The following is a 535,760-nucleotide window of genomic DNA, read 5'->3' as shown; positions in this document are numbered from 1 at the left end:
GACCATCCCCTGCTGTTGCGACAGAAGATCCTCCAGAAGGGGCAGTCTGAGTGGAGGATCGATGGACATGCTCAATAGCTCTGGATACCACACTCTTCGAGCCCAGTCCGGAGCCACCAAGATAACTTGGGCCCGGTCGTACTTGATTTTCTTGAGAACTCTGGGCAGAAGAGGGATAGGCGGAAAGGCGGAAAGGAGGCCGGAGTTCCACTCGAGACGAAAAGCATCTCAGAGCAAGTGCCACCTTGGAAACTCCAACACGCAAAATAGCTGACATTGCGCATTCTCTGCGGAGGCGAACAGATCTAACCAAGGCTCTCCCCACTTGAGAAAGAGACCTTGCGTCACCTCCGGATGGGGACACTATTCGTGATCGACAGTGCGTCGGCGGCTGAGTTTGTCTGCTCTGGCATTGAGAGAGCCCGCCAGATGTTGAACCATCAGGGTAATGTCCTAATGTTCCAGCCATGTCCAGAGGGGTATTGGCTCCTGACATAGGGTCCAGGACCCTACCCTGCCTTGTTTGTTGGAGTACCACATGGCGGTAGTGTTGTCCGTGAACACCTGCACCACTTTCCCTTTCAGAGAGGGAACAAATGCTTTCAACGCAAGTCTGATCGCTCGGAGCTCCAGCATATTTATGTGGAGTCCCGACTCCGCCGGAGACCAGAGGCCTCTGATCTCCGCCTCTCCCATGTGGCCGCCCCAAAACAGAAGCAACGCATCTGTCACTATAGAGAGATCTGGGTGGGGAAGGGAGAGGGATCTACCATTGACCCAATTGGGATTCGAAAGCCACCACTGCAGGTCTTTCTCAGTCCCCTCCAAGATATGTACCATGTAGGAGAGATTCCCCTGACGCTGCGCCCACTGGAACTTCAAGTCCCACTACAGAGCCCGCATGTGCCACCTGGCATGTGTTACTAGCAGGATGCAGAAGGCCAAGAGGCCCAGCAGCCTCAGAGTCTGTCTCACCGAAACCCAAGACCAAGGCTGAAAGATCGGAATTGAATGTCTTGGACTCGCTTTTTGGGAGGATAAGCCCGAAACAGCACTGTGTCCAGAACAGTTCAGATGAAAGGGAGCGTCTGAGAGGGAGTCAGGTGTGACTTTGGCACGTTTATAGTGAATCCCAGCCGGTGCAGGAGGTCCGCCGTAATCTGAAGGTGGGAGACTACTGTCAAACTGAAAGTGCTCGTGACCTACCACGAATCGTAGGTAACTTCTGTCGGCAGGCAGGATGGGGATGTGGAAATAAGCGTCCTGCAAGTCCAACGCTACCATCCAGTCTCCTGGGTCCAAGGCAGACCGAACCTGACCCAGGGTGAGCATTTTGAACTTCTCCTTCTTGAGGAAGTAGTTCAGATCCCGAAGGTCTAGGATGGGACGTAAGCCTTTGTCTTTCTTTGGTATCAGAAAGTAGCGGGAGTAACAACCACGACCTACTTCTGGCACAGGGACCTTATCTATAGCTCCCTTGGCCAAGAGAGCCGTGACTTCCTGGCGGAGAAGCACATAAAGATCCTCCGGAAGGTGATGGAAGGATGGTGGCATGTGTGGTGGTGCAGATTCGCAAGGGATGGAGTAGCCTTTCCAAATTATTTGCCAAACCCACCCGTCTGTGGTTATATGTTCCCAGTGGGGCAGGTGATGGTGGATTCTGCCACCAACTGGCCGGGAGTGAGGGGACGGAAGGTTTGGAGGCTGCAGTGGGGGCAGGGGTGGACTGGACAGACCTCTGGTTCCCTGTCCCACAGCCACGTGGGATTCCGCACCTACGGCCACACATAGGCTGTCCAGCGTGCATGGTCCGGTGGCTGGGTTGAGGACGCGACAGGGCGCCCCTTCCGTGGCCACGAAAGGGACGAAAAGCAGACTGTGGGGGGGCGTGTGATGGAGGAAAGGCCAAGGGACCGAGCCGTAGCCCGGGAATCCTTGAACCTCTCCAAGGCCGACAGTAACATTTAATATTATAACAATTTATACATTAAAGCAGCACAACATATACTGCTAAATAACAAAACTAACGCAATGCCTGTCGAAAACATGCATAAACAAGCATTTGCAATGCAATGGGTCTCACGTTTGCTCGACTTAGAGGTATTAGCGTTGTAAATTCCCAACTGGACTTTTCTTGCCACATAAAGTGAAAATGAAAAGTAAAAAAGTTGACATAAGCAAGTCAATTCAAAGCGCCACAGTCGCCATGAGCGCAGACTTATTGTCATCCTGCGTGAATGTCTAGAAAGGATCGTGGCTGGGATGAAAGGCAAACCGAAACCGGAGAAGGGGCCATCAAACGCTGTAACAGGAGGCAGCATGACTTAGTGTGATGGCCAACAAAAAGGTTCACTTAGTGAAATGGCCTGGGAGGAAACTCAGCACACAATAAATGCACCAATAAAAATTAAGCATTTAAGACAAGCACAACAAAGAATGAATAGCAAAAGTGGGCATGGTTAAAAGCCCACAGAAAGGTTACAACAGGCCAGAGTGCTTGCACGCTCAACCCTAAAAAATCATAATTGTTTCAAAAAATGAACCAAAAAAGAACTGAAATTATATTAATCATAAAACATATCCTTATTAGAAGCCAAAAAAAGACTCAAAAGACACTAACAAACACGCACTGAAAGGAATAACTATCTACAAAATCAGCTTCCAATACAGTAGTATTGAACATTATAGAGAATGGATACACATGTTGCAACTAAGAACTTGTATCACAGTATTTGGACAGCACTCAATAACCCTATCGTCTTAAGCGCTAATTCACATGGATAGTGCGTAATACCTTGCGGGCGTGTGGGCAGCATTGTGCTCGTATGCTTTACGCCTTTAAGTGGGAAAGTGTTTCCATGTCATGAGTGGTGACCACCGAGGTGTGGTTATAAACTTATAGAATGCTTAGTCTTACAAGGATTGCGAGACTATATATTATGGGGTACATTTATAAAAAGTTGCACAACAGAGTAAGCCACCTTGCTGCGCTGGGTGACAAGGAAAGGATAAGAATGTGCCATATTTGATATTATACGGCGCATTCTTGCCCTTTCCCAGTGCTGGCGTACACTGTTCTGCCTAGCGCCAATGCAGGCACTCTTGCATAGTGGTGCAAGGATGCATATGTTGTAAGCAGGATTGTTTTTGTGCAGGAAGGGGCACCTTCCTGCACAAACACAATGCCTGAGGCACTTCCCTCTTTCTATTCGTGCTGCAGAATGCGACGCGTATAGAAAGAGGAAAAAACAAGGAGAGATAAACATATTTCTCCTCGTTACGCCTCATGTGGGGAGGCGTGGGAGTTTTGGCACATTCCCAAGTTTACCAATTACGGTAAGTCTGTAAATGCATCAAAATCCAAGGGTGTTTCATGGGAACACCCATGCACCACCCATGGAATGCCTCCCTAGGGTAAAGTAACACAACACAGCAATTTGCACTGCGTTGCATTACTCTAAATTTATCGAGCCACTCAGGGTCAAGCAAGGTGGTCTTGTGTGGCTTGATATATCACATTTTAAGGGTTGCGTCGCCTTTACACCCTGTTGTATGGTGCAAAAGTGACGCAACCCTTTAATACATTTTCGCCTGTATTCTTAGTAGTACATAAGTCTTCCTTTGTACGACTGCCATAATGAGACATTAAAAGAGTTTGTCAAGATGCACTGCGCTACAGACACCCTTTTGCCATTATAGGATGCCGGCACTCAGAGTACGTGACAATCCGCGACCAGCAGTGCAGTCAATAGTAGAGAGTAGAGTCCGCTGGTGACCAGTACATCTCTTAGCAGCTCTGCCAGGTTACTACTGAGTTGTTATTTAAGTGGGTTGGCATAGTTTGTATCTACCATTCAGTAGCCAGCAAGGTTCCATAGAGCCTTTCATCATACGTATCTGTTCATCCACTGCTGCCCTGAGTCACTAGGGAACTACTAGGGTTTGTGGTCTCAGCTGTTCCACAAAAAAAGTGTGAGGGCTCAAACATGAATGGGGTGTCCATGGAATGTGCCTCAGTCCTTTGGTGATCACGGCACTCCAAGTTACTACAGTCACTGATGTCCTGAACTTTTCACCTACAGATCACTGATTCCAGGTGTGTTAATTGAGTTAGATCAGTGGAAACCAAGCAGGGCTACAACACCCAGCGAGTGTCATCTGTCGCACAAAAACCCAGGACTGGATACAGTATCCATAATGAAATGGAGGGAGGTGGACACCTGAGCCCGCTTTCAGGCGGCCCCATCCATACTACTTTCTCTTGCTTTCTGCCTCGTTTACAATGTTTTCTCCCTCCTTTCCCTCTATGTTTCTGAGTGCTTTCTCCCGCCTTGTCTCATTTTTGCTGCCTTCTACTTCCCCTCCATGTTTCTGAGTGCTTTCTCCTGCTTTTTTGCCTCCTTTTTTGCTCTGTTCATTCCTTTTTTCCCCAATTCCTGCTCCAGCCTGCAGCCTGTTTTACCATCTCCTGCCCAGCCCAGCCCACCGCCCCTCCCTCCTCCAAGGACCTACTTAATGGAGGCCGCGGTGCAGACGTGTGCAGCAGGTGCACCATTGGCACTCTAAAGGTGCACTAAAGGCAAGCCCATCTCTGCCTGACTGTGCCTGGACGGTGCCCAGCGCCAGCACCCCCGGCTCTTCCATCCCACGAAGTTACACTGCCGCTGACCTCCGAGCCCTGGAACCCGGACGCGCCAACAACCACTGCTGCCGTTCACCCCCAGTTACCACCAGAGGACCATTTTCCTGTCGACACTGCAGGCTCATCTTCAGCACCAAAGCAAACAATGCACCCAACACAACGACCGAGACCACCACAACACAACTTCAGTGCATCGTACTTAACGCATGTTCACTATTCAAACACCTCACTCCGGACGTCATCTTCCTCACAGAAACCTGGCTCAACCCCACCTCCGCACCAGACATCGCCACCACCATCACCAAAGGTTGCAAGATAACCCATTGGAACCGAACCAACAAGCACGGAGGGGGAATCAACATCATCTACAGGGACACCATCTGCTCACAACATCCCCTGATGACCCGACACCGGTAATGCAACACCTCAACTTCCAAACCCACAGAGATGGAAAAAGCACCATCAGAGGCACCCTTGCCTACAGAGCACCAGGACCAAGCCCTAGCTTCTGCAACACCATCCTGAAACTCATTGCCCGCAAGCAAATGACTCCAATCATTACATATTCTTAGGGGACCTCAACTTCCACCTCGACGACCCCAGCGACTCCAACTCCACCGATCTCCTGGAAAGCTTGAGCAACATCGCCTCAGGCAGCTTATCATCTACCCTACCCACATTGCAGGACACATGCTCGACCCAATCTTCACCTCCAGCGACAGTCAGGTACATCCACACCACACACCTGGTCAGACCACCCCAGCATACACTTCACCTTCTCCGGACCCACATACACGTGAAGAAACTGGAAAAAGATATCAGAAGACCAGTGGAACGACACTCTCTGCTCCCACCTCCCAGACTCTACACACAACCCTGAACAAGCAGCAAAGAGCTTCTTCCAGTGGATCACAGCATGCGCCAATGCCATCGCCCCACCAATACAGCCAAGGTAAAAAAACAAAGCAAGAACAAACTGGTTCACAGAGGAACTGAATTCCTCGAAATGCAACAGCCGACAACTTGAAAGGGAGTGGAACATCAGCAAAAAAAACAGAAGACAGCCCTCAACCAGTACCACGCCTCCTGAAAGAAACCAAGAAAAACTCACTAGCAGACTACATCAAAGCCAGCACAAACCACTGCAAAGAACTCTTCACCATCGTGAAGGAGTTCACCAATCCCGGAGACCAGTGAGAACAAAATCACTCCCTCCCAGGAACTGTGCGACAACCTCGCAGACTTCCTCCATGACAAGATCTCGGCTATCTACAAAAACTTCTAGCACCAACCGTCCGCTATAGACAGCATCAACCAGCTCACATGTACAAACACGAACCCTGAACACTTTCTCACCCACTGAGAACTCACCACGGAAGATACTGTCTACATCATGAACTCAATACACTCAGGAGAACCCACGCACTCTTGTCCCCACCACATCTCCAACCTCAGAAGCAAGACAATCAGCAACGGGCTCAGGAAGGTCCTGAACACCTCCATTACCGTAGTCTCTTTCCCAGAGGTCTGGGAACACAAAGAAATAAGGACCCTCCTGAAAAAATAAAAACATCTGCCGACCCAGCCAAACTGAAGAACTACCGGCCCATTTCTCTGCTCCCCTATCCAGCAAAAGTCCTCGAGAAAGTGATCAACCAGCAACTCACCCAACACCTACCAGACCACAACCTCCTGGACCCCTCCCAATATGGATTTTCAGCTAACCACAGCACAGAGACAGCCCTGACTGCAGCCACAGGTGACATCAGAGCCCTACTGGACCGTGGGGAAACAGCAGCCCTCATCCTCCTGGACCTGTCTGCCACGTTTGACACCCGTCTCCCACCACATCCTGATCAACAGACTCCAATACATTGGGATTCAAGGAAAAGCCCTCAAATAGATCACCTTATACCTCACCGGCAGAACCCAAAGGATCAGTCTCCCACAGTTCACCTCACAGCCCAAGAAGATCATCTGTGGAGTCCCCCAAGGATCGTCACGCAGCCCAAGCCTCTTCAGCACCTACATGACCCCCCTGGCCGTCACCTTCAGATCACGCGGACTCAACATCATCTCCTACATGGATGACAGAACAGCTCATCCTCTCGCTGTCCAAAGACCCCTCCACCATTAAAGCTAACGTCCACAGATGCATGATGAGCACAGCAGATTGAAGGACAACTGTCTCAAACTCAATCCTGAAAACACAGTGTCCTCATTTTTTAAAACAACACCTCACCACGGACTGACACATGGTGATCCTCAGAGCCCCCCCCCCCAAACAGAATACGCAGGCAATCAAAACCATCATCCTGGATAGCAAGCTATCCATGAAGAAGCAAGTCAACGCCGTCTCATCCGCGTGCTTCCACACCCTTCGCATGCTCTGCAAGATCTTCAGGTAGCTCCAAGAAGACACCTCAAATATATATAACAGATAGCGTGTCATATAGCCCTGCGTTGCCATTTCTGTGTTCTGGTGACATTTGCAAACCACTTAGCTACTAGCCTTGCAGTTTATGTCACCAAAACCCCTCTATTGCAATACTAACCTATATTACACAGTTAGCTGTTCATTTATTTATAGGCAGAGTGCCACTGCGATGTATGGACGCTTCTTTTCAGTGGCCTTCGTTATTTGTTAGATTGCCTCCTCAAACCACTGAGAACATAGAGTATTCCTATAGCGCACACGTAGGTGCTTGAAGAAGAGACGTTACCATAGCCGCCAAGTTTCCTGGGTCCATGCATGATGTGCTGCTTGTTAGAAATGGGGTCTCTAGTTGGCAGTCAGTTTGCACCCTGTACAAGTAGGGACCCTCACTTTACTCAAGGTAAGGGAGATACCTAGCTCAGATAACCCCTGCTCACCCTCTCGGTAGCTTGGCACGAGCAGTCAGTCTTATCTCACAGGTGTGTAAAGTATTTGTACCGACACACACAGTGACCATACAAATGGATACCACACCAGTTTAGAAAAATAGCCAATATTTATCTAAATAAAACAAGACCAAAACAAAAAAAATCCAGCGTACACAAGAAAGATATACATTTTTAAAGTTAAATGAATCAATCCATAGGAATAAATGGATGTGCTGTTTTAGCACAATGTACATGGTATGCGCCACAAATAAAGGCGCAGGAGAGGTGATGCGCCAGAAAAGCAAGCAATACATAGATTCCTTACAAGTGAGGCCGTGCATCAGTTCTTACCCACAGGGTTGACGATATGTCGATTCTTTCCCCTGCAGGAGAACGATGCGTCAATTTCCAGACACGTGGCCTCAGGTCCTTGCTGCGATATTGAAGATTTTACACCCAGGGTTGATACATGGAAAATTCCGACTCGCTGTGGGAGGGGTCCTCATTGAGAACAGGTGCTGCGTCAGATTTCCAGCCACAGGAAAGGCACTGCATCAAACTGACATCCGCAGTACAGGCTCTGCATCTATTTCTTTGATGTGCACACATCGGTGCGTGAATTTTCCTCTGTAGGTTACCAGCTTCTAAGGGCCCTGGGACTGGATTTGGCACCACTTAGCAAGGCAGGACTCTCAGCAGAAGAGCCCAGGCACTGGCAGATGAATTCTTTGATGTCCCTGAGACTTCATAAGAGGAGTCAAGCTCAGTTCAAGCCCTTGGAGAACCTTGGAAAACAGGATGTAGAAAGCAAAGTCCAGTCCTTTCACTCCCATGGCAGGAGTGGCAGCAGCAGGCCAGCAATCAAAGCAAAGCAACAGGCAGAGTGACAGGTCCTCCACAAGCATCCAGCTCTTCTCCCTGGCAGAATGTCTCAGTCTAGAAGTTTTCAGAGGTTGTGAGGTCAGCAGTTCAATACTTATACCCATTTCGGCCTTTGAAGTTGGCAAACTTCAAAGGAAAGTCTTTGTAGTGTACAAGGCCCTGCCTCTCCTTGTCCTGGCCCCGGACACTCCAGAGGGTTAGAGACTGTATTGTGAAAGGAGAGGCACAATCTTATTCAGGTGCGTCAGCTCCTCCCTCCACTCTACCCCAGGACAACTCATCAGGATATGCGGGACAATCAATCAATCAGGGATTTGAAAAGCGCGGCTAGTCACCCGTGAGCGTCTCGAGGTGCTGCGGGGGAGGGGGGGTGCTGAGGATCAGTCGAAGAGACAGGTCTTGAGGTCCTTCCTGAACTGACAGGGAGGGGGTTTGCCTGAGGTGGATGGGGAGGGTGTTCCAGGTCTTGGCGACAATGTGGGAGAAGGATCTTCCTCCGGCTGGGGTTTTCCGGATAAGGGGGATGTTGACGGGGGCCTGGTCAGCAGAGTGGATTTGTCTGCCGGGAGTGTAGAAGGAGAGTCTGTGGTTGAGGTAGGCTGGTCCGGCATCGTGTAGAGCCTTGTAGGCTTGGGTTAGGAGCTTGAAGGTGATTCTCTTATCGATAGGCAGCCAGTGTAGGTCTCTCATAAGGGCGGAGGTGTGGCTGTGTCGTGGAGCATTCTTTATGAGACGGGCGGAGGCGTTCTGGATGCGTTGTAGTCTTTTTCGGGTCTTGGCGGTGGTTCCGGCGTAGAGTGCATTGCCGTAGTCGAGGCAGCTGCTGACGAGGTTCTGGGTGACTGTCCTGGCTTTGGTAGGGATCCACTTGTAGATTTTTCGAAGCATGTGCAGGGTGTGGAAGCAGCCCGCTGAGACGGCGCTCACCTGTCGGTACATTGAGAGCGATGAGTTTAAGATGACGCTGAGGATGTGGGCGTGGTCGGTGGGGGCGTTTCCGAGGGTGGAGGGCTACCAGGAATCGTTCCAGGTGGAGGGTTTGGAGCCGAGGATGAGGACTTCAGTTTGAGGCAACTGTCTTTCATCCAGGCGGCGACTGCTTTCATTCCTTCGTGGAGATTGTTCTTGGCGGTGGTCGGGCTGTTGGTGAGGGAGACTATCAGTTGGGTGTCGTCAGCGTAGGAGAAGATGTTGAGTGCGTGGCTTCTGACGATTGTGGCCAGTGGGGTCATGTAAAGGTTGAAGAGGGTTTGACTCAGCGAGGATCCTTGGGGGACGCCGCAGATGACCTTGGTGGTTTCTGAGAGAAAGGGTGGGAGTCGGACCTTCTGTGTTCTGCCAGTGAGGAACGAGGAAAGCTATTGCAGAGCTGAGTCTCGGATGCTTGCATCGTGGAGACACGTGTGTAAGCATGTCGTGTGAGACTGTGTCGAAGGCAGCGGAAAGGTCCAGGAGGATGAGGGCGACAGTCTTGCCTCGGTCGAGGAGGGTGCGGATGTCGTCTGTGGCGGCGAGGAGGGCGGTCTCGGTGCTATGGTTGCTCCTGAATCCTGACTGAGAGAGGTCCAGGATGTTGTTGGCTTCCAGGAAGGCGGTGAGTTGTTTGTTGGCTGCTTTCTCGATGACTTTGGCTGGAAAGGGCGCAGGGAGACACCTCAGCGCTCTTTGTGTTACTATCTAGAGTGAATTCACAAACAGCCCAACTTTCAGTCTGACCCAGACGTGTATTTAGCAGCCAGGCAGAGGCACAAAACGGTTAAGCAAGAAAATGCCTACTTTCTAAATTTGGCATTTTCAAACTTACAATCTAAAAACCAACTTTACCAAAAGATGTATTTTTTAAATTGTGAGTTCAGAGATCCCAAACTATGAATCTCTATCTGCTCACAATGAGAAATTACAGTTATTTCAAGGCAATCCCCATGTTAACCTATGGGAGAACTAGGGCTTGCAATAGTGAAACACTAATTTGGCAGTTTTTCACTATCAGGACATGCGAAACACACTAGTACATGTCGTACCTTTTAAATACACTACACCCTGCCCATGGGGCTGCCTTGGCATACTTTATGGGTGACTTACATGTAGTAAAAGGGAAGGTTCGGACCTGGCAAGTGGGTTCACTTGCCAGATCAAACTGGCAGCTCAAAACTGCACACACAAGACACTGCAGTGGCCGGTCTGAGACATGTTCACAGGGCTACTCGTGGGTGGCAAAATCAGTGCTGCAGACTCACTAGTATTATTTGATTGACAGGCCCTGGGCACATATAGTGCACTTTACTAGAGACTTGTTAGTAAATCAAATATGCCAATCATGGAGAAAACCAATCACCAACCCAATTTAGACATAGAGCACATGCACTTTAGCACTGGTTAAATTCCCAGAGTCCTAAAGCCAACAAAAAGTTCAGCAACAGTCAAAATGGGGAGCACCCTGTCTTCCATTCCAGCATTTCTGACCCCAAGGCATCATGGTAAATGCAGTCATTAGTACGAATTTGAATAGAGTTTTGAAAGTTTTTCACCATAAGTTGGTGCGGCGAGTGCTGTATCTTCGGACACGTGTTTCTGGCTATTTGGCCGTCATCAGCAAAGAGCAACGTGTAGCTGCCGGGGTTGCTTGAAATGCCGCCTTGAAAGTATTCTCAGGTTTAAGTACCACTCAAGAAGGCGCACAGGTGCTTCACCCGAGCTCGTCAGCTCAGAGGCTCACGGGAGCCTTAATTACAACAGTCAAAATGGGGAGCACCCTGTCTTCCATTCCAGCATTTGTGACCCCAAGGCATCATGGTAAATGCAGTCATTAGCACGAATTTGAATAGAGTTTTGAAAGTTTTTCACCATAAGTTGGTGCGGCGAGTGCCGTATCTTCGGACACGTGTTTCTGGCTATTTGGCCGTCAGTATAGGATTAAAAAAAAACAGGCCAGAAGCCAAAAAGACAGGGGAACCCATGCCAAGAGCTGACAGGTATAACACAGCTCCTATGCAGTTTTTTTTTAAACCTTGAAATGTGGGACTTGTAGTCCTGTTTTACAATGAAATATGCACGCCTGCAGTTCAACTTCAAAGATAAAACTGGACTTGAGCACCACATCAGACATGGACCCAGGAAACTTGGCAGGCCTGTGTTACACATCTCAATGCCACTCACTCGATCCAAACAAAAGGATAACACTGGCTTGTATCAGAGCCCATGACCCGTCCACTGGGACCTGTTGGTGTCATCGAGCGCCGAACCCACTCAGCTGCCTCACGGGTTACGGTCTAAGGATGGTCTTGGGACTAAAGCTGTGGAGAGACCGGGGCTGTAGGAACATTAAAAGGTGAGCAAATTTGTATTACTCGGAGATTGAACCAGGGCTGACAGTGAAAACCCTTGTGGGACCCATGGCGGCACCAAATCTGGCAAAACCAAGTGCGACGAGACAATTCCATGTTAGACGGCAGCTCAGTGGGTTGGGGCCCTGTGAAATGTATCCGCGCATGGAAACAAGGCTGGATCCTGTCAGTGCAGACAACTTCTGCGCTGCTAACCTTGCAGAAAAGAGCTGTACAAATACACCTGTTTCAGTGTTTAGCTATTCAGCGTTAATGCCTAGCACTGCAGCTGGGCACCGGTGCCACCCTGGCATGGCACAGCAGCACCGCAGGGGTGAACACACTGCAGCTGGGCACCGGTGCCATCCTGGCATGGCACAGCCGGGGTGAACACACTGCAGCTGGGCACCGGTGCCACCCTGGCATGGCACAGCAGCACCGCCGGGGTGAACACGCTGCAGCTGGGCACCGGTGCCACCCGGGGATGGCACACACAGCAGCACCTTAGAGCACCGTTATCGGAAGGACGTGCCCAGAGACGCTTCGGGATAATCCGACCGCACCTTTATCAATAGTTAGTGTTATCAATCAGCGTTGTCACAAGACCTTTGACCTCACTTGCAGCAGGTGAATCATCCGCCGAGTCATCAAGCCCCCGTGAACCTTGTCCTCTGCCAGGCAGTGTGACTGGCAGACTGGGCGCCCTTTGACCTTTTCCTTCTAGGTCACAGGCATGACTAAAAACCCGGTGCTGCCATAATCCACGTGAAGCGCCTCCCTCCGAAGGTTTGCAGGTGAAGTGCCACAAATCCGTAGACAGTACGCAATTACAGCCCCCGGTGTGATCTTGGGCAGATCCTGGCAGGTATCTTGGGAGGCTCTTCCAGACCAGTGGTGAGCTGCCCTCCTGGCACAACCACTCTGATGTGACCGGGTCACGCAGGACACCTCCCCGTGCACAGAAAATGGCTTAAAAACATTACGCCAAAGAACCGGGGACGGATCACGTCACTTCCTAAGCGCTTCCCAAACTTACACGCAAACGAGGCGCTGTAGTCAAACTCAGCAGGCGACCATCCTGGCGCCAATCAGACCTGTGCACACGCTCCCTGGCCGCTTTAAACATTCAGAACGGAAACATTTAACTCTGCAATACATCGAGGCGTATTTCAACCTGCTCCCAGAACGTCAAGAATATTATTGGTGTGGAGGGGGGAGACCAAGTTTCTGCCATTTGTAAAGGTGTCAATTAAAAATAATAAACATGTTTTTTCCGCAAAAAAGAGGCATTAATAATTTAACTCGGAAAGGTTTAATAGGAGAACGCTGTATCTGTCAATACCGACAACCAGGAATTTTAACAGAAGGAGCTGGATGAAAGGCGGAGTCCATGCAAGGAGAGGGACTGAAGATAACTACAATGGAAACGGAGGAGAAAACATTTAGCGCCCCTTCTCACTTTTTTTTTTTCCAGTGAATTTTATATATAGCGATAGCAGGTAGGTAGTTATAGTTAAGGACAACTTTTCCGGTAGACAAAGCATTTTTTGTTTTCAAAATAACTTTTTCGCTGTCTGACAACTCTTCACGAAATTTTCAAAACTCACACACTTGTTCAGCTGCAGTCTAGAAAATTGAGGTGATTTGTCAAGCAGGGGAAAAGAAAATTGAGGCCTCCAAACCCTTTTTCCCCCATGCAATTTCTATGAGGATTTTGTAAATTTTGAGCTCGACTACAGTCCGCTCGAACCGCTGAACAAATTTACACCAAATTTGACAGAAATGTAGATTTTAGTCAAGAAAGATCTTGTTTTGTTATTTGGTGCAAATGCGTTCAGTAGTTTTGGAGATATTAAAGGGAAAGACTTATAGATCAATGGTTCCCAACCTTTTGACTTCTGTGGACCCCCCACTTTATCATTACTGGAGCCTGGGGACCCCCACTGAATCATTTTTGGAATACGGGGACCCCCCCTCTCTTAGTCATTACTGAAAGCTATGGACCTAATATTTTAATATTATTTAATTTTCTAAGCAGTCGCAGACCCCTGAGGAGGCTTCGGTGACCCCCAGGCATCCCCAGAGCACAGGTTTGGAACCAGTGATATAGATAGCTAGGGACTTGGCCCCTTCGCTGATCTACCCACGCGGGTCTGCGGAAGCAGGTGAAAAGCGGAGGGGAAAAATAAAGTTGAAAAGGTATCCTGACCCCATAAAACATATGAAGGGTCCCTTAGGTTACACCCTCTCCCCCCCAAATGGGCTAAAATTGCTTAAATATTTTTTTTTTGGCTGATTTGTGGATCCACCGCGGAGCACAATTTATAGTTGCTTGAGATAGCTGTAGCTGGTGGGTTTCTTTGGTTTTGTGTGAGTGGATTCGGAACCTAGCTGTAGAGTTTCTGTGACCTTTGTTTTTTTGGGTGAATTTCTATGTATTAAAAAAAATTCTATTTCCTAACTACAAGATCCCTGTGACCTTTGTTTCTTTCAATATATATATATATAGATACACACACACAGAGCTGTGTGTGTGTGTATATGTGTGTGTGTGTATATATATATATATATATATATATATATATATATGGAAAATGTTACTCACCCAGTAGACATCTGTTCGTGACATCTCACATGCTTTGCATAAGTCCGCCATCTAGTGTTGGGCTCGGAGTGTTACAAGTTGTTTTTCTTCAAAGAAGCTTTTTCAAGTCACACGATCGAGTGTCTCCTCCTCTCGGTTATAGTGCACATGGGCATCAAGTCCTTTGTTAGATTGTTTTCCCGCAGGAGGGTGAGGTAAAGAGTGAAGAAATATAAATATATATATGTGTATGTGTGTGTGTGTGTGTGTGTGTGTGTGTGTGTGTGTGTGTGTGTGTGTATATGTATATATATATATATATATATATATATATATATATATATATATATGGAAAATGTCACTTACCCAGTGTACATCTGTTCGTGGCATGTAGTGCTGTAGATTCACATGCTATGCATAGCTCTTCCGACATCTAGTGTTGGGCTCAGAGTATTACAAGTTGTTTTTCTTCTAAGAAGTCTTTTCGGAGTCACAGGATCGAGTGACTCTTCCTCTCGGTTACAGTGCGCATGGGAATCAACTCCATTGTTAGATTGTTTTCCCGCAGAGGGTGAAGGAAGAAGTGATAGAGTATAAGAATATAAAGAGATGTCCATGCAAATGTAAATGTATCTACATATGTACAAATGATAAACTTAAACGACTACAGTGCATGGAAATCTGCATCACTACATGCCATGAACAGATGTACACTGGGCAAGTGACATTTTCCATTCGATGGCATGTGTAGCTGCAGATCCACATGCTATGCATAGACTACAAAGCAGTTAGTCCTCCCAAAAAGCGGTGGCTAGCCTGTAGGAGTTGAAGTTGTTTGAAATAATGTCTTTAAAACAGCTTGGCCTACAGTGGCTTGTTGCTGTGAGAACACATCAACACAGGAGTGTTTTGTAACTGTATGGGGAGTTGACCATGTAACTGCCTTACATATATCAACCATTGGTATGGTTCCTAAAAATGCCATTGACGCACCTTTCTTTCTTGTAGAATGTGCTTTAGGAGTGATCAAAAGTTGTCTTTTTGCTTTCATAAAACATGTTTGTATGCATCTAACAATCCATCTTGCTAAACCCTGTTTTGATATAGGATTGCCTCTATGTGGTTGTTGGAAAGCAACAAAAAGTTGCTTTGTTTTCCTAAAATCTTTAGTTCTGTCTATATAGTACATAAGAGTTCTTTTGAGATCTAGAGTATGAAGAGCTCTTTCTGCCACAGAATCTGGCTGTGGAAAGAAGACTGGCAATTCCACTGTTTGGTTGATGTGAAAAGGGGATACTACTTTTGGTAGAAATTTTGGATTTGTTCTAAGTACAACCTTATGTTTGTGCACTTGGAAAAAAGGTTCTTCAAGAGTGAATGCTTGTATTTCACGAATTCTTCTTAAAGAAGTAAAAGCTACAAAGAAGGCGACCTTCCATGTTAAAAAATGAATTTGACAAGAGTGCATGGGTTCAAAAGGTGGTCCCATGAGTTTGGTAAGTACAATACTTAAATTCCAAGAAGGAACAGGAGGTGTTCTGGGTGGAATAACGCATTTTAATCCTTCCATGAAGGCTTTAATAACAGGAACTCTAAATAAAGAAGCATGTTGAATAGTCGTAAGTATGCAGATATTGTAGTAAGGTATATCTTGATGGAGGAGAAAGCCAAGTTTGATTTCTGCAAATGAAGTAACTAGCATACAATATCTTGTATAGATGCTGTAAGTGGATTTGTGTTTTTAGATTGACAGTAGTAGACAAATCTTTTCCACTTGTTTGCGTAGCATTGTCTAGTAGTAGGTTTACGTGCTTGTTTAATTACTTCCACACATTTTGGTGGAAGATTTAGGTAACCAAATTCTATGACTTCAGGAGCCAAATCGTTAGGTTGAGAGCACTGTGGTTTGGATGCCTGATTTGACCTTTGTATTGTGTTAACAAATCTGGTCTGTTTGGGAGTTTGGAGTGAGGTACTACAGACAGTTCTAGTAGTGTTGTGTGCCAATGCTGGCGTGCCCATGTTGGTGCTATGAGCATAATGGTGAGTGACGTTTGACGTAGTTTGCTGACTAGAAATGGAAGGAGTGGGTGTAGGAGGCTGGCCTGGCTTATAGTGGGTACCTTGTGGTACTTACACCTTGTGCCAGGTCAAGTTATCCCTTATTAGTAGATTAGAGGTGTTCTAGCAGCTTAGGCTGATAGGGGTAGCTATAGCAGAGCAGCTTAGGCTGAACTAGGAGACATGCAAAGCTCCTACTATACCACTTATATCACTTGGCACTATATCATAAGAAAACACAATACTCAGAGTTACTAAAAAATAAAGGTACTTTATTTTAGTGACAATATGCCAAAAATATCTCAGAGGATATACTCCCTTAGGAGGTAAGTAAAATACACAAAATATACACACACATACCAAAATCAGGTAAGTAACAGTTAGAAAAGTAGTGCAAACACTGTAGAACACAATAGAATGCAATAGGGAGAAATAGGCCTAGGGGCAACACAAACCATATACTCCAAAAGTGGAATGCGAACCACAAATGGACCCCAGGCCTAGTGTAGTGTGTAGAGGGTCGCTGGGAGTGTAAGAAAACACTATGGGTGTCCAAGATACCCCACCCCAAGACCCTGAAAAGTAGGAGTAAAGTCACCCTACTACCCCAGAAAGACAGTAAAGTCGAGATAGGGGATTCTGCAGGACAACAACTGACTGCAAAACACTGAAGACGGATTCCTGGACCTGAGGACCTGTAAAGGAAGGGGACCAAGTCCAAGAGTCATGCAAGTGTCCAGGGGGGGCAGGCGCCCACTAAACTTTGGATGAAGGTGCAAAAGGGCTGCCTCCGGGTGGAAGAAGCCGAAGATTCTGCAACAACGGAAGGTGCCAGGAACTTCTCCTTTGTTCAGAAGATGTCCCACGGCGTGCTGGAGGATGCAGAGTTGTTTCCACGCAGAAAGACCGCAAACAAGCCTTGCTAGCTACAAGAGTCACAGTTGAGGATTTTGGGTGCTGCTAAGGACCAGGAGGTCACCCCTTGGAGGAGGAGACAGAGGGGGCGCTCAGCAACACAGAGAGCCCACGCAGAAGCAGGCAGCACCCACAGAAGTACCTGAACAGGCACTTAGAAGATCTGAGGACGACGGTCGACTCAGAGCAACAAAAGAGGGTCCCACAACGTCTGAGTCCAACTCAGCGAGTTGGGCAATGCCGGACGGAGTGCTGGGGACCTGGGCTAGGCTGTGCACAAAGGAAGTCTTGCAAAAGTGCACAGAAGCCCGAGCAGCTGCAGTTCACGCAGTACACAGGATTATTGTCTGGCGTGGGGAGGCAAGGACTTACCTCCACCAAATTTGGACAGAAGGGCCACTGGACTGTCGAAGACACTTGGACCCAGCTCCTGTGTTCCAGGGACCACGCTCATCAGGATGAGAGGGGACCCAGAGGACCAGTGTTGCAGTCTTTTGGTGCCTGCGTTAGCAGGGGAAAGATTCCGTTGACCCACGGGAGATTTCTTCTTGGCTTCCAGTGCAGGGTGAAGGCAGACAGCCCTCAGGGCATGCACCACCAGGAAACAGTCGAGAAAGCCGGCAGGATGAGGCGCTACAATGTTGCTGGTAGTCTTCTTGCTACTTTGTTGCGGTTATGCAGGTGTCCTGGAGCAGTCAGCGGTCGATACTTGGCAGAAGTCAAAGAGGGAAATGCAGAGGAACTCTGGTGAGCTCTTGCATTCGTTATCTGGTGAGATGCCCACAGGAGAGACCCTAAATAGCCCACAGAGGAGGATTGGCTACAGAGAAAGGTAAGCACCTATCAGGAAGGGTCTCTGGCGTCACCTGCTGGCACTGGCCACTCAGAGATGTCCATTGTGCCCTCACACCTCTGCATCCAAGATGGCAGAGGTCTGGGACACATTGGAGGAGCTCTGGGCACCTCCCCTGGGAGGTGCTGGTCAGGGGAGTGGTCACTCCCCTTTCCTTTGTCCAGTTTCCTGCCAGAGCAGGGCTGGGGGGATCCCTGAACTGGTGTAGACTGGCGTATGCAAGGAGGGCACCATCTGTGCCCTTCAAAGCATTTCCAGAGGCCAGGAGAGGCTACGCCTCCCAGGCCCTTCACACCTATTTCCAAAGGGAGAGGGTGTAACACCCTCTCTCAGAGGAAATCATTTGTTCTGCCTTCCTGGGACCAGGCTGCCCAGGCCCCAGGAGGGCAGAAACCTGTCTGAGCGGTTGGCAGCAGCGGTAGCTGCAGAGGAGACCCCGTAAAGTTAGTTTGGCAGTACCCGGGCTCTATGCTGGAAACCCAGGGATGCATGGAATTGTCCCCCCAATACCAGAATGGTATTGGGGTGACAATTCCATAATCCTAGACATGTTACATGGCCTAGTTCGGAGTTACCATTGTGATGCTACATATAGGTATTGACCTATATGTAGTGCACGCGTGTAATGGTGTCCCCGCACTCACAAAGTCCAGGGAATTTGCCCTGAACAATGTGGGGGCACCTTGGCTAGTGCCAGGGTGCACACACACTAAGTAACTTTGCACCTAACCTTCACCAAGTGAGGGTTAGACATATAGGTGACTTATAAGTTACTTAAGAGCAGTGTAAAATGGCTGTGAAATAACGTGGACGTTATTTCACTCAGGCTGCAGTGGCAGTCCTGTGTAAGAATTGTCTGAGATCCCTATGGGTGGCAAAAGAAATGCTGCAGCCCATAGGGATCTCCAGGAACCCCAATACCCTTGGTACCTAGGTACCATATACAAGGGAATTATAAGGGTGTTCTAGTGTGCCAATAAAAGTTGGTAAAATGAGTCACTAGCCTGCAGTGCCAACTTTAAAAGCAGAGAGAGCATAAACACTGAGGTTCTGGTTAGTAGAGCCTCAGTCATACAGTTAGGCACCACACAGGGAACACATATAGGCCACAAACCTATGAGCACTGGGGTCCTGGCTAGCAGGATCCCAGTAACACATATCAAACACACTGACAACATAGGGTTTTCACTATGAGCACTGGGCCCTGGCTAGCAGGATCCCAGTGAGACAGTAAAAACACCCTGATATATACTCACAAACAGGCCAAAAGTGGGGGTAACAAGGCTAGAAAGAGGCTACCTTCCTACAGTGGGAGAAGGGGAAAAGCATAAGCAAATATCCCTGACCAATTGATCCACAGAGCATTGCCCCTGGATAGGGGATGTGGGTGTCTGGATGTGAAGTTTTGGCATTTTGGTTCTCGCTTGTTGCAAATAGATATATGTCTGGTGTTCCCAACTTTTGAAAGTACTTTTGAAGTACTTGGGAGTGAAGCTCCCATTCGTGTGTTTGTTGGTGATTTCTGCTGAGATCTGCCAACTGGTTGTCTATACCTCAAATATATTGTGCTAGTAAATGAATTTGATTGTGAATTGCCCATTTCCAAATTGTTTGGGCTAGAAGGGACAGCTGAGATGAATGTGTCCCTCCCTGTTTGTTGAGATAATACATGGTTGTCATGTTGTCTGTTTTTATGAGAATATTCTTCTGTTTGAGAAGAGGTTGAAACGCTTTTAGGGCAAGAAACACAGCTAATAATTCTAAGTGGTTTATGTGTAGCTGTTTCTGTTTGACATCCTATTGCCCTTGAATAGTCTGATTGTTTAGGTGAGCTCCCCAGCCGATCATTGATGCGTCTGTTGTAATTATGGTCTGAGGCACAGGGTCTTGAAATGACCGCCCCTTCATTAGATTGTTGTGATTCCACCATTGAAGGGACATATCTGTTTGGCGGTCCATCAAAACTTGATCTTGAATTTGACCGTGTGCTTGTGACCATTCTCATGCAAGGCACTGCTGTAAGGGCCTCATGTTTAGTCTTGCATGTGGGACTAATGCTATGCAAGATGCCATCATTCCTAGAATCTTCATAATAAATCTTACAGTGTATTGTTGATTTGGCTGTATGAGTGGTATTAGATTTTGGAAAGCTTGTATCCTTTGTATATTTGGATAAGCTAGGGCTAGTTGAGTATTTAGGATAGCACCGAGCTACGGTTGTACTTGTGCTGGATGAAGGTGTGACTTTTGGTAGTTTAGAGAGAACTCCAGGGTGTGTAGGGTTTCTATCACATAACAAGTGTGTTTTTGGCATTGTGTAAGATTGCTTGATTTTATTAGCCAATCGTCTAGATATGGAAAGACATGGATGTGTTGTCTTCTTAAGTAGGCTGCTACTATTGCTAGACAATTTGTGAACACTCTTGGAGCTGTTGTTATGCCAAATGGCAACACCTTGAACTAGTAGTGTTTTCCTGCTATGACAAACCTGGGGTATTTTCTGTGAGCTGGATGGATGGGTATGTGGAAATACGCATCTGTGAGATCTAGAGCAGTCATGTAATCTTGTTTTTGCAGTAGTGGAATAACATCTTGCAAAGTTACCATGTGAAAATGCTCTGACAGGATGTATGGGTTGAGGGGCCTGAGGTCTAATATGGGCCTGAGGGTGCCTTCTTTTTTGGGAATTAGGCAGTAAGTGAGTATACTCCTGTTCCTTGTTGAGAATGAGGAACTAATTCTATTGCTTGCTTTAACAGTAGAGATTGTACTTCTTGTTGTAACAGAACTGTATGTTCAGGGGACAATTTGTGATATCATGGTGGGATGTTTGTAGTGGTGGAGATTAATTCTAGGCAATAGCCACTGTAGATAATTGATAGTACCAAATTGTCGGTGGTGATATTTTGCCAATGAGGGTGGAATTGCTGTAGGCTTCCCCCCCACAGGAGATGTGTGGAGTGGAAGGGAGGGAAGGAAGTCATTGTCATTGTTTAGGTTGTGTTGTTGTCTGTTTAGAGGTTTGGAATTTACCTCTATTTCTGAAATATTGACCTCTATAGGATCCTCTAAACCCACCTCGTTGATACTGGGTTTGTTGTCTCTGCTTTGTTTGAGAGGTGGAAGCCTTTGAGGATTGTGGTTTAAAACCTCCTTGAAACTGTGGTCTGCGAAAGGAGCCTCTACATGGGGTGGTGTATAAAGCTCTCATCGCTTTCGCAGTATCTGAGTCCTTCCTCAATTTCTCAATAGTGGTGCCTACTTCTAGACCAAAGAGATGCTTCTTGTCAAAAGGCATATTAAATACTGCCTGTTAAATTTCTGGTTTACAACCAGAGGAGCGTGGCCATGCATGTCTTCTGATTGTGATGGCAGTGTTTACACTCCATGCAGCTGTATCAGGAGCATGGAGGGCAGATCTTATCTGATTATTGAGGATCGCTTGCCCCTCTTCTACTACTTGCTGTGCCCTTTTCTGGTGCTCTTTCGGGAGATGCTGTATAATATCTTGCATTTCATCCCAATGGGCCCTATCATACCTGGCTAGAAGTGCCTGAGAATTTGCAATTCTCCACTGGTTTGCTGCTTGTGTAGCAACTCTTTTCCCTGCTGAGTCAAATTTTCTACTCTCGTTATCAGGAGGCGGTGCATCTCCAGAAGACTGGCTATTTGCCCTCTTTCTTGCTGCACTGACTACCACTGAGTTTGGAGGGACCTGGTGAGTGATGTAATGTGGGTCAGAGGGTGCAGGCTTATACTTCTTATCAATTCTAAGAGTGATAATCCTAGCTTTTACAGGCTTGCTAAAAATTTGGTCTGCGTGTTTAACCATTCCTGGTAACATTGGGAGACACTGGTGCCTGGAATGTGTAGAAGACCGTGTATTAAATAAAAAATCTTCTAATGGCCCAGAGTGCATGGTTACTTCATGAAAAGCTGCTGCCCTGGATATTACGTGGGTGTATGCAGTGGTGTCTTCTGGAGAAGGTTTTGATGGGTAAATGTCTGGGTCATTGTCTGGGATGGGATCAGGGTCATATAGATCCCATGGGTCTGCCGTACCCCCGTCAATATAAAGAATGTGTTGGAGAAGGCAGTGGTGGTGGGCTGTTCTGAGGTGAGAAAGAGAGCTGTGGAGATTGAGGAGGAGAAGTATGGAGAGGTAGTGGCTTCTCCTTTTGTTTTTGCACCTTCGCTGGTGGCTGTACAGAGTCTAGTTCCTCTTGGAAAGCCAGCTTTCTTTTGGTTTTTAGAAGGAGGTGCAGTGAAGATTCTTCCTGTCTTCTTATGAATATGGATTGTGGACTGTCTCTCATCCATAACTTGTAAAATTGGTTCAATCTCAGGCTCTTCCTCAGAAGTCTTATGAGATTCCATGACTGGTCTTGTAATCTGTCTTAATTTTTGGGAAAGTCCTTGTCCCTCTGTATATGAGGATTTTTCCGTCTCTGAAGTGTGTAGTTTTTTTGGTCCCGAAAAGGTAGTCAAAGGTCTCAGCTCCGAAGCCGATTGCCGAATTTTCGACTCCAAGGAATGGGCTCTTTTACTGGAGTCTGAAACGGTGCCTTTAACTGATTTGCTCGACTCCGAAGTGGACGGAGGAGTGGCCTTTTTTGCACCGACCCCGAAGGACGGTCGCCAACAGTCTTTTTTCGGGCCGAACTAGTGGTGTACCCAAGGCCTTTAAATGTTTTTTGTGCAGGGGTGTAGGGGCAGACGTACTCACATGCTGGCCAGCTGTGATGGGTCTGTGGTCTTCCAAATCCTGTTCAGAGTCTGTGTCTCGTATGGAGACCGCTGTCTGCGCCTGCTCTTCTTCCATGACATTGAGATGTTTGTTGCTTTTCGACGCCATTTCAAGTCTTCGGGCTCTGCGATCTCGGAAGGTCTTCTTTGATCGAAAAGATCGGCAGGACTCACAACCTTCCTCCCGATGATCTGGAGAAAGGCACAAGTTACAAACCAAGTGTTGGTCTGTTTAGGGGTACTTCACGTAGCACCGAGGGCAGAATCAGAATGGAGTCCGATCCATTAGGCTTTCCTCGCGGTAGGCCCGAACAGTCCAGAGTTGGGCGCATGCGCCCCGAAGGGCGGAAAATGAAGGTTCCGATGGTACTACCGGTTCGATGTTAGATGGGAAACACGATCGAAACAATACCAACAAATAAGAAGATTTTCTGTGGTTTTCCAAATCGAAATTTCGGATCAAGAGGAAACACGTCCAAACCTGACTGCGGAAAGAAAACAATCTAACAATTAAGTTGATGCCCATGCGCATTGGAACCGAGAGGAGGAGTCACTCGATCCCGTGACTCCGTAAAGACTTCTTTGAAGAAAAACAACTTTTAACACTCCGAGTAATTTATAGAAAACCCTAGTTTGTGTAGAGTTTCTATAATGTATTGCGTGTGAAGAAGACACTGTTGCTGAGTGCTGGTTTTTATCAACAAATCGTCTAAGTATGGGAATACGTGCATGTGCTGTCTCCTTATATGAGCGGCTACTACTGCAAGGCATTTTGTGAATACCCTTGGGGCTGTTGTTATCCCGAACGGTAACACCTTGAATTGGTAATGCATGCCCTGGATTACAAACCTTAAGTATTTCTTGTGAGAAGGATGTATGGGTATGTGGAAATATGCATCCTTGAGATCTAACGTTGACATGTAGTCCTGTTTTTTGAGCAAGGGAATCACGTCTTGAAGTGTTACCATGTGGAAGTGATCTGATTTGATGTAGAGATTCAGCGTTCTGAGGTCTAATATGGGTCTCAATCTTTGGAATGAGGAAATATAGGGAGTAGACACCTGTTCCTTTTTGATGTTTGGGTACAAGTTCTATTGCTTGTTTTTGTAACAATGCTTGGACTTCTAACAGGTCTAAGTGTTGTTTGGACATATTGTGTGCTCTTGGTGGCACATCTGGTGGGAAATTTATTAATTCTATGCAATAACCATGTTGGATAATGGCTAGGACCCATGCGTCCGTAGTTATGTTTGTCCAGTTTTTGTAGAACGCAGTAAGTCTCCCCCCCACTGGTGTTAAGTGTTGGGGGTTTGTGACATTGAAGTCACTGTTTGGCTGGAGTTGTTTTAGGGCTTTGGAATTTTCCCCTTGCTCTTGGGAATTGACCACCCCTGTATGAGCCTCGAAACCCTCCTCTCTGGTACTGCCCCTGATAGGTGGGTCTGGCTTGTGAGGTGGAAGGCTCTGGGGTTTGGGTACGAAACCCCCCTCTAAAATGTGGCCTTCTAAAAGTGCCTCTGCTTTGTGGGGAGTAGAGCGCGCCCATGGCTTTGGCCGTGTCTGTGTCCTTTTTTAGTTTCTCAATTGCCGTGTCCACCTCCGGCCCAAACAATTGTTCCTGGTTAAGCGGTATATTTAACACAGCTTGCTGGATTTCCGGTTTAAAACCTGAGCTCCGTAACCATGCATGCCTGCGAGTGGTTACCGCAGTGTTCGCTGTCCGTGCTGCTGTGTCTGCCGAGTCCAGTGCAGACCTTATCTGGGTGTTGGAAATTGCTTGTCCTTCCTCAACAACCGGTTGGGCACATTTCTGGTGTTCCTTGGGCAAGTGCTGTATTATATGTTGCATCTCGTCCCAGTGTGCCCTGTCGTAGCGAGCCAGTAGAGCCTGTGAATTGGCAATCCGCCATTGATTGGCTGCCTGTGCTGCCACTCGTTTACCCACAGCATCGAACTTCCGACTTTCCTTGTCAGGCGGTAGTGCGTCTCCTGATGATTGGGAGTTTGCCCTCCTTGCCGCTCCCATGACCACCGAATCTGGTGTCAGTTGCTGTGTTATAAACACAGGGTCCGTTGGGGGAGGTTTGTATTTTTTCTCCACCCTAGGCGTGATAGCTCTGCCTTTCACTGGGTCCTGGAACACCTGTTTTGCGTGCTTGAGCATGCCTGGGAGCATTGGCAAACTTTGATAAGAACTGTGGGTGGATGCCAAGGTGTTAAATAAGAAATCATCTTCTATTGGCTCCGCATGCATTGCTACATTGTGGAAAGTAGCTGTCCTTGACAATACCTGCATATATGCAGTGCTGTCCTCTGGAGGTGACGGCCTTGCCGGGTAACAATCGGGACTGTTGTCGGAGACCGGTGCATCATATAAGTCCCATGCATCCGGGTCATCCTGTGTCATCCCCGTGTGTGTTGGTGACTGCATTGGGGGTGTTGTTTCCGGGGACAGATGTGGTGAATGCAGTGGAGAAGGCTGTGGCGAAAACCTTGGTGGTGGTGTTTTGTCTCTTGCCACCCTTGCCTTTAGCTGCATTTCCAACTCCTGAAATGCTAGCTTTCTTTTTATTTTAATTGGGGGAAGAGTTTGTATTTTACCAGTCTCTTTCTGGATGTGCAGCCTCCTTTGAGTATGGTCTGGTTCTCCCATACTTAATTCCTGCTCAAATCTATGCTCTTGCATTTGGCTGGAAAGCCTGTGCTCTTCTGTGTATGAGCCTATTTTCGGCTCTGAGGCTGCCTTTTTCGATACCGAAGGTTTCGGAACCGTCTTTTTCGGCTCCGAGGTAGCCTTTTGGGTGTGTCGAACTCTCGGTGCCGAGAAGGCTCGGAGCCGGTATCTCGGAGTCAGATGTCTTCGGCTGTTGTGTGGCCTTTTTCGGTGCCGATGGTTGGTCACTGTGTTTTCGGGTTAAGCCATGGCCTGTTGGCGGTGGCATCCCCTTGGCCTTTATGATTTTGGAGTGAGTCTTGGACGGGGCAGTTTTACTCACAGTTTTCTGCGGTGTCGTCGGTAGCTCACTTTCGGAGTCGTCCGAGTCCGATTCTTGTATGGAGATTCTTTCCTCCTCCTCGACGTCGATCTGTTCTGTCGGTGTCAACGCCATCTGTAGTCTTCTGGCTCTTCGATCGCGTAGGGTCTTTTTCGATCGAAATGCCCGACAGGCCTCGCAAGTATCCTCCCTGTGTTCCGGTGATAGACACAGATTACAGACCAAGTGTTGGTCTGTATAAGGATACTTGGCATGGCAATTCGGGCAGAAGCAGAAGGGGGTCCGGTCCATGAGTTTCGACGATGGACGCGGTCGGGCTGACCAGGCCCCGTTGAAGAGTGGAAGCCCCGAAGGGCCGCCGGAGCGCTTCTACTATCAGTGTCGATGTACTAACACTAAACCGGTACCGAGCGCGAACAATACAGTCAAATTTTCAATAATTAGCTAACTTTCCCGATTCGAAATACGGAGCGAAGAGGAACACGTCCGAACCCGATGGTGGAAAGAAAACAATCTAAGATGGAGTCGACGCCCATGCGCAATGGAGCCAAAAGGGAGGAGTCCCTCGGTCTCGTGACTCGAAAAGACTTCTTCAAAGAAAAACAACTTGTAACACTCCGAGCCCAACACTAGATGGCAGGATAATGCACAGCATGTGTATCTGCAGCTACACATGCCATCGAACATATATATATATATATTAAGAAATGAAGATGTCCATGCAGTGTACACACATATTTACATAAAGAAAGCACTACAAGGGCTACAGGCTTCTGGGGAGGAGGGAAGGCGCATGTGAATCTGCAGCACTACATGCCACGAACAGATGTCTACTGGGTAACATTTTCTGTTCGATGGTATGTGTAGCTGCAGATACACATGCTTTGCCTAGTCTGTAGGAGTAGTTTGAAATAGTGTTTTAAGCACTGTTTGACCAACATTTGCTTGTTGGTGAATCAGCACATCCACACAGCAGTGTTTAGTAAATGTGTGTGGTGTGGACCATGTGGCTGCTTTGCATGTGTCTGCCATTGGTGTATTTCCTAAGAATGACATTAAAGCTCCTTTCCTTCTAGTAGAGTGTGCTTTAGGAGTTACTAATAGCTGTCTTTTAGCTCTACGACAGCAAGTCTGAATACACTTTACTATCCATCTGTCTAATCCTTGTTTTGAAATTGGATTACCCTTATGAGGTTGTTGAAAAGCCACAAAAAGTTGTTTAGGTGTTCTGAAATCTTTTGTTCTATCTACATAATAAATGAGAGCTCTTAACATCACAAGTGTAAAGAGCTCTTTCAGCAACTGAATCTGACTGTGGAAAGAAGACTGGCAATTCCACTGACTGATTGATGTGAAATGGTGAAACTACTTCAAGTAGGAATTTTGGGTTTGTCCTAAGTACTATTTTATTTTTGTGAATTTGGAAGAAAGGTTTTTCTAGAGTGAATGCCTGAATTTCACTTACTCTTCTTAAGGAAGTAATTGCTACCAGGAAAGCAACCTTCCATAAGAGAAATTGAAGAGCACAAGAGTGCATGGGTTGAAAAGGTGGACCCATAAGTCTTGTGAGCACAATGTTAAGATTCCATGCAGGAGCTGGTGGAGCTCTAGGTGGAATCATTCTTTTAAGGCCTTCCATAAAAGCTTTTATGACAGGAATTTTATGGCAAGACCGGATGCTCATATTATGCTTCTCTTACTTGCGTTATTTTCAATAGCAGCAGTCAAGAAACTACAATTCCCATGAGGCTAAGGGTAACAGTAAGCCAATGGGAATAAAAAACGTATCGTGTGAAGCATAAATAGGAACCAGGCACATAATATAAACACCATACTTGACTGCGACCAGCCCTTTTTCTTGCTGCTCGCAGTCAAGATAAGTGTTGCGTCATATATCTTTCTTATATATTTTATTCATTTCTAATAGTGTTATTACTGTTATACACTGTTTCGCTTGTGTGCGCGACTTCGTTCCTCTCCTCTTCACTGATTTTTTCCTTTAATATTCGGCGCTCCCCCCCCACCACCACCTCTTGCGCCTCAAGGAACGCCGCTCGCGCTCCTTTCTTTCCCCAGTTCAACGGTCAGGAACGGTCGCGACGTCCGTTACCGCGTCCGACCCGTTCCTCACCATTTAGTGACTTCGCTGCCTTTCTGCCTTGCTGTTACGCTTTAGACAGCTCTCCAGTGTCTCCGGACGGACAGAACTCCAGTTTGTTCAACTCCTCCTTCCTACAATTCGAGTCACGACCTCGGGCGTGTTTTCTCTTTCCCTGTCTTTTTTTCTCACAGAATTAACCCTTTCCTGCCCTAACATTATTTCCAAATTGTTTTTTCCCCTCACAATGCATAACATTAATTCTCCTGGGCATTCAAATAATGATGATATGACATTCAATGAGGATTTTAGTAATTTTATCAATGAGGCTGTGGCTAAAGCCATTTCTGTTTCCATGGGAAAGATGACCAAAAACATTGAATCTTCAGTTCAAAGTATGGTCTCCAAATCCTTACTGGCCCATTCTGCGGGGGATAGCAGAAAAGGTAAATTTAAGGATTTCTCAGCCCAAATAACTCCTCTTAAAGTCACCACTGATGGCGCTACTGTAGGAGGCTGGACTGGCTTGTAGTGAGTACCAAGGGGTACTTGCACCTTGCACCAGGCCCAGTTATCCCTTATTAGTGTATAGGGTGTCTAGCAGCTTAGGCTGATAGATAATGGTAGCTTAGCAGAGCAGCTTAGGCTGAACTAGGAGACGGGTGAAGCTACTACAGTACCACTTAGTGTCATATGCACAATATCATAAGAAAACACAATACACAGTTATACTAAAAATAAAGGTACTTTATTTTTATGACAATATGCCAAAGTATCTTAGAGTGTACCCTCAGTGAGAGGATAGGAAATATACACAAGATATATATACACAATAGCAAAAATATGCAGTATAGTCTTAGAAAACAGTGCAAACAATGTATAGTTACAATAGGATGCAATGGGGAAACATAGGGATAGGGGCAACACAAACCATATACTCCAAAAGTGGAATGCGAACCACGAATGGACCCCAAACCTATGTGACCTTGTAGAGGGTCGCTGGGACTATTAGAAAATAGTGAGAGTTAGAAAAATAACCCTCCCCAAGACCCTGAAAAGTGAGTGCAAAGTGCACTAAAGTTCCCCTAAGGACAAAGAAGTCGTGTTAGAGGAATAATGCAGGAAAGACACAAACCAACAATGCAACAACTGTGGATTTCCAATCTAGGGTACCTGTGGAACAAGGGGACCAAGTCCAAAAGTCACAAGCAAGTCGGAGATGGGCAGATGCCCAAGAAATGCCAGCTGTGGATGCAAAGAAGCTTCTACTGGACAGAAGAAGCTGAGGTTTCTGCAGGAACGAAAAGGGCTAGAGACTTCCCCTTTGGTGGATGGATCCCTCTCGCCGTGGAGAGTTGTGCAGAAGTGTTTTCCCACCGAAAGAACGCCAACAAGCCTTGCTAGCTGCAAATCGTGCGGTTAGTGTTTTTGGACGCTGCTGTGGCCCTGGAGGGACCAGGAGGTCGCAAATTGGACCAGGAGAGAGAGGGGACGTCGAGCAAGACAAGGAGCCCTCTCAGCAGCAGGTAGCACCCGGAGAAGTGCCAGAAACAGGCACTACGAGGATGCGTGAAACGGTGCTCACCCGAAGTCGCACAAAGGAGTCCCACGTCGCCGGAGACCAACTTAGAAAGTCGTGCAATGCAGGTTAGAGTGCTGTGGACCCAGGCTTGGCTGTGCACAAAGGATTTCCGCCGGAAGTGCACAGGGGCCGGAGTAGCTGCAAAAGTCGCGGTTCCCAGCAATGCAGCCCAGCGAGGTGAGGCAAGGACTTACCTCCACCAAACCTGGACTGAAGAGTCACTGGACTGTGGGGGTCATTTGGACAGAGTCGCTGGATTCGAGGGACCTCGCTCGTCGTGCTGAGAGGAGACCCAAGGGACCGGTAATGCAGCTTTTTGGTGCCTGCGGTTGCAGGGGGAAGATTCCGTCGACCCACGGGAGATTTCTTCGGAGCTTCTGGTGCAGAGAGGAGGCAGACTACCCCCACAGCATGCACAAGCAGGAAAACAGTCGAGAAGGCGGCAGGATCAGCGTTACAGAGTTGCAGTAGTCATCTTTGCTACTATGTTGCAGGTTTGCAGGCTTCCAGCACGGTCAGCAGTCGATTCCTTGGCAGAAGGTGAAGAGAGAGATGCAGAGGAACTCGGATGAGCTCTTGCATTCGTTATCTAAAGTTTCCCCAGAGACAGAGACCCTAAATAGCCAGAAAAGAGGGTTTGGCTACTTAGGAGAGAGGATAGGCTAGCAACACCTGAAGGAGCCTATCACAAGGAGTCTCTGACGTCACCTGGTGGCACTGGCCACTCAGAGCAGTCCAGTGTGCCAGCAGCACCTCTGTTTCCAAGATGGCAGAGGTCTGGAGCACACTGGAGGAGCTCTGGACACCTCCCAGGGGAGGTGCAGGTCAGGGGAGTGGTCACTACCCTTTCCTTTGTCCAGTTTCGCGCCAGAGCAGGGGCTAAGGGGTCCCTGAACCGGTGTAGACTGGCTTATGCAGAATTGGGCACATCTGTGCCCAAGAAAGCATTTCCAGAGGCTGGGGGAGGCTACTCCTCCCCTGCCTTCACACCATTTTCCAAAGGGAGAGGGTGTAACACCCTCTCTCAGAGGAAGTCCTTTGTTCTGCCATCCTGGGACAAGCCTGGCTTGACCCCAGGAGGGCAGATGCCTATCTGAGGGGTTGGCAGCAGCAGCAGCTGCAGTGAAACCCCAGGAAGGGCAGTTTGGCAGTGCCAGGGTCTGTGCTACAGACCACTGGGATCATGGGATTGTGCCAACTATGCCAGGATGGCATAGAGGGGGCAATTCCATGATCATAGACATGTTACATGGCCATATTCGGAGTTACCATTGTGAAGCTACATATAGGTAGTGACCTATATGTAGTGCACGCGTGTAATGGTGTCCCCGCACTCACAAAGTTCAGGGAATTGGCTCTGAACAATGTGGGGGCACCTTGGCTAGTGCCAGGGTGCCCTCACACTAAGTAACTTTGCACCTAACCTTTACCAGGTAAAGGTTAGACATATAGGTGACTTATAAGTTACTTAAGTGCAGTGTAAAATGGCTGTGAAATAACGTGGACGTTATTTCACTCAGGCTGCAGTGGCAGGCCTGTGTAAGAATTGTCAGAGCTCCCTATGGGTGGCAAAAGAAATGCTGCAGCCCATAGGGATCTCCTGGAACTCCAATACCCTGGGTACCTCAGTACCATATACTAGGGAATTATAAGGGTGTTCCAGTAAGCCAATGTAAATTGGTAAAAATGGTCACTAGCCTGTTAGTGACAATTTGGAAAGAAATGAGAGAGCATAACCACTGAGGTTCTGATTAGCAGAGCCTCAGTGAGACAGTTAGTCACTACACAGGTAACACATTCAGGCACACTTATGAGCACTGGGGCCCTGGGTTACCAGGGTCCCAGTTACACATACAACTAAAACAACATATATACAGTGAAAAATGGGGGTAACATGCCAGGCAAGATGGTACTTTCCTACAGCTACTTTGACTGGTGAAGTTTCTTCACCCCAGGTTGAGGACGAGTCTCCTCCCAGGCCTCCTTCTAAGGAGAGGAATTCGCAGGTATCTCAAAATAAGTGTACTTCCAAATCTAAGCATATTTTAAGCGCACCAAAAAAGATTGTAATTTCACATATCTCCGAGACGCATGATGATATAGGTGACTTAGAGGATATGGATGATGCTTCAGATATATGGGGTTCCCAAACCCAGTCCTCCCCTCCTCCAAAAAAATCTAGACTTGACCTTTCGTCGAACCCTTTCACAGCCAAAGTGATATTAGACTCAGGTGGTAATCCCATGTTTGATCCCTCCCTCCTTCACCACCCCAATTCCACAGAATGGTTCCCTTCGTCCCACGTAGGAGACTACATTGCGTCCAGGCTAAGACTTCCCCTAGACAAAAACTCAAGGGCCAAATTAAGATCTGAATGCCCTAGACCTTCCCTTTGTTCCAACATTACCTCTACCCTTCCATAGATCAGCCCCTACTTACCTTTTTCTTACAATTCGGCAAGGATCCCCGTAAAGGGGTCGACAAAGCCTGGTCGAATTGTCAAGATAAACTCTTAGACCTGGTAGGGCCATTGGCACGTATTTTTGATAACTCGGACATTGAGCCTATGGAACTTTCCCTATGGATTCAGAGACCCTTCTGTCTCCTAGGCAACGCAAACGCCGCCATCACACACAAAAGGAGAAAAGGTTTATTGCTCAAATTGGACCCTAAACTGGCTAACCTGACTTCAATGGATCCAGCTATCAAGGCAGATGGACTCCTTTTCGGAGATTCGTTCATCAAAGACCTAGGCAAATTCGTCTCTACCTTTGCCTCCATCGATAAAGCCCAGCAATCCATCATAAAAGTTTTTACCCAACCGGTTTTTGCAAGGGCAGGTACAGGCAGGAGCCTCTCTACCGGCCGTTCCTTTCGTTCTCAAGAACTCAGAGGCTCCTTTAACTCCTCATATGGAACACAATCCTTCAGACACCAGTTCTACCCCCAGCGAGGCAGAGGATACCGGGGTCGGGGTCAACATGGATTCAGAAACAACAACCCACAAGGTAAGACCCATTTCTGGCCTTCCTCCAGTAGGGGGGACGCCTTCGCTTGTTTGCAGCAAAATGGCACACCATAACAACAGATACATGGGTTCTCAATACAATTCAAGGTTATTCAATAGAACTCTACTCAACCCCTCGGCAGTCATATCCTCCCCCTCCTCTACATTTTTCCGCAGAAATGTCTTCTCTCATCTCGCTAGAGATTCATTCCCTTCTTTCCAAACAAGCCATCCAACCTTCTCTTCCGGATCCCTCAGGCTTCCTAAGTACTCTCTTTCTGGTTCAAAAGAAAAACAAAAAATTAAGACCGGTCATCAATCTCAGATCCTTCAATCAATTTGTTGTATACAGACATTTCAAAATGGAAACCATAGTCCATTTAAGAGATATTCTCCTTCCCTCAAATTACATGGTTCGCCTGGACCTTCAAGATGCATATCTCTCCGTGCCTATCCACGTAGACCACAGGAAATTCCTCCAATTTCAGTGGCGGGGACGAACTTATCAGTTTTCTTCCCTTCCGTTCGGCCTTTCATCAGCACCCAAGTGCTTCACAAAGTTAATGAAACCAGTCACGACTCACCTCAGGTCCTTAGGCATCAGGCTTCTCATCTATCTGGACGACATCCTCCTTATGCACCAGAACCGCCTATCTTTCCAGTCTCATCTCCAAATCACGTGTTCTCTCCTGTCCCAGCTAGGTTTCCTCGTCAACAAAGACAAACCTATTACTACCCCCTCCCAAAGAATAGAATTCTTGGGTTTCGTTATAGATTCCACCTCCGCTACTCTTCATCTCCCTCAGCAAAAAGTAAAATCTATAAAATCAGAAATTCTAAAGATTCTTCACAGCTCCCTAATTTCCCTCAGATCTTTAGCCAGAATAGTGGGTCTCCTTTCCTCCGCAATTCAGGCCATCTTTCCCGGTCCCCTTCATTATCGGGCTCTTCAGAGATTAAAAATCTGTCATCTCAGGAAAGGTCTTTCCTATTCAGAAATAATCTTTCTCGATCAGGAGTCTCGTTCAGAACTTCCATGGTGGATAGACCATTTAGATGCCTGGAACGGTCGAACTATCTTTGCATCAGCCCCAGATCTTGTGTTAGAATCAGATGCAAGCGTAACGGGTTAGGGCGCCTGTTGTGGTCCAATGTAGACTTGAGGTTCCTGGTCTTCAGAGGAGTCCAAATTGTATATCAATTATTCAGAGATGCTTGCGGGCTCCTTTACAATCAAAAGCCTAGCAAAAGACAAAGTTCAATGTACCATCCTCCTCCATATGGACAACGTATCAGCTGTCCGCTACATAAACCATTTAGGGGGTACCTGGTCAAAGCCCCTAGCGGATTTAGCAAAAAGCCTATGGGAGTATTTCCTTCACAATTAAATCTCTCTGCCGAATATCTTCCAGGCTCCCTCAACGAGACCGCAGACTGGCATTCTCGATTTCACAGAGACACCAACGACTGGAAACTTCATTACTCATTGTTCCAATCTCTTCTCCACAAGTGGGGACCTTTCAAAATAGATCTGTTTGCCTCCCGTCTGAACACCCAACTACCCCTGTTATTCAGCTTGCAACCAGATCCTTCAGCACTAGCCTCAGATGCTTTCCTACAGGATTGATCCGCTTCTCTCAATTACGCCTTCCCTCCGTTTATCATGATTACTTGTGTCCTCGCTCAAGTCAGACGCCAGAAAGCAACGCTAGTAATTGTGGTTCCCTTCTGGCAATCCCAAGTTTGGTTCCCACCTCTCTTGGAACTAGCGATCGACTACCGGGTCCTCCTTCCGTCTTTTCCTTCCTTGCTCCGGAACCCTCTGGGTCATCTGCACGCCCTCTTAATCAACATCATTCTTACTCTTTCAGCCTGGAAAGTATTGGGTCTTCCAGACCTTCCATTTATTAACAAAACCTGGGCTCCAAGCACCAGGACAGCTTATAATTCCGCCTGGCCTCTTTGGTAAAGCTGGTGTGTGGGAAGGGACCTCAATCCCCCTTTTCAGCCGATATAATTTTCATAATCAATTTCCTAGTCGCCCAAGCTAGCAGAGGTAAATCCTACAGAATGATCAACCTGTACAGATCAGCTATTTCCATGCAACATGCATATGTGAACGGAAAGCCCATGGGAGAACATCCCCTGCTCTGTCGTCTTTTGAAGGGAGTAAAGTTTTCTTTTCCTCCTTTACCCAAGTACTCAAAGTTATGGGATGTTAATGTTGTTTTGAATCTGTTTCTTTCCTGGCAAGATAATACTGACCTATCATTAAAAATGCTTTCAGCTAAACTCACTATGTTACTCTGCTTAGTTTCTATCAAGCACCTTTCAGATGTGAGAGCCTTGGATATTTCCTCTCGTCAATTTTCCCCTACAGGAGTTTTGTTTTCCATCAACAAACGTACCAAAACTAATTTACGTTCAGTGTTTTATCTGTATTTTCCTAACCAACCTAAATTATGTGTAGGCCAATGTCTCAAGGCTTATGAAAGTCGCACAGCCAATCTCAGAACGTCCTCTTGTTCCCAACTCCTTATTTCTTTTTGCAAACCTCACAAACCTGTTTCTTCGGCTACTCTAGCCAGGTGGGTCCGTTGGATAATGTCCCTGGCGGGTATAGACACCTCTATTTTTGGTGCTCATTCCTCTCGAGGAGCTATGGCTTCCAAAGCCTTTTTGGGTGGCTTCTAGACTACAGGACATTCTGGGATCGGCTGATTGGTCTAATGACAGTGTCTTTAGAACTTTTTATTGTAAACCAGTTCATACAGCAACTTCCGTAATAATTAACATGCTTTAAACAAGCATAATATGAGCCTCCAGTCTTGCCATAAAATCTAGATTTTCCTAGTAATTTATGACGGAAAGTCTTAATTTTATTAAAGACACAGAGGCGAGTATTATCCCACCACAGATTCTCTATAACATTTGTTTTGTCGATTCTCTTTCCCTCCCTAACAGCTTCACCTTCTCAACCTCAAAACTAATCTTGAATGTCAGATGAGAATTCAACCCCCAGCAACTTTGTCCAGTGTTTCATCTCCATGCTACCATCAGTCGCTGCCTGAGTGTCGGATTCCTCATCTCTAGCAGTACTGGATGAACTGTTTCCAAGAACTTTGTTCTTTACTGTTGGCCGTTGCCATAGTTTTAGCTATTTTTCCTCTGTTTTCTCACACTGCCTAGCCTTCTCGCATCAAGAAAGAGGGCTGGTCGCAGTCAAGTACTGGTGCTTCACACGATACATTTTTTATTCCCATTGGCTTACTGTTACCCATAGCCTTATGGGAATTGTAGTTTCTTGACTGCTGCTACTGAAAATAAAGCAAGTAAGAGAAGCATAATACTCGCCTCCGTGTCTTTAATAAAATTAAGACTTTCCATCATAAATTACTAGGAAGATCTAGATTCTAAACAGAGAAGTATGCTGTTTTGGAGGTAGGCTGATATTGCTGTTAAATGAATTTTAATAGATGAGTAGGCAAGATTAGCTTTTTGTAAATGAAGCAAACAACAGACAATATCCTGTACTGATGCTTCAAGTGGATCAATGTTTTTGGGTTGACGGTAATATACAAAACGTTTCCATTCGGCTGCATAGCACTGCCTAGATGTAGGTTTGCGTGCTTCTTTTAAAATGTCCATACATCTGTTGGAAGCGGTAGATATCCAAACTCTATGACCTCAGGAGCCAAATCGCCAGGTTGAGCATACTGGGATTGGAATGCCTGATTTGACCTTTGTTTTGAGTCAATAGGACCAGTCTGGTTGGAAGCTTGCAATGTGGAACTACAGAGAGATCCAACAGTGTTGTGTACCAGTGTTGACGTACCACGTGGGAGCTGAGTACAATAGTGAGGGAGGTGTGACGGATCTGGTTGACCAGAAATGGAATTAGTGGGAGAGGGGGAAAAGCTTAAGCAAATATCCCTGATCAATTGACCCATAGTGCATTGCCCTTGGATCAAGGGTGTGGGTACCCGGATGCCAAGTTTGGGTATTTTGCGTTTGCGAAGAGGTCTATGTTTGGGGTTCCCCACATGTTGAAGTATTGTTGAATCACTTGTGGGTGAATCTCCCGTTTGTGTATTTGTTGCTGCGTCCTGCTCAAGAGGTCTGCTAGTTGGTTGTGTATCCCTGGGATATTCTCTGCTAGTAGTTGAATGCGATTGTGAACCGCCCATTTCCAAATTGTCTGTGCTCGAAGGGACAACTGAGATGAGTGCACCCCCCCTTTCCTATTTTTGCAGATAATACATTGTGGTCATGTTGTCTGTCATTATCAACACTGTTTTGTGCATGATCTGTCGGAAAGCTTTGTGTGCTAGGAACACTGCTAGCAATTCCAAATGGTTTATGTGATATGTTTGTTGAATTAAGTCCCATTCCCCTAGTATGGTAAAGTTGTTGAGATGGGCTCCCCAACCTATCATTGATGCATCGGTTGTGATTATGGTCTGTGGCACAGGGTCCTGAAATGGCTGTCTTTTTGATAAGTTGGTGTGATTCCACCATTGCAGAGAGTTGTAAGTTTGGGGGTCCAACAACACTAGATCGTGACGTTGACCCTGTGCCAGAGGCCACTGCTGGGAGAGACACTGTTGTAGGGGTCTCATGTTTAGACGTGCATTGGGTACTACTGCTATGCACGATGCCATCATTCCCAAAATTTCATGATAAACTTTACTCTGTAAGTGTGATTGTTGTAGTAGAGATATGAGATATGAGATTGTAGAAAGCTTGAATTCTCAGTGGGTGTGGGTACGCTAATGCTGATTGAGTTTTCAGAATTGCTCCCAGATACGTTTGTATTTGCATTGGTTGCAGATGAGATTTCTGGTAATTGATTGTGAACCCTAGATTGTGTAGGGTATCCAGTCTGTACTGGGTGTGCTGTTGACAGGTTCGAATGGTGCTGGCGTTTATGTGCCAGTCGTCCAGATAAGGAAAGACATGTATATGTTGCCTTTTGAGGTATGCTGCAACCACTGCTAGGCTTATGGTGAATGCCCTTGGTGCTGTTGTTACTCCAAAGGGTAGTGCTTGCCTGTTGTAGGAAGTTGGCTCTGTATGTGCTATTTCAAAGTAAGGAATAGCATGCACAGAGTCCAAGGGTTCCCCTTAGAGGTAAGATAGTGGCAAAAAGAGATAATACTAATGCTCTATTTTGTGGTAGTGTGGTCGAGCAGTAGGCTTATCCAAGGAGTAGTGTTAAGCATTTGTTGTACATACACATAGACAATAAATGAGGTACACACACTCAGAGACAAATCCAGCCAATAGGTTTTTGTATAGAAAAATATCTTTTCATTTTAAGAACTACAGGTTCAAATTCTACATGTAATATCTCATTCGAAAGGTATTGCAGGTAAGTACTTTAGGAACTTCAAATCATCAAAATTGCATGTATACTTTTCAAGTTATTCACAAATAGCTGTTTTAAAAGTGGACACAGTGCAATTTTCACAGTTCCTAGGGGAGGTAAGTATTTGTTAGGTTAACCAGGTAAGTAAGACACTTACAGGGCTTAGTTCTTGGTCCAAGGTAGCCCACCGTTGGGGGTTCAGAGCAACCCCAAAGTCACCACACCAGCAGCTCAGGGCCGGTCAGGTGCAGAGTTCAAAGTGGTGCCCAAAACACATAGGCTAGAATGGAGAGAAGGGGGTGCCCCGGTTCCGGTCTGCGTGCAGGTAAGTACCCGCGTCTTCGGAGGGCAGACCAGGGGGGTTTTGTAGGGCACCGGGGGGGACACAAGTCCACACAGAAATTTCACCCTCAGCGGCGCGGGGGCGGCCGGGTGCAGTGTAGAAACAAGCGTCGGGTTCGCAATGTTAGTCTATGAGAGATCTCGGGATCTCTTCAGCGCTGCAGGCAGGCAAGGGGGGGATTCCTCGGGGAAACCTCCACTTGGGCAAGGGAGAGGGACTCCTGGGGGTCACTTCTCCAGTGAAAGTCCGGTCCTTCAGGTCCTGGGGGCTGCGGGTGCAGGGTTTCTCCCAGGCGTCGGGACTTTAGGTTCAAAGAGTCGCGGTCAGGGGAAGCCTCGGGATTCCCTCTGCAGGCGGCGCTGTGGGGGCTCAGGGGGGACAGGTTTTGGTACTCACAGTATCAGAGTAGTCCTGGGGTCCCGCCTGAGGTGTCGGATCTCCACCAGCCGAGTCGGGGTCGCCGGGTGCAGTGTTGCAAGTCTCACACTTCTTGCGGGGAGCTTGCAGGGTTCTTTAAAGCTGCTGGAAACAGAGTCGCAGCCTTTCTTGGAGCAGGTCCGCTGTCCTCGGGAGTTTCTTGTCTTTTCGAAGCAGGGGCAGTCCTCAGAGGATGTCGAGGTCGCTGGTCCCTTTGGAAGGCGTCGCTGGAGCAGGATCTTTGGAAGGCAGGAGACAGGCCGGTGAGTTTCTGGAGCCAAGGCAGTTGTCTTCTGGTCTTCCGCTGCAGGGGTTTTCAGCTGGGCAGTCCTTCTTCTTGTAGTTGCAGGAATCTAATTTTCTAGGGTTCAGGGTAGCCCTTAAATACTAAATTTAAGGGCGTGTTTAGGTCTGGGGGGCTAGTAGCCAATGGCTACTAGCCCTGAGGGTGGGTACACCCTCTTTGTGCCTCCTCCCAAGGGGAGGGGGTCACAATCCTAACCCTATTGGGGGAATCCTCCATCTGCAAGATGGAGGATTTCTAAAAGTTAGAGTCACTTCAGCTCAGGACACCTTAGGGGCTGTCCTGACTGGCCAGTGACTCCTCCTTGTTTTTCTCATTATTTTCTCCGGCCTTGCCGCCAAAAGTGGGGCCTGGCCGGAGGGGGCGGGCAACTCCACTAGCTGGAGTGTCCTGCTGGGTTGGCACAAAGGAGGTGAGCCTTTGAGGCTCACCGCCAGGTGTGACAATTCCTGCCTGGGGGAGGTGTTAGCATCTCCACCCAGTGCAGGCTTTGTTACTGGCCTCAGAGTGACAAAGGCACTCTCCCCATGGGGCCAGCAACATGTCTCGGTTTGTGGCAGGCTGCTAAAACTAGTCAGCCTACACAGATAGTCGGTTAAGTTTCAGGGGGCACCTCTAAGGTGCCCTCTGAGGTGTATTTTACAATAAAATGTACACTGGCATCAGTGTGCATTTATTGTGCTGAGAAGTTTGATACCAAACTTCCCAGTTTTCAGTGTAGCCATTATGGTGCTGTGGAGTTCGTGTTTGACAGACTCCCAGACAATATACTCTTATGGCTACCCTGCACTTACAATGTCTAAGGTTTTGTTTAGACACTGTAGGGGTACCATGCTCATGCACTGGTACCCTCACCTATGGTATAGTGCACCCTGCCTTAGGGCTGTAAGGCCTGCTAGAGGGGTGTCTTACCTATACTGCATAGGCAGTGAGAGGCTGGCATGGCACCCTGAGGGGAGTGCCATGTCGACTTACTCATTTTGTTCTCACTAGCACACACAGGCTTGTAAGCAGTGTGTCTGTGCTGAGTGAGGGGTCTCTAGGGTGGCATAAGACATGCTGCAGCCCTTAGAGACCTTTCTTGGCATCAGGGCCCTTGGTACTAGAAGTACCAGTTACAAGGGACTTATCTGAATGCCAGGGTGTGCCAATTGTGGATACAATGGTACATTTTAGGTGAAGGAACACTGGTGCTGGGGCCTGGTTAGCAGGGTCCCAGCACACTTCTCAGTCAAGTCAGCATCAGTATCAGGCAAAAAGTGGGGGGTAACTGCAACAGGGAGCCATTTCTTTACACAAGCCCCCCCCAGCCTACAGGCCAGGAGACTCAGCCCAAGCTGGGAGAGTCTTCCTAGTCTGTCAGGCGAGGAAGAGTAGGAGAAATAGGCTGGTTAGTTGCAGGGCCTACTCTGCCTTACATCCTTCTGTTCAGGTCATTCCCTTTGGGGAACTGACCTACTTCCACAGTGATAGGACCTAGTCTGAATTGCCTCTTGTCTGCCTCTTCAATGTCTCCACCCATTCTTTCTATCTTGGTCTTAGAGGTATCCACCTCTGCTAACCTTATCTTGGCCAGGGTTACCCCTAGCTTACCCAGAGAGGTTACCCAGAGCTGGAGTAACCCCACCATGACCAATAGGGTCAGGGGGCCTAACTTGCTATTTGGCATGGGGTCAGACCACCATGCTAAGGATAGTGCAGCCATAAAGGCTAACACCCAGCAGAGGCCACTGACAGCTGTCAGTGCCCAGAACCACACCTTTAGCTCTTCACCTAAAAGGGAAGGGGCTAAGTTACAGGCTTCTTTGGGTTCAGGTTGCCTGTCTGCTGTATTGGAGTGGGGGGTTACCACATCTTGTAGTAAACACCCTTCTTCCACTCTTTCTTCTGTTAGCTGAGGAGCCACCCACTCAGGTTTAACAGTTGCCTGACTAGCCAGGACTTCTTGTGGGTCAGGTTGGACTTTATCAGGGCCATTTTTGGAGTTCTCCCCTACTGGAGCAGAATCTCCTTGGCTTGCTGTAACCTTGGCTAAAGGTTGTCCACCCTTCCTACTCTGTTTTCTTTTCTTCTTCTTCTGGGGCCTGCTTGCATTTACTGCAGAGGCAGGACTTCCAGAATCCTTGGGAGAGGACTGGCACTGGACCAGTTCCTCTCTTGAGCTCTGACTAACCTCTGGGTAGTCATTTCCAAGGAGACAATCAAGGGGGAGGTCTGTACTGACTACTACCCTTCTCCAGCTAAGAGTGCCACCCACTTCTATGGGCACTAAAGCCACAGGCCTCTTAGTGAACCTGTCTAGGCTAACTCTTACCCTGGCAGTCTCACCTGGGATGTACTGGTTTGAGAGCACCAGCCTGTCATGCACAATAGTGTGACTGGCACAAGTGTCTCTCAGGGCAGTGGTTGGGATTCCATTCACCAGTAGGTGGTGGACGTGTCTACTTCCCTCTGGAATCTCCAACTCACCTGTTGGGCCCTGTTTCCAGTTGAAGGCTAGGAAGACCTCCTCATCTGAGGAGTCATCTCCCATGGCTACACTGGTTACCCCAGGAATTTTGTTCTGGGGTTTGTTTTTGGGACAAGAAGTGTCCTTGGTGTGGTGCCCAGACTGTTTACAGTTGTGGCACCATGCCTTAGTGGCATCCCAGTTCTTACCCTGGTACCCACCTTTGTTTTGGGTTGTGTCCTGGGGCCCACCCACCTGTTCTGGTTTTTGGGGGCCTACAGAGGACTCTTTTTCTTTGTTTCTAGTGTTACCCACTTTCTCCTGGGGAGTTTTTGTAACCCCTTTCTTTTGGTCACCCCCAGTGGAAGTTTTGGTTACCCTAGTCTTGACCCAGTGGTCTGCCTTCTTTCCCAATTCTTGGGGAGAAATTGGACCTAGGTCTACCAGATACTGATGCAACTTTTCATTGAAGCAGTTACTTAAAATGTGTTCTTTCATAAACAAATTATAAAGCCCAACATAGTCACACACTTCATTTCCAGTTAACCAACCATCTAATGTTTTTACTGAGTAGTCTACAAAATCAACCCAGGTCTGGCTCGAGGATTTTTGAGCCCCCCTGAATCTAATTCTATACTCCTCAGTGGAGAATCCAAAGCCCTCAATCAGGGTACCCTTCATGAGGTCATAAGATTCTGCATCTTTTCCAGAGAGTGTGAGGAGTCTATCCCTACACTTTCCAGTGAACATTTCCCAAAGGAGAGCACCCCAGTGAGATCTGTTCACTTTTCTGGTTACACAAGCCCTCTCAAAAGCTGTGAACCATTTGGTGATGTCATCACCATCTTCATATTTTGTTACAATCCCTTTGGGGATTTTTAGGATGTCAGGAGAATCTCTGACCCTATTTAAGTTGCTGCCACCATTGATGGGACCTAGGCCCATCTCTTTTCTTTCCCTTTCTATGGCTAGGAGCTGCTTTTCCAAAGCCAATCTTTTGACCATCCTGGCTAACAGGGGGTCATCCTCACTGAGAGCATCCTCAGTGATTTCAGAAATGCTGGACCCTCCTGTGAGGGAAGCAACATTTCTGACTATCATTTTTGGAGACAGGGCTTGAGAGGCCCTGGTCTCCCTATTTAGGACTGGAAGGGGGGAATTGCCCTCCAAGTCACTAATTTCTTCCTCTGTGAAGTCATCCTCAGAGGGGTTGGCTTTTTCAAACTCTGCCAACAGCTCCTGGAGCTGAATTTTGGTAGGTCTGGAGCCAATGGTTATTTTCTTTATATTACAGAGAGACCTTAGCTCCCTCATCTTAAGATGGAGGTAAGGTGTGGTGTCGAGTTCCACCACATTCATCTCTGTATCAGACATTATTTTGCTAAAAGTTGGAAGACTTTTTAAAGAATCTAAAACTGTTTCTAGAATCTAATTTCAAACCTTTAACAAACTTTTAACTCTAAAAGACAATGCTAAACAGGGACTTAACACACAAGGCCCTAGCAGGACTTTTAAGAATTTAGAAAAATTTCAAATTGCAAAAATGAATTTCTAATGACAATTTTGGAATTTGTCGTGTGATCAGGTATTGGCTGAGTAGTCCAGCAAATGCAAAGTCTTGTACCCCACCGCTGATCCACCAATGTAGGAAGTTGGCTCTGTATGTGCTATTTCAAAGTAAGGAATAGCATGCACAGAGTCCAAGGGTTCCCCTTAGAGGTAAGATAGTGGCAAAAAGAGATAATACTAATGCTCTATTTTGTGGTAGTGTGGTCGAGCAGTAGGCTTATCCAAGGAGTAGTGTTAAGCATTTGTTGTACATACACATAGACAATAAATGAGGTACACACACTCAGAGACAAATCCAGCCAATAGGTTTTTGTATAGAAAAATATCTTTTCTTAGTTTATTTTAAGAACCACAGGTTCAAATTCTACATGTAATATCTCATTCGAAAGGTATTGCAGGTAAGTACTTTAGGAACTTCAAATCATCAAAACTGCATGTATACTTTTCAAGTTATTCACAAATAGCTGTTTTAAAAGTGGACACAGTGCAATTTTCACAGTTCCTAGGGGAGGTAAGTATTTGTTAGGTTAACCAGGTAAGTAAGACACTTACAGGGCTTAGTTCTTGGTCCAAGGTAGCCCACCGTTGGGGGTTCAGAGCAACCCCAAAGTCACCACACCAGCAGCTCAGGGCCGGTCAGGTGCAGAGTTCAAAGTGGTGCCCAAAACACATAGGCTAGAATGGAGAGAAGGGGGTGCCCCGGTTCCGGTCTGCGTGCAGGTAAGTACCCGCGTCTTCGGAGGGCAGACCAGGGGGGTTTTGTAGGGCACCGGGGGGGACACAAGTCCACACAGAAATTTCACCCTCAGCGGCGCGGGGGCGGCCGGGTGCAGTGTAGAAACAAGCGTCGGGTTCGCAATGTTAGTCTATGAGAGATCTCGGGATCTCTTCAGCGCTGCAGGCAGGCAAGGGGGGGATTCCTCGGGGAAACCTCCACTTGGGCAAGGGAGAGGGACTCCTGGGGGTCACTTCTCCAGTGAAAGTCCGGTCCTTCAGGTCCTGGGGGCTGCGGGTGCAGGGTCTCTCCCAGGCGTCGGGACTTTAGGTTCAAAGAGTCGCGGTCAGGGGAAGCCTCGGGATTCCCTCTGCAGGCGGCGCTGTGGGGGCTCAGGGGGGACAGGTTTTGGTACTCACAGTATCAGAGTAGTCCTGGGGTCCCGCCTGAGGTGTCGGATCTCCACCAGCCGAGTCGGGGTCGCCGGGTGCAGTGTTGCAAGTCTCACACTTCTTGCGGGGAGCTTGCAGGGTTCTTTAAAGCTGCTGGAAACAGAGTCGCAGCCTTTCTTGGAGCAGGTCCGCTGTCCTCGGGAGTTTCTTGTCTTTTCGAAGCAGGGGCAGTCCTCAGAGGATGTCGAGGTCGCTGGTCCCTTTGGAAGGCGTCGCTGGAGCAGGATCTTTGGAAGGCAGGAGACAGGCCGGTGAGTTTCTGGAGCCAAGGCAGTTGTCGTCTTCTGGTCTTCCGCTGCAGGGGTTTTCAGCTGGGCAGTCCTTCTTCTTGTAGTTGCAGGAATCTAATTTTCTAGGGTTCAGGGTAGCCCTTAAATACTAAATTTAAGGGCGTGTTTTAGGTCTGGGGGGTTAGTAGCCAATGGCTACTAGCCCTGAGGGTGGGTACACCCTCTTTGTGCCTCCTCCCAAGGGGAGGGGGTCACAATCCTAACCCTATTGGGGGAATCCTCCATCTGCAAGATGGAGGATTTCTAAAAGTTAGAGTCACTTCAGCTCAGGACACCTTAGGGGCTGTCCTGACTGGCCAGTGACTCCTCCTTGTTTTTCTCATTATTTTCTCCGGCCTTGCCGCCAAAAGTGGGGCCTGGCCGGAGGGGGCGGGCAACTCCACTAGCTGGAGTGTCCTGCTGGGTTGGCACAAAGGAGGTGAGCCTTTGAGGCTCACCGCCAGGTGTGACAATTCCTGCCTGGGGGAGGTGTTAGCATCTCCACCCAGTGCAGGCTTTGTTACTGGCCTCAGAGTGACAAAGGCACTCTCCCCATGGGGCCAGCAACATGTCTCGGTTTGTGGCAGGCTGCTAAAACTAGTCAGCCTACACAGATAGTCGGTTAAGTTTCAGGGGGCACCTCTAAGGTGCCCTCTGGGGTGTATTTTACAATAAAATGTACACTGGCATCAGTGTGCATTTATTGTGCTGAGAAGTTTGATACCAAACTTCCCAGTTTTCAGTGTAGCCATTATGGTGCTGTGGAGTTCGTGTTTGACAGACTCCCAGACCATATACTCTTATGGCTACCCTGCACTTACAATGTCTAAGGTTTTGTTTAGACACTGTAGGGGTACCATGCTCATGCACTGGTACCCTCACCTATGGTATAGTGCACCCTGCCTTAGGGCTGTAAGGCCTGCTAGAGGGGTGTCTTACCTATACTGCATAGGCAGTGAGAGGCTGGCATGGCACCCTGAGGGGAGTGCCATGTCGACTTACTCATTTTGTTCTCACTAGCACACACAGGCTTGTAAGCAGTGTGTCTGTGCTGAGTGAGGGGTCTCTAGGGTGGCATAAGACATGCTGCAGCCCTTAGAGACCTTTCTTGGCATCAGGGCCCTTGGTACTAGAAGTACCAGTTACAAGGGACTTATCTGAATGCCAGGGTGTGCCAATTGTGGATACAATGGTACATTTTAGGTGAAGGAACACTGGTGCTGGGGCCTGGTTAGCAGGGTCCCAGCACACTTCTCAGTCAAGTCAGCATCAGTATCAGGCAAAAAGTGGGGGGTAACTGCAACAGGGAGCCATTTCTTTACACCTGTTATCACAAATCTTGGAAATTTGCTATGTGCTGGGTGTATGCGAATGTGGAAGTAAGCATCCTTTAGATCTAATGCTGTCATGTAGTCTTGTTTTTGTAGCAGGGGGATGACGTCCTGAAGAGTGACCATATGGAAATGCTCTGACAGGATGTACTGATTGAGGGGGTCGGAGATCCAGGATTGGTCTGAGAGTACCATCCTTTTTTGGTATGAGGAAGTATAGAGAATATACTCCTACTCCTTGTTGGGATATAGGTACCATCTCTATTGCACCTTTGAGTAGAAGTGATTGTACCTCCCGTTTTAATAAATTTAGGTGTTCCAGAGAAAGTCTGTGCGAGCGAGGGGGAATGTTTGGTGGAGTAGAAATGAGTTCTAGGCAATAACCATTCTGGATAATTGACAGCACCCATTGATCGGTTGTAATGTTATGCCATCGTTGGTAGAAATTTCCCAGTCTTCCCCCCGCCCAGGAGATATTTGCTGTTTAGGGATGTGCAGAATGTCACTGTTTGGTTGAGGTGGAGGAACCTCTTGTGGTGGTGGATTTACCTCTAAAGTTATTTCCTTTGCAAGAGCCTCTGAAAGAACCTCTATTGTAAAATTGTTGTCGTCGTTCCTGCTGGGAAGTGGATGGCTCTGGGGTTGATGGTTTAAAACTACCTCTGAATTGGGGCCTACGAAAAGTTCCCCCAGTAGGGGTAGTGTGAAGGGCACCCATAGCCTTAGCTGTATCAGAGTCTTTCTTTAGTTTTTCTATTGTGGTATCTACATCTGGGCTAAATAAGTGTTGCTTATCAAAAGGCATATGGAGTACTGCCTGTTGAATTTCAGGAACCCTGAAGTTCTTAACCATGCGTGCCTTCTAATAACCACACTGCTGTTGATACTCCTTGCTGCTGTGTCTGCAGCATCTAAGGCAGATCTAATTTGGTTATTGGAGATAGCCTGGCCCTCAGTAACTATCTGCTGTGCCCTTTTCTGGTGGAAGATATTGTAAGAACTCCATTTCATCCCAATGAGCTCTATCATATCTGGCTAACAGAGCTTAAGAATTTGCAATCCTCCAGTGATTAGCAGCCCGAGTTGCTACCCTATCCTCACTGCTTCAAACTTACGACTTTCCTTGTCTGGAGGAGGAGCATCGTCTGTGGATTGGCTATTTGCCCTATTCCTTGCTGCACTGACAACTATAGAGTCAGGTGGCAATTGTTGTGTAATAATGTGGATCTGAAGGTGCAGGATTATACTTTTTGTCTCCCCTAGGTGTGATAACTCTAGCCCTCACTGACTCCTTGAAAATGTTGTCTGCATGTTTAAGCATGCCTGGGAGCATGAGCAGACATCGGTACTCCTTGTGAGTGGATGTTAGTGCGTTGAATATAAATCATCCTCAATGGGATGTGTATGCAACTGCACGTTGTGATACGCAGCTGTCACCTGATCATATGCAGTGGTGTCTTCAGGTGGAGATGGCCTAGCCGGGTATGAATCAGGATCATTGGAAGGTATGGGATCTTGATCATGTAAATCCCATGGATCTACATTGTAATAAGTATCACCTAAATCATCCCCATGTGTAGAGATAGGGGATTGTGGAGAAAATTGTGCAGGTGAAGGTGGTGGTGGAGTATCCGGTGGTGGAGAAGCAGTAAGTAAACAAGAGTGTGGTAGTGAAGGATGTTGTGGTGCCTTTGGTTTCTCCTTATGCTTGAATATTTTAGCAGGTGGAGGCCCAGCTTCTAGAGTCCCTTGGAAAGATAACGTCCTCTTTGTTGTAGGCGGAGGAGAAGCAATAATCCTTCCAATGTCTGTGTCTCTGGTTTTTATGCTGTTTAGAGTCCATTACTTCTAATATGGGCCTTATTTCTGAAGTCTCCTCGGCAGTTTGAGCATATTTTCCAAACACAGGTTTCAGCTCTGAAAGTCTGGAGACCGCATGTTTTAGTCGGGCCAAGAATATTGGCTCCGAAATCCATGGTAGTTTTTTCGGCTCCACTGTGGAAGGCTCTGCTTTTCAACTCGATCCCAAAACAGGTGTGGCACGCTGTTCGGTCGGCAGCGAATGCATTTTGGTCTTATTTTACGGGGCCGAACCAGAGGGTTGGTCATCCACATGTCTTTTTCAGGTCCAACCATGGCTGGCGAGCAGTGATGGGCCCAAGACCAGTGCTGAAGTCTTCTTGGTTGTGTTTGGGTGATGGGAATGGGGCTGATGTACTCATGTACTGCGCCGCTGGAAGCGATTGGCTATCCCCATCCGAATCTCGTTCCGAATCAGAACCTGCGATGGAAACTGCAGCTTGAGCATGTTCTTCTCTGAAAATGTCAGGCGTTTGTTCCGACGACTTGGACGCCATCTCCAAATGACGTGCTCTTCGATCCCTAAGAGTTTTCTTCGAGTGGAAGGATCGACACGCTTCACAGCTTTCTTTTCTGTGACCTGGAGAAAGACAGAGGTTGCACACCGGGTGTTGATCGGTGTATGGGAACTTGGCGTTGGACAGAAGGCAAAAACGAAACTGAGTCCGTTACATCAGCCTGACATTTTTCGACAACCACGAGTTAAAGTAGGCCCAAGAAGGATGCAGTCACCCAAAAGGGCATTTAATCGACCCAGATGATTACAATCGGATCGAATATAAGTGATAAAACGCAATCAAAACCTATACCGACGTTTATAGAGAGAAGAGAGAAGTTCAGATAGTACCGAACCAAGATCTACCGGAGCGAGAGAAAACACATCCGAACCCGATGGCGGAAAGAAAACAATCTAACAAAGGACTCGATGCCCATGCACACTATCATCAGGAGGAGGAGTCACTCGATCTTGTGACTCGAAAAAGCTTCTTCGAGGAAAAACAACTTATAACACTCCGAGCCTAACACTAGATGGCGGACTTATGCGAAGCATGTGTAGCTGCAGCTACACATGCCATTGAATATATATATATGGAAATTGTCACTTACCCAGTGTACATCTGTTCGTGGCATGTCCCACTGCAGATTCACATGCTATGCACAGGTCCTGCCATCTAGTGTTGGGCTCAGAGTGTTACAAGTTGTTTTTCTTCTAAGAAGTCTTTTTGAGTCACGGGACCGAGTGACTCCTCCTTTTCGGCTCCATTGCACATGGGCATCGACTCCATCTTAGATTGTTTTCCCGCAGAGGGTAAGGTAGGAGTGATAGAGTGTAAAGAAAGAGATGTCTATGCAATGGAATAGATCTATATACATATGTACAAATTTAAATGTAACTTAAACGGCTACAGACTCCCGTGGAGGGCGCATGTGAATCTGCAGCGGAACATGCCACAAACAGATGTACACTGGGTAAGTGGCATTTTCCGTTTGATGGCCTGTGTAGCTGCAGATACACATGCTATGCATAGACTACAAAGCAGTTCTCCTTCCATAAGCGGTGGTTAGCCTGTAGGAGTTGAAGTTGTTTGAAATAGTGTACTTAGTACAGCCTGTCCTACTGTGGCTTGTTGTGTTGCTAACACATCTACACAGTAATGCTTGGTAAATGTATGGGGTGTTGACCAAGTGGCTGTTTTACAGATTTCTGTCATTGTGTTATTCCCTAGAAATGCCATTGTTGTTCCTTTCTTCTTGGTGGAGTGTGCTTTTTGGTGTTACTAATTGCTGTCTTTTTTCTTTTAGGTAACAAGTTTGGATGCACTTTACTATCCATCTGGCTATTCCTTGTTTTGAGATAGGATTACCAGTATGGGGTTTTTGGAATGCGACAAATAACTGTTTAGTTTTCCTAAATTATTTTGTCCTGTCAATGTAATACATTAAAGCTCTTTTAATGTCTAATGTATGTAGCGCTCTCTCTGCTACGGAGTCTGGCTGTGGGAAGAAGACTGGAAGTTCCACTGTTTGATTTATATGAAACGGGGAGACGACCTTAGGTAAGAATTTTGGGTTTGTGCGAAGTACGACTTTATGTTTGTGTACCTGTATAAAGGGTTGTTCAATAGTGAATGCTTGTATCTCACTAACTCTTCGCAATGAAGTGATTGCAACGAGGAATGCTACTTTCCACGTTAAATATTGAATCTGACACGAATGCATGGGTTCAAACGGTGGACCCATGAGCCGTGTGAGTACAATATTGAGATTCCATGAAGGTATTGGTGGTGTTCTTGGAGGTATGATACCTTTTAGTCCTTCCAGGAAGGCTTTGATGACAGGGACTCTAAATAGAGACTTGTTTTGTATATTTTGTAAACAGGCTGAAATAGCAGTGAGATGTATTTTAATGGATGAAAAAGCTAAATTTGCTTTTTGTAGATGAAGTAAGTAACCTATGACTTGTATGGATGCGGAAAAAGGTGTTGTGTGTGGATAGGTAGTAAAAGACTAACCTTTTCCATTTGTTTGCATAGCACTGCCTGGTAGTGGGTTTTCTTGCTTGTTTAATTACTTCCATACATTTTAGTGGAAGATGTAGATATCCAAACTCTAAGACTTCAGGAACCAGATTGCTAGATTGAGTATTGCTGGATGGGGTGCCTGATCAGTTGTTTGTTTTGTGTCAACAGATCCGGCCTGTTTGGTAGCTTGATGTGTGGTACTGGTGATAGGTCTAACAATGTCGTGTACCATGGTTGACGTGCCCACTTTGGCGCTATAAGTATGAGTTTGAGTTAGTTTTGACACAGTTTGTTGACCAGAAATGGAATGAGTGGGAGAAGGGGAAAAGCGTAAGCAAATATCCCCGACCAGTTGATCCATAGAGCATTGCCCTTGGATAGAGGGTGTGGGAACCTGGGTGCGAGGTTTTGGCATTTTGCGTTCTGGCTGGTGCCGAATAGATCTATGTCTGGTGTTCCCCACTGGCGAAAGTACTTGCAAAGTACCTGGGGGTGAATTTCCTACTCGTGTGTTTGCTGATGATCCCGGCTGACACCATCTGCTCATTGATTGTGAATCCTTGGAATGTACTGTGCTACAGGGTGAATGTTGTTGTGAATTGCCCAATGCCAAATTTATTGTGCTAGGATACAAAGTTGTGATGAGTGGGTTCCTCCCTGTTTGTTCAGGTAGTACACTGTTGTCATATTGTCTGTGTTTGTGAACGAGAAGAGGTTGAAAGGCTTTTAGTGCTAAGAATACAGCTAGCAATTCTAAGTGATTTATGTGAAGTTGTTTGTGTTTGTTGTCCCACTGTCCCTGAGTGTTGTGATTGTTGAGGTGTGCTCCCCATCCAGTCATTGATGCATCTGTTGTAAGAATGGCTTGAGGCACATGGTCCTGAAATGGCCGCCCTTTGTTTAAATTTGTGGAATTCCACCACTTAAGCGAGATGTGTGTTTGGTGGTCTATCAACACTAGATCTTGAAGTTGACCATGTGCCTGTGACCATTGCCTTGCAAGGCACTGTTGTAATGGCTGCATGTTTAGTCTTGCATTGGGGCCCTGGCGATGCATGATGCTATCATGGCCAACAATTTCATGACAAATTTGACTGTGTACTGTTGGTTTGGGTGGATTTGTGGTGATATGTTGTGGAATGATTGTACCCTTTGTGGACTTGGGCTTGCAAGTGCTGTTTGGGTGTTTAATGTGGCTCCTCAATACTGTTGAACCTGCGCTGGTTGTAAGTAAGATTTTTGGTAGTTTATTGAGAACCCTAGTGTGTGTAGGGTGTTTATTACATAATGTGTATGGTATTGGCACTGTGTTTGACTGTTGGCTTTTATTAGCCAGTCGTTGAGATATGGAAAGACATGCATATGTTGTCTTCTTATGTAGGCTGCGACTACGGCAAGGCATTTTGTAAATACTCTGGGAGCTGTTGTTATCCCGAAGGGTAACACTTTGAACTGGTAATGTTTTCCTTGTATTACAAACCTGAGATATTTTCTGTGCACTGGATGGATGGGTAGGTGAAAATACACATCTTTTAGATCCAGTGTTGCCATAAAATCTTGTTGTTGTAACAATGGGACTACATCCTGTAGTGTTACCATGTGAAAGTGTTCTGATAGGATATAAAGACTGAGAGTTCTGAGATCTAGTATTGGTCTCAATGTTTTGTCTTTTTTGGGAATGAGGAAATACAGGGAGTAAACTCCTGTTCCTTTTTGATGATGTGGTACAAGCTCTATGGCTTGTTTGAGTAACAGTGATTGTGCCTGTTTGCAACATTGAAATGTGTTGGACGGAGAGTTTGTGTGGTTTTGGAGGTATATCTGGAGGGGTTTGTGTGAACCCTATGCAGAACCATGTTGGATAATGGATAAGACCCAATTGTCTGTTGTGAGGGGTAACCAGTGTGTGTGTGTGTGGAACTTTTGTAGTCTTCCTCCCACAGGGGAAGTGTGGTGAGGGAAGATGTGGATCAAGTCACTGTTTGGTGTTTGTGGTTTGCTTTGAGGGCTGATACTTTCCCCTAGTTCTGGGAAATTGTCCTCTGTAGGTTCCCCGAAACCCCACTCTTTGGTATTGTGTCTGGTAAGAGGGTTTAGATTGTGAGGTAGATGCCTCAGATGTTTGGGGTCTAAAGCCGCCCCTATATTGAGGCTTTCGAAATGAGCCTCTGTATTGAGTTGAGTAAAGCGCCCCCATAGCTTTGGCAGTGTCGGCGTCCTTTTTCATTTCTTCAATGGCTGTTTCAACCTGTGTGCCAAACAGTTGGTGTGCGTTAAAAGGCATGTAAAGAACAGCTTGCTGGATTTCAGGTTTAAAGCCTGACGACCTAAGCCATGCGTGTCGTCTAATGGTGACAGCTGTATTAATAGTTCTTGCGGCTGTGTCTGGGGAGTCTAACGCTGACTTGATCTGATTATTGGTAATTGCCTGCCCCTCCTCAACTATTTGCTGGGCTCTTTTCTGTTGATCTTTGGAGAGATGCTGGATAATGTCTTTCATCTCGTCCCAGTGAGCCCTGTCGTATCTGGCCATAAGCGCTTGGGAATTGGCTATACGCCATCGACATTGATTAGCCGCTTGTGCTGCTACTCTTTTACCCGCAGCATCACATTTTTTACTTTCCTTATCTGGTGGCGGTGCGTCCCCAGACGACTGGGAGTTAGCCCTCTTCCTTGCTGCACTGACCACCATGGAATCTGGGGGTAGCTGTTGGGTAATAAAAGCTGGGTCCGAAGGAGGCGGCTTATATTTCTTTTCTACCCTGGGAGTGATTGCTCTTGCCTTAACTGGTTCCTGAAAGATTTGATGTGCATGTTTTAACATGCCAGGAAGCATGGGTAGACTCTGGTAGGTGGCGTGAGTTGAGGAAAGCGTATTAACTAAAAAATAATCCTCAAGAGGTTCTGTGTGCATGGCTACGTTATGGTATGACGCTGCCCTAGCTAGAACCTGCGTGTATGAGGTGCTATCCTCTGGGAGTGATGGCTTTGATGGATAGCACTTTGGACTATTATCAGACATGGGATCATCATAAAGGTCCCATGGGTCGGTCTCATCCTGGTGTGACTGTGCAGAGTGTACTGGAGACTGTGCAGTGGGGGTAATAGGTGGAGAGAGAGTTAGTTGAGGAGACTGGTGAGGTGAGAACTGAGGAGGCGGAGATTTTTGTCTCGGTTTTGGCACATTGGCCGGTGGCTGATCAGTGTTCAAATGTCCTTGAAAGGCCAGCTTCCTCTTTGTTTGTAGAGGAGGTGCAGTGAGGATCTTGCCAGTGTCTTTATGAATTTGGATTCTGGCCTGTTTTTCGTCAAATTCCTCCATTTGCGCAAGTTCTTCTGCAAATCTATGGCTTTCTTTCAATTGCTTGGAAAGTCCATGCTCCTCCGTATGTATGTTTCTGTTTGGCTCCGAAGCCGGTTTCCTCAGGATCGAAAGGCCTGGAGTAGACGTTGGCCTCGGCTCCGAGAGGGATTTTCAGGGCTTCAACTCGATGGGTCGGTGCTTGAGCATTTCAGAGCCTGTGCTTCGGCTAAAGTTGAAGGCTTCAGTGGTGTGGCCTTTTTCGGTGTTGAAGATGTTGCTTGGTCACAGGTAGTTTTTTTACGGGTGGATCCATGGCCTTCTGGCAGTGGCATCCCAGAGGCCTTGTGTTTGGGCTTGGACTGGGTCAGGGCAGGCGTACTCACGTGCTGGCCCGCTGTTATTGGTCTGTCGATGTCGGACTCGTGCCCGGAGTCGGACCTCCGAACGGAGACTGCGGTGTGGATCATCTCCTCCTCTTCTACGTTGAGGAGTTCAGTGCTTCTCGACGCCATTTCTAACCTTTGCGCTCTTCGGTCTCGTAGAGTCTTTTTTGAGCGGAAGGATCTGCAGGCCTCGCAGGTATCCTCACGGTGGTCTGGAGATAGACACGTCATAGACTAGATGTTGGTCCGTGTAAGGGAACTTGGCATGGCACAGAGGGCAGAATCTAAACGGGGTCCAGTCCATGAGGCTTTGACAAGACGTTTGGGCGCGGGTGCCCCGAAAGGCAAGTAGAGATCTGTATCCGCCAGTACCAAAGTGTCGATGATAGATGGTACGCAATCGAAAACAATACCGATGAATTTAGAGAGTTTGTAGTACTTTTCTGACTCGAACAACCGGAGTGAAAAGAAATACGTCCAAACCCGATGGCGGAAAGAAAACAATCTAAGATGGAGTCGATGCCCATGCGCAATGGAGCCAAAAACGAGGAGTCACTCAGTCCCGTGACTCGAAAAGACTTCTTCGAAGAAAAACAACTTGTAACACACCAAGCCCAACACTAGATGGCAGGACCTGTGTGCATAGCATGTGTATCTGCAGCTACACATGCCATCGAACGGAGCGAAGAGGAACACGTCTGAACCCGATGGCGGAAAGAAAACAATCTAAGATGGAGTCGATGCCCATGTGCAATGGAGCAGAAAGGGAGGAGTCACTTGGTCCCGTGACTCGAAAAAACTTCTTAGAAGAAAAACAACTTGTAACACTCCGAGCCCAACACTAGATGGCAGGAACAGTGCACAGCATGTGTATCTGCAGCTACACATGCCATCGAAAATATATATATATATATATATATATATATATATATATATATATATATATATATATATATATATATATATATATATATGGAAAATGTCACTTACCCAGTGTACATCTGTTCGTGGCATGATACGATTCAGATTCACATGCTTTGCACATCCCTCCGTCTAGTGTTGGGCTCGGAGTGTTACAAGTTGTTTTTCTTCGAAGAAGTCTTTTCGAGTCAAGATCGAGGGACTCTCCTCCCCTTTCGGCTCCATTGCGCATGGGCGTCGACTCCATCTTAGATTGTTTTCCCCACAGAGGGTGAGGAAGGAGTTGTGTATTATAGTAATAGTGCCCATGCAATGGAGTAAAAATGTATGTACATAATGTGGTTTAAAGCGATATATTTACAAATGTTCAAGATCAACTTCAAACGGCTACAGGCTCCCGGGGAGGCGGGTGGGCGCATGTGAATCTGCAGCGTATCATGCCACGAACAGATGTACACTGGGTAAGTGACATTTTCCGTTCGATGGCATGTGTAGCTGCAGATACACATGCTTTGCATAGACTAGTAAGCAGTTATCTCCCCAAAAGCGGTGGCTCAGCCTGTAGGAGTTGGAGTTGTTTGAAATAAAGTTCGTAGCACTGCTTATCCTACTGTGGCTTGTTGTGTTGTTAACACATCCACACAGTAATGCTTGGTGAACGTATGAGGCGTAGATCATGTGGCAGCCTTACATATTTCAGTCATTGGAATATTTCCTAGAAAGGCCATGGTAGCACCTTTCTTCCTAGTTGAGTGTGCCTTTGGTGTAATAGGCAGTTCTCTTTTAGCTTTGAGATAACAGGTTTGAATGCATTTAACTATCCATCTGGCAATGCCTTGTTTGGATATTGGATTCCCTGTATGAGGTTTTTGGAAAGCAACAAATAGTTGTTTTGTTTTTCGAATATGTTTTGTTCTGTCAATGTAGTACATTAATGCTCTTTTGATGTCTAATGTATGTAGTGCTCTTTCAGCTACAGAATCTTGTTCAGGAAAGAACACTGGTAGTTCTACTGTTTGATTTAAGTGGAACAGTGATATGACTTTTGGTAAGAACTTTGGATTTGTTCGTAAGACTACTTTATTCTTGTGTATCGGACTAAAGGGTTCTTGTATGGTAAATGCCTGTATTTCACTTACTCTTCTTAGAGATGTGATGGCAATTAGAAATGCTACTTTCCATGTTAAATACTGTACCTCACATGAGTGCATGGGTTCAAACGGTGGACCCATGAGCCGTGTTAAGACAATGTTGAGGTTCCACGAAGGAACTGGTGGTGTTCTTGGTGGGATAATTCTTTTCAGTCCCTCCATAAAAGCCTTTATGACTGGTATCCTAAATAGTGAAGTTGAATGCGTAATTTGCAGATAAGCTGAAATTGCTGTGAGATGGATTTTAATGGATGAGAAAGCTAGCTTTGACTTTTGTAAGTGCAGTAGGTAGCTGACGATTTCTTTAGCAGATGCGTGTAAGGGTTGAATTTGTGTATTATGGCAGTAATAAACAAATCTTTTCCACTTATTTGCATAGCAATGTCTTGTGGTTGGTTTTCTATCTTGTTTTATGACCTCCATACATTCCTGTGTAAGGTCTAGATGTCTGAATTCTAAGACTTCAGGAGCCAAATTGCTAGATTCAGCGATGCTGGATTTGGGTGTCTGATCTGTTGTTTGTGTTGAGTTAACAGATCTGGTGTGTTCGGTAGTTTGACATGAGGCACTACTGAAAGGTCTAGTAGTGTTGTGTACCAAGGTTGTCTTGCCCAAGTTGGTGCTATTAGTATGAGTTTGAGTTTGTTTTGACTCAATTTGTTTACTAGATATGGAAGGAGTGGGAGAGGGGGAAAAGCATATGCAAATATCCCTGACCTACTCATCCATAACGCATTGTCCTGAGACTGATCCTGTGGGTACCTGGATGCGAAGTTTTGGCATTTTGCGTTTTCTTTTGTTGCAAATAGATCTATTTGTGGTGTTCCCCATCTTTGGAAGTAAGTGTTTAGTATTTGGGGTTGAATCTCCCATTCGTGGATCTGTTGGTGATCCCGAGAGAGATTGTCTGCTAGCTGGTTCTGAATTCCTGGAATGAACTGCGCTATTAGGCGAATGTGGTTGTGAATCGCCCAATGCCAAATTTTCTGTGCCAGGAGACACAACTGTGTTGAGTGTGTTCCTCCCTGTTTGTTCAGATAATACATCGTTGTCATGTTGTCTGTTTTGACAAGAATGTGTTTGTGGATTAATATAGGTTGAAAAGCTTTCAACGCTAGAAATACTGCCAGTAATTCTAAGTGATTTATGTGAAACTGTCTCTGTTGAGTGTCCCATTGTCCTTGGATGCTGTGTTGGTTGAGGTGTGATCCCCACCCTATCATGGAGGCATCCGTTGTTATTACGCATTGAGGCACTGGGTCTTGGAAAGGCCGTCCTTTGTTTAAATTTATAGTGTTTCACCATTGAAGCGAGGTGTATGTTTGGCGGTCTATCAACACTAGATCTTGAAGTTGACCCTGTGCCTGTGACCATTGTGATGCTAGGCACTGTTGTAAGGGCCGCATGTGCAATCTTGTGTTTGGGACAATGGCTATGCATGAGGACATCATGCCTAGTAGTTTCATCACTATTTTGACTTATATCTTTTGTTTTGGGTGCATGGCCTGTATTACATTGTGAAATGCCTGTACCCTTTGTGGACTTGGAGTGGCAATCCCTTTTGTTGTGTTGATTGTCGCTCCTAAGTATTGTTGTATTTGACACGGCTGAAGGTGTGACTTGTTGTAGTTGAGTGAGAAACCTAGTTTGTGAAGGGTTTCTATGACATTCTTTGTGTGTTGTGAGCATCGTTCCTGCGTGTTGGTTTTTATTAACCAATCGTCTAGGTACGGGAACACATGTATTTGCGGTCTTCTGATATGAGCAGCCACTACTGCCAGGCATTTTGTAAAAACTCTTGGCGCAGTTGTTATCCCAAATGGCAACACTTTGAATTGGTAATGTACCCCTTGGAATACAAACCTTAAGTACTTTCTGTGTGAAGGATGTATTGGTATATGGAAGTAAGCATCCTTTAGGTCTAGTGTTGTCATGTAGTCTTGTTGTTTGAGCAATGGGATTACGTCCTGCAGTGTCACCATGTGAAAGTGATCTGATTTGATGTAGATATTTAATGTTCTGAGATCTAATATAGGTCTTAGAGTTTTGTCTTTTTTGGGTATGAGAAAGTACAGTGAGTAAACTCCTCTTCCTCTTTGATGAATTGGTACCAACTCTATTGCATCTTTTTGCAACAATGCTTGAACTTCTAGTTGTAGAAGATCTATGTGTTGTTTTGACATGTTGTGTGTTTTCGGTGGGACATTTGGAGGGAATTCTAGAAATTCTATGCAATAACTATGCTGGATAATGGCTAGGACCCACGTGTCTGTTGTTATTTCCTCCCAGTTTTTGTAGAACTTGGTTAGTCTCCCCCCCACTGGTGTTATGTGTTGGGGATTTGTGACATGGAAGTCACTGTTTATTTTGTGGAGTTTTGGGACTTTGGAATTTCCCTCTACTCTTTGGGAACTGTCCCCCTCTATATTGTCCCCGAAAAGTTCCCCGCTGGTATTGGCTCTGATAAGTGGGCCTTGTTTGTGAGGTTGTGGGTTCAGTGCTTTGTCTTCGAAACTGTGATTTTCGAAATGTGCCTCTGCTCTGTGGGGAGTAGAGTGTGCCCATGGCTTTGGCAGTATCAGTGTCTTTTTTAAGTTTTTCGATAGCAGTGTCCACCTCCGGCCCAAACAACTGCTGTCCATTAAATGGCATATTCAGCACGGCTTGTTGTATTTCCGGCTTGAATCCAGATGTACGCAGCCATGCATGTCTCCGTATTGTTACTGCTGTATTGACAGTCCTAGCAGCTGTGTCTGCTTCATCCATTGCTGACCGTATCTGATTGTTAGAGATACTCTGTCCTTCCTCCACCACTTGTTGCACTAGTTTTTGGAACTCCTTGGGCAAATGTTCTATAAAATGTTGCATTTCATCCCAATGAGCCCTGTCATATCTTGCCAACAATGCCTGTGAGTTGGCAATGCGCCATTGGTTGGCTGCTTGTGCCGCCACTCTTTTCCCGGCCACGTCGAACTTACGACTCTCTTTGTCTGGAGGTGGTGCATCTCCAGAGGTGTGCGAGTTCGCCCTCTTGCGTGCTGCACCTACTACCACTGAGTCTGGTGTTAACTGTTGTGTGATGTACACAGGGTCTGTTGGTGGCGGTTTATATTTTTTCTCCACCCTTGGAGTTATGGCCCTTCCTTTGACAGGCTCTTCAAACACTTGGAGTGTTTTAGCATTCCAGGTAGCATGGGGAGGCTCTGGTACTGGCTATGTGTGGACGACAGTGTGTTAAATAGAAAGTCGTCTTCAATTGGCTCTGCATGCAGGCTGACATTATGAAACGCTGCTGCTCTTGACACCACCTGTGTGTAGGCGGTAGAGTCCTCAGTTGGTGACGGTCTAGCTGGATAACAGTCAGGACTGTTAATTGACACTGGTGCATCAAAAAGATCCCACGCGTCTGGATCATCCTGACTCATCCCTGTATGAGTTGGGGACTGCATCATTGGTGGAGTGGCTACCGGTGATGGTTGTGGTGAGCGTTGTGGAGATGGTGGTGGGGTTACTTGTCTTGCCACTTTTGCCTGTGGCTGCTTGTCTTTTTCTTGGAAGGCAAGTTTCCGTTTCATTCTTATTGGAGGGAGAGTACTGATCTTCCCTGTCTCCTTTTGAATGTGGAGCCTTCTTTGTGTGTAATCTGGCTCCATTGTCTCTAGTCCTGTCCAAATCTATGTGTTTGCATTTGTGAGGACAGGCCTTGTTCCTCTGTGTAGGAACTTGTTTTCGGTTCCGAGGCCGGATGTTTCGCTACCGAAACCTTTTTGGCTGCCTTTTTCGGTTCCGACAACACTTTTTTGCTCTTCGGCGTAGTGATCTCTCAGTGCCGACTTGCTTCGGTGCCGCTCTCTCGGTGCCGAGATTGCTCTGTCCCGGTGTCTCGGGGTCGAGTCTGCTCTGTGCCGGTATCTCGACCGGAGTCGGATGACTTCGACACATGCATACCCTTTTTCGGTGCCGATGCTCGGTCACCTATTTGTCAGGTTAAGCCATGGCCTGCCGGCGGTGGCGTCCCCTGGGCTTTTGTGGTCTTTGCGTGAGTTTTGTGTATCGACGTCTTACTCACGGTTTTCGGCGTCTGTTCAGGATCGACCTCTTCCGAGTCCGAATCCTCGATGGAGAAGGCTTCCTCTTCTTCCTCCATGTGTTTTTGTCCTGTCGGCACCAACGCCATCTGTAGTCTTCTTGCTCTTCGGTCCCTTAAGGTTTTTCTGGACCGAAACGCTTGACAGGCCTCACAAGTATCCTCCTTGTGTTCTGGAGACAAACACAAATTGCAGACCAGATGCTGATCTGTATAAGGATACTTGTTGTGACATTCGGGGCAGAAGCGGAATGGGGTCCGTTCCATTAGCCTTGAAGACGCACGTGCTCGGGCCGACCAGACCCCGCCGGGGAAATCGAAAACCCCGAAGGGCCGCCGGAGCTCTTCAAAATTCGGTCTCAATCTGTTGTAACTAACCCGATACCGAACGTAAACAATACCGTCTAAATTTCCGAGATTTTCACTAACTTTCCAAATCGAAACGCGGAGCGAAAAGGAACACGTCCGAACCCGATGGCGGAAAGAAAACAATCTAAGATGGAGTCGACGCCCATGCGCAATGGAGCCGAAAGGGGAGGAGTCCCTCGATCTCGTGACTCGAAAAGACTTCTTTGAAGAAAAGAAAAACAACTTGTAACACTCCGAGCCCAACACTAGATGGCGGGATGTGCAAAGCATGTGTATCTGCAGCTACACATGCCATCGAACATATATATATATATATATATGTGTATATTATTATATGCTTAACATGTTCGTAGGTCATTGCATAGTTTCTATATAAGTTGTTTAATTAGATGCTTAGGAGTGTTTTTATTTTATCTATCACAATAGGTAAATATCTTAACTATCTACAAGCATTTCACTATTGAAATACTGAGGAAAGATAAAATAATGTTATAAAGGTACACAAATTAACTTCAAATACTTCAACACTTGAAAGTCTGTGATACAGCTTTAAATCTCAATATGTTATATTCCTTTCACATGGTATATTTCCTTACTATGTAATCATGTATCTATATACTGATTACTTTAGTCCTACTGTACAAGTGGAAAAAAGGAAAAACAATTACTCTCTCGTAAGCTTTAATGTCTCCATCCCCCACCCTATACCTCTATTATGCTATCCTCTATCTACACTGACTCATCCTAAACCTCATTCTAACTCCATCATCCCCAAAATAACCCCTCCTAGACTCTTCCCTCCTCTACCCCTCCTAGCTCACCCTACACCTGTTTACTACTATGAGCCCCAAACAACCCTATTAAATTCTAACTCATGTATCTCTCCTTTGACTCATCCCAATCCTCATTTTACTACTATGATCTCCCAATTAACACTTCTGGATTCTTCCCTCTTCTGTCCCTCCATTATTCTATTCAATCCAACAAACAGACCCATCTGTCCTCTGCTTAAATTAACTCATAGCTCCTTATGCCAATACTAATAATGTACTCATATTTCCGTCTACTAATCCTTTCGGGTTCCGGAGTAGCTTGCTAATCGCAGAAAGTAGAAATCTAGCACCTTGTTAGGTAAAGTACAGTTTCAATGAGAACAAAACCCAGTCTTTCATCTGGTTGGAGTGATACTCAACAGCAGGCAGCAAAATGGTTATCAAATATTTTGGTATCAACAAAATGTAATCCAATATTTCGATAACAAAATGCAATTGGAAATATAAAAATGGCAAAAATTGGGTAAGGAGATGACGTTTGAAGGAAAAAAAAAAAAAAAAACTTAAAAATAAAACAGAATAGGCAGCCACTAGAGAGTGCTGTTGCACCCATATCTTCTCCCAGGTCACACAAGGTTCTCTACTGGCCAGGGAAAGCTTCACCGATATAAGAGCACAGAAGGCAGTAGAAGGCAGGCTCAACCACTCCTTTCATGCCAAGGCTTCAGCACAGACCCCACGTCCCCATTGGACTGCTGCTGCTTCTGTAAAGATGCCCTCCTTGCCCTGGATGGCCCCAGGACCACAGGAGACCAGCTAGTCAGACCCGAGAGGCACCTCCAATTCCTGGGTATCAATCAATTAGCAGATTTGTTAAAGCACTTGTCATCCGCAAGGGTATCCAACCACTGATGAAGGTTTTGCTGTCTGTCTGCAGTCAGAAGTTGAGGTGTTCCATGGCTGGGGTAATGTCGTCATTTGTGGTGGTGCACTGGATGGGTTCTTTGTGTAGGATGGCGCTCCCTCCATCAGGCATGTTGATGCAGTAGCGGTGGGTGACTTTGTATCCTTCTGGTATTGCAGTGGTGATGTCAGACACAGAAGTGGGGTTAAGCCAGGTCTCTGCAAGAAAGAGGGCATCAGGAGTGAGGGTGGAGATGAGGTCACAACTCTTGGTGGTTTGTTTGCATAGTGAGTGTAAGGAAATGCCTCCTTGGCATGGTTACCCCCTGACTTTGTGCCTTTGCTGATGCCAAGTTATGATTTGAAAGTGTGCGGAGGCCTGCTAACCAGGCCCCAGCACCAGTGTTCTTTCCCTAAAACTGTACCTTTGTCTCCACAATTGGCACACCCTGGCATCCAGGTAAGTCCCTTGTAACTGGTACCAAGGGCCCTAACGCCAGGGAAGGTCTCTAAGGGCTGCAGCATGTCTTATGCCACCCTGGGGACCCCCTCACTCAGCACAGACACACTGCTTGCTCCCCTCAGGGTGCCATGCCAACTTCACACTGCCTATGGAATAGATAAGTCACCCCTCTAGCAGGCCTTACAGCCCTAAGGCAAGGTGCACTATACCACAGGTGAGGGCATAGGTGCATGAGCACTATGCCCCTACAGTATCTAAGCAAAACCTTAGACATTGTAAGTGCAGGGTAGCCATAAGAGAATATGGTCTGGGAGTCTGTCATACACGAACTCCACAGCACCATAATGGCTACACTGAAAACTGGGAAGTTTGGTATCAAATTTCTCAGCACAATAAATGCACACTGATGCCAGTGTACATTTTATTGTGAGATACACCCAGAGGGCATCTTAGAGATGCCCCCTGAAAACATACCCGACTTCCAGTGTGGGCTGACTAGTTTTACCAGCCTGCCACACACCAGACATGTTGCTGGCCACATGAGGAGAGTGCCTTTGTCACTCTGTGGCTAGTAACAAAGCCTGTACTGGGTGGAGGTGCTTCTCACCTCCCTCTGCAGGAACTGTAACACCTGGTGGTGAGCCTCAAAGGCTCACCCCCTTTGTTATAGCACCACAAGGCATCCCAGCTAGTGGAGATGCCCGCCGCCTCCGGCCACGGCCCCACTTTTGGCAGCAAGGCTGGAGGAGATAATGAGAAAAACAAGGAGGAGTCACTGGCCAGTCAGGACAACCCTCAAGGTGTCCTGAGCTGAGGTGACTCTGACTTTTAGAAATCCTCCATCTAATAGGATTAGGGATGTGCCCCCCTCCCCTCAGGGAGGAGGCACAAAGAGGGTGTAGCCACCCTCAGGGCTAGTAGCCATTGGCTACTAACCTCACAGACCTAAACACACCCCTAAATTGAGTATTTAGGGGCCCCCAGAACCAAGCAAGATAGATTGCTGCAACCGAAGGACTGCTGACCTGAAGCCCTGCAGAGAAGACGGAGACACCAACTGCTTTGGCCCCAGCCCTACCGGCCTGTCTCCCCACTTCAAGAAAAACTGCAACAGCGACGCGTCCCCCAGGGTCCAGCGACCTCTGAAGCCTCAGAGGACTACCCTGCATCTAAAAGAACCAATAACTCCTGAGGACAGCGGCCCTGTTCCACAAAGACTGGAACTTTGCAACAAAGAAGCAGCTTTTAAAGACCACACGTTTCCTGCCGGAAGCGTGAGACTTTCCACTCTGCACCCGACACCCCCGGCTCGACCTGCGGAAAACCAACACTACAGGGAGGACTCCCCGGCGACTGCGAGCCCGTGAGTAGCCAGTTGACCCCCCCCCCTGAGCCTCCACAGCGACGCCTGCAGAGGGAATCCAGAGGCACCCCCTGACCGCGACTGCCTGCTTCAAAGAACCCGACGCCTGGGAAACACACTGCACCCACAGCCCCCAGGACCTGAAGGATCAGACCTCCAGTGCAGGAGCGACCCCCAGGTGGCCCTCTCCCTAGCCCAGGTGGTGGCTGCCCCGAGGAGCTCCCTTGCCTGCATCGCTGAAGAGACCCCTGGGTCTCCCATTGAAACCTATTGCAAACCCGACGCCTGTTTGCACTCTGCACCCGGCCGCCCCTGTGCTGCTGAGGGTGTACTTTTTGTGCTGACTTGTGTCCCCCCCGGTGCCCTACAAAACCCCCCTGGTCTGCCCTCCGAAGTCGCGGGTACTTACCTGCTGACAGACTAGAACCGGGGCACCCTATCTCCATTGAAGCCTATGCGTTTTGGGCAACACTTTCACCTCTGCACCTGACCGGCCCTGAGCTGCTGGTGTGGTAACTTTGGGGTTGCCCTGAACCCCCAACGGTGGGCTACCTTGGACCCAACTTTGAACCATGTAAGTGCTTTACTTACCTGAAAAACTAACAAATACTTACCTCCCCCAGGAACTGTTGAATTTTGCAGTGTCCAATTTTAAAATAGCTTATTGACATTTTTACCAAAACTGTACATGCTATTGTGATGATTCAAAGTTCCTAAGATACCTGAGTGAAATACCTTTCATTTAAAGTATTGTATGTAAATCTTGAACCTGTGGTTCTTAAAATAAACTAAGAAAATATATTTTTCTATATAAAAACCTATTGGCCTGGAGTAAGTCTTTGAGTGTGTGTTCCTCATTTATTGCCTGTGTGTGTACAACAAATGCTTAACACTACCCTCTGATAAGCTTACTGCTCGACCACACTACCACAAAATAGAGCATTAGAATTATCTCTTTTTGCCACTATCTTACCTATAAGGGGAACCCTTGGATTCTGTGCATGCTATTTCTTACTTTGAAATAGTACATACAGAACCAACTTCCTACAGTGAGCATGTGTTGAGAAGAACACATGCAAGTTGGTGTTTATGTTCAGGTGGTATCTGTGGTGTGTTTGGGGTGGGGCTGGTCGGTGGGCTGGTGTGTGCGCTGTGGCAGGTGAAGTGGTGGTGGGTGCAGATGAACTGTCTTACCGTCGTACATGGGTCGCAGTGTGTGTTGCTACATCTGGGGTCAAGGGTGTAGAACTTGGCAATGGTTGTTTCTGCAGGGGGCAGGAGGGCCAGGGGCAGCTCATGCATGGATGAACACAGACAAGTTTGCCATTGGAGCACCAGTGTCACCCCAATGCACGGTTGTATTGCGGCCTTGTAGGAGGCTGGACTGGCTTGTAGTGAGTACCAAGGGGTACTTGCACCTTGCACCAGGCCCAGTTATCCCTTATTAGTGTATAGGGTGTCTAGCAGCTTAGGCTGATAGATAATGGTAGCTTAGCAGAGCAGCTTAGGCTGAACTAGGAGACGTGTGAAGCTACTACAGTACCACCTAGTGTCATATGCACTATATCATAAGAAAACACAATACACAGTTACACTAAAAATAAAGGTACTTTATTTTTATGACAATATGCCAAAGTATCTCAGAGTGTACCCTCAGTGAGAGGATAGGAAATATACACAAGATATATATACACAATACCAAAATATGCAGTAATAGTCTTAGAAAACAGTGCAAACAATGTATAGTTACAATAGGATGCAATGGAGACACATAGGGATAGGGGCAACACAAACCATATACTCCAAAAGTGGAATGCGAACCACGAATGGACCCCAAACCTATGTGACCTTGTAGAGGGTCGCTGGGACTATTAGAAAATAGTGAGGGTTAGAAAAATAGTCCACCCCAAGACCCTGAAAAGTGAGTGCAAAGTGCACTAAAGTTCCCCAAAGGACAAAGAAGTCGTGATAGGGGAATAAGGCAGGAAAGACACAAACCAACAATGCAACAATGCTGGATTTCCAATCTGGGGTACCTGTGGAACAAGGGGACCAAGTCCAAAAGTCACAAGCAAGTCGGAGATGGGCAGATGCCCAGGAAATGCCAGCTGCGGGTGCAAAGAAGCTTCTACTGGACAGAAGAAGCTGCGGTTTCTGCAGGAACGCAAAGGGCTAGAGACTTACCCTTTGGAGGACGGATCCCTCTCGCCTTGTAGAGTCGTGCAGAAGTGTTTTCCCGCCGAAAGAACGCCAACAAGCCTTGCTAGCTGCAAATCATGCGGTTAGCGTTTTTGGTCGCTGCTGTGGCCCAGGAGGGACCAGGAGGTCGCAAATTGGACCAGGAGGTAGAGGGGACGTCGAGCAAGACAAGGAGCCCTCTTAGCAGCAGGTAGCACCCGGAGAAGTGCCAGAAACAGGCACTACGAGGATGTGTGAAACGGTGCTCACCCGAAGTCGCACAAAGGAGTCCCACGTCGCCGGAGACCAACTTAGAAAGTCGTGCAATGCAGGTTAGAGTGCCGTGGACCCAGGCTTGGCTGTGCACAAAGGATTTCTGCCGGAAGTGCACAGGGGCCGGAGTAGCTGCAAAAGTCGCGGTTCCCAGCAATGCAGTCTAGCGAGGTGAGGCAAGGACTTACCTCCACCAAACTTGGACTGAAGAGTCACTGGACTGTGGGAGTCACTTGGACAGAGTTGCTGGATTCGAGGGACCTCGCTCGTCGTGCAGCTTTTTGGTGCCTGCGGTTGCAGGGGGAAGATTCCGTCGACCCACGGGAGATTTCTTCGGAGCTTCTAGTGCAGAGAGGAGGCAGACTACCCCCACAGCATGCACCACCAGGAAAACAGTCGAGAAGGCGGCAGGATCAGCGTTACAGAGTTGCAGTAGTCGTCTTTGCTACTATGTTGCAGTTTTGCAGGCTTCCAGCGCGGTCGATTCCTTGGCAGAAGGTGAAGAGAGAGATGCAGAGGAACTCGGACGAGCTCTTGCATTCGTTATCTAAGGAATCCCAAGAGACAGAGACCCTAAATAGCCAGAAAAGAGGGTTGGCTACTTAGGAGAGAGGATAGGCTAGCAACACCTGAAGGAGCCTATCACAAGGAGTCTCTGACGTCACCTGGTGGCACTGGCCACTCAGAGCAGTCCAGTGTGCCAGCAGCACCTCTGTTTCCAAGATGGCAGAGGTCTGGAGCACACTGGAGGAGCTCTGGGAACCTCCCAGGGGAGGTACAGGTCAGGGGAGTGGTCACTCCCCTTTCCTTTGTCCAGTTTCGCGCCAGAGCAGGGCTAAGGGGTCCCCTGAACCGGTGTAGACTGGCTTATGCAGAATTGGGCACATCTGTGCCCAAGAAAGCATTTCCAGAGGCTGGGGGAGGCTACTCCTCCCCTGCCTTCACACCATTTTCCAAAGGGAGAGGGTGTAACACCCTCTCTCAGAGGAAGTCCTTTGTTCTGCCATCCTGGGCCAGGCCTGGCTGGACCCCAGGAGGGCAGATGCCTGTCTGAGGGGTTGGCAGCAGCAGCAGCTGCAGTGAAACCCTGGGAAAGGCAGTTTGGCAGTACCAGGGTCTGTGCTACAGACCACTGGGATCATGGGATTGTGCCAACTATGCCAGGATGGCATAGAGGGGGCAATTCCATGATCATAGACATATTACATGGCCATATTCGGAGTTACCATGGTGAAGCTACATATTAGGTAGTGACCTATATGTAGTGCACGCGTGTAATGGTGTCCCCGCACTCACAAAGTCCGGGGATTTGGCCCTGAACAATGTGGGGGCACCTTGGCTAGTGCCAGGGTGCCCTCACACTAAGTAACTTAGCACCCAACCTTTACCAGGTAAAGGTTAGGCATATAGGTGACTTATAAGTTACTTAAGTGCAGTGTAAAATGGCTGTGAAATAACGTGGACGTTATTTCACTCAGGCTGCAGTGGCAGGCCTGTGTAAGAATTGTCAGAGCTCCCTATGGGTGGCAAAAGAAATGCTGCAGCCCATAGGGATCTCCTGGAACCCCAATACCCTGGGTACCTCAGTACCATATACTAGGGAATTATAAGGGTGTTCCAGTAAGCCAATGTAAATTTGTAAAATTGGTCACTAGCCTGTCAGTGACAATTTGAAAGAAATGAGAGAGCATAACCACTGAGGTTCTGATTAGCAGAGCCTCAGTGAGACAGTTAGTCACTACACAGGTAACACATTCAGGCACACTTATGAGCACTGGGGCCCTGGAGAACAGGGTCCCAGTGACACATACAACTAAAACAACATATATACAGTGAAAAATGGGGGTAACATGCCAGGCAAGATGGTACTTTCCTACAGGCCTGCATTGAGTAGGTCCTGGGGTGGGTGGAGATTCTGTTGGCGGGAAGACCGGTGAGCGGAGAAAACCTGGGTCGGAAAAGCCAGGCAGTGGGGAGTCACTTGGTCAAACAGAGGCAACTGAATCAGGCTGGACAAGCAGGAAGAAAACAAGTTACTTACCTGTAACTACAGTTATCCAGTATTGGTATCTTTCATAAATTCACATGCTTGAATCATCCCTGTCGTCGAAGTGGGAGTCCCACGGTACATAAAATAGCAATAATTAATAAAAAAATTTTTTTGCCATAGGCTATAATGGAGCCAGCAATTGCTCACATAGCCTATCCATGTCCTTTTGTGAAAGGACCCAAACCTGCCTGCTGTCCAATCACGCACCAGCACCCTCTAGAACCTTCTCCAGAGAAGCTCCCTTCCTCAGATTTTCCAGCACAAGAGTGAAAATTAGAACCTGAGAGGAAATGCCAGCATCAAAGGGGAGGAGGGTGGATCGCATGTGAATTTATGAAAGATACCAATACTGGATAACTGTAGTTATAGGTAAGTAACTTGTTTTCTTATCCAGTATTGGATCTTTCATAAATTCACATGCTTGAATCTGAATAGACAGCAGTATGGTTGATAAACATTGTATCCAGCGTGGATGGAGGGTGCAAGCATGAAGACCCTCTATCTCCAATATAAATAATAATCATAGTAAACTCATACATTTCTGATCGTGAGTTACGAAGGAATACAGATAATTTAAGTACGTGTACATAAATACTGAAATTCATGCTGTAATGAAAATGTCACTTACCCAGTGTACATCTGTTCGTGGCATCAGTCGCAGTAGATTCGCATGTTCTGCAATAGCTCGCCATCTGGTGTTGGGCCGGAGTGTTACAAGTTGTTTTTCTTCGAAGAAGTCTTTCGAGTCACGGGACCGAGTGACTCCTCCTTTTGTCTCAATTGCGCATGGGCGTCGACTCCATCTTCGATTGTTTTTCCCCGCAGAGGGTGAGGTAGGAGTTGAATTGTAGTAATAGTGCCCATGCAATGGAGTGACTAAGTATGCACCTATTTAAGGTTGAGATGATACATATATAAATAATTGAAGGTAACTTCCAAACTGCTACAGGCTCCCGGGGAGGCGGGTGGGCACATGCGAATCTACTGCGACTGATGCCACGAACAGATGTACACTGGGTAAGTGACATTTTCAGTTCGATGGCATCTGTCGCTGTAGATACGCATGTTCTGCATAGACTAGTAAGCAGTTATTTTCCCAAAAGCGGTGGATCAGCCTGTAGGAGTGGAAGTAGTCTGAAATAATGTTCTTAATACGGCTTGACCTACTGTGGCTTGTTGTGCGGATAACACGTCTACACAGTAGTGCTTGGTGAATGTGTGAGGCGTAGACCATGTGGCTGCCTTACATATTTCTTGCATTGGGATGTTTCCTAGAAAGGCCATGGTAGCACCTTTCTTTCTGGTTGAGTGTGCCCTTGGTGTAATGGGCAGCTGTCGTTTAGCTTTAAGGTAGCAGATTTGGATGCATTTAACTATCCATCTGGCTATACCTTGTTTTGAAATTGGGTTTCCCGCATGAGGTTTTTGAAATGCAATAAAGAGTTGTTTAGTCTTTCTGATGTTTTTTGTTCTGTCAATGTAATACATCAATGCTCTTTTGACATCTAATGTATGTAGTGCCCTTTCAGCTACGGTATCTGGCTGTGGAAAGAACACTGGAAGTTCCACTGTTTGATTTAGATGGAACGGTGAAATAACCTTTGGCAAAAATTTAGGATTGGTCCTTAGGACGACTTTATTTTTGTGTAGTTGTATAAAAGGTTCCTGTATTGTAAACGCCTGAATCTCGCTTACTCTTCTTAGGGAAGTAATGGCGATGAGAAATGCCACCTTCCAGGTTAGGAACTGTATGTCGCAGGAGTGCATGGGTTCAAAAGGTGGACCCATAAGTCTAGTTAGGACAACATTTAGGTTCCATGAAGGAACAGGTGGTGTTCTTGGTGGTATAATTCTCCTAAGGCCCTCCATGAATGCTTTAATGACTGGTATCTTATATAGGGAAGTTGAATAGGTAGTCTGCAGGTATGCAGATATTGCTGCAAGGTGTATTTTAATGGAAGAGAAAGCTAGGTTAGATTTTTGTAAGTGAAGCAAGTAACCCACTACATGTTCTGGAGTTGTGTGTAATGGTTGTATTTGATTAATATGGCAGTAGCAAACAAACCTCTTCCATTTACTTGCATAGCAGTGCCTGGTGGATGGCCTTCTGGCTTGTTTTATGACTTCCATATATTCTTGGGTAAGTTGTAAGTGCCCGAATTCTAGGATTTCAGGAGCCAGATTGCTAGATTCAGCGATGCTGGATCTGGGTGTCTGATCTTTTGGTTGTGCTGTGTCAACAGATCTGGCCTGTTGGGCAATTTGATGCAGGGTACCACTGATAGGTCTAGCAGCGTTGTGTACCAGGGTTGCCTTGCCCAAGTTGGTGCTATCAATATGAGTTTGAGTTTGCTTTGACTGAGTTTGTTTACCAGGTAAGGAAGGAGAGGGAGAGGAGGAAAAGCGTAAGCAAATATCCCTGACCAGTTCATCCATAGGGCATTGCCTTGGGATTGTTCGTGTGGGTATCTGGATGCGAAGTTTTGGCATTTTGCGTTCTCCCTTGTCGCAAACAAGTCTATCTGAGGTGTTCCCCAGAGTTTGAAATAAGTGTTCAGAATTTGGGGATGAATTTCCCATTCGTGGACCTGTTGGTGATCTCGAGAGAGATTGTCTGCGAGTTGATTTTGGATCCCTGGTATAAACTGTGCTATTAGGCGAATTTGGTTGTGAATTGCCCAATGCCAAATTTTTTGTGCTAGCAGGCTTAACTGCGTGGAGTGCGTCCCCCCCTGCTTGTTTAGATAATACATTGTTGTCATGTTGTCTGTTTTGACAAAATGTTTTTGTGAACTATTATTGGTTGGAAAGCTTTTAGTGCTTGAAAAACTGCTAGAAGTTCTAGGTGATTGATATGCAGTTTTGATTGATGTACGTTCCATTGTCCTTGTATGCTGTGTTGATCGAGGTGTGCTCCCCACCCTGTCATGGAAGCATCTGTTGTTATTACGTATTGTGGCACTGGGTCTTGGAAAGGCCGCCCCTTGTTTAAATTTATGTTGTTCCACCACAGAAGCGAGAGGTAAGTTTGGCGGTCTATTAACACCAGATCTAGAAGGTGACCCTGTGCTTGAGACCACTGTGATGCTAGGCATTGTTGTAAGGGCCTCATGTGCAGTCTTGCGTTTGGGACAATGGCTATGCATGAAGACATCATGCCTAGGAGTTGTAATACCATCTTTGCCTGTATCTTTTGTGTTGGATACATGCGTTGTATGATGGTGTTGAAATTTAGAATTCTTTGTGGACTTGGAGTGGCTACTCCCTTTGATGTGTCTATTATGGCTCCTAGGTATTGTTGTACCTTGCGCGGCAGAATGTTGGATTTTGTAAAGTTGACGGTGAACCCGAGTTTGAAGAGGGTTTGTATGATCTGATTTGTATGATTTGAGCACTGTATGAACGAATGGGCCTTGATTAGCCAGTCGTCCAAATATGGGAACACATGTATTTGCTGCCTTCTTATGTGTGCAGCGACTACCGCTAGACATTTGGTAAAGACTCTTGGTGCGGTTGTTAATCCGAAAGGCAGTACCTTGAATTGGTAATGTATTCCTTTGAATACAAACCTTAGGTATTTCCTGTGCGATGGGTGTATTGGTATATGGAAATAAGCATCCTTGAGGTCTAAAGTTGCCATGTAGTCGTGTAGTTTTAGCAATGGCAATACTTCTTGTAGTGTGACCATGTGGAAGTGGTCTGATTTGATGAAAGTGTTCACTACTCTGAGGTCTAGGATTGGTCTCAGCGTTTTGTCCTTCTTTGGTATCAGAAAGTACAGTGAGTAAACTCCTGTGTTTATTTGTGTGTTTGGCACTAATTCGATTGCATTCTTTTGCAATAGTGCCTGCACTTCTATCTCCAGGAGATTGGAATGGTGTGTTGTTAAATTTTGTGCTTTTGGTGGTATGTTTGGAGGGAATTGTAGAAATTCTATGCAATAACCATGTTGGATAATTGCTAGAACCCAAGTGTCTGTAGTGATTTCCTCCCATGCTTTGTAATAATGACCTATTCTTCCCCCCACTGGTGTTGTGTGGAGGGGGTGAGTGACATGTGAGTCACTGTTTAGTAGCAGGGGTTTTGGGGCTTTGAAATCTTCCTCTATTTCTAGGGAATTGCCCTCCTCTATATTGTCCCCGAAAACCTCCTCTATACTGTCCCTGGTAACTGGACGGTGTGGCTTGTGAGGTGCTGGCTTGTGTGCTTTGACCCCGAAACCCCCCTCGAAAGGGCGTTTTACGGAATGTGCTGTAATTCCCTCTGCTCTGCGGGGAGTAGAGTGCGCCCATGGCTTTGGCAGTGTCCGTATCTTTTTTGAGTTTCTCAATCGCTGTGTCCACTTCTGGACCGAACAGTTCTTTTTCATTAAAAGGCATATTGAGAACTGCTTGTTGAATCTCTGGTTTAAATCCAGACGTTCGGAGCCATGCATGCCTTCTGATAGTTACAGATGTATTAATTGTCCGTGCAGCTGTATCTGCAGCGTCCATGGAGGAGCGGATCTGGTTGTTGGAAATGGCCTGTCCCTCCTCAACCACTTGTTTTGCCCTATTTTGTAAGTCCTTGGGCAGATGTTCAATGAGATGTTGCATCTCGTCCCAGTGGGCTCTGTCATAGCGCGCAAGTAGTGCCTGGGAGTTCGCGATGCGCCACTGGTTTGCAGCTTGTGCTGCGACTCTTTTACCAGCTGCATCGAACTTGCGGCTTTCTTTATCTGGGGGTGGTGCATCTCCAGATGTGTGAGAGTTGGCCCTTTTTCTAGCTGCTCCTACAACGACAGAGTCTGGTGGCAGCTGTGTAGTGATGAAAACCGGGTCTGTAGGAGGCGCCTTATACTTTTTTTCCACCCTTGGTGTGATTGCCCTACTTTTGACCGGCTCCTTAAAGATGTCTTTTGCGTGCCGGAGCATACCAGGGAGCATAGGCAGGCTTTGGTATGAGCTGTGGGTGGAGGAGAGTGTGTTGAATAAAAAATCATCCTCGACCTGTTCTGAGTGGAGGCTTACGTTGTGAAATTGTGCTGCTCTAGCCACCACTTGAGAATACGCGGTGCTGTCTTCTGGTGGAGATGGCTTCGTAGGGTATGCCTCCGGACTGTTATCTGACACTGGGGCGTCGTATAGGTCCCATGCGTCCTGATCTTGGTCACCCTGGCTCATGGTGGTGTGAGCTGGGGAGTGTGATGGAGTTTGTGCTGGTGAGACGTTAATCACGGGCGGAGGAGAGGGTGGTGGGGTAACTCTTTTCACCACTTTGGTTGTGGTGTCTGTTCAGTCTGGAACTCCAACCTTCTCTTTCTCCTAATGGGGGGAAGGGTGCTTATTTTTCCTGTCCCCTGCTGTATGAAGATACGCTTTTGCGTATGGTCCACATCAGTTGCTTGTAGCTCTTCCTCAAACCTATGCTTCTGCACTTGGGAGGTTAGCGAGTGCTCTTCTGTATAAGAGCCTGAAGCTGGGTCGCTTGCAGTTTGTTTCGGCATTGAAACCCTGTCTGCGTGTTTTTTCGGCTCCGAGGTGACTTTTTTCTTTTTCGGGGCCGAAACCTCTCGGCGTCGATCTGTTTCGGTGCCGCTGTCTCGGCGTCGAGCCGTGTCCACACCGGCATCTCGGTGTTGAGGCTTGTCTCCAGCACTTTCTCGGTCCCGAGAAGGCTGCGTGCCGGTGTCTCGACCGGAGTCGGACGATCTCGGCACTGTTTGGGCCTTTTTCGGTGCCGACGGTCGGTCACCGAATTTATGGGTGGAGCCATGGCCGGATGGCAGTGGCGTCCCCTGGGCCTTGTAAATGTTTCTCTGTGTGGTTTTCGACGTCTTACTCACGGTTTGTGTATCGTCGAATCCTTCGGAGTCTGAGTCTTGGATCGAGAAGGTACCTTCCTCTTCCTGTTCCTCGAACTCCCGTTGGGCTGTCGGTGCGGACGCCATCTGAAGTCTTCTGGCTCGACGGTCTCGGAGTGTTTTTCGGGACCGGAACGCACGACAGGCCTCGCAGGTGTCTTCGCTGTGCTCAGGTGACAGGCACAGGTTGCAGACCAAGTGTTGGTCTGTGTAGGGGTATTTATTGTGGCATTTGGGGCAGAAACGGAACGGGGTCCGTTCCATCGGCGTTCTTCAGCACGCGGTCGGGCCGACCAGGCCCCGACGGAGGATCGAAAAACTACCCCGAAGGGCACCGGAGCTCTTCGATCTTCGATGCGGTGTGGAATCTAAGTACGCCGATCCCGAACGCAACAATACCGACGAAAATCTTCCGAAATTAGCTAATTTTCCGTTCCGAAACTCGGAGCGACAGGAACACGTCCGAACCCGATGGCGGAAAAAAAACAATCGAAGATGGAGTCGACGCCCATGCGCAATGGAGACAAAAGGAGGAGTCACTCGGTCCCGTGACTCGAAAGACTTCTTCGAAGAAAAACAACTTGTAACACTCCGGCCCAACACCAGATGGCGAGCTATTGCAGAACATGCGTATCTACAGCGACAGATGCCATCGAACATACCGATATATATATATATATACACACATACCTATAGATACATACACCTTACATATTCACATGGAAGTATAATAGAAAACATGGTGTAGGAAGTTGGCTCTGTATGCACTATTTCAAAGTAAGGAATAGTATGCACAGAGTCCAAGGGTTCCCCTTAGAGGTAAGATAGTGGCAAAAAGAGATAATACTAATGCTCTATTTTGTGGTATTCTGGTCGAGCAGTAGGCTTATCAAAGGAGTAGTGTTAAGCATTTGTTGTACAGACACAGGCAATAAATGAGGAACACACACTCATAGACAATTCCAGGCCAATAGGTTTTTGTATAGAAAAATATATTTTCTTAGTTTATTTTAAGAACCACAGGTTCAAATTTTACATGTAATACTTTGAATGAAAGGTATTGCAGGTAAGTACTTTAGGAACTTTGAATAATCACAATAGCATATATACTTTTCAAATAAATCACATATAGCTATTTTAAACTAGACACTTAGGGGGTTATTCTAACTTTGGAGGAGTGTTAATCCGTCCCAAAAGTGACGGTAAAGTGACGGATATACCACCAGCCGTATTACGAGTTCCATAGGATATAATGGACTCGTAATACGGCTGGTGGTAAATCCGTCACTTTTCCGTCACTTTTGGGATGGATTAACACCTCCTCCAAAGTTAGAATAACCCCCTAAGTGCAATTTTCAACAGTTCCTGGGGGAGGTAAGTATTTGTTAGTTTTTGTAGGTAAGTAAACCACCTACGGGGTTCAAGTTTGGGTCCAAGGTAGCCCACCGTTGGGGGTTCAGAGCAACCCCAAAGTTAACACACCAGCAGTTCAGGGCCGGTCAGGTGCGGAGTTCAAAGTGGTGCCCAAAACGCATAGGCTTCAATGGGGAAAGGGGTGCCCCGGTTCCAGTCTGCCAGCAGGTAAGTACCCGCGTCTTCGGAGGGCAGACCAGGGGGGTTTTGTAGGGCACCGGGGGGGACACAAGTTAGCACAGAAAGTACACCCTCAGCAGCACGGGGCGGCCGGGTGCATTGTGCAAACACACGTCGGGTTTTCAATGTAAATCAATGGGAGACCAAGGGGTCTCTTCAGCGATGCAGGCAGGCAAGGGGGGGCTTCTCGGGGTAGCCACCACCTGGGCAAGGGAGAGGGCCTCCTGGGGGTCACTCCTGCACTGGAGTTCCGATCCTTCAGGTCCTGGGGGCTGCGGGTGCAGAGTCTTTTCCAGGCGTCGGGATCTGGGAGTCAGGCAGTCGCGGTCAGGGGGAGCCTCGGGATTCCCTCTGCAGGCGTCGCTGTGGGGGCTCAGGGGGGGCAACTCTGGCTACTCACAGTCTCGTAGTCGCCAGGAAGTCCTCCCTGAAGTGTTGTTTCTCCACAAGTCGAGCCGGGGGCGTCGGGTGCAGAGTTGCAAGTCTCACGCTTCCGGCGGGAAACGCAGTTGTCTTGAAGTTGCTTCTTTGGAAACAAAGTTGCAGTCTTGGGTGAACAGAGCCGCTGTCCTCGGGAGTTTCTTGGTCGTTCTAGAGCAGGGCAGTCCTCTGAGGATTCAGAGGTCGCTGGTCCTGGGGAAAGCGTCGCTGGAGCAGTGTCTTTTCGAAGTGGGGAGACAGGCCGGTAGAGCTGGGGCCAAAGCAGTTGGTGTCTCCGTCTTCTTCTGCAGGGTTTTTCAGCTTAGCAGTCCTCTTCTTCTTAGGTTGCAGGAATCTGCGTTCCTAGGTTCTGGGGAGCCCTTAAATACTAAATTTAAGGGCGTGTTTAGGTCTGGGGGGTTAGTAGCCAATGGCTACTAGCCCTGAGGGTGAGTACACCCTCTTTGTGCCTCCTCCCAAGGGGAGGGGGTCACATTCCTATCCCTATTGGGGGAATCCTCCATCTGCAAGATGGAGGATTTCTAAATGTTAGTCACCTCAGCTCAGGACACCTTAGGGGCTGTCCTGACTGGCCAGTGGCTCCTCCTTGTTATTCTCATTATTTCCTCCGGCCTTGCCGCCAAAAGTGGGGCCGTGGCCGGAGGGGGCGGGCAACTCCACTAGCTGGAGTGCCCTGTGGTGCTGTAACAAAGGGGGTGAGCCTTTGAGGCTCACCGCCAGGTGTTCCAGTTCCTGCAGGGGGAGGTGTGAAGCACCTCCACCCAGTACAGGCTTTGTTACTAGCCACAGAGTGACAAAGGCACTCTCCCCATGTGGCCAGCAACATGTCTCGAGTGTGGCAGGCTGCTAAAACCAGTCAGCCTACACGGGTAGTTGGTTAAGGTTTCAGGGGGCACCTCTGGGGTGTATGTTACAATAAAATGAACACTGGAATCAGTGTGCATTTATTGTGCTGAGAAGTTTGATACCGAACTTCCCAGTTTTCAGTGTAGCCATTATGGTGCTGTGGAGTTCGTGTTTGACAGACTCCCAGACCATATACTCTTATGGCTACCCTGCACTTACAATGTCTAAGGATTTGCTTAGACACTGTAGGGGCACAGTGCTCATGCACTGGTACCCTCACCTATGGTATAGTGCACCCTGCCTTAGGGCTGCAAGGCCTGCTAGAGGGGTGACTTATCTATACTGCATAGGCAGTGTGAGGTTGGCATGGCACCCTGAGGGGAGTGCCATGTCGACTTACTCGTTTTGTCCCCACCAGCACATACAAGCTGGCAAGCAGTGTGTCTGTGCTGAGTGAGGGGTCCCCAGGGTGGCATAAGACATGCTGCATCCCTTAGAGACCTTCCCTGGCATTAGGGCCCTTGGTGCCAGGGGTACCAGTTACAAGGGACTTACCTGGCTGCCAGGGTGTGCCAATTGTAAAAACAAAAGTACAGGTTAGGGAAAGAACATTGGTGCTGGGGCCTGGTTAGCAGGCCTCAGCACACTTTCAAATCAAAACTTAGCATCAGCAAAGGCAAAAAGTCAGGGGGTAACCATGCCAAGGAGGCATTTCCTTACACATGGTTATTTGCATTTCAAACCATATGTCTATAACTAAGGAAAGGTCTCACCTTAATGAAAGAGATGGCGTAGAACAGTTTGTCCTACTAGAGAGTCTGTTCTTTGTGATGACTCCAAACAATAGTGCTGCGTAAAGGAGTGCGTAGTTTTCCATGTCGCAGCCTGGCAAATTTTATCAAGGGCAATACCTTGAAACAAAGCAGCCGATGTGGAGACTGCTCTTGTGGAGTGGGCTCTCGGGCGCCTAGTCAACGGTTTTCCTGCCTTGGTGTGACAAAATTGGATTGTCGAAGAAATCCATTGGGCTATAGTGGCCTTGGTTACTCCTGTTCCCTGTCGTCCCAGAGAATAAGATACTAGGAGTTGGTCTGATTTTCTGATGTGTTTGGTACTTTGGAGATAAAACTTTAGGCATCGTTTGATGTCCAAAGAGTGGAGAGTTTTCTCTGCGATCGTTGTAGGGTTTGGAAAAAAGGTTTGTAGAATAACGGGTTCATTGAGGTGGAACGAAGATGGAACCTTGGGAATATATTTGGATTGGTTCGGAGCATAACGAAGTCTTCAGAGAAAACCAAAAAGGGTTCTTTAGTAGTGAACGCCTGTATATCACTGACTCTCCTGGTGGAGGTGAGAGCGAGCAAGGTTGACACTTTCCAGGTGATGTACTTGAGCTCCGCCCTATGAATGGGTTCAAAAGGAGCTTTCATGACTTGGGAGAGGACAATATTAAGATGCCACTCTGGCGGAGGTAAGCGAACCGGAGGAAAGGTGCGGAACAGCCCTTTCATAAACTGTTTGATGACTCTGGATGAGCCGATAGATGGCATGTCAGCCGATCGCCTGTAAGAGGCTATAGCTGCTAGGTGAATCTTGACTGATGCATGGGAAAGACCAGCTTTGGAGAGAGAGAGCAGGTAAGAAAGAATTTGCTCAGGGTTAATCTGAAATGGGTGAAAATTATTCTGAGAGCACCAAACACAGAATCTCTTTCATTTGAGTTTGTATGTCTTGTTCGTGCTCTCTGCTCGTGCCTTAGATAATAGAAGTCTACATTCTTGATCAGGAACTCTCTGTACTCAGGAGCCAAGCATACAAGTGTAGCGAAGTTGGGTCGGGATGCAAGATGAGACCCTGATTCTTCGTTAGAAGATTGTGGTTGCAAGGAAGGCGGACTGGATTGGCTACTGACCGGAGTAGGAGCTCCTTGTACCAGTACTGCCTGGGCCACTTGGGGGCTATGAGAATGATCCTGCAGCATTCGGTCTTCATTTTCCTGAGGAGCCTGGGAATCAGTGGAATGGGGGGAAAAGCGTATGCAAAGATCCCGGACCATCTTATCAAAAGAGCATTTCCCCACGGCCCCGGGAGTGGGTATCGACTGGCGTAAAACTGGCATTTGGCGTTCAGATTGGTGGCGAACAAGTCTAGGATCGGCCAACCCCATCGTTGGAAGATGGCCTCGAGTATGGTCTGGTTGAGTTCCCACTCGTGACAGTTGTCGTCCGTCCTGCTGAGAGAGTCCTCTAGAGCATTGTTGACCCCAGCCAGGTGCTCCGCCCTGAGGCGGACGTTGTTCAGTGTGAGCCAGTTCCAGAGAGACTGAGCTTCTCTTGAGAGGGAGAGGGATCTTGTTCCTCCCTGCTTGTTGATGTAAAACATGCTTGTTGTGTTGTCTGTTCTGACTAACACTGATGATCCTGCGATGCGTGGCAGAAAAGCTTTGAGCGTGAGATGAATCGCCATCAGCTCTAACAGGTTTATGTGCATCTCCTTTTGGAGCTTGGACCATCTGCCTTGAATGCGCATGTCCTGTAAGTGGCCTCCCCATCCTTCCAAGGAGGCGTCCGTGGTGATGACAAAGTCTGTTATTGGTGGCAGAAAAGTAAGACCGTGGGAGAGGTGGTTGAGGTGAGACCACCATTCCAACGGCTGCCGAATTTTTGGTGTGATAGTTATTAAGTCGTCGAAGGATCCTTGCGACTGGGTCCATTGAAGTTGCAGTTCTTCTTGCAGCGGCCTCATTTTGAGTCTTGCTAGCCGTACTAGGACTATGGCTGAGGAAATCATGCCCAGGAGCGATTTGAATAGTCGTACTGAAACTAACTTTTTTGCGGAGATTGTGACAGCCAATTGGGTCAGCTTCTGCTGCCTTGCTAGGGTAAGATATGCCTTGTTTTGGATAGTGTCTAATTCTGCTCCCTGGAAAACTCTCCTGCATGCGGGAAGCACAACTGACTTCTGTAGGTTCACTGTTAGACCCAAACCGTTGAATAGTTTTAGGCAGGCGTTTGTCGCTTTGGAAGCTAGTAGAGATGACGGAGCTTTTATGAGCCAGTCGTCCAGGTATGGGAACACCTGGAAACCCTTGCTTCTGAGGGAGGCTGCGACCAGGGCAAAGCATTTCGTGACGATTTTTGGAGCTGATCTGAGGCCAAATGGGAGGACTCTGAACTGATAATGGGCACCGGCTACTGTAAAACAGAGATATTTGCGATGCTTTTGGTATATTGGTATGTGGAAGTAGGCGTCGTGGAGATCTAGAGTTGTCATAAAATCTCCAGGATTCAGGAGGTGCAAGATATCTGACAGTGTGATCATCCGGAAGGATTGTTTCCGAAGGAACTTGTTGAGTTTCCTGAGGTCTAGTATAGGACGCCACTCTCCTGACTTCTTCCTTATGAGGAAAAACCAGGTGTAGAATCAGAGACCCCGTTGTTGCACAGGAACTGCCTCTATAGCCCCTTTGGCAAGAAGGCTGAATACCTCCGCTTGAAGCAGACAAAGATGGAGACACCTGCCTGATGTTGGTGGGTGAAGCGGTGGCTTTTGTGTGAATTCCAGGGTATGACCTCTTGTCACTATATCCAGCACCCATCTGTCTGATGTTATTTTCTTCCACTCTTGGATGAAGTTGGAAATATTTGCTCCTATTTGCTGATGTCGTGGGCATTGGGGGAGCATAGCCAGTGCCTGCAGAAGATCATTGTTTTCTGGGTTGGTCTCTGGATTGCGAACCCTGCCTTTGTTTACCTCCTTGTCTGGTATAGGAGGCAGTCGATGATTGCCTGTACTGCTGATGGTATGAAGGCCTGTACTGGGATTGCTGGTATTGTCTGTGGAAGGAACCTCGAAATGAGGTGAAACCTCTTCCTCTAGCCCCTCAAAAGGGTCGTTTCCGGTACTGCAGGGTACCCAGGGACTTGGCGGTGTCCGTGTCCGTCTTGATGGCTTGAAGTGCGTCATCCACATGTTTACCAAATAGAGATTCGCCATCGTAAGGCATGTCTAGGATTCGGGACTGCACTTCTGGTCTAAAAGATGTGGCCTTGAGCCAACCTTGCCGTCGTAAGACCGCGGCACCCGCTAGTTGGCGGAAACCAGTAGAGGCTATGTCAAGAGCGCAGTCGATAATTTCTTCCGACGTACGCTCACCTTCCTGTAGGATCTTTCGTGCCTCTGTTTATTTTCAGGGATGAGGTCCAGGAAAGGTTGCATGTCGGACCACATTTGGCGGTCATATCGACCTAGAATTGCTAAAGAATTTGCTGCCCTGACAGTGATTGCAGACATGGAGGAGAATCTCTTGCCTATATTGTCCAGCCTTCGACCTTCCTTGTCTGGAGGAGTAGAGATAGGCGTCGATGGGTTTTTGGAGTGCCTTTGAGCAGCCTATGAGATCACTGAGTCAGGCTTTGGATGGCCAGTAAGGCATGCTAGAGAATCTTGGGTTGCCTTGTATTTCTTATCCAGTTTTTGTGGAACTGGAGGAACCGTAGCCGGGTTTCGCATCTTTGTGCCCTCGCTCCATATGAAATCAATAATCGGAATGGACCGTACCGACTTCCGTGATTGCTCCTTGAAATCATGTAGGAAACATTCCGACTGGGAGACAGATGTTGGAAGGTGAAAACGTACCGCGGCTCGGTCCATAAGATTATGGAAACCACCTATGTCCTCGGGCGGAGAATCAGAGGGGCGAGGAGGTGGTGGAGAAGGAGTGGGGGCCAAGTAATCATCCCATTCCTCGGTAGGATGTTGTGGAGTGGAAATTTCTCCTTCTTCTTGTTCCTCTTCCCCTGAAGTGTAACCTTCATCTCTGGGGGGTGCAGCTAACACCGAGTGGGATGTCAATCTTGGAGTAGCTGGAGGAGGAGGAACATTAACTGGTGTCACCAGAGAGACTGGCGCTGGTGGTTGATCTTCCGCTGCCAGTGGGAACCTTCTCCTATAATCCTGAAGCATGGATTGTAAATCCTGGATTAAGGAGGAAGGCATTTGTACAGTATCTCTGTGTTGAGGCTCTTGTGTTTCGTAATATTGTTCCTGATGAGAGTAGTATGGTTGGTATTGTTCATACTCATCCTCTTCATCCTCATCTTGGTACTTGACATGGAGCTGCGAGGGGCTATGTGCATCTCCGAATGGACCTTCGTCAGATTCCTCCCAGACAAGAAGATGACTGGGTACTAAAGCTGACACCTTGTTTGGAGATGTGTCAGTTGGATAAATGTCCGGTGTAGGTAGAGATCTGATCCTGACCATGGCTCGGAGATCTGGAGACCTGGAAGAGGCAGGAGTGGCCTCAATCTGTCTACTAGGCACCAGTGCTGTGGATGGCGTTAAAGTTGATGCAGCCGTGGATGGTACAGATTTTTCCATCGACGATGGTCTCGTCGACGGTGGTCTCGCCGACATTAGTGTCGTCGTCGAGGATGACTTCTTTGATGGTGAAACCGCCGATGACAATGGCGTCGCTGACGTTATAGTCGACGGGGCAGTCGTCGACGGTGTTGTAACCGACGATGTTTTTACTATACTCGTCGACGGAGTTTTGAGAGAGGGGATAGGATCCCTTACCGTCGATATTAAGGTAGTCGACGCTGATGACTGTCTCGTCGACGATTTAGTGGAGACGGTAGTTGTTGGTACCGTCGTCGTCGTCACTGTTGTCGACGGTGTTGTCGTCGATCTGATTTTTAGAGTCATTTTTCCAGAAGTGGAAGGCTCTGAGGAAGGAGATAGACGGTAGGACTCCTTCTTTTGAAGAGGAGAGGAAGGCTCAGAGGAGACTGAAGTCTGTAAGCCCTTCCCATGAGGTGATTTCTGCCTCTTCCTGGATTTTTCTGTGTAGCCCAGGTCCTCAGATCTGGACCTTTTGTGTGGCCTCTGACCCTCTCTCCTCACCTGAAGTACAGGATTTGGCCTGTAACCATGTCAGGAGCCTGCCCTCACGGTCTCTGAGGGTCTTTGTGGAGAAGGTGTGACATATTTTGCAATCCTCAACCTGGTGTTGTGGGTAGAGACAATACAGTCTTTATGTGGGTCATCCACATGGAGCCTTTTCTTTCCACAGGTGTTGCAAGGGCAGAAAAGGCCTTTCCTAGAAGAATCCGACATATTTTCAACTCTTGAGAGAAAAAGTTCTGAAGTAGAAGAAAAACTGAGCAGAGCTCAGGGAGACTCCCTTCACACGACGTGCAGTAGAAAATCTGAGGAAGGGAGCTTCTCTGGAGAAGGTTCTAGAGGGTGCTGGTGCCTGATTGGACAGCAGGCAGGTTTGGGTCCTTTCACAAAAGGACATAGATAGGCAATGTGAGCAATTGCTGGCTCCATTATAGCCTATGGCAAAAAAAAAATATATTTATTAATTATTGCTATTTTATGTACCGTGGGACTCCCACTTCGACGACGGGGATGATTCAAGCATGTGAATTTATGAAAGATCCAATACTGGATAACTGGAGGCCACATTAAACTTCTGGTTTAATTTGGGGATCGACCGAAGATTAGCATGAGAAGAACAAAAGATGCAAGCTGTGGTATATTTCTGATTACGTGGTTAAATAAATGCTGGATAATTACTCCATATGGCTTTAAGGATGATGCAGCCTGTCTTTAAAAAAAAAATCTTTGTGCTACTGGTAGCCAGTGAAGTTCTCTCATCAATGGGGTGATGCAGCACCGATAGGGAGTTTGTTTATCAGATAGGGCGCCTGGTTCGAGACGAGTTGTAGCTGCTTCATTAGGCCTTTCGATAGGCCAACATACAAGGAGTTGCAACAATCTAGCCTGGAAATTACCTGGGCCATCACAACCTGAATAAGGGTCTCGGATGTTAAATATTTGGGTATTTTTCTAATACACCAAAGCATACGAAAGGAACTTACCACTGTTTCAATTTGAGTTTTCATTGACAGACTATCAACAATGGTCACACCGAGGCTCTTAACTGACTTCTTGGAGATCCCATCTCAGCAGGCCAAAATGATGCAGTCCAATTATCAACCTTTCCTTTGGTGATAACAATTTCAGTCTTAATTGAGTTCAATATGAGGTGGTTTCAATTCATCCAATTCCAGATAAATATAGTAGATTGGAAAAAATATTTTAACTGAAGAATTATCAATTTTGAATAAAAGCTGCATGTAATCTGTATAACTATAAATCATGCACTTCCTTTCATTAAGAAGATGAATATGAGGATTAATATATAGATTAGATAGATGTTGGGACAAGGATGATCCCTGAGGGAAACCACAATCCGACTGGACCTCAGACGATCTATAAGGTGATTAACAGACATATTGAGCCCAATTAGTGAGAAAGGAGGAGATCCAATCCCATGATGAACCCCGTAACCCTGCGGCCTTGAGGTTCAGTAGAAGTTTGTGATCAACCGTGTCAAAGGCCACGGAGAGATCTTTAAAAAAATTTTTTAAAACAAGGCAAAGGTGAAATCTATCACTTTCTTCATGAAGATCGTCTACCACTGATAAGATAACTGTTTCAGTGGAATGCGTTGGGGTAAAGCCTGCCAGACGAGGGTCTAGAGCAGAGTAAAACCAGTCTCTAATTGCAGTACTTGCTTTCATTTTATTGTAAACAATCCCACAAAGCCTGGCTCCTGGGGTCTTTCAAAGTGGCAGGCAAGAGAGTGGTGGGTGGACCTCCTTAGCCACGCCCAGGGGATTGCCTACTAATACTAGGGCACTTTCCTGGTAAAGCAACCCAGTCTTTTGGAGCCAGGCCACCCCCTGCGGTGAAAGGAGAAGGCCACCATCCAAGGCAAGCCTCACACGAGCCATGTTTATAACAAACGGGCACTGAAAGGGCACAAGAGGTGCATTCTGAGAAGCATATGTGGTGCCCACCTCCACCCCCTCACATTCCAAGATAACCACTGATGGATGATCTGTGTTCTTCCCTCTGCTTTCATACTTGAGATGTGCTGACAGGCCATGATCCTTAGGTACTAGACACCTAATCAGCAGGCCTGTGGGGGTCAGTTAATGTCACTGGAGAGAGGGGAGCTTGGTATAACCACTGAGGGACTGTCCAAGCTTCAGTGAGTTTTTGAGAAATATTACACCAGAGCACAGATTATTTTCCTAGCCTTTCTCTAGGTCAACCTGAAGCAAATATGACTTATTTCTAAGCAGATCTGTAGAACAGAGAAAGGCTACCAAAGCTTCACTGCAAAGTAGAAGTTTTAGTTCAGTTACTACAAGGGAATGCCAACAATCCCCCTATTTTGGGTACCGAAGAAATAGCAGGCAGGTTTGGCTAAAGACTTTTAAAAAGCAAAATACAAAAAAGATTCAGATCATGGTAGTGAGAAGCCTGAACTGGCCAGACTCCAGAGTCACGTAAATGGCAGACTATCTGGGCATCCTCCTAACGCAAAGACTAACCTTCTTGGAATGGATTTTGTGATAAACGACAACAAAAACCATTGAACAAGCATTGGCAGAGCCAATAGGTCTCACCTATGCAATATCTAGTGACTTTGTCAATGTTTTCTTAGCCCTAAAGTAAATCAGTGCAGCTGCTGTGCAGTATGGCTGAATGGGAAAAGAAAGAAGAAGAATGACAGTCAATACTGTGCAACATACTTTTTTCCCCACTTTCAACCATGTTGCACAGTAGCTGCACTACTTCACAACATGGCTAAAAATGCATTGATAAAACCAAGTACCTCTTACATATGCAAAGGCTATTTGGCATTGTCGGTTCTTTTTGTGCGGCTGGTGGGGTGAGGCGGGACAAGCAACAGCGGGTGTACGGTGGGAGGATGGTAAGGGGCAAGCAACATCAGATGGTAGTGGTGGGTCTCACGGGGCAAACAACAAGGAGGCGGTACAGGGGAAGGAACAACAGAAGAGCAACGATGTGGGAGGGGGCAAGCAAAAACACAGGAGGGGAAAGAAAAGGAACAACGAAGGAGCAAGCAACAAAGCAGGAGGAGATAGGCAACAATGCAGAAGGGGAGAGAAAAGCAACAACAATGGAGCAAGCAACAAAGCAGGAGTGGCAAACGACAGGCTAGAAGAGACACTGAAGGGGGCAGGGGAATAACTGACAAAGGCGATGGGGAAAGGGGGAAAAAACTCTCAAAGCACGAGCAGCGGAAGGACACTGTTCAAAAAGAAGCAATCAGCACCTATTCCATGCTCAACAGAAGGGATAAACAAAGAGAAAATTAAATTGGCACACGCTGACCCAATCAGGTGGCAGCAAATAAAAGTGATAACAATGACAATGAACGGTAAGCAAAAAGCGGACTCAAAGCCCACTTTCACTCAACAAAATGTCTTGCAAGTGCCAGCCCATGCACTGTCTAAGGTGAGCCCTAAAACGGGAAACTCAGCTTCTCACCTGTAACAACAGTTTTACAGCATTACCATTTCACAGATGTATATGCTGTGCCTACCCCACCACCTTGCAGGTGGATTAGGAAAGTACATTTCTATCAAGACAGTCAGTGTACACACAAACTTCACGAAGGGGCATTAACAGTGCAGATGAAAGTGATCGTCCCCATCAAAAGTATAGGAGTTATACTGATTCCTGGTTTTGGGCAGACTAAATGTTCTAGTGGGCTCAAATGAATGCTGTAGGAAAGTATCCTCTTTTGGCATGGTTACCCCCACGTTTTGCCTACTGTCAGTGTGTTTTGACTGTGTTCACTGGGATCCTGCTAACCCGGACCCCAGTGACTGTGCCCTCTCCCTCTAAATTTGGTTGCTCCTGACTTAGTACACCCCAAAGTTGGCATACTGGTGCCCCCATGAAAGTCCCTAGTCTATGGTACCTAGGTAGCCAGGGCACTGGGGTACCAGGGGTTCCCCATGGGTTGCAGCATGTATTCTGCCACCCATGGGAGCCCAGACAAAATGTGTTTGCAGGCCTGCTATTGCCAATGTAAAAAGGTGCATGCACCCTTTCACGAGGTCACTGCACCAGGTCACTGTAAGTCACCCCTATGGCGGGCCCTACTAGCCCAGAGGGCAGGGTGCAAGTACATGGTATGTGAGAACACCCATTCATGAGCAGAGATGACCCTATGAACTCCAGCTCCATTTTCCGGCACTTCATAAGTACAGGGAAGCCATCTTATCCGTGTACTGCACATCAGTGTCCAGCTACATAATGATAAGTCCGTACCTGGTCATGTTTTATATCAAATATGTCGTACTCATACCCCAATACTGCTGCCCGTATTTGTTGTACGATTCCATGCACCCTGGGGGCTCCTTACAGAACACCCAGCTTTGCTCCTACCAGTTTGTAGATTTTTTTCCCCAGGCAACCCGTGCTGCTGCCATCCCACAGACAGGTTTCTGCCCTCCTGCTGCTTGACCAGCTCAAGCCCAGGAAGGCAGAACAAAGGATCTCCATTGGGAGTGGGAGGCAACACCCTCTCCCTTTTGGAAATAGGTGTTACATGGCTTGGGAGGGGTAGCCTCCCCAAAACCACTGGTATGCTTTAAAGGGCACATTTTGAGCCCTCCTTGCATTAACCGGTTTGCAACCGGTCCTTGCTCGGGCACAATATTGGACAATGGAAAGGGGAGTGACCACTCCCCTGTCCATCACCACCTCAGGGGTGGTGCCCAGAGCTCCTCCAGGTGGCCACTTGATTCTGCCATCTTGAATCCAAGGTGGGCAGAGGCCCCTAGGAGCATCTGAGTGGCCAGGTCAGGCAGGAGACGTGTCAGCCCCCTCCTGATAGGTGGTCATTCCCCTAGGTGACCAATCCCCCTTCCTGGGCTATTTAGGGTCTCCCTCCAAGGTGGGTACTCCTATTCGACGTGCAAGATTCCAGCAGAACTCCTCTGCATCGTTTACTTCAACTTCTGGCCACCAGGATTGCAGCTGGGCCCTCCAGGAACCGACAATCTGCAACTCCAGTGACTACTGAGCTTTGCAACATTGTTTCTCAGGCTCCTTCCAGCAACTGCAACATTTCCCTGGCTGTGCATCCTCGGAGGACGATGGTCTTCAGCCTACACAAGAAGCAAGAAGGAATCTCCATTGGAGTGAAGGAGTCACTCCCCCACATCCGTCAGGCACCAACTGCAATGACGACCGGCAATGTAGATCCTCTCTCCTGCAAAACTGCAATCCTGCATCACAGGTGGTGGTCTAGAGTGGTCCCCTTGGTCCTACCAGCTGTCCAACTTGGGAGACGGTAAGGCCTTGCCTCTGCTTGCAGGACAATACGCCTGCGTACTGCGACTCTTGCAGCTACCAAGGCTGGTTGGCTCTTCTTCCAAGGGATTTTCAGGCTCCATGTATCCCCGGCCTCCAGCACTCTTCTCTGAAAAGCAGTCTCCTGCCTGCTGCTCCAGCAACGTGGGACTCCTCTCCAGGTGTGCTGCGAGGGCCTCACTGAGACTCCTGTGCCTGCGGGACTGCATTCTCGACTTCTGACTCTCCTCACTGCTGAGGGTCACCTGGGACTCCCCCTCCTTGGGTTGAGCCCCCCTGGACCTTCCTGGTCCCCTGGCAGCTCTGCAACTCTTCATCTGCGACTCTTGTTTTTGCCAAGGCTTGTTGGTGGTTCTTCCACACCACTGACTGACTGCAACTCTTCTTTTGATGTGGGGCATCGACTGCATCACTTCCGGAACTCTTCTCCTACTCCTGTGCTGCATAGCAGACTCCTGGTCTTCACCGTTGCCCTGGTCCTGCATCTCTAGATGGGTGGGTAGTGGCTCCTGTCCCAACCAGACACTCCAACTCGAACTGGACTTGGTCCCCTTCATTTGCAGGTCCTCTTCTGTCAAGATCCACCTTTGGTTTCTTCCAGTCTTACTTGGGTCTTGCAAAGTCCTTTTACAAAGTTTACCTGGGGGGTTTGGGGAAAAAACAGGTACTTACCTCTTCTCTCCTGACCACTGGGGGGCACTCTAGTACTTACCTTTTGGGGTTTCTAGTTTCTCAAGCTCCCCCTCTACAGATTCCACTTCCTTGGGTGAGGGACTGCCTCTCGCATTCTATTTACTTAGTATACGGTTTGGTCTCCTCGTAGGGTCTCCATTATTCTCTGCTATTTCACTGTTTTCTATTGCTTTCTATGCCCCAGACTTCTAATGTGTATATAATGAAAATGTCACTTACCCAGTGTACATCTGTTCGTGGCATTAGTCGCTGCAGATTCACATGTGTGGCACAGTCCGCTGCCTGGTGTTGGGCTCGGAGTATTACAAGTTGTTTTTCTTCGAAGAAGTCTTTTTGGTCACGGGACCGAAGGACTCCTCCCTCCTCGGCTCCATTGCGCATGGGCTTCGACTCCATCTTAGATTGTTTTCCCCGCAGAGGGTGAGGATGGAGTTGTTTGGTATAAATAGTGCCCATGCAATGGAGTGAATATGTATGTACGTTAAGAGTTTCTAATAATTATTTACAAATGTTCAGATGTTTAAGATTTATGATCTACTTCTAAACGGCTACAGGCTTCCCGGGGAGGTGGGAGGGTACATGTGAATCTGCAGCGACTAATGCCACGAACAGATGTACACTGGGTAAGTGACATTTTCAGTTCGATGGCATATGTCGCTGCAGATACACATGTGTGGCATAGACTATAAAGCAGTTACCTCCCCTAAAAGCGGTGGTTTAGCCTGTAGGAGTTGAAGTAGTTTGGAATAATGTTCTAAGTACAGCTTGGCCCACTGTAGCTTGTTGTGCATTTAGTACGTCTACACAGTAGTGTTTAGTAAACGTATGAGGCGTAGACCAGGTTGCAGCCTTACATATTTAGCTCATAGGAATGTTTCCTAGAAAGGCCATTGTAGCACCTTTCTTTCTGGTTGAGTGTGCCTTTGGTGTAATAGGCAATTCTCTTTTGGCTTTAAGATAGCATGTTTGAATGCATCTGACTATCCATCTAGCAATGCCTTGTTTAGAGATTGGATTTCCTATGTGTGGTTTTTGAAAAGCTATGAACAGTTGTTTTGTTTTCCTGATTAGCTTTGTTCTGTCAATGTAATACATTAGTGCTCTTTTGATGTCTAATGTATGTAGTGCCCTTTCAGCCACAGAATTTGGTTGTGGGAAGAACACTGGCAATTCTGTTTGATTTAAATGGAATGGTGAGATTACTTTTGGCAGAAATTTTGGATTTGTTCTTAGAACTATTTTATTGTTGTGTATTTGAATAAATGGTTCTTGTATGGTAAATGCCTGTATTTCACTTACTCTTCTGAGGGATGTGATTGCAATGAGAAATGCGACCTTCCAGGTTAGATATTGCATTTCACAGGAATGCATGGGTTCGAAAGGTGGACCCATGAGTCTTGTTAAGACGATGTTAAGATTCCATGAAGGAACTGGTGGTGTTCTTGGTGGTATAATTCTCTTTAGCCCTTCCATGAATGCTTTAATAACTGGTATTCTAAATAGAGACGATGAATGAGTAGTTTGTAGGTAAGCAGATATTGCTGCGAGGTGTATTTTTATAGATGAAAAAGCGAGATTTGCTTTTTGCAAATGTAGTAAGTATCCTACTATGTCTTTAGTAGAGGCATGTAATGGTTGTATTTGATTGGAATGGCAGTAGTAAACAAATCTTTTCCACTTAGATGCATAGCAGTGTCTAGTGGAAGGTTTTCTAGCTTGTTTTATGACCTCCATGCATTCTTGTGTGAGGTCTAAGTGTCCGAATTCTAGGATTTCAGGAGCCAAATTGCCAGATTCAATGATGCTGGGTTTGGATGCCTGATCTGTTGTTTGTGTTGTGTTAACAGATCTGGCCTGTTGGGTAGTTTGACATGCGGTACTAGTGAAAGGTCTAGTAGAGTTGTATACCAAGGTTGTCTTGCCCATGGGGGTGCTATGAGTATGAGTTTGAGTTGGTTTTGACTCAACTTGTTTACTAGATATGGAAGGAGAGGGAGAGGGGGAAAAGCGTACGCAAATATCCCTGACCAACTCATCCATAGAGCATTGCCTTGTGATTCGCGGTGTGGGTACCTGGATGCGAAGTTTTGGCATTTTGAGTTTTCTTTTGTTGCGAACAAATCTATCTGGGGTGTTCCCCAAATTTGAAAGTACTTGTTCAGAACTTGGGGGTGAATTTCCCATTCGTGGACTTGTTGGTGGTCTCGCGAAAGGTTGTCTGCTAGTTGGTTTTGTATTCCTGGAATAAATTGTGCTATTAGGCGAATGTTGTTGTGAATCGCTCACTGCCAAATTTTCTGTGTTAGGAGGCACAATTGTGTTGAGTGTGTTCCTCCTTGTTTGTTTAAATAATACATTGTTGTCATGTTGTCTGTTTTGACAAGAATGTATTTGTGTGTTATTATGGGTTGGAAGGCTCTTAACGCTAGAAATACTGCTAACAGTTCTAGGTAATTGATATGAAATTTTGTTTCGTGTATATCCCATTGTCCTTGAATGCTGTGGTGATTGAGGTGTGCTCCCCACCCTGTCATGGAAGCATCTGTTGTTATAACGTATTGAGGCACTGGGTCCTGAAATGTCCGCCCTTTGTTTAAATTTTTGCTGTTCCACCATAGAAGCGAGAGGTATGTTTGGCGGTCTACCAACACCAGATTTTGAAGTTGACCCTGTGCCTGTGACCATTGTGATGCTAGACACTGTTGTAAGGGTCGCATGTGTAGTCTTGCGTTTGGGACAATGGCTATGCATGATGACATCATGCCTAGAAGTTTTAGCACAAATTTTGCTTGTATCTTTTGGTTTGGAAACATAGCACTTATTACCTTGTGGAATGCCTGCACTCTTTGTGGACTTGGAGTGGCAATTCCTTTTGATGTGTTGATGGTTGCTCCTAGATATTGTTGTGTTTGACACGGTTCTAGGTGTGATTTTGTATAGTTGATGGAAAACCCCAGTTTGTGAAGGGTTTGTATGACAAATGTGGTGTCGTTTGCGCATTTTTTTACTGTGTTGGTCTTGATTAGCCAATCGTCTAGGTAAGGGAACACATGTATCTGTTGTCTCCTGATGTGTGCTGCTACTACTGCTAGACATTTTGTGAACACTCTTGGTGCAGTTGTTATTCCGAATGGCAACACCTTGAATTGGTAATGTATTCCTTTGAATACGAACCGTAGGTACTTTCTGTGAGAAGGGTGTATTGGTATATGAAAGTACGCATCCTTTAGGTCTAATGTGGTCATGTAATCTTGCTGTTTGAGCAGTGGAATGATGTCTTGTAGTGTGACCATGTGAAAATGGTCCGATATGATGTAGGTATTTAGTGTCCTGAGATCTAATATTGGTCTTAATGTTTTGTCTTTTTTTGGAATTAGAAAGTACAGGGAGTAAACTCCTGTGTTTTTTTGTTGTACTGGTACTAACTCTATTGCATCCTTTTGCAGTAGTGCTTGAACTTCTAGTCCTAAAAGTTCTAAATGTTGTGGTGACATTTTGCGTGTTTTGGGGGGGATGTTTGGTGGGAAGTTGTGGAATTCTATGCAATAGCCATGTTGGATTATTGCTAATACCCAATTGTCTGTTGTAATCTGTTGCCAAGATTGGTAGAATTGGCTTAGTCTTCCCCCCACTGGTGTTGAGTGAAGGGGTTGCGTGACTTGAAAGTCACTGTTTAGGTGGAGGTGTTTTTGGAGTCTGGAATCTTCCCCTACTCCTTGGGAATTGACCCCCCCGATATCCCCTGAAACCTCCCCTTTGGAAGGAACCCTGATATGGTGTGGTTCTTGTTTGTTGGCTGGTGGTGTCTGTGGGTTGGCCACGAAACCCCCCTCTAAATGGAGTTTTTCTGAAAGAGCCTCTGCTCTGCGGGGAGTAGAGTGCGCCCATGGCCTTGGCCGTGTCTGTGTCCTTTTTAAGTTTTTCAATGGCTGTATCCACTTCAGAGCCAAAAAGTTGTTTCTCGTTGAAGGGCATATTAAGGACAGCCTGCTGGATTTCAGGTTTGAAGCCTGAAGTGCGTAGCCAAGCGTGTCTCCTTATGGTGACAGCAGTGTTGACTGTTCTTGCTGCAGTATCGGCTGCGTCTAGTGAAGAGCGGATTTGATTGTTTGAGATCGTTTGTCCCTCTTCCACTATTTGCTGCGCCCTTTTTTGGTATTCCTGGGGAAGATGGTCTACGAGAAGTTGCATCTCGTCCCAGTGTGCGCGGTCATATCTGGCCAACAGCGCTTGTGAATTTGCGATGCGCCACTGGTTGGCTGCCTGTGATGCTACTCTTTTCCCTGCCGCATCAAATTTTCGGCTTTCTTTGTCCGGAGGTGGGGCGTCGCCAGATGTATGTGAATTTGCTCTCTTGCGAGCTGCCCCTACTACCACGGAGTCAGGTGGTAACTGCGAAGTAATAAACACTGGGTCTGTGGGTGGTGGTTTGTATTTCTTATCCACCCTTGGGGTGATGGCTCTTGATTTTACGGGCTCTTCAAAAATTTGTTTTGCGTGCCGTAACATCCCTGGTAGCATTGGGAGACATTGATATTGGCTGTGTGTAGCCGAGAGGGTGTTAAATAAAAAATCATCCTCTATAGGATCGGAATGCAGTTGGACATTGTGGAATTCTGCTGCCCTAGCCACCAGTTGCGAGTATGAGGTACTGTCCTCTGGCGGTGACGGCTTTGTGGGGTATGACTCGGGATCATTGTCCGGCACTGGGGTGTCATACAGGTCCCAAGCGTCTTGATCCTGATCGTCATGACTTATGGTAGTTTGCGCTGGTGAGTGCATTTGTGGCGGTGTTTGTGCCGGCGATGCCTGTGGTGGAGAGGGCGGAGGCGTGACTTTTTTAACCACTTTGGCTTGTGGTTGTGCGTCATCCTTTGGAAGTCCGATCCTTCTTTTCCTCATGATTGGGGGAAGGGTTGATATCTTCCCTGTGTCTTGCTGGATGTACAGTCTCTTTTGTGTGTAGTCCGATTCTACACTTTGGAGCTCTTGTCCAAATCTGTGCATTTGGCCACTTATTCCTTGTTCCTCTGAGTAGGATGAAGGTGTGGTATTTTTCGGCGCCGAGAGAGAATCTTTTTTCGGTTTCGGCACCGACAGAACTTTTGTTCCTTTCGGCATGGATTCTCGGTGCCGATGTTTTTCGGTGCCGGTATCTTGTTTTTGTCTCTCGGAGCCGCTTTCTCGGCTCCGAGGTTGCTCCATGGCGGTCTCTCGACCGGAGTCGGGTGTCTTCGCTATGGGCGTGCCCTTTTTCGGCGCCTTCGACGGGTCGCCTGTTTTATGGGTCGAGCCATGGCCTGTTGGCAGTGGCGTCCCCTGGGCTTTGGGTTTGTCGGTGGATTTACTTTTCGACGTCTTACTCACAGTTTGTTGCTGTTGTTCGACGTCGGAGTCTCCGGATTCTGATTCCGGAACCGAGAATGTTTCCTCTTCCTCGTCGAAATGTTGTTTTGTCGACGTGGACGCCATTTGTTGACGCCTGGCTCTTCGGTCCCGGAGTGTTTTTCTGGACCGGAAGGCTCGACAGGCTTCACAGGTATCCTCCTTGTGCTCGGGGGACAAGCACAAGTTACAGACCAAGTGCTGATCTGTATAAGGATACTTACTGTGACATTTTGGGCAGAAACGAAACGGGGTCCGTTCCATCGGCTTCGATGTCGCACGCGGTCGGGCCGACCAGGCCCCGATGGGGGATCGAAACTACCCCAAAGTCTTCCGATGATCGGTGTCGATGTACCTAACTATTCCGATACCGAACGGAACAATACCGACGCTTTCTTCCGAGATTCTGACTAACTTTCCGAACCGAAACACGGAGCGAAAAGGAATACGTCCGAACCCGACAGCGGAAAAAAAACAATCTAAGATGGAGTCGACGCCCATGCGCAATGGAGCCGAGGAGGGAGGAGTCCTTCGGTCCCGTGACCAAAAAGACTTCTTCGAAGAAAAACAACTTGTAATACTCCGAGCCCAACACCAGGCAGCGGACTGTGCCACACATGTGTATCTGCAGCGACATATGCCATCGAACTAGTGCGTTTACTCACCTGCTAGTAGAGTATTGCCTATATAGTATTTTAGAATGTGTGTTAATATAATAAAGTACCTTTATTTTTGTACAACTGAGTGTTTTCTTTCATGTGTGTAAGTGCTGTATGACTACAGTGGTATTCCATAAGCTTTGAATGTCTCCTAGATAGCCTTGGCTGCTCATCCACAGCTACCTCTAGTCAGCCTGGCTTCTAGCAACCGACTTCACCTCACTAATAGAGAATACCTGGACCTGGTATAAGGTGATAACACCACAGGTGCTCACCACACACCAGGCCAGCTTCCTACAAATGCCAGCTGCTGATCCCAGGTAATGATTCCAGTGAGCGATGCGACGCTCTGCATGTTCTCCGTGCTTCCCCTTGTTAAAGAAACAGCATCCTGTCCCATCAATGAGTAAATGCGCTTAAAAGGAAAAACAGAAAAATGAATAGGCTGAATATGTGACATTTTAAAGTTTTATTGAAAGCCATAGTTTGTAATAGAGTTTAAAAACAAAAATTACTGTAGCCCCATCACTTATCAGCCTCCCCTAGGGTGGGGAAGCACTTGATGTCCAATGACAGCTTCTAACGGGCAAAGAGCAGCCCTATTACATCTCACTGAAAGCAGGGAAAGCCAACTCCCCTTAAGACAAAAACATCAGCACAAACCAACTGGATTTATATCATGAGTGGTCACAGCAAGGATAAACTTACGGACCTCACCGACAAATGTTCTGCAGATACAAAAGGGTGTTTTACTAACTAGGGCTTTCAATGGAAGTGGACCAGCTTCTGACTGGTGGCAGAAGCACACCGGAGGCAGGCTATACAGCAACTTTATCAGGGTGCATGACGCTGGACATGGTTCAAGCATCTGGGTCCTTAGCCAGCTCTTTCACTGGGAAAATGGGCTGACTTCCAAAACACTATCCGGTATGAGGGACCTGGGGTTGCAGGTTCAAGAAGCGGCCCCAGATTCACAGAGGCAGCTTGCACAAAGGTAAAAAGTGGAAAAGAAAACAACTCCCACACAAAATTGGTGACCTCTGTGTGACTAATCAAATAATTAATTTTCAGACATTTCAAGGGTAACAATGAGATCTGTGCCTTTAATTTTGTATTTTTTTCACTTTGTTAAATTAGTGACCTTAATCTGACAAGGGTTTGCAGTGGGATGAATATACATATTTTGGGTCACAGTGTCTTGGGTTGGATGCCTCCACGTAAATTGTGAAGTTCCTTCGATCAAGTAAAAAAATTAAATATAAGGGAAGGACAGACACTTCACAGTAAGATGTACAATGGATGCAGGAACTTTCTGGACCAGGTTCAGTAATACGGCCGCCTTGGGTTATTCTGTAGGTGGAAAGAGAAGATGGGCATTAATTAGGCTTAAGGAAGGAATAGAGAGGGAGGCTGTGCTAAAGTGGCAAAACAATCAACATTACAATATTGAGGGATGAATTGGTTCAAGCCAGTAGGTGAAGGAAGGAGAGACAAGGGAGATATCTGAACACAGGCAGGCACACAGTTCAAATGGGCATTCATCTGAACACCCCATGAACAAGCTGTCCATTCACCCAACAGAAAAGCTACCATTTTATATCCTTGAATTGTCAAACAATTATAACAATGCCCATCCAGCTAAGACAACTAGAAAAAAGTGTCACAATGAGTCAAAGCCAGAGAAGAACTGGTTACTTACCTTTGGTACCAATCCTTCTGGTGAATACTCCATCTACCTGAAGAATCATCTCCACCTGAATAGTCCCCAGATGCTAGACTGGACCCTGAAAGGTGAAATATGTTTCCTACTTTGGCAGGTGGCATGCAACTTTACCATGACACTGAGTGCACCGAGGCAGTTCTTCGTCCATTTTTATCCCCACACACGAGAAGCAGAGACGAGGTAAATCATATTGAACATTTGTGCAGTGCATTAAACCTCAAGTGGAAGCAAATCCATCCCTTAGATGAGGGGCAGATGGGAGGGATTGGTGAGGAACTGACAAGTGGACAGAGTATCCACCAGAAAGGTTGTTACCAAAAGGTCAGTAACTTGTTCTCCTGATAGTTATTTCTACTAGCATAGTCCTCACTGCTTGAATTAATCTCAGAACAGTACTGCCGTGGTAATCAGTGAGGCAATGGTTTCTTTCAGGACAGTGGCCACACCTTAAAAAACAAATTGTTTGTGCCAGTGTGTCCATCTCTAATTTGTGACTTTTTAGATGGAAAAGAGTCAGTCCAGTCCACAGAACAGGGAGGTTGTGGAGGAACGTACGGTTAGATTATCCACGAGAAAGACCATTACTGAAGGTGCATAACGTCTTCTGATGGATATCTCAAACTCCAGATCTAGAACAGATACCAAAGCAGTACCTCCGAAAGATAGTGGGCCTGTAGAATGGTTCATAACAAAGTCCTAAAGGACCCAACATCCAAAATGACCTTCCCATCAGACGAGGCTCTCAAGGTAGTAGTGCTTTGCGAGTGTGTGCACTGCTGTTGACATTGCAGTCTTACAAATATCTGGGGCAGGCACCCTGCATGCTAATGCAGCAGTTGCAGCCTTGGCCCTGGTGGAATTGGCCCTCAATCTTTCTGGAGACTGATTTTTTTCAATCACATATCAGATTTTAACGCAAATGACTATCCAACTGGAAAATATCAGCTTTTGCACAGCTTTGCCTTTCCTTTCTCCAAGAACCCTACAGATGGCTGATCGCCCACCCAATGATCTTTAGTACAATCAATTTAAAAGTTCAGTGCTCTTTTGGGGGTAGAAACAATGGAGTCTCTACTCATTGAAGGACTGGGGAGGGGCGAAGAACACTGGAAGAGAAATTAATTGCCCAACATGAAAGGAAGGCTCAACACCCAGGTGAAAGGCCACTCTTCTGCTCAACACTATTTTTTCTTGAAAGAAGGTGATGTAGAACAGCTGACTGAGGGCTTCCAGCTCTCTCATGCAAAAAATCCTCCATATTTTTCAACTCTCGATCCAGGGCAGTAGTAGTGGGGGGGGGGGGGGGGGGGGGGAAGGTTAAACCTGCTAGTGGAGGCCTGTACTATCGAGATCACAGGAGTCGGGTGCTGCGTTAGGAAGGCTGAGTCACACACAGGGGGTCTGTGGTGAAATTTCACCTGTCTGTTTAAAGTTTGGCACAAGCAGGATTTAGGGCCAAATACCCACGAGGGAGGTGGTCAGGGCCTCAGCAAATGGCAGTAGGAGTTCAAAGGGCACGGGGAGAGACCAGCCCCATGGCAGGGGAACTGTTCAACTTACTGGGCTCTTGTAGGTCCAAATGAACATTGTCGTAGTAATGTGGAGAGAATTCGGCTCCACCATCATGGTCATCACCAAAAGCTAGTTGGATGTGGTCAGTCAGATGCGAAAATTGGCTGGAACACTGGGAGAGGTGGGGCGGCTCCTAGAGTGTATGGTGGTCGAGCTCACAAGCAATGAGCTTGAGCATGGCTTTGGAAAAAGTCAGGACAGATTCTGTTCAAGTCAGACAGAACTATGTGACATATGTCCTCCTCCAGCATCAGAGCTGGGTTCCACAAAGCAGGAACTGGCATGGATCGTGGTGTTGGGTGTGGACTGTGCTCCGGATTTGTAGATAAACCTAAAGTGTGTTCAAGAGACACACAGCGCAGAGGGCTGACTAAAGGTCCCCATGCATCCATGGAGCCCAAAGGCACACCAGAGTGAGTTGGTAGGGTGTCGAAATAGCAGAGCCTTGCATCCCTAAGTATCTCAATCTGTTGTGAAGTCGATGACGGACCCAGGAATTTGGAGTGCTTTGAAATCAGCTGTGGAATTGACTCCTAAGTAGCAGTTGGGGGGTGCAAAAGAACAGGGCACCAGTGTAAAGAAATGGCTCCCTGTTGCAGTTACCCCCCACTTTTTGCCTGATACTGATGCTGACTTGACTGAGAAGTGTGCTGGGACCCTGCTAACCAGGCCCCAGCACCAGTGTTCTTTCACCTAAAATGTACCATTGATCCCACAATTGGCACACCCTGGCATCCAGATAAGTCCCTTGTAACTGGTACCTCTGGTACCAAGGGCCCTGATGCCAGGGAAGGTCTCTAAGGGCTGCAGCATGCATTATGCCACCCTAGAGACCCCTCACTCAGCACAGCCACACTGCTTACAAGCCTGTGTGTGCTAGTGAGAACAAAATGAGTAAGTCGACATGGCACTCCCCTCAGGGTGCCATGCCAGCCTCTCACTGCCTATGCAGTATAGATAAGACACCCCTCTAGCAGGCCTTACAGCCCTAAGGCAGGGTGCACTATACCATAGGTGAGGGTACCAGTGCATGAGCACTGTGCCCCTACAGTGTCTAAGCAAAACCTTAGACATTGTAAGTGCAGGGTAGCCATAAGAGTATATGGTCTGGGAGTCTGTTTTACACGAACTCCACAGCACCATAATGGCTACACTGAAAACTGGGAAGTTTGGTATCAAACTTCTCAGCACAATAAATGCACACTGATGCCAGTGTACATTCTATTGTAAAATACACCACAGAGGGCACCTTAGAGGTGCCCCCTGAAACTTAACCGACTGTCTGTGTAGGCTGACTAGTTCCAGCAGCCTGCCACACCAGAGACATGTTGCTGGCCCCATGGGGAGAGTGCCTTTGTCACTCTGAGGCCAGTAACAAAGCCTGCACTGGGTGGAGATGCTAACACCTCCCCCAGGCAGGAGCTGTGACACCTGGCGGTGAGCCTCAAAGGCTCACCCCTTTGTCACAGCCCAGCAGGGCACTCCAGCTTAGTGGAGTTGCCCGCCCCCTCCGGCCACGGCCCCCACTTTTGGCGGCAAGGCTGGAGGGAACAAAGAAAGCAACAAGGAGGAGTCACTGGCCAGTCAGGACAGCCCCTAAGGTGTCCTGAGCTGAAGTGACTCTAACTTTTAGAAATCCTCCATCTTGCAGATGGAGGATTCCCCCAATAGGGTTAGGATTGTGACCCCCTCCCCTTGGGAGGAGGCACAAAGAGGGTGTACCCACCCTCAGGGCTAGTAGCCATTGGCTACTAACCCCCCAGACCTAAACACGCCCTTAAATTTAGTATTTAAGGGCTACCCTGAACCCTAGAAAATTAGATTCCTGTAACTACAAGAAGAAGGACTGCCTAGCTGAAAACCCCTGCAGAGGAAGACCAGAAGACGACAACTGCCTTGGCTCCAGAAACTCACCGGCCTGTCTCCTGCCTTCCAAAGATCCTGCTCCAGCGACGCCTTCCAAAGGGACCAGCGACCTCGACATCCTCTGAGGACTGCCCCTGCTTCGAAAAGACAAGAAACTCCCGAGGACAGCGGACCTGCTCCAAGAAAGGCTGCAACTTGGTTTCCAGCAGCCTTGAAAGAACCCTGCAAGCTCCCCGCAAGAAGCGTGAGACTTGCAACACTGCACCCGGCGACCCCGACTCGGCTGGTGGAGATCCAACACCTCAGGAGGGACCCCAGGACTACTCTGATACTGTGAGTACCAAAACCTGTCCCCCCTGAGCCCCCACAGCGCCGCCTGCAGAGGGAATCCCGAGGTTTCCCCTGACCGCGACTCTTTGAATCCAAAGTCCCGACGCCTGGGAGAGACCCTGCACCCGCAGCCCCCAGGACCTGAAGGACCGGACTTTCACTGGAGAAGTGACCCCCAGGAGTCCCTCTCCCTTGCCCAAGTGGAGGTTTCCCCGAGGAACCCCCCCCTTGCCTGCCTGCAGCGCTGAAGAGATCCCGAGATCTCTCATAGACTAACATTGCGAACCCGACGCCTGTTTCTACACTGCACCCGGCCGCCCCCGCGCTGCTGAGGGTGAAATTTCTGTGTGGACTTGTGTCCCCCCCGGTGCCCTACAAAACCCCCCTGGTCTGCCCTCCGAAGACGCGGGTACTTACCTGCAAGCAGACCGGAACCGGGGCACCCCCTTCTCTCCATTCTAGCCTATGTGTTTTGGGCACCACTTTGAACTCTGCACCTGACCGGCCCTGAGCTGCTGGTGTGGTGACTTTGGGGTTGCTCTGAACCCCCAACGGTGGGCTACCTTGGACCAAGAACTGAACCCTGTAAGTGTCCTACTTACCTGGTAAAACTAACAAAAACTTACCTCCCCCAGGAACTGTGAAAATTGCACTGTGTCCACTTTTAAAACAGCTATTTGTCAATAACTTGAAAAGTATACATGCAATTTTGATGATTTGAAGTTCCTAAAGTACTTACCTGCAATACCTTTCGAATGAGATATTCCATGTAGAATTTGAACCTGTGGTTCTTAAAATAAACTAAGAAAAGATATTTTTCTATATAAAAACCTATTGGCTGGATTTGTCTCTGAGTGTGTGTACCTCATTTATTGTCTTGTGTATGTACAACAAATGCTTAACACTACTCCTTGGATAAGCCTACTGCTCGACCACACTACCACAAAATAGAGCATTAGTATTATCTATTTTTACCACTATTTTACCTCTAAGGGGAACCCTTGGACTCTGTGCATGCTATTCCTTACTTTGAAATAGCACATACAGAGCCAACTTCCTACATTGGTGGATCAGCGGTGGGGTACAAGACTTTGCATTTGCTGGACTACTCAGCCAATACCTGATCACACGACAAATTCCAAAATTGTCATTAGAAATTGATTTTTTTGCAATTTGAAAAGTTTTCTAAATTCTTAAAAGACCTGCTAGGGCCTTGTGTTAGATCCTGTTTAGCATTTCTTTTAGAGTTTAAAAGTTTGTAAAAGTTTGAATTAGATTCTAGAACCAGTTGTAGATTCTTAAAAAGTATTCCAACTTTTAGAAGCAAAATGTCTAGCACAGATGTGACTGTGGTGGAACTCGACACCACACCTTACCTCCATCTTAAGATGAGGGAGCTAAGGTCACTCTGTAAAATAAAGAAAATAACAATGGGCCCCAAACCTACCAAAATACAGCTCCAGGAGCTTTTGGCAGAGTTTGAAAAGGCCAACCCCTCTGAGGGTGGCAACTCAGAGGAAGAGGATAGTGACTTGGAGGAAAATTCCCCCCTACCAGTCCTATCTAGGGAGAACAGGGTCCCTCAAACCCTGACTCCAAAAATAATAGTCAGAGATGCTGGTTCCCTCACAGGAGAGACCAACACCTCTGAAATCACTGAGGATAACTCCAGTGAAGATGACCCCCTGTTAGCCAGGATGGTCAAAAGATTGGCTTTGGAAAAGCAGCTCCTAGCCATAGAAAGGGAAAGAAAAGAGATGGGCCTAGGTCCCATCGATGGTGGCAGCAACTTAAATAGGGTCAGAGATTCTCCTGACATCCTAAAAATCCCCAAAGGGATTGTAACAAAATATGAAGATGGTGATGACATCACCAAATGGTTCACAGCTTTTGAGAGGGCTTGTGTAACCAGAAAAGTAAACAGATCTCACTGGGGTGCTCTCCTTTGGGAAATGTTCACTGGAAAGTGTAGGGATAGACTCCTCACACTCTCTGGAAAAGATGCAGAATCTTATGACCTCATGAAGGGTACCCTGATTGAGGGCTTTGGATTCTCCACTGAGGAGTATAGAATTAGATTCAGGGGGGCTCAAAAATCCTCGAGCCAGACCTGGGTTGATTTTGTAGACTACTCAGTAAAAACACTAGATGGTTGGTTAACTGGAAATGAAGTGTGTGACTATGTTGGGCTTTATAATTTGTTTATGAAAGAACACATTTTAAGTAACTGCTTCAATGAAAAGTTGCATCAGTATCTGGTAGACCTAGGTCCAATTTCTCCCCAAGAATTGGGAAAGAAGGCAGACCACTGGGTCAAGACTAGGGTAACCAAAACTTCCACTGGGGGTGACCAAAAGAAAGGGGTTACAAAAACTCCCCAGGAGAAAGTGGGTGACACTAGAAACAAAGAAAGAGAGTCCTCTGTAGGCCCCCAAAAACCAGAACAGGTGGGTGGGCCCCAAGACACAACCCAAAACAAAGGTGGGTACCAGGGTAAGAACTGGGATGCCACTAAGGCATGGTGCCACAACTGTAAACAGTCTGGGCACCACACCAAGGACACTTCTTGTCCCAAAAACAAACCCCAGAACAAAATTCCAGGGGTAACCAGTGTAGCCATGGGAGATGACTCCTCAGATGAGGAGGTCTTCATAGCCTTCAACTGGAAACAGGGCCCAACAGGTGAGTTGGAGATTCCAGAGGGAAGTAGACACTTCCACCACCTACTGGTGAATGGAATCCCAACCACTGCCCTGAGAGACACTTGTGCCAGCCACACTATTGTGCATGACAGGCTGGTGCTCTCAAACCAGTACATCCCAGGTGAGACTGCCAGGGTAAGAGTTAGCCTAGACAGGGTCACTAAGAGGCCTGTGGCTTTAGTGCCCATAGAAGTGGGTGGCACTCTTAGCTGGAGAAGGGTAGTAGTCAGTACAGACCTCCCCCTTGATTGTCTCCTTGGAAATGACTACCCAGAGGTTAGTCAGAGCCCAAGAGAGGAACTGGTCCAGTGCCAGTCCTCTCCCAAGGATTCTGGAAGTCCTGCCTCTGCAGTAAATGCAAGCAGGCCCCAGAAGAAGAAGAAAAGAAAACAGAGTAGGAAGGGTGGACAACCTTTAGCCAAGGTTACAGCAAGCCAAGGAGATTCTGCTCCAGTAGGGGAGAACTCCAAAAATGGCCCTGATAAAGTCCAACCTGACCCACAAGAAGTCCTGGCTAGTCAGGCAACTGTTAAACCTGAGTGGGTGGCTCCTCAGCTAACAGAAGAAAGAGTGGAAGAAGGGTGTTTACTACAAGATGTGGTAACCCCCCACTCTAATACAGCAGACAGGCAACCTGAACCCAAAGAAGCCTGTAACTTAGCCCCTTCCCTTTTAGGTGAAGAGCTAAAGGTGTGGTTCTGGGCACTGACAGCTGTCAGTGGCCTCTGCTGGGTGTTAGCCTTTATGGCTGCACTATCCTTAGCATGGTGGTCTGACCCCATGCCAAATAGCAAGTTAGGCCCCCTGACCCTATTGGTCATGGTGGGGTTACTCCAGCTCTGGGTAACCTCTTTGGGTAAGCTAGGGGTAACCCTGGCCAAGATAAGGTTAGCAGAGGTGGATACCTCTAAGACCAAAATAGAAAGAATGGGTGGAGACATTGAAGAGGCAGACAAGAGGCAATTCAGACTAGGTCCTATCACTGTGGAAGTGGGTCAGTTCCCCAAAGGGAATGACCTGAACAGAAGGATGTAAGGCAGAGTAGGCCCTGCAACTAACCAGCCTATTTCTCCTACTCTTCCTCGCCTGACAGACTAGGAAGACTCTCCCAGCTTGGGCTGAGTCTCCTGGCCTGTGGGCTGGGGGGGGCTTGTGTAAAGAAATGGCTCCCTGTTGCAGTTACCCCCCACTTTTTGCCTGATACTGATGCTGACTTGACTGAGAAGTGTGCTGGGACCCTGCTAACCAGGCCCCAGCACCAGTGTTCTTTCACCTAAAATGTACCATTGATCCCACAATTGGCACACCCTGGCATCCAGATAAGTCCCTTGTAACTGGTACCTCTGGTACCAAGGGCCCTGATGCCAGGGAAGGTCTCTAAGGGCTGCAGCATGCATTATGCCACCCTAGAGACCCCTCACTCAGCACAGCCACACTGCTTACAAGCCTGTGTGTGCTAGTGAGAACAAAATGAGTAAGTCGACATGGCACTCCCCTCAGGGTGCCATGCCAGCCTCTCACTGCCTATGCAGTATAGATAAGACACCCCTCTAGCAGGCCTTACAGCCCTAAGGCAGGGTGCACTATACCATAGGTGAGGGTACCAGTGCATGAGCACTGTGCCCCTACAGTGTCTAAGCAAAACCTTAGACATTGTAAGTGCAGGGTAGCCATAAGAGTATATGGTCTGGGAGTCTGTTTTACACGAACTCCACAGCACCATAATGGCTACACTGAAAACTGGGAAGTTTGGTATCAAACTTCTCAGCACAATAAATGCACACTGATGCCAGTGTACATTCTATTGTAAAATACACCACAGAGGGCACCTTAGAGGTGCCCCCTGAAACTTAACCGACTGTCTGTGTAGGCTGACTAGTTCCAGCAGCCTGCCACACCAGAGACATGTTGCTGGCCCCATGGGGAGAGTGCCTTTGTCACTCTGAGGCCAGTAACAAAGCCTGCACTGGGTGGAGATGCTAACACCTCCCCCAGGCAGGAGCTGTGACACCTGGCGGTGAGCCTCAAAGGCTCACCCCTTTGTCACAGCCCAGCAGGGCACTCCAGCTTAGTGGAGTTGCCCGCCCCCTCCGGCCACGGCCCCCACTTTTGGCGGCAAGGCTGGAGGGAACAAAGAAAGCAACAAGGAGGAGTCACTGGCCAGTCAGGACAGCCCCTAAGGTGTCCTGAGCTGAAGTGACTCTAACTTTTAGAAATCCTCCATCTTGCAGATGGAGGATTCCCCCAATAGGGTTAGGATTGTGACCCCCTCCCCTTGGGAGGAGGCACAAAGAGGGTGTACCCACCCTCAGGGCTAGTAGCCATTGGCTACTAACCCCCCAGACCTAAACACGCCCTTAAATTTAGTATTTAAGGGCTACCCTGAACCCTAGAAAATTAGATTCCTGTAACTACAAGAAGAAGGACTGCCTAGCTGAAAACCCCTGCAGAGGAAGACCAGAAGACGACAACTGCCTTGGCTCCAGAAACTCACCGGCCTGTCTCCTGCCTTCCAAAGATCCTGCTCCAGCGACGCCTTCCAAAGGGACCAGCGACCTCGACATCCTCTGAGGACTGCCCCTGCTTCGAAAAGACAAGAAACTCCCGAGGACAGCGGACCTGCTCCAAGAAAGGCTGCAACTTGGTTTCCAGCAGCCTTGAAAGAACCCTGCAAGCTCCCCGCAAGAAGCGTGAGACTTGCAACACTGCACCCGGCGACCCCGACTCGGCTGGTGGAGATCCAACACCTCAGGAGGGACCCCAGGACTACTCTGATACTGTGAGTACCAAAACCTGTCCCCCCTGAGCCCCCACAGCGCCGCCTGCAGAGGGAATCCCGAGGTTTCCCCTGACCGCGACTCTTTGAATCCAAAGTCCCGACGCCTGGGAGAGACCCTGCACCCGCAGCCCCCAGGACCTGAAGGACCGGACTTTCACTGGAGAAGTGACCCCCAGGAGTCCCTCTCCCTTGCCCAAGTGGAGGTTTCCCCGAGGAACCCCCCCCTTGCCTGCCTGCAGCGCTGAAGAGATCCCGAGATCTCTCATAGACTAACATTGCGAACCCGACGCCTGTTTCTACACTGCACCCGGCCGCCCCCGCGCTGCTGAGGGTGAAATTTCTGTGTGGACTTGTGTCCCCCCCGGTGCCCTACAAAACCCCCCTGGTCTGCCCTCCGAAGACGCGGGTACTTACCTGCAAGCAGACCGGAACCGGGGCACCCCCTTCTCTCCATTCTAGCCTATGTGTTTTGGGCACCACTTTGAACTCTGCACCTGACCGGCCCTGAGCTGCTGGTGTGGTGACTTTGGGGTTGCTCTGAACCCCCAACGGTGGGCTACCTTGGACCAAGAACTGAACCCTGTAAGTGTCCTACTTACCTGGTAAAACTAACAAAAACTTACCTCCCCCAGGAACTGTGAAAATTGCACTGTGTCCACTTTTAAAACAGCTATTTGTCAATAACTTGAAAAGTATACATGCAATTTTGATGATTTGAAGTTCCTAAAGTACTTACCTGCAATACCTTTCGAATGAGATATTCCATGTAGAATTTGAACCTGTGGTTCTTAAAATAAACTAAGAAAAGATATTTTTCTATATAAAAACCTATTGGCTGGATTTGTCTCTGAGTGTGTGTACCTCATTTATTGTCTTGTGTATGTACAACAAATGCTTAACACTACTCCTTGGATAAGCCTACTGCTCGACCACACTACCACAAAATAGAGCATTAGTATTATCTATTTTTACCACTATTTTACCTCTAAGGGGAACCCTTGGACTCTGTGCATGCTATTCCTTACTTTGAAATAGCACATACAGAGCCAACTTCCTACAACCAGTATACAGGAAAGGCTGAAATGAGGCCTAATTGGAATTCTTGTGTTTTTTCTTTGACTCTGACTTAACCGAAGACTAGACCACAACAAAGACCTGTCGCAGAACTTGAGTGGCACTTACATACAGCTCCAGTCATCACTTGCAGCATGGAGCACAGCCCACATGGTGGCGCTCAATGACACCTACTGGCAGTCAGGTGCTATGCTGAAAAATCTTCTAGATCCAGTCTGGCACCTGGGGATAGTCTAAAGGTGAGGAATCTGCTCTTGAAATATCCATCAGAAAGTGTCCTTTTCTGAATCGCCCTCTCATTCTGGTACTCACATAGCCAGTGGAAAATTGACATAATTCTGGTTTTCCCAGGTCCTTACTACGTAGCAGCTAAAAGCCCTGCAAGAATCCAGATGGTCAGCTAACCGGAGTCCTGCAAGTCAAAGGATAGCATCCAGTCTCCTTGCCCTTGGAGCCAGGAGAACTTGTGCGAGGGACAGGATCTTGTGGAGGAAGGTGTTCATTATCTTAAGGTCAAGAATGGGACAAAGTTCACTGTTCTCCTTTAGGACAAGAAAGTGGTAGAAGTAAAATCTCTGCCTGATCCCATGCTCCAAGAAGAATTTCTCTGCTTTCTTTGCCAGCACTGCAAAGACCACTTGCTGCAGAAAAAGGACACAACCTGTAGATGTAGGAGGTGTGTGTGTTGGGGGGAGGAGGGGGTTATAGGAAAGGGATGCTCCTGAAAAGATGAGGTGTAGCCATCTTGGACTACCTGCAGGACCCTGCATCCCAACCTGTTGCCCTCAAATGTGCCAAGAGGGAAAGGCACCTGTCCCTCCAGAGCACCCAGGTTGCAAGTGCTCTATCAGCAGCGAGTTAAAGCAGCTCTGCGGGTGGGTAGCAGACAAAGAATAATGCTACTGCTGCTTGTGGTGGCAACAGAAGCCACAAATTGGCTTGGTGGTTGGATAGATTAGAAAGGCTGGCATTGCTTTAATGGCATTCGGCAGGAGAGCCCATAAAGCGTATGGCATTCAATGTAGAATAGATGGTTGATAGATGCCAGACCCATGGTACAAGCCACAGCCCACCCAGTGCTTGAACCTTTCCAGGGCGTAATCAACCTTTTCACCAAACAAGCAAGTGCTATAAAGTAGGAAACCATTAGGCTGACCTGGACATTCCCTGAAATAAAAAAAAAATGCAAAAAATAAACAGTGGACCACACCCAGGTGTGATGGTGAGTGGCAACACGTGAGCCAACTGATTGTGCCACCAAGTTAACTGTGTCCTAACCTGACCTGAATATTTACCTGCATCTTGTCAAGTCTCCTACAAGCTCAGCAAACTGAAGCCAGACAATGAGCTGTGCCACTTCTCATAAAACCTGGTAATATCAGGCCAGGACAAAAGTCACAATGGACGACTGGACAGAGAAGCTCCTAGAGGAGAAACTTTTTTACCCATGGCTTGATCCCCTTACACTCACAGACTGGAGAAGATGTAAGGAATGAGCCATGGTTCTACTTAGAGCAGGACTACAGTCATTGGCAGTGAAATATTTTGGGGCACCAGGCCTGACGGCTCACTGCTGGAGCTGTACTAGGCGTGTCAAATGCAGCTACAATGGGCTCCATTAATACTTCACGTAACAGCAGGCGAGTCTCAAAGGCAGTAGAAACCTGCTGCAAAATTTAAATCGGAACACTTGGTGGTTTTTCGCCTGTAGGTAGGACAGTTCCAGCACCCGGCAGGCTTTGGTTGGACAGCCATAAACAACAACACTACCTTAGAGGGGAGCTTTGCAGGGTATTTATGTCCACTACTGGGTATCCAGGACACTCGCATTTGGCAGCAGCAGATAACCAGTTGTGTGTATTTTTCAAGGAGGTAGATTACCCGCATCACTGCTGTTGTATTCATCGTCCTGTTGTACTATGTCATGATGCTATGTTTAGTCTGATCTGAGTCGCTTCTTGGCAGGAGCCTGTTCTGATGGGGTGAGTGAATTTGTAGGACCTTTGCCATGGGAAAATTCACTGGGTGTTTCGGCTTGAAGGGTGGTGCTGGGAGCTCCAAGGACAATGCAGTGGGTGGTGCCACTGGCATGGACTTTAGCAGAGGGATGACTACCTATGGTGCCGTAACAGGATCAGGAGAAGGTTGAGTTGGGTCGACTGGCCAGAGTAGCTGCCAGCAAAATCCCAGTCTTAAGTCCTGATAGCTCAATGGCTTTCCAGGGAGCCTGACAGACCAGAAACCATCATTGCCTGTGTAAAGTCCGTGATCCACTTGAAGTCAACCGCAGGACCTGGAAACTCAAGAAATTTCAGAGCAGGTATCAGACCAGGGCATGGTGAAAAGGTAGTGTTGGGGTAACAGCAACCAGCTTTGGATCTGAGAACTAAGCAAGGTCTCAGTGGGGCTCCAATGCTTGCTGCTCAGCATGAATATCGCCTCAGTGTCCGAGAGTCCCTCCTCTGGTGCTTCTTATGTTTATTTGACAACCTCTAGATATCCTGGAAGACTGGCTAGTCAATGGCAAGTAAGAAGTACTAGACCAGGACCAAGACCTAGATCACTTCCATCATCAGTGAACATCACCGGCCCATGGCTTAAACAGCCTGAATGCCTGATTTTAACTCCTTTAGGATGCATGAGAACTGCCTTTATTGCAATCCCTATAATCATGTGTAAAGAAATGGCTCCCTGTTGCAGTTACCCCCCACTTTTTGCCTGATACTGATGCTGACTTGACAGAGAAGTGTGCTGGGACCCTGCTAACCAGGCCCCAGCACCAGTGTTCTTTCACCTAAAATGTACCATTGTTTCCACAATTGGCACACCCTGGCATCCAGATAAGTCCCTTGTAACTGGTACCTCTGGTACCAAGGGCCCTGATGCCAGGGAAGGTCTCTAAGGGCTGTAGCATGTATTATGCCACCCTAGAGACCCCTCACTCAGCACAGGCACACTGCTTACAAGCCTGTGTGTGCTGGTGAGAACAAAATGAGTAAGTCGACATGGCACTCCCCTCAGGGTGCCATGCCAGCCTCTCACTGCCTATGCAGTATAGGTAAGACACCCCTCTAGCAGGCCTTACAGCCCTAAGGCAGGGTGCACTATACCATAGGTGAGGGTACCAGTGCATGAGCACTATGCCCCTACAGTGTCTAAGCAAAACCTTAGACATTGTAAGTGCAGGGTAGCCATAAGAGTATATGGTCTGGGAGTCTGTTTTACACGAACTCCACAGCACCATAATGGCTACACTGAAAACTGGGAAGTTTGGTATCAAACTTCTCAGCACAATAAATGCACACTGATGCCAGTGTACATTTTATTGTAAAATACACCACAGAGGGCACCTTAGAGGTGCCCCCTGAAACTTAACCGACTGTCTGTGTAGGCTGACTAGTTCCAGCAGCCTGCCACACCAGAGACATGTTGCTGGCCCCATGGGGAGAGTGCCTTTGTCACTCTGAGGCCAGTAACAAAGCCTGCACTGGGTGGAGATGCTAACACCTCCCCCAGGCAGGAGCTGTGACACCTGGCGGTGAGCCTCAAAGGCTCACCCCTTTGTCACAGCCCAGCAGGGCACTCCAGCTTAGTGGAGTTGCCCGCCCCCTCCGGCCACGGCCCCCACTTTTGGCGGCAAGGCTGGAGGGAACAAAGCAAGCAACAAGGAGGAGTCACTGGCCAGTCAGGACAGCCCCTAAGGTGTCCTGAGCTGAGGTGACTCTGACTTTTAGAAATCCTCCATCTTGCAGATGGAGGATTCCCCCAATAGGGTTAGGATTGTGACCCCCTCCCCTTGGGAGGAGGCACAAAGAGGGTGTACCCACCCTCAGGGCTAGTAGCCATTGGCTACTAACCCCCCAGACCTAAAACACGCCCTTAAATTTAGTATTTAAGGGCTACCCTGAACCCTAGAAAATTAGATTCCTGCAACTACAAGAAGAAGGACTGCCCAGCTGAAAACCCCTGCAGCGGAAGACCAGAAGACGACAACTGCCTTGGCTCCAGAAACTCACCGGCCTGTCTCCTGCCTTCCAAAGATCCTGCTCCGGCGACGCCTTCCAAAGGGACCAGCGACCTCGACATCCTCTGAGGACTGCCCCTGCTTCGAAAAGACAAGAAACTCCCGAGGACAGCGGACCTGCTCCAAGAAAAGCTGCAACTTTGTTTCCAGCAACTTTAAAGAACCCTGCAAGCTCCCCGCAAGAAGCGTGAGACTTGCAACACTGCACCCGGCGACCCCGACTCGGCTGGTGGCGATCCAACACCTCAGGAGGGACCCCAGGACTACTCTGATACTGTGAGTACCAAAACCTGTCCCCCCTGAGCCCCCACAGCGCCGCCTGCAGAGGGAATCCCGAGGCTTCCCCTGACCGCGACTCTTTGAACCTAAAGTCCCGACGCCTGGGAGAGACCCTGCACCCGCAGCCCCCAGGACCTGAAGGACCGGACTTTCACTGGAGAAGTGACCCCCAGGAGTCCCTCTCCCTTGCCCAAGTGGAGGTTTCCCCGAGGAATCCCCCCCTTGCCTGCCTGCAGCGCTGAAGAGATCCCGAGATCTCTCATAGACTAACACTGAAAACCCGACGCTTGTTTCTACACTGCACCCGGCCGCCCCCGCGCTGCTGAGGGTGAAATTTCTGTGTGGACTTGTGTCCCCCCCGGTGCCCTACAAAACCCCCCTGGTCTGCCCTCCGAAGACGCGGGTACTTACCTGCAAGCAGACCGGAACCGGGGCACCCCCTTCTCTCCATTCTAGCCTATGTGTTTTGGGCACCACTTTGAACTCTGCACCTGACCGGCCCTGAGCTGCTGGTGTGGTGACTTTGGGGTTGCTCTGAACCCCCAACGGTGGGCTACCTTGGACCAAGAACTAAGCCCTGTAAGTGTCTTACTTACCTGGTTAACCTAACAAATACTTACCTCCCCTAGGAACTGTGAAAATTGCACTAAGTGTCCACTTTTAAAACAGCTATTTGTGAATAACTTGAAAAGTATACATGCAATTTTGATGATTTGAAGTTCCTAAAGTACTTACCTGCAATACCTTTCTAATGAGATATTACATGTAGAATTTGAACCTGTGGTTCTTAAAATAAACTAAGAAAAGATATTTTTCTATATAAAAACCTATTGGCTGGATTTGTCTCTGAGTGTGTGTACCTCATTTATTGTCTATGTGTATGTACAACAAATGCTTAACACTACTCCTTGGATAAGCCTATTGCTCGACCACACTACCACAAAATAGAGCATTAGTATTATCTATTTTTACCACTATTTTACCTCTAAGGGGAACCCTTGGACTCTGTGCATGCTATTCCTTACTTTGAAATAGCACATACAGAGCCAACTTCCTACATCATGTCTTGGCCTCAGGCCTAACTCTTTAGGGTCAGAAACAGGCATCTGTTACAGCAGGACAAGCAAATGCTTGAACTGTGATTTTTAGCACATTGAGATTTTTTTAAGTACTGCAGCAATAAGTTTAGAAACGAAAATTTGTCAAGGAGAGCACTCCGGATCTATGTCAAAGGGTGCAGAAAAAAGGAACTGGCGTGAGGACAGTGTTTTTATGGTCTGCTGTGTTTGTGTCTGGTTTTACTCCTGGTATCAAGCTGGAGCTGAGCGCCACCTACCAGCATGAGAGAGCCATTTCAAATTTTCCAGAACCATTCTGGTGCACAGACTAGATACAATATGTGAGGAATCTGAAGGAATAATGATCCATCAGAAATACATGGAAGCGTGCTCCCTGAAGACCTGGATCCACCAACAGATGTAACAGGATCAAGGAGCATTTGGGTCCCAAGTTTGACAACAGCAGAGACCAGTGTAGACTGAACACTGACATTAGTCTGTGACCTACGCAACTAGGTGGGTAAACACTGCCCAGCTTGCTCTACACAAGTGCCGACCTAATGACAAAGTCCTCTGCTCTCATTGACTCTTCCCAGTTGTCACCACAGTAGAAAGGCGAACTACTCTCACCTGGCACTGCTCCAGATCTAGGACTTAAGGCTCATGGGCTGACAATAGGAGGCTTGGGCCACTACTGCCGTTTACTCCCTTTCTGTGAAAATCAACACATATGAAACAAAACACGGCTGATATTCAAATTCTGCAAAGCCCACATAGATAAGGGGTACTTAACATCCAACAGCAAACTAATTAACAAGTTTCTCTATATTAAAAAGGAACCAAGTACATCAAAATATTAAAAGAGATAAACGGCAGAACTTTGAGACAAGAAAGAAGCAAACAGAACAAAGGGTAGATCTGAGAACTTCAAAGGGATTATGGAACTGTGAAGCCAAGGGTCTACTCTGCTGACCTCAACACTTCCTTGAATCCGTAGGAGCCTCAAACTGAAATCTATTTAATATCCACTTCACTTGAACGATACACTGCCCACGCTTCCCCTCAAAGGTTCAAAAATCCTGCCAGTATCCAATTAATACTCAAGGACAGAGGGTTGCTCCAAAAACCCTCAAAACACTGAAGATAGCCACCATAAGGAGAGCTTCTAGAGTGCTAATGAAAACATCAAGTCTTTCATTTGTCTTTTGCCTTTCTGGAACCTCGCCTCCTAATCCCGTTCTGTATCTTTACTGCCCTTGTTTCCTGACTTTCTTCACCAGAAGCTACTCAATACACAGTCTAATAATCTAGTGCCAAACACATACGGTAATACCAATGGTATGTCAAAAGCCATCTTATTATAAAATTCCCTTACGTGACCAGTTTAATGGGTCATGAAAAGGTACATTTTGGAATCCCTTCAAAATCAGGTTGGAGGCTGCTGTAGTGTGCCTGGGTGGATGCTGACCCCCATAGAGGCATGTGTAGCATACCTAGGCAGGTGTGCCTGACCACATAACAGGAACACAGGGTGCATGTGTAGGTGAAGACCCCAACAAATGGTGAACTAAAGTTGTGCAGAGGACGAGATATCAGAGCGATGTACGTGACTGGAAGGCCCTGAAACCCATTGCTATTTGTCTGTAAATGTCTACACCCCACCCCAGTGCAGGAGTAGCTAGAAACAAGGATGCTGTATTGTTAAATGCACCAGTGGTACAAAAATTACAGATTGAAGTTACATGAACAAGGTGTTCAGCTGGAACCAGTAAGGGTGCTGCAGTGCCAACAGGGTAGGATAAAAAAATGTCCAAATTAAAGAACCACTCACCAAAGGGTTTGGTCGGAACCTGTAAGCCAGCATCATTCTTTTACGGAATGCATCGTATTCATCATCGTGCTTGGACAGCTCTGCTGGACGATCAATGCCAAGGCCGGCGCCGTCACGTGCAGTCAGACCCCTGCAAAACATACCACAACGAGGAGATGTAATGCCAGGGCTAGGCAATGTCAATAATTCCCAAAATCCCACTCCCAGAGCACGAGCAGCTGAGGACCATGATCCCCATCCAGCCCACACCACACCAATGTTGTCCCTCAAAGCCATAAGTATCTCCCCCCCCGAAGATCTTTGGATTCCCTCACAGCAAGTTTCAACAAAGCCAGCAGCATCTGCAAGCATTTGGTAATAACCCCTTAACCCTCCCTGTTGCAGGAAGAGTTCTCAATGTGGCTCTAGAGTGTGCACCCCTGCCCAGTGTTTATCAAAATCAATCAATCAATCAATCAATCACAACATTTGTAGAGCGCACTAAGTACCCGTTAGGGTTTCAAGACGCTGAGGGGGCAGGGGAGGGGGGGGGCTGCTACCGGTCGAAGAGCCAGGTCTTAAGAAGTCTCCTGAAGGTGAGAAGGTCCTGGGTCTGTCGTAGGGAGGCCGGGAGGGTGTTCCAGGTCTTGGCGGCGAGGTAGGAGAAGGATCTGCCACCGGAGGTCTTGCGCTGGATGCGGGGAACGACGGCGAGGGCGAGGTTGGTAGAGCGGAGTTGGCGGGTGGGGGTGTAGAAGTTGAGTCTGTTGTTCAGGTAGGCTGGTCCGTTGTTGTGGAGTGCATTGTGGGTGAGGAGTTTGAAGGTGATCCTCTTGTCCACGGGGAGCCAGTGGAGGTCTCTCAGGTGGTGGGAGATGTGGCAGCGGTGGGTCACGTTGAGGACCAGTCGGGCGGAGGCGTTTTGGATGCGTTGGAGGCGTTGGATGTCTTTTGCTGGGATGCCTGTGTAGAGTGCGTTGCCCTAGTCTAGTCTGCTGCTGACGAGGGCCTGGGTTACCGTTCTTCTGGTTTCCGTCGGGATCCATTTGTAGATTCTACGGAGCACGCGGAGGGTGTTGTAGCAGGAGGAGGAAACTGCATTGACCTGCTTTGACATGGTGAGGGCGGGGTCGAGGGCAAAACCCAGGTTGCGTGCGTGGTTGGCTGGCGTTGGCGGGGCTCCCAGCGTGGTGGGCCACCAGGAGTCGTCCCAGGCGGAGGGGGTGCGTCCGAGGATGAGGACCTCCGTCTTGTCGGAGTTCAACTTCAGGCGGCTGTATCTCATCCACTCGGTGATGGCCTTCAATCCCTCGCGGAGGTTGGCTTTGGCGGTGTGTGGGTCTTTGGTGAGGGAGAGGATGAGCTGGGTGTCGTCGGCGTAAGAGAGAATGTTGAGGTTGTGCTGACGGGCCAGTTGTGCGAGGGGGGCCATGTAGATGTTGAACAGCGTCGGGCTCAGTGAGGAGCCTTTGGGTACGCCGCAGATGATGTTGGTGGCTTCGGAGCAGAAGGGTGGGAGGCGGACTCTCTGGGTTCTGCCGGAGAGGAATGAGGATATCCAGTCGAGGGCTTTTTCTTGTATTCCGGCTTCGTGGAGGCGTGTTAACAGGGTGCGATGGCAGACCGTGTCGAAGGCTGCGGAAAGGTCCAGGAGGATGAGGGCTGATGTTTCGCCGTTGTCCATTTGCTGTCTGATGTCATCTGTAGCGGCGATGAGAGCTGTCTCGGTGCTGTGGTTGCGTCTGAAACCGGACTGGGAGGGGTCCAGGATGGAGTTGTCCTCTAGGTGGTGGGTAAGCTGAGCGTTGACGATCTTCTCAGTGACCTTTGCCGGGAAAGGGAGCAGGGAGATCGGTCTGAAGTTTTTGAGGTCGTTGGGGTCTGCCTTGAGCTTCTTAAGGAGGGCGTGGATTTCAGCGTGCTTCCAGCTTTCCGGGAAAGTGGTGGTTACGAAGGATAGGTTGATGACCTTTCGAAGTTAGGGGGCGATGGTAGAGTCGGATTTGTTGTAGATGTGGTGGGGGCAAGGGTCAGAAGGGGATCCAGAGTGGATGGAGTTCATGATCTTGCGTGTTTCAGTGTCGTCTACGTAGGTCCAGGCGGTCAGGCGGTTGGTGCAGGTGGGGTTTCCGGGGGTGGGGTCTGATGGAGGCGTGGTGTTCAGGCTGTCGTGGATGTCGGTGATCTTTTGATAGAAGAAGGTGGACAGGGCGTTGCAGAGTTCTTGGGATGGTGGGATGTCGTTGACATTGGCGCTAGGGTCGGAGAGCTCTTTCACGATGCAGAAGAGTTCTTTGCTGTTGTGTGCGTTGTTGTTCAGGCGTTCTGTGAAGTGGGATCGTTTGGCGAGTCTGATTAGCTGGTGGTGCTTGCGGGTGGCCTCCTTGTGGGCTGACAGGCTGTCGGATGTGTGTTCGAGGAGCCATTTCTTCTTTAGTTTCTGGCACACGCGTTTGGAAGTAAGGAGTTCGTCAGTGAACCAGGTGGCTTTTTTTCTTTCTTGGTTGTCTGTGGACCTCTTGAGTGGTGCGAGGGTGGTGGCGCAGTCGTTGATCCACTGTCGTAGGTTGAGTGCGGCGGTGTCTGGGTCGGTGAAGTCGGTGGGTGGGTTCTGGGAAAGGGTGCTGGTCAGCTGGTCGACGGTGACTTTGCTCCAGCGACGGTGTGGTGGTTGTTGGGTACGGTGGTGCTCGATGTGCTTTTTGAAAGTGAAGTGGATGCAGTGGTCGGTCCAGTGGAGTTTGGTGGTGTGGTTAAAGGTGACGTGCTTGCTTGCGGAGAAGATCGGGTCAAGCGTGTGGCCGGCGATGTGGGTGGGTGTGTTGACCAGTTGTCTGAGGCCGAGGTTGGAGAGGTTGTCAATCAGAGATGAGGTGTTGGCGTTGTTGTTGTTCTCCAAATGGAAGTTGAGGTCTCCAAGGAGGATGTAGTCTGTAGAAGGGAGCGCATGGGTGCTCGTGAGGTCGGCGATGGAGTCGCTGAAGGGTGCTCGTGGTCCTGGGGGTCTGTAGATGAGCAATCCCCTGAGAGTGGTGTTGGGGTCAGTGTGGATCCGGAAGTGTAGGTGTTCGGCGGTCTTGAGGGTGTCGTCCGTGTGGGTGTGGATTTTGAGGGTGGATTTGTGGGCGATGGCGATTCCTCCTCCGATTCCGTTGGGGCGATCCCTTCTGGTGATCTTGTAGCCGCCCGGGATGGCTATGGCGATGTCGGGTGCTGGGGAGTCATTCCACCAGGTTTCGGTCAGGAAGCCTACGTCTGGGGTGGTGGTGTCGAGCAGGTCCCAGAACTAGATGGCGTGCTTGCGTGCGGAGCGTGTGTTGAGGAGTATGCAGTGGAGGTGGTTTGTGCTGGTTGCTGCAGGTTTCCTTGTTCTGTGGCAGGTGAAGTTGCAGGCGCGGCAAGAGAAGGGACACCTTTGGTGTACTTTGGTGAGGCCTGGAAGCATGTTGTGGAGCGGCCGGGGTTGAGGGCGGTGAGCTGGTTGGCCGAGTAGCGGTGTCTGGTGGTGCGGGGGTCGAGTGGACCAGGGGGGGTGGCGCTGGGCGCGGTCCAGGCGCGGACGCGCATCGCCAGCCATTAAGAAGGGAGGGGGGCGGGAGGAGCAGCTGGGAGGGAGCGACAAATGGGGGCGCGGGCCGCAGGGAGGCAGCGGCGGGGAAACGCAGCTAAGGGGAGCGCACAAGGGGCAAAAAAGAGTCACAAAACAGTCAAAAAAGCACAAATGGAAGTCAAAAAGCACAAATGGAGGCAAAATGGAGCAAAAGGCACAATAAAGCAAGGCACAGAATACAGTCACAAATACGGTGAAAACGGCACAATACACAAAAGTCTAGCGACGCTTACCAGAACCCACTAGACACCAGGGATGAGGCGCAGGTGGATGCCTGCGGGTGGAGGAGGGCCTCGAACACGCTAGCAGCGGCGGGGGTCAGGGACGCGGACACAGCAAGGTGGTGCTGCGAACGTGGGGGAGCGAGCTCTTGACCGAAATCACACCAAGCAATGTAAATGTAGGACACCCAAACTCAGCACACGCAACAAGCATGTGTGTGCACTGAAAGACTTCATGCAACATGTAACTCAACCCTAGTGTGGCGCACTTTGATCTGCAAAGGGATGCCTACTGTGCCTTTCTTGTTGAGTGAGACTACTCTCAGCTCATAAGACTGTGCAGGACTGAGTCGTGCCATCGATAAGCTTCTAGTAACAATGTCAGGATTTCTTATCTGTCTCTGCTAAGGAGAGTTGCACACTGGCCTCTCCCGCCCTCTTAAACTGATGTGGCAGCCCCTTGCAACTTTTGAGTTCTGAGTCTCAAAACTACCTCCATGAGTAAGCTTTGAACGACCAGACATTCCTACCTTCTGGGTCTGTGCTAAAGGGATGTAACTGGAGCTCAGTTTTGGCCTCAACAGTAAGGTTTCTGAAGGTAAAAGGCTAAGATTATAACAATTTGAGAACCTGTCTTCCAGGGGAATCCTGAAAAAATTCAGCACCCTGAATTGCTATTAGTGAACAGCAAGATCTATCTTTACGTGGCTGTCCCATGACTATGGAGAGGCAAACCAAGGGCAGCCGAGAGATAACAGATGAATTACCATGGGTAGCGATGGAGTCTGTCAGAAACTTCCTATGCCCAGATGAAAGTTTATTGTCCTTTTCTTTTTTATGAAGCTGGTGGTCAAGACAACAAAGCTGATTCTGAAGTCCTGTGACGGCCCAGCATTCATGGCCAAGTGTACCTCAATACTGAACAAGTCACTACTACTAGGGCTCTCAATCTTTAATCAGAGAATGCATTTCTGAGGTATCTCCAAGTAGGCCACTGTGGGGGCCATGACATTTTCAGCCATGGTAATCATGCCCCTTGTGGCACTTCAGCTATGTATGACTTCAAGGGCAAGGGGTACTTCTTTCTTGTGTGGCATTCAGGTGTAGCTCTCACACTCGCTCTATCTACATTACATCTCCTTTCATGATAACAGATAACCAACTAGGAGGGTGTTGCACGGTGCAGTCGGCAATGTGTGCCTTAGATGAGGTTACTGATCTTTTCACTTTCATCAATTCTTCATCCACATCATAATGGTTTTAGAGAGTAAAATAATACTGTCCCTTAACAAATGTGTTTTGGCATAATGGAGGTCCTGTATTCCTTAAAGACCCATGACAATATTCTCCTATGTAAATGGTGGTGTCTACATGTACAATTTTATGCTTTGCTTTTCTTCTTTGAGAGGGAGTTCAAGTGGGGTCCTAAGAGCTGAATGTGTTCCAAATTGAATAAAAAGAGACATTTCATGTTGTAGACATGATTTATTTACATTATTTTCAAAAAGAAAATTTTATATATGAAATTATGTTCTGGATTTCACAGTACCATCGTAGAAGCAAGCATATAACGCCTAAACTGTCTTTTCCTGGTAATGGAAAAGGTTAAAAAACACAAGGCTAGGCACCTGTACAATTGTCAGAAAGACTGGCATCCATGACCAAAGTTTTTGGAAGGTGGAAGAAAGGAATGTGATTTAAATAATGAGGACTTTAATTCACACAAGAGGAACCCAGGTCTTATAGCAAAAATTGAGTGGTTTTGACCCCCAGCGCCACTCCAAGAAGCGCACACATGGGGTACAGGGATGTCAAAAGTATCATCTCATTACAGACACCCCCATTGTCTACAACCACAGCAAAAACACTCCAACAAGCTTCACTTTTCTGCTGGCATGTGTGTGCCCCATAGTATCGGGTATTGGTTCAATTTTAGAACCTCGATCAGTATTTTGTGACCATTTTCTCCAACCCTTGGTGAGGGACTCTAGTACGTTCCTGAAGGATACCAAAGACGTCCTCAATCTGATAGAAACCATTAATTCCAAAGTAGAGGTCCATGCTTTCATAGTCTGGATGTGGAGGCCCTTTACACCAACATACCACAAGATGCTACCCTCCAAGTGGTAGAGAATGCCCTCTTACAAAGCACTTGGAATTCTCCAACTCCTGTGCAGTTCATTATGCAATGAGCTACTTTAGCGATGACAATTTTTTTTTTTCAATTTGAAGATTCTCTTTACCATCAAATTCGTGGCACTTCCATGGGGAGTACCTTTGCTCCAAGCCTCGCTTGCCTCTATATGTATAAATTTGAACGACAATTCATTCTACCTAATACCAACCTGTTTTATAAGCACATCAAACTATGGCAGAGGTATATTGATATTCTGATTGTGGCATGGAACCCATGGCGACGTAGAGCCCCTTCATCCAATGGATTAATACCCTTGATCCTTATCTTAATTTTACTGCTCATGTTTCTATGTCCCATGTCGCCTTCCTTGATCTCGTGATTAAGATCGACAATGGTAAATTGACGTTCAGTACATATCATAAGAACACTGACCGCAACAGTCTATTACTCTACAATAGCCATCATCCGAAGGCTCTACGAGACAATTTACCCTTTGGTCAATTCCTTAGACTGCGTCGCAATTGTAGCTCTACACAGTCTTTTGAGACCCAGGGAAATGATCTTAAGGCTAAACTACACGAGAGACACTATCCGCAGCATGTCATCAGTTCTGCCTATAAGAGGGCTCGTAATAACCATAGGGATGCTCTACTGATGCCCACTACAAAGGTATTTGAGACCCAACTAACGTGTTTCTCCTTATACCCCTTTGTCCAATTCTGTTAAGAAACTAATTAATAAAAGATGGACAATTCTACTTAGTGGCGGGACCCAGGTGCAGAAGCCCCTGTTCGCATTTAAGAGGACTGCAAACATTAGGGATCTGGTGGTGCATACCCGCCCTAGCAGTAACCCAGATCGGCCCCAACAGACCACTCTAAGGAATCTTCCTCCAGTAAATGGCCATAATCCCTGTGGCACATGTAATGTCTGGCCCTTGACAAAGCGCCTGGAGAAATTGGATCTGGACCCAATTAGTGTTTGGTATCTGAACAGACACACTAACTGTAACACACGTAACTACATCTACATGATCACTTGCCCGTGTGGACTATGGTATGTGGGCATATCCACCAGACCAGTTAAACATAGGATCAATGAACATCGTAGTAATATTAGGTGTGCTCGCTCAACTACTAAATTGAGCGTACATTTTTTGGCGGAAAAACATGGCCCTGATGACTTATGGTGGGTGGTGCTACAAGCTCCTCGTTTAACACAAAATGATTCCAGGATCCTTTTTAGGATCAAACAACGTTGGATTTTCAAACTTAAGACACATGTCCTGGGACTCAACAATGATATTCCTTGGGGTAACATAACACTATGACTAGACACTAGTACCATGATTCTTGCACATTTAGTATCACATAATGAGGATTTTTCCCTTTTGGCTATATATATATATATTTTTTATTATTATTATTATTTTCTTTTTTTTTGAGAATGTGGTCCATCTACCCTTTTTTTCACATATTTTGTGACAGATTATGTTATTTCCATGGTTTAGGCCATCATGGATATTACATGCTGGACATCCTGTTTCATATTAATATTTAGCTATGGACCCTAGCTTGCCCTATTTTTAACATGGGGTGGGAAAAATTAATAACCTGCATGTCCGGGGTATGAGACTACTATTATCTGACTTTTATATTTTGTCGACATACCATTTGTATAGATTTGCCGATACCGCTGATCGACATTATCGGCACAAGTCCTATTGTTATTACAACTGTCTTTGAACACACGTGACGTTGGACGTCCTATAGGAATGTTGGCCTCAGCACCTAGGACTAGCTTTCATATTTGTTGCTAGTCCGTTTTTTATATTGATTGGGAACATGACCGCGCAAACCCAATCGGAACACCAGCAGTACTTCCGGGTTCCGCGGCACTCTGAAGTTCGCTCCGTCTCCATTGCTTTTTATACTCTACAGGGCGACTTGCTAAGACTGAGCACAACGTGCAGTTACTATGAGTAAGTGACCGTAATTACTTTGTTTTACTGTGTCCGTACTGGACCTGGTCACTATCTGTTAGGAGGAGATATGTTTTTTTTGGTCCTGAAGAAGAGTCACTGGACCCTATGTGGCCACCTGGATGCGAAACATGTTGACCTGGCACACTCGGAATTTGGAATAATGTCCATCTTCCTGGATATGGTACGTGAGTGCAACTGAGCATTATCTCTATAAGCACTCCCCATACTTTTTTAATCTTGGCCTGAACCACTTTCTGAAGTATTAAATGTGCTGGGTCTGGTTTAGAGCCAATTTTATAATTCACATTTCTTTCTCCTCTCCACACATCTAGAGTTAGTGTCTACTATAGGCACCGCCACCTTTGGTAGATAAATCTCCGGTTAAGAGCCACTTCCTTTTTCTTAAAGGGGTGGCCCATCAGACATTGCAGTGGCGGTCTGATGAGGAGCTAGCCCAGTGATGAAGCTTGACATCCTATTGGATGTGTGAGGGCTGTTCCGCTCCTTATGATGCATGCTTCCCTGTATTTTAGGTGTGTTCCTTTTCTTTTTCTGTGGAACAGTGTACTTCATTATTATTAATGTGTGTGCCTAGTACCTGAACCTAAATGGATCACAACAAAATGTAATTTCTCAAACTCTTGTCACAGTACTGACACGACTTTAGATGGATTAAAAAGGGGGTGAAACCTTACTTATTCACAGGGTTCACAATGCCCTGTCCATCAGATCCCAATCCATCGCCTTCCTTCCAACCCATCTTCATCAACATCTGGTAGCCGATATTCTCCACCGTCAACTTGAACTCCTTGTACTCTGAATAGTCGGGCTCTTTACCTTCCTGCAGGAAGAAGGAAACAAGCACAGGACTTGGTCATTGGCACAGGATGGACCTCCTCCTAAATACAATTATTGCTAATCTTGATATCTTGCAATGCACAGCTGCAACAAGGGGCATCATGCAGCCATAAGGGGGTGTGCAGGCAAAACGCTGCTTCTACCACTGGCAGAATTCTGTAATGTACTCTTGTTGATCTAGGGCAACTGATGGTCATAGTGCAATGGGCAAATACTACCGCATTAAAGGAATTGTTCAACATGCCTCTACAGCTGCCACTGTGGGAATCATGAAGTGCACTCCCCTTAGCAGAAGTGAGACTCCTGTCACTGGGAGTATTCCCCAAAGCCCTCCTGCTGCCTCAAGGTTCATCCTAGAATACGCCATACTATGACAAGGAGTACCCTGCAAAGGGCAACTGCTGACATGTTTTCACCTACTGACATGCACACTTAACTGCCTGTGTATTGCTGCAATTTGATTCTGCTACAAGATGCATCCCTTGCAATATCTTCCAGCTGACTCAAGAGACACCCTGCACTACACTACACTACTTCCTGCAGGGTAATAACTAAACTGTAGATCACACCTGTAGGAAGTTGGCTCTGTATGTGCTATTTCAAAGTAAGGAATAGCATGCACAGAGTCCAAGGGTTCCCCTTAGAGGTAAAATAGTGGTAAAAATAGATAATACTAATGCTCTATTTTGTGGTAGTGTGGTCGAGCAGTAGGCTTATCCAAGGAGTAGTGTTAAGCATTTGTTGTACATACACATAGACAATAAATGAGGTACACACACTCAGAGACAAATCCAGCCAATAGGTTTTTATATAGAAAAATATCTTTTCTTAGTTTATTTTAAGAACCACAGGTTCAAATTCTACATGTAATATCTCATTCGAAAGGTATTGCAGGTAAGTACTTTAGGAACTTCAAATCATCAAAATTGCATGTATACTTTTCAAGTTATTCACAAATAGCTGTTTTAAAAGTGGACACTTAGTGCAATTTTCACAGTTCCTAGGGGAGGTAAGTATTTGTTAGGTTAACCAGGTAAGTAAGACACTTACAGGGCTTAGTTCTTGGTCCAAGGTAGCCCACCGTTGGGGGTTCAGAGCAACCCCAAAGTCACCACACCAGCAGCTCAGGGCCGGTCAGGTGCAGAGTTCAAAGTGGTGCCCAAAACACATAGGCTAGAATGGAGAGAAGGGGGTGCCCCGGTTCCGGTCTGCTTGCAGGTAAGTACCCGCGTCTTCGGAGGGCAGACCAGGGGGGTTTTGTAGGGCACCGGGGGGGACACGCGCCCACACAGAAATTTCACCCTCAGCAGCGCGGGGGCGGCCGGGTGCAGTGTAGAAACAAGCGTCGGGTTTGTAATGGAAGTCAATGGGAGATCTAGGGATCTCTTCAGCGCTGCAGGCAGGCAAGGGGGGGGTTCCTCGGGGAAACCTCCACTTGGGCAAGGGAGAGGGACTTCTGGGGGTCACTTCTCCAGTGAAAGTCGGGTCCTTCAGGTCCTGGGGGCTGCGGGTGCAGGGTCTCTCCCAGGTGTCGGGACTTAGGATTCAAAGAGTCGCGGTCAGGGGAAGCCTCGGGATTCCCTCTGCAGGCGGCGCTGTGGGGGCTCAGGGGGGACAGGTTTTTGTACTCACAGTCTTAGAGTAGTCCTGGGGTCCCTCCTGAGGTGTTGGATCGCCACCAGCCGAGTCGGGGTCGCCGGGTGCAGTGTTGCAAGTCTCACGCTTCTTGCGGGGAGCTTGCAGGGTTCTTTAAAGCTGCTGGAAACAAAGTTGCAGCTTTTCTTGGAGCAGGTCCGCTGTCCTCGGGAGTTTCTTGTCTTTTCGAAGCAGGGGCAGTCCTCAGAGGATGTCGAGGTCGCTGGTCCCTTCGGAAGGCGTCGCTGGAGCAGGATCTTTGGAAGGCAGGAGACAGGCCGGTGAGTTTCTGGAGCCAAGGCAGTTGTCGTCTTCTGGTCTTCCTCTGCAGGGGTTTTTCAGCTAGGCAGTCCTTCTTCTTGTAGTTGCAGGAATCTAATTTTCTAGGGTTCAGGGTAGCCCTTAAATACTAAATTTAAGGGCGTGTTTAGGTCTGGGGGGTTAGTAGCCAATGGCTACTAGCCCTGAGGGTGGGTACACCCTCTTTGTGCCTCCTCCCAAGGGGAGGGGGTCACAATCCTAACCCTATTGGGGGAATCCTCCATCTGCAAGATGGAGGATTTCTAAAAGTCAGAGTCACCTCAGCTCAGGACACCTTAGGGGCTGTCCTGACTGGCCAGTGACTCCTCCTTGTTGCTTTCTTTGTTCCCTCCAGCCTTGCCGCCAAAAGTGGGGGCCGTGGCCGGAGGGGGCGGGCAACTCCACTAAGCTGGAGTGCCCTGCTGGGCTGTGACAAAGGGGTGAGCCTTTGAGGCTCACCGCCAGGTGTCACAGCTCCTGCCTGGGGGAGGTGTTAGCATCTCCACCCAGTGCAGGCTTTGTTACTGGCCTCAGAGTGACAAAGGCACTCTCCCCATGGGGCCAGCAACATGTCTCTGGTGTGGCAGGCTGCTGGAACTAGTCAGCCTACACAGACAGTCGGTTAAGTTTCAGGGGGCACCTCTAAGGTGCCCTCTGTGGTGTATTTTACAATAAAATGTACACTGGCATCAGTGTGCATTTATTGTGCTGAGAAGTTTGATACCAAACTTCCCAGTTTTCAGTGTAGCCATTATGGTGCTGTGGAGTTCGTGCTTGACAGACTCCCAGACCATATACTCTTATGGCTACCCTGCACTTACAATGTCTAAGGTTTTGTTTAGACACTGTAGGGGTACCATGCTCATGCACTGGTACCCTCACCTATGGTATAGTGCACCCTGCCTTAGGGCTGTAAGGCCTGCTAGAGGGGTGTCTTACCTATACTGCATAGGCAGTGAGAGGCTGGCATGGCACCCTGAGGGGAGTGCCATGTCGACTTACTCGTTTTGTCCTCACTAGCACACACAAGCTGGCAAGCAGTGTGTCTGTGCTGAGTGAGGGGTCTCCAGGGTGGCATAAGACATGCTGCAGCCCTTAGAGACCTTCCTTGGCATCAGGGCCCTTGGTACTAGAAGTACCAGTTACAAGGGACTTATCTGGATGCCAGGGTCTGCCAATTGTGGATACAAAAGTACAGGTTAGGGAAAGAACACTGGTGCTGGGGCCTGGTTAGCAGGCCTCAGCACACTTTCAATTGTAAACATAGCATCAGCAAAGGCAAAAAGTCAGGGGGCAACCATGCCAAGGAGGCATTTCCTTACACAACCCCCCCCCCAAACGAAAGAGGATGAGACTAACCTTTCCCAAGAGAGTCTTCATTTTCTAAGTGGAAGAACCTGGAAAGGCCATCTGCATTGGCATGGGCAGTCCCAGGTCTGTGTTCCACTATAAAGTCCATTCCCTGTAGGGAGATGGACCACCTCAACAGTTTAGGATTTTCACCTTTCATTTGCATCAGCCATTTGAGAGGTCTGTGGTCAGTTTGAACTAGGAAGTGAGTCCCAAAGAGGTATGGTCTCAGCTTCTTCAGGGACCAAACCACAGCAAAGGCCTCCCTCTCAATGGCACTCCAACGCTGCTCCCTGGGGAGTAACCTCCTGCTAATGAAAGCAACAGGCCGGTCAAGGCCATCATCATTTGTTTGGGACAAAACTGCCCCTATCCCATGTTCAGAGGCATCAGTCTGCACAATGAACTGCTTAGAATAATCTGGAGCTTTGAGAACTGGTGCTGAGCACATTGCCTGTTTCAGGGTGTCAAAGGCCTGTTGGCAGTCCACAGTCCAGTTCACTTTCTTGGGCATTTTCTTGGAGGTGAGCTCAGTGAGGGCTGTCACAATGGATCCATATCCCTTCACAAACCTCCTGTAGTACCCAGTCAAGCCAAGGAATGCCCTGACTTGAGTCTGGGTTTTTGGAGCTACCCAGTCCAGAATAGTCTGGATCTTGGGTTGGAGTGGCTGAACTTGGCCTCCACCTACAAGGTGTCCCAAGTAAACCACAGTTCCCTGCCCTATCTGGCATTTGGATGCCTTGATAGAGAGGCCTGCAGATTGCAGAGCCTTCAAAACCTTCCTCAGGTGGACCAGGTGATCCTGCCAGGTGGAGCTAAAGACAGCAATATCATCAAGATAAGCTGTGCTAAAGGACTCCAAGCCAGCAAGGACTTGATTCACCAACCTTTGGAAGGTGGCAGGGGCATTCTTTAAACCAAAGGGCATAACAGTAAACTGATAATGCCCATCAGGTGTGGAGAATGCTGTCTTTTCTTTTGCTCCAGGTGCCATTTTTATTTGCCAGTACCCTGCTGTCAAGTCAAAGGTACTTAGAAATTTGGCAGCACCTAATTTATCAATGAGCTCATCAGCTCTTGGAATTGGATGAGCATCTGTCTTGGTGACAGAATTGAGCCCTCTGTAGTCCACACAAAACCTCATCTCTTTCTTTCCATCTGTGGTGTGAGGTTTGGGGACTAAGACCACTGGGCTAGCCCAGGGGCTGTCAGAGCGCTCAATGACTCCCAATTCCAGCATCTTGTGGACTTCCACCTTGATGCTTTCCTTAACATGGTCAGACTGTCTAAAGATTTTGTTCTTGACAGGCATGCTGTCTCCTGTGTCCACATCATGGGTACACAGGTGTGTCTGACCAGGGGTTAAGGAGAAGAGTTCAGGAAACTGTTGTAGGACTCTCCTACAATCAGCTTGCTGTTGGCCAGAGAGGGTGTCTGAGTAGATCACTCCATCTACTGTACCATCTTTTGGGTCTGATGACAGAAGATCAGGGAGAGGTTCACTCTCTGCCTCCTGATCCTCATCTGTTACCATCAACAGATTGACATCAGCCCTGTCGTGGAAGAGCTTAAGGCGGTTTACATGGATCACCCTTTTGGGGCTCCTGCTTGTGCCCAGGTCCACCAAGTAGGTGACCTGACTCTTCCTCTCTAGTACTGGGTAAGGGCCACTCCATTTGTCCTGGAGTGCCCTGGGAGCCACAGGCTCCAGAACCCAGACTTTCTGCCCTGGTTGGAACTCAACCAGTGCAGCCTTTTGGTCATACCAAAACTTCTGGAGCTGTTGGCTGGCCTCAAGGTTTTTGGTTGCCTTTTCCATGTACTCTGCCATTCTAGAGCGAAGGCCAAGTACATAGTCCACTATGTCCTGTTTAGGCTCATGGAGAGGTCTCTCCCAGCCTTCTTTAACAAGGGCAAGTGGTCCCCTTACAGGATGACCAAACAGAAGTTCAAAGGGTGAGAACCCTACTCCCTTCTGTGGTACCTCCCTGTAAGCGAAAAGCAGACATGGCAGGAGGACATCCCATCTCCTTTTGAGTTTTTCTGGGAGCCCCATGATCATGCCTTTTAATGTCTTGTTGAATCTCTCAACTAAGCCATTAGTTTGTGGATGGTAAGGTGTAGTGAATTTATAAGTCACTCCACACTCATTCCACATGTGCTTTAGGTATGCTGACATGAAGTTGGTACCTCTGTCAGACACCACCTCCTTAGGGAAACCCACTCTGGTAAAGATACCAATGAGGGCCTTGGCTACTGCAGGGGCAGTAGTCGACCTAAGGGGAATAGCTTCAGGATACCTGGTAGCATGATCCACTACTACCAGGATATACATATTTCCTGAGGCTGTGGGAGGTTCCAGTGGACCAACTATGTCCACACCCACTCTTTCAAAGGGCACCCCCACCACTGGAAGTGGAATGAGGGGGGCCTTTGGATGCCCACCTGTCTTACCACTGGCTTGACAGGTGGGGCAGGAGAGGCAAAACTCCTTAACCATGTTGGACATATTGGGCCAGTAGAAGTGGTTGACTAACCTCTCCCACGTCTTGGTTTGTCCCAAATGTCCAGCAAGGGGAATGTCATGGGCCAATGTTAGGATGAACTCTCTGAACAGCTGAGGCACTACCACTCTCCTAGTGGCACCAGGTTTGGGGTCTCTGGCCTCAGTGTACAGGAGCCCATCTTCCCAATAGACCCTATGTGTTCCATTTTTCTTGCCTTTGGACTCTTCAGCAGCTTGCTGCCTAAGGCCTTCAAGAGAGGGACAGGTTTCTTGTCCCTTACACAGCTCTTCCCTGGAGGGTCCCCCTGGGCCTAAGAGCTCAACCTGATAAGGTTCAAGCTCCAAAGGCTCAGTTCCCTCAGAGGGCAGAACTTCTTCCTGAGAAGAGAGGTTCCCTTTCTTTTGCTGTGTTGCAGTTGGTTTCCCAACTGACTTTCCTGTTCTCTTGGTAGGCTGGGCCATTTTTCCAGACTCCAGCTCTACTTTTTCACCCTGTGCCTTGCATTGTGCTCTTGTTTTCACACACACCAGTTCAGGGATACCCAGCATTGCTGCATGGGTTTTTAGCTCTACCTCAGCCCAGGCTGAGGACTCCAGGTCATTTCCAAGCAGACAGTCCACTGGGATATTTGAGGAGACCACCACCTGCTTCAGGCCATTGACCCCTCCCCATTCTAAAGTAACCATTGCCATGGGATGTACTTTTCTCTGATTGTCAGCGTTGGTGACTGTGTAAGTTTTTCCAGTCAGGTATTGGCCAGGGGAAACCAGTTTCTCTGTCACCATGGTGACACTGGCACCTGTATCCCTCAGGCCCTCTATTCTAGTCCCATTAATTAAGAGTTGCTGTCTGTATTTTTGCATGTTAGGCGGCCAGACAGCTAGTGTGGCTAAATCCACCCCACCCTCAGAAACTAGAGTAGCTTCAGTGTGGACCCTGATTTGCTCTGGGCACACTGTTGATCCCACTTGGAGACTAGCCATACCAGTGTTACCTGGATGGGAGTTTGGAGTGGAACTTTTCTTGGGACAGGCCTTGTCTCCAGTTTGGTGTCCATGCTGTTTACAGCTATGACACCAGGCCTTTTTGGGATCAAAGTTTTTACCCTTGTACCCATTGTTTTGTGAAGAGGCTCTGGGCCCACCCTCCTGTGCAGGTTTTTGGGGGCCTGTAGAAGACTCTTTACTATTTTTAGTTTTGGTTGTCTCATCACCCTTCTGCTGGGGAGTCTTTGTGACCCCTTTCTTTTGGTCACCCCCTGTTGAAGTCTTGGACACCCTTGTCTTGACCCAATGGTCCGCCTTCTTTCCCAATTCTTGGGGAGAAATTGGTCCTAGGTCTACCAGATGCTGATGCAGTTTATCATTGAAACAATTACTTAACAGGTGTTCTTTCACAAATAAATTGTACAGCCCATCATAATTACTTACACCACTGCCTTGAATCCAACCATCTAGTGTTTTCACTGAGTAGTCAACAAAGTCAACCCAGGTCTGGCTCGAGGATTTTTGAGCCCCCCTGAACCTAATCCTGTACTCCTCAGTGGAGAATCCAAAGCCCTCAATCAGGGTACCCTTCATGAGGTCATAAGATTCTGCCTCTTGTCCAGAGAGTGTGAGGAGTCTATCCCTACACTTTCCTGTGAACATTTCCCAAAGGAGAGCACCCCAGTGAGATCTGTTCACTTTTCTGGTTACACAAGCCCTCTCAAAAGCTGTGAACCATTTGGTGATGTCATCACCATCTTCATATTTAGTTACAATCCCTTTGGGGATTTTCAACATGTCAGGAGAATCTCTGACCCTATTTATGTTGCTGCCACCATTGATGGGTCCTAGGCCCATCTCTTGTCTTTCCCTCTCTATGGCTAGGATCTGTCTTTCCAAAGCCAATCTTTTGGCCATCCTGGCTAACTGGATGTCCTCTTCACTGGAGTTATCCTCAGTGATTTCAGAGTTGTTGGTCCCTCCTGTGAGGGAACCAGCATCTCTGACTATTATTTGTGGAGTCAGGGCTTGAGAAGCCCTGCTCTCCCTAAGTAGGACTGGGGGGGGGGGATTTCCCTCCAAGTCACTATCTTCATCCTCTGAGTTGCCATCCTCAGAGGGGTTGGCCTTTTCAAACTCTGCCAAAAGCTCCTGGAGCTGTACTTTGGTAGGTTTGGGGCCCATTGCTATTTTCTTTAGTTTACAGAGTGACCTTAGCTCTCTCATCTGTAGATGGAGGTAAGGTGTGGTGTCGAGTTCCACCACATTCACATCTGTGCTAGACATTATGCTTCTAAAAGTTGGAATACTTTTTAAGAAACTAAAACTGGTTCTAGAATCTAATTCAAACTTTTACAAACTTTTAAACTCTAAAAGAAATGCTAAACAGGATCTAACACAAGGCCCTAGCAGGTCTTTTAAGAATTTAGAAAACTTTTCAAATTGCAAAAATCAATTTCTAATGACAATTTTGGAATTTGTCGTGTGATCAGGTATTGGCTGAGTAGTCCAGCAAATGCAAAGTCTTGTACCCCACCGCTGATCCACCAATGTAGGAAGTTGGCTCTGTATGTGCTATTTCAAAGTAAGGAATAGCATGCACAGAGTCCAAGGGTTCCCCTTAGAGGTAAAATAGTGGTAAAAATAGATAATACTAATGCTCTATTTTGTGGTAGTGTGGTCGAGCAGTAGGCTTATCCAAGGAGTAGTGTTAAGCATTTGTTGTACATACACATAGACAATAAATGAGGTACACACACTCAGAGACAAATCCAGCCAATAGGTTTTTATATAGAAAAATATCTTTTCTTAGTTTATTTTAAGAACCACAGGTTCAAATTCTACATGTAATATCTCATTCGAAAGGTATTGCAGGTAAGTACTTTAGGAACTTCAAATCATCAAAATTGCATGTATACTTTTCAAGTTATTCACAAATAGCTGTTTTAAAAGTGGACACTTAGTGCAATTTTCACAGTTCCTAGGGGAGGTAAGTATTTGTTAGGTTAACCAGGTAAGTAAGACACTTACAGGGCTTAGTTCTTGGTCCAAGGTAGCCCACCGTTGGGGGTTCAGAGCAACCCCAAAGTCACCACACCAGCAGCTCAGGGCCGGTCAGGTGCAGAGTTCAAAGTGGTGCCCAAAACACATAGGCTAGAATGGAGAGAAGGGGGTGCCCCGGTTCCGGTCTGCTTGCAGGTAAGTACCCGCGTCTTCGGAGGGCAGACCAGGGGGGTTTTGTAGGGCACCGGGGGGGACACACGCCCACACAGAAATTTCACCCTCAGCAGCGCGGGGGCGGCCGGGTGCAGTGTAGAAACAAGCGTCGGGTTTGTAATGGAAGTCAATGGGAGATCTAGGGATCTCTTCAGCGCTGCAGGCAGGCAAGGGGGGGGTTCCTCGGGGAAACCTCCACTTGGGCAAGGGAGAGGGACTCCTGGGGGTCACTTCTCCAGTGAAAGTCCGGTCCTTCAGGTCCTGGGGGCTGCGGGTGCAGGGTCTCTCCCAGGTGTCGGGACTTAGGATTCAAAGAGTCGCGGTCAGGGGAAGCCTCGGGATTCCCTCTGCAGGCGGCGCTGTGGGGGCTCAGGGGGGACAGGTTTTTGTACTCACAGTCTTAGAGTAGTCCTGGGGTCCCTCCTGAGGTGTTGGATCGCCACCAGCCGAGTCGGGGTCGCCGGGTGCAGTGTTGCAAGTCTCACGCTTCTTGCGGGGAGCTTGCAGGGTTCTTTAAAGCTGCTGGAAACAAAGTTGCAGCTTTTCTTGGAGCAGGTCCGCTGTCCTCGGGAGTTTCTTGTCTTTTCGAAGCAGGGGCAGTCCTCAGAGGATGTCGAGGTCGCTGGTCCCTTCGGAAGGCGTCGCTGGAGCAGGATCTTTGGAAGGCAGGAGACAGGCCGGTGAGTTTCTGGAGCCAAGGCAGTTGTCGTCTTCTGGTCTTCCTCTGCAGGGGTTTTTCAGCTAGGCAGTCCTTCTTCTTGTAGTTGCAGGAATCTAATTTTCTAGGGTTCAGGGTAGCCCTTAAATACTAAATTTAAGGGCGTGTTTAGGTCTGGGGGGTTAGTAGCCAATGGCTACTAGCCCTGAGGGTGGGTACACCCTCTTTGTGCCTCCTCCCAAGGGGAGGGGGTCACAATCCTAACCCTATTGGGGGAATCCTCCATCTGCAAGATGGAGGATTTCTAAAAGTCAGAGTCACCTCAGCTCAGGACACCTTAGGGGCTGTCCTGACTGGCCAGTGACTCCTCCTTGTTGCTTTCTTTGTTCCCTCCAGCCTTGCCGCCAAAAGTGGGGGCCGTGGCCGGAGGGGGCGGGCAACTCCACTAAGCTGGAGTGCCCTGCTGGGCTGTGACAAAGGGGTGAGCCTTTGAGGCTCACCGCCAGGTGTCACAGCTCCTGCCTGGGGGAGGTGTTAGCATCTCCACCCAGTGCAGGCTTTGTTACTGGCCTCAGAGTGACAAAGGCACTCTCCCCATGGGGCCAGCAACATGTCTCTGGTGTGGCAGGCTGCTGGAACTAGTCAGCCTACACAGACAGTCGGTTAAGTTTCAGGGGGCACCTCTAAGGTGCCCTCTGTGGTGTATTTTACAATAAAATGTACACTGGCATCAGTGTGCATTTATTGTGCTGAGAAGTTTGATACCAAACTTCCCAGTTTTCAGTGTAGCCATTATGGTGCTGTGGAGTTCGTGCTTGACAGACTCCCAGACCATATACTCTTATGGCTACCCTGCACTTACAATGTCTAAGGTTTTGTTTAGACACTGTAGGGGTACCATGCTCATGCACTGGTACCCTCACCTATGGTATAGTGCACCCTGCCTTAGGGCTGTAAGGCCTGCTAGAGGGGTGTCTTACCTATACTGCATAGGCAGTGAGAGGCTGGCATGGCACCCTGAGGGGAGTGCCATGTCGACTTACTCGTTTTGTCCTCACTAGCACACACAAGCTGGCAAGCAGTGTGTCTGTGCTGAGTGAGGGGTCTCCAGGGTGGCATAAGACATGCTGCAGCCCTTAGAGACCTTCCTTGGCATCAGGGCCCTTGGTACTAGAAGTACCAGTTACAAGGGACTTATCTGGATGCCAGGGTCTGCCAATTGTGGATACAAAAGTACAGGTTAGGGAAAGAACACTGGTGCTGGGGCCTGGTTAGCAGGCCTCAGCACACTTTCAATTGTAAACATAGCATCAGCAAAGGCAAAAAGTCAGGGGGCAACCATGCCAAGGAGGCATTTCCTTACAACACCTCTTCCCGCTATATCTACAACTCATTCTTACTGCCGCTCCTTACCATATGTATTATGCAGCTCTTCTGACTATAGCAGAAATCCCCTGTAATATACATGTAAATCGACTGGTCAGCTACAGTGTTTTCAAACTGCCAATACACAGGAAACCCTACAATGGGCATGTGCCATTTCTGTACTGGTTACTATGTAACAAACACACACTGTCCCAAATCTAGGACACATCTGCAGCCATCTTCCTGTTTTTTTTTTTCCCCCTTGGGCAATGTCAAGCACGATTTGGTAGTACACTCTTCCTCTCGTAATGTCGGACATATGCCCCAGAAAACCCTGCAAATGGTTGCCATCTTCACTTTTCAAATTTTTTCTCCTTGTCACTTACATCTTCTTTTGGCTTTCTGCCCTCTCTTCAAGTCCCTTCTATCTCTAAGAGTGTCGCATGAGACTACAGAAAAGTGGAGTTCTACGTTATGCACTGGAAGGGTTCCTTCATTGGTTGTATGAACACTATGTTCAGATTCCACATGATGATTTATGATTTATCTTTTTGACTTCCTTCAGGAATCATTTGATGACTGGTATAGTGAAGAAACATCTCCAGATTGCAAAACTGGCAGCCCTGACCTTTAATGACTAACAGCAACCACTGCCATCACTTTCATCACCATCCAAGGGGCACTAGTGAAGCCGAAGGGGAGTATGGCAAACTGGAAATGCTCCTGGCCTAACTTGAACCACAGGTTAAGTCTATGAAAATACTCGTTCTGGCGGTCCAAGGACACCATCCAGTCTAGTGTGAACATTTTAAATTTGTCCTTCCACGGGAAGGCATTCACAGGATGAAGATCATAGAACGCTTCCCAATTTCTGCATCCCGAAACCTCTCAAAGGCTCCTTTGAACAATAACACTCACACCTACTGCAGTTCATCTGAGATTTGCTCTAATGTGGGAGAATGAATCAGTGGAGCTGAAACAAAGGTTAAGGGAACTCATGCTGAACAATTTGAAGGGCTAATTTTTCAGACAGGTTAGATCATCACTGTAAGGAAATGCCTCCTTGGCATGGTTACCCCCTGACTTTTTGCCTTTGCTGAGGCTATGTTTTGAATTGAAAGTGTGCTGAGGCCTGCTAACCAGGCCCCAGCACCAGTGTTCTTTCCCTAACCTGTACTTTTGTTTACACAATTGGCACACCCTGGCATCCAGGTAAGTCCCTTGTAACTGGTACCCCTGGTACCAAGGGCCCTGATGCCAGGAAAGGTCTCTAAGGGCTGCAGCATATCTTATGCCACCCTGGGGACCCCTCACTCAGCACAGACACACTGCTTGCCAGCTTGTGTGTGCTGGTGAGAACAAAACGAGTAAGTCGACATGACACTCCCCTCAGGGTGCCATGCCAACCTCACACTGCCTATGCAGTATAGATAAGTCACCCCTCTAGTAGGCCTTACAGCCCTAAGGCAGGGTGCACTATACCATAGGTGAGGGCACCAGTGCATGAGCACTGTGCCCCTACAGTGTCTAAGCCAAACCTTAGACATTGTAAGTGCAGGGTAGCCATAAGAGTATATGGTCTGGGAGTCTGTCAAACACGGACTCCACAGCACCATAATGGCTACACTGAAAACTGGGAAGTTTGGTATCAAACTTCTCAGCACAATAAATGTACACTGATGCCAGTGTACATTTTACTGTAAAATACACCCCAGAGGGCACCTTAGAGGTGCCCCCTGAAACCTTAACCGACTATCTGTGTAGGCTGACTGGTTCCATCAGCCTGCCACAACCGAGACATGTTGCTGGCCCCATGGGGAGAGTGCCTTTGTCACTCTGAGGCCAGTAACAAAGTCTGCACTGGGTGGAGATGCTAACACCTCCCCCAGGCAGGAACTGTCACACCTGGCGGTGAGCCTCAAAGGCTCACCCCTTTGTGCCAGCACCGCAGGACACTCCAGCTAGTGGAGTTGCCCGCCCCCTCCGGCCACGGCCCCCACTTTTGGTGGCAAGGCCGGAGAAAATAATGAGAATAACAAGGAGGAGTCACTGGCCAGTCAGGACAGCCCCTAAGGTGTCCTGAGATGAAGTGACTAACTTTTAGAAATCCTCCATCTTGCAGATGGAGGATTCCCCAATAGGATTAGGGATGTGACCCCCTCCCCTTGGGAGGAGGCACAAAGAGGGTGTACCCACCCTCAGGGCTAGTAGCCATTGGCTACTAACCCCCAGACCAAAACACGCCCTTAAATTTAGTATTTAAGGGCTTCCCTGAACCTAAGAATTTAGATTCCTGCAACTTACGAAGAAGAGGACTGCTGAGCTGAAAAACCCCTGCAGAGAAGACGGAGACACCAACTGCTTTGGCCCCAGCCCTACCGGCCTGTCTCCCTCCTTCAGAAGAAAATTGCCCCAGCGACGCTTTCCCCAGGACCAGCGACCTCTGAATCCTCAGAGGACTGCCCTGCTTCCAAAAGACCAAGAAACTCCCGAGAACAGCGGCCCTGTTCAACAAAGACTGCAACTTTGTTTCCAGAGGAGCAGATTTAAAGACCCCTGCAATCCCCGCAAGAAGCGTGAGACTTGCAACACTGCACCCGGCGACCCCGACTCGACTGGTGGAGAACCAACACCTCAGGGAGGACCCTCCGGCGACTCCGAGACTGTGAGTAACCAAAGTTGTCCCCCGTGAGCCCCCACAGCGACGCCTGCAGAGGGAATCCCGAGGCTCCCCCTGACCGCGACTGCCTGAACCTAAAGTCCCGACGGCTGGAAAAGACCCTGCACCCGCAGCCCCCAGCACCTGAAGGAACGGAACTTCTGTGCAGGAGTGACCCCCAGGAGGCCCTCTCCCTTACCCAGGTGGTGGCTACCCCGAGGAGCCCCCCCCCCTTGCCTGCATCGCTGAAGAGACCCCTTGGTCTCACATTGATTTACATTGAAAACCCGACGCTTGTTTCTACACTGCACCCGGCCGCCCCAGTGCCGCTGAGGGTGTGCTTTTTTTGGGTGAACTTGTGTCCCCCCCGGTGCCCTACAAAACCCCCCTGGTCTGCCCTCCGAAGACGCGGGTACTTACCTGCTGGCAGACTGGAACCGGGGCACCCCCTTCTCTCCATTGAAGCCTATGTGTTTTGGGCACCACTTTGAACTCTGCACCTGACCGGCCCTGAGCTGCTGGTGTGGTGACTTTGGGGTTGCTCTGAACCCCCAACGATGGGCTACCTTGGACCAAAAACTGGAACCTGTAAGTGACTTACTTACCTGTGAAACCTTTCAAATGAGATATTACATGTAGAATTTAAACCTGTGGTTCTTAAAATAAACTAAGAAAATATATTTTTCTATAACAAAACCTATTGGCTGGATTTGTCTCTGAGTGTGTGTTCCTCATTTATTGCCTGTGTGTATGTACAACAAATGCTTAACACTACTCCTTTGATAAGCCTACTGCTCGACCACACTACCACAAAATAGAGCATTAGTATTATCTCTTTTTGCCACTATCTTACCTCTAAGGGGAACCCTTGGACTCTGTGCATACTATTCCTTACTTTGAAATAATACATACAGAGCCAACTTCCTACAATCACCCTGAAAGTGCTGAATCATGCTTACTACAGGGTGGTTGGGAGTTGCTAATGGCAAGCTAAAGTGACTTGATGCGTGTTGCCGCAGGGGAAGGGAACTGGGAGGCCTGGTGCCTTTGGCTGCCTGCCTGATCCACGTTATGGCCTTTGAAAGGACTGGGCCATTATTGCAGAGGCTGAAGTTGCCTATATACCAGTCACCTAAAAATAGACTCCGAATTTCTGAAACTTATGAAGAATCTGTTTAGTAGGGGTCAAAAGACCAAAAGAACATGCTGTAGCCCTACTCTCTATGAAATGTTCCAAGGCAGAATTTGCTTGTTTGCCAAACTGGTGCGAGCTATTAATAAGCAAATTTCAAAAGACAGGGGTGTGGAATTCCTATAGCCCGATGCCCAGGACATATTGTTTGGGGTCACGGAAAACAAGTTTTCAAGTTTATTGTGTCCTTGGGACAAGTAGGCCCAATCCCCTGCAGCACAAACCCTATGGCTGCCAATATACATTACCACACCAAAGGGCAGGGAAAGGAATTGTCTGTAGTTGTGATAACGTGTCCATATGTTAATGCTGTTTGAAACTATTTAAGGTTCATTAATGCAAAGAATTTAATATTAGGGTGTAAGGAAATGCCTCCTTGGCATGGTTACCCCCTGACTTTTTGCCTTTGCTGATGCTATGTTTTGATTTGAAAGTGTGCTGAGGCCTGCTAACCAGGCCCCAGCACCAGTGTACTTTCCCTAACCTGTACTTTTGTTTTACACAATTGGCACACCCTGGCATCCAGGTAAGTCCCTTGTAACTGGTACCCCTGGTACCAAGGGCCCTGATGCCAGGGAATGTCTCTAAGGGCTGCAGCATAGCTTATGCCACCCTGGGGACCCCTCACTCAGCACAGACACACTGCTTGCCAGCTTGTGTGTGCTGGTGAGAACAAAACTAGTAAGCCGACATGGCACTCCCCTCAGGGTGCCATGCCAACCTCACACTGCCTATGCAGTATAGATAAGTCACCCCTCTAGCAGGCCTTACAGCCCTAAGGCAGGGTGCACTATACCATAGGTGAGGGCACCAGTGCATGAGCACTGTGCCCCTACAGTGTCTAAGCAAAACCTTAGACATTGTAAGTGCAGGGTAGCTGTAAGGAAATGCCTCCTTGGCATGGTTGCCCCCTGACTTTTTGCCTTTGCTGATGCTATGTTTACAATTGAAAGTGTGCTGAGGCCTGCTAACCAGGCCCCAGCACCAGTGTTCTTTCCCTAACCTGTACTTTTGTATCCACAATTGGCAGACCCTGGCATCCAGATAAGTCCCTTGTAACTGGTACTTCTAGTACCAAGGGCCCTGATGCCAAGGAAGGTCTCTAAGGGCTGCAGCATGTCTTATGCCACCCTGGAGACCTCTCACTCAGCACAGACACACTGCTTGCCAGCTTGTGTGTGCTAGTGAGGACAAAACGAGTAAGTCGACATGGCACTCCCCTCAGGGTGCCATGCCAGCCTCTCACTGCCTATGCAGTATAGGTAAGACACCCCTCTAGCAGGCCTTACAGCCCTAAGGCAGGGTGCACTATACCATAGGTGAGGGTACCAGTGCATGAGCATGGTACCCCTACAGTGTCTAAACAAAACCTTAGACATTGTAAGTGCAGGGTAGCCATAAGAGTATATGGTCTGGGAGTCTGTCAAACACGAACTCCACAGCACCATAATGGCTACACTGAAAACTGGGAAGTTTGGTATCAAACTTCTCAGCACAATAAATGCACACTGATACCAGTGTACATTTTATTGTAAAATACACCACAGAGGGCACCTTAGAGGTGCCCCCTGAAACTTAACCGACTGCCTGTGTAGGCTGACTAGTTCCAGCAGCCTGCCACCCCAGAGACATGTTGCTGGCCCCATGGGGAGAGTGCCTTTGTCACTCTGAGGCCAGTAACAAAGCCTGCACTGGGTGGAGATGCTAACACCTCCCCCAGGCAGGAGCTGTGACACCTGGCGGTGAGCCTCAAAGGCTCACCCCTTTGTCACAGCCCAGCAGGGCACTCCAGCTTAGTGGAGTTGCCCGCCCCCTCCGGCCACGGCCCCCACTTTTGGCGGCAAGGCTGGAGGGAACAAAGAAAGCAACAAGGAGGAGTCACTGGTCAGTCAGGACAGCCCCTAAGGTGTCCTGAGCTGAGGTGACTCTGACTTTTAGAAATCCTCCATCTTGCAGATGGAGGATTCCCCCAATAGGGTTAGGATTGTGACCCCCTCCCCTTGGGAGGAGGCACAAAGAGGGTGTACCCACCCTCAGGGCTAGTAGCCATTGGCTACTAACCCCCCAGACCTAAACACGCCCTTAAATTTAGTATTTAAGGGCTACCCTGAACCCTAGAAAATTAGATTCCTGCAACTACAAGAAGAAGGACTGCCTAGCTGAAAACCCCTGCAGAGGAAAACCAGAAGACGACAACTGCCTTGGCTCCAGAAACTCACCGGCCTGTCTCCTGCCTTCCAAAGATCCTGCTCCAGCGACGCCTTCCGAAGGGACCAGCGACCTCGACATCCTCTGAGGACTGCCCCTGCTTCGAAAAGACAAGAAACTCCCGAGGACAGCGGACCTGCTCCAAGAAAAGCTGCAACTTTGTTTCCCGCAGCTTTAAAGAACCCTGCAAGCTCCCCGCAAGAAGCGTGAGACTTGCAACACTGCACCCGGCGACCCCGACTCGGCTGGTGGCGATCCAACACCTCAGGAGGGACCCCAGGACTACTCTAAGACTGTGAGTACAAAAACCTGTCCCCCCTGAGCCCCCACAGCGCCGCCTGCAGAGGGAATCCCGAGGCTTCCCCTGACCGCGACCCTTTGAATCCTAAGTCCCGACACCTGGGAGAGACCCTGCACCCGCAGCCCCCAGGACCCGAAGGACCGGACTTTCACTGGAGGAGTGACCCCCCAGGAGTCCCTCTCCCTTGACCAAGTGGAGGTTTCCCCGAGGAACCCCCCCCTTGCCTGCCTGCAGCGCTGAAGAGATCCCTAGATCTCCCATTGACTTCCATTACAAACCCGACGCTGGTTTCTACACTGCACCCGGCCGCCCCCGCGCCGCTGAGGGTGAAATTTCTGTGTGGACTTGTGTCCCCCCCGGTGCCCTACAAAACCCCCCTGGTCTGCCCTCCGAAGACGCGGGTACTTACCTGCAAACAGACCGGAACCGGGGCACCCCCTTCTCTCCATTCTAGCCTATGTGTTTTGGGCACCACTTTGAACTCTGCACCTGACCGGCCCTGAGCTGCTGGTGTGGTGACTTTGGGGTTGCTCTGAACCCCCAACGGTGGGCTACCTTGGACCAAGAACTGAACCCTGTAAGTGTCTTACTTACCTGGTAAAACTAACAAATACTTACCTCCCCTAGGAACTGTGAAAATTGCACTAAGTGTCCACTTTTAAAACAGCTATTTGTGAATAACTTGAAAAGTATACATGCAATTTTGATGATTTAAAGTTCCTAAAGTACTTACCTGCAATACCTTTCGAATGAGCTATTACATGTAGAATTTGAACCTGTGGTTCTTAAAATAAACTAAGAAAAGATATTTTTCTATATAAAAACCTATTGGCTGGATTTGTCTCTGAGTGTGTGTACCTCATTTATTGTCTATGTGTATGTACAACAAATGCTTAACACTACTCCTTGGATAAGCCTACTGCTCGACCACACTACCACAAAATAGAGCATTAGTATTATCTATTTTTACCACTATTTTACCTCTAAGGGGAACCCTTGGACTCTGTGCATGCTATTCCTTACTTTGAAATAGCACATACAGAGCCAACTTCCTACATTGGTGGATCAGCGGTGGGGTACAAGACTTTGCATTTGCTGGACTACTCAGCCAATACCTGATCACACGACAAATTCCAAAATTGTCATTAGAAATTGATTTTTGCAATTTGAAAAGTTTTCTAAATTCTTAAAAGACCTGCTAGGGCCTTGTGTTAGATCCTGTTTAGCATTTCTTTTAGAGTTTAAAAGTTTGTAAAAGTTTGAATTAGATTCTAGAACCAGTTTTAGTTTCTTAAAAAGTATTCCAACTTTTAGAAGCATAATGTCTAGCACAGATGTGAATGTGGTGGAACTCGACACCACACCTTACCTCCATCTACAGATGAGAGAGCTAAGGTCACTCTGTAAACTAAAGAAAATAGCAATGGGCCCCAAACCTACCAAAGTACAGCTCCAGGAGCTTTTGGCAGAGTTTGAAAAGGCCAACCCCTCTGAGGATGGCAACTCAGAGGATGAAGATAGTGACTTGGAGGGAAATTCCCCCCCTCCAGTCCTACTTAGGGAGAGCAGGGCTTCTCAAGCCCTGACTCCACAAATAATAGTCAGAGATGCTGGTTCCCTCACAGGAGGGACCAACAACTCTGAAATCACTGAGGATAACTCCAGTGAAGAGGACATCCAGTTAGCCAGGATGGCCAAAAGATTGGCTTTGGAAAGACAGATCCTAGCCATAGAGAGGGAAAGACAAGAGATGGGCCTAGGACCCATCAATGGTGGCAGCAACATAAATAGGGTCAGAGATTCTCCTGACATGTTGAAAATCCCCAAAGGGATTGTAACTAAATATGAAGATGGTGATGACATCACCAAATGGTTCACAGCTTTTGAGAGGGCTTGTGTAACCAGAAAAGTGAACAGATCTCACTGGGGTGCTCTCCTTTGGGAAATGTTCACAGGAAAGTGTAGGGATAGACTCCTCACACTCTCTGGACAAGATGCAGAATCTTATGACCTCATGAAGGGTACCCTGATTGAGGGCTTTGGATTCTCCACTGAGGAGTACAGGATTAGGTTCAGGGGGGCTCAAAAATCCTCGAGCCAGACCTGGGTTGACTTTGTTGACTACTCAGTGAAAACACTAGATGGTTGGATTCAAGGCAGTGGTGTAAGTAATTATGATGGGCTGTACAATTTATTTGTGAAAGAACACCTGTTAAGTAATTGTTTCAATGATAAACTGCATCAGCATCTGGTAGACCTAGGACCAATTTCTCCCCAAGAATTGGGAAAGAAGGCGGACCATTGGGTCAAGACAAGGGTGTCCAAGACTTCAACAGGGGGTGACCAAAAGAAAGGGGTCACAAAGACTCCCCAGGGGAAGAGTGATGAGACAACCAAAACTAAAAATAGTAAAGAGTCTTCTACAGGCCCCCAAAAACCTGCACAGGAGGGTGGGCCCAGAGCCTCTTCACAAAACAATGGGTACAAGGGTAAAAACTTTGATCCCAAAAAGGCCTGGTGTCATAGCTGTAAACAGCATGGACACCAAACTGGAGACAAGGCCTGTCCCAAGAAAGGTTCCACTCCAAACTCCCATCCAGGTAACACTGGTATGGCTAGTCTCCAAGTGGGATCAACAGTGTGCCCAGAGCAAATCAGGGTCCACACTGAAGCTACTCTAGTTTCTGAGGGTGGGGTGGATTTAGCCACACTAGCTGTCTGGCCGCCTAACATGCAAAAATACAGACAGCAACTCTTAATTAATGGGACTAGAATAGAGGGCCTGAGGGATACAGGTGCCAGTGTCACCATGGTGACAGAGAAACTGGTTTCCCCTGGCCAATACCTGACTGGAAAAACTTACACAGTCACCAACGCTGACAATCAGAGAAAAGTACATCCCATGGCAATGGTTACTTTAGAATGGGGAGGGGTCAATGGCCTGAAACAGGTGGTGGTCTCCTCAAATATCCCAGTGGACTGTCTGCTTGGAAATGACCTGGAGTCCTCAGCATGGGCTGAGGTAGAGCTAAAAACCCATGCAGCAATGCTGGGTATCCCTGAACTGGTGTGTGTGAAAACAAGAGCACAATGCAAGGCACAGGGTGAAAAAGTAGAGCTGGAGTCTGGAAAAATGGCCCAGCCTACCAAGAGAACAGGAAAGTCAGTTGGGAAACCAACTGCAACACAGCAAAAGAAAGGGAACCTCTCTTCTCAGGAAGAAGTTCTGCCCTCTGAGGGAACTGAGCCTTTGGAGCTTGAACCTTATCAGGTTGAGCTCTTAGGCCCAGGGGGACCCTCCAGGGAAGAGCTGTGTAAGGGACAAGAAACCTGTCCCTCTCTTGAAGGCCTTAGGCAGCAAGCTGCTGAAGAGTCCAAAGGCAAGAAAAATGGAACACATAGGGTCTATTGGGAAGATGGGCTCCTGTACACTGAGGCCAGAGACCCCAAACCTGGTGCCACTAGGAGAGTGGTAGTGCCTCAGCTGTTCAGAGAGTTCATCCTAACATTGGCCCATGACATTCCCCTTGCTGGACATTTGGGACAAACCAAGACGTGGGAGAGGTTAGTCAACCACTTCTACTGGCCCAATATGTCCAACATGGTTAAGGAGTTTTGCCTCTCCTGCCCCACCTGTCAAGCCAGTGGTAAGACAGGTGGGCATCCAAAGGCCCCCCTCATTCCACTTCCAGTGGTGGGGGTGCCCTTTGAAAGAGTGGGTGTGGACATAGTTGGTCCACTGGAACCTCCCACAGCCTCAGGAAATATGTATATCCTGGTAGTAGTGGATCATGCTACCAGGTATCCTGAAGCTATTCCCCTTAGGTCGACTACTGCCCCTGCAGTAGCCAAGGCCCTCATTGGTATCTTTACCAGAGTGGGTTTCCCTAAGGAGGTGGTGTCTGACAGAGGTACCAACTTCATGTCAGCATACCTAAAGCACATGTGGAATGAGTGTGGAGTGACTTATAAATTCACTACACCTTACCATCCACAAACTAATGGCTTAGTTGAGAGATTCAACAAGACATTAAAAGGCATGATCATGGGGCTCCCAGAAAAACTCAAAAGGAGATGGGATGTCCTCCTGCCATGTCTGCTTTTCGCTTACAGGGAGGTACCACAGAAGGGAGTAGGGTTCTCACCCTTTGAACTTCTGTTTGGTCATCCTGTAAGGGGACCACTTGCCCTTGTTAAAGAAGGCTGGGAGAGACCTCTCCATGAGCCTAAACAGGACATAGTGGACTATGTACTTGGCCTTCGCTCTAGAATGGCAGAGTACATGGAAAAGGCAACCAAAAACCTTGAGGCCAGCCAACAGCTCCAGAAGTTTTGGTATGACCAAAAGGCTGCACTGGTTGAGTTCCAACCAGGGCAGAAAGTCTGGGTTCTGGAGCCTGTGGCTCCCAGGGCACTCCAGGACAAATGGAGTGGCCCTTACCCAGTACTAGAGAGGAAGAGTCAGGTCACCTACTTGGTGGACCTGGGCACAAGCAGGAGCCCCAAAAGGGTGATCCATGTAAACCGCCTTAAGCTCTTCCACGACAGGGCTGATGTCAATCTGTTGATGGTAACAGATGAGGATCAGGAGGCAGAGAGTGAACCTCTCCCTGATCTTCTGTCATCAGACCCAAAAGATGGTACAGTAGATGGAGTGATCTACTCAGACACCCTCTCTGGCCAACAGCAAGCTGATTGTAGGAGAGTCCTACAACAGTTTCCTGAACTCTTCTCCTTAACCCCTGGTCAGACACACCTGTGTACCCATGATGTGGACACAGGAGACAGCATGCCTGTCAAGAACAAAATCTTTAGACAGTCTGACCATGTTAAGGAAAGCATCAAGGTGGAAGTCCACAAGATGCTGGAATTGGGAGTCATTGAGCGCTCTGACAGCCCCTGGGCTAGCCCAGTGGTCTTAGTCCCCAAACCTCACACCACAGATGGAAAGAAAGAGATGAGGTTTTGTGTGGACTACAGAGGGCTCAATTCTGTCACCAAGACAGATGCTCATCCAATTCCAAGAGCTGATGAGCTCATTGATAAATTAGGTGCTGCCAAATTTCTAAGTACCTTTGACTTGACAGCAGGGTACTGGCAAATAAAAATGGCACCTGGAGCAAAAGAAAAGACAGCATTCTCCACACCTGATGGGCATTATCAGTTTACTGTTATGCCCTTTGGTTTAAAGAATGCCCCTGCCACCTTCCAAAGGTTGGTGAATCAAGTCCTTGCTGGCTTGGAGTCCTTTAGCACAGCTTATCTTGATGATATTGCTGTCTTTAGCTCCACCTGGCAGGATCACCTGGTCCACCTGAGGAAGGTTTTGAAGGCTCTGCAATCTGCAGGCCTCTCTATCAAGGCATCCAAATGCCAGATAGGGCAGGGAACTGTGGTTTACTTGGGACACCTTGTAGGTGGAGGCCAAGTTCAGCCACTCCAACCCAAGATCCAGACTATTCTGGACTGGGTAGCTCCAAAAACCCAGACTCAAGTCAGGGCATTCCTTGGCTTGACTGGGTACTACAGGAGGTTTGTGAAGGGATATGGATCCATTGTGACAGCCCTCACTGAGCTCACCTCCAAGAAAATGCCCAAGAAAGTGAACTGGACTGTGGACTGCCAACAGGCCTTTGACACCCTGAAACAGGCAATGTGCTCAGCACCAGTTCTCAAAGCTCCAGATTATTCTAAGCAGTTCATTGTGCAGACTGATGCCTCTGAACATGGGATAGGGGCAGTTTTGTCCCAAACAAATGATGATGGCCTTGACCAGCCTGTTGCTTTCATTAGCAGGAGGTTACTCCCCAGGGAGCAGCGTTGGAGTGCCATAGAGAGGGAGGCCTTTGCTGTGGTTTGGTCCCTGAAGAAGCTGAGACCATACCTCTTTGGGACTCACTTCCTAGTTCAAACTGACCACAGACCTCTCAAATGGCTGATGCAAATGAAAGGTGAAAATCCTAAACTGTTGAGGTGGTCCATCTCCCTACAGGGAATGGACTTTATAGTGGAACACAGACCTGGGACTGCCCATGCCAATGCAGATGGCCTTTCCAGGTTCTTCCACTTAGAAAATGAAGACTCTCTTGGGAAAGGTTAGTCTCATCCTCTTTCGTTTGGGGGGGGGTTGTGTAAGGAAATGCCTCCTTGGCATGGTTGCCCCCTGACTTTTTGCCTTTGCTGATGCTATGTTTACAATTGAAAGTGTGCTGAGGCCTGCTAACCAGGCCCCAGCACCAGTGTTCTTTCCCTAACCTGTACTTTTGTATCCACAATTGGCAGACCCTGGCATCCAGATAAGTCCCTTGTAACTGGTACTTCTAGTACCAAGGGCCCTGATGCCAAGGAAGGTCTCTAAGGGCTGCAGCATGTCTTATGCCACCCTGGAGACCTCTCACTCAGCACAGACACACTGCTTGCCAGCTTGTGTGTGCTAGTGAGGACAAAACGAGTAAGTCGACATGGCACTCCCCTCAGGGTGCCATGCCAGCCTCTCACTGCCTATGCAGTATAGGTAAGACACCCCTCTAGCAGGCCTTACAGCCCTAAGGCAGGGTGCACTATACCATAGGTGAGGGTACCAGTGCATGAGCATGGTACCCCTACAGTGTCTAAACAAAACCTTAGACATTGTAAGTGCAGGGTAGCCATAAGAGTATATGGTCTGGGAGTCTGTCAAACACGAACTCCACAGCACCATAATGGCTACACTGAAAACTGGGAAGTTTGGTATCAAACTTCTCAGCACAATAAATGCACACTGATACCAGTGTACATTTTATTGTAAAATACACCACAGAGGGCACCTTAGAGGTGCCCCCTGAAACTTAACCGACTGCCTGTGTAGGCTGACTAGTTCCAGCAGCCTGCCACCCCAGAGACATGTTGCTGGCCCCATGGGGAGAGTGCCTTTGTCACTCTGAGGCCAGTAACAAAGCCTGCACTGGGTGGAGATGCTAACACCTCCCCCAGGCAGGAGCTGTGACACCTGGCGGTGAGCCTCAAAGGCTCACCCCTTTGTCACAGCCCAGCAGGGCACTCCAGCTTAGTGGAGTTGCCCGCCCCCTCCGGCCACGGCCCCCACTTTTGGCGGCAAGGCTGGAGGGAACAAAGAAAGCAACAAGGAGGAGTCACTGGTCAGTCAGGACAGCCCCTAAGGTGTCCTGAGCTGAGGTGACTCTGACTTTTAGAAATCCTCCATCTTGCAGATGGAGGATTCCCCCAATAGGGTTAGGATTGTGACCCCCTCCCCTTGGGAGGAGGCACAAAGAGGGTGTACCCACCCTCAGGGCTAGTAGCCATTGGCTACTAACCCCCCAGACCTAAACACGCCCTTAAATTTAGTATTTAAGGGCTACCCTGAACCCTAGAAAATTAGATTCCTGCAACTACAAGAAGAAGGACTGCCTAGCTGAAAACCCCTGCAGAGGAAAACCAGAAGACGACAACTGCCTTGGCTCCAGAAACTCACCGGCCTGTCTCCTGCCTTCCAAAGATCCTGCTCCAGCGACGCCTTCCGAAGGGACCAGCGACCTCGACATCCTCTGAGGACTGCCCCTGCTTCGAAAAGACAAGAAACTCCCGAGGACAGCGGACCTGCTCCAAGAAAAGCTGCAACTTTGTTTCCCGCAGCTTTAAAGAACCCTGCAAGCTCCCCGCAAGAAGCGTGAGACTTGCAACACTGCACCCGGCGACCCCGACTCGGCTGGTGGCGATCCAACACCTCAGGAGGGACCCCAGGACTACTCTAAGACTGTGAGTACAAAAACCTGTCCCCCCTGAGCCCCCACAGCGCCGCCTGCAGAGGGAATCCCGAGGCTTCCCCTGACCGCGACCCTTTGAATCCTAAGTCCCGACACCTGGGAGAGACCCTGCACCCGCAGCCCCCAGGACCCGAAGGACCGGACTTTCACTGGAGGAGTGACCCCCCAGGAGTCCCTCTCCCTTGACCAAGTGGAGGTTTCCCCGAGGAACCCCCCCCTTGCCTGCCTGCAGCGCTGAAGAGATCCCTAGATCTCCCATTGACTTCCATTACAAACCCGACGCTGGTTTCTACACTGCACCCGGCCGCCCCCGCGCCGCTGAGGGTGAAATTTCTGTGTGGACTTGTGTCCCCCCCGGTGCCCTACAAAACCCCCCTGGTCTGCCCTCCGAAGACGCGGGTACTTACCTGCAAACAGACCGGAACCGGGGCACCCCCTTCTCTCCATTCTAGCCTATGTGTTTTGGGCACCACTTTGAACTCTGCACCTGACCGGCCCTGAGCTGCTGGTGTGGTGACTTTGGGGTTGCTCTGAACCCCCAACGGTGGGCTACCTTGGACCAAGAACTGAACCCTGTAAGTGTCTTACTTACCTGGCAAAACTAACAAATACTTACCTCCCCTAGGAACTGTGAAAATTGCACTAAGTGTCCACTTTTAAAACAGCTATTTGTGAATAACTTGAAAAGTATACATGCAATTTTGATGATTTAAAGTTCCTAAAGTACTTACCTGCAATACCTTTCGAATGAGCTATTACATGTAGAATTTGAACCTGTGGTTCTTAAAATAAACTAAGAAAAGATATTTTTCTATATAAAAACCTATTGGCTGGATTTGTCTCTGAGTGTGTGTACCTCATTTATTGTCTATGTGTATGTACAACAAATGCTTAACACTACTCCTTGGATAAGCCTACTGCTCGACCACACTACCACAAAATAGAGCATTAGTATTATCTATTTTTACCACTATTTTACCTCTAAGGGGAACCCTTGGACTCTGTGCATGCTATTCCTTACTTTGAAATAGCACATACAGAGCCAACTTCCTACAGTAGCCATAAGCGTATATGGTCTGGGAGTCTGTCAAACACGAACTCCACAGCACCATAATGGCTACACTGAAAACTGGGAAGTTTGGTATCAAACTTCTCAGCACAATAAATGCACACTGATGCCAGTGTACATTTGATTGTAAAATACACCCCAGAGGGCACCTTAGAGGTGCCCCCTGAAACCTTAACCAACTACCTGTGTAGGCTGACTGGTTCTAGCAGCCTGCCACACTCGAGACATGTTGCTGGCCCCATGGGGAGAGTGCCTTTGTAACTCTGAGGCCAGTAACAAAGCCTGCACTGGGTGGAGATGCTAACACCTCCCCCAGGCAGGAGCTGTAACACCTGGCGGTGAGCCTCAAAGGCTCACCCCCTTTGTTCCAGCACCGCAGGGCACTCCAGCTAGTGGAGTTGCCCGCCCCCTCCGGCCACGGCCCCACTTTTGGCGGCAAGACCGGAGGAAATAATGAGAATAACAAGGAGGAGTCACTGACCAGTCAGGACAGCCCCTAAGGTGTCCTGAGCTGAAGTAACTCTAACTTTTAGAAATCCTCCATCATGCAGATGGAGGATTCCCCCAATAGGGATAGGATTGTGACCCCCTCCCCTTGGGAGGAGGCACAAAGAGGGTGTACCCACCCTCAGGGCTAGTAGCCATTGGCTACTAACTCCCCAGACCTAAACACGCCCTTAAATTTAGTATTTAAGGGCTCCCCTGAACCTAAGAATTTAGATTCCTGCAACTTACAGAAGAAGACTGCTGAGCTGAAACCCCCTGCAGAAGAAGAAAGAAGACACCAACTGCTTTGGCCCCAGTCCTACCGGCCTGTCTCCTGCCTTCCAAAGAAACCTGCTCCAGTGACGCTTTCTCCAGGACCAGCGACCTCTGAATCCTCAGAGGACTGACCTGCTTCCAAAAGACCAAGAAACTCCCGAGAACAGCGGCCCTGTTCAACAAAGACTGCAACTTTGTACCCAGAGGAGCAGATTTAAAGACCCCTGCAATCCCCGCAAGAAGCGTGAGACTTGCAACACTTCACCCGGCGACCCCGACTCGACTGGTGGAGAACCAACACCTCAGGGAGGACCCTCCGGCGACTCCGAGTAACCAAAGTTGTCCCCCCTGGGCCCCCACAGCGACGCCTGCAGAGGGAATCCCGAGGCTCCCCCTGACCGCGACTGCCTGACTCTAAAATCCCGACGGCTGGAAAAGACCCTGCACCCGCAACCCCCAGCACCTGAAGGATCGGAACTTCAGTGCAGGAGTGACCCCCAGGAGGCCCTCTCCCTTGCCCAGGTGGTGGCTACCCCGAGGAGCCCCCCCCCTTGCCTGCACCGCTGAAGAGACCCCTTGGTCTCCCATTGAAATCCATTGGAAACCCGATGATATTACATGTAGAATTTGAACCTGTGGTTCTTAAAATAAACTAAGAAAATATATTTTTCTATAACAAAAACCTATTGGCCTGGAATGTTTCTGAGTGTGTGTTCCTCATTTATTGCCTGTGTGTATGTACAACAAATGCTTAACACTACTCCTTTGATAAGCCTACTGCTCGACCACACTACCACAAAATAGAGCATTAGTATTATTTCTTTTTGCCACTATCTTACCTCTAAGGGGAACCCTTGGACTCTGTGCATACTATTCCTTACTTTGAAATAGTGCATACAGAGCCAACTTCCTACATAGGGTGAGCATTCTAAATAAATGTTGTAAGCTCGGACTGCACTACTGACAGTGGTTGCTGTACCCACGTTTGCAAAGTTTAAAATATGAGGCTATGTATAATGCTCCCAGAAAGCTCTCAGATTAAATGCTAATTTTTGCAGAAGCTTGAATGTAAGATTGATGATTTTTTGCTTTCAAAATAAAATGTTCTAGGAAAAAAATGTTTTGCTAAACTAGTGTGACACTTAGGTACCATTTCTTTGAAGCATCATTTGGTAAAATGTTTGTATGCATGCAAAAAATATTCATAATAGAAAGTCAGTGTAACCAGTTTCAACAAGATCATGGGAAACACACACACACATATATATATATATATATATATATATATATACATATATACATATATATATATATATATATATATATATATATATATATATATATATATATATATATATATAAACAAGCACTGGCAAAGCCAATAGGTCCAACATTGGCGGTTAGTCTTTTGGTTCCGTCAATGCGTGACTGTTTTGACATGGCTTTTGTAAAACTTTATTGTTGTGGGCGCTGCTGGGCCCTCACCATTATAACAAATATTAGCAAAAAGCTAAAATATTCTTTGGTCGCAATAGGCACACATTGCCACAGTAGTTCCTGGCACTGAACACAACTACTTTGTGTGCCGGTATGCTCCTTCTGAAAGAGCAGATTGCGATCATTGCAATGTAAGATTCATTTGTAGTGCATGGAGTTTGTCATGTGTGAGTGTATCTAGGTGCTGAGTAGGAGCAGCAAGTAGGATCAGTCACAGAGAAGCCAGCTGATAGGCGGACAGAGATATAATTTTAAAGGAACAAAAGGTCTTGGTTAACACCAGTTCTAATTAGGGGCCCATTTCCTAAAGAATGTCAAAAAAGTGCACCCATGGTATATGCCTTTGCATTAGTGCAGATTTGCGAATTTCATGAATTCACAAGCATTTACAGAAGTAGACCAGGAAATCATAGCCCTAGAAATTATTTGTGAACTGTATTTTAACAAATGTGCAGGTGTAGATTTGCTCATGCGAAAATCTGTTGAGTGTTTATAAGTTAATTTTTCCTTTAACCATTTTTTCCCCAGCCCTGGAAGAATTCTTACTTCTGACCCTAGTCAGGAGTAAATTTCCAGCCTTTATCAGTATGGGAAATGATTAGAGAAGAGCTGGTGAAAACCCTTATAACATGCTAGTTATTAGGTTTGCACAGTCTAAAAAAGGGCATTCCAACCTTGGAACATTTGCTTATTGCTAGCTCCCACACCAGTATTCAGATCTGTGAAAAGGTGACAAAATAAAGAAATTGCTAGTATTCAAGCCCTACTATAGTACAAGCCCTGGCATAATGAGAGAGCCTATTATCAGAGCTCTAATATGAGATTGCTGCCATAATCTGTCGCCACATTACACAGTACCAAAGGGACAAGTAGATTTTTGTTTTACAGGACAAGTAGACTTATGAAGCAACCTGTCCCATTCACAAGTAGATATTTTAATAAATTCCACACCCCTGGAAAGAGGCTTGTACTTCTCCAGAGAACCCTGCAAAGTGCATTCACGCATGGTGGAGGATTAGTGTCAACTGCTCTGCCCGGACAATCAGTAGTAGCAACACAAGAATGACCCATATATTTGGCCATACTTCTTGACCTCCTGAATGGTTTGAGCCAGTGAGCCCTAAGGTGGTCCAGACTACTGGCAAGATCTGACTGACCACGTCCCAGAGAGTATACGTACATCGGCCCAAAAAAAAGAATTGCAGTGACTGTGCTAGGCTAGCCTAAGAGAACATTTGTTTTCCAAATGCCACAAACCTCCTAGATTCCCTATCCTGGGACGTTGTGGGAAATGAGAAATTAGTTGGGGTTCATCGTGCTGACCAACCAAACTCACAGGAGCCTCTGTTCTAGTAGGGGCATAGGATAAGAAGCCAGGTGTATGGTGTTCAGTTGCACCTTAGTTACGTCTTAACATCAGCCAAGAAGTCAGTTTGGGGTCAGACATTGGAACCAGTGCGGTCTACTCCTCTGGCCACAGTATCACTAGTAACAGTATTGACGCGCTAGGGACTGACGCAGGTAGGGGAGCTGGGATGGAAGTTTATACCAAAGTTGATATAGAGCTTGTGAGGGATCCAAATGGTGGGAGGGTGGGGGAGGAAGTGTGGACAGGAGGCGTCAGGCGGCACAGAGGTCAGACCCATCAGCTTTAATGCGACTTGGCGTCCTTGTGATTCGTTGGAGCCTCAGGATGCGCCAGAGGAGCTGGAAGAGTGCCAAATATCTGCAACATGACCTCCTTAAAGGATATGATCTGTGGGGGCGTTGTCAATGGCCTAGGAAAGTCACCCACTAGATATGGACAGAGACTGGTTGACATTATGACGCCCTCAAACCTCCTCTTTAGAAAAAGGGTGGCGCGATGGGGTCATGCCAGGCATCTTTTTCCTGTGTTTTTGTATGGACTTCAGCTTTGAGGTACTGGAGGACTCTAACCCCGAAGTAGACCTTTCGCAGGAACAATCTCTGGAATGGGACTAACATGAGGCCCACAACTTCTTCTTGTGTTCGTCAATGTACAGTTTTGCTTTTTGGTCCTAGATCGTCTTCGGGTGCATAACAGCACACTTGTCACACAGCTTTGAGTCGTGACCAACACAAGAGAGATATCTCATGCGGGTCAATGATTGACATCTGTATCCTGCAATCACGGCACTTTGAGTTCTGTATTGCTGGGAGGGGACATTGCTCCCTTGGACACTGGAATTTGTATTACGATTTGGGAACAGAGCTCCATATCAGTATCAGTGGGCCTAAAAAGTAAAGAACTGACATCAGCATGCATGGTGACACATATGCGGCTCTGTTATTTCCACAGTGTGTAAGAGTATTGCTAAAAAAGCTTACGGATCCCGTCTAGGACCTGGGGAATATTGTGAAGGTGAGGAATCTGTGGTTAGAAGTATCCAACAGAACAGCAGATGGCAGAATATGGCACAGCATGTGAATCCAGGTAAGATTTATACAGCAAAACCTTATTACTCAAATATCAAATCTAAACTTACAACCTACCTGTAGCCCTCCCCCCCCATCTCCGGCTCACTGATAAAATACACCAGGTAAGCCTCATTACCTAACTCAGTCTAGAGAAATCGTTGCTTAGAAGAGGTGGAGGGAGCAGAAAGGATTCTCCTGTAAGGAAGCCATCACCAAGATTTTGCACTGGGCAGATCGTCAGACTCTCACTTTGATGCTGTGATGGCCCAAGTTCAAGATCTGACTGCACCAACCAGACTGCTGCATTAACTATCAACCTTACGTATTAGCTGCACCCGTAGCATAGCGTCATGTATAAGTTTTTGTACGCAACCCCTCTAATGTGAGTTCATGCAGCAATGCACTGCCAAGTACATAAATGCGGGCAGCACCATGGAAATGTAACCAGTTACTTCAGGACAATTCAGCTGTTCAAAATACTCACAAGTGGTTAAAAAAAACAACATAGGTGTGCAGCCACCAACACCCCTGAAGCCCAACAGCTGTTTCTTGAGGTGGAAGGGAAAAGTAGGGAGAAGTGGAGATTGTTTCAGGTACAAGAAAAACAAACGGCATCAGTTTGCTTGCCACTTCCTATGCCATCTTACCTTCAGAGCCTTGAAGGTCTCCATAAACCTTTCAAGCTCGTCAGGAGGCAGAAAGTCTCCAATGAAGTGCTTGCCACGCCCCATCTCGGTCAGCTGCTCTGCCCACTCTGTGAAGAAAAGTTAGAGAAGCAATCACAAGCTTCCTCCAGAGATGGCAACCAACAAACTGATGCATGTTTTTCCTCACAGATAGTAAAAAAAAAATTAATTCTTAACTACAGGAATCTATACTAGAACAATCTGACTCAAAATACCCTCATACTTTATGCATAGCCTTCACTGACAATTCCTTTGATATTTCTGTTGACAGTGCCATTAGACGGCTAGAACTTAATAGCTTTGGGCAGAGGAGAGGGTGGTTTGAAGGTTAAGTGTGAACTCTTTCCCCCAAGCATTCTTATTAAAGGAAGGATAGAGAGGCTGAAGAAAGAAGTTGGCAGATTGAATGCTTCCCCAACTCACCTCGCGTTTTCTCCATCTCTAAGCAACGAAGCTGATGCTCCCATGTTCCATGCTTGTTGTCTACCTCTTCATCACTGTCGTATTCGAACTGCTGTTCTGCTGCAACCTTCGCCCACATCAACTGCATGTCCTGCATTATCTTCTTGTGCTTCATTATCATGTCGAACATCTGCTGCATCTACAATGCCCAGAGTTATCAACCAAGAGAGAAATCAATCAGCCGAGCTCATGTAAGAATGGGCTCTTTATCCCAACTTTGTCAACAGTTCACAGGAGTACAGGGACAACGCGACTTAGAAAGGTCTAAACCACAGGAAAGAGGTTCAACTACCAAATTTAGGGCCTGATTTAGAGTTTGACGGAGGGGGTTACTCTGTCACAAACATGACGGATATCCTGTCCGCCATATTACAAACCCATTATAGCCTGCTGAGATCGTAATACGATGGACTGGCTATCCGTCACCTTTGGGACGGAGTAACCCCTCTGCCAAATTCTAAATTGGGCCCCAAGGCATAGCTGCCGTCATATGAAGCTTCTACCAGTGTATGTGCTAACTACGTACGATGCTTAAAGCACTAGGTATCAGAGTGTAAAGTGAACAAGTGGGCTGAAGAGACGTAATTCCTTTAAACAGTCCTCCTTTGCCTCAATCTCACATTATCCAAAAAAACTCTGGTTCACACTCTGCATTTTATAACCCTCTATCACAACAGAAAGACTCCCCTGCAGCACTTTCTCATGCATGAATCCAAATGTTTCACTGTCTGTAAACAGTTGCATAATTCTCTCCAGGCGGAATTGCCCATTATGCAATACCTTTGCAATATCAAAACTGTCAAAGTGGAGCAATTCAGTGACTGGTACTCCAAGGCTGAATATTCACAGTAAGGACTAAATCGGAGAGCCCCACACCCCGGAGGCGTTTAAATCTTCAATGGCGATGCCCCTCTGTACCTCAATGTCACATCACCCTTTCCATCTCAATCCACGGTAATTGTACATGACAAATAGGTCATTCTCAGAGTGATGAGAGAGACAGGCAGTCAGCGGCATTGCAATGCATGGTTTGCCTGCTTCTGTGGAGGATACACACCAGCATAGGTTCCAATCTCAGGGTAATAGAGAGGTGTTTTGGGTAATATGTGTGAGAAGGTAGAAAGTCAGCTGCTTACCTCTTGCTGTTCCTTCACCTGCTTTTTCTGAGCTTCAGAGAGTTCAGTCACACCCACCAGACCAAGAGGCTTCCCCTTGGCGTAGCCCAGACCCTGGAGATCTTGAGCTGAAATGCAAAAACAAACCAGGTACTTTAAACAGAGACAGGTCTGCTAAATGAAGCTATAAGATCCACATAGCTGCAAGTGCTTTAAAATGCCAGAACTAGGATGAGAAAGAATTGGTTAGCTACGTTCTGTAATGCTCTTTCTGATCGATACTGTAATGACAGATTCCTCAACTTATGAACTCCCTCATCTGCCTTGTTACAACTATATTCCACCTCCAGACTTGGCAAGAAGTCACATATAGGTGCCAACCCTGTGAACTGACATCAGTTTTCTCCTGTTTTTCCCCATGCCCTCTGTAGCGTGGTGTGGCTGAGTAGGCTGAGTTTGTGCTGGCAGTGTGCAAAAATTAGGTCAGTACTTTGATACTCCTGAAAGTTCAGTCCACTGTATAAGGTGGTGAGCGGTAAGAAATCCACTGTTAGTTGAACTATCAACCAGGAAGAGCATCAATAAAGGTAATTAACTTATTCCCCTGATGGATACTTCTAACTGCAGATTCCTCCCCTTGTGAATCGGTGTTCCCTCCAAGGAGGTGGGCTTGAAGTGTGGACTTACACCAGGACGTCGTGCAGGAACGAGAATTTAAAAGGACCCTCCCTGCAAACTGGAAAATTCAATGCAAAGGTGCCTTCCTGCTCCTTTATACAATAATAATTTAGGAAGAAGGAATAATTGTAGATTGTACAGGATTAGAATCCAGTGCTGAAACCAGATCCGGAACTGGCACTGACAGAGTAATGACTGAGAAGACTTGCACATACTGGTGGACACATGGCCCTGCACTACAAGTGGAGAGGGCTAACCTAGTCCAAATTGAGTCGGCATCAGGGGAGGGCCCGCTGGCTGCAAACCGATAAAGGCTGCAGTAGAGGCCGAGAGGCCAGAAAGCAAACCAGAGGGAGTGATAATCAGTCTAATATCTGCAATCTCTGGAGCAGGCATCAACTTGCACTGTAGTGGACCATCGCCTGAGGATCTCTGGGCTCACTGGCTCCTGATTCGCAATCAGGTCTGAAGAATGAAGTTAGACATCAATGAGTCTTGTTTAGTTTTCCTATACTTCATTTTGACTTGTCCCTCAACTTCACTTTCAACTTACCTGATGGGGGAAATCTGGGCTGGGACTGACCTTACAACATGGATGGGGTTTGACCCCACATTTTGTGCTCAGTGATGTAGAGTTTAGCTTCCCACTCCCTGATGGCTCTGGGGATGCATTAGAGAATATCTGTCACCGAACTTAGGAGTCATTCAAAGTTGGTGCCAAGGCACCACAAGTTCATGCACTGCAAACCCAACATCCTGACAGTGTGAAACTCACCCTCTTGAGGGGCAACCTACCAGCATAATGTTCAAGAATTGTAAGGAAATGCCTCCTTGGCATGGTTGCCCCCTGACTTTTTGCCTTTGCTGATGCTATGTTTACAATTGAAAGTGTGCTGAGGCCTGCTAACCAGGCCCCAGCACCAGTGTTCTTTCCCTAACCTGTACTTTTGTATCCACAATTGGCAGACCCTGGCATCCAGATAAGTCCCTTGTAACTGGTACTTCTAGTACCAAGGGCCCTGATGCCAAGGAAGGTCTCTAAGGGCTGCAGCATGTCTTATGCCACCCTGGAGACCTCTCACTCAGCACAGACACACTGCTTGCCAGCTTGTGTGTGCTAGTGAGGACAAAACGAGTAAGTCGACATGGCACTCCCCTCAGGGTGCCATGCCAGCCTCTCACTGCCTATGCAGTATAGGTAAGACACCCCTCTAGCAGGCCTTACAGCCCTAAGGCAGGGTGCACTATACCATAGGTGAGGGTACCAGTGCATGAGCATGGTACCCCTACAGTGTCTAAACAAAACCTTAGACATTGTAAGTGCAGGGTAGCCATAAGAGTATATGGTCTGGGAGTCTGTCAAACACGAACTCCACAGCACCATAATGGCTACACTGAAAACTGGGAAGTTTGATATCAAACTTCTCAGCACAATAAATGCACACTGATGCCAGTGTACATTTTATTGTAAAATACACCACAGAGGGCACCTTAGAGGTGCCCCCTGAAACTTAACCGACTGTCTGTGTAGGCTGACTAGTTCCAGCAGCCTGCCACACCAGAGACATGTTGCTGGCCCCATGGGGAGAGTGCCTTTGTCACTCTGAGGCCAGTAACAAAGCCTGCACTGGGTGGAGATGCTAACACCTCCCCCAGGCAGGAGCTGTGACACCTGGCGGTGAGCCTCAAAGGCTCACCCCTTTGTCACAGCCCAGCAGGGCACTCCAGCTTAGTGGAGTTGCCCGCCCCCTCCGGCCACGGCCCCCACTTTTGGCGGCAAGGCTGGAGGGAACAAAGAAAGCAACAAGGAGGAGTCACTGGCCAGTCAGGACAGCCCCTAAGGTGTCCTGAGCTGAGGTGACTCTGACTTTTAGAAATCCTCCATCTTGCAGATGGAGGATTCCCCCAATAGGGTTAGGATTGTGACCCCCTCCCCTTGGGAGGAGGCACAAAGAGGGTGTACCCACCCTCAGGGCTAGTAGCCATTGGCTACTAACCCCCCAGACCTAAACACGCCCTTAAATTTAGTATTTAAGGGCTACCCTGAACCCTAGAAAATTAGATTCCTGCAACTACAAGAAGAAGGACTGCCTAGCTGAAAACCCCTGCAGAGGAAGACCAGAAGACGACTACTGCCTTGGCTCCAGAAACTCACCGGCCTGTCTCCTGCCTTCCAAAGATCCTGCTCCAGCGACGCCTTCCAAAGGGACCAGCGACCTCGACATCCTCTGAGGACTGCCCCTGCTTCGAAAAGACAAGAAACTCCCGAGGACAGCGGACCTGCTCCAAAGAAAAGCTGCAACGTTGTTTCCAGCAGCTTTAAAGAACCCTGCAAGCTCCCCGCAAAAGGCGTGAGACTTGCAACACTGCACCCGGCGACCCCGACTCGGCTGGTGGCGATCCAACACCTCAGGAGGGACCCCAGGACTACTCTAAGACTGTGAGTACCAAGACCTGTCCCCCCTGAGCCCCCACAGCGCCGCCTGCAGAGGGAATCCCGAGGCTTCCCCTGACCGCGACTCTTTGAATCCTAAGTCCCGACGCCTGGGAGAGACCCTGCACCCGCAGCCCCCAGGACCTGAAGGACCGGACTTTCACTGGAGAAGTGACCCCCAGGAGTCCCTCTCCCTTGCCCAAGTGGAGGTTTCCCCGAGGAACCCCCCCCTTGCCTGCCTGCAGCGCTGAAGAGATCCCTAGATCTCCCATTGACTTCCATTACAAACCCGACGCTTGTTTCTACACTGCACCCGGCCGCCCCCGCGCTGCTGAGGGTGAAATTTCTGTGTGGGCGTGTGTCCCCCCCGGTGCCCTACAAAACCCCCCTGGTCTGCCCTCCGAAGACGCGGGTACTTACCTGCAAGCAGACCGGAACCGGGGCACCCCCTTCTCTCCATTCTAGCCTATGTGTTTTGGGCACCACTTTGAACTCTGCACCTGACCGGCCCTGAGCTGCTGGTGTGGTGACTTTGGGGTTGCTCTGAACCCCCAACGGTGGGCTACCTTGGACCAAGAACTAAGCCCTGTAAGTGTCTTACTTACCTGGTTAACCTAACAAATACTTACCTCCCCTAGGAACTGTGAAAATTGCACTAAGTGTCCACTTTTAAAACAGCTATTTGTGAATAACTTGAAAAGTATACATGCAATTTTGATGATTTGAAGTTCCTAAAGTACTTACCTGCAATACCTTTCGAATGAGATATTACATGTAGAATTTGAACCTGTGGTTCTTAAAATAAACTAAGAAAAGATATTTTTCTATATAAAAACCTATTGGCTGGATTTGTCTCTGAGTGTGTGTACCTCATTTATTGTCTATGTGTATGTACAACAAATGCTTAACACTACTCCTTGGATAAGCCTACTGCTCGACCACACTACCACAAAATAGAGCATTAGTATTATCTATTTTTACCACTATTTTACCTCTAAGGGGAACCCTTGGACTCTGTGCATGCTATTCCTTACTTTGAAATAGCACATACAGAGCCAACTTCCTACATTGGTGGATCAGCGGTGGGGTACAAGACTTTGCATTTGCTGGACTACTCAGCCAATACCTGATCACACGACAAATTCCAAAATTGTCATTAGAAATTGATTTTTGCAATTTGAAAAGTTTTCTAAATTCTTAAAAGACCTGCTAGGGCCTTGTGTTAGATCCTGTTTAGCATTTCTTTTAGAGTTTAAAAGTTTGTAAAAGTTTGAATTAGATTCTAGAACCAGTTTTAGTTTCTTAAAAAGTATTCCAACTTTTAGAAGCATAATGTCTAGCACAGATGTGAATGTGGTGGAACTCGACACCACACCTTACCTCCATCTACAGATGAGAGAGCTAAGGTCACTCTGTAAACTAAAGAAAATAGCAATGGGCCCCAAACCTACCAAAGTACAGCTCCAGGAGCTTTTGGCAGAGTTTGAAAAGGCCAACCCCTCTGAGGATGGCAACTCAGAGGATGAAGATAGTGACTTGGAGGGAAATTCCCCCCCCCCAGTCCTACTTAGGGAGAGCAGGGCTTCTCAAGCCCTGACTCCACAAATAATAGTCAGAGATGCTGGTTCCCTCACAGGAGGGACCAACAACTCTGAAATCACTGAGGATAACTCCAGTGAAGAGGACATCCAGTTAGCCAGGATGGCCAAAAGATTGGCTTTGGAAAGACAGATCCTAGCCATAGAGAGGGAAAGACAAGAGATGGGCCTAGGACCCATCAATGGTGGCAGCAACATAAATAGGGTCAGAGATTCTCCTGACATGTTGAAAATCCCCAAAGGGATTGTAACTAAATATGAAGATGGTGATGACATCACCAAATGGTTCACAGCTTTTGAGAGGGCTTGTGTAACCAGAAAAGTGAACAGATCTCACTGGGGTGCTCTCCTTTGGGAAATGTTCACAGGAAAGTGTAGGGATAGACTCCTCACACTCTCTGGACAAGAGGCAGAATCTTATGACCTCATGAAGGGTACCCTGATTGAGGGCTTTGGATTCTCCACTGAGGAGTACAGGATTAGGTTCAGGGGGGCTCAAAAATCCTCGAGCCAGACCTGGGTTGACTTTGTTGACTACTCAGTGAAAACACTAGATGGTTGGATTCAAGGCAGTGGTGTAAGTAATTATGATGGGCTGTACAATTTATTTGTGAAAGAACACCTGTTAAGTAATTGTTTCAATGATAAACTGCATCAGCATCTGGTAGACCTAGGACCAATTTCTCCCCAAGAATTGGGAAAGAAGGCGGACCATTGGGTCAAGACAAGGGTGTCCAAGACTTCAACAGGGGGTGACCAAAAGAAAGGGGTCACAAAGACCCCCCAGCAGAAGGGTGATGAGACAACCAAAACTAAAAATAGTAAAGAGTCTTCTACAGGCCCCCAAAAACCTGCACAGGAGGGTGGGCCCAGAGCCTCTTCACAAAACAATGGGTACAAGGGTAAAAACTTTGATCCCAAAAAGGCCTGGTGTCATAGCTGTAAACAGCATGGACACCAAACTGGAGACAAGGCCTGTCCCAAGAAAAGTTCCACTCCAAACTCCCATCCAGGTAACACTGGTATGGCTAGTCTCCAAGTGGGATCAACAGTGTGCCCAGAGCAAATCAGGGTCCACACTGAAGCTACTCTAGTTTCTGAGGGTGGGGTGGATTTAGCCACACTAGCTGTCTGGCCGCCTAACATGCAAAAATACAGACAGCAACTCTTAATTAATGGGACTAGAATAGAGGGCCTGAGGGATACAGGTGCCAGTGTCACCATGGTGACAGAGAAACTGGTTTCCCCTGGCCAATACCTGACTGGAAAAACTTACACAGTCACCAACGCTGACAATCAGAGAAAAGTACATCCCATGGCAATGGTTACTTTAGAATGGGGAGGGGTCAATGGCCTGAAGCAGGTGGTGGTCTCCTCAAATATCCCAGTGGACTGTCTGCTTGGAAATGACCTGGAGTCCTCAGCCTGGGCTGAGGTAGAGCTAAAAACCCATGCAGCAATGCTGGGTATCCCTGAACTGGTGTGTGTGAAAACAAGAGCACAATGCAAGGCACAGGGTGAAAAAGTAGAGCTGGAGTCTGGAAAAATGGCCCAGCCTACCAAGAGAACAGGAAAGTCAGTTGGGAAACCAACTGCAACACAGCAAAAGAAAGGGAACCTCTCTTCTCAGGAAGAAGTTCTGCCCTCTGAGGGAACTGAGCCTTTGGAGCTTGAACCTTATCAGGTTGAGCTCTTAGGCCCAGGGGGACCCTCCAGGGAAGAGCTGTGTAAGGGACAAGAAACCTGTCCCTCTCTTGAAGGCCTTAGGCAGCAAGCTGCTGAAGAGTCCAAAGGCAAGAAAAATGGAACACATAGGGTCTATTGGGAAGATGGGCTCCTGTACACTGAGGCCAGAGACCCCAAACCTGGTGCCACTAGGAGAGTGGTAGTGCCTCAGCTGTTCAGAGAGTTCATCCTAACATTGGCCCATGACATTCCCCTTGCTGGACATTTGGGACAAACCAAGACGTGGGAGAGGTTAGTCAACCACTTCTACTGGCCCAATATGTCCAACATGGTTAAGGAGTTTTGCCTCTCCTGCCCCACCTGTCAAGCCAGTGGTAAGACAGGTGGGCATCCAAAGGCCCCCCTCATTCCACTTCCAGTGGTGGGGGTGCCCTTTGAAAGAGTGGGTGTGGACATAGTTGGTCCACTGGAACCTCCCACAGCCTCAGGAAATATGTATATCCTGGTAGTAGTGGATCATGCTACCAGGTATCCTGAAGCTATTCCCCTTAGGTCGACTACTGCCCCTGCAGTAGCCAAGGCCCTCATTGGTATCTTTACCAGAGTGGGTTTCCCTAAGGAGGTGGTGTCTGACAGAGGTACCAACTTCATGTCAGCATACCTAAAGCACATGTGGAATGAGTGTGGAGTGACTTATAAATTCACTACACCTTACCATCCACAAACTAATGGCTTAGTTGAGAGATTCAACAAGACATTAAAAGGCATGATCATGGGGCTCCCAGAAAAACTCAAAAGGAGATGGGATGTCCTCCTGCCATGTCTGCTTTTCGCTTACAGGGAGGTACCACAGAAGGGAGTAGGGTTCTCACCCTTTGAACTTCTGTTTGGTCATCCTGTAAGGGGACCACTTGCCCTTGTTAAAGAAGGCTGGGAGAGACCTCTCCATGAGCCTAAACAGGACATAGTGGACTATGTACTTGGCCTTCGCTCTAGAATGGCAGAGTACATGGAAAAGGCAACCAAAAACCTTGAGGCCAGCCAACAGCTCCAGAAGTTTTGGTATGACCAAAAGGCTGCACTGGTTGAGTTCCAACCAGGGCAGAAAGTCTGGGTTCTGGAGCCTGTGGCTCCCAGGGCACTCCAGGACAAATGGAGTGGCCCTTACCCAGTACTAGAGAGGAAGAGTCAGGTCACCTACTTGGTGGACCTGGGCACAAGCAGGAGCCCCAAAAGGGTGATCCATGTAAACCGCCTTAAGCTCTTCCACGACAGGGCTGATGTCAATCTGTTGATGGTAACAGATGAGGATCAGGAGGCAGAGAGTGAACCTCTCCCTGATCTTCTGTCATCAGACCCAAAAGATGGTACAGTAGATGGAGTGATCTACTCAGACACCCTCTCTGGCCAACAGCAAGCTGATTGTAGGAGAGTCCTACAACAGTTTCCTGAACTCTTCTCCTTAACCCCTGGTCAGACACACCTGTGTACCCATGATGTGGACACAGGAGACAGCATGCCTGTCAAGAACAAAATCTTTAGACAGTCTGACCATGTTAAGGAAAGCATCAAGGTGGAAGTCCACAAGATGCTGGAATTGGGAGTCATTGAGCGCTCTGACAGCCCCTGGGCTAGCCCAGTGGTCTTAGTCCCCAAACCTCACACCACAGATGGAAAGAAAGAGATGAGGTTTTGTGTGGACTACAGAGGGCTCAATTCTGTCACCAAGACAGATGCTCATCCAATTCCAAGAGCTGATGAGCTCATTGATAAATTAGGTGCTGCCAAATTTCTAAGTACCTTTGACTTGACAGCAGGGTACTGGCAAATAAAAATGGCACCTGGAGCAAAAGAAAAGACAGCATTCTCCACACCTGATGGGCATTATCAGTTTACTGTTATGCCCTTTGGTTTAAAGAATGCCCCTGCCACCTTCCAAAGGTTGGTGAATCAAGTCCTTGCTGGCTTGGAGTCCTTTAGCACAGCTTATCTTGATGATATTGCTGTCTTTAGCTCCACCTGGCAGGATCACCTGGTCCACCTGAGGAAGGTTTTGAAGGCTCTGCAATCTGCAGGCCTCTCTATCAAGGCATCCAAATGCCAGATAGGGCAGGGAACTGTGGTTTACTTGGGACACCTTGTAGGTGGAGGCCAAGTTCAGCCACTCCAACCCAAGATCCAGACTATTCTGGACTGGGTAGCTCCAAAAACCCAGACTCAAGTCAGGGCATTCCTTGGCTTGACTGGGTACTACAGGAGGTTTGTGAAGGGATATGGATCCATTGTGACAGCCCTCACTGAGCTCACCTCCAAGAAAATGCCCAAGAAAGTGAACTGGACTGTGGACTGCCAACAGGCCTTTGACACCCTGAAACAAGCAATGTGCTCAGCACCAGTTCTCAAAGCTCCAGATTATTCTAAGCAGTTCATTGTGCAGACTGATGCCTCTGAACATGGGATAGGGGCAGTTTTGTCCCAAACAAATGATGATGGCCTTGACCAGCCTGTTGCTTTCATTAGCAGGAGGTTACTCCCCAGGGAGCAGCGTTGGAGTGCCATTGAGAGGGAGGCCTTTGCTGTGGTTTGGTCCCTGAAGAAGCTGAGACCATACCTCTTTGGGACTCACTTCCTAGTTCAAACTGACCACAGACCTCTCAAATGGCTGATGCAAATGAAAGGTGAAAATCCTAAACTGTTGAGGTGGTCCATCTCCCTACAGGGAATGGACTTTATAGTGGAACACAGACCTGGGACTGCCCATGCCAATGCAGATGGCCTTTCCAGGTTCTTCCACTTAGAAAATGAAGACTCTCTTGGGAAAGGTTAGTCTCATCCTCTTTCGTTTGGGGGGGGGTTGTGTAAGGAAATGCCTCCTTGGCATGGTTGCCCCCTGACTTTTTGCCTTTGCTGATGCTATGTTTACAATTGAAAGTGTGCTGAGGCCTGCTAACCAGGCCCCAGCACCAGTGTTCTTTCCCTAACCTGTACTTTTGTATCCACAATTGGCAGACCCTGGCATCCAGATAAGTCCCTTGTAACTGGTACTTCTAGTACCAAGGGCCCTGATGCCAAGGAAGGTCTCTAAGGGCTGCAGCATGTCTTATGCCACCCTGGAGACCTCTCACTCAGCACAGACACACTGCTTGCCAGCTTGTGTGTGCTAGTGAGGACAAAACGAGTAAGTCGACATGGCACTCCCCTCAGGGTGCCATGCCAGCCTCTCACTGCCTATGCAGTATAGGTAAGACACCCCTCTAGCAGGCCTTACAGCCCTAAGGCAGGGTGCACTATACCATAGGTGAGGGTACCAGTGCATGAGCATGGTACCCCTACAGTGTCTAAACAAAACCTTAGACATTGTAAGTGCAGGGTAGCCATAAGAGTATATGGTCTGGGAGTCTGTCAAACACGAACTCCACAGCACCATAATGGCTACACTGAAAACTGGGAAGTTTGATATCAAACTTCTCAGCACAATAAATGCACACTGATGCCAGTGTACATTTTATTGTAAAATACACCACAGAGGGCACCTTAGAGGTGCCCCCTGAAACTTAACCGACTGTCTGTGTAGGCTGACTAGTTCCAGCAGCCTGCCACACCAGAGACATGTTGCTGGCCCCATGGGGAGAGTGCCTTTGTCACTCTGAGGCCAGTAACAAAGCCTGCACTGGGTGGAGATGCTAACACCTCCCCCAGGCAGGAGCTGTGACACCTGGCGGTGAGCCTCAAAGGCTCACCCCTTTGTCACAGCCCAGCAGGGCACTCCAGCTTAGTGGAGTTGCCCGCCCCCTCCGGCCACGGCCCCCACTTTTGGCGGCAAGGCTGGAGGGAACAAAGAAAGCAACAAGGAGGAGTCACTGGCCAGTCAGGACAGCCCCTAAGGTGTCCTGAGCTGAGGTGACTCTGACTTTTAGAAATCCTCCATCTTGCAGATGGAGGATTCCCCCAATAGGGTTAGGATTGTGACCCCCTCCCCTTGGGAGGAGGCACAAAGAGGGTGTACCCACCCTCAGGGCTAGTAGCCATTGGCTACTAACCCCCCAGACCTAAACACGCCCTTAAATTTAGTATTTAAGGGCTACCCTGAACCCTAGAAAATTAGATTCCTGCAACTACAAGAAGAAGGACTGCCTAGCTGAAAACCCCTGCAGAGGAAGACCAGAAGACGACTACTGCCTTGGCTCCAGAAACTCACCGGCCTGTCTCCTGCCTTCCAAAGATCCTGCTCCAGCGACGCCTTCCAAAGGGACCAGCGACCTCGACATCCTCTGAGGACTGCCCCTGCTTCGAAAAGACAAGAAACTCCCGAGGACAGCGGACCTGCTCCAAAGAAAAGCTGCAACGTTGTTTCCAGCAGCTTTAAAGAACCCTGCAAGCTCCCCGCAAAAGGCGTGAGACTTGCAACACTGCACCCGGCGACCCCGACTCGGCTGGTGGCGATCCAACACCTCAGGAGGGACCCCAGGACTACTCTAAGACTGTGAGTACCAAGACCTGTCCCCCCTGAGCCCCCACAGCGCCGCCTGCAGAGGGAATCCCGAGGCTTCCCCTGACCGCGACTCTTTGAATCCTAAGTCCCGACGCCTGGGAGAGACCCTGCACCCGCAGCCCCCAGGACCTGAAGGACCGGACTTTCACTGGAGAAGTGACCCCCAGGAGTCCCTCTCCCTTGCCCAAGTGGAGGTTTCCCCGAGGAACCCCCCCCTTGCCTGCCTGCAGCGCTGAAGAGATCCCTAGATCTCCCATTGACTTCCATTACAAACCCGACGCTTGTTTCTACACTGCACCCGGCCGCCCCCGCGCTGCTGAGGGTGAAATTTCTGTGTGGGCGTGTGTCCCCCCCGGTGCCCTACAAAACCCCCCTGGTCTGCCCTCCGAAGACGCGGGTACTTACCTGCAAGCAGACCGGAACCGGGGCACCCCCTTCTCTCCATTCTAGCCTATGTGTTTTGGGCACCACTTTGAACTCTGCACCTGACCGGCCCTGAGCTGCTGGTGTGGTGACTTTGGGGTTGCTCTGAACCCCCAACGGTGGGCTACCTTGGACCAAGAACTAAGCCCTGTAAGTGTCTTACTTACCTGGTTAACCTAACAAATACTTACCTCCCCTAGGAACTGTGAAAATTGCACTAAGTGTCCACTTTTAAAACAGCTATTTGTGAATAACTTGAAAAGTATACATGCAATTTTGATGATTTGAAGTTCCTAAAGTACTTACCTGCAATACCTTTCGAATGAGATATTACATGTAGAATTTGAACCTGTGGTTCTTAAAATAAACTAAGAAAAGATATTTTTCTATATAAAAACCTATTGGCTGGATTTGTCTCTGAGTGTGTGTACCTCATTTATTGTCTATGTGTATGTACAACAAATGCTTAACACTACTCCTTGGATAAGCCTACTGCTCGACCACACTACCACAAAATAGAGCATTAGTATTATCTATTTTTACCACTATTTTACCTCTAAGGGGAACCCTTGGACTCTGTGCATGCTATTCCTTACTTTGAAATAGCACATACAGAGCCAACTTCCTACAAGAATGTTAAAAAAAGGCATCAGTAAAATACCAAAACCAATATGACTGGAGCCCCTGGCCTGCGTCAAGTGGCATGAGAAAAGAGGAACCAATGTCAGGCCAGAAGTGGTGGAAACATATCTGGGAGCAGGACAGAGTCATGGCAGAGTTTCCAGAACTAGTCCCTCTGAAGGCTCACAAAGCCAGTCATCTGGGTGAGAAGTATTCATCAGAATACATCGTCAAAAAAACCTTACTGATACAAATGAGAAGAGAGTGATGGTGTGCAGACTGCGACTAGAGGTAAGAGATGAATGGTTCTGGAAAATTGGGCTGCGACGACCATCTAACATCATATAAGTGCCATTGTAACTGCAACTGAACACTGAGCCCTGCTCAGTACCAACCTGGATTAATCTCTTACTGGCCATAGAAAGGGAGCGGTTACAAATGAGTACTGAGGCATGGAGCTATCTAGTCCACCAACGTGCTCTTGAGTATCCGATGTGGTAGGCCATGGCCAATGTCACAGTTTTCCACTTCGAAAATACAACTTTTGGCATAAAAGATAAAGTTTGTGGTAATCAGTGTAATTATATCCCTTGCATCCCATGGGAGATTTATTTAAACACTTAAGAAAAAATGTCAATACAAGTCAATGGAGAGCTCTGTACTCACCGAATATGGGCTTCTCTGGGATTACTAATACAAGGAGATTAGGATCTGTAACTTTGTTCCTCACCTACTTAAACTAGCACCAGTGAATTAAAGGGAGCAGTTAGCGCTGAGTAGCTTTTATTAATGCAGTAAAACTCTGTGCAGTGCAATATTAGATTCATAGTGGTGCCTGCAGGGACACAGAAACAGGCCCTGGTTAGGATAAACTCACTGGGCTGAACAGCGTGTGCCAATTCTGCAAAATCTTGGAGCTGGCTTTAGAAAAGATACATCGTCCATTAAAATCTTCTCATAGTACAGGCACCATGCACTACATCATGTTTAGATTTCCCAAAGAGGCAAAAGATAGGTTGAAGTTGGTTGCATGCATGTCACTGGGAAAAACTTGCTTTGAAATTCCAGACAGGAGTCCAAATTACCAGCATACACTACATGCAGTTTCACTAACATCATCATTTCTGCCTTAGACTCTAGGATGTTACACATACATCACAAGTTCTAACTTCCTACTTGCTTACTATCCATCTAGCCTGTGCCACTTCGGCTCTCCTACTGCTGCTTGCACTTCCGGTTATAAAATGTGGGCACATTTACAAACTCCACCAAATCCCGACAAATAATGCAAACATATTGGCCACCAGCAAGAGTGCTTGAACTCACCAGAGAGCACAGTAGTGTCGTTGATATCTGGAGGAGCTTCAACAACGGGCAACTCTACTTTTTCTTCTTCGGGTCCCCATCGGCTCTTTCTTTTCCTCTTTGCTGCAGGGGGCTTCTGAGAGTCTGAGGTACTGGGGGGAGACTCTGCCTGAGAAGTCTCTTGGGGGTTTTCCCAGTTCTGCTTGGTTGATGCAAGCGCTGAGAGTGCCTGGTCCAAATCCTTACGACCTTTTCGATACTCCTCCAGCTTTCTCTTGTAGTGTTTATAAACTTTGCTGGTTGGGTCATACAGAAAGCTAAAGAGGCAAGAATGAAGGCTTAGACTAGAAAGTGGCTCTATGTGCATGGTAACAAACTCATTGCTAACTGTAGACAGCCTCAGGTGCCATTCTCTGCCAGGCAAACATTCTGTAAGAAAGAACAGTGCACTGCAAAATGCTACACGCAGCCTGACCTTCATTCACACACTACGCACACAGGACATATCTACCTAGATGAACCGTGGCTGCCAGGGAACAATGCCTGTACTAAGGTATTCTTATACATTAAGCCACATGTTTGTCATTTCCAAAGCTTGCAGGGATTCAAGAGCGCTTAGGTGGTTCTTCAGATATCAATATATTTTGAAAGAAAAATGCATTTTTATATTCTTTTTTATATTCTCGTATTTGGCAAATTCCCCTTTACGTATAATTTTCTGTCTAGTCTACTCATTGTTAAGTTTCCGGTCAAGTTTCTTGACAACGCTTTTTGTTTCAGGGACAAGAGTTGGACGTGCAGCTCTCATTAACTAAAATTGCATTAGAACAATAAACCACTTGCAAGATGATGTCTAGAGACAGGGATATTTTTTTATATGCGGCTGTCCCTATAAGTTGGGCATGAGCTAAAGTCTGATGGCGGCAGCATTTCAGAGATTGGAGACAACGTGTAACCAGTCTTGGCCTACAATTTAAGCTTTGGTAGTTGGAAACCCTGAGTGCTGCACAAGCAATACCTTCCTTTGGGCCCAGACTCTCTACTTCCGGCATCAGGGTCAACCTGCTATTCATCACCTAGCTGAACAGACTAGGAGCAAGAGGCAGAGTGAAGCAGGGGAAAGACAGAAGGATAGAGGACGAGAATAAAACAGAATGACCAGAAAGGGTTGAGGAGGAGGGGTGAGGATTGTATTATAAAGTAGAGTGCAAATAAAAATGTCCAAAACTATATTATGTTCTGTGGCACTTCCAAAAAAGTAGCCATAAAACAGTAACATTTAATACTAAAATTATTAAAGTTTTGCTAAGTTAAAACACCCACATAATTCAACTTTATTTACGAAACGTATTTTCTCACCCCATTTAGGCATGTGGGGTGATAAAGGGCAGCCCTGCTTGCGTGCCTCTGGTGCCCACCTAACTGTGAATTCCTAAAGATACTTGGATAGCGACTTTACATCTTGTTCAAGCAAGTGAAGACGTTGTTGTTCCTCAGTAAGGCCAAACAGCAAAGAGTTAGTGATTTACACTTGTAGTCCTTTCCGGGAGGACCTCCTGGCACCTGCTTGATCATCTAAAGTCTGAGCAAAGGCTTTAGTGACGGACGGTTTGTCCCTCAGGAACCAAGTGTTCAAGATGAGTGTAAGGAAATGCCTCCTTGGCATGGTTGCCCCCTGACTTTTTGCCTTTGCTGATGCTATGTTTACAATTGAAAGTGTGCTGAGGCCTGCTAACCAGGCCCCAGCACCAGTGTTCTTTCCCTAACCTGTACTTGTGTATCCACAATTGGCAGACCCTGGCATCCAGATAAGTCCCTTGTAACTGGTACTTCTAGTACCAAGGGCCCTGATGCCAAGGAAGGTCTCTAAGGGCTGCAGCATGTCTTATGCCACCCTGGAGACCTCTCACTCAGCACAGACACACTGCTTGCCAGCTTGTGTGTGCTAGTGAGGACAAAACGAGTAAGTCGACATGGCACTCCCCTCAGGGTGCCATGCCAGCCTCTCACTGCCTATGCAGTATAGGTAAGACACCCCTCTAGCAGGCCTTACAGCCCTAAGGCAGGGTGCACTATACCATAGGTGAGGGTACCAGTGCATGAGCATGGTACCCCTACAGTGTCTAAACAAAACCTTAGACATTGTAAGTGCAGGGTAGCCATAAGAGTTTATGGTCTGGGAGTTTGTCAAACACGAACTCCACAGCACCATAATGGCTACACTGAAAACTGGGAAGTTTGGTATCAAACTTCTCAGCACAATAAATGCACACTGATACCAGTGTACATTTTATTGTAAAATACACCCCAGAGGGCACCTTAGAGGTGCCCCCTGAAACTTAACCGACTGTCTGTGTAGGCTGACTAGTTTTAGCAGCCTGCCACAAACCGAGACATGTTGCTGGCCCCATGGGGAGAGTGCCTTTGTCACTCTGAGGCCAGTAACAAAGCCTGCACTGGGTGGAGATGCTAACACCTCCCCCAGGCAGGAATTGTCACACCTGGCGGTGAGCCTCAAAGGCTCACCTCCTTTGTGCCAACCCAGCAGGACACTCCAGCTAGTGGAGTTGCCCGCCCCCTCCGGCCAGGCCCCACTTTTGGCGGCAAGGCCGGAGAAAATAATGAGAAAAACAAGGAGGAGTCACTGGCCAGTCAGGACAGCCCCTAAGGTGTCCTGAGCTGAGGTGACTCTAACTTTTAGAAATCCTCCATCTTGCAGATGGAGGATTCCCCCAATAGGGTTAGGATTGTGTGTCCCTCCCCTTGGGAGGAGGCACAAAGAGGGTGTACCCACCCTCAGGGCTAGTAGCCATTGGCTACTAACCCCCCAGACCTAAACACGCCCTTAAATTGAGTATTTAAGGGCTACCCTGAACCCTAGAAAATCAGATTCCTGCAACTACAAGAAGAAGGACTGCCTAGCTGAAAACCCCTGCAGAGGAAGACCAGAAGACGACAACTGCCTTGGCTCCAGAAACTCACCGGCCTGTCTCCTGCCTTCCAAAGATCCTGCTCCAGCGACGCCTTCCAAAGGGACCAGCGACCTCGACATCCTCTGAGGACTGCCCCTGCTTCGAAAAGACAAGAAACTCCCGAGGACAGCGGACCTGCTCCAAGAAAAGCTGCAACTTTGTTTCCAGCAGCTTTAAAGAACCCTGCAAGCTCCCCGCAAGAAGCGTGAGACTTGCAACACTGCACCCGGCGACCCCGACTCGGCTGGTGGCGATCCAACACCTCAGGAGGGACCCCAGGACTACTCTGATACTGTGAGTACCAAAACCTGTCCCCCCTGAGCCCCCACAGCGCCGCCTGCAGAGGGAATCCCGAGGCTTCCCCTGACCGCGACTCTTTGAACCTAAAGTCCCGACGCCTGGGAGAGACCCTGCACCCGCAGCCCCCAGGACCTGAAGGACCGGACTTTCACTGGAGAAGTGACCCCCAGGAGTCCCTCTCCCTTGCCCAAGTGGAGGTTTCCCCGAGGAACCCCCCCCTTGCCTGCCTGCAGCGCTGATGAGATCCCGAGATCTCTCATAGACTAACATTGCGAACCCGACGCTTGCTTCTACACTGCACCCGGCCGCCCCCGCGCTGCTGAGGGTGAAATTTCTGTGTGGGCTTGTGTCCCCCCCGGTGCCCTACAAAACCCCTCTGGTCTGCCCTCCGAAGACGCGGGTACTTACCTGCAAGCAGACCGGAACCGGGGCACCCCCTTCTCTCCATTCTAGCCTATGTGTTTTGGGCACCACTTTGAACTCTGCACCTGACCGGCCCTGAGCTGCTGGTGTGGTGACTTTGGGGTTGTTCTGAACCCCCAACGGTGGGCTACCTTGGACCAAGAACTGAACCCTGTAAGTGTCTTACTTACCTGGTAAAACTAACAAATACTTACCTCCCCTAGGAACTGTGAAAATTGCACTAAGTGTCCACTTTTAAAACAGCTATTTGTGAATAACTTGAAAAGTATGCATGCAATTTTGATGATTTGAAGTTCCTAAAGTACTTACCTGCAATACCTTTCGAATGAGATATTACATGTAGAATTTGAACCTGTGGTTCTTAAAATAAACTAAGAAAAGATATTTTTCTATACAAAAACCTATTGGCTGGATTTGTCTCTGAGTGTGTGTACCTCATTTATTGTCTATGTGTATGTACAACAAATGCTTAACACTACTCCTTGGATAAGCCTACTGCTCGACCACACTACCACAAAATAGAGCATTAGTATTATCTCTTTTTGCCACTATCTTACCTCTAAGGGGAACCCTTGGACTCTGTGCATGCTATTCCTTACTTTGAAATAGCACATACAGAGCCAACTTCCTACAATGAGCGATGGAAGCGGTGGTGAACTGTCACTTCTTTTGCTGGTTAGACTACATAAAAAGGAGAGCCCTCGTATATTTCTCCTGCTGGGAAGTGCAATGTGAAATTGCGAGCTGTAACTTTTGCTAGCCAATTGGGAAGAATGTGGTAACCTAATATAATTGTCATAACCAAATCAAATTACTAGGAATTGCCATATTAGAAGCTTTCCTTGTGTACAGAGACAGACTATTTTCAATTTCTCTAGTCTCTTCAAATGTGTGGTTGTGCAACAATTCCTAAAAAAACAAACAAAAAAACAAAAAAACATTTCAAACCCATTTAGTAGCAATGTCGTACACACATCTCCAGGCGGCAAAATACTTTTTTTAATAGTGTAGGTCTAACATAGGTTGTACACCCAATTAAGATTCTATTGCTTTACATATTAAGATATCTGATCACCATCTAATCCTCTCTAAGGCTCAATAGAGGAAAATCAAGCCTAATTTGCCAAATAAAAGACATAAATTCACTTATTATTTAACAGAACGTTAGGGGATATTCAGTAGCCTTTTGTAAAAAAGTAAATTCTCCCTGTGACTCAGTAGTACGTGGAATCCCCCATAAGGAGTGCTGGGGTGGGAATGTCCCCTGCGTGGTGTCAATGACAATCCCCTGCCGGGAGTGCCCGACTGAATGTCTAATGTTCATGGTTTTTTATTTTGGCCCTGGGCTGGTAATAATCTGCGTTGTGTGCAAAGGCTCATGCCTGTCCCCAGACATGTGTAAGGCTCCGGACCTCTTTTGTGGCCTGGAGCGAAGCAGTCCTGCATTTACTGACAGAGGCCTACTCTCCTGGTTGGGGGTTTACCATCTAGAGAGGCGGTGGCAGCGTAACACGTTTTGCAAATCTGTAGCTGTGAGAAGAACTTTCTGAATGTGTAACTGGCCTCCTCGTGTGTGTAAAGTTTTGCTTCTATTCACTGACCCAGATTCTAATGCTAACATGCTAAGTTTATGTTAGGAGTGTGCATGGGCTGTAAGGTAAATGCATTATGTTTACAAGTGAAACCAAGTAAGGGAAGCCTGTGGTTCCCAAACTGGAAGCCCCAGGTCTGTTCCTGTGCACAGAATAGAAGTGTTTTATTTTGTTTTTCTTTTTTTTATCCAGGCAGTGAAAGTGTACTGCGGACAATTCCTGAAGCTGAGGTGAGGACAGAGGAGAAAAGGCTACTTTTAAAATTAGAATAGGCCCTTTGTTACGAGTGGCTTCTGAGTAATCTTTCTGTATCACTGCCTTCTGGTAGACGAGGGCTGAAATAGACTGGGTGAAGCTCTGGACTGAAGCATCTGCTGTTAAGGTGAAAGAGACCCCTATAAAGGAAACCAGCCTTTTTATCTTGCCTGACCACTGCTCAGTGCTGCTGTTGATAATGAGGTGCAGAAAGCTCAGAGCTCTTTGCGCCTCTGTGGTCAGTGCTCCAGACTGGAGACAACCCTGTTGCGAAGAGCATCACTCTACACAAAGTTTGTGTTTGGAGAACAGCTTAGGGAGGACCCTTGAAAGAAGTACCACTTCAAACTGCTGCAGAAAGTAAAATCAATCAATCAATCAGGATTATAAAGCATGGCTAATCACCCAACAGGGTATCCAGGTGCTTGCAGGTCCCGGAGGCTTATTCGAACAGCCAGGTCTTGAGGGTCATTCGGAGTTCCGGAAGTGAGGTGATGGTCCAGGGGTGTACGGTGAGGCTGTTCCAGATTTTTGCTGCAATCCTCCACTTCTGCTTCGCTAGATGCGGGGAGTACGGACAAGTGAAAGGGAGGCAAAGCATAGTCTTCAGCGCTTGGTGGAAGTTCAGGCGGTGGTTGATGTACGCAGGTCCTTGGTTGTGTAGAGCCTTGTGTGGGTGGGTCAGCAGCTTGAATCAGCATCTCTTCTCTACAGGGAGCCAGCGGAGTGTGAAGTGGGTTCATCGAGAAGGACGAGGATGAGTCTGGCTGCTGCATTCTGTATGGTCTGAAGTCTCTGTGGGAGGTGTGCTGTTGGTGATGAGGGCCTGTGCCACAGTGCGTCTCATGTGTAGAGGTAGCCACTTGATCTTACGTAGCATGCGCAAAGTGAGTAAGCAGGCATAGGAGACTGCAGGGATCTGTGATTTCATGGTGAGCTTGTTGTCTATGATGATTCCGAGGTTTCTGGTGTGGTCAGAGGGTGTGGGTCCTAGGTCCGATGGCCACCAAGAGTCATTCCCTGTGTTGCTGCTGTTGCCAAAGATCAGTATTTCTGTCTTGTGTGTGTTCTGCTGCAGGCAGTTCTTCATCCAATCAGCGACGTTTGTCATGCATCTGTGAAAGCTGGCTCAGATGGTGGAGGGGCTGTAGGTAAGTGAGAGGATGTTTTGGGCGTTGTAGGAAGCTGGCCTGGTGTGTGGTGGGTACCCAAGGTACTTACACCATATACCAGGTCCAGGTATCCCCTCTTAGTGAAGTGTAAGCAGTGTTTAGAAGCCAGGCTCTCTAAAGGTAGCTGTGGATGAGCAGCCAAGTCTAGGAGATATGCAAAAACGCTGTAGTCACACAGCACTTACGCACATGGAAGAAAACACTCCGTTATACAAAAATAAAGGTACTTTATTTTTGGAGCACAACACCACAAAATTCTAGAAGGGAACCCTCCAATAGGAGCTAAGTAATACACTAATTATAAACACTAGTAATCAGAAATAGGCATAAAAAGGTTAGAAAACAGTGCAAATACTAACAACCAATATTGATCCTAGGGGGAGCACAAACCATATACTAACAAAATGGAATGTGAACACAGGACCCCTACATAGGTAAGTGGAATTTGTAGAGGGGAGCTGGGAGTACTAGAAAAACAAAGAGATAAGTAACAGTATCCCCCAGTGACCAGGAAAGGAGGAGTAAATCACTGGATTTTCCCTAAACCAACCAAAAGGAGAGAAAGAAAAAAAAAAAAAAAAACTATACACCCACACAAGACTGCAAGAAACCAGCAGTGGATTCCTGAAGAAGACCTGAGGGGAGAGGGAGCAAGTCTAAACGTCACAGTGGAGTCCAGGAGGAGTAGGAGCTACTAAGAGAGTTACTTGCAGGAGCTGGTCGATGGTGAAAAAGAACAGGTCAGCACTGCAGCTCTGGAGCCAGAGAACAGTTCCTGCTGGAGTGAAGATTGCAGATGGGTGTCGGTGCAGGAATTCCACCTACAAGCTTTGGCAAAGACAAACCCATGGTTAGTGGAAAAGCGGTGCTGCCAGGGGCCCAGCAAGGGCCAGGAGGGGGGAGTCACAGGGGATCCTCAGCATCATTGAGAGTCCACAGGAGCAGAGGCAGCACCTGCAGGAGTCCCAAAGGACTGGGGCACAGAAGTTGCAGGAGGAGCCCACGCAGCACTACAGAAAAGGATCCCACTCCGCAGGAGACCCACTGTAGGAAGTTGGCTCTGTATGTGCTATTTCAAAGTAAGGAATAGCATGCACAGAGTCCAAGGGTTCCCCTTAGAGGTAAAATAGTGGTAAAAAGAGATAATACTAATGCTCTATTTTGTGGTAGTGTGGTCGAGCAGTAGGCTTATCCAAGGAGTAGTGTTAAGCATTTGTTGTACATTCACATAGACAATAAATGAGGTACACACACTCAGAGACAAATCCAGCCAATAGGTTTTTATATAGAAAAATATCTTTTCTTAGTTTATTTTAGGAACCACAGGTTCAAATTCTACATGTAATATCTCAATCGAAAGGTATTGCAGGTAAGTACTTTAGGAACTTCAAATCATCAAAATTGCATGTATACTTTTCAAGTTATTCGCAAATAGCTGTTTTAAAAGTGGACACAGTGCAATTTTCACAGTTCCTAGGGGAGGTAAGTATTTGTTAGGTTAACCAGGTAAGTAAGACACTTACAGGGCTTAGTTCTTGGTCCAAGGTAGCCCACTGTTGGGGGTTCAGAGCAACCCCAAAGTCACCACACCAGCAGCTCAGGGCCGGTCAGGTGCAGAGTTCAAAGTGGTGCCCAAAACACATAGGCTACAATGGAGAGAAGGGGGTGCCCCGGTTCCGGTCTGCTTGCAGGTAAGTACCCGCGTTTTCGGAGGGCAGACCAGGGGGGTTTTGTAGGGCACCGGGGGGGACACAAGTCCACACAGAAATTTCACCCTCAGCAGCGCGGGGGCGGCCGGGTGCAGTGTAGGAACAGGCGTCGGGTTCGCAATGTTAGTCTATGAGAGATCTCGGGATCTCTTCAGCGCTGCAGGCAGGCAAGGGGGGGATTCCTCGGGGAAACCTCCACTTGGGCAAGGGAGAGGGACTCCTGGGGGTCACTTCTCCAGTGAAAGTCCGGTCCTTCAGGTCCTGGGGGCTGCGGGTGCAGGGTCTCTCCCAGGCGTCGGGACTTTAGGTTCAAAGAGTCGCGGTCAGGGGAAGCCTCGGGATTCCCTCTGCAGGCGGCGCTGTGGGGGCTCAGGGGGGACAGGTTTTGGTACTCACAGTATCAGAGTAGTCCTGGGGTCCCTCCTGAGGTGTCGGTTCTCCACCAGCCGAGTCGGGGTCGCCGGGTGCAGTGTTGCAAGTCTCACGCTTCTTGCGGGGAGCTTGCAGGGTTCTTTAAAGCTGCTGGAAACAAAGTTGCAGCTTTTCTTGGAGCAGGTCCGCTGTCCTCGGGAGTTTCTTGTCTTTTCGAAGCAGGGGCAGTCCTCAGAGGATGTCGAGGTCGCTGGTCCCTTTGGAAGGCGTCGCTGGAGCAGGATCTTTGGAAGGCAGGAGACAGGCCGGTGAGTTTCTGGAGCCAAGGCAGTTGTCGTCTTCTGGTCTTCCGCTGCAGGGGTTTTCAGCTAGGCAGTCCTTCTTCTTGTAGTTGCAGGAATCTAATTTTCTAGGGTTCAGGGCAGCCCTTAAATACTAAATTTAAGGGCGTGTTTAGGTCTGGGGGGTTAGTAGCCAATGGCTACTAGCCCTGAGGGTGGGTACACCCTCTTTGTGCCTCCTCCCAAGGGGAGGGGGTCACAATCCTAACCCTATTGGGGGAATCCTCCATCTGCAAGATGGAGGATTTCTAAAAGTCAGAGTCACCTCAGCTCAGGACACCTTAGGGGCTGTCCTGACTGGCCAGTGACTCCTCCTTGTTGCTTTCTTTGTTCCCTCCAGCCTTGCCGCCAAAAGTGGGGGCCGTGGCCGGAGGGGGCGGGCAACTCCACTAAGCTGGAGTGCCCTGCTGGGCTGTGACAAAGGGGTGAGCCTTTGAGGCTCACCGCCAGGTGTTACAGCTCCTGCCTGGGGGAGGTGTTAGCATCTCCACCCAGTGCAGGCTTTGTTACTGGCCTCAGAGTGACAAAGGCACTCTCCCCATGGGGCCAGCAACATGTCTCTGGTGTGGCAGGCTGCTGGAACTAGTCAGCCTACACAGACAGTCGGTTAAGTTTCAGGGGGCACCTCTAAGGTGCCCTCTGTGGTGTATTTTACAATAAACTGTACACTGGCATCAGTGTGCATTTATTGTGCTGAGAAGTTTGATACCAAACTTCCCAGCTTTCAGTGTAGCCATTATGGTGCTGTGGAGTTCGTGTTTGACAGACTCCCAGACCATATACTCTTATGGCTACCCTGCACTTACAATGTCTAAGGTTTTGTTTAGACACTGTAGGGGTACCATGCTCATGCCCTGGTACCCTCACCTATGGTATAGTGCACCCTGCCTTAGGGCTGTAAGGCCTGCTAGAGGGGTGTCTTACCTATACTGCATAGGCAGTGAGAGGCTGGCATGGCACCCTGAGGGGAGTGCCATGTCGACTTACTCGTTTTGTCCTCACTAGCACACACAAGCTGGCAAGCAGTGTGTCTGTGCTGAGTGAGAGGTCTCCAGGGTGGCATAAGACATGCTGCAGCCCTTAGAGACCTTCCTTGGCATCAGGGCCCTTGGTACTAGAAGTACCAGTTACAAGGGACTTATCTGGATGCCAGGGTCTGCCAATTGTGGATACAAAAGTACAGGTTAGGGAAAGAACACTGGTGCTGGGGCGTGGTTAGCAGGCCTCAGCACACTTTCAATTGTAAACATAGCATCAGCAAAGGCAAAAAGTCAGGGGGCAACCATGCCAAGGAGGCATTTCCTTACACCCACGGAGAGGGCTGTGTGTTGCAGGAAGGAGTGATGGGGACTGGAGCTACATATCGCCTGAAGATCCCTTGGAGGAGATGCAAACAAGCCTTGGCAGCTGCAAGACACAGTGCAGGGGGGTACTGTACTGCGTGGGAAGGCAAAGGCTTACCTCCAACAAAGTTGGAAAGCTGGTAGAGAGGACCAAGGGGGCTAATCTGGACCGCCACCCATAAGGCAGGATCCAGGCACTCAAGATGAAGGGAAACGCAGCTAGTTGTCGTTGCAGCAGGTGCCTGCGGATGCAGGGGAGTGACTCCTTCACTCCAAGGGAGATGCCTTCTTCTTCTTGTGCAGGCTGAAGAGTTACTGTCTTCTGAGGATGCACAGCTGGGGAAACATTGCAAAGCTGGCAGGAGCAGTGGAAACAAAGTTGCAGAAGAGTCTTCTTCGTTGATTGTAGCACTGTCGGTTCCTGGAGGGTCCAGTCGCGGTTCCAGTGGCCAGAAGTCGAAGTGGATGTTGCAGAGGAATCCTGCAGGAGTCTTGCAAGCCGAATCAGAGGACCCACCCAAGAGAGAGACTTTAAATAGCCCTGAAAGAGGGACTGGTCACCAAGCCAGGTAAGCATCTATCAGGAGGGGGCTCTGACTTCACCTGCCTGGCCACTCAGATGCTCCCAGAGTTCCCTGCCACCCTTGGAAACAAGATTGCAGAATCCAGGAACACTCTGGAGGAGCTCTGAGCACCGCTTCCGGATTGTGATGGACAGGGGAGTGGTTACTCCCTTTCCATTGTCCAGTTTCACACCAGAGCAGGGACTGGGGGTCCCTGAATCAGAGGGGACTTGAAATATGCACGGAGAGCACCAAATGTGCCCTTTAAAGCAAAGCCAGTGGCTTGGAGATGCTACCCCTACCAAGCCAGTCACACCTATTTCCAAGGGGAGAGGGAGTTACCTTCCCTCTCCCAAAAGAAATCCTTTGTTCTGCCTTCCTGAGCTTGATCGGATCAAGCAGCAGGAGGGCAGAAATCTGTTTGAGGGGCGGCAGCAGATTGGGCTTCCCAAAAAACCTTGTAGGACTGGTGTTAGCAATGATGGGGGTTCTCTAAGGAGCCCCCAAGGTGCATGGAATCATACTTCCAATACTTGCAACAGTATTGGGGTATGTAGGAAGTTGGCTCTGTATGCACTATTTCAAAGTAAGGAATAGTATGCACAGACTCCAAGGGTTCTCCTTAGAGGTAAGATAGTGGTAAAAAGAGAATACTAATGCTCGATTTTGTGGTAGTGTGGTCGAGCAGTAGGCTTATCAAAGGAGTAGTGTTAAGCATTTGTTGTACATACACACAGGCAATAAATGAGGAACACACACTCAGAGACAATTCCAGGCCAATAGGTTTTTGTATAGAAAAATATATTTTCTTAGTTTATTTTAAGAACCACAGGTTCAAATTCTACATGTAATATCTCATTTGAAAGGTATTGCAGGTAAGTACTTTAGGAACTTTGAATAATCACAATAGCATATATACTTTTTACATAAAACACATATAGCTATTTTAAAAGTGGACACTTAGTGCAATTTTCAACAGTTCCTGGGGGAGGTAAGTTATTGTTAGTTCTTGCAGGTAAGTAAACCACCTACGGGGTTCAAATTGGGGTCCAAGGTAGCCCACCGTTGGGAGTTCAGAGCAACCCCAAAGTCACCACACCAGCAGCTCAGGGCCGGTCAGGTGCAGAGGTCAAAGAGGTGCCCAAAACACATAGGCTTCAATGGAGAAGGGGGTGCCCCGGTTCCGGTCTGCCAGCAGGTAAGTACCCGTGTCTTCGGAGGGCAGACCAGGGGGGTTTTGTAGGGCACCGGGGGGGGGGGGGGGAGGGAACAAGTCCACACAAAAAGTACACCCTCAGCAGCGCGGGGCGGCCGGGTGCAGTGTGTAAACAAGCGTCGGGTTTGTAATAAGAATCAATGGGAGACCAAGGGGTCTCTTCAGCGTTGCAGGCAGGCAAGGGGGGGGGGGGGGGGGGGGCTCCTCGGGGTAGCCACCACCTGGGCAAAGGAGAGGGCCTCCTGGGGTCACTCCTGCACTGGAGTTCCGATCCTTCATGTCCTGGGGGCTGCGGGTGCAGGGTCTTTTCCAGGCGTCGGGATTTCCTCTGCAGGCGTCGCTGTGGGGGCTCAGGGGGGACAACTTTGGTTACTCACAGTCTTGGAGTCGCCTGGGGGTCCTCCCTATAGCGTTGTTTCTCCACCAGTCGAGTCGGGGTCGCCGGGTGCAGTGTTGCAAGTCTCACGCTTCTTGCGGGGATTGCAGGGGTCTTTAAATCTGCTCCTCTGGAAACAAAGTTGCAGTCTTTGTTGAACAGGGCCGCTGTTCTCTTGAGTTTCTTGGTCTTTTGGAAGCAGGGCAGTCCTCTGAGGATTCAGAGGTCGCTGGTCCTGGGGAATGCGTCGCTGGAGCAGTTTTCTTCCGAAGGGGGGAGACAGGCCGGTAGTGCTGGGGCCAAAGCAGTTGGTGTCTCTGTCTTCTCTGCAGGGGTTTTTCAGCTCAGCAGTCCTCTTCTTCGTAAGTTGCAGGAATCTAAATTCTTAGGTTCAGGGAAGCCCTTAAGTACTAAATTTAAGGGCGTGTTTAGGTCTGGGGAGTTAGTAGCCAATGGCTACTAGCCCTGAGGGTGGGTACACCCTCTTTGTGCCTCCTCCCAAGGGGAGGGGGTCACATTCCTATCCCTATTGGGGGAATCCTCCATCTGCAAGATGGAGGATTTCTAAAAGTTAGAGTCACTTCAGCTCAGGACACCTTAGGGGCTGTCCTGACTGGCCAGTGACTCCTCCTTGTTATTCTCATTATTTCCTCCGGCCTTGCCGCCAAAAGTGGGGCCGTGACCGGAGGGGGCAGGCAACTCCACAAGCTGGAGTGCCCTGTGGTGCTGGAACAAAGGGGGTGAGCCTTTGAGGCTCACCGCCAGGTGTTACAGCTCCTGCCTGGGGGAGGTGATAGCATCTCCACCCAGTGCAGGCTTTGTTACTGGTCACAGAGTGACAAAGGCACTCTCCCCATGTGGCCAGCAACATGTCTCGAGTGTGGCAGGCTGCTAAAACCAGTCAGCCTACACGGGTAGTTGGTTAAGGTTTCAGGGGGCACCTCTAAGGTGCCCTCTGGGGTGTATTTTACAATAAAATGTAAACTGGCATCAGTGTGCATTTATTGTGCTGAGAAGTTTGATGTTTGACAAACTCCCAGACCATATACTCTTATGGCTACCCTGCACTTACAATGTGTAAGGTTTTGCTTAGACACTGTAGGGGCACAGTGCTCATGCACTGGTGCCCTCACCTATGGTATAGTGCACCTTGCCTTAGGGCTGTAAGGCCTACTAGAGGGGTGACTTATCTATACTGCATAGGCAGTGTGGGGTTGGCATGGCACCCTGAGGGGAGTGCCATGTCGACTTACTCGTTTTGTCCTCACCAGCACACACAAGCTGGCAAGCAGTGTCTGTGCTGAGTGAGGGGTCCCCAGGGTGGCATAAGACATGCTGCAGCCCTTAGAGACCTTCCCTGGCATCAAGGCCCTTGGTACCAGGGGTACTAGTTACAAGGGACTTACCTGGATGCCAGGGTGTGCCAATTGTGTGAACAAAAGTACAGGTTAGGGAAAAAACACTGGTGCTGGGGCCAGGTTAGCAGGCCTCAGCACACTTTCAATTCAAAACATAGCATCAGCAAAGGCAAAAATTCAGGGGGTAACCATGCCAAGGAGGCATTTCCTTACAGGGTATGATACCGACATGTTTGATACCAAACATGCCCAGGTTTGGAGTTACCATTATATAGCTGGACATAGGCATTGACCTATGTCCAGTACATGCCTAAAACAGGCGTCCCCGCACTCACCAAGTCAAGGAAAATGGATCTGGAGTTTGTGGGGCCACCTCTGCTCGTGCAGGGGTGCCCTAACACACAGGTACTTGCACCCTGCCCTCTGGGCTAGGAGGGCCTAACATAGGGGTGACTTACAGTGACCTGTAGTAAAAACGGGTGCATGCCTTGAATACCGAGCTGCAACATTTTGTTTTTCCTGAGACTACCACCCACATTATGATAAAGGCATGAGGAGTTACCAAAACCCTGAATGCTTGAGGCTAAATTGCCAAAGTATTTGATTTTATAAATACATGTGGTAGTACTTTGCGATAAAGTAATCATACGCACTATATCACTATGACCCCTCGCAATCAGAACTCCTCTGTCGACAGAGGATCATGGTCTCATGATGGCATGATCAAGGACTCAAAGCTTTCACACTAATCACAAATCAACGAAGTGACAAGGAAAACACTCACATTATAAGTTGATAATTTACCTAGACATTTCAGTCTGGATACAGATATCTTTGGCCCCGGTGATACCTCACTTATGTAATGCAAATTACTACACTGAACTCCCCCAAAAACTAATCAGCAGCGGCAAAGAATCCAGAAAGCAGCAGCCAGACAATTCTTTACAACAAGTCCTAAACACGCAGGACTATATTACTCCAGCTCACATAGCTCTTTGCTAGTTACCAGTGTAAAACAAAGCCCATTCTATATTGATCAAGTCACAGCACATAATCAAACCTCTTACAATCCAAACTCAGGTCATAAAATCAAAGGAGGAACTTAAAGCACAATGACTCCATGTCCGATAATTCCCCTTATCAAAAAATGTGCTTAGGTCGAAGCCACTTCTCAGAGGACATTTACAGGCTCTGGAATACCTTCCCCAAAAAATAAAGGCCATCAACAACCATTGAGAGGTACGCAGAGGAATAAAGGCCTGGCTTTCCATAAACTCTGTATCCACCTGACTCATCACACAATCGAAGACAGGTTTGTAAATGCCACTTGTGAGGCTATGCTGACACTACGCTGTTTACACACATAAGTGCAAGCCATGCACGTATACTCATGTGCCAAGTTTGGAGCACACGCTCGAGGTCCAAAGCAAACCATCAAATATCAACACAAATGGTGGTGACTACTACACACCCTTCTCCCATTCTTCACTGGTGATGGTGTAATCACTTACAGGACCGCTCTAGAAAGCTACGTGGGGCATCAACAAGGAGGTATGAAAACTGAAGAAATACTACAGTAGAACACTGCAGAGTTAACAGAAGTGGACAATGAAACAAATGTGTGAGAAGCTCTGACCCTCCGACAGACACTTAACCACCCATTACCTTAGTGCTGGGTTGTTCAGGTTCTTCTTCTTAGCGATGGCCTCAGCACCCGGGCCTTCTTCGGAAATGAGCTTGGCCAGCTTCTCCGCAACGATCATGGCCACATCATCCTCTACGATTGAAACTTTAAGCAGGCAGTCAGTACGGAGCTCAACTCAAACACCATACAGTCACAAGCCTACATCTACGAGCCCAAGTATGAAGCAAGGGCAGGAAGAGAGGGAAGGAATTTTAATGTTTCGGTCCTGCAAATCCATGAACAAGCAAAGCAATCGTCATAAAAAACATACATTCACAGACCTCGAGGGCTGGCCACAGAAAGTAAAATTCATAATTTGATAAAAATATCAACTGGCAACAAGAGCACATTCCTACCTAGCTGTCTGGTGCACCCTTGTGACAGAACCCTTTTAGCACTAGACACCTTTTAGGAAAAACAACCTAGACCATGTTCCACCCAAAACAAGAAAAATCTTTGATTAGGACAATGGGCGAGCACAGCAGTAATGACTAACCATGGGACATTCCCATTTAAAGTTATTAGTAAGCGAACTATTTTCATTACACACATGTACACCCCCCCAAAACATTTATATTAAAACTACTGCCCCCCCATACAAATTTCCAACCTGTAGGTGTATTATTCACTAATTACTAGAAGAATAAAATGCATGTCACAGGAACGTGCATCTATTAACATCCATTTGACATGTTTACTGTATAATGTGACTTCAAGGCATTTATGGGGGTTGGATGCATTTAAAGCAGTTCAAAACTGCCAGAAGAAGGGATATTTGCGAACTGTTTCAAGGTTCCAAAGCTTTATCAAGTTAACACATCATAAAATTAAAGCCTGCAGAATAACATGAAAAAGAAATCCACAAAAGTATTAAAAAAAATATATTAGAGCTAGTCTTGTGATGTGTACTGGTTTTGCTTGCCACAGAAAGAAAGTTGTTCACTAGTTATTGTTAGATGGCGCTCACTGCTCAGGAACATCTCAGACTAAATAGCTATGCAAAAAACTAGCTACAACCAGAGGAAGTGAACAACCTGAGAAATGAAAATGTCACTTACCCAGTGTACATCTGTTCGTGGCATTAGTCGCTGCAGATTCACATGTTTGGCACAGTCCGCTGCCTGGTGTTGGGCTCGGAGTATTACAAGTTGTTTTTCTTCGAAGAAGTCTTTTTTGGTCACGGGACCGAAGGACTCCTCCCTCTTCGGCTCCATTGCGCATGGGCGTCGACTCCATCTTAGATTGTTTTCCCCGCAGAGGGTGAGGATGGAGTTGTTTGGTATAAATAGTGCCCATGCAATGGAGTGAATATGTATGTACGTTAAGAGTTTATAATAATTATTTACAAATGTACAGATGTTTAAGATTTATGATCTACTTCTAAACGGCTACAGGCTTCCCGGGGAGGTGGGAGGGTACATGTGAATCTGCAGCGACTAATGCCACGAACAGATGTACACTGGGTAAGTGACATTTTCAGTTCGATGGCATATGTTGCTGCAGATACACATGTTTGGCATAGACTATAAAGCAGTTACCTCCCCTAAAAGCGGTGGTTTAGCCTGTAGGAGTTGAAGTAGTTTGGAATAATGTTCTTAGTACAGCTTGGCCCACTGTAGCTTGTTGTGCATTTAGTACGTCTACACAGTAGTGTTTAGTAAACGTATGAGGCGTAGACCAGGTTGCAGCCTTACATATTTCGCTCATAGGAATGTTTCCTAGAAAGGCCATTGTAGCACCTTTCTTTCTGGTTGAGTGTGCCTTTGGTGTAATAGGCAATTCTCTTTTGGCTTTAAGATAGCATGTTTGAATACATCTGACTATCCATCTAGCAATGCCTTGTTTAGAGATTGGATTTCCTATGTGTGGTTTTTGAAAAGCTATGAACAGTTGTTTTGTTTTCCTGATTAGCTTTGTTATGTCAATGTAATACATTAGTGCTCTTTTGATGTCTAATGTATGTAGTGCCCTTTCAGCCACAGAATTTGGTTGTGGGAAGAACACTGGCAATTCTACTGTTTGATTTAAATGGAATGGTGAGATTACCTTTGGCAGAAATTTTGGATTTGTTCTTAGAACTATTTTATTGTTGTGTATTTGAATAAATGGTTCTTGTATGGCAAATGCCTGTATTTCACTTACTCTTCTGAGGGATGTGATTGCAATGAGAAATGCGACCTTCTAGGTTAGATATTGCATTTCACAGGAATGCATGGGTTCGAAAGGTGGACCCATGAGTCTTGTTAAGACGATGTTAAGATTCCATGAAGGAACTGGTGGTGTTCTTGGTGGTATAATTCTTTTTAGCCCTTCCATGAATGCTTTAATAACTGGTATTCTAAATAGAGACGATGAATGAGTAGTTTGTAGGTAAGCAGATACTGCTGCGAGGTGTATTTTTATAGATGAAAAAGCGAGATTTGCTTTTTGCAAATGTAGTAAGTATCCTACTATGTCTTTAGTAGAGGCATGTAATGGTTGTATTTGATTGGCATGGCAGTAGTAAACAAATCTTTTCCACTTAGATGCATAGCAGTGTCTAGTGGAAGGTTTTCTAGCTTGTTTTATGACCTCCATGCATTCTTGTGTGAGGTCTAAGTGTCCGAATTCTAGGATTTCAGGAGCCAAATTGCCAGATTCAATGATGCTGGGTTTGGATGCCTGATCTGTTGTTTGTGTTGTGTTAACAGATCTGGCCTGTTGGGTAGTTTGACATGCGGTACTAGTGAAAGGTCTAGTAGAGTTGTATACCAAGGTTGTCTTGCCCATGTGGGTGCTATCAGTATGAGTTTGAGTTGGTTTTGACTCAACTTGTTTACTAGATATGGAAGGAGAGGGAGAGGGGGAAAAGCGTACGCAAATATCCCTGACCAACTCATCCATAGAGCATTGCCTTGTGATTTGCGGTGTGGGTACCTGGATGCGAAGTTTTGGCATTTTGAGTTTTCTTTTGTTGCGAACAAATCTATCTGGGGTGTTCCCCAAATTTGAAAGTACTTGTTCAGAACTTGGGGGTGAATTTCCCATTCGTGGACTTGTTGGTGGTCTCGCGAAAGGTTGTCTGCTAGTTGGTTTTGTATTCCTGGAATAAATTGTGCTATTAGGCGAATGTTGTTGTGAATCGCCCACTGCCAAATTTTTTGTGTTAGGAGGCACAATTGTGTTGAGTGTGTTCCTCCTTGTTTGTTTAAATAATACATTGTTGTCATGTTGTCTGTTTTGACAAGAATGTATTTGTGTGTTATTATGGGTTGGAAGGCTTTTAACGCTAGAAATACTGCTAACAGTTCTAGGTAATTGATATGAAATTTTGTTTCGTGTATATCCCATTGTCCTTGAATGCTGTGGTGATTGAGGTGTGCTCCCCACCCTGTCATGGAAGCATCTGTTGTTATAACGTATTGAGGCACTGGGTCCTGAAATGTCCGCCCTTTGTTTACATATTTGCTGTTCCACCATAGAAGCGAGAGGTATGTTTGGCGGTCTACCAACACCAGATCTTGAAGTTGACCCTGTGCCTGTGACCATTGTGATGCTAGACACTGTTGTAAGGGTCGCATGTGTAGTCTTGCGTTTGGGACAATGGCTATGCATGATGACATCATGCCTAGAAGTTTTAGCACAAATTTTGCTTGTATCTTTTGGTTTGGAAACATAGCACTTATTACCTTGTGGAATGCCTGCACTCTTTGTGGACTTGGAGTGGCAATTCCTTTTGATGTGTTGATGGTTGCTCCTAGATATTGTTGTGTCTGACACGGTTCTAGGTGTGATTTTGTATAGTTGATGGAAAACCCCAGTTTGTGAAGGGTTTGTATGACAAATGTGGTGTCGTTTGCGCATTTTTTTACTGTGTTGGTCTTGATTAGCCAATCGTCTAGGTAAGGGAACACATGTATCTGTTGTCTCCTGATGTGTGCTGCTACTACTGCTAGACATTTTGTGAACACTCTTGGTGCAGTTGTTATTCCGAATGGCAACACCTTGAATTGGTAATGTATTCCTTTGAATACGAACCGTAGGTACTTTCTGTGAGAAGGGTGTATTGGTATATGAAAGTACGCATCCTTTAGGTCTAATGTGGTCATGTAATCTTGCTGTTTGAGCAGTGGAATGATGTCTTGTAGTGTGACCATGTGAAAATGGTCCGATATGATGTAGGTATTTAGTGTCCTGAGATCTAATATTGGTCTTAATGTTTTGTCTTTTTTTGGAATTAGAAAGTACAGGGAGTAAACTCCTGTGTTTTTTTGTTGTACCGGTACTAACTCTATTGCATCCTTTTGCAGTAGTGCTTGAACTTCTAGTCCTAAAAGTTCTAAATGTTGTGGTGACATTTTGCGTGTTTTGGGAGGGATGTTTGGTGGGAAGTTGTGGAATTCTATGCAATAGCCATGTTGGATTATTGCTAATACCCAATTGTCTGTTGTAATCTGTTGCCAAGATTGGTAGAATTGGCTTAGTCTTCCCCCCACTGGTGTTGAGTGAAGGGGTTGCGTGACTTGAAAGTCACTGTTTAGGTGGAGGTGTTTTTGGAGTTTGGAATCTTCCCCTACTCCTTGGGAATTGACCCCCCCTATATCCCCTGAAACCTCCCCTTTGGAAGGAACCCTGATATGGTGTGGTTCTTGTTTGTTGGCTGGTGGTGTCTGTGGGTTGGCCACGAAACCCCCCTCTAAATGGAGTTTTTCTGAAAGAGCCTCTGCTCTGCGGGGAGTAGAGTGCGCCCATGGCCTTGGCCGTATCTGTGTCCTTTTTAAGTTTTTCAATGGCTGTATCCACTTCAGGGCCAAAAAGTTGTTTTTCGTTGAAGGGCATATTAAGGACAGCCTGCTGGATTTCAGGTTTGAAGCCTGAAGTGCGGAGCCAAGCGTGTCTCCTTATGGTGACAGCAGTGTTGACTGTTCTCGCTGCAGTATCGGCTGCGTCCAGTGAAGAGCGGATTTGATTGTTTGAGATCGTTTGTCCCTCTTCAACTATTTGCTGCGCCCTTTTTTGGTATTCTTGGGGAAGATGGTCTACGAGAAGTTGCATCTCATCCCAGTGAGCGCGATCATATCTGCGCTTGAGAATTTGCGATGCGCCACTGGTTGGCTGCCTGTGATGCTACTCTTTTTCCTGCCGCATCAAATTTTCTGCTTTCTTTGTCCGGAGGTGGGGCGTCACCAGATGTATGGGAATTTGCTCTTTTGCGAGCTGCCCCTACTACTACGGAGTCAGGTGGTAACTGCGAAGTAATAAACACTGGATCTGTGGGTGATGGTTTGTATTTTTTATCCACCCTTGGGGTGATGGCTCTTGATTTTACGGGCTCTTCAAAAATTTGTTTTGCGTGCCGTAACATCCCCGGTAGCATTGGGAGACATTGATATTGGCTATGTGTAGCCGAGAGGGTGTTAAATAAAAAATCATCCTCTATAGGATCTGAATGCAGTTGGACATTGTGGAATTCTGCAGCCCTAGCCACCAGTTGTGAGTATGAGGTACTGTCCTCTGGCGGTGACGGCTTTGTGGGGTATGAATCTGGATCATTGTCCGGCACTGGGGTGTCGTATAGGTCCCAAGCGTCTTGATCCTGATCATCTTGACTTATGGTAGTTTGCGCTGGTGAGTGCATTTGTGGCGGTGTTTGCGCCGGCGATGCCTGTTGTAGTGGAGAGGGCGGAGGCGTGACTTTTTTGACCACTTTGGCTTGTGGTTGTGCGTCATCCTTGAGGAGACTGATCCTTCTTTTCCTCATTATTGGGGGAAGGGTTGATATCTTCCCTGTGTCTTGCTGGATGTACAGTCTCTTTTGTGTGTAGTCTGATTCTACACTTTGGAGCTCTTGTCCAAATCTGTGCATCTGGCCACTTATTCCTTGTTCCTCTGAGTAGGATGAAGGTGTGGTATTTTTCGGCGCCGAGAGAGAATCTTTTTTCGGTTTCGGCACCGACAGAATTTTTGTTCCTTTCGGCATGGATTCTCGGTGCCGATGTTTTTCGGTGCCGGTATCTTGTTTTTGTCTCTCGGAGCCGCTTTCTCGGCTCCGAGGTTGCTCCATGGCGGTCCCTCGACCGGAGTCGGGTGTCTTCGCTATGGGCGTGCCCTTTTTCGGCGCCTTCGACGGGTCGCCTGTTTTATGGGTCGAGCCATGGCCTGTTGGCAGTGGCGTCCCCTGGGCTTTCGTTTTGTCGATGGTTTTACTTTTCGACGTCTTACTCACAGTTTGTTGCTGTTGTTCGACGTCGGAGTCTCCGGATTCTGATTCCGGAACCGAGAATGTTTCCTCTTCGTCGTCGAAACGTTGTTTTGTCGGCGTGGACGCCATTTGTAGACGCCTGGCTCTTCAGTCCCGGAGTGTTTTTCTGGACCGGAAGGCTCGACAGGCCTCACAGGTATCCTCCTTGTGCTCGGGGGACAAGCACAAGTTACAGACCAAGTGCTGATCTGTATAAGGATACTTACTGTGACATTTTGGGCAGAAACGGAACGGGGTCCGTTCCATCGGCTTCGATGTCGCACGCGGTCGGGCCGACCAGGCCCCGATGGGGGATCGAAACTACCCCAAAGTCTTCCGATGATCGGTGTCGAAGTACCTAACTATCCCGATACCGAACGGAACAATACAGACGCTTTCTTCCGAGATTCTGACTAACTTTCCGAACCGAAACACGGAGCGAAAAGGAATACGTCCGAACCCGACAGCGGAAAAAAACAATCTAAGATGGAGTCGACGCCCATGCGCAATGGAGCCGAAGAGGGAGGAGTCCTTCGGTCCCGTGACCAAAAAAGACTTCTTCGAAGAAAAACAACTTGTAATACTCCGAGCCCAACACCAGGCAGCGGACTGTGCCAAACATGTGTATCTGCAGCAACATATGCCATCGAACCATAAGTTATGGTTTTAAAGGAAAAGCAGCTCCTGATTTCTGGGGTTGTTACCTTTCCGATTGGGCTCATCCACCTCTTCCTTGCTTTTTCGGATCTCTGCCGTTCGCTTTCTGTAAAATAGGAATTCTTTGCTGTTCCTGTCACGTAAAAACCTGAAAAACAAATGATTTTGGTTTCATTCTTAAAGATTAAATTGAAACTTCTAGGACATGCACATATAAATAGCAACCTCTACCAGAAACAGGAGTAGCCTGTCCCACTGCTCGTACTATCAGAAAAGCTCTTCACACAGACAAGATGGGGATAAGGTATCTGCCAACCAACTTACAGCATCTTCTTATGTTTAATAGGTCTTGAAGAAAAAAAATTCTGTCTATGATCATACCGAACGCATGACACTGCACTGAAATTTGTACTGCAAGCGCAAGGCATCAGATGGTTGTATTTCTTTGAAGCTTGACTGAACACTTACAAACTATTGTACAGAGGCCACATGGAGCCAAGACAGCTACCCTTCAATTCTGTTCAATCAGAACACTTACATGGTGTAAGGAAATGCCTCCTTGGCATGGTTGCCCCCTGACTTTTTGCCTTTGCTGATGCTATGTTTACAATTGAAAGTGTGCTGAGGCCTGCTAACCAGGCCCCAGCACCAGTGTTCTTTCCCTAACCTGTACTTTTGTATCCACAATTGGCAGACCCTGGCATCCAGATAAGTCCCTTGTAACTGGTACTTCTAGTACCAAGGGCCCTGATGCCAAGGAAGGTCTCTAAGGGCTGCAGCATGTCTTATGCCACCCTGGAGACCTCTCACTCAGCACAGACACACTGCTTACCAGCTTGTGTGTGCTAGTGAGGACAAAACGAGTAAGTCGACATGGCACTCCCCTCAGGGTGCCATGCCAGCCTCTCACTGCCTATGCAGTATAGGTAAGACACCCCTCTAGCAGGCCTTACAGCCCTAAGGCAGGGTGCACTATACCATAGGTGAGGGTACCAGTGCATGAGCATGGTACCCCTACAGTGTCTAAACAGAACCTTAGACATTGTAAGTGCAGGGTAGCCATAAGAGTATATGGTCTGGGAGTCTGTCAAACACGAACTCCACAGCACCATAATGGCTACACTGAAAACTGGGAAGTTTGGTATCAAACTTCTCAGCACAATAAATGCACACTGATGCCAGTGTACATTTTATTGTAAAATACACCACAGAGGGCACCTTAGAGGTGCCCCCTGAAACTTAACCGACTATCTGTGTAGGCTGACTAGTTTTAGCAGCCTGCCACAAACCGAGACATGTTGCTGGCCCCATGGGGAGAGTCACATTACACAAGGGAGAGCGGATGGGAGCAAGGGGGAAAAAAACCAAAACCGCACTCGGCTCCCACAAGAACACAATCACAAAAAAGGGGAGTGCGGGGTTGTATATAAAGTGGGGGGGTCAATAGTGTACTAGTTGTGACGCTAGACCACTCGTAGTCCTCAACTAGAGGTGAAAAATGGGTGGACTGTGTAGTTATGTTAGGTCTGGGGGGAAGGAGAGGAGCTGGGGAAAAACCACGGAAAGGAAAGTTTCCTTTACGGACTAGGTGGTCTCACACACTATATAGTGTCATGCTTCATCATATGACCACCTAGCCCCACCCAGGTAGGACAGTGCCACCTGGGCGGACTCAACCTCACTGTTAAAAGAACAGGAGGGAGTGCGTAAATTAATCTTATTCCTGGAGATAGGGATCCAGCTATACTAGGGAAATAAAAACACCTACTCAGGTACCCGAGTAACTTTAATGGGGGTCCTGTGTGGTGTGGTTAAAAAGGATGGGGAACCAGTGTGAGAGCAATGACTCACAAGGTCACCTGTCTAAAATGGGGTAGCCGACATGTTTCTGCCCTTATGGTGGAGCTATGGAAAGTCTCTGGGCATTCATCAGGGCATTGGATCCCTGTAGTGATTCCTACTTAAACACTGCGAAAATAATCACAAATGGAAGGGAGGGCCTACCTTAACCAAGAAAATATCTGGGGAGGACCTAAAGAAGAAGGGGAGAAAACAGACCAAAACATAGTGAATAATAAAACACAGCACACCAATCCACACGTGTCAAAATTCATGCACGCCGCAGAAGTGCTGGTTGCAAAATTTTTTAAATCGCAATAGCATCGAGGTAGGTAATGCACGGTACGTGTGAGGATGGGAAGACAATTTCTTACCCTCACAGTTGAGGCTACTAGCCTCTGGTATCCTGGAGAGGGAGCGTCCCCTTATAGTAAGACTCTAAGGTTCCAGGGGAAAAAAGGGGAAAGGAACAGGAGAGAAAACCGATAATCATAAAGGTAATTAAAGGAATACAGGGGAGGGGAAGAGAAGAAGAGAATGAGGAGAAAGGAAAACAAGGGAGAAAAAGAGGGTGACTGAGTAAAAAGAGAGGGGATCCAAGGCCAGAGGGAAAGAGGGAAAAAAGGAAATTAGAGGCAAAGATTATAGATCAAGATGGAGAGGAGGAGATATAAAGGAAAAAGAACAAGAAGAAAAAAGAAGAAAGAAGAAAAAAGAAAGAAGAACGAAGAAAAAGAAGAAAAGGAAAAAAGGAAGATAGGAAAAAGGCGGAGAGGAAAAAGGGAAGGGAAAGGGAAGTAGGAAGATCAAATAAGAAACTAAAATTAAAAAATTAAATAAATCCAAGGGAACAGAGATGTCTTATCTGTGTCTCCCACGCTGTCTGACTCACTGCATCAAAGGTGGGCGCTCTCTGTGCGCCTATACCGACCTCTCATTCAGGACCGCTTGGATACAATGGTCTGGTGGAGAGGGGTAGATATAGTGGCCTTAATTAGGACAAGAGGCAGCTGATGTGAATCACCGTCGCGGCCCAGGGGGGCGGGGCCGGAAGTCCGGAGTTATACCTCCAAATATGGTCAAGCCCGAAGTGGCCCTTAATGGCTATTAGAGTGCCGGGGGCACTAGTTAAAAGAATCCCGACCTATTTGAAGGACACCACCCATGTCCTCCTTTTACTGGATTCTATAACCTTTGACAAAACCAAGGAGCTCCTGATTACCCTTGACGTGGAGTCACTATACACCAATATTCCACAAGAGGCTACCTTGGAAGTGATAAGTGACCTGCTGGAAACTCACATGAATGAATCCCAAACCCCTCCGGGTTTTATCCTGGACTTAGCACATCTCGCTCTCACCAGAAACTACTTTAAATTTGAGGATAGTTTCTTTTTACAGACACAGGGTACATCAATGGGCAGCACATTCGCCCCTAGTCTAGCATGTCTATACGTTGACCATTTTGAAAGACAAATTGTTTTGAATGAGGAGAACCCCTACCGTGACCAGATAAAACTCTGGAAACGATACATCGACGATGTACTTCTAATATGGACGGGAAGTAGGGCAGAAGCCCAGGCGTTTGCAGTTTGGCTTAACGGAGCAAACCCTTTCCTCACGTTCACAATGAACATAGGCGACAACAAGTTACCTTTCCTGGATTTACTTATCTATGAGAATGATGGAGGGCTAGCCACTGAGGTATACTACAAACCAACGGACTGTAATAATCTGTTACAATATCAGAGCTTCCACCCTCGAGCTCTAAGAGATAACCTTCCGGTTGGGCAGTTCCTACGGTTAAGACGAAACTGCTCTTCAGTGATTGATTATCGCAAACATGCAGACAAATTAACTGTGAAGTTACACACCAAAGACTATCCCCCACACCTAGTGAGCAGGGCTTTAAAAAGAGCACGCAATAACAATAGAGACCAGCTGCTACAGCCCCACGCACCAAAGTCAAGTTTGGACAAGATCGTTTGTGTGACCACATTTAATCCTTTATCTAATGAAATTCAAAAGATCATAAAAGACAATTGGAAAATCCTGACTTCAGGTGGCTTACCCTTTGATCCACCATTACACGCGTATAAGAGAGCAAGTAATATACGTGATATGGTGGTCCATACCAGACCAAAGGAGAAACGGCGACCCGCACAGACCACACTCTGGCAATTGGCCCCCCCTGCTGGTCACCACCCATGCGGCAACTGCAGCGTTTGCCCCTTTACCCAAAAATCCACCACCATCAACCTCAACCTTAGAACCCCTTGGGTGCAAAAATCATTTACCAATTGTAACAGTAAAAACGTAATCTACTTAATCAAATGCCCTTGCCCACTTCAGTACGTGGGGATGACCACAAGAAAAGTTAGCATCAGAATCTGTGAGCACAGGAGCACGATCAGGTGCAAACGAGATGCTACTAAACTTACCAGCCATTTCTTACAAAAAAATCATTCCCCAGACGACATGTCATGGACAGTCCTGGAACAATTTTCCCCCTCGACCACCAACATGTCTGAAAAACTTTTTAGGGCTGAGCAACGTTGGATTTGGAGGTTGCACACAGACACGGTTGGATTAAATGATGAGATACCGTGGTTCTCTCTGCAACCCTAGAACCCACTTGAAGAACTTTTTCTGCCCAGAATTTTCTGCCCATGGACTCTCTCTTCTCTTCTCTCTTCTTTCTCTCTTTATCTTTCTCATCTCTTGGTTGTTCCTTTCTCCTCCCCTTTTTCTGTTCCCTCCCCCATCCTTTCTTCTTCTGTTCCCCACCCCCCTCCCCTACTTATTTTCAGTTACATCTTTGTTATGTTATTTTATTATATGTATGGAAAAACATTTTTTTATATATATATTTGCCTTTTATCCCTTTATTTTTATTTTTATTTTTATTTTTATTTTTATCTTCATCTTTAATCTTTCCTTTTTTCAGCTCCATCCTCCTTTCCCCCCCTGCCCTTGGTCTCTCCTCGTTCCCCCTCCCCTTCCTCTCTCCACTTCCCCTTTCTTTCATGTCTGTCTTTTTCCCTTCCCCCCCTTTTTTCCCCCCCCACCCACCCCTTTCCGCTTTTTTGTTCCCTTTCCCCCCCCCCTTTTTTTTTTTTTTTCCCCCTTTTTTTCCCCCTTTTCCCCCCCGTTTTCAGTTTGCGCTCCCTGAGCGCACTAGGCCGCCCGAGAGCTCTGTTTTCCGGCGGCCTACTCAGCTGGCGTTCCGCGTGTGCTGTTGGGAAACTACATTTCCCTACAGCACTCGCGGGGCGAGCGTCGCCGCCGACGGCGGAGTTCAGGCTGACGCGCCCTCATCCCGGCCTTTCCTCTCACGGAGACAAGGCTGTTTTTCCCCCCGGCGCACGTCCGAGGGGATTTTCATGGGTTCCGGCCCCCGGCACTCTAATAGCCATTAAGGGCCACTTCGGGCTTGACCATATTTGGAGGTATAACTCCGGACTTCCGGCCCCGCCCCCCTGGGCCGCGACGGTGATTCACATCAGCTGCCTCTTGTCCTAATTAAGGCCACTATATCTACCCCTCTCCACCAGACCATTGTATCCAAGCGGTCCTGAATGAGAGGTCGGTATAGGCGCACAGAGAGCGCCCACCTTTGATGCAGTGAGTCAGACAGCGTGGGAGACACAGATAAGACATCTCTGTTCCCTTGGATTTATTTAATTTTTTAATTTTAGTTTCTTATTTGATCTTCCTACTTCCCTTTCCCTTCCCTTTTTCCTCTCCGCCTTTTTCCTATCTTCCTTTTTTCCTTTTCTTCTTTTTCTTCGTTCTTCTTTCTTTTTTCTTCTTTCTTCTTTTTTCTTCTTGTTCTTTTTCCTTTATATCTCCTCCTCTCCATCTTGATCTATAATCTTTGCCTCTAATTTCCTTTTTTCCCTCTTTCCCTCTGGCCTTGGATCCCCTCTCTTTTTACTCAGTCACCCTCTTTTTCTCCCTTGTTTTCCTTTCTCCTCATTCTCTTCTTCTCTTCCCCTCCCCTGTATTCCTTTAATTACCTTTATGATTATCGGTTTTCTCTCCTGTTCCTTTCCCCTTTTTTCCCCTGGAACCTTAGAGTCTTACTATAAGGGGACGCTCCCTCTCCAGGATACCAGAGGCTAGTAGCCTCAACTGTGAGGGTAAGAAATTGTCTTCCCATCCTCACACGTACCGTGCATTACCTACCTCGATGCTATTGCGATTTAAAAAATTTTGCAACCAGCACTTCTGCGGCGTGCATGAATTTTGACACGTGTGGATTGGTGTGCTGTGTTTTATTATTCACTATGTTTTGGTCTGTTTTCTCCCCTTCTTCTTTAGGTCCTCCCCAGATATTTTCTTGGTTAAGGTAGGCCCTCCCTTCCATTTGTGATTATTTTCGCAGTGTTTAAGTAGGAATCACTACAGGGATCCAATGCCCTGATGAATGCCCAGAGACTTTCCATAGCTCCACCATAAGGGCAGAAACATGTCGGCTACCCCATTTTAGACAGGTGACCTTGTGAGTCATTGCTCTCACACTGGTTCCCCATCCTTTTTAACCACACCACACAGGACCCCCATTAAAGTTACTCGGGTACCTGAGTAGGTGTTTTTATTTCCCTAGTATAGCTGGATCCCTATCTCCAGGAATAAGATTAATTTACGCACTCCCTCCTGTTCTTTTAACAGTGAGGTTGAGTCCGCCCAGGTGGCACTGTCCTACCTGGGTGGGGCTAGGTGGTCATATGATGAAGCATGACACTATATAGTGTGTGAGACCACCTAGTCCGTAAAGGAAACTTTCCTTTCCGTGGTTTTTCCCCAGCTCCTCTCCTTCCCCCCAGACCTAACATAACTACACAGTCCACCCATTTTTCACCTCTAGTTGAGGACTACGAGTGGTCTAGCGTCACAACTAGTACACTATTGACCCCCCCACTTTATATACAACCCCGCACTCCCCTTTTTTGTGATTGTGTTCTTGTGGGAGCCGAGTGCGGTTTTGGTTTTTTTCCCCTTGCTCCCATCCGCTCTCCCTTGTGTAATGTGATAGTAGAGCAGCCGCCCGGCTGCGAGAGCTTTCTTATCCTTATCTCTCGATTGTGAGAGACATAGCTTGCTGTCTCTCAGTGAGCACCCCTACCTCGTCTGCGTCCCTTAGAACTTCGGTTCCCGCGTCTGTCTTCTACATTCAGATCCCTTGTTTTCCCTCCTCCTTTTCTGATTTTTTCCCCCCACCCACACCATGGCAGATGGTCTCTCCTTCAATGAAGAGGAAGTATCAGCTATCCTCGCAGCCCCTTCACTTTTTGGGGACACGGCTCTGTCAAAGAGTTTGTCCCAACTGGGGGACTGGGACACCCTAGTGGAATTAAAACGCTCCCAAGTAAAGACTATACTACATGGAGCCGTGCTCACGGAATACCTCCGTAGTAACTCTGCACCAAACGGACTACTCGTTACTAATGAGCCCCGCATATTCCTTGACGACTTTGAGTTTCGTAAAGATTGGTCACTTATAGCATGGAAATGCACTCGAGATTGGCTGATATTAATTATAAAAACAGCCACTAGGCTTTCTGAAACCCTACTGGTCCAGATAAAAACCAGTGAGAACAACCTGAAGTCAGGTGTGAGTATTCTCTCCTTCAAAAAGAAACTGGAGGAGGTAAACAAAAACATGAATGAATATAAAGAATACCTAACTCAGCAAAAAATAGCCAAATTCCAAAAAGATCTGAATCGTTTTTCCCTGGAAAGGATATATCCCTACACTAAACCTGATTATGTAGCAAAGAATTCCACCAACACTTCTGACACCTCATCCGGGGGCAATATCAGCTCAGACAGTGACAGTAACTCTTCAGGAAACATACGATATCGCCGTGGGCGGCGTGGGCAACGTCGAGGAGGATGGAATTTTCCACCGGCTCCTCCCGTTTACCCGCCTTACTTTAACCAACAATGGGGTTGGCCAAATCAATATGGCCCTCCTCAACAATATCAAGCACCCTACCTGCAACACCCAGCCCAATGGTCCTTTCCCGAACCCCCGCCGCCTTTTTTAGACAGAGGTCACGGGAGGGACAGGGGGAGGAGAAAAGAGGTACAGTGGCGCCCAAAAGAGGATGCCTTGGAAAATCCACTACACAGGGATCCCGTCCCAGGGACCAGCAAGACAAAGTGAAACTGGCCCCTGAAAAGACAAACAACATCATCAATCTAAGCAACCGGAGTTTGAGCCAAACCGAAATTCTAGCATTAAACAAAGGTTTGAACTTTGTACCTACCCCGAAGGTTGATTTATTCAGAACTAGAACAGAACTAGCGGGCCTGTTCCGTAAGATCCGCCTAAAGACCTTCTTCCTTGGGAAGGAATATGAAACTCCCACACAGAATACGGGACTACGTCCCAAATCTACTTTCTGTCCCCCGGCAGGGCAAATGCCCCCGGAGGTACTGGCCTTCGAAAAATCAGTATCCCTAAGAATCAATGGTCTCACAAAAGCTCCCAACAAAATATTCCACAATATGAGCCAAATCGAAATAGAGTCACTGAAGGGCCTCACAGCTGACCCCACCATCATTATAAAACCAGCAGATAAGGGTGGGGCTACAGTGATCCTCCCACAACAAATGTACAAAGACGAGTGTGAGCGACTACTAGGGAACACCAGACACTATAAACGTTTGGCACGCGATCCTACTACCGATGTTCAAGAAGAAATCACTTTCCTAGTATCTAAAGGGAAAGAAAACAACTGGATTACAGATCATGAGGCATCTTTCCCGATACAGACCAATCCGAAAATCCCGTACTTTTATATTTTACCAAAAGTACACAAAGAAAAGATTCCCCCCCCCGGACGACCCATAGTTTCCGGTCTAGGCTCAGCACTAGAGCCTTTGTCAAAATTCGTGGATTTCTTTCTACAACCACTAGTTAAAAGAATCCCGACCTATTTGAAGGACACCACCCATGTCCTCCTTTTACTGGATTCTATAACCTTTGACAAAACCAAGGAGCTCCTGATTACCCTTGACGTGGAGTCACTATACACCAATATTCCACAAGAGGCTACCTTGGAAGTGATAAGTGACCTGCTGGAAACTCACATGAATGAATCCCAAACCCCTCCGGGTTTTATCCTGGACTTAGCACATCTCGCTCTCACCAGAAACTACTTTAAATTTGAGGATAGTTTCTTTTTACAGACACAGGGTACATCAATGGGCAGCACATTCGCCCCTAGTCTAGCATGTCTATACGTTGACCATTTTGAAAGACAAATTGTTTTGAATGAGGAGAACCCCTACCGTGACCAGATAAAACTCTGGAAACGATACATCGACGATGTACTTCTAATATGGACGGGAAGTAGGGCAGAAGCCCAGGCGTTTGCAGTTTGGCTTAACGGAGCAAACCCTTTCCTCACGTTCACAATGAACATAGGCGACAACAAGTTACCTTTCCTGGATTTACTTATCTATGAGAATGATGGAGGGCTAGCCACTGAGGTATACTACAAACCAACGGACTGTAATAATCTGTTACAATATCAGAGCTTCCACCCTCGAGCTCTAAGAGATAACCTTCCGGTTGGGCAGTTCCTACGGTTAAGACGAAACTGCTCTTCAGTGATTGATTATCGCAAACATGCAGACAAATTAACTGTGAAGTTACACACCAAAGACTATCCCCCACACCTAGTGAGCAGGGCTTTAAAAAGAGCACGCAATAACAATAGAGACCAGCTGCTACAGCCCCACGCACCAAAGTCAAGTTTGGACAAGATCGTTTGTGTGACCACATTTAATCCTTTATCTAATGAAATTCAAAAGATCATAAAAGACAATTGGAAAATCCTGACTTCAGGTGGCTTACCCTTTGATCCACCATTACACGCGTATAAGAGAGCAAGTAATATACGTGATATGGTGGTCCATACCAGACCAAAGGAGAAACGGCGACCCGCACAGACCACACTCTGGCAATTGGCCCCCCCTGCTGGTCACCACCCATGCGGCAACTGCAGCGTTTGCCCCTTTACCCAAAAATCCACCACCATCAACCTCAACCTTAGAACCCCTTGGGTGCAAAAATCATTTACCAATTGTAACAGTAAAAACGTAATCTACTTAATCAAATGCCCTTGCCCACTTCAGTACGTGGGGATGACCACAAGAAAAGTTAGCATCAGAATCTGTGAGCACAGGAGCACGATCAGGTGCAAACGAGATGCTACTAAACTTATGTAAAGAAATGGCTCCCTGTTGCAGTTACCCCCCACTTTTTGCCTGATACTGATGCTGACTTGACTGAGAAGTGTGCTGGGACCCTGCTAACCAGGCCCCAGCACCAGTGTTCCTTCACCTAAAATGTACCATTGTATCCACAATTGGCACACCCTGGCATTCAGATAAGTCCCTTGTAACTGGTACTTCTAGTACCAAGGGCCCTGATGCCAAGGAAGGTCTCTAAGGGCTGCAGCATGTCTTATGCCACCCTGGAGACCTCTCACTCAGCACAGACACCCTGCTTGCCAGCTTGTGTGTGCTAGTGAGAACAAAATGAGTAAGTCGACATGGCACTCCCCTCAGGGTGCCATGCCAGCCTCTCACTGCCTATGCAGTATAGGTAAGACACCCCTCTAGCAGGCCTTACAGCCCTAAGGCAGGGTGCACTATACCATAGGTGAGGGTACCAGTGCATGAGCATGGTACCCCTACAGTGTCTAAACAAAACCTTAGACATTGTAAGTGCAGGGTAGCCATAAGAGTATATGGTCTGGGAGTCTGTCAAACACGAACTCCACAGCACCATAATGGCTACACTGAAAACTGGGGAGTTTGGTATCAAACTTCTCAGCACAATAAATGCACACTGATGCCAGTGTACATTTTATTGTAAAATACACCACAGAGGGCACCTTAGAGGTGCCCCCTGAAACTTAACCGACTATCTGTGTAGGCTGACTAGTTTTAGCAGCCTGCCACAAACCGAGACATGTTGCTGGCCCCATGGGGAGAGTGCCTTTGTCACTCTGAGGCCAGTAACAAAGCCTGCACTGGGTGGAGATGCTAACACCTCCCCCAGGCAGGAATTGTCACACCTGGCGGTGAGCCTCAAAGGCTCACCTCCTTTGTGCCAACCCAGCAGGACACTCCAGCTAGTGGAGTTGCCCGCCCCCTCCGGCCAGGCCCCACTTTTGGCGGCAAGGCCGGAGAAAATAATGAGAATAACAAGGAGGAGTCACTGGCCAGTCAGGACAGCCCCTAAGGTGTCCTGAGCTGAGGTGACTCTAACTTTTAGAAATCCTCCATCTTGCAGATGGAGGATTCCCCCAATAGGGTTAGGATTGTGACCCCCTCCCCTTGGGAGGAGGCACAAAGAGGGTGTACCCACCCTCAGGGCTAGTAGCCATTGGCTACTAACCCCCCAGACCTAAACACGCCCTTAAATTTAGTATTTAAGGGCTACCCTGAACCCTAGAAAATTAGATTCCTGCAACAAGAAGAAGGACTGCCCAGCTGAAAACCCCTGCAGCGGAAGACCAGAAGACGACAACTGCCTTGGCTCCAGAAACTCACCGGCCTGTCTCCTGCCTTCCAAAGATCCTGCTCCAGCGACGCCTTCCGAAGGGACCAGCGACCTCGACATCCTCTGAGGACTGCCCCTGCTTCGAAAAGACAAGAAACTCCCGAGGACAGCGGACCTGCTCCAAGAAAAGCTGCAACTTTGTTTCCAGCAGCTTTAAAGAACCCTGCAAGCTCCCCGCAAGAAGCGTGAGACTTGCAACACTGCACCCGGCGACCCCGACTCGGCTGGTGGAGATCCGACACCTCAGGAGGGACCCCAGGACTACTCTGATACTGTGAGTACCAAAACCTGTCCCCCCTGAGTCCCCACAGCGCCGCCTGCAGAGGGAATCCCGAGGCTTCCCCTGACCGCGACTCTTTGAACCTAAAGTCCCGACGCCTGGGAGAGACCCTGCACCCGCAGCCCCCAGGACCTGAAGGACCGGACTTTCACTGGAGAAGTGACCCCCAGGAGTCCCTCTCCCTTGCCCAAGTGGAGGTTTCCCCGAGGAATCCCCCCCTTGCCTGCCTGCAGCGCTGAAGAGATCCCGAGATCTCTCATAGACTAACATTGCGAACCCGACGCCTGTTCCTACACTGCACCCGGCCGCCCCCGCGCTGCTGAGGGTGAAATTTCTGTGTGGACTTGTGTCCCCCCCGGTGCCCTACAAAACCCCCCTGGTCTGCCATCCGAAGACGCGGGTACTTACCTGCAAGCAGACCGGAACCGGGGCACCCCCTTCTCTCCATTCTAGCCTATGTGTTTTGGGCACCACTTTGAACTCTGCACCTGACCGGCCCTGAGCTGCTGGTGTGGTGACTTTGGGGTTGCTCTGAACCCCCAACGGTGGGCTACCTTGGACCAAGAACTGAACCCTGTAAGTGTCTTACTTACCTGGTAAAACTAACAAAAACTTACCTCCCCCAGGAACTGTGAAAATTGCACTAAGTGTCCACTTTTGAAACAGCTATTTGACAGTAACTTGAAAAGTATACATGCAATTTTGATGATTTGAAGTTCCTAAAGTACTTACCTGCAATACCTTTCGAACAAGATATTACATGTTAAATTTGAACCTGTGGTTCTTAAAATAAACTAAGAAAAGATATTTTTCTATATAAAAACCTATTGGCTGGATTTGTCTCTGAGTGTGTGTACCTCATTTATTGTCTATGTGTATGTACAACAAATGCTTAACACTACTCCTTGGATAAGCCTACTGCTCGACCACACTACCACAAAATAGAGCATTAGTATTATCTATTTTTACCACTATTTTACCTCTAAGGGGAACCCTTGGACTCTGTGCATGCTATTCCTTACTTTGAAATAGCACATACAGAGCCAACTTCCTACATTGGTGGCAGCGGTGGGATACAAGACTTTGCATTTGCTGGACTACTCAGCCAATACCTGATCACACGACAAATTCCAAAATTGTCATTAGAAATTGATTTTTGCAATTTGAAAAGTTTTCTAAATTCTTAAAAGACCTGCTAGGGCCTTGTGTTAGATCCTGTTTAGCATTTCTTTTAGAGTTTAAAAGTTTGTAAAAGTTTGAATTAGATTCTAGAACCAGTTATAGATTCTTAAAAAGTATTCCAACTTTTAGAAGCAAAATGTCTAGCACAGATGTGAATGTGGTGGAACTCGACACCACACCTTACCTCCATCTACAGATGAGAGAGCTAAGGTCACTCTGTAAACTAAAGAAAATAACAATGGGCCCCAAACCTACCAAAATACAGCTCCAGGAGCTTTTGGCAGAGTTTGAAAAGGCCAACCCCTCTGAGGGTGGCAACTCAGAGGAAGAGGATAGTGACTTGGAGGACAATTCCCCCCTACCAGTCCTATCTAGGGAGAACAGGGTCCCTCAAACCCTGACTCCAAAAATAATAGTCAGAGATGCTGGTTCCCTCACAGGAGAGACCAACACCTCTGAAATCACTGAGGATAACCCCAGTGAAGAGGACATCCAGTTAGCCAGGATGGCCAAAAGATTGGCTTTGGAAAAGCAGCTCCTAGCCATAGAAAGGGAAAGAAAAGAGATGGGCCTAGGTCCCATCAATGGTGGCAGCAACTTAAATAGGGTCAGAGATTCTCCTGACATCCTAAAAATCCCCAAAGGGATTGTAACAAAATATGAAGATGGTGATGACATCACCAAATGGTTCACAGCTTTTGAGAGGGCTTGTGTAACCAGAAAAGTAAACAGATCTCACTGGGGTGCTCTCCTTTGGGAAATGTTCACTGGAAAGTGTAGGGATAGACTCCTCACACTCTCTGGAAAAGATGCAGAATCTTATGACCTCATGAAGGGTACCCTGATTGAGGGCTTTGGATTCTCCACTGAGGAGTATAGAATTAGGTTCAGGGGGGCTCAAAAATCCTCGAGCCAGACCTGGGTTGATTTTGTAGACTACTCAGTAAAAACACTAGATGGTTGGTTAACTGGAAATGAAGTGTGTGACTATGTTGGGCTTTATAATTTGTTTATGAAAGAACACATTTTAAGTAACTGCTTCAATGAAAAGTTGCATCAGTATCTGGTAGACCTAGGTCCAATTTCTCCCCAAGAATTGGGAAAGAAGGCAGACCACTGGGTCAAGACTAGGGTAACCAAAACTTCCACTGGGGGTGACCAAAAGAAAGGGGTTACAAAAACTCCCCAGGAGAAAGTGGGTGACACTAGAAACAAAGAAAAAGAGTCCTCTGTAGGCCCCCAAAAACCAGAACAGGTGGGTGGGCCCCAAGACACAACCCAAAACAAAGGTGGGTACCAGGGTAAGAACTGGGATGCCACTAAGGCATGGTGCCACAACTGTAAACAGTCTGGGCACCACACCAAGGACACTTCTTGTCCCAAAAACAAACCCCAGAACAAGATTCCAGGGGTAACCAGTGTAGCCATGGGAGATGACTCCTCAGATGAGGAGGTCTTCATAGCCTTCAACTGGAAACAGGGCCCAACAGGTGAGTTGGAGATCCCAGAGGGAAGTAGACACTTCCACCACCTACTGGTGAATGGAATCCCAACCACTGCCCTGAGAGACACTTGTGCCAGTCACACTATTGTGCATGACAGGCTGGTGCTCTCAAACCAGTACATCCCAGGTGAGACTGCCAGGGTAAGAGTTAGCCTAGACAGGGTCACTAAGAGGCCTGTGGCTTTAGTGCCCATAGAAGTGGGTGGCACTCTTAACTGGAGAAGGGTAGTAGTCAGTACAGACCTCCCCCTTGATTGTCTCCTTGGAAATGACTACCCAGAGGTTAGTCAGAGCCCAAGAGAGGAACTGGTCCAGTGCCAGTCCTCTCCCAAGTATTCTGGAAGTCCTGCCTCTGCAGTAAATGCAAGCAGACCCCAGAAGAAGAAGAAAAGAAAACAGAGTAGGAAGGGTGGACAACCTTTAGCCAAGGTTACAGCAAGCCAAGGAGATTCTGCTCCAGTAGGGGAGAACTCCAAAAATGGCCCTGATAAAGTCCAACCTGACCCACAAGAAGTCCTGGCTAGTCAGGCAACTGTTAAACCTGAGTGGGTGGCTCCTCAGCTAACAGAAGAAAGAGTGGAAGAAGGGTGTTTACTACAAGATGTGGTAACCCCCCACTCTAATACAGCAGACAGGCAACCTGAACCCAAAGAAGCCTGTAACTTAGCCCCTTCCCTTTTAGGCGAAGAGCTAAAGGTGTGGTTCTGGGCACTGACAGCTGTCAGTGGCCTCTGCTGGGTGTTAGCCTTTATGGCTGCACTATCCTTGGCATGGTGGTCTGACCCCATGCCAAATAACAAGTTAGGCCCCCTGACCCTGTTGGTCATGGTGGGGTTACTCCAGCTCTGGGTAACCTCTTTGGGTAAGCTAGGGGTGACCCTGGCTAAGATAAGATTAGCAGAGGTGGATACCTCTGACCTCAAAATAGAGAGAATGGGTGAAGACATAAAAAGCACAGACAAGAGGCAGTTCAGACTAGGTCCTATCACTGTGGAAGTGGGTCAGTTCCCCAGAGGGAATGACCTGAACAGGAGGATGTAAGGCAGAGTAGGCCCTGCAACAAACCAGCCATTTCCTCTACTCTTCCTCGCCTGACAGACTAGGAAGACTCTTCCAGCGTTGGCTGAGTCTCCTGGCCTGTGGGCTGGGGGGGGCTTGTGTAAAGAAATGGCTCCCTGTTGCAGTTACCCCCCACTTTTTGCCTGATACTGATGCTGACTTGACTGAGAAGTGTGCTGGGACCCTGCTAACCAGGCCCCAGCACCAGTGTTCCTTCACCTAAAATGTACCATTGTATCCACAATTGGCACACCCTGGCATTCAGATAAGTCCCTTGTAACTGGTACTTCTAGTACCAAGGGCCCTGATGCCAAGGAAGGTCTCTAAGGGCTGCAGCATGTCTTATGCCACCCTGGAGACCTCTCACTCAGCACAGACACCCTGCTTGCCAGCTTGTGTGTGCTAGTGAGAACAAAATGAGTAAGTCGACATGGCACTCCCCTCAGGGTGCCATGCCAGCCTCTCACTGCCTATGCAGTATAGGTAAGACACCCCTCTAGCAGGCCTTACAGCCCTAAGGCAGGGTGCACTATACCATAGGTGAGGGTACCAGTGCATGAGCATGGTACCCCTACAGTGTCTAAACAAAACCTTAGACATTGTAAGTGCAGGGTAGCCATAAGAGTATATGGTCTGGGAGTCTGTCAAACACGAACTCCACAGCACCATAATGGCTACACTGAAAACTGGGGAGTTTGGTATCAAACTTCTCAGCACAATAAATGCACACTGATGCCAGTGTACATTTTATTGTAAAATACACCACAGAGGGCACCTTAGAGGTGCCCCCTGAAACTTAACCGACTATCTGTGTAGGCTGACTAGTTTTAGCAGCCTGCCACAAACCGAGACATGTTGCTGGCCCCATGGGGAGAGTGCCTTTGTCACTCTGAGGCCAGTAACAAAGCCTGCACTGGGTGGAGATGCTAACACCTCCCCCAGGCAGGAATTGTCACACCTGGCGGTGAGCCTCAAAGGCTCACCTCCTTTGTGCCAACCCAGCAGGACACTCCAGCTAGTGGAGTTGCCCGCCCCCTCCGGCCAGGCCCCACTTTTGGCGGCAAGGCCGGAGAAAATAATGAGAATAACAAGGAGGAGTCACTGGCCAGTCAGGACAGCCCCTAAGGTGTCCTGAGCTGAGGTGACTCTAACTTTTAGAAATCCTCCATCTTGCAGATGGAGGATTCCCCCAATAGGGTTAGGATTGTGACCCCCTCCCCTTGGGAGGAGGCACAAAGAGGGTGTACCCACCCTCAGGGCTAGTAGCCATTGGCTACTAACCCCCCAGACCTAAACACGCCCTTAAATTTAGTATTTAAGGGCTACCCTGAACCCTAGAAAATTAGATTCCTGCAACAAGAAGAAGGACTGCCCAGCTGAAAACCCCTGCAGCGGAAGACCAGAAGACGACAACTGCCTTGGCTCCAGAAACTCACCGGCCTGTCTCCTGCCTTCCAAAGATCCTGCTCCAGCGACGCCTTCCGAAGGGACCAGCGACCTCGACATCCTCTGAGGACTGCCCCTGCTTCGAAAAGACAAGAAACTCCCGAGGACAGCGGACCTGCTCCAAGAAAAGCTGCAACTTTGTTTCCAGCAGCTTTAAAGAACCCTGCAAGCTCCCCGCAAGAAGCGTGAGACTTGCAACACTGCACCCGGCGACCCCGACTCGGCTGGTGGAGATCCGACACCTCAGGAGGGACCCCAGGACTACTCTGATACTGTGAGTACCAAAACCTGTCCCCCCTGAGTCCCCACAGCGCCGCCTGCAGAGGGAATCCCGAGGCTTCCCCTGACCGCGACTCTTTGAACCTAAAGTCCCGACGCCTGGGAGAGACCCTGCACCCGCAGCCCCCAGGACCTGAAGGACCGGACTTTCACTGGAGAAGTGACCCCCAGGAGTCCCTCTCCCTTGCCCAAGTGGAGGTTTCCCCGAGGAATCCCCCCCTTGCCTGCCTGCAGCGCTGAAGAGATCCCGAGATCTCTCATAGACTAACATTGCGAACCCGACGCCTGTTCCTACACTGCACCCGGCCGCCCCCGCGCTGCTGAGGGTGAAATTTCTGTGTGGACTTGTGTCCCCCCCGGTGCCCTACAAAACCCCCCTGGTCTGCCATCCGAAGACGCGGGTACTTACCTGCAAGCAGACCGGAACCGGGGCACCCCCTTCTCTCCATTCTAGCCTATGTGTTTTGGGCACCACTTTGAACTCTGCACCTGACCGGCCCTGAGCTGCTGGTGTGGTGACTTTGGGGTTGCTCTGAACCCCCAACGGTGGGCTACCTTGGACCAAGAACTGAACCCTGTAAGTGTCTTACTTACCTGGTAAAACTAACAAAAACTTACCTCCCCCAGGAACTGTGAAAATTGCACTAAGTGTCCACTTTTGAAACAGCTATTTGACAGTAACTTGAAAAGTATACATGCAATTTTGATGATTTGAAGTTCCTAAAGTACTTACCTGCAATACCTTTCGAACAAGATATTACATGTTAAATTTGAACCTGTGGTTCTTAAAATAAACTAAGAAAAGATATTTTTCTATATAAAAACCTATTGGCTGGATTTGTCTCTGAGTGTGTGTACCTCATTTATTGTCTATGTGTATGTACAACAAATGCTTAACACTACTCCTTGGATAAGCCTACTGCTCGACCACACTACCACAAAATAGAGCATTAGTATTATCTATTTTTACCACTATTTTACCTCTAAGGGGAACCCTTGGACTCTGTGCATGCTATTCCTTACTTTGAAATAGCACATACAGAGCCAACTTCCTACAACTTACCAGCCATTTCTTACAAAAAAATCATTCCCCAGACGACATGTCATGGACAGTCCTGGAACAATTTTCCCCCTCGACCACCAACATGTCTGAAAAACTTTTTAGGGCTGAGCAACGTTGGATTTGGAGGTTGCACACAGACACGGTTGGATTAAATGATGAGATACCGTGGTTCTCTCTGCAACCCTAGAACCCACTTGAAGAACTTTTTCTGCCCAGAATTTTCTGCCCATGGACTCTCTCTTCTCTTCTCTCTTCTTTCTCTCTTTATCTTTCTCATCTCTTGGTTGTTCCTTTCTCCTCCCCTTTTTCTGTTCCCTCCCCCATCCTTTCTTCTTCTGTTCCCCACCCCCCTCCCCTACTTATTTTCAGTTACATCTTTGTTATGTTATTTTATTATATGTATGGAAAAACATTTTTTTATATATATATTTGCCTTTTATCCCTTTATTTTTATTTTTATTTTTATTTTTATTTTTATCTTCATCTTTAATCTTTCCTTTTTTCAGCTCCATCCTCCTTTCCCCCCCTGCCCTTGGTCTCTCCTCGTTCCCCCTCCCCTTCCTCTCTCCACTTCCCCTTTCTTTCATGTCTGTCTTTTTCCCTTCCCCCCCTTTTTTCCCCCCCCACCCACCCCTTTCCGCTTTTTTGTTCCCTTTCCCCCCCTTTTTTTTTTTTTTTTTTTTTTTTTTTTTTCCCCTTTTCCCCCCCGTTTTCAGTTTGCGCTCCCTGAGCGCACTAGGCCGCCCGAGAGCTCTGTTTTCCGGCGGCCTACTCAGCTGGCGTTCCGCGTGTGCTGTTGGGAAACTACATTTCCCTACAGCACTCGCGGGGCGAGCGTCGCCGCCGACGGCGGAGTTCAGGCTGACGCGCCCTCATCCCGGCCTTTCCTCTCACGGAGACAAGGCTGTTTTTCCCCCCGGCGCACGTCCGAGGGGATTTTCATGGGTTCCGGCCCCCGGCACTCTAATAGCCATTAAGGGCCACTTCGGGCTTGACCATATTTGGAGGTATAACTCCGGACTTCCGGCCCCGCCCCCCTGGGCCGCGACGGTGATTCACATCAGCTGCCTCTTGTCCTAATTAAGGCCACTATATCTACCCCTCTCCACCAGACCATTGTATCCAAGCGGTCCTGAATGAGAGGTCGGTATAGGCGCACAGAGAGCGCCCACCTTTGATGCAGTGAGTCAGACAGCGTGGGAGACACAGATAAGACATCTCTGTTCCCTTGGATTTATTTAATTTTTTAATTTTAGTTTCTTATTTGATCTTCCTACTTCCCTTTCCCTTCCCTTTTTCCTCTCCGCCTTTTTCCTATCTTCCTTTTTTCCTTTTCTTCTTTTTCTTCGTTCTTCTTTCTTTTTTCTTCTTTCTTCTTTTTTCTTCTTGTTCTTTTTCCTTTATATCTCCTCCTCTCCATCTTGATCTATAATCTTTGCCTCTAATTTCCTTTTTTCCCTCTTTCCCTCTGGCCTTGGATCCCCTCTCTTTTTACTCAGTCACCCTCTTTTTCTCCCTTGTTTTCCTTTCTCCTCATTCTCTTCTTCTCTTCCCCTCCCCTGTATTCCTTTAATTACCTTTATGATTATCGGTTTTCTCTCCTGTTCCTTTCCCCTTTTTTCCCCTGGAACCTTAGAGTCTTACTATAAGGGGACGCTCCCTCTCCAGGATACCAGAGGCTAGTAGCCTCAACTGTGAGGGTAAGAAATTGTCTTCCCATCCTCACACGTACCGTGCATTACCTACCTCGATGCTATTGCGATTTAAAAAATTTTGCAACCAGCACTTCTGCGGCGTGCATGAATTTTGACACGTGTGGATTGGTGTGCTGTGTTTTATTATTCACTATGTTTTGGTCTGTTTTCTCCCCTTCTTCTTTAGGTCCTCCCCAGATATTTTCTTGGTTAAGGTAGGCCCTCCCTTCCATTTGTGATTATTTTCGCAGTGTTTAAGTAGGAATCACTACAGGGATCCAATGCCCTGATGAATGCCCAGAGACTTTCCATAGCTCCACCATAAGGGCAGAAACATGTCGGCTACCCCATTTTAGACAGGTGACCTTGTGAGTCATTGCTCTCACACTGGTTCCCCATCCTTTTTAACCACACCACACAGGACCCCCATTAAAGTTACTCGGGTACCTGAGTAGGTGTTTTTATTTCCCTAGTATAGCTGGATCCCTATCTCCAGGAATAAGATTAATTTACGCACTCCCTCCTGTTCTTTTAACAGTGAGGTTGAGTCCGCCCAGGTGGCACTGTCCTACCTGGGTGGGGCTAGGTGGTCATATGATGAAGCATGACACTATATAGTGTGTGAGACCACCTAGTCCGTAAAGGAAACTTTCCTTTCCGTGGTTTTTCCCCAGCTCCTCTCCTTCCCCCCAGACCTAACATAACTACACAGTCCACCCATGGGGAGAGTGCCTTTGTCACTCTGAGGCCAGTAACAAAGCCTGCACTGGGTGGAGATGCTAACACCTCTCCCAGGCAGGAATTGTCACACCTGGCGGTGAGCCTCAAAGGCTCACCTCCTTTGTGCCAACCCAGCAGGACACTCCAGCTAGTGGAGTTGCCCGCCCCCTCCGGCCAGGCCCCACTTTTGGCGGCAAGGCCGGAGAAAATAATGAGAAAAACAAGGAGGAGTCACTGGCCAGTCAGGACAGCCCCTAAGGTGTCCTGAGCTGAGGTGACTCTAACTTTTAGAAATCCTCCATCTTGCAGATGGAGGATTCCCCCAATAGGGTTAGGATTGTGACCCCCTCCCCTTGGGAGGAGGCACAAAAAGGGTGTACCCACCCTCAGGGCTAGTAGCCATTGGCTACTAACCCCCCAGACCTAAACACGCCCTTAAATTTAGTATTTAAGGGCTACCCTGAACCCTAGAAAATTAGATTCCTGCAACTACAAGAAGAAGGACTGCCTAGCTGAAAACCCCTGCAGAGGAAGACCAGAAGACGACAACTGCCTTGGCTCCAGAAACTCACCGGCCTGTCTCCTGCCTTCCAAAGATCCTGCTCCAGCGACGCCTTCCAAAGGGACCAGCGACCTCGACATCCTCTGAGGACTGCCCCTGCTTCGAAAAGACAAGAAACTCCCGAGGACAGCGGACCTGCTCCAAGAAAAGCTGCAACTTTGTTTCCAGCAGCTTTAAAGAACCCTGCAAGCTCCCCGCAAGAAGCGTGAGACTTGCAACACTGCACCCGGCGACCCCGACTCGGCTGGTGGAGAACCGACACCTCAGGAGGGACCCCAGGACTACTCTGATACTGTGAGTACCAAAACCTGTCCCCCCTGAGCCCCCACAGCGCCGCCTGCAGAGGGAATCCCGAGGCTTCCCCTGACCGCGACTCTTTGAACCTAAAGTCCCGACGCCTGGGAGAGACCCTGCACCCGCAGCCCCCAGGACCTGAAGGACCGGACTTTCACTGGAGAAGTGACCCCCAGGAGTCCCTCTCCCTTGCCCAAGTGGAGGTTTCCCCGAGGAATCCCCCCCTTGCCTGCCTGCAGCGCTGAAGAGATCCCGAGATCTCTCATAGACTAACATTGCGAACCCGACGCCTGTTCCTACACTGCACCCGGCCGCCCCCGCGCTGCTGAGGGTGAAATCTCTGTGTGGACTTGTGTCCCCCCCGGTGCCCTACAAAACCCCCCCTGGTCTGCCCTCCGAAGACGCGGGTACTTACCTGCAAACAGACCGGAACCGGGGCACCCCCTTCTCTCCATTCTAGCCTATGTGTTTTGGGCACCACTTTGAACTCTGCACCTGACCGGCCCTGAGCTGCTGGTGTGGTGACTTTGGGGTTGCTCTGAACCCCCAACGGTGGGCTACCTTGGACCAAGAACTGAACCCTGTAAGTGTCTTACTTACCTGGAAAAACTAACAAAAACTTACCTCCCCCAGGAACTGTGAAAATTGCACTAAGTGTCCACTTTTAAAACAGCTATTTGTCAATAACTTGAAAAGTATACATGCAATTTTGATGATTTGAAGTTCCTAAAGTACTTACCTGCAATACCTTTCGAATGAGATATTACATGTTAAATTTGAACCTGTGGTTCTTAAAATAAACTAAGAAAAGATATTTTTCTATATAAAAACCTATTGGCTGGATTTGTCTCTGAGTGTGTGTACCTCATTTATTGTCTATGTGTATGTGCAGCAAATGCTTAACACTACTCCTTGGATAAGCCTACTGCTCGACCACACTACCACAAAATAGAGCATTAGTATTATCTATTTTTACCACTATTTTACCTCTAAGGGGAACCCTTGGACTCTGTGCATGCTATTCCTTACTTTGAAATAGCACATACAGAGCCAACTTCCTACATTGGTGGATCAGCGGTGGGGTACAAGACTTTGCATTTGCTGGACTACTCAGCCAATACCTGATCACACGACAAATTCCAAAATTGTCATTAGAAATTGATTTTTGCAATTTGAAAAGTTTTCTAAATTCTTAAAAGACCTGCTAGGGCCTTGTGTTAGATCCTGTTTAGCATTTCTTTTAGAGTATAAAAGTTTGTAAAAGTTTGAATTAGATTCTAGAACCAGTTTTAGATTCTTAAAAAGTATTCCAACTTTTAGAAGCAAAATGTCTAGCACAGATGTGACTGTGGTGGAACTCGACACCACACCTTACCTCCATCTACAGATGAGAGAGCTAAGGTCACTCTGTAAACTAAAGAAAATAGCAATGGGCCCCAAACCTACCAAAGTACAGCTCCAGGAGCTTTTGGCAGAGTTTGAAAAGGCCAACCCCTCTGAGGATGGCAACTCAGAGGATGAAGATAGTGACTTGGAGGGAAATTCCCCCCCTCCAGTCCTACTTAGGGAGAGCAGGGCTTCTCAAGCCCTGACTCCACAAATAATAGTCAGAGATGCTGGTTCCCTCACAGGAGGGACCAACAACTCTGAAATCACTGAGGATAACTCCAGTGAAGAGGACATCCAGTTAGCCAGGATGGCCAAAAGATTGGCTTTGGAAAGGCAGATCCTAGCCATAGAGAGGGAAAGACAAGAGATGGGCCTAGGACCCATCAATGGTGGCAGCAACATAAATAGGGTCAGAGATTCTCCTGACATGTTGAAAATCCCCAAAGGGATTGTAACTAAATATGAAGATGGTGATGACATCACCAAATGGTTCACAGCTTTTGAGAGGGCTTGTGTAACCAGAAAAGTGAACAGATCTCACTGGGGTGCTCTCCTTTGGGAAATGTTCACAGGAAAGTGTAGGGATAGACTCCTCACACTCTCTGGACAAGATGCAGAATCTTATGACCTCATGAAGGGTACCCTGATTGAGGGCTTTGGATTCTCCACTGAGGAGTACAGGATTAGGTTCAGGGGGGCTCAGAAATCCTCGAGCCAGACCTGGGTTGACTTTGTTGACTACTCAGTGAAAACACTAGATGGTTGGATTCAAGGCAGTGGTGTAAGTAATTATGATGGGCTGTACAATTTATTTGTGAAAGAACACCTGTTAAGTAATTGTTTCAATGATAAACTGCATCAGCATCTGGTAGACCTAGGACCAATTTCTCCCCAAGAATTGGGAAAGAAGGCGGACCATTGGGTCAAGACAAGGGTGTCCAAGACTTCAACAGGGGGTGACCAAAAGAAAGGGGTCACAAAGACTCCCCAGCAGAAGGGTGATGAGACAACCAAAACTAAAAATAGTAAAGAGTCTTCTACAGGCCCCCAAAAACCTGCACAGGAGGGTGGGCCCAGAGCCTCTTCACAAAACAATGGGTACAAGGGTAAAAACTTTGATCCCAAAAAGGCCTGGTGTCATAGCTGTAAACAGCATGGACACCAAACTGGAGACAAGGCCTGTCCCAAGAAAGGTTCCACTCCAAACTCCCATCCAGGTAACACTGGTATGGCTAGTCTCCAAGTGGGATCAACAGTGTGCCCAGAGCAAATCAGGGTCCACACTGAAGCTACTCTAGTTTCTGAGGGTGGGGTGGATTTAGCCACACTAGCTGTCTGGCCGCCTAACATGCAAAAATACAGACAGCAACTCTTAATTAATGGGACTAGAATAGAGGGCCTGAGGGATACAGGTGCCAGTGTCACCATGGTGACAGAGAAACTGGTTTCCCCTGGCCAATACCTGACTGGAAAAACTTACACAGTCACCAACGCTGACAATCAGAGAAAAGTACATCCCATGGCAATGGTTACTTTAGAATGGGGAGGGGTCAATGGCCTGAAACAGGTGGTGGTCTCCTCAAATATCCCAGTGGACTGTCTGCTTGGAAATGACCTGGAGTCCTCAGCATGGGCTGAGGTAGAGCTAAAAACCCATGCAGCAATGCTGGGTATCCCTGAACTGGTGTGTGTGAAAACAAGAGCACAATGCAAGGCACAGGGTGAACAAGTAGAGCTGGAGTCTGGAAGAATGGCCCAGCCTACCAAGAGGAAAGGAAAGTCAGTTGGGAAACCAACTGCAACACAGCAAAAGAAAGGGAACCTCTCTTCTCAGGAAGAAGTTCTGCCCTCTGAGGGAACTGAGCCTTTGGAGCTTGAACCTTATCAGGTTGAGCTCTTAGGCCCAGGGGGACCCTCAAGGGAGGAGCTGTGTAAGGGACAAGAAACCTGTCCCTCTCTTGAAGGCCTTAGGCAGCAAGCTGCTGAAGAGTCCAAAGGCAAGAAAAATGGAACGCATAGGGTCTATTGGGAAGATGGACTCCTGTACACTGAGGCCAGAGACCCCAAACCTGGTGCCACTAGGAGAGTGGTTGTGCCTCAGCTGTTCAGAGAGTTCATCCTAACATTGGCCCATGACATTCCCCTTGCTGGACATTTGGGACAAACCAAGACGTGGGAGAGGTTAGTCAACCACTTCTACTGGCCCAATATGTCCAACATGGTTAAGGAGTTTTGCCTCTCCTGCCCCACCTGTCAAGCCAGTGGTAAGACAGGTGGGCATCCAAAGGCCCCCCTCATTCCACTTCCAGTGGTGGGGGTGCCCTTTGAAAGAGTGGGTGTGGACATAGTTGGTCCACTAGAACCTCCCACAGCCTCAGGAAATATGTATATCCTGGTAGTAGTGGATCATGCTACCAGGTATCCTGAAGCTATTCCCCTTAGGTCGACTACTGCCCCTGCAGTAGCCAAGGCCCTCATTGGTATCTTTACCAGAGTGGGTTTCCCTAAGGAGGTGGTGTCTGACAGGGGTACCAACTTCATGTCAGCATACCTAAAGCACATGTGGAATGAGTGTGGAGTGACTTATAAATTCACTACACCCTACCATCCACAAACTAATGGCTTAGTTGAGAGATTCAACAAGACATTAAAGGGCATGATCATGGGGCTCCCAGAAAAACTCAAAAGGAGATGGGATGTCCTCCTGCCATGTCTGCTTTTCGCTTACAGGGAGGTACCACAGAAGGGAGTAGGATTCTCACCCTTTGAACTTCTGTTTGGGCATCCTGTAAGGGGACCACTTGCCCTTGTTAAAGAAGGCTGGGAGAGACCTCTCCATGAGCCTAAACAGGACATAGTGGACTATGTACTTGGCCTTCGCTCTAGAATGGCAGAGTACATGGAAAAGGCAACCAAAAACCTTGAGGCCAGCCAACAACTCCAGAAGTTTTGGTATGACCAAAAGGCTGCACTGGTTGAGTTCCAACCAGGGCAGAAAGTCTGGGTTCTGGAGCCTGTGGCCCCCAGGGCACTCCAGGACAAATGGAGTGGCCCTTACCCAGTACTAGAGAGGAAGAGTCAGGTCACCTACCTGGTGGACCTGGGCACAAGCAGGAGCCCCAAGAGGGTGATCCATGTGAACCGCCTTAAGCTCTTCCATGACAGGGCTGATGTGAATCTGTTGATGGTAACAGATGAGGATCAGGAGGCAGAGAGTGAACCTCTCCCTGATCTTCTGTCATCAGACCCAAGAGATGGCACAGTAGATGGAGTGATCTACTCAGACACCCTCTCTGGCCAACAGCAAGCTGATTGTAGGAGAGTCCTACAACAGTTTCCTGAACTCTTCTCCTTAACCCCTGGTCAGACACACCTGTGTACCCATGATGTGGACACAGGAGACAGCATGCCTGTCAAGAACAAAATCTTCAGACAGTCTGACCATGTTAAGGAAAGCATCAAGATGGAAGTCCACAAGATGCTGGAATTGGGAGTGATTGAGCGCTCTGACAGCCCCTGGGCTAGCCCAGTGGTCTTAGTCCCCAAACCTCACACCACAGATGGAAAGAAAGAGATGAGGTTTTGTGTGGACTACAGAGGGCTCAATTCTGTCACCAAGACAGATGCTCATCCAATTCCAAGAGCTGATGAGCTCATTGATAAATTAGGTGCTGCCAAATTTCTAAGTACCTTTGACTTGACAGCAGGGTACTGGCAAATAAAAATGGCACCTGGAGCAAAAGAAAAGACAGCATTCTCCACACCTGATGGGCATTATCAGTTTACTGTTATGCCCTTTGGTTTAAAGAATGCCCCTGCCACCTTCCAAAGGTTGGTGAATCAAGTCCTTGCTGGCTTGGAGTCCTTTAGCACAGCTTATCTTGATGATATTGCTGTCTTTAGCTCCACCTGGCAGGATCACCTGGTCCACCTGAAGAAGGTTTTGAAGGCTCTGCAATCTGCAGGCCTCTCTATCAAGGCATCCAAATGCCAGATAGGGCAGGGAACTGTGGTTTACTTGGGCCACCTTGTAGGTGGAGGCCAAGTTCAGCCACTCCAACCCAAGATCCAGACCATTCTGGACTGGGTAGCTCCAAAAACCCAGACTCAAGTCAGGGCATTCCTTGGCTTGACTGGGTACTACAGGAGGTTTGTGAAGGGATATGGATCCATTGTGACAGCCCTCACTGAGCTCACCTCCAAGAAAATGCCCAAGAAAGTGAACTGGACTGTGGACTGCCAACAGGCCTTTGACACCCTGAAACAAGCAATGTGCTCAGCACCAGTTCTCAAAGCTCCAGATTATTCTAAGCAGTTCATTGTGCAGACTGATGCCTCTGAACATGGGATAGGGGCAGTTTTGTCCCAAACAAATGATGATGGCCTTGACCAGCCTGTTGCTTTCATTAGCAGGAGGTTACTCCCCAGGGAGCAGCGTTGGAGTGCCATTGAGAGGGAGGCCTTTGCTGTGGTTTGGTCCCTGAAGAAGCTGAGACCATACCTCTTTGGGACTCACTTCCTAGTTCAAACCGACCACAGACCTCTCAAATGGCTGATGCAAATGAAAGGTGAAAATCCTAAACTGTTGAGGTGGTCCATCTCCCTACAGGGAATGGACTTTATAGTGGAACACAGACCTGGGACTGCCCATGCCAATGCAGATGGCCTTTCCAGGTTCTTCCACTTAGAAAATGAAGACTCTCTTGGGAAAGGTTAGTCTCATCCTCTTTCGTTTGGGGGGGGGTTGTGTAAGGAAATGCCTCCTTGGCATGGTTGCCCCCTGACTTTTTGCCTTTGCTGATGCTATGTTTACAATTGAAAGTGTGCTGAGGCCTGCTAACCAGGCCCCAGCACCAGTGTTCTTTCCCTAACCTGTACTTTTGTATCCACAATTGGCAGACCCTGGCATCCAGATAAGTCCCTTGTAACTGGTACTTCTAGTACCAAGGGCCCTGATGCCAAGGAAGGTCTCTAAGGGCTGCAGCATGTCTTATGCCACCCTGGAGACCTCTCACTCAGCACAGACACACTGCTTACCAGCTTGTGTGTGCTAGTGAGGACAAAACGAGTAAGTCGACATGGCACTCCCCTCAGGGTGCCATGCCAGCCTCTCACTGCCTATGCAGTATAGGTAAGACACCCCTCTAGCAGGCCTTACAGCCCTAAGGCAGGGTGCACTATACCATAGGTGAGGGTACCAGTGCATGAGCATGGTACCCCTACAGTGTCTAAACAGAACCTTAGACATTGTAAGTGCAGGGTAGCCATAAGAGTATATGGTCTGGGAGTCTGTCAAACACGAACTCCACAGCACCATAATGGCTACACTGAAAACTGGGAAGTTTGGTATCAAACTTCTCAGCACAATAAATGCACACTGATGCCAGTGTACATTTTATTGTAAAATACACCACAGAGGGCACCTTAGAGGTGCCCCCTGAAACTTAACCGACTATCTGTGTAGGCTGACTAGTTTTAGCAGCCTGCCACAAACCGAGACATGTTGCTGGCCCCATGGGGAGAGTGCCTTTGTCACTCTGAGGCCAGTAACAAAGCCTGCACTGGGTGGAGATGCTAACACCTCTCCCAGGCAGGAATTGTCACACCTGGCGGTGAGCCTCAAAGGCTCACCTCCTTTGTGCCAACCCAGCAGGACACTCCAGCTAGTGGAGTTGCCCGCCCCCTCCGGCCAGGCCCCACTTTTGGCGGCAAGGCCGGAGAAAATAATGAGAAAAACAAGGAGGAGTCACTGGCCAGTCAGGACAGCCCCTAAGGTGTCCTGAGCTGAGGTGACTCTAACTTTTAGAAATCCTCCATCTTGCAGATGGAGGATTCCCCCAATAGGGTTAGGATTGTGACCCCCTCCCCTTGGGAGGAGGCACAAAAAGGGTGTACCCACCCTCAGGGCTAGTAGCCATTGGCTACTAACCCCCCAGACCTAAACACGCCCTTAAATTTAGTATTTAAGGGCTACCCTGAACCCTAGAAAATTAGATTCCTGCAACTACAAGAAGAAGGACTGCCTAGCTGAAAACCCCTGCAGAGGAAGACCAGAAGACGACAACTGCCTTGGCTCCAGAAACTCACCGGCCTGTCTCCTGCCTTCCAAAGATCCTGCTCCAGCGACGCCTTCCAAAGGGACCAGCGACCTCGACATCCTCTGAGGACTGCCCCTGCTTCGAAAAGACAAGAAACTCCCGAGGACAGCGGACCTGCTCCAAGAAAAGCTGCAACTTTGTTTCCAGCAGCTTTAAAGAACCCTGCAAGCTCCCCGCAAGAAGCGTGAGACTTGCAACACTGCACCCGGCGACCCCGACTCGGCTGGTGGAGAACCGACACCTCAGGAGGGACCCCAGGACTACTCTGATACTGTGAGTACCAAAACCTGTCCCCCCTGAGCCCCCACAGCGCCGCCTGCAGAGGGAATCCCGAGGCTTCCCCTGACCGCGACTCTTTGAACCTAAAGTCCCGACGCCTGGGAGAGACCCTGCACCCGCAGCCCCCAGGACCTGAAGGACCGGACTTTCACTGGAGAAGTGACCCCCAGGAGTCCCTCTCCCTTGCCCAAGTGGAGGTTTCCCCGAGGAATCCCCCCCTTGCCTGCCTGCAGCGCTGAAGAGATCCCGAGATCTCTCATAAACTAACATTGCGAACCCGACGCCTGTTCCTACACTGCACCCGGCCGCCCCCGCGCTGCTGAGGGTGAAATCTCTGTGTGGACTTGTGTCCCCCCCGGTGCCCTACAAAACCCCCCCTGGTCTGCCCTCCGAAGACGCGGGTACTTACCTGCAAACAGACCGGAACCGGGGCACCCCCTTCTCTCCATTCTAGCCTATGTGTTTTGGGCACCACTTTGAACTCTGCACCTGACCGGCCCTGAGCTGCTGGTGTGGTGACTTTGGGGTTGCTCTGAACCCCCAACGGTGGGCTACCTTGGACCAAGAACTGAACCCTGTAAGTGTCTTACTTACCTGGAAAAACTAACAAAAACTTACCTCCCCCAGGAACTGTGAAAATTGCACTAAGTGTCCACTTTTAAAACAGCTATTTGTCAATAACTTGAAAAGTATACATGCAATTTTGATGATTTGAAGTTCCTAAAGTACTTACCTGCAATACCTTTCGAATGAGATATTACATGTTAAATTTGAACCTGTGGTTCTTAAAATAAACTAAGAAAATATATTTTTCTATATAAAAACCTATTGGCTGGATTTGTCTCTGAGTGTGTGTACCTCATTTATTGTCTATGTGTATGTGCAGCAAATGCTTAACACTACTCCTTGGATAAGCCTACTGCTCGACCACACTACCACAAAATAGAGCATTAGTATTATCTATTTTTACCACTATTTTACCTCTAAGGGGAACCCTTGGACTCTGTGCATGCTATTCCTTACTTTGAAATAGCACATACAGAGCCAACTTCCTACACATGGGCTGTAAATCCAAGGGTTTTGTAAACATAAAATGACAGAAGGAGAATTAAGTGGGTCTCATCACTTTACCAAATTTTGTTAAAGGCCCATCACTCTGCTCTCAGTTTGTACCAAATACCTGGATTTATGAGTTTCAGACATTATTTGCAGGGTTTAACAGCAGACGTACCCATAAAAATAAGCATATTAGAAATGTTATGATGGAAGTGAATCATAGAAAGTTACATATGATGTAAGAAACAGCCCTCCAATCAAATCTATGCTCAGTGATGTGTGTATCTGAAGGCACTTACAAAGTGGCAGTTGTATGACCACATTGTTTATCATTCACTGAAACAATTTTTCTAAAGAACCAACTAATGAATGTAGCAACATTTCTTAGAGCATTTTTTGAGATGGTGGCTGTAAAGAAATGGCTCCCTGTTGCAGTTACCCCCCACTTTTTGCCTGATACTGATGCTGACTTGACTGAGAAGTGTGCTGGGACCCTGCTAACCAGGCCCCAGCACCAGTGTTCTTTCACCTAAAATGTACCATTGTCTCCACAATTGGCACAACCCTGGCACCCAGGTAAGTCCCTTGTAACTGGTACCCCTGGTACCAAGGGCCCTGATGCCAGGGAAGGTCTCTAAGGGCTGCAGCATGACTTATGCCACCCTAGGGACCCCTCACTCAGCACAGACACACTGCTTGCCAGCTTGTGTGTGCTGGTGGGGAGAAAATGACTAAGTCGACATGGCACTCCCCTCAGGGTGCCATGCCAACCTCACACTGCCTGTGGCATAGGTAAGTCACCCCTCTAGCAGGCCTTACAGCCCTAAGGCAAGGTGCACTATACCACAGGTGAGGGCATAGGTGCATGAGCACTATGCCCCTACAGTGTCTAAGCAAAACCTTAGAGACATTGTAAGTGCAGGGTAGCCATAAGAGTATATGGTCTGGGAGTTTGTCAAAAACGAACTCCACAGCTCCATAATGGCTACACTGAATACTGGGAAGTTTGGTACCAAACTTCTCAGAATAATAAACCCACACTGATGCCAGTGTTGGATGTATTAAAAAATGCACACAGAGGGCATCTTAGAGATGCCCCCTGTATTTTACCCAATTGTTCAGTGCAGGACTGACTGGTCTGTGCCAGCCTGCTGCTGAGAGACGAGTTTCTGACCCGATGCGGTGAGGGCCTTTGTGCTCTCGGAGGACAGAAACAAAAGCCTACTCTGGGTGGAGGTGCTTCACACCTCCCCCCTGCAGGAACTGTAACACCTAGCAGTGAGCCTCAAAGGCTCAAGCTTCGTGTTACAATGCCCCAGGACACTCCAGCTAGTGGAGATGCCTGCCCCCCTGGACACAGCCCCCACTTTTGGCGGCAAGTCCAGGAGAGATAATGAGAAAAACAAGGAGGAGTCACTGGCCAGTCAGGACAGCCCCTAAGGTGTCCTGAGCTGAGGTGACTCCGACTTTTAGAAATCCTCCATCCTGCAGATGGAGGATTCCCCCAATAGGAATAGGGATGTGCCCCCCTCTCCTCAGGGAGGAGGCACAAAGAGGGTGTAGCCACCCTTAAGGACAGTAGCCATTGGCTACTGCCCTCCCAGACCTAAACACACCCTTAAATTTAGTATTTAAGGGCTTCCCAGAACCTAGGAAGTCAGATTCCTGCAACCTAAGAAGAAGAGGACTGCTAAGCTGAAAAACCCTGCAGAAGAAAACGGAGACACCAACTGCTTTGGCCCCAGCTCTACCGGCCTGTCTCCCCACTTCGAAAAGACACTGCTCCAGAGACGCTTTCCCCAGGACCAGCGACCTCTGAATCCTCAGAGGACTGCCCTGCTCTAGAAGGACCAAGAAACTCCAGAGGACAGCGGCTCTGTTCACCCAAGACTGCAACTTTGTTTCCAAAGAAGCAACTTCAAGACAACTGCGTTTCCCGCAAGAAGCGTGAGACTTGCAACTCTGCACCGACGCCCCCGGCTCGACTTGTGGAGAAACAACACTTCAGGGAGGACTCCCTGGCGACTACGAGACTGTGAGTAGCCAGAGTTGCCCCCCCTGAGCCCCCACAGCGACGCCTGCAGAGGGAATCCCGAGGCTCCCCCTGACCGCGACTGCCTGACTCCCAGATCCCGAAGCCTGGAAAAGACCCTGCACCCGCAGCCCCCAGGACCTGAAGGATTGGAACTCCAGTGCAGGAGTGACCCCCAGGAGGCCCTCTCCCTTGCCCAGGTGGTGGCTATCCCCGAGGAGCCCCCCCCTTGCCTGCATCGCTGAAGAGACCCCTTGGTCTCCCATTGATTTACATTGGAAACCCGACATGTGTTTGCACACTGCACCCGGCCGCCCCAGTGCTGCTGAGGGTGTACTTTCTGTGCTAACTTGTGTCCCCCCCGGTGCCCTACAAAACCCCCCTGGTCTGCCCTCCGAAGACGCGGGTACTTACCTGCTGGCAGACTGGAACCGGGTGTAAGGAAATGCCTCCTTGGCATGGTTGCCCCCTGACTTTTTGCCTTTGCTGATGCTATGTTTACAATTGAAAGTGTGCTGAGGCCTGCTAACCAGGCCCCAGCACCAGTGTTCTTTCCCTAACCTGTACTTTTGTATCCACAATTGGCAGACCCTGGCATCCAGATAAGTCCCTTGTAACTGGTACTTCTAGTACCAAGGGCCCTGATGCCAAGGAAGGTCTCTAAGGGCTGCAGCATGTCTTATGCCACTCTGGAGACCTCTCACTCAGCACAGACACACTGCTTGCCAGCTTGTGTGTGCTAGTGAGAACAAAACGAGTAAGTCGACATGGCACTCCCCTCAGGGTGCCATGCCAGCCTCTCACTGCCTATGCAAGTATAGGTCAGCCACCACTCTAGCAGGCCTTACAGCCCTAAGGCAGGGTGCACTATACCATAGGTGAGGGTACCAGTGCATGAGCATGGTACCCCTACAGTGTCTAAACAAAACCTTAGACATTGTAAGTGCAGGGTAGCCATAAGAGTATATGGTCTGGGAGTCTGTTTTGCACGAACTCCACAGCACCATAATGGCTACACTGAAAACTGAGAAGTTTGGTATCAAACTTCTCAGCACAATAAATTCACACTGATGCCAGTGTACATTTTATTGCAAAATACACCCCAGAGGGCACCTTAGAGGTGCCCCCTGAAACTTAACTGACTGTCTGTGTAGGCTGACTAGTTCCAGCAGCCTGCCACACTAGAGACATGTTGCTGGCCCCATGGGGAGAGTGCCTTTGTCACTCTGAGGCCAGTAACAAAGCCTGCACTGGGTGGAGATGCTAACACCTCCCCCAGGCAGGAGCTGTAACACCTGGCGGTGAGCCTCAAAGGCTCACCCCTTTGTCACAGCACCGCAGGACACTCCACCTAGTGGAGTTGCCCGCCCCCTCCGGCCCCCACTTTTGGCGGCAAGGCCGGAGAAAATAATGAGAATAACAAGGAGGAGTCACTGGCCAGTCAGGACAGCCCCTAAGGTGTCCTGAGCTGAGGTGACTCTAACTTTTAGAAATCCTCCATCTTGCAGATGGAGGATTCCCCCAATAGGGTTAGGATTGTGACCCCCTCCCCTTGGGAGGAGGCACAAAGAGGGTATACCCACCCTCAGGGCTAGTAGCCATTGGCTACTAACCCCCCAGACCTAAACACGCCCTTAAATTTAGTATTTAAGGGCTACCCTGAACCCTAGAAAATTAGATTCTTGCAACAACAAGAAGAAGGACTGCCTAGCTGAAAACCCCTGCAGAGGAAGACCAGAAGACAACAACTGCCTTGGCTCCAGAAACTCACCGGCCTGTCTCCTGCCTTCCAAAGAACTCTGCTCCAGCGACACCTTCCAAAGGGACCAGCGACCTCTGAATCCTCTGAGGACTGCCCTGCTTCGACGACGACAAGAAACTCCCGAGGACAGCGGACCTGCTCCAAAAAGACTGCAACTTTATCCAAAGGAGCAGATTTAAAGACCCCTGCAACTCCCCGCAAGAAGCGTGAGACTTGCAACACTGCACCCGGCGACCCCGACTCGGCTGGTGGAGAACCAACACCTCAGGGAGGACCCCCGGACTACTCTACGACTGAGTACCAAAACCTGTCCCCCCTGAGCCCCCACAGCGCCGCCTGCAGAGGGAATCCCGAGGCTTCCCCTGACCGCGACTCTCTGAAACCTAAGTCCCGACGCCTGGAAAAGACCCTGCACCCGCAGCCCCCAGGACCTGAAGGACCGGACTTTCACTGCAGAAGTGACCCCCAGGAGTCCCTCTCCCTTGCCCAAGTGGAGGTTTCCCAGAGGAAGCCCCCCCTTGCCTGCCTGCAGCGCTGAAGAGATCCCTTGATCTCTCATTGACTTCCATTGCGAACCCGACGCTTGTTCTAACACTGCACCCGGCCGCCCCGCGCCGCTGAGGGTGAAATTTCTGTGTGGGCTTGTGTCCCCCCCCGGTGCCCTACAAAACCCCCCTGGTCTGCCCCACGAAGACGCGGGTACTTACCTGCTGGCAGACTGGAACCGGGGCACCCCCTTCTCTCCATTGAAGCCTATGCGTTTTGGGCACCACTTTGAACTCTGCACCTGACCGGCCCTTAGCTGCTGGTGGGGTAACTTTGGGGTTGCTCTGAACCCCCAACGGTGGGCTACCTTGGACCAAGAACTGAACCCTGTAAGTGTCTTACTTACCTGGTAAAACTAACAAAAACTTACCTCCCCCAGGAACTGTGAAAATTGCACTGTGTCCACTTTTAAAATAGCTATTTGTGAATAACTTGAAAAGTATACATGCAATTGAAATGATTCAAAGTTCCTAATGTACTTACCTGCAATACCTTTCAAACAAGATATTACATGTTAAATTTGAACCTGTGGTTCTTAAAATAAACTAAGAAAAGATATTTTTCTATAACAAAACCTATTGGCTGGATTTGTCTCGGAGTGTGTGTACCTCATTTATTGTCTATGTGTATGTACAACAAATGCTTAACACTACTCCTTGGATAAGCCTACTGCTCGACCACACTACCACAAAATAGAGCATTAGTATTATCTCTTTTTACCACTATTTTACCTCTAAGGGGAACCCTTGGACTCTGTGCATGCTATTCCTTACTTTGAAATAGCACATACAGAGCCAACTTCCTACATTGGTGGATCAGCGGTGGGGTACAAGACTTTGCATTTGCTGGACTACTCAGCCAATACCTGATCACACGACAAATTCCAAAATTGTCATTAGAAATTGATTTTTACAATTTGAAAAGTTTTCTAAATTCTTTAAAGTCCTGCTAGGGCCTTGTGTTAGTCCCTGTTAGCATTTCTTTTAGAGTTTAAAAGTTTGGTAAAAGTTTGAATTAGATTCTAGAACCAGTTTTAGTTTCTTAAAAAGTATTCCAACTTTTAGAAGCATAATGTCTAGCACAGATGTGAATGTGGTGGAACTCGACACCACACCTTACCTCCATCTACAGATGAGAGAGCTAAGGTCACTCTGTAAACTAAAGAAAATAGCAATGGGCTCCAAACCTACCAAAGTACAGCTCCAGGAGCTGTTGGCAGAGTTTGAAAAGGCCAACCCCTCTGAGGATGGCAACACAGAGGATGAAGATAGTGACTTGGAGGAAAATTCCCCCCTACCAGTCCTATTTAGGGAGAACAGGGCCTCTCAAGCCCTGACTCCACAAATAATAGTCAGAGATGCTGGTCCCCTCACAGGAGGGGCCAACAACTCTGAAATCACTGAGGATAACTCCAGTGAAGAGGACATCCAGCTAGCCAGGATGGCCAAAAGACTGGCTTTGGAAAGACAGATCCTAGCCATAGAAAGGGAAAGGCAAGAGATGGGCCTAGGACCCATCAATGGTGGCAGCAACATAAATAGGGTCAGAGATTCTCCTGACATGTTGAAAATCCCTAAAGGGATTGTAACTAAATATGAAGATGGTGATGACATCACCAAATGGTTCACAGCTTTTGAGAGGGCTTGTGTAACCAGAAAAGTGAACAGATCTCACTGGGGTGCTCTCCTTTGGGAAATGTTCACAGGAAAGTGTAGGGATCGACTCCTCACACTCTCTAGAAAAGATGCAGAATCTTATGACCTCATGAAGGGTACCCTGATTGAGGGCTTTGGATTCTCCACTGAGGAGTATAGGATTAGATTCAGGGGGGCTCAAAAATCCTCGAGCCAGACCTGGGTTGACTTTGTAGACTACTCAGTAAAAACACTAGATGGTTGGATTCAAGGCAGTGGTGTAAGTAATTATGATGGGCTGTACAATTTATTTGTGAAAGAACACATGTTAAGTAATTGTTTCAATGACAAACTGCATCAGCATCTGGTGGACCTAGGACCAATTTCTCCCCAAGAATTGGGAAAGAAGGCGGACCATTGGGTCAAGACTAGGGTGTCCAAAACTTCCACAGGGGGAGACCAAAAGAAAGGGGTCACAAAACCTCCCCAGGGGAAAGGTGGTGAGACAGCCAAAAATAAAAATAGTAAAGAGTCTTCTACAGGCCCCCAAAAACCTGCACAGGAGGGTGGGCCCAGAGCCTCTTCACAAAACAATCCTGGGTACAAGGGTAAAAACTTTGATCCCAAAAAGGCCTGGTGTCGTAGCTGTAATCAGCCTGGACACCAAACTGGAGACAAGGCCTGTCCCAAGAAAGGTTCCACTCCAAACTCCAATCCAGGTAACACTGGAATGGCTAGTCTCCAAGTGGGATCAAGAGTGTGCCCAGAGCAAATCAGGGTCCACACTGAAGCTACTCTAGTCTCTGAGGGTGGGGTGGATTTAGCCACACTAGCTGCAAGGCCGCCTAACATGCAAATATACAGGCAGCAGCTCTTTATTAATGGGACAAGTGTAGAGGGCCTGAGGGATACAGGTGCCAGTGTCACCATGGTGACAGAGAAACTGGTTTCCCCTGGCCAATACCTGACTGGAAAAACCTATACAGTCACCAACGCTGACAATCAGACTAAAGCACATCCCATGGCAATGGTAACTTTAGAATGGGGAGGGGTCAATGGCCTGAAACAGGTGGTGGTCTCCTCAAACATCCCAGTAGACTGTCTGCTTGGAAATGACCTGGAGTCCTCAGCATGGGCTGAGGTAGAACTAAAAACCCATGCAGCCATGCTGGGTATCCCTGAACTGGTGTGTGTAAAAACAAGAGCACAATGCAAGGCACAGGGTGAAAAAGTAGAGCTGGAGTCTGGAAGAAAGGCCCAGCCTACCAAGAGAAAAGGAAAGTCAGTTGGGAAACCAACTGCAACACAGTCAGAAAAAGAGAACCTCTCTTCTCAGGAAGAAGTTCTGCCCTCTGAGGGAACTGAGCCTTTGGAGCTTGAACCTTATCAGGTTGAGCTCTTAGGCCCAGGGGGACCCTCAAGGGAGGAGCTGTGTAAGGGACAAGAAACCTGTCCCTCTCTTGAAGGCCTTAGGCAGCAAGCTGCTGAAGAGTCCAAGGGCAAGAAAAATGGAACACATAGGGTCTATTGGGAAGATGGACTCCTGTACACTGAGGCCAGAGACCCCAAACCTGGTGCCACTAGGAGAGTGGTAGTGCCTCAGTCGTTCAGAGAGTTTATTCTGACCTTAGCCCATGATATTCCCCTTGCTGGGCATTTGGGACAAACCAAGACGTGGGAGAGGTTAGTCAACCACTTCTACTGGCCCAATATGTCCCACAAGGTTAAGGAGTTTTGCCTCTCCTGCCCCACCTGTCAAGCCAGTGGTAAGACAGGTGGGCATCCAAAGGCCCCCCTCATTCCACTTCCAGTGGTGGGGGTCCCCTTTGAAAGAGTGGGTGTGGACATAGTTGGTCCACTAGAACCTCCCACAGCCTCAGGAATGAAAATGTCACTTACCCAGTGTACATCTGTTCGTGGCATCAGTCGCAGTAGATTCGCATGTTCTGCAATAGCTCGCCATCTGGTGTTGGGCCGGAGTGTTACAAGTTGTTTTTCTTCGAAGAAGTCTTTCGAGTCACGGGACCGAGTGACTCCTCCTTTTGTCTCCATTGCGCATGGGCGTCGACTCCATCTTCGATTGTTTTTCCCCGCAGAGGGTGAGGTAGGAGTTGAATTGTAGTAATAGTGCCCATGCAATGGAGTGACTAAGTATGCACCTATTTAAGGTTGAGATGATACATATATAAATAATTGAAGGTAACTTCCAAACTGCTACAGGCTCCCGGGGAGGCGGGTGGGCACATGCGAATCTACTGCGACTGATGCCACGAACAGATGTACACTGGGTAAGTGACATTTTCAGTTCGATGGCATCTGTCGCTGTAGATACGCATGTTCTGCATAGACTAGTAAGCAGTTATTTCCCCAAAAGCGGTGGATCAGCCTGTAGGAGTGGAAGTAGTCTGAAATAATGTCCTTAATACGGCTTGACCTACTGTGGCTTGTTGTGCGGATAACACGTCTACACAGTAGTGCTTGGTGAATGTGTGAGGCGTAGACCATGTGGCTGCCTTACATATTTCTTGCATTGGGATGTTTCCTAGAAAGGCCATGGTAGCACCTTTCTTTCTGGTTGAGTGTGCCCTTGGTGTAATGGGCAGCTGTCGTTTAGCTTTAAGGTAGCAAATTTGGATGCATTTAACTATCCATCTGGCTATACCTTGTTTTGAAATTGGGTTTCCTGCGTGAGGTTTTTGAAATGCAATAAAGAGTTGTTTAGTCTTTCTGATGTTTTTTGTTCTGTCAATGTAATACATTAATGCTCTTTTGACATCTAATGTATGTAGTGCCCTTTCAGCTACGGTATCTGGCTGTGGAAAGAACACTGGAAGTTCCACTGTTTGATTTAGATGGAACGGTGAAATAACCTTTGGCAAAAATTTAGGATTGGTCCTTAGGACGACTTTATTTTTGTGTAGTTGTATAAAAGGTTCCTGTATAGTAAACGCCTGAATCTCGCTTACTCTTCTCAGGGAAGTAATGGCGATGAGAAATGCCACCTTCCAGGTTAGGAACTGTATGTCGCAGGAGTGCATGGGTTCAAAAGGTGGACCCATAAGTCTAGTTAGGACAACATTTAGGTTCCATGAAGGAACAGGTAGTGTTCTTGGTGGTATAATTCTCCTAAGGCCCTCCATGAATGCTTTAATGACTGGTATTTTATATAGGGAAGTTGAATAGGTAGTTTGCAGGTATGCAGATATTGCTGCAAGGTGAATCTTAATGGAAGAGAAAGCTAGGTTAGATTTTTGTAAGTGAAGCAAGTAACCCACTACATGTTGTGGAGTTGTGTGTAATGGTTGTATTTGATTAATATGGCAGTAGCAAACAAACCTCTTCCATTTACTTGCATAGCAGTGCCTGGTGGATGGCTTTCTTGCTTGTTTTATGACTTCCATACATTCTTGGGTAAGTTGTAAGTGCCCGAATTCTAGGATTTCAGGAGCCAGATTGCTAGATTCAGCGATGCTGGATCTGGGTGTCTGATCTTTTGGTTGTGCTGTGTCAACAGATCTGGCCTGTTGGGCAATTTGATGCAGGGTACCACTGATAGGTCTAGCAGCGTTGTGTACCAGGGTTGCCTTGCCCAAGTTGGTGCTATCAATATGAGTTTGAGTTTGCTTTGACTGAGTTTGTTTACCAGGTAAGGAAGGAGAGGGAGAGGAGGAAAAGCGTAAGCAAATATCCCTGACCAGTTCATCCATAGAGCATTGCCTTGGGATTGTTTGTGTGGGTATCTGGATGCGAAGTTTTGGCATTTTGCGTTCTCCCTTGTCGCAAACAAGTCTATCTGAGGTGTTCCCCAGAGTTTGAAATAAGTGTTCAGAATTTGGGGGTGAATTTCCCATTCGTGGACCTGTTGGTGATCTCGAGAGAGATTGTCTGCGAGTTGATTTTGTATCCCTGGTATAAACTGTGCAATTAGGCGAATTTGGTTGTGAATTGCCCAATGCCAAATTTTTTGTGCTAGCAGGCTTAACTGCGTGGAGTGCGTCCCCCCCTGCTTGTTTAGATAATACATTGTTGTCATGTTGTCTGTTTTGACGAGAATGTATTTGTGAACTATTATTGGTTGGAAAGCTTTTAGTGCTTGAAAAACTGCTAGAAGTTCTAGGTGATTGATATGCAGTTTTGTTTTATGTACGTTCCATTGTCCTTGTATGCTGTGTTGATCGAGGTGTGCTCCCCACCCTGTCATGGAAGCATCTGTTGTTATTACGTATTGTGGCACTGGGTCTTGGAAAGGCCGCCCCTTGTTTAAATTTATGTTGTTCCACCACAGAAGCGAGAGGTAAGTTTGGCGGTCTATTAACACCAGATCTAGAAGGTGACCCTGTGCTTGAGACCACTGTGATGCTAGGCATTGTTGTAAGGGCCTCATGTGCAGTCTTGCATTTGGGACAATGGCTATGCATGATGACATCATGCCTAGGAGTTGTAATACCATCTTTGCTTGTATCTTTTGTGTTGGATACATGCGTTGTATGATGGTGTTGAAATTTTGAATTCTTTGTGGATTTGGAGTGGCTACTCCTTTTGATGTGTTGTAGGAAGTTGGCTCTGTATGCACTATTTCAAAGTAAGGAATAGTATGCACAGAGTCCAAGGGTTCCCCTTAGAGGTAAGATAGTGGCAAAAAGAGATAATACTAATGCTCTATTTTGTGGTAGTGTGGTCGAGCAGTAGGCTTATCCAAGGAGTAGTGTTAAGCATTTGTTGTACATACACATAGACAATAAATGAGGTACACACACTCAGAGACAAATCCAGCCAATAGGTTTTTGTTATAGAAAAATATCTTTTCTTAGTTTATTTTAAGAACCACAGGTTCAAATTTAACATGTAATATCTTGTTCGAAAGGTATTGCAGGTAAGTACTTTAGGAACTTCAAATCATAAAAATTGCATGTATACTTTTCAAGTTATTGACAAATAGCTGTTTTAAAAATGGACACTTAGTGCAATTTTCACAGTTCCTGGGGGAGGTAAGTTTTTGTTAGTTTTACCAGGTAAGTAGGACACTTACAGGGCTTAGTTCTTGGTCCAAGGTAGCCCACCGTTGGGGGTTCAGAGCAACCCCAAAGTCACCACACCAGCAGCTCAGGGCCGGTCAGGTGCAGAGTTCAAAGTGGTGCCCAAAACACATAGGCTAGAATGGAGAGAAGGGGGTGCCCCGGTTCCGGTCTGCTTGCAGGTAAGTACCCGCGTCTTCGGAGGGCAGACCAGGGGGGTTTTGTAGGGCACCGGGGGGGACACAAGTCCACACAGAAATTTCACCCTCAGCAGCGCGGGGGCGGCCGGGTGCAGTGTAGAAACAAGCGTCGGGTTCGCAATGTTAGTCTATGAGAGATCTCGGGATCTCTTCAGCGCTGCAGGCAGGCAAGGGGGGGATTCCTCGGGGAAACCTCCACTTGGGCAAGGGAGAGGGACTCCTGGGGGTCACTTCTCCAGTGAAAGTCCGGTCCTTCAGGTCCTGGGGGCTGCGGGTGCAGGGTCTCTCCCAGGCGTCGGGACTTTGGGTTCAAAGAGTCGCGGTCAGGGGAAGCCTCGGGATTCCCTCTGCAGGCGGCGCTGTGGGGGCTCAGGGGGGACAGGTTTTGGTACTCACAGTATCAGAGTAGTCCTGGGGTCCCTCCTGAGGTGTTGGATCGCCACCAGCCGAGTCGGGGTCGCCGGGTGCAGTGTTGCAAGTCTCACGCTTCTTGCGGGGAGCTTGCAGGGTTCTTTAAAGCTGCTGGAAACAAAGTTGCAGCTTTTCTTGGAGCAGGTCCGCTGTCCTCGGGAGTTTCTTGTCTTTTCGAAGCAGGGGCAGTCCTCAGAGGATGTCGAGGTCGCTGGTCCCTTTGGAAGGCGTCGCTGGAGCAGGATCTTTGGAAGGCAGGAGACAGGCCGGTGAGTTTCTGGAGCCAAGGCAGTTGTCTTCTGGTCTTCCGCTGCAGGGGTTTTCAGCTAGGCAGTCCTTCTTCTTGTAGTTGCAGGAATCTAATTTTCTAGGGTTCAGGGTAGCCCTTAAATACTAAATTTAAGGGCGTGTTTAGGTCTGGGGGGTTAGTAGCCAATGGCTACTAGCCCTGAGGGTGGGTACACCCTCTTTGTGCCTCCTCCCAAGGGGAGGGGGTCACAATCCTAACCCTATTGGGGGAATCCTCCATCTGCAAGATGGAGGATTTCTAAAAGTTAGAGTCACCTCAGCTCAGGACACCTTAGGGGCTGTCCTGACTGGCCAGTGACTCCTCCTTGTTATTCTCATTATTTTCTCCGGCCTTGCCGCCAAAAGTGGGGCCTGGCCGGAGGGGGCGGGCAACTCCACTAGCTGGAGTGTCCTGCTGGGTTGGCACAAAGGAGGTGAGCCTTTGAGGCTCACCGCCAGGTGTGACAATTCCTGCCTGGGAGAGGTGTTAGCATCTCCACCCAGTGCAGGCTTTGTTACTGGCCTCAGAGTGACAAAGGCACTCTCCCCATGGGGCCAGCAACATGTCTCGGTTTGGGGCAGGCTGCTAAAACTAGTCAGCCTACACAGATAGTCGGTTAAGTTTCAGGGGGCACCTCTAAGGTGCCCTCTGTGGTGTATTTTACAATAAAATGTACACTGGCATCAGTGTGCATTTATTGTGCTGAGAAGTTTGATACCAAACTTCCCAGTTTTCAGTGTAGCCATTATGGTGCTGTGGAGTTCGTGTTTGACAGACTCCCAGACCATATACTCTTATGGCTACCCTGCACTTACAATGTCTAAGGTTTTGTTTAGACACTGTAGGGGTACCATGCTCATGCACTGGTACCCTCACCTATGGTATAGTGCACCCTGCCTTAGGGCTGTAAGGCCTGCTAGAGGGGTGTCTTACCTATACTGCATAGGCAGTGAGAGGCTGGCATGGCACCCTGAGGGGAGTGCCATGTCGACTTACTCGTTTTGTCCTCACTAGCACACACAAGCTGGCAAGCAGTGTGTCTGTGCTGAGTGAGAGGTCTCCAGGGTGGCATAAGACATGCTGCAGCCCTTAGAGACCTTCCTTGGCATCAGGGCCCTTGGTACTAGAAGTACCAGTTACAAGGGACTTATCTGGATGCCAGGGTCTGCCAATTGTGGATACAAAAGTACAGGTTAGGGAAAGAACACTGGTGCTGGGGCCTGGTTAGCAGGCCTCAGCACACTTTCAATTGTAAACATAGCATCAGCAAAGGCAAAAAGTCAGGGGGCAACCATGCCAAGGAGGCATTTCCTTACATGTGTCTATTATGGCTCCCAGGTATTGTTGTACCTTGCGTGGCAGAATTTTGGATTTTGTGAAATTGACGGTGAACCCTAGTTTGAAGAGGGTTTGTATGATATGATTTGTGTGATTTGAGCACTCTATTAACGAATGGGCCTTGATTAGCCAGTCGTCTAGATATGGGAACACATATATTTGCTGCCTTCTTATGTGTGCTGCGACTACCGCTAGACATTTGGTAAAGACTCTTGGTGCGGTTGTTAATCCGAAAGGCAGTACCTTGAATTGGTAATGTATTCCTTTGAATACAAACCTTAGGTATTTCCTGTGCGATGGGTGTATTGGTATATGGAAATAAGCATCCTTGAGGTCTAAAGTTGCCATGTAGTCGTGCAGTTTTAGCAATGGCAATACTTCTTGTAGTGTGACCATGTGGAAGTGGTCTGATTTGATGAAAGTGTTCACTACTCTGAGGTCTAGGATTGGTCTCAGTGTTTTGTCCTTCTTTGGTATCAGAAAGTACAGTGAGTAAACTCCTGTGTTTATTTGTGTGTTTGGCACTAATTTGATTGCATTCTTTTGCAATAGTGCCTGCACTTCTATCTCCAGGAGATTGGAATGGTGTGTTGTTAAATTTTGTGCTTTTGGTGGTATGTTTGGAGGGAATTGTAGAAATTCTATGCAATAACCATGTTGGATAATTGCTAGAACCCAAGTGTCTGTAGTGATTTCCTCCCATGCTTTGTAATAATGACCTATTCTTCCCCCCACTGGTGTTGTGTGGAGGGGGTGAGTGACATGTGAGTCACTGTTTAGTAGTAGGGGCTTTGGGGCTTTGAAATCTTCCTCTATTTCTAGGGAATTGCCCTCCTCTATATTGTCCCCGAAAACCTCCTCTATACTGTCCCTGGTAACTGGACGGTGTGGCATGTGAGGTGCTGGCTTGTGTGCTTTGACCTCGAAACCCCCCTCGAAAGGGCGTTTTACGGAATGTGCTGTAATTCCCTCTGCTCTGCGGGGAGTAGAGTGCGCCCATGGCTTTGGCAGTGTCCGTATCTTTTTTAAGTTTCTCAATCGCTGTGTCCACTTCTGGACCGAACAGTTCTTTTTCATTAAAAGGCATATTGAGAACTGCTTGTTGAATCTCTGGTTTAAATCCAGACGTTCGGAGCCATGCATGCCTTCTGATAGTTACAGATGTATTAATTGTCCGTGCAGCTGTATCTGCAGCGTCCATGGAGGAGCAGATCTGGTTGTTGGAAATGGTCTGTCCTTCCTCGACCACTTGCTTTGCCCTATTGTGTAAGTCCTTGGGCAGATGTTCAATGAGATGTTGCATCTCGTCCCAGTGGGCTCTGTCATAGCGCGCAAGTAGTGCCTGGGAGTTCGCGATGCGCCACTGGTTTGCAGCTTGTGCTGCGACTCTCTTACCAGCTGCATCGAACTTGCGGCTTTCTTTATCTGGGGGTGGTGCATCTCCAGATGTGTGGGAGTTGGCCCTTTTCCTAGCTGCTCCTACAACAACAGAGTCTGGTGGCAGCTGTGTAGTGATGAAAACCGGGTCCGTAGGAGGCGGCTTATACTTTTTTTCCACCCTTGGTGTGATTGCCCTACTGTAAGGAAATGCCTCCTTGGCATGGTTGCCCCTGACTTTTTGCCTTTGCTGATGCTATGTTTACAATTGAAAGTGTGCTGAGGCCTGCTAACCAGGCCCCAGCACCAGTGTTCTTTCCCTAACCTGTACTTTTGTATCCACAATTGGCAGACCCTGGCATCCAGATAAGTCCCTTGTAACTGGTACTTCTAGTACCAAGGGCCCTGATGCCAAGGAAGGTCTCTAAGGGCTGCAGCATGTCTTATGCCACCCTGGAGACCTCTCACTCAGCACAGACACACTGCTTACCAGCTTGTGTGTGCTAGTGAGGACAAAACGAGTAAGTCGACATGGCACTCCCCTCAGGGTGCCATGCCAGCCTCTCACTGCCTATGCAGTATAGGTAAGACACCCCTCTAGCAGGCCTTACAGCCCTAAGGCAGGGTGCACTATACCATAGGTGAGGGTACCAGTGCATGAGCATGGTACCCCTACAGTGTCTAAACAAAACCTTAGACATTGTAAGTGCAGGGTAGCCATAAGAGTATATGGTCTGGGAGTCTGTCAAACACGAACTCCACAGCACCATAATGGCTACACTGAAAACTGGGAAGTTTGGTATCAAACTTCTCAGCACAATAAATGCACACTGATGCCAGTGTACATTTTATTGAAAAATACACCACAGAGGGCACCTTAGAGGTGCCCCCTGAAACTTAACCGACTATCTGTGTAGGCTGACTAGTTTTAGCAGCCTGCCACAAACCGAGACGTGTTGCTGGCCCCATGGGGAGAGTGCCTTTGTCACTCTGAGGCCAGTAACAAAGCCTGCACTGGGTGGAGATGCTAACACCTCTCCCAGGCAGGAATTGTCACACCTGGCGGTGAGCCTCAAAGGCTCACCTCCTTTGTGCCAACCCAGCAGGACACTCCAGCTAGTGGAGTTGCCCGCCCCCTCCGGCCAGGCCCCACTTTTGGCGGCAAGGCCGGAGAAAATAATGAGAAAAACAAGGAGGAGTCACTGGCCAGTCAGGACAGCCCCTAAGGTGTCCTGAGCTGAAGTGACTCTAACTTTTAGAAATCCTCCATCTTGCAGATGGAGGATTCCCCCAATAGGGTTAGGATTGTGACCCCCTCCCCTTGGGAGGAGGCACAAAGAGGGTGTACCCACCCTCAGGGCTAGCAGCCATTGGCTACTAACCCCCCAGACCTAAAACACGCCCTTAAATTTAGTATTTAAGGGCTACCCTGAACCCTAGAAAATTAGATTCCTGCAACTACAAGAAGAAGGACTGCCCAGCTGAAAACCCCTGCAGCGGAAGACCAGAAGACGACAACTGCCTTGGCTCCAGAAACTCACCGGCCTGTCTCCTGCCTTCCAAAGATCCTGCTCCAGCGACGCCTTCCAAAGGGACCAGCGACCTCGACATCCTCTGAGGACTGCCCCTGCTTCGAAAAGACAAGAAACTCCCGAGGACAGCGGACCTGCTCCAAGAAAGGCTGCAACTTTGTTTCCAGCAGCTTTAAAAGAACCCTGCAAGCTCCCCGCAAGAAGCGTGAGACTTGCAACACTGCACCCGGCGACCCCGACTCGGCTGGTGGCGATCCAACACCTCAGGAGGGACCCCAGGACTACTCTGATACTGTGAGTACCAAAACCTGTCCCCCCTGAGCCCCCACAGCGCCGCCTGCAGAGGGAATCCCGAGGCTTCCCCTGACCGCGACTCTTTGAACCTAAAGTCCCGACGCCTGGGAGAGACCCTGCACCCGCAGCCCCCAGGACCTGAAGGACCGGACTTTCACTGGAGAAGTGACCCCCAGGAGTCCCTCTCCCTTGCCCAAGTGGAGGTTTCCCCGAGGAACCCCCCCCTTGCCTGCCTGCAGCGCTGAAGAGATCCCGAGATCTCTCATAGACTAACATTGCGAACCCGACGCTTGTTTCTACACTGCACCCGGCCGCCCCCGCGCCGCTGAGGGTGAAATTTCTGTGTGGACTTGCGTCCCCCCCGGTGCCCTACAAAACCCCCCTGGTCTGCCCTCCGAAGACGCGGGTACTTACCTGCAAGCAGACCGGAACCGGGGCACCCCCTTCTCTCCATTCTAGCCTATGTGTTTTGGGCACCACTTTGAACTCTGCACCTGACCGGCCCTGAGCTGCTGGTGTGGTGACTTTGGGGTTGCTCTGAACCCCCAACGGTGGGCTACCTTGGACCAAGAACTAAGCCCTGTAAGTGTCTTACTTACCTGGTTAACCTAACAAATACTTACCTCCCCTAGGAACTGTGAAAATTGCACTAAGTGTCCACTTTTAAAACAGCTATTTGTCAATAACTTGAAAAGTATACATGCAATTTTTATGATTTAAAGTTCCTAAAGTACTTACCTGCAATACCTTTCAAATGAGATATTACATGTAGAATTTGAACCTGTGGTTCTTAAAATAAACTAAGAAAAGATATTTTTCTATATAAAAACCTATTGGCTGGATTTGTCTCGGAGTGTGTGTACCTCATTTATTGTCTATGTGTATGTACAACAAATGCTTAACACTACTCCTTGGATAAGCCTACTGCTCGACCACACTACCACAAACTAGAGCATTGGTATTATCTCTTTTTACCACTATTTTACCTCTAAGGGGAACCCTTGGACTCTGTGCATGCTATTCCTTACTTTGAAATAGCACATACAGAGCCAACTTCCTACACCTACTTTTGACCGGCTCCTTAAATATGTCTTTTGCGTGCCGGAGCATACCAGGGAGCATAGGCAGGCTTTGGTATGAGCTGTGGGTGGAGGAGAGTGTGTTGAACAAGAAATCATCCTCGACCTGTTCTGAGTGGAGGCTTACGTTGTGAAATTGTGCTGCTCTAGCCACCACCTGAGAGTACGCGGTGCTGTCTTCTGGTGGAGATGGCTTTGTAGGGTATGCCTCCGGGCTGTTATCTGACACTGGGGCGTCGTATAGGTCCCATGCGTCCTGATCTTGGTCACCCTGGCTCATGGTGGTGTGAGCTGGGGAGTGTGATGGAGTTTGTGCTGGTGAAACGTCAATCACGGGCGGAGGAGAGGGTGGTGGTGTAACTCTTTTCACCACTTTTGGTTGTGGTGTTTGTTCCGTCTGGAACTCCAACCTCCTCTTTCTCCTAATGGGGGGATGGGTGCTTATTTTTCCTGTCCCCTGCTGAATGAAGATACGCTTTTGCGTATGGTCCACATCAGTTGCTTGTAGCTCTTCCTCAAACCTATGCTTCTGCATTTGGGAGGTTAGCGAGTGCTCTTCTGTATAAGAGCCTGAAGCTGGGTCGCTTGCAGTTTGTTTCGGCATCGAAACTTTGTCTGCGTGTTTTTTCGGCTCCGAGGTGACTTTCTTCCTTTTCGGGGCCGAAACCTCTCGGCGTCGATCTGTTTCGGTGCCGCTGTCTCGGCGTCGAGCCGTGTCCACACCGGCATCTCGGTGTCGAGGCTTGTCTCCAGCACTTTCTCGGTCCCGAGAAGGCTGCGTGCCGGTGTCTCGACCGGAGTCGGACGATCTCGGCACTGTTTGGGCCTTTTTCGGTGCCGACAGTCGGTCACCGAATTTATGGGTCGAGCCATGGCCTGGTGGCAGTGGCGTCCCCTGGGCCTTGTAAATGTTTCTCTGTGTGGTTTTCGACGTCTTACTCACGGTTTGTGTATCGTCGAATCCTTCGGAGTCTGAGTCTTGGATCGAGAAGGTACCTTCCTCTTCCTGTTCCTCGAACTCCCGTTGGGCTGTCGGTGCGGACGCCATCTGAAGTCTTCTGGCTCGACGGTCTCGGAGTGTTTTTCGGGACCGGAACGCACGACAGGCCTCGCAGGTGTCTTCGCTGTGCTCAGGTGACAGGCACAGGTTGCAGACCAAGTGTTGGTCTGTGTAGGGGTATTTATTGTGGCATTTGGGGCAGAAACGAAACGGGGTCCGTTCCATCGGCGTTCTTCAGCACGCGGTCGGGCCGACCAGGCCCCGACGGAGGATCGAAAAACTACCCCGAAGGGCACCGGAGCTCTTCGATCTTCGATGCGGTGTTGAATCTAAGTACGCCGATCCCGAACGCAACAATACCGACGAAAATCTTCAGAAATTAGCTAATTTTCCATTCCGAAACTCGGAGCGACAGGAACACGTCCGAACCCGATGGCGGAAAAAAAACAATCGAAGATGGAGTCGACGCCCATGCGCAATGGAGACAAAAGGAGGAGTCACTCGGTCCCGTGACTCGAAAGACTTCTTCGAAGAAAAACAACTTGTAACACTCCGGCCCAACACCAGATGGCGAGCTATTGCAGAACATGCGTATCTACAGCGACAGATGCCATCGAACATATGTATATCCTAGTAGTAGTGGATCATGCTACTAGGTATCCTGAAGCTATTCCCCTTAGGTCGACTACTGCCCCTGCAGTAGCCAAGGCCCTCATTGGTATCTTTACCAGAGTGGGTTTCCCTAAGGAGGTGGTGTCTGACAGAGGTACCAACTTCATGTCAGCATACCTAAAACACATGTGGAATGAGTGTGGGGTGACTTACAAATTCACTACACCATACCATCCACAAACTAATGGCTTAGTTGAGAGATTCAACAAGACATTAAAAGGCATGATCATGGGGCTCCCAGAAAAGCTCAAAAGGAGATGGGATGTCCTCTTGCCATGTCTGCTTTTCGCTTACAGAGAGGTGCCACAGAAGGGAGTAGGATTCTCACCCTTCGAACTTCTGTTTGGTCACCCTGTAAGGGGACCACTTGCTCTTGTTAAAGAAGGCTGGGAGAGACCTCTTCATGAGCTTAAACAGGACATAGTGGACTATGTACTTGGCCTTCGCTCTAGAATGGCAGAGTACATGGAAAAGGCAAGCAAAAACCTTGAGGCCAGCCAACAGCTCCAGAAGTTTTGGTATGACCAAAAGGCTGCAATGGTTGAGTTCCAACCAGGGCAGAAAGTCTGGGTTCTGGAGCCTGTGGCTCCCAGGGCACTTCAGGACAAATGGAGTGGCCCCTACCCAGTGCTAGAAAGGAAGAGTCAGGTCACCTACCTGGTGGACCTGGGCACAAGCAGGAGCCCCAAGAGGGTGATCCATGTGAACCGCCTTAAGCTCTTCCATGACAGGGCTGATGTAAATCTGTTGATGGTAACAGATGAGGATCAGGAGGCAGAGAGTGAACCTCTCCCTGATCTTCTGTCATCAGACCCAAAAGATGGCTCAGTAGATGGAGTGATCTACTCAGACACCCTCTCTGGCCAACAGCAAGCTGATTGTAGGAGAGTCCTACAACAGTTTCCTGAACTCTTCTCCCTAACCCCTGGTCAGACACCCCTGTGTACCCATGATGTGGACACAGGAGACAGCATGCCTGTCAAAAACAAAATTTTTAGACAGTCTGACCATGTTAAGGAAAGCATCAAGGTGGAAGTCCACAAGATGCTGGAATTGGGAGTAATTGAGCGCTCTGACAGCCCCTGGGCTAGCCCAGTGGTCTTAGTCCCCAAACCTCACACCAAAGATGGAAAGAAAGAGATGAGGTTTTGTGTGGACTACAGAGGGCTCAACTCTGTCACCAAGACAGACGCCCATCCAATTCCTAGAGCTGATGAGCTCATAGACAAATTAGGTGCTGCCAAATTCTTAAGTACCTTTGACTTGACAGCAGGGTACTGGCAAATAAAAATGGCACCTGGAGCAAAAGAGAAAACAGAATTCTCCACACCTGATGGGCATTATCAGTTTACTGTTATGCCCTTTGGTTTAAAGAATGCCCCTGCCACCTTCCAAAGGTTGGTGAATCAAGTCCTTGCTGGTTTGGAGTCCTTTAGCACAGCTTATCTTGATGATATTGCGGTCTTTAGCTTCACCTGGCAGGATCACCTGGTCCACCTGAAGAAGGTTTTGAAGGCTCTGCAATCTGCAGGCCTCTCTATCAAGGCATCCAAATGCCAGATAGGGCAGGGAACTGTGGTTTACTTGGGCCACCTTGTAGGTGGAGGCCAAGTTCAGCCACTCCAACCCAAGATCCAGACTATTCTGGACTGGGTAGCTCCAAAAACCCAGACTCAAGTCAGGGCATTCCTTGGCTTGACTGGGTATTACAGGAGGTTTGTGAAGGGATATGGATCCATTGTGACAGCCCTCACTGAACTCACCTCCAAGAAAATGCCCAAGAAAGTGAACTGGACTGTAGAATGCCAACAGGCCTTTGACACCCTGAAACAAGCAATGTGCTCAGCACCAGTTCTAAAAGCTCCAGATTATTCTAAGCAGTTCATTGTGCAGACAGATGCATCTGAAAATGGGATAGGGGCAGTTTTGTCCCAAACAAATGATGATGGCCTTGACCAGCCTGTTGCTTTCATTAGCAGGAGGTTACTCCCCAGGGAGCAGCGTTGGAGTGCCATTGAGAGGGAGGCCTTTGCTGTGGTTTGGTCCCTGAAGAAGCTGAGACCATACCTCTTTGGGACTCACTTCCTAGTTCAAACTGACCACAGACCTCTCAAATGGCTGATGCAAATGAAAGGTGAAAATCCTAAACTGTTGAGGTGGTCCATCTCCCTACAGGGAATGGACTTTATAGTGGAACACAGACCTGGGACTGCCCATGCCAATGCAGATGGCCTTTCCAGGTTCTTCCACTTAGAAAATGAAGACTCTCTTGGGAAAGGTTAGTCTCATCCTCTTTCGTTTGGGGGGGGGGGGGGGGGGGGTTGTGTAAGGAAATGCCTCCTTGGCATGGTTGCCCCCTGACTTTTTGCCTTTGCTGATGCTATGTTTACAATTGAAAGTGTGCTGAGGCCTGCTAACCAGGCCCCAGCACCAGTGTTCTTTCCCTAACCTGTACTTTTGTATCCACAATTGGCAGACCCTGGCATCCAGATAAGTCCCTTGTAACTGGTACTTCTAGTACCAAGGGCCCTGATGCCAAGGAAGGTCTCTAAGGGCTGCAGCATGTCTTATGCCACCCTGGAGACCTCTCACTCAGCACAGACACACTGCTTGCCAGCTTGTGTGTGCTAGTGAGAACAAAACGAGTAAGTCGACATGGCACTCCCCTCAGGGTGCCATGCCAGCCTCTCACTGCCTATGCAAGTATAGGTCAGCCACCCCTCTAGCAGGCCTTACAGCCCTAAGGCAGGGTGCACTATACCATAGGTGAGGGTACCAGTGCATGAGCATGGTACCCCTACAGTGTCTAAACAAAACCTTAGACATTGTAAGTGCAGGGTAGCCATAAGAGTATATGGTCTGGGAGTCTGTTTTGCACGAACTCCACAGCACCATAATGGCTACACTGAAAACTGAGAAGTTTGGTATCAAACTTCTCAGCACAATAAATGCACACTGATGCCAGTGTACATTTTATTGCAAAATACACCCCAGAGGGCACCTTAGAGGTGCCCCCTGAAACTTAACCGACTGTCTGTGTAGGCTGACTAGTTCCAGCAGCCTGCCACACTAGAGACATGTTGCTGGCCCCATGGGGAGAGTGCCTTTGTCACTCTGAGGCCAGTAACAAAGCCTGCACTGGGTGGAGATGCTAACACCTCCCCCAGGCAGGAGCTGTAACACCTGGCGGTGAGCCTCAAAGGCTCACCCCTTTGTCACAGCACCGCAGGACACTCCAGCTAGTGGAGTTGCCCGCCCCCTCCGGCCCCGGCCCCCACTTTTGGCGGCAAGGCCGGAGAAAATAATGAGAATAACAAGGAGGAGTCACTGGCCAGTCAGGACAGCCCCTAAGGTGTCCTGAGCTGAGGTGACTCTAACTTTTAGAAATCCTCCATCTTGCAGATGGAGGATTCCCCCAATAGGGTTAGGATTGTGACCCCCTCCCCTTGGGAGGAGGCACAAAGAGGGTGTACCCACCCTCAGGGCTAGTAGCCATTGGCTACTAACCCCCCAGACCTAAACACGCCCTTAAATTTAGTATTTAAGGGCTACCCTGAACCCTAGAAAATTAGATTCCTGCAACAACAAGAAGGAGGACTGCCTAGCTGAAAACCCCTGCAGAGGAAGACCAGAAGACAACAACTGCCTTGGCTCCAGAAACTCACCGGCCTGTCTCCTGCCTTCCAAAGAACTCTGCTCCAGCGACGCCTTCCAAAGGGACCAGCGACCTCTGAATCCTCTGAGGACTGCCCTGCTTCGACGACGACAAGAAACTCCCGAGGACAGCGGACCTGCTCCAAAAAGACTGCAACTTTATCCAAAGGAGCAGATTTAAAGACCCCTGCAACTCCCCGCAAGAAGCGTGAGACTTGCAACACTGCACCCGGCGACCCCTACTCGGCTGGTGGAGAACCAACACCTCAGGGAGGACCCCCGGACTACTCTACGACTGTGAGTACCAAAACCTGTCCCCCCTGAGCCCCCACAGCGCCGCCTGCAGAGGGAATCCCGAGGCTTCCCCTGACCGCGACTCTCTGAAACCTAAGCCCCGACGCCTGGAAAAGACCCTGCACCCGCAGCCCCCAGGACCTGAAGGACCGGACTTTCACTGCAGAAGTGACCCCCAGGAGTCCCTCTCCCTTGTCCAAGTGGAGGTTTCCCCGAGGAAGCCCCCCCTTGCCTGCCTGCAGCGCTAAAGAGATCCCTTGATCTCTCATTGACTTCCATTGCGAACCCGACGCTTGTTCTAACACTGCACCCGGCCGCCCCCGCGCCGCGGAGGGTGAAATTTCTGTGTGGGCTTGTGTCCCCCCCCGGTGCCCTACAAAACCCCCCTGGTCTGCCCTCCGAAGACGCGGGTACTTACCTGCTGGCAGACTGGAACCGGGGCACCCCCTTCTCTCCATTGAAGCCTATGCGTTTTGGGCACCACTTTGAACTCTGCACCTGACCGGCCCCGAGCTGCTGGTGGGGTAACTTTGGGGTTGCTCTGAACCCCCAACGGTGGGCTACCTTGGACCAAGAACTGAACCCTGTAAGTGTCTTACTTACCTGGTAAAACTAACAAAAACTTACCTCCCCCAGGAACTGTGAAAATTGCACTAAGTGTCCACTTTTAAAATAGCTATTTGTGAATAACTTGAAAAGTATACATGCAATTGAAATGATTCAAAGTTCCTAATGTACTTACCTGCAATACCTTTCAAACAAGATATTACATGTTAAATTTGAACCTGTGGTTCTTAAAATAAACTAAGAAAAGATATTTTTCTATAACAAAACCTATTGGCTGGATTTGTCTCCGAGTGTGTGTACCTCATTTATTGTCTATGTGTATGTACAACAAATGCTTAACACTACTCCTTGGATAAGCCTACTGCTCGACCACACTACCACAAAATAGAGCATTAGTATTATCTCTTTTTACCACTATTTTACCTCTAAGGGGAACCCTTGGACTCTGTGCATGCTATTCCTTACTTTGAAATAGCACATACAGAGCCAACTTCCTACACCGGGGCACCCCTTTCTCCATTGAAGCCTATGCGTTTTGGGCACCACTTTGACCTCTGCACCTGACCGGCCCTGAGCTGCTGGTGTGGTAACTTTGGGGTTGCTCTGAACCCCCAACGGTGGGCTACCTTGGACCCAAACTTGAACCCCGTAGGTGGTTTACTTACCTGCAAAAACTAACAAACTCTTACTCCCCCAGGAACTGTTGAAAATTGCACTGTATAGTTTTAAAATAGCTATATGTGATTTATGTGAAAACTGTACATGCTATTTTGCTAATTCAAAGTTCCTAAAGTACCTACCTGCAATACCTTTCATGCAAAGTATTACATGTAGAATTTGAACCTGTGGTTCTTAAAATTAACTAAGAAAATATATTTTTCTATACAAAAACCTATTGGCCTGGAATTGTCTCTGAGTGTGTGTTCCTCATTTATTGCCTGTGTGTGTACAACAAATGCTTAACACTACTCCTTTGATAAGCCTACTGCTCGACCACACTACCACAAAATAGAGCATTAGTATTATCTCTTTTTGCCACTATCTTACCTCTAAGGGGAACCCTTGGACTCTGTGCATAGAATTCCTTACTTTGAAATAGTGCATACGGAGCCAACTTCCTACAGTGTCTTCTTAATTTAAGTCTAAATATTACACATGCAGTACAGAAGTTATTATTTCACAGGTATTCTAAACAGAATATATCAACACAATACTTTATTTCATTTGTTCACATTGCTATGCTTGTCTGGCATTTGAGACAATCACTTGACTTCTGGAAACAGGCCCTTCTTCCATAAAGAACAATTATGAGACAATCCATTCTTCCTCTCCTGAACTTAAAATTGTCTAAGAGGCTCTTGTGTTGAGGGTGCTGAGCTGTGGGCCACTTCCCCTACTGTGGAGCATCCTGCACCAGACCAAGACACACTTTAGATGAATTGATCATGTACAACCCTCCAATCAGAAGGTTTTGTTGATATATACCCAGTTTGTCAAAATATTTATCACAATGTATTTTAGAAATGTACGTTTATGATACGCATGCCTACTTGTCAAATCGTTACAGGCACACCTTACCTAATGAAGAATTGTATATACTTCCAGTCCCCATGTTCGCCCACAAAACTGCCTACAGTCACGGTCTACATTAAGAGCAAGCTGGCAGAACCCATGCATACGAGCAGTGAAAGATCGCATATACTCTCCAAGTAGCCAATGGCATTACAGGATACCTTGAACAGAATTCCAATCAGACACCTATATTTTCCCATTTTAGAGTCATCTGAGAGCAAGCATTAAAGTAAGCGTTAACATTCAACATATTTTAGTTTTTTTGTTTTTTTGGAGGGGGGGGTAGTGAGTGGTCAGACAAACATCTTTCCCAAAATTTGTAGTCGCCTAATTTATTTTCAGCATCTACAACCCTTTGAAACAGATTTCTAAAACTAACAGGAATTGAGTTTTAGTTCAACCAGCTCTTCGCCTTGCTGAGTTTACAGAGGATTCTGTGGCTCAAACCGTGTCACTCAGCTAACAAAGCCCGGCAGATCTCTCTATGCCAGTCTGCAGCTGTTCCTGTCGCTTTCTATGGCCTACGAAAGAAGAGAAAATCCAATGCTGCAGCAGCAGGCAGCATTATGCAAATCAAGCAGGAAAAAACAGGAGAATAACAGAAGGTCCTCTGGAAGGCCACCCAGAAAACATCAGCACTTGAGCACATGGGGTAGAAAAACCCTCTTCTTTCCACGTCAGCCACTGTATGAAACTAAATCGGGAGGTTGTAACCATCGTCCTGCAGAAGGCACAGTCAAGGTTCTCATCAGCAAGTGGCTTTTAAACTGGTGAAAGATGCATATATGAACTTTGATTTTTCAAGTGTGTGAGATACAAGCAACTGTCATAACTTGGGTAATAGTATTACCTGTTATTTCCCTTTGTAGAAGCAGCATGTGTGTGAATGAAGTGCAGTCCAAAATAAGTTATTATTACTATAATAATCTAATAGTCACGAAAGCTACAAGTATACTTTTCTTGCTCATAATTACAGAGCTTAATTGTATTTGTTTATAGATAAGGGATGTGAGTTTAATTTAAGAATTTGACAGGGAAACTATAAAATGGACTTCACATTTAGGAAAGGTGCAACTGGGTGTGCATGCTTTGTGAAGACGCAAACACAATGAACTGGGTTAACATGTAGTGTGGGTGAGCTATTAAGGGGGTACAGCTAGGGTCAATACCTGGGGCTACTGATGACACAGACCTCTTAGTAAACAGTGTCAGGGGGATTTTTGAATGAGAAGTGTTGGTCAGCCAAAGAGTTCTAAGTGGACAACAGAAATAAGTCAAAAATAAATGAAGAGGGGGCAATTCTTCCAGTCATCATCGACATCCGTTGGTCGGAGATGGTCACTTGCTAAAGAACACCTGAAAAACTCAATCTGAAGCACAATCTATATTCCCCCGAAACAGGGTAAACTTTAACAAAAATAGTGGCACGCACAGAGAGAACAAAAGCTGCAATGGCGATGATAAGCAACTGTCCATGTGAATTTTTCTTTAAAAGTCTTATCACCATTTGGCAATTCATTTAGGACAACAAATTAAAGAATGATACTTGCTATGTCCTGCCCTCTCCCAACTGTATTTTACTAAAATCCAGTGTTGTACCAGAAGACGACCTGTTGATGGTGCCTTGGTTGAGCGGTATGAATGAGAAATAAGGCAATAGACTTCTGCAGAGAAAACATCTTGGCTCAATAAATAGGTTTAATCTCTGGAAACATTAAACTCTCATTGACCTAACCAAAGATTATGAATTTATGACTCATGCCAAGAGCACGTCTCTAGTCTAAATGGCAGGTCTGGATTACACAACTTGAAAACGTTTCTAAAACCTATTCCTTTTCCGGATATCAAGAAAATATAAACCCAATGCTGTTTTCCGTCTTATAATTACCAATAAGCGAGCCCTTAGACTGTTAAGTGAGTTAATCTTAGAATTATACAAACATCTTTTTGGGCCAGTCAGATCACATTAGATTACTGCCAAACCTTACGATTGGAGACATTTTATACAAACAATCTTCCTTCCCAAAGCATAATCCTTCAAATCATAGGTATCATAATGTTTCATCCACTTTGTTCCACAAAGATGTGTATACATTTTGTTGCAACCATTTTATGTTTTATCAAAGTTTTTTGGAACGTCTGCAGTGGCCACCACAGTGCCCAACAACTGCAACAGAGGACATTTTATTGGAGCAACCGAAGTGACTGACTTAAGAAAAAAAAACAGTGAAGAGAAAATCTTATCCAGATTTCTTCCACTGATGCAAGTTACATGTATGATGGATTGTGTCAATACAGTGAGCTGAGTCTGAAAGGATATCAAAGATTTTAATTTTATACACCAAGGCTATTCATACACTTGTTAAGTGTTTGCATGGTCAGAACAAGGAAATGTATTAAGCACCCACAGCTAAAATGTTTGGATTACTGGGGCAATTCCAGAACAAAGGCTGGTACCTGCTGCCCCATGGATAAGGTCCTGAAGCTGTAGGTAATGGTCAAGTCTGGAACCCAATGTTTAACAGACTGCAGTGAAACAGAAGAGGCAACTTAAGGAGAAAGTAAATAAAGCAGTGAAAAAACTGTTACATGGCTGGATTGCAACAAAGGGGATGATCGCCAGAGAAAAAAAAAAGATATACACCATAGGATAGCATATCATTACACCCATGTATTCATCACCTTTCGGGCGCTCAGATTCCGTAGAGTCAAAACTTCTCTTTGTTTCACATTCGGCCTCAATCTCTATGCCAGCCACTCCTCTTAACAACTACTTGCCAGACACTGACACCAAACAGCAATTTCTTACTTTCCTTGGTCAACAATGCTATTTCTCATTAGACAAAGGCAGCTGAACTGCCCATCACCTTTGACATATCAATCTGTTTCGCTTCGGGCTGATATCACGCCCAGTGCTGGCAGCAGTTATCCCACATTTGTCTGCAGTCACCTCTCAATGGTCATAGAGGTACAGTATTCAATCTTTTTCAGTTCAGATATCATGAGGTATCGCTTGATAGGCGAATTCCTACTTCGTTATCAGTCCCATTTTCAGGTCTCCCTTGTTGGTGGAAAAGGGAGCCAGAGACCAAGTGTACTCGGGATAAAGAAGGTCAGAGACAAAGAGAACCTCAGAGACTACGTTGGTGAGTAAGGAAAAGAGTGACTGGAGAGGTGGATTTGGGACAGAAGGTGATGGGAACTTTGAAATGAGCAACACTAGGCTGGGAAACATTAGACACACCTACAAATGGAAGCTGGAACCAGGGCCAAAAAAAAAGCAGTGCAGTATAAAAGCACACCTAATCCAGCTAAAGGAGACTGGAAAACAAGAACTCAGGGTTGCATGTGCCTATCCCGTTGATCAGGAACAACTCACCCCATGTGACGGTCCAAAATGCTGCATCAGAAAGGCTGACATGCAACCACTCAGGTTGTTTTCCCCTCTACAACAAAACTGCCAATGTTTTTTTGGGGGATTTCAATGAACATGTTAAACAATGAAAACGTCATACCTACACCTTAGGAATCACAAATGAACTTCAAAACATTTACCAAAAGATAAGAACTAAAGGGCAATAAGGGAAAGGAGACAAGGTTTAAAAGCTTCCAAAATATTGTGCAGAAGCTTTTTCAGTTTTTCCATGATAAGACCAACCAAGATTACAAACTTGCTCTATCTGAAGCCTGAATTGGGCAACTAGGTGTTCTGTATGAGATCTTACAACACAGAAAAATAGGCAGAGAACAGCCTGATTCTTTGCTATTCGGTCTGACCTGGTCCTCGTCACCAGAGGCTTTTAAAGAGCACACCGACACCAAAAGCATTAATAAGCGACCAATAAGACCCTGCTTTCTACAGTCCTTCCTTGGGCGCCTCCTCCCCTTGTATGTTAGGCACTGTGCAGATAAATACCAAAGGGCAGCACAACTAGCAAAAAATGAATCCCTCTCAAACTCCAAGGCCATTGGTGACGGCTTCAGCTGGTGTGCTGTGGAAGGTAGCTCGGTCCAATTAGGCAGGTTGGTGTTAACATGAAATGAATCTTCCACACCTTATTTGGAATGTACTTAATAGAACAGAATCTATTACCTCATTTGGGTAGAATATTCACTGTGGATTTTGATGTCTCAAGGCATGTCACCCCTCTTGATACATAGTGTATGTCAATGTTACGTATGATATATATATATATATATATATGGTAAACACAATTATGTCTTTCTCAGACACTATGGATGCTTAACCTTCAGAGAGTGATCTGCATCATAAGCAATAAACAGAAAAAAAGAGGTTTTAGAAAGGAGGAACCAAGGCAAACAGCAATGACAAATCTTCAGTGGACATGTATCCATCCTGGATACAGCCTGTGCAGTAGGCAATGGTACTGGAGGAAAGCACAAATACAACACCATTTTGAGTTTTCCTACTGCTAAACAAAACTTCCTCTTTGTACATCACCCCATCCCTTTTCTCCAAGGGGGTGAGATGTCTGGTCTTATCTGCAACATGAAATTGTTTACCCCATCAAACACGGGTCCATGGCTCTTACTGCTGACAGACTTACGCAAATGCAGAGTGTTCCTTGTATTCTTCTATTGCCATCTTTTCCATCTCAAGGCCCCCATCTGCTACAATGGCCGCCATCTCTTCCACCACTTTCAGGATTTCAGGGTCCTCTGGGGGTAAAACTTTAAGCAGCCTGTCAGTACTGGCGTTCACTCATACAGCAAACAAATCAATAGGCATTTTATTTCTTAAAATATTCCACAACAGCATGAGGAGCAAAGTGCACCACTTAGAAACCGTTAGAATATGGATCACAACCACTTTTAAAGATAGGAGTGATTGGTGATGCGGACTGCAAACATTACAGAAATCACATTGAACAGATCATAAATGAGTAAGTGGCTTTCCTTTACATTCAATGGAGGTACAACATCAAATCAATTTCAGACCAGGTAAGTATCAGCCAGCTGCCCACAGAACAAAACACAATGGAAATGGACTAGAGCTTTTTGAAGTTGTGCACCAGTAAAGTACCATTGAGGTTGAATTTGCCTCCTTAAACTTGACCGATTATGAAACATTGTCCAATTTATACAAAGAACTATCAGATGGCTAGCAACCTGGTGAATCCAGCCCTATAAAGTCAGCCCTGCAAAAGGTTCTCTTTCGAGAAATATTGAAAAGGGGAAAAAAACTATTAAAAAAGGAAACCAAATCAGAAGGGCCCACTATCAAATGCATCCTGAACTTCAAATAGGAACATTAAAAAACACACTAGGCAAACTAAACGCACTGGAATGCATTTCATGGAAAACCATCAAAAAGGAGAACAAATAATTAATTTTAAGTTTTTCACTGTTTCATTTAAAAAAAACATAGGTTCAGGGTTACTGTCTGCAGTGACTCAATCAAAAGTCGGAACCAAGCACGCCAGTCCGACAACAGACGGATAGGCAGGAGGATCAGCAAATGTGCTAATTTAAGACTGGGTAAGAAGATCGGAGTAAAATAAAAAAAATTTTTTTTTTAAAAACACGTAGTAGGAGTAAAAGAGTAAGATGGTCAACTGGGCTTGCGGGAGGTTATCAATTTACCACAAAGAACACTGGCCACTAAGGAGGGTGGCAGAAGGAGAGAAAAAAGGAATACGAAGGTGCTCGGTGGGTACCCCCACAAAGAAGGTAAAGATTACAAAAGTGGGCCTAGGGGCTGGGATGGTCCCACAGGGGACACTGATATGTGAATGGGGCAAAAAAGGAGCTCCACATGGTACTCACAAAAAACAAATAAAATAAAAAGTGCACACTATCTTTGGGAAATGAGAACAAACATTTGCAATACAATGCGTCTTGCATTTGCCCGAGTTAGAGCCATTGGCCTTGTAAATTACTAACTGGACTTTTCTTGCCACATACATTGAAAATGAAAAATAAAACAGTTGACATGAGTAAGCTGATTCAAAGTGCCATGGCCGCCATGAGCACAAAGGAGACACACAAAAGGAAAAAGAAGTTTGCTCAGTCAAACATATCGGCAATCATGCATTTATCCATGTAACAGGGGCAGTCTGCAAGGCGGTAACAAAATGCCCCAAGGCGGGACAAACATAAAGCATTTACCAATTATTACAAAGAATATTTGAAAGGCAAGCCCACGAACGAGTGAAAGAGATGGGGGTGAAGTGGGTGCACTTAACCTAAAAAGCGTTGATAAGCAACAATTCTTTAGAATCTGTTTCCCAAATTAGTTTTTTTTCTGCACCCAAGGATTCACTTATACATTTATTAAAATAATTGCCACAAATGCAGGATTTAAAAAAAAAAAAAAGAAACAACATCTGCATTCCAGCACCAAAGACATACTTGAGGAGAATATTGGAACCCTATTGAATGAATTTTAGCAAAGGTATCAATCTCAAAATTGGGATTCCATCCCTGATTGTAAGCTTTGTCCTCCATGACAGACAGCTGTTGAGCGGCAGCAGCGATTAATAAAACCAGATAAGCAGGATTCTGAAGGCTACACTCAGCCACCATGTGTGTGGTGCAAATGCAAAAGAGGTCTACAGCTTATCAAAGCAGTTACACTAAGTGGCATATGCTGTGCACAGTTCAACACAGACTTCACCCTCACCAAGAAAAGTTGCTTTCTAGTTAAGTCACACCTTTCTTTTCCCGTCTACATTTGATCAGAAGTTGGGAGCTTTATTTAATGCTAGCAAAATAGGAGATACCGCAGTGCACACCAACAATATGACACAGCGGTTGTACAGCTTTGGAATAAAATGTCACCATCTTTAGCAGTCCTGAAGAAACAGCATCCACACTGCATTTTGTCCACACATGTAGGAATTGAAGGCAATCTGCCCTCTGCAGAAGGCAAAAGGAGCTCATGCTGACACTTCAAAATGGGAAGGGATGATGAACGCTTAGGCTATAACCCACCAGAGTGAGAGACATGCAGAGTTTCTGACTACCCACTTCAGTGAGAGATCGAAGCAGAGACCTAGGCATGAACCTTGTGCCTTCCACGCTGAACCAGCCCATAACTGTAAAGCATAGCGCTCAATCATGCTGGAGGAACTTAAACCTGACATGCTGAGAATATGAACATATCCAATAATAGATAAATGATACATCAGGTTTACACATCAGATAATTATCAATTTACGCAAAAGATCACATTTTGTGCTCGTCACCAATCTGTTCAGAGGGTAACCTCTTCCTCCATCTAACAATTCCTTTAACATTGTCTTATCTTTTGCTTTCTCTGTCTTCATATACGTATGTCCCTCTCATCTGTCTCCTGTACATTTTCCTTAATCCTGACCCGATCATCATCCCATAACTTCTCCGCTTCCCCCCTACATCACTTTACCTACACCTCTTCCAGCCACTGAAGACCTCTCTCCATGCCTCCATTTGTTACTCATTTTCACCATCCCACTGTTTCCCACCAACCTCTGCAAAACCTCCCACAGGATGTGTTCTTCAGTCTGTCTCTCTCATGGTTCTTCTTGCTCTGCTTTCCTGGCTCCCTTTACTGAGTAGACATGGACTTCATTGATGGAACCATCCTTGTATTGGACGGATATTAAAACCATTTAGGTTTTTGGTGTATCTGTGGGATTAACAGAGTAAACTATTCTGAAAACAATTTTAAACAGGACGGCAATATAGCCTTTATTTGGCTGCCACACATGAAGCCTGGGCTTTGACACTCCATACCCCCATCAGGTGATATTTGTGAACCTCTGGGCTAAAACTTCTCAAGCTTCTCATTGGCTGCCCAGACAGCATCAGATTTTATGACTTTTTGCTACCAATCCATACACCTACCATGCCAGAGCGCGCCTCTAAATGAGGGTTTGATTTGCTTTTCAAAAAGAGACTGCTCAATCAGAGCAACTGCTTGTAGAATGTGCAAAAAAAAAAAGGCTATGGCTCCAAGTAGCTGGAGTGTTATACCTGTACAGTTTTGTAAATATTTTAGCCTTTTTAGGTTCTGCCTGCAGGCGCACTTGCACGCATGCTTGCAAAATCTTTTGTTATAAACAAAATAACAAAGGGGATTAGAACCAGCTCAGTATTTACCTGAACTTACCATTGGCTTACTCCGTCGTCGCTCTGATTTACGCGCTTTGGCTGGCCAGCCCATCATCTTCACGTCACGTCCTGCCGCCGTCTTCATCTTCTTTGCCAATCCTGCTGTTGAGTTGTCTGTGAACCAAGTACTCCTTCAGGTCACTTCCCATTGGACACTAGCTAGTGTCCTTCCTCTGGCTACGACGCTGAAGGTACTTCTTTTTTTCTTCCTGCATGTCATCTAGCTTGCTTCGATGCTTTATTATCTGTCTTCTTTCTTCATTGTGGTCTTCTATTTTCTTCCTGCTTGCCGTCTTTTTACTTCGCTGACATCTTTTTTTAAAGCCAACTTCTCTGTCTTCTTTCTTTGTTGCCATCTGCCTTTTTTCGTTCTGCATAACGTCTTCTGTCTTCTTTACCGCAAGCCATCTTCACTACCATCTTCTATCTTCATTTTTCACTGTCTCCTTCCTTTATTCCTGCATGCAAACATCTGTCTTTGCTGTCCATTTTCTTCTGCCTTCTTTACCGCATGCATTCTTCTGTCTTCTTTCTTTTAGTCCGCATTCCAGATTTCGCCTGTCTTGTTTTCTAACTGGTTTACAAATATTAGAAAAATGTTATTTGAATGATTGTTTTACAATTTTTTCAAATATTTTTAACCCAGTTAGATAGGAAAAAAAGACAAAGGCGAAACCTATTGGCTTTGTCAATGCTCGTTTAATCTCTGGTGTCAAGCTGCTTGCTGTCCTTTCTTGTAGCCCAGGTCCAGATGCGCCTTCACAAATCTCTGGCTTGCATTGAACCCTTGGGCCTCAGCCTCACCTTAGCACTACACAGCATTGCAGCCCCTTCCCTCTCCTACTGGTGAATGAGATCCATCACACCCACTTAACCTCTCCTCTCAAAGCAACACACCAACATTGTGCGGCTCCAAGCATCACAACCAGACCACTTGTTAGCACCTCACTGAACACTTCAAAGATATAGATACAGCTGTAATTGCTCCAGACTGTTAGAGTGCCAAGATGCCAGAGCAATAGTAGTTGCTCTCTAAAAGTAGCATATAACGCAACATACTCAACCTCAGTTAGTTTTGTTTGCAATCTTGTGTTTGGTGCTCGTGGTATTATATAGCTGATTCCCAGAGTTTAAGCCGAGAGACAGAAGCATGGAGCAACCGAGAAACAAAGTGAGGAAGATTCCAATGAGTTCAGCAGTCCAAGAAACATCTGCGGAGTGGAACAATTGGATCGTCTGCACCATTCTAAGCCTCATGCAGTCAGAATAAAGATAAATTAAGAGCAAAAAGTTAATAGATTAAGGCAAAATCTCAACAAAGAAGGCAGTAGCCTTCAATTTCATTTTGGCTGGTGGAAGCCAAGCTGACTTAGAAAGATACACCATGGGCATCCAGTGCATTGACACTGTTCGTGAGTTTCACTACAGGATCAGAAGCTCAATAAACAGACTCAGAACGATCACCACAAAGGTAGTGTAGGAAGGAATAGCAAGCTTGGTTCTGCAGAGGTTGGTATGTCTGGAGCTGCAGGGACTAGAAGGGCTGTCAACCCCTTGGCCGCTGAGAAGGTACACAATCTTTGACAATATGCAAAGAAGAAAATTAATGCTCCAGGAGCTGCATGATTTTACTAAAAATGGTGCATACATTAGATCCTCCAGACCGCGTAGTAACGCAGATTCAAGAAAATTGGACTTTTGAGTAGCCAGGAACCACATCTGAGCTAAAACTTCTCTTCCATTAGCGTTACCGTCCCTCACAACATAGGAGACTAGAAATAGGGGCAGCCCAGGAGATTTGCCACCCATTAAACATGAGCCTCAGAAGAACATCAGCACGAGTAACACGAAAATGGTTCACTGGAGGAAGCCACCCTTTTGCAATGAAGAAGCACTATAAAGGAAGCCCACCTATCTGGGAAACACTGAACTGAGAGCACGCAAATACATCCAGTGCAAGATGACGGAGACAGGCTAAAACCTGGGTCACAACTGCAGAACTCAGGATATCAAAGCACTGGAAGTGTACCACAAGCCTGAAGAGTGAGGTAGACATTAAATTGAGCAATGGTATACCTCTAGAGCAGAAGGATGGGAAGGCAAAAAAAAAAAAAAAAATCACAACAATTATCAACACTGCCATCTAAAAACGGCTGAGTAACAAGTGTGCCTGGATCCCCTATTGAATAAGAGAGGGTATGCCAATTGTTTATTAGCGACCTTGTGAATATTATATCTGTTACAAAAGAGATAGCTACCAAGAATCAGGGACCACTCACTCAATGATAAACGGTCTAGCAAAATGCCTTCCTACACTTCAAATGATGTGTACCTGGAAATAAGGGTAGCATGTAAAAAGATTACATCTTTTGGGGGTCTTGCGTGGTGTATACAACGCACAAGCATGTCACCAGATCAAGGTTAAAACATATGAAATACTATTCTATATCAAAAGAGTCAGACAGGCATGCAGCAACTTTCAAGTGGGGTCCCCTCCTTTCAATCACACGGCACAGGAGCATTCGAGGCAGAAGGTGGCCATCGCTTGCAAGATGAGAAAGAGGGGGTCGCTTCAGAAACTATTGGGTCACACACAAGCAACTCACTTGGCACTTTGTCTCTCAAGAGATCTGAGGACAAGTAACAGCTCAGCAAACGCAGAGGACGTAGGGTGCCATGTGGATATTGATGAAGAGAAAGTTAAAATGTTTCCACTGGTAAGCAATGCGCAGGTAATTAGTGAATGGCAGCCCCTGCTAAGGTTCAACCCAGCACAGCGTTGTACAATTAGGTACTGCCTTCAGCAACTCCTTCTGGTCTGGAGTTTATGTTCATTGGTCACTGAACAGGTAAAGTATACACAGTCAAGCCACCATGACTGAAGAATAAATACAGATTCATTAAAATAAAGTAAATTAATGAGCCCAGAGGAACTATAGCAACCCTAGGATAATTCAGTTTGAGGCTTTATTTTAAGAAACTTTAAGAGCTCAAAAAGTTGCAGTTTTTGAAATAAATTGAAATCAAACGTATTGCCAGTAACAAATTACTGAAAATCCCAGGGATACAGCTGTCACGGTAAGAACTTTAGATCTCCACTTAAAAAGTCCTTGGCCCTGGGAGTAGCAAAAAAAACAAGTCCCTCTTTCACCTCTTTCAATGCAGAACTGAACGGTGGTCCCTTACTCAAGGGTAGTTGACTGATGGCAGGAAAGTACGCCATTGACATTCAAACAAGCCGAGGCTCAAGTGAAGACCAAGGACAACATCTGACAAAAAGGCAAGGAAGACAGGATGGTCGTAGAAAAGAATGGTGTCTCATCAGATCAGCAGTCGTCTGCAAAGGGGACCAATGACACGTGCCAACATCTGCTAAGAAGGGGGGCTGAATGCTGAACTTTTCGGCAAGCAAAACACGTACTCTATCATGCTTACATTAAAAAGAATTACAGTGCCCAGGAGTGAGCAAAATGTAATGGGTAAAGAGTCTGAAAACATAATTTACAGTGTGTAAAATATTTACTGTACATTTTGCAAATCTTAGGCAAAGGGATTGAAGTGCAATATGGAGATACTCTTGTTGTCTATTCATGGTATTCCAAGAGTGTAAAGAAATGGCTCCCTGTTGCAGTTACCCCCCACTTTTTGCCTGATACTGATGCTGACTTGACTGAGAAGTGTGCTGGGACCCTGCTAACCAGGCCCCAGCACCAGTGTTCTTTCACCTAAAATGTACCATTGTTTCCACAATTGGCACAACCCTGGCACCTAGGTAAGTCCCTTGTAACTGGTACCTCTGGTACCAAGGGCCCTGATGCCAGGGAAGATCTCTAAGGGCTGCAGCATGTCTTATGCCACCCTAGGGACCCCTCACTCAGCACAGACACACTGCTTGCCAGCTTGTGTGTGCTGATGGGAGAAAATGACTAAGTCGACATGGCACTCCCCTCAGGGTGCCATGCCAACCTCCCACTGCCTGTGGCATAGGTAAGTCACCCCTCTAGTAGGCCTTACAGCCCTAAGGCAGGGTGCACTATACCACAGGTGAGGACATATGTGCATGAGCACTATGCCCCTACAGTGTCTAAGCAAAACCTTAGACATTGTAAGTACAGGGTAGCCATAAGAGTATATGGGCTGGGAGTCTGTCAAAAACGAACTCCACAGCTCCATAATGGCTACACGGAATACTGGGAAGTTTAGTATCAAACTTCTCAGAATAATAAACCCACACTGATGCCAGTGTTGGATTTATTAAAAAATGCACACAGAGGGCATCTTAGAGATACCCCCTGTATTTTACCCAATTGTTCAGTGCAGGACTGACTGGTCTGTGCCAGCCTGCTGCTGAGAGACGAGTGTCTGACCTCATGCGGTGAGAGCCTTTGTGCTGTCTGAGGACAGAAACAAAGCCTGCTCTGGGTGGAGGTGCTTCACACCTCCCCCCTGCAGGAACTGTAACACCTAGCAGTGAGCTTCAAAGGCTCAAGCTTCGTGTTACAATGCCCCAGGGCACTCCAGCTAGTGGAGATGCCCGCCTCCTGGACCCAGCCCCCACTTTTGGCGGCAAGTCCAGGAGAGATAATGAGAAAAACAAGGAGGAGTCACTGGCCAGTCAGGACAGCCCCTAAGGTGTCCTGAGCTGAGGTGACTCTGACTTTTAGAAATCCTCCATCTTGTAGAAGGAGGATTCCCCCAATAGGGATAGGAATGTGACCCCCTCCCCTTGGGAGGAGGCACAAAGAGGGTGTACCCACCCTCAGGGCTAGTAGCCATTGGCTACTAACCCCCCAGACCTAAACACGCCCTTAAATTTAGTATTTAAGGGCTTCCCTGAACCTAAAGATTTAGATTCCTGCAACAACAACAAGAAGGACTGCCCAGCTGAAAACCCCTGCAGAGGAAGACCAGAAGACAACAACTGCCTTGGCTCCAGAAACTCACCGGCCTGTCTCCTGCCTTCCAAGGAACTCTGCTCCAGCGACGCCTTCCAAAGGGACCAGCGACCTCTGAATCCTCTGAGGACTGCCCTGCTTCGACGACGACAAGAAACTCCAGAGGACAGCGGACCTGCTCCAAAAAGACTGCAACTTTGTCTCAAGAAGCAGCTTTAAAGAACCCTGCAACTCCCCGCAAGAAGCGTGAGACTTGCAACACTGCACCCGGCGACCCCGACTCGGCTGGTGGAGAACCAACACCTCAGGGAGGACCCCCGGACTACTCTACGACTGTGAGTACCAAAACCTGTCCCCCCTGAGCCCCCACAGCGCCGCCTGCAGAGGGAATCCCGAGGCTTCCCCTGACCGCGACTCTCTGAAACCTAAGTCCCGACGCCTGGAAAAGACCCTGCACCCGCAGCCCCCAGGACCTGAAGGACCGGACTTTCACTGGAGAAGTGACCCCCAGGAGTCCCTCTCCCTTGCCCAAGTGGAGGTTTCCCCGAGGAAGCCCCCCCTTGCCTGCCTGCAGCGCTGAAGAGATCCCTTGATCTCTCATAGACTAACATTGGAAACCCGACGCTTGTTTCTACACTGCACCCGGCCGCCCCCGCGCTGCTGAGGGTGAAATTTCTGTGTGGGCTTGTGTCCCCCCCGGTGCCCTACAAAACCCCCCTGGTCTGCCCTCCGAAGACGCGGGTACTTACCTGCAAGCAGACCGGAACCGGGGCACCCCCTTCTCTCCATTCTAGCCTATGCGTTTTGGGCACCACTTTGAACTCTGCACCTGACCGGCCCTGAGCTGTGGTGTGGTGACTTTGGGGTTGCTCTGAACCCCCAACGGTGGGCTACCTTGGACCAAGAACTGAACCCTGTAAGTGTCTTACTTACCTGGTAAAACTAACAAAAACTTACCTCCCCCAGGAACTGTGAAAATTGCACTAAGTGTCCACTTTTAAAGTAGCTATTTGTCAATAACTTGAAAAGTATACATGCAATTGAAATGATTCAAAGTTCCTAATGTACTTACCTGCAATACCTTTCAAACAAGATATTACATGTTAAATTTGAACCTGTGGTTCTTAAAATAAAATAAGAAAATATATTTTTCTATAACAAAACCTATTGGCTGGATTTGTCTCTGAGTGTGTGTACCTCATTTATTGTCTATGTGTATGTACAACAAATGCTTAACACTACTCCTTGGATAAGCCTACTGCTCGACCACACTACCACAAAATAGAGCATTAGTATTATCTCTTTTTACCACTATTTTACCTCTAAGGGGAACCCTTGGACTCTGTGCATGCTATTCCTTACTTTGAAATAGCACATACAGAGCCAACTTCCTACAAAGAGTTAAAAAAAAAAAAAAAAAAAAAAAAGCAGGAACCCTCTTTTTTGGAAGAAAACCGAAAAATAAAAAATCACTTCTAATTTAGTACAAAACTATTTACGTGCGATGCATTTTTCATTAGGAGGTTGTACACAGGAGGCTAATGAAGCGGTATTTGAGATACAAAAAGCGCTAAATAAGAAAGGAAATCAATTGCATAGGATTACAAATGTTTTTACATACTGCAGATTCTCTGTTCAGATTTGGACCTATTTGTCCATCTACCTTAATAAAAGCTTCAAACAAAAACAAATTCTGCTTGTAAGGCCGACAGGATTCCGTTCTAAAACAGCTAGCAGGACTCTGTATAAAAAAGAAGTTATGGTAGGTAATCCTGATTAACTCCTTCTACCCCCTGCACCGATACACAAAAGTTGCAATCATTACGGTGAAAAATGGCTGTGCAATATTGGCATTAAACATATGGAGGCTTTGCTACAATACACCATGAACACAGGCATCACCAAGCATGGCACTATCCAATTTAAAGTAGAAAGACAATCCTATGTTTGTTACAAACCATCTCCAATAGGTCCGTTAATGAAAGGTCTTACAGTAAAATTTGGTGGACTCCACTGTAAAACAACCTAACTGATCAATACTTCTACGAGAGATTATATCAGTAATTCATTCAGTAAGAATGTTACTGAACGTCTTGTAATAAACGGGCCGCAGATGGTCCTGGAGACTGTGTACGTTTTAGTCCGTCAATACCTTGTATACTGGACGAAACACGATTGCAAAAATGGCAAGAAGGACTTTCATTTTTTATCATCTGGATAGCAACTGCCACCACGTTAGGAATGCCATTATGGGAAGCTTTACAATGACACAGATATTCCCAGATATGACTCTGATCAAACACCAATACTAACATCTGTAGTCAGTCGCACAGGTAAACATGTTTCAGGTGCTTCTTTCAGGCTTTGGCTCTTCGTGGTTTTTAAAGCAGATTTCCAATTAACACTGAATTTTTGTTTGAAACTTATCGAACCTTTCGGTTTCAAATTATATAAAGGAACCGGTGCCAGAATAATCCTCTCGGATATTTCTTAAGAGGGAATGTCCCTTACATACACATTAGATACAAGTAAGTTAAAGGTTAACATTTGACATCTCAAAAGCAGCAGAACCCGGGTCTGATAATACCCCCTTCTCTGCACCAGTACCCCACAAGCAGTAATTGAGAAGGGAGCAGGGGTCAAGCCTTTTTCAGGAGGTGTGGGGATGCAGACAGGTAATGAGTGTAAATTGAAGGACTGCACATCCCTAGTTCCAGGTGAAAGGGAATGGAATTAAAATCTGTTTCTCATTTGCTTTTGTCAGGGCATTTTCCTTCAAACCACACATGGCTACAGGTCAAACATGAACAATCTGCTTCTATGTGCTTTGCACTGTGTAAACATTATGGCTACATTTCAGTGACGCATGGTCTGTAAGTCAGTCTAATAAGCACATGTCATTTAACAAGTGTTGAGGTTTCAGAGACACAATCTATCACACAATCAGATTAATTAATTTCCCTTTTCTTCCACCACTTACCATCAAATTCTAGCCACTGACTGTAATCCTCGTCTCTTTCCTCTTCCTCAGGTGGCAACTGTAAGGTACTTGGTACGTCTGGCACAGCTGTCCGTGTGGGCTGCGGTGAGGGCGCTCGATGTCTGGTTACATCACTTGTATCATGTTCATTAGCTTTGGGCAAGGGTTTCCTACTGGCTTCTGAAGAGTAGGCAGAGCTACTACTTTGGCCTGAAGAGCAAACAAACTTGCTGTTGGCAGGGGCCAGAGGGCGACTGGTGGTGATGCCGCCAACGACAAGTGGACGAACAGTGTTGCTAGCAGGAGACTGAGGACAAACGGCATTGTTGGTGCTGCTAGGGGCCTTGGGAAGAACTTTTTTTTCACTTGGTGCTGCCTGTGGTGCTGCAGGGAGAGAATAAAAATACATTGATTAAATGCATTTGTTGTGCTAAATATACAATCATGAACATTTCTCACAAAGGTTTCAAAAATCAACATGTGTACCAATAATGCTCACTTAATACGTGATCAGGTGCACAGACGCATACACCATGTTGTTCCAAGGGGTCAGGCTTTCGCAGTCTAATGTCCCCAGAGGACGACCCTTGTCCACTGGGAAGCCTCCAGGGCTGCACATGCTAATCCCTGTACCTATGATCTCAGTAATGTCATGGAACGTTGACAGGTTGTTGGATCGCGTCAAACGGACTGCAGCCCTCCGGTACATAAAGAGGCATTTGCCAAGGGTGGCCTTGCTACAAGACACACATTTAATAGGGACACAGTGCTCCCTTCTAGGGTGCTTTGGATATGACAGAGTTTACACAAGGCTCTACGGGGTAGCCCTACTGCTGCATAAATTGCATCCGCCGACAGTAACGACGGTTCACGAGGACCCCCAGGACAGGTATATAGGCGTAGAGGGACAAATCAAGGCTGAGCAATATAATCTGGTTTCCTGGTAAATTCCCCCACAACTATTGCAGCCCAAGCTCGAGGCACTCGGGTCTCTCCTGACATTGCTGCCGTCTGGATTTTTCCCTGGTGGGAGGAGATTTCAACACAGTTCCGGACCCGTTCTGGGATGTCTCGGAGGGGCCCAGCCCCAGCCGACACACCTGGTCAGCGTGTTTAAAGACCTGGGTAGACTCCATGGGTCTCTGCGTTGCGTGGCGGGTCTGGCACGCTGAGGAACGTGCTGACACCCACCATTACGCAGCTCATCATACTGAAGCCTGAAAAGACCTCATATGGGTACCGGCAACAGACGTGATGAGTCTGTGATCCGTTCAAATACTTCCTAGGGGCATATCAGACCACGCAGCGATTCTAGCGGATTGGGGCATGGTGCCTCTGACAGTGACCGACTTGGAGATTCAGTGCATGGCATCTGAAATCCCCTGAATGTGCGCCGTTTCTGGAGGGGGAACTGAAGACTTTCTTCTTCTGCAATGAGGGCTCAGAGGATTCTAAGGTGAATGCTTTGAGCAGCAGGCAGGCCCACAATGAGAGGGATATTCAAAGGATATATTCGAAGACAAGAGAGCCAACAGTGGGAGAACTGCAAACACCATGAGAATCAGATACTTGAGTTAGAGCGACAAGCCCGACAGTCAGACACACAGGAGATACAACGTCAGTTGGTGTGGGAATGGACTGAGCTCTTGACGAGGCAAAACAATGCTGACAGGCTTCCACCAGTAGACTTTATGGAGCTGAGGACAAACCCGGCAAGTTGCTCTACTGGTTGGCGACACGAGCAGCCAAAGTGGTGCCAACCATATGTGATTGGGAAGGGAACCCTCAGGTAGAGTTGTCTGCAATAGCTCAAACCTTCGCGACCTTCTATCAAGATCTTTAAGCTAGGAGCCCCCTCACAACATTTAACAGAGGGAGATTCCATTGTCTGGGATATCCCAGTACCGAATATCGCACCCTCTCTTGCCGAGACTTAGATCAACCATTGACGAGAGAGGAAGGAGAGGAGCTATAGCTGATCTTGAGGGGGGGGGGGGGGGGGGAGGAGGGGAGACTGCGAGGCCAGATGGCTACCCTATAGAGTACTATAAAATGTTCCACTCACTTCTGGTGCCTCAACTTCTAAATGCCTATGAGGAGGCATTGCTAAAGGGGATTGTGGTCCTTCCTAAGGATGGGATGTCCAGTGACCAATGTGATTCATATTGGCCAATCTCTCTCATCAACGCCGATATAAAGATATATGCCAAAATACTGGCGACACGTCTCACCCGCATAATGTCTCACCTCATCCACCCAGATGAATGTGGCTTCACGCCAGATAGAAGCATGAAGCACTGCATCTGTCAAGTCCCAGCGGCTCTCTCCGGAGGCCCGCAGCCAGGTGCTAAACTGTCCCTGCTTCTCATTGATTTCTGTAAAGCATCCGACACAATCTCATGGGAATATATGGAGGTGGTCCTATTGCGTATGGGGTTGAGAAAGAGATTTCGCCACATGATCCACATCTTATACCAAAAACCAACAGCCCAGGTCCGGGTGAATGGAGTTCTGTCCCCCCACCATTTCCGATTCAGCGGGGAACACGCCAGGGATGTCCCTTATCCTCGTTGCTCTTCGCCCTAGCTATAATGCCCCTGGCATGCTTGTTGCGTAGTGACCCTCAAATGTGGGACTGGAGATGGGGGGACAGACTGGAGGACATGGTGGCACTATTTGCAGACGATGTCCTGGTGTTTTTGGGTGACCCACCCTCCTCGGGCCCTAGCTGCTTGGAGCTATTAGACCTGTACGGGGAGATCTCTGGGCTTCTTGTCAATGCCAGCAAGTCAACCCTGGTGGAAGTGAAGGGCAAAGCAGAGGGGCGATGTTGGTGCCCCAAACTCATGGTGCGGAGAAATGCCTTCAAATATCTAGGAGTTCACATCTCCACGAGTTGGCATGGGTACTAAATTTCTGAGGCTTGACTTCGGGCTTGGATCAGGACCTACAGCGTTAGAGGAGTCTGCTCTTAAAACCAATAGGGCGCACAGCTCTTCTTAAAATGATGTGGCTTCCCGCTACCTTTATGTTTTGATGAACTTCCCAAATCATACACCACAGCAGTGGTTCTGATCACTAACATCTAAAATCATGAATTTCATATGGGATGGGGGCGGCGACAAAGTAGCATTCAATACAGCGGAGAAGTCTCCTTTTAAGAGGGATTGGGAATTCCAGACTTATACAGTTACTATCTAGCCGCACAGCTGGTGCCTGTCAGTGATTGGTTTGCAGGGGCCTGAGACGACCCCGCTTACCGACTTGAAAACTATTCAATGGGTCTTAATGGTCTTCTGGGTCTGCTGTATGGGGCTAAAATTTCCAAAGAGATGCCCTCATGTACTCGGGTCGAAGTGAGTTGTTGGGGGGCAGCATTGCACTTAATAAAATGGGTCCTGGGTTTTAAATCAAATGACTCTCCTGTGGCACGGTGTATTGCTACATACACTACGTGCATGCGGCAGCACTACGTGCAAGGTAAACAGTGGTGCAGAGTGTGGACCATTGGCCTCTGCTTTCATTGGCCTTCGCTTCCATTTTGGTTCACGACTCCATTTTGTCGAGTCTGGTTCGGTGCGTAAGGCACTGTTCTGTGTTTTTCCACAAGCTTCGGCAAGCTGAAGGGTGGGGTGTTTTTCTGCTCAACTTCGCTCCATCTGCCTGGTACGAAGGGCGCTATTTACATTCCACGAGCTATCAGTTAGAACAACAGGGGGATGCGCCTGTACACAAGGAGGAATGCAAGCTTCACCTTGGAGTCCTCTCCTGGGAACTTGGCCCGTTCTGAGGAGACGTCTCGAAGGGTGAACAAGGTACCGCCGATTGCACCATTTGTAAAGGAGGGGGTCTTTTTCTAGAAAAGACTCCTGGGCGTTAGTAAATACTATAAAAGTTGGGGGCCTGGATGGGCTGGTTTAGGAACTCTCTCCTGGGTTGGACGCAACGCCAGGAGGACTGATTGTCCCGAACAGAGGCTCCCTGTGTCAGCTGATTTGGGTTCCCCAGCTTTGTGTACGGCGGAGGGATGCAGACGCTCTTTTCGGTGAAGCTTTTCAATTTATTAAGTGTATTGTGTGTGCGCGCGTAATGTGTACTTATTCTTGCAGTCATTTTCATGCTATTGAGCATTGAAGTATATTGTGTGTGCGCGCGTAATATGCACTTACTCTTACAGTCATTTTCATGCTATTGAGCATTGAGGTATATTGTGTGTGCTCGTATTATATGCACTTACTCTTGCAATTATTCACAGAGTGCTTATATCTTTATCATTATTCTCATGTTATTCTCCTGATGTATATATATATATATATTAGTGTGGTTTAGTTTTGCTAGCTGAGAACTTGCCCCTTAAATAAACTTGATTATTCTACTTACGAAGGTGTTTGAGAGTGATTGCTTTACATTGTGCCTTAAAATATCCTGAAGTGCATAGTTTTGATATTCTGAAGAGTAAAGCAGCACAAATTGGCGTAGTCGGCAGGATTCGAAAAAAAAAAAAGGGGAAAATGCTTAATAAGATCAAAGCGAGCTCAAAAGCAGGTTCTCAGGTAGCAAATCCAGACATAGAAATACCGGGATGGGAAACTGCCCCGTATAAACTTTTAGCTCAGGAATGGTCATGTTGTGCTGGTTTGTGTGAAAATTGGAATGCGTGTATGTTAAATGTGGAACCTGAAGATCTTCTCATTTGTTTACGGAAAGTGTCGATTGACAAGGGAAGGGAGGTTTGTGTGTTGGGGAGGCGAGGCTGGATCTTGCTTTCTGCGTACCGAAAGTTGTATGAAAAATGTTTACAGTTACAAAAAGATCACGAGCAGCTGGAGAAGGAGTTAGTGGAAGCCCGAAATTCCTCTACCATGCTAGCTTGTCAAAATAAATTATTAAGTGATAAGTTGGAAATGTACCAACTGGTTGCAGAGAGAACGGCTGTTAGCGTAGCTAAATATAAACACAAGAAACGAAGAGGGAAAGTTAATAAAAAGAAGGTGCATTTAGCTATCTCTCAGGCAGGATTAGCCTTTGACCCTGAATTTTGGGATGGAAACATCTGGGATACATCTGATTTTTCAGATGGGTCCGGGGGCGATGACTGCCAAGATGTTAGACAGGAGAAGACAGAGCGCAGGAATGTTGTCCGTGCGCAGCCCATATATCGGCGAAAGTTACAGCATAGCCCAGCTAATCCTGGAGGGGTGATGTTGGATGCCCTGGAGGATTATACACAGCAAGAACTAAGTGATGTGATAGACAGATTTCGACAGAGGTCTGGGGAAACATTGCTTACGTGGTTGGTGCGGGTGCACGATATGGGGGGCCAGGGGGTCCAATTGGATCACGGCGACGCCCCGAGGCTTTGTATGTTAAGTACAGACCCGGTTATTCAAAATGAGTTTAGAACCTATCCAGGGAATGGTCCCATGACCAATTTGTTAGAGCTAGCGGCGCAGGGGTGTGCTCAGAAGTATCCGACAGAGTCAGACTGGCCGCCTAATGATAAACCTTGGTATACTTTGAGAGATGCAGTACAGAGATTGAAGGAAGAAGGGATGAAAACAGCTATCTTTATGGGTAATGCCCATGATTTAATGAATGGAATTTTAAGTGTGTCTGTGCGAAACCGGCTGATTAGGGCCGCTCCTCCTGCATATAAGCATGTCATCATGACTTTGTTAATTAATCAGACAGGTAACCCATTGTCTCAGGTGGTAGAAGCGGTGCGTGAGTTAAGTGATTTAGGAGAATGGGCTAAGCCAGAGAGGAATTCACGGTCTGAGAATCGTACTGATAACAACAGGGTGACAAGGCGAGACATGTTTCAGGCCTTGATGCGAGATGGGGTGACCAGGAATGAAATTGATGGGATAAGCACCAAGGACATGTGGGAAATGTACCGCAAACGCGGTTTGGATAAAAAGGAGGGGAGTAGGAAAGGGAACAAGAAGGATAACAAAGTGGTGAACCAGAGAAAGGCAGGAGGGGAGGAGCGTGAGGGTGAAAAGGGAGAGAGAGGGAGAAAACCCCACAGTAGAGAGAGATCCCCAGAGGACGGAAATTGGGAGGAGGAGCACCGAAGCGCAGAGGGAACCCGGAGCAGGGAGAGAGACCGAGAACTGACAGGTTCTGGGAAAACTCGAGGAAGAGAGTGGGAGAGGGAGCTGGTAAGCTCAGAGAGGTTGCGAAGCAGAGACAGGGAGGAGGAGTTCCCTGAGAATTACCGCAAACTGTATCCAGATTTGACTTGGGCAGACTCTGATGTGCGCAGAGTGAAAATAGATTAGGAAACAGGCCAAACTCCGGTGCAGGGATGGGCTCGCAAAGATAACAGACCTCATGTCAAAGTAGAAATTTATTGGAAACGTGGAAATGTTCAAAAAGTTCGAGCCCTCGTTGACACCGGAGCGGAGGCCACTTTGATTCATGGCAATCCAAGAAAATTCAGGGGACAGTACTTTACCATTACGGGATTGGGCGGAAAAGAAACCCCGGCAGTGCAGATAATGGTTCCCATGAAAATAGGGGCACTTCCAAAGAGAGAATACACTGTCCTGATTGTGCCCATTCCCGAATACATTATTGGAATTGACATTTTGAAAGGGATGACCCTACATTTGGAAGATGGATGTTATCAATTTGGTTCCAAAAGATTTATATCAATAGCCGCCGCAAGGGTGGGGCTGTTGAAGATTCCTCCGGTAACACTTCCCCAAGCTACTAAAGTGATTCAAATGAAACAGTACAGAATACCGGGAGGACATGAGGAGATTAACCAGACTATACATGATTTACTAGAGGCCGGGGTAATAGTTCCCATCACCACTGCGTGGAATAATGCCCTCTGGCCTGTTCGTAAAAGTGATAACAGTTGGAGGATTTGCATTGATTATCGCCAATTGAATAAACATACACCTCCTCTGACTGCAGCGGTCCCAGACACCATTACCTTGATTGAGAACATACAGAAACACAGTGGGACTTGGTATGCAACCATTGACATTGCCAATGCCTTCTTTACAATACCAATAGCTACTGAGAGCCAGCCTCAGCTGGCATTCCAATGGGCGGGGCGTCAGTACACCTTCTGTAGATTACCCATGGGGTATTTACATAGCCCCACTATCTGCCACCGGCTGGTGGCAGAGCATTTGGATGAAGTACCCGTGGTTCCTGGAGTGCAAATTTCCCACTATATAGATGACGTGATGATGCAGGGAGAGACGCAAGAACAGGTGCAAATTCAGCTAGACAGGGTGGTGGAACATTTGCAGAATCAAGGGTGGGAGATTAACCCCGAGAAAGTGCAGGGACCGTCTCAGAGCGTGAAATTTTTGGGCATTCAGTGGAATCAGGGACACAGAGAAGTGTTGCCAAAAGTGAAACAAAAGATTAAGGAATTCGCAGTACCGCGAAATCGGAAGGAAGCCCAGAGTTTTATAGGACTATTCGGGTATTTGAGACAACATATACCCCATTTGTCTCAGATTTTGGCCCCATTGTACAAAGTTACACGAAAGAAAAATGCGTTTGAATGGGGAGAGCAGGAGCAGCGCGCGTTTGAATTGGCGAAAGACGCCATTCAGCATGCTTTGGATTTGTGGCCGATTCGAGAGGGAGACATTGAATTGAATGTGACAGTCCAGGGGCAGTATGCCAATTGGAGTTTATGGCAAAAACAAGGAAGAAAGAGGGTGCCCCTGGGATTTTGGACAAAGAAGTTACCTGAGGCAGGAGAGCGGTATACTCCCTTTGAGAAGCAGCTGCTGGCCTGCTATTGGGCCCTGGTTGATACTGAGCAAATTACACTGGGACACAATGTGATTTTAAGGCCTGAAATTCCCATCATGCAGTGGGTGATGAGTTCCCCAAAAACTCATAGAATTGGACATGCGCAAGAAGCCAGCATTATAAAATGGAAATGGTATGTCCAGGACAGGGCACGAGCGGGTCCAAAAGGGACCGCCGTTTTGCATGAGCAGGTAGCGCAGGCTCCAGTGGAGAATTCCGAAATGTTGCATGATGTACCTTCAGTGTGTGAATCCCCAGTAGGGTGGGGCCAGCCGTTCGCAGACTTGTCTGCAGATGACAAAAAACATGTGTGGTTCACAGATGGTTCAGCAAAATATGTTGGAGCGAAAAGGCACTGGAAGGCAGTGTCCTATAATCCTGTTACCAAGAAGCTTTTGACAACTACAGGACAGGGAAAAAGTAGCCAGTATGCAGAGCTTTATGCCGTGTATCAGGCTTTAAAACAGGAGCTACCCGGAAAATGTCACATTTATACAGATTCCTGGTCTACCGCCAATGGGTTAGCTACTTGGCTTCCCACGTGGCATGCACATCAGTACAAAATCCATAACAAAGAGGTATGGGGGAAGGAGTTATGGCAGGAGATCTGGGAAATGTTATCTCAAAGCACCGTGACTGTCTATCATGTGGACGCTCACTGTCCAACTGATTCATTAGACCGATGGTTCAATTGTCTTGCAGACGATCGAGCCAAGATTCAAGAGGCTGAAGTGGAGGCGCAGAGTTCTGATTTGGTGGGAATGGCTAAATGGGCACACCAGAAATGCGGACATCTTGGAGAAAAGGCTACTCACAGGTGGGCTGAGATTAGAGGGATGCATCTTCCCCTAGATTTGATTAAAACAGCGATCATTGAATGTCCCATTTGTCAGCATGCACAGCACAGACCGGTCCCACAGGTGGTGAGAGGCCAGCTAGGTAGAGGTAAATTGCCAGGACAGATTTGGCAGATTGATTACATTGGACCAATGCCAGTGAGCAGAGGGTGTCAGTATGCCTGCACCGTGGTAGACACTTACTCTGGTTATCTCATAGCCTTTCCCTGCAAGCGCGCAACTCAGCAGAGCACCCTGAAAACACTAGATCTGTTGATTCTGTACTATGGAGTGCCACTCCAGATTCAAAGTGATAACGCCAGCCACTTCAAGGGCAGACTAGTGCAGGACTATTGTGCACAACGCAATATTGAGTGGATTTTTCACATACCTTACTACCCACAAGCAGCGGGACTGATTGAGAGAATGAATGGGTTGCTGAAAGAACAATTGCGTAAACTGAATGATGGGACACTGAAGGGGTGGAGGGATAATTTGTATGATGCTTTGCAAATTTTGAACAACCGACCCCTTACAAATGCTGAGACACCTCTCATGAGAATGCTCACACCTGCTTTACAGATTAATCCGTTTACAACGAGCAATACCATTGTGTATTGGGAAACAGCTCCAGGAGCTTTGGCCCCATATCGAGCTACACCAGAATCTGCAGGACTTGACTTACATGCTTTACACATGCATCGATTGAAACCTAGAGACATCACTCTGATTGAAACTGGGGTGGGAATTCAGATTCCCCCTGAGCATTACGGTCTGATCGCCCCTCGATCTGGGCTTGCCTTGAGGGGCATCCAAGTTTTAGGAGGCGTGATAGATGCAGACTACCAAGGCGAGTTGAAAGTCATTCTCTTGAACAGTGGTGACACAGACCTAGTGGTGCAACCTGGTGATCGCGTTGCCCAAATTGTCATCATGCCGGTTTATGGAGGTGTTGTTAAGAAGGGGAGCGCCCCAGCTCTTCTCACTGTGAGAGGCAAAGGAGGGTTCGGATCTACTGACAAGAACCCAGGGGCCAAAGTGTGGATTGAATCCCCAAATAACCCTCCTCAACCCGCTGATGTCATTGCCACTGGACCAGACAATGTCCTGGTAGTTATGCGACCTGGTCAAGACAAATGGGAACATGTTCCCGCTGACAAATGCTATCTGCGAGAATGATAATACGTGTTTTGTCCTTTGTTCTTTTCAGATCATCCTGTGGAGTGCCTGTGCCATGAGTGTGGTGTATGGAGCCCGTTCGGGAGACTCCACCGAGGAGCGGGAGGGGCTCATAGCCCAAAAATTCAACCGTCAGCCGCAGATGCCAACGCTGCTGCATCAACCGAACAATGTTTGGATTCATCTAGCGCAGGAAGTGCTGAATATATCTCACTTCTGTATGAGTAACATGCAAAGCGTTCAAGATTTGATTACCACTTGTCTAGTGGCAGTGCCCACTCCTGCTGCTGTATTATTACACATCTTTAACAATACAAACCAGGATGGAATGGTGGATGTGAGTGACGTTCGCTCCCATCTGTCACTCTATGAGTACTGCCGTCATTGCCCGGAGGTGGGCAGGCGGTTGTGGAGGAACATGACATCTATACTCACGTTTAACATCTCAAGTGGGGATGTGTACTATTCATTGACCTGTGATCCTATGAAAATAGGTAAATGTGCTCAGCTCAAATTGGAGAAAAGAGACAAAAACTTAACTGCTGCACAACGGACGTTGTGCCATTCACGGACTGACCTAACCTGTTTGAATGTAAATAATTCAATGTTTTGCCAACATGTGGTGCCTGCTGCCAGCCACATTCAAAATGTTAAGTTGCCTAAAGGTTGGCTCTTTTCTTGTGGTAATCTTTCTTTTACTTATATTCCAGCCAATCTAACCGGAGGGCCTTGTGCCTGGTCACGCTTAGGCTTTCTCATGTTTCCTATGGATACTGCTCTACACCCTCGCTATACCAGAGACACTATTCAATTACCTACGGACTGTGATTCTGAAATTTCATTGCTGTCCAAAACAGAATATGTTAGTTTAGCTAGTTCTATCGTAGGGGTGCCAGGACTTGCAGTATATAATACCAGAGTTATTAATAAACTTGCATGTTTAGTAGTCAAGAATATTAACTATACATCAGCTGCCTTAGCTGAGCTGTTATTAGATGTACAGGGAATTAGAAGAGCTGCTTTGCAGAATCGCGCTGCTATTGATTATTTACTGCTTAAACACAACCATGGCTGCAGTGATTTTGAAGGATTATGTTGCTTCAATTTATCCGACCACTCCATATCAATCAACTCCCACATAGAGGCCCTGCATAAGTTGGTGAAGGGGGTGCAGCAGGATGTTGACAAGGGGTGGTGGGATTGGGCTTTTGGATGGCTGCCTAATTTAGGCCAACTACGTTATATCTTTGGTGTAATCATTATCATAACAGTTATTTTAATTTCATTATGTTGTTGTATTCAGTGTGTGCCTAATCTTCTATCTCAGTTTCGCCCAAGAGCATTGCCATTTCAGCTTATAGGATATACTTAGTTGTAAGTTGGCCAAATGGTCCAAGGGTGGAGATGTATTGCTACATACACTACGTGCATGCGGCAGCACTACGTGCAAGGTAAACAGTGGTGCAGAGTGTGGACCATTGGCCTCTGCTTTCATTGGCCTTCGCTTCCATTTTGGTTCACGACTCCATTTTGTCGAGTCTGGTTCGGTGCGTAAGGCACTGTTCTGTGTTTTTCCACAAGCTTCGGCAAGCTGAAGGGTGGGGTGTTTTTCTGCTCAACTTCGCTCCATCTGCCTGGTACGAAGGGCGCTATTTACATTCCACGAGCTATCAGTTAGAACAACAGGGGATGCGCCTGTACACAAGGAGGAATGCAAGCTTCACCTTGGAGTCCTCTCCTGGGAACTTGGCCCGTTCTGAGGAGACGTCTCGAAGGGTGAACAAGGTACCGCCGATTGCACCATTTGTAAAGGAGGGGGTCTTTTTCTAGAAAAGACTCCTGGGCGTTAGTAAATACTATAAAAGTTGGGGGCCTGGATGGGCTGGTTTAGGAACTCTCTCCTGGGTTGGACGCAACGCCAGGAGGACTGATTGTCCCGAACAGAGGCTCCCTGTGTCAGCTGATTTGGGTTCCCCAGCTTTGTGTACGGCGGAGGGATGCAGACGCTCTTTTCGGTGAAGCTTTTCAATTTATTAAGTGTATTGTGTGTGCGCGCGTAATGTGTACTTATTCTTGCAGTCATTTTCATGCTATTGAGCATTGAAGTATATTGTGTGTGCGCGCGTAATATGCACTTACTCTTACAGTCATTTTCATGCTATTGAGCATTGAGGTATATTGTGTGTGCTCGTATTATATGCACTTACTCTTGCAATTATTCACAGAGTGCTTATATCTTTATCATTATTCTCATGTTATTCTCCTGATGTATATATATATATATTAGTGTGGTTTAGTTTTGCTAGCTGAGAACTTGCCCCTTAAATAAACTTGATTATTCTACTTACGAAGGTGTTTGAGAGTGATTGCTTTACATTGTGCCTTAAAATATCCTGAAGTGCATAGTTTTGATATTCTGAAGAGTAAAGCAGCACACACGGGACGTGGGTGCACCAGCTTACAGCACTTAAAGGCTGCTAATGCTGGGATCTGATAGGGATTACCTAATTGGGGGGACACATTTAGAGAGGGAAGCCTTATGGCTTTTCAAGACCTGAAAGAACAATATGGACTAGCCAAGACACAATTTTTTCGCTATGTACAGATGCGACATGCCCCAGGAGCTCATGTTCCCCCAGAAACTCACCTTCCTGAATATAAAGCGCTGGAAGCTAAGATGCTAACAAGAAAGTTGGGGGAAAAAGGAGTATCCCAAATTTACAGGTCATTGCTTACGAATGCCCCAGATGGCTTGGGCCATCTGAGACAGAAATGGACAAAGAGGGTTGGGGAGCTGGATGACGATGAATGGTGGAGGCATCCCTGGCCCCCAGTGAACTGGCCTTTTTGGCAAGACTACACATGATACAATTCAACTGTTTTCACGCAACTTACATAACTCTTGCACGACTATTGAGAATGCCCCCCATGTCACATCCAACCTATGCTAGGCGCAACGTTTCAGAGGGAGGCTTCTTTCATATGATCTGCAGCTGTCCTCAGATAGTGCCTTTCTAGGAGGGGGGGTCGGTAAAGTGATATCAGAGGTTTTGGGACGCTCTAGGACTCCGAGCCCCAGAACAGCAATACTGGGACTACTGGAGGAACTGGGTGGCAATTGCACGTAGAAAATCATTATAGGAGTGGCTTGCCTCGTAGCTAAAAGAGACACACCCCATATGTGGTAGCAACCTAAACTTCCATCGATGGCGGGATGGAGAACGAGGGTAGATTGGTGTGCCCATCAATAAAAGCTTATTTATGCTACCTGAGGTCGCCCACAGAAGCATAATAGAGTATGGGGTAAATGGTGGAGCTGTCATAGTGTACTAATGTAATGCTGTTGATCATGAATGTGGACAAGGAATGTTATGTGAAACGGATATGTAGGACTGTAGGAAGTTGGCTCTGTATGTGCTATTTCAAAGTAAGGAATAGCATGCACAGAGTCCAAGGGTTCCCCTTAGATGTAAGATAGTGGCAAAAAGAGATAATACTAATGCTCTATTTTGTGGTAGTGTGGTCGAGCAGTAGGCTTATCAAAGGAGTAGTGTTAAGCATTTGTTGTACATACACACAGGCAATAAATGAGGAACACACACTCAGAGACAAATCCAGCCAATAGGTTTTGTTATAGAAAAATATATTTTCTTAGTTTATTTTAAGAACCACAGGTTCAAATTCTACATGTAATATCTCATTTGAAAGGTATTGCAGGTAAGTACTTTAGGAACTTTGAATCATTACATTAGCATGTATACTTTTTACATAAAACACAAATAGCTGTTTTAAAAGTGGACACTGCAATTTTCACAGTTCCTGGGGGAGGTAAAGTATTGTTATTTTTAACAGGTAAGTAAGTCACTTACAGGTCTCAGTTTTTGGTCCAAGGTAGCTGTAAGGAAATGCCTCCTTGGCATGGTTGCCCCCTGACTTTTTGCCTTTGCTGATGCTATGTTTACAATTGAAAGTGTGCTGAGGCCTGCTAACCAGGCCCCAGCACCAGTGTTCTTTCCCTAACCTGTACTTTTGTATCCACAATTGGCAGACCCTGGCATCCAGATAAGTCCCTTGTAACTGGTACTTCTAGTACCAAGGGCCCTGATGCCAAGGAAGGTCTCTAAGGGCTGCAGCATGTCTTATGCCACCCTGGAGACCTCTCACTCAGCACAGACACACACAAGCTGGCAAGCAGTGTGCTAGTGAGAACAAAACGAGTAAGTCGACATGGCACTCCCCTCAGGGTGCCATGCCAGCCTCTCACTGCCTATGCAAGTATAGGTCAGCCACCCCTCTAGCAGGCCTTACAGCCCTAAGGCAGGGTGCACTATACCATAGGTGAGGGTACCAGTGCATGAGCACTGTACCCCTACAGTGTCTAAACAAAACCTTAGACATTGTAAGTGCAGGGTAGCCATAAGAGTATATGGTCTGGGAGTTTGTCAAACACGAACTCCACAGCACCATAATGGCTACACTGAAAACTGGGAAGTTTGGTATCAAACTTCTCAGCACAATAAATGCACACTGATGCCAGCGTACATTTTATTGCAAAATACACCCCAGAGGGCACCTTAGAGGTGCCCCCTGAAACTTAACCGACTGTCTGTGTAGGCTGACTAGTTCCAGCAGCCTGCCACACTAGAGACATGTTGCTGGCCCCATGGGGAGAGTGCCTTTGTCACTCTGAGGCCAGTAACAAAGTCTGCACTGGGTGGAGATGCTAACACCTCCCCCAGGCAGGAGCTGTAACACCTGGCGGTGAGCCTCAAAGGCTCACCCCTTTGTCACAGCCCAGCAGGGCACTCCAGCTTAGTAGAGTTGCCCGCCCCCTCCGGCCACGGCCCCCACTTTTGGCGGCAAGGCTGGAGGGAACAAAGAAAGCAACAAGGAGGAGTCACTGGCCAGTCAGGACAGCCCCTAAGGTGTCCTGAGCTGAGGTGACTAACTTTTAGAAATCCTCCATCTTGCAGATGGAGGATTCCCCCAATAGGGTTAGGATTGTGACCCCCTCCCCTTGGGAGGAGGCACAAAGAGGGTGTACCCACCCTCAGGGCTAGTAGCCATTGGCTACTAACCCCCCAGACCTAAACACGCCCTTAAATTTAGTATTTAAGGGCTACCCTGAACCCTAGAAAATTAGATTCCTGCAACAACAAGAAGAAGGACTGCCTAGCTGAAAACCCCTGCAGAGGAAGACCAGAAGACAACAACTGCCTTGGCTCCAGAAACTCACCGGCCTGTCTCCTGCCTTCCAAAGAACTCTGTTCCAGCGACGCCTTCCAAAGGGACCAGCGACCTCTGAATCCTCTGAGGACTGCCCTGCTTCGACGACGACAAACTCCCGAGGACAGCGGACCTGCTCCAAAAAGACTGCAACTTTATCCAAAGGAGCAGCTTTAAAGAACCCTGCAATCTCCCCGCAAGAAGCGTGAGACTTGCAACACTGCACCCGGCGACCCCGACTCGGCTGGTGGAGAACCAACACCTCAGGGAGGACCCCCGGACTACTCTACGACTGTGAGTACCAAAACCTGTCCCCCCTGAGCCCCCACAGCGCCGCCTGCAGAGGGAATCCCGAGGCTTCCCCTGACCGCGACTCTCTGAAACCTAAGTCCCGACGCCTGGAAAAGACCCTGCACCCGCAGCCCCCAGGACCTGAAGGACCGGACTTTCACTGCAGAAGTGACCCCCAGGAGTCCCTCTCCCTTGCCCAAGTGGAGGTTTCCCCGAGGAAGCCCCCCCTTGCCTGCCTACAGCGCTGAAGAGATCCCTTGATCTCTCATTGACTTCCATTGCGAACCCGACGCTTGTTCTAACACTGCACCCGGCCGCCCCCGCGCCGCTGAGGGTGAAATTTCTGTGTGGGCTTGTGTCCCCCCCGGTGCCCTACAAAACCCCCCTGGTCTGCCCTCCGAAGACGCGGGTACTTACCTGCTGGCAGACTGGAACCGGGGCACCCCCTTCTCTCCATTGAAGCCTATGCGTTTTGGGCACCACTTTGAACTCTGCACCTGACCGGCCCTGAGCTGCTGGTGTGGTAACTTTGGGGTTGCTCTGAACCCCCAACGGTGGGCTACCTTGGACCAAGAACTGAACCCTGTAAGTGTCTTACTTACCTGGTAAAACTAACAAAAACTTACCTCCCCCAGGAACTGTGAAAATTGCACTGTGTCCACTTTTAAAATAGCTATTTGTGAATAACTTGAAAAGTATACATGCAATTGAAATGATTCAAAGTTCCTAATGTACTTACCTGCAATACCTTTCAAACAAGATATTACATGTTAAATTTGAACCTGTGGTTCTTAAAATAAACTAAGAAAAGATATTTTTCTATACAAAACCTATTGGCTGGATTTGTCTCTGAGTGTGTGTACCTCATCTATTGTCTATGTGTATGTACAACAAATGCTTAACACTACTCCTTGGATAAGCCTACTGCTCGACCACACTACCACAAAATAGAGCATTAGTATTATCTCTTTTTACCACTATTTTACCTCTAAGGGGAACCCTTGGACTCTGTGCATGCTATTCCTTACTTTGAAATAGCACATACAGAGCCAACTTCCTACATTGGTGGATCAGCGGTGGGGTACAAGACTTTGCATTTGCTGGACTACTCAGCCAATACCTGATCACACGACAAATTCCAAAATTGTCATTAGAAATTGATTTTTGCAATTTGAAAAGTTTTCTAAATTCTTTAAAGTCCTGCTAGGGCCTTGTGTTAGTCCCTGTTAGCATTTCTTTTAGAGTTTAAAAGTTTGTTAAAAGTTTGAATTAGATTCTAGAACCAGTTTAGTTTCTTAAAAAGTATTCCAACTATTAGAAGCATAATGTCTAGCACAGATGTGAATGTGGTGGAACTCGACACCACACCTTACCTCCATCTACAGATGAGAGAGCTAAGGTCACTCTGTAAACTAAAGAAAATAACAATGGGCTCCAAACCTACCAAAGTACAGCTCCAGGAGCTTTTGGCAGAGTTTGAAAAAGCCAACCCCTCTGAGGATGGCAACACAGAGGATGAAGATAGTGACTTGGAGGGAAATTCCCCCCCTCCAGTCCTACTTAGGGAGAACAGGGCTTCTCAAGCCCTGACTCCACAAATAATAGTCAGAGATGCAGGTTCCCTCACAGGAGGGACCAACAACTCTGAAATCACTGAGGATAACTCCAGTGAAGAGGACATCCAGTTAGCCAGGATGGCCAAAAGATTGGCTTTGGAAAGACAGATCCTAGCCATAGAAAGGGAAAGACAAGAGATGGGCCTAGGACCCATCAATGGTGGCAGCAACATAAATAGGGTCAGAGATTCTCCTGACATGTTGAAAATCCCTAAAGGGATTGTAACTAAATATGAAGATGGTGATGACATCACCAAATGGTTCACAGCTTTTGAGAGGGCTTGTGTAACCAGAAAAGTGAACAGATCTCACTGGGGTGCTCTCCTTTGGGAAATGTTCACAGGAAAGTGTAGGGATAGACTCCTCACACTCTCTGGAAAAGATGCAGAATCTTATGACCTCATGAAGGGTACCCTGATTGAGGGCTTTGGATTCTCCACTGAGGAGTATAGGATTAGATTCAGGGGGGCTCAAAAATCCTCGAGCCAGACCTGGGTTGACTTTGTAGACTACTCAGTGAAAACACTAGATGGTTGGATTCAAGGCAGTGGTGTAAGTAATTATGATGGGCTGTACAATTTATTTGTGAAAGAACACCTGTTAAGTAATTGTTTCAATGATAAACTGCATCAGCATCTGGTGGACCTAGGACCAATTTCTCCCCAAGAATTGGGAAAGAAGGCGGACCATTGGGTCAAGACTAGGGTGTCCAAAACTTCCACAGGGGGTGACCAAAAGAAAGGGGTCACAAAACCTCCCCAGGGGAAAGGTGGTGAGACAGCCAAAAATAAAAATAGTAAAGAGTCTTCTACAGGCCCCCAAAAACCTGCACAGGAGGGTGGGCCCAGAGCCTCTTCACAAAACAATCCTGGGTACAAGGGTAAAAACTTTGATCCCAAAAAGGCCTGGTGTCGAAACTGTAGTCAGTCTGGACACCAAACTGGAGACAAGGCCTGTCCCAAGAAAAGTTCCACTCCAAACTCCAATCCAGGTAACACTGGAATGGCTAGTCTCCAAGTGGGATCAACAGTGTGCCCAGAGCAAATCAGGGTCCACACTGAAGCTACTCTAGTCTCTGAGGGTGGGGTGGATTTAGCCACACTAGCTGCCTGGCCGCCTAACATGCAAAAATACAGGCAGCAGCTCTTTATTAATGGGACAAGTGTAGAGGGCCTGAGGGATACAGGTGCCAGTGTCACTATGGTGACAGAGAAACTGGTTTCCCCTGGCCAATACCTGACTGGAAAAACCTATACAGTCACCAACGCTGACAATCAGACTAAAGCACATCCCATGGCAATGGTAACTTTAGAATGGGGAGGGGTCAATGGCCTGAAACAGGTGGTGGTCTCCTCAAACATCCCAGTAGACTGTCTGCTTGGAAATGACCTGGAGTCCTCAGCATGGGCTGAGGTAGAACTAAAAACCCATGCAGCCATGCTGGGTATCCCTGAACTGGTGTGTGTAAAAACAAGAGCACAATGCAAGGCACAGGGTGAAAAAGTAGAGCTGGAGTCTGGAAGAAAGGCCCAGCCTACCAAGAGAAAAGGAAAGTCAGTTGGGAAACCAACTGCAACACAGTCAGAAAAAGAGAACCTCTCTTCTCAGGAAGAAGTTCTGCCCTCTGAGGGAACTGAGCCTTTGGAGCTTGAACCTTATCAGGTTGAGCTCTTAGGCCCAGGGGGACCCTCAAGGGAGGAGCTGTGTAAGGGACAAGAAACCTGTCCCTCTCTTGAAGGCCTTAGGCAGCAAGCTGCTGAAGAGTCCAAGGGCAAGAAAAATGGAACACATAGGGTCTATTGGGAAGATGGACTCCTGTACACTGAGGCCAGAGACCCCAAACCTGGTGCCACTAGGAGAGTGGTAGTGCCTCAGTCGTTCAGAGAGTTTATTCTGACCTTAGCCCATGATATTCCCCTTGCTGGGCATTTGGGACAAACCAAGACGTGGGAGAGGTTAGTCAACCACTTCTACTGGCCCAATATGTCCCACAAGGTTAAGGAGTTTTGCCTCTCCTGCCCCACCTGTCAAGCCAGTGGTAAGACAGGTGGTGTAGGAAGTTGGCTCTGTATGTGCTACTTCAAAGTAAGGAATAGCATGCACAGAGTCCAAGGGTTCCCCTTAGAGGTAAAATAGTGGTAAAAATAGATAATACTAATGCTCTATTTTGTGGTAGTGTGGTCGAGCAGTAGGCTTATCCAAGGAGTAGTGTTAAGCATTTGTTGTACATACACATAGACAATAAATGAGGTACACACACTCAGAGACAAATCCAGCCAATAGGTTTTTATATAGAAAAATATCTTTTCTTAGTTTATTTTAAGAACCACAGGTTCAAATTCTACATGTAATAGCTCATTCGAAAGGTATTGCAGGTAAGTACTTTAGGAACTTCAAATCATCAAAATTGCATGTATACTTTTCAAGTTATTCACAAATAGCTGTTTTAAAAGTGGACACTTAGTGCAATTTTCACAGTTCCTAGGGGAGGTAAGTATTTGTTAGTTTTACCAGGTAAGTAAGACACTTACAGGGTTCAGTTCTTGGTCCAAGGTAGCCCACCGTTGGGGGTTCAGAGCAACCCCAAAGTCACCACACCAGCAGCTCAGGGCCGGTCAGGTGCAGAGTTCAAAGTGGTGCCCAAAACACATAGGCTAGAATGGAGAGAAGGGGGTGCCCCGGTTCCGGTCTGCTTGCAGGTAAGTACCCGCGTCTTCGGAGGGCAGACCAGGGGGGTTTCGTAGGGCACCGGGGGGGACACAAGTCCACACAGAAATTTCACCCTCAGCAGCGCGGGGGCGGCCGGGTGCAGTGTAGAGACAAGCGTCGGGTTTGTAATGGAAGTCAATGGGAGATCTAGGGATCTCTTCAGCGCTGCAGGCAGGCAAGGGGGGGGTTCCTCGGGGAAACCTCCACTTGGGCAAGGGAGAGGGACTCCTGGGGGTCACTCCTCCAGTGAAAGTCCGGTCCTTCAGGTCCTGGGGGCTGCGGGTGCAGGGTCTCTCCCAGGTGTCGGGACTTTGGATTCAAAGAGTCGCGGTCAGGGGAAGCCTCGGGATTCCCTCTGCAGGCGGCGCTGTGGGGGCTCAGGGGGGACAGGTTTTTGTACTCACAGTCTTAGAGTAGTCCTGGGGTCCCTCCTGAGGTGTTGGATCGCCACCAGCCGAGTCGGGGTCGTCGGGTGCAGTGTTGCAAGTCTCACGCCTTTTGCGGGGAGCTTGCAGGGTTCTTTAAAGCTGCTGGAAACAAAGTTGCAGCTTTTCTTGGAGCAGGTCCGCTGTCCTCGGGAGTTTCTTGTCTTTTCGAAGCAGGGGCAGTCCTCAGAGGATGTCGAGGTCGCTGGTCCCTTTGGAAGGCGTCGCTGGAGCAGGATCTTTGGAAGGCAGGAGACAGGCCGGTGAGTTTCTGGAGCCAAGGCAGTTGTCGTCTTCTGGTCTTCCTCTGCAGGGGTTTTTCAGCTAGGCAGTCCTTCTTCTTGTAGTTGCAGGAATCTAATTTTCTAGGGTTCAGGGTAGCCCTTAAATACTAAATTTAAGGGCGTGTTTAGGTCTGGGGGGTTAGTAGCCAATGGCTACTAGCCCTGAGGGTGGGTACACCCTCTTTGTGCCTCCTCCCAAGGGGAGGGGGTCACAATCCTAACCCTATTGGGGGAATCCTCCATCTGCAAGATGGAGGATTTCTAAAAGTTAGAGTCACTTCAGCTCAGGACACCTTAGGGGCTGTCCTGACTGGCCAGTGACTCCTCCTTGTGGCTTTCTTTGTTCCCTCCAGCCTTGCCGCCAAAAGTGGGGGCCGTGGCCGGAGGGGGCGGGCAACTCCACTAAGCTGGAGTGCCCTGCTGGGCTGTGACAAAGGGGTGAGCCTTTGAGGCTCACCGCCAGGTGTCACAGCTCCTGCCTGGGGGAGGTGTTAGCATCTCCACCCAGTGCAGGCTTTGTTACTGGCCTCAGAGTGACAAAGGCACTCTCCCCATGGGGCCAGCAACATGTCTCTGGTGTGGCAGGCTGCTGGAACTAGTCAGCCTACACAGACAGTCGGTTAAGTTTCAGGGGGCACCTCTAAGGTGCCCTCTGTGGTGTATTTTACAATAAAATGTACACTGGCATCAGTGTGCATTTATTGTGCTGAGAAGTTTGATACCAAACTTCCCAGTTTTCAGTGTAGCCATTATGGTGCTGTGGAGTTCGTGTTTAACAGACTCCCAGACCATATACTCTTATGGCTACCCTGCACTTACAATGTCTAAGGTTTTGTTTAGACACTGTAGGGGTACCATGCTCATGCACTGGTACCCTCACCTATGGTATAGTGCACCCTGCCTTAGGGCTGTAAGGCCTGCTAGAGGGGTGTCTTACCTATACTGCATAGGCAGTGAGAGGCTGGCATGGCACCCTGAGGGGAGTGCCATGTCGACTTACTCGTTTTGTCCTCACTAGCACACACAGGCTGGCAAGCAGTGTGTCTGTGCTGAGTGAGAGGTCTCCAGGGTGGCATAAGACATGCTGCAGCCCTTAGAGACCTTCCTTGGCATCAGGGCCCTTGGTACTAGAAGTACCAGTTACAAGGGACTTATCTGGATGCCAGGGTCTGCCAATGGTGGATACAAAAGTACAGGTTAGGGAAAGAACACTGGTGCTGGGGCCTGGTTAGCAGGCCTCAGCACACTTTCAATTGTAAACATAGCATCAGCAAAGGCAAAAAGTCAGGGGGCAACCATGCCAAGGAGGCATTTCCTTACACAACCCCCCCCCAAACGAAAGAGGATGAGACTAACCTTTCCCAAGAGAGTCTTCATTTTCTAAGTGGAAGAACCTGGAAAGGCCATCTGCATTGGCATGGGCAGTCCCAGGTCTGTGTTCCACTATAAAGTCCATTCCCTGTAGGGAGATGGACCACCTCAACAGTTTACGATTTTCACCTTTCATTTGCATCAGCCATTTGAGATGTCTGTGGTCAGTTTGAACTAGGAAGTGAGTCCCAAAGAGGTATGGTCTCAGCTTCTTCAGGGACCAAACCACAGCAAAGGCCTCCCTCTCAATGGCACTCCAACGCTGCTCCCTGGGGAGTAACCTCCTGCTAATGAAAGCAACAGGCTGGTCAAGGCCATCATCATTTGTTTGGGACAAAACTGCCCCTATCCCATGTTCAGAGGCATCAGTCTGCACAATGAACTGCTTAGAATAATCTGGAGCTTTGAGAACTGGTGCTGAGCACATTGCCTGTTTCAGGGTGTCAAAGGCCTGTTGGCAGTCCACAGTCCAGTTCACTTTCTTGGGCATTTTCTTGGAGGTGAGCTCAGTGAGGGCTGTCACAATGGATCCATATCCCTTCACAAACCTCCTGTAGTACCCAGTCAAGCCAAGGAATGCCCTGACTTGAGTCTGGGTTTTTGGAGCTACCCAGTCCAGAATAGTCTGGATCTTGGGTTGGAGTGGCTGAACTTGGCCTCCACCTACAAGGTGTCCCAAGTAAACCACAGTTCCCTGCCCTATCTGGCATTTGGATGCCTTGATAGAGAGGCCTGCAGATTGCAGAGCCTTCAAAACCTTCCTCAGGTGGACCAGGTGATCCTGCCAGGTGGAGCTAAAGACAGCAATATCATCAAGATAAGCTGTGCTAAAGGACTCCAAGCCAGCAAGGACTTGATTCACCAACCTTTGGAAGGTGGCAGGGGCATTCTTTAAACCAAAGGGCATAACAGTAAACTGATAATGCCCATCAGGTGTGGAGAATGCTGTCTTTTCTTTTGCTCCAGGTGCCATTTTTATTTGCCAGTACCCTGCTGTCAAGTCAAAGGTACTTAGAAATTTGGCAGCACCTAATTTATCAATGAGCTCATCAGCTCTTGGAATTGGATGAGCATCTGTCTTGGTGACAGAATTGAGCCCTCTGTAGTCCACACAAAACCTCATCTCTTTCTTTCCATCTGTGGTGTGAGGTTTGGGGACTAAGACCACTGGGCTAGCCCAGGGGCTGTCAGAGCGCTCAATGACTCCCAATTCCAGCATCTTGTGGACTTCCACCTTGATGCTTTCCTTAACATGGTCAGACTGTCTAAAGATTTTGTTCTTGACAGGCATGCTGTCTCCTGTGTCCACATCATGGGTACACAGGTGTGTCTGACCAGGTGTTAAGGAGAAGAGTTCAGGAAACTGTTGTAGGACTCTCCTACAATCAGCTTGCTGTTGGCCAGAGAGGGTGTCTGAGTAGATCACTCCATCTACTGTACCATCTTTTGGGTTTGATGACAGAAGATCAGGGAGAGGTTCACTCTCTGCCTCCTGATCCTCATCTGTTACCATCAACAGATTGACATCAGCCCTGTCGTGGAAGAGCTTAAGGCGGTTTACATGGATCACCCTTTTGGGGCTCCTGCTTGTGCCCAGGTCCACCAAGTAGGTGACCTGACTCTTCCTCTCTAGTACTGGGTAAGGGCCACTCCATTTGTCCTGGAGTGCCCTGGGAGCCACAGGCTCCAGAACCCAGACTTTCTGCCCTGGTTGGAACTCAACCAGTGCAGCCTTTTGGTCATACCAAAACTTCTGGAGCTGTTGGCTGGCCTCAAGGTTTTTGGTTGCCTTTTCCATGTACTCTGCCATTCTAGAGCGAAGGCCAAGTACATAGTCCACTATGTCCTGTTTAGGCTCATGGAGAGGTCTCTCCCAGCCTTCTTTAACAAGGGCAAGTGGTCCCCTTACAGGATGACCAAACAGAAGTTCAAAGGGTGAGAACCCTACTCCCTTCTGTGGTACCTCCCTGTAAGCGAAAAGCAGACATGGCAGGAGGACATCCCATCTCCTTTTGAGTTTTTCTGGGAGCCCCATGATCATGCCTTTTAATGTCTTGTTGAATCTCTCAACTAAGCCATTAGTTTGTGGATGGTAAGGTGTAGTGAATTTATAAGTCACTCCACACTCATTCCACATGTGCTTTAGGTATGCTGACATGAAGTTGGTACCTCTGTCAGACACCACCTCCTTAGGGAAACCCACTCTGGTAAAGATACCAATGAGGGCCTTGGCTACTGCAGGGGCAGTAGTCGACCTAAGGGGAATAGCTTCAGGATACCTGGTAGCATGATCCACTACTACCAGGATATACATATTTCCTGAGGCTGTGGGAGGTTCCAGTGGACCAACTATGTCCACACCCACTCTTTCAAAGGGCACCCCCACCACTGGAAGTGGAATGAGGGGGGCCTTTGGATGCCCACCTGTCTTACCACTGGCTTGACAGGTGGGGCAGGAGAGGCAAAACTCCTTAACCATGTTGGACATATTGGGCCAGTAGAAGTGGTTGACTAACCTCTCCCACGTCTTGGTTTGTCCCAAATGTCCAGCAAGGGGAATGTCATGGGCCAATGTTAGGATGAACTCTCTGAACAGCTGAGGCACTACCACTCTCCTAGTGGCACCAGGTTTGGGGTCTCTGGCCTCAGTGTACAGGAGCCCATCTTCCCAATAGACCCTATGTGTTCCATTTTTCTTGCCTTTGGACTCTTCAGCAGCTTGCTGCCTAAGGCCTTCAAGAGAGGGACAGGTTTCTTGTCCCTTACACAGCTCTTCCCTGGAGGGTCCCCCTGGGCCTAAGAGCTCAACCTGATAAGGTTCAAGCTCCAAAGGCTCAGTTCCCTCAGAGGGCAGAACTTCTTCCTGAGAAGAGAGGTTCCCTTTCTTTTGCTGTGTTGCAGTTGGTTTCCCAACTGACTTTCCTGTTCTCTTGGTAGGCTGGGCCATTTTTCCAGACTCCAGCTCTACTTTTTCACCCTGTGCCTTGCATTGTGCTCTTGTTTTCACACACACCAGTTCAGGGATACCCAGCATTGCTGCATGGGTTTTTAGCTCTACCTCAGCCCATGCTGAGGACTCCAGGTCATTTCCAAGCAGACAGTCCACTGGGATATTTGAGGAGACCACCACCTGTTTCAGGCCATTGACCCCTCCCCATTCTAAAGTAACCATTGCCATGGGATGTACTTTTCTCTGATTGTCAGCGTTGGTGACTGTGTAAGTTTTTCCAGTCAGGTATTGGCCAGGGGAAACCAGTTTCTCTGTCACCATGGTGACACTGGCACCTGTATCCCTCAGGCCCTCTATTCTAGTCCCATTAATTAAGAGTTGCTGTCTGTATTTTTGCATGTTAGGCGGCCAGACAGCTAGTGTGGCTAAATCCACCCCACCCTCAGAAACTAGAGTAGCTTCAGTGTGGACCCTGATTTGCTCTGGGCACACTGTTGATCCCACTTGGAGACTAGCCATACCAGTGTTACCTGGATGGGAGTTTGGAGTGGAACCTTTCTTGGGACAGGCCTTGTCTCCAGTTTGGTGTCCATGCTGTTTACAGCTATGACACCAGGCCTTTTTGGGATCAAAGTTTTTACCCTTGTACCCATTGTTTTGTGAAGAGGCTCTGGGCCCACCCTCCTGTGCAGGTTTTTGGGGGCCTGTAGAAGACTCTTTACTATTTTTAGTTTTGGTTGTCTCATCACCCTTCTGCTGGGGAGTCTTTGTGACCCCTTTCTTTTGGTCACCCCCTGTTGAAGTCTTGGACACCCTTGTCTTGACCCAATGGTCCGCCTTCTTTCCCAATTCTTGGGGAGAAATTGGTCCTAGGTCTACCAGATGCTGATGCAGTTTATCATTGAAACAATTACTTAACAGGTGTTCTTTCACAAATAAATTGTACAGCCCATCATAATTACTTACACCACTGCCTTGAATCCAACCATCTAGTGTTTTCACTGAGTAGTCAACAAAGTCAACCCAGGTCTGGCTCGAGGATTTTTGAGCCCCCCTGAACCTAATCCTGTACTCCTCAGTGGAGAATCCAAAGCCCTCAATCAGGGTACCCTTCATGAGGTCATAAGATTCTGCATCTTGTCCAGAGAGTGTGAGGAGTCTATCCCTACACTTTCCTGTGAACATTTCCCAAAGGAGAGCACCCCAGTGAGATCTGTTCACTTTTCTGGTTACACAAGCCCTCTCAAAAGCTGTGAACCATTTGGTGATGTCATCACCATCTTCATATTTAGTTACAATCCCTTTGGGGATTTTCAACATGTCAGGAGAATCTCTGACCCTATTTATGTTGCTGCCACCATTGATGGGTCCTAGGCCCATCTCTTGTCTTTCCCTCTCTATGGCTAGGATCTGTCTTTCCAAAGCCAATCTTTTGGCCATCCTGGCTAACTGGATGTCCTCTTCACTGGAGTTATCCTCAGTGATTTCAGAGTTGTTGGTCCCTCCTGTGAGGGAACCAGCATCTCTGACTATTATTTGTGGAGTCAGGGCTTGAGAAGCCCTGCTCTCCCTAAGTAGGACTGGAGGGGGGGAATTTCCCTCCAAGTCACTATCTTCATCCTCTGAGTTGCCATCCTCAGAGGGGTTGGCCTTTTCAAACTCTGCCAAAAGCTCCTGGAGCTGTACTTTGGTAGGTTTGGGGCCCATTGCTATTTTCTTTAGTTTACAGAGTGACCTTAGCTCTCTCATCTGTAGATGGAGGTAAGGTGTGGTGTCGAGTTCCACCACATTCACATCTGTGCTAGACATTATGCTTCTAAAAGTTGGAATACTTTTTAAGAAACTAAAACTGGTTCTAGAATCTAATTCAAACTTTTACAAACTTTTAAACTCTAAAAGAAATGCTAAACAGGATCTAACACAAGGCCCTAGCAGGTCTTTTAAGAATTTAGAAAACTTTTCAAATTGCAAAAATCAATTTCTAATGACAATTTTGGAATTTGTCGTGTGATCAGGTATTGGCTGAGTAGTCCAGCAAATGCAAAGTCTTGTACCCCACCGCTGATCCACCAATGTAGGAAGTTGGCTCTGTATGTGCTACTTCAAAGTAAGGAATAGCATGCACAGAGTCCAAGGGTTCCCCTTAGAGGTAAAATAGTGGTAAAAATAGATAATACTAATGCTCTATTTTGTGGTAGTGTGGTCGAGCAGTAGGCTTATCCAAGGGGTAGTGTTAAGCATTTGTTGTACATACACATAGACAATAAATGAGGTACACACACTCAGAGACAAATCCAGCCAATAGGTTTTTATATAGAAAAATATCTTTTCTTAGTTTATTTTAAGAACCACAGGTTCAAATTCTACATGTAATAGCTCATTCGAAAGGTATTGCAGGTAAGTACTTTAGGAACTTCAAATCATCAAAATTGCATGTATACTTTTCAAGTTATTCACAAATAGCTGTTTTAAAAGTGGACACTTAGTGCAATTTTCACAGTTCCTAGGGGAGGTAAGTATTTGTTAGTTTTACCAGGTAAGTAAGACACTTACAGGGTTCAGTTCTTGGTCCAAGGTAGCCCACCGTTGGGGGTTCAGAGCAACCCCAAAGTCACCACACCAGCAGCTCAGGGCCGGTCAGGTGCAGAGTTCAAAGTGGTGCCCAAAACACATAGGCTAGAATGGAGAGAAGGGGGTGCCCCGGTTCCGGTCTGCTTGCAGGTAAGTACCCGCGTCTTCGGAGGGCAGACCAGGGGGGTTTCGTAGGGCACCGGGGGGGACACAAGTCCACACAGAAATTTCACCCTCAGCAGCGCGGGGGCGGCCGGGTGCAGTGTAGAGACAAGCGTCGGGTTTGTAATGGAAGTCAATGGGAGATCTAGGGATCTCTTCAGCGCTGCAGGCAGGCAAGGGGGGGGTTCCTCGGGGAAACCTCCACTTGGGCAAGGGAGAGGGACTCCTGGGGGTCACTCCTCCAGTGAAAGTCCGGTCCTTCAGGTCCTGGGGGCTGCGGGTGCAGGGTCTCTCCCAGGTGTCGGGACTTTGGATTCAAAGAGTCGCGGTCAGGGGAAGCCTCGGGATTCCCTCTGCAGGCGGCGCTGTGGGGGCTCAGGGGGGACAGGTTTTTGTACTCACAGTCTTAGAGTAGTCCTGGGGTCCCTCCTGAGGTGTTGGATCGCCACCAGCCGAGTCGGGGTCGTCGGGTGCAGTGTTGCAAGTCTCACGCCTTTTGCGGGGAGCTTGCAGGGTTCTTTAAAGCTGCTGGAAACAAAGTTGCAGCTTTTCTTGGAGCAGGTCCGCTGTCCTCGGGAGTTTCTTGTCTTTTCGAAGCAGGGGCAGTCCTCAGAGGATGTCGAGGTCGCTGGTCCCTTTGGAAGGCGTCGCTGGAGCAGGATCTTTGGAAGGCAGGAGACAGGCCGGTGAGTTTCTGGAGCCAAGGCAGTTGTCGTCTTCTGGTCTTCCTCTGCAGGGGTTTTTCAGCTAGGCAGTCCTTCTTCTTGTAGTTGCAGGAATCTAATTTTCTAGGGTTCAGGGTAGCCCTTAAATACTAAATTTAAGGGCGTGTTTAGGTCTGGGGGGTTAGTAGCCAATGGCTACTAGCCCTGAGGGTGGGTACACCCTCTTTGTGCCTCCTCCCAAGGGGAGGGGGTCACAATCCTAACCCTATTGGGGGAATCCTCCATCTGCAAGATGGAGGATTTCTAAAAGTTAGAGTCACTTCAGCTCAGGACACCTTAGGGGCTGTCCTGACTGGCCAGTGACTCCTCCTTGTGGCTTTCTTTGTTCCCTCCAGCCTTGCCGCCAAAAGTGGGGGCCGTGGCCGGAGGGGGCGGGCAACTCCACTAAGCTGGAGTGCCCTGCTGGGCTGTGACAAAGGGGTGAGCCTTTGAGGCTCACCGCCAGGTGTCACAGCTCCTGCCTGGGGGAGGTGTTAGCATCTCCACCCAGTGCAGGCTTTGTTACTGGCCTCAGAGTGACAAAGGCACTCTCCCCATGGGGCCAGCAACATGTCTCTGGTGTGGCAGGCTGCTGGAACTAGTCAGCCTACACAGACAGTCGGTTAAGTTTCAGGGGGCACCTCTAAGGTGCCCTCTGTGGTGTATTTTACAATAAAATGTACACTGGCATCAGTGTGCATTTATTGTGCTGAGAAGTTTGATACCAAACTTCCCAGTTTTCAGTGTAGCCATTATGGTGCTGTGGAGTTCGTGTTTAACAGACTCCCAGACCATATACTCTTATGGCTACCCTGCACTTACAATGTCTAAGGTTTTGTTTAGACACTGTAGGGGTACCATGCTCATGCACTGGTACCCTCACCTATGGTATAGTGCACCCTGCCTTAGGGCTGTAAGGCCTGCTAGAGGGGTGTCTTACCTATACTGCATAGGCAGTGAGAGGCTGGCATGGCACCCTGAGGGGAGTGCCATGTCGACTTACTCGTTTTGTCCTCACTAGCACACACAGGCTGGCAAGCAGTGTGTCTGTGCTGAGTGAGAGGTCTCCAGGGTGGCATAAGACATGCTGCAGCCCTTAGAGACCTTCCTTGGCATCAGGGCCCTTGGTACTAGAAGTACCAGTTACAAGGGACTTATCTGGATGCCAGGGTCTGCCAATTGTGGATACAAAAGTACAGGTTAGGGAAAGAACACTGGTGCTGGGGCCTGGTTAGCAGGCCTCAGCACACTTTCAATTGTAAACATAGCATCAGCAAAGGCAAAAAGTCAGGGGGCAACCATGCCAAGGAGGCATTTCCTTACAGGTGGGCATCCAAAGGCCCCCCTCATTCCACTTCCAGTGGTGGGGGTCCCCTTTGAAAGAGTGGGTGTGGACATAGTTGGTCCACTAGAACCTCCCACAGCCTCAGGAAATATGTATATCCTAGTAGTAGTGGATCATGCTACTAGGTATCCTGAAGCTATTCCCCTTAGGTCGACTACTGCCCCTGCAGTAGCCAAGGCCCTCATTGGTATCTTTACCAGAGTGGGTTTCCCTAAGGAGGTGGTGTCTGACAGAGGTACCAACTTCATGTCAGCATACCTAAAACACATGTGGAATGAGTGTGGGGTGACTTACAAATTCACTACACCATACCATCCACAAACTAATGGCTTAGTTGAGAGATTCAACAAGACATTAAAAGGCATGATCATGGGGCTCTCAGAAAAGCTCAAAAGGAGATGGGATGTCCTCTTGCCATGTCTGCTTTTCGCTTACAGAGAGGTGCCACAGAAGGGAGTAGGATTCTCACCCTTTGAACTTCTGTTTGGTCACCCTGTAAGGGGACCACTTGCTCTTGTTAAAGAAGGCTGGGAGAGACCTCTTCATGAGCCTAAACAAGACATAGTGGACTATGTACTTGGCCTTCGCTCTAGAATGGCAGAGTACATGGAAAAGGCAAGCAAAAACCTTGAGGCCAGCCAACAGCTCCAGAAGTTTTGGTATGACCAAAAGGCTGCAATGGTTGAGTTCCAACCAGGGCAGAAAGTCTGGGTTCTGGAGCCTGTGGCTCCCAGGGCACTTCAGGACAAATGGAGTGGCCCTTACCCAGTGCTAGAAAGGAAGAGTCAGGTCACCTACCTGGTGGACCTGGGCACAAGCAGGAGCCCCAAGAGGGTGATCCATGTGAATCGCCTCAAGCTCTTCCAACCATGACAGGGCTGATGTAAATCTGTTGATGGTAACAGATGAGGATCAGGAGGCAGAGAGTGAACCTCTCCCTGATCTTCTGTCATCAGACCCAAAAGATGGCTCAGTAGATGGAGTGATCTACTCAGACACCCTCTCTGGCCAACAGCAAGCTGATTGTAGGAGAGTCCTACAACAGTTTCCTGAACTCTTCTCCCTAACCCCTGGTCAGACGCACCTGTGTACCCATGATGTGGACACAGGAGACAGCATGCCTGTCAAAAACAAAATCTTTAGACAGTCTGACCATGTTAAGGAAAGCATCAAGGTGGAAGTCCACAAGATGCTGGAATTGGGAGTAATTGAGCGCTCTGACAGCCCCTGGGCTAGCCCAGTGATCTTAGTCCCCAAACCTCACACCAAAGATGGAAAGAAAGAGATGAGGTTTTGTGTGGACTACAGAGGGCTCAATTCTGTCACCAAGACAGACGCCCATCCAATTCCTAGAGCTGATGAGCTCATAGACAAATTAGGTGCTGCCAAATTCTTAAGTACCTTTGACTTGACAGCAGGGTACTGGCAAATAAAAATGGCACCTGGAGCAAAAGAGAAAACAGCATTCTCCACACCTGATGGGCATTATCAGTTTACTGTTATGCCCTTTGGTTTAAAGAATGCCCCTGCCACCTTCCAAAGGTTGGTGAATCAAGTCCTTGCTGGTTTGGAGTCCTTTAGCACAGCTTATCTTGATGATATTGCTGTCTTTAGCTCCACCTGGCAGGATCACCTGGTCCACCTGAAGAAGGTTTTGAAGGATCTGCAATCTGCAGGCCTCTCTATCAAGGCATCCAAATGCCAGATAGGGCAGGGAACTGTGGTTTACTTGGGCCACCTTGTAGGTGGAGGCCAAGTTCAGCCACTCCAACCCAAGATCCAGACTATTCTGGACTGGGTAGCTCCAAAAACCCAGACTCAAGTCAGGGCATTCCTTGGCTTGACTGGGTACTACAGGAGGTTTGTGAAGGGATATGGATCCATTGTGACAGCCCTCACTGAACTCACCTCCAAGAAAATGCCCAAGAAAGTGAACTGGACTGTAGAATGCCAACAGGCCTTTGACACCCTGAAACAAGCAATGTGCTCAGCACCAGTTCTAAAAGCTCCAGATTATTCTAAGCAGTTCATTGTGCAGACAGATGCCTCTGAACATGGGATAGGGGCAGTTTTGTCCCAAACAAATGATGATGGCCTTGACCAGCCTGTTGCTTTCATTAGCAGGAGGTTACTCCCCAGGGAGCAGCGTTGGAGTGCCATTGAGAGGGAGGCCTTTGCTGTGGTTTGGTCCCTGAAGAAGCTGAGACATACCTCTTTGGTACTCACTTTGTAGTTCAAACTGACCACAGACCTCTCAGATGGCTGATGCAAATGAAAGGTGAAAATCCAAAACTGTTGAGGTGGTCCATCTCCCTACAGGGAATGGACTTTATAGTGGAACACAGACCTGGGACTGCCCATGCCAATGCAGATGGCCTTTCCAGGTTCTTCCACTTAGAAAATGAAGACTCTCTTGGGAAAGGTTAGTCTCATCCTCTTTCGTTTGGGGGGGGGGGGGGGGGGGGTTGTGTAAGGAAATGCCTCCTTGGCATGGTTGCCCCCTGACTTTTTGCCTTTGCTGATGCTATGTTTACAATTGAAAGTGTGCTGAGGCCTGCTAACCAGGCCCCAGCACCAGTGTTCTTTCCCTAACCTGTAATTTTGTATCCACAATTGGCAGACCCTGGCATCCAGATAAGTCCCTTGTAACTGGTACTTCTAGTACCAAGGGTCCTGATGCCAAGGAAGGTCTCTAAGGGCTGCAGCATGTCTTATGCCACCCTGGAGACCTCTCACTCAGCACAGACACACTGCTTGCCAGCTTGTGTGTGCTAGTGAGAACAAAACGAGTAAGTCGACATGGCACTCCCCTCAGGGTGCCATGCCAGCCTCTCACTGCCTATGCAAGTATAGGTCAGCCACCCCTCTAGCAGGCCTTACAGCCCTAAGGCAGGGTGCACTATACCATAGGTGAGGGTACCAGTGCATGAGCACTGTACCCCTACAGTGTCTAAACAAAACCTTAGACATTGTAAGTGCAGGGTAGCCATAAGAGTATATGGTCTGGGAGTTTGTCAAACACGAACTCCACAGCACCATAATGGCTACACTGAAAACTGGGAAGTTTGGTATCAAACTTCTCAGCACAATAAATGCACACTGATGCCAGTGTACATTTTATTGCAAAATACACCCCAGAGGGCACCTTAGAGGTGCCCCCTGAAACTTAACCGACTGTCTGTGTAGGCTGACTAGTTCCAGCAGCCTGCCACACTGGAGACATGTTGCTGGCCCCATGGGGAGAGTGCCTTTGTCACTCTGAGGCCAGTAACAAAGCCTGCACTGGGTGGAGATGCTAACACCTCCCCCAGGCAGGAGCTGTAACACCTGGCGGTGAGCCTCAAAGGCTCACCCCTTTGTCACAGCCCAGCAGGGCACTCCAGCTTAGTGGAGTTGCCCGCCCCCTCCGGCCACGGCCCCCACTTTTGGCGGCAAGGCTGGAGGGAACAAAGAAAGCAACAAGGAGGAGTCACTGGCCAGTCAGGACAGCCCCTAAGGTGTCCTGAGCTGAGGTGACTAACTTTTAGAAATCCTCCATCTTGCAGATGGAGGATTCCCCCAATAGGGTTAGGATTGTGACCCCCTCCCCTTGGGAGGAGGCACAAAGAGGGTGTACCCACCCTCAGGGCTAGTAGCCATTGGCTACTAACCCCCCAGACCTAAACACGCCCTTAAATTTAGTATTTAAGGGCTACCCTGAACCCTAGAAAATTCGATTCCTGCAACAACAAGAAGAAGGACTGCCTAGCTGAAAACACCTGCAGAGGAAGACCAGAAGACAACAACTGCCTTGGCTCCAGAAACTCACCGGCCTGTCTCCTGCCTTCCGAAGAACTCTGCTCCAGCGACGCCTTCCAAAGGGACCAGCGACCTTTGATTCCTCTGAGGACTGCCCTGCTTCGACGACGACAAGAAACTCCAGAGGACAGCGGACCTGCTCCAAAAAGACTGCAACTTTATCCAAAGGAGCAGCTTTAAAGAACCCTGCAATCTCCCCGCAAGAAGCGTGAGACTTGCAACACTGCACCCGGCGACCCCGACTCGGCTGGTGGAGAACCAACACCTCAGGGAGGACCCCCGGACTACTCTACGACTGTGAGTACCAAAACCTGTCCCCCCTGAGCCCCCACAGCGCCGCCTGCAGAGGGAATCCCGAGGCTTCCCCTGACTGCGACTCTCTGAAACCTAAGTCCCGACGCCTGGAAAAGACCCTGCACCCGCAGCCCCCAGGACCTGAAGGACCGGACTTTCACTGCAGAAGTGACCCCCAGGAGTCCCTCTCCCTTGCCCAAGTGGAGGTTTCCCCGAGGAAGCCCCCCCTTGCCTGCCTGCAGCGCTGAAGAGATCCCTTGATCTCTCATTGACTTCCATTGCGAACCCGACGCTTGTTCTAACACTGCACCCGGCCGCCCCCGCGCCGCTGAGGGTGAAATTTCTGTGTGGGCTTGTGTCCCCCCCGGTGCCCTACAAACCCCCCCTGGTCTGCCCTCCGAAGACGCGGGTACTTACCTGCTGGCAGACTGGAACCGGGGCACCCCCTTCTCTCCATTGAAGCCTATGCGTTTTGGGCACCACTTTGAACTCTGCACCTGACCGGCCCTGAGCTGCTGGTGTGGTAACTTTGGGGTTGCTCTGAACCCCCAACGGTGGGCTACCTTGGACCAAGAACTGAACCCTGTAAGTGTCTTACTTACCTGGTAAAACTAACAAAAACTTACCTCCCCCAGGAACTGTGAAAATTGCACTGTGTCCACTTTTAAAATAGCTATTTGTGAATAACTTGAAAAGTATACATGCAATTGAAATGATTCAAAGTTCCTAATGTACTTACCTGCAATACCTTTCAAACAAGATATTACATGTTAAATTTGAACCTGTGGTTCTTAAAATAAACTAAGAAAAGATATTTTTCTATACAAAACCTATTGGCTGGATTTGTCTCTGAGTGTGTGTACCTCATCTATTGTCTATGTGTATGTACAACAAATGCTTAACACTACTCCTTGGATAAGCCTACTGCTCGACCACACTACCACAAAATAGAGCATTAGTATTATCTCTTTTTACCACTATGTTACCTCTAAGGAGAACCCTTGGACTCTGTGCATGCTATTCCTTACTTTGAAATAGCACATACAGAGCCAACTTCCTACATGCCTCAAGGTTTTTGCTTGCCTTTTCCATGTACTCTGCCATTCTAGAGCGAAGGCCAAGTACATAGTCCACTATGTCTTGTTTAGGCTCATGAAGAGGTCTCTCCCAGCCTTCTTTAACAAGAGCAAGTGGTCCCCTTACAGGGTGACCAAACAGAAGTTCAAAGGGTGAGAATCCTACTCCCTTCTGTGGCACCTCTCTGTAAGCGAAAAGCAGACATGGCAAGAGGACATCCCATCTCCTTTTGAGCTTTTCTGAGAGCCCCATGATCATGCCTTTTAATGTCTTGTTGAATCTCTCAACTAAGCCATTAGTTTGTGGATGGTATGGTGTAGTGAATTTGTAAGTCACCCCACACTCAATTCCACATGTGTTTTAGGTATGCTGACATGAAGTTGGTACCTCTGTCAGACACCACCTCCTTAGGGAAACCCACTCTGGTAAAGATACCAATGAGGGCCTTGGCTACTGCAGGGGCAGTAGTCGACCTAAGGGGAATAGCTTCAGGATACCTAGTAGCATGATCCACTACTACTAGGATATACATATTTCCTGAGGCTGTGGGAGGTTCTAGTGGACCAACTATGTCCACACCCACTCTTTCAAAGGGGACCCCCACCACTGGAAGTGGAATGAGGGGGGGCCTTTGGATGCCCACCTGTCTTACCACTGGCTTGACAGGTGGGGCAGGAGAGGCAAAACTCCTTAACCTTGTGGGACATATTGGGCCAGTAGAAGTGGTTGACTAACCTCTCCCACGTCTTGGTTTGTCCCAAATGCCCAGTGTAGGAAGTTGGCTCTGTATGTGCTATTTCAAAGTAAGGAATAGCATGCACAGAGTCCAAGGGTTCCCCTTAGAGGTAAAATAGTGGTAAAAAGAGATAATACTAATGCTCTATTTTGTGGTAGTGTGGTCGAGCAGTAGACTTATCCAAGGAGTAGTGTTAAGCATTTGTTGTACATACACATAGACAATAAATGAGGTACACACACTGTAAGGAAATGCCTCCTTGGCATGGTTGCCCCCTGACTTTTTGCCTTTGCTGATGCTATGTTTACAATTGAAAGTGTGCTGAGGCCTGCTAACCAGGCCCCAGCACCAGTGTTCTTTCCCTAACCTGTACTTTTGTATCCACAATTGGCAGACCCTGGCATCCAGGTAAGTCCCTTGTAACTGGTACTTCTAGTACCAAGGGCCCTGATGCCAAGGAAGGTCTCTAAGGGCTGCAGCATGTCTTATGCCACCCTGGAGACCTCTCACTCAGCACAGACACACTGCTTACCAGCTTGTGTGTGCTAGTGAGGACAAAACGAGTAAGTCGACATGGCACTCCCCTCAGGGTGCCACGCCAGCCTCTCACTGCCTATGCAGTATAGGTAAGACACCCCTCTAGCAGGCCTTACAGCCCTAAGGCAGGGTGCACTATACCATAGGTGAGGGTACCAGTGCATGAGCATGGTACCCCTACAGTGTCTAAACAAAACCTTAGACATTGTAAGTGCAGGGTAGCCATAAGAGTATATGGTCTGGGAGTCTGTCAAACACGAACTCCACAGCACCATAATGGCTACACTGAAAACTGGGAAGTTTGGTATCAAACTTCTCAGCACAATAAAGGCACACTGATGCCAGTGTACATTTTATTGTAAAATACACCACAGAGGGCACCTTAGAGGTGCCCCCTGAAACTTAACCGACTATCTGTGTAGGCTGACTAGTTTTAGCAGCCTGCCACAAACCGAGACATGTTGCTGGCCCCATGGGGAGAGTGCCTTTGTCACTCTGAGGCCAGTAACAAAGCCTGCACTGGGTGGAGATGCTAACACCTCCCCCAGGCAGGAATTGTCACACCTGGCGGTGAGCCTCAAAGGCTCACCTCCTTTGTGCCAACCCAGCAGGACACTCCAGCTAGTGGAGTTGCCCGCCCCCTCCGGCCAGGCCCCACTTTTGGCGGCAAGGCCGGAGAAAATAATGAGAAAAACAAGGAGGAGTGTAAAGAAATGGCTCCCTGTTGCAGTTACCCCCCACTTTTTGCCTGATACTGATGCTGACTTGACTGAGAAGTGTGCTGGGACCCTGCTAACCAGGCCCCAGCACCAGTGTTCCTTCACCTAAAATGTACCATTGTATCCACAATTGGCACACCCTGGCATTCAGATAAGTCCCTTGTAACTGGTACTTCTAGTACCAAGGGCCCTGATGCCAAGGAAGGTCTCTAAGGGCTGCAGCATGTCTTATGCCACCCTGGAGACCTCTCACTCAGCACAGACACACTGCTTACCAGCTTGTGTGTGCTAGTGAGGACAAAACGAGTAAGTCGACATGGCACTCCCCTCAGGGTGCCATGCCAGCCTCTCACTGCCTATGCAGTATAGGTAAGACACCCCTCTAGCAGGCCTTACAGCCCTAAGGCAGGGTGCACTATACCATAGGTGAGGGTACCAGTGCATGAGCATGGTACCCCTACAGTGTCTAAACAAAACCTTAGACATTGTAAGTGCAGGGTAGCCATAAGAGTATATGGTCTGGGAGTCTGTCAAACACGAACTCCACAGCACCATAATGGCTACACTGAAAACTGGGAAGTTTGGTATCAAACTTCTCAGCACAATAAATGCACACTGATGCCAGTGTACATTTTATTGTAAAATACACCACAGAGGGCACCTTAGAGGTGCCCCCTGAAACTTAACCGACTATCTGTGTAGGCTGACTAGTTTTAGCAGCCTGCCACAAACCGAGACATGTTGCTGGCCCCATGGGGAGAGTGCCTTTGTCACTCTGAGGCCCGTAACAAAGCCTGCACTGGGTGGAGATGCTAACACCTCTCCCAGGCAGGAATTGTCACACCTGGCGGTGAGCCTCAAAGGCTCACCTCCTTTGTGCCAACCCAGCAGGACACTCCAGCTAGTGGAGTTGCCCGCCCCCTCCGGCCAGGCCTCACTTTTGGCGGCAAGGCCGGAGAAAATAATGAGAATAACAAGGAGGAGTCACTGGCCAGTCAGGACAGCCCCTAAGGTGTCCTGAGCTGAGGTGACTCTAACTTTTAGAAATCCTCCATCTTGCAGATGGAGGATTCCCCCAATAGGGTTAGGATTGTGACCCCCTCCCCTTGGGAGGAGGCACAAAGAGGGTGTACCCACCCTCAGGGCTAGTAGCCATTGGCTACTAACCCCCCAGACCTAAACACGCCCTTAAATTTAGTATTTAAGGGCTACCCTGAACCCTAGAAAAGTAGATTCCTGCAACAAGAAGAAGGACTGCCCAGCTGAAAACCCCTGCAGCGGAAGACCAGAAGACGACAACTGCCTTGGCTCCAGAAACTCACCGGCCTGTCTCCTGCCTTCCAAAGATCCTGCTCCAGCGACGCCTTCCGAAGGGACCAGCGACCTCGACATCCTCTGAGGACTGCCCCTGCTTCGAAAAGACAAGAAACTCCCGAGGACAGCGGACCTGCTCCAAGAAAAGCTGCAACTTTGTTTCCAGCAGCTTTAAAGATCCCTGCAAGCTCCCCGCAAGAAGCGTGAGACTTGCAACACTGCACCCGGCGACCCCGACTCGGCTGGTGGAGACCCGACACCTCAGGAGGGACCCCAGGACTACTCTGATACTGTGAGTACCAAAACCTGTCCCCCCTGAGCCCCCACAGCGCCGCCTGCAGAGGGAATCCCGAGGCTTCCCCTGACCGCGACTCTTTGAATCTAAAGTCCCGACGCCTGGGAGAGACCCTGCACCCGCAGCCCCCAGGACCTGAAGGACCGGACTTTCACTGGAGAAGCGACCCCCAGGAGTCCCTCTCCCTTGCCCAAGTGGAGGTTTCCCCGAGGAACCCCCCCCTTGCCTGCCTGCAGCGCTGAAGAGATCCCGAGATCTCTCATAGACTAACACTGCGAACCCGACGCTTGTTTCTACACTGCACCCGGCCGCCCCCGCGCCGCTGTGGGTGAAATTTCTGTGTGGACTCGTGTCCCCCCCGGTGCCCTACAAAACCCCCCTGGTCTGCCCTCCGAAGACGCGGGTACTTACCTGCAAGCAGATCGGAACCAGGGCACCCCCTTCTCTCCATTCTAGCCTATGTGTTTTGGGCACCACTTTGAACTCTGCACCTGACCGGCCCTGAGCTGCTGGTGTGGTGACTTTGGGGTTGCTCTGAACCCCCAACGGTGGGCTACCGTGGACCAAGAACTGAACCCTGTAAGTGTCTTACTTACCTGGTAAAACTAACAAAAACTTACCTCCCCCAGGAACTGTGAAAATTGCACTAAGTGTCCACTTTTAAAACAGCTATTTGTCAATAACTTGAAAAGTATACATGCAATTTTTATGATTTGAAGTTCCTAAAGTACTTACCTGCAATACCTTTCGAATGAGATATTACATGTAGAATTTGAACCTGTGGTTCTTAAAATAAACTAAGAAAAGATATTTTTCTATATAAAAACCTATTGGCTGGATTTGTCTCTGAGTGTGTGTACCTCATTTATTGTCTATGTGTATGTACAACAAATGCTTAACACTACTCCTTGGATAAGCCTACTGCTCGACCACACTACCACAAAATAGAGCATTAGTATTATCTATTTTTACCACTATTTTACCTCTAAGGGGAACCCTTGGACTCTGTGCATGCTATTCCTTACTTTGAAATAGCACATACAGAGCCAACTTCCTACAAGGAGTCACTGGCCAGTCAGGACAGCCCCTAAGGTGTCCTGAGCTGAAGTGACTCTAACTTTTAGAAATCCTCCATCTTGCAGATGGAGGATTCCCCCAATAGGGTTAGGATTGTGACCCCCTCCCCTTGGGAGGAGGCACAAAGAGGGTGTACCCACCCTCAGGGCTAGTAGCCATTGGCTACTAACCCCCCAGACCTAAACACGCCCTTAAATTTAGTATTTAAGGGCTACCCTGAACCCTAGAAAATTAGATTCCTGCAACTACAAGAAGAAGGACTGCCTAGCTGAAAACCCCTGCAGAGGAAGACCAGAAGACGACAACTGCCTTGGCTCCAGAAACTCACCGGCCTGTCTCCTGCCTTCCAAAGATCCTGCTCCAGCGACGCCTTCCAAAGGGACCAGCGACCTCGACATCCTCTGAGGACTGCCCCTGCTTCGAAAAGACAAGAAACTCCCGAGGACAGCGGACCTGCTCCAAGAAAAGCTGCAACTTTGTTTCCAGCAGCTTTAAAGAACCCTGCAAGCTCCCCGCAAGAAGCGTGAGACTTGCAACACTGCACCCGGCGACCCCGACTCGGCTGGTGGCGATCCAACTCCTCAGGAGGGACCCCAGGACTACTCTAAGACTGTGAGTACAAAAACCTGTCCCCCCTGAGCCCCCACAGCGCCGCCTGCAGAGGGAATCCCGAGGCTTCCCCTGACCGCGACTCTTTGAATCCTAAGTCCCGACACCTGGGAGAGACCCTGCACCCGCAGCCCCCAGGACCTGAAGGACCGGACTTTCACTGGAGAAGTGACCCCCAGGAGTCCCTCTCCCTTGCCCAAGTGGAGGTTTCCCCGAGGAACCCCCCCCTTGCCTGCCTGCAGCGCTGAAGAGATCCCTAGATCTCCCATTGACTTCCATTACAAACCCGACGCTTGTTTCTACACTGCACCCGGCCGCCCCCGCGCTGCTGAGGGTGAAATTTCTGTGTGGGCTTGTGTCCCCCCCGGTGCCCTACAAAACCCCCCTGGTCTGCCCTCCGAAGACGCGGGTACTTACCTGCAAGCAGACCGGAACCGGGGCACCCCCTTCTCTCCATTCTAGCCTATGCGTTTTGGGCACCACTTTGAACTCTGCACCTGACCGGCCCTGAGCTGCTGGTGTGGTGACTTTGGGGTTGCTCTGAACCCCCAACGGTGGGCTACCTTGGACCAAGAACTAAGCCCTGTAAGTGTCTTACTTACCTGGTTAACCTAACAAATACTTACCTCCCCTAGGAACTGTGAAAATTGCACTAAGTGTCCACTTTTAAAACAGCTATTTGTGAATAACTTGAAAAGTATACATGCAATTTTGATGATTTGAAGTTCCTAAAGTACTTACCTGCAATACCTTTCGAATGAGATATTACATGTAGAATTTGAACCTGTGGTTCTTAAAATAAACTAAGAAAAGATATTTTTCTATATAAAAACCTATTGGCTGGATTTGTCTCTGAGTGTGTGTACCTCATTTATTGTCTATGTGTATGTACAACAAATGCTTAACACTACTCCTTGGATAAGCCTACTGCTCGACCACACTACCACAAAATAGAGCATTAGTATTATCTCTTTTTGCCACTATCTTACCTCTAAGGGGAACCCTTGGACTCTGTGCATGCTATTCCTTACTTTGAAATAGCACATACAGAGCCAACTTCCTACATTGGTGGATCAGCGGTGGGGTACAAGACTTTGCATTTGCTGGACTACTCAGCCAATACCTGATCACACGACAAATTCCAAAATTGTCATTAGAAATTCATTTTTTGCAATTTGAAATTTTTCTAAATTCTTAAAAGTCCTGCTAGGGCCTTGTGTGTTAAGTCCCTGTTTAGCATTGTCTTTTAGAGTTTAAAAGTTTGTTAAAAGTTTGAAATTAGATTCTAGAAACAGTTTTAGATTCTTAAAAAAGTATTCCAACTCTTAGCAGAATAATGTCTGATACAGAGATGAATGTGGTGGAACTCGACACCACACCTTACCTCCATCTTAAGATGAGGGAGCTAAGGTCTCTCTGTAATATCAAAAAAATAACCATTGGCTCCAGACCTACCAAAATTCAGCTCCAGGAGCTGTTGGCAGAGTTTGAAAAAGCCAACCCCTCTGATGATGACATCACAGAGGAAGAAATTAGTGACTTGGAGGCCAATGTCCCTCCTCCAGTCCTAAATAGGGAGAACAGGACCCCTCAAGTCCTGTCTCCAACTGTGTTAGTCAGAAATAGTGAGTCCCTCACAGGAGGGTCCCACATTTCTGAAATCACTGAGGATGCTCTCAGTGAAGATGACCTCCTGTTAGCCAGGATGGCCAAAAGATTGGCGTTCGAGAGACAGCTCCTAGCCATAGAAAGGGAAAGACAAGAGATGGGCCTAGGACCCATCAATGGTGGCAGCAATATAAATAGGGTCAGAGATTCTCCTGACATGTTAAAAATCCCCAAAGGGATTGTGACAAAATTTGAAGATGGTGATGACATCACCAAGTGGTTCACAGCTTTTGAGAGGGCTTGTGTAACCAGAAAAGTGAACAGATCTCACTGGGGTGCCCTCCTTTGGGAAATGTTCACTGGAAAGTGTAGGGATAGACTCCTCACACTCTCTGGAAAAGATGCAGAATCTTATGACCTCATGAAGGGTACCCTGATTGAGGGCTTTGGGTTCTCCACTGAGGAGTACAGGATTAGGTTCAGGGGGGCTCAAAAATCCTCGAGCCAGACCTGGGTTGACTTTGTTGACTACTCAGTGAAAACACTAGATGGTTGGATTCAAGGCAGTGGTGTAAGTAATTATGATGGGCTGTACAATTTATTTGTGAAAGAACACCTGTTAAGTAATTGTTTCAATGATAAACTGCATCAGCATCTGGTAGACCTAGGACCAATTTCTCCCCAAGAATTGGGAAAGAAGGCGGACCATTGGGTCAAGACAAGGGTGTCCAAGACTTCAACAGGGGGTGACCAAAAGAAAGGGGTCACAAAGACTCCCCAGGGGAAGGGTGATGAGACAGCCAAAACTAAAAATAGTAAAGAGTCTTCTACAGGCCCCCAAAAACCTGCACAGGAGGGTGGGCCCAGAGCCTCTTCACAAAACAATGGGTACAAGGGTAAAAACTTTGATCCCAAAAAGGCCTGGTGTCATAGCTGTAAACAGCATGGACACCAAACTGGAGACAAGGCCTGTCCCAAGAAAGGTTCCACTCCAAACTCCCATCCAGGTAACACTGGTATGGCTAGTCTCCAAGTGGGATCAACAGTGTGCCCAGAGCAAATCAGGGTCCACACTGAAGCTATTCTAGTTTCTGAGGGTGGGGTGGATTTAGCCACACTAGCTGTCTGGCCGCCTAACATGCAAAAATACAGACAGCAACTCTTAATTAATGGGACTAGAATAGAGGGCATGAGGGATACAGGTGCCAGTGTCACCATGGTGACAGAGAAACTGGTTTCCCCTGGCCAATACCTGACTGGAAAAACTTACACAGTCACCAACGCTGACAATCAGAGAAAAGTACATCCCATGAAAATGGTTACTTTAGAATGGGGAGGGGTCAATGGCCTGAAACAGGTGGTGGTCTCCTCAAATATCCCAGTGGACTGTCTGCTTGGAAATGACCTGGAGTCCTCAGCATGGGCTGAGGTAGAGCTAAAAACCCATGCAGCAATGCTGGGCATCCCTGAACTGGTGTGTGTGAAAACAAGAGCACAGTGCAAGGCACAGGGTGAACAAGTAGAGCTGGAGTCTGGAAGAATGGCCCAGCCTACCAAGAGAACAGGAAAGTCAGTTGGGAAACCAACTGCAACACAGCAAAAGAAAGGGAACCTCTCTTCTCAGGAAGAAGTTCTGCCCTCTGAGGGAACTGAGCCTTTGGAGCTTGAACCTTATCAGGTTGAGCTCTTAGGCCCAGGGGGACCCTCAAGGGAGGAGCTGTGTAAGGGACAAGAAACCTGTCCCTCTCTTGAAGGCCTTAGGCAGCAAGCTGCTGAAGAGTCCAAAGGCAAGAAAAATGGAACGCATAGGGTCTATTGGGAAGATGGACTCCTGTACACTGAGGCCAGAGACCCCAAACCTGGTGCCACTAGGAGAGTGGTAGTGCCTCAGCTGTTCAGAGAGTTCATCCTAACATTGGCCCATGACATTCCCCTTGCTGGACATTTGGGACAAACCAAGACGTGGGAGAGGTTAGTCAACCACTTCTACTGGCCCAATATGTCCAACATGGTTAAGGAGTTTTGCCTCTCCTGCCCCACCTGTCAAGCCAGTGGTAAGACAGGTGGGCATCCAAAGGCCCCCCTCATTCCACTTCCAGTGGTGGGGGTACCCTTTGAAAGAGTGGGTGTGGACATAGTTGGTCCACTAGAACCTCCCACAGCCTCAGGAAATATGTATATCCTGGTAGTAGTGGATCATGCTACCAGGTATCCTGAAGCTATTCCCCTTAGGTCGACTACTGCCCCTGCAGTAGCCAAGGCCCTCATTGGTATCTTTACCAGAGTGGGTTTCCCTAAGGAGGTGGTGTCTGACAGAGGTACCAACTTCATGTCAGCATACCTAAAGCACATGTGGAATGAGTGTGGAGTGACTTATAAATTCACTACACCATACCATCCCCAAACTAATGGCTTGGTTGAGAGATTCAACAAGACATTAAAAGGCATGATCATGGGGCTCCCAGAAAAACTCAAAAGGAGATGGGATGTCCTCTTGCCATGCCTGCTTTTCGCTTACAGAGAGGTACCACAGAAGGGAGTAGGATTCTCACCCTTTGAACTTCTGTTTGGTCATCCTGTAAGGGGACCACTTGCCCTTGTTAAAGAAGGCTGGGAGAGACCTCTCGATGAGCCTAAACAGGACATAGTGGACTATGTACTTGGCCTTCGCTCTAGAATGGCAGAGTACATGGAAAAGGCAACCAAAAACCTTGAGGCCAGCCAACAGCTCCAGAAGTTTTGGTATGACCAAAAGGCTGCACTGGTTGAGTTCCAACCAGGGCAGAAAGTCTGGGTTCTGGAGCCTGTGGCTCCCAGGGCACTCCAGGACAAATGGAGTGGCCCTTACCCAGTACTAGAAAGGAAGAGTCAGGTCACCTACCTGGTGGACCTGGGAACAAGCAGGAGCCCCAAGAGGGTGATCCATGTGAACCGCCTTAAGCTCTTCCACGACAGGGCTGATGTCAATCTGTTGATGGTAACAGATGAGGATCAGGAGGCAGAGAGTGAACCTCTCCCTGATCTTCTGTCATCAGACCCAAAAGATGGCACAGTAGAGGGAGTGATCTACTCAGACACCCTCTCTGGCCAACAGCAAGCTGATTGTAGGAGAGTCCTACAACAGTTTCCTGAACTCTTCTCCTTAACCCCTGGTCAGACCCACCTGTGTACCCATGATGTGGACACAGGAGACAGCATGCCTGTCAAGAACAAAATCTTTAGACAATCTGACCATGTTAAGGAAAGCATCAAGGTGGAAGTCCACAAGATGCTGGAATTGGGAGTAATTGAGCGCTCTGACAGCCCCTGGGCTAGCCCAGTGGTCTTAGTCCCCAAACCTCACACCAAAGATGGAAAGAAAGAGATGAGGTTTTGTGTGGACTACAGAGGGCTCAATTCTGTCACCAAGACAGATGCCCATCCAATTCCAAGAGCTGATGAGCTCATTGATAAATTAGGTGCTGCCAAATTTCTAAGTACCTTTGACTTGACAGCAGGGTACTGGCAAATAAAAATGGCACCTGGAGCAAAAGAAAAGACAGCATTCTCCACACCTGATGGGCATTATCAGTTTACTGTTATGCCCTTTGGTTTAAAGAATGCCCCTGCCACCTTCCAAAGGTTGGTGAATCAAGTCCTTGCTGGCTTGGAGTCCTTTAGCACAGCTTATCTTGATGATATTGCGGTCTTTAGCTCCACCTGGCAGGATCACCTGGTCCACCTGAAGAAGGTTTTGAAGGCTCTGCAATCTGCAGGCCTCTCTATCAAGGCATCCAAATGCCAGATAGGGCAGGGAACTGTGGTTTACTTGGGCCACCTTGTAGGTGGAGGCCAAGTTCAGCCACTCCAACCCAAGATCCAGACTATTCTGGACTGGGTAGCTCCAAAAACCCAGACTCAAGTCAGGGCATTCCTTGGCTTGACTGGGTATTACAGGAGGTTTGTGAAGGGATATGGATCCATTGTGACAGCCCTCACTGAACTCACCTCCAAGAAAATGCCCAAGAAAGTGAACTGGACTGTGGAATGCCAACAGGCCTTTGACACCCTGAAACAAGCAATGTGCTCAGCACCAGTTCTAAAAGCTCCAGATTATTCTAAGCAGTTCATTGTGCAGACTGATGCCTCTGAACATGGGATAGGGGCAGTTTTGTCCCAAACAAATGATGATGGCCTTGACCAGCCTGTTGCTTTCATTAGCAGGAGGTTACTCCCCAGGGAGCAGCGTTGGGGTGCCATTGAGAGGGAGGCCTTTGCTGTGGTTTGGTCCCTGAAGAAGCTGAGACCATACCTCTTTGGGACTCACTTCCTAGTTCAAACTGACCACAGACCTCTCAAGTGGCTGATGCAAATGAAAGGTGAAAATCCTAAACTGTTGAGGTGGTCCATCTCCCTACAGGGAATGGACTTTATAGTGGAACACAGACCTGGGACTGCCCATGCCAATGCAGATGGCCTTTCCAGGTTCTTCCACTTAGAAAATGAAGACTCTCTTGGGAAAGGTTAGTCTCATCCTCTTTCGTTTGGGGGGGGGGGGTTGTGTAAGGAAATGCCTCCTTGGCATGGTTGCCCCCTGACTTTTTGCCTTTGCTGATGCTATGTTTACAATTGAAAGTGTGCTGAGGCCTGCTAACCAGGCCCCAGCACCAGTGTTCTTTCCCTAACCTGTACTTTTGTATCCACAATTGGCAGACCCTGTGTAGGAAGTTGGCTCTGTATGTGCTATTTCAAAGTAAGGAATAGCATGCACAGAGTCCAAGGGTTCCCCTTAGAGGTAAAATAGTGGTAAAAATAGATAATACTAATGCTCTATTTTGTGGTAGTGTGGTCGAGCAGTAGGCTTATCCAAGGAGTAGTGTTAAGCATTTGTTGTACATACACATAGACAATAAATGAGGTACACACACTCAGAGACAAATCCAGCCAATAGGTTTTTATATAGAAAAATATCTTTTCTTAGTTTATTTTAAGAACCACAGGTTCAAATTCTACATGTAATATCTCATTCGAAAGGTATTGCAGGTAAGTACTTTAGGAACTTCAAATCATCAAAATTGCATGTATACTTTTCAAGTTATTCACAAATAGCTGTTTTAAAAGTGGACACTTAGTGCAATTTTCACAGTTCCTAGGGGAGGTAAGTATTTGTTAGGTTAACCAGGTAAGTAAGACACTTACAGGGCTTAGTTCTTGGTCCAAGGTAGCCCACCGTTGGGGGTTCAGAGCAACCCCAAAGTCACCACACCAGCAGCTCAGGGCCGGTCAGGTGCAGAGTTCAAAGTGGTGCCCAAAACACATAGGCTAGAATGGAGAGAAGGGGGTGCCCCGGTTCCGGTCTGCTTGCAGGTAAGTACCCGCGTCTTCGGAGGGCAGACCAGGGGGGGTTTTGTAGGGCACCGGGGGGGACACAAGCCCACACAGAAATTTCACCCTCAGCAGCGCGGGGGCGGCCGGGTGCAGTGTAGAAACAAGCGTTGGGTTTGTAATGGAAGTCAATGGGAGATCTAGGGATCTCTTCAGCGCTGCAGGCAGGCAAGGGGGGGGGTTCCTCGGGGAAACCTCCACTTGGGCAAGGGAGAGGGACTCCTGGGGGTCACTTCTCCAGTGAAAGTCCGGTCCTTCAGGTCCTGGGGGCTGCGGGTGCAGGGTCTCTCCCAGGCGTCGGGACTTAGGATTCAAAGAGTCGCGGTCAGGGGAAGCCTCGGGATTCCCTCTGCAGGCGGCGCTGTGGGGGCTCAGAGGGGACAGGTCTTGGTACTCACAGTCTTAGAGTAGTCCTGGGGTCCCTCCTGAGGTGTTGGATCGCCACCAGCCGAGTCGGGGTCGCCGGGTGCAGTGTTGCAAGTCTCACGCCTTTTGCGGGGAGCTTGCAGGGTTCTTTAAAGCTGCTGGAAACAACGTTGCAGCTTTTCTTTGGAGCAGGTCCGCTGTCCTCGGGAGTTTCTTGTCTTTTCGAAGCAGGGGCAGTCCTCAGAGGATGTCGAGGTCGCTGGTCCCTTTGGAAGGCGTCGCTGGAGCAGGATCTTTGGAAGGCAGGAGACAGGCCGGTGAGTTTCTGGAGCCAAGGCAGTAGTCGTCTTCTGGTCTTCCTCTGCAGGGGTTTTCAGCTAGGCAGTCCTTCTTCTTGTAGTTGCAGGAATCTAATTTTCTAGGGTTCAGGGTAGCCCTTAAATACTAAATTTAAGGGCGTGTTTAGGTCTGGGGGGTTAGTAGCCAATGGCTACTAGCCCTGAGGGTGGGTACACCCTCTTTGTGCCTCCTCCCAAGGGGAGGGGGTCACAATCCTAACCCTATTGGGGGAATCCTCCATCTGCAAGATGGAGGATTTCTAAAAGTTAGAGTCACCTCAGCTCAGGACACCTTAGGGGCTGTCCTGACTGGCCAGTGACTCCTCCTTGTTGCTTTCTTTGTTCCCTCCAGCCTTGCCGCCAAAAGTGGGGGCCGTGGCCGGAGGGGGCGGGCAACTCCACTAAGCTGGAGTGCCCTGCTGGGCTGTGACAAAGGGGTGAGCCTTTGAGGCTCACCGCCAGGTGTCACAGCTCCTGCCTGGGGGAGGTGTTAGCACCTCCACCCAGTGCAGGCTTTGTTACTGGCCTCAGAGTGACAAAGGCACTCTCCCCATGGGGCCAGCAACATGTCTCTGGTGTGGCAGGCTGCTGGAACTAGTCAGCCTACACAGACAGTCGGTTAAGTTTCAGGGGGCACCTCTAAGGTGCCCTCTGTGGTGTATTTTACAATAAAATGTACACTGGCATCAGTGTGCATTTATTGTGCTGAGAAGTTTGATATCAAACTTCCCAGTTTTCAGTGTAGCCATTATGGTGCTGTGGAGTTCGTGTTTGACAGACTCCCAGACCATATACTCTTATGGCTACCCTGCACTTACAATGTCTAAGGTTTTGTTTAGACACTGTAGGGGTACCATGCTCATGCACTGGTACCCTCACCTATGGTATAGTGCACCCTGCCTTAGGGCTGTAAGGCCTGCTAGAGGGGTGTCTTACCTATACTGCATAGGCAGTGAGAGGCTGGCATGGCACCCTGAGGGGAGTGCCATGTCGACTTACTCGTTTTGTCCTCACTAGCACACACAAGCTGGCAAGCAGTGTGTCTGTGCTGAGTGAGAGGTCTCCAGGGTGGCATAAGACATGCTGCAGCCCTTAGAGACCTTCCTTGGCATCAGGGCCCTTGGTACTAGAAGTACCAGTTACAAGGGACTTATCTGGATGCCAGGGTCTGCCAATTGTGGATACAAAAGTACAGGTTAGGGAAAGAACACTGGTGCTGGGGCCTGGTTAGCAGGCCTCAGCACACTTTCAATTGTAAACATAGCATCAGCAAAGGCAAAAAGTCAGGGGGCAACCATGCCAAGGAGGCATTTCCTTACACAACCCCCCCCCAAACGAAAGAGGATGAGACTAACCTTTCCCAAGAGAGTCTTCATTTTCTAAGTGGAAGAACCTGGAAAGGCCATCTGCATTGGCATGGGCAGTCCCAGGTCTGTGTTCCACTATAAAGTCCATTCCCTGTAGGGAGATGGACCACCTCAACAGTTTAGGATTTTCACCTTTCATTTGCATCAGCCATTTGAGAGGTCTGTGGTCAGTTTGAACTAGGAAGTGAGTCCCAAAGAGGTATGGTCTCAGCTTCTTCAGGGACCAAACCACAGCAAAGGCCTCCCTCTCAATGGCACTCCAACGCTGCTCCCTGGGGAGTAACCTCCTGCTAATGAAAGCAACAGGCTGGTCAAGGCCATCATCATTTGTTTGGGACAAAACTGCCCCTATCCCATGTTCAGAGGCATCAGTCTGCACAATGAACTGCTTAGAATAATCTGGAGCTTTGAGAACTGGTGCTGAGCACATTGCTTGTTTCAGGGTGTCAAAGGCCTGTTGGCAGTCCACAGTCCAGTTCACTTTCTTGGGCATTTTCTTGGAGGTGAGCTCAGTGAGGGCTGTCACAATGGATCCATATCCCTTCACAAACCTCCTGTAGTACCCAGTCAAGCCAAGGAATGCCCTGACTTGAGTCTGGGTTTTTGGAGCTACCCAGTCCAGAATAGTCTGGATCTTGGGTTGGAGTGGCTGAACTTGGCCTCCACCTACAAGGTGTCCCAAGTAAACCACAGTTCCCTGCCCTATCTGGCATTTGGATGCCTTGATAGAGAGGCCTGCAGATTGCAGAGCCTTCAAAACCTTCCTCAGGTGGACCAGGTGATCCTGCCAGGTGGAGCTAAAGACAGCAATATCATCAAGATAAGCTGTGCTAAAGGACTCCAAGCCAGCAAGGACTTGATTCACCAACCTTTGGAAGGTGGCAGGGGCATTCTTTAAACCAAAGGGCATAACAGTAAACTGATAATGCCCATCAGGTGTGGAGAATGCGGTCTTTTCTTTTGCTCCAGGTGCCATTTTTATTTGCCAGTACCCTGCTGTCAAGTCAAAGGTACTTAGAAATTTGGCAGCACCTAATTTATCAATGAGCTCATCAGCTCTTGGAATTGGATGAGCATCTGTCTTGGTGACAGAATTGAGCCCTCTGTAGTCCACACAAAACCTCATCTCTTTCTTTCCATCTGTGGTGTGAGGTTTGGGGACTAAGACCACTGGGCTAGCCCAGGGGCTGTCAGAGCGCTCAATGACTCCCAATTCCAGCATCTTGTGGACTTCCACCTTGATGCTTTCCTTAACATGGTCAGACTGTCTAAAGATTTTGTTCTTGACAGGCATGCTGTCTCCTGTGTCCACATCATGGGTACACAGGTGTGTCTGACCAGGGGTTAAGGAGAAGAGTTCAGGAAACTGTTGTAGGACTCTCCTACAATCAGCTTGCTGTTGGCCAGAGAGGGTGTCTGAGTAGATCACTCCATCTACTGTACCATCTTTTGGGTCTGATGACAGAAGATCAGGGAGAGGTTCACTCTCTGCCTCCTGATCCTCATCTGTTACCATCAACAGATTGACATCAGCCCTGTCGTGGAAGAGCTTAAGGCGGTTTACATGGATCACCCTTTTGGGGCTCCTGCTTGTGCCCAGGTCCACCAAGTAGGTGACCTGACTCTTCCTCTCTAGTACTGGGTAAGGGCCACTCCATTTGTCCTGGAGTGCCCTGGGAGCCACAGGCTCCAGAACCCAGACTTTCTGCCCTGGTTGGAACTCAACCAGTGCAGCCTTTTGGTCATACCAAAACTTCTGGAGCTGTTGGCTGGCCTCAAGGTTTTTGGTTGCCTTTTCCATGTACTCTGCCATTCTAGAGCGAAGGCCAAGTACATAGTCCACTATGTCCTGTTTAGGCTCATGGAGAGGTCTCTCCCAGCCTTCTTTAACAAGGGCAAGTGGTCCCCTTACAGGATGACCAAACAGAAGTTCAAAGGGTGAGAACCCTACTCCCTTCTGTGGTACCTCCCTGTAAGCGAAAAGCAGACATGGCAGGAGGACATCCCATCTCCTTTTGAGTTTTTCTGGGAGCCCCATGATCATGCCTTTTAATGTCTTGTTGAATCTCTCAACTAAGCCATTAGTTTGGGGATGGTAAGGTGTAGTGAATTTATAAGTCACTCCACACTCATTCCACATGTGCTTTAGGTATGCTGACATGAAGTTGGTACCTCTGTCAGACACCACCTCCTTAGGGAAACCCACTCTGGTGAAGATACCAATGAGGGCCTTGGCTACTGCAGGGGCAGTAGTCGACCTAAGGGGAATAGCTTCAGGATACCTGGTAGCATGATCCACTACTACCAGGATATACATATTTCCTGAGGCTGTGGGAGGTTCCAGTGGACCAACTATGTCCACACCCACTCTTTCAAAGGGCACCCCCACCACTGGAAGTGGAATGAGGGGGGCCTTTGGATGCCCACCTGTCTTACCACTGGCTTGACAGGTGGGGCAGGAGAGGCAAAACTCCTTAACCATGTTGGACATATTGGGCCAGTAGAAGTGGTTGACTAACCTCTCCCACGTCTTGGTTTGTCCCAAATGTCCAGCAAGGGGAATGTCATGGGCCAATGTTAGGATGAACTCTCTGAACAGCTGAGGCACTACCACTCTCCTAGTGGCACCAGGTTTGGGGTCTCTGGCCTCAGTGTACAGGAGCCCATCTTCCCAATAGACCCTATGTGTTCCATTTTTCTTGCCTTTGGACTCTTCAGCAGCTTGCTGCCTAAGGCCTTCAAGAGAGGGACAGGTTTCTTGTCCCTTACACAGCTCTTCCCTGGAGGGTCCCCCTGGGCCTAAGAGCTCAACCTGATAAGGTTCAAGCTCCAAAGGCTCAGTTCCCTCAGAGGGCAGAACTTCTTCCTGAGAAGAGAGGTTCCCTTTCTTTTGCTGTGTTGCAGTTGGTTTCCCAACTGACTTTCCTGTTCTCTTGGTAGGCTGGGCCATTTTTCCAGACTCCAGCTCTACTTTTTCACCCTGTGCCTTGCATTGTGCTCTTGTTTTCACACACACCAGTTCAGGGATACCCAGCATTGCTGCATGGGTTTTTAGCTCTACTTCAGCCCATGCTGAGGACTCCAGGTCATTTCCAAGCAGACAGTCCACTGGGATATTTGAGGAGACCACCACCTGTTTCAGGCCATTGACCCCTCCCCATTCTAAAGTAACCATTGCCATGGGATGTACTTTTCTCTGATTGTCAGCGTTGGTGACTGTGTAAGTTTTTCCAGTCAGGTATTGGCCAGGGGAAACCAGTTTCTCTGTCACCATGGTGACACTGGCACCTGTATCCCTCAGGCCCTCTATTCTAGTCCCATTAATTAAGAGTTGCTGTCTGTATTTTTGCATGTTAGGCGGCCAGACAGCTAGTGTGGCTAAATCCACCCCACCCTCAGAAACTAGAGTAGCTTCAGTGTGGACCCTGATTTGCTCTGGGCACACTGTTGATCCCACTTGGAGACTAGCCATACCAGTGTTACCTGGATGGGAGTTTGGAGTGGAACCTTTCTTGGGACAGGCCTTGTCTCCAGTTTGGTGTCCATGCTGTTTACAGCTATGACACCAGGCCTTTTTGGGATCAAAGTTTTTACCCTTGTACCCATTGTTTTGTGAAGAGGCTCTGGGCCCACCCTCCTGTGCAGGTTTTTGGGGGCCTGTAGAAGACTCTTTACTATTTTTAGTTTTGGTTGTCTCATCACCCTTCTGCTGGGGAGTCTTTGTGACCCCTTTCTTTTGGTCACCCCCTGTTGAAGTCTTGGACACCCTTGTCTTGACCCAATGGTCCGCCTTCTTTCCCAATTCTTGGGGAGAAATTGGTCCTAGGTCTACCAGATGCTGATGCAGTTTATCATTGAAACAATTACTTAACAGGTGTTCTTTCACAAATAAATTGTACAGCCCATCATAATTACTTACACCACTGCCTTGAATCCAACCATCTAGTGTTTTCACTGAGTAGTCAACAAAGTCAACCCAGGTCTGGCTCGAGGATTTTTGAGCCCCCCTGAACCTAATCCTGTACTCCTCAGTGGAGAATCCAAAGCCCTCAATCAGGGTACCCTTCATGAGGTCATAAGATTCTGCATCTTGTCCAGAGAGTGTGAGGAGTCTATCCCTACACTTTCCTGTGAACATTTCCCAAAGGAGAGCACCCCAGTGAGATCTGTTCACTTTTCTGGTTACACAAGCCCTCTCAAAAGCTGTGAACCATTTGGTGATGTCATCACCATCTTCATATTTAGTTACAATCCCTTTGGGGATTTTCAACATGTCAGGAGAATCTCTGACCCTATTTATGTTGCTGCCACCATTGATGGGTCCTAGGCCCATCTCTTGTCTTTCCCTCTCTATGGCTAGGATCTGTCTTTCCAAAGCCAATCTTTTGGCCATCCTGGCTAACTGGATGTCCTCTTCACTGGAGTTATCCTCAGTGATTTCAGAGTTGTTGGTCCCTCCTGTGAGGGAACCAGCATCTCTGACTATTATTTGTGGAGTCAGGGCTTGAGAAGCCCTGCTCTCCCTAAGTAGGACTGGAGGGGGGGAATTTCCCTCCAAGTCACTATCTTCATCCTCTGAGTTGCCATCCTCAGAGGGGTTGGCCTTTTCAAACTCTGCCAAAAGCTCCTGGAGCTGTACTTTGGTAGGTTTGGGGCCCATTGCTATTTTCTTTAGTTTACAGAGTGACCTTAGCTCTCTCATCTGTAGATGGAGGTAAGGTGTGGTGTCGAGTTCCACCACATTCACATCTGTGCTAGACATTATGTTTCTAAAAGTTGGAATACTTTTTAAGAAACTAAAACTGGTTCTAGAATCTAATTCAAACTTTTACAAACTTTTAAACTCTAAAAGAAATGCTAAACAGGATCTAACACAAGGCCCTAGCAGGTCTTTTAAGAATTTAGAAAACTTTTCAAATTGCAAAAATCAATTTCTAATGACAATTTTGGAATTTGTCGTGTGATCAGGTATTGGCTGAGTAGTCCAGCAAATGCAAAGTCTTGTACCCCACCGCTGATCCACCAATGTAGGACGTTGGCTCTGTATGTGCTATTTCAAAGTAAGGAATAGCATGCACAGAGTCCAAGGGTTCCCCTTAGAGGTAAAATAGTGGTAAAAATAGATAATACTAATGCTCTATTTTGTGGTAGTGTGGTCGAGCAGTAGGCTTATCCAAGGAGTAGTGTTAAGCATTTGTTGTACATACACATAGACAATAAATGAGGTACACACACTCAGAGACAAATCCAGCCAATAGGTTTTTATATAGAAAAATATCTTTTCTTAGTTTATTTTAAGAACCACAGGTTCAAATTCTACATGTAATATCTCATTCGAAAGGTATTGCAGGTAAGTACTTTAGGAACTTCAAATCATCAAAATTGCATGTATACTTTTCAAGTTATTCACAAATAGCTGTTTTAAAAGTGGACACTTAGTGCAATTTTCACAGTTCCTAGGGGAGGTAAGTATTTGTTAGGTTAACCAGGTAAGTAAGACACTTACAGGGCTTAGTTCTTGGTCCAAGGTAGCCCACCGTTGGGGGTTCAGAGCAACCCCAAAGTCACCACACCAGCAGCTCAGGGCCGGTCAGGTGCAGAGTTCAAAGTGGTGCCCAAAACACATAGGCTAGAATGGAGAGAAGGGGGTGCCCCGGTTCCGGTCTGCTTGCAGGTAAGTACCCGCGTCTTCGGAGGGCAGACCAGGGGGGGTTTTGTAGGGCACCGGGGGGGACACAAGCCCACACAGAAATTTCACCCTCAGCAGCGCGGGGGCGGCCGGGTGCAGTGTAGAAACAAGCGTCGGGTTTGTAATGGAAGTCAATGGGAGATCTAGGGATCTCTTCAGCGCTGCAGGCAGGCAAGGGGGGGGTTCCTCGGGGAAACCTCCACTTGGGCAAGGGAGAGGGACTCCTGGGGGTCACTTCTCCAGTGAAAGTCCGGTCCTTCAGGTCCTGGGGGCTGCGGGTGCAGGGTCTCTCCCAGGCGTCGGGACTTAGGATTCAAAGAGTCGCGGTCAGGGGAAGCCTCGGGATTCCCTCTGCAGGCGGCGCTGTGGGGGCTCAGGGGGGACAGGTCTTGGTACTCACAGTCTTAGAGTAGTCCTGGGGTCCCTCCTGAGGTGTTGGATCGCCACCAGCCGAGTCGGGGTCGCCGGGTGCAGTGTTGCAAGTCTCACGCCTTTTGCGGGGAGCTTGCAGGGTTCTTTAAAGCTGCTGGAAACAACGTTGCAGCTTTTCTTTGGAGCAGGTCCGCTGTCCTCGGGAGTTTCTTGTCTTTTCGAAGCAGGGGCAGTCCTCAGAGGATGTCGAGGTCGCTGGTCCCTTTGGAAGGCGTCGCTGGAGCAGGATCTTTGGAAGGCAGGAGACAGGCCGGTGAGTTTCTGGAGCCAAGGCAGTAGTCGTCTTCTGGTCTTCCTCTGCAGGGGTTTTCAGCTAGGCAGTCCTTCTTCTTGTAGTTGCAGGAATCTAATTTTCTAGGGTTCAGGGTAGCCCTTAAATACTAAATTTAAGGGCGTGTTTAGGTCTGGGGGGTTAGTAGCCAATGGCTACTAGCCCTGAGGGTGGGTACACCCTCTTTGTGCCTCCTCCCAAGGGGAGGGGGTCACAATCCTAACCCTATTGGGGGAATCCTCCATCTGCAAGATGGAGGATTTCTAAAAGTTAGAGTCACCTCAGCTCAGGACACCTTAGGGGCTGTCCTGACTGGCCAGTGACTCCTCCTTGTTGCTTTCTTTGTTCCCTCCAGCCTTGCCGCCAAAAGTGGGGGCCGTGGCCGGAGGGGGCGGGCAACTCCACTAAGCTGGAGTGCCCTGCTGGGCTGTGACAAAGGGGTGAGCCTTTGAGGCTCACCGCCAGGTGTCACAGCTCCTGCCTGGGGGAGGTGTTAGCACCTCCACCCAGTGCAGGCTTTGTTACTGGCCTCAGAGTGACAAAGGCACTCTCCCCATGGGGCCAGCAACATGTCTCTGGTGTGGCAGGCTGCTGGAACTAGTCAGCCTACACAGACAGTCGGTTAAGTTTCAGGGGGCACCTCTAAGGTGCCCTCTGTGGTGTATTTTACAATAAAATGTACACTGGCATCAGTGTGCATTTATTGTGCTGAGAAGTTTGATATCAAACTTCCCAGTTTTCAGTGTAGCCATTATGGTGCTGTGGAGTTCGTGTTTGACAGACTCCCAGACCATATACTCTTATGGCTACCCTGCACTTACAATGTCTAAGGTTTTGTTTAGACACTGTAGGGGTACCATGCTCATGCACTGGTACCCTCACCTATGGTATAGTGCACCCTGCCTTAGGGCTGTAAGGCCTGCTAGAGGGGTGTCTTACCTATACTGCATAGGCAGTGAGAGGCTGGCATGGCACCCTGAGGGGAGTGCCATGTCGACTTACTCGTTTTGTCCTCACTAGCACACACAAGCTGGCAAGCAGTGTGTCTGTGCTGAGTGAGAGGTCTCCAGGGTGGCATAAGACATGCTGCAGCCCTTAGAGACCTTCCTTGGCATCAGGGCCCTTGGTACTAGAAGTACCAGTTACAAGGGACTTATCTGGATGCCAGGGTCTGCCAATTGTGGATACAAAAGTACAGGTTAGGGAAAGAACACTGGTGCTGGGGCCTGGTTAGCAGGCCTCAGCACACTTTCAATTGTAAACATAGCATCAGCAAAGGCAAAAAGTCAGGGGGCAACCATGCCAAGGAGGCATTTCCTTACACCCTGGCATCCAGGTAAGTCCCTTGTAACTGGTACTTCTAGTACCAAGGGCCCTGATGCCAAGGAAGGTCTCTAAGGGCTGCAGCATGTCTTATGCCACCCTGGAGACCTCTCACTCAGCACAGACACACTGCTTACCAGCTTGTGTGTGCTAGTGAGGACAAAACGAGTAAGTCGACATGGCACTCCCCTCAGGGTGCCACGCCAGCCTCTCACTGCCTATGCAGTATAGGTAAGACACCCCTCTAGCAGGCCTTACAGCCCTAAGGCAGGGTGCACTATACCATAGGTGAGGGTACCAGTGCATGAGCATGGTACCCCTACAGTGTCTAAACAAAACCTTAGACATTGTAAGTGCAGGGTAGCCATAAGAGTATATGGTCTGGGAGTCTGTCAAACACGAACTCCACAGCACCATAATGGCTACACTGAAAACTGGGAAGTTTGGTATCAAACTTCTCAGCACAATAAAGGCACACTGATGCCAGTGTACATTTTATTGTAAAATACACCACAGAGGGCACCTTAGAGGTGCCCCCTGAAACTTAACCGACTATCTGTGTAGGCTGACTAGTTTTAGCAGCCTGCCACAAACCGAGACATGTTGCTGGCCCCATGGGGAGAGTGCCTTTGTCACTCTGAGGCCAGTAACAAAGCCTGCACTGGGTGGAGATGCTAACACCTCCCCCAGGCAGGAATTGTCACACCTGGCGGTGAGCCTCAAAGGCTCACCTCCTTTGTGCCAACCCAGCAGGACACTCCAGCTAGTGGAGTTGCCCGCCCCCTCCGGCCAGGCCCCACTTTTGGCGGCAAGGCCGGAGAAAATAATGAGAAAAACAAGGAGGAGTCACTGGCCAGTCAGGACAGCCCCTAAGGTGTCCTGAGCTGAAGTGACTCTAACTTTTAGAAATCCTCCATCTTGCAGATGGAGGATTCCCCCAATAGGGTTAGGATTGTGACCCCCTCCCCTTGGGAGGAGGCACAAAGAGGGTGTACCCACCCTCAGGGCTAGTAGCCATTGGCTACTAACCCCCCAGACCTAAACACGCCCTTAAATTTAGTATTTAAGGGCTACCCTGAACCCTAGAAAATTAGATTCCTGCAACTACAAGAAGAAGGACTGCCTAGCTGAAAACCCCTGCAGAGGAAGACCAGAAGACGACAACTGCCTTGGCTCCAGAAACTCACCGGCCTGTCTCCTGCCTTCCAAAGATCCTGCTCCAGCGACGCCTTCCAAAGGGACCAGCGACCTCGACATCCTCTGAGGACTGCCCCTGCTTCGAAAAGACAAGAAACTCCCGAGGACAGCGGACCTGCTCCAAGAAAAGCTGCAACTTTGTTTCCAGCAGCTTTAAAGAACCCTGCAAGCTCCCCGCAAGAAGCGTGAGACTTGCAACACTGCACCCGGCGACCCCGACTCGGCTGGTGGCGATCCAACTCCTCAGGAGGGACCCCAGGACTACTCTAAGACTGTGAGTACAAAAACCTGTCCCCCCTGAGCCCCCACAGCGCCGCCTGCAGAGGGAATCCCGAGGCTTCCCCTGACCGCGACTCTTTGAATCCTAAGTCCCGACACCTGGGAGAGACCCTGCACCCGCAGCCCCCAGGACCTGAAGGACCGGACTTTCACTGGAGAAGTGACCCCCAGGAGTCCCTCTCCCTTGCCCAAGTGGAGGTTTCCCCGAGGAACCCCCCCCTTGCCTGCCTGCAGCGCTGAAGAGATCCCTAGATCTCCCATTGACTTCCATTACAAACCCGACGCTTGTTTCTACACTGCACCCGGCCGCCCCCGCGCTGCTGAGGGTGAAATTTCTGTGTGGGCTTGTGTCCCCCCCGGTGCCCTACAAAACCCCCCTGGTCTGCCCTCCGAAGACGCGGGTACTTACCTGCAAGCAGACCGGAACCGGGGCACCCCCTTCTCTCCATTCTAGCCTATGCGTTTTGGGCACCACTTTGAACTCTGCACCTGACCGGCCCTGAGCTGCTGGTGTGGTGACTTTGGGGTTGCTCTGAACCCCCAACGGTGGGCTACCTTGGACCAAGAACTAAGCCCTGTAAGTGTCTTACTTACCTGGTTAACCTAACAAATACTTACCTCCCCTAGGAACTGTGAAAATTGCACTAAGTGTCCACTTTTAAAACAGCTATTTGTGAATAACTTGAAAAGTATACATGCAATTTTGATGATTTGAAGTTCCTAAAGTACTTACCTGCAATACCTTTCGAATGAGATATTACATGTAGAATTTGAACCTGTGGTTCTTAAAATAAACTAAGAAAAGATATTTTTCTATATAAAAACCTATTGGCTGGATTTGTCTCTGAGTGTGTGTACCTCATTTATTGTCTATGTGTATGTACAACAAATGCTTAACACTACTCCTTGGATAAGCCTACTGCTCGACCACACTACCACAAAATAGAGCATTAGTATTATCTCTTTTTGCCACTATCTTACCTATAAGGGGAACCCTTGGACTCTGTGCATGCTATTCCTTACTTTGAAATAGCACATACAGAGCCAACTTCCTACACACACTCAGAGACAAATCCAGCCAATAGGTTTTGTTATAGAAAAATATATTTTCTTAGTTTATTTTAAGAACCACAGGTTCAAATTTAACATGTAATATCTTGTTTGAAAGGTATTGCAGGTAAGTACATTAGGAACTTTGAATCATTTCAATTGCATGTATACTTTTCAAGTTATTCACAAATAGCTACTTTAAAAGTGGACACTTAGTGCAATTTTCACAGTTCCTGGGGGAGGTAAGTTTTTGTTAGTTTTACCAGGTAAGTAAGACACTTACAGGGTTCAGTTCTTGGTCCAAGGTAGCCCACCGTTGGGGGTTCCGAGCAACCCCAAAGTTACCACACCAGCAGCTCAGGGCCGGTCAGGTGCAGAGTTCAAAGTGGTGCCCAAAACGCATAGGCTTCAATGGAGAGAAGGGGGTGCCCCGGTTCCGGTCTGCTTGCAGGTAAGTACCCGCGTCTTCGGAGGGCAGACCAGGGGGGTTTTGTAGGGCACCGGGGGGGGGACACAAGCCCACACAGAAATTTCACCCTCAGCGGCGCAGGGGCGGCCGGGTGCAGTGTTAGAACAAGCGTCGGGTTCGCAATGGAAGTCAATGAGAGATCAAGGGATCTCTTCAGCGCTGCAGGCAGGCAAGGGGGGGCTTCCTCGGGGAAACCTCCACTTGGGCAAGGGAGAGGGACTCCTGGGGGTCACTTCTGCAGTGAAAGTCCGGTCCTTCAGGTCCTGGGGGCTGCGGGTGCAGGGTCTTTTCCAGGCGTCAGGACTTAGGTTTCAGAGAGTCGCGGTCAGGGGAAGCCTCGGGATTCCCTCTGCAAGCGGCGCTGTGGGGGCTCAGGGGGGACAGGTTTTGGTACTCACAGTCGTAGAGTAGTCCGGGGGTCCTCCCTGAGGTGTTGGTTCTCCACCAGCCGAGTCGGGGTCGCCGGGAGGAGTGTTGCAAGTCTCACGCTTCTTGCGGGGAGATTGCAGGGGTCTTTAAAGCTGCTCCTTTGGATAAAGTTGCAGTCTTTTTGGAGCAGGTCCGCTGTCCTCGGGAGTTTCTTGTCGTCGTCGAAGCAGGGCAGTCCTCAGAGGATTCAGAGGTCGCTGGTCCCTTTGGAAGGCGTCGCTGGAGCAGAGTTCTTTGGAAGGCAGGAGACAGGCCGGTGAGTTTCTGGAGCCAAGGCAGTTGTTGTCTTCTGGTCTTCCTCTGCAGGGGTTTTTCAGCTAGGCAGTCCTTCTTCTTGTAGTTGCAGGAATCTAATTTTCTAGGGTTCAGGGTAGCCCCTAAATACTAAATTTAAGGGCGTGTTTAGGTCTGGGGGGTTAGTAGCCAATGGCTACTAGCCCTGAGGGTGGGTACACCCTCTTTGTGCCTCCTCCCAAGGGGAGGGGGTCACAATCCTAACCCTATTGGGGGAATCCTCCATCTGCAAGATGGAGGATTTCTAAAAGTTAGTCACCTCAGCTCAGGACACCTTAGGGGCTGTCCTGACTGGCCAGTGACTCCTCCTTGTTGCTTTCTTTGTTCCCTCCAGCCTTGCCGCCAAAAGTGGGGGCCGTGGCCAGAGGGGGCGGGCAACTCCACTAAGCTGGAGTGCCCTGCTGTGCTGTGACAAAGGGGTGAGCCTTTGAGGCTCACCGCCAGGTGTTACAGCTCCTGCCTGGGGGAGGTGTTAGCATCTCCACCCAGTGCAGGCTTTGTTACTGGCTTCAGAGTGACAAAGGCACTCTCCCCATGGGGCCAGCAACATGTCTCTAGTGTGGCAGGCTGCTGGAACTAGTCAGCCTACACAGACAGTCGGTTAAGTTTCAGGGGGCACCTCTAAGGTGCCCTCTGGGGTGTATTTTGCAATAAAATGTACACTGGCATCAGTGTGCATTTATTGTGCTGAGAAGTTTGATACCAAACTTCCCAGTTTTCAGTGTAGCCATTATGGTGCTGTGGAGTTCGTGTTTGACAAACTCCCAGACCATATACTCTTATGGCTACCCTGCACTTACAATGTCTAAGGTTTTGTTTAGACACTGTAGGGGTACCATGCTCATGCACTGGTACCCTCACCTATGGTATAGTGCACCCTGCCTTAGGGCTGTAAGGCCTGCAAGAGGGGTGACTGACCTATACTTGCATAGGCAGTGAGAGGCTGGCATGGCACCCTGAGGGGAGTGCCATGTCGACTTACTCGTTTTGTTCTCACTAGCACACACAAGCTGGCAAGCAGTGTGTCTGTGCTGAGTGAGAGGTCTCCAGGGTGGCATAAGACATGCTGCAGCCCTTAGAGACCTTCCTTGGCATCAGGGCCCTTGGTACTAGAAGTACCAGTTACAAGGGACTTATCTGGATGCCAGGGTCTGCCAATTGTGGATACAAAAGTACAGGTTAGGGAAAGAACACTGGTGCTGGGGCCTGGTTAGCAGGCCTCAGCACACTTTCAATTGTAAACATAGCATCAGCAAAGGCAAAAAGTCAGGGGGCAACCATGCCAAGGAGGCATTTCCTTACACCCAGCAAGGGGAATATCATGGGCTAAGGTCAGAATAAACTCTCTGAATGACTGAGGCACTACCACTCTCCTAGTGGCACCAGGATTGGGGTCTCTGGCCTCAGTGTACAGGAGTCCATCTTCCCAATAGACCCTATGTGTTCCATTTTTCTTGCCCTTGGACTCTTCAGCAGCTTGCTGCCTAAGGCCTTCAAGAGAGGGACAGGTTTCTTGTCCCTTACACAGCTCCTCCCTTGAGGGTCCCCCTGGGCCTAAGAGCTCAACCTGATAAGGTTCAAGCTCCAAAGGCTCAGTTCCCTCAGAGGGCAGAACTTCTTCCTGAGAAGAGAGGTTCTCTTTTTCTGACTGTGTTGCAGTTGGTTTCCCAACTGACTTTCCTTTTCTCTTGGTAGGCTGGGCCTTTCTTCCAGACTCCAGCTCTACTTTTTCACCCTGTGCCTTGCATTGTGCTCTTGTTTTTACACACACCAGTTCAGGGATACCCAGCATGGCTGCATGGGTTTTTAGTTCTACCTCAGCCCATGCTGAGGACTCCAGGTCATTTCCAAGCAGACAGTCTACTGGGATGTTTGAGGAGACCACCACCTGTTTCAGGCCATTGACCCCTCCCCATTCTAAAGTTACCATTGCCATGGGATGTGCTTTAGTCTGATTGTCAGCGTTGGTGACTGTATAGGTTTTTCCAGTCAGGTATTGGCCAGGGGAAACCAGTTTCTCTGTCACCATGGTGACACTGGCACCTGTATCCCTCAGGCCCTCTACACTTGTCCCATTAATAAAGAGCTGCTGCCTGTATTTTTGCATGTTAGGCGGCCAGGCAGCTAGTGTGGCTAAATCCACCCCACCCTCAGAGACTAGAGTAGCTTCAGTGTGGACCCTGATTTGCTCTGGGCACACTGTTGATCCCACTTGGAGACTAGCCATTCCAGTGTTACCTGGATTGGAGTTTGGAGTGGAACTTTTCTTGGGACAGGCCTTGTCTCCAGTTTGGTGTCCAGACTGACTACAGTTTCGACACCAGGCCTTTTTGGGATCAAAGTTTTTACCCTTGTACCCAGGATTGTTTTGTGAAGAGGCTCTGGGCCCACCCTCCTGTGCAGGTTTTTGGGGGCCTGTAGAAGACTCTTTACTATTTTTATTTTTGGCTGTCTCACCACCTTTCCCCTGGGGAGGTTTTGTGACCCCTTTCTTTTGGTCACCCCCTGTGGAAGTTTTGGACACCCTAGTCTTGACCTAATGGTCCGCCTTCTTTCCCAATTCTTGGGGAGAAATTGGTCCTAGGTCCACCAGATGCTGATGCAGTTTATCATTGAAACAATTACTTAACAGGTGTTCTTTCACAAATAAATTGTACAGCCCATCATAATTACTTACACCACTGCCTTGAATCCAACCATCTAGTGTTTTCACTGAGTAGTCTACAAAGTCAACCCAGGTCTGGCTCGAGGATTTTTGAGCCCCCCTGAATCTAATCCTATACTCCTCAGTGGAGAATCCAAAGCCCTCAATCAGGGTACCCTTCATGAGGTCATAAGATTCTGCATCTTTTCCAGAGAGTGTGAGGAGTCTATCCCTACACTTTCCTGTGAACATTTCCCAAAGGAGAGCACCCCAGTGAGATCTGTTCACTTTTCTGGTTACACAAGCCCTCTCAAAAGCTGTGAACCATTTGGTGATGTCATCACCATCTTCATATTTAGTTACAATCCCTTTAGGGATTTTCAACATGTCAGGAGAATCTCTGACCCTATTTATGTTGCTGCCACCATTGATGGGTCCTAGGCCCATCTCTTGTGTAAGGAAATGCCTCCTTGGCATGGTTGCCCCCTGACTTTTTGCCTTTGCTGATGCTATGTTTACAATTGAAAGTGTGCTGAGGCCTGCTAACCAGGCCCCAGCACCAGTGTTCTTTCCCTAACCTGTACTTTTGTATCCACAATTGGCAGACCCTGGCATCCAGATAAGTCCCTTGTAACTGGTACTTCTAGTACCAAGGGCCCTGATGCCAAGGAAGGTCTCTAAGGGCTGCAGCATGTCTTATGCCACCCTGGAGACCTCTCACTCAGCACAGACACACTGCTTGCCAGCTTGTGTGTGCTAGTGAGGACAAAACGAGTAAGTCGACATGGCACTCCCCTCAGGGTGCCATGCCAGCCTCTCACTGCCTATGCAGTATAGGTAAGACACCCCTCTAGCAGGCCTTACAGCCCTAAGGCAGGGTGCACTATACCATAGGTGAGGGTACCAGTGCATGAGCATGGTACCCCTACAGTGTCTAAATAAAACCTTAGACATTGTAAGTGCAGGGTAGCCATAAGAGTATATGGTCTGGGAGTCTGTCAAACACGAACTCCACAGCACCATAATGGCTACACTGAAAACTGGGAAGTTTGGTATCAAACTTCTCAGCACAATAAATGCACACTGATGCCAGTGTACATTTTATTGTAAAAAACACCACAGAGGGCACCTTAGAGGTGCCCCCTGAAACTTAACCGACTATCTGTGTAGGCTGACTAGTTTTAGCAGCCTGCCACAAACCGAGACATGTTGCTGGCCCCATGGGGAGAGTGCCTTTGTCACTCTGAGGCCAGTAACAAAGCCTGCACTGGGTGGAGATGCTAACACCTCTCCCAGGCAGGAATTGTCACACCTGGCGGTGAGCCTCAAAGGCTCACCTCCTTTGTGCCAACCCAGCAGGACACTCCAGCTAGTGGAGTTGCCCGCCCCCTCCGGCCAGGCCCCACTTTTGGCGGCAAGGCCGGAGAAAATAATGAGAATAACAAGGAGGAGTCACTGGCCAGTCAGGACAACCCCTAAGGTGTCCTGAGCTGAGGTGACTCTAACTTTTAGAAATCCTCCATCTTGCAGATGGAGGATTCCCCCAATAGGGTTAGGATTGTGACCCCCTCCCCTTGGGAGGAGGCACAAAGAGGGTGTACCCACCCTCAGGGCTAGTAGCCATTGGCTACTAACCCCCCAGACCTAAACACGCCCTTAAATTTAGTATTTAAGGGCTACCCTGAACCCTAGAAAATCAGATTCCTGCAACAAGAAGAAGGACTGCCCAGCTGAAAAACCCCTGCAGCGGAAGACCAGAAGACGACAACTGCCTTGGCTCCAGAAACTCACCGGCCTGTCTCCTGCCTTCCAAAGATCCTGCTCCAGCGACGCCTTCCGAAGGGACCAGCGACCTCGACATCCTCTGAGGACTGCCCCTGCTTCGAAAAGACAAGAAACTCCCGAGGACAGCGGACCTGCTCCAAGAAAAGCTGCAACTTTGTTTCCAGCGGCTTTTAAAGAACCCTGCAAGCTCCCCGCAAGAAGCGTGAGACTTGCAACACTGCACCCGGCGACCCCGACTCGGCTGGTGGCGATCCAACACCTCAGGAGGGACCCCAGGACTACTCTGATACTGTGAGTACCAAAACCTGTCCCCCCTGAGCCCCCACAGCGCCGCCTGCAGAGGGAATCCCGAGGCTTCCCCTGACCGCGACTCTTTGAACCTAAAGTCCCGACGCCTGGGAGAGACCCTGCACCCGCAGCCCCCAGGACCTGAAGGACCGGACTTTCACTGGAGAAGTGACCCCCAGGAGTCCCTCTCCCTTGCCCAAGTGGAGGGTTCCCCGAGGAATCCCCCCCTTGCCTGCCTGCAGCGCTGAAGAGATCCCGAGATCTCTCATAGACTAACATTGAAAACCCGACGCTTGCTTCTACACTGCACCCGGCCGCCCCCGCGCTGCTGAGGGTGAAATTTCTGTGTGGACTTGTGTCCCCCCCGGTGCCCTACAAAACCCCCCCTGGTCTGCCCTCCGAAGACGCGGGTACTTACCTGCAAGCAGACCGGAACCGGGGCACCCCCTTCTCTCCATTCTAGCCTATGTGTTTTGGGCACCACTTTGAACTCTGCACCTGACCGGCCCTGAGCTGCTGGTGTGGTGACTTTGGGGTTGCTCTGAACCCCCAACGGTGGGCTACCTTGGACCAAGAACTAAGCCCTGTAAGTGTCTTACTTACCTGGTTAACCTAACAAATACTTACCTCCCCTAGGAACTGTAAAAATTGCACTAAGTGTCCACTTTTAAAACAGCTATTTGTCAATAACTTGAAAAGTATACATGCAATTTTTATGATTTGAAGTTCCTAAAGTACTTACCTGCAATACCTTTCGAAGGAGCTATTACATGTAGAATTTGAACCTGTGGTTCTTAAAATAAACTAAGAAAAGATATTTTTCTATATAAAAACCTATTGGCTGGATTTGTCTCTGAGTGTGTGTACCTCATTTATTGTCTATGTGTATGTACAACAAATGCTTAACACTACTCCTTGGATAAGCCTACTGCTCGACCACACTACCACAAAATAGAGCATTAGTATTATCTATTTTTACCACTATTTTACCTCTAAGGGGAACCCTTGGACTCTGTGCATGCTATTCCTTACTTTGAAATAGCACATACAGAGCCAACTTCCTACATTGGTGGATCAGCGGTGGGGTACAAGACTTTGCATTTGCTGGACTACTCAGCCAATACCTGATCACACGACAAATTCCAAAATTGTCATTAGAAATTGATTTTTGCAATTTGAAAAGTTTTCTAAATTCTTAAAAGACCTGCTAGGGCCTTGTGTTAGATCCTGTTTAGCATTTCTTTTAGAGTTTAAAAGTTTGTTAAAAGTTTGAATTAGATTCTAGAACCAGTTTTAGTTTCTTAAAAAGTATTCCAACTTTTAGAAGCATAATGTCTAGCACAGATGTGAATGTGGTGGAACTCGACACCACACCTTACCTCCATCTACAGATGAGAGAGCTAAGGTCACTCTGTAAACTAAAGAAAATAGCAATGGGCCCCAAACCTACCAAAGTACAGCTCCAGGAGCTTTTGGCAGAGTTTGAAAAGGCCAACCCCTCTGAGGATGGCAACTCAGAGGATGAAGATAGTGACTTGGAGGGAAATTCCCCCCCTCCAGTCCTACTTAGGGAGAGCAGGGCTTCTCAAGCCCTGACTCCACAAATAATAGTCAGAGATGCTGGTTCCCTCACAGGAGGGACCAACAACTCTGAAATCACTGAGGATAACTCCAGTGAAGAGGACATCCAGTTAGCCAGGATGGCCAAAAGATTGGCTTTGGAAAGACAGATCCTAGCCATAGAGAGGGAAAGACAAGAGATGGGCCTAGGACCCATCAATGGTGGCAGCAACATAAATAGGGTCAGAGATTCTCCTGACATGTTGAAAATCCCCAAAGGGATTGTAACTAAATATGAAGATGGTGATGACATCACCAAATGGTTCACAGCTTTTGAGAGGGCTTGTGTAACCAGAAAAGTGAACAGATCTCACTGGGGTGCTCTCCTTTGGGAAATGTTCACAGGAAAGTGTAGGGATAGACTCCTCACACTCTCTGGACAAGATGCAGAATCTTATGACCTCATGAAGGGTACCCTGATTGAGGGCTTTGGATTCTCCACTGAGGAGTACAGGATTAGGTTCAGGGGGGCTCAAAAATCCTCGAGCCAGACCTGGGTTGACTTTGTAGACTACTCAGTGAAAACACTAGATGGTTGGATTCAAGGCAGTGGTGTAAGTAATTATGATGGGCTGTACAATTTATTTGTGAAAGAACACCTGTTAAGTAATTGTTTCAATGATAAACTGCATCAGCATCTGGTAGACCTAGGACCAATTTCTCCCCAAGAATTGGGAAAGAAGGCGGACCATTGGGTCAAGACAAGGGTGTCCAAGACTTCAACAGGGGGTGACCAAAAGAAAGGGGTCACAAAGACTCCCCAGCAGAAGGGTGATGAGACAACCAAAACTAAAAATAGTAAAGAGTCTTCTACAGGCCCCCAAAAACCTGCACAGGAGGGTGGGCCCAGAGCCTCTTCACAAAACAATGGGTACAAGGGTAAAAACTTTGATCCCAAAAAGGCCTGGTGTCATAGCTGTAAACAGCATGGACACCAAACTGGAGACAAGGCCTGTCCCAAGAAAGGTTCCACTCCAAACTCCCATCCAGGTAACACTGGTATGGCTAGTCTCCAAGTGGGATCAACAGTGTGCCCAGAGCAAATCAGGGTTCACACTGAAGCTACTCTAGTTTCTGAGGGTGGGGTGGATTTAGCCACACTAGCTGTCTGGCCGCCTAACATGCAAAAATACAGACAGCAACTCTTAATTAATGGGACTAGAATAGAGGGCCTGAGGGATACAGGTGCCAGTGTCACCATGGTGACAGAGAAACTGGTTTCCCCTGGCCAATACCTGACTGGAAAAACTTACACAGTCACCAACGCTGACAATCAGAGAAAAGTACATCCCATGGCAATGGTTACTTTAGAATGGGGAGGGGTCAATGGCCTGAAACAGGTGGTGGTCTCCTCAAATATCCCAGTGGACTGTCTGCTTGGAAATGACCTGGAGTCCTCAGCATGGGCTGAGGTAGAGCTAAAAACCCATGCAGCAATGCTGGGTATCCCTGAACTGGTGTGTGTGAAAACAAGAGCACAGTGCAAGGCACAGGGTGAAAAAGTAGAGCTGGAGTCTGGAAAAATGGCCCAGCCTACCAAGAGAACAGGAAAGTCAGTTGGGAAACCAACTGCAACACAGCAAAAGAAAGGGAACCTCTCTTCTCAGGAAGAAGTTCTGCCCTCTGAGGGAACTGAGCCTTTGGGGCTTGAACCTTATCAGGTTGAGCTCTTAGGCCCAGGGGGACCCTCAAGGGAGGAGCTGTGTAAGGGACAAGAAACCTGTCCCTCTCTTGAAGGCCTTAGGCAGCAAGCTGCTGAAGAGTCCAAGGGCAAGAAAAATGGAACACATAGGGTCTATTGGGAAGATGGACTCCTGTACACTGAGGCCAGAGACCCCAAACCTGGTGCCACTAGGAGAGTGGTAGTGCCTCAGCTGTTCAGAGAATTCATCCTAACATTGGCCCATGACATTCCCCTTGCTGGACATTTGGGACAAACCAAGACGTGGGAGAGGTTAGTCAACCACTTCTACTGGCCCAATATGTCCAACATGGTTAAGGAGTTTTGCCTCTCCTGCCCCACCTGTCAAGCCAGTGGTAAGACAGGTGGGCATCCAAAGGCCCCCCTCATTCCACTTCCAGTGGTGGGGGTTCCCTTTGAAAGAGTGGGTGTGGACATAGTTGGTCCACTGGAACCTCCCACAGCCTCAGGAAATATGTATATCCTGGTAGTAGTGGATCATGCTACCAGGTATCCTGAAGCTATTCCCCTTAGGTCAACTACTGCCCCTGCAGTAGCCAAGGCCCTCATTGGTATCTTTACCAGAGTGGGTTTCCCTAAGGAGGTGGTGTCTGACAGAGGTACCAACTTCATGTCAGCATACCTAAAGCACATGTGGAATGAGTGTGGAGTGACTTATAAATTCACTACACCTTACCATCCACAAACTAATGGCTTAGTTGAGAGATTCAACAAGACATTAAAAGGCATGATCATGGGGCTCCCAGAAAAACTCAAAAGGAGATGGGATGTCCTCCTGCCATGTCTGCTCTTCGCTTACAGGGAGGTACCACAGAAGGGAGTAGGGTTCTCACCCTTTGAACTTCTGTTTGGTCATCCTGTAAGGGGACCACTTGCCCTTGTTAAAGAAGGCTGGGAGAGACCTCTCCATGAGCCTAAACAGGACATAGTGGACTATGTACTTGGCCTTCGCTCTAGAATGGCAGAGTACATGGAAAAGGCAACCAAAAACCTTGAGGCCAGCCAACAGCTCCAGAAGTTTTGGTATGACCAAAAGGCTGCACTGGTTGAGTTCCAACCAGGGCAGAAAGTCTGGGTTCTGGAGCCTGTGGCTCCCAGGGCACTCCAGGACAAATGGAGTGGCCCTTACCCAGTACTAGAGAGGAAGAGTCAGGTCACCTACTTGGTGGACCTGGGCACAAGCAGGAGCCCCAAAAGGGTGATCCATGTAAACCGCCTTAAGCTCTTCCACGACAGGGCTGATGTCAATCTGTTGATGGTAACAGATGAGGATCAGGAGGCAGAGAGTGAACCTCTCCCTGATCTTCTGTCATCAGACCCAAAAGATGGTACAGTAGATGGAGTGATCTACTCAGACACCCTCTCTGGCCAACAGCAAGCTGATTGTAGGAGAGTCCTACAACAGTTTCCTGAACTCTTCTCCTTAACCCCTGGACAGACACACCTGTGTACCCATGATGTGGACACAGGAGACAGCATGCCTGTCAAGAACAAAATCTTTAGACAGTCTGACCATGTTAAGGAAAGCATCAAGGTGGAAGTCCACAAGATGCTGGAATTGGGAGTCATTGAGCGCTCTGACAGCCCCTGGGCTAGCCCAGTGGTCTTGGTCCCCAAACCTCACACCACAGATGGAAAGAAAGAGATGAGGTTTTGTGTGGACTACAGAGGGCTCAATTCTGTCACCAAGACAGATGCTCATCCAATTCCAAGAGCTGATGAGCTCATTGATAAATTAGGTGCTGCCAAATTTCTAAGTACCTTTGACTTGACAGCAGGGTACTGGCAAATAAAAATGGCACCTGGAGCAAAAGAAAAGACAGCATTCTCCACACCTGATGGGCATTATCAGTTTACTGTTATGCCCTTTGGTTTAAAGAATGCCCCTGCCACCTTCCAAAGGTTGGTGAATCAAGTCCTTGCTGGCTTGGAGTCCTTTAGCACAGCTTATCTTGATGATATTGCTGTCTTTAGCTCCACCTGGCAGGATCACCTGGTCCACCTGAGGAAGGTTTTGAAGGCTCTGCAATCTGCAGGCCTCTCTATCAAGGCATCCAAATGCCAGATAGGGCAGGGAACTGTGGTTTACTTGGGACACCTTGTAGGTGGAGGCCAAGTTCAGCCACTCCAACCCAAGATCCAGACTATTCTGGACTGGGTAGCTCCAAAAACCCAGACTCAAGTCAGGGCATTCCTTGGCTTGACTGGGTACTACAGGAGGTTTGTGAAGGGATATGGATCCATTGTGACAGCCCTCACTGAGCTCACCTCCAAGAAAATGCCCAAGAAAGTGAACTGGACTGTGGACTGCCAACAGGCCTTTGACACCCTGAAACAAGCAATGTGCTCAGCACCAGTTCTCAAAGCTCCAGATTATTCTAAGCAGTTCATTGTGCAGACTGATGCCTCTGAACATGGGATAGGGGCAGTTTTGTCCCAAACAAATGATGATGGCCTTGACCAGCCTGTTGCTTTCATTAGCAGGAGGTTACTCCCCAGGGAGCAGCGTTGGAGTGCCATTGAGAGGGAGGCCTTTGCTGTGGTCTGGTCCCTGAAGAAGCTGAGACCATACCTCTTTGGGACTCACTTCCTAGTTCAAACTGACCACAGACCTCTCAAATGGCTGATGCAAATGAAAGGTGAAAATCCTAAACTGTTGAGGTGGTCCATCTCCCTACAGGGAATGGACTTTATAGTGGAACACAGACCTGGGACTGCCCATGCCAATGCAGATGGCCTTTCCAGGTTCTTCCACTTAGAAAATGAAGACTCTCTTGGGAAAGGTTAGTCTCATCCTCTTTCGTTTGGGGGGGGGTTGTGTAAGGAAATGCCTCCTTGGCATGGTTGCCCCCTGACTTTTTGCCTTTGCTGATGCTATGTTTACAATTGAAAGTGTGCTGAGGCCTGCTAACCAGGCCCCAGCACCAGTGTTCTTTCCCTAACCTGTACTTTTGTATCCACAATTGGCAGACCCTGGCATCCAGATAAGTCCCTTGTAACTGGTACTTCTAGTACCAAGGGCCCTGATGCCAAGGAAGGTCTCTAAGGGCTGCAGCATGTCTTATGCCACCCTGGAGACCTCTCACTCAGCACAGACACACTGCTTGCCAGCTTGTGTGTGCTAGTGAGGACAAAACGAGTAAGTCGACATGGCACTCCCCTCAGGGTGCCATGCCAGCCTCTCACTGCCTATGCAGTATAGGTAAGACACCCCTCTAGCAGGCCTTACAGCCCTAAGGCAGGGTGCACTATACCATAGGTGAGGGTACCAGTGCATGAGCATGGTACCCCTACAGTGTCTAAATAAAACCTTAGACATTGTAAGTGCAGGGTAGCCATAAGAGTATATGGTCTGGGAGTCTGTCAAACACGAACTCCACAGCACCATAATGGCTACACTGAAAACTGGGAAGTTTGGTATCAAACTTCTCAGCACAATAAATGCACACTGATGCCAGTGTACATTTTATTGTAAAAAACACCACAGAGGGCACCTTAGAGGTGCCCCCTGAAACTTAACCGACTATCTGTGTAGGCTGACTAGTTTTAGCAGCCTGCCACAAACCGAGACATGTTGCTGGCCCCATGGGGAGAGTGCCTTTGTCACTCTGAGGCCAGTAACAAAGCCTGCACTGGGTGGAGATGCTAACACCTCTCCCAGGCAGGAATTGTCACACCTGGCGGTGAGCCTCAAAGGCTCACCTCCTTTGTGCCAACCCAGCAGGACACTCCAGCTAGTGGAGTTGCCCGCCCCCTCCGGCCAGGCCCCACTTTTGGCGGCAAGGCCGGAGAAAATAATGAGAATAACAAGGAGGAGTCACTGGCCAGTCAGGACAACCCCTAAGGTGTCCTGAGCTGAGGTGACTCTAACTTTTAGAAATCCTCCATCTTGCAGATGGAGGATTCCCCCAATAGGGTTAGGATTGTGACCCCCTCCCCTTGGGAGGAGGCACAAAGAGGGTGTACCCACCCTCAGGGCTAGTAGCCATTGGCTACTAACCCCCCAGACCTAAACACGCCCTTAAATTTAGTATTTAAGGGCTACCCTGAACCCTAGAAAATCAGATTCCTGCAACAAGAAGAAGGACTGCCCAGCTGAAAAACCCCTGCAGCGGAAGACCAGAAGACGACAACTGCCTTGGCTCCAGAAACTCACCGGCCTGTCTCCTGCCTTCCAAAGATCCTGCTCCAGCGACGCCTTCCGAAGGGACCAGCGACCTCGACATCCTCTGAGGACTGCCCCTGCTTCGAAAAGACAAGAAACTCCCGAGGACAGCGGACCTGCTCCAAGAAAAGCTGCAACTTTGTTTCCAGCGGCTTTTAAAGAACCCTGCAAGCTCCCCGCAAGAAGCGTGAGACTTGCAACACTGCACCCGGCGACCCCGACTCGGCTGGTGGCGATCCAACACCTCAGGAGGGACCCCAGGACTACTCTGATACTGTGAGTACCAAAACCTGTCCCCCCTGAGCCCCCACAGCGCCGCCTGCAGAGGGAATCCCGAGGCTTCCCCTGACCGCGACTCTTTGAACCTAAAGTCCCGACGCCTGGGAGAGACCCTGCACCCGCAGCCCCCAGGACCTGAAGGACCGGACTTTCACTGGAGAAGTGACCCCCAGGAGTCCCTCTCCCTTGCCCAAGTGGAGGGTTCCCCGAGGAATCCCCCCCTTGCCTGCCTGCAGCGCTGAAGAGATCCCGAGATCTCTCATAGACTAACATTGAAAACCCGACGCTTGCTTCTACACTGCACCCGGCCGCCCCCGCGCTGCTGAGGGTGAAATTTCTGTGTGGACTTGTGTCCCCCCCGGTGCCCTACAAAACCCCCCCTGGTCTGCCCTCCGAAGACGCGGGTACTTACCTGCAAGCAGACCGGAACCGGGGCACCCCCTTCTCTCCATTCTAGCCTATGTGTTTTGGGCACCACTTTGAACTCTGCACCTGACCGGCCCTGAGCTGCTGGTGTGGTGACTTTGGGGTTGCTCTGAACCCCCAACGGTGGGCTACCTTGGACCAAGAACTAAGCCCTGTAAGTGTCTTACTTACCTGGTTAACCTAACAAATACTTACCTCCCCTAGGAACTGTAAAAATTGCACTAAGTGTCCACTTTTAAAACAGCTATTTGTCAATAACTTGAAAAGTATACATGCAATTTTTATGATTTGAAGTTCCTAAAGTACTTACCTGCAATACCTTTCGAAGGAGCTATTACATGTAGAATTTGAACCTGTGGTTCTTAAAATAAACTAAGAAAAGATATTTTTCTATATAAAAACCTATTGGCTGGATTTGTCTCTGAGTGTGTGTACCTCATTTATTGTCTATGTGTATGTACAACAAATGCTTAACACTACTCCTTGGATAAGCCTACTGCTCGACCACACTACCACAAAATAGAGCATTAGTATTATCTATTTTTACCACTATTTTACCTCTAAGGGGAACCCTTGGACTCTGTGCATGCTATTCCTTACTTTGAAATAGCACATACAGAGCCAACTTCCTACATCTTGTCTTTCCCTTTCTATGGCTAGGATCTGTCTTTCCAAAGCCAATCTTTTGGCCATCCTGGCTAACTGGATGTCCTCTTCACTGGAGTTATCCTCAGTGATTTCAGAGTTGTTGGTCCCTCCTGTGAGGGAACCTGCATCTCTGACTATTATTTGTGGAGTCAGGGCTTGAGAAGCCCTGTTCTCCCTAAGTAGGACTGGAGGGGGGGAATTTCCCTCCAAGTCACTATCTTCATCCTCTGTGTTGCCATCCTCAGAGGGGTTGGCTTTTTCAAACTCTGCCAAAAGCTCCTGGAGCTGTACTTTGGTAGGTTTGGAGCCCATTGTTATTTTCTTTAGTTTACAGAGTGACCTTAGCTCTCTCATCTGTAGATGGAGGTAAGGTGTGGTGTCGAGTTCCACCACATTCACATCTGTGCTAGACATTATGCTTCTAAAAGTTGGAATACTTTTTAAGAAACTTAACTGGTTCTAGAATCTAATTCAAACTTTTAACAAACTTTTAAACTCTAAAAGAAATGCTAACAGGGACTAACACAAGGCCCTAGCAGGACTTTAAAGAATTTAGAAAACTTTTCAAATTGCAAAAATCAATTTCTAATGACAATTTTGGAATTTGTCGTGTGATCAGGTATTGGCTGAGTAGTCCAGCAAATGCAAAGTCTTGTACCCCACCGCTGATCCACCAATGTAGGAAGTTGGCTCTGTATGTGCTATTTCAAAGTAAGGAATAGCATGCACAGAGTCCAAGGGTTCCCCTTAGAGGTAAAATAGTGGTAAAAAGAGATAATACTAATGCTCTATTTTGTGGTAGTGTGGTCGAGCAGTAGGCTTATCCAAGGAGTAGTGTTAAGCATTTGTTGTACATAGACATAGACAATAGATGAGGTACACACACTCAGAGACAAATCCAGCCAATAGGTTTTGTATAGAAAAATATCTTTTCTTAGTTTATTTTAAGAACCACAGGTTCAAATTTAACATGTAATATCTTGTTTGAAAGGTATTGCAGGTAAGTACATTAGGAACTTTGAATCATTTCAATTGCATGTATACTTTTCAAGTTATTCACAAATAGCTATTTTAAAAGTGGACACTTAGTGCAATTTTCACAGTTCCTGGGGGAGGTAAGTTTTTGTTAGTTTTACCAGGTAAGTAAGACACTTACAGGGTTCAGTTTTTGGTCCAAGGTAGCCCACCGTTGGGGGTTCAGAGCAACCCCAAAGTTACCACACCAGCAGCTCAGGGCCGGTCAGGTGCAGAGTTCAAAGTGGTGCCCAAAACGCATAGGCTTCAATGGAGAGAAGGGGGTGCCCCGGTTCCAGTCTGCCAGCAGGTAAGTACCCGCGTCTTCGGAGGGCAGACCAGGGGGGTTTTGTAGGGTACCGGGGGGGGACACAAGCCCACACAGAAATTTCACCCTCAGCGGCGCGGGGGCGGCCGGGTGCAGTGTTAGAACAAGCGTCGGGTTCGCAATGGAAGTCAATGAGAGACCAAGGGATCTCTTCAGCGCTGCAGGCAGGCAAGGGGGGGCTTCCTCGGGGAAACCTCCACTTGGGCAAGGGAGAGGGACTCCTGGGGGTCACTTCTGCAGTGAAAGTCCGGTCCTTCAGGTCCTGGGGGCTGCGGGTGCAGGGTCTTTTCCAGGCGTCGGGACTTAGGTTTCAGAGAGTCGCGGTCAGGGGAAGCCTCGGGATTCCCTCTGCAGGCGGCGCTGTGGGGGCTCAGGGGGGACAGGTTTTGGTACTCACAGTCGTAGAGTAGTCCGGGGGTCCTCCCTGAGGTGTTGGTTCTCCACCAGCCGAGTCGGGGTCGCCGGGTGCAGTGTTGCAAGTCTCACGCTTCTTGCGGGGAGATTGCAGGGTTCTTTAAAGCTGCTCCTTTGGATAAAGTTGCAGTCTTTTTGGAGCAGGTCCGCTGTCCTCGGGAGTTTCTTGTTGTGAGGAACACACACTCAGAGACAAATCCAGCCAATAGGTTTTGTTATAGAAAAATATATTTTCTTAGTTTATTTTAAGAACCACAGGTTCAAATTCTACATGTAATATCTCATTTGAAAGGTATTGCAGGTAAGTACTTTAGGAACTTTGAATCATTACATTAGCATGTATACTTTTTACATAAAACACAAATAGCTGTTTTAAAAGTGGACACTTAGTGCAATTTTCACAGTTCCTGGGGGAGGTAAAGTATTGTTATTTTTAACAGGTAAGTAAGTCACTTACAGGTCTCAGTTTTTGGTCCAAGGTAGCCCACCGTTGGGGGTTCAGAGCAACCCCAAAGTCACCACACCAGCAGCTCCGGGCCGGTCAGGTGCAGAGGTCAAAGAGGTGCCCAAAACACACAGGCTTCAATGGAAAGAAGGGGGTGCCCCGGTTCCAGTCTGCCAGCAGGTAAGTACCCGCGTCTTCGGAGGGCAGACCAGGGGGGTTTTGTAGGGCACCGGGGGGGGACACGAGTCAGCACAAAAAGTACACCCTCAGCAGCGCGGGGGCGGCCGGGTGCAGTGTGTAACCACGCGTCGGGTTTCCAATAATTTCCTATGGGAGACCAAGGGGTCTCTTCAGCGATGCAGGCAGGCAAGGGGGGGGCTCCTCGGGGTAGCCACCACCTGGGCAAGGGAGAGGGCCTCCTGGGGGTCACTCCTGCACAGAAGTTCCGCTCCTTCAGGTGCTGGGGGCTGCGGGTGCAGGGTCTTTTCCAGCCGTCCGGAAAGGAGAGTTCAGGCAGTCGCGGTCAGGGGGAGCCTCGGGATTCCCTCTGCAGGCGTCGCTGTGGGGGTTCAGGGGGGACAACTTTGGTTACTCACGGTCTTGGAGTCGCCGGAGGGTCCTCCCTGAGGTGTTGGTTCTCCACCAGTCGAGTCGGGGTCGCCGGGTGCAGTGTTGCAAGCCTCACGCTTCTTGCGGGGATTTGCAGGGGTCTTTAAATCTGCTTCTTGAAACAAAGTTGCAGTCTTTTTGGAGCAGGGCCGCTGTCCTCGGGAGTTTCTTGTCTTTCTTGAAGCAGGGCAGTCCTCTGAGGATTCAGAGGTCGCTGGTCCCTTGGAAAGCGTCGCTGGAGCAGGTTTCTTTGGAAGGCAGGAGACAGGCCGGTAAGTCTGGGGCCAAAGCAGTTGGTGTCTTCTGTTCTTCCTCTGCAGGGGTTTTTCAGCTCAGCAGTCCTCTTCTTCTTTTAGTTTCAGGAATCTAAATTCTTAGGTTCAGGGAAGCCCTTAAATACTAAATTTAAGGGCGTGTTTAGGTCTGGGGGGTTAGTAGCCAATGGCTACTAGCCCTGAGGGTGAGTACACCCTCTTTGTGCCTCCTCCCAAGGGGAGGGGGGCACATCCCTAATCCTATTGGGGGAATCCTCCATCTGCAAGATGGAGGATTTCTAAAAGTTAGAGTCACTTCAGTTCAGGACACCTTAGGGGCTGTCCCGACTGGCCAGTGACGACTCCTTGTTTTTCTCATTATTTTCTCCGGCCTTGCCGCCAAAAGTGGGGGCCGTGGCCGGAGGGGGCGGGCAACTCCACTAGCTGGAGTGTCCTGCGGTGCTGGAACAAAGGGGTGAGCCTTTGAGACTCACCGCCAGGTGTTACAGCTCCTGCCTGGGGGAGGTGTTAGCATCTCCACCCAGTGCAGGCTTTGTTACTGGCTCAGAGTGACAAAGGCACTCTCCCCATGGGGCCAGCAACATGTCTCTAGTGTGGCAGGCTGCTGGAACCAGTCAGCCTACACAGGTAGTTGGATACAGTTTCAGGGGGCACCTCTAAGGTGCCCTCTGGGGTGCATTTCACAATAAAATGTACACTGGCATCAGTGTGCATTTATTGTGCTGAGAAGTTTGATACCAAACTTCCCAGTTTTCAGTGTAGCCATTATGGTGCTGTGGAGTTCGTGTTTGACAGACTCCCAGACCATATACTCTTATGGCTACCCTGCACTTACAATGTCTAAGGTTTTGCTTAGACACTGTAGGGCACAGTGGTCATGCACTGGTGCCCTCACCTATGGTATAGTGCACCCTGCCTTAGGGCTGTAAGGCCTGCTAGAGGGGTGACTTATCTATACTTGCATAGGCAGTGAGAGGCTGGCATGGCACCCTGAGGGGAGTGCCATGTCGACTTACTCGTTTTGTTCTCACTAGCACACACAAGCTGGCAAGCAGTGTGTCTGTGCTGAGTGAGAGGTCTCCAGGGTGGCATAAGACATGCTGCAGCCCTTAGAGAGCTTCCCTGGCATCAGGGTCCTTGGTACCAGAGGTACCAGTTACAAGGGACTTACCTGGATGCCAGGTGTGCCAATTGTGGATACAAAAGTACAGGTTAGGGAAAGAACACTGGGGCTGGGGCCTGGTTAGCAGGCCTCAGCACACTTTCAATTGTAAACATAGCATCAGCAAAGGCAAAAAGTCAGGGGGTAACCATGCCAAGGAGGCATTTCCTCACATAGACTCAATGTTGCCAGTATGGAAACATGCTGTGTGTGCATTATTTCTCAACAACACATTGTAAGGAAATGCCTCCTTGGCATGGTTGCCCCCTGACTTTTTGCCTTTGCTGATGCTATGTTTACAATTGAAAGTGTGCTGAGGCCTGCTAACCAGGCCCCAGCACCAGTGTTCTTTCCCTAACCTGTACTTTTGTATCCACAATTGGCAGACCCTGGCATCCAGATAAGTCCCTTGTAACTGGTACTTCTAGTACCAAGGGCCCTGATGCCAAGGAAGGTCTCTAAGGGCTGCAGCATGTCTTATGCCACCCTGGAGACCTCTCACTCAGCACAGACACACTGCTTGCCAGCTTGTGTGTGCTAGTGAGGACAAAACGAGTAAGTCGACATGGCACTCCCCTCAGGGTGCCATGCCAGCCTCTCACTGCCTATGCAGTATAGGTAAGACACCCCTCTAGCAGGCCTTACAGCCCTAAGGCAGGGTGCACTATACCATAGGTGAGGGTACCAGTGCATGAGCATGGTACCCCTACAGTGTCTAAATAAAACCTTAGACATTGTAAGTGCAGGGTAGCCATAAGAGTATATGGTCTGGGAGTCTGTCAAACACGAACTCCACAGCACCATAATGGCTACACTGAAAACTGGGAAGTTTGGTATCAAACTTCTCAGCACAATAAATGCACACTGATGCCAGTGTACATTTTATTGTAAAAAACACCACAGAGGGCACCTTAGAGGTGCCCCCTGAAACTTAACCGACTATCTGTGTAGGCTGACTAGTTTTAGCAGCCTGCCACAAACCGAGACATGTTGCTGGCCCCATGGGGAGAGTGCCTTTGTCACTCTGAGGCCAGTAACAAAGCCTGCACTGGGTGGAGATGCTAACACCTCTCCCAGGCAGGAATTGTCACACCTGGCGGTGAGCCTCAAAGGCTCACCTCCTTTGTGCCAACCCAGCAGGACACTCCAGCTAGTGGAGTTGCCCGCCCCCTCCGGCCAGGCCCCACTTTTGGCGGCAAGGCCGGAGAAAATAATGAGAATAACAAGGAGGAGTCACTGGCCAGTCAGGACAACCCCTAAGGTGTCCTGAGCTGAGGTGACTAACTTTTAGAAATCCTCCATCTTGCAGATGGAGGATTCCCCCAATAGGGTTAGGATTGTGACCCCCTCCCCTTGGGAGGAGGCACAAAGAGGGTGTACCCACCCTCAGGGCTAGTAGCCATTGGCTACTAACCCCCCAGACCTAAACACGCCCTTAAATTTAGTATTTAAGGGCTACCCTGAACCCTAGAAAATCAGATTCCTGCAACAAGAAGAAGGACTGCCCAGCTGAAAAACCCCTGCAGCGGAAGACCAGAAGACGACAACTGCCTTGGCTCCAGAAACTCACCGGCCTGTCTCCTGCCTTCCAAAGATCCTGCTCCAGCGACGCCTTCCGAAGGGACCAGCGACCTCGACATCCTCTGAGGACTGCCCCTGCTTCGAAAAGACAAGAAACTCCCGAGGACAGCGGACCTGCTCCAAGAAAAGCTGCAACTTTGTTTCCAGCGGCTTTTAAAGAACCCTGCAAGCTCCCCGCAAGAAGCGTGAGACTTGCAACACTGCACCCGGCGACCCCGACTCGGCTGGTGGCGATCCAACACCTCAGGAGGGACCCCAGGACTACTCTGATACTGTGAGTACCAAAACCTGTCCCCCCTGAGCCCCCACAGCGCCGCCTGCAGAGGGAATCCCGAGGCTTCCCCTGACCGCGACTCTTTGAACCTAAAGTCCCGACGCCTGGGAGAGACCCTGCACCCGCAGCCCCCAGGACCTGAAGGACCGGACTTTCACTGGAGAAGTGACCCCCAGGAGTCCCTCTCCCTTGCCCAAGTGGAGGGTTCCCCGAGGAATCCCCCCCTTGCCTGCCTGCAGCGCTGAAGAGATCCCGAGATCTCTCATAGACTAACATTGAAAACCCGACGCTTGCTTCTACACTGCACCCGGCCGCCCCCGCGCTGCTGAGGGTGAAATTTCTGTGTGGACTTGTGTCCCCCCCGGTGCCCTACAAAACCCCCCCTGGTCTGCCCTCCGAAGACGCGGGTACTTACCTGCAAGCAGACCGGAACCGGGGCACCCCCTTCTCTCCATTCTAGCCTATGTGTTTTGGGCACCACTTTGAACTCTGCACCTGACCGGCCCTGAGCTGCTGGTGTGGTGACTTTGGGGTTGCTCTGAACCCCCAACGGTGGGCTACCTTGGACCAAGAACTAAGCCCTGTAAGTGTCTTACTTACCTGGTTAACCTAACAAATACTTACCTCCCCTAGGAACTGTAAAAATTGCACTAAGTGTCCACTTTTAAAACAGCTATTTGTCAATAACTTGAAAAGTATACATGCAATTTTTATGATTTGAAGTTCCTAAAGTACTTACCTGCAATACCTTTCGAAGGAGCTATTACATGTAGAATTTGAACCTGTGGTTCTTAAAATAAACTAAGAAAAGATATTTTTCTATATAAAAACCTATTGGCTGGATTTGTCTCTGAGTGTGTGTACCTCATTTATTGTCTATGTGTATGTACAACAAATGCTTAACACTACTCCTTGGATAAGCCTACTGCTCGACCACACTACCACAAAATAGAGCATTAGTATTATCTATTTTTACCACTATTTTACCTCTAAGGGGAACCCTTGGACTCTGTGCATGCTATTCCTTACTTTGAAATAGCACATACAGAGCCAACTTCCTACATTGGTGGATCAGCGGTGGGGTACAAGACTTTGCATTTGCTGGACTACTCAGCCAATACCTGATCACACGACAAATTCCAAAATTGTCATTAGAAATTGATTTTTGCAATTTGAAAAGTTTTCTAAATTCTTAAAAGACCTGCTAGGGCCTTGTGTTAGATCCTGTTTAGCATTTCTTTTAGAGTTTAAAAGTTTGTTAAAAGTTTGAATTAGATTCTAGAACCAGTTTTAGTTTCTTAAAAAGTATTCCAACTTTTAGAAGCATAATGTCTAGCACAGATGTGAATGTGGTGGAACTCGACACCACACCTTACCTCCATCTACAGATGAGAGAGCTAAGGTCACTCTGTAAACTAAAGAAAATAGCAATGGGCCCCAAACCTACCAAAGTACAGCTCCAGGAGCTTTTGGCAGAGTTTGAAAAGGCCAACCCCTCTGAGGATGGCAACTCAGAGGATGAAGATAGTGACTTGGAGGGAAATTCCCCCCCTCCAGTCCTACTTAGGGAGAGCAGGGCTTCTCAAGCCCTGACTCCACAAATAATAGTCAGAGATGCTGGTTCCCTCACAGGAGGGACCAACAACTCTGAAATCACTGAGGATAACTCCAGTGAAGAGGACATCCAGTTAGCCAGGATGGCCAAAAGATTGGCTTTGGAAAGACAGATCCTAGCCATAGAGAGGGAAAGACAAGAGATGGGCCTAGGACCCATCAATGGTGGCAGCAACATAAATAGGGTCAGAGATTCTCCTGACATGTTGAAAATCCCCAAAGGGATTGTAACTAAATATGAAGATGGTGATGACATCACCAAATGGTTCACAGCTTTTGAGAGGGCTTGTGTAACCAGAAAAGTGAACAGATCTCACTGGGGTGCTCTCCTTTGGGAAATGTTCACAGGAAAGTGTAGGGATAGACTCCTCACACTCTCTGGACAAGATGCAGAATCTTATGACCTCATGAAGGGTACCCTGATTGAGGGCTTTGGATTCTCCACTGAGGAGTACAGGATTAGGTTCAGGGGGGCTCAAAAATCCTCGAGCCAGACCTGGGTTGACTTTGTAGACTACTCAGTGAAAACACTAGATGGTTGGATTCAAGGCAGTGGTGTAAGTAATTATGATGGGCTGTACAATTTATTTGTGAAAGAACACCTGTTAAGTAATTGTTTCAATGATAAACTGCATCAGCATCTGGTAGACCTAGGACCAATTTCTCCCCAAGAATTGGGAAAGAAGGCGGACCATTGGGTCAAGACAAGGGTGTCCAAGACTTCAACAGGGGGTGACCAAAAGAAAGGGGTCACAAAGACTCCCCAGCAGAAGGGTGATGAGACAACCAAAACTAAAAATAGTAAAGAGTCTTCTACAGGCCCCCAAAAACCTGCACAGGAGGGTGGGCCCAGAGCCTCTTCACAAAACAATGGGTACAAGGGTAAAAACTTTGATCCCAAAAAGGCCTGGTGTCATAGCTGTAAACAGCATGGACACCAAACTGGAGACAAGGCCTGTCCCAAGAAAGGTTCCACTCCAAACTCCCATCCAGGTAACACTGGTATGGCTAGTCTCCAAGTGGGATCAACAGTGTGCCCAGAGCAAATCAGGGTTCACACTGAAGCTACTCTAGTTTCTGAGGGTGGGGTGGATTTAGCCACACTAGCTGTCTGGCCGCCTAACATGCAAAAATACAGACAGCAACTCTTAATTAATGGGACTAGAATAGAGGGCCTGAGGGATACAGGTGCCAGTGTCACCATGGTGACAGAGAAACTGGTTTCCCCTGGCCAATACCTGACTGGAAAAACTTACACAGTCACCAACGCTGACAATCAGAGAAAAGTACATCCCATGGCAATGGTTACTTTAGAATGGGGAGGGGTCAATGGCCTGAAACAGGTGGTGGTCTCCTCAAATATCCCAGTGGACTGTCTGCTTGGAAATGACCTGGAGTCCTCAGCATGGGCTGAGGTAGAGCTAAAAACCCATGCAGCAATGCTGGGTATCCCTGAACTGGTGTGTGTGAAAACAAGAGCACAGTGCAAGGCACAGGGTGAAAAAGTAGAGCTGGAGTCTGGAAAAATGGCCCAGCCTACCAAGAGAACAGGAAAGTCAGTTGGGAAACCAACTGCAACACAGCAAAAGAAAGGGAACCTCTCTTCTCAGGAAGAAGTTCTGCCCTCTGAGGGAACTGAGCCTTTGGGGCTTGAACCTTATCAGGTTGAGCTCTTAGGCCCAGGGGGACCCTCAAGGGAGGAGCTGTGTAAGGGACAAGAAACCTGTCCCTCTCTTGAAGGCCTTAGGCAGCAAGCTGCTGAAGAGTCCAAGGGCAAGAAAAATGGAACACATAGGGTCTATTGGGAAGATGGACTCCTGTACACTGAGGCCAGAGACCCCAAACCTGGTGCCACTAGGAGAGTGGTAGTGCCTCAGCTGTTCAGAGAATTCATCCTAACATTGGCCCATGACATTCCCCTTGCTGGACATTTGGGACAAACCAAGACGTGGGAGAGGTTAGTCAACCACTTCTACTGGCCCAATATGTCCAACATGGTTAAGGAGTTTTGCCTCTCCTGCCCCACCTGTCAAGCCAGTGGTAAGACAGGTGGGCATCCAAAGGCCCCCCTCATTCCACTTCCAGTGGTGGGGGTTCCCTTTGAAAGAGTGGGTGTGGACATAGTTGGTCCACTGGAACCTCCCACAGCCTCAGGAAATATGTATATCCTGGTAGTAGTGGATCATGCTACCAGGTATCCTGAAGCTATTCCCCTTAGGTCAACTACTGCCCCTGCAGTAGCCAAGGCCCTCATTGGTATCTTTACCAGAGTGGGTTTCCCTAAGGAGGTGGTGTCTGACAGAGGTACCAACTTCATGTCAGCATACCTAAAGCACATGTGGAATGAGTGTGGAGTGACTTATAAATTCACTACACCTTACCATCCACAAACTAATGGCTTAGTTGAGAGATTCAACAAGACATTAAAAGGCATGATCATGGGGCTCCCAGAAAAACTCAAAAGGAGATGGGATGTCCTCCTGCCATGTCTGCTCTTCGCTTACAGGGAGGTACCACAGAAGGGAGTAGGGTTCTCACCCTTTGAACTTCTGTTTGGTCATCCTGTAAGGGGACCACTTGCCCTTGTTAAAGAAGGCTGGGAGAGACCTCTCCATGAGCCTAAACAGGACATAGTGGACTATGTACTTGGCCTTCGCTCTAGAATGGCAGAGTACATGGAAAAGGCAACCAAAAACCTTGAGGCCAGCCAACAGCTCCAGAAGTTTTGGTATGACCAAAAGGCTGCACTGGTTGAGTTCCAACCAGGGCAGAAAGTCTGGGTTCTGGAGCCTGTGGCTCCCAGGGCACTCCAGGACAAATGGAGTGGCCCTTACCCAGTACTAGAGAGGAAGAGTCAGGTCACCTACTTGGTGGACCTGGGCACAAGCAGGAGCCCCAAAAGGGTGATCCATGTAAACCGCCTTAAGCTCTTCCACGACAGGGCTGATGTCAATCTGTTGATGGTAACAGATGAGGATCAGGAGGCAGAGAGTGAACCTCTCCCTGATCTTCTGTCATCAGACCCAAAAGATGGTACAGTAGATGGAGTGATCTACTCAGACACCCTCTCTGGCCAACAGCAAGCTGATTGTAGGAGAGTCCTACAACAGTTTCCTGAACTCTTCTCCTTAACCCCTGGACAGACACACCTGTGTACCCATGATGTGGACACAGGAGACAGCATGCCTGTCAAGAACAAAATCTTTAGACAGTCTGACCATGTTAAGGAAAGCATCAAGGTGGAAGTCCACAAGATGCTGGAATTGGGAGTCATTGAGCGCTCTGACAGCCCCTGGGCTAGCCCAGTGGTCTTGGTCCCCAAACCTCACACCACAGATGGAAAGAAAGAGATGAGGTTTTGTGTGGACTACAGAGGGCTCAATTCTGTCACCAAGACAGATGCTCATCCAATTCCAAGAGCTGATGAGCTCATTGATAAATTAGGTGCTGCCAAATTTCTAAGTACCTTTGACTTGACAGCAGGGTACTGGCAAATAAAAATGGCACCTGGAGCAAAAGAAAAGACCGCATTCTCCACACCTGATGGGCATTATCAGTTTACTGTTATGCCCTTTGGTTTAAAGAATGCCCCTGCCACCTTCCAAAGGTTGGTGAATCAAGTCCTTGCTGGCTTGGAGTCCTTTAGCACAGCTTATCTTGATGATATTGCTGTCTTTAGCTCCACCTGGCAGGATCACCTGGTCCACCTGAGGAAGGTTTTGAAGGCTCTGCAATCTGCAGGCCTCTCTATCAAGGCATCCAAATGCCAGATAGGGCAGGGAACTGTGGTTTACTTGGGACACCTTGTAGGTGGAGGCCAAGTTCAGCCACTCCAACCCAAGATCCAGACTATTCTGGACTGGGTAGCTCCAAAAACCCAGACTCAAGTCAGGGCATTCCTTGGCTTGACTGGGTACTACAGGAGGTTTGTGAAGGGATATGGATCCATTGTGACAGCCCTCACTGAGCTCACCTCCAAGAAAATGCCCAAGAAAGTGAACTGGACTGTGGACTGCCAACAGGCCTTTGACACCCTGAAACAAGCAATGTGCTCAGCACCAGTTCTCAAAGCTCCAGATTATTCTAAGCAGTTCATTGTGCAGACTGATGCCTCTGAACATGGGATAGGGGCAGTTTTGTCCCAAACAAATGATGATGGCCTTGACCAGCCTGTTGCTTTCATTAGCAGGAGGTTACTCCCCAGGGAGCAGCGTTGGAGTGCCATTGAGAGGGAGGCCTTTGCTGTGGTCTGGTCCCTGAAGAAGCTGAGACCATACCTCTTTGGGACTCACTTCCTAGTTCAAACTGACCACAGACCTCTCAAATGGCTGATGCAAATGAAAGGTGAAAATCCTAAACTGTTGAGGTGGTCCATCTCCCTACAGGGAATGGACTTTATAGTGGAACACAGACCTGGGACTGCCCATGCCAATGCAGATGGCCTTTCCAGGTTCTTCCACTTAGAAAATGAAGACTCTCTTGGGAAAGGTTAGTCTCATCCTCTTTCGTTTGGGGGGGGGTTGTGTAAGGAAATGCCTCCTTGGCATGGTTGCCCCCTGACTTTTTGCCTTTGCTGATGCTATGTTTACAATTGAAAGTGTGCTGAGGCCTGCTAACCAGGCCCCAGCACCAGTGTTCTTTCCCTAACCTGTACTTTTGTATCCACAATTGGCAGACCCTGGCATCCAGATAAGTCCCTTGTAACTGGTACTTCTAGTACCAAGGGCCCTGATGCCAAGGAAGGTCTCTAAGGGCTGCAGCATGTCTTATGCCACCCTGGAGACCTCTCACTCAGCACAGACACACTGCTTGCCAGCTTGTGTGTGCTAGTGAGGACAAAACGAGTAAGTCGACATGGCACTCCCCTCAGGGTGCCATGCCAGCCTCTCACTGCCTATGCAGTATAGGTAAGACACCCCTCTAGCAGGCCTTACAGCCCTAAGGCAGGGTGCACTATACCATAGGTGAGGGTACCAGTGCATGAGCATGGTACCCCTACAGTGTCTAAATAAAACCTTAGACATTGTAAGTGCAGGGTAGCCATAAGAGTATATGGTCTGGGAGTCTGTCAAACACGAACTCCACAGCACCATAATGGCTACACTGAAAACTGGGAAGTTTGGTATCAAACTTCTCAGCACAATAAATGCACACTGATGCCAGTGTACATTTTATTGTAAAAAACACCACAGAGGGCACCTTAGAGGTGCCCCCTGAAACTTAACCGACTATCTGTGTAGGCTGACTAGTTTTAGCAGCCTGCCACAAACCGAGACATGTTGCTGGCCCCATGGGGAGAGTGCCTTTGTCACTCTGAGGCCAGTAACAAAGCCTGCACTGGGTGGAGATGCTAACACCTCTCCCAGGCAGGAATTGTCACACCTGGCGGTGAGCCTCAAAGGCTCACCTCCTTTGTGCCAACCCAGCAGGACACTCCAGCTAGTGGAGTTGCCCGCCCCCTCCGGCCAGGCCCCACTTTTGGCGGCAAGGCCGGAGAAAATAATGAGAATAACAAGGAGGAGTCACTGGCCAGTCAGGACAACCCCTAAGGTGTCCTGAGCTGAGGTGACTCTAACTTTTAGAAATCCTCCATCTTGCAGATGGAGGATTCCCCCAATAGGGTTAGGATTGTGACCCCCTCCCCTTGGGAGGAGGCACAAAGAGGGTGTACCCACCCTCAGGGCTAGTAGCCATTGGCTACTAACCCCCCAGACCTAAACACGCCCTTAAATTTAGTATTTAAGGGCTACCCTGAACCCTAGAAAATCAGATTCCTGCAACAAGAAGAAGGACTGCCCAGCTGAAAAACCCCTGCAGCGGAAGACCAGAAGACGACAACTGCCTTGGCTCCAGAAACTCACCGGCCTGTCTCCTGCCTTCCAAAGATCCTGCTCCAGCGACGCCTTCCGAAGGGACCAGCGACCTCGACATCCTCTGAGGACTGCCCCTGCTTCGAAAAGACAAGAAACTCCCGAGGACAGCGGACCTGCTCCAAGAAAAGCTGCAACTTTGTTTCCAGCGGCTTTTAAAGAACCCTGCAAGCTCCCCGCAAGAAGCGTGAGACTTGCAACACTGCACCCGGCGACCCCGACTCGGCTGGTGGCGATCCAACACCTCAGGAGGGACCCCAGGACTACTCTGATACTGTGAGTACCAAAACCTGTCCCCCCTGAGCCCCCACAGCGCCGCCTGCAGAGGGAATCCCGAGGCTTCCCCTGACCGCGACTCTTTGAACCTAAAGTCCCGACGCCTGGGAGAGACCCTGCACCCGCAGCCCCCAGGACCTGAAGGACCGGACTTTCACTGGAGAAGTGACCCCCAGGAGTCCCTCTCCCTTGCCCAAGTGGAGGGTTCCCCGAGGAATCCCCCCCTTGCCTGCCTGCAGCGCTGAAGAGATCCCGAGATCTCTCATAGACTAACATTGAAAACCCGACGCTTGCTTCTACACTGCACCCGGCCGCCCCCGCGCTGCTGAGGGTGAAATTTCTGTGTGGACTTGTGTCCCCCCCGGTGCCCTACAAAACCCCCCCTGGTCTGCCCTCCGAAGACGCGGGTACTTACCTGCAAGCAGACCGGAACCGGGGCACCCCCTTCTCTCCATTCTAGCCTATGTGTTTTGGGCACCACTTTGAACTCTACACCTGACCGGCCCTGAGCTGCTGGTGTGGTGACTTTGGGGTTGCTCTGAACCCCCAACGGTGGGCTACCTTGGACCAAGAACTAAGCCCTGTAAGTGTCTTACTTACCTGGTTAACCTAACAAATACTTACCTCCCCTAGGAACTGTAAAAATTGCACTAAGTGTCCACTTTTAAAACAGCTATTTGTCAATAACTTGAAAAGTATACATGCAATTTTTATGATTTGAAGTTCCTAAAGTACTTACCTGCAATACCTTTCGAAGGAGCTATTACATGTAGAATTTGAACCTGTGGTTCTTAAAATAAACTAAGAAAAGATATTTTTCTATATAAAAACCTATTGGCTGGATTTGTCTCTGAGTGTGTGTACCTCATTTATTGTCTATGTGTATGTACAACAAATGCTTAACACTACTCCTTGGATAAGCCTACTGCTCGACCACACTACCACAAAATAGAGCATTAGTATTATCTATTTTTACCACTATTTTACCTCTAAGGGGAACCCTTGGACTCTGTGCATGCTATTCCTTACTTTGAAATAGCACATACAGAGCCAACTTCCTACACACATTGTAAAATTTGGTTATAAAAAAATAATTTTGCTCACAAAAGTTAGTAATCACCTACAAGGACATCAAGCATATAAAGCTTTGCTCTCAGTCGACTACACACCTTCCTGCTGAGGGAAAGAAAAAAAGGCGTGTGGCTGCAGATGCCTTGATCGATAAGGGAGCACAACCATGGATTATTGCAATTTAAAGGCATTCACGTCCATCATGCAATGTCAACAATTTACAGAAACCTTTGGGTTGCAGTCTATAACTATGGCCAATGTTTCTCAGCGGCCATGGGGAAGGGATGGCCACTTGGGCTGTCAGGAATTTAGGAACTTGTCAAGTATTCTACAAACACATCACATAGAAACAAATTAGAATTCTGACCAAACCAAGCAATGGGTTCAGATGGGAAAATAAAGCTGGTTTCAAAACAAGTTCTACTGTGTTTATATGGGTTTCAGTGGTCAGTGACTAGAAGGTCCCAGACAGTTCAGGAGGCTTGTGCCTGCTTTAAAGGGGTACCAACACAGATTTTAATCTTGCCAGGAGTCTGATGCACTAATTAAATTATAATAAAACATCATTTCTTTATGCAGTTTAAAATTTCACCTTTCTTGACAGGCTCATTGTTTTTAAGATACAAACATGAGGAATACATACTGAGTAATCTATACTGAAGCAGCTCAGCACTGTGCATCTGCATGTAAAGGATGACTAGTTCAGAGGAGGTGGGCCCGACAAAACAGAAAAAATTCCTGAAGTCCAGACTTGGTGTATGTGATACATATGATTTGAACTCGATCACAATCTATGATGAAACTACGTGCCTGAAGGGGCTATGCATGATTTTATCACACAAGACCTATCACTCAGTCTATAATTCTTTCCAACACTACAGCCCACCCTGAACTCGTCAATGAGTTTAATCTAATTGTAATAGTTTAAAGGTGGTTCTTAGAGTAGGGGACCTCGATTTCTCAGTTTAACTCTGGACATACCCTCATTTTCACTCCATTTTTATGTACAGTCAAGAAGCACCTTTTACAACTCAAATGGTCCCATAGTCAGTGTTCGTTCAAGGGGCTCATGGGTGCTGGATTTCATGTCATTCCTCAAACTACACACCAGAGGGTATATTAAGTTAGGGCCACATGGCGTGGCACAAATGTGTGGGTGGTGGGGGCAGGAAGTCTCCTGCACCGGCTGCAGCACCTAGAGTTGAAATGAAACTATCTGCTTCTAGTGTTGCCATTAAGCCAAAAGGGACACCAAAGCTGTGCTACACAAACTCAAAAGACACTTACGCTTAGTTTTCACCTGCTGCATTTTCATAAACTGCTGCAGGAAGCTCCCATCATTGGCAAACTTATTTGCAATCTGCGCAGCGGAGTCGGAGGAGCTTTCACTAAAAGAGAGAAAGATTTACAGTCAATTTTCCAAATACAGACAAATATTTTTCAACACAAATAAGCTTGAAGCAAAAGAAAAGGAAGCAGGTCTACCCTTTCAACCCACCTCGCAAGCGAGTTCATCACACAATATGAACTTGTTTCCCAACAAATATAGAGACTGTCTCTCTTGGATGGCAACACCAAGTATGCATCTTTTTCAGTCCTGAGGACATCTGAACGTTAGGTCTGACCTATTTGTGTCACCAATGCTCTTTTTCTTTGGTTGCTGATTATTATTATTTTTTTGATCTGTGCAGGAGTGCACAGAGTAAAACAAAAACATTAATCAGCAACACAAGTAGATCAACAAAGAGTTGCTCTATTTTCCAACTATCTGCACTGTAAGAAACAAAATACTTGCTGCTCCCATCACTAGAAACAGACACCAATTTCATGAAATGCCACTGACCCGACAGTCTACTGAAGCAGGAGCAAGCGTTCAAAAACACAAGCCAGCCAATAGCTAAACTGGACTGATCCACAGCCCACTGCCTCTATTCCACTTCACAATGAACTGTTTTAAAATAATGAGAACCTGAGACTCAAAAACAACTAAAGCAGTCTGTAGCCAGACATTAAAAGACTTAACACATCAGACACCAATGTAAAACAAGCACTGGAACAGCCAACTAATGCATGAAATCGGTTGATCCATTGCCCATTTGTAAGCTGTGGTGGTTGAAAGCAAAATGTGAATAAATCAGTTGATGAAAAGGACGGACCAAAACCCCAAAACGTATGTGTCTATGAATATATTTTTACCATGTGTTTCTGGAAAATATGCAGCTGGCAAGATAAGTTAACATTCTCTAGGCCAAATCTAAACAAAATTATATATAGTTATGTGCACGTACACACACAGGTGTCTGCTTTAGCTATGCTGCAGCATCGTAATAAAAAAAAAAAAAACACTGGTTTCAAAAGCATACCTATTAGCCTTGTCTGCAACTATCTCCCAACATACAGCAGGGGTTGTCCCTGGACTCTTTTCAGGTACTATGCTCCTTCTACAACAGTGCCTCGGGCCAGTGGTCCCTGAAAGAACAGCAGAGCCCAGGCACCAATTTTGAACGTGGCTGTGTCTATGCTATTTGGGGCATCCAAGCACCAAACATCAAAAATCACACCCGGAGGCGGCCGTCTGCAAAGCCAGGAAATATATTTTCTTTAACTATCAAACTGTGGGCAGGAGTGGGGTGCTTTGAGGCCTTTAAATTATTTTGCATGACATGGAGACAGTGATGGCACCCTGAAATGGTGATTGTTCTCGCGCCCTGTCAATTGCATCACTTCGGACAACAGATCAGGCTTTGGTTCCGTAGATTTGCGAAAAATAGAACTGTAAAAAATGTTTCTCAGGCAAAGGGACTGCCTTACTCTTTTTTATTTTTTTCTTCAACTTTTGGGTATGTTGGCTAAAACAGCCAAGATATACAAAAGGCTTCAAACAGGTTCAACAAAAGTACACTTTCTGAGTGAATTTCTATTTTCGTGCCAAGTCTGGTGTAAACCCATGGGACAGTTTTGGATGTAGAGTCAGCAAAATTTCTTAAGGACACTAAAATGGAAAACAATTTATTTATTGTTTTCCCCTGCTTGGAACGGTGTGAAATTTGTTGTGGCAGATCTTAGGTGACTATGCTAAATACTTAATCTGAGGCCAAAGATGTAGGGGAAAAAAAAAAAAGCCTCATTAATGGAAAGAATGATTGAACCTTAACGACAGTGGTAACTACCATTGAGTGATATAAATATATTTATACACATAAAGCTTCCTTTAAATATTGCCAAAAACACCCACTAATCTGCCTCATCCATGTTACAACGTCTACAGCTTTACAATTCTTAAATCAACACTCACCTTAAAACCCTCTCCACTAGTGCACTTCTCTGCTCACTGCAACCCTCCACCCCAAATCTCCATTCTCCCCACCTCGCCATTACTATCAGGGCAGCAAAGGGCCATTTTCAAAAGTTCCTTTAAGACTAAGGAATAACCTAAAAGAATACTCATGCTGTAAGCTATCATAATTGATACTGTGGCTTAAAAACAAGATGGCTTATAGAACATCTGTAAGCCAGATATTTAGTTCCACTCACTTCTTAAGGGATCTTTAATACAAAGAGAAAAAAACACTTACGGTCGGGCCTTGGCGGCAGACGCCTGTCTACTCAGGAGGAGTTGCTGGTTCGCCAGAGCCCGCTGCTTTGCTTCTTGCTGAAGTTTGGCTTCAATCTCTTTCCTCTTCTTGGCAATGAACTGCTCATGCTGTCGAACTGTTTTAGGCAAAGTATTTGTCCACCTGGAAGGGTGCATTGGTTTTCCAAGCTTCTTTCCTGAATAAACAAGCAGGTTGATAAAAGCTTAATTTCACAATGTCAAAGATTATTGTGCAGTGTCCTGAGAGTTTATCAAGTCTGGGTACAGGCAGCAAATGTTCAAACTTTCCTGCTTGGAATCAACAAAAAGGAACACACCACAATAGAGAGAATCAAGAGAGATGTACAGACTTCCTCAGAATGAGTGATGGAGAAAATGATAGCTATACAGACTTCATCGGAATGAGTGACTAGGAAAATATAGGTGATGTCAACATTAAACATTGCTATAGCAAAGCAAGTAAATCGATCTAATACAGGCTTATGCTAAAGATAATCGATTGACTCTTATAAATGTATTCGCCTTACTAAGCCAGTGAACAAGTGGCTTATGTTACACCCTCCAACTGATCGAGTTCAACTCTTCGCAATGGAAAGGAGTTCAGGCTCACACTCCACAATCCAATGCCAAACCAGATGCATAGGCATTAGGAACATAATGTTATGTGGCGTTCCAATTTGCTTGTTTGCGTTATTTCAAAGATGCCTACCAGAACATTTAAGGGGATTAAAAAAAATATCAAAATCCTTACACAAGAGAGGTAGAAGACCAAATCGTCTGCCCTACAGCCTCTAGTCGTCGCACAAGTATCACAACAAGGTAGATATCCATATAGGCTAACTGATGGGGGGGTCCCAGACCCTCACCAACCGGGCTCCTTAAATATAACCAAATACACCCATTTATTGATGGAAAGGCCTCACCCACATAACTGTGGCATGCTTCATCGTCAACCAGTCTGCCCAACTGAGTTAAAACAGAGCCAATCTGGTAGTCTCAATCTTAACCCAAAAAAAGGTCTTTGGGGAAAAGGACATCAGTGTGTTCTCTGGTCAATACCGGGGACCCTCTCAACTAGGATGCGACGTCCCTGCGGACTACATTTCCCATCATCCCCAGGTGCACCGACTCAGTTTGCAGTGCGTCTGCGATCGACTCTTAAAGAAGGGTTGGGCCATAAACCGGCAGATGGGGCAGCACACTGGAGGCACAGCTTTAGGTGACTGGGCAGCTCCTTCACCTTGACGTAGTAAGGAGTCGTCGTGGGAGGAATGAGACTGTGGCTTCAGAACAATCTTTAAGGAGATGTTACTCTGTGGTGGACACCTCTCATTCTTGATGTAGTTTTTGTTAGTTTTTTTTTTTTTTTTGTATTTCTGCTTTCCCGATCCAGTTGGGTGTACATTATCATCAAGAACCGGTTCCATTCCTCACACATCTCTCTTAGCATTATGTATATGAGTATTCAAACCAGTACTTCCCTCCTCCAATGGTGCCATAGAATAAAGTTAGACATTGGGCTTGGTATTTTTATTAGGTTATAGATGGACTGATTCTGATACATTCTTCAGTGTGGGACTACAGGTGTGCCCCCCCCCCGCACAGAGACTGATATGATATGACCCTGATGACTGCAGGGCAAGTGGTGAACACAAGTGTTGGATGTTCACATCTACTTTCACGTATTGAAATATTTTATTTTAATAGAAGTGAAAAATGTGTAATCCACTGTGTGTTCAGAGTGATTCACCTATATTGGATCTATATATCAGACAAACTGTTCCGATTCCTGTTTTTTTTTTTTTTTATTTCTCCTTAGGTGCATAGGCCACATAAAAGTAATAGAGAAGGCTTACTTTACAAAATGACATGACTAAGGCATGCGTTGACGGACAATAGTTTTTTTTTTTGTATTGTTTTTTTAATTCCCAAGAAAGGCCCAGAACCCTTCACCTAAATACGTATGTATCCTGACTGAGGGCCAAAACATAGTGGCGTTAGATAACATCGGGGTGTGGTGAGTTCTTACCACTCAGTAGCACCCCCTGACGTTGTTCCTGATGGCAGAACAATTTTTGTTTTTAACCCTACCCTGTGTACCCATATTAATAAAGGAGTTAGTTCTGGGATTACACAGAGGTAGTTTTAGGACTGAATATCTGGACACATGTATTAACCAGAGAATACTTTATTCTAAGTTTGCTTTACCCAAAAAAATATTTTTGGGTTAAGGTAGGAAGTTGGGGATTCCTCGGGGTAGCCACCACCTGGGCAAGGGAGATGGCCTCTTGGGGGTCACTCCTGCACTGGAGTTCCGATCTATCAGGTCCTGGGGGCTGCGGGTGCAGAGTCTTTACCAGGCGTCGGGATTTCAGAGTCAGGCAGTCGCGGTCAGGGGGAGCCTCGGGATTCCCTCTGCAGGCGTCGCTGTGGGGGCTCAGGGGGGACAACTTTGGTTACTCACAGTCTTGGAGTCGCCGGAGGGTCCTCCCTGTAGCGTTGTTTCTTCACCAGTCGAGTCGGGGTCGCCGGGTGCAGTGTTGCCAGTCTCACGCTTCTTGCGGGGATTGCAGGGGTCTTTAAATCTGCTCCTCTGAAACAAAGTTGCAGTCTTTGTGGAACAGGGCCGCTGTCCTCGGGAGTTTCTTGGTCTTTCTGAAGCAGGGCAGTCCTCTGAGGATTCAGAGGTCGCCGGTCCTGGGGAAAGCGTCGCTGGAGCAGTTTTCTTTTGAAGGTAGGAGACAGGCCGGTAGGACTGGGGCCAAAGCAGTTGGTGTCTTCTTTCTTCTTCTGCAGGGGTTTTTCAGCTCAGCAGTCCTCTTCTTCTGTAAGTTGCAGGAATCTAAATTCTTAGATTCAGGGGAGCCCTTAAATACTTAATTTAAGGGCGTGTTTAGGTCTGGGGGGTTATTAGCCAATGGCTACTAGCCCTGAGGGTGGGTACACCCTCTTTGTGCCTCCTCCCAAGGGGAGGGGGTCACATTCCAATCCCTATTGGGGGAATCCTCCATCTGCAAGATGGAGGATTTCTAAAAGTTAGAGTCACTTCAGCTCAGGACACCTTAGGGGCTGTCCTGACTGGCCAGTGACTCCTCCTTGTTATTCTCTTTATTTCCTCCGGCCTTGCCGCCAAAAGTGGGGGCCGTGGCCGGAGGGGGCGGGCAACTCCACTAGCTGGAGTGTCCTGCGGGGCTGGAACAAAGGGGGTGAGCCTTTGAGGCTCACCGCCAGGTGTTACAGCTCCTGCCTGGGGGAGGTGATAGCATCTCCACCCAGTGCAGGCTTTGTTACTGGCCACAGAGTGACAAAGGCACTCTCCCCATGTGGCCAGCAACATGTCTCGGGGGTGGCAGGCTGCTGGAACCAGTCAGCCTACACAGGTAGTTGGATACAGTTTCAGGGGGCACCTCTAAGGTGCCCTCTGGGGTGTAGTTTACAATAAAATGTACACTGGCATCAGTGTGCCTTTATTGTGCTGAGAAGTTTGATACCAAACTTCCCAGTTTTCAGTGTAGCCATTATGGTGCTGTGGAGTTCGTGTTTGACAGACTCCCAGACCATATACTCTTATGGCTACCCTGCACTTACAATGTCTAAGGTTTGGCTTAGACACTGTAGGGGCACAGTGCTCATGCACTGGTGCCCTCACCTATGGTATAGTGCACCCTGCCTTAGGGCTGTAAGGCCTGCTAGAGGGGTGACTTATCTATACTGCATAGGCAGTGAGAGGCTGGCATGGCACCCTGAGGGGAGTGCCATGTCGACTTACTCATTTTGTTCTCACCAGCACACACAAGCTGGCAAGCAGTGTGTCTGTGCTGAGTGAGGGGTCCCCAGGGTGGCATAAGACATGCTGCAGCCCTTAGAGACCTTCCCTGGCACCAGGGCCCTTGGTACCAGGGGTACCAGTTACAAGGTGTAGGAGGCTGGACTGGCTTGTAGTGAGTACCAAGGGGTACTTGCACTTTGCACCAGGCCCAGTTATCCCTTATTAGTGTACTATGCTAGACTGTCTAGTAATGGGCAGGCTGAGAAGTTTCTTTCCTGAACCTTTTCCTGGGGGAGTCCCTGGATCAGTTTGAGAACGATTAGCTACTTTTTCTACAGATTGGGCACTTATGGCCTTATCCTGTACTCTAAGCATATTAATTAACAGTTCTAAGGAAGGATTCTTCCCTACACTCAAACCTCTCTCTATGCAGAGACTCCTTGCTCCTTTCCAGCTAAGGTGATCATATGCAAGTTTGGACAGTTCAACATTTTTTCCTGTGCCAGACATTTTTTAGAGAGAGTTAAAGTGATAGAAAAAGAGAAAAAAGTTTTCAGAACTTTTTGGAAAGACAGAAAAAAAACTTTTTAAACTTTTAAGAACTTTTTGAAAGTTTAGAAGTACTTTTCAGCACTTAGAAAAGAGTGAAAAGAGGAAATGCAAAACTTTTTGGCTATGTGTATATACACTGACCTTGTTTTGTATATTTTTCTCTTATGAAAAGTACAATGACAAGAGTGGTAAGTAGTCTCAAGCACTTATCCCACCGCTGCACAACCAATGTAGGAGGCTGGACTGGCTTGTAGTGAGTACCAAGGGGTACTTGCACTTTGCACCAGGCCCAGTTATCCCTTATTAGTGTATAGGGTGTCTAGCAGCTTAGGCTGATAGATAATGGTAGCTTAGCAGAGCAGCTTAGGCTGAACTAGGAGACGTGTGAAGCTACTACAGTACCACTTAGTGTCATATGCACAATATCATAAGAAAACACAATACACAGTTATACTAAAAATAAAGGTACTTTATTTTTATGACAATATGCCAAAGTATCTTAGAGTGTACCCTCAGTGAGAGGATAGGAAATATACACAAGATATATATACACAATAGCAAAAATATGCAGTATAGTCTTAGAAAACAGTGCAAACAATGTATAGTTACAATAGGATGCAATGGGGAAACATAGGTGTAGGAAGTTGGCTCTGTATGTGCTATTTCAAAGTAAGGAATAGCATGCACAGAGTCCAAGGGTTCCCCTTAGAGGTAAAATAGTGGTAAAAATAGATAATACTAATGCTCTATTTTGTGGTAGTGTGGTCGAGCAGTAGGCTTATCCAAGGAGTAGTGTTAAGCATTTGTTGTACATACACATAGACAATAAATGAGGTACACACACTCAGAGACAAATCCAGCCAATAGGTTTTGTTATAGAAAAAATATCTTTTCTTAGTTTATTTTAAGAACCACAGGTTCAAATTCTACATGTAATAGCTCATTCGAAAGGTATTGCAGGTAAGTACTTTAGGAACTTCAAATCATCAAAATTGCATGTATACTTTTCAAGTTATTCACAAATAGCTGTTTTAAAAGTGGACACTTAGTGCAATTTTCACAGTTCCTAGGGGAGGTAAGTATTTGTTAGTTTTACCAGGTAAGTAAGACACTTACAGGGTTCAGTTCTTGGTCCAAGGTAGCCCACCGTTGGGGGTTCAGAGCAACCCCAAAGTCACCACACCAGCAGCTCAGGGCCGGTCAGGTGCAGAGTTCAAAGTGGTGCCCAAAACACATAGGCTAGAATGGAGAGAAGGGGGTGCCCCGGTTCCGGTCTGTTTGCAGGTAAGTACCCGCGTCTTCGGAGGGCAGACCAGGGGGGTTTTGTAGGGCACCGGGGGGGACACAAGTCCACACAGAAATTTCACCCTCAGCGGCGCGGGGGCGGCCGGGTGCAGTGTAGAAACAAGCGTCAGGTTCGCAATGTTAGTCTATGAGAGATCTCGGGCTCTCTTCAGCGCTGCAGGCAGGCAAGGGGGGGGTTCCTCGGGGAAACCTCCACTTGGGCAAGGGAGAGGGACTCCTGGGGGTCACTTCTCCAGTGAAAGTCCGGTCCTTCAGGTCCTGGGGGCTGCGGGTGCAGGGTCTCTCCCAGGCGTCGGGACTTTAGGTTCAAAGAGTCGCGGTCAGGGGAAGCCTCGGGATTCCCTCTGCAGGCGGCGCTGTGGGGGCTCAGGGGGGACAGGTTTTGGTACTCACAGTATCAGAGTAGTCCTGGGGTCCCTCCTGAGGTGTCAGATCTCCACCAGCCGAGTCGGGGTCGCCGGGTGCAGTGTTGCAAGTCTCACGCTTCTTGCGGGGAGCTTGCAGGGTTCTTTAAAGCTGCTGGAAACAAAGTTGCAGCTTTTCTTGGAGCAGGTCCGCTGTCCTCGGGAGTTTCTTGTCTTTTCGAAGCAGGGGCAGTCCTCAGAGGATGTCGAGGTCGCTGGTCCCTTCGGAAGGCGTCGCTGGAGCAGGATCTTTGGAAGGCAGGAGACAGGCCGGTGAGTTTCTGGAGCCAAGGCAGTTGTCGTCTTCTGGTCTTCCGCTGCAGGGGTTTTCAGCTGGGCAGTCCTTCTTCTTGTTGCAGGAATCCGATTTTCTAGGGTTCAGGGTAGCCCTTAAATACTAAATTTAAGGGCGTGTTTAGGTCGGGGGGGTTAGTAGCCAATGGCTACTAGCCCTGAGGGTGGGTACACCCTCTTTGTGCCTCCTCCCAAGGGGAGGGGGTCACAATCCTAACCCTATTGGGGGAATCCTCCATCTGCAAGATGGAGGATTTCTAAAAGTTAGAGTCACTTCAGCTCAGGACACCTTAGGGGCTGTCCTGACTGGCCAGTGACTCCTCCTTGTTGCTTTCTTTGTTCCCTCCAGCCTTGCCGCCAAAAGTGGGGGCCGTGGCCGGAGGGGGCGGGCAACTCCACTAAGCTGGAGTGCCCTGCTGGGCTGTGACAAAGGGGTGAGCCTTTGAGGCTCACCGCCAGGTGTCACAGCTCCTGCCTGGGGGAGGTGTTAGCATCTCCACCCAGTGCAGGCTTTGTTACTGGCCTCAGAGTGACAAAGGCACTCTCCCCATGGGGCCAGCAACATGTCTCGGTTTGTAGCAGGCTGCTAAAACTAGTCAGCCTACACAGATAGTCGGTTAAGTTTCAGGGGGCACCTCTAAGGTGCCCTCTGTGGTGTATTTTTCAATAAAATGTACACTGGCATCAGTGTGCATTTATTGTGCTGAGAAGTTTGATACCAAACTTCCCAGTTTTCAGTGTAGCCATTATGGTGCTGTGGAGTTCGTGTTTGACAGACTCCCAGACCATATACTCTTATGGCTACCCTGCACTTACAATGTCTAAGGTTTTGTTTAGACACTGTAGGGGTACCATGCTCATGCACTGGTACCCTCACCTATGGTATAGTGCACCCTGCCTTAGGGCTGTAAGGCCTGCTAGAGGGGTGTCTTACCTATACTGCATAGGCAGTGAGAGGCTGGCATGGCACCCTGAGGGGAGTGCCATGTCGACTTACTCGTTTTGTCCTCACTAGCACACACAAGCTGGCAAGCAGTGTGTCTGTGCTGAGTGAGAGGTCTCCAGGGTGGCATAAGACATGCTGCAGCCCTTAGAGACCTTCCTTGGCATCAGGGCCCTTGGTACTAGAAGTACCAGTTACAAGGGACTTATCTGAATGCCAGGGTGTGCCAATTGTGGATACAATGGTACATTTTAGGTGAAGGAACACTGGTGCTGGGGCCTGGTTAGCAGGGTCCCAGCACACTTCTCAGTCAAGTCAGCATCAGTATCAGGCAAAAAGTGGGGGGTAACTGCAACAGGGAGCCATTTCTTTACACAAGCCCCCCCCAGCCCACAGGCCAGGAGACTCAGCCCAAGCTGGGAGAGTCTTCCTAGTCTGTCAGGCGAGGAAGAGTAGGAGAAATAGGCTGGTTAGTTGCAGGGCCTACTCTGCCTTACATCCTTCTGTTCAGGTCATTCCCTTTGGGGAACTGACCCACTTCCACAGTGATAGGACCTAGTCTGAATTGCCTCTTGTCTGCCTCTTCAATGTCTCCACCCATTCTTTCTATTTTGGTCTTAGAGGTATCCACCTCTGCTAACCTTATCTTGGCCAGGGTTACCCCTAGCTTACCCAGAGAGGTTACCCAGAGCTGGAGTAACCCCACCATGACCAATAGGGTCAGGGGGCCTAACTTGCTATTTGGCATGGGGTCAGACCACCATGCTAAGGATAGTGCAGCCATAAAGGCTAACACCCAGCAGAGGCCACCGACAGCTGTCAGTGCCCAGAACCACACCTTTAGCTCTTCACCTAAAAGGGAAGGGGCTAAGTTACAGGCTTCTTTGGGTTCAGGTTGCCTGTCTGCTGTATTAGAGTGGGGGGTTACCACATCTTGTAGTAAACACCCTTCTTCCACTCTTTCTTCTGTTAGCTGAGGAGCCACCCACTCAGGTTTAACAGTTGCCTGACTAGCCAGGACTTCTTGTGGGTCAGGTTGGACTTTATCAGGGCCATTTTTGGAGTTCTCCCCTACTGGAGCAAAATCTCCTTGGCTTGCTGTAACCTTGGCTAAAGGTTGTCCACCCTTCCTACTCTGTTTTCTTTTCTTCTTCTTCTGGGGCCTGCTTGCATTTACTGCAGAGGCAGGACTTCCAGAATCCTTGGGAGAGGACTGGCACTGGACCAGTTTCTCTCTTGGGCTCTGACTAACCTCTGGGTAGTCATTTCCAAGGAGACAATCAAGGGGGAGGTCTGTACTGACTACTACCCTTCTCCAGCTAAGAGTGCCACCCACTTCTATGGGCACTAAAGCCACAGGCCTCTTAGTGACCCTGTCTAGGCTAACTCTTACCCTGGCAGTCTCACCTGGGATGTACTGGTTTGAGAGCACCAGCCTGTCATGCACAATAGTGTGACTGGCACAAGTGTCTCTCAGGGCAGTGGTTGGGATTCCATTCACCAGTAGGTGGTGGAAGTGTCTACTTCCCTCTGGAATCTCCAACTCACCTGTTGGGCCCTGTTTCCAGTTGAAGGCTAGGAAGACCTCCTCATCTGAGGAGTCATCTCCCATGGCTACACTGGTTACCCCAGGAATTTTGTTCTGGGGTTTGTTTTTGGGACAAGAAGTGTCCTTGGTGTGGTGCCCAGACTGTTTACAGTTGTGGCACCATGCCTTAGTGGCATCCCAGTTCTTACCCTGGTACCCACCTTTGTTTTGGGTTGTGTCTGGGGGCCCACCCACCTGTTCTGGTTTTTGGGGGCCTACAGAGGACTCTTTTTCTTTGTTTCTAGTGTTACCCACTTTCTCCTGGGGAGTTTTTGTAACCCCTTTCTTTTGGTCACCCCCAGTGGAAGTTTTGGTTACCCTAGTCTTGACCCAGTGGTCTGCCTTCTTTCCCAATTCTTGGGGAGAAATTGGACCTAGGTCTACCAGATACTGATGCAACTTTTCATTGAAGCAGTTACTTAAAATGTGTTCTTTCATAAACAAATTATAAAGCCCAACATAGTCACACACTTCATTTCCAGTTAACCAACCATCTAGTGTTTTTACTGAGTAGTCTACAAAATCAACCCAGGTCTGGCTCGAGGATTTTTGAGCCCCCCTGAATCTAATTCTATACTCCTCAGTGGAGAATCCAAAGCCCTCAATCAGGGTACCCTTCATGAGGTCATAAGATTCTGCATCTTTTCCAGAGAGTGTGAGGAGTCTATCCCTACACTTTCCAGTGAACATTTCCCAAAGGAGAGCACCCCAGTGAGATCTGTTCACTTTTCTGGTTACACAAGCCCTCTCAAAAGCTGTGAACCATTTGGTGATGTCATCACCATCTTCATATTTTGTTACAATCCCTTTGGGGATTTTTAGGATGTCAGGAGAATCTCTGACCCTATTTAAGTTGCTGCCACCATTGATGGGACCTAGGCCCATCTCTTTTCTTTCCCTTTCTATGGCTAGGAGCTGCTTTTCCAAAGCCAATCTTTTGACCATCCTGGCTAACAGGGGGTCATCTTCACTGGAGTTATCCTCAGTGATTTCAGAGGTGTTGGTCTCTCCTGTGAGGGAACCAGCATCTCTGACTATTATTTTTGGAGTTAGGGTTTGAGGGACCCTGTTCTCCCTAGATAGGACTGGTAGGGGGGAATTTTCCTCCAAGTCACTATCCTCTTCCTCTGAGTTGCCACCCTCAGAGGGGTTGGCCTTTTCAAACTCTGCCAAAAGCTCCTGGAGCTGTATTTTGGTAGGTTTGGGGCCCATTGTTATTTTCTTTATTTTACAGAGTGACCTTAGCTCCCTCATCTTAAGATGGAGGTAAGGTGTGGTGTCGAGTTCCACCACAGTCACATCTGTGCTAGACATTTTGCTTCTAAAAGTTGGAATACTTTTTAAGAATCTACAACTGGTTCTAGAATCTAATTCAAACTTTTACAAACTTTTAAACTCTAAAAGAAATGCTAAACAGGATCTAACACAAGGCCCTAGCAGGTCTTTTAAGAATTTAGAAAACTTTTCAAATTGCAAAAATCAATTTCTAATGACAATTTTGGAATTTGTCGTGTGATCAGGTATTGGCTGAGTAGTCCAGCAAATGCAAAGTCTTGTACCCCACCGCTGATCCACCAATGTAGGAAGTTGGCTCTGTATGTGCTATTTCAAAGTAAGGAATAGCATGCACAGAGTCCAAGGGTTCCCCTTAGAGGTAAAATAGTGGTAAAAATAGATAATACTAATGCTCTATTTTGTGGTAGTGTGGTCGAGCAGTAGGCTTATCCAAGGAGTAGTGTTAAGCATTTGTTGTACATACACATAGACAATAAATGAGGTACACACACTCAGAGACAAATCCAGCCAATAGGTTTTGTTATAGAAAAAATATCTTTTCTTAGTTTATTTTAAGAACCACAGGTTCAAATTCTACATGTAATAGCTCATTCGAAAGGTATTGCAGGTAAGTACTTTAGGAACTTCAAATCATCAAAATTGCATGTATACTTTTCAAGTTATTCACAAATAGCTGTTTTAAAAGTGGACACTTAGTGCAATTTTCACAGTTCCTAGGGGAGGTAAGTATTTGTTAGTTTTACCAGGTAAGTAAGACACTTACAGGGTTCAGTTCTTGGTCCAAGGTAGCCCACCGTTGGGGGTTCAGAGCAACCCCAAAGTCACCACACCAGCAGCTCAGGGCCGGTCAGGTGCAGAGTTCAAAGTGGTGCCCAAAACACATAGGCTAGAATGGAGAGAAGGGGGTGCCCCGGTTCCGGTCTGTTTGCAGGTAAGTACCCGCGTCTTCGGAGGGCAGACCAGGGGGGTTTTGTAGGGCACCGGGGGGGACACAAGTCCACACAGAAATTTCACCCTCAGCGGCGCGGGGGCGGCCGGGTGCAGTGTAGAAACAAGCGTCAGGTTCGCAATGTTAGTCTATGAGAGATCTCGGGCTCTCTTCAGCGCTGCAGGCAGGCAAGGGGGGGGTTCCTCGGGGAAACCTCCACTTGGGCAAGGGAGAGGGACTCCTGGGGGTCACTTCTCCAGTGAAAGTCCGGTCCTTCAGGTCCTGGGGGCTGCGGGTGCAGGGTCTCTCCCAGGCGTCGGGACTTTAGGTTCAAAGAGTCGCGGTCAGGGGAAGCCTCGGGATTCCCTCTGCAGGCGGCGCTGTGGGGGCTCAGGGGGGACAGGTTTTGGTACTCACAGTATCAGAGTAGTCCTGGGGTCCCTCCTGAGGTGTCAGATCTCCACCAGCCGAGTCGGGGTCGCCGGGTGCAGTGTTGCAAGTCTCACGCTTCTTGCGGGGAGCTTGCAGGGTTCTTTAAAGCTGCTGGAAACAAAGTTGCAGCTTTTCTTGGAGCAGGTCCGCTGTCCTCGGGAGTTTCTTGTCTTTTCGAAGCAGGGGCAGTCCTCAGAGGATGTCGAGGTCGCTGGTCCCTTCGGAAGGCGTCGCTGGAGCAGGATCTTTGGAAGGCAGGAGACAGGCCGGTGAGTTTCTGGAGCCAAGGCAGTTGTCGTCTTCTGGTCTTCCGCTGCAGGGGTTTTCAGCTGGGCAGTCCTTCTTCTTGTTGCAGGAATCCGATTTTCTAGGGTTCAGGGTAGCCCTTAAATACTAAATTTAAGGGCGTGTTTAGGTCGGGGGGGTTAGTAGCCAATGGCTACTAGCCCTGAGGGTGGGTACACCCTCTTTGTGCCTCCTCCCAAGGGGAGGGGGTCACAATCCTAACCCTATTGGGGGAATCCTCCATCTGCAAGATGGAGGATTTCTAAAAGTTAGAGTCACTTCAGCTCAGGACACCTTAGGGGCTGTCCTGACTGGCCAGTGACTCCTCCTTGTTGCTTTCTTTGTTCCCTCCAGCCTTGCCGCCAAAAGTGGGGGCCGTGGCCGGAGGGGGCGGGCAACTCCACTAAGCTGGAGTGCCCTGCTGGGCTGTGACAAAGGGGTGAGCCTTTGAGGCTCACCGCCAGGTGTCACAGCTCCTGCCTGGGGGAGGTGTTAGCATCTCCACCCAGTGCAGGCTTTGTTACTGGCCTCAGAGTGACAAAGGCACTCTCCCCATGGGGCCAGCAACATGTCTCGGTTTGTAGCAGGCTGCTAAAACTAGTCAGCCTACACAGATAGTCGGTTAAGTTTCAGGGGGCACCTCTAAGGTGCCCTCTGTGGTGTATTTTTCAATAAAATGTACACTGGCATCAGTGTGCATTTATTGTGCTGAGAAGTTTGATACCAAACTTCCCAGTTTTCAGTGTAGCCATTATGGTGCTGTGGAGTTCGTGTTTGACAGACTCCCAGACCATATACTCTTATGGCTACCCTGCACTTACAATGTCTAAGGTTTTGTTTAGACACTGTAGGGGTACCATGCTCATGCACTGGTACCCTCACCTATGGTATAGTGCACCCTGCCTTAGGGCTGTAAGGCCTGCTAGAGGGGTGTCTTACCTATACTGCATAGGCAGTGAGAGGCTGGCATGGCACCCTGAGGGGAGTGCCATGTCGACTTACTCGTTTTGTCCTCACTAGCACACACAAGCTGGCAAGCAGTGTGTCTGTGCTGAGTGAGAGGTCTCCAGGGTGGCATAAGACATGCTGCAGCCCTTAGAGACCTTCCTTGGCATCAGGGCCCTTGGTACTAGAAGTACCAGTTACAAGGGACTTATCTGAATGCCAGGGTGTGCCAATTGTGGATACAATGGTACATTTTAGGTGAAGGAACACTGGTGCTGGGGCCTGGTTAGCAGGGTCCCAGCACACTTCTCAGTCAAGTCAGCATCAGTATCAGGCAAAAAGTGGGGGGTAACTGCAACAGGGAGCCATTTCTTTACACAAGCCCCCCCCAGCCCACAGGCCAGGAGACTCAGCCCAAGCTGGGAGAGTCTTCCTAGTCTGTCAGGCGAGGAAGAGTAGGAGAAATAGGCTGGTTAGTTGCAGGGCCTACTCTGCCTTACATCCTTCTGTTCAGGTCATTCCCTTTGGGGAACTGACCCACTTCCACAGTGATAGGACCTAGTCTGAATTGCCTCTTGTCTGCCTCTTCAATGTCTCCACCCATTCTTTCTATTTTGGTCTTAGAGGTATCCACCTCTGCTAACCTTATCTTGGCCAGGGTTACCCCTAGCTTACCCAGAGAGGTTACCCAGAGCTGGAGTAACCCCACCATGACCAATAGGGTCAGGGGGCCTAACTTGCTATTTGGCATGGGGTCAGACCACCATGCTAAGGATAGTGCAGCCATAAAGGCTAACACCCAGCAGAGGCCACCGACAGCTGTCAGTGCCCAGAACCACACCTTTAGCTCTTCACCTAAAAGGGAAGGGGCTAAGTTACAGGCTTCTTTGGGTTCAGGTTGCCTGTCTGCTGTATTAGAGTGGGGGGTTACCACATCTTGTAGTAAACACCCTTCTTCCACTCTTTCTTCTGTTAGCTGAGGAGCCACCCACTCAGGTTTAACAGTTGCCTGACTAGCCAGGACTTCTTGTGGGTCAGGTTGGACTTTATCAGGGCCATTTTTGGAGTTCTCCCCTACTGGAGCAAAATCTCCTTGGCTTGCTGTAACCTTGGCTAAAGGTTGTCCACCCTTCCTACTCTGTTTTCTTTTCTTCTTCTTCTGGGGCCTGCTTGCATTTACTGCAGAGGCAGGACTTCCAGAATCCTTGGGAGAGGACTGGCACTGGACCAGTTTCTCTCTTGGGCTCTGACTAACCTCTGGGTAGTCATTTCCAAGGAGACAATCAAGGGGGAGGTCTGTACTGACTACTACCCTTCTCCAGCTAAGAGTGCCACCCACTTCTATGGGCACTAAAGCCACAGGCCTCTTAGTGACCCTGTCTAGGCTAACTCTTACCCTGGCAGTCTCACCTGGGATGTACTGGTTTGAGAGCACCAGCCTGTCATGCACAATAGTGTGACTGGCACAAGTGTCTCTCAGGGCAGTGGTTGGGATTCCATTCACCAGTAGGTGGTGGAAGTGTCTACTTCCCTCTGGAATCTCCAACTCACCTGTTGGGCCCTGTTTCCAGTTGAAGGCTAGGAAGACCTCCTCATCTGAGGAGTCATCTCCCATGGCTACACTGGTTACCCCAGGAATTTTGTTCTGGGGTTTGTTTTTGGGACAAGAAGTGTCCTTGGTGTGGTGCCCAGACTGTTTACAGTTGTGGCACCATGCCTTAGTGGCATCCCAGTTCTTACCCTGGTACCCACCTTTGTTTTGGGTTGTGTCTGGGGGCCCACCCACCTGTTCTGGTTTTTGGGGGCCTACAGAGGACTCTTTTTCTTTGTTTCTAGTGTTACCCACTTTCTCCTGGGGAGTTTTTGTAACCCCTTTCTTTTGGTCACCCCCAGTGGAAGTTTTGGTTACCCTAGTCTTGACCCAGTGGTCTGCCTTCTTTCCCAATTCTTGGGGAGAAATTGGACCTAGGTCTACCAGATACTGATGCAACTTTTCATTGAAGCAGTTACTTAAAATGTGTTCTTTCATAAACAAATTATAAAGCCCAACATAGTCACACACTTCATTTCCAGTTAACCAACCATCTAGTGTTTTTACTGAGTAGTCTACAAAATCAACCCAGGTCTGGCTCGAGGATTTTTGAGCCCCCCTGAATCTAATTCTATACTCCTCAGTGGAGAATCCAAAGCCCTCAATCAGGGTACCCTTCATGAGGTCATAAGATTCTGCATCTTTTCCAGAGAGTGTGAGGAGTCTATCCCTACACTTTCCAGTGAACATTTCCCAAAGGAGAGCACCCCAGTGAGATCTGTTCACTTTTCTGGTTACACAAGCCCTCTCAAAAGCTGTGAACCATTTGGTGATGTCATCACCATCTTCATATTTTGTTACAATCCCTTTGGGGATTTTTAGGATGTCAGGAGAATCTCTGACCCTATTTAAGTTGCTGCCACCATTGATGGGACCTAGGCCCATCTCTTTTCTTTCCCTTTCTATGGCTAGGAGCTGCTTTTCCAAAGCCAATCTTTTGACCATCCTGGCTAACAGGGGGTCATCTTCACTGGAGTTATCCTCAGTGATTTCAGAGGTGTTGGTCTCTCCTGTGAGGGAACCAGCATCTCTGACTATTATTTTTGGAGTTAGGGTTTGAGGGACCCTGTTCTCCCTAGATAGGACTGGAAGGGGGGAATTTTCCTCCAAGTCACTATCCTCTTCCTCTGAGTTGCCACCCTCAGAGGGGTTGGCCTTTTCAAACTCTGCCAAAAGCTCCTGGAGCTGTATTTTGGTAGGTTTGGGGCCCATTGTTATTTTCTTTATTTTACAGAGTGACCTTAGCTCCCTCATCTTAAGATGGAGGTAAGGTGTGGTGTCGAGTTCCACCACAGTCACATCTGTGCTAGACATTTTGCTTCTAAAAGTTGGAATACTTTTTAAGAATCTACAACTGGTTCTAGAATCTAATTCAAACTTTTACAAACTTTTAAACTCTAAAAGAAATGCTAAACAGGATCTAACACAAGGCCCTAGCAGGTCTTTTAAGAATTTAGAAAACTTTTCAAATTGCAAAAATCAATTTCTAATGACAATTTTGGAATTTGTCGTGTGATCAGGTATTGGCTGAGTAGTCCAGCAAATGCAAAGTCTTGTACCCCACCGCTGATCCACCAATGTAGGAAGTTGGCTCTGTATGTGCTATTTCAAAGTAAGGAATAGCATGCACAGAGTCCAAGGGTTCCCCTTAGAGGTAAAATAGTGGTAAAAATAGATAATACTAATGCTCTATTTTGTGGTAGTGTGGTCGAGCAGTAGGCTTATCCAAGGAGTAGTGTTAAGCATTTGTTGTACATACACATAGACAATAAATGAGGTACACACACTCAGAGACAAATCCAGCCAATAGGTTTTGTTATAGAAAAAATATCTTTTCTTAGTTTATTTTAAGAACCACAGGTTCAAATTCTACATGTAATAGCTCATTCGAAAGGTATTGCAGGTAAGTACTTTAGGAACTTCAAATCATCAAAATTGCATGTATACTTTTCAAGTTATTCACAAATAGCTGTTTTAAAAGTGGACACTTAGTGCAATTTTCACAGTTCCTAGGGGAGGTAAGTATTTGTTAGTTTTACCAGGTAAGTAAGACACTTACAGGGTTCAGTTCTTGGTCCAAGGTAGCCCACCGTTGGGGGTTCAGAGCAACCCCAAAGTCACCACACCAGCAGCTCAGGGCCGGTCAGGTGCAGAGTTCAAAGTGGTGCCCAAAACACATAGGCTAGAATGGAGAGAAGGGGGTGCCCCGGTTCCGGTCTGTTTGCAGGTAAGTACCCGCGTCTTCGGAGGGCAGACCAGGGGGGTTTTGTAGGGCACCGGGGGGGACACAAGTCCACACAGAAATTTCACCCTCAGCGGCGCGGGGGCGGCCGGGTGCAGTGTAGAAACAAGCGTCGGGTTCGCAATGTTAGTCTATGAGAGATCTCGGGCTCTCTTCAGCGCTGCAGGCAGGCAAGGGGGGGGTTCCTCGGGGAAACCTCCACTTGGGCAAGGGAGAGGGACTCCTGGGGGGCACTTCTCCAGTGAAAGTCCGGTCCTTCAGGTCCTGGGGGCTGCGGGTGCAGGGTCTCTCCCAGGCGTCGGGACTTTAGGTTCAAAGAGTCGCGGTCAGGGGAAGCCTCGGGATTCCCTCTGCAGGCGGCGCTGTGGGGGCTCAGGGGGGACAGGTTTTGGTACTCACAGTATCAGAGTAGTCCTGGGGTCCCTCCTGAGGTGTCGGATCTCCACCAGCCGAGTCGGGGTCGCCGGGTGCAGTGTTGCAAGTCTCACGCTTCTTGCGGGGAGCTTGCAGGGTTCTTTAAAGCTGCTGGAAACAAAGTTGCAGCTTTTCTTGGAGCAGGTCCGCTGTCCTCGGGAGTTTCTTGTCTTTTCGAAGCAGGGGCAGTCCTCAGAGGATGTCGAGGTCGCTGGTCCCTTCGGAAGGCGTCGCTGGAGCAGGATCTTTGGAAGGCAGGAGACAGGCCGGTGAGTTTCTGGAGCCAAGGCAGTTGTCGTCTTCTGGTCTTCCGCTGCAGGGGTTTTCAGCTGGGCAGTCCTTCTTGTTGCAGGAATCCGATTTTCTAGGGTTCAGGGTAGCCCTTAAATACTAAATTTAAGGGCGTGTTTAGGTCGGGGGGGTTAGTAGCCAATGGCTACTAGCCCTGAGGGTGGGTACACCCTCTTTGTGCCTCCTCCCAAGGGGAGGGGGTCACAATCCTAACCCTATTGGGGGAATCCTCCATCTGCAAGATGGAGGATTTCTAAAAGTTAGAGTCACTTCAGCTCAGGACACCTTAGGGGCTGTCCTGACTGGCCAGTGACTCCTCCTTGTTGCTTTCTTTGTTCCCTCCAGCCTTGCCGCCAAAAGTGGGGGCCGTGGCCGGAGGGGGCGGGCAACTCCACTAAGCTGGAGTGCCCTGCTGGGCTGTGACAAAGGGGTGAGCCTTTGAGGCTCACCGCCAGGTGTCACAGCTCCTGCCTGGGGGAGGTGTTAGCATCTCCACCCAGTGCAGGCTTTGTTACTGGCCTCAGAGTGACAAAGGCACTCTCCCCATGGGGCCAGCAACATGTCTCGGTTTGTAGCAGGCTGCTAAAACCAGTCAGCCTACACAGATAGTCGGTTAAGTTTCAGGGGGCACCTCTAAGGTGCCCTCTGTGGTGTATTTTTCAATAAAATGTACACTGGCATCAGTGTGCATTTATTGTGCTGAGAAGTTTGATACCAAACTTCCCAGTTTTCAGTGTAGCCATTATGGTGCTGTGGAGTTCGTGTTTGACAGACTCCCAGACCATATACTCTTATGGCTACCCTGCACTTACAATGTCTAAGGTTTTGTTTAGACACTGTAGGGGTACCATGCTCATGCACTGGTACCCTCACCTATGGTATAGTGCACCCTGCCTTAGGGCTGTAAGGCCTGCTAGAGGGGTGTCTTACCTATACTGCATAGGCAGTGAGAGGCTGGCATGGCACCCTGAGGGGAGTGCCATGTCGACTTACTCGTTTTGTCCTCACTAGCACACACAAGCTGGCAAGCAGTGTGTCTGTGCTGAGTGAGAGGTCTCCAGGGTGGCATAAGACATGCTGCAGCCCTTAGAGACCTTCCTTGGCATCAGGGCCCTTGGTACTAGAAGTACCAGTTACAAGGGACTTATCTGAATGCCAGGGTGTGCCAATTGTGGATACAATGGTACATTTTAGGTGAAGGAACACTGGTGCTGGGGCCTGGTTAGCAGGGTCCCAGCACACTTCTCAGTCAAGTCAGCATCAGTATCAGGCAAAAAGTGGGGGGTAACTGCAACAGGGAGCCATTTCTTTACAATAGGGATAGGGGCAACACAAACCATATACTCCAGAAGTGGAATGCGAACCACGAATGGACCCCAAACCTATGAGACCTTGTAGAGGGTCGCTGGGACTATTAGAAAATAGTGAGAATTAGCAAAATAACCCTCCCCAAGACCCTGAAAAGTGAGTGCAAAGTGCACTAAAGTTCCCCTAAGGACAAAATAGTCGTGTTAGAGGGAAAATGCAAGGAAAACACAAATCAGTAATGCAACAACGATGGATTCCTGACTGAGGGTACCTGTGGAACAAGGGGACCAAGTCCAAAAGTCACAAGCCACTCGGAGATGGGCAGATGCCCAAGAAATGCCAGCGGTTGGTGCAAAGAAGCTCTTACTAGGCTGAAGAACTGTGAATACTGCAGGAACGACGAGGGCTAGAGACTTCCCCTTTGGAGGATGGATCCCCCACGCCTTGGAGAGTCGTGCAGAAGGGTTTTCCCGCCGGGTGGACGCCAACAAGCCTTGCTACACGCAAATCGTGCGTTTGCCGTTTTTGGACGCTGCTGGGGCCCAGGAGGGACCAGGAGGTCGCAAATTGGACCTGCAGAGAGAGGGGACGTCGAGCAAGACAAAGAGCCCTCACTGAAGCAGGTAGCACCCGGAGAAGTGCCAGAAACAGGCACTACGAGGATGCGTGAAACGGTGCTCGCCGAAGTTGCACAAAGGAGTCCCACGTCGCCGGAGACCAACTTAGAAAGTCGTGCAATGCAGGTTAGAGTGCCGTGGACCCAGGCTTGGCTGTGCACGAAGGATTTCCGCCGGAAGTGCACAGGGGCCGGAGTAGCTGCAAAGTCGCGGTTCCCAGCAATGCAGCCCAGCGAGGTGAGGCAAGGACTTACCTCCACCAAACTTGGGCTGAAGAGTCACTGGACTGTGGGGGTCACTTGGACGGTGTCGCTGGATTCGAGGGACCTCGCTCGTCGTGCTGAGAGGAGACCCAAGGGACCGGTAATGCAGCTTTTTGGTGCCTGCGGTTGCAGGGGGAAGATTCCGTCGACCCACGGGAGATTTCTTCGGAGCTTCTGGTGCAGAGAGGAGGCAGACTACCCCCACAGCATGCACAAGCAGGAAAACAGTCGAGAAGGCGGCAGGATCAGCGTTACAGAGTTGCAGTAGTCGTCTTTGCTACTATGTTGCAGGTTTGCAGGCTTCCAGCGCGGTCAGCGGTCGATTCCTTATCACAAGGTGAAGAGAGAGATGCAGAGGAACTCGGCTGAGCTCATGCATTCGTTATCTAAAGTTTCCCCAGAGACAGAGACCCTAAATAGCCAGAAAAGAGGGTTTGGCTACCTAGGAGAGAGGAAAGGCTACTAACACCTGAAGGAGCCTATCAGCAGGAGTCTCTGACGTCACCTGGTGGCACTGGCCACTCAGAGCAGTCCAGTGTGCCAGCAGCACCTCTGTTTCCAAGATGGCAGAGGTCTGGAGCACACTGGAGGAGCTCTGGACACCTCCCAGGGGAGGTGCAGGTCAGGGGAGTGGTCACTCCCCTTTCCTTTGTCCAGTTTCGCGCCAGAGCAGGGGCTAAGGGGTCCCTGAACCGGTGTAGACTGGCTTATGCAGAATTGGGCACATCGGTGCCCAACAAAGCATTTCCAGAGGCTGGGGAAGGCTACTCCTCCCCTGCCTTCACACCATTTTCCAAAGGGAGAGGGTGTCCCACCCTCTCTCAGAGGAAGTTCTTTGTTCTGCCATCCTGGGCCAGGCCTGGCTGGACCCCAGGAGGGCAGATGCCTGTCTGAGGGGTTGGCAGCAGCAGCAGCTGCAGTGAAACCCCAGGAAGGGCAGTCTGGCAGTACCAGGGTCTGTGCTACAGACCACTGGGATCATGGAATTGTACCAACAATGCCAGGATGGCATAGAGGGGGCAATTCCATGATCATAGACATGTTACATGGCCATATTCGGAGTTACCATGGTGAAGCTACATATAGGTAGTGACCTATATGTAGTGCACGCGTGTAATGGTGTCCCCGCACTCACAAAGTTCAGTGAATTGGCTCTGAACAATGTGGGGGCACCTTGGCTAGTGCCAGGGTGCCCTCACACTAAGTAACTTTGCACCTAACCTTTACCAGGTAAAGGTTAGACATATAGGTGACTTATAAGTTACTTAAGTGCAGTGTAAAATGGCTGTGAAATAACGTGGACGTTATTTCCCTCAGGCTGCAGTGGCAGGCCTGTGTAAGAATTGTCAGAGCTCCCTATGGGTGGCAAAAGAAATGCTGCAGCCCATAGGGATCTCCTGGAACCCCAATACCCTGGGTACCTCAGTACCATATACTAGGGAATTATAAGGGTGTTCCAGTAAGCCAATGTAAATTGGTAAAAATGGTCACTAGCCTGTCAGTGACAATTTGGAAAGAAATGAGAGAGCATAACCACTGAGGTTCTGATTAGCAGAGCCTCAGTGAGACAGTTAGTCACTACACAGGTAACACATTCAGGCACACTTATGAGCACTGGGGCCCTGGGTTACCAGGGTCCCAGTGACACATACAACTAAAACAACATATATACAGTGAAAAATGGGGGTAACATGCCAGGCAAGATGGTACTTTCCTACACAAGGGACTTATCTGGATGCCAGGGTGTGCCAATTGTGGATACAAAAGTACAGGTTAGGGAAAGAACACTGGTGCTGGGGCCTAGTTAGCAGGCCTCAGCACACTTTCAATTCAAAACATAGCATCAGCAAAGGCAAAAAGTCAGGGGGTAACCATGCCAAGGAGGCATTTCCTTACACAACCCACCCCCCCAAACGAAAGAGGATGAGACTAACCTTTCCCAAGAGAGTCTTCATTTTCTAAGTGGAAGAACCTGGAAAGGCCATCTGCATTGGCATGGGCAGTCCCAGGTCTGTGTTCCACTATAAAGTCCATTCCCTGTAGGGAGATGGACCACCTCAACAGTTTTGGATTTTCACCTTTCATTTGCATCAGCCATCTGAGAGGTCTGTGGTCAGTTTGAACTACAAAGTGAGTACCAAAGAGGTATGTCTCAGCTTCTTCAGGGACCAAACCACAGCAAAGGCCTCCCTCTCAATGGCACTCCAACGCTGCTCCCTGGGGAGTAACCTCCTGCTAATGAAAGCAACAGGCTGGTCAAGGCCATCATCATTTGTTTGGGACAAAACTTCCCCTATCCCATGTTCAGAGGAATCTGTCTGCACAATGAATTGCTTGGAGTAATCTGGAGCTTTTAGAACTGGTGCTGTGCATATTGCTTGTTTCAGGGTGTCAAAGGCCTGTTGGCATTCTACAGTCCAGTTTACCTTCTTGGGCATTTTCTTGGAGGTGAGTTCTGTGAGGGCTGTCACAATGGATCCATATCCCTTCACAAACCTCCTATAGTACCCAGTCAAGCCAAGGAATGCCCTGACTTAAGTCTGGGTTTTTGGAGCTGCCCAGTCCAGAATAGTCTGGATCTTAGGCTGGAGCGGCTGAACTTGGCCTCCACCTACCAGGTGTCCCAAGTAAACCACAGTTCCCTGCCCTATCTGGCATTTGGATGCCTTGATAGAGAGGCCTGCTGATTGCAGAGCCTTCAAAACCTTCCTCAGGTGGACCAGGTGATCCTGCCAGGTGGAGCTAAAGACAGCAATATCATCAAGATAAGCTGCACTAAAGGATTCCAACCCAGCAAGGACTTGATTCACCAACCTTTGGAGGGTGGCAGGGGCATTCTTCAAACCAAAGGGCATAACAGTGAACTGATAATGCCCATCAGGTGTGGAGAATGCGGTCTTTTCTTTTGCTCCAGGTGCCATTTTGATTTGCCAGTACCCTGCTGTTAAGTCAAAGGTACTTAAGAATTTGGCAGCACCTAATTTATCTATCAGTTCATCAGCTCTAGGAATGGGATGGGCATCTGTCTTGGTGACAGAATTAAGTCCTCTGTAGTCCACACAAAACCTCATCTCTCTCTTTCCATCTTTGGTGTGAGGTTTGGGGACTAAGACCACTGGGCTAGCCCAGGGGCTGTCAGAGTGCTCAATAACTCCCAATTCCAGCATCTTGTGGACTTCCACCTTGATGCTTTCTTTAACTTAGTCAGACTGTCTGAAGATTTTGTTTTTGACAGGCATGCTGTCTCCTGTGTCCACATCATGGGTACACAGGTGTGTCTGACCAGGGGTTAAGGAAAAGAGCTCAGCAAACTGTTGCAGGACCTTCCTACAATCAGATTGCTGTTGGCCAGAGAGGGTGTCTGAATAGATCACTCCATCCACTGTGCCATCTTTAGGGTTTGATGAGAGGAGATCAGGGAGGGGTTCACTCTCAGCTTCCTGGTCCTCATCTGTTACCATCAACAGATTTACATCAGCCCTGTCATGGAAGAGCTTTAGGCGGTTCACATGGATCACCCTCTTGGGGCTCCTGCTAGTGCCTAGGTCCACCAGGTAGGTGACCTGACTCTTCTTCTCTAGCACTGGGCAAGGGCCACTCCATCTGTCCTGAAGTGCCCTGGGAGCCACAGGCTCCAAAACCCAGACTTTCTGCCCTGGTTGAAATTCAACCATTGCAGCCTTTTGGTCATACCAAAACTTCTGGAGCTGTTGGCTGGCCTCAAGGTTTTTGCTTGCCTTTTCTATGTACTCTGACATCCTTGAGCGAAGGCCAAGTACAAAGTCCACTATGTCTTGTTTAGGCTCATGAAGAGGTCTCTCCCAGCCTTCTTTAACAAGAGCTAGTGGTCCCCTTACAGGGTGGCCAAACATAAGTTGAAAGGGTGAGAACCCTACTCCCTTCTGAGGCACCTCTCTGTAAGCGAAAAGCAGACATGGCAAGAGGACATCCCATCTCCTTTTGAGTTTTTCTGGGAGCCCCATGATCATGCCTTTTAATGTCTTGTTGAATCTCTCAACAAGGCCATTCGTTTGTGGATGATAGGGTGTAGTGAACTTGTAAGTCACTCCACACTCATTCCACATGTGTTTCAGGTATGCTGACATGAAGTTGGTACCTCTGTCAGACACCACCTCCTTAGGGAAGCCCACTCTGGTAAAGATACCAATGAGGGCGTTGGCTACTGCAGGGGCAGTAGTCGACCTAAGGGGAATAGCTTCAGGATACCTAGTAGCATGATCCACTACTACTAGGATGTACATATTTCCTGAGGCTGTGGGAGGTTCAAGTGGACCCACTATGTCCACACCCACTCTTTCAAAGGGGACCCCCACCACTGGAAGTGGAATGAGGGGGGGGCCTTTGGATGTCCACCTGTCTTGCCACTGGCTTGACAGGTGGTACAGGAGACACAAAACTCCTTAACTTTCTGGGACATGTTGGGCCAGTAGAAGTGGTTGACTAGTCTCTCCCACGTCTTGGTTTGTCCCAAATGCCCAGCAAGGGGAATATCATGGGCTAAGGTCAGAATAAACTCTCTAAACTCCTGAGGCACTACCACTCTCCTAGTGGCACCAGGTTTGGGATCTCTTGCCTCAGTGTACAGGAGTCCATCTTCCCAATAGACCCTATGTGTTCCAGTTTTCTTGCCATTGGACTCTTCAGCAGCTTGCTGCCTAAGGCCTTCAAGAGAGGGACAGGTTTCTTGTCCCTTACACAACTCCTCCCTTGAGGGTCCCCCTGGGCCTAAGAGCTCAACCTGATGAGGTTCCAGCTCCATAGGCTCAGTTCCCTCAGAGGGCAGAACATCTTCCTGAGAAGAGAGGTTCTCTTTCTGTTGTTGTGTTGCAGCTGGTTTCCCAGCTGGCTTTCCTTTCCTCTTGGTAGGCTGGGCCCTTTTTCCAGGCTCCAGTTCTACTTTTTCACCCTGAGCCTTGCACTGTGCCCTTGTCTTGACACACACCAGTTCAGGGATACCTAGCATGACTGCATGGGTTTTCAGTTCTACCTCAGCCCATGCTGAGGACTCCAGGTCATTTCCAAGCAAACAGTCTACTGGGATATTTGAGGAGACCACCACCTGTTTCAGGCCATTGACACCTCCCAACTCTAAAGTTACCATAGCCATGGGATGTACTTTAGTTTGATTGTCAGCATTGGTGACTGGATAAGTTTGTCCAGCAGGTATTGAACAGGGGAAACCAGTTTCTCTGTCACCATAGTGACACTGGCACCTGTATCCCTCAGGCCTTCTACACTTGTCCCATTAATTAAGAGTTGCTGCCTGTATTTTTGCATGTTAGGGGGCCAGGCAGCCAGTGTGGCTAAATCCACCCCACCCTCAGAGACTAATGTAGCTTCAGTGTCACACCTGATTTGCTCTGGGCACACTGTTGATCCCACTTGGAGACTAGCCATTCCAGTGTTAGCTGGAGTGGAGTTAGAAGTGGTATTTTTCCTGGGACAGGCCTTGTCTCCAGTTTGGTGTCCAGACTGACTACAGCTACGACACCAGGCCTTTTTGGGATCAAAGTTTTTACCCTTGTACCCAAAATTGGTTTGTGAAGAGGCTCTGGGCTCACCCTCCTGTGCAGGTTTTTGGGGGCCTGTAGAAGACTCTTTACTATTTTTTTTTTTTGATGTCTCACCACCCTTCCCCTGGGGAGGCTTTGTGACCCCTTTCTTTTGGTCACCCCCTGTGGAAGTCTTGGACACCCTAGTCTTGACCCAACGGTCCGCCTTCTTTCCCAATTCTTGGGGAGAAATTGGTCCTAGGTCTACCAGATGCTGATGCAGTTTATCATTGAAACAATTACTTAATAGGTGTTCTTTCACAAATAAATTGTACAGCCCATCATAATTACTTACACCACTGCCTTGAATCCAACCATCTAGTGTTTTTACTGAGTAGTCTACAAAGTCAACCCAGGTCTGGCTCGAGGATTTTTGAGCCCCCCTGAATCTAATCCTATACTCCTCAGTGGAGAATCCAAAGCCCTCAATCAGGGTTCCCTTCATGAGGTCATAGGATTCTGCATCTTTTCCAGAGAGTGTGAGGAGTCTATCCCTACACTTTCCAGTGAACATTTCCCAAAGGAAAGCACCCCAGTGAGATTGGTTTACTTTTCTGGTTACACAAGCCCTCTCAAAAGCTGTGAACCATTTGGTGATGTCATCTCCATATTTAGTCACAATCCCTTTAGGGATTTGTAACATGTCAGGAGAATCTCTGACCCTATTTATGTTGCTGCCACCATTGATGGGTCCTAGGCCCATCTCTTGTCTTTCCCTTTCTATGGCTAGGATCTGTCTTTCCAAAGCCAATCTTTTGGCCATCCTGGCTAACTGGATGTCCTCTTCACTGGAGTTATCCTCAGTGATTTCAGAGAGGTTGGTCCCTCCTGTGATGGAAACAGCATCTCTGACTATTATATTTGGAGACAGGGCTTGAGAGGACCTGTTCTCCCTAGGTAGGACTAGGAGGTGGGAATTTTCCTCCAAGTCACTATCTTCATCCTCTGTGATGCCATCCTCAGAGGTGTTGGCCTTTTCAAACTCTGCCAAAAGCTCCTGGAGCTGTAGTTTGGAAGGTCTGGGGCCCATTGCTATTTTCTTTATTTTACAGAGTGACCTTAGCTCCCTCATCTTAAGATAGAGGTAAGGGGTGGTGTCGAGTTCCACCACATTTATCTCTGTACTAGACATTATGCTTCTAGAAGTTGGAATACTTTTTAAGAATCTAAAACTAGTTCGAGTCTAATTCAAACTTTCACAAAACTTTTATACTCTAAAAGAAATGCTAACAGGGACTAACACAAGAAAAATAGTTCAAATTGCAAAAATCAATTTCTAATGACAATTTTTGGAATTTGTCGTGTGATCAGGTATTGGCTGAGTAGTCCAGCAAATGCAAAGTCTTGTACCCCACCGCTGATCCACCAATATAGGAAGTTGGCTCTGTATGAGCTATTTCAAAGTAAGGAATAGCATGCACAGAGTCCAAGGGTTCCCCTTAGAGGTAAGATAGTGGCAAAAAGAGATAATACTAATGCTCTATTTTGTGGTAGTGTGGTCGAGCAGTAGGCTTATCAAAGGAGTAGTGTTAAGCATTTGTTGTACATACACACAGGCAATAAATGAGGAACACACACTCCGAGACAATTCCAGCCAATAGGTTTTTGTATAGAAAAATATATTTTCTTAGTTTATTTTAAGAACCACAAGTTCAAATTCTGCATGTAATATCTCATTTGAAAGGTATTGCAGGTAAGTACTTTAGGAACTTTGAATAATCACAATAGCATATATACTTTTGACATAAAACACATTTAGCTGTTTTAAAAGTGGACACAGTGCAATTTTCACAGTTCCTGGGGGAGGTAAAGTAATGTTAGTTCTTGCAGGTAAGTAAACCAACTACGGGGTTCAAATTGGGGTCCAAGGTAGCCCACCATTGGGGGTTCGGAGCAACCCCAAAGTCATCACACCAGCAGCTCAGGGCCGGTCAGGTGCAGAGGTCAAAGTGGTGCCCAAAACACATAGGCTTCAATGGAGAAGGGGGTGCCCCGGTTCCAGTCTGCCAGCAGGTAAGTACCCGCGTCTTCGGAGGGCAGACCAGGGGGGTTTTGTAGGGCACCGGGGGGGACACAAGTCAGCACAGAAAGTACACCCTCAGCAGCACGGGGGCGACCGGGTGCAGTGTACAAACACACGTCAGGTTTTCAATGAGAGACCAAGGGGTCTCTTCAGCGGTGAAGGCAGGCAAGGGGGGGGGGGGGGGGGTGGCTCCTCGGGATAGCCACCACCTGGGCAAGGGAGAGGGCCTCCTGGGAGTCACTCCTACACTGGAGTTCTGATCCTTCAGGTCCTGGGGGCTGTGGGTGCAGGGTCTTTTCCAGGCGTCGGGATTTCAGAGTCAGACAGTCGCGGTCAGGGGGAGCCTCGGGATTCCCTCTGCAGGCGTCGCTGTGGGGGTTCAGGGGGGACAACTTTGGTTACTCACGGTCTTGGAGTCGCCGGAGGGTCCTCCCTGTAGCGTTGTTTCTTCACCAGTCGGGGTCGCCGGGTGCAGTGTTGCAAGTCTCACGCTTCTTGCGGGGATTGCAGGGGTCTTTAAATCTGCTCCTCTGAAACAAAGTTGCAGTCTTTGTGGAACAGGGCCGCTGTCCTCAGGAGTTTCTTGGTCTTTCTGAAGCAGGGCAGTCCTCTGAGGATTCAGAGGTCGCCGGTCCTGGGGAAAGCGTCGCTGGAGCAGTTTTCTTTTGAAGGTAGGAGACAGGCCGGTAGGACTGGGGCCAAAGCTGTTGGTGTCTTCTTTCTTCTTCTGCAGGGGTTTTTCAGCTCAGCAGTCCTCTTTTTCTCTAAGTTGCAGGAATCTAAATTCTTAGGTTCAGGGGAGCCCTTAAATACTAAATTTAAGGGCGTGTTTAGGTCTGGGGGGTTAGTAGCCAATGGCTACTAGCCCTGAGGGGGGGTACACCCTCTTTGTGCCTCCTCCCAAGGGGGGGGTCACATTCCTATCCCTATTGGGGGGATCCTCCATCTGCAAGATGGAGGATTTCTAAAAGTTAGAGTCACTTCAGGTCAGGACACCTTAGGGGCTGTCCTGACTGGCCAGTGACTCCTCCTTGTTATTCTCATTATTTCCTCCGGCCTTGCTGCCAAAAGTGGGGGCCGTGGCCGGGCAACTCCACTAGCTGGAGTGTCCTGTGGTGCTGGAACAAAGGCGGTGAGCCTTTGAGGCTCACCGCCAGGTGTTACAGCTCCTGCCTGGGGGAGGTGATAGCATCTCCACCCAGTGCAGGCTTTGTTACTGGCCACAGAGTGACAAAGGCACTCTCCCCAGGTGGCCAGCAACATGTCTCGGGGTGGCAGGCTGCTGGAACCAGTCAGCCTACACAGGTAGTTGGATACAGTTTCAGGGGGCACCTCTAAGGTGCCCTCTGGGGTGTAGTTTACAATAAAATGTACACTGGCATCAGTGTGCATTTATTGTGCTGAGAAGTTTGATACCAAACTTCCCAGTTTTCAGTGTAGCCATTATGGTGCTGTGGAGTTCGTGTTTGACAGACTCCCAGACCATATACTCTTATGGCTACCCTGCACTTACAATGTCTAAGGTTTGGCTTAGACACTGTAGGGGCACAGTGCTCATGCACTGGTGCCCTCACCTATGGTATAGTGCACCCTGCCTTAGGGCTGTAAGGCCTGCTAGAGGGGTGACTTATCTATACTGCATAGGCAGTGAGAGGCTGGCATGGCACCCTGAGGGGAGTGCCATGTCGACTTACTCATTTTGTTCTCACCAGCACACACAAGCTGGCAAGCAGTGTGTCTGTGCTGAGTGAGGGGTCCCCAGGGTGGCATAAGACATGCTGCAGCCCTTAGAGACCTTCCCTGGCATCAGGGCCCTTGGTACCAGTTACAAGGGACTTATCTGGATGCCAGGGTGTGCCAATTGTGGATACAAAAGTACAGGTTAGGGAAAGAACACTGGTGCTGGGGCCTGGTTAGCAGGCCTCAGCACACTTTCAATTCAAAACATAGCATCAGCAAAGGCAAAAAGTCAGGGGGTAACCATGCCAAGGAGGCATTTCCTTACAGTGTCTGTGCTGAGTGAGAGGTCCCCAGGGTGGCATAAGATATGCTGCAGCCCTTAGAGACCTTCCCTGGCATCAGGGCCCTTGGTACCAGGGGTACTGGTTACAAGGGACTTACCTGGATGCCAGGGTGTGCCAATTGTATAAACAAAAGTACAGGTTAGGGAAAGAATACTGGTGCTGGGCCTGGTTAGCAGGCCTCAGCACACTTTCAAATCAAAACATAGCATCAGCAAAGGCAAAAAGTCAGGGGGTAACTGTAAGGAAATGCCTCCTTGGCATGGTTGCCCCCTGACTTTTTGCCTTTGCTGATGCTATGTTTACAATTGAAAGTGTGCTGAGGCCTGCTAACCAGGCCCCAGCACCAGTGTTCTTTCCCTAACCTGTACTTTTGTATCCACAATTGGCAGACCCTGGCATCCAGATAAGTCCCTTGTAACTGGTACTTCTAGTACCAAGGGCCCTGATGCCAAGGAAGGTCTCTAAGGGCTGCAGCATGTCTTATGCCACCCTGGAGACCTCTCACTCAGCACAGACACACTGCTTGCCAGCTTGTGTGTGCTAGTGAAGACAAAACGAGTAAGTCGACATGGCACTCCCCTCAGGGTGCCATGCCAGCCTCTCACTGCCTATGCAGTATAGGTAAGCCACCCCTCTAGCAGGCCTTACAGCCCTAAGGCAGGGTGCACTATACCATAGGTGAGGGTACCAGTGCATGAGCATGGTACCCCTACAGTGTCTAAACAAAACCTTAGACATTGTAAGTGCAGGGTAGCCATAAGAGTATATGGTCTGGGAGTCTGTCAAACACGAACTCCACAGCACCATAATGGCTACACTGAAAACTGGGAAGTTTGGTATCAAACTTCTCAGCACAATAAATGCACACTGATGCCAGTGTGCATTTTATTGTAAAATACACCACAGAGGGCACCTTAGAGGTGCCCCCTGAAACTTAACCGACTGTCTGTGTAGGCTGACTAGTTCCAGCAGCCTGCCACACCAGAGACATGTTGCTGGCCCCATGGGGAGAGTGCCTTTGTCACTCTGAGGCCAGTAACAAAGCCTGCACTGGGTGGAGATGCTAACACCTCCCCCAGGCAGGAGCTGTAACACCTGGCGGTGAGCCTCAAAGGCTCACCCCTTTGTCACAGCCCAGCAGGGCACTCCAGCTTAGTGGAGTTGCCCGCCCCCTCCGGCCACGGCCCCCACTTTTGGCGGCAAGGCTGGAGGGAACAAAGAAAGCAACAAGGAGGAGTCACTGGCCAGTCAGGACAGCCCCTAAGGTGTCCTGAGCTGAGGTGACTCTGACTTTTAGAAATCCTCCATCTTGCAGATGGAGGATTCCCCCAATAGGGTTAGGATTGTGACCCCCTCCCCTTGGGAGGAGGTACAAAGAGGGTGTACCCACCCTCAGGGCTAGTAGCCATTGGCTACTAACCCCCCAGACCTAAACACGCCCTTAAATTTAGTATTTAAGGGCTACCCTGAACCCTAGAAAATTAGATTCCTGCAACTACAAGAAGAAGGACTGCCTAGCTGAAAACCCCTGCAGAGGAAGACCAGAAGACGACAACTGCCTTGGCTCCAGAAACTCACCGGCCTGTCTCCTGCCTTCCAAAGATCCTGCTCCAGCGACGCCTTCCAAAGGGACCAGCGACCTCGACATCCTCTGAGGACTGCCCCTGCTTCGAAAAGACAAGAAACTCCCGAGGACAGCGGACCTGCTCCAAGAAAAGCTGCAACTTTGTTTCCAGCAGCTTTAAAGAACCCTGCAAGCTCCCCGCAAGAAGCGTGAGACTTGCAACACTGCACCCGGCGACCCCGACTCGGCTGGTGGCGATCCAACACCTCAGGAGGGACCCCAGGACTACTCTAAGACTGTGAGTACAAAAACCTGTCCCCCCTGAGCCCCCACAGCGCCGCCTGCAGAGGGAATCCCGAGGCTTCCCCTGACCGCGACTCTTTGAACCTAAAGTCGCGACACCTGGGAGAGACCCTGCACCCGCAGCCCCCAGGACCTGAAGGACCGGACTTTCACTGGAGAAGTGACCCCCAGGAGTCCCTCTCCCTTGCCCAAGTGGAGGTTTCCCCGAGGAATCCCCCCCTTGCCTGCCTGCAGCGCTGAAGAGATCCCGAGATCTCTCATAGACTAACATTGCAAACCCGACGCTTGTTTCTACACTGCACCCGGCCGCCCCCGCGCTGCTGAGGGTGAAATTTCTGTGTGGACTTGTGTCCCCCCCCGGTGCCCTACAAAACCCCCCTGGTCTGCCCTCCGAAGACGCGGGTACTTACCTGCAAGCAGACCGGAACCGGGGCACCCCCTTCTCTCCATTCTAGCCTATGTGTTCTGGGCACCACTTTGAACTCTGCACCTGACCGGCCCTGAGCTGCTGGTGTGGTGACTTTGGGGTTACTCTGAACCCCCAACGGTGGGCTACCTTGGACCAAGAACTAAGCCCTGTAAGTGTCTTACTTACCTGGTTAACCTAACAAAAACTTACCTCCCCTAGGAACTGTGAAAATTGCACTAAGTGTCCACTTTTAAAACAGCTATTTGTGAATAACTTGAAAAGTATACATGCAATTTTGATGATTTGAAGTTCCTAAAGTACTTACCTGCAATACCTTTCGAATGAGATATTATATGTAGAATTTGAACCTGTGGTTCTTAAAATAAACTAAGAAAAGATATTTTTCTATATAAAAACCTATTGGCTGGATTTGTCTGTGAGTGTGTGTACCTCATTTATTGTCTATGTGTATGTACAACAAATGCTTAACACTACTCCTTGGATAAGCCTACTGCTCGACCACACTACCACAAAATAGAGCATTAGTATTATCTATTTTTACCACTATTTTACCTCTAAGGGGAACCCTTGGACTCTGTGCATGCTATTCCTTACTTTGAAATAGCACATACAGAGCCAACTTCCTACATTGGTGGATCAGCGGTGGGGTACAAGACTTTGCATTTGCTGGACTACTCAGCCAATACCTGATCACACGACAAATTCCAAAATTGTCATTAGAAATTGATTTTTGCAATTTGAAAAGTTTTCTAAATTCTTTAAAGTCCTGCTAGGGCCTTGTGTTAGTCCCTGTTAGCATTTCTTTTAGAGTTTAAAAGTTTGTAAAAGTTTGAATTAGATTCTAGAACCAGTTGTAGATTCTTAAAAAGTATTCCAACTTTTAGAAGCAAAATGTCTAGCACAGATGTGACTGTGGTGGAACTCGACACCACACCTTACCTCCATCTTAAGATGAGGGAGCTAAGGTCACTCTGTAAAATAAAGAAAATAACAATGGGCCCCAAACCTACCAAAATACAGCTCCAGGAGCTTTTGGCAGAGTTTGAAAAGGCCAACCCCTCTGAGGGTGGCAACTCAGAGGAAGAGGATAGTGACTTGGAGGAAAATTCCCCCCTACCAGTCCTATCTAGGGAGAACAGGGTCCCTCAAACCCTGACTCCTAAAATAATAGTCAGAGATGCTGGTTCCCTCACAGGAGAGACCAACACCTCTGAAATCACTGAGGATAGCCCCAGTGAAGAGGACATCCAGTTAGCCAGGATGGCCAAAAGATTGGCTTTGGAAAGACAGATCCTAGCCATAGAGAGGGAAAGACAAGAGATGGGCCTAGGACCCATCAATGGTGGCAGCAACATAAATAGGGTCAGAGATTCTCCTGACATGTTGAAAATCCCTAAAGGGATTGTAACTAAATATGAAGATGGTGATGACATCACCAAATGGTTCACAGCTTTTGAGAGGGCTTGTGTAACCAGAAAAGTGAACAGATCTCACTGGGGTGCTCTCCTTTGGGAAATGTTCACAGGAAAGTGTAGGGATAGACTCCTCACACTCTCTGGACAAGATGCAGAATCTTATGACCTCATGAAGGGTACCCTGATTGAGGGCTTTGGATTCTCCACTGAGGAGTATAGGATTAGATTCAGGGGGGCTCAAAAATCCTCGAGCCAGACCTGGGTTGACTTTGTAGACTACTCAGTGAAAACACTAGATGGTTGGATTCAAGGCAGTGGTGTAAGTAATTATGATGGGCTGTACAATTTATTTGTGAAAGAACACCTGTTAAGTAATTGTTTCAATGATAAACTGCATCAGCATCTGGTAGACCTAGGACCAATTTCTCCCCAAGAATTGGGAAAGAAGGCGGACCATTGGGTCAAGACAAGGGTGTCCAAGACTTCAACAGGGGGTGACCAAAAGAAAGGGGTCACAAAGACTCCCCAGGGGAAGGGTGATGAGACAACCAAAACTAAAAATAGTAAAGAGTCTTCTACAGGCCCCCAAAAACCTGCACAGGAGGGTGGGCCCAGAGCCTCTTTACAAAACAATGGGTACAAGGGTAAAAACTTTGATCCCAAAAAGGCCTGGTGTCATAGCTGTAAACAGCATGGACACCAAACTGGAGACAAGGCCTGTCCCAAGAAAGGTTCCACTCCAAACTCCCATCCAGGTAACACTGGTATGGCTAGTCTCCAAGTGGGATCAACAGTGTGCCCAGAGCAAATCAGGGTCCACACTGAAGCTACTCTAGTTTCTGAGGGTGGGGTGGATTTAGCCACACTAGCTGTCTGGCCGCCTAACATGCAAAAATACAGACAGCAACTCTTAATTAATGGGACTAGAATAGAGGGCCTGAGGGATACAGGTGCCAGTGTCACCATGGTGACAGAGAAACTGGTTTCCCCTGGCCAATACCTGACTGGAAAAACTTACACAGTCACCAACGCTGACAATCAGAGAAAAGTACATCCCATGGCAATGGTTACTTTAGAATGGGGAGGGGTCAATGGCCTGAAACAGGTGGTGGTCTCCTCAAATATCCCAGTGGACTGTCTGCTTGGAAATGACCTGGAGTCCTCAGCATGGGCTGAGGTAGAACTAAAAACCCATGCAGCAATGCTGGGTATCCCTGAACTGGTGTGTGTGAAAACAAGAGCACAATGCAAGGCACAGGGTGAACAAGTAGAGCTGGAGTCTGGAAGAATGGCCCAGCCTACCAAGAGGCAAGGAAAGTCAGTTGGGAAACCAACTGCAACACAGCAAAAGAAAGGGAACCTCTCTTCTCAGGAAGAAGTTCTGCCCTCTGAGGGAACTGAGCCTTTGGAGCTTGAACCTTACCAGGTTGAGCTCTTAGGCCCAGGGGGACCCTCAAGGGAGGAGCTGTGTAAGGGACAAGAAACCTGTCCCTCTCTTGAAGGCCTTAGGCAGCAAGCTGCTGAAGAGTCCAAAGGCAAGAAAAATGGAACGCATAGGGTCTATTGGGAAGATGGACTCCTGTACACTGAGGCCAGAGACCCCAAACCTGGTGCCACTAGGAGAGTGGTAGTGCCTCAGCTGTTCAGAGAGTTCATCCTAACATTGGCCCATGACATTCCCCTTGCTGGACATTTGGGACAAACCAAGACGTGGGAGAGGTTAGTCAACCACTTCTACTGGCCCAATATGTCCAACATGGTTAAGGAGTTTTGCCTCTCCTGCCCCACCTGTCAAGCCAGTGGTAAGACAGGTGGGCATCCAAAGGCCCCCCTCATTCCACTTCCAGTGGTGGGGGTTCCCTTTGAAAGAGTGGGTGTGGACATAGTTGGTCCACTAGAACCTCCCACAGCCTCAGGAAATATGTATATCCTGGTAGTAGTGGATCATGCTACCAGGTATCCTGAAGCTATTCCCCTTAGGTCGACTACTGCCCCTGCAGTAGCCAAGGCCCTCATTGGTATCTTTACCAGAGTGGGTTTCCCTAAGGAGGTGGTGTCTGACAGGGGTACCAACTTCATGTCAGCATACCTAAAGCACATGTGGAATGAGTGTGGAGTGAATTATAAATTCACTACACCATACCATCCACAAACTAATGGCTTGGTTGAGAGATTCAACAAGACATTAAAAGGCATGATCATGGGGCTCCCAGAAAAGCTCAAAAGGAGATGGGATGTCCTCCTGCCATGTCTGCTTTTCGCTTACAGAGAAGTGCCACAGAAAGGAGTAGGATTCTCACCCTTTGAACTTCTGTTTGGCCATCCTGTAAGGGGACCACTTGCCCTTGTTAAAGAAGGCTGGGAGAGACCTCTCCATGAGCCTAAACAGGACATAGTGGACTATGTACTTGGCCTTCGCTCTAGAATGGCAGAGTACATGGAAAAGGCAACCAAAAACCTTGAGGCCAGCCAACAGCTCCAGAAGTTTTGGTATGACCAAAAGGCTGCACTGGTTGAGTTCCAACCAGGGCAGAAAGTCTGGGTTCTGGAGCCTGTGGCTCCCAGGGCACTCCAGGACAAATGGAGTGGCCCTTACCCAGTACTAGAAAGGAAGAGTCAGGTCACCTACCTGGTGGACCTGGGCACAAGCAGGAGCCCCAAGAGGGTGATCCATGTAAACCGCCTTAAGCTCTTCCACGACAGGGCTGATGTCAATCTGTTGATGGTAACAGATGAGGATCAGGAGGCAGAGAGTGAACCTCTCCCTGATCTTCTGTCATCAGACCCAAAAGATGGTACAGTAGATGGAGTGATCTACTCAGACACCCTCTCTGGCCAACAGCAAGCTGATTGTAGGAGAGTCCTACAACAGTTTCCTGAACTCTTCTCCTTAACCCCTGGTCAGACACACCTGTGTACCCATGATGTGGACACAGGAGACAGCATGCCTGTCAAGAACAAAATCTTTAGACAATCTGACCATGTTAAGGAAAGCATCAAGGTGGAAGTCCACAAGATGCTGGAATTGGGAGTAATTGAGCGCTCTGACAGCCCCTGGGCTAGCCCAGTGGTCTTAGTCCCCAAACCTCACACCAAAGATGGAAAGAAAGAGATGAGGTTTTGTGTGGACTACAGAGGGCTCAATTCTGTCACCAAGACAGATGCTCATCCAATTCCAAGAGCTGATGAGCTCATAGACAAATTAGGTGCTGCCAAATTCCTAAGTACCTTTGACTTGACAGCAGGGTACTGGCAAATAAAAATGGCACCTGGAGCAAAAGAAAAGACAGCATTCTCCACACCTGATGGGCATTATCAGTTTACTGTTATGCCCTTTGGTTTAAAGAATGCCCCTGCCACCTTCCAAAGGTTGGTGAATCAAGTCCTTGCTGGCTTGGAGTCCTTTAGCACAGCTTATCTTGATGATATTGCTGTCTTTAGCTCCACCTGGCAGGATCACCTGGTCCACCTGAAGAAGGTTTTGAAGGCTCTGCAATCTGCAGGCCTCTCTATCAAGGCATCCAAATGCCAGATAGGGCAGGGAACTGTGGTTTACTTGGGCCACCTTGTAGGTGGAGGCCAAGTTCAGCCACTCCAACCCAAGATCCAGACTATTCTGGACTGGGTAGCTCCAAAAACCCAGACTCAAGTCAGGGCATTCCTTGGCTTGACTGGGTATTACAGGAGGTTTGTGAAGGGATATGGATCCATTGTGACAGCCCTCACTGAACTCACCTCCAAGAAAATGCCCAAGAAAGTGAACTGGACTGTGGAATGCCAACAGGCCTTTGACACCCTGAAACAAGCAATGTGCTCAGCACCAGTTCTAAAAGCTCCAGATTATTCTAAGCAGTTCATTGTGCAGACTGATGCCTCTGAACATGGGATAGGGGCAGTTTTGTCCCAAACAAATGATGATGGCCTTGACCAGCCTGTTGCTTTCATTAGCAGGAGGTTACTCCCCAGGGAGCAGCGTTGGAGTGCCATTGAGAGGGAGGCCTTTGCTGTGGTTTGGTCCCTGAAGAAGCTGAGACCATACCTCTTTGGGACTCACTTCCTAGTTCAAACTGACCACAGACCTCTCAAATGGCTGATGCAAATGAAAGGTGAAAATCCTAAACTGTTGAGGTGGTCCATCTCCCTACAGGGAATGGACTTTATAGTGGAACACAGACCTGGGACTGCCCATGCCAATGCAGATGGCCTTTCCAGGTTCTTCCACTTAGAAAATGAAGACTCTCTTGGGAAAGGTTAGTCTCATCCTCTTTCGTTTGGGGGGGGGTTGTGTAAGGAAATGCCTCCTTGGCATGGTTGCCCCCTGACTTTTTGCCTTTGCTGATGCTATGTTTACAATTGAAAGTGTGCTGAGGCCTGCTAACCAAGCCCCAGCACCAGTGTTCTTTCCCTAACCTGTACTTTTGTATCCACAATTGGCAGACCCTGGCATCCAGATAAGTCCCTTGTAACTGGTACTTCTAGTACCAAGGGCCCTGATGCCAAGGAAGGTCTCTAAGGGCTGCAGCATGTCTTATGCCACCCTGGAGACCTCTCACTCAGCACAGACACACTGCTTGCCAGCTTGTGTGTGCTAGTGAAGACAAAACGAGTAAGTCGACATGGCACTCCCCTCAGGGTGCCATGCCAGCCTCTCACTGCCTATGCAGTATAGGTAAGCCACCCCTCTAGCAGGCCTTACAGCCCTAAGGCAGGGTGCACTATACCATAGGTGAGGGTACCAGTGCATGAGCATGGTACCCCTACAGTGTCTAAACAAAACCTTAGACATTGTAAGTGCAGGGTAGCCATAAGAGTATATGGTCTGGGAGTCTGTCAAACACGAACTCCACAGCACCATAATGGCTACACTGAAAACTGGGAAGTTTGGTATCAAACTTCTCAGCACAATAAATGCACACTGATGCCAGTGTGCATTTTATTGTAAAATACACCACAGAGGGCACCTTAGAGGTGCCCCCTGAAACTTAACCGACTGTCTGTGTAGGCTGACTAGTTCCAGCAGCCTGCCACACCAGAGACATGTTGCTGGCCCCATGGGGAGAGTGCCTTTGTCACTCTGAGGCCAGTAACAAAGCCTGCACTGGGTGGAGATGCTAACACCTCCCCCAGGCAGGAGCTGTAACACCTGGCGGTGAGCCTCAAAGGCTCACCCCTTTGTCACAGCCCAGCAGGGCACTCCAGCTTAGTGGAGTTGCCCGCCCCCTCCGGCCACGGCCCCCACTTTTGGCGGCAAGGCTGGAGGGAACAAAGAAAGCAACAAGGAGGAGTCACTGGCCAGTCAGGACAGCCCCTAAGGTGTCCTGAGCTGAGGTGACTCTGACTTTTAGAAATCCTCCATCTTGCAGATGGAGGATTCCCCCAATAGGGTTAGGATTGTGACCCCCTCCCCTTGGGAGGAGGCACAAAGAGGGTGTACCCACCCTCAGGGCTAGTAGCCATTGGCTACTAACCCCCCAGACCTAAACACGCCCTTAAATTTAGTATTTAAGGGCTACCCTGAACCCTAGAAAATTAGATTCCTGCAACTACAAGAAGAAGGACTGCCTAGCTGAAAACCCCTGCAGAGGAAGACCAGAAGACGACAACTGCCTTGGCTCCAGAAACTCACCGGCCTGTCTCCTGCCTTCCAAAGATCCTGCTCCAGCGACGCCTTCCAAAGGGACCAGCGACCTCGACATCCTCTGAGGACTGCCCCTGCTTCGAAAAGACAAGAAACTCCCGAGGACAGCGGACCTGCTCCAAGAAAAGCTGCAACTTTGTTTCCAGCAGCTTTAAAGAACCCTGCAAGCTCCCCGCAAGAAGCGTGAGACTTGCAACACTGCACCCGGCGACCCCGACTCGGCTGGTGGCGATCCAACACCTCAGGAGGGACCCCAGGACTACTCTAAGACTGTGAGTACAAAAACCTGTCCCCCCTGAGCCCCCACAGCGCCGCCTGCAGAGGGAATCCCGAGGCTTCCCCTGACCGCGACTCTTTGAACCTAAAGTCCCGACACCTGGGAGAGACCCTGCACCCGCAGCCCCCAGGACCTGAAGGACCGGACTTTCACTGGAGAAGTGACCCCCAGGAGTCCCTCTCCCTTGCCCAAGTGGAGGTTTCCCCGAGGAATCCCCCCCTTGCCTGCCTGCAGCGCTGAAGAGATCCCGAGATCTCTCATAGACTAACATTGCAAACCCGACGCTTGTTTCTACACTGCACCCGGCCGCCCCCGCGCTGCTGAGGGTGAAATTTCTGTGTGGACTTGTGTCCCCCCCGGTGCCCTACAAAACCCCCCTGGTCTGCCCTCCGAAGACGCGGGTACTTACCTGCAAGCAGACCGGAACCGGGGCACCCCCTTCTCTCCATTCTAGCCTATGTGTTCTGGGCACCACTTTGAACTCTGCACCTGACCGGCCCTGAGCTGCTGGTGTGGTGACTTTGGGGTTACTCTGAACCCCCAACGGTGGGCTACCTTGGACCAAGAACTAAGCCCTGTAAGTGTCTTACTTACCTGGTTAACCTAACAAAAACTTACCTCCCCTAGGAACTGTGAAAATTGCACTAAGTGTCCACTTTTAAAACAGCTATTTGTGAATAACTTGAAAAGTATACATGCAATTTTGATGATTTGAAGTTCCTAAAGTACTTACCTGCAATACCTTTCGAATGAGATATTATATGTAGAATTTGAACCTGTGGTTCTTAAAATAAACTAAGAAAAGATATTTTTCTATATAAAAACCTATTGGCTGGATTTGTCTGTGAGTGTGTGTACCTCATTTATTGTCTATGTGTATGTACAACAAATGCTTAACACTACTCCTTGGATAAGCCTACTGCTCGACCACACTACCACAAAATAGAGCATTAGTATTATCTATTTTTACCACTATTTTACCTCTAAGGGGAACCCTTGGACTCTGTGCATGCTATTCCTTACTTTGAAATAGCACATACAGAGCCAACTTCCTACAGTAACCATGCCAAGGAGGCATTTCCTTACAGTTAAGACCACTGGGTTGGCAAGGTCTTAAGTAAGTGGGGCAAACCAGAGGATGATGAACAATGCCACACTTATGGGCGAGGCCTTTCCATCCATAAAAAACAGGTGCCTTGGAATATAATTAGGGAGCCAGGTTCAGTCAAGTTCATCAATTGACTGTCCTACCTTGGTGATACTCATTAACAAATATAGCACGTTTGCATATAAAGAGACACTTGATGTGGTTAGTTAAAGGGGGCACACAAGGGAAGCATGTACCTAAGATTTTCTTCAAAAATTCCAAATTTCTTTAGTAATATGAAATTAATGTATCATAGGAAAAAGTAATCAGTTTTTCAAAAAGCAAAAAAATAACCCTCTAGTTCAACACTGACAACATGAGGATATGACAGACTTTTTTGCAAATGAGTCATCTGACTTTTTTGGCTTGTCTGCTATACAGTATATGCACTGATATAAGATGTTATCTTTCAGGGGGCTTACAGCCCACCCACTGGTTTTCACAGATTGGTTTTACTGTCACTCATTTGCTTGTCTCTTATTTGCTACATTGTGTGGATCTTCCTTATTCTTCCTACATTTGTCCTTCCCCTCAAGCATGGATGTAATACTTAGGTTCTTCCACTCCCTGCTTTTTAAGTGCTACTTTGTTCTTCTTGTTTAAGCACTCCGTGAGTGTGTGTGTTTTCCAGTTGTCTCCCTCATGTACTTTTCCACTCCACCGACGTAAGTGTTCGTTCATCTGTATTGCCTGTGCTATTCCCCACAGCCCTGCATTGATTTGGCACCCATCTGCCTCGGAATGTCAGCTTAATGTGTCTCTTTTGCCCATTTGCTCCTTCCACCAAGGACCCTGTGTTGACTCCAACCCTGTGTTGCTTCTTCCCCCCTGCTTTTGCCCCATTTGTCACTACACTGCCCCCCCCCCCCCCAACTGCTTCAAACAAATGTTTTTCTTCCCCTTTTTAATTACTAATCCAACAAGGTAACTAAAAATAAAAAATAAAAGAAGACATTCATTTTTGTAGGAAAGTGCCACTGTCTGCATCGTAGCCCCCCCCTCCACCCCCCCACACACACACTTTTTGCCTGATATTGATGCCAACTTGACTGAGAGTGTGCTGGGATCCTGCTAACCAAGCCCCACCACCAGTGTTCTTTCCCAAAAACTGTACCATTGTTTCCACAATTGGCACACCCCTGACACACAGTTTAGTCCCTTGTAAAAGGTAACCATGGTACCAAGGGCCCTGTGGCCAGGAAAGGCCACCAAGGGCTGCAGCATGTATTATGCCACAATGGGGTACCTCTCACCAAGCACCCCGCCACTGCAGCTTGTGTGTGCTGGTGGGGAGATAAAGACAAATTCAACATGGCACCCCTCCCAGGGTGCCATGGCCACAAACTACTGCCTGTGGCATAGGTAAGTCACCCCTCTAGCAGGCTTTACAGCCCTAAAGCATGGTGCACTATAGCACAGGTGAGGGCATAGCTCCATGAGCAATATGCCCCTACAGTGGGAGTTTGTCATTAAAAAATCCACAGCTAATAATGGCTTCACTGAAAAATAGGAAGTTTGGTATCACACTTCTAGGCACAATAAACCCACAATGATGCCAGTGTTGTATTTATTAAGAAAAGCACCCAGAGGGCATCTTAGAGATGTCCCTGGTATGTTAGCCAAACTGCTAGTGCAGGGCTTACCAGTCTATGCCAGCCTGCCACTTTTAGACGAATTTCTGACAACATGGGGTGTGAGCCTTTATGCTCTCGGTGGCCAGAAACAAAGCCTATCCTGGGTGGAGGTGCTTCACACCTTACCCCAACAGGAACTGTAACAACTGGTGGTAAGCCTCAAAGGCTCAAACCTCCTGTTACAGTGCCCCAGAGTACTCCAGCTAGTGGAGATGCCTGCCCCCGGACAAAGCCCCACTTTTGGCAGCAAGTCCAGCAGGAAAATTAGGGAAAGCATGGAGGAGTGACCACCTCAGCTGGGACCACACCTAAGGTGTTCTAGTGCTGAGGTGACCCTCTCCTTGTAAAAATCCCCACCTTAGTTTGGAGGGCAGGGATAGGTTGTGCCCTCCTCCCCAAAGGGACTGGACACAGAAAAGGTGTAGCCACCCGCATGGACAGTAGCCACTGGCTACCGCCCTCTGACCCCTGAAATAATCCTTACATCCAGGATTTAAGGGCTCCCTGAACCCAGTTCGTAAGATTTCTGGTGACCTCACTAGAAAAAAAGAAGGACTGCTAAGCTGATCATCAACAGAGAAGACTGAAGATGCACACTGACTTGGCCCCAGTCTCCAGCTTCTAAGGCCCTACTAAAAAAAAAAAAAAGTGCTGCATCTTGATGGACTAGCCACCTCTAAAAAGCCTCCAGAGGACTGCTTGCATCAAAGAGGATCAAGAACTCCCATGGACAGTGGCCTTGTCCAAGAAGAAACTCCATTCAAGGACTCCAGAACCACCCTGGATCCATGAGTCTTGCCCAATCTGCACCTAACGTCCACGACCCGTATCCATGTGGCCCAACTGACAGGAGATTCTGCGCAAGTGCCCACCCTGGGATGACCGCTCCTGTCCAACATGACGATGCCTGCAGCCTGAATCTGGGGGATTCCCCCCAGACCGCCACAGAACTGGACGAATATTCTCAACACAAAAAGTGTGTTTTTCCAACCTGTCTGTGCGCTACTTCTTTCTGCTTACCAATGCTATTCAGGTCCCTAAACGGAAACAGCGCTCACGTCATTTTATAAGTAAGCACCTGCTTAGTGCATGCACCCATAAAAATACCCGTTGTCTTATTTACGGTGCACAGCATTATGGATGCTGTACAACAGGGATAAAAACGAATCAGAATCCAAGGGAGCAACCCACTGGTTTTGCGAGCACATACATGCGAAAAGACCCGATCCAGGAGGGAGACTCCTGATTTTGCAATCCAAAAGTGGCTTAATTTTCGCTGCCTCCCGCCTGAAATCGCCCCTGCAGAAGTCAGAGCGAGAAATGCATTCTCCCGAGTTTCTGTTTTTTCTTTTAAATCTCACACTTTCCTCTTCTGAAACGTTGGCAGGTATGCAAGCAGAGGTTTCAGGATTTGGGAGGAGTTGTTGAGGGGGCGCAAGAAAGGCCCCTTTGTCGGTTCTCAGCGCACACTGGTGTTTCTTTTGAAGTGAGCTGGACGGAGGCGGCTCCTAAAACCCCTTCTAAGACTATTCAGACCCCGGGGCCCCTCCTGCCCCGGCACCTCGCTGCGGCCTGATTCTCCGTCCCCGGGCTCACCTGAATACTGTTGGTCGGGATCCCTCTCTTCCCCGGCGCGGCTGCTGGGGCTCCTCTTGTTACCGAGGGAATCTTCGAAATACTCCATCCTCTTCCTCGCAGCCACCTCCGGGACCGAGCGCTTCCGGTCCCGGGAGCGGGGCATGCTGGGAAACGGCGTCACGGCCCACGCTGCCAGTGCTGCCGCCATCTTGAAAAAGTCCGTAAGTGTCCGAATGTGCGAGGAGAGAAGGGGCAACGGGGCGTGGGCCATCACTGCACCCTTCAAAAATCACGTTTAACAATTAATCAAGTATTTTAACATAATAATGAACATCTCTGAAACTACGATACCAATAACTTGTTTTAAAATATATTATTAAAAACTCAGATATTTGGTGAGATCAAGCCTTACATGTGCTACTGCACTAAAAAAATGGTTGAACACATCTGATAATTATAGTATGAAGTATTTATGACGGGGCAAAGTATAGCTGCGCTGAAAGAAATGTTTTTAAGATGGCTGTCGGCATTTAACCAGCACTGACGTAGCAAGCGCGTCAACGTTCTCGCTGATTGGTCAGGCGTCATGTCAATGGTTTGTAAGGCACACTGCAAAACAGCAGAGAAGAGGAGTGACAACAAACCTTCCTAGCTGTCAGATTTGAGTCATTAGCGTAGCAAAACAAAAGGACTGGCTTTACCAACAGATCTGGGGATGACTGTCAGCCTTTCAGCTTTGTAAATACTTACTACTATTGATTTGTAGTTTTATATGGTGTTGAATTTGGCCCAAGGGCATTCGAACACTTTATATGGAGAACCGCTTACATTACACAAAGCCAGATACATTTTTAAAGGAACATGGATTTTAAGTGATTTGCTCAGAACCATAGGATGGCGAGCCCACATGTTGGTGATGTCATGGTTTTTGCAAAACATTATTGTTCTGGAAGCTACCAGGCTCTCATCAACCTAAAAAGCCCCCAAACAAAATTATTTTTGGGTCTCAGAAAGCACAAATTGTTATAGAAATATATAACTTCCTAGAGGAGTGTTCCCTTATATTCAACACTCAAAACAGCGAAGTTCTACAAATTGGCCAACCACCAGTTAGGAATCAGGAATGAATAAATCAAGGTTTCAAACCAAATACTAGCACCTTCTCTTAATCTCTGTACTTTACTTGCTTGTTCATGGGGTGTAAATAGCTGTCGGCTTCGAAGTTTATAGACCGGATGAAAAACCCTCCTATCCCTGAATACCTACGCGTCAGGCAACACTGAACTTGCTACCTGCAATTGGAACTTGATGAAAACAGGGAAGGACGTGAGATAGCTATAGACACTTGAGTGGGTTTCACTTACCAACAATGCATCATATCTATTGAAGGGTGGCACCACACTGACTTGATATTGTGAAGCCAGTTCAGACTGTACCAGCTGTAGAGACACAGGACAACATAAGTAGGGTTCAACAACTGGTAAAGAGCATTCTATAGCAGAAAGTTTGAAAAGTTTACCAGTTTCAGCAGCAGGAATTGCTTTGACGAGCACAAGCCAACCTGGAATCCAGCTGACAACCTCCAGGGCACACCCAATAACACTCTAGTCAGAATATAGGAGTAAAGCAGAATAAGGAACACACAAATACATGATTAGGAGGAGATGGAGGAAGTATAACAAATGTGAGCAACATATAGCAGGTGTGAACTAATATGAAGGCGAAAAGCTAATACAAGTAATTTGGTGAAATGCAAAGCACATGGGCACAGTGAGTAGGGCTCTGCCACTATTGACCTGGAAGTTACCTCAACTCAGCAAGTAGCAAGTTATACTTCAATTAGTTGTCTTATATCCTGAATCTTCATAGTTTCCAATGCTCTCTCATCTACCGCCTCCAAAGCCCAAATACCTCATGCTTAGTTGTGTTCTTGCCTTTCATCTGAATCCTAATAGCCCCACGGATCTGTGAGGAATCTCTTTAACTCATGTTCCAAATTTGAAAGCTGGTGCATGTGAGATAAATCCACGCTAACTGGGCATGCATGAGAACTGAAAAAGGTTCCACCACAACGAGAAGTGAGCAGAAGAGGCACAGCATTTTCAGTGGCAAAGTAAGCAATTCTAACAACAAGGGCTCTGACATTCTTACTTTCTGCCCACTGCAGTGCTGAAAGTTGGGGATCAGATCCACTCTCCCCTATGCCTATTTCTCCTTTACTGGATTTCTGGTTCCCCCAAGCTCTGAAGAAAAGGTATCCAGGAATTATTTTGCCATCAAACATCTGTCCAGTGGTCAGGTGCACTATTTCACCCTTCTTCAGATGGACACTGTAGTAAAATGGCTCCTTGTTGCAGTACCCCCCCACTTTTTGCCTGACATTGATGCTGACTTGACTGAGAGTGTGCTGAGATCCTGCTAACCAGGCCCCAGAACCAGTGTTCTTTCCCTAAAAATGTACTATTGTGTCCACAATTGGCACACCTCTGGCATGCACATAAGTCCCTTGTAAACTGTACCAGAGATACCAAGGGCCTGGTGATCAGGGAAGGTCCCTAAGGGCTGCAGCATGTGTTGTGCCACCCTTAGGGACCCCTCACCTAACACATGCACACTGCCAGTGCAGATTGTGTGTGTTGGTGGGGAGAAAAAGGCAAAGTCGAAATGGCATCCCCCTCAGGGTGCCATGCCCACAAAACACTGCCTGTGGCATAGGTAAGTCACCCCTCTAGCAGGCGTTACAGCCCTAAGGCAGGGTGCACTATACCACAGGTGAGGGCATAGCTGCATGAGCACTATGCCCCTACAGTGTCTAAGTCCATTCTTAGACATTGTAATTGCAGTGTGGTCATATTAAGTATATGGTCTGGGAGTTTGTCAAAAAGAACACCACAGTTCCATAATGGCTACATTGAATACTGGGAAGTTTTATATCAAACTTCTCAGCATAATCAACCCACACTAATGCCAGTGTTGGATTCATTAAAACAATGCACAGAGGGTATCTCAGAGATGCCCCCTGTATTTTAACCAATCCCTCAGCGCAGGAGTGACTGGTCTGTGGCAGTCTGCCACTGAGAGACGAGTTTCTGACCCCATGAGGTGAGAGCCTTTGTGCTCTCTGTGGCCAGAAACAAAGCCTGCACTGGGTGGAGGTCCTTCACACCTTCCCCCTGCAGGAACTGTAATACCTAGCGGTGAGCCTCAAAGGTTCAGGCTTCATATTACAATGCCCCAGGGCACTCCAGCTAGTGGAGATGTCCAGCCCCCGGACAAAGCCCCACTTTTAGCGGCAAGTCCAGAGGGATAATTAGGAAAAACAAGGAGGAGTCACCACCTCAGCCAGGACCACCCCTAAGGTGTCCAGAGCTGAAGTGACCTCCTCCTTGAGAAATCCTCCATCTTGTTTTGGAGGATTAGGACCAATAGGAATAGGGATGTGCCCCCCTCTCCAAAGGGAGTGGACACAAGGAGGGTGTAGCTATCCTCAGGGACAGTTGCCATTGGCTACTGCCCTCTAACCCTAAAAAACGCCCCTAAATGTTGTATTTAAGGGCTCCCTGAACCAATAGATTTAGGGCCAGATGTATGAAATTCCGGGTTTGCAACTCGCAAATTGCTAGTCTGAGCGAGTGGCAATGTGCGAGTCACAAACCCGGATGCAGGATGGTGTCCCTGATACCATCTGCGAGTCGCAAGGGGGTCGCAAAGGCCCACCTCATTAATATTAATGAGGTGGGTTGCAATTTGCGACCCCCTTGCGAGTCGCAGCACTCACAGGGATGGTGGCCTGCTGGAGACAGCAGACCACCATGTCTGTGACTGCTTTTAAATAAAGCAGTGTTTTTTTTTCTAATGCAGCCCGTTTTCCTTAAAGGAAAACGAGTTGCATTACAAACGAAAAAAATGAAACGTTTTTGTTTCATTTTTTCAGAGCAGGCAGTGGTCCATAGGACCACTGCCTGCTCTGAAAAAATGTTTTCAGGGCATTTCACAAAGGGGAAGGGGTCCCATGGGGACCCCTTCCCTTTTGCGAATGGGTTACCACCAGTGTGACACTGGTGGTAACTGCGAATTGCTTTGCGTCCGCGTTCGCTGTCACAAAGCAATTCTGCATCGCAATGCGAATCGCAAATAGGAAGAGGAACACCCCTTCCTATTTGTGACTCGCATTCCCATTTTGCGAATCGGTAACCAGGTTACCGACTCGCAAAATGGGAATGGGCATCGCAATGTGCTTTTTGCATGTCACAAACAGCAAAATTCGCTGCTTGCACCATGCAAAAAGTTTCCTACATCTGGCCCTTAGATTCCTGACAACCTCAGGAAAGAAGAAGGACTGCTGAGCTGACTACCCCACAGACAAGGAAAGGAGACAACAACTGACTCGGACCCTTCCCTACCGGCCCGTCTCCTGCTTCAAAAAGCTGCAAAAGAAGAAGCCATGCGTTCTACAGGACCAGCGACCCCTGAAAAGCCTCCAGGGGACTGCCTGCATCACCGAGGACCAAGAAACCCCTGTGTCGCGTGGGCTCTCTGTAATGGGTTTGTTATCCCACGAGAGGGAGATATTGGAATAATGCGACAGGCGCAAGATTTGAGGGGGATAACCGATTTATTTAATTTCTAATTACTGCGGAGTGTTTTAATCTCTTGTTCTTTTCACAAGATTTGTCCGGTTACATTCACTCAAGGCCCCTTTCTTTTCCTTGCAGGGCTCTTGCGGTGATCCCGATGTGGTTTGGTCCAACCTTGAGAGAGGTCCGGTCTTCCCCTTGGTCCAGCCGCCCAGGTTTCCCAGAACCGAAAAAGAAGAACAAAAGCAGGTAAGTGGGGCGTACAGGGAAAAAAGTCTCTATAGGGTTAGTAGGGTAGTGCGGGGATAGGTAGAAGGGGTGGGGGTTGTGACGGTATAATCTTTAATTGTTTGTGCTCTTAGATCTTTTGGTGTGTTCCCAGGACTTTCCCTTTCTCATGATAGTTTCTTGTAGCGGCGCTCCTATCTGTGGGTTAGGGAGTTCGAGGTTAGGTTTCCCTTCTATTAGAGGGTCTCCCCTGCCCTGCAGGACCGCCCCGGTTTCCTCCCTTTATTCCCCCAACCGCCCCTTATTCCTGACAGCCACTCTGTCAGAGCGCCCCAGTCATGGTACACACGTACCTGAGGAGGCAACGCTCCTCCGGGGACGCGGCCGGCTGTTTGGCGGTCTCCCGGCTTCTCTTCCAGAGGGGCGGGAGGCGCCCTGTGGTTCCTCTCCTTTCCGTGAGGTTCCGTTCGGCCGGGTTCCGTTTCTCCTTTTTCTCCGTCCTCGGTTTGTCTCTGCGGCGCGTCTCTCTCCGTCTCTTCTCTTGCGCTCCCTTTCTGTCCGTCTTCTCTGTTTTTAAACGTCCCGACGCCTCCTGCGTCAGACGTCATACCCCCTAGGCTCTCTCTGGTGCCCCGGGGGTATGTTGCTACGGATGCGGCCAGCACTGTGGACCTGTTGTCGGCGGCCGCTCCGTCACACTCTCATTATCCTAAATGAGACTACTGGATTTCTAGGTAGCAAGATCGTTCACGGTGTGGGGGACTGAGTCTGACCCACTTGGAAGGACCTCTGTCACCCTAAATCCGGTTTTGCTCTGGCTGACTAGCAGTGCCTCATCTCTCCCATGGGGAAGGGATGATTGGGCAGCCGAGCGCATGACATCTTTGGAACTTCTCAGGGAAATCGTGGTCACTCAGATCCAAACTAGCTCTCTCATTTACAGTATGATCTCATATACAAATGACAAAGGCAGTTTAAGTTTTATATATTGTTTTAATAAAACAACTGCATTTTAGATATTAAGGCGTGAGCTGCAATAACCAGAATCATACAACACAGTTGGATTGAAATAGTCACGAAGAGAGTGAAACATAAGAATAACGCTATCATGATGTTAACAATTTCTACTCTCTCTCAGCGAGTTCTATTTCGAGCACAGCATGTTAAACTTCTAACTTGCCTTTCAGATTCCCTGGGCAGCCATCAACCCTCATACCTGAGCAAAGACCTGTGATCTGGTTCAGCATCTGCAACGAGGCAGTCAGCATCTAGTTGTGGTTCCCTGGTCGGAAGCTCCCTCTTGCGTGTATTAGGACAGGGAAGTGTTTTTATAACTAACATGTCAGTGTGATCACAAAATGTCCCTACGCAAGAATGCCAAAGACTAAACTCCTACCATGTCTATCGGCAATGTACCAGACTGTATCCTTGACTGAAGCACAGAGTGAACAAGAATGTGTTATTGAGAACTCCAGTGCTGAAGTAGGCTAAACAGTGTGATATAAAAAATAAAACAAGACCGTAGAACTGGTTATTTGAAAAATAACAGTACGAAGCCGAATAAAAAGCATTTAGAGCAAAGTGCACAGAGGCTCTAACCTGCGAGCAAAGTAATAAAATACATCCAGGGCAAAGTGCACAAAGGCCTAAAGCCTGAAGCTAACGCGCAAAGGATACATAAAACTGACCACACTACACCCTCCCCTTGTCGGTAGCAAGTGGTTCTAATAATATAAAAATATGCCCCAGATACAAAAAATACACCAAATATATTTCGACAAGTCCAGAGGACAGCAAAGCAGAAAACTAACCTAAATTGGTAAGCATGTGACGGTAAAGCCAAATTCGATACAATGTCAATTACAAAAAATCCAATTCTTAGACGGAAGCCACGGAAAGCAGGAGATCCTCCACTTCGACAGATGTCAATACTGGAAAATCCACGCCAAAAACCATCATGGAGCAGGTGTGTTCCAAAGCCCCAGAACCATCCAGGGCGGCACCCCGTGCATGGCCTATGAATGAGACAATACCATCTTCCTACAGGAAGGGAATCTCATAAACTGCCTCACGAAGCAAACGCAACCGTAGCGCACAAGTCTGGGAATGAGCCCTAATCGGGAACATCAACAGATTAGTATCGACCACTGGGGGGCGCTGCAGTGAGAGACAGAGAGCCAGTGCATGTTCAAACGAGCACCAAAGGCACCGAAACACGGGTTGCACACAATCCAAAACCGGTCGGAATGACAGAGACCAGTCACACTCCAACTGTCCCAGGAGTGTTGCTCCAAAATGCTGCATCATGCGTTCACGACACAGCTGCGCTGACGGGAGCGCCAATATGGGATCTCGTCGCGGTGGGACAGCCATTGCGGAAGAACAACAGCAACAGCAAAACACCAGCCAACAAAGCCAAAGTAATCGGAAATCCCCCAAAAATGCTTCCGAACATAGAATGAATAGCCGAAGGTATTAAACCGAATATGGAAGAGAAGGTATGAGCAAAACCAACACCAACGGCTTTGAAAAAATGTGTAATTCCAGCAGTACTGGGCGCATTAAATATACGTCCCACGAGTTCACCAAAGTGGCTCGGAAAGTTAGTATTTAATAGGGACTGTATTTCCGCTGATGACCTTGCCACCTGAAGTGCGTAGGTCTCGCTTGCAGATGTAAGGGCCACATGCTTTTGGAACAATAGAGCTTTCAGTCGACTCAACATGTCGAAATTCACCTTGGAAGTAGCAATATGAGGCCAGATGTCTGCTACCTCCCTAATTTGAGTGGGAGGAAACAACACATTCCCGCAGCACGTAACGGCCTTGGTGACAATGACTACGTAAACTATTCCGGCACGCATGCCACAACAGGGTTCACTGTTAAGAAGGACGTAGCTGCCGTTTGAAAGCACCTGGAAAGTGTTTTTAATTACCGGGACTGGAACTCCCTTAAGATAACAAGCTAAGTTAGCAATCGAGGCATTACACGCCCCGTGCAAAGACAGCTGTTTACAAACCATCGAATGGCTGACAGAAGTTTTGCATTCGCTACCGCTGAGAAAAACCTCCCTCATACCATTAAGACATCTGTATAGAAAGGGAAGCTCCCACACCTCATGTATGTAACTGTCTCCCAACTTTTCATATCTGCCCACCGGAATATGCTTTAAACAAGAAGTGAATTGCAGAGTGGAGATAGGCAAATTAATAACCCTGTGAATCAACCACTCAGCTGACGGAATCTGAGCCACAGTAAAAGGCAACTTCTCCAATTTTTCAATATTTAACATAACATACGTCGCTTCCTTCTTAGCCATGAGCTGTTGTTGACGTGTCAAATTAAAGGAAATAAATATCTCCCTGGCTCGAATGTGCTGCCACGGAACGCGACCTGCCTTCAATGTCTGTAGAGTCCAACCCAACTGCATGATGGACCGCGTTTGACTCTGCCCATGATATAAAGAAGACATATCAGATTTAATAATGTCTATAGCAGAGGAAACAATGTTGTCAATTGTATATACACGGTCGGATAGGGTATGCATCCCATTATCCACAACAGACAAAGCTTGTATCAAATTTTCCTGATCAATTTGCCTCAACCGGGCCACTGCCTCTTGTGAAAGTTTCCAAATCTCATTATATACTTCATACAAAAAATGTTTCTTCCGTGGTACTCTTGGCCCTGACAAAAAATCTTGCAAGTCAGTATCATTAGACAGTAACGTGAGATGTGTCTTAACTGCATCCAGCGTGGATGACTTCAACCATTGTTGACAAAGTTTCCCCACGCTATATGTAGTAATGATATCAGCATGTTCTGGTGATATGTAGCGAGGGTCTGCCCTACTAGTCCTGAACCCCCCCCGAAGAGGTGACAAAACATTGATGACACCCATTAGTGTCTATGGGCCACAATAACCACCCACTTGGACGTGTCAATGAAGTGTTAAGCGTACCATTCTGGACCCAGTCTGTAAGCTCAGTAAACGTGGCATTAATATATTGCTGCCAATTTCTCAATTTGGAAGGGACAGGTATGCTAGGCAAATTCAAATCTCTAATCGTTGCTAAGCCTAAACAGCTAGTCTGTTGTACAGTGTCATTTAGGAAAATCATTTGGACAGGAATAATACATGCCCTAAACAATGTGTCCCTACCCCGCATTTGCCAATTTTTCGTGCCCCAAACACTTTTCAAATCAACAGTTTTGGACCAGTATTCATACCCTTCAACCGAAAGTTTGGAAACAAACAAATTTGAATACAGTAATTTAGTATCAGTCAATAACATTTGCTTATTAGCATGCGGAGTAACCTTAAAATAGTAAGACTTAGCACTCTGTTGATGATGCCTAGAAAAATATGCAAATTTATCAGAATAAGTTTTAGAACTCCCCTGTGGAGGAGTCGGGCAATGTTCCCATTGCATCTACTCAAAGATCGATTTAGGGCTACTAGCTTTATGAATAAAGTGGTGTCCATAATAATTGTAGCAAAACATGTCACCATAATTATCTCAAATTTGGTAAGCATCTTCATTTTCATAGACAGTATAATATTGCAATTCTGTCAACATAGAATCTACTGTCTTTACGTCCCAATCATCTGAAACAATGCCTGGTATAACAATATCATTCATTGACAATTTGAGAACATACGGTATCTGAATCATCTCAGTGGGTCATATATATCAAACATCACTCTATCCCACACAATCCCATCCGGAATTGGTACAGTAGAAATGTTCACAAAGGACAAGTCTCTTCGAACCATATGTGACGAAAAATGTGGTTTCAACACCTTCTCCACGTGCTCAATTTCAGATTATTCAGGAAGAAAATGACCATGTATTACCAGAAAAAAGGTAACTACAAACCCCAGCCATAGGAAAAGAGTCATCACAGACATAAAAAGCCACAGATAGTTCCAAGGAACAACAAAATACGTATGTTTGAGCAAACACAGCAGCTTACGTGGACCCAGGGCTGGTGTTGAAGAGGACGAGGAGTCCGACACAATATCATCAGTGGTGTTAAAGCAGCCAGAGGTAGTTCTCACAAAAGGCGCAACCGTAAACAAAGAAGCAGATGGCGGCTCTCGCCTTGGCACGCTGTAAACCACATGTTCAGCATTATCAGTAGAACTTACAGCAACTTGATCAAAAGATTCCAAATTATTCGCCGTCAGTGGAACAATCGCAAGATCAGCTTCCACCCTCCCCAAGCTCGGAGAGGAAATAGCGTCGGTGCAAATCACCTGCAGCGGAACTTCTTCCCCAGTAGTGAGAGGGATTCCGGAACTACTGGGCGTCCCTCTTGGTCTGCTGTGCAGAATCGGCCACATGTTGTAACTTGACATTATCAATGGAAACAAAGCAATTTCCTTTGGCCCCTTGCAACGGTGGCAAAATTACAGTTCTTGTGCTGTGGATCCCTAGCACAGGGACTGACACCCGATAGGAAGGACCAAATTATTTTTTCACTGCGACCTTTTCACGCACAGGATCCCCAATCCTGGGAATCCAACCAGTAGGCGTTACTGGTTCATCCTTAATTCCTGTGGAGGCAGCATTGGCAGAAGAGTTATCTTCACGGAATTGTTGTAAATCCTGTAAAACAGTGACACGATCATTTATGTCAAAGGGCGTATCTGCCGTCTCCACACCAGGACCATCTAGATCAGGAACATACATTTGTGTTCCAAACAGGCACTCATATGAAGTACAACCCCCCAGGGACCTTCTAGGCAAGTTATTAAGTGCTCTCTGTACTCCATAAAGGTAGGCCAGCCAACTACGACCCGTACCTATAACTCTGGCCGTTAAGGATTGCTTTAAATCGCGATTTAAACGCTCCATGACAGAATTTCCCTTGGGATGAAATGGAGACGAGAACTGGAGCTGGACCCCCAACGAAGCCATGATGTCCCTGAATGCCGTAGAGGCAAAAGCAGGGCCCTGGTCCGAATGAAAAGCCGCAACTGCATATGTATCGACAAAGATGCGCAAATCTTTAATAACAGTTCGAGCGTCAGCCGAGCGCTGTGGCCAGACCCACACAAATCTGGAGCACGAATCTACAGCAACCAATACATATTTGTATGCACTATCAGGCGTCAGCGGACCACAATGATCCAAGTACACACACTGCAAAGGTCTATTTGATATCAGAAGGGGCGTCTGCTGCGGGCGTCTAGCCGTGGAAACTTTAATTTGCTGGCAGACATCACAACAAAGGACATACCGCTTCGTCTCTTTATAGAGACCAGGCCACCAATAACGAGCCTGTAACAGTGAAATGGTGGCAGCCACGCCGGCATGTGCAGATGCCGCCCCCTCATGTGCTGCAGAAATCAATTGAGGTCGCTCAATTTTATTGGGCATGTCACGTACACCAACGCCTGGTATTTTAACCACAGCATTTAGCATACCACCCATGCAGTAACTATATTTAGAAGGGAATCCTTTCGGAAATGGCGTGCCATCAGCCGTAGCCTTCATGGCAGCCAAAATCTCTGTGTCTGGTTTGGAACTCGAACGAGTTACTGCGGCCACAGTGGCCACTGCCGATTTTGCGGCTTCATCAGCCAAAGTGTTACCAGCAACGTGTATTCCAACGCGCTGGTGTCCAAGTGTATGCACAACATGGACTTTAGGAAGCGTCTCCTTCAGATCCGCAACCTTTCCCCACAGCAATTTGTGTTTAATGGTGTTACCTTTTGAATCTCTGAACCCATTCAACCTCCAGTAGTGTAAATATTCATTGAAAGAATGAACACAGTAATAGGAATCACAAACCAGCAATGTAAATATTGCCGGATCCGCATGTTCCAAGGCTAACAATAGAGCTTTGAGCTCAGCCAACTGTGCCGTACAATCTCCCAAGGTCCGTGTATAAGTGTGTCGGGGCAGAACACTTCCCCCTCCATATAGCCGCTCACTACCGCACATGCAGCAGAATACTGTTGTTTTGTCCCAACCGCTGGTTGCGCAGAGCCATCGGTATACATGACCACCTGATATTGGTCAATAGGCAATGTGCCAGCGGGAACTGGGTACTCCATTTCATATTGAAGAAATTCTTGAGTCTGCAGATTAGGGTCAAACATGTAATCTACATCAGTGGCTGTCAAAGACGTTGCCCATTGTATCCATCGCGGGTGTAAAGCTTTCGAATTAGGAACACTTGCTTTTGTAACAGCCTCTAAGGCTGGAATCGGAGAAAGAACAATAATGCGTTGGCCCTGGGCAAGAGGTCGTTCTTTAATCACAGCCATCTGTACAGCAGTGAGAATTTTCTCAATTTGTGCAAAACGTTGTTCTGCAGCAGAATACAAGTGGGACTTGTATGCTATCGGGACTGTCTCACCGTCATTAAAAGTGACATATGGAAACCCAACGGCCCCAGGTATAACCCCGATGACTAAATGCGTTTTATTGTCCCGTGTGTGTAAATGCTTTACTACTAAGAGATCAGTTTGCAAATCGCGAAGAATATGTGTATGCTCATTCGTCCCAAATCTACTCGAAAAATTTGGGCGAATCAACTCGTATAATGGTTTTATACGTGTAGCGTAATCAGGAATGTAAGTTCTGCCAAAATTAAGAAACCCCAATGACGACTGGAGTTTCCGAATCGTATTAGGAGGTTGCAACTGTGCACATTTTTCCAAAAAGTGTGGCGCTAAGCTCTTGCCCTCATTCGACAACTCATATCCCAGGAAAATGACGCTGAGGAAGGCAATCTTTGATTTTTTTAAATTAAATTTGTAGCCAATTTCAGCAAATCCCACAACAATGCGCGCCACCCGGCTTAAATGTTGCAGTAACTCATCGTCTGTCAGATATATATCATCAATATATGACAAAGCTTCAGGGTCCAACTTGTGCAGAATTTCAGTCACACGAGCCGAAAATAGTCCTGGGCTATTCTTATACCCCTGAGGCAGACGACAAAACTTTTTTGGAGAGCCAAACGCACTAAAGCTCGTATAGTCCCTACTTTCGGGTGCTATATTTTGGCAGAAGAATCCATTCGAGATATCTAATGTTGTCTTGTATTTCTTACGCACAATATTATTCATGAGCGCTGCGCTGTGTGAATTTTGTATTGCATATGTGCGTGTATGTCCATTTAAATGTCTGTAATCTACCACTATCCTATAAGAATGGTCCGGTTTAGCTACTGGAAATAAGGGATTATTCATCGGCGAGACACAGGGTTCAATTACTCCCTGGTACTCCAATTGTGTAAGGATTTTCCTTACCGATGCCCTGGCTTCAAATTTTATAGGATATTGCGGTTGCGGCTGAGGTTCGCCCTTTATCGGAATTACATGATAAGGTGAATCCCTATCCCACCCCACATTATTTCTATATAAGGCGGGAGCCTGTGCCAGAGCCCATGTTTTACTATAGGACTCTGCTAGTTCTCCCGGAACAAGTGGTGAGAATGAAGGTGTAATAACCTCCTCCCCAACTGGACAGTCACGAACAAAGTCAGGGGGCCAATCCTGTTCAGCCAGCAGAATGTCATACAATTTGACCACACGGTCCCAAAAGATGGCGTTTATAGTGCGCTCAACGTCCCCCTCTAATTGTAAAGTTACTGTATAAACTCTATCGGGGTCAGAGACACGCATATCTGCTGTTTCGACTTGTATGAAGTCATCAGTTGCTGTCACCTCCAGATGCTCTAGAAGATTCCGGCGAACTATTGTGACCTCTGCTGCGCTGTCTAACAGTGCTAACGCCCATGTCTTGTTCTTCAAGAGAACTCTCTTCTTGAGTGGCATGTCTAACTGAGACTGCCGCCACCTTCTTCTTCTTAAATTGCTGCTTTTGTTGGATCGGATTCTCTTCTTTCTTGACAGAAACCTCAGTTGAGCGTTGTGATTCCTGTCTCAGTTTCACGTACTCTGTTCTCCGCTCTGACCGCCCACCTCTCTCATTTCTCTTTTCCGATGAGTCCTGAAAGGAACGAGATTGCGTGTATCAGTATATTGATATCTATCAGGCGTCTTCAAATTATCCCTATTCCTGAGATTATACCTATTCTGTGGGGTCTCCGGCTGCGGAGATTGTCCCCTGTCTTTTTTAGGTGTTTGTTATTTTTTAGTACCCTCAGGTTGCTGTTGTTTAGTAGTATCCTTACTACTCTTACCCCGTAACTGTGGTTTTTGCGGTCTAGCCCCTAGGCTATCACGACCGATACTCGAATATGTTTCCGCTATTATTCTCGGCAGCTCCCGCTCTTGATTAAGCTGCGGGACGTCTCTAAGACGCATACGCACCGCTAGTGCTACTGCCTCCCCTTTGAGATTACTTAATATAATAGAAGAAACTGCGGCAAAATTGCCCATCAGCTGCATCCCTAAATCTAAGGCTGGGGCAGCCCCATATTCATCTTGAATTTGTTTTAGCACTTCCGGTAGATTAGCCAATGTTGGTGTACCGTGTGCTGTAGTGTAGAGCGCGGCAAACACCGTGCCCCAGGTATTACAATGGTCCACTGTAGGAACCATTCCATACGGCAAACACATCGTCAATATTCTATGTTTATCCTGAGGTCCCATATGGAGAAACACTGCTTCCAGCGTATTCATTTTTTGCGCCAGACAAAATGGAGTTTCCTCCCGTTTTGCCGGTACTTTACCCATAACTGAGTGTACAGTGGCCGGATTGATACCCGGTACCACCGCATGGGGTTGCGCCGGAGCAGCACGCGCTGCGTTAGTATTTAATGTCTGCAATACAAACTGAACTAATCGTCTATATGTAGTTGCTAAGTCTATATATAAACGACGAACTTCAGCCACCGCCAAGTTAGCAACCGCAGGATATGGTGCATATGTAGCCAATAAAGGCCAGGTAGGACCATCATTACTCAGTGGACCTAACCTAACTTGTGCTACTGTGTGTGGGAGGGCGCCATCAAGCCAATTATGGTGTTCTTGATAAGATAAAGGTATCTCTAAGTATGCATATGCCCTGTGTAAGGAAATGCCTCCTTGGCATGGTTACCCCCTGACTTTTTGCCTTTGCTGATGCTATGTTTTGAATTGAAAGTGTGCTGAGGCCTGCTAACCAGGCCCCAGCACCAGTGTTCTTTCCCTAACCTGTACTTTTGATTCCACAATTGGCACACCCTGGCATCCAGGTAAGTCCCTTGTAACTGGTACCCCTGGTACCAAGGGCCCTGATGCCAGAGAAGGTCTCTAAGGGCTGCAGCATATCTTATGCCACCCTGGGGACCGCTCACTCAGCACAGACACACTGCTTACCAGCTTGTGTGTGCTGGTGAGAATAAAACGAGTAAGTCGACATGGCACTCCCCTCTGTGTAGGCTGACTGGTTCCAGCAGTGACTCCTCCTTGTTGCTTTCTTTGTTCCCTCCAGCCTTGCCGCCAAAAGTGGGGGCCGTGGCCGGAGGGGGCGGGCAACTCCACTAAGCTGGAGTGCCCTGCTGGGCTGTGACAAAGGGGGGAGCCTTTGAGGCTCACCGCCAGGTGTCACAGTTCCTGCCTGGGGGAGGTGTTAGCATCTCCACCCAGTGCAGGCTTTGTTACTGGCCTCAGAGTGACAAAGGCACTCTCCCCATGGGGCCAGCAACATGTCTCTAGTGTGGTAGGCTGCTTGAACCAGTCAGCCTACACAGATAGTTGGTTAAGTTTCAGGGGGCACCTCTAAGGTGCCCTCTGTGGTGTATTTTACAATAAAATGTACACTGGCATCAGTGTGCATTTATTGTGCTGAGAAGTTTGATACCAAACTTCCCAGTTTTCAGTGTAGCCATTATGGTGCTGTGGAGTTCGTGTTTGACAGACTCCCAGACCATATACTCTTATGGCTATCCTGCACTTACAATGTCTAAGGTTTTGTTTAGACACTGTAGGGGTACCATGCTCATGCACTGGTACTCTCACCTATGGGATAGTGCACCCTGCCTTAGGGCTGTAAGGCCTGCTAGAGGGGTGTCTTACCTATACTGCATAGGCAGTGAGAGGCTGGCATGGCACCCTGAGGGGAGTGCCATGTCGACTTACTCATTTTGTTCTCACTAGCACACACAGGCTTGTAAGCAGTGTGTCTGTGCTGAGTGAGGGGTCTCTAGGGTGGCATAAGACATGCTGCAGCCCTTAGAGACCTTCCTTGGCATCAGGGCCCTTGGTACTAGAAGTACCAGTTACAAGGGACTTATCTGAATGCCAGGGTGTGCCAATTGTGGATACAATGGTACATTTTAGGTGAAGGAACACTGGTGCTGGGGCCTGGTTAGCAGGGTCCCAGCACTCTTCTCAGTCAAGTCAGCATCAGTATCAGGCAAAAAGTGGGGGGTAACTGCAACAGGGAGCCATTTCTTTACATCCTGAGCTGAAGTGACTCTAACTTTTAGAAATCCTCCATCTTGCAGATGGAGGATTCCCCCAATAGGATTAGGGATGTGACCCCCTCCCCTTGGGAGGAGGCACAAAGAGGGTGTACTCACCCTCAGGGCTAGTAGCCATTGGCTACTAACCCCCCAGACCTAAAGACGCCCTTAAATTTAGTATTTAAGAGCTCTCCCTGAACCTAGAAATTAGATTCCTGCAACTACAAGAAGAAGGACTGCCGAGCTGACAAACCCCTGCAGAGGAAGAACAGAAGACACCAACTGCCTTGGCCCCAGACTTACCGGCCTGTCTCCTGCCTTCCAAAGAAACCTGCTCCAGCGACGCTTTCCAAGGGACCAGCAACCTCTGAATCCTCTGAGGACTGCCCTGCTTCGAAAAAGACAAGAAACTCCCGAGGACAGCGGCACTGCTCCAAAAGAACTGCAACTTTGTTACAAGGAGCAGATTTAAAGACCCCTGCAACTCCCCGCAAGAAGGGTGAGACTTGCAACACTGCACCCGGCGACCCCGACTCGACTGGTGGAGAACAACCAACTCAGGGAGGACCCTCCGGCGACTCTCCGACTGTGAGTAACCAAAGTTGTCCCCCCTGAGCCCCCACAGCGACGCCTGCAGAGGGAATCCCCAGGCTCCCCCTGACCGCGACTGTCTGAACTCCATTTCCCGACGGCTGGAAAAGCCCCTGCACCCGCAGCCCCCAGCCCCTAAAGAAACGGAACTTCTGTGCAGGAGTGACCCCCAGGAGGCCCTCTCCCTTGCCCAGGTGGTGGCTACCCCGAGGAGCCCCCCCCCTTGCCTGCATCGCTGAAGAGACCCCTTGGTCTCCCATTGAAACCTGAAGGAAACCCGACTCGTGTTTGCACACTGCACCCGGCCACCCCCGCGCTGCTGAGGGTGTACTTTCTGTGCTACTTTGTGTCCCCCCCGGTGCCCTACAAAGCCCCCCTGGTCTGCCCTCTGAAGACGTGGGTACTTACCTGCTGGCAGACTGGAACCGGGGCACCCCCTTCTCTCCATTATAGCCTATGTGTTTTGGGCACCTCTTTGACCTTTGCACCTGACCGGCCCTGAGCTGCTGGTGTAATAACTTTGGGGTTGCTCTGAACCCCCAACGGTGGGCTACCTTGGACCTGTAAGTGCCTTACTTACCTGTTGAAACTAACAATAACTTACCTCCCCCAGGAACTGTGAAAATTGCACTGTGTCCACTTTTAAAACAGCTTATTGTGTTTTATGTAAAAAGTATACATGCTAAAGTAATGATTCAAAGTTCCTAGAGTACTTACCTGCAATACCTTTCAAAAGAGCTATTACATGTAAAATTTGAACCTGTGGTTCTTAAAATAAACTAAGAAAATATATTTTTCTATAACAAAACCTATTGGCTGGATTTGTCTCTGAGTGTGTGTACCTCATTTATTGCCTGTGTGTTTGTACAACAAATGCTTAACACTACTCCTTGGATAAGCCTACTGCTCGACCACACTACCACAAAATAGAGCATTAGTATTATCTCTTTTTACCACTATTTTACCTCTAAGGGGAACCCTTGGACTCTGTGCATGCTATTCCTTACTTTGAAATAGCACATACAGAGCCAACTTCCTACATTGGTGGATCAGCGGTGGGGTACAAGACTTTGCATTTGCTGGACTACTCAGCCAATACCTGATCACACGACAAATTCCAAAATTGTCATTAGAAATTGATTTTTGCAATTTGAAAAGTTTTCTAAATTCTTTAAAGTCCTGCTAGGGCCTTGTGTTAGTCCCTGTTAGCATTTCTTTTAGAGTTTAAAAGTTTGTAAAAGTTTGAATTAGATTCTAGAACTAGTTTTAGATTCTTAAAAGCATTCCAACTTTTAGAAGAATAATGTCTAGTACAGAGATGAATGTGGTGGAACTCGACACCACACCTTACCTCCATCTCCAGATGAAAGAGCTAAGGTCACTCTGTAACATAAGAAAAATAACAATGGGCTCCAGACCTACCAAAGTACAGCTCCAGGAGCTGTTGGCAGAGTATGATAGAGCCAACCCCTCTGTGGATAACACAGAGGAGGATGATAGTGAACTGGAGGAAGAATCCCCTCCACCAGTCCTATCTAGGGAGAACAGGGCTTCTCAAGCCCTGACTCCAAAAATAATAGTCAGAGATGCTGGCTCCCTCACAGGAGGGTCCAGCCTCTCTGAAATCACTGAGGATAACTCCAGTGAAGAGGACATCCAGTTAGCCAGGATGGCCAAAAGATTGGCTTTGGAAAAACAGATCCTAGCCATAGAAAGGGAAAGACAAGAGATGGGCCTAGGACCCATCAATGGTGGCAGCAACATAAATAGGGTCAGAGATTCTCCTGACATGTTGAAAATCCCCAAAGGGATTGTAACAAAATATGAAGATGGTGATGACATCACCAAATGGTTCACAGCTTTTGAGAGGGCTTATGAAACCAGAAAAGTGAACAAATCTCACTGGGGTGCTCTCCTTTGGGAAATGTTCACAGGAAAGTGTAGGGATAGACTCCTCACACTCTCTAAAAAAGATGCAGAATCTTATGACCTCATGAAGGGTACCCTGATTGAGGGCTTTGGATTCTCCACTGAGGAGTATAGGATTAGATTCAGGGGGGGTTCAAAAATCCTCGAGCCAGACCTGGGTTGACTTTGTAGACTACTCAGTAAAAACACTAGATGGTTGGATTCAAGGCAGTGGTGTAAGTAATTATGATGGGCTGTACAATTTATTTGTGAAAGAACACCTATTAAGTAATTGTTTCAATGATAAACTGCATCAGCATCTGGTGGACCTAGGACCAATTTCTCCCCAAGAATTGGGAAAGAAGGCGGACCATTGGGTCAAGACTAGGGTGTCCAAAACTTCCACAGGGGGTGACCAAAAGAAAGGGGTCACAAAACCTCCCCAGGGGAAAGGTGGTGAGACAGCCAAAAACAAAGATAGTAAAGAGTCTTCTACAGGCCCCCAAAAACCTGCACAGGAGGGTGGGCCCAGAGCCTCTTCACAAAACAATTCTGGGTACAAGGGTAAAAACTTTGATCCCAAAAAGGCCTGGTGTCGTAACTGTAGTCAGTCTGGACACCAAACTGGAGACAAGGCCTGTCCCAAGAAAGATACCACTTCTAACTCCCATCCAGCTAAAACTGGAATGGCCAGTCTCCAAGTGGGATCAACAGTGTGCCCAGAGCAAATCAGGTGTCACACTGAAGCTACATTAGTCTTTGAGGGTGGGGTGGATTTAGCCACACTGGCTGCCTGGCCCTCTAACATGCAAAAATACAGGCAGCAGCTCTTAATTAATGGGACAAGTGTAGAGGGCCTGAGGGATACAGGTGCCAGTGTCACCATGGTGACAGAGAAACTGGTTTCCCCTGGCCAATACCTGACTGGACAAACCTATCCAGTCACCAATGCTGACAATCAGACTAAAGTACATCCCATGGCAATGGTAACTTTAGAGTGGGGAGGGGTCAATGGCCTGAAACAGGTGGTGGTCTCCTCAAATATCCCAGTAGACTGTTTGCTTGGAAACGACCTGGAGTCCTCAGCATGGGCTGAGGTAGAACTGAAAACCCATGCAGCCATGCTGGGTATCCCTGAACTGGTGTGTGTCAAGACTAGGGCACAGTGCAAGGCACAGGGTGAAAAAGTAGAGCTGGAGTCTGGAAAAATGGCCCAGCCTACCAAGAGAAAAGGAAAGTCAGCTGGGAAACCAGCTGCAACACAACACCAAAAAGAGAACCTCTCTTCTCAGGAAGAAGTTCTGCCCTCTGAGGGAACTGAGCCTATGGAGCTGGAACCTTATCAGGTTGAGCTCTTGGGCCCAGGGCGACCCTCAAGGGAAGAGTTGTGTAAGGGACAAGAAACCTGTCCCTCTCTTGAAGGCCTTAGGCAGCAAGCTGCTGAAGAGTCCAAAGGCAAGAAAAATGGAACACATAGGGTCTATTGGGAAGATGGACTCCTGTACACTGAGGCAAGAGATCCCAAACCTGGTGCCACTAGGAGAGTGGTAGTGCCTCAGGGTTTCAGAGAGTTTATTCTGACCTTAGCCCATGATATTCCCCTTGCTGGGCATTTGGGACAAACCAAGACGTGGGAGAGGTTGGTCAACCACTTCTACTGGCCCAATATGTCCCAGAAGGTTAAGGAGTTTTGCCTCTCCTGCCCCACCTGTCAAGCCAGTGGTAAGACAGGTGGGCATCCAAAGGCCCCCCTCATTCCACTTCCAGTGGTGGGGGTCCCCTTTGAAAGAGTGGGTGTGGACATAGTTGGTCCACTAGAACCTCCCACAGCCTCAGGAAATATGTACATCTTAGTAGTAGTGGATCATGCTACTAGGTATCCTGAAGCTATTCCCCTTAGGTCGACTACTGCCCCTGCAGTAGCCAAGGCCCTCATTGGTATCTTTACCAGAGTGGGTTTCCCTAAGGAGGTGGTTTCTGACAGAGGTACCAACTTCATGTCAGCTTACCTAAAACACATGTGGAATGAGTGTGGAATGACTTATAAATTCACTACACCATATCATCCACAAACTAATGGCCTTGTTGAGAGATTCAACAAGACATTAAAGGGCATGATCATGGGGCTCCCAGAAAAACTCAAAAGGAGATGGGATGTCCTCCTGTCATGTCTGCTTTTTGCTTACAGAGAGGTGCCTCAGAAGGGAGTAGGATTCTCACCCTTTGAACTTCTGTTTGGCCACCCTGTAAGGGGACCACTTGCTCTTGTTAAAGAAGGCTGGGAGAGACCTCTTCATGAGCCTAAACAAGACATAGTGGACTATGTACTTGGCCTTCGCTCAAGAATGGCAGAGTACATGGAAAAGGCAAGTAAAAACCTTGAGGCCAGCCAACAACTCCAGAAGTTGTGGTATGACCAAAAGGCTGCACTGGTTGAATTTCAACCAGGGCAGAAAGTCTGGGTTCTGGAGCCTGTGGCTCCCAGGGCACTCCAGGACAAATGGAGTGGCCCTTACCCAGTACTAGAAAGGAAGAGTCAGGTCACCTACCTGGTAGACCTGGGCACAAGCAGGAGCCCCAAGAGGGTGATCCATGTAAACCGCCTTAAGCTCTTCCATGACAGGGCTGATGTAAATCTGTTGATGGTAACAGATGAGGACCAGGAAGCTGAGAGTGAGCCTCTCCCTGATCTCCTCTCATCAGACCCTAAAGATGGCTCAGTAGATGGAGTGATCTACTCAGACACCCTCTCTAGCCAACAGCAAGCTGACTGTAGGAAGGTCCTACAACAGTTTGCTGAACTCTTTTCCCTAACCCCTGGTCAGACACACCTGTGTACCCATGATGTGGACACAGGAGACAGCATGCCTGTCAAAAACAAAATATTTAGACAGTCTGATCAAGTTAAGGAAAGCATCAAGGTGGAAGTCCATAAGATGCTGGAATTGGGAGTAATAGAGCACTCTGACAGCCCCTGGGCTAGCCCAGTGGTCTTAGTCCCCAAACCTCACACCAAAGAAGGAAAGAGAGAGATGAGGTTTTGTGTGGACTACAGAGGTCTCAACTCTGTCACCAAGACAGATGCTCATCCCATTCTTAGAGCTGATGAGCTCATAGACAAATTAGGGGCTGCCAAATTCTTAAGTACCTTTGACTTAACAGCAGGGTATTGGCAAATCGAAATGGCCCCTGGAGCAAAAGAAAAGACAGCATTCTCCACACCTGATGGGCATTATCAGTTCACTGTTATGCCCTTTGGTTTAAAGAATGCCCCTGCCACCTTCCAAAGGTTGGTGAATCAAGTCCTTGCTGGGTTGGAATCCTTTAGTGCAGCTTATCTTGATGATATTGCTGTCTTCAGCTCCACCTGGCAGGATCACCTGGTCCACCTGAAGAAGGTTTTGAAGGCTCTGCAATCTGCAGGCCTCTCTATCAAGGCATCCAAATGCAAGATAGGGCAGGGAACTGTGGTTTACTTGGGACACCTTGTAGGTGGAGGCCAAGTTCAGCCACTCCAACCCAAGATCCAGACTATTCTGGACTGGGTAGCTCCAAAAACCCAGACTCAAGTCAGGGCATTCCTTGGCTTGACTGGGTACTATAGGAGGTTTGTGAAGGGATATGGATCCATTGTGACAGCCCTCACAGAACTCACCTCCAAGAAAATGCCCAAGAAAGTAAACTGGACTGTAGAATGCCAACAGGCCTTTGACACCCTGAAGCAAGCTATGTGCACAGCACCAGTTCTAAAAGCTCCAGATTACTCCAAGCAATTCATTGTGCAAACAGATGCATCTGAACATGGGATAGGGGCAGTTTTGTCCCAAACAAATGATGATGGCCTTGACCAGCCTGTTGCTTTCATTAGCAGGAGGTTACTCCCCAGGGAGCAGCGTTGGAGTGCCATTGAGAGGGAGGCCTTTGCTGTGGTTTGGTCCCTGAAGAAGTTGAGACCATACCTCTTTGGTACTCACTTCCTAGTTCAGACTGACCACAGACCTCTCAGATGGCTGATGCAAATGAAAGGTGAAAATCCAAAACTGTTGAGGTGGTCCATCTCCCTACAGGGAATGGACTTTATAGTGGAACACAGACCTGGGACTGCCCATGCCAATGCAGATGGCCTTTCCAGGTTCTTCCACTTAGAAAATTAAGACTCTCTTGGGAAAGGTTAGTCTCATCCTCTTTCGTTTGGGGGGGGTGTTGTGTAAGGAAATGCCTCCTTGGCATGGTTACCCCCTGACTTTTTGCCTTTGCTGATGCTATGTTTTGAATTGAAAGTGTGCTGAGGTCTGCTAACCAGGCCCCAGCACCAGTGTTCTTTCCCTAACCTGTACTTTTGATTCCACAATTGGCACACCCTGGCATCCAGATAAGTCCCTTGTAACTGGTACCGCTGGTACCAAGGGCCCTGATGCCAGGGAAGGTCTCTAAGGGCTGCAGCATGTATTATGCCACCCTAGAGACCCCTCACTCAGCACAGACACACTGCTTACCAGCTTGTGTGTGCTAGTGAGAACAAAATGAGTAAGTCGACATGGCACTCCCCTCAGGGTGCCATGCCAGCCTCTCACTGCCTATGCAGTATAGGTAAGACACCCCTCTAGCAGGCCTTACAGCCCTAAGGCAGGGTGCACTATACCATAGGTGAGGGTACCAGTGCATGAGCACTGTGCCCCTACAGTGTCTAAGCAAAACCTTAGACATTGTAAGTGCAGGGTAGCCATAAGAGTATATGGTCTGGGAGTCTGTTTTACACGAACTCCACAGCACCATAATGGCTACACTGAAAACTGGGAAGTTTGGTATCAAACTTCTCAGCACAATAAATGCACACTGATGCCAGTGTACATTTTATTGTAAAATACACCACAGAGGGCACCTTAGAGGTGCCCCCTGAAACTTAACCGACTATCTGTGTAGGCTGACTGGTTCCAGCAGCCTGCCACACTAGAGACATGTTGCTGGCCCCATGGGGAGAGTGCCTTTGTCATTCTGAGGCCAGTAACAAAGCCTGCACTGGGTGGAGATGCTAACACCTCCCCCAGGCAGGAGCTGTAACACCTGGCGGTGAGCCTCAAAGGACACTCCAGCTTAGTGGAGTTGCCCGCCCCCTCCGGCCACGGCCCCCACTTTTGCCGGCAAGGCTGGAGGAAACAAAGAAAGCAACAAGGAGGAGTCACTGGCCAGTCAGGACAGCCCCTAAGGTGTCCTGAGCTGAAGTGACTCTAACTTTTAGAAATCCTCCATCTTGCAGATGGAGGATTCCCCAATAGGATTAGGGATGTGACCCCCTCCCCTTGGGAGGAGGCACAAAGAGGGTGTACCCACCCTCAGGGCTAGTAGCCATTGGCTACTAACCCCCCAGACCTAAACATGCCCTTAAATTTAGTATTTAAGGGCTCCCCTGAACCTAAGAATTTAGATTCCTGAAACTACAAGAAGAAGAAGACTGCTGAGCTGAAAAACCCCTGCAGAGGAAGAACAGAAGACACCAACTGCTTTGGCCCCAGTCCTACCGGCCTGTCTCCTGCCTTCCAAAGAACCCTGCTCCAGCGACGCTTTCCAAAGGACCAGCGACCTCTGAATCCTCAGAGGACTGCCCTGCTTCAAACAAAACAAGGAACTCCCGAGGACAGCGGCCCTGCTCCAAAAGAACTGCAACTTTGTTTCAAGGAGCAGATTTAAAGACCCCTGCAACTCCCCGCAAGAAGCGTGAGACTTGCAACACTGCACCCGGCGACCCCGACTCGACTGGTGGAGAACCAACACCTCAGGGAGGACCCTCCGGCAACTCCGAGACCGTGAGTATCCAAAGTTGTCCCCCCTGAGCCCCCACAGCGACGCCTGCAGAGGGAATCCCGAGGCTCCCCCTGACCGCGACTGCCTGAAACTCCATTTCCCGACGGCTGGAAAAGACCATGCACCCGCAGCCCCCAGCACCTAAAGGAACGGAACTCCTGTGCAGGAGTGACCCCCAGGACGCCCTCTCCCTTGCCTAGGTGGTGGCTACCCCGAGGAGCCCCCCCCTTGCCTGCCTGCGACGCTGAAGAGATCCCTTGATCTCTCATTGAAAACCATTGAAAACCCGACGCGTGTTTGCACACTGCACCCGGCCGCCCCCGCGCTGCTGAGGGTGTACTTTTTGTGCTGACTTGTGTCCCCCCGGTGCCCTACAAAACCCCCCTGGTCTGCCCTCCGAAGACGCGGGTACTTACCTGCTGGCAGACCGGAACCGGGGCACCCCCTTCTCTCCATTGCAGCCTATGCGTTTTGGGCACCTCTTTGACCTCTGCACCTGACCGGCCCTGAGCTGCTGGTGTGGTAACTTTGGGGTTGCTCTGAACCCCCAATGGTGGGCTACCTTGGACCCAAACCTGAGACTTGTAAGTGGTTTACTTACCTGACAAAACTAACAAAAACTTACCTCCCCCAGGAACTGTGAAAATTGCACTGTGTCCACTTTTAAAACAGCTTATTGTGTTTTATGTAAAAAGTATACATGCTAATGTAATGATTCAAAGTTCCTAAAGTACTTACCTGCAATACCTTTCAAATGAGATATTACATGTAGAATTTGAACCTGTGGTTCTTAAAATAAACTAAGAAAATATATTTATCTATAACAAAACCTATTGGCTGGATTTGTCTCTGAGTGTGTGTTCCTCATTTATTGCCTGGGTGTATGTACAACAAATGCTTAAAACTACTCCTTTGATAAGCCTACTGCTCGACCACACTACCACAAAATAGAGCATTAGTATTATCTCTTTTTGCCACTATCTTAGCTCTAAGGGGAACCCTTGGACTCTGTGCATACTATTCCTTACTTTGAAATAGTGCATACAGAGCCAACTTCCTACACCCTGTATTGTCCAGGGACATTCGCAATAGTGTAGTCATGAAAAGTGTTTGTACCCCCATCAACTGCTGGAAATACAATCCAAGAATAAAAAAGCTCTGTTCTATAAGCTGCATGGGCGTCTACCACAAACGTGACCGGACCCCCCTGGTTCGTGAGACCATGTGCTATCAGATGTCCTGTGAGCGGTTGGCGCATATTAAGCGCTATATTCACTACATTAGGATTTGCCATTATATCAACAGCACTAGGTCAGAGAAGGCACACCAATATTGGGGTTTTCCTTTCAAAGTTCAAGCTTGAACAACCGACCACAAAATAATAGGACGTACCTATATTGTGGTGGCGTAAATCCTCAGCGCCACGGACGTCTCCGTTAACGGAACCGAGGAGTCAATATAAATATGAGATCGAGAGAGTCAGCCGGACCCGAAAATTAGAGCCAGACCAATCGTTGGCGGCGCCATGTCGCGTGGGCTCTCATTATCCTAAATGAGACTACTGGATTTCTAGGTAGCAGGATCGTTCACGGTGTGGGGGACTGAGTCTGACCCACTTGGAAGGACCTCTGTCACCCTAAATCCGGTTTTGCTCCGGCTAACTAGCAGTGCCTCATCTCTCCCATGGGGAAGGGATGATTGGGCAGCCGAGCGCATGACATCTTTGGAACTTCTCAGGGAAATTGTGGTCACTCAGATCCAAACTAGCTCTCTCTTTTACAGTATGATCTCATATACAAATGACAAAGGCAGTTTAAGTTTTATATATTGTTTTAATAAAACGACTGCATTTTAGATATTAAGGCGTGAGCCGCAATAACCAGAATCATACAACACAGTAGGATTGAAATAGTCACGAGGAGAGTGAAACATAAGAATAACGCTATCACGATGTTAACAATTTCTACTCTCTCTCAGCGAGTTCTATTTCGAGCACAGCATGTTAAACTTCTAACTTGCCTTTCAGATTCCCTGGGCAGCCATCAACCCTCATACCTGAGCAAAGACCTGTGATCTGGTTCAGCATCTGCAACGAGGCAGTCAGCGTCTAGTTGTGGTTCCCTGGTCGGAATCTCCCTCTTGCGTGTATTAGGACAAGGAAGTGTTTTTATAACTAACATGTCAGTGTGTTCACAAAATGTCCCTACGCAAGAATGCCAAAGACTAAACTCCTACCACGTCTATCGGCAATGTACCAGACTGTATCCTTGACTGAAGCACAGAGTGAACAAGAATGTGTTATTGAGAACTCCAGTGCTGAAGCAGGCTAAACAGTGTGATATAAAAAATAAAACAAGACCATAGAACTGGTTATTTGAAAATTAACAGTACGAAGCCGAATAAAAAGCATTTAGAGCAAAGTGCACAGAGGCTCTAAGCTGCGAGCAAAGGAATAAAATACATCCAGGGCAAGTGCACAAAGGCCTAAAGCCTAAAGCTAACGCGCAAAGGATACATAAAACTGACCACACTACACCCTCCCCTTGTCGGTAGCAAGTGGTTCTAATAATATAAAAATATGCCCCAGATACAAAAAATACACCAAATATATTTTGACAAGTCCAGAGGACAGCAAAGCAGAAAACTAACCTAAATTGGTAAGCATGTGACGGTAAAGCCAAATTCGATACAATGTCAATTACAAAAAATCCAATTCTTAGACGGAAGCCACGGAAAGCAGGAGATCCTCCACTTCGACAGATGTCAATACTGGAAAATCCACGCCAAAAACCATCATAGAGCAGGTGTGTTCCAAAGCCCCAGAACCATCCAGGGCGGCACCCCGTGCAGGGCCTATGAATGAGATAATACCATCTTCCTCCAGGAAGGGAATCTCATAAACTGCCTCACGAAGCAAACGCAACCGTAGCGCACAAGTCTGGGAATGAACCCTAATCGGGAACATCAACAGATTAGTATCGACCACTGGGGGGCACTGCAGTGAGAGACAGAGAGACAGTGCATGTTCAAACGAGCACCAAAGGCACGAAACACGGGTTGCACACAATCCAAAACCGGTCGGAATGACAGAGACCAGTCACACTCCAAGTGTCCCAGGAGTGTTGCTCCAAAATGCTGCATCATGCGTTCACGACACAGCTGCGCTGACGGGAGCGCCAATATGGGATCTCGTCGCGGTGGGACAGCCATTGCGGAAGAACAACAGCAACAGCAAAACACCAGCCAACAAAGCCAAAGTAATCGGAAATCCCCCAAAAATGCTTCCGAAAATAGAATGAATAGCCGAAGGTATTAAACCGAATATGGAAGAGAAGGTATGAGCAAAACCAACACCAATGGCTTAGAAAAAATGTGTAATTCCAGCAGTACTGGACGCATTAAATATACGTCCCACGAGTTCACCAAAGTGGCTCGGAAAGTTAGTATTTAATAGGGACTGTATTTCCGCTGATGACCTTGCCACCTGAAGTGCGTAGGTCTCGCTTGCAGATGTAAGGGCCACATGCTTTTGAAACAATAGAGCTTTCAGTCGACTCAACATGTCGAAATTCACCTTGGAAGTAGCAATATGAGGCCAGATGTCTGCTACCTCCCTAATTTGAGTGGGCGGAAACAACACATTCCGGCAGCACGTAACGGCCTTGGTGACAATGACTACGTAAACTATTCCGGCACGCATGCCACAACACGGTTCACTGTTAAGAAGGACGTAGCTGCCGTTTGAAAGCTCCTGGAAAGTGTTTTTAATTACCGGGACTGGAACTCCCTTAAGATAACAAGCTAAGTTAGCAATCGAGGCATTACACGCCCCGTGCAAAGACAGCTGTTTACAAACCATGGAATGGCTGACAGAAGTTTCGCATTCGCTACCGCTGAGAAAAACCTCCTTCATACCATTAAGGCATCTGTATAGAAAGGGAAGCTCCCACACCTCATGTATGTAACTGTCTCCCAACTTTTCATATCTGCCCACCGGAATATGCTTTAAACAAGAAGTGAATTGCAGAGTGGAGATAGGCAAATTAATAACCCCGTGAATCAACCACTCAGCTGACGGAATCTCAGCCACAGTAAAAGGCAACTTCTCCAATTTTTCAATATTTAACATAACATACGTCGCTTCCTTCTTAGCCATGAGCTGTTGTTGACGTGTCAAATTAAAGGAAATAAATATCTCCCTGGCTCGAATGTGCTGCCACGGAACGCGACCTGCCTTCAATGTCTGTAGTGTCCAACCCAACTGCATGATGGACCGCGTTTGACTCTGCCCATGATATAAAGAAGACATATCAGATTTAATAATGTCTATAGCAGAGGTAACAATGTTGTCAATTGTATATACACGGTCGGATAGGGTATGCATCCCATTATCCACAACAGATAAAGCTTGTATCAAATTTTCCTGATCAATTTGCCTCAACCGGGCCACTGCCTCTTGTTGTGAAAGTTTCCAAATCTCATTATATACTTCATACAAAAAACGTTTCTTCCGTGGTACTCTTGGCCCTGACAAAAAATCTTGCAAGTCAGTATCATTAGACAGTAACGTGAGATGTGTCTTAACTGCATCCAGCGTGGATGACTTCAACCATTGTTGACAAAGTTTCCCCACGCTATATGTAGTAATGATATCAGCATGTTCTGGTGATATGTAGCGAGGGTCTGCCCTACTAGTCCTGAACCCCCCCGAAGAGGTGACAAAACATTGATGACACCCATTAATGTCTATGGGCCACAATAACCACCCACCTGGACGTGTCAATGAAGTGTTAAGCTTACCATTCTGGACCCAGTCTGTAAGCTCAGTAAACGTGGCATTAATATATTGCTGCCAATTTCTCAATTTGGAAGGGACAGGTATGCTAGGCAAATTCAAATCTCTAATCGTTGCTAAGCCTAAACAGCTAGTCTGTTGTACAGTGTCATTTAGGAAAATCATTTGGACAGGAATAATACATGCCCTAATCAATGTGTCCCTACCCCGCATTTGCCAATTTTTCGTGCCCAAAACACTTTTCAAATCAACAGTTTTGGACCAGTATTCATACCCTTCAACCTAAAGTTTGTAAACAAACAAATTTGAATACAGTAATTTAGTATCAGTCAATAACATTTGCTTATTAGCATGCGGAGTAACCTTAAAATAGTAAGACTTAGCACTCTGTTGATGATGCCCAGACAAATATGCAAATTTATCAGAATAAGTTTTAGAACTCCCCTGTGGAGGAGTCGGGCAATGTTCCCATTGCATCTACTCAAAGATCGATTTAGGGCTACTAGCTTTATGAATAAAGAGGTGTCCATAATAATTGTAGCAAAACATGTCACCATAATTATCTCAAAATTGGTAAGCATCTTAATTTTCATAGACAGTATAATATTGCAATTCTGTCAACATAGAATCTACTGTCTTTACGTCCCAATCATCAGAAACAATGCCTGGTATAACGATATCAGTCATTGACAATTTGAGAACATACGGTATCTGAATCATCTCAGTGGGACCATATATATCAAACATCACTCTATCCCACACAACCCCATCCGGAATTGGTACAGCAGAAATGTTCACAAAGGACAAGTCTCTTCGAACCATATGTGACGAAAAATGTGGTTTCAACACCTTCTCCACGTGCTCAATTTCAGATCGTTCAGGAAGAAAATGACCATGTATTACAAGAAAAAAGGTAACTACAAACCCCAGCCATAGGAAAAGAGTCATCACAGTCATAAAAAGCCACAGATAGTTCCAAGGAACAACAAAATACGTATGTTTGAGCAAACACAGCAGCTTACGTGGACCCAGGGCTGGTGTTGAAGAGGACGAGGAGTCCGACACGATATCCTCAGTGGTGTTAAAGCAGCCAGAGGTAGTTCTCACAAAAGGCGCAACCGTAAACAAAGAAGCAGATGGCGGCTCTCGCCTTGGCAAGCTGTAAACCACATGTTCAGCATTATCCGTAGAACTTACAGCAACTTGATCAAAAGATTCCAAATTATTCGCCGTCAGTGGAACAATCGCAAGATCAGCTTCCACCCTCCCCAAGCTCGGAGAGGAAATAGCGTTGGTGCAAATCACCTGCAGCGGAACTTCTTCCCCAGTAGTGAGAGGGATTCCGGAACTACTGGGTGTCCCTCTTGGTCTGCTGTGCAGAATCGGCCACATGTTGTAACTTGACATTATCAATGGAAACAAAGCGATTTCCTTTGGCCCCTTGCAACGGTGGCAAAATTACAGTTCTTGTGCCGTGGATCCCTAGCACAGGGACTGGCACCCGATAGGAAGGACCACATTTTTTTTTCACCGCAACCTTTTCACGCACAAGATCCCCAATCCTGGGAATCCAACCAGTAGGCGTTACTGGTTCATCCTTAATTCCTGTGGAGGCAGCATTGGCAGAAGAGTTATCTTCACAGAATTGTTGTAAATCCTGTAAAACAGTGACACGATCATTTATGTCAAAGGGCGTATCTGCCGTCTCCACACCAGGACCATCCAGATCAGGAACATACATTTGTGTTCCAAACAGGCACTCATATGAAGTACGACCCCCCCAGGGACCTTCTAGGCAAGTTATTAAGTGCTCTCTGTACTCCATACAGGTGGGCCAGCCAACTACGACCCGTACCTATATCTCTGGCCGTTAAAGATTGCTTTAAATCGCGATTTAAACGCTCCATGACAGAATTTCCCTCGGGATGAAATGGAGACGAGAACTGGAGCTGGACCCCCAACGAAGCCATGGTGTCCCTGAATGCCGTAGAGGCAAAAGCAGGGCCCTGGTCCGAATGAAAAGCCGCAACTGCATATGTATCGACAAAGATGCGCAAATCTTTAATAACAGTTCGAGCGACAGCCGAGCGCTGTGGCCAGACCCACACAAATCTGGAGCACGAATCTACAGCAACCAATATATATTTGGATGCACTATCAGGCGTCAGCGGACCACAATGATCCAAGTACACACACTGCAAAGGTCTATTTGATATCAGAAGGGGCGTCTGCTGCGGGCGTCTAGCCGTGGAAACTTTAATTTGCTGGCAGACTTCACAACAAAGGACATACCGCTTCGTCTCTTTATAGAGACCAGGCCACCGATAACAAGCCTGTAACAGTGAAATGGTGACAGCCACGCCGGCATGTGCAGATGCCGCCCCCTCATGTGCTGCAGAAATCAATCGAGGTCGCTCAATTTTATTGGGCATGTCACGTACACCAACGCCTGGTATTTTAACCACAGCATTTAGCATACCACCCATGCAGTAACTATATTTAGAAGGGAATCCTTTCGGAAATGGCGTGCCATCAGCCGTAGCCTTCATGGCAGCCAAAATCTCTGTGTCTGGTTTGGAACTCGAACAAGTTACTGCGGCCACAGTGGCAACTGCCACTGCCGATTTTGCGGCTTCATCAGCCAAAGTGTTACCAGCAACGTGTATTCCAACGCGCTGGTGTCCAAGTGTATGCACAACATGGACTTTAGGAAGCGTCTCCTTCAGATCCGCAACCTTCCCCCACAGCAATTTGTGTTTAATGGTGTTACCTTTTGAATCTCTGAACCCATTCAACCTCCAGTAGTGTAAATATTCATTGAAAGACTGAACACAGTAATAGGAATCACAAACCAGCAATGTAAATATTGCCGGATCCGCATGTTCCAAGGCTAACAATAGAGCTTTGAGCTCAGCCAACTGTGCCGTACAATCTCCCAAGGTCCATGTATAAGTGTGTCGGGGGCAGAACACTTCCCCCTCCATATAGCCGCTCACTACCCCACATGCAGCAGAATACTGTTGTTTAGTCCCAACCGCTGGTTGCGCAGAGCCATCGGTATACATGACCACCTGATATTGGTCAATAGGCAATGTGCCAGCGGGAACTGGGTACTCCATTTCATATTGAAGAAATTCTTGAGTCTGCAGATTAGGGTCAAATATGTAATCTACATCAATGGCTGTCAAAGGCATTGCCCATTGTATCCATCGCGGGTGTAAAGCTTTCGAATTAGGAACACTCGCTTTTGTAACAGCCTCTAAGGCTGGAATCGGGGAAACGACAATAATGCGTTGGCCCTGGGCAAGAGGTCGTTCTTTAATCACAGCCATCTGTACAGCAGTGAGAATTTTCTCAATTTGTGCAAAATGTTGTTCTGCAGCAGAATACAAGTGGGACTTGTATGCTATCGGGACTGTCTCACCCTCATTAAAAGTGATATATGTAAACCCAACGGCCCCAGGTATAACCCTGATGACTAGATGCGTTTTATTATCGCGTGTGTGTAAATGCTTTACTGCTAAGAGATCAGTTTGCAAATCGTGAAGAATATGTGTATGCTCATTCGTCCAAAATCTACTCGAAAAATTTGGGCGAATCAACTTGTATAATGGTTTTATACGTGTAACGTAATCAGGAATGTAAGTTCTGCCAAAATTAAGAAACCCCAATAACGACTGGAGTTTCCGAATCGTATTAGGAGGTTGCAACTGTGCACATTTTTCCAAAAAGTGTGGCGCTAAGCTCTTGCCCTCATTCGACAACTCATATCCCAGGAAAATGACGCTGAGGAAGGCAATCTTTGATTTTTTTTAATTAAATTTGTAGTCAATTTCAGCAAATCCCACAACAATGCGCACCACCCGCCTTAAATGTTGCAGTAACTCATCGTCTGTCAGATATATATCATCAACATATGACAAAGCTTCAGGGTCCAACTCGTGCAGAATTTCAGTCACACGAGCCGAAAATAGTCCTGGGCTATTCTTATACCCCTGAGGCAGACGACAAAACTTTTTTGGAGAGCCAAACGCACTAAAGCTCGTATAGTCCCTTCTTTCGGGCGCTATATTTTGGCAGAAGAATCCATTCGAGATATCTAATGTTGTATTGTATTTCTTACGCACAATATTATTCATGAGCACTGCGCTGTGTGAATTTTGTATTGCATATGTGCGTGTATGTCCATTTAAATGTCTGTAATCTACCACTATCCTATAAGAATGGTCCGGTTTAGCTACTGGAAATAAGGGATTATTCATCGGCGAGACACAGGGTTCAATTACTCCCTGGTACTCCAATTGTGTAAGTATTTTCCTTACCGATGCCCTGGCTTCAAATTTTAGATGATATTGCGGTTGAGGTTCGCCCTTTATCGGAATTACATGATAAGGTGAATCCCTATCCCACCCCACATTATTTCTAAATAAGAAGGGAGCCTGTGCCAGAGCCCATGTTTTACTATAGGACTCTGCTATTTCTCCCGGAACAAGTGGTGAGAATGAAGGTGTAATAACCTCCTCCCCAACTGAACATTCACGAACAAAGTCAGGGGGCCAATCCTGTTTGGCCAGCAGAATGTCATACAATTTGACCACATGGTCCCAAAAGATGGCGTTTATAGTGCGCTCAACGTCCCCTTCTAATTGTAAAGTTACTGTATAAACTCTATCGGGGTCAGAGACACGCATATCTGCTGTTTCGACTTGTATGAAGTCATCAGTTGCTGTCACCTCCAGATGCTCTAGAAGATTCCGGCGAACTATTGTGACCTCTGCCGCGCTGTCTAACAGTGCTAACGCCCATGTCTTGTTCTTCACGCGAACTCTCTTCTTGAGTGGCATGTCTAACTGAGACTGCCGCCACCTTCTTCTTTTTAAATTGCTGCTTTTGTTGGATCGGTTTCTCTTCGTTCTTGACAGAAACCTCCGTTGAGCGTTGTGATTCCTGTCTCGGTTTCACGTACTCTGTTCTCCGCTCTGACCGCCCACCTCTCTCATTTCTCTTTTCCGATGAGTCCTGAAAGGAACAAGATTGGCGTGTATCAGTATATTGATATCTATCAGGCGTCTTCAAATTATCCCTATTCCTGAGATTATACCTATTCTGTGGGGTCTCCGGCTGCGGAGATTGTCCCCTGTCTTTTTAAGGTGTTTGTTGTTTTTTAGTACCCTCAGGTTGCTGTTGTTTAGTAGTATCCTTACTACTCTTACCCCGTAACTGTGTTTTTTGCGGTCTAGCCCCTAGGCTATCACGACCGATACTCTAATATGTTTCCGCTATTATTCTCGGCAGCTCCCGCTCTTGATTAAGCTGCGGGACGTCTCGAAGACGCATACGCACCGCTAGTGCTACTGCCTCCCCTTTGAGATTACTTAATATAATAGAAGAAACTGCGGCAAAATTGCCCATCAGCTGCATCCCTAAATCTAAGGCTGGGGCAGCCCCATATTCATCTTGAATTTGTTTTAGCACTTCCGGTAGATTAGCCAATGTTGGTGTACCGTGTGCTGTAGTGTAGAGCGCGGCAAACACCGTGCCCCAGGTATTACAATGGTCCACTGTAGGAACCATTCCATACGGCAAACACATCGTCAATATTCTATGTTTATCCTGAGGTCCCATATGGAGAAACACTGCTTCCAGCGTATTAATTTTTTGCGCTAGCCAAAATGGAGTTTCCTCCCGTTTTGCCAGTACTTTACCCATAACTGAGTGTACAGTGGCCGGATTAATACCCGGTACCACCGCATGGGGTTGCGCCGGAGCAGCACGCGCTGCGTTAGTATTTAATGTCTGCAATACAAACTGAACTAATCGTCTATATGTAGTTGCTAAGTCTATACTGTATATAAACGATGAACTTCAGCCACCGCCAAGTTAGCAACCGCAGGATATGGTGTATATGTAGCCAATAAAGGCCAGGTAGGACCATCATTACTCAGTGGACCTAACCTAACTTGTGCTACTGTGTGTGGGAGGGTGCCATCAAGCCAATTATGGTGTTCTTGATAAGATAAAGGTATCTCTAAGTATGCATATGCCCTGTATTGTCCAGGGACATTCGCAATAGTGTAGTCATGAAAAGTGTTTGTACCCCCATCAACTGCTGGAAATACGACCCAAGAATAAAAAAGCTCTGTTCTATAAGCTGCATGGGCGTCCACCACAAACGTGACCGGACCCCCCTGGTTCGTGAGACCATGTGCTATCAGATGTCCTGTGAGCGGTTGGCGCATATTAAGCGCTATATTCACTACATTAGGATTTGCCATTATATCAACAGCACTAGGTCAGAGAAGGCACACCAATATTGGGGTTTTCCTTTCAAAGTTCAAGCTTGAACAACCGACCACAAAATAATAGGACGTACCTATATTGTGGTGGCGTAAATCCTCAGCGCCACGGACGTCTCCGTTAACGGAACCGAGGAGTCAATATAAATATGAGATCGAGAGAGTCAGCCGGACCCGAAAATTAGAGCCAGACCAATCGTTGGCGGCGCTATGTCGCGTGGGCTCTCATTATCCTAAATGAGACTACTGGATTTCTAGGTAGCAGGATCGTTCACGGTGTGGGGGACTGAGTCTGACCCACTTGGAAGGACCTCTGTCACCCTAAATCCGGTTTTGCTCCGGCTAACTAGCAGTGCCTCATCTCTCCCATGGGGAAGGGATGATTGGGCAGCCGAGCGCATTACATCTTTGGAACCTCTCAGGGAAATCGTGGTCACTCAGATCCAAACTAGCTCTCTCTTTTACAGTATGATCTCATATACAAATGACAAAGGCAGTTTAAGTTTTATATATTGTTTTAATAAAACAACTGCATTTTAGATATTAAGGCGTGAGCCGCAATAACCAGAATCATACAACACAGTAGGATTGAAATAGTCACGAGGAGAGTGAAACATAAGAATAACGCTATCACGATGTTAACAATTTCTACTCTCTCTCAGCGAGTTCTATTTCGAGCACAGCATGTTAAACTTCTAACTTGCCTTTCAGATTCCCTGGGCAGCCATCAACCCTCATACCTGAGCAAAGACCTGTGATCTGGTTCAGCATCTGCAACGAGGCAGTCAGCGTCTAGTTGTGGTTCCCTGGTCAGAATCTCCCTCTTGCGTGTATTAGGACAAGGAAGTGTTTTTATAACTAACATGTCAGTGTGATCACAAAATGTCCCTACACAAGAATGCCAAAGACTAAACTCCTACCACGTCTATCGGCAATGTACCAGACTGTATCCTTGACTGAAGCACAGAGTGAACAAGAATGTGTTATTGAGAACTCCAGTGTTGAAGTAGGCTAAACAGTGTGATATAAAAAATAAAACAAGACCGTAGAACTGGTTATTTGAAAAATAACAGTGCGAAGCCGAATAAAAAGTATTTAGAGCAAAGTGCACAGAGGCTCTAAGCTGCGAGCAAAGGAATAAAATACATCCAGGGCAAAGTGCACAAAGGCCTAAAGCCTAAAGCTAACGCGCAAAGGATACATAAAACTGACCCCACTACACCCTCCCCTTGTCGGTAGCAAGTGGTTCTAATAATATAAAAATATGCCCCAGATACAAAAAATACACCAAATATTTTTGACAAGTCCAGAGGACAGCAAAGCAGAAAACTAACCTAAATTGGTAAGCATGTGACGGTAAAGCCAAATTCGATACAATATCAATTACAAAAAATCCAATTCTTAGACGGAAGCCACGGAAAGCAGGAGATCCTCCACTTCGACAGATGTCAATACTGGAAAATCCACGCCAAAAACCATCATGGAGCAGGTGTGTTCCAAAGCCCCAGAACCATCCAGGGCGGCACCCCGTGCAGGGCCTATGAATGAGACAATACCATCTTCCTCCAGGAAGTGTTGAAGTAAGCCTCAGCAAGGCCTACTAGTGCAAGGGGTTCACCTTTCTCTGTATAAAGTCCTCAGACCATGTAGGAAGAAGTTGGCACGGAAACTGGAATAAAAGACATAAGTTTATTAACCTCATGAGGTGGTACTACAATTCAGACAGCACCCTTTGGTAATGTCTGAAGTAGCACACTGAACTGAGAGAGCATGGTCCTTTTATACCCACGCAGGGGCCAAAAGGAGATGGTACAATTATGGAAACAAGCCTTGTATACATGTAAGGTCATGTGGAAAATGCACAGTCGACAGGTAGGAGGAGCTAACAGTTTCCAAGGACTAACAGCTGCAGACCTTACTGAGCATGTGCGAAAGTAAGAGATGCTAAATATAACTCATCACTAGGCAGATTTCAAGAGCAGTTAACAGAAAGGTAGGACAGAGCACATGGTGAGCACATGGCAGCATGTAGCAAAGAAAATGGCTGCCATGAATACAAAATGGATTCCACAAAATGTTCATAATAGTTACTAAAGACAAGATGTCTTCTGCTAATGCTTAATCTAATCACTGCTAAATTACAACAGATGACCCTTTCAGCATTAGCTGAAGACATTCGTCTTTCTGGGATAATCTAAATATTCATCCTGTATATTTATGCTTATCATTTCAGCTATTTCCTTATCTAACATATGTTGTGCTTTCATTTCTGTAATATTTCCTTTGGTAGGCATACAAGCAGTAATACACATGGAGCAGAACATTGGACCACACTGAATACAGATACAGCATGTAAACAATATTGCAATTATTACACACAGGATAGTCAATAGTTTCCAGCCCCAGACGGAAACAAGAGCCCAAAACCATCCAGAAAAAGCCCAAGTACCAGTCTCTGTATCGATTTCTGCAGCAATTTTATGCAATTTAGATATTGCATCATAGACTGAAGGTGAGTGATCTGGGATAAAAACACAACAACTACTACCGATGATTCGACATGCACCACCTCGATCAGCTAATATCACATCTAATACCATACGATTTTGGAGCGCTACAATTCTTGCAATTTGGAGCTCTTCAGTAATATTCCCAAGTGCCAGAGCTGCCTGATTGGTAACAGTTTCCACAACCCTAGTCAATTGTCTCACCTTCCTACTGTTTAATACAACACCTACAAAGGGGAACAATCCTAAATTAAAATCAACATATTGTTGCAGGCTAGTATCAGTTTGGTCTACCTCATTTGTACTTATTTCCCTTTTATATCTATTGTTAATGATGTCATTGAACAGTTTTAAATCTCGGTGATATGATGCAGGAGCCAAAAACACAGGGGGCAATAGAAAAGATACATAACACACACCTGACCACCCAACAGGTAGTTGGTAATATCCATAGTTACCACAAACAAAATATGTATTATGTGAAGCTGTAAAACTACTATTATTTAGACCCTCAATAGTTAAAATCAAGGTACAATCGCTTATCCCTACTGGAATTCGTCCAATGCTTCGTATACATAAATCTGCTTTAGTTTTTGTAATAGAAATCACAAATTGTTCTTTCTTGTCAGAGTCTCGTATATTTGTGAAGACATATGGTATTGAAACATTGTCCGGCTGATACTCTTCCGATTCCCATTTAGTTCCTTTAGCTTGGGGATACCCATCTTTGTCTTGGTAGCACACTTTATTAAGGCGAAAAAGAAGTCCGCCCTCTGTACGTTTTCCAGATGCAAACAAAAGCATGTACCAAGCTTGACAAGAACCATTGTGTGAAAAAGGAAGAGGAATGAAAGGTGTTCCTCCTTTCTTTTGATGCGTAGGTATCATTCCACATACCCAACAGTTAGTAGTATTTGTAGCATTATGAGTATGATGCAACATCTGAATGAAAGTATTATTGAAGTACGATTGACGGTGCTTCTGCTCCTGATAGGGAAGCGTAAAGTAATAGTGATCCTCTGGTACTGGAGTAGTGGCAACAAAGAACTCACGAGCAGGAGACTTCTTTTCAATAAACCAGGTGATCGTTGCTGTAACCACCAAAACAACAACAAACCCCATAATACTAATGATCAATTTGTTATTCATTTTAGCAACAGTGATAATCGACCCTTTCAGAAATGAATTCAAAATAATCGTTGGAGCTCTTATCCCTGGGCAGCCGCTGATTTCTTCACCACGGGCCAAGACGGGTGTCACTACTCTAATGCACAGCTGATCCACCCCCCTTGCCACATTGGCTCCCCGTTTCACTAACCCAGGGCGGTAGCTCAACCAGTCTTTTCAAAACAATTTTCAGATTCTTTCCTTGGTCTCAAATTATATCGCGACACTCCAGAAGTCGTATGGTCCAAGAAGACCTCTGCAGATTCGTCAGGTGATATAGCACGGCCTTTCTCCATAGTCAAAATCTCTCGATGATCGGTCAGCACAGCAGGTTCCACCAAGGTAGGTAGCGCTCTCTTGCAGTGAGTACTATGGACCCAATTCTTTCGATTCGTCACTCGAACTGCTGTCCTTGTCGCAAGGAGCACCTGTTCTGGGCCTCGCCACCTTGGTTCCAAGCTGCTTGATCTTTCAAAAGACTTAGGTGGTCATTCTGACCTCGGCGGTAAAAGGCGCCTACCGCCGGTCAGAAATCCTCCATAATTCCGCCGCGGTCGCGGTAATCCGCCACGGTCATTCTGACCCGCAGCAGCCAAACCTCCGAAAATCCGACAGCCACAACAGACCGCCAGACCAGCGGTCGGCGGAAAAGTGGAGGTGACCAAACCTCCACCGTCACACCAACAGAAATACGCCCATGCCATTACGACCCACGAATCCACGCGGCGGTCTTTCAAACGCGGTTTTCCATTGGCGGTACACACCGCCGCGGTCAGAATACACACAAACGAACAAAACTCAGCCACATTGGACGATTTGAATTCCACACACCTGATACACATACACACACCACTCCCACACACACAATACAATATAAAACACACACCCACATCACCCACAAACCCCTTCGACCAAAATCCAAAAAGAAGCACTGAGAGACACAGCAGCGATCACAGAACACCATCACACAGAGGCACACTACACCATCACCCACACAATATCCACACACAAAACAACACACACCACCACACTCAACACACTTAACTACACATACTCCACCCCACACATCATACACACCACTCCATGGCACCCCAAAGACACCCCCGCTTCTCAGACGAAGAACTCAGGGTCATGGTGGAGGAAATCGTTCGGGTAGAGCCCCAGCTCTTCGGCACACAGGTCCAATACACCAGCATTGCCCGGAGGACGGAGCTATGGCAGAGGATTGTCGAAGGGTCAACGCTGTGGGACAGCACCCCAGAAATCGGGAAGACATCAGGAAGCGATGGAACGACCTACGGGGGAAGGTGCGTTCCATGGTATCCAGGCACAACATCGCCGTGCAGAAGACTGGCGGAGGACCCCCACCTCAACCCCCACAATTTACAACATGGGAGGAGGAAGTCTTGAACATCCTGCATCCTGACGGCCTCGCAGGAGTCGGCGGAGGAATGGATTCTGGTAAGTTGAAGCTTCAATACTGCTTCCCCCCCACCTGCATGCCAAATCATACCCCAACCCTCACCCCCATCCTCGAACCCCACCCTCACCCCCACCCCCATCCTCACCCCCACCCTCACCCCCACCACCATCCTCACCCCCACCACCATCCTCACCCCCACCCCCAGCACACCTATTCCCTGCCAATGTCTCACCATCACAACCCACACATCCCAAAACCTAGGCCTGCATGCGTCCACTAAGCATGGACACCCATCACCAAAGCATGCCCAATGCATATACACATCCCCCCCACAAGCCACCCTCACCAAAGCCCCACACACGAATGCCAGCACTTGGGGACACGGGAACCCACAGATACACCCATATGGCACACATTGAAACTATAACCATACCTCTATACCCCTGCAGGACCCGACCGCCAACACACCGCCACGGAGGGCCCAGAATTCTCCACACCCCCCACCCAAGAGGCCGTCAGCGATGACAGCAGCTCTGTCGACCTGGACACTGATGACCAGCCCGGACCATCGGGGACCTCTGGACAGTCGGTTCCCCTCAGACAGCCACAGGCCACTACAGACCCAAACCCCTCTGGGAACACCAGCACAGCTCCCACCCAGCGGGCCCATGCCTCTGTCTCCAGGGCGCGTCAATCTGCGGTGTGTCTACCACTACAGGGCACCCAGGATAACCCACCACCCCAACAATAGGGACCTGGGGGCAGTGGTAGTGGGCACACCGGCCAGGGGGCAGAGGCCCAGGGAAACAGGGGAACTGGGAGGGCAGCTGTGCGACAGGGGGGGGACGGGCCCAGGGAACCCACTCTCCACGAGGCCCTCACCACCATCATGGGAGCATACAACCGCTCCCAGGAGACAATGGCGACGGTACTGGCCAGGTTCCAGGAGATCCAGGTACTGCAGGAGGAACACTATCGGGGGTACAGGGAGGACATCAGAGCCCTCACCTCCACCCTGGTTACCATGGTAGGGCTGCTGCAGGAACTCATCAACACCAGGACGGACACTCAACAACAACAAAGGGCCCCTGCCACTAGCCTGGACCAAGAACAGCCAACCACCTCCGCCGGCGCTAGTGGACAGGAGGCCCCCGCACAACAGCAGCCCACCAGACCTCCACCTCCTGCAGGAGAAGAACCACCCCGCAAGAGGGCCCTGAGATCTCGCAAGAAGACAGAGTAGGATGTCAAGACCCCCGCCAGCAAAGGATACCACCTGATGTCATCCCACTGTCCCACATTGTCACCCTGTCCATCCTTGAACTGCCCATGCTCCATCTCTCCACAGGCCTATGGACAATGCACCTGTGTGACTGTTACTCTGGACTCTGCCATGGACATTCCTTCACCATAGCCCCCACCCACTTGAAACCACCCATCCCATTTTGAGCACTGAAATAAACACCTATTTTGCACAAAACTATCTGGAGTCTGGCTGTGATTTCAAAATATTGTAATTGACATGACAGTGCAAATATGTCCTTGTACATAGTGAAGTCAACAAACAGCTGCCACAAAGCTGTAGTCCATGGGGAAACGAAGCACAGGACTCGTAGTGGGGACCCCAGATCTGAAATAGGGAGGGAAAAGCCACAACTCAGTCATCATACACTGGGGCAAATAGACAGGCAGCAGAGATGCAGGAGAGTAGTTTACATTTACTAAATTATGTTTGAATTGTTACCTGTGTCCTATTGGAAGTACTGTGCAATGATTCTGTCCCTGTTGTCTGTTTCATCCCCGTCGTCTTCCTCCTCTTCACTCTCCACAGGTTCCACAGCTGCCACAACACCACCGTCTCGACCATCCTCCTGCAGGAAAGGCACCTGGCGGCGCAAAGCCAGGTTGTGAAACATGCAGCAGGCCACGATGATGTGACACACCTTCTTAGGTGAGTACATTAGGGATCCACCTGTCATATGCAGGCACCGAAACCTGGCCTTTAGGAGGCCGAAGGTGCGTTAGATCACCCTCCTAGTACGCCCATGGGCCTCATTGTACCGTTCCTCTGCCCTGGTCCGGGGATTCCTTACTGGGGTCAGTAGCCACGACAGGTTGGGGTACCCAGAGTCCCCCAATAGCCATACACGGTGTCTCTCTAGCTGTTCTATCACGTAAGGGATGCTGCTATTCCTTAGGATGTAGGCGTCATGCACTGACCCAGGGAATTTGGCATTTACATGCGAGATGTACTGGTCAGCCAAACACACCACCTGGATGTTCATGGAATGGTAACTTTTTCTGTTCCTGTACACCTGCTCACTGTCTCTTGGGGGAACCAAAGCCACATGGGTCCCATCAATGGCACCAATGACGTTGGGAATATGTCCAAGGGCATAGAAATCACCCTTCACTGTAGCCAATTCGCCCACCTCAGGGAAAAGGATGTAGCTCCTCATGTATTTCATCAGGGCAGACAACACTCTGGATAACACCTTCGAAAACATGGGCTGAGACATCCCAGAAGCAATTCCCACTGTTGTCTGAAATGACCCACTTGCCAAGAAATGGAGTACTGACAGGACCTGCACCAGAGGGGGAATCCCTGTGGGTTGGCGGATGGGGGACTTCAGGTCGGGCTCCAGCTGGGCACACAGTTCATGTATAGTGGCACGGTCAAGCCGGTAGGTCAGGATAATGTGGCGTGCTTCCATTGTCGACAGGTCCACCAGCGGCCTGTACACGGGAGGATTCATCCGTCTCCTCGCCAAACCCAGCGGACGGTGCCTAGGAAGGACAACATGGAGCACACAGTCAAGCAACCCACAGGTACGTACTCACAGCTTGCACAGTAAACGATTCTCTATGCAGTGAATGGCGTGTATGAGTGGCTATGCAAGGCCTAGGCCTGTGTGACGCAGTTGAAATTGAGCCATGTGGACCCTCGAAATGGCGGCTGCCTGACCTGTGAAGTGTGACAATGGGATGTGAGGTCAATGCGCTGGCGTGGCACACCGCGGCGGTCGGCGGTCGAAGACCGCGGCGCGAAGCCGCATTGGTTAACATTGAAGCCTATGGGTTTCAGGAGCCAATGGCGAAGGGCGCCGGCGGTGGCGGTACGCACCGCCGCGGTACACACCGCCGCGGGCGTGACCGCCATTTTCTCTCTACTTATTCACTCGCGACTTGAACTTTCACAGGAGAGGACCTATACTGCAAGTGTTGCTGTGACCTCGGTCTGGAAGGGACAATGGCTGCTGCGCCTGGGGAAAGGGCCCCTGCCTTCACTGGAGAAGAGTTGGAGAAACTTGTGGATGGGGTCCTCCCCCAGTATGCGCTACTCTACGGTCCTCCAGACCAACAAGTGAGTTTAATTCAATATGGATTTGGGGCCACTGGCTGGCTTGGGGGCCTGGCGGGGATGGGGGGCATGTTGGGCCTGGCGGGGGGCCTGGTGGGGGGCCTGGCGGGGATGGGGGGCATGTTGGGCCTGGCGGGGGGCCTGGCGGGGGGCCTGGTGGGGATGGGGGGCATGTTGGGCCTGGCGGGGGGCCTGGCGGGGGGCCTGGCGGGGATGGGGGGCATGATGGGCCTGGCGGGGGGCCTGGCGGGGATGGGGGGCATGTTGGGCCTGGCGGGGGGCATGGCGGGGGGCCTGGCGGGGATGGGGGGCGTTGGGCCACTGGCAACGAAAATGCAGACAAACTTGAACGTGGTATTTCTCCCTCCCTGTACGTGTCACATAGGTCCGCGCCCATGAGAAGATCGGGATTTGGCGTGCCATCGCCAAGGAAGTCCGGACCCTGGGGGTCCACCATCGACGGGGCACCCACTGCCGCAAGAGGTGGGAGGACATCCGCCGCGGGACCAAGAAGACCGCTGAGTCTCTGCTGGGGATGGCCTCCCAACGTAGGCGGGGTGCCTGCCGTCAACTGACCCCCCTGATGTTCCGGATCCTGGCGGTGGCCTACCCTGATTCGGATGGGCGCGTGAGGGCAGCACAGTAGACACAAGGGGGTGAGTACAAGCATAATCTACTCTGTTGTCGCGCAGTGGAGGTGTCTGGGTGGGGGAGGAGGGCTGTGGGTCCCCCTAGGCCAGGGCGATATCTGTAGGCTGGGCACCCCCGTAAGCCCCTGTGTCCCCAGCCACCACCCTCAGTAGTGTGCCAGTACAGCCATCCCTGGGCCGTGTCATCCATGGGTGCAGTTGTCAACTCTAGGCGTGTAGGGCATGTTCCACGGAATGCGTAGCGGACCCCAAGTGCGCAACTTAGTGCAGGGGGCATCTGTGTCTGTCATGTCCGCTAACTGTACCGGTGATCCATGTACTCAAAATCTCTTTATTTCTCTCTCCCCCCCCCTTTTTGTTTGTCTTTCTATGCTTGTGTGCATCAGCATCATCAGGCGGAGGAGAAGTGGCATCGGGGCAGGAGGGAGCTGCATCTCACATGGCCCAGGAGGGCCATGCCACAGAGTCTGACTGGACCAGTGAGACGGAGGGCGAGGGGAGCTCCACAACGGGGACGACTGGAGCCTGCAGCGACACGGACACGTCCTCGGAAGGGAGCTCCCTTGCGGGGGTGGCACCATCCGTGCCCCCCGCCATTACAGGTACAGCCGCCACCCAGCGCACCATCTCCGCCCTCCCAGCAGCCCCTCAGCGTTCGCCCCGTGCCCGCTCTGCCAGGAAGCCGGGCATCTCCTTCGCCCCAGGCACCTCAGGCCCTGCCCGTTACCCCCGCTGCCCTCAGTGAGGAGGTCATTGACCTCCTCCGAACGCTCATTGTTGGGCAGACTACCCTTTTGAATGCCATCCAGGGGGTGGAGAGGGAGGTTCATCGCAGCAATGCGTACCTGGAGGGCATTCATTCGGGTCAGGCTGCCCATCAGCGATCGTTCCAGGCTCTGGCCTCAGCACTGACGGCAGCCATTGTCCCTGTCTCCTGCCTCCCTCTACTAACTCCCTCCTCCCAGTCTCCTGTTCCTCTGCCTGTCCCACCCACACCATCAGACCAGCCTGCACACACCTCAACACCCAAGAGCAGCTCATCCAAACATAAGCACCACAGATCACGCAGACATTCACACAAGCAACATTCCGATGCAGACATGCCAACAGTCACTACCACCTCTGTGACCCCCACCTCCTCGTCTCCCTCCTCCCTCCCTGTGACGTCTACACTCACACCTTCATTCACCTCACCATCAGCCAGTGTTTCCATCACCAGCACACCCTCCAGTACAGTCCGCACACGTGCAGTCACCACCCCCACTGCCATTTACACGTCCCCTGTGTCCTCTCCCACTGTGTCTGTCACCCCCTCTTCCACACCACACAAACGCAGCCACCCACCCACCCAACAGCCATCCACCTCACGACAGCCTATCCCTCCTGCACCTGCACCCAAAGACAGCAAACGTGACTCACCTACAACCACATCCTCTCCCTCCACTCCCATTCCCACTGTACCTATCACTCTCCATTGTCCCAAGAAAATCTATCTCTCTACTGCTACCTTCTTTCCTGACCCTGAGCCCCCCCCTCCTTCTCGTCGGGGTAAGAAGAGCACCTCAGCCACCACCAGCCCTGCAGCCCCCTTGACAAGGGTGCAGGGGTATTGGAGCCCACAAGCCCGCAGGTCTGGATCTTCGCCCAGCAGCAAGGGGACAGCCAGCCCACCCCCTGGGAAGAGGAGCAGAAGGCGGAAGGGCCGCCGCAGGAGCCCGGGTTCTATATCCCCCCAGGACACTAGCCAGCCACCGTCAACAGCCACAGCTCCAAAGGGAGGAAAGGGCCACAGACTCCCGACTAAGGAGGGCAAGGGCAGCAAGGCGGAGAAGTCAGGCAGCAGGCCTGCTGCCCATGGAGGACCCGTCACAGCTGCCCAGGAGGAGCCCACAACCCCCATAGCCGCTGCCCAGGGAGGAACCGTCACAGCTGCCCAGGAGGAGCCCACAACCCCCATAGCCGCTGCCCAGGGAGGAACCGTCACAGCTGCCCAGGGAGAGCCCACCACCCCCATAGCTGCTGCCCAGGGAGGACCCAGCCCAGCTGGCCAGGAGGGCCCCACCACCCACAGCCCAGGTGGGCATTGAAGGAGCACCATCCCCGCTGCCCAGGAGGGCACCACCAGGCAATGAGCAGTTGGCCATAGAATGGCCGCCGTCTCCAGCACCGCTCCGCTGGGGACCGCCGTCTCAAGAACCGCTGAACTGGGCCCTTCAAGGCAAGAACCGCTGAACTGGGCCCCGCCGTCTCCAGCACCGCTCCGCTGGGGACCGCCGTCTCAAGAACCGCTGAACTGGGCCCTTCAAGGCAAGAACCGCTGAACTGGGCCCTTCAAGGCAAGAACCGCTGAACTGGGCCCTTCAAGGCAAGAACCGCTGAACTGGGCCCCGCCGTCTCCAGCACCGCTCCGCTGGGGACCGCCGTCTCAAGAACCGCTGAACTGGGCCCTTCAAGGCAAGAACCGCTGAACTGGGCCCCGCCGTCTCCAGCACCGCTCCGCTGGGGACCGCCGTCTCAAGAACCGCTGAACTGGGCCCTTCAAGGCAAGAACCGCTGAACTGGGCCCTTCAAGGCAAGAACCGCTGAACTGGGCCCTTCAAGGCAAGAACCGCTGAACTGGGCCCTTCAAGGCAAGAACCGCTGAACTGGGCCCCGCCGTCTCCAGCACCGCTCCGCTGGGGACCGCCGTCTCAAGAACCGCTGAACTGGGCCCTTCAAGGCAAGAACCGCTGAACTGGGCCCCGCCGTCTCCAGCACCGCTCCGCTGGGGACCGCCGTCTCAAGAACCGCTGAACTGGGCCCTTCAAGGCAAGAACCGCTGAACTGGGCCCTTCAAGGCAAGAACCGCTGAACTGGGCCCTTCAAGGCAAGAACCGCTGAACTGGGCCCTTCAAGGCAAGAACCGCTGGCCCTTTGGCAGACGTGGCAGGGCAGGATCTGTCTCGGGCAGGGCTGCAGGATGTCCTCTGGCCAACATGCCTCCTCCAGTGGCAGTGGAGTCTGTTATGGACTGTTTGGACTGTGGCTTTGCACTCCCCAGGATGGCCCAGTGGGCAGGCCACCCACTGTATGGACTGTATGGACTGTGGCTTTGCACTCCCCAGGATGGCCCAGTGGGCAGGCCACCCACTGTATGGACTGTATGGACTGTGGCTTTGCACTCCCCAGGATGGCCCAGTGGGCAGGCCACCCACTGTATGGACTGTATGGACTGTGGCTTTGCACTCCCCAGGATCATGGAGTCCCCTCGTGGATCTGGCGTCGTGTACTCAAGTGGCTGAGGTGCCCCCCCTTCCCTTCCCCCTGAGGTGCCTGTCCTTTTTTCTTTCTGATGCCCCTGCAGTGTTCTCTCCGTGGAGTTCTTGTCGTGGGACTGGGCCTTGCCCCTTTGCTCAGGACCCCTGTGGTCCACGGACAGTGGTTGGACTACATATAGTAGATGTATATATTTTGTTCATAGTTTATTTATTTATTTGGATTACTGCTGTCCATTTTTCAATATATCTGCCCGTTTAAGATCTCTTCTTTTGGTCTTTGCATTATTTCGGAGGGGGGGGTTTGTGGGTTGTGACAGTGATCTGTGGGAATGCATTGATGTGTGTGTTGTAGTGGGTGTGGGTGGGTGGGTGTGTGCCGGTAATCTTTTCCCTCCCCTGTGTCGTAGGTGCAGTACTCACCGATGTCTTCCGCGCCGCCGGGCGTGCTCCTGGTACAGGAGCAGGTATAGGAGTGCGGGGATGACCTGTAACTCGGGTTCCATACTGCCGGAATCTCGCGTGGAGTATGTGGAGGTGAGCGTTTTCCCGTTCGTAGTCTGTTTCCGCCGTGTTTTTATCGGCGGTGCTCCCGCCCCGGAAAAGGTGGCGGATTGGTGGGTCGTGATAGGGTGGGCGGTACATTGTCTGCCGCCTGGCTGTTGGCGGTGACCGCCGCGTTGTTTGTTTGTTCCGCCGTGGCGGTCGGAGTGTTAATGCGGCGGGCTGTGTTGGCGGTTCCCGCCAGGGTCAGAATTGCATATTTTGGACCGCCGGCCTGTTGGCGGGTTGGCCGCCGCTTTATCACCGACCGCCAGGGTCAGAATGACCCCCTTAATCATCACCTGGTCACCAGGTCGGAGTTCATGGCCTTCACCTGTGGATCTGTCAGGAAGTGCTTCTCGAACCTGTTGATGAATAGAAACCAAATTGTAGGTTAACTGTGCCAAATAATCATTCATCAAGACACAAGGTACATCATATACAGATTTTGGTTTAGGAACTCCCCAAATGTTCATTGGCCTCCCGAACACTACTTCATAGGGGCTAAGGCCAAGTCGGGAGTGTGGTACTGACCTAATAGACAATAATGCCAATGGTAATGCATCCGGCCAAGTTAAGGATGTGGAGGCCTGTATCTTCGCTAATTTCAGCTTCAAAGTAGCATTATACCTTTCCACCAACCCTGCTGATTGTGGGTGGAAAACCGCATGGAACTTCTGTTTGATCCCTAATCCTTTCAGGACATACTTAATAACTTCCCCAACAAAATGAGGTCCGTTATCACTCCATAAAAGTCTGCAAACACCAAACCTAGGGAAAAATTCTTTCAAAAGCACCTTTGCTGTGGTAATGGCAGTATTATCCTTTGTGGGGTACGCCTCTATCCATTTACTGAAGGCACAAACCACCACCAAGACATACTTTAAATTGTTGCAGCGTTCAAGCTGAATATAATTGTGAGAAAGTAGCCTCTTTCTAGCCTTGTTACCCCCACTTTTGGCCTCTTTGTGAGTGTATGTCAGGGTATTTTCACTGTCTCACTGGGATCCTGCTAGCCAGGGCCCAGTGCTCATAGTGAAAACCCCATGTTTTCAGTATGTTTGTTATGTGTCACTGGGACCCTGCTAGTCAGGACCCCAGTGCTCATAAGTTTGTGGCCTATATTTATGTGTTCCCTGTGTGGTGCCTAACTATCTCACTGAGGCTCTGCTAACCAGAACCTCAGTGGTTATGCTCTCTCATTTATTTCAAATTGTCACTGACAGGCTAGTGACCAATTTTACCAATTTACATTGGCTTACTGGAACACCCTTATAATTCCCTAGTATATGGTACTGAGGTACCCAGGGTATTGGGGTTCCAGGAGATCCCTATGGACTGCAGCATTTCTTTTGCCACCCATAGGGAGCTCTGACAATTCTTACACAGGCCTGCCACTGCAGCCTGAGTGAAATAACGTCCACGTTATTTCACAGCCATTTTACACTGCATTTAAGTAACTTATAAGTCACCTATATGTCTAACCTTTACCTGGTAAAGGTTAGGTGCAAAGTTACTTAGTGTGAGGGCACCCTGGCACTAGCCAAGGTGCCCCCACATTGTTCAGGGCCAATTCCCTGAACTTTGTGAGTGCGGGGACACCATTACACGCGTGCACTACATATAGGTCAATACCTATATGTAGCTTCACAATGGTAACTCCGAATATGGCCATGTAACATGTCTAAGATCATGGAATTGCCCCCTCTATGCCATCCTGGCATTGTTGGCACAATTCCATGATCCCAGTGGTCTGTAGCACAGACCCTGGTACTGCCAAACTGCCTTTCCTGGGGTTTCACTGCAGCTGCTGCTGCTGCCAACCCCTCAGACAGGTTTCTGCCCCCCTGGGGTCAAGCCAGGCTTGTCCCAGGATGGTAGAACAAAGGACTTCCTCTGAGAGAGGGTGTTACACCCTCTCCCTTTGGAAAATGGTGTGAAGGCAGGGGAGGGGTAGCCTCCCCCAGCCTCTGGAAATGCTTTATTGGGCACAGATGTGCCCAATTCTGCATAAGCCAGTCTACACCGGTTCAGGGGACCCCTTAGCCCTGCTCTGGCGCGAAACTGGACAAAGGAAAGGGGAGTGACCACTCCCCTGACCTGCACCTCCCCTGGGAGGTGTCCAGAGCTCCTCCAGTGTGCTCCAGACCTCTGCCATCTTGGAAACAGAGGTGCTGCTGGCACACTGGACTGCTCTGAGTGGCCAGTGCCACCAGGTGACGTCAGAGACTCCTTCTGATAGGCTCCTTCAGGTGTTGCTAGCCTATCCTCTCTCCTAGGTAGCCAAACCCTCTTTTCTGGCTATTTAGGGTCTCTGTCTCTGGGGAAACTTTAGATAACGAATGCAAGAGCTCATCTGAGTTCCTCTGCATCTCTCTCTTCACCTTCTGCCAAGGAATCGACTGCTGACCGCGCTGGAAGCCTGCAAAACTGCAACATAGTAGCAAAGACGACTACTGCAACTCTGTAACGCTGATCCTGCCGCCTTCTCGACTGTTTTCCTGGTGGTGCATGCTGTGGGAGTAGTCTGCCTCCTCTCTGCACTAGAAGCTCCGAAGAAATCTCCCGTGGGTCGACGGAATCGTCCCCCTGCAACCGCAGGCACCAAAAAGCTGCATTACTGGTCCCTTGGGTCTCCTCTCAGCACGACGAGCGAGGTCCCTCGAATGCAGCAACTCTGTCCAAGTGGCCCCCACAGTCCAGTGACTCTTCAGTCCAAGTTTGGTTGAGGTAAGTCCTTGCCTCACCTCGCTAGACTGCATTGCTGGGAACCGCGACTTTTGCAGCTACTCTGGCCTCCGTGCACTTCCGGCGGAAATCCTTTGTGCACAGTCCAGCCTGGGTCCACGGCACTCTAACCTGCATTGCACGACCTCCTAAGTTGTTCTCCGGCGACGTGGGACTTCTTTGTGCGACTTCGGGTGAGCACCGTTTCATGCATCCTCGTAGTGCCTGTTTCTGGCACTTCTCCGGGTGCTACCTGCTGCTAAGAGGGCTCCTTGTCTTGCTCGACGTCCCCTCTACCTCCTGGTCCAATTTGCGACCTCCTGGTCCCTCCTGGGCTACTGCAGCATCCAAAAACGCTAACCGCACGATTTGCAGCTAGCAAGGCTTGTTGGCGTTCTTTCGGCGGGAAAACACTTCTGCACGACTCTCCACGGCAAGTGGGATCCGTCCACCAAAGGGGAAGTCTCTAGCCCTTTTCGTTCCTGCAGAAACCTCAGCTTCTTCTGTCCAGTAGAAGCTTCCTTGCACCCACAGCTGGCATTTCCTGGGCATCTGCCCATCTCCGACTTGCTTGTGACTTTTGGACTTGGTCCCCTTGTTCCACAGGTACCCAAGATTGGAAATCCATCGTTGTTGCATTGTTGGTTTGTGTCTTTCCTGCATTATTCCTCTAACACGACTTCTTTGTCCTTAGGGGAACTTTAGTGCACTTTGCACTCACTTTTCAGGGTCTTGGGGAGGGTTATTTTTCTAACTCTCACTATTTTCTAATAGTCCCAGCGACCTACTACAAGGTCACATAGGTTTGGGGTCCATTTGTGGTTCGCATTCCACTTTTGGAGTATATGGTTTGTGTTGCCCCTATCCCTATGTGTCCCCATTGCATCCTATTGTAACTATACATTGTTTGCACTGTTTTCTAAGACTATACTGCATATTTTTGCTATTGTGTATATATATCTTGTGTATATTTCCTATCCTCTCACTGAGGGTACACTCTAAGATACTTTGACATATTGTCATAAAAATAAAGTACCTTTATTTTTAGTATAACTGTGTATTGTGTTTTCTTATGATATTATGCATATGACACTAGGTGGTACTTTAGTAGCTTCACACGTCTCCTAGTTCAGCCTAAGCTGCTCTGCTAAGCTACTATTATCTATCAGCCTAAGCTGCTAAACACCCTATACACTAATAAGGGATAACTGGGCCTGGTGCAAGGTGCAAGTACCCCTTGGTACTCACTACAAGCCAGTCCAGCCTCCTACAATAATCCATTTGTAAAACTTCAAAAGGTGCAGTTCGTGTAGCAAACCCTCCCGCAGGAGTACAAGTCCCTTTTCCAGGATTGTATTGTAAGCAGATCAAACAAGACTGTACTACTCTCTTAGCTGTACTGGAAATTTCTGGATGCTCCCAAACTTGCGTAAGCAACTTCGTTATTGTTGAAGCTCCAACATGTGCCAGTCCATGTGCCATCTGAACCATAGGTTGTACAAAAGCTATAGGCCAGTGGTTCCCAACCTGTGGTCCGCGGACCCCCAGAGGTCCGTGACACATTCCCAGGGGGTCCGCAGGCCTGGACTGGGAGGAAGGCACTTCTCCAGCTGGGGCCTCAGACAAACATGTGCGTGTGTGTTTTCATATTTATTACTTCCTTTGTTGAGCAGTTTTAAACGCAGCTCCATGTACTGCAAAAGTAAAAGCATCAAGCTAATTCAAGTGATTAATGTATCTGGGGGAGATGGGAGTTTTGTGCAGTGGCAGTTTTGACTCAAAGGTAGCGCAGATGGTTAATGTGCCTGCTGCAAAGAATGTGTTTCATGCAAAGAAACATGCATGGCACAGTGGGTTACTGCTTTTGTCACAGATTATTTTGTTACTATGCAGTTCATAATCGTAATCTAGCACAGTGAGCCATTTAAGAGCTGCATGCAAAACGCATAGCACAAATTAGAAAGTTGTTTTTTTCCTTGTCTTTCATTTTCCTTATGCTGCTAAAAAAAGATTTGCTTGTGTAGAAATACATTCTTTTGCTAACGCAGTGCTTAATTTGTGCTTGTTGTTTCCGGTGCGGAGCACCAGCACTTATTTTTGAGGGCCGGGGTTTATTCTTCCGCCTCAAGTATTTACTGCGAGCAAAAGACACATAATGGAAAAGATAGAGGAAGGGAAAAATGAAAAAGCGTCACAAAGGGGGAAAGCAGAAAACCTGCTAGAGTGAGCTGAAGTGGCAGAGAGTGGCTTTATATGGATTGAAGAGTCCCGAGATGGCTTCAGGATTTTGCTGCCTCTGCATTCCGTGTACCCGCATTTAATTGCAGCAGCCGCGTGTTTAAGAGGAGGGCTTTGGGCACCGGCACGTTTTTATTTACAAATTAAGCACTGTGCTAACTTCATCACTAATCACTGTGCTGTGTTCTAAATCCTAAGTTTGTGCTTCTCTGGACCAAGCACTCTTAGAAAATGCCTACCAGTGTGGATGACATTTGAATCCTACACCTTGCAGTCCCCTGTAAAGTGCCCTGACACCCTGCAGTGGTATGAGAGGTGCTATAAAACAAATTAAGTACATGTGACAGAGAGGCTAGGGAGAGATGAGAGGCCCTTATGGTTTACTTCCTTCCCCCTTCACGTATTTATGTGAAAAAGCTTTCTCAGTTCTTGCATACCTAAAAAATAAAAACAGAAATTGCTCCAGAAATGTAGAATTTGACCTGAGAATTCACCTTTCCTAAATAAAACCAAACATTGAAAAGGTAGTTGCTGAGATGAGGCACCAACCTTCCCAATAAAATGTTTCGATTTTTGCATACTTTTTCAATATAAAAGAATTTTATCTTTAGTAATTTGAGTATTTGTTTGGTGTGTACTTGTTATATTTTTTGCGAATTACTGTTTTAATGTTTGAAAATTAAATCGTACCAATTGCTGGGGGTCCTCGGCTTCCAGTAATGATTCATTGGGGATCCTCAGGAGTCAAAAGGTTGGTAACCACTGCTATAGGCAATATCCATCTGCTTATTCCGCCAACAGCCCTCATCATCCAATTCTCCATCTTTAGACCATTGCTCACGTTCTTTCACTGAAGCAGATTTCTGTATATCTAATACGTCTTGTCTTGCATTATGCCAGTGTTCAGCTTGCGACTTCACTACATACATAGAAGTAGTACTTCGCTGCATCGCAGTCTCACGTGCTACACGGTCTGCAAGAGCATTACCTTGCCCTATCTTATCGGTCACTTTCTTATGTGCACTACATTTCACAATAGCTAGTTTCTTTGGATATGTCAATGCAGTCAAGAGGTTATGCACTAATTCTCCGTGCATTATCTGCATCCCGTGGGATGTAAGAAAACCTCTCTCCTTCCAAAGCAAACCAAAGTCATGAGCCACTCCAAAAGCATAGCGGCTGTCTGTGTAAATGTTCACACTTAAATCAGTACTAAGCTCACATGCTCGTGTCAAAGCTATTAGTTCAGCTGCTTGAGCTGACTTCTGTGGTATACGAGCTGTCTCCACTACCGTGTGTATTGTGGTGATTGCATATGCAGCTGAGGTCGTACCATCTGGCAACTTAAAACAAGACCCATCAACCCACAGTTCCTCGTCTACATTTAAAAGGGGCGTATCTTGTAAATCAACACGACCCTTTGTCTGTTCTTCGGTAAGGAATATACAATCATGTGTTTCTTGTGACTGAGGCTGAGTCACTGGATATGGCAACAAAGTAGCTGGATTTAGTGTTGCACATCTCTTCAGTGTAATGTGAGGAGCCAACAATGTCAACTCATAACCTGTCATGCGGGCACTAGTTAAATGTTGTGTCTTTGTTTGATTTAAAAGAGCATCAACCGCATGGGGTACTAGCACCAACAGTTTATGTGACAACACTATCCCTTCACTCTGACGTATTGAGACAGCTGTTGCAGCAACTGAACGAAAACACCCGGGCAACGCTCGAGCGACAGGATCAAGTACTGCTGAAAAATATGCACAAGGACGCTGCTTATCGCCATGTGTCTGTACTAAAACTGATAATGCACATCCATCTTTCTCGTGTAGGTAAAGTGCAAAAGGCTTCATGTAATCTGGAGTACCTAACACGGTGCAGAACAAAGGGCTTGTCGCAGCTGTCGGAAAGCAGTCTCACATTCATCTGTCCATGGGAGGGGCATTGGAGTATTTTTAGTCAGAAGTGCTAGCAAAGGTTTGGCAATGTGTGAAAACCCTAATATCCATTGCCTACAAAAAGAAGTAAGGCCAAGGAATGCACGAACATCTTTCTGAGTAGAGGGTACTGGTGTGTCTAAAATTGCTTGAATACGATCTGATGTAAGTGCACGGCCCTCCTTAGACAAAAGGTGACCTAAATAGGTTACCTTTGGTCTACAATATTGCAATTTCTTTCGTGACACTTTATGATGGTGTGAAGCAAGAAAAGAAAGTAAGGACAAAGTGCACTTTTCACATTGCTCCGGGGTATCAGCTGCCAACAAAATATCATCGACATATTGTATGAGAGCCACACCTTCAGGCAAAACAAAAGAATCAAGTTGTCGTTTTAACGCCTGACTATAAATGCTTGGGCTCTCCGTGTAGCCTTGAGGAACTCTGCAAAATCTATATGATCGTTTATTCAAAGTAAAACCAAACAAATATCGGCTGTCAGGATGAATAGGGATCGAAAAGAAAGCATTCTTCAAGTCTATCACCGAGAACGTAGTTGCTGTCGGGGGAACCAAAGTAAGGAGTGTTGTGATGTCAGATACCACAGGATATTGAGGTATCACAATCTTATTAACTTCTCGGAAATCAATAATGAATCGGTAAATCCTAGTATCAGTATCCTTTTTCAGAATAGGAAGAATCGGGCTGTTACAAACATTATACAGAACTTCCTCGACAACTCCGACTGCAATAAGATCATGCACAATTCGTGTGAGTGCTTCTTCGCCCTCCTGTGAAATTTTGTAGTGAGGCAAACGTGGCAATACAGCTCCCTCCTTGACACTAATATGTACCGGTGGAATAATCATTTGTCCCACATCAGTATCTGAAGTAGCCCACAAAGTACTAGGGAGTGAGGCTAATGCAATATCCTCTTTAACAAGACAAACTCTTTCCATCACAGGATGATTATCATTTAAAATAACACGCACCCCTTCAGGAGAACATCGTATTGTAGCCCTGAAATACTTGAGCATAACAAGACCCACAATATTGTCTGGTGTATTTGGAGGAAGCAAAAATGGACATGGAGCAGTAAATTTATCAACATGGAATGCAAGTGGTTGTGACAATGGGCTAGGGGAAGGTGTTCCATCAAAACCTATCGATGTAATAGTTAAGCCAGACAGGGGAGCCCTTGGAATCAATTGTTTAGACAAGGCGCTACGAGTAGCTCCTGTGTCAACCAGAAACTGATCAGTAAAACCCAAAACATGTGCTGTAACATAGGGACCCCTCTGATCTACTGGAACTTCAACTGATTCCTTACCCCATCCTAGGCAATCCTATGCATAAGCAGAATCTTGGAAATCAGGCTGCACATGATCAGACATCTGGTATTGGTTCCGTCTATCAAAAGTGTTAAACCCATCCTGCCCTCGTGTATTAGCATCAACCCTAGCATGATCATTCGTACTTCTTCTAGGTCCTGAATATCCTGAGCGATTTCTCATTTGTCCCCGACCACGTGGACACTGCTGAACACGTAGTGCTGGACAATCGGCAGCCCAATGCCCAAATTTCTTACAATACGCACACTGATCATCAGACAAATTCGAACGAGTGTAAGAAGAACCATAAGATCCACGTCCACCTCTATCACTACCTCTAAAAGGCGGACCATAAGCTTGAGCCAACATAACCTTCGTCTTTAATTCTTTAATCTTTTTCTCCTCGCTACCTTTTGCTTCTAATTCCTGTCGTTCATAATACTGAGCCATAGTCAAAAGAGAAACCGGAGTAGAGGTAGTCCATGAACTTTCACTAGCTTTTAGGCGACTAGCTATTCCTGGTAACAGATGCTGACCACTAAAATCATGAAATGCTTCTTCAAAGCGTGTAAAGAAATCAGAGACCGATTCATCTGCCTTTTGTTTACAAGACGCTAAAACCGTCCAGTCTATCTTTTTAGGGGGAATAATCGTTTTCAACTTAACTAATATGGCTGCAGGAAGATCTAGAATCAACTGATATGGCTTTTTCGCAGGTTCCCTATCCCTGTCCATCTGTTCTATTTCTTTCCATGATGCCCCAAAAACTGTACGATCATCAATTTTACGAACAGTTCTCCACATATCTGGCGGTAATATCAATCCGAAAAATAAATCAATGTCAGCCAAAGTCATAGTACAAGAACTAATTGCTCCCTCAACTTCCTCATAAAAGGCGGCTGGATTTTTCCGCGGGTCAGGTAATGCTGTTTTAAGTGCCATTACATCTGCCCTATTCCAAGGAGTATACACCCAATTATAAATAAAATAACCCTTAGCATATACAGAAGTTTTATCATCATTTGTACCCAATCCTTTAGGAGGAACATACAAAGGCGCAGCCTCCCGCATTGGTTTCGCGTGAACTATCATAGTCTTATCTGTTTCAAAGATGGAAGCTTGCTTCCCTTCGGTCTGAGATGCTCGTGCAACTGCGTCCGCAGCCCTTTTCTCCTCCTGCAAACGGACTGCCACAATACATAATTTCATTAAACGCCTGATTGCATCAGCCACCTGGGAGAAAACAAAAAGACCATCACGCATTTGCTTACGATCAGCTGCTACATCATCGGGCTCTAACTCATCAGAATATTTCCGGTATAGTTCAATCACTTCTGAGCCAAATGCCTCAGTAAAATATAGCTGCTCTTTTTCCGTCCACCCTTTCATGTTGTCTAAAAGTTCAGAAGCAGAAACAACGCTACGAATTGTTTTACGAGCAATAGATCTAAGCTCAGCCGCACGGTCAGCAGGCAGCATAGAGCGACTGTCCCGCATCTTCTGTTGCTCCGAACTGGAGACTTTAGGTAACTCATGAGGGGCAGAAGGGACGACATACGGAGGTGGAGGGCGATCCAGTAACAATAAATCATCATGTGTTTTATTAAAGATACGATAGAGGGGTTGCCTAACAGTGTATTGGCCAGTTACCTGTAGCTTACGTTCTTTCTCCTCTAGCTCCTTTAAGTCATTTATTTCTTTCTTTCTTGTAAGGAAATGCCTCCTTGGCATGGTTGCCCCCTGACTTTTTGCCTTTGCTGATGCTATGTTTACAATTGAAAGTGTGCTGAGGCCTGCTAACCAGGCCCCAGCACCAGTGTTCTTTCCCTAACCTGTACTTTTGTATCCACAATTGGCAGACCCTGGCATCCAGATAAGTCCCTTGTAACTGGTACTTCTAGTACCAAGGGCCCTGATGCCAAGGAAGGTCTCTAAGGGCTGCAGCATGTCTTATGCCACCCTAGAGACCTCTCACTCAGCACAGACACACTGCTTGCCAGCTTGTGTGTGCTGGTGAGAACAAAACGAGTAAGTCGACATGGCACTCCCCTCAGGGTGCCATGCCAGCCTCTCACTGCCTATGCAAGTATAGGTCAGTCACCCCTCTAGCAGGCCTTACAGCCCTAAGGCAGGGTGCACTATACCATAGGTGAGGGTACCAGTGCATGAGCATGGTACCCCTACAGTGTCTAAACAAAACCTTAGACATTGTAAGTGCAGGGTAGCCATAAGAGTATATGGTCTGGGAGTTTGTCAAACACGAACTCCACAGCACCATAATGGCTACACTGAAAACTGGGAAGTTTGGTATCAAACTTCTCAGCACAATAAATGCACACTGATGCCAGTGTACATTTTATTGCAAAATACACCCCAGAGGGCACCTTAGAGGTGCCCCCTGAAACTTAACCGACTGTCTGTGTAGGCTGACTAGTTCCAGCAGCCTGCCACACTAGAGACATGTTGCTGGCCCCATAGGGAGAGTGCCTTTGTCACTCTGAGGCCAGTAACAAAGCCTGCACTGGGTGGAGATGCTAACACCTCCCCCAGGCAGGAGCTGTGACACCTGGCGGTGAGCCTCAAAGGCTCACCCCTTTGTCACAGCCCAGCAGGGCACTCCAGCTTAGTGGAGTTGCCCGCCCCCTCCGGCCACGGCCCCCACTTTTGGCGGCAAGGCTGGAGGGAACAAAGAAAGCAACAAGGAGGAGTCACTGGCCAGTCAGGACAGCCCCTAAGGTGTCCTGAGCTGAGGTGACTCTAACTTTTAGAAATCCTCCATCTTGCAGATGGAGGATTCCCCCAATATGGTTAGGATTGTGACCCCCTCCCCTTGGGAGGAGGCACAAAGAGGGTGTACCCACCCTCAGGGCTAGTAGCCATTGGCTACTAACCCCCCAGACCTAAACACGCCCTTAAATTTAGTATTTAAGGGCTACCCTGAACCCTAGAAAATTAGATTCCTGCGACAACAAGAAGAAGGACTGCCCAGCTGAAAACCCCTGCAGAGGAAGACCAGAAGACAACAACTGCCTTGGCTCCAGAAACTCACCGGCCTGTCTCCTGCCTTCCAAAGAACTCTGCTCCAGCGACGCCTTCCAAAGGGACCAGCGACCTCTGAATCCTCTGAGGACTGCCCTGCTTCGACGACGACCAGAAACTCCCGAGGACAGCGGACCTGCTCCAAAAAGACTGCAACTTTGTTTCAAGAAGCAGCTTTAAAGAACCCTGCAACTCCCCGCAAGAAGCGTGAGACTTGCAACACTGCACCCGGCGACCCCGACTCGGCTGGTGGAGAACCAACACCTCAGGGAGGACCCCCGGACTACTCTACGACTGTGAGTACCAAAACCTGTCCCCCCTGAGCCCCCACAGCGCCGCCTGCAGAGGGAATCCCGAGGCTTCCCCTGACCGCGACTCTCTGAAACCTAAGTCCCGACGCCTGGAAAAGACCCTGCACCGCAGCCCCCAGGACCTGAAGGACCGGACTTTCACTGGAGAAGTGACCCCCAGGAGTCCCTCTCCCTTGCCCAAGTGGAGGTTTCCTCGAGGAAGCCCCCCCCTTGCCTGCCTGCAGCGCTAAGGAGATCCGTTGATCCCTCATAGACTAACATTGCAAACCCGACGCTTGTTTCTACACTGGACCCGGCCGCCCCCGCGCTGCTGAGGGTGAAATTTCTGTGTGGGCTTGTGTACCCCCCGGTGCCCTACAAAACCCCCCTGGTCTGCCCTCCGAAGACGCGGGTACTTACCTGCAAGCAGACCGGAACCGGGGCACCCCCTTCTCTCCATTCTAGCCTATGCGTTTTGGGCACCACTTTGAACTCTGCACCTGACCGGCCCTGAGCTGCTGGTGTGGTGACTTTGGGGTTGCTCTGAACCCCCAACGGTGGGCTACCTGGGACCAAGAACTGAACCCTGTAAGTGTCTTACTTACCTGGTAAAACTAACAAAAACTTACCTCCCCCAGGAACTGTGAAAATTGCACTGTGTCCACTTTTGAAATAGCTATTTGTGAATAACTTGAAAAGTATACATGCAATTGAAATGATTCAAAGTTCCTAATGTACTTACCTGCAATACCTTTCAAACAAGATATTACATGTTAAATTTGAACCTGTGGTTCTTAAAATAAACTAAGAAAATATATTTTTCTATAACAAAACCTATTGGCTGGATTTGTCTCTGAGTGTGTGTACCTCATTTATTGTCTATGCGTATGTACAACAAATGCTTAACACTACTCCTTGGATAAGCCTACTGCTCGACCACACTACCACAAAATAGAGCATTAGTATTATCTCTTTTTACCACTATTTTACCTCTAAGGGGAACCCTTGGACTCTGTGCATGCTATTCCTTACTTTGAAATAGCACATACAGAGCCAACTTCCTACATTGGTGAATCAGCGGTGGGGTACAAGACTTTGCATTTGCTGGACTACTCAGCCAATACCTGATCACACGACAAATTCCAAAATTGTCATTAGAAATTGATTTTTTGCAATTTGAAAAGTTTTCTAAATTCTTTAAAGACCTGCTAGGGCCTTGTGTTAGATCCTGTTTAGCATTTCTTTTAGAGTTTAAAAGTTTGTAAAAGTTTGAATTAGAACCTAGAACTAGTTGTAGATTCTTAAAAAGTATTCCAACTTTTAGAAGCAAAATGTCTAGCACAGATGTGACTGTGGTGGAACTCGACACCACACCTTACCTCCATCTACAGATGAGAGAGCTAAGGTCACTCTGTAAACTAAAGAAAATAACAATAGGCCCCAAACCTACCAAAATACAGCTCCAGGAGCTTTTGGCAGAGTTTGAAAAGGCCAACCCCTCTGAGGGTGGCAACTCAGAGGATGAAGATAGTGACTTGGAGGGAAATTCCCCCCCTCCAGTCCTACTTAGGGAGAGCAGGGCTACTCAAGCCCTGACTCCACAAATAATAGTCCGAGATGCTGGTTCCCTCACAGGAGGGACCAACAACTCTGAAATCACTGAGGATAACCCCAGTGAAGAGGACATCCAGTTAGCCAGGATGGCCAAAAGATTGGCTTTGGAAAGACAGATCCTAGCCATAGAGAGGGAAAGACAAGAGATGGGCCTAGGACCCATCAATGGTGGCAGCAACATAAATAGGGTCAGAGATTCTCCTGACATGTTGAAAATCCCTAAAGGGATTGTAACTAAATATGAAGATGGTGATGACATCACCAAATGATTCACAGCTTTTGAGAGGGCTTGTGTAACCAGAAAAGTGAACAGATCTCACTGGGGTGCTCTCCTTTGGGAAATGTTCACAGGAAAGTGTAGGGATAGACTCCTCACACTCTCTGGAAAAGATGCAGAATCTTATGACCTCATGAAGGGTACCCTGATTGAGGGCTTTGGATTCTCCACTGAGGAGTATAGGATTAGATTCAGGGGGGCTCAAAAATCCTCGAGCCAGACCTGGGTTGACTTTGTAGACTACTCAGTAAAAACACTAGATGGTTGGATTCAAGGCAGTGGTGTAAGTAATTATGATGGGCTGTACAATTTATTTGTGAAAGAACACCTGTTAAGTAATTGTTTCAATGATAAACTGCATCAGCATCTGGTAGACCTAGGACCAATTTCTCCCCAAGAATTGGGAAAGAAGGCGGACCATTGGGTCAAGACTAGGGTGTCCAAAACTTCCACAGGGGGTGACCAAAAGAAAGGGGTCACAAAACCTCCCCAGGGGAAGGGTGGTGAGACAGCCAAAAATAAAAATAGTAAAGAGTCTTCTACAGGCCCCCAAAAACCTGCACAGGAGGGTGGGCCCAGAGCCTCTTCACAAAACAATCCTGGGTACAAGGGTAAAAACTTTGATCCCAAAAAGGCCTGGTGTCGAAACTGTAGTCAGTCTGGACACCAAACTGGAGACAAGGCCTGTCCCAAGAAAAGTTCCACTCCAAACTCCAATCCAGGTAACACTGGAATGGCTAGTCTCCAAGTGGGATCAACAGTGTGCCCAGAGCAAATCAGGGTCCACACTGAAGCTACTCTAGTCTCTGAGGGTGGGGTGGATTTAGCCACACTAGCTGCCTGGCCTCCTAACATGCAAAAATACAGGCAGCAGCTCTTTATTAATGGGACAAGTGTAGAGGGCCTGAGGGATACAGGTGCCAGTGTCACCATGGTGACAGAGAAACTGGTTTCCCCTGGCCAATACCTGACTGGAAAAACTTATACAGTCACCAATGCTGACAATCAAACTAAAGCACATCCCATGGCAATGGTAACTTTAGAATGGGGAGGGGTCAATGGCCTGAAACAGGTGGTGGTCTCCTCAAACATCCCAGTAGACTGTCTGCTTGGAAATGACCTGGAGTCCTCAGCATGGGCTGAGGTAGAACTAAAAACCCATGCAGCCATGCTGGGTATCCCTGAACTGGTGTGTGTAAAAACAAGAGCACAATGCAAGGCACAGGGTGAAAAAGTAGAGCTGGAGTCTGGAAAAATGGCCCAGCCTACCAAGAGAAAAGGAAAGTCAGTTGGGAAACCAACTGCAACACAGTCAGAAAAAGGGAACCTCTCTTCTCAGGAAGAAGTTCTGCCCTCTGAGGGAACTGAGCCTTTGGAGCTTGAACCTTATCAGGTTGAGCTCTTAGGCCCAGGGGGACCCTCAAGGGAGGAGCTGTGTAAGGGACAAGAAACCTGTCCCTCTCTTGAAGGCCTTAGGCAGCAAGCTGCTGAAGAGTCCAAGGGCAAGAAAAATGGAACACATAGGGTCTATTGGGAAGATGGACTCCTGTACACTGAGGCCAGAGACCCCAAACCTGGTGCCACTAGGAGAGTGGTAGTGCCTCAGTCGTTCAGAGAGTTTATTCTGACCTTAGCCCATGATATTCCCCTTGCTGGGCATTTGGGACAAACCAAGACGTGGGAGAGGTTAGTCAACCACTTCTACTGGCCCAATATGTCCCAGAAGGTTAAGGAGTTTTGCCTCTCCTGCCCCACCTGTCAATCCAGTGGTAAGACAGGTGGGCACCCAAAGGCCCCCCTCATTCCACTTCCAGTGGTGGGGGTCCCCTTTGAAAGAGTGGGTGTGGACATAGTTGGTCCACTGGAACCTCCCACAGCCTCAGGAAATATGTACATCCTAGTAGTAGTGGATCATGCTACTAGGTATCCTGAAGCTATTCCCCTTAGGTCGACTACTGCCCCTTCAGTAGCCAAGGCCCTCATTGGTATCTTTACCAGAGTGGGTTTCCCTAAGGAGGTGGTGTCTGACAGAGGTACCAACTTCATGTCAGCATACCTAAAACACATGTGGAATGAGTGTGGAGTGACTTACAAATTCACTACACCATACCATCCACAAACTAATGGCTTAGTTGAGAGATTCAACAAGACATTAAAAGGCATGATCATGGGGCTCCCAGAAAAACTCAAAAGGAGATGGGATGTCCTCTTGCCATGTCTGCTTTTTGCTTACAGAGAGGTGCCACAGAAGGGAGTAGGATTCTCACCCTTTGAACTTCTGTTTGGCCACCCTGTAAGGGGACCACTTGCTCTTGTTAAAGAAGGCTGGGAGAGACCTCTTCATGAGCCTAAACAAGACATAGTGGACTATGTACTTGGCCTTCGCTCTAGAATGGCAGAGTACATGGAAAAGGCAACCAAAAACCTTGAGGCCAGCCAACAGCTCCAGAAGTTTTGGTATGACCAAAAGGCTGCACTGGTTGAGTTCCAACCAGGGCAGAAAGTCTGGGTTCTGGAGCCTGTGGCTCCCAGGGCACTCCAGGACAAATGGAGTGGCCCTTACCCAGTGCTAGAAAGGAAGAGTCAGGTCACCTACCTGGTGGACCTGGGCACAAGCAGGAGCCCCAAGAGGGTGATCCATGTGAACCGCCTTAAGCTCTTCCATGACAGGGCTGATGTGAATCTGTTGATGGTAACAGATGAGGATCAGGAGGCAGAGAGTGAACCTCTCCCTGATCTTCTGTCATCAGACCCAAAAGATGGCTCAGTAGATGGGGTGATCTACTCAGACACCCTCTCTGGCCAACAGCAAGCTGATTGTAGGAGAGTCCTACAACAGTTTCCTGAACTCTTCTCCTTAACCCCTGGTCAGACACACCTGTGTACCCATGATGTGGACACAGGAGACAGCATGCCTGTCAAAAACAAAATCTTTAGACAGTCTGACCATGTTAAGGAAAGCATCAAGGTGGAAGTCCACAAGATGCTAGAATTGGGAGTAATTGAGCGCTCTGGCAGCCCCTGGGCTAGCCCAGTGGTCTTAGTCCCCAAACCTCACACCAAAGATGGAAAGAAAGAGATGAGGTTTTGTGTGGATTACAGAGGGCTCAATTCTGTCACCAAGACAGATGCTCATCCAATTCCTAGAGCTGATGAGCTCATAGATAAATTAGGTGCTGCCAAATTCCTAAGTACCTTTGACTTGACAGCAGGGTACTGGCAAATAAAAATGGCACCTGGAGCAAAAGAGAAAACAGCATTCTCCACACCTGATGGGCATTATCAGTTTACTGTTATGCCCTTTGGTTTAAAGAATGCCCCTGCCACCTTCCAAAGGTTGGTGAATCAAGTCCTTGCTGGCTTGGAGTCCTTTAGCACAGCTTATCTTGATGATATTGCTGTCTTTAGCTCCACCTGGCAGGATCACCTGGTCCACCTGAAGAAGGTTTTGAAGGCCCTGCAATCTGCAGGCCTCTCTATCAAGGCATCCAAATGCCAGATAGGGCAGGGAACTGTGGTTTACTTGGGCCACCTTGTAGGTGGAGGCCAAGTTCAGCCACTCCAACCCAAGATCCAGACTATTCTGGACTGGGTAGCTCCAAAAACCCAGACTCAAGTCAGGGCATTCCTTGGCTTGACTGGGTACTACAGGAGGTTTGTGAAGGGATATGGATCCATTGTGACAGCCCTCACTGAACTCACCTCCATGAAAATGCCCAAGAAAGTGAACTGGACTGTAGAATGCCAACAGGCCTTTGACACCCTGAAACAAGCAATGTGCTCAGCACCAGTTCTAAAAGCTCCAGATTATTCTAAGCAGTTCATTGTGCAGACAGATGCCTCTGAACATGGGATAGGGGCAGTTTTGTCCCAAACAAATGATGATGGCCTTGACCAGCCTGTTGCTTTCATTAGCAGGAGGTTACTCCCCAGGGAGCAGCGTTGGAGTGCCATTGAGAGGGAGGCCTTTGCTGTGGTTTGGTCCCTGAAGAAGCTGAGACCATACCTCTTTGGGACTCACTTCCTAGTTCAAACTGACCACAGACCTCTCAAATGGCTGATGCAAATGAAAGGTGAAAATCCTAAACTGTTGAGGTGGTCCATCTCCCTACAGGGAATGGACTTTATAGTGGAACACAGACCTGGGACTGCCCATGCCAATGCAGATGGCCTTTCCAGGTTCTTCCACTTAGAAAATGAAGACTCTCTTGGGAAAGGTTAGTCTCATCCTCTTTCGTTTGGGGGGGGGTTGTGTAAGGAAATGCCTCCTTGGCATGGTTGCCCCCTGACTTTTTGCCTTTGCTGATGCTATGTTTACAATTGAAAGTGTGCTGAGGCCTGCTAACCAGGCCCCAGCACCAGTGTTCTTTCCCTAACCTGTACTTTTGTATCCACAATTGGCAGACCCTGGCATCCAGATAAGTCCCTTGTAACTGGTACTTCTAGTACCAATGGCCCTGATGCCAAGGAAGGTCTCTAAGGGCTGCAGCATGTCTTATGCCACCCTAGAGACCTCTCACTCAGCACAGACACACTGCTTGCCAGCTTGTGTGTGCTGGTGAGAACAAAACGAGTAAGTCGACATGGCACTCCCCTCAGGGTGCCATGCCAGCCTCTCACTGCCTATGCAAGTATAGGTCAGTCACCCCTCTAGCAGGCCTTACAGCCCTAAGGCAGGGTGCACTATACCATAGGTGAGGGTACCAGTGCATGAGCATGGTACCCCTACAGTGTCTAAACAAAACCTTAGACATTGTAAGTGCAGGGTAGCCATAAGAGTATATGGTCTGGGAGTTTGTCAAACACGAACTCCACAGCACCATAATGGCTACACTGAAAACTGGGAAGTTTGGTATCAAACTTCTCAGCACAATAAATGCACACTGATGCCAGTGTACATTTTATTGCAAAATACACCCCAGAGGGCACCTTAGAGGTGCCCCCTGAAACTTAACCGACTGTCTGTGTAGGCTGACTAGTTCCAGCAGCCTGCCACACCAGAGACATGTTGCTGGCCCCATGGGGAGAGTGCCTTTGTCACTCTGAGGCCAGTAACAAAGCCTGCACTGGGTGGAGATGCTAACACCTCCCCCAGGCAGGAGCTGTGACACCTGGCGGTGAGCCTCAAAGGCTCACCCCTTTGTCACAGCCCAGCAGGGCACTCCAGCTTAGTGGAGTTGCCCGCCCCCTCCGACCACGGCCCCCACTTTTGGCGGCAAGGCTGGAGGGAACAAAGAAAGCAACAAGGAGGAGTCACTGGCCAGTCAGGACAGCCCCTAAGGTGTCCTGAGCTGAGGTGACTCTAACTTTTAGAAATCCTCCATCTTGCAGATGGAGGATTCCCCCAATAGGGTTAGGATTGTGACCCCCTCCCCTTGGGAGGAGGCACAAAGAGGGTGTACCCACCCTCAGGGCTAGTAGCCATTGGCTACTAACCCCCCAGACCTAAACACGCCCTTAAATTTAGTATTTAAGGGCTACCCTGAACCCTAGAAAATTAGATTCCTGCGACAACAAGAAGAAGGACTGCCCAGCTGAAAACCCCTGCAGAGGAAGACCAGAAGACAACAACTGCCTTGGCTCCAGAAACTCACCGGCCTGTCTCCTGCCTTCCAAAGAACTCTGCTCCAGCGACGCCTTCCAAAGGGACCAGCGACCTCTGAATCCTCTGAGGACTGCCCTGCTTCGACGACGACCAGAAACTCCTGAGGACAGCGGACCTGCTCCAAAAAGACTGCAACTTTGTTTCAAGAAGCATCTTTAAAGAACCCTGCAACTCCCCGCAAGAAGCGTGAGACTTGCAACACTGCACCCGGCGACCCCGACTCGGCTGGTGGAGAACCAACACCTCAGGGAGGACCCCCGGACTACTCTACGACTGTGAGTACCAAAACCTGTCCCCCCTGAGCCCCCACAGCGCCGCCTGCAGAGGGAATCCCGAGGCTTCCCCTGACCGCGACTCTCTGAAACCTAAGTCCCGACGCCTGGAAAAGACCCTGCACCCGCAGCCCCCAGGACCTGAAGGACCGGACTTTCACTGGAGAAGTGACCCCCAGGAGTCCCTCTCCCTTGCCCAAGTGGAGGTTTCCTCGAGGAAGCCCCCCCCCTTGCCTGCCTGCAGCGCTGAAGAGATCCGTTGATCCCTCATAGACTAACATTGCAAACCCGACGCTTGTTTCTACACTGCACCCGGCCGCCCCCGCGCTGCTGAGGGTGAAATTTCTGTGTGGGCTTGTGTCCCCCCCGGTGCCCTACAAAACCCCCCTGGTCTGCCCTCCGAAGACGCGGGTACTTACCTGCAAGCAGACCAGAACCGGGGCACCCCCTTCTCTCCATTCTAGCCTATGCGTTTTGGGCACCACTTTGAACTCTGCACCTGACCGGCCCTGAGCTGCTGGTGTGGTGACTTTGGGGTTGCTCTGAACCCCCAACGGTGGGCTACCTGTGACCAAGAACTGAACCCTGTAAGTGTCTTACTTACCTGGTAAAACTAACAAAAACTTACCTCCCCCAGGAACTGTGAAAATTGCAGTGTCCACTTTTGAAATAGCTATTTGTGAATAACTTGAAAAGTATACATGCAATTGAAATGATTCAAAGTTCCTAATGTACTTACCTGCAATACCTTTCAAACAAGATATTACATGTTAAATTTGAACCTGTGGTTCTTAAAATAAACTAAGAAAAGATATTTTTCTATAACAAAACCTATTGGCTGGATTTGTCTCTGAGTGTGTGTACCTCATTTATTGTCTATGCGTATGTACAACAAATGCTTAACACTACTCCTTGGATAAGCCTACTGCTCGACCACACTACCACAAAATAGAGCATTAGTATTATCTCTTTTTACCACTATTTTACCTCTAAGGGGAACCCTTGGACTCTGTGCATGCTATTCCTTACTTTGAAATAGCACATACAGAGCCAACTTCCTACATTTCTCATTTCCAATGCTTTCACATATACATTCTTCCGCTGCTCTTTCTCAAGCATGGCTTGCTCACGTTTCACTCGTCCACGCGCTTCTTTCTCCCACATTCGTACACAGTCAAACATATCTTGCCTAGACTTTCGCTTACGCTTACATTGTTCCACATACTCAATCTTTCGCAAATCATATGACCCATGCATAGGCCAACGTAACTCAGGATCCGCGCGGGTGTATTTATTCCATAATGTGCTGTACATTATAGAAGAAAGACCATGTTTAACATACATATCTCTATTTGGCGTCCTCTCTGGGGGTGCCGGTTGCGATTCTTCCAGTTTCAAATTGGTACCATTACAAAAGCAACACATCCTACGAAGTGCGCTGAAAACAGGCATGCCAAAAATAGTGCAGAATATGCAATATTATAATCAAAGTAGCACTTAAGGTGCCGTTCAAATCAAAATCAAATTGGAGAGAATTCTCCTCATTACCTGCCTAAATAAATTGCAATTTATATATCAAATCCAAAGAATACAAATTGACTAGTCACCCAAATCACAAAAGCCACAGTAAGTAGTACTAACTACATTACCAAACACAGGCATCAAAACCCACAGCAAGTGCCGTAAAACGGCTCCTACCAATCACAGGGTGTCCAGGTTCCAACTGCCAAGTTCTAAAATCGACCAAATGGTCACTGCATGACGAATGAACAAAAAAAGGATCTCAGTCGAGGACCGGCGCCACCTGGATGGTCAAATCAGAAAGAAGAGAAAAACGCCGTGGTTGCCAAGACTCGGGTCTCCTCAGGCATTGATCGTCCGCAGCGAGATTCCAATCCTTCGTCGCGACCAATCCATTGGGCATCTGAGTCGCCGATGAGTCCCTGTTCGGGCGCCAATTTGTTGAAGTAAGCCTCAGCAAGGCCTACTAGTGCAAGGGGTTCACCTTTCTCTGTATAAAGTCCTCAGACCATTTAGGAAGAAGTTGGCACGGAAACTGGAATAAAAGACATAAGTTTATTAACCTCATGAGGTGGTACTACAATTCAGACAGCACCCTTTGGTAATGTCTGAAGTAGCACACTGAACTGAGAGAGCATGGTCCTTTTATACCCACGCAGGGGCCAAAAGGAGATGGTACAATTATGGAAACAAGACTTGTATACATGTAAGGTCATGTGGAAAATGCACAGTCGACAGGTAGGAGGAGCTAACAGTTTCCAAGGACTAACAGCTGCAGACCTTACTGAGCATGTGCGAAAGTAAGAGATGCTAAATATAACTCGTCACTAGGCAGATTTCAAGAGCAATTAACAGAAAGGTAGGACAGAGCACATGGTGAGCACATGGCAGCATGTAGCAAAGAAAATGGCTGCCATGAATACAAAATGGATTCCGCAAAATGTTCATAATAGTTACTAAAGACAAGATGTCTTCTGCTAATGCTTAATCTAATCACTGCTAAATTACAACAGAAGGGAATCTCATAAACTGCCTCACGAAGCAAACGCAACCGTAGCACACAAGTCTGGGAATGAGCCCTAATCGGGAACATCAACAGATTAGTATCGACCACTGGGGGGCGCTGCAGTGAGAGACAGAGAGCCAGTGCATGTTCAAACGAGCACCAAAGGCACCGAAACACGGGTTGCACACAATCCAAAACCGATCGGAATGACAGAGACCAGTCACACTCCAACTGTCCCAGGAGTGTTGCTCCAAAATGCTGCATCATGCGTTCATGACACAGCTGCGCTGATGGGAGCGCCAATATGGGATCTCGTCGCGGTGGGACAGCCATTGCGGAAGAGCAACAGCAAAACACCAGCCAACAAAGCCAAAGTAATCGGAAATCCCCCAAAAATGCTTCCGAAAATAGAATGAATAGCCGAAGGTATTAAACCGAATATGGAAGAGAAGGTATGAGCAAAACCAACACCAACGGCTTTGAAAAAATGTGTAATTCCAGCAGTACTGGACGCATTAAATATACGTCCCACGAGTTCACCAAAGTGGCTCGGAAAGTTAGTATTTAATAGGGACTGTATTTCCGCTGATGACCTTGAAACCTGAAGTGCGTAGGTCTCGCTTGCAGATGTAAGGGCCACATGCTTTTGAAACAATAGAGCTTTCAGTCGACTCAACATGTCGAAATTCACCTTGGAAGTAGCAATATGAGGCCAGATGTCTGCTACCTCCCTAATTTGATTGGGGGGAAACAACACATTCCCGCAGCACGTAACGGCCTTGGTGACAATGACTACGTAAACTATTCCGGCACGCATGCCACAACAGGGTTCACTGGTAAGAAGGACGTAGCTGCCGCTTGAAAGCACCTGGAAAGTGTTTTTAATTACCGGGACTGGAACTCCCTTAAGATAACAAGCTAAGTTAGCAATCGAGGCATTACACGCCCCGTGCAAAGACAGCTGTTTACAAACCATCGAATGGCTGACAGAAGTTTCGCATTCGCTACCGCTGGGAAAAACCTCCCTCATACCATTAAGACATCTGTATAGAAAGGGAAGCTCCCACACCTCATGTATGTAACTATCTCCCAACTTTTCATATCTGCCCACCGGAATATGCTTTAAACAAGAAGTGAATTGCAGAGTGGAGATAGGCAAATTAATAACCCTGTGAATCAACCACTCAGCTGACGGAATCTCAGCCACAGTAAAAGGCAACTTCTCAAATTTTTCAATATTTAACATAACATACGTCGCTTCCTTCTTAGCCATGAGCTGTTGTTGACGTGTCAAATTAAAGGAAATAAATATCTCCCTGGCTCGAATGTGCTGCCACGGAACGCGACCTGCCTTCAATATCTGTAGAGTCCAACCCAACTGCATGATGGACCGCGTTTGACTCTGCCCACGATATAAAGAAGACATATCAGATTTAATAATGTCTATAGCAGAGGAAACAATGTTGTCAATTGTATATACACGGTCGGATAGGGTATGCATCCCATTATCCACAACAGACAAAGCTTGTATCAAATTTTCCTGATCAATTTGCCTCAACCGGGGCACTGCCTCTTGTTGTGAAAGTTTCCAAATCTCATTATATACTGCATACAAAAAACGTTTCTTCCGTGGTACTCTTGGCCCTGACAAAAAATCTTGCAAGTCAGTATCATTAGACAGTAACTTGAGATGTGTCTTAACTGCATCCAGCGTGGATGACTTCAACCATTGTTGACAAAGTTTCCCCACGCTATATGTAGTAATGATATCAGCATGTTCTGGTGATATGTAGCGAGGGTCTGCCCTACTAGTCCTGAACCCCCCCGAAGAGGTGATAAAACGTTGATGACACCCATTAGTGTCTATGGGCCACAATAACCACCCACCTGGACGTGTCAATGATGTGTTAAGCGTACCATCGTGGTCCCAGTCTGTAAGCTCAGAAAACGTGGCATTAATATATTGCTGCCAATTTCTCAATTTAGAAGGGACAGGTATGCTAGGCAAATTCAAATCTCTATTCGTTGTTAAGCCTAAACAGCTAGTCTGTTGTACAGTGTCATTTAGGAAAATAATTTGGACAGGAATAATACATGCCCTAAACAATGTGTCCCTACCCCGCATTTGCCAATTTTTCGTGCCCCAAACACTTTTCAAATCAACAGTTTTGGACCAGTATTCATACCCTTCAACCGAAAGTTTGGAAACAAACAAATTTGAATACAGTAATTTAGTATCAGTCAATAACATTTGCTTATTAGCATGCGGAGTAACCTTAAAATAGTAAGACTTAGCACTCTGTTGATGATGCCCAGAAAAGTATGCAAATTTATCCGAATAAGTTTTAGAACTCCCCTGTGGAGGAGTCGGGCAATGTTCCCATAGCATCTACTCAAAGATCGATTTAGGGCTACTAGCTTTATGAATAAAGTGGTGTCCATAATAATTGTAGCAAAACATGTCACCATAATTATCTCAAAATTGGTAAGCATCTTCATTTTCATAGACAGTATAATATTGCAATTCTGTCAACATAGAATCTACTGTCTTTACGTCCCAATCATCAGAAACAATGCCTGGTATAACGATATCATTCATTGACAATTTGAGAACATACGGTGTCTGAATCATCTCAGTGGGACCATATATATCAAACATCACTCTATCCCACACAATCCCATCCGGAATTGGTACAGCAGAAATGTTCACAAAGGACAAGTCTCTTCGAACCATATGTGACGAAAAATGTGGTTTCAACACGTTCTCCACGTGCTCAATTTCAGATCGTTCAGGAAGAAAATGACCATGTATTACCAGAAAAAAGGTAACTACAAACCCCAGCCATAGGAAAAGAGTCATCACAGTCATAAAAAGCCACAGATAGTTCCAAGGAACAACAAAATACGTATGTTTGAGCAAACACAGCAGCTTACGTGGACCCAGGGCTGGTGTTGAAGAGGACGAGGAGTCCGACACGATATCATCAGTGGTGTTAAAGCAGCCAGAGGTAGTTCTCACAAAAGGCGCAACCGTAAACAAAGAAGCAGATGGCGGCTCTCGCCTTGGCACGCTGTAAACCACATGTTCAGCATTATCAGAAGAACTTACAGCAACTTGATCAAAAGATTCCAAATTATTCGCCGTCAGAGGAACAATCGCAAGATCAGCTTCCACCCTCCCCAAGCTCGGAGAGGAAATAGCGTCGGTGCAAATCACCTGCAGTGGAACTTCTTCCCCAGTAGTGAGAGGGATTCCGGAACTACTGGGCGTCCCTGTTGGTCTGCTGTGCAGAATCGGCCACATGTTGTAACTTGACATTATCAATGGAAACAAAGCGATTTCCTTTGGCCCCTTGCAACGGTGGCAAAATTACAGTTCTTGTGCCGTGGATCCCTAGCACAGGGACTGACACCCGATAGGAAGGACCAAATTCTTTTTTCACCACGACCTTTTCACGCACAAGATCCCCAATCCTGGGAATCCAACCAGTAGGCGTTACTGGTTCATCCTTAATTCCTGTGGAGGCAGCATTGGCAGAAGAGTTATCTTCACTGAATTGTTGTAAATCCTGTAAAACAGTGACACGATCATTTATGTCAAAGGGCGTATCTGCCGTCTCCACACCAGGACCATCCAGATCAGGAACATACATTTGTGTTCCAAACAGGCACTCATATGAAGTACGACCCCCCAGGGACCTTCTAGGCAAGTTATTAAGTGCTCTCTGTACTCCATACAGGTGGGCCAGCCAACTACGACCCATACTTATAACTCTGGCTGTTAAGGATTGCTTTAAATCGCGATTTAAACGCTCCACGACAGAGTTTCCCTCAGGATGAAATGGAGACGAGAACTGGAGCTGGACCCCCAACGAAGCCATGGTGTCCCTGAATGCCGTAGAGGCAAAAGCAGGGCCTTGGTCCGAATGAAAAGCCGCAACTGCATATGTATCGACAAAGATGCGCAAATCTTTAATAACAGTTCGAGCGTCAGCCGAGCGCTGTGGCCAGACCCACACAAATCTGGAGCACGAATCTACAGCAACCAATATATATTGGTATGCACTATCAGGCGTCAGCGGACCACAATGATCCAAGTACACACACTGCAAAGGTCTATTTGATATCAGAAGGGGGCGTCTGCTGCGGGCGTCTAGCCGTGGAAACTTTAATTTGCTGGCAGACATCACAACAAAGGACATACCGCTTCGTCTCTTTATAGAGACCAGGCCACCAATAACGAGCCGGTAACAGTGAAATGGTGGCAGCCACGCCGGCATGTGCAGATGCCGCCCCCTCATGTGCTGCAGAAATCAATCGAAGTCGCTCAATTTTATTGGGCATGTCACGTACACCAACGCCTGGTATTTTAACCACAGCATTTAGCATACCACCCATGCAGTAACTATATTTAGAAGGGAATCCTTTCGGAAATGGCGTGCCATCAGCCGTAGCCTTCATGGCAGCCAAAATCTCTGTGTCTGGTTTGGAACTCGAACGAGTTACTGCGGCCACAGTGGCAACTGCCACTGCCGATTTTGCGGCTTCATCAGCCAAAGTGTTACCAGCAACGTGTATTCCAACGCGCTGGTGTCCAAGTGTATGCACAACATGGACTTTAGGAAGCGTCTCCTTCAGATCCGCAACCTTCCCCCACAGCAATTTGTGTTTAATGGTGTTACCTTTTGAATCTCTGAACCCATTCAACCTCCAGTAGTGTAAATATTCATTGAAAGACTGAACACAGTAATAGGAATCACAAACCAGCAATGTAAATATTGCTGGATCCGCATGTTCCAAGGCTAACAATAGAGCTTTGAGCTCAGCCAACTGTGCGGTACAATCTCCCAAGGTCCGTGTATAAGTGTGTCGGGGGCAGAACACTTCCCCCTCCATATAGCCGCTCACTACCGCACATGCAGCAGAATACTGTTGTTTAGTCCCAACCGCTGGTTGCGCAGAGCCATCGGTATACATGACCACCTGATATTGGTCAATAGGCAATGTGCCAGCGGGAACTGGGTACTCCATTTCATATTGAAGAAATTCTTGAGTCTGCAGATTAGGGACAAATATGTAATCTACATCAGTGGCTGTCAAAGACGTTGCCCATTGTATCCATCGCGGGTGTAAAGCTTTCGAATTAGGAACACTCGCTTTTGTAACAGCCTCTAAGGCTGGATTCGGGGAAACCACAATAATGCGTTGGCCCTGGGCAAGAGGTCGTTCTTTAATCACAGCCATCTGTACAGCAGTGAGAATTTTCTCAATTTGTGCAAAACGTTGTTCTGCAGCAGAATACAAGTGGGACTTGTATGTTATCGGGACTGTCTCACCCTCATTAAAAGTGACATATGTAAACCCAACGGCCCCAGGTATAACCCTGATGACTAGATGCGTTTTATTGTCCCGTGTGTGTAAATGCTTTACTGCTAAGAGATCAGTTTGCAAATCGCGAAGAATATGTGTATGCTCATTCGTCCAAAATCTACTCGAAAAATTTGGGCGAATCAACTCGTATAATGGTTTTATACGTGTAGCGTAATCAGGAATGTAAGTTCTGCCAAAATTAAGAAACCCCAATAACGACTGGAGTTTCCGAATCGTATTAGGAGGTTGCAACTGTGCAAATTTTTCCAAAAAGTGTGGCGCTAAGCTCTTGCCCTCATTCGATAACTCATATCCCAAGAAAATGACGCTGAGGAAGGCAATTTTTGATTTTTTTAAATTAAATTTGTAGCCAATTTCAGCAAATCCCACAACAATGCGCGCCACACGCCTTAAATGTTGCAGTAACTCATCGTCTGTCAGATATATATCATCAACATATGACAAAGCTTCAGGGTCCAACTCGTGCAGAATTTCAGTCACACGAGCCGAAAATAGTCCTGGGCTATTCTTATACCCCTGAGGCAGACGACAAAACTTTTTTGGAGAGCCAAACGCACTAAAGCTCGTATAGTCCCTACTTTCGGGCGCTATATTTTGGCAGAAGAATCCATTCGAGATATCTAATGTTGTCTTGTATTTCTTACGCACACTATTATTCATGAGCGCTGTGCTGTGTTAATTTTGTATTGCATATGTGCGTGTATGTCCATTTAAATGTCTGTAATCCACCACTATCCTATAAGAATGGTCCGGTTTAGCTACTGGAAATAAGGGATTATTCATCGGCGAGACACAGGGTTCAATTACTCCCTGGTACTCCAATTGTGTAAGTATTTTCCTTACCGATGCCCTGGCTTCAAATTTTATAGGATATTGCGGTTGCGGCTAAGGTTCGCCCTTTATCGGAATTACATGATAAGGTGAATCCCTATCCCACCCCACATTATTTCTATATAAGACGGGAGCCTGTGCCAGAGCCCATGTTTTACTATAGGACTCTGCTAGTTCTCCCGGAACAAGTGGTGAGAATGAAGGTGTAATAACCTCCTCCCCAACTGGACATTCACGAACAAAGTCAGGGGGCCAATCCTGTCCGGCCAGCAGAATGTCATACAATTTGACCACACGGTCCCAAAAGATGGCGTTTATAGTGCGCTCAACGTCCCCTTCTAATTGTAAAGTTACTGCATAAACTCTATCGGGGTCAGAGACACGCATATCTGCTGTTTCGACTTGTATGAAGTCATCAGTCGCTGTCACCTCCAGATGCTCTAGAAGATTCCGGCGAACTATTGTGACCTCTGCTGCGCTGTCTAACAGTGCTAACGCCCATGTCTTGTTCTTCAAGAGAACTCTCTTCTTGAGTGGCATGTCTAACTGAGACTGCCGCCACCTTCTTCTTCTTAAATTGCTGCTTTTGTTGGATCGGTTTCTCTTCTTTCTTGACAGAAACCTCCGTTGAGCGTTGTGATTCCTGTCTCGGTTTCACGTACTCTGTTCTCCGCTCTGACCGCCCACCTCTCTCATTTCTCTTTTCCAATGAGTCCTGAAAGGAACGAGATTGGCGTGTATCAGTATATTGATATCTATCAGGCGTCTTCAAATTATCCCTATTCCTGAGATTATACCTATTCTGTGGGGTCTCCGGCTGCGGAGATTGTCCCCTGTCTTTTTTAGGTGTTTGTAGTTTTTTCTCCCAGCGCATTTTAGTACCCTCAGGTTGCTGTTGTTTAGTAGTATCCTTACTACTCTTACCCTGTAACTGTGTTTTTTGCGGTCTAGCCCCTAGGCTATCACGACCGATACTCGAATATGTTTCCGCTATTATTCTCGGCAGCTCCCGCTCTTGATTAAGCTGCGGGACGTCTCAAAGACGCATACGCACCGCTAGTGCCACTTCCTCCCCTTTGAGATTACTCAATATAATAGAAGAAACTGCGGGAAAAATTGCCCATCAGCTGCATCCCTAAATCTAAGGCTGGGGCAGCCCCATATTCATCTTGAATTTGTTTTAGCACTTCCGGTAGATTAGCCAATGTTGGTGTACCGTGTGCTGTAGTGTAGAGCACGGCAAACACTGTGCCCCAGGTATTACAATGGTCCACTGTAGGAACCATTCCATACGGCAAACACATTGTCAATATTCTATGTTTATCCTGAGGTCCCGTATGGGGAAACACTGCTTCCAGCGTATACATTTTTTGCGCCAGCCAAAATGGAGTTTCCTCCTGTTTTGCCGGTACTTTACCCATAACTTAGTGTACAGTGGCCGGATTGATACCCTGTACCACCGCATGGGGTTGCGCCGGAGCAGCATGCGCTGCGTTAGTATTTAATGTCTGCAATACAAACTGAACTAATCGTCTATATGTAGTTGCTAAGTCTATATATAAACGCCGAACTTCAGCCACAGCCAAGTTAGCAACCGCAGGATATGGTGTATATGTAGCCAATAAAGGCCAGGTAGGACCATCATGACTCAGTGGACCTAACCTAACTTGTGCTACTGTGTGTGGGAGGGCGCCATCAAGCCAATTATGGTGTTCTTGATAAGATAAAGGTATCTCTAAGTATGCATATGCCCTGTATTGTCCAGGGACATTCGCAATAGTGTAGTCATGAAAAGTGTCTGTACCCCCATCAACTGCTGGAAATACGACCCAAGAATAAAAAAGCTCTGTTCTATAAGCTGCATGGGCGTCCACCACAAACGTGACCGGACCCTCCTGGTTCGTGAGACCATGTGCTATCAGATGTCCCGTGAGCAGTTGGCGCATATTAAGCGCTAAATTCACTACATCAGGATTTGCCATTATATCAACAGCACTAGGTCAGAGAAGGCACCCCAATATTGGGGTTTTCCTTTCAAAGTTCAAGCTTGAACAACCGACCACAAAATAATAGGACGTACCTATATTGTGGTGGCGGAAATCCTCAGCGCCACGGACGTCTCCGTTAACGGAACCGAGGAGTCAATATATATATGAGATCGAGAGAGTCAGCCGGACCCGAAAATTAGAGCCAGACCAATCGTTGGCGGCACCATGTCGCGTGGGCTCTCATTATCCTAAATGAGACTACTGGATTTCTAGGTAGCAGGATCGTTCACGGTGTGGGGGACTGAGTCTGACCCAATTGGAAGGACCTCTGTCACCCTAAATCCAGTTTTGCTCCGGCTAACTAGCAGTGCCTCATCTCTCCCATGGGGAAGGGATGATTGGGCAGCCGAGCGCATGACATCTTTGGAACTTCTCAGGGAAATCGTGGTCACTCAGATCCAAACTAGCTCTCTCATTTACAGTATGATCTCATATACAAATGACAAAGGCAGTTTAAGTTTTATATATTGTTTTAATAAAACGACTGCATTTTAGATATTAAGGCGTGAGCCGCAATAACCAGAATCATACAACACAGTAGGATTGAAATAGTCACGAGGAGAGTGAAACATAAGAATAACGCTATCATGATGTTAACAATTTCTACTCTCTCTCAGCGAGTTCTATTTCGAGCACAGCATGTTAAACTTCTAACTTGCCTTTCAGATTCCCTGGGCAGCCATCAACCCTCATACCTGAGCAAAGACCTGTGATCTGGTTCAGCATCTGCAACGAGGCAGTCAGCATCTAGTTGTGGTTCCCTGGTCGGAAGCTCCCTCTTGCGTGTATTAGGACAGGGAAGTGTTTTTATAACTAACATGTCAGTGTGATCACAAAATGTCCCTACGCAAGAATGCCAAAGACTAAACTCCTACCACTCTATCGGCAATGTACCAGACTGTATCCTTGACTGAAGCACAGAGTGAACAAGAATGTGTTATTGAGAACTCCAGTGCTGAAGTAGGCTAAACAGTGTGATATAAAAAATACAGTACGAAGCCGAATAAAAAGCATTTAGAGCAAAGTGCACAGAGGCTCTAAGCTGCAAGCAAAGGAATAAAATACATCCAGGGCAAAGTGCACAAAGGCCTAAAGCCTGAAGCTAACACGCAAAGGATACATAAAACTGACCACACTACACCTGTAGACAGCGGACCTGTCCAACAAGAAGAAAAAGCAACCATCTTTAAAGGGACTCCCACCGCTCTTTCTGCACCTGACACCCCTGGCCCATGTCCAGAGGAACCAACCAGTCAGAGAAGATCCCCAGGCGATTCCGACCAGGGTTCCACCCTGGGCTAACCTCTCCACTCCTCCACGATGACGCCTGCAGAGGGAGTCCTGAGGACCCCCCTGATCGCGACTGCCCAAGACGAAGATATCTGACGCCTGGAGAAGCACTGCACCCGCAGCCTCCTGACTCGAGAGATACTGATCACCGGTGCAGCAGTGACCAGCAGTGACCAGCAGGCGGCCTTCCTCCCTGTCCAGTCGGTGGCTTGCCCGAGAAGCCCCCCTGTGCCCTGCCTGCAGCGCTGCAGCGCCTAAGTGACTCCTGGGTCTGCCCATTGGGAACCTGATGCCCTGTTTGCCCACTGCACCTGGCCGCCCCAGTGCCGCTGAGGGTGTGATTTTAGTGACTACTTGGGGCCCCTCCAGTACTCCGCTAAACACCCCTGGTCGGCCCTCCAACAATGCAGGTACTTATCTGCAAGCAGAAAGGAACTGGAGTACCCCCTTTCTCCATAGGTACCCACATTATTTTGGCTCCTGTTTGACCTCTGCACCTAACTGGCCCTGTGTTGCTGGTGCTGGGTGTTTGGGGTTATTTTAAACTCTTAACAGTGGGCTACCTATGCCCCGGAGACTGAACCTGTAAGTCAATTACTTACCTCCAGAACTGTACTGTACTTTCTTCCCCCAGGAGCTGTTGAAAAGTGCAGTGTGTCCACTTTTAAAATAGCTTTTTGCCATTTTAAAGAAATCTGTATGTATTGTCGATTTGATTCAAAGTACTGAACTTAACTATACAAAATACCTTTCATTTAATGCACTTACCTGCAAACGGAATCCTGTGGTTCTAGAAATAAATTAACAAAATATATTTTTCTATATGAAAACCTGTTGGTCTGGAGTTGTCATTGAGTGTGTGTTTTCACTTATTGCTTGTGTGTGTACAACAAATGCCTAACACTACCCTCTGATAAGCCTAACTGCTCAACCACACTACCACAAGTAGAGCATTAGTATTATCTATTATTGCCTCTGTCAAGCCTCTGGGGAACCCCTGGACTCTGTGCACCCTATATCTCATTTTGATATACTATATACAGAGCAAGCTTCCTACAGACACCTTTTCTGTGATAAGGCATATAGATCAACTAAAAATGTAATTCTATAGTATACTTAGCCTAAGACTTCCTGCATCATTTCCTGGAAAGCAAGTTTTTGTTGCTGTTAGACCTGGCATCCTTGGTGTGGTGACCTCCTGCCATTTTGCCTTCTGACCTCCTGTTTTGCTGACTTTGTTTTTGCTGGCTTTAGGATTCTGGGCACTTGACCACTGTCGACCAGTGCTAAAGTGCATATGTTCTTTCCCTACAACATGGTAACATTGACCTATCCACAATTGGCATATTTAGTTTACTTGTACGTCCATAGTAAAGTGCACCAGCTGTGCCCAAGGGCCGGCAAATTAAATGTTACTAGTGGGCTTGCAGCACTGATTGTGCCACCAACTCTAGTAGCCCTTTAAACATGGCTCAGGCCTACCATGGCAAACCCTGTGTGTGCAGTCTTGAATTGCCATGTCAACCTGGCAAGATAACCCACTTGCCAGAACCAAATCTTTCTTTCTAATACATGTAAGGCACCACTAAGGTAGTCTCCGAACAGCCCCAAAGGCAGTGTGTAGTGTATCTGAAAAGTTAGACATGTACTATTGAGTTTTGCAAGGCCAGATAGTGCAAAACGCGTAAATGAATTTTTCCTCATTGCAAGGCTTATCTCTCCCGTAGGTTAACACTGGGATTGCCTTACTACATTTTATGAGTGTAATTTACAATTGGGAGCAGATAGATATTTCAAATTTGGTGTCTCTGGACTCACAATTTAAAATTACAACTTATGGTAAAGTTGGAATTTAAAGTGCAAATCTGAAAATGTCACTTTTAGAAAGTTGGCATTTTCTTACTTTAACCATTCTATGCCTCTGCCTGGCCCTGAATGCACGTCTGGGTGGGTGACAACTGAGCTCTTGTGCATAACCTCCAGACAGTCACACACAAAGGCAGTATAGGTGTGACTGAGTTGCCACTTGCATGTTGATGGCCCGCTGTGGGCAGGATGGAAGGTAGGAGCTGACACACCTGAATAGGCTGGGTTCTGAGTCCTCACAAAGGGCTGCGTAACCCCCTGTATTGTGTCTGGAGCTAGGGAAGGAAATGCAGGGACTTTGGGCACTTCAAAGTCCTCTCTTTGAAGTCCCCGCCACTTCAAAGGCACAACTGGGTAAAAGTAGAGGAGGCCAGGAGTGGCTCGCGGCACGTGGCGTGGGCATGGCATGGACGTGCCGGCGCGGGGTGGGGAAAAAAAATGAATTTACAAAAATCCAAAACTTACCTAAATTGCCATCACCGTGCAGCTCCTCTTGCCTTCACTGCAGGCACCGGCTCCCAGCCTGCCCTGCAGCCAATCTGAACACTGCTGTCATGCTGCTGCCAGCATGACAGCAGTGTTAGGATTGGTTGGAGTGCCAAGCCAGGGCGCTCCAAGGCAGACTGGGAGCGTCTGCCTGCTCTCGCCAACCCGGCAACACAGTGCCAGGCTGGAGAGAGCCTAGTGCGCATGTATGTTGGGCCAGCCCGAGACAGACAGCTAAACATACATGCGCACTGAGATGTGCTGTGCACTCCCCCTCTGTCCCTGTCACACCTGTGGCCTTGCCCCTTTTGCAATAAAACAATAATAAACATAGTTTATTATCGTTGTTAGCCCTGGCAGCCTTTTGGCGTCTCCTCTGTTTTTTCGCCTTCTGACCTCCTGTTTTTATGGTATATTGGACTCTGTTTTTGCTGGTTTATTGTCTCTGCACACTTTACCACTGCTAATCAGTGCTAAAGTGCAAGTGCTTCCTATATAATTGTACTGTTGATTCAGCATGATTAGCAATCCATGATTAGCATATTTTATTTACTGGTAAGTCCCTAGTAAAGTGCACTAGAGGTGCCCAGGGCCTGTAAATCAAATGCTACTAGTGGGCCTGCAACACTGATTGTGCCACTCACATAAGTAGCCCTGTAAACATGTCTCAGACCTGCCACTGCAGTGTCAGTGTGTGCAGTCTTGCACTGCCAATTCGACCTAGCAAGTGTACCCACTTGCCAGCACTCCAACCTTCCCTTTTACTACATGTAAGGCACACCTAAGATAGGCCCTAGGTAGCCCCCAGGGCAGGGTGCAGTGTATGTTAAAAGGGGGACATGTCCTGATGTGTTTAATATGTCCTAACAGTGAAATACGGCCAAATTCAGTTTTCACTGTTGCAAGACCTATCTCTCTCATAGGTTAGCATAGGGGCTGCCTTTAATTATCCTTAAAGTGCAGTTCCCTTTGAGAGCAGATAGAGATTTGGAGTTTGGGGTCTCTGAACTCACAATTTAAAAATACATCTTTTGGTAAGTTGGTTTTTAAATTGTTTGAAAAGGCCACTTTTAGAAAGTGGGCATTTTCTTGCTTAAACCATTCAGTGCCTCTGCCTGCTTGTGTATTCCACGTCTGGATCAGACTGACAGTTGGGCTGTTGTGAATTCCCCCTAGACAGTGACACAAAGGGAGCTGGGATGGCCTGCATATCCTGATGGGTCATCTGGGCTAGAGTGGAGGGAAGAATGGCCACTTACACTTGAAAGGGCTGTGCCTGTCCTCACACAATTCAGTCTCCAACCCCCTGGAGTGTGTCTGGTGCCAGGCCTGGGCAAGGCAGGATCTTGCAAACAACAGAGACTTTCCTTTGAAGTATGCGTACTTCAAAGGCAGGAAGGGGTATAGGTAGTGGACCCAAAACTCCAGACTTTCAGAATCATTCTGAATCAAGAGGAACCTCTGCCAAGGAGAAGAGCTGGAAGAAGAGTACTGCCCCTTTGCTATGTTGCTTTACTGGGCTGGCCTGAAGTTGCTGTTTTTGCCTTAACAGAGAGCAAAGGGTGAAGTTTGCTGTGTATCCTGCTTGAGAAAGTCCTCCAAGGGCTTGGAGTAGAGCTTGCCTCCTGTTGAAACTCCCAGGTACATCAAAGACTTCAGTTTCATCTGCCTACAGAGCTGGGAACTGTGTGTTTTGTGCTGTTCAGGAAGAAAAGCCACTGCAAGACGCTAATGATGCCGCTGGCCTGCACCGTTACCTGCTGATGCTGCACGGAGCCGCAGCGCCCCGCTTTGTACCACAACCCTGGTCTCACCCCCGCTGCTATCTGACACCACCACCGAGCCATTGCTTGCACTGTGACCTGTGGGCTCTGCACTCCGGCATCGACTTACTCACACCACAGCCTGGGCATCCCCGACGACAACGCTTCTGCTGACACCGGCGCTACTGCCTGCACAATGGCCTGTGGACACCGCTCATGAGGTACTTGAAGCACCGTCCCCTCCCGCACCACAGCCCCGGTCTACTGACACCAGCAACAACGACTCCAGTGTTGTCACCAGGCATCCCTGTCTGCACTGCGACCCGTGGATGCCCCACAGAGCCTGTCCCGCACTGCACCGCCGACTTGGGCCTACCGATGACAGCACTTCAGCAACGACAGCGCCGCTTCCTGCACCGTGACCTTGTGACACCACACATTGCACCACCCCACTTTACACCGCAGCCCTGGTCTCACTGACGCTGCTGGATGCCATCACTGAGCCACTGCCTGCACCATGAACTGTGGGCACCGCACATCGCGTCATCCAGCTTCGCACAGCAGCCCGACGTTATCCACACCAGCACTCCAGACTTCATCAGCCTTGAGTTTGATCTGCAATGCGTGTGACTTAAAGGGCCAGACGAGCTCCAGAACCGACACCACGACGCCAGCGACGCCACTCTCCAGATCTCATCGCGAGGATCACAAAGCCTTGCAATTCCAAAGGTACTGTTTGTTGGTCTTCCCGACACCGCAGCTGGCCCGCAACACCGCGGCTGGCCTGAACTGTTGGTTTTGTTGATCATGACGCCATGATAGCCCTAGGTGGAGCTATCGACTTCAAGGAACTGTCTTTTTAAGTAATTCTTGCAAATGTCGTATCTTATTTTTTGTATGTTGAATTTTTATCATATTTGTGCTTGTTTTATATAGATAAATATTGGCTATTTTTCTAAAACCGGTGTGGTGTCCTTTTGTAGTGTTGTCACTTATTACTGTGTGTTATGTGCAAAAGCTTTGCACATTGCTTCTGAGATAAGCCTGAATGCTTGTGCCAAGCTACCAAGGGGGTGAGCAGGGGTTATCTGAGCGGGTATCTCCCTTATCCTGACTAGAGTGAGCGTCCCTACTTGGACAGGGTGCAAACCAACTGCCAACTAGAGACCCCATTTCTAACATTGGTGGCAGCGGTGTGATAGGACTTGCATTTGCACTTGGCCCACAGTGATTGGTGTACACTACTACCATATCGCAGACCACTACGTGCCACATACAGAGTTTTTAAAATGTTTTCCTTTGGTCTATTTTTGGTCTTGAGTTCAAGTGAACTCCAACAATATCATGTCTCAGTCAAGAGCATCATCAGTTGCATCCCAGGATTTGGTTTTTGAGGAGGATAGGGTGGAAACCTACACTGTGAAGGAACTAAAGGCAGTTTGCAAAAACCTCAAAGTCCAAGTCAGAGGCCTCACCAAGAAGAAGGAGCTACAAAAGGCGCTGAGAGCCTGGGTAGCAGCTAGAACTGCCAGTGGGCAGTCTGAGGATCCAATTGGGGAGTCCGTGGGCCCAAATCCTCGGGAAGATGTGCTGAGGGTACAGGAGCTGCTGGGGGAGAGGTACTCCCCAGGTCAGGCAGCAGTGGTGGTTCTAATGGCCTGACTCCAGTGGAGCTGGAGGACAGGAGAGAAGCCAGGAGGCACCAGATAGAGTTGGAGAGGTTAAACCTGGAGGACCAAAAGGAGAAGCGGGCCATGGAGGAAAGGAAGATGCTTTTAAACCATGAGCTCAGAATTAAGGAGGTCGATCAGAGGAGTAGATCCAGCAATTTTGGTGGCAGCAATACCTCAGTTCAATCAGATAGAATAGTACACATTTCCAAGAATGTAGGGAGAGAGTACACGAAGGGAGATGATATGCAGAGGTAGTTTCAGGTATATGAGGCATCTATCCACATGAATGGGGTCCTTGAGAAGGATTGAGGAGCAGCATTGTGGAACCACTTCACAGAGGAGGGGAGGGACACTTTGCTAGCGTTGGGGAAAGGGTATAACCTCACCTATGCTGACATGAAGGAGGCCCTTCTCACCAGGTACAGTCTTACTCCTGACAAGTGCAAGGAAAGTTTGGCAGCTGCTGCTGCTGGTGGGGGGACGACGCTCCTCCTCCTTAGCAGAGGAGTATCGCCTGCCCCAGGCATCACCAAATCAGTACATTTTTGGACCTGAGGACATTCTGCCATGGAGAAAGACTGCTGGCTGTGCTGCTAGAGGGACTGTCACACTGCTGGATCTCTGCTGGACTTTGTTGGAATCCTGCTTTGCTGTGCCTGCCCTGCTGCCTGCTTCTTTTCTTGCCTGGGAGTGAGAAGGCCTGGACCTACATCTCTACATCCCCAAAACCATAGTGGCCTCAAGGGCTTGCTGGCTTGCCTCCTGTTCTGAAGTCTCTTGGACATCAAGACTTCACCCAGCTCTGCTACAGCTCCTGGACTCTGCCAGCTGTGCCAGCCTAGAGTCCGACCTTGTCAAGTGGTGCCAATCTAGCCCTGGACTCTTGGAAGTAGGTTCGGCAGAAATCCACATATTGTTGTCACTGCGCCTATCCGAACCGCTGCATCTTTTCTCAACATTGACGCATCACCGCTGTAGACAAAGACATCGCACCACTAACTGGGCAGATAAGAACTAGCACATCACCCTCAGCCCAAAGCATTATCTTTGCCGCACCGTCTGTGCAGCTCGACGACTGTGCATTACCTTTATTGCAAAGGGTTCACCACGAGGATATTGCATCAACTGTGCAGCTCAACAACGACCCACATCTGACTGTGTGGATCAGAACCAACTCATCAACTACGCATTGTCTTCTCTGTTCCTTGCATCAGATTCTCAACGTCGACACAACCCTACACACAAGGCACTGTTACAGCGGGACATTATTGGTCCATGTAGCTGGCCCGCGCTCCACTGCGGCCTGCCTGAACTTTTGTCTTTACCCTGGTCTAGCGTGACCAGGGAGCCCTGGTTGGCGCTTTACGCCAAGCACTACAATCACAGATATTCTTTAAAATTAATATCTCAACTTCTACTTATTGTTTTTTTAATGTTTTGGTCTTGTTTTACTCATAAAAATATAAGCTATTTTTCTAACGTGGCGTGGAGTATTTTTCTGGTGTTTTCTCAGTGTTACAATTTTAGGTGTTGCACAAATATTTTACACATTGCCTCTACGTTAAGCTTACCTTACTCTGCCAACCAGAAACCTAATTTCTAACAGTTGCCATCAAGATATCTGTGTGATTTAGCATAGATGTTTGCGACCAGGAACTCCAAGTATCTGTGGGATAGGAGAAATTTGATATTTTGGTATTGTGCCAGGAGGGTATCAGAGCTCCTGCAGGCAGGTTGACTCATTGTTCTTATTGAAACACACCACTTGTAGATTTTTTAATTGGCATCGAGGTACCCAGGCAGAGCAATGGATACATTTTGGAATTCTTGGATTTTAAGGGTTAGTTGGGTGTTGCTACCTTTAGTAATGGTACCCATGGTGATTGCATGAGGCAGTACACAGATGGTATCACATGGGTGTTTGTCTTTCCCTTAGTAAATACAGGAAGGTGTTTCAGCTTTTAAGGTAAAATCATGCGCTCCAAGGAGAGGACGATATAGGCGCACGGCGAGCGCCCCCTTTGATGTATGTTTGACTATAAGGGGACACTCCCCCTCCTGGATACCAGAGGCTAGCAGCCTCTATGAAAGGGCCGCCTCAAGGTATTTCCTTGGGTAAGGTAGACCTTTTATTTCACACTCTTTGACTTTCACATAGAGTAATTTCCTCCAACGTGAGACGTAGGGATCCTAGGCCCTGACGAATGCCCCGAGACCTTCATTGGCTCACTTCTGAGGGCAGAAACATGTTGGCTATTAGTTAGGTGACCCTGTGAGTCCTTGTCCTCACAGAGGTGTCCCAACCCCCGTTTTAACTACACCAGTCAGACACCACTATTAAATTTGTTACTCCTCACAGGTGTCTGCTTAGGTGTTTTTAATTTTTTCAGTAGATTAGCTGGATCCCGATCTTTCCAGAAACAAGTTTATTTACGCACTCCCTCCTGTTCCTTTAACAGTGAGGTTGAGTCCGCCCAGGAGGCACTGTCCTACCTGGGTGGGTCTAGGTGGTCAAATGATGAAGCATGACACTATATAGTGTGTGAGACCACCTAGTCCGTAAAAGGAATTTTCTCCCCCCGCTGTTCCTTCCCGCGCATGCACTCTGCAGTTACCTACTGACATTTCACTGACATTACCCTTCCAAATAGGAACACATACAACCCAGGGCTACGCTGATATCCGCGACGCCCTCGTTAAGAGAACCCCGTACTTTCTTGTGTATTTTAAAATCATTGGATTACCTGATGCTCCTTCTTTAGAGCTCGTATTTTATGAGGAATCCACTGATGAAACCTCACCCTCTAATTGCTGAGAGACCACGTTTCAAGCTGATATGTATCTTTTCTGTGTTTCGGGGTTCCTTGTCTGGTGGATTTAGAAAGAAGCTGACTGAGATTGGCTAGTCGTTTGACATTGTCTTACACTAGTTTAAAGGCCATTAGGCAAACTTGTCCTGATCAGTGGCTAGGTTGCTCCTCTGCATTCTTCAGACAGTCAGGAAGAGGACCCAGAGATGCTACAGAGAGTTATACCAAATTGGAAACAAGATCTATGCCCCTGAAAAAATGTAACAAGGATTAAGTCCTCAACTGGCATATCACATGTGAATTGTTGCAAACTGAGGAAAAACATACGCTTTTGCCCCTCCCTTCCTGGATGAAAGCATCTATGGTCTTCTCTTCCGGGTCTGGGCGCCAGCTGTAAAAAGTTAGAAGCTGGCGGTAAGGGAGAAGAGAACAGATCTATCATATATTGTCTGAAAATGTGTATTGGTCCCAAAAAATCTGAGGGAAATCCCTTCCCTGGTAGTGTTGAGATATTTGGTGTGCCAGTCTACCATGCTGTTGGCTTTGTCTGGCAAAAAGTCAGCAACTGCTGACACTTTGTTGTCTAGGCGGTAATACCAGAAATAGTTTTGATTGTTTTCCTACTAATTTCTTTATGTAGTAAACAGCTGAGATGTTGCCAATATTCACCAGAATGTAACAGTTGAACTTATCATTTGTCCCGCATTTGACGGCACATAACCTGCTACATGTTCTAAACCAGTGGTTCCCAAACTGTGGTCCGGGGACCCCTGGGGGTCCGCGAAGCCGCTCAGGGGGTCCGCGAGAGCCTAGAAAATGAAAACATATTACCAAATATTGACAAATTAGGTCCCCATCATCCAGTAATGACTCAGGCGGGGGTCCCCGGATTCCCATGATGATTCAGTGGGGGTCCCTGGGTTCCATTAATGTTAAAGTGGGGGTCCACAGAAATCAAAAGGTTGGGAACCACTGTTCTAAACAGTTTATGTGGCGATTTAACTCCTATTCCAGTCAGATGCCTCTGGTAGACACAGAGCTGCATATAGTCTCCCAACCCAAATTTTGGGCATCTGATTCTTTAACTATGTCCATGGAGAATACAAAGATTACTGAAGCGTCCCATGCTCCATATGTTAGAAGCACCATTGCTGTTTTGTCCAGGCTTCATGAGATAAGGGATATCAGGTATGAGTCAGACAGCATCTTTTGCAAATCAGCCATCTATATTAGTTGGAAAGCACACATGGCTGGAAAAAATGGTTTGGAGTGATGAAGATACGAGATCTACTAACTGTGCCATTTATCTGAGTGAAATTTGTTTTATATTTAGGTACAAAAGAGTCTCTTTAGTTACTGGCCCTCTTTTCTTCATGGATAGTAACAGGGTTTCCAAAACAAAACTGATGTTAAAGCCCATGAATTTTGTTTTTTGGGGATCAAATCTGATAAGGTGTGAATTGATCAGAAAATCCTAGGTCCTGAGGGATTTCAAAGAGACCTGAATAGGCGAGGATCTTGAGACATAAAGATAATAATGTGTGGGCAAATAAGAGGTTCATTCTAATGGGCCTCAAGCATTCAACCACTTGGCATATCCCATTGGTAAAGTAACAAGGGGCTGATGATCGTCCAAATGGAAGGGTTGCGAACCAGTAAGGTTTATCTCTTGGAGGAAATTTAAAATAATAATAACAAAGGGAGAAAACTGGGATGGCCAAGTAGGCATCCTTCAAGACAAGTCTGTCAATCCAGTTGGTCTGCCCGAGAATGTCTCACAGGAGATGCCCCCATCTGTCTTGAAGTTCCCTTAGGTTGTTTAATAGACAAAACACTTTTTTGTAAACAAAAAGGCCTGTCTTCCAAAGCCTTTGGATGTATGACAGATTTACAGATAGATCTTTTTTTGGAAGAGGTCCGTCACCTCTGTGTCTCTGAGTATTTGTTTCTGGTTGGGGAGTTCGTTGGTATTAGTGCAGAGAAGCAATAAACTCTAGATAAACCCTCTGAACTTGGACCCTCTGAAGGTCTGAGGCATTAGTCCTAGTCCTTTGCCAGTAGTGGACAAACTGCCTGGTTCTGCTTGTTGCACTATATTGAATGTAAGCATTTTTCTCTCCCTAGAGTCCTGGTTAAAAGTTGTCAGATCATTTAGACTGGCCCCTGGTTGCACACAACCATCTCTGTCTAGGAAGGGGACAAAGGACCAAATGTTTTTAGGGCCAACTGTCTCTCTGTCTGTTACTCTGAAATTCTTTGGCTATTGGGCCCACTGCTGTGTCATCCGGGTCATCCAGTTTGGGATCAAGCTTAATAACAGCAAACTACTGTCTTTCCACTGACAAAACACTCTTAGCAGTTCCCAGAAGGCATATTACCCTCAAGGCCCATTCAGCCACGACTTCTGGGTCAACCATTGAGCGACCATCTTAGCCTAGAGTTCTGTGAATGCTGAATTTATCACTAATGATTTTTCTGTATTATGAGTTATGAATTTGCATAGAATTTACTTAACATAGAAAATAATGTGAAACATGAAAATGTGACCATTTGAGTGGTCGCTATAACATACGTAATACCTTTAGGAAACACATATTAATTATTATTCAGAGTGTATGTGTAGAGAAATGATAATAATACTTTATATTAATGATTTCATATTGTGTATTTGCTTATTAACTGTAGGCCCTAGGTTAGCGAGGTTTGGGACTAGTTTGCACAGCCTCATGTTAAACTACAATGGCCCTCATTACGAGCCTGGCGGTCTGTGACCGCCAGGCTCGCGGTTGGCGGGAGCACCGCCGACAGCCCGGCGGTGCCCCGCAGGGCATTCTGACCGCGGAGGAAAACCGGCGGTCTCCCGCCGGTTTTCCGCTGCCCGTTGGAATCCTCCAAGGCGGCGCAGCTTGCTGCGCCGCCGAGGGGATTCCGACCCCCCCTACCGCCATCCAGTTCCCGGCGGTCCGCCCGCCGGGAACCGGATGGCGGTAGGGGGGGTCGCGGGGCCCCTGGGGGCCCCTAAATGTATTTCACTGTCTGCTTCGCAGACAGTGAAATACGCGACGGGTGCAACTGCACCCGTCGCACAGCTTCCACTCCGCCGGCTGGATTCCGAGCCGGCTTCATCGTGGAAGCCTCTTTCCCGCTGGGCTGGCGGGCAGCCTGAAGGTGGCCGCCCGCCAGCCCAGCGGGAAAGTCAGAATCACCGCTGCGGTCTTTCGACCGCGGAACGGTATTCTGGCGGCCCCCGACAGGCCGGCGGCGACCGCCGCCGGCCAATGTCGGAATGAGGGCCAATGTCTGAATAAAATCGTGGCAATGTATGTTAAGAAAATGTAACACATTCATTGTTCACACTGAGATGACCAAGCTTTAGCAGATGTCTTTAACTTTCTCATGAGAAACTGCTTGTAGAATCATGTTGTCCTCAAAAAGATACAAATGTAAACTTGATGCATGAGACAGCAATGTTCCCAGGAACCAACAATGGACGCACTGACTGAAGTACAAAGTATTACAAAATTGTTACCTGACGAGTCAGACGATGGGAACAGGAGAAGAGGAGCCAATCATCGACATGTGAAAGACAGTTTAGTTATATCTTTGATTTGAAGTTTAATTCAATTGGATTGACTGTAAATGTATTATTTTCTGACCAATTACAACGTGGGAAGTTCTTTAGGTGAGTCTAACTTAGCACACTCACTCGCTCATTTTATTCTGTTCTGGGAGCCGAGCAGTTCCTGATGGCTTTATTCTTAACTTTAACTCTGAAGCTTGATAACTAATTAATTTGATGCTGTCCTTAGAGATTGCTTCTTAAATGGTTCAGATTGCTTAGAGACCCCGGTGTCTGAACCATTCCCTTTCATTGTCCTTTTACTGAAGAAGACCAGTCGGATGTCCAACTGGCGAAGAGAATCGCAGCTTGCCAATCCATATTGAGGAGAGCTATAACAAAATGCTATTGCCCTGATTGTAGATTTGTTCTTTGCTTCTAGGTACCAGCCGCTGTTTTGTTAGAGCCATAGCTACATGTTTTTTAAAATTACTTTTGACTAAAACTGTTTTGCATGAAGCCCAAACATGCTATTCTAATCTGAAGGTAGCGAGGGAGTCATTTAAAATGCTAACAGCTTATTACTAAAAGGACTGTTATTGTTCATTTGCTGAACCAAAACTTTTGTCATTTCTAATGTGCTGCTGTTTTTGTTATTGAATTGTGCCGTGATTCTTGAATGTTTGATAGCCAATGCACTGGCTAAAGTGAGATTCTTTAGAGGATTTGGCCAACCGGTGTTGTTTGTGTATGCATACCATTTGGGTTTGAGACTAATTTACATGATATTAGCATTGTTAATCTAGGGAAATAAAATTCTAACTTTTACTAAAGGTGTGGTTATTCATGACCAAAGGAGTTATGGTGTGTGATAATTAATGAGTCTAATGAACTTTATCCATGTTTATTGAGTATGATGTTATAGTCACATTGAACTAAGGTGTTATGGTGGAATCACTCCAAGCGTAGTCAAAAGACTCGTCGACCTAATAACGCGTTCCCTTATCTACTAACATATAAAGACCAAATAAGGACTGACGCGCTAACAGAGATAGTAGCAGAGTAGAATGGTTTGTCTCCTTGAGAGGCCATCATAACATAGTGGGGTTTGATGTTTAGTTTGAGGGGTCATCATAGAGTCCTTTGCATGGTTAGTCTCCTTAGGAGACCATCATAACATCGTAAGGTTTTTTTTCCCCAGAAATGGCTGCAAAGTAGGCACGAGATCCTGTTTTCTTAGAAGTAAGTGAAAGAGTTGGATGGGTAGTCTCCTTAAGAGATCAATACAATACGCAGATTTGGTAAGCAAAAATTGGTAAGGATTGAGATTTTTAGGTTTGATGATACAAAGTGAAGAGAAAATGTCTTCCTAAAAACCTGTTATGACTTTCCCAGAATCTTGGAGTTTGCCAATGCTTGTTTGATGATGTTCTCAGCATTCTAGTGACAGTGTGAATGAAATAGGTTTTGCACTTGCACAGCTAAAGCAAATCACAGGTGAATTGTGATGTTTGTGAGGGTTTAGGGAGTTTGCGTACTCCAGATGAAGTTGTTGACGGAGTTTGCGTACTCCAAAGTGTGAGAGTAGAGAAATCGTCGAACTTCACTTTTGTGGCACTTTGTGCTAAAAAATTGTCCACGTAGTTGTTGGTATACAGACCGTGTGTGGTCTAAGACTCCGGTGTATTGAATACGTGTATGAGACACCTGATTTATGTTGTAATTTGTCTGTTTAATAGGTAAATCGGGCATGGTTGACAAACTCGAGAGTAGGTGTTAAAGTGAGTGAAAGATTTTCGACTGAGATTTGGCAAGTCCTATGTGCAGCAGGACAGACCCAATGATCAGTAGAGAGTAACATTTGCAGGTTGAATTTTGCTTGTGAGCCAGGGAAACTGAGATAGAAGGAGTATCTTTTAGGAGCAAAATGCTGCAGTGAAAAATCAGTAAGGTTTCTGAAGTGATTGCGTTACCTACCTGTAGTAAGCAGACAAAATTGTGTATTGATTTTTACTTAGTGCTCGCAATATTTTGCATTAGTTTTGCGCAAATCTGAGTTTAGCAGGGCAAGCCGAAAGACTCAGTTAGCCGGTGTACATGTAAGTGTGATGTCATTTGAGATGCGCTGGGATAGGTTGGTTAGTGAGAAGGGTCGCAAATGGATTGGTGGACAACCGTGAAGCATCATTGGTTGAGAAGGTAGGCAAAAAGGATTTGGGGATTGAAAGTCACTTCCTGATTTGATTGAAAGTAGCATAAAATTGCAGAAAATTACATTTGTCAAAGCATTAAAGAGTGCCTTAAGGGAAGATACGTTTATTCAAACTAGAATACAAGACATTACACCACTAGAAGGTACACCCGCCTATATTGTATTAGAAGAACAAGGTGCTGCCCCATCTCTGTGGTTGCAACAACGGTGCTGTGACAGGGCACAACAACAAGGGAAATACGGGCCGATGTTTGAGTCCCCCAGCGGGACTCCGTCAAGAATACTGGACGCACGCATGGAGGAGCGTGCATACATCATCCAGCCCAATCATCCCCTGGTGCGACCGGTAGAAAGAGAGAGGAAAGCCGGAGTGGATGGAGATGGTGGAGGAAAGGAGAAAACGAGCGAGGACCCAGGCGAGAGGAGACCACGCTGAAACAACCCTAGACCAGAGCACGAGAGCCAAGGAGTAGCGGAGAGGAGCAGGGAAAGCAGAGAAGCCAACCACATCACTGGAGGGATGTGGCTACACCAGGTACGTGACCGCTTGCATGGCCAGCTCATGAGACTGGTGTGGAAGGTCTGGAGGGAACGGGGAGAGAGAAGGGTGGGCGGAAACAGCACGGTAACCCCGGGCACTAAATTAATACAAATCCAGGCTCGCGGAGACCCAGAATAATAAATAAAACTGAAGGAAGCGGGGGCGTGGCTTCGGGCTTCAAGATGGCGGTCGCACTTTGAGAGTGCTCTGGACCCCTCCGTCATCCGCCCTTAATTATCGTGGTCCAAGGGAGCGGAAAGCGCTATACATGGCGCCCCGGTGTCCCGGGGACCTGTAGAGAAGTCTGGCGGGACGAATTGATGAAAAGCCGGCGGCTCACCCTCATACGATGACCCGGCTGCTCCCGTGAAGAGGAGCTCAAGATGGCGGCCGCTGCGAGTTGTGCCCGGCGGATCTGAGGTGGGCTTTGGGGCCCCGACGAAGTCGTCTGCCGCGGGTCGAGGGGCGGCGAGAGGCCTGGTGAGAGCTGGGGCGCCCCCGCGGGTGGAGCCCTGCCGCGGGGGCGCCGGCGGCCCCCCCCCCTCTCGTCGTGGAGGAGGGCGCGGGGTGAGCGGCGCCGCACCGGCGCGCGAAGCGCGAGCGTGACCCGGAGGACCGGGAGCCCTCCCTGACCGCCTGGGCGGCTTGCGGTGCCGGGCTGGGGCCGTGGCGGAGGCCCTGGCCCCCGGGATCCTCCTGCTGGGGGGAATTTAAATTTGGAGGCGAGAGGCCCGGTGAGGGCTGGGGCACGCCCCGGGGATGGATCCCTGCCGCCGGGGCGCCGGCGGCCCCCCCCCCCCCTGTCGTAGAGGAGGACGCGGGGTGAGCGGCGCCGCGCCGGCGCGAGAGGCGCGAGTGTGACCCGGAGGACCGGGAGCCCTCCCTGACCGCCTGGGCGGCTTGCGGTGCCGGGCTGGGGCCGTGGCGGAGGCCCTGGCCCCCGAGATCCCCCTGCTGGGGAGAATTTAAATTTGATGGCGTGCTGAGGACCAGGACCCGGCTGAAAAGCAGAGTGGTGCCCCGGGGGGGCAGGGAAGTGAATCGAGCGAGCTGGACTGCGGCAACATCTGGACTGCGAGTTGAGCGGTGGAAGGCAACACCTTGAGGCAAGTGGATATCCTGGGTTCCGGGTCGTGCTTGGTTGACTTTAGACCCTGGTCGGAACGACCCGAGAGATCGAGAGCGCGATCGCGACGGCGCGAGGCCTACAATGGAGGCGCAGAGCCCTTAAGGTGGAGAGACCTGGGTCTGGGTTTCGGACGGGTCCCCCCCAACTGGTGGAGAGAGCGAGGAAGGGAGCTGAAAAGAAGGGGCCAACGGTGTCATCGCCGGCCGTCCTTACGTGATCAGACACAGCGAACCCCCCCACAGTCCATGGACTTAACAACGCACTAAATTCTCAGGCTTGAAACCGCGTTAAGAAAGGGGTGGCCCACCTGACGCCCGCCTCAAGTGCCACGATGGGGAAGGATAAAACGAACAAACAACCTCCGCCCTCCCAACAAAAAATCGACCAGTTCACGACTGCGACGGGCCAACGAGGAGGGGGAGAAGTGGCTGGTGGGGGTTCAACCCCTGATGGGGTGAGTGCCATTCTCCAAGCTATTCAATCATCGCAGATAGCCGTGGAAACGAAAATCGGTGAGGTGCGAGTGGACGTGGGCCTCATCAGACAGGACCTTAGAAATGCTGTAACCCGAATTACGGAAGTGGAAACCCGAGTCTCCCAAACCAAAACCGATTTGTCCGACCTCAAAGCCAAAGTAGCCCAGCTGCAGTCCCGAACCGGCGAGCTTCACCGTCGTGCAGAAAATGCGGAAAACCGGGCCAGGCGCAACAACCTACGCTTCATAGGTTTCCCGGAGGGCATAGAGGAGGATAAGGCCGCCGAATTCCTGGAGACGTGGATCAAATCTTGGATGCCTGACCAATCCCTCTCGCCCTTGTTTGCAATTGAAAGAGCCCACAGGGCGCTCGCGCCTCGCCCACCTCTGGGCGGTCCGAAGCGCCCGATGATCGCGCGATTCCTTAACTTTAAGGACAGAGACAATATCCTCAGGGAAGCGAGGCGGCAAGATGGTACGCAGTGGGAAAAACCACAAAATCCTAATTTTCCCGGACTACACCAGAGAAGTCCAGACCCGCCGTAGGTCGTACGAACAGGTTAAGCAAAAACTAAGGGCAATGCAGCTCTCGTACATGCTCCTTTTCCCTGCTCGCCTCAAAGTCCTCATGGCTGGGAAAGCTTACTTTTTTGATTCCCCGGAGGAAGCTTGGGACTGGCTGACGGAGGAGGGCATTGGAGCCCGAAAGGGTCCCCCCGGGACCACTGGAAGAACCCCATATGTCGGGCCCTCACCATCAGAGGGGCCCCGGAGGAGCAGGCGGCGCACCAGATCCCGGAGAGGCAGACAGAAAGACACGATCGCTCCTGCAGAGGACGAAGCAGCCCTGGACTCTGGTCCTCATACTAAATCTAACACTGAGACTCTTCCGGTGTCCCAGACACCGTCCCAACCCGCCGAGGATGGGCGATTGAGTCAGTCTCCGGTACTCGGCTGACAGGAGATGTGGGACCCCTGCGTGAGATGTAAGGGGATTCGGGCCTCGCCTGACCCTCTCAGGCGACCCCTAGCGAGATTAACATCGATGTCTCCGGGGGCTTCCTAGAGTATGGTGTGGAACGCTTGTTTTGTGACTACTAATTGCAACTGATCCGAAAGAAAGGAGGGGTCCACCACTCCACCCCAATGACAGTTTTACTGGCTGTCTGGTTTTGGTTGGGTACATGGGCGACAGATGCTTCCGGGGGGGGGAGTATGGGGAGGGGGGGAGTTTAGGGGGGAGGGGAAGTTTAAGTTAGGTTTAGGAGGCGACAAGTTGGTTAGCCTGGTTTGTAGATTTAAAATTTTACGGTCATGTCCGAAACGGTCATCCCTGGGCTTGCTCCCGCACATCCAAACATGCCCAACAGTGTCATACCTCACGCTTGGCCCTCAGTAACCCAGGTCCTCTCCTGGAATGTAAACGGCCTGTTAGACAAGATCAAAAGATCGGCAGTATTTAACACCCTCCGCAGGTATTCCCCCGCAGTAGTTTTACTACAAGAGACCCATCTTCTTGGGTCCAGATGCCCTATGCTTGCGAGAGGAGGATACGATAGGGTATATCACGCCGGGTTTTCCAGAGGCTCTAGAGGAGTGGCCATTCTGCTCCACCGATCTCTGCCCATGGTAATCTCTTCCACGCAATCTGACTCACAAGGTAGATTCATGGTGGTCACGGGGACTCTTCACGGACAACCGCTAAACTTGGTGTGCGCTTATGCGCCCCCAGCAAATCACAACTCCTTCTTACTTTCGCTCCACTGAGTAACCTCAGGATTACCCCAGGGAACTACCCTGCTGGGAGGCGACTTTAACGCGGTCCTTGACCCAAGGCTGGACATTTCTGGGGAAGCTACCATACATAGATCCAAGCGGGCCTCAGCCCTAAGTAGTTGGGCGGAAAGCCTGGGCTTGTGTGAGGTGTGGCGCACCTGGCATCCCAGGGAGCGCCAGTACACACATACCTCGGCAGCCCACCAGACGCAATCCAGAATAGACCTGGTGTTTATGCCCGCCCTAGATTTCTTAAAAGTAGCAGGGGCTGAGATTCTTCCACGGGGGGTCTCCGATCATGCGCCAATACGGATCCGGCTGGGTAGAGCAGACCCTACCGGACGGCCTATGTGGCGCTTGAACGCGTGGCACTTACAAGATACAGAATACACCCAAGAGATCAGGTTGCACCTCGACCAATATTTCGAATTAAATGAAGGCTCGGTTCGATCCCCAGGAATGCTATGGGCTGCTTGCAAGGCTACTATTAGAGGACATGCCAGAAGCATTCTCCGGTCCCGTGAACGAGATCATAATTCCCAAATCACCGAGCTAGAGAACAAGGCCCGGAGACTCGAATGCCAACATATAAACTTGGCATCGGCCACGAACATGAGGAAACTGACCAGGGTAAGAGAAGATATTAAACATATAATGCTAGATTCGGCCAAGCACATGTGGAGAGCCTCAGCAAGCCGAATTTATGGATGGGGGGATAAAAACGGGAAACTACTACATTGGCTGGCCACCCGCCCCATGGCTAACAGTAATATACCGGAGATCTTAGATGACTCAGGCACCCTTGTCAAAACAGCAGTGGAAATCGCACATAGCTTCGCCTCTTACTACACCCGTCTATACGCCAGGCATCCACGCCCTGCTGTTGAGAGAGAGTCCCCCCTACTAAATGAGATTACCCTCCCCGGGGTAACTCCAGAGGCGAGAGACAGACTGGACGAGGCCATCGGTCTTGAGGAAGTCTGCAGCGCAATATCGGGACTGGCATCAGGCAAAACACCAGGTCCCGACGGCTTTCCAGCGGAATTTTATAGTAAATGTAGCGATATTCTGGGTCCCCACCTGCTCAGCATGTACGAAGAAGCGGAAAATCAAGGCCGCTTCCCAACAGAGATTGATCAAGCCACTATTGTGGTGATCCCCAAAACTCAACCCCCATCGCGACAATGTTCAGCGTACCGGCCTATCTCGCTCCTAAATGTGGAAGTCAAGGTACTCTCTTCGATCCTTGCTTCCAGACTGAGGGAGGTAATGCCCACGCTGGTGCACCCTGACCAGTGTGGTTTTATGCCCACTCGTAGCACAAGGCACTGCATCAGACGATTACACCTTGCTTTGGCGCACCGCAAAGTGCTATCGCATACGCAGTTGGCACTGCTTTTACTCGACTTCGAAAAAGCCTTTGATACGGTAGACTGGTCCTTCCTCAATCAAGTCTTATATAAAAACGGGCTCGGACCTAAATTCCGGGGACTGGTGAAACTCCTATACTCTAATCCGACGGCTCGAATCAGGGTGAACGGAGTAGTCTCCGACCCAATCCCCATTGGTCGTGGGACTCGACAGGGATGCCCGTTATCTCCCCTGCTCTTCGCACTAGTGATAGAGCCACTGGCGATACTAATGAGAGGCGACCCACTGATCGAGGGCTGGCACTGGCCCTCTGGCTCGGAAGACAGAGTAGCTTTGTACGCAGATGATGTGCTCCTGTATATCTCCAATCCATCCAAAAGCGGCCCACGCGTCCTAGAGATCCTTAGACTTTTCGCGGAAGCCTCAGGGCTGACCCTGAACCCTGCCAAATCTTTACTGATCCCCCTTCATCGCTCGCACGAATGTATAGATTGGCAACGGAATATCCCGATACGGAGAAACAGCTTTAAATATCTCGGGATACATATCTCACTTCTCCCCGAGCTAGAGTGGGAACTCAATGTCACGCCGCTTTCAAAGAAAATCAAAACTGACCTTCTGCGCTGGAGGACCCTCCCCCTGAATCTACTTGGTAGAATAGCGCTGTACAAGATGATGATTCTCCCCAGGATCTTATACCTCCTGCAGAATTTTCCACATCCCTTCCCCGTGAGATGGTTCAGGGAGATGGACTCTTTAGCACGCCAATTCATATGGAGTGGCTCACGTACAAGACTGTCGCTAAAAACCTGTCAGAGGGATGTTTATGAGGGTGGACTGGGTATGTCGAATATTCAATACTATTATCTAGCGATGCACATACTTGTAATTAATGACTGGATGGGAGGTGGATGGACAGACCCCGCATATCAACTAGAATTGCAGACGATGGGCTACCCACAGATCCTTGACATGCTCTACGGGAGCCCGATACCCCGGGATACTCCAGATGTGACCAAAATGGTACTTCTGGGATGGCGTACAGCCCAGAAAGTGACGGGGTGGTGGGGACGCCTAACCCAACAAACCCCGCTATGGCAGGGGAAGCAGCTGATACATGTAGCAGGTCTGGAGGGCTTCCAGAAATGGGACACCATAGGGATCTCCACACTGGGAGATATTTGGAGAGGGACACATATACGATCTTTTCAAGACCTCCAGAAACAATATTCCTTAAATAAAACACAATTCCACCGATATCTCCAACTACGTCATGCCCTACTAGTCCACCTACAGACAGGAGACAGCATACCCGAGCACAGCCCCATGGAAGCCAAGGCACTGATGGGAGTTCTGGGAAGGGGAGGGGTTTCTCAGATTTACCGCACCTTAATCACTGCCACTGGGGGACCCCTGAGAGAGCTTCGCCAAAGGTGGGAGAGCTGGGTGGGACCCATGGAGGAAGCGGACTGGACAGAAGCACTAATGGCCCCACGCTCCCTGACAATGGCCACACGCTTCCGTTTAATACAATCCTATTTCCTTCACGCCGCATACCTCACATCCGCTATGTTACATAAGGCAGGCCTCCGCCCCACAGCGGAATGCCCCCGCTGCAGGTATCATACAGCGGATTTCTACCACATGGTATGGACATGCCCGATTATAGTGGCCTATTGGGAAAGGGTGGTGCAAGAGATATCTGAGGCCCTACAGAAGGAGGTAAAGAGGTCGCCATTGCCCCTACTTCTCGGGGTGATGGGTGATACAGAGCTACGAAGAGCAGATCGGTCCTTCTTAGGGGTGGCATGTCTGGTGGCCAAAAGGGACATAATGGCAGACTGGAAGGCCAGGGTGGCTCCGGCACTGGCTAAGTGGAGACGGGGAGTGGATTGGTGTGCGCAGCGAGAGAAACTTGTGTACGAGGTCAGAGGTTGCTTACACAAACACAAGAAGATATGGGGGAAATGGGAGGATGTAGCGGGCCTTTAAGAGGGGAGGGTGAGTAACATTAGTAATGAAAGAGGCAGGGACCGAGGACTGGACCATTATTGTTTTGAGGCCCGTTGGCTTCAGGTTGTACTGTATTTAAATTTGTTCTATGCAAAATTTTATAAAATGTCTTTATCAAAAAAAAAACTGAAGGAAGCCCTGGGCACTCTATTTTTCTCAATCCTGAGCACGGTGAGACAAATAAATAAAGAAAATAAGAAAAATATATATAGAAAAGAAAGAAGAAAAGGAAAAACAAAACCCACAATCAAACAACAATTTTTCTTCCCATCCACCCCCTCCCCATTTTCCTTTGGCAAATGGGCAGCACTTACCTGTGCAAATAGTATTTTTTTTCTCACAGAGGGATTCCCGCACTACCCCACCCCTAAGTGCATGCAAACAACAATAAGAGAAAAGAAAAGCCAATCAGAAACACTTACTTGACAACGACTTGTTGTTCTTGTTTTGCTCTTCTCTCGCTGGCTACCTGAGGGCTGGATAACGGAGAAACCCAACGACCTAAGGAAATAAAACAAATAAAAAAAACTATCACAAAGAGGAGAAGAAGAGAAAGACTAGACTTCCAGAGATATACCACAGACTCCGACATACAGATGTCAGGGCACTCATGAATAAAGTTCAGTCCTCCATATGTGTCAAGACTTGGTAAGCCATCAATTATAAGTCGGACCGGGATAGTTGGCAAAGGTTCAATTTAATCTTGAGATGCAAAATCCATTAGAGCAACAATAACCATTCTTGGAAACCAATATCCACAATTCAACAACAGCCGAGATGCAAAATCCATTAGAGCAACAATAACCATTCTTGGAAACCAATATCCACAATTCAACAACAGCCAACACGTGTTTCGTCCTATGAGACAAATATTCTCAAAGACTTCATCAGGGCTGTAAGAAATATAAAATGGTAACCGTAATTATAGTCGAATTCGTCCCACTGAGCATCTAGTACCCTTAACCCCGTGACTTTTGTGAGAAAACCTTATCAAAATATGTGACTTTGCGTGACATAATAAATGGTAAAATATTAAATTATACAGAAGGCCATCATAATACAAGCTAATAATCCGTGACATAAAGCAGGCATGAGAGATACCATGTAAATAGAAATTAACAAGGAGGGTTACATCTATTATTTAATAACTAAACACAAAGATATAAGGGAAATCAGTAATATTAGGATAGTCATGGCACCCGCGTGAGTGTCCTCACATGAGATGTACAATAGAGAAAGTGTGTTCCAAATAGTCAAAATAGAGTCACAATAAAGAGAACCATATCGTTAACAGCTCCTCCTAATGCCAAAAGCAGTACTAAGTTGTGAAGAATACCCAGAAATTCCCAGGCATACCTTCCATAATAGTTGAAGGGACTTCAGAGCCGAAAAGCTTAATAAGCTCTCCTGGAATCCCCATCACAAGTAAACTATATCAAGGTGTCTAAAATAAATAAAAAAGATATCCCAAATAAGCCCTGCTCAGAGCCAAATCTAATATACTAATGTCTACATATCTAATAATAAACTAAAATATTTGCAGAAAAATCTACATACCTCTTATATTATCTATCAAAATGTTATGCCATTCTGCTCAGTATATTAAGTATATAGCTCACTGAAAGATAAATAAACAATTATTGTGTTAAAGTTAAACCAGCCCAAACTAAAACTTCTGCTAAATGCTACTAAGAGAATTCCATATTCAGCCCACTCGCTCACCTTCAGCTCAGAAAAGCGGAGAACTGCGTTTCTGTCCTCCCGCGGCGCTCCTGTGCATGATAACACGAAGAACACCGGCACTCGGGCGACCATATTATATAGCGTCCTTCCAGACGCTTAGCAACTGAAAGTAAAGGAGGACCGGCGTCCCCAGCGCGGGCGCCACCTTGAGTATAAGAAGAATGCAGTAAACATCAATACCCGGCCCACTAGTGCAACTTACATTTCGAAATGCGGAGAGCCGCGTTCCTGATCTCCCGCGGCGCTCCTGTGCATAGTAATGCAAAGAGCACTGGCATTTGGGGAGACCATTGAAATACTGAAATTGAAAGAGGACTAGCGTCCCCAGCGCGGGCGCCATCTTGAATGTGAAAAGGAGTTCAACTATTAATGACAATTCATCACTGTGCTCCGAACTTGGCTACAGCAACATTAAATTCAGCAATACGCCTTTCAAAGATTAAGATTCACCCCTCCTCCAAGATTAAGGGACAGAATGAATCTAACTGAAAACTGGCATTTTCTAAAGGGACAGGGAAAAAGAAAAAATAATCTATGAGGTGACTAAAATGAGGACATTTCACACATGTATCATTACTATTTCACATCCTACATAATAAAAGAAATTTCATCTATATGTGACATTCATAGTTAAAATTGACAATCAGCAAAACACATAATATAACCATTTGAAATACCGAAGGAGTATATAATCTAGCTACTTCTAGTCAATGTTTGTAGGCAACTCCCATATATCATAGTCATAGTAAACACCTGGTATACTTGTTGTCCCTAATTACACACTCTGACCTAACATTAGATCAAAACCCTTTAATAAGCATTATTAATCCATCCATAAAACTGTAATGGATCATGTTAACCGGATAATCTAGATGTCACATTAATCCCCTAGGTAATATTCCATTTCAAAGTTTGTGTTGAGACCCCCTTCTACCGCTCTAAGTTTCAGGATCCAATGGCACTCATGTTTTCTAAGGGCCAGCTCCCTATTACCTCCTCTGGGATCCTTAGTTACATGGTCAAATCCAAAAAACTCAAACCCTTGTGTATGACCTTGTTTGGAACAATGTCTCATGTGACTCACTACGGGGTATCGGTCATCGTCGTGTCTTAGAGCCCTAAAGTGTTCACTCACTCTAATCCTGAGTGACCTAATGGTACTGCCTACATAGTAACGACCGCATTTGCAGGTGATCATGTAAATGACAAAATTACTGTCACATGTGATGTTATGTCTAATATCAAATTGGTCCCCGGTAGAACTCTTAAATGTAGAAATGCCCGATTTAGCCCTTCTGCACATACCGCAATGTCCACATTTGTAAAAACCTTTATTACGACTCGTAAGCCAATTGTCCTGTTCGTGTCTAATGCGATAGCTGGGGCATAACATGTTCTTTAGGGTTCTACCCCTACGAAATGTAAAGGCCGGAGTGTCAGGGATCACTCCCTTAAGAGTAGGATCTGCTGTTAGTACATGCCAATGTCTATTCATACATTTACGCAGTAGTGCAGATGTTTTCGTGTAACTCACTGTGCAACGGATATTGCTGTCTCCCGGTCTAGATTTCTGGTTCAGTGTGTCAGTCCTTTTCAGGCGCATAACCCTGTCACGTGCTTTGTCAATGATATGAGGAGGATAGCCCCGTGATTTAAATCTAGTTCCCATATCATCTATGCATTGTACAAAATCCCTCTCTAGACTGCAGTTCCTTCTCGCCCGTACCATTTCCCCATATGGTATCGAGTTTATCTGATGTATTGGATGTGCACTCTGCGCATGTAGAGTGGAATTACATGCCGTGCTTTTTCTATAGAGACGACTCTCAACTTTACTGTCATGAATAAAAAGTTCCACATCTAAAAATGCAATGCTGGTCGTGCTGTGCTCAGAGGTAAATCGAATATTAAAATCGTTGGTGTTCAGATAGGTTATAAAATCATTACGTTTCTGTGTGTCACCCGTCCAAATCATTAGACAATCATCTATGTATCTGCCCCAAAAAAGTATATCAGTGTTCCATGTGTTTCCCTCCTTGCTCCAAATGACACTCTGTTAAAAAAAAAACATAAAAAGGTTAGCATAGGCTGGTGAGAATCTGGATCCCATGGCCACGCCCTGTTTTTGGCGGTACCAATCTTTCTTGAATAAAAAAACATTGTTATTCAAAATCAATTCCACCATTTTCAGTAACATATCAGTGTGATCGTACAGACTCGCTGGTCTCCTATGAAGGAAATGACGTAGGGCTATCATTCCCAAATTGTGATTAATACTCGTGTAGAGGGAAGTAACATCCAATGTCACTAAGGTCATCCCTGATTCCCAAGTAATGTCTGCCAATATACTCAATATGTGCTTGGTATCCTTGATATAAGAAGGCAGATTCACCACAAATGGCTGCAAAAAGATATCCACATATTCCGAGAGTCTCTCTGTGGGACCACCTATACCTGAAACAATAGGCCTACCCGGTGGAGAAATAGGGTTTCTGTGTATTTTTGGTAATGTATAGATACAAGGATTTCTAGGCTTGAGGACACGAAGGTACATGTACTCATCCTCTCTTAATAATGATTGGTCCAGGCATTCCTGCAAAAATTTGTTGATCCCATTTGAAAGTGCAGGAATAGGGTCAGCAACAATCTTTTCATAACATGTGGCATCATCAAGTTGTCTATAGATTTCTTGTTCGTAGTCTGCGGTATTCATGATCACGATATTGCCACCTTTACTGAAAATGGTGGAATTGATTTTGAATAACAATGTTTTTTTATTCAAGAGAGATTGGTACCGCCAAAAACAGGGCGTGGCCATGGGATCCAGATTCTCACCAGCCTATGCTAACCTTTTTATGTTTTTTTTTTAACAGAGTGTCATTTGGAGCAAGGAGGGAAACACATGGAACACTGATATACTTTTTTGGGGCAGATACATAGATGATTGTCTAATGATTTGGACGGGTGATACACAGAAACTTAATGATTTTATAACCTATCTGAACACCAGCGATTTTAATATTCGATTTACCTCTGAGCACAGCACGACCAGCATTGCATTTCTAAAAGTGGAACTTTTTATTCATGACAGTAAAGTTGAGAGTCGTCTCTATAGAAAAAGATCGGCATGTAATTCCACTCTACATGCGCAGAGTGCTCATCCAATACATCAGATAAACTCGATACCATATGGGGAAATGGTACGGGCGAGAAGGAACTGCAGTCTAGAGAGGGATTTTGTACAATCCATAGATGATATGGGAACTAGATTTAAATCACGGGGCTATCCTCCTCATATCATTGACAAAGCATGTGACAGGGTTATGCGCCTGAAAAGGACTGACACACTTAACCAGAAATCTAGACCGGGAGACAGCAATATCCGTTGCACAGTGAGTTACACGAAAACATCTGCACTACTGCGTAAATGTATGAATAGACATTGGCATGTACTAACAGCAGATCCTACTCTTAAGGGAGTGATCCCTGACACTCCAGCCTTGACATTTCGTAGGGGTAGAACCCTAAAGAACATGTTATGCCCCAGCTATCGCATTAGACACCAACAGGACAATTGGCTTACGAGTCGTAATAAAGGTTTTTACAAATGTGGACATTGCGGTATGTGCAGATGGGCTAAATCAGGCATTTCTACGTTTAAGAGTTCTACCGGGGACCAATTTGATATTAGACATAACATCACATGTGACAATAATTTTGTCATTTACATGAACACCTGCAAATGCGGTCGTTACTATGTAGGCAGTACCATTAGGTCACTCAGGATTAGAGTGAGTGAACACTTTAGGGCTCTAAGACAGGACGATGACCGATACCCCATAGTGAGTCACATGAGACATTGTTCCAAACAAGGTCATACACAAGGGTTTGAGTTTTTTGGATTTGACCATGTAACTAAGGATCCCAGAGGAGGTAATAGGGAGCTAGCCCTTAGACAACGTGAGTGCCATTAGATCCTGAAACTTAGAGCGGTAGAAGGGGGTCTCAACACAAACTTTGAAATGGAATATTACCTAGGGGATTAATGTGACATCTAGATTATCCGATTAACATGATCTATTACAGTTTTATAGATGGATTAATAATGCTTATTAAAGGGTTTTGATCTAATGTTAGGTCAGAGTGTGTAATTAGGGACAACAAGTATACCAGGTGTTTACTATGACTATGATATATGGGAGTTGCCTACAAACATTGACTAGAAGTAGCTAGATTATATACTCCTTTGGTATTTCATATGGTTATATTATGTGTTTTGCTGATTGTCAATTTTAACTATGAATGTCACATATAGATTACATTTATTTTATTATGTAGGATGTGGAATAGTAATGATACATGTGTGAAATGTCCTCATTTTAGTCACCTCATAGATTATTTTTTCTTTTTCCCTCTCCCTTTAGAAAATGCCAGTTTTCAGTTAGATTCACTCTGTCCCTTAATCTTGGAGGAGGGGTGAATCTTAATCTTTGAAAGACGTATTGCTGAATTTAATGTTGCTGTAGCCAAGTTCGGAGCACAGTGATGAATTTTCATTAATAGTTGAACTCCTTTTCACATTCAAGATGGCGCCCGCGCTGGGGACGCTAGTCCTCTTTCAATTTCAGTATTTCAATGGTCTCCCCGAATGCCGGTGCTCTTTGCATTACTATGCACAGGAGCGCCGCGGGAGATCAGGAACGCGGCTCTCCGCATTTCGAAATGTAAGTTGAACTAGTGGGCCTGGTATTGATGTTTACTGCATTCTTCTTATAATAAAGATGGCGCCCGCGCTGGGGATGCCGGTCCTCCTTTACTTTCAGTTGCTAAGCGTCTGGAAGGACGCTATATAATACGGTCGCCCAGAGTGCCGGTGTTCTTCGTGTTATCATGCACAGGAGCGCCGCGGGAGGACAGAAATGCGGTTCTCCGCTTTTCTGAGCTGAAGGTGAGCGAGTGGGCTGAATATGGAATTCTCTTAGTAGCATTTAGCAGAAGTTTTAGTTTGGGCTGGTTTAACTTTAACACAATAATTGTTTATTTATCTTTCAGTGAGCTATATACTTAATATACTGAGCAGAATGGCATAACATTTTGATAGATAATATAAGAGGTATGTAGATTTTGCTGCAAATATTTTAGTTTATTATTAGATATGTAGACATTAGTATATTAGATTTGGCTCTGAGCAGTGCTTATTTGGGATATCTTTTTTATTTATTTTAGACACCTTGATATAGTTCACTTGTGATGGGGATTCCAGGAGAGCTTATTAAGCTTTTCGGCTCTGAAGTCCCTTCAACTATTATGGAAGGTATGCCTGGGAATTTCTGGGTATTCTTCACAACTTAGTACTGCTTTTGGCATTAGGAGGAGCTGTTAACGATATGGTTCTCTTTATTGTGACTCTATTTTGACTATTTGGGACACACTTTCTCTATTGTACATCTCATGTGAGGACACTCACACGGGTGTCATGACTATCCTAATATTACTGATTTCCCTTATATCTTTGTGTTTAGTTATTAAATAATAGATGTAACCCTCCTTGTTAATTTCTATTTACATGGTATCTCTCATGCCTGCTTTATGTCACGGATTATTAGCTTGTATTATGATGGCCTTCTGTATAATTTAATATTTTACCATTTATTATGTCACGCAAAGTCACATATTTTGATAAGGTTTTCTCACAAAAGTTACGGGGTTAAGGGTACTAGATGCTCAGTGGGACGAATTCGACTGTAATTACGGTTACCATTTTATATTTCTTACAGCCCTGATGAAGTCTTTGAGAATATTTGTCTCATAGGACGAAACACGTGTTGGCTGTTGTTGAATTGTGGATATTGGTTTCCAAGACTGGTTATTATTGCTCTAATGGATTTTGCATCTCGGCTGTTGTTGAATTGTGGATATTGGTTTCCAAGAATGGTTATTGTTGCTCTAATGGATTTTGCATCTCAAGATTAAATTGAACCTTTGCCTACTATCCCGGTTCGACTTATAATTGATGGCTTACCAAGACTTGACACATATGGAGGACTGAACTTTATTCATGAGTGCCCTGACATCTGTATGTCGCTGTTTGGTTTCTTTCGGAAACATTGGAGGAGGGAGGAAGATCCTCCTGCCAGGAGCACCGTGCATTTAAGAATATACTAAGTTTAGTTGGTGATTTACTGTAAGCGCTGTTTCCTATGACTTTCTTCCTTTTCGTTAATCTTGTTTTCTTATACCACAGACTCGATTGACTGAGTTGAGTTCTGTTTGGGAATTCAAATAAAGGCCGTTTGAATAGTCAACCCTAGTTTGGGCGCTTTCTTTGGGATAAACAGAAGCCCTGGTGACCTCCCTGGGAAAACCCTATGACAGGTGCAAAGAGACATAGAGAGATGGGAGCTTAGCATTCCCTGCCCATGGAACATTTAATTTGAGGATTTGGGAAAATCTGAGGCGAGTACTGTATGATTTGAAACCTCCCCCCGAGACCAGCACAGTTTGAAGCATCAGCTATTTGCGAATCAGTAGCCAGACAGCAACAGCAACTGAAATTTGAGAAATGTTCCAACATCAGTGTAGACCCCACAGCTCCAATACTGACTGAATCCACACAGAGCCAGGTACAGGTTAGCATAGTGTTCCAAATACTTCTGCGATTCCAAGGCCTATGCCGCAGAGGGACATACCGAGAATCTATCCAGATGTGCCAATTGTAGAGACTGCAATGAACTAAGTGGTTCCGACAGGACAAGTTTATCAGAAGCCGACTTTGATCCAAATTAAGTCCACTCTGAATTTGATGCCTCCAATGAAAGCACAGACATTTCCGAGATACACCCCTATAACAGGTTCACAAACATAAATGTTTGCATTGATATGTCAGAATACAGGAGTAATGTACCCGAGAGAGTCAAATGTCAGATCAAATCCAGATGCAGTGTCAGTACCAGTTACCATAGGTCCAGTCGTACCGTTGTTCACCCAGGGAAATAACGGGAACAATGAGCAGAAAACACTGAACCTAGGCTTAGCAAGGCAAAGACTCGAAGATAATGCAAGAATGATAACTCCCATGAGACCGACATTTGATGAAACAGGTCCATTAATTGATTTTAGTTCCTTTAGAACTCCTCCAAACAGCCAGGGGAGATTCGAGACATGTCCCAATCCAAGCATGTTGATACCAGAAACCCCAAGCCTAATGGTACAGCTAGTGCCAGGTGCAAGCAATAATAACATTTCATTGCAAGGTTTAACAGCTCAGCAGTTAACTGAATGGCTAGAGAAGCTGAGTAGCACACAAGGTGATTCCAGTGGAAGAAGTGCGCTGAATTTTACCCAGCTCAGGCTAGAAGCAGAAGATTTGATTGAAGAAAGAATGGGGTTTGACAGGATTGACTCATACATAGAAGATGAGTTATGTTATTTGTGTAAACTGATTGCCAACAAGGCAGGAATACTACGTTAGAAATTGGCAGACGTGGCAGCAAAATATGACGTAGAAATTGAGAAAACTAAGCACTTAAAGAGTTACAGGCTAGAATTTGACTCAAAGGACTTTGAGAACATGAGGATACCAGGAATGAAAATTCACATTAGAGAACTGGTTCAGAGCATTCATGCATGGGGAGCATTAGACAAATGGGAAGGCAGATGGGTGAAAAAAGAGACAAGAGGAAAAGAGATTCTGGGAATCTTAATGCAAGTGTTCAACAGACTGAAGACCCAGTAACAATATTGCCTATGAGAGAAATTCCAGGAGGAACTTTTGTCCATGTCCTTGGAGCAGAAGTGATATTTTGTTATTTACAAATGATTATCCCAGATTGAGAGAGAAGCCAATAAAGTGGTACCAGCAGACAGATAGGTTTGTGAAACTCGCGAAATGCCTGTGGGAAGATTTGAACACCCTGAAATTGTGATTCCAGTAGACTTATGGATTGAGTGCAAAAGGAGTGTAGATTGGCCAACAAGAGAACCTCAGAGACATCCAGCAACAGGTGCACCATCTCCTGAAATAATGAAATATTACTATAAGGTGATTGCATTTTTGAAAATGAGAATTTCACCCAAGAATATTGATTGGCAGAGAATAGATAGGACAGCTCAGGAAGAAAAAAAGTCAATACATGCATACTATGAGAGACTGTTGCAGGCATTCAAACATTACATTGGGACAGAAATAATTGAGCTGAAAGACATGATTCATTTTGCGTTCAGATTTGTTGAAGGATTGAGACCCGATATTAGCCAGATGATTAAGAGTCATTTGATTTGTTGGCAAGCAAAGTTGATTCATGAAGTATTGCAGTATGCAAAGTACTGTTGTGACGAGATTGAATTGAAGCAGAGAAAGTTGAAAGAAAAGGCAATGGTGATGCAGATTAAAGCAGCACAAAGAGGGATGCAGGGAAACTTTCTGCAGCAACAGCAGCAGCAAGGGATCATGTGGTTGCAGAACCAGTCTAAAGGTAGAGGTAGTGGTGGAATGGGAAATATGATCCATGGTCCTGATTTGAATACAGTTGTTGTTCAGAACGATGTGCAAGAAATGAAGAGATTGTCACATTTGCGGAAGCCTTGGACATTGGAAACCGGAGAGACCGATATTAGGTCAGGAAGGTGTTGTTCAGCAAACAAACAAAATCAATTCTTTCCCAAATATGAGAGAAGTGAGAATGAGAGGTCAAAATCCAAAATTTCAAGATAATGTGAACCCCATGCAAAGTTTTCAACCTGTGCAACGAATACAAATGCCACGTTTGCAGATACTCCAGTCGAAGCAAACGCAACCTTAAGTGCAAATGGTATCTAGGCAACAAATTCAAATACCTCAAGCCCTAATGGAACAGCAGCAGGTGATGCTTCCTCAGCAGACCAGGAGTCAAAGGTTTAACCACAATAATAACACAATACACCAATTCCCACTACACAGTGAGGATGAAGCGAATGATGATTGGGTGAGTGAGAGTTGAGATGAAGAGGAATGCGTGTTGGCAGCTTTATTAGAAGTAGACCAGAAAGGGTCATATGTGAAGGGGAAAGTCATGGGTCACAAAGTCTCATTCTTAGTTGATACAGGAGCTACACGCTCAACAGTAAGAACTGCAGAAGTTCAGAATTTGCCAATTTCAGGAAAGACAGTGCAGATTGTAGGAGTTGCAAATCAATATTTGACAAACCCAATTACCGAACCAGCCCAGGTCAAAATTGCAAATTTCAAGGGGTTAAACAAATTTGTAGCTTGTGATTCAAGTCTAGTATCCTTACTAGAGAGGGATGTGCTATGCAAAACGAGATGTTCGATTACTTGCTCGACCAACAGAATTCCCATCTAGACAAATAGTAATGATGAAGATGACTTGCCTGCAGAAACAGATTGTGACACAGTGAATGAAGAGTGCCCTTTGATTGGCTTCTTTCCAGTCTTCACAGTGAGAGATCTTCCTTCCGACTTACGGGGAACAGTTAAAATGAAAGTGTTGGATTTTACAGGAAAATACATTGGTCTAATCAAAGGAGTTGAGCCAGTTGAAGTCCCAGTAAAACCAAATGTGATTTTTCCTCAGCTACCCCTATACCATATGACACAGGAAACCATTGAGGGGATTGCTCCTATAATTGCAGAATTTGTGGATCAAGATGTTCCAAAAGAAGTGCTGAGCAGCCCATGTAAGTCACTGATAATGGGGTGGCAGAAGCCATGTGGAAAGTTTTGGATTGTTCAGGATTTGAGGAAAGTAAATGATACTGTGCTTAAATGTTGTCCAGTGGTGCCAAATACAGCCGTGATTTTGTTTCAGATCCCATGTGATGCTGAATAGTTCACCGTAGTGGACCTGTCACAAGCATTCTTTTCTGTGTCTCTTCATGAGGATAGTCAATTTCTTTGCAGTTTCAAATTTTTGGATCGAGTCTACTGTTGGCGCAGAACTCCTCAAGGATTTTCAAAGTCACTGTCCATTTTCACCCAGATTCTGAAAAAGAACCTGGAGTCATTGGAAATGCCTTTCCAATCGACATTGGTTCAGTGCATTGATGATTTATTGGTTGTGTCAAAGACAAAAGAGGCATGTAAGTACGATACTATTGCCTTATTGAATCATTTAGGGAAGAATGGACATAAAGTGCCTCCAGCTAAGTTACAGTATTGTCAGAAGGAAGTAAAATACTTGGGACACCAAACTGAGAAGGGAGCTAGAAGGATTTCCAGAGAGAGGGTTACAGCCATACTACAGATGAATCCCCCAGCTGCACAAAGAGATGTCAGAATGTTCTTGGGAGTGGTGAGCTATTGTCGCCAATGGATTCCCAACCTTTCTATCATTTTTAAGCCCTTGCAGAAGCTGACACACAAAGACGTTGCTGATCCCTTAGTGTTAGATGAAGCCTGTATGAAAGCCTTTACGGAGTTGAGAGAAAGTTTGTGCAAAGCCCCGACTTTGGGTATGCCTGACCACACAAAACTCTTCATGTTGTTTTGTCATGAACTGATGCATGTTCCTTGTCTGTCCTGACACAAGTACATGGTGGTGTAAACCGCCCAGTAACATATTTTTCAGCTACTTTGGACCCAGTCACAGCAGCTTTACCAGGCTGTTGGCGCATAGTTGCAGCAGTTGGACTGAGCCTCACCCAGAGTGAGAGCATTGTGATGGGACATCCTTTAACTGTTATTGTCCCTCACTCCATAGAAGTTTTGCTTACCAGATCCAAGACCCAGTACCTAACTAATGCCAGGCTGATGAGATATGAGACTGTCATCCTGGGTTCCCCTAATGTGTTAATGAAAAGGTGTACAGTGCTTAACCCAGCAACCTTGCTTCCAAAAGAGAGTACTGAAGTTGACAAATTGAAAGAAGTTGAACATGACTGTCTGGAGGTAACTGATTAGTGCACAAAACCAAGACCTGACATTAAAACTACCCGATTGGACAAAAATGACCAAATTATTTTTGTTGATGGTTCCTGCTTAGGAGATAACATGGGAACATTGAGAGCAGGATATGCTGTGTGCACAATTTCTGGTATACTTGAAGTGTCCTGGCTTCAAGGAGTATATTCTGCACAAGTGGTGGAGTTGGTAGTCCTTACGAGAGTATGCCATGTCTCTGCACAACTTAAAGTTACCATTTATACTGATAGCCAGTATGGATTTTGAATAGTCCATGATTTGTGCCAGCTATGGTCACAGAGAGGTTTCCTGATCTCTTCTCATTCACCATTTAAAAATGGTGAAAGAATTCATGATTTGTTGCAAGCTATTCAGATGCATGAAAAGATTGCTGTGGTGAAATACAGTGCACACATGAAATCTCAAGCTTTTGTGTCAATGGGAAATGGATATGCGGATCAAGTCGTAAGGTTTTGCGCATTGAATTGTATATTGTTCAAAGACACATTGGAAATTGTTACTGGAAGACAAAGATTGTGCTAGTTATGCTTTTACATGTAATTGACACACTGGAAGAACTGAAAGCACTTCAAGAAAATGTCGACAGGGAGTAAAAGAGAAACTGGATAAAATTAAAATGTGTTCAAAGTGGAGATGATGTGTGGGTATCAGGAGAGGGACAAGTGGTCTTGCCTAATAGTTTGTTGACTCAAATGGCGAGATATTACCATGGTCAAGCACATGTTAGAAGGGATGCCATGATTCGTACTTTTAAACAGTTATGGTTTAATCTGTAATTTAGACAGGTTGCCAAAGCAGAGCGGGAGGTCCATTTAGCAGAATGCAGATGGATATTCTTGAGATGCCTGTATGTAGGGGATTGAGATATGTGTTGGTGATTGTGTGCATCTTTGTTAACTGGATTGAACCTTACCCCATATGGAGAAATGACAGCCTCACAGTAGCAAAGTTACTGCTTAGGGAACTGATACCCCGTTTTGGTGTTCCGGTCTCTTTAGAATCATATAGGGGAAGTCACTTCAACAATGAAGTAATTAAATTGCTATGTTTAGCCCTTAATATTGAGCAGAAGTTGCATTATAGCTATCGCCCTCAAGCATCAGCACTTGTTCAGCAGATGAATGGTACCTTGAAATCAAGAATGGTGAAAATGTGTGCGTCCACGAATCTTAAATGGCCAGACGCACTGCTGTTAGTTTTGATGAGTTAATACACCAGACAGGAAAACTGGACTGTTGCCGCATGAAATCCTCATGGGTAGAGCAATGAGATTGCCAGCAGTTCCTGCAAATGCTATTGTGAACATAACAGATGATATGGTATTGGATTACTGCAAAGGTCTGGCTGATGTTGTTCGCTCTTTCTCTCGTCAGGTGGAAGCCATTACACTACAGCCATCACAAGATCAAAGCCACAACCTCAGAGCTGAAGACTGGGTTGTGATCAGAAAACATGTGAGGATGACTTGCTTGAAACCTCGGTGGAAAGGCTCCTACCAAGTAGTACTGGTTACTAGTACAGCTGTGAAGTGCGCTGGAGTTCCGAATTGGATCCACGCAAGCCATACTCAAAAAGTGCCATGTCCCTTGGACAATGAAGAAGGGTTGTTGAGGGTTCTGACAACTTCCTGTAGGAGGCTGGCCTGGTTTGTAGTGGGTACCTATGGTACTTACACCTTATACCAGGTCCACTTATCCCTTATTAATGTAGTGTAGGAAGTGTCTAGACGCCAGGCTTTCTAGAGGTAGCAGTGGATGAGCAGCCAAGGCTTATCTAGGAGACAAGCAAAGCTCATGCAATACCACTGTAGTCACACAGTACTCACACACATGAAAGAAAATACTCAGGCAATCATTATGACATTGGTGGTAAATCCCGCTTACCGCGGCGGTGACTGCCGCCAAGATACCGCCACGGAGGTGAACATCCGTTCGCCAAATTATGACACACACACACTCCAATCCGACAGAATACTGCCACATACACAAATCCGCCAGCCCAGAGGTCAGTGCTAAAGTGGCGGTACCAACACCCATACCGTTACGCCAACAAAACTACTCCCACCACATTATGACCCACGAATCACCACGGCGGACATTCAACGGCGGTAAACCATTGGCGGTACACACCGGCGCGCTTAAAATGTACACCCATATACTAAACTACACAACATTGGCCAATAACAAAAACACACACCTGACACTCATACACACACCACACACACCTGCAGCACTGTAAAACACACCCACATTACCCACGACCCTTTACGAATACAAATTTTTGCTACCAGACTGACACAAGACCACTGCGACAACCAGACAGATACACCACATACACCCATCGATCACTCACGCACCCCACTTCACACACCCAACCACAATACCCAACACCTACACACTTACACACACCACACAACACCCATGTCCCCACAAAGGCACCCCCGTTTCACAGATGAGGAGTTGCGGGCCATGGTGGAGGAAATAATCAGGGTAGAGCCACAGCTGTTTGGAGCACAGGTGCAGCAGATCTCAATAGCCAGGAAGATGGAGCTATGACGGAGAATTGTGGACAGAGTGACTGCTGTGATACAGCATCCAAGAACAAGGGACGACATCAGGAAGAGGTGGAACGACCTATGGGGGAAGGTACGTTCCGTGGCAGCAAGGCAGCAGCTCGCCATACAGAGGACTGGTGGTGGACCCCCACCTCCTCCCCCACAGCTCACAGCATGGGAGGGGCAAGTCTTGGCAATATTGCATCCAGAGGGACTCACTGGAGTTGCCTGAGGACTGGACACTGGTGAGTAAACATTTACTACTTATCACCCCCCCCCAATACCTGCATGCCATCACAACCCCTCACCCTCACTCCCATCACTCCACACCATCCCACACACTGCACCTACACATATGACTAACCCCAATGCCAAGCCCTGCATGCTATACCAATGCATGGACAGCCCTCCCAGCCCTGCATGGACACCCATCTGTTCTGCTTTCCCTCTTATCTCATAACCGAGCTTACAGAACCTCTCTGGAATGCGCTTTTGAGTTTCAAGAAAACATTTATTGTTATTAATTCCCCACCCACAAGTTCCTGAGAGACGAAATTAGTAGATTGGAAGCACACGTTCAAAAGTAGTCGCAGCAATGAAAGCAAAATATATCAAAGTACTTCTCAGTTGCAATGTACACAGCAAATATAGGTGAAGACATTTATTATAGCATAACTTCAAAGCAAAGCATAAATGTAAAAATTCATCACCGTATGGGCAAGTAGGGCCTATATTCAGCTTCATCTTTCTGGGGCCTGCAAGTTGATGACTCCGGTCTCAACTGCGAGAAAGAGATTCTCTACCCAAACGGGAGGCAGGCAACTGACGTCTAGTTCCTGTCTGAAGTCAAGCAGATTTAAATCTAACTCACTGTAGCCCAGAGTCATCCTTAAAAGCAAACTCAGTGTGAGAGCCGAAGAACCTTGGAGAGGGACCAATTCTCCTGAGCTCACTCGCTCTCAGACTGGATTGGGAGGTAAACACAAAATCTACGTGCTCTTATCAGCTAAGGTCTGGTGTGAAGAAAACAGCTTGGTCCATCTTGTGGAAAAACACAGCTTGGAAAAACACAGCTCATCTGCAATGTCTCAACTGCAATGTCTAACCCCTTGCTAAAGCCAATAGGCAGCTAACCTAAATATCAAATGTAATGTCTAATGTCATATCAAAGCCAATAGGCAGCTGAACTGAATACAAAATGTAATGGCTAATGCCATGTCAAAGCCAATAGGCGGAATGGCTAACTCCATGTTAAAGCCAATAGGCAGCTAAACTGAACAAAACATATAGGGGGTCATTACAACATTGGCGGTAAAAGCCGCTTACCGCCGTGCATAAGACCGCCAATACACCGCCGCGGAAATCCGCCACAGCTATTATGACCCACATCTCGGAATCCGCCGAAATTCAGACACCCACACAAGTCCGCCACACCAAAGGTCAGTGATAAACTGGCGAAAACAAAACCTCCACCGTCACGCCAACAGAAACACGCCCATGCTATCACGACCCACGAATCCACGCAGCGGTCTTTCAACCGCGGTATCCCATTGCCGGTACACACCGCCGTGCTCAAAATACACACACATCTCCAAAACACCGCCACATTGGACAATTCGAAAGACACACACCTGATACACATACAAACACCACTCCCACACACCCATAACAATATAAAACACACACCCACATCACCCACAAACCCCTACGACCAAAAATTATTGAAGAAGGCCAGAGAGAGAGCACAGAATAGACAACCCCACCACACAGAGGCACACAACACCATCACCCACACAACATCTAACACAAAACACCACACACCACTACACATCACCTCACTCATCACCACATACACCACCCCACACATCACCTACACCACCCCATGGCACGCCAAAGACACCCCAGGTTCTCCGAGGAGGAGCTCAGGGTCATGGTGGAGGAAATCGTACGGGTAGAGCCACAGCTATTTGGAGCACAGGTGCAGCACACCTCTATAGCTAGGAAGATGGAACTATGGTGAAGAATAATCGACAGGGTCAACGCAGTGGGACAGCACCCAAGAAATCGGGAGGACATCAGGAGGAGGTGGAACGACCTACGGGGGAAGGTGCGTTCCGTGGTCTCAAGACACAACATCGCGGTACAGTGGACTAGCGGTGGACCCCCACCTCCTCCCCCACAACTAACAACATGGGAGGAGCAGGTCTTGACCATCATGCATCCTGAGGGCCTCGGAGGAGTAGGTGGAGGAATGGACACTGGTAAGTCAAATCTTAACTATCATATCCCCCACCCTACCTGCATGCTATCACACACCCCCACCCTCACCCCCTCCCCTATCACTCCAACTCCTCACTAATGTACTAATAACACAAACCACCCATCCCAACACCAAGCCCTGCATGACACAACAAAGCATGGACACCCCTCACTAAAGCATGTCCATTGCACATACCCATAACACCCCCCCCAACCATCATCACACAAGCCCCCACACAGGAATGCTAGCACTGGGGTACACGCTCACCCACCCATTGCACACCATGACACACGCACATGAAATAATCATACTTTTACACCCCTGCAGGACCACTACCTAACGTCACCAGACAGGAGGGTCCAGACATCTCTACCCCACCCACAGAAGAGGCCCACAGTGATGACAGCAGCTCTGGCCAACTGGATCGAGATGACCAGCCCGGACCATCGTGGGCCTCGGGACAGTCGGTTCCCCTCGCACAGGCACAGCCCAATACAGATCTTCCACCCTCTGGAAACACCAGCACAGCACCCACCCAGCAGGCCCATACCTCCGTACCCAGGACACGTCAATCAGCTGTGTGTCCACCACTACAGGGAACCCAGGATAACCCACCACCCCAACAACAACAGGGACCTGGGGACAGTGGTAGTGGGCACACGGTCCAGGGGACGGAGGCCCAGGAACACAGGGGAACTGGGAGGGCTGCCGTGCGACAGCGGGCGGACAGGCCAAGGGAACCCACTCTCCACGAGGCCCTCTCCTCCATCATGGGAGCATACCACCACTCCCAGGAGACAATGGCTACGATCCTGGCCAAGTTTCAGGAGACCCAGCGCCTGCAGGAGGACCAGTATTTGGGGTTCAGGGAGGAACTCAGAACCAACAGCTCCGCCCTGGGCACCATCGTAGGGGTGCTGAAGGACATACAGAACACCATGAGGGTCACCGTGGCACTCCAAGGGGCCCCTGACACTAGCATGGACGATGAACTGCCCACCACCTCTGCCGGCGCTAGTGAACAGGATGCCCCGACACAGGACCACCACACCAGCACCCCACCCCCTGCAGACGGAGAACCACCCCGCAAGCGGTCCCTGAGATCCAGGAACATGACAGAGCACGATGGCAAGACCCCCGCCAAGAAATGAGACCACCCTGATTGTCATCCCACTGTCCCACTTTGTAACCCTGTCCATATTGGAACTGCCCCAGCTCCACTTCCTATGCCCATATGGGCAGTGCACCTGTGAGACTAATACACTGGACTCTGCCATGGACATTCCTCCACCATCACCCCTCACCATTTAACAACCCCCTCCAATATTTAGCACTTCAATAAACACCCGTGAACCACAAAACAATCTGGAGTCAGTCTGTGATTGAGAAAATGTGTATTAGCTATGACAGTGACAAAATCCGTTCTCAATAGTAATGTCAACATACCTATGTCACACATCACAAGTCCATGAAGGATGCAAACAGATGGCACACGTTGGTAACCACACCTGTGAAACCGTAATGGAAATGTACAACTCAGTTACCAAATACTGGTTGAAATTGACAGACAGGATAGAGGTAGAAGTGTGAAAGTACTTGTAGGAGTCAAGAAAGTGTTCTCACCTGTGTGTCACTGGAAATATTGCTGTATGACTGAGTCCCTGTTGTCAATGTCTTCTTCCTCTGCTTCCTCCTCATCACTGTCCACAGGCTCCACAGCTGCCACAACACCGTCATCTGGACCACCCTCCTGCAGAAAAAGCACCTGGCGTCGCAAAGCAAGATTGTGAAGCATGCAGCAGGCGATGATGATCTGGCACACCTTCCTTGGTGAGTAGAATAGGGAACCACCTGTCATATGGAGGCACCTGAACCTGGCCTCCAGGAGGCCGAAGGTGCGTTCAATCACCCTCCTAGTCCGCCCATGGACTGGGTGGAGAGGGCTGGTCGTAAGAAGGAAGGGGGCAGAGTTCTGTGAGCATGAAGGACTGTGAATACATGTGCCACATGGCAAGGGCAGGGATGTGGGCCACTCATTTCGACGGTGCAGTTGGTAATTACTTCTCTTCTTCCCCTGTCCATGTCATGTAGGTCAGCGCCCACCAGAAGAAGGATATTTGGCGTGCCATCGCCAAGGACATCCGGACCCTGGGGGTCCACCAGAGACGGAGCACCCACTGCCGTAAAAGATGGGAGGACATTCGCCGCTGGAGCAAGAAGACGGCGGAGGCTCAGCTGGGGATGGCCTCCCAACGTGGGAGGGGTGCCCGTCACACCATGACCCCCCTGATGTTCCGGATCCTGGCGGTGGCCTACCAGGAGTTGGATGGGCGCTTGAGGGCATCACAGCAGACACAAGGGGGTGAGTACACTCTCATTCAGCTGACTTTGCGCACAGTGGAGGGGTCTGGGTGGGGGAGGAGGGCTGAGGGTTTCCCTAGGCCAGGGCGAGTTACGTAGGCTAGGCCCCTCCGTAATGCAAGCCATGTGCCACTCAACCCTACCTCTGTAGAGTGCCATGTACAGGTATACATGCCCCTGTGTCATCTATGTGTGTAGATGTCCACCACAGCCATGTAGGCCATATCCCAGGAACTGCATCTGTGGAGCCCAACAGCGCGGCGTAGTGCAGGGGGCTACTGTGTCTGTATTGTCCGCTAACGGTAGCGGTAAGCCATGCAGGCGGAGGTACAGTGACACCGGAGCACGAGGGGGCTGCATCCCACATTGCCATGGAGGGCCACACCACGGACTCCGAATACACCAGCGGGACGGAGGGCGAGGGGAGCTTCACGGCGGTCACCGGATCAGCAACCAGCGACACAGACTCATCCTCCGATAGGAGCTCCCTTGTGGTGGCGGCAACATCTGTGCCCCCCACTTCTACAGGTACAGCCACCACCCCCCCTACCAGCACCGCCCTCCCAGCAGCCCCTCAGCCTTTGCCCCGTGCCCGCTCACCCAGGAGGGTGGGCATCACCTTCGCCCCAGGCACCTCAGCCCCTGCCCCTGTCACCTCTGCTGCCCTCAGTGAGGAGGCCATTGACCTCCTCAGGTCACTCACTGTTGGGCAGTCTACCATTGTGAATGCCATCCAGGGTGTAGAAAGGGAGTTGCAACACACTAATGCATTCCTGGAGGTCATTCATTCTGATCAGGCTGCCCATCATCGAACCCTGCAATCTCTGGCCTCAGCACTGATGGCAGCCATTGTCCCTGTGTCTAGCCTCCCCCCTCCAACTTCCTCCACCCAGACCCAATCCCCTGTACCTCTGCCTATCCCAAGCACACCATCAGACCAGCCTGCGCACACGTCAACACACAAGGGAAGCTCAGGCAAACATAGGCACCACATATCCCACAGGCACTCACACAAGCATCACCCACATACAGACACAGCAACATCCACTGCCTCCACTGTGTCCCCCTCCTCGTCTCCCTCCTCCCTCCCAGTGTCGTCAAAACTCTGACCTGCATGCACTACCACTACAGCCACTAGGACTCGCACCAGCACACCCACCACCACACCCGCTCACCTGCATTCACCACCCCCACTACCATTTACACGTCCCCTGTGTCCTCTCCCAGTGTGTCTGTGACGCCCCCTCCCAAAGTACACAAACGCGAGCACATACACACCCAACATCCATCCACCTCACGACAGCCTCCAGAACATGCACCTGCACCCAAATCATCCAAAGTTACACCTCCTACAACCACCTCCTCTTCCTCCACTCCCAGACCCCCTCCAGCTACCTGTCCCAGTGTTCGTCAGAAACTTTTCCTGAGCAACGTTGACCTCTTTCCCACCACCCCTCCCCCTCCAATTCATAGGTCCCATACTAGCACCTCAGCCAAAAAATCTCCGGTACCAGTGGTGCCTGTTAGAGGTATGTGGAGTGCACCGGGCACCAGGGCAGCCAGTGTGATATAGAGCCAAAACACAGCCAGTCCCCCCCCTGTGAAGCACCAGAAGTTGGACAGTGCCCGACGGGATAGGGGGAAGACTCCAGCCGGCAAAGCCGCTCACAAGGGTCCCGGGGGGAGTGTCGACTCAGCTGTGACTCCTCCCAAGGTGGGGAAGGGGCAGAAGAAAGCGCCAAAGTCTGGGAAGAGCAGCACGGCAGAGAAGGCTGCCATCATCCCCGCTGCCCAGGAGGCCTCCCCCAGCCCGATCGTCACTGGCCAGGACGCCACCGCCAGAGTCAGTGCCCAGGAGGGCAGTCCCATCGTCAGTGGTCAGGAGACTACCGCCAGAGTCAGTGCCCAGGAGGGCAGTCCCATCGTCACTGCTCAGGAGACCACCGCCAGAGTCAGTGCCCAGGAGGGCAGTCCCATCGTCACTGGTCAGGAGACCACCGCCAGAGTCAGTGCCCAGGAGGGCCCTGGCAGCCACAGCCCCGCTGGGCAATGAGGGACCGCCATGGCAAACACTCCTGCACAAGTCAGAGACAGCAAAGTCAAGCACCGCTGAACAGGGCAAGCACCGCTGAACAGGGCAAAGACCGTCATGGCAAGCACCGCTGAACAGGGCAAAGACCGCCATGGCAAGCACCGCTGAACAGGGCACGCACCGCTGAACAGGGCAAAGACCGCCATGGCAAGCACCGCTGAACAGGGCAAGCACCGCTGAACAGGGCAAAGACCGCCATGGCAAGCACTGCTGAACAGGGCAAAGACCGCCATGGCAAGCACCGCTGAACAGGTCAGAAACTGCAAAGTCAAGCACCGCTGAACAGGGCAAGCACCGCTGAACAGGGCAAAGACCGCCATGGCAAGCACCGCTGAACAGGGCAAAGACCGCCATGGCAAGCACCGCTGAACAGGTCAGAAACTGCAAAGTCAAGCACCGCTGAACAGGGCAAGCACCGCTGAACAGGGCAAAGACCGCCATGGCAAGCACCGTTGAACAGGGCAAGCACTGCCAACTCTAGCACCGCTAGCCCATGTGCGGCAGGGGCAGGGGCAGTGACGGAACTGGGACCGTCACGGGGACAGTGATGCACTCTGGGCACCAGTCCCCCTCCAGAACCAGTGGAGAAAGGCATCCACTCCGTCTGTCCTTAACAGGATGAAGCACTCTGGGCACCAGTCCCCCTCCAGAACCAGTGGGGCCTGTTATCGACTTGAGAGACTGTGGCTTTGCACTCCCCAGGATAAAGCAGTGGGCAACCCACCTACTGGAGAGACTTGAGAGACTGTGGCTTTTCACTCCCCAGGATAAAGCAGTGGGCAAACCACCCACTGAAAAGACTTGTGAGACTTTGGCTTTGCACTCCCCAGGATAAAGCAGTGGGTAAACCACCCACTATAGAGACTTGTGAGACTGTGGCTTTGCACTCCCCAGGATAAAGCAGTGGGCAAACCACCCACTGAAAAGACTTGTGAGACTGTGGCTTTGCACTCCCCAGGATAAAGCAGTGGGCAAACCACCCACTATAGAGACTTGTGAGACTGTGGCTTTGCACTCCCCAGGATAAAGCAGTGGGCAAACCACCCACTTGTGAGACTTGAGAGACTGTGGCTTTGCACTCCCCAGGATAAAGCAGTGGGCAAACCACCCACTGGGGAGACTTGTGAGACTGTGGCTTTGCACTCCCCAGGATGGTACAGTGGGCAAACCACCCACTGAAAAGACTTGTGAGACTGTGGCTTTGCACTCCCCAGGATAAAGCAGTGGGCAAACCACCCACTGGAGAGACTTGAGAGACTGTGGCTTTGCACTCCCCAGGATAAAGCAGTGGGCAAACCACCCACTGAAAAGACTTGTGAGACTGTGGCTTTGCAATCCCCAGGATAAAGCAGTGGGCAAACCACCCACTGGAGAGACTTGTGAGACTGTGGCTTTGCACTCCCCAGGATACATCAATGGGCATGGAGCCCCCTCGTGGATCTGGCGTGGTGCTGTCAACCGGCTGAGGTGCCCCCCCCTACCCTTCCCCCTGAGGTTCCTGTTGTATTTCGATCTGATGCCCCAGCAGTGTTCTCTCCATTTTGCTCAGGTATCTAGTGTGGGCCTCACCCATGCATTTTGGGGCCAGTGGTCCACGGACATTGAATGGTGCATACCTGCACTACTAATCGTGATGTATATATTGTTGAATGTGTATATATATCTGTATATATTAGCTTACTGTATTTTTATACATTACAATGGTTGCACTCATTTCCTTTTGTCTTTGCATTCTTCCGGGGGGGTTGGGGGTTGTTACTGTAATGTTTGGATATGCATTGGTGTGTGTTTTGTAGTGGGTGAGGGTCGGGGTGGGGGTGGGGGTGTTGCGTGTGTGTGTTCCTGACTTTTGCCTCCCCCTCCCCTATGTTGTTGGTGCACTACTCATCGTTGTCTTCGGCGCCGGCGTTGATGGTCATCGTACAGGAGCAGGAAGACTATTGCAGGGAGTATTTGGAGTTCCGGCTCCATGGTGCCCTCCTTCCTCGTGGAGTGTTTGAGGTGAGCGTTTTCCCTTTGAAATGGCTGTTTCCGCCATGTTTTTATCTACGGTGAATCCGCCCCGGAAAAGGTGGCGGCTTGGTAGATTGTGATACTGTGGGCGGTACTTTGTCTCCCGTCTGTCTGTTGGCGGTGACCGCCGCGCTGCTTGTCTGTACCGCCGTGGCGGTCGGAGTGTTAAAGTGGCTGTCTTTGTTGGCGGTTTCCGCCATGGTCATAATTCCCTTTTTTTTCCGCCGGCCTGTTTGCGGCCACTTTAACACCGTCCGCCAGAGTTGAAATGACCCCCATAATGTGCTACTGGTGAACACTGAGCAACTACTATGCGCAGTGGTGAACCACAAAGTCATTGGTCAAACACAATTAATAGCATCACATTCCACCCTATGACCAATTAATTTTTGTTTCACATACCTCTTATTTCAAACAAAAACAAAAACAAAAACAAAAACAACTAATATCAACACAAAAAACATTGTAAGCAAATCAGATTTGAATGATAAAAGCAATCACTGTAAAGCAATGGAAGTGGATTAACATATTGATCTCATAACCTTTCACATCAAATACATCTACACATAAAAGTGTCTCTAAAATAGCAATTTGATGTAGCATGAGTTCTACTCATGTAAAGGTGCACGGTCCACCTGAAAGGTTTGCTGGAATGTAAGTGAAAGTCAGGGTTCCACACGAAAAAACACAGACAGTTAACTGGTAAGGTTGCTTAGTTCCAGTGGAAGAACGTAATCAAACAAGTTGAACTTGAACTGAAGGCGCCAGTTGCGCAAAATGGATCCATGGTGCTTGTACTTTACTCAATCAGGTTCAGGTTGGGGGTTCCGTCCCTTCCCCGACCCCACACGCACACACCCGAAGGGAGACCACACAGCACACTCAGGGTCAGTGGCGAAACGTGGTAGGATCTGCAAAAGAAAAAAATATGACTTTTCTTGCAAATAACATTTGTCATCTGAAATGTGCCCTTCCTCTTCCTTTCCCTGTTTTATAATCAGCAGGACGTTTTTAGGGCCCTTCGTTATAATTACTGCAGGTTCTGGAGGGTAATTTGGGGATTCAACCCAAACCTTAGCACTGAGGTTTTTATCTGCTACACCACAGCTTCCCTTTCCTTGCACTGTCAGAAGGGCTGGGGCAGACTCCTTTTTTACCAAACCTCCATTCACTGCATTTTTGACAAGTTGGGCCATTCTGTCTCCAATTTGTATGAATGAATCAGATTATTTTCTAGTTATCAGCATAATTTTGATTTCTCCTTGGTAATCTGCAGCAATCACTCCCCCTAAAACCTGATCAATTTGCCATATCTGTCCTGGTAACTTTCCTCTCCCCAACTGCTCTGTGACTGTTTGTGGGACAGATTTCTGTTGTGCGTGCTGACAAATAGGCACAACCACAGTTATTATCAAATCTAGGGGAATGTACATCTCTCTCATCTCTGCCCACCTGTAAGTGGCTTTTTCTCCCAGCTGTCCACATTTCTGGTGCACCCACTTAGCCATCCCCACTAAGTCAGAATTCTGGGTGGACACTTCAGACTCTGAATTTTTCTCTTTAACATCTGCAAGGGAATTGAACCAGTTAGGTATAAGCCATGTGGAAACCAAACGGCTAAACAATTGGCAGTGAACCAAGAACCAGCGTAAAAATGACACATCTCAAGCAGCTCTTGCTTTAAAGTCTGACACACATTGTACAACGCTGTTCCTTCTCCTGTGCTAGAAAACAACTTTTCAGTCAACGAATCATTAGTCAAACAAACTATCCCCAGGGGACACGAATTCAAATGGTGCACTCAATTTCATTGGTAACCCTTTTACCTGTGGTACTCCCTGCACCCTCTCCACATCCTGAAAGGGTGCTTGTGACACCTGTTCACGTAGGGCTGCAGTGACTCTAGCCCTGTCTTGCATGTACCAGATCCAGTGTATGATACTAGCTTCCTGTGCCTGTCCAAAACTGTGAGATTTAGGTGAATTCATCACCCACTGCATGCTTGATATTTCAAGTTTCATACTCCAAAGTTCCAGGGGCACTCTTGTCCTCCCCTGTTCCCGATTTACATGTAAATCAGTGTTTCCCTCTTGCACTGCGCAGAAACTTAAAGTCTGAATTATTTCATTTGCCAAATCACAAGCGCGCAGCTGCTTATTTTTTTTCCTAGTGACTTTATACCAAAGTGTTAAGATTTCACTCAGATGAGGGCTATACTGTTTTCAAAAATCAAACAAGCTAATGAAACACAGTGTAGTGCAAACAGTAAGAAACTCTAAAATCTTTGGTTTTACTTGTACCAGTAACTGCACATTTTGCGACGGTACCTCTGCCATGTAATTAATTTTTCTTTGCAGAAGCGGTCTGTAAATAACATTCTGAGCTCTGTTCTCAGTGTTATCAGTTAAGGAATGCACTTCAACTGCTAAAAACTGAGGGGTATTTTGTTCAAAGCCCGGCACACACGGAGGCTCAGACTGGCTCACAGCTGTCTTAACCCCCTCATTACTGGAATGGGAAAAGCCAGATTCTTCTAAAACAGCAGTTTTATAGATTTCAGCATTATCTTGCATTAATGTGTTCTGGCTAATTTGCTCACGAAAATTCTTATTTTCATGTTCTAACTGCCTACATCTCTCCTGCATTTTTCTGTAAGCAGATAAAAGTATCCAAACCCTTCTGTCAAGAACAAAAGGAACATCATTGCTTTCAAAAGGCACATTTTCTAAATATGCTTTATCACAGCAAGAAAACATGTTTCTCACAGCACCATCAGGCAGTTTAACTTCACATGCATTTTTAAACATGGTCTGCCGTGCTTCTGTAATTCTCTAAACAACAAAAAACAATTACACTTTTAAATTGTGCACTTAGAAATCTCTAATTTCCCGACTCTGAAAACTGATGACTACGCCATAATGTTCTGCTTTCCCTCTTATCTCATAACCGAGCTTACAGAACCTCTCTGGAATGCACTTCTGAGTTTAAAGAAGACATTTATTGTTATTAATTCCCCTCCCACAAGTTCCTGAGAGACGAAATTAGTAGATTGGAAGCACACGTTCAAAAGTAGTCGCAGCAATGAAAGCAAAATATATCAAAGTACTTCTCAGTTGCAATGTACACAGCAAATATAGGTGAAGACATTTATTATAGCATAACTTCAAAGCAAAGCATAAAAGTCCAAATTCATCACCATATGGGCAAGTAGGGCCTATATTCAGCTTCATCTTTCTGGGGTCTGCAAGTTGATGACTCCGGTCAACTGCGAGAAAGAGATTCTCTACCCAAATGGGAGGCAGGCAACTGACGTCTAGTTCCTGTCTGAAGTCAAGCAGATTTAAATCTAACTCACTGTAGCCCAGCGTCATCCTTAAAAGCAAACTCAGTGTGAGAGCCAAAGAACCTTGGAGAGGGGCCAATTCTCCTGGGTTCACTCGCTCTCAGACTGGATTGCGAGGTAAACACAACATCTACGTGCTCTTATCAGCTAAGGTCTGCTGTGAAGAAAACAGCTTGTTCCATCTTGTGGAGAAACACAGCTTGGAAAAACACAGCTCATCTGCAATGTCTCAACTGCAATGTCTAACCCCACGCTAAAGCCAATAGGCAGCTAACCTAAATATCAAATGTAATGTCTAATGTCATGTCAAAGCCAATAGGCAGCTAAGCTGAATATCAAATGTAATGTCTAATGTCATGCCAAACCCAATGGGCAGCTAACCTAAATATCAAATGTAATGTCTAATATCATGTCAAAGCCAATAGGCGCTGAACTGAATACAAAATGTAATGACTAATGCCATGTCAAAGCCAATAGGTGGAATGGCTAACTCCATGTTAAAGCCAATAGGCAGCTAAACTGAACAAAACATATAGGGGGTCATTCTGACCCCGGCGGGAACCGCCATTTGGCCGCTCCGCGGTCAAAACACCGCTGCAGCCATTCCATCCTTCCCGCTGGGCCGGCGGGCGCTTCAGTGTTGCAGGCCGGCGGGGCCGGCGGGCGCTAACATTTTTAGCACCCGCCGGCCCAGCGGGAAGGGGACCTGCAACACTGAAGCCGGCTCCGAATGGATCCGGCGGTGTTGCAGGTGTGCGACGGGCGCAGTTGCACCTGTCGGGCTTTTCACTGTCTGCTAGGCAGACATTGGCATGGGCAGTGCAGGGGCCCCCAGGGGCGCCTAGACACCCGTTACCGCCAGCCTCTTCCTTGCGGTGTAAACCGCCAGAAACAGGCTGGCGGTAGGGGGGTCAGAATCCCCAGCAGCGCCGCCATGGCGGATTCGCCCAGCCGGGGGAAATCCGGCGGGAAACCGCCGGACCCGGTTTTCTGACCGCGGATTTACCGCCGCTGTCAGAATGGGCAGGGAAGCACCGCCAGCCTGTTGGCGGTGCTTCCGTCATTCGCGGCCCTGGCGGTCTTTGACCGCCAGGGTCGGAATGACCCCCATAATGTGCTACTTGTGAACATTGAGCAACTAATATGTGCAGTGGTGAAACACAAAGTCATTGGTCAAACACAATTAATAGCATCACACCATCACAAAAGCATGCACAGCATCGGGGAACTGACAATCCCACAATACATCACCATACACAAACAAAGGTGGCAAGGCAACTGCAACGATAGAGGGGAAGCTAGGGATGTACAATATGTCATAGACATGAACCATAAAACACCACTTACATCCCCACAGGTGCCCCAACCAATGTCAGCGGAGAGGAGGCGCCACAACAAACCAGTCCCCCAACAGATGCCCCCAGTGATGACTGTAACTCTGGACTTCTGTATCTGGATGAACCACCTTGATCATCAGGGTCCACTGGTCAGTCGGTCACCCCAGCTGTAGGAAGTTGGCTCTGTATGCACTATTTCAAAGTAACGAATAGTATGCACAGAGTCCAAGGGTTCCCCTTAGAGGTAAGATAGTGGCAAAAAGAGATAATACTAATGCTCTATTTTGTGGTAGTGTGGTCGAGCAGTAGGCTTATCAAAGGAGTAGTGTTAAGCATTTGTTGTACATACACACAGGCAATAAATGAGGAACCCACACTCAGAGACAATTCCAGGCCAATACGTTTTTGTTACAGAAAAATATATTTTCTTAGTTTATTTTAAGAACCACAGGTTCAAATTCTACATGTAATATCTCATTTGAAAGGTATTGCAGGTAAGTACTTTAGGAACTTTGAATAATCACAATAGCATATATACTTTTTACATAAAACACATATAGCTATTTTAAAAGTGGACACAGTGCAATTTTCACAGTTCCTGGGGGAGGTAAAGTAATGTTAGTTCTTGCAGGTAAGTAAACCACCTACGGGGTTCAAATTGGGATCCAAGGTAGCCCACCGTTGGGGGTTCAAAGCAACCCCAAAGTCACCACACCAGCAGCTCAGGGCCGGTCAGGTGCAGAGTTCAAAGTGGTGCCCAAAACACATAGGCTTCAATGGAGAAGGGGGTGCCCCGGTTCCAGTCTGCCAGCAGGTAAGTACCCGCGTCTTCGGAGGGCAGACCAGGGGGGTTTTGTAGGGCACCGGGGGGGACACAAGTCAGCACAGAAAGTACATCCTCAGCGGCACTGGGGCGGCCGGGTGCAGTGTGCAAACACGCGTCGGGTTTTCAATAGGTTTCAATGGGAGACCAAGGGGTCTCTCTAGCGACGCAGGCAGGCAAGGGGGGGGCTCCTCGGGGTAGCCACCACCTGGGTAAGGGAGAGGGCTTCCTGGGGGTCACTCCTGCACTGGAGTTCTGATCCTTCAGGTCCTGGGGGCTGCGGGTGCAGGGTCTTTTCCAGGCGTCGGGATTTTGGATTCAGACAGTCGCGGTCAGGGGGAGCCTCGGGATTCCCTCTGCAGGCGTCGCTGTGGGGGCCCAGGGGGGACAACTTTGGTTACTCACAGTCTCGGAGTCGCCGGGGGATCCTCCCTGTAGCGTTGTTTCTCCACCAGTCGAGTCGGGGTCGCCGGGTGCAGTGTTGCAAGTCTCACGCTTCTTGCGGGGATTGCAGGGGTCTTTAAATCTGCTCCTCTGGAAACAAAGTTGCAGTCTTTGTTGAACAGGGCCGCTGTTCTCGGGAGTTTCTTGGTCTTTTGGAAGCAGGGCAGTCCTCGGAGGATTCAGAGGTCGCTGGTCCTGGGGAAAGCGTCGCTGGAGCAGTTTTCTTCTGAAGGAGGGAGACAGGCCGGTAGGGCTGGGGCCAAAGCAGTTAGTGTCTCCGTCTTCTCTGCAGGGGTTTTTCAGCTCAGCAGTCCTCTTCTTCGTAAGTTGCAGGAATCTGATTTCCTAGGTTCAGGGGAGCCCCTAAATACAGAATTTAGGGGTGTGTTTAGGTCAGGGATGGCAGTAGCCAATGGCTACTAGCCCTGAGGGTGGCTACACCCTCTTTGTGCCTCCTCCCAAGGGGAGGGGGTCACATTCCTATCCCTATTGGGGGGATCCTCCATCTGCAAGATGGAGGATTCCTAAAAGTCAGAGTCACTTCAGCTCAGGTTGCCTTAGGGGCTGTCCTGACTGGCCAGTGACTCCTCCTTGTTTTTCTCATTATCTCCTCCGGCCTTGCTGCCAAAAGTGGGGGCGTGGCCGGAGGGGGCGGGCAACTCCACTAGCTGGAATGCCCTGTGGTGCTGGAACAAAGGGGGTGAGCCTTTGAGGCTCACGGCCAGGTGTTACAGCTCCTGCAAGGGGGAGGTGATAGCATCTCCACCCAGTGCAGGCTTTGTTACTAGCCACAGAGTGACAAAGGCACTCTCCCCATGTGGCCAGCAACATGTCTCGAGTGTGGCAGGCTGCTAAAACCAGTCAGCCTACACAGGTAGTTGGTTAAGGTTTCAGGGGGCACCTCTAAGGTGCCCTCTGGGGTGTATTTCACAATAAAATGTACACTGGCATCAGTGTGCATTTATTGTGCTGAGAAGTGTGATACCAAACTTCCCAGTTTTCAGTGTAGCCATTATGGTGCTGTGGAGTTCGTGTTTGACAGACTCCCAGACCATATACTCTTATGGCTACCCTGCACTTACAATGTCTAAGGTTTGGCTTAGACACTGTAGGGGCACAGTGCTCATGCACTGGTGCCCTCACCCATGGTATAGTGCACCCTGCCTTAGGGCTGTAAGGCAGGGTGACTTATCTATACTGCATAGGCAGTGTGAGGTTGGCATGGCACCCTGAGGGGAGTGCCATGTCGACTTACTTGTTTTGTCCTCACCAGCACACACAAGCTGGCAAGCAGTGTGTCTGTGCTGAGTGAGGGATCCCCAGGGTGGCATAAGATATGCTGCAGCCCTTAGAGACCTTCCCTGGCATCAGGGCCCTTGGTACCAGGGGTACCAGTTACAAGGGACTTACCTGGATGCCAGGGTGTGCCAATTGTGTAAACAGAAGTACAGGTTAGGGAAAGAACACTGGTGCTGGGGCCTGGTTAGCCGGCCTCAGCACACTTTCAAATCAAAACATAGCATCAGCAAAGGCAAAAAGTCAGGGGGTAACCATGCCAAGGAGGCATTTCCTTACACCAGCGCACTCCCAGTCAACCACAGAGCCTCCAACTTCAGTATCCAACACAACAGCACACACCCAGCGTCCCCACACCTCTGTCCCCAGGACACGCCAATCAGCAGTGTGCCCACCTGTACAGGGACCCCAGTCCACACCTCGCCCTCAAGACTATCAGGGACCTGGGGTCAGTGGCAGTGGGCACGACTTTAAGGGGACAGAGGCACAGGGCAACAGGGACATTGGGAGGACCGCTGTGCGTCAGGGGGAGGACAGGCCCAGGGAACCAACTCTCCAGGAGGCACTCACCAAGATCCTGGGGGCCTACCAACAATCCCAAGACACGATGGGCCAGATCCTTAAAAACATGCAGGAGAACAAGCGGCTGCAGGAGGAACACCATCAGGAGATCAGGGAGGACTTGCAGGCTCTCAACACCACCATGATCTCTGTAGCACAGGTGCTGGCAGACATCGTCAACATCATGAGGGAATCGAGAGCACACCAGTGGGCCCCTCCCACTAGCCAGTCTATTGAACAGCCCTCCACTTCAGCTGGTGGGCAGGAGGCCCTGCCACAGGACCCACGGGCCACCAGCACCCCTCCCCCTGCAGAAGGTGAACCACCCCGCAAACGTTCCCTGCGTCCCAGACAGAAGCCAGAGACACTTGCCAAGACCAAGACCACCGCTAGGAAATTAGACTCTCCTGATTGTCCCCCTTGTGTCCCACCCTGTCACCTTGTCCACTTTGAACTGCCTATGCTTCCCTTCTGATGGCCCCTTGGACACTGTGCTACAAACAGACTGGAACAATACCCTGGACTTTACTCTACCATCACCCCATTCCATTGCACTTTTCAGTCACTTATTTGCACCACAATAAACACCCTTGAACACAACTTGAGTGACACTGTTTTATGTGTTGAAAATGTGCATTTATGGGAACAGTCACATCTAGTGCAAATGATCTGAACACTGTGATAGCATACCAATAATGACCTGTAGCTGTCTGCAGTAAACACATAAGGACACTGTTGTCATATCACCAACATCTGTAAAAGGACAAGCCATAGATGACAGTAAGTTGAGGTGCAAAGGAAGTGAATGCCTTCATGCTACAGCCACACAGAAAACATTAATAGTCATAGCAATGGTCAGTTCCACTGTCTCACCTCTGTGTCATTGGAAGTATTGTCATATAACTGATGTTCTGTTGTCCTCATCCTCATCCTCGGCATCCTCATCCTCACTGTCCTCAGGGTCCGCTCCTCCTGCAGAAAAGGCACATGTCATCTGAGGGCCAGGTTGTGCAACATGCAGCATGCCACCACTATCTGGCAGACCTTCCAGAGTGACTGCAGAGGGATCCACCTGTCAGATGCAGGCATCTGAACCTGGCCTTCAGGAGGCCGAAGGTCCTCTCGATTATTCTCCTGGTTCACCCATGTGCATCATTATAACGGTTCTCAGCCCCTGTCCTGGCATTCCTCACAGGAGTCAGGAGCCATGATAGACTTGGGTAGCCAGAGTCACTTGCAAGTATTGAGGGACAAAATGTAGCCTTGTACAATGCTATGGTGACCGAGGGCCACACTGATGGCACCAGGGTGGCAGTCGGGGGTTGGCAGTAAAGTGGGTGTAAGGGACGCAAAGCATATACTTCTAGTGTCTGAATAGCATAACATGAAACCATAAACTTTAGAATAATCACGGCTTCTCCACTTAACCAAACTGTGTGATCCTAAGCAAATGTTTTATTTCCCGTTCCCTGCTTTTTGTTCATTATCACATATGTGGACCTTGCATGGCATTCCGGATGTGTGCTGCACAAAACCTTTTTGTGTTTGATTTAATAAACTATAATGTTTTTGTATAATTGAAACATAGGCCACCCAAAGAGTGCATATAGCTGACTTGCCTCTTAGCTCACCAAAGGTATTGTTGTCAGGGTAGGGGATGGGGGAGTGAATGTTTTTAAATTCTGGTTAGAAAATTATCACTTTGAAAAAATGTATTTCTTCAATGCACTGATATAATCTGGTGTACTAAGGTGACGTTTCTGCGTGTTAATAAAATACACTTTTTGAATTTTGAGCAGACTTGATTGTGCTTTTACATTTTTGCTTCAAATATGTCTTTAAAAATCAAGGTGTTTCTGATGTTACATTATACAGAACCCCTCTGTTATCTCTTTTCTTTACCTTCAACTCACCTTAAATAAATGCTTGCCTGTTTATTTACATGTTTTTAATGTTGGTGCTAAGTTTAGTTAAGAGCAGCCCAGTGCCGCTGGGACGCATGTAAAGGTCAGAAGGGCCGCTTGCGCCCCCCGGGCCATACTATGAGTATCACTGCTTTAAGGCATACACTGACATACAGTGGGTGGGGACTCTGGCTCACCTATTAGCCACATCCTGTGCCTCTGTAGTTGTGCCATCACATTTGGGATGCTGCTATTCCTCAGAACAAAGGCGTCATGCACAGACCCAGGATACTTGGCAGTAACATGAGAGATGTTCTGGTCTGCCAGGCACACCATTTGCACATTGAGTGAGTGGAAACTCTTCCGATTCCTGGACACCTGTTCATTCTGGCAGGGGGGAACAAATGCAATGTGTGTACCCTTCAATTGCCCCAATAATATTGGGAATATGTCCCATTGTATAGAATCCCACTTTCACAGTGGCCAAATCTTCCACCTGGGGGAAAGAAATGCAGCTGCACATGTGTTTCACCGGGGCAGACAATACCCTTGCGAGCACGATTGAGAACACTGGCTGTGACATTCCTGCTGCCAAGCCCACCGTCACTTGGAAAGAACCAGTTGCCAGGAAATGGAGCACTGATAGAACCTGCACAAGAGTGGGGATCCCAGTGGGATGACGGATAGCTGATATCAGGTCAGGCTCCAATTGGGCACACAGCTCTGTGATTGTGGCCCTGTCCAGTCTATCGGTGAGTATAATGTGCCTGTCCTCCAGTGTAGCCAAGCCCACCAGGGGTCTGTACATGGGGGGTTGTTGCCTCCTCCTATTCACCTGCAGTGGTAGGTATCTAAGGGACACGAGAGTGAGTAGGCTGCCACAATTTGTACAATTAAACCACCTCCTCAGTGTGCATTCAACATTAATGGGATGGGACAGTGGGAATGGCAATGTATGTGCAATTTACAACAATGACGCAGTTATGGAAGATCTGTACGTTGTCCACCACCATGAAATGGCGACCGCCTGTCCTGTATCTAGGGACAGGTGGAAGTGAGGTAACTCCACAGACGTTTGGCGTTGTGGCGGAAGGCGGTCTTGCACCGCCGTGCAATTCCTTATTGGCTAATATGGGTCTCTATGGAGTACAGTGGCCAATGGGGATCAGCGTCGTCGGTGACGGTGTACACCGCCGCGGACGTGACCGCCATTTTCTGTCTATAACCTCACTTGATTCCTGACTTTCCACAGGACAACACCTACACTGTGTGTGCTGCTGTGACCTGTGTCTGGAACCTACCATGGCCTGTGTGACCGGGGAAAGGTCCCTTGCCTTCACTTCGATGGAGTTGGAGTGCTTGGTGGATGGGGTCCT

At 48.1% G+C, this 535,760-nt stretch overlaps 1 protein-coding gene across 1 annotated transcript; it reads right to left on the bottom strand.

The window, feature by feature from the left end:
• Positions 1-95,494: 95,494 nt before the first annotated feature.
• Positions 95,495-399,383, bottom strand: SUGP1 (SURP and G-patch domain containing 1). The gene is made up of 14 exons (XM_069216188.1): positions 399,188-399,383; positions 356,077-356,272; positions 353,789-353,889; positions 263,623-264,006; positions 252,201-252,324; positions 192,083-192,183; positions 185,140-185,263; positions 169,504-169,799; positions 156,267-156,373; positions 155,092-155,269; positions 154,630-154,736; positions 122,909-123,054; positions 114,283-114,412; positions 95,495-96,394 (listed from the first exon to the last, which is right to left on the bottom strand). The coding sequence occupies exons 1-14, from the start codon at positions 399,375-399,377 to the stop codon at positions 96,368-96,370; spliced, it is 2,211 nt and encodes a 736-aa protein (XP_069072289.1). The 5' UTR covers positions 399,378-399,383; the 3' UTR covers positions 95,495-96,367.
• Positions 399,384-535,760: the final 136,377 nt, after the last annotated feature.

Source organism: Pleurodeles waltl, chromosome 12, assembly GCF_031143425.1.
Source record: "Pleurodeles waltl isolate 20211129_DDA chromosome 12, aPleWal1.hap1.20221129, whole genome shotgun sequence".
Classification (NCBI taxonomy): domain Eukaryota; kingdom Metazoa; phylum Chordata; class Amphibia; order Caudata; family Salamandridae; genus Pleurodeles; species Pleurodeles waltl.
This window is presented reverse-complemented; position numbering and strand designations above follow the sequence as displayed.

Bases quoted from the DNA above. Each gene is read 5' to 3' on its own strand.
- SUGP1 (XM_069216188.1), bottom strand. From the start codon at position 399,377: ATGGCGGCAGCACTGGCAGCGTGGGCCGTGACGCCGTTTCCCAGCATG. The intron at 264,007-353,788 runs GTAAGTGTCTTT...CTCTCCCTGCAG, and splicing joins GCAGCAGGTGAAAACTAAGC to CACCACAGGCAGCACCAAGT. The intron at 96,395-114,282 runs GTGAGTGGTTCT...TTCCACCTACAG, and splicing joins GGTTCCGACCAAACCCTTTG to AATAACCCAAGGCGGCCGTA.